At 39.4% G+C, this 558960-nt stretch overlaps 2 protein-coding genes across 8 annotated transcripts; one reads left to right on the forward strand and one right to left on the reverse strand.

The window, feature by feature from the left end:
• The first annotated feature begins 176860 nt into the window (after positions 1 to 176860).
• Positions 176861 to 262314, forward strand: TP53I11 (tumor protein p53 inducible protein 11). Of its 4 annotated transcripts, XM_083371118.1 has the most exons (9): positions 176864 to 177141; positions 212249 to 212307; positions 225111 to 225234; positions 226387 to 226550; positions 234993 to 235051; positions 241421 to 241469; positions 244257 to 244353; positions 254338 to 254439; positions 258395 to 262314. In XM_083371118.1, the coding sequence occupies exons 4-9, from the start codon at positions 226422 to 226424 to the stop codon at positions 258526 to 258528; spliced, it is 570 nt and encodes a 189-aa protein (XP_083227244.1). In that variant the 5' UTR covers positions 176864 to 177141; positions 212249 to 212307; positions 225111 to 225234; positions 226387 to 226421; the 3' UTR covers positions 258529 to 262314. The 4 variants fall into 4 exon arrangements, with proteins under 4 accessions (XP_083227245.1, XP_083227244.1, XP_083227243.1 ...); XM_083371117.1 differs by lacking the exon at positions 225111 to 225234; XM_083371119.1 differs by lacking the exons at positions 212249 to 212307; positions 225111 to 225234; positions 258395 to 262314 and adding an exon at positions 257139 to 257544 and having other exon boundaries at positions 176861 to 177141.
• A 10632-nt stretch (positions 262315 to 272946) lies between these two features.
• TSPAN18 (tetraspanin 18) lies at positions 272947 to 481506 on the reverse strand. 4 transcript variants are annotated; one of them, XM_083371076.1, is made up of 12 exons: positions 481358 to 481448; positions 460281 to 460319; positions 441290 to 441394; positions 372584 to 372713; positions 362103 to 362192; positions 314078 to 314163; positions 311772 to 311966; positions 303674 to 303748; positions 286049 to 286147; positions 279967 to 280146; positions 276612 to 276695; positions 272947 to 274720 (listed from the first exon to the last, which is right to left on the reverse strand). In XM_083371076.1, exons 5-12 carry the CDS (start codon positions 362137 to 362139, stop codon positions 274673 to 274675), a joined length of 804 nt encoding a protein of 267 aa, XP_083227202.1. In that variant the 5' UTR covers positions 362140 to 362192; positions 372584 to 372713; positions 441290 to 441394; positions 460281 to 460319; positions 481358 to 481448; the 3' UTR covers positions 272947 to 274672. The 4 variants fall into 4 exon arrangements, with proteins under 4 accessions (XP_083227202.1, XP_083227201.1, XP_083227203.1 ...); XM_083371075.1 differs by lacking the exon at positions 460281 to 460319 and having other exon boundaries at positions 481358 to 481506; XM_083371077.1 differs by lacking the exons at positions 362103 to 362192; positions 460281 to 460319 and having other exon boundaries at positions 481358 to 481506.
• Positions 481507 to 558960: the final 77454 nt, after the last annotated feature.

Here is a 558960-nt window from a genome sequence, read left to right on the forward strand (position 1 = left end):
CTAAAAATATCCCTCAAATTAACAATTTACACACCTTTTCCTGGATTAGAATTTTTTCTTGCTTGGTCTAAGAGGAAGGAGTCTAGATATTGTACAGCAGAATCATTGCTTTCCTTCCTAAGACTATATCCCTATTGCAATTGAAATATAGTAGATGAGAGGCAAGTACAAATGTACCAGTGAAAAAGATGTCTTAAAAAAACAACACATCCTACAAATACGTGGTTGATTTCACAAATTATAGATTTCCTGATTTACAGATTATAGGAATCAACTAGATTTTTTTCCACTGATGTTCACTTTTTTCCTTTTCAGATCTCCAGTTTGAGACAAGATAACTAGAGCAGCAAACAATTATAGATGAAGGGACTGGTTGTAGAATATTTGTCGTCTTTTTGAACATTTTGCTTATAATTTCCCGTAAAGGTAAAGGTTCCCCTGCACATGCGTGCTAGTCATTTCCGACTCTAGGGGCCGGTGCTCATCTCCGTTTCAAAGGATGGAGGACGTCCAAGGACGTCTCCGTGGTCATGTGGCCGGCATGACAAGACGCCAAAGGCGCACGGAACGCTGTTACCTTCCCACCGAAGTGGTCCCTATTTTTCTACTTGCATTTTTACATGGTTTCGAACTGCTAGGTTGGCAGAAGTTGGGACGAGTAACACGTGCTCACTCTGTTACGCGGCACTCGGGATTTGACCTGCCAAACTGCTGACCTTCTGATCGACAAGCTCAGCGTCCTAACCCACTGAGCCACCCATACTAACGTCCTTTTCATATTTGCAGCACATTGTTTGCATTTACAGTGCACACTTCCTTTTTTATTATGCTCTCAAAATTTCTGAGCTAGCTCCAGTTAGATTAAAAAAACAACTTTCCATAAGCAAAACAACACAATCCAAAAATCAAATCCACAACACTAATAAATAGAATAAAACCACTAATGACTATATCATTTCAGCTGACGTCCAGATCAAAATTCTCAAATTTTTAACTTGTACAGGAAATTAGAATAACAAATATATCCTCTGTGTTCATCAGTAACACTTTGGCATATTAATCTTGTTACAATTTTCTTTCACTTTTGCTCTTTATGATGAACCCTTTGATAGTTTGGTAACTGAATTTTAAGCATATTGGGGGTTTTTTATCCCTTGATGTTTCATTCTTCCCATCACTGTTCACTCTGAACAGAGAGAGAGACTCCTCTAGCCCAGTGCCTTAAACACTATACCACTACAACTGGCTCTACTATTTTTAGCTCTGGAATTTTCAATTCAACAATCATTGTTTATAAGTGTTAAGATTATTTTAGAATAAAAATAGTAACCATCTTACTTAACATCCGGGTAATGCAAATATCATTCAATAAGTAGTTTAATGATTCTGTCCTCTAGTTCTTTACCATGCCAAAAGTATGTGTGTCTTTGTTTCTTTGCCTTTGTCAAGCCATTTTGTTATGCATCTTCATACTTGGAAAAGAATACTTAATGCAATATTTGCTTCTGCCTCCCCTTGTTTCTTCCAACCTCTTCAACTCTTCAAATCCTTTTCCAAATTCATGGAGTTACATTCAGTTTACTAATCATTGTATATGTCTTCCTTCCCCACTTTCTAGTTCTGTTAAGTGTTCCACTTTAAAATTCTCCCCTGGATTCTTCAGCTTCTGATTAAAATCTTCGCATTCCTATCATACCCAAGGATTCTGAAGATTCTGTATATAATCAATGCATTCAGACATTCCATCAATAATCATTTCTAAAGAGTAGATAAATAGATGGATTAGGGAAAATACATTTTTCTTAAACTTTTATTCTATATAGTTAGTCCCCTAACTCAATATAGAAGAAAGATCATTTATTTGTCAGTAATATACAGTTAATTCATTGGAATGGTCATGAACTGCTTTCTAGATAAGTGAATGCAACATATTACTATAATACGAATGTCAGAATAGTAAAAAAAAAAAGAAATGCACTCAATATACAGGTGAAATTCAAAAAATTAGAATATTGTGCAAAAGTTCATTTATTTCAGTAATGCAATTTAAAAGGGGAAACTAATATATGAGATAGACTCATTACATGCAAAGCAAGATAGTTCAAGCCGTGATTTGTCATAATTGTGATGATTATGGCGTACATCTCATGAAAACCCCAAATCCACAATCTCAGAAAATTAGAGTATTACATGCAATCAATAAAACGAGTGTACATAAAACAATATCAGGCCTCTGAAAAGTGTAAGCATGCATATGTACTCAGTACTTGGTTTGGCCCCTTTTGCAGCAATTATTGCCTCAATGTAGCGTGGCATGGAAGCTATCAGCCTGTGGCACTGCTGAGGTGTTATGGAAGACCAGGATGCTTCAATAGCGGCCTTCAGTTCTTCTGCATTGTTCGGTCTCATATCTCTCATCTTTCTCTTGGCAATGCCCCATAGATTCTCTATGGGGTTCAGGTCAGGCGAGTTTGCTGGCCAGTCAAGCACAGTAATCCCACGGTCATTGAACCAGGTTTTGGTGCTTTTGGCAGTGTGGGCAGGTGCCAAGCAAGTCCTGCTGGAAAATGAAGTCAGCATTCCCATAAAGCTTGTCTGTGGAAGAAAGCATGAAGTGCTCCAAAATCTCCTGGTAGATGGCTGTGTTGACCCTGGACTTAAGCACAGTGGACCAGCAGATGACATGGCTCCCCAAATCAACACAGACTGGAAACTTCACACTGGACTTCAAGCAACTTGCAGTGTGTGCCTCTCCATTCTTCCTCCAGACTCTGGGTCCTTGGTTTCCAAATGAGATGCAAAAGTTGCTCTCATCAGAAAAGAGGACTTTGCACCACTGAGCAACAGACCAGGCCTGTTTTTCTTTAGCCCAGGTAAGACGCTTCTGACATTTGTTGTTCAGGAGCGGCTTGACAAGAGGAATACGACATTTGAAGCCCATGTCCAGGATCCGTCTGTGTGTGGTGGTTCTTGATGCACTGGCTCCAGCCTCAGTCCATTCCTTGTGAAAGTCCCTAACACTTTTGAATGGCCTTTTCCTGACAATCCTCCCCAGGCTGTGGTCATCCCTGCTGCTTGTGCACCTTTTTCTTCCACACTTTTCCCTTCTGCATAACTTTCTATTAATGTGCTTTGATACAGCACTTTGGGAACATCCAACTTCTTTTGCAATTACCTTTTGAGGCTTTCCCTCCTTATGGAGGGTGTCAATGATGGTTTTTTGCACAACTGTCAGGTCAGCAGTCTTCCCCATGATTGTGATTCCTACTGAACCAGACTGAGAGACCATTTAAAGGCTCAGGAACCCTTTGCAGGTGTTATGGCTTAATTAGCTGATTAGAGTGGGACACTTTGAGCCTAGAATATTGCACCTTTTCACAATATTCTAATTTTCTGAGATTGTGGATTTGGGGTTTTCATGAGCTGTACACCATAATCATCACAATTATGATGAATCGGCTTGAACTATCTTGCTTTGCATGTAATGAGTCTATCTCATATATTAGTTTCCCCTTTTAAGTTGCATTACTGAAATAAATGAACTTTTGCACGATATTCTAATTTTTTGAGTTTCACCTGTAGTACCTCTTTGGATGTACATTAAGCCCTAAGACCATAGGCTTGGATAATGACATGAAATGACCATCTATGAGAAAAAAATGAGTGTGAATTAAGCATGATTTGATCATGAAGTACAAATTCAGTCTTTTATTCTATAGTATTCATTATAGTATTCAAAGATGAACCGTAATACAATATTTTTCTATGGGATGGAATAATTTTCAGTGTGCGTTTGGGCTATTTTGATTAACTGATTTTGTTAACTGCCAAAATTGTGATCATCAATATCAGGGGTGTCAAACTGCCGGCCCGCAGGCCAGATGCATTATGAAGAAACCGCACCCACCCTATTGCTGGCAATGGGGAAAAAGCTCCAATAAATCATATGACATCACTTGACGTTGTGAATTTGACATGTCTGATCTATATAATTTGGTATGCAGTAGTGGAAGCATCTAAAGACTGCATACTGTAAGTTTGATACGTTGTCTTGGACTGAACTTAAACTTTAGCTTACTCTTCATTGGGACACTCTTAATGTAAATCTCATAATGAATGAGAACATAGAAAAAGCTCAATACCCATTAAAATTTGGTAATTAACATGCAGTCTATTTCAAACTCTCACTATATATTAGGTCTTTATGCTGTCATTTTTTAAAATGAATAATCTGGTCTCTGATCATCTATTTTAATAATCTCACCAAGCAACATAAAAGCTTAATACTTAAACTGTTAGCAATCTAAATAGCCAAGAAAATTAACTGACACACTGTTGATTAGGTTTAATCAAACAATAACCTTTGTAAGACTTATTGTGATACATTAGCAATTCTGCAACATAAACTATTAAAAGTTAATTTTTATTTGTTATATGCCATTGCTGGTACACAGATTTAAATTAAAATAATAATTAGCAATTCAGGACATTTGGTAAGGAAAAAATGTTAAAAATTCATCTATAGTCATAGTTTATGCCAGTGATGTTTAATTTGGTATTTATTCATTCATTTTCAAACTAGCTAATAAAATAGAACATCTGGTGAGTTATAGCTAAATATGCATTGTTAATATATGAGATATGGTGCAACATTAATATCTAATGCTTTATGTTAACACTAAACCACATCGTTATTTAAACTGCATCTCTCTTTGTACTAATCTGCACAATGCCATCCAAATGAATGAGGATTAAATCCAAGTAGATTTATCTTTTTTTTTAATAAAACGCTAGCAGAAGATGAAAGATTTTCAAAATATTCTGAAATCTTGTTACATATTAAGAACTTAACAAAGGTAACTAAACTTAGGTCATGAGAGTAGTTGTATAGAAGCACATCAGCATTAATGTACATTGTTGCAATTTTTTCCCTGTTGTGTTCATATACTACCTCATTTACTGAATTTAGGAACATAAATGCCAATCTTTCCCCATTGCTTATCTTAACATAAAAGTTATAGATTTTTGCTTGGCCAAAAAGTATAGGATTGCAGGGAAGAGTAGTTCTGGAATACAGCAGATGTTATTGAAATAGAAATAGAAATAGAAATAGAAATAGAAATAGAAATAGAAATAGAATAGAATAGAATAGAATAGAATAGAATAGAATAGAATAGAATAGAATAGAATAGCATAGAATAACTTCATTGTCACTTTGTACACTAATTGGCATACATTAAAATGAAATTTTGTTGCATACAGTTCTCAAAAGGTCACTACCTCCAATATACAGTACACTACGTAAATATGAATATATATATATATATATATATATATATATATATGTAAATTTTTTAGATTGCTTTTTTTAGATTTACACAAATATGAGCTGTCACTGTTGTGACTACTGCCTGTCGATGGCCTTCGGTTAGGCTGAAACAGGAAATAAAGATTTGTCCCATGTTTGGGGCGGTCTGCACAAACAAGCAAAGCCCCATCCGTGGGATGCAGGCAGCACACAAAACCACACATTCTCCAGTCCGCAGAAAAACCTTTCACCCCAGAACCAGTCCCTGGTGCCCAAAAGATTGGGGACCTGTGGCATAGGGAACAAAGCTGTTACAGAATCAGGTAGCCCTGCTGGAAATACTTTGAAACCTCCTCCCAGATGGGAGCAACAGAAACAGACCGTAAACTGGGTATGTGGGGTCTCTTAACAATGTTCTGAGCTCTAAGCACATAGTGCTTATACATTGCCAGATTCAATGAGCTTTCTGTGTAAAATATTCCCCTGGTGTTAAGTTTTCCCATTAAATATCCAAAGAGGATAATCGAGAGTTCTTTTGTTATGTCTGCATCCTTGATGACTTAGGTTTGGTAACACTTGCGTCTAGACTGTTGAAAAAAGTTAGGTTTGGATCCTGAAACTTCTTGAGGTTCCTTCCTAGTTCTATTGATTTTGCATTGAAGGCCCTTTTCCTTTTTTTGAATTTATTTTGCATCCTGTTGGACTTTGTGCTTTTCATATGTATAACAGGACCAGTGGTTTTTTTTCCATTTCATCCTATTTAGTGCTTCTCCTTTTCTGCACTTCATCCACACTTCCCTTTCATGGTTGCATCTCCTTTCAGTCTGACTTGGAGAGCTTCACCTTTGGGGTTGGATGCAGCTTGCAACAGAATCACATTTCAGCAGATAATGATGGTCTGCTTGCTGGGGCTTTCTTGCGACATTTGATTGACGTGTTTCAAGGATTTAGGCAGTGTACAATATGAATATTAATATATTTAACTGAGTGAGTAGGGGTTTTTTCCTTGCAAATTTATTTTAATATAGAATTATATTGGTTAATATAATAATACAGGCAGATGAATTGTTCTCATTTTCATTTTGAGAACAAGATTATCTTAAATTCAAGATTGTTTTCCTTTGGAGAGATACAGTGGATGCTAGACCCACAACAATCAAGCTCTTAAGACAAATTGTTCATTTTATATCATAGGACAAACCTGGATGGCTCATATAGAACTTTAAAACAATAAGTATAGCCCAGTAATTAACATTTGAGACCTGAAAAAACTAATTGTGTGACTGGTATAGAAAGATTCAAATTTAAATATATTTAAATATAATAATTTTGATATTCATGTTTTGTTTTTCGTATATTCAGTAAGTCCCAATTTTTTAACATGTATCAATGCTTGTTCCTGGCTGTCTTATACATAATCAGTCAATGTGGTTTTTTTTTTCTTCTTTGACAGCTGGTTTGGACTTGAACTAAACCTCTGCTTCCATTTGTGCATAACAGGTATAATCTATCAATATCACTATAGGGATGAAATGCACAGTGAGATGCATTTGTTTTTTTGCTCATAACTCCCCAATTCTGCTTGTGTCCAATGGCCTGTTTGACCTCAATACAGATGGTCCTCACTTAATAACATTAATTGGGACTGGAATTTTCATTGTTAAGTGAAGCAGTCATTAAATGAAACATCATATTGCCTCACCCTTAAATGGGAGTAGTTCCAGTAGTCCCAATTCCGGTTGTTAGGTGAGGACCATGCTGTCATTAGGTGGGGTATCACATATCTCTTGTCCTGTAAAAACTGCTGGCCCCATCTGAGCCCAGCAAACCCTTTGACTAGCAAGGCTCTATTGCCCTGCCAGGCCTACCTAGCTCTCTCCTATCATTTCCTTTTTGGTTGCCCTACACTCCACCACTTCCAATCCCTCTGCCCCCAAATGACCTTTGGCATCTTTCTACAGCTGAAGTGTACTTGACCAAGGAAACTCTTGTCTCTTTGTGTTGCTTCAACAAGGCCTCTGCAATGCCTTACTATACACACTGCCTCAGTATCACCAATTTATGATGATATTCAGGGAATGTGTGGGAACCCTTTATGAAGGGTTCCAACATCAAAATGAAAATTAAGAAGAAGAAAAAAAACATTCTTGACACATTCTGTGTTGCATTTTAATTAATGGTGAGACAATTACATCAGTAATAATTCATCCAGAAGATTTAGAGGCTGAAATTGTTTTTCAGGAAACACATACTATAAGAAATGTAAATTTCGCCAGCACTTGAACCAAACACTTAATTTGAATCATGTCAAAGACTTTTCTTGCATCCAGCAATGCAAATACCACTGAGTCACTCTTATCAGCATACTAAGCTATTACAACAAATGAGAACCTAACATTATATGAGGCTTGTCACCCCTTCACAAAACAAGATTATGCTGGATGAATTGTGGGTAATACCGGTGCTTTCTGTAACCTTGCCAACATAAGTAATATTACTGGACAGATTAATATAAATTTCACAATGTACCGTAAGTCACAGGTTCATACCAATTTTTCAAATTACAATTATGTATTAGTTTCATAATATGAAGCTGTCAGGACCTCGTTTTCATTTATCTCCAATAATATAACAACTTCTCTTTCCTTAAATGTTTTTTTACCGCTCGATACAAACTCCATCTGGCCCAGGAATCCTTCTAGGTTTCATCATATCAACAGTGTTAGTCAGTCAATCAGTCAGTCATTAGATTTGTGTATCATCCATCTCATCTAGAAGCAACTCTAGAGGCTTACAAACATTATAGATAGATTTTTTCCCCCTTTCCAATTTAGGGATGCAGCTATATCCTTCCACTGCATAATCAAATTTCTGGAAGATTTATTTCATTTGCAAAAAAATATGTTTACTGGATATCAATATTTGCAGAATATCTATAAAGAGAAAGTTGATTTTATTACAATTGCCATGAGGTTGTCCTCATAATATTTCTTATCACTGATATTATCTTGCTGTGTTTTAAAGAAGAATATTAAGCAACATTTTATATAGACATATAAAGGTAAAGGTAAAGGTTCCCCCGCACAGGCGTACTAGTCGTTTCCGACTCTAGGGGCTGGTGCTCATCTCCATTTCAAAGCCGAAGAGCCAGCGCTTGTCCGAGGACGTCTCCGTGGTCATGTGGCCGACATGACTAGACGCCAAAGGCGCACGGAACACTGTTACCTTCCCACCATAGTGGTCCCTATTTTTCTACTTGCATTTTTACGTGCTTTCGAGCTGCTAGGTTGGCAGAAGCTGGGACAGGTGCTCACTGTTATGCGGCACTCAGGATTTGACCCGCCAAACTGCCGACCATTTGATCGACAAGCTCAGCGTCCTAACCCACTGAGCCACTGCATCCCTCATATATAGACATATATAATAATTAAAATACAAATTATGATTAAAACGGGAAAGGAGGGAGCAGAAAGTACAGCGGTGGGGAGGTGGAATCTGCTACAGTCCATCAACCACTTCCAGTGTGATATTACACCACTGGGGCTCCAGGCCAACTGGCCGAGCCGGGACTTAAGGCTCTTACAGAAGATCAGGAGGCTGGGAGCCAATTTCACTCAAAGAGGAAGATGTTCCAAAAGGCCAGCACCATGGAAGAGAACGCTCTTGAATCCTGCCAGCTGGAATTCCTTAACCCACAGTATCTGTAGCATGCCTTCTCTGCCGGCATGATTGAGGCAGGCCTGTCCTCTTGGGGTGATTTTTATTATAACTTTTTGCAAAATATTTCAGTTTAAGAAGTTACTTATTTGGTTTTCTTGAACATTGATTCTCTTACAGAGTTAGGGATTGGTTCTTTATTTTTCTGACTTATCAGCAAAGATCACGTAGAGATAGAATAAAAATGGAAATTACCTAGATTGATCAAATTTGTTGGATCACCAATTCTGCCTTTCAAAAGAGGCTGAAGGAATATAAGTTGTTGACAAGGCATTCTAGCCTTGCAATAGTAAACTGCCCTTCCCCAAAACTTTTGTGACTCTTTCAGATGTGACTTTTTATTAACTTGCATGGCTTTTTATCTTGAATTTTACAATAACACTGCCTGGGTTTTTAAATGGCTTTCCAGCAGAGGGCACAATAGACCTTTAACTGAAGATAGGGCCTCTCTTCTAAACTGTTCTTATTCTTAATAATGTTTGAATTTGGACAGCTCTAAAGGCTGAGATCCTGTATGAAATCACTCTTGAAATGAAGATATCGGCAATTATGGTGATAAGCTTTTCCAAGGGCTGTTTCAGAACATCAGGTTCCTAAAGATAGAAGTTGAATCCAAAAAATATAATTGTGAGTTCTATCATCCAGTTATAGACATCAGGGAATTCTCACTTGCATTCAAGTGAAGTGGAATCTGATTAAAAATTACATCAATTGAAAACATTTCTGCCCTTCCTTTTGTTACCTTCATGATCATATGAGCATTTTATCTGTCTCCATTAGCTCAATATAACTGACTAGTAAAAGCTTACGAATAATGAATAATAATTGTAGGAATAAGGTACCAGACTTCTTATCCATATTCAGTCAAGAGCTCCAGCTGCAGCAATCAGAGTTTCATGTTACTATCCATAATTTTGCCTGCTAGGGGAAAAAGGTATCCAATCCACACTCTGAGGGCATGATGTATAGTGTTGGAAATTGTCTAATTATCCTATGTTGCCTTAAGTTAATTCCATCTGACTAGCTCCCCGATTCCAGGGTAAGACTTAGAAAAGCAGAGGAAAAATATTTTGAGCAGATTACAGCATCTCTTTTCTGAAGCTAAGTGGAGATGGGCCTAAACATCCAAGAGAGTACCAGCACTCTACTCTACTAAGATGGGAGGTCTCTAGGAGCTCCAGACTAGACCAGGAAGTTAAAAAAAAAAATCTCAGGAGAGGGCAATGGCAAGCTATTACTATAGTAATGCTATCAAGAAAACTAAATGAATATATTTATGAAGACTCTAGGATCTGAATGTAGTATGATATCTTACTTTCATCTCTCTATACTGTATCTCTATATTAGTATTCTATTAATACAATGAAAAGGCATTATATGAAATTATTATAACAGGATTGCTGGGGTCTGGCAGCTAGTTATAATGTTTTCCTAGTTTATCTAGGAAAAGGATTACAGTGCACACATGCATATAAACAGGATTTTATGAACAGAAAGATTAAAAATGGGAGGCATGGCTCTTTGATCTGGTAAGTAATGAAATATGCACAAAGCTATTAGGAGAGACAAAAAGTATTAGTTAACATGTGTATGTATGTGTGTAGTGGAATATATACATATATACAAACATGTCAGCATATATGAACATAAAACTCAGAGCCTAAATATGATGCTTGGAACATTGTTTATGGGAAAGAATATAAGACACAGACATACATTAAGATTTATCTTTAAAAAAGAAAGGAATTGAAATTGCAAGCAGGGAAGAATAAAGTTATAACAATTGAAAACGTGTAAGAAGTTCCACCCTTTTGTTTGTGTGCAGTGTAGGTGATGCATGTTCAAAAACGGTGGGGCTTTGCCAGCTCATACATGCTGTTTTGTTGACTTTCCTTGCAAATCCCCCCTCTCCAAAGCATCTTTGACAGATGGTTATTCAGCCTCTGATTTAATATATCTGGTAACTGGTTCCTCTGTTAAACTGCTTTTTTTTTGGGTCTTAACATTTAGTTAGCCTCTCTGTAATTTAAATTCTACACTCTGAGGCAATGGAGAATACGTTTTATTTATTTTCATTTATTTAAAGCTTAAATATTTTGTGATTGACATCCTTTGGCAAATTTAAAGAGTGTGATTATATTCCCCCTCAGTTTTCTTTTCTTGTGGTTAAACATTTCCAAATAACTTCAATTTGATCTTCACAACATTTGGGTTTTAGTACCCAGATCAACTGTGTTGCTGCTCTTTTTTCAATCTGACCCTGTCTTAACCTTTTAAAAATTGGGATGCTCAGAATGGGACACAGAACTCAAAATGGAGGTGAATCAATAGACAATAAAGCAGAACAATTGTTTAGTACAATTAGGTGAAAGCTCCTTCTGGTCCAGAAAACGTCTGCCTCCACCCATATTTAAACTTTTTATTTCAGCAATTCATGAAATTTATAATGAAGAATATATACATATACACGTTCTTAAGAGCCGGGGTGGTGTAGTGGTTAGAATGCAGTACTGCAGGCTACTTCTGCTGACTGCTGACTGCCAGAGGTTTGGCAGTTCAATTCTCACCGGCTTAAGGTTGACTCAGCCTTCCATCCTTCCGAGGTTGGTAAAATGAGGATCCATATTGTTGGGGGCAATATACTGACTCTGTAAACTACTTAGAGAGTGCTGTAAAGCACAGTGAAGCAGTATATAAATCTAAATCTAAGTGCTTAACTATTCACTCCGATGAAATACTGACGCACATAAACTAGAAATACAGTCAGATTCTTCATTCATTCAGTTGACTTGAGAAGCAGAAGTAGTCCAAAATTTCTTTATACTGAGGATGCCACTGACCTAGATGATCAGAGGAAGACCTGATGCATGACCTTATAGATTTCACCAATTTGCTGTTACTTGTAAGCAGGCCTTTTCAGTAGTAGCACCTGCTATCTGAGCCAGTCTTCCCTCTGACATTCACAGAGGCAATTATTATTATGTATTTTAGTTGCTCAGCTTTTTCCACAGGTATTCTTGGTGCAAATGTGATGTATGAATGCTTTTTAAAAAAAAATACTGAATATTTTAGTTGATATAATAAAAACAAACACAGAGTTAACTCAGAGAAAGGAAGAAATAGAATAAAAAATTCAAAGAAAGGAAAAGAAAAAAGAAAAAAATATTTAAAGTGACCTCAGATCTTCATCGCAACAAGTATAAAGAAATTTGGTAACTCTTCACTCACTATAAGACTACAAACAATTAGTCCTTCTTTACATAACCATTACTTGTCTATATGCAAATCCATAAATCACCAACTTTTCAGTCCTAGTTTCAGTAAAAAAAAGCCATAAAAGGTTAGCTGAAATTTATAGAAACGTGTCTTATTTTAACCTTGGTCAGCTTTATATTCTTTATATTCTTTCCTTTTATTTCTAACAGTCTTGATCTTTAATTCATTCAGATGTCATAGGATTTGGTGTCTCTTCAATTTTAGCTTTCTCTGAGGCTTTAGCAAACCTCAACTACTATAGGTCTAAGATTTCTTGTTAATCTCATTCTATTTAAAAACATTCAAACTTTTAGCAAAGCACAGCTGGCAAAAATATTACAGTAGAAATTAAGTCCCAAGTCCAGTGCATGCTCCAATTGGTGACTTGACTGAAATTCTATGCATACTACCATTACCTAGGAGTAAGCCTCATTGAATTGAACACATTTTGTGTGTGTAATAATGTATGTTTGAACTCTTAATTTTTAAATTGGGAAGCATTCAACGTTGCATTCAAGGCATGCAATAAATATACTTGCCTGATTTTGATTTCAAAGAATATACCTGAATGGAACTTGAAACAAAAAAGAAAAAAGACACTGCATCTCTTTGATGGATGAACAATTAAGGGCTTCCTTCCCCCCTGCGCCCCCCCAAAAGCACTGCTGGAAGTTTAACCATACCTCTTCTTTCAAGCCTACTGCAAATAGGTAATTATATCTACAAGTCTTCATGGTTTTTTTTAAAATATATCTATAAAATGAGACATCAGATGGCTAGGCAACCTGCAGTGTATTACTTCAATAGAAAGAAAAGGTTATTTTCAGAATTACTTTTTTCACTTTTGCAATTACTGCTGCTAGTAATTATATGTACTGGGGAAAGTAGTCCATCTAAATACAGAATTTGGTCAATTCTGTAAAGGCCTAAGATTAGGTGTATCCAGCATGAAATTACTATAGCTGGCTGAGATAAATAACCATCTTTTCTAAAATGGAAAGAAATGATGTCTGAGGTTTAATGGTTAGGAGCAAAAAATAATAATAATACATATCTATGTGGAAATGAGGGTTGCTGTTGTCTTTTGTAATTGTTGTCTTTTGTAATTATTGAAATATATTGTCTGATCTTTGTTTCAGAAGGGAGTGATAGACTGAAAAAAAGCCCATTCCTGTTAAAATCCAGATAGCAACACTGAAAAGGCATTTATTTTCCATATTAAACAGAATATATTGTATGTCTCTCTGCTGAAAACCATGAGAAGCTAGCTGACATAAGGGCAGTCTGTAGAAACTCCTATACATTTACCCATTTGCATTAGGTACATTTATTATACTTTGCATTACATAGGAATTGCTGTTGTCATATCACTCTCGTTAGTGTATTTCTGATTGCTGCACTGGTTAGAGATAGAATTGGAATAACTGACTGACTTTTGTATATTGATGGATGATTAAAGTCATGAATCAATGATATCTTAAAAAGCATATCCTGTATTGTAACTGTAATATAGGTAAATTCCTGAATAATTCTTTTCTATCAGTATGAGAGATATGCATAGGCTTTTATTTCTGATTTAATCCATAAATCCTCTCAACGTGGCACCAACATAGCTTAATAGCAGTTTATTCAGCTTAAACACTTGTAATATCGCTGTTTGATGCCCATGTGTCTGCAATTTAGGAATTCCAGCCTTGATGAGGGATTTGAATATCTCCTTGGCTGTACCTAACTAATACAGAAACATTATTTTGTATTTATATCTCAGAGTATGTTTAATGTAAGTTGGCTACTCAATCATTGCTGGAGGCATAACCTGGAGGCAATTTTCAGACTACTTATATGATGTATGCTTGCCCTACCATTGTTCCATTTTGAACTGAAATTTATAAGATTATTAATGAACTGTAATTGCAGTTATATATGAAACATCCATATAGTCTCTTAGGTTACATTTGTAACTTACACATGTAGTCTTCTAGGCTACATTTGTAACTTTAAGTCCTAGTGATACTTACAGCCTCAGCTCCTTTTTGTAGACTCCCATTCTCCTTCCATACAAAATAACTCAAACTTCCCATTTTTTTTGAGGAAGGAAAGACCCAGAACTGTAATGTTAGTATATCTCTTAAAAAAAATCAAAGAAAGTGGGTATATTTTTTTTAAAAAAAAATCTGAAGCAACAAATCTGAACATTCCAGCTCTACCCGCTATACATCACTGCTGCCTGTTCAATGGGATTTTCACCAACATATTTCCTACCCCTGACTAAGCACATGGAGTTTATCAACAAGTATGCAAATTTGGGTCAGGATCACATATATGGCTACCATACATGGATGTACTGTAATCACCTCAAATTGCTTCGGGAAGGCAGGAATTTTTTTTGAAGTCATGACAATTAAATCTTTTGAGATTATATCTTCAGTTTCAGAATTCTGATACAGAATGGCGATGAGCTTGTTTAGTTGTTTTTAAAGTTCTCAGACTTGATAGATGGAAAGGTATTGAATATAACATTTTGTTCCATTAATTTGGTTCATAAATCATGATCCAGTCTTCTTTTGTTGAAGAATATAAAGATTGACAGTAGGTGACCATTACATTTACCATTTTTCACCTTCAGCAACTGATGTTCTGTGGCTGAGTTTGATTATAATTCCTGTTATCCCTAACCAGTATGAAAGAAACTCATTAAATACAATGCCTTTCAAATGATTACTTTTCTTCTGTCCCTGTTGTCTTCCTTAGCCATCATGTAGACATATTATGTTGCCTTGCTTCATTTTCTGCCTCTCCCCAGCTAGAGAAGTTTGGCAAATTATGCTACCTTTTCTAGGAAAGTACAAAACTAATCTCCTAAAAAATGACAACATTATCCCACTCACATCCATGGATTTTATTCATGTAAGTATAACTAATACTGCAAATAAAATAAGGTATAGGACATATTATACCTCTGAGGCATCTCCTTTTACATGGATAATGAGAATATTACCCAAAGATTGTCAACTGTAATAACAAAGTATTATTTGATTATAAAGTATAAAACAGAATTATAAAACTTTAATACAAGAATTGTCATTGAACTGTGGTATTTATTCCCATATATAAAAGTATAAGAATGCACTCTTAAAGCATTTATGCCTCTAACTTAGAAGGGAACATATTGAACTGAAAGGTTTTTTATTTTGTTCAATTGTCTCTGCAATTTTCATGAAAAGGTTTTTTTAGAAGTGGCTTGCCATTGTTTCCTCCCTAGGACTAAGAGAAAGTGACTGGCCCAAGGTCATCCAGCTGGTTTCATACTCAAGGCAGGACTAGAACCCATGGTTTCATGGTTTCTATTCTTATACTTTAAGTACTGCACCAAAATGGTTCTCACAATTGAAGTTATGTTATGTTAAATGCATCTTGGTCTACAAGATAACGTAGTGAGATTGCTTTGGATGGCTGGACTCAGAAAGCTTAAAATGCCAGTGAAAAATATAAAATATAAAAATATTTTCTAAGAAAAAAATGCTTTCATTGTGGCACTAAAATCATTACAAAACCCTAGATACATGTGCAGTGCATTCAATATTCAGTATTGCTATATCTACATTTTTAGATTTCCTGTAATTTCAGAACATTGCCTCCAATCAGCAAAATCTGCAGAATTTAACCTACATTAAAGGCTAACCTTACATCATGCTTGCCCTATAAATGTTTTCAGAACTACAAATCTCAGCCTTTCCACACAGTAAGCCTATTGCCTAGGCTAGCTGGAATTTTTTTGAAAACTGGAGTTGCCACACATCTGGAGGGCATTAAGATAAGGCTGCCATAAGATCATTAAACATCCATATATTTATTTATACAAAAGACTTATAGGTAAATGCTTCCTTGCTGTGTAAAGTCAATGTGTATTGCATTCCTTATGGGATGCCACTCATTAATTACTTGTGTTAATTACTCATATAAGCTCCACAGCTGCATGTATTAAAGAGGCTAATCAATATGCTGGAACAGAAATCTGCCCTCAAGTGGCATGAGGTGAACTCATGTTTTTCACTCTGGAGAAGACTGAATGAATTGGCCAATAAAACAAAAAATATACAGTAAAAGAAGCCTACTGGATCAAAGCAAAGGGTTTTCTAGTCCAGCATCCATTTTATGGAATTGCCTTTGAGAAGGCAACAGCACGTTGGCAACAATCCTTTTCCATCATTATTCTCCAGAAGGATATCTATATCTGAAATAATCAGTAACTTTGAGGGCCGTGTATTATTATTTAATTGTTCAATGAACAAAGAGGATGGCATTATGAGAAAGAGAAAAAAAAGAGAATTCTGTCTATCTGCTTTGTCTACAACATGCAGAATGTTGTTTTTGTAAAAAAAACCAAACATAACCCTAAAATGTGGATATAAAATGATACTTAAAATATTCTGGATTTGCACCATTTAAGCCTTTTGCCTAATCACTAAAGGTTAGACTTGGTCCAGTGATACTTGCATTTTGGCAAACGTACTTGTTTGTTTCTTAAGCACTAATAAGTACTGAATGAAATAATTTCTTGGGATATACATGCAGTTACTGATAACATTCCATAAATAAATGTATAATTAAAAAAATAAAACCCAAATTCTCACCATTTTAAATATTTTTTTTTATTAAAATGGGATTTTACAAAGAGTTAAAAAATACTGAAACGTAGAAGAAATAGAAAAGGAAAGCAATTATAAGAGTGAAATAAAAAATGAAGAATAATAAAAAGGATATCTGAAAAAGCAACTTTTTTCCTTGCAGCAATTACAAACAGCAATTACCATCTCTACCTTCCTTGTATATCATAGTTATCTTCTTTCCATACATAAATCTTTAAATCAATAAATCATGAAACAGCAGTTAATTTTATTAATTTTTTAAATAAAATTGAGCATTAATTTTCAGTCATCTAACTCAAAATTCTCTCTTGAAGCACAAACTAGGTTCATATTATTGGTAGTTCAGATATGGGCAAAGGCCTAGCAGAGAGAGAGAGAGAGAGAGAGAGAGAGAGAGAGAGAGAGATTTTCAGTAGATATAGAAAATACAGATAGAAAAACAAAGTCACAAAAGTCATTAACTTATAAATGGCAAAGAATTTCTTAGTGAATCAGAAGATTCACCATCTTTCTCTGGATGCAAGAAAGGCAGTTGTGCTGCAGCAATCTAGCAATTTTAGGAAAAGAGTTTGCAAGAGAAAAAGGGTGGGGGGGATCCCCAACTCCAGGCCACTAATGGTAAATTGAGCCTTGTAAGACCACTGAGGGCATATCCATCTTTGTGTAAATTGATAGCCACCATTTTTATTTCATGAATCCTTTTTTCATTGTTCCCTATTCACTCTGCATTCATCAGCAGACATATTTCAACCTCATCTGATGAAAATTCTCTGCTCCAAAGATAACTTTACATGGGAAGATATCTGTCCACTGTGGCCCACTTTTGCAATATTTTCAGCACAATTAGGCTGAGTGAAAATTAAAAGTGTTCCTCTAGTAAGAGATACCAATCAAAATAACTCCTGTTGGGAGGAGAAATATCCCCCTCTAGTTTAACCATGATCACTGTTTTGTTCTTTCTACGAAGTACAAAACAATTGAGTTAACCTAAGTTAACTTATACCTAGCATCATGCTACAGTAATGCCTTTCAGGGTAACCAGAATAATACAAAGCCCAGAAAGTAAGAAAGAAATAGTAAGCCAAATAAATTAAGACAGAGGTTAAGAAATAGAATTAAATTAAATTTATATAAATGACATTCACTAAATTGCTCTATAGCTTTTTCTCCTTGCAAAACAACTTTTCTTTTTATCACATTGATTCATGCACTTTCTTTTCTTTTCTTTTTTAAAAAATATCTTACATCCATCTTTTGGATTTCATCAACTCCAACCAATCGTGACTTTTTTAGTCTTCCTCTTGACCCATAAACTTTTCCACTGTATTTTCATCCTTATAAAAAGTATAATATCCATGAAGAATAAACTCTTCTTTGTACAAGATTTATTTGAATCTTTTGATGATATAGTTCAGTTCTTTCATATCACAGTTTCTTTCTTCTGGAATGACAACTACACATGTGTCATTGGGTTCCACAGAAAATATTAAGCCATAATATGATTTATTTATTTTAGCTTCAAATCTTCTGTGCATCAAGTAATTTAAAACTTAATGAGTTGTGCAAAGCTTCTCAGTTGTAGTTTATTCAATAATTCATGTTTATTGAATAAATAAATGTAAACAATATTTTAAAAATATAAATAAAAATAGCTTGTTTGATTTAGCCCAATGTACAAACCAAGGCAGTTTTAACAGTCATCCAATAGACTGCTAAGCTAGAAATCATGGCTTATAACCACAAGACCTGAGCTTCCCTGTCACATTAAAATCAAAATTCAGCTTGTTTTGGCTTCCTGGTTTATATTGCATTGAAAGCACAAAACCTTGGACATCTCCATCTAGGTAAGAAATGATGTGAATATCTGAATAAAGTTCTTCCAGATCAGTCAATCAGTCAAATATAATCAAACGCTCAAATATAAGGCATCTCCAATGATATATTTCATGGTGAATTGCCCTCTTCTATAGATGACAGTTCACAAAGTTCACTACATGTATATGACTTACTTGCTAACTTCCAGTTAGACATAGCAATAGCACTTAGATTTATATAATGCTTCACGATGCTTTACATCCTTTTCTAAGTGGTTTACAGAGTCTGCATATTGCTCCCAATAATCTGTCATTTTACCAGCCTCGGAACAATGAAAGGCTAAGTCAACCTTAAGACAATCAGAATTGAACTCTTGGCAGTGAGCAGTGAGTTAGCCTGAAATACCGCACCACCATGACAAAACATTTATAACATGGTTTTGGCTACACAGATAGGATTGTGTTTCCTTTGGCGTAATATGAAATAGTCTGCATCAGATGAAAAGCAACTTTAAAAAGTTCAGTGATGTAATTATAATGCAACATAACATTTCAGAAGAGCCCCACCAACATTTCACTCAACCCCACTAGCAACATATCACTTGAAAGTCTGGCAAAAGAGAGATTTTACAAATACCAGTTATTCAAGCATGAAGGGAAAGAGAAAGAATATGTGCATAGATTTTTAGCTGTGCATCATTCATAGGGCAAGGAAATGTTCTCTACACCAGGGATTCCCAACCTTTGCGCTGTAGCCCACTACCAGGCTGCGGCCTATTTGAAATTGGGCTGAGCAAGTGGCTGGCCAGCATGTGCGGATATGTGCATGTAGACAGATCAACTTGCACAAGCAGTCAACCAGTGGGCAATTGCACATGTGTGTGCCAGCCCACCGCTCTTGCAAGTCGAGCTGCATGCATGCATGCCAGTCCTCTGCTCATACAGCCCAGTTCCCCATCCCCACCCCCAGCCAAGCCACCAAGCCACAAAGGTTGGGGACTTCTCCTCTACATTATCCATCTATGCATATATATTTCATACCATATACAGATCAGCCTTAATTCACTTCCACATAAGTCTCATAACCTTATACTTTACTTTCTGTTTGCTCCTATATGTTGAATGAATCAGCTATTGCCTATTTAGCGTATTTTTCTGTGTATAAGATGCTCTGGCATGCGAGTTCCAAGCTTACAGCAAACAAAGTTAGTGCTGGGAGCAACTGCTTCCCAGCACTCTAAATAGATGCCTGACGGCTGGCACCACCCCCCACCCACTGAACCAGCATCTGTCACGATGAGCATGCATAGTCAGTTCATAGCAGCAGCCTTCCAACCCTGCTAAACAAAATACCATGAGCACCGGCATGACAGCAAGGCAAGGGAAGCTAAGGCAGGTTTTAAACTCCCTGCCGTTTCTCCACACGCTCTGCCAAACAGCTGAGCCGGCAAATCCAGAAGTTCGGCCGGCCACTATTATTGAGCAGGATGGCCTCGCAGCTGCGTTCAACAGGGTCCCCATCCAGCATACAGGTACAAGGGAGGGAAAGGGCTGTCACTGCCATCCATGCTGCTGGTCCCATCCTCTGCCTCTGGACGCCACCATCCAACGATCTTGCCCCCTCCCCTGTCCCATTAATGGCAAGCCCACAGGGGCTTGACACCTGCACCAGGCGGCATGGCAGTAGCATGGCAGCGTTATGTAAAGAACCCACACAGGCATGCTCTGGGCTGTAGAGGTTACCATTATTTTTTCGGGTATAAGACGCTGGACTTGTATAAGATACATCTGATTTTTGAACAGGGTGTTTGCAGGAAAAAAATAGCATCTTATACATGGAAAAATACGGTAGCAACCTGATGCTGGAAATGTGAAGCAATATCGCCTTGTGTGTCCTAAAGGAAAGACTGTTCTTTCTCAGTAATTTGAAAACCAAACAGCCAGTGTGCCTGGATAGTGCTCATAGCATTTTGGGTTGGGTTGTGAGACATCGTGCAGCATTCAGGAACACTGTATTGATTGATACCTCAATGCCGTTTTAAATCAATGAAACATCTAAGAACACAGCAAAAACTGTTGAGCAGGGAGTTCAGACATTGAGTAAAAAATGAATAACAACTCTTTTCTCTCCTTTGCAAATGCCTCAGCTTTCACAAGAGAATTCATCACCTCACAGGAAATAAAATAGAGATCAAGTCCCAGCAATGTTATTTTCTTTTCCGGTGTGCTGCTACCTTTGACAGCTTTTTTTTAGTATGGATTCAGCCAGAATCCCTGAAGATTGGTACATCAGCAGTAAAGAAAGGCCATGGAAGGCATCCTGTAGTTTGATGAAAGATATCCTTATAGGGTGTGGTATCACTTAGACCAGGGGTCGGCAACCTCGGCTCTTTTATGACTCGTGGACTTCAACTCCCAGAATTCCTGAGCCAGCTATGCTGGCTCAGGAATTCTGGGAGTTGAAGTCCACGAGTCATAAAAGAGCCGAGGTTGCCGACCCCTGACTTAGACAAACTGCAAAGTTTCAGTGGAATTCATCAAGTTTGAAATGGAGAGGAAAGAAAAAAATAATAATGTAGATGTCAAGAGGCATTTGAAAAACTATTAAGACACCCAGACACAGACAAGCAAGTAGATGCAAGTGATGTGACAGTGGGGGCAGTGTTATAAAAAAAAAAACAAGAAGGGAGAGCTAAAACCATGTGCTTACACCTCTTGAAAGTTATCAGACATTGAGGGACAGTGTGATTTGTGGGAAAAGGAGGCCTTTGCTGTCCTCCTCTGGAGGACAGTTTTTAGTGTGGAGACAGTTTTTAGTGGGTAGTAAAGTCCAATTTGAAGTGTGGATGGATTATAACAACTTAGAGTCTTTAAAGACCCCAAGAAAATTGTCCCCTAAACAGGTAGGGTGGGGTCAATATTTCAATTGATTAATTTCAATCTCTGTTATATACCGGGGGGGAGGGATATTTTGGCCAATGCTTTTTCACATATGCCTCAATACAAAAGTACCAAGGAAATATAGTAAATTCTATAATTTACTGTTATAATCCTTCCCAGCCAGCTTGCAGCCCCAGTTCAAGGGGTTCCATATAGGGGAAACAATCCCAGGTTTTCACTGAGGCAAAAGTTTAAGTATGGAAATGGAAACCCTCTCTATTGTTAGGTACCCAGAGTAATGTATTTTAACCCTTTTGCCTCTTTTCGACTTCTGTAGCCTTTCTTTGTGGCCTGCCATTCTGTCACTAGCCCCTAATAAAAGTTCATTTTGTCTGTTTCAAGAGTTCTGCTTTCTTGGGTGGCTTAGCTGAGGTAGGTCCTTACTGCTACACAAAAAAGAAAGATACCATGCACAGAAAGCCATAATAATATTGATAGAGAACAATCTTCAGGGCAGCAGATTCATAAATAGATTGTAAAGATGATGTTCCCAGCCCCATATTCTATGTACTGTAGTTTCGTACATGCGAGTTATAATGTATGTGGACAGGAACCAAGAGAAAGAGGAAGCAAGCACCGAGAAAGAAGACACATTTAAGTAAGCACTTCACTAGTCTGTTGTGGAATTGCCATAAATTCTAGAACACATAGCCAATGCTGAGAATCATTGATTTAAGAACAAGAGATTTGTCTAAAGAGCTTGTTTCAGCTTTATTTGGAAGCCAAACCAGGGGGAGGGAAAAAAGGGGGCATTTACTTTCCTTTGACATCCAGTAAGGATCATTCATATAAGGATCCTGCATTTCCTACCACATTCTTCCATGATCCCACAAAGTGATTTACTTTCTGCAGTTTCCAGATAGACTTGTTAACTGAATTACCTATTGAGATGAGGGAACAGCATGCAATCTCCTGTGAAAATATATACTAATTTCATAGAGTAATATGGTCATTAAAGACAGGAAATTTAGTTAATGAAATTATTGCTTAGGGATGGTGGCAGATTCAAAACTCTGCAAGGAAATAAGGCAGAGCAGGCAAATGTTTCAGAACGCTGAATAATAAAACATAAGCTCTCTCAAAGACTTACTCAACAGCTCAGTGACCAAAGAATCAGCCACCCAGGGGAACACAGTCTGTTAGCTTTGCCGAGTGTGTGTCCCTGATATTTTTGCAGCTACAACAAATTTACGAAACCACATTTCCTGAAATATCTGTTACCCTTTTGGTATTCTGAATAAGCAGGGCATCTTCTCATTCAGAGATTAGAATATGTCCCTTAAGTAGATGCTTTCTATTTTTATATAGCTACAGGGATTGTAGAGCAGGTCACAAGGACACTTTCTTGCCAAAAATCTAGAGAATATCATGTCCCCAGAATACTCTGCCTTTCATCTATATGTTTAATATTCCATGAATGGAATATAAATGTCCCTTTAGATACAGAAAAGCAGTGCAAACCTTTGAAGAATGCTCCATTTGGACTACACTATAAGCTCTCTCGCCAAAGCTACTTCATGGAGCAACATGCCTCCCTTCCTGCAGCCTCTGTGCTGCTCTTTGAACTACTGTCATTTCCAGCAGTCACGTTTCATCCTTCTGGAAGTGCTAGAGGAAGTCCCTGAAAGGCCCAAGGCCTATATCGAGATCCAGTGATTGCTAAAGAAATTGAATTAAATAGTGATAGCTCTGTTGTGTAAAGCATGGCATTAAGGAAAAACCAGTTGAGATGTATTTGCACATAGTTTAATTCCTGTTAGGCTTGAATATACAATGCCTTCCCATGATAAAAGTTGGATGGGAAATGAGAAAAGGGAAATTAGGGAATGAATGAAGTGATCATTGTTGCTGAAAGTGAGCTACTCAGGTGGAATCAAAAACAGCCATATTTTTCATATGCGTAGGACCATACTTTTCAATCACTTCGGTTAAACCATATTCTGTCATATTATACATATAATCAATCATTTCGGTTAAACCATATTCTGTCATATTATACGTATAATCAATAGTCATAAATATATAAAATAAATTTAATTTTCCATAGCCCATAATCTTTTGCCTTTGATGGGTTATAACTACTCAGTTGAATGTATAATCTGTAAATTACTCTTTCCTTTTAGTTAGGAGAAAATGCCAAACATCAGAGATGAAGTACTCAAGTTGAAAGATCTCACTTCAACATCTTTTTTTTAAAAAAAATAAATCTTTATTTACATTTCATGTTAAAAACACACCATACACCAACAAAGACAAAAAAACCCATTTACAATATACAGAAAACAAAAAAATTGAAAAATTGAAAACCATTTCAAAAATTTCAAATTATATCTACTTCTAAACTAACAATTATATTCCACTCATTAAGCCTCTTATAACCGTCCAACTCCAAAGCTTATTCATTAACAAAAACTATATCACTTCATTTTTGACCAACCTCCAAGCCACCCTCATTTCTTTAATCTTTTATCCATCCAAATATACAATTTATTCCATGATAGAAATGCTGGTGTCTCTTCTTTACCCCTCAACTTCTTGGTCAATGTGTCTGCTTCTGCACAATCAAGTATTCTCCTAATTATAACTTCATCCGGCGGGGTATGATTTGCCTTCTAAAATTGAGCATACCCCATCCTCGCCGCCGTTAAGATATGTAAAACCAAATACCATATTTCCTTCTTAACATTTCCAGGCCTGGAGCCAAGCAGATACGTCTCTGGTTTAAGATCAACTAACCCTGTGATTTCCTCTATCCATTTTTGGATCCTTGTCCAATATCTAACCACTTCCGGACATGTCCACCATAAGTGATAATATGTGCCAATCCCTTTACCACATTTCCAACAATCGGCCGGGCAACATTTTGGAAAGTCTAGCCGGAGGGAGATGCCATCTATAAAGCATTTTGTATATGTTCTCCTTATATGACGTGGAAACCACCAGCCTCATATTAGTCCACCAAATCTCTTCCCATTTCTTAAGTGGAAGTGCATAACCAAAATTCTTCCTCCAGGCAATCATCACATCTTTTACCACCTCCTCCCCTACTACCCTAGTTAGCAGCAATTTATAGCACTTAGATATCATCCCTTTCTCCGGACCCAGCAAAATCTTATCTAATTCCTGCAGATTCAGATAAATACCCCTTCCATCCTTATCCTTCTTATACCTTGACTGGATCTGCAGGTAGGCCCACCACTCCAGTTGAAACCCTTGCTGAGCCAGATCTTGTCGCATTGTGAGTTCTCCCCCGCTATCTAAAAGTTCTTTGTAAGTTGGTATTCTTCCCTTCTTGAGTAGGGTCAGATGGGTCAAGGCTTCCAAAGTTGATAACCAACACGGAATTTGCGCATAGTACTTGGCCCTTATCTTATCCCAATTCCAAATCAGTATATCCCTTATGTAATGGCAAGTAAACTGTTTGCTTTGAGGAGTACCTTCCCGCCAAAGAGTTGCATGCCATCCCTGCAGCAAATCAAATCCTTCCAAACTCAACAATCGATTATTCCTTAAACGTATCCATTCCTTGCCCCAAACTAAGAGGGCAGCCTGATAGTAAAGTTCCCAATTCGGTAGGCCAAGGCCCCCTCTTTCCTTAATTTCTTGCATCATTTTTTTTCCCAATCCTGGGCCGTTTCCCCTGCCATACAAATCTAGAAACTACCCCCTCTAACTCTTTTAAAAATTTCATCGAAAGTTTAACTGGTGCTGTCTGGAAAAGAAAATTCCATTTTGGCAAAACATAAGATTTCACCGTGGCTACCCTTCTTAATAATGACAACTGTATCCTACCCCATTTTCCCAGGTCCATTTTTATTTGTATCAGTAATTTAGAATAATTATCCTCCCTAATACTTGAACATCTTCCCATCAACCAAATTCCTAAGTATTTCACCTTCTTCACAATTTTAAACCCTGTAATCTCCTCTAACATTTGTTTACTTCTATTTGAAAGATTTTTTGTCAATATATTCGTCTTATCTTTATTTACTTGTAGACCAGCCACGTTTCCAAATTCCTCAATCCTTTTTAGTAATTCCGTGCTGGATTCCAGAGGGTTTTTCAAAACGAAGACCATATCATCTGCAAACGCCTGCAGTTTATAAATTTGGTCTCTTATCTGAAGCCCAGTAATCTCCTCATCTTTCCTTATTATTCTCAATAGGGGTTCTAAGGTTAGAATAAATAAAAGTGGGGAGAGTGGACAACCCTGCCTAGTGCCCTTACAGATATCAAATTTGTCAGTTAAATTCCCATTTATCAACAATCTCGCTTCCTGCTTAGTATAGATTGCTTTAATCATATTACGGAAATTAGTCCCAAACTTCATATGTTCCAACTGACACATTGGGAAATCCCAATTAACCCTATCAAATGCTTTTAGAGCATCGATAAATATTAAAGCTAATTGTTTATCTGGTCGGCTTTCATAATACTCCAGAACATTTAATATAATTCTGAGATTATCCTTTATTTGTCTCGTGGGAAGGAACCCATTCTGGTCTGTATGTATGAATTGGTTTACGGTAAGTAAATTTTTAATCTATCAGCAATTATTGTCGCAAATATCACTTCAACATCTTAAGATCCATTGGAATAAAATGAAAAGTTCCTTTGCTTGTTGCAATGATATCTGAAATGCTTTACATCTGCAAAGAAGATAAGGCAAGCAGCCTCTTTTTACCAACAGATGGGTTATAGATTAGTTACCTCTGCAGATGGCTCCTTACCTTCTCCACTAGCACAATATCCAGAGAGGGATTCTATTTCCAGGGAGTTTGCTAATAAAATTCTGATTTGAATGACAAGTGAGAACTTAGGGCATACCAAATACATATGAAAAAGGTACATATTAGGCTTCTATAAAATACATGCAATAGTTGATTGGTCAAGTTTCACAAAATTAGGATCACAATGTAGATAACTATCTTATTTTTATAAAGCAATTGGAGAAGTAGAAAAGAAATGGACAATTGTAAGCTGTGAACTAAATGGAAAAGAGCAAATTGTCAACTACATTCACAGAAATATCTTATGCCTACTCCACCTATGCAGTCAGATTAACAAACTGGTTCTGGTTTGGTTAACATCTGTATTATTGTCAACTGGTTAACAAAGTGACATAGAAGAGCAGCTGGAACATATAATTTTTCGCAACCTAAAACACTCCAGCTATTCTGAAACGTACTTGAAATACTGAATATGGGCAGTTTTGTCAAGAATAAACTGGACTCAAAGGGTTCAGTAACAAAGTCTGTCTATCTTTCTCTGGTTTTTTTGCAGCAAGGAAAAAGAGAGAAAACTTATAACCAGAGGGAAATTCAGTAAAATTTAGCATATATAGCTGCCAAGCTTTTCTTGCTATACCCTATATCGCCAGTTTACTTTTAGATTAGAGATGCTCTGTGGTTTGAAAAGCATTCAAATCAATGTCCCACTGGACCTTTTTTTATAGTTATGGACAGTGCCAATGAATTTTTAATCTTTCTATTATTGCTGTGTTTTCACTCTGCCTAATAGCACAGACAGAGGTTTCTATCTCATACAAGTTTAAAAGCTGATCTATCGAATTTTAAAGCTAATTCTTGTTTTTCCCAACAAACTTATGTTTGTTATGATTTATGGGTAGAGCACTGACTGTATTGTTACTGTTGGTGCCCAATGTAGGTAGGATACCTTCACTGGGAGAGATTATTTTTTATGGTTCTGAAACTAATTAATGGTTCTCATTAATTAGTGCACCTATGGCAGAGGGCGGAGATGGTTGAAAAGGTAAGATGTTCACAACCATACGATCAAAACCACCATGTCAAATTTCTGACCCCCTTATTCTAAGGAACAACATAGACATCTGTACTATTGTCAACTGGTTTACAAGAGATGTAAGGATATAATATTACACTGACTATAAAAATGTAACCAAATAGATATAATTGTAAGGACCCACTTCAACCAACTACTCAAGAAAGCAGAACTCTTGAAACAGGCATTGTCTCAAAAGGATACTTTTATTAGGGGTCAGTGACAGTAGGAAGTCAAGGCGAGATCTGGGGAAAAGCTCGCTGAAACAGTATAGTTAAGCAAGCAATATTCCTCCTCCCACCAGAGTCATAATGTCCATTTGAAATCCAGCCAATCCACAGGTGGTCTGAAGAGTGGTTAACTGGCACAGTTGGTGCACATCTCAAGGTCTTCTCCAGTTTTGTTTCTCTGTAACCGTCTCCCTGATAAGGGAGACACATTCCTTTCTCAAAGGGATGGAGGCAGGAGGAGAGAGTAGAAAGCAAAAGTCATCACAAGCTAATGCAAAGCTCCCCCTTCCCCCAGTAGAATGGCAAGCCCCAAAAGTAGAGTATATATGCAAGGTAAAGAATAAGGGTTTGGGGACCTGACAATAATATTTTTGGCTGTTTTCTACTGCATTTGATTATTTGAATCATTGCACCCATCACTACAAACTTAGAAAGAATATTCATGGAAAGAAAAGGAAGGAATCACCTTTTGTAAAACTAGCCATAAAAATAATTAAACAAACCTATAGAGCAAAGATGTCTTAAATGACTCAACAAACAGTCACCAACTCAAAAATCTGGCTATAGTCAGAATCTTTCTTGTCAAAGTCTGGGAAAACTCTACTGTGAAGTAGAATGGTGACCTACTTATGGAATATATTTGCTTACCATTGCATATAACTACTGGAAACCACATGAAATTTTAATCTATATCATGTTATACTTTTATGAGCAACTCTCTTATAGAGTATTCTAATCTTTGAACATCCCAACAGGACTAGTGCATACCAAGCTGACAGCCTGGAAATTTGGGAATGAAGAGGGAGAGAGATTTGAATCTCTTGGTAATGCTTTTCCTAGAGAATTTCTCCCCAAATATTTTCCCTTCTTTTGCGAACACCTGGTTCAAAGCTCTCTCTCCATGGTTTTCTACAGGATTATACCAATAACTGGGACAGCTTAGAAAGAACTAGGGCACTGATTAATTTATGGTGTTCATAACTTTACATAATTTGCCTGTCCAAATATTGATTTATTTAAAATCAGGGAAAACCACAATAAAACCCAAATAAACAACTGAAACTTCTGACATATTTTAATGAACAAAGCAGAATAAGAAAATTGTTAAATTGTTAAATAAAAAAATTGTTAAAAACCCAGAAAGAATTAAAATGTCAAATATTCATTTATAATTCAGCTTCCTTAAATGGAAACATCCTATATAATATTTCATATTGACAATGCTTAGGAAGAAGAGCCAACCTTTTTAAATTTTCAGAAATAACAGGAGGGTTGTTGTTATTTTTGGCCTTTTCCAATAAAATTCAAATTTTATAAACATTTGTCAAGATTTCAAAATCTTAGAATTCAAATATACTGTATAATTTGGAAATAATAAAGCAATTTTGGAAAAATGGATACCGTATATACTTGAGTATAAGCCGACTCGAGTATAAGCCGAGACCCCCATTTTCACCCCCAAAAACTGGAAAAAGTTCGTGACTCGAGTATAAGGCGATCCGCCGTTCTGCAAGCCTCCGCCGCCAGCAGAGGCTCGATCCGCCATTTTGCAAGCCTGAATACACAGGAATACCCTGTGTGGCCGCGGCTCTCGGGGAAGCCCTGGCTGTCCGCTTCCTCGCTCCACGCTGCCATTCGGGCCCGCGCGTTCCCCGGGCAAATCGCGGCGCCCAGCAGGTGAGGAAACACGCCCGCTCCAGTCGCCCCCTCTTCCCTCAGGAGACGCGAAGCAAGTGACCGCCCGGAGCTTACCGAGGACTTGTGCGCGGCCGAGGCTTCGGTGCTTCCAGGATCGCGCGCACCTCTCTCAAGCCGCCGCCGTCCGGAGACCTGTCGAAGTTTGGGGAGATTTGGGGAGGTGCGCGCGCACCTCCCCAAACCTCCCCAAACGTCAGCAGGTCTCTGGATCTCCGTGCCTTGCCTGCCTGCTTCTTTCCGCAGCGGAAAGAAGCAGGCAGGCAAGGCACGGAGATCCGGAGACCTGCCGACGTTTGGGGAGGTTTGGGGAGGTGCCCAAACCTCCCCAAACGTCAGCAGGTCTCCGGATCTCCTCCCCAAACCTCCCCAAACGTCGGCAGGTCTCCGGATCTCCGTGCCTTGCCTGCCTGCTTCTTTCCGCTGCGGAAAGAAGCAGGCAGGCAAGGCACGGAGATCCGGAGACCTGCCGACGTTTGGGGAGGTTTGGGGAGGTGCCCAAACCTCCCCAAACATCAGCAGGTCTCCGGATATCCGTGCCTTGCCTGCCTGCTTCTTTCCGCAGCGGAAAGAAGCAGGCAGGCAAGGCACGGAGATCCGGAGACCTGCCGACTTTTGGGGAGGTTTGGGGAGGTGCGCGCGCACCTCCCCAAACCTCCCCAAACTTCGGCAGGTCTCCGGACGGCGGTGGCTTGGGAGAGGTGCGCGCAATCCCGGAAGCACCAAAGCCTCGGTCGCGCACAAGTCCTCGGTAAGTTTTTTTGTTGACTGGAGTATAAGCCAAAGTGGAATTTTTCAGCCCAAAAAGTGGGCTGAAAAATTCGGCTTATACTCAAGTATATACGGTAATTTTAAGACAGTTATTTTACCCAATATAGGTTAAATAAAAATAATAATTTTTGCCCAAAATACATAAATTAAAAAAAAACAATTTTCTATTTTTTATTACTTGCAACAATGGTTTATAATTTAGCACACTTAATTTACTGAGATTTTTTTTGAATATTTATTGACTTTTGACAGATATTAATGTCATATATCTTCTAAATTTCTTTCTGGATCTGGAGCTTATATTTATAAAAAGTATTTCTGTTTTTTGTTAATTTCCAATCCTGCTAATTTTTCATAATTATTTATTTCTTGGATAATAATTGGTAGCTCTTTGGTTAAGTTAGATAAGAATAGTGCAATATTATTAGCATATGCATTCAGATCAGGTTTGCATAAAAATTCACAAAAACAAACAATTCTGATTGTTTTGGATTCTCCATAATACTGCCTCTACAGATATTGTTAGGAGGGAAGACTTGTCTTACCCCTTTATATATCTGGGACATTTCTGACTCTGAATTATTAGTCCTTGCAGTGGCTTGCAATTTCTGGGGGTAAGCTGTTCCACTGGTTGATTGTCCTCACTGTCAGGAAGTTTTTCCTTAGTTCCAGGTTGCTTCTCTCTTTGATCAGTTTCCAACCATTGTTTCTTGTCCTTCCCTCTGGTGCTCTGGTGAACAACCTGGCCCCCTCTGCCCTGTGAAAGCCCTTCAGATACTGGAACACTGCTATCATGTCTCCCCTATTTCTTCTTTTCTTTAGACTAGCCCAGACATGTCAAACACAAGGCCTGGGGGCCAGATCCGGCCCACGAAGTGGTTTCATGTGGCCCGCGAAGCCATCCTGGAAACAGTGAGGGAATGGCCCCCACTGCCTTGGCCCTGGCCCAGAGACCCTCCTTCTGCCAGAGACCCTCAGATCTGTCCCACTCCTGCCCAGGTCCCCATAGACACCCTTGATGCGAACGATGTAGAGCTGGCCACACGCACCCAGTAGGCCATATGCACTCTAGCCATGCCCACCCAGTTGGCCATGCCCACTCTGGCCATACCCACCCGGCCCCCTGAGGGCAACTGCAATGCTGATGCGGCCCTCAATGAAATTGAGTTTGACACCCCTGGACTAGCCAAACCCAAATCCCGTAGCCGTTCTTTGTATATTTTAGTTTCCAGGCCTTTGATCATCTTAGTTGCTCTTCTCTGTATTTTTTTTACAAATTCTCAACATCTTTTTTGTGATACGGTGACCAAAATTGGCTGCAGTATTCCAGGTGTGGTCTGGGTGTGATCAGTATTCCAGATGTGATCATTCTAACTGATCAAAGGCATTGTATGCATCAAGGGGAAAAACAACCAAATGTGGTCAGTGTTTGTAATATTTAATAAGATTTAATATTTTTTCTAATGGGATCTGAAGTTTGGAAGATCACATAGGAGCTGTGGCCAGGGGGGCTTTTGCCCAGGTTTGCCTGGTGCACCAGTTGCGGCCCTATCTGGACCGAGATGCCCTACGTACAGTCACACATGCGCTCGTGACCTCTCAAATAGACTACTGCAATGCTCTCTACATGGGGCTGCCCTTGAGGACCATTCGGAGGCTTTAGCTGGTGCAGAATGCGGCCGCGCAAGTTGTGATGGGGCTTTCCCGATACTCCCATGTAACACCTCTTCTCCGCGAGCTGCATTGGCTCCCAGTTGTCTTCTGGGTGAGATTCAAGGTGCTGGTGATGACCTATAAAGCCCTAAATGGCATGGGTCTGGATTATTTACAGGAGCACCTGCTGCTGGCGTCAACTTCCCATCGCCCTGTGAGCTCCCACAGAGAGGGTCTCCTCAGGGTGCCGTCAGTCAGGGAGTGCCGGCTGGTGGCCCCCAGGGGGAGAGCATTCTCTGTGGGCATGCCTGCCGTCTGGAATCAGCTGCCTGTGGAGCTCCGGATGGCTCCCGACCTTCGCTCTTTTCGGCGTGACCTGAAAACCTGGTTATTCGAGCTTGCAGGCCTGGACTGAGGGATTGGGGTTTTAAATTTTCATAAGTTAATTTATTTTGTTTGGGGCTAAATTTAATTTATTTTTAACTTTTGTATGTTATATTTTAATTGCCCTGTACACTGCCCTGAGTCCCTCGGGAGAAGGGCGGTATATAAATCTAATAAATAAATAAATAAAATAAATACCTCTTTGCCTTATTGTTTCCTACGCAGCATCTTTTCCCCTCATTCTACAAGCTCATCCATACATTCCATTACAAAGATACAAAGCTCCATAATTAGATTTCTGGTATGAAAATTATGGAAGGTTATTGTTATGGAAAAATTGATGTATTAAAGATGGAAAATAGTGGGATATGCTAGAAAAGTTACTTTTGATTTAATTTGTGTGTGGGGGGGTTGAAATATCCTTTTTACAAAATGTAGTAGACAAATTATTTTTGCTTACCCCAGTACATACAAAAATTATTCTATATCCTTTACTCTGTATTTGATTTGTTTTCTAAACAAAATACAATTTTTCTTTTTAAAGCGCATAGGAAGATGATTGGCTGATGTGGCTAAATGTTGTTTAGCTCTGGATCTACCCTGAATGTTATATGCTAACTTTTCACAAATTAGCTTTTTTGGGGGAATAGGTTTCTAAGGGCTGTTGATTTATATAGATCTTGATGAATAACAAAAAAGAAAGAAAGAAAGAAAGAAAGAAAGAAAGAAAGAAAGAAAGAAAGAAAGAAAGAAAGAAAGAAAGCAATTAATTTGTATAAAAGTATATTTAATTACTGAATTCTTCCATTAATTTGGCAGAAAATATTGGGATGTACAATCTATGACTCTACATAATCACATACATTTTTTCTTTGTATTCTGTATTCTTTGTTTCAGTCTGGACCACAATTTTATACTCAGCATTTATTAGGTGAAAGACTTGGTGGCATATTCTTGGTGGAACATCCCACTATGTTATTGGAATATGTCATAGATAGAACATCAGCTGAACAACCAAAAACAGTCTCCTGTTGTCCTATATTAAACTTTCTGATCAAGAAAAACATGCATGGTTTCCAAAAGGGATATAGAAATTAAATTGAGGAATAATAATAATAAAAAGTCTTAATGGAAAAATTATTTGAGTAAAGTCATATTTTGACTTCCCATTGGCCATTCCAATTAGTCAACTCAGTTTTCAACCATGCAAGTTGTGATTATTTGCAGTAATCTTTAATACTTGCTGCTTTGTTTGCAAACTGAACAGATACTTAGTACTTTTTAGGAATGATAAAATAAGAGAGAGAAAAAATGTGGCTTTGATTCCAAACCTTTTTTTTAAAGAGGCCACTCCCTTTCTTTTCATTCCTCATTATAAATTAAATTATTCCCAAGTATTATAATTTTCAAATACCAGGCTTTTACAGTGAATATTCAAAATCTGAGAAAATATATAGAACACTGATGACTGATATATCTAACATTCTCAATTGGACCTTTTATCAGATTTTTTTTTAATCTAGTTGAAGTCATCGCATATAATCTCACAAATAGTGGAATGCCAGATAGCTGTGTTCTCTCTATTTCTGGTTGGTAATTATCCATGAACAGATTTTTCAGCACATGTCCATTGTTTGGGGAATATTTTATCATTTATTTATGGGAACATATTGCAAATTGCTGAATGCTCCTTAAGTGCTGACTGCACATTTGCTTAAAAATGTTTGCTTGCCTCCCGGTTGCCTTTGGTGACTAAGTGCTGATCTTATCTTTATTTATTTATTATTAAATATATACACTGCCCATATCACTGTATGAGTGACTCTGAATGGTTTCTAATAAAAGAGACAGGAGTCTTTATCTAAATGTAGATGAGTTGAAATATTGTAGGAGCCATTCAAAATGGAATTCATAACTGCTTATCAAATGTTTTATGATATATGACCAATGAACTATATGAAAAATTTTGTGAAATACTTGATATTTGGGGAATCTAAAAAAATAATCATGAGCTGGTCCATACTGCATGTTACTACTAAGAGGGGGAGATTATTAATTGTAAACACTGAATGTAACAAATATTTCAACCCAGCTGAGAGTATCTATCTACCTAGAAGAACAAATACAAATACTGAAGGTTATCTTCAAATAGTATTAGTCATTTTTAATGTACCATAATTTTATCTTTTTCTTGATTTGATGACAATTCTCTAGGAGAAACAGAGAGGTCCATCCGAAATAATTTTATTTGAAGACTGGTTTTTAAGATTTAAAATGTGGGTGTAAACCAAAAGAAAAAGATGAAACAGCAAGTATTTAGCAAATCAAAATGCCATTTATTTAGACTCAATGGGAGCTATTTTCTACGATGCTCAGAAGTGTACATCAAAGCAGTTAAAACAGAATAGGCTTAAAACTAACAAAACATGTATGGTGTTGGTAATTGCAGATGCTTTTCTTGGCAGTAATCTTACTGCTGCTTGAAAGAGATAGTGGTGCTGGCTAAGAAGAACAGATGACACATTTTAAACTGGCAGATAATCAGAAAAAAAAGAAATTAATTTCAAGTACCAAAACGGCCCACAATGAAGCCCACAGAAATACTTTCTAAAAGAATCTCAAACCTAACTATGCTCAATAGTAACAGAGACCAATTATTTGGGAAGGAGAAAGGAAGACTGGATGGGATGGAAATTGGTCTAATATTTTCTAAACAGAACCATTTCTGCCAAGCCCAGTTCAAGAACAATATAGAACAATCCAGCTCTTATTTGCTCACAGGATATAGACAGACTCTCGCCTAAACAGGAACTACAGTATACTAGTCTCCCCCTAACAGTTTTCCCCTAAGAGATTCTAGGGAGTGACCATTCTAAATGTCTTCCTCTATCTCTGATCCAGCTCTAGACAGCCTAGTATTTGGTCTCTACATCCACCCTTGGAATGTGTTCTCTCCTTCCTGGTGAACATCTACTTCACTGTGATCCATCACATCATTTCCCTTTCGTAAGCACAATTCATCACAGCTTCATTCAATTGTAGAAGTCATTCTGATATATTCTAAATGGTTATGACATTTACTGTATATTTGTATTTATTATTAGTTGTTTTATATTATAGAACTGGTAAATATGAGAATATCTATACCTATATCCTAATTTTGAGGTGATGTTTAAATGTATTCAAGGTTGACTCGGCCTTCCATCTTTCCAAGATCAATAAAATGAAGAGCCAGATTGTTGGGGACAATATGCTGACTCTTTAAACCACTTAGAGAGGGCTGTAAAGCACTGTGAAGAGGTAGAAAAGTCCAAGTGCTATTGCTATTCATATAATTGTATGTTGCAAGGGATGAACATCATTTGACGGTTTGAAAACCATGCCTAATTGTTTTGACCATCCTGAATATCAAAGGTTCAGTGTGCCCTTCTGGTATTCTAATGATGGTGGGTTAATCATATTATGTCCTAAAGGACGTGTCCTCCTTCCCTGGGACTGTGGCTGATGGCTTTGTCCCATGTTGGATGGGTGAGGAGTTGCTGATTCTAGGGATCTTTGTCTTTCTAATCCCATCAGCTCCAAGCTTCCTAGCTCCAGTCTTTCTGAAAGAATTATCAAATCTGCATTTCTACAGACCTGGCCTCTGCTTGGGGCAGAGAGACGTGGTTTCTGCCTTTTAAAGATCTTCTCCATTATTCCTTTCGGGAAATATAAAATTCTGCCTTTTTAATATTTCCCAAAATATTTCTTTGTGGGGGGACGGGGGCCTGACTTCCCACAATAGTCTTCATAAAGGAAAACGTTAAAAACATGGGGAGCATTTCTTTATTTGGCAGAATTGTCTTCATTCTAGGTCTATGCATGACTTCAGATTAGTCACTGTCTGAATCCATGCAGTAATGTCTACATTTTTAGGTGATACTGATTCTAGAACATACCTTTCAATGTTTATTTTTTAGCTTTGAAAATGTTTTCAGTTTCATTTGAAATTGAGAAAGATGAGGAAGTAAATGGCCATACATCAACACTAGGGAGAAAATTAAACCTGGGGAGAATAGATTTTTTAAAAAATAAAAAAGTTTTGTTTTTGTTCTGGACCCATCTATTATTTTTCAAAGAGATAACCTCCCACATGTACCCCATGTACATGGCCAGAAGAACATTCAGATCATCCAGTGTGTAATTTCTAACCATTATCATTGAGATAATAGTGGAGATGGGGATATATATTTTTTGCACTACAGTCTATGGACAAAGCAGAAAAGATTGTTCCTTAGACATCTAAGGAGAAAGAAAAGGAAAGAGGATCAAAGTTACTATCTTCTCTTTTTCCACAGAGAGGGAAACACAAAGGATTTCACTGCCTATCATGTAATAGCAGAGACTTCTCTGTGATCTTTCAGCTTTTGACCAAGCATTCAGAAATAAGATAATTATTCCCTGATCATCTGATGGCAAATGGTAGCCTAGACTCCAAAGAGTACTGTGATGAGGCTAGACCTCAGGGCCAAGTCCAGAAAGGACCTCAGATAATTATTCATGGACCAATGAGTCAAGAGGACACAGCACAAAGGCCCAATTCCCATTCCTGCAGTGATTGTGTTTGCTACAGAATCCTACTCTCTTATTAAATTAGACAGACAGGCTTTGTGTTTGGTTATTTATTCCTTTTACATTAAAAAATAATGTTCATTCCCCAGAAATCCTAAAAGCCATTTAAAGGGAGGTGGAAACCATTATCTGAAGGGTTTAAAACTGTCTTCCTGACAATAATGCTGATCCGAAGCCTGAATAGCAGCTATTTTACTGAAGTCTCAGTTGCAAAAATGTAATAGAACCTGAAATGAGGCCAGATATTCCAAGTAAGGGAATAAATAGAGAAAGGCAGAAAAGCTGGCAGAAAAAGCCAAGCAAAATACTCCTCATTCAAAGGTATGTTTGCTTCATAAAAGGAAGAGCCCTTTACATTGTTTTTCCTATTTGTAAGGGTAAACCATAAGTTGCTCAGCTGAAATCACTTTCCAGTAAGATAAAAGGTAAAGGTAAAGGTTCCCCCGCACATGTGTGCTAGTCGTTTCCGACTCTAGGGGCCTGTGCTCATCTCCGTTTCAAAGCCGAAGAGCCAGCGCTTGTCCGAGGACGTCTCCGTGGTCATGTGGCCGGCATGACTAGACGCCAAAGGCGCACAGAACGCTGTTACCTTCCCACTGTAGTGGTCCCTATTTTTCTACTTGCATTTTTAGGTGCTTTCGAACTGCTAGGTTGGCAGAAGCTGGGATGAGTAACAGGCGCTCACTCTGCTACGCGGCACTCGGGATTCGACCCGCCAAACTGCCGACCTTCTGATCGACAAACTCAGCGTCCTAACCCACTGAGCCACCATGTCCCTTTCCAGTAAGATACATGGGCGCAATTGTTTCTATTGGGTATTGTAGTAGATTGTGATGTTAAAGAAACCAATTTGATGTTGAATTTGATAACAGCAGCACGGTTACTGGTGGGACAATACTGGAAGAAGGATAGTTTGCCTACAATAGAAGAATGGTGTTTAAAGTTTCGAATCTTGCAGAAATGTCTAAGATTTCTGCTTATTTGAAGGATCATTGACAAGAAAGATATATTTCAGTTTGGAGGAGATGGATAGATTATATTCAGAATAAATATGGGACTAAAAAGTTCCATTTAGCTTATGAGTAGATTTTAGAGGGATATTGTTATTAATTTTAGTGTTAGTACTTTGTATGTATTTATGTTAAAGGGGAGTTAAAGCACATTATGAATTTGGTTAATTTTATATTATGGATAATCTTTAGCTAGAATGTGATTATTATAACTGTACCCTGTATTTAGCTCTGGGAAGTGGGGGGGGAAGGGGGGTGGTTTGGGTTGGGTGGGATTTTGGGATGTATTGTAAAATCTTGTTTTTGTAAAACTCTTTAATAAAAAAAAGATACATGGGTCTGGTTCAGTAACTCAGCTTTTGAAATGTTTAATCTCGACTGTATCATACAGAGTTAAATGTAACTTCAGATAGAAATCAGTTTCTATATAAGCTCTAATATAGCTGTTACTCAAACTATGCATGATCACACTGTTTATTTAGCTCCACCTTTTATCTTTCCAAGGAATAGAACAAAGAAGAGGGCAGGACAAGAAGCAACAGATGGAAACTAATCAAGGAGAGAAGGAACCTAGAACTAAGAAGAAATTTACTGACAGGACAACTTGCCTCTAGAAGTTGTGAATGCTCAAACCCTGGAAGTTTTAAAGAAGAGATTGGGCAACCATTTGTCTAAAATGGTATAGGGTTTTCTGACTGAGCAGGGGAAGTTCCCTTCCAAGTCTGCTATTCTATTCTATTCTATTCTATTCTATTCTATTCTATTCTATTCTATTCTATTCTATTCTATTCTATTCTATTCTATTCTATTCTATTCTATTCTATTCTATTCTATTCTATTCTATTCTATTGTTACATATCACTAAATGTTTGAATGCAGGAAAAGCTTTTGGTTCAAATGGTTGTCCCACTGACTGATAAATGACATTTATCAATAGTATAGTGCCCTAATAGTATGGTAGGTCTAAAATGGTGACTTTCTAAAAATTTTCTCTTTCAATGATACTTACATAAACATGTTTTGAAGGCTGGAAAAAATCCTGCTGGGTGTGTGTTTTGAAGGCTGGAAAAGATCTTATCTGGATGCAAAACACTGACACAGAAACACTGACAGCAGACCCAGAATAATCTGGCATTATAAAGGTCATCACGTATCTGGTAATATTTGATTACTCACCTGGAAGAAAATATCCAGTGCTGATTTCATTGGATATTTGAATGATTTTTTTATATGATCCAACTGAATTTTTGAAACAAATCTTGTTAATTATGTAGGTCTTTTTATTAGCCTTTGATACTCTACTCCCTTTGTTAATGTTACTTATAAGTGGGATTATCTCTTGGTCTATCAAGATGTTTCATGTAAAAATGTCATGGATGTGCTTTATCTCCTGTAATTTATTTAAGATTAGAACCATTAGCTTGCTTTATCAGTGAAATAGGGGACATTTTGAGCATAATAGTTCCTGGAGTTGAGTGTAAACATATTGATAATTTTGTATTTTCATACCAAATTTTGTAATTTCTATGCCAATATATATTGATTTGTCACAACAGTTTGGTAAAATTTCACATTATCTGTTTCACTAAAAGTAATATTATATTTTTCCTATAGTTCTAACATTTATATGTTCTTTGAAATATCTGGGAATAACCAACCTCAGTTTAAAATATTTGTTTAATAGTTGGTTTAAAATCCCACTGAGTTTACAGTGAAAATAAATGTAAAATGATCATTAGTTCAGACTGATTTACTTATTTAGCATATTACTATTCTATTTAACTTATTTTAGGCAGAGTGGTAAGTTATTAAAGTTGTTTTTATAGGAATGACAAATCCATAATTTTTAAAAAAAATCTAAAATGCATAGGAGAAGTTAATCCATTTGATTTAACCTACCTGATTTTCAGTGAACTTAAATGTTTCCTTTAATTTTTCAATGGAATAGTCATCATCAAGCCACAATATGGGCACATTTAGAAAATATTATGTGATTTCTTTGTCAACTTGGCAGATCCTTCACTTGATTTTTAGCCATAGCTTTACTATAATTCTTGCATTAAAGGCTGTAAGACAGATGTGGAAGATGATATGACAGAAACACAATTGCAACTCTTATTTTCATGACAACTGTGTTCTCTGGGATAAACCCAGTTTTAAAAACTGAAGATCTCTCTCTCTCTCTCTCTCTCTCTCTCTCTCTCTCTCTCTCTCTCTCTCTCTCTCTCTCTCTCTCTCTCTCTCTCTCTCTCTCTGAAAATCATGGGCAAATTGGAATATTGCTACTTAGGTTTAGCTTATTGTTAACCAAGTTTTAATATATTTGTGCAGGAAGAAGTTGAATTATGTAAAAATGTAAAATGAAATATATTAAAAGTATCTCTTGATTCCACACTAGAATCCAAATTCATTGCAATAGTTCATGGGTGTCAAACTCGATCACGTCACATGATGTATCGTGATGTATCATAACATTTTTTGCCTTTGTGGAGCCAGGATGGGTGTGGCCTGCGCATGACACATCCAGCCCATGGGCCACCAGTTTGACACCCCTGAAATAGTTGTTGCTTAGTTGTTCAATCACTTCTTTGCAGCCCAGTGGATGTTATTTTGTTAGAAATGTCTGTCAGTAATGCCTGTCCCCTCCCTCCCTCCCTCCCTCCCCCCTCTCTCTCCATGCTTATGTCATTAGTAACAGTAACGTGCTATTTTGTCTTGCATGGGGGGGGTTTCCATTGCATTCACTTTTTCCAGGGATCAGAGTCTTTTTCAGTGTCTCTTCCCTTCATATTGTGTGCACAATCTCCCTTTACTTCATCCACTTCATTTTATGTCATCTGGATCTATTAGCACTGTCTCAACTTCAAAATTACTATCATTACTAAAGTAAATGTTAGAATCTAAGTCTACAGTTGTATTTTGTCAATAATTAAATAATTTTGTTAAAGTAACCCTTTGTCAGACCTGCCACAATTTAAACCTCTAAATAGACATGATCCTTGTGTCCATCAGTTGAGAAAAGCATAGTTTTATTAAAAGTCAAGTGTATTGCAATAATGCAAAGCCAGAACTGAAAACTGTGCACTAAAACCCATTAGTTCAACTCTGTCCTCCCTTAGCTCTCTCTCATCACCCACCCTGTGTAACAAATCAAGTTCAATCAAGATGCTTTCTTAGTGATCAGTCCAAGTGTAGTTTGGTATGTGGCTCCTCCTCCTTCCAGCTGGGTGACTTTGAGGCAGCAAGATACAACTTACTTTTGTTTTCCCAATCATTCCCTCCCTTAATTCCCACCTCCCCAAAGTTCATGGCAGTCTGTCACTGCATAGCAGAGAAGCACAAGCAAGCATAAAGTGGCAGCTGACACCCTTATTTATTTACAAGAATGCTGGAATAAATAGTTGCAATATTCTGTAACAACAAATCAATCTCTGTTGTTGTTGGTAGCTGCGAAGTCGTGTCTGACTCATCGCGACCCTATGGACAACGTTCCTCCAGGCCTTCCTGTCCTCTACCATCTTCTGGAGTCCATTTAAGCTGACGCCTACTGCTTCAGTGACTCCATCCAGCCACCTCATTCTCTGTCGTCCCCTTCTTCTATTGCCCTCAATCTTTCCCAGCATTAGGCTCTTCTCCAGTGAGTCCTTCCTTCTCATTAGGTGGCCAAAGTATTTGAGTTTTAGCTTCAGGATCTGGCCTTCTAAAGAGCAGTCAGGATTGATCTCCTCTAGGACTGACCGGTTTGATCGCCTTGCAGTCCAAGGGACTCGCAGGAGTCTTCTCCAGCACCAGAGTTCAAAGGCTTCAATTCTTTGGCGCTCAGCCTTTTTTATGGTCCAACTTTCACTGCCATACATTGCAACTGGGAAGACCACAGCCTTGACTATACGCACTTTTGTTGACAGGGTGATGTCTCTGCTTTTTAGTGTGCTGTCTAGATTTGCCATGGCTTTCCTCCTGAGGAGCAAGCGTCTTTTAATTTCTTGGCTACAGTCCCCATCTGCAGTGATCTTGGAGCCCAGGAAAATAAAATCTGTCACTACCTCCATTTCTTCCCCATCTATTTGCCAGGAATTGAGAGGGCCGGATGCCATGATCTTGGTTTTCTAAATGTTAAGTTTCAACCCAAGTTTTGCACTCTCCTTCTTCACCCGCAACAAGAGGCTCTTTAGTTCTTCACTTTCTGCCATTAGAGTGGTATCATCTGCATATCTTAGGTTGTTGATATTTCTTCCAGCAATCTTAATTCCAACTTTTGATTCCTCTAACCCTGCCTTTCTCATGATGTGCTCTGCATATAAGTTAAATAGGCAGGGCGACAGTATACAGCCTTGCCAGACTCCTTTCCCAATTTTGAACCAATCAGTGGTTCCGTGTCCCATTCTCACTGTTGCTTCTTGACCCACATATAGGTTTCTCAAGAGACAAATAAGATGGTCTGGTACTCCCATCTCTTTAAGAACTTGCCACAGTTTGTTATGATCCACACAATCAAAGGCTTTAGCATTGTCAATGAAGCAGAAGTAGATTTTTTTTGGAACTCGCTAGCTTTGTCCATGATCCAACGTATGTTGGCAATTTGATCTCTAGTTCCTCTGCCTCTTCGAAATCCTGCCTGTACTTCTGGTAGTTCTCGGTCCACATACTGCTGGAGTCTAGCTTGTAGGATTTTAAGCATAACTTTACTAGCATGAGAAATGAGTGCAATGGTGCGGTAGTTTGAACATTCTTTGGCACTGCCTTTCTTTGGAATTGGAATGTACACTGATCTTTTCCAATCCTTCCTCAGACAGCCATTTTGCTTTCTTGCATTTCTTTTTCTTTGGGATGGTTTTGGTTGCTACCTCTTGTACAATGTTGCGAACCTCTGTCCATAGTTCTTCAGGCACTCTGTCTATCAGATCTAATTCCTTAAATCTATTTGTCACCTCTACTGTATATTCAACAGGGATATGATTTAATTCATACCTGAATGGCCTAGTGCTTTTTCGTACTTTCTTCAGTTTAAGCCTAAACTTTGCAACGAGAAGCTCATGGTCTGAGCCACAGTCAGCTCCTGGTCTTGTTTTTACTCACTGTATAGACTATAGGGCTTCTCCACCTTTGGCTGCAGAGCATATAGTCAATCTGATTTCTGTGTTGACCATCTGGTGATGTCCATGTATAGAGCCGTCTCTTGGGTTGTTGGAAAAGAGTGTTTGCTATGACCATCGTATTCTCTTGACAAAACTCTATCAGCCTGTGCCCTGCTTCATTTTGTACTCCAAGGCCAAAGTTGCCTGTTATTCCAGTTATCTGTTGGCTTTCTACTTTAGCATTCCAATCCCCCATGATGATAAGGACATCATTTTTGGTGTTAGTTCTATAAGGTGCTGTAGGGCTTCATAGAACTGGTCAATTTCATCCTCTTCAGCACTGGTGGTTGGGGCATAGACTTGGACTACTGTGATACTGAATGGTTTGCCTTGGATTCGAACTGAGATCATTCTGTCATTTTGAGGATTGTATCCCAGTATTGCTTTTCCTACTCTTTTATTGACTATGAAGGCTACTCCATTTCTTCTGAGGGATTCTTTTCCGCAGTAGTATACCTGATGATCATCTGAATTAAATTCACCCATTCCTGTCCATTTTAGTTCACTGATACCTAAGATGTCGATGTTCAGTCTTGTCACCTCTTTTTTGACCATGTCCAGCTTGCCTTGATTCATGGATCTTACATTCCAGGTTCCTATGGAGAAAAAATCTTTACAGCATCGGACTTTCCTTTCACCACCAGACACATCCATAGCTGAGTGTCCTTTCGGCTTTGGCCCAGTCGCTTCATTCTTTCTGGCGCTACTAGTACTAGCCCTCTGCTCTTCCCCAGTAGCATATTGAACGCCTTCTGACCTGAGGGGCTCAACCTCCAGCGTCATATCGTTTTGCCTTTTGGTACTGTCCATAGGGTTTTTATGGCAAAGATACTGGAGTGGGTTGCCATTTCCTTCTCCAGTGGATCACGTTTTGTCAGAACTCTCTGCTATGACCTTTCTGTCTTGGGTGGCCCTTCACGGCATAGCTCATAGCTTCATTGAATTACGTAAGCCCCTTCGCCACGACAAGGCAGTAATCCATGAAGGGGAATCAATCTCTAATTGTCTTAAAATATGGTGTAAGTTTCTTATGATCTTAAGATGGAATAATTCAACAGACTATTCCTTTTTAAATTACTGGAAACCTCAGGGAGTGTTTAAAATGATTAGTTGTCAACATTATTATAATGGAAATATAGGATGGGTGAGGAGATATTTCTTTGCATATTATAAGCTTGTCCCACTTTTGCTCCATTTGGATTTAATACTCATACATTTGTTACTGTAGTGTTATGAAATCTAATCATTTGAGTGACATACAAAGTGTTGGAATTTTCTAATTTGGAACCTTTCAATATATGGAGACTTGATGAAGCACAGGGAAACCCAGACAAAAAAGATTATTCTGCTTGATGTCTGACAGCCTGACTCCACTTTTAAATCTTGCAACAGCAACATGTGTTTGCTTTCTGTTTATGAATAAGCTCTTTACTGATGTAACAGGAAGGCTGATCAATATTATTCCATGTAGCTTAATGACGTGTTTAAAAATTAGCCTGAATTATTTCCTATAAGGAAGATAATGTTAGTTTTTGTTCCTCTCCCTGCTAATCTATCTTGATGGTGATTTTTTGCCCTCTATCTTTTTATCTCTGAAAGTAATACAACAATAAAAAATGCACCTCCTATTTGTAATGAATTCACTTTGGAATAGTAAGTTGATACCAGCATAATAGCATCATCTTCTTCAGCTAACAAACAATGTGCCTTTTGGTAACATATAATGTGATTCAAAGCAGTTTTTTTCCCTTCTTTGAGAACATTGTTTCAAATGCCTTAACAAGTTAAACAATAGACTAGGAATTACTCACACAGTTCAAGATCTCAGAGTAGCAAACAGTGATATCCTGTCTAATTACCGTATGCAATCACATAAACAGAAGCCATAAAATGCTGGTGGCAGAAATCTGGAAGCTGGTTAATCATTTGTCATAAGGATAGTGAGGCAAAAAAAATAATAATGGTTCAAATGGAGTACAGTATAATGACATTCATGAAATATAAATAGAATATAATACAATAAGTGAAGGCAAGTGAAATATTGTACATACAAGTGCAAAAATGTGTGAGAACTGGTAAGCAGATTGTAATGTTTCATACTATCATAGTTTCAAAGGAAGAAGTTTCTGGGTTGAGAAGAAAAACATTTTCAAGGAAAAATCCAAGAAAGTCCAGCTGCCTTTTTGAACAGCATCTTTATGACAACTATAACCTGGATGACTGAGAATCTCCATTAGACATAGGGCTGGAAAGACTCTTAGAGGTCTTCTAGTCTGACCCCTTGTCCAAGGCAGGAAACCTTATTGTGCCCCGGACAAATGGCTATCTAACCTTATCTTGAAGATTCATAAATGATACTTTAATTTAATCAGACAGCTATTCTTCAGTTCCAGATAACTAAGCAACTTTTCTGTCATTGATCATCTCCTGGATGACATTACATTTCCCCAGAATGACTGCTTTTGTTTTTCTTAAAAATAAATATGTACCTCATCTTTCCATTGTGGAATGGTATTTGGACATCCCGGATGTTCTGTGTTGTAGATGTCCTAGGATCTTTGCTTTAAGTACACTCTCAGTAGAAATACAATGGGTGACTTTGGACCAATCTCATTTTCTGTCACAGGATTTTTGTTATAGGGATAAAATGTTAAAGGGATAAAATGAAGAGACCTCTACAATGAAGAGACCGAGTGCAACTAAGGTCCTTTACGAGGTCTTATCTCACGGTGATGAGGACAGCAAGGTCTAAATACTTTGCTACCCTCATCACGTCCGCAGATAATTGCCCGGCCGCCCTGTTTAGGGTGACTCGCTCCCTTCTTAATCAGGAGGTGAGGGAGGAGCCCTTGCAGGGTTGGACAAAATCGCAGGGTTGGACAAAATCTGTTGGACAAAATCGCTCGGATCCGGGCCAGTTTGGACTCCAACTGGGCAGAGTCTGACGGTGAGGACATGGGTGGTCTTGGCAATGTCATCTGGGAAGAGTTTGATCCTGTGACTCTGGAAGAGGTGGACAGGATTATGGGGAGGCTGAGCTCCACCACGTGTTTATTGGACCCATGCTCCTCCTGGCTGGTTTATTCGGCTCGGGAGGGGACACGAGGCTGGTTTCAGGCAGTGATAACTGCTTCTTTGAGTGAGGGTAGTTTTCCTGCTGCTTTGAAGGAGGCGGTGGTGAGACCCCTACTCAAGAAGCCTGCCCTGGACCCAGCTGTTTTAAACAACTATTGTCCAGTCTCCAACCTTCGCTTTCTTGCGAAGGTTGTTGAGAGCGTGGTGGCGCATCAGCTTCCTTTGTTCCTGGAGAAAGCTGATTATCTGGACCCGTACCAATCGGGCTTCAGGCCTGGGTACAGCATGGAGACGGCATTGGTCGCACTGGTGAATGATCTCTGGCGGACTCGGGACAGGGGTTGTTCCTTTGTCCTAGTCCTATTAGACCTCTCAGCAGCTTTTGATACCATCGACCATAGTACTGCAGCGTCTCAGGGGGTTGGGAGTGGGAGGCACCGTCTTACAGTGGTTCTCCTCCTACCTCCTGGGACGTTCGCAGTCGGTGTTGGCAGGAGGGCAGAGGTCGGCCTCGAGGCCTCTCACTTGTGGAGTTCCTCAGGGGTTGGTCCTCTCGCCTCTCCTGTTCAACATCTATATGAAGCCGCTGGGTGAGATCATTCATGGTTTGGGGGTTGGGTATCATCAATATGCTGATGATGCCCAGCTTTTTATTTCTACCCCAAACCACCCCAGTGATGCCCTCGATGTGATGTCCTGATGCCTGGAGGCGGTTCGGGTCTGGATGGGGAGGAACAGGCTTCGGCTCAACCCCGACAAGACTGAGTGGCTTTGTATGCCGACATCTCGGGAAATTCAGGTTATTCCATCTCTAACCATGGGGGGTGAGAAATTACCCCCCGTAGATAGGGCTCGCAACTTGGGTGTCCTCCTAGACTCACAGCTCTCCTTGGAAGATCATATAGGAGCTGTGACTAGGAGGGCCTTCGCCTAGGTTCGCCTGGTGCGCCAGTTGCGGCCCTATCTGGACCGAGATGACTTGCGCACAGTCACTCATGCGCTCATGACCTCCCGTTTGGACTACTGCAATGCTCTCTACATGGGGCTGCCCTTGAGGACTACTTGGAGGCTTCAGCTGGTGCAGAATGCAGCCGCGCGAGTGGTGGTGGGGGCTTCCCAATACTCCCATGTAACACTTCTGCTCCGCAAGCTGCATTGGCTTCCAGTTACCCTCCGGGTAAGATTCAAGGTGCTGGTAATGACCTATAAAGCCCTAAATGGCATGGGTCCGGATTACCTACGGGAGCACCTGCTGCCGGCATCAACTTCCCTTCATCCAGTGTGCTCCCACAGAGAGAGCCTCCTTAGGGTGCCATCGGTCAAAGAGTGTCGACTGGCGACCCCCAGGGGGAGGGTGTTCTCTGTGGGCATGGCAGACCTTTGGAACCGTTTACCAGTTGAGCTCCGAATGGCTCCCGACCTTCGCTCCTTCCGACATGACCTAAAAACATACTTATTTGAACAGTCCAGCCTGGTCTGATGGGTTTGGGGTATTTTAATATTATTGTATTAATTTTATTGGAATTGGGCTGTATTATTTAATTTTTTTTAACTTTTGTATATAGTATTTTTATGGTATTTTCCCTGTACACCACCCTGAGTCCTTCGGGATAGAAATTAAATTAAATAAAAATAAATAAATAAATGCAGTTTTGAGCTCCTGGATAAAAGCCAGAACATAAATAAACATAATAAAAGAAATAAAGTTTCAACATTATTTATTACAATGGAACGTTGTGATTGGTTGATTGATCTGTATGCTTCTATGCTTTCATTATTTATATATTGCGGTATATATTTAATTGTGTATGGATGTGAATTTTTTTAAGCTTTTGTAAGACACTGGGAAATATTCATATTTGAAGAGAGCCTTGCAAATAAAGGATTTTTTTTTAAAAAAAATCTCTCTATACTTCCACTTAAAGCTTTAATGTTCAGAATCAACACCTTGAACTGAGACTAGAAGACAACTGACAAATGGAACCCTTTACCAACCTGCCTACTACATTTTGTACCATATTATTGGAAGAAAAGTCTTCATCATGCTTCAGTCCAAGCCAGGGATAAACAACATGGCGACTGCTTTAGGAAGAATGTTACAGTTTATTGCAGAGGAGAGCCAAACAGAAAGATGGTTCTAGCAGAAAAAGGACTGAGCACATGTAGGGAGTGGGTTTTTATACCCCCTGGAGTCTTTTGTTTTGAGTTGTTCCCTGTTTTAGGCTTTGTATTTCCTGTGTCATGTATTCTGACCTGAGTCTGGGTGTGCCATTCTGATATTCTTGATGGTGGTGAGTCAATCCTACTATCTCCAAGGGCCACATCCTGCTTCCCTGGGGCTGGGGTATGTAGATTTTAGGTCTTTGTCTTCCTAAACTTCTAGCTCCAACCTTCCTGATGGTTTACATTTGCATGTCTATAGAACTGGTCTCTGCTTGGGGGAAGGAGTCCTGGGACTATTAAGAAAACTGGGCATGCTTTCCTGGTTCTTCAATATCTTTTTAGGAAATATATTTTTCTGCCCTTTTAATATTTCTTTCTCTGGGGAGCTGACTTCCCACAATATGAAATGTCTGTTTCACCATGTGAATTGCAATAATCCTTGTAACTTACTGTAAGTGAGGTCACTTTGATGAGGTCCAACTGGCTGAGAAATCATCACAGCCAATGAATTTAATTGCACGAATGAACTGATCACAACTTCTAACTGAAAGTCCAAGAAAATCAAGAAGCATTTCTAATCCATGTGCCTGATTTCTCAGTATTTCGTCCCCGTGTAAGAATGTGTTGCTTCTACAAGCTGACAGCAAAGAGATAAACAGAATTAAACTGGAGGGTTCTATCGAAGAGATCAGAAAAGTGGGATTTTCTTTTAACCTGCTGTCTTGTTTTCATTTGTTTGTTTGTTTGTTCAACTCCTACTCCCTGCCACTTTCTCAGCAAGGTTTTTCATACATGGTTTGCCATTGCCTCCTTTCTTGGACTGAGAGAGTTACTAGTTCAAGGTTATCCAGTGTGACTAGAACTCATGGTCTCTTGGTTTCTAGCCTGATTCCCTAATCACTACACCAGCCTGGCTCTCTAGCATTATTTTAAGATTAAGCAATACAAATCATACCTGGAAAAGTTCTCAAAATCTTTTAAAAATAGTTTTGATCTCCACTGTCCCTGCTGAGAAAACTCACATTAAGATGGCATTTCTACCAAGAGGTTAGCGCAGGGGAAGTGCATGGATGGTCCTTTGAAGTAAATTGCTTTAATTGCATACTATCTACTGGGTAATTGGCATGTAAACAGAAGGAGACATAGAATAACAAGAGGACTGGGATACATAATTATATACAATTAGCTACACTCAGTGTTCCCTGTTCTACTTATTTCTAATGAACATCCTCTACAAATTGCAGGTTTAGCAACTGGACAGGGCAAATAAAGGGAGGGGATTGAAGCTGCTCAATAACGAACAGGAAGAGCACGTCAGGCCGATGCTATTGTCTTCATGTGTCTAATTGTAGCAGTAACCAAAGTTAAAGAAGGCAAAATGGTATGAAATAACATAGCATGATTGTTACAATTTATAAGGAGTTAGCCAAAAGAATTTAACCCAACTACAGGCATGGGATCTGACCGATAGATATGGCAGCATCATCTGGCCCAAAATTTAAAAGGCAAAGAATTCTTTCAGTTGGAGAGCATAAGCATTCAGCCAAAACTTGATTGAGGGAAAGCTAAGCATAGAAGTAGTCAAAGAGGTGCACTGCCAGAGGAAGCTCTGTGTGATCCTCATCCCACCCTTCTTGAGGATCATAAAAGGGATGCAATCCAACCAAATGGCTTGAAGACAGAGATTGGAGTCTGTAAAATAAAATACCCAAGATAAGATGAAGCAGAATGCCTGGATAAGAAAACTGAATGAGCAGTGTGTAATTATGCACGGTTGTGGACTGCAAGGATCTTAATATAGCTAAAAATCGATTTGACAGCCTTGTGCACTTTCTTGGAAAAGAACACCATACAGGAAAATGAGCAATAATTCTGCATTATTGTGTTGAGTTGTTATATGCAGCTCCACTCTCCCTCACTATCAAAATGTGGATAACGTTGCATGTATTATTATATGCTACTGTGCCACAGATTCCCTCTTTTCTAATATATGGATATAAAACAATGGCTGAATATTGTACTGACAATATATTTTGCCAATGGGCATGAAAGCAGAGGAGGAGGGAAAGTATCTTTTTAAAACAAGGTCCCAGTTGAAAAAAATATATATGAAATCCTGCCTCTTTTTGTCTATTTGGCTCTTTTGTTTCTCAGATATCAACTCTTTTTTATTCGTTGGCTCAACATGTTGAAAGACGGTTCTTGCACAAACTTGAGATTTTTACTTAAAACGTTCAAATGTCAGAGAACACATTTTTCCTCTCATTCCTCGTTCCAGCAGAAGCCTTGATTAGAAAGGAAGAACATACCTTGAGGCTATGAAGTAGAGTTTGGTATAAACAGCATCTCCAAATTTTCTACCCAGGCTGTAAACAAAAATTGGGTGATTTCCACCCCCCAGATTTCTCCCAGGGGAAGGAGTTTTTCTTCAACAATTTTTCAAGGGCAAGTAACCTCTTTAATAGAGCTGGATTTATTATTATTGGACAAGCTAACTAGGAGAATTTCCTCAGGATAGTATTTGGTATTAAGACTGCAGACCACAGGAACAATGGTTGTATGGGGAAAGGCAACATCTTTGCCCATACACCTCGGTTACCCTGCAATTGAAGAAGTACAAAAAAATTAAAAGGTTTTAGCTTCTTCTCCTTGAAAGAATGTCTAAATGTAAATTGTCTTTCATCAAAATAAAAGGAAGCTGATGGAGTGTTGGAAATGCATCGTGACAGAACTACAAAGAGAAACTTAACCTAGTTATTCTTATTGCAAGAAATGTGATGATAAATTCATAACAAAACCCTGGAGGCTTCGTTGAATATGACATGGAAAAAAAAATCATGGGTGTAAAGAGCCCTAGTGGCCCAGTAGTTAAAGTGTAATATTGCAGGAAAACTCTGCCCACAGCCTTGAGTTTGATCCTGATGGGGCTCAAGATTGACACAGCTTTCCATCCTGTCAGTAAAATGAGGACCCTGATTGTTGGGGGCACGGTCACTCATGCGCTCGTGACCTCCCAGTTAGACTACTGCAATGCTCTCTACATGGGGCTGCCCTTGAGGACCACTCAGAGGCTTCAACTGGTGCAGAATGCAGCCGCACGAGTTGTGATGGGGGCCTCCCGATACTCCCATATAACACCTCTGCTCCGTGAGCTGCATTGGCTTCCGGTTGCCCTCCGAGTGAGATTCAAGGTGCTGGTGATGACCTATAAAGCCCTAAATGGCTTGGGTCCGGGATATCTGAGGGAACACCTGCTGCCAGCATCAAGTTCCCTTCATCCTGTGCACTCCCACAGGGAGGGCCTTCTCAGGGTGCTGCCGGCAAAGGATTACCGGCGGGCAACACCCAGGGGGAGGGCCTTCTCTGTGGGCGCGCCTGCCCTCTGGAACCAGTTACCCGTAGAGCTTAGGACTGCCCCTGATTTTCGTTCGTTCCGCCGGGACCTGAAGACCTGGCTCTTTGAGCTTTCCGGCCAGGACTGAGGATTTTTTAATTTTTTTAACTTATTGTACTTGGGTTTTTAATCAGAGATATAGGGGTTTTAGATTTTAATCAAGGAAAATTTAATCTATTTTAATTGCTATTAATTTTTGTATTGTAATGTTGTTTTAATTGCCTTGTGAACCGCCCTGGGTCCTATGGGAGAAGGGTGGTATATAAGTTTAATAAATAATAATAATAATAATAATAATAATAATAATAATAATAATAATAATAATAATAATAATAATAATAATAATAAATGCAAATAATGCTTCTACATTGTAAACCGTCCAGACAGTGCTGTAAAGTGCTATGGGGTGGTATAAAAGCCAAAATGCTATTGTTGTAAACATAGAATCTAATTGAAAACAACCTGAATAATAAATCTGGATTTATTTGAGATCTGTCTGCTGAAAATGTGACATACATTACAGAACTCACTCAATGATTGATTTGTTATCAAGGTTCTCCCCAAACTATTTTATTCTAAGGACTTCTGTGCCTGGCTTTCCATCTGTTTAAAAGCTCCCCATTAGACATGCATATGTGATACACTTGGCTGTTTCCTCTTTCATGCTCTTAAGTTCCATTTTTTTTAATTCAAATCCTGTTATCAGAATCAGAATATGTTAGCAAATCAATAAATCACAAGCTACTTACTTGACAAGATAAATGAGAACCCAAGTTAAGTCTGTACTCTGTGTGCTATTACTGTTTTATTTTATTGCTGAGTCAAAAAATATCTAAAGAACAACATGCTTCCTATTAAAAGCGCCACATAGGAGGCAGTCCCAAATGATTATGAGGCTAGCCACCTGTGATTTGTGTAAAGTTGAAATTTGCTTTAATAATAAGTCTGACTCGAAAATCATATAGGTAGCTTATACCCAGAATGAACATTTTCCACTAACAGGCTGAGCAGCTCTGTAGAAAGAGTGACTATCTGGCTTATGAGGCAGACATGTTCCCTCTTCATTTCCCACAGGGAAACTTTCAAATGGAAGTAGCCTTTCACGAGGCAGATGAAGAATATTTCTGCTTACTAGTCTTAGAAGATCCATTAGCTTTTTTGGCATTAGAATTCATGTCCCAAAGGCACTATGCTAAGAATGTTTTCCTGGGACAGCGTGCAGAAGACTCTTCAAACCTTACTGCCTACGATTCTTACATTGGGGATGGTGGAGACTGAAATTCAGGGCTCTCTGCATGAAAAGTGTGTGTTCTACCATCAAGCATGGAATTTTTTTCTCACTTTAAGCTTTCTATATATTGAGAAGTTTGCTCTAGCACAGCAGTCCCCAACCTCCAGTCTGGGTCATGGCGTGCCAGAAACCAGGCCATGGCGTGCCAGAAACCAGGCCATGCAAACAAGCAAAGCCTCATCCGCAGGATGCAGGCAGCACCCAAAACGATGTCCCTTCCAGTCTGCAGAAAAGCCTCTCTCCATGGAACCGGTCCCTAGTGCCCAAAAGGTTGGGGCACCAGTAGTTCCATTAGCAAGGGTCTAACCTTCAACCAAGATACTAGCTCACCTTTAGTCCTAAAAGCTCATTAGGTAATAGTCAGTCATTCAACAACCACCAATCTTACAGGGCTATTATTGCCTGAAAGATTAGAGGAGAAAATACTATCGGTGTTTCTAGTGCAATGCAAATGTAATGAAGAAATAAAATAAAAAACTGCTGCTTCTCTCATAAGACAATTTTTATTGCAAAGATAGAAAAGAGAATTGTTCAATGCAGTTGGCTGATAAAAAGGACCCACATATTCCATTTCAGTATAAGAATATATTGTCCAATTTCAGCCTTCTCTACAAATTTCTCGATGAATTTGTCCACCTTTCCACCTTATGATACAGGTAGTATTTGTCTAAAATCCAGTATCTGATAGGAATCTATGTAAAACTGATGTTTATCCCAATGAATCAAATAATTAATCTACGTATAGAAAACTGTGAGATCAGATTTCCAAACTCTTGGCCTACTTGTCATCCTTTGGTTGAAAACAGTGGAGACTGAACCATAAATATCATAGGTATACTTAACATTGCTTAAAAGAAAAGGATAGATAGATAATAGGTGATGAAGATGAAGATAGACAGACAGACATATGTTACTATTGGTAAGTTCATTAGCAGCCACTACACATAGATTTAAAAAAATGTGAGCACATGAGGCTAACAATTTGATGGGAAATAACAGTTTGCTCTTAACTGGAAACAAATATATTTATGAAGAAATGTATTTCTGATTCTAATGCCTACTATATCTCTGCAGAGACCATACAGAGTATGCAATTATTTTACTGCCAGCATTTGAAGATCAATATCCTCAATTGATTCTAACAAAAGGAGCTGTCCTAACATGAGTGCTGAAATAAAATTCAGTAGCTAATCTGGCTGACTTTGAATCCAGATAGTAAGCGTGCTCTTGTTGCTATCTTGTTGTTTCCTTTAGATACATGTTTTTGTCAGGTCTGCTTAGAGACCTGGTAAATTATTGGGAAAAAGAGTTCCGGTTAAAAAACAGTTCCACATTTATATTTCCCAAAGTGTTATGAGAACCAAAGTCCAATTCTCCTTCAAAATACACATGTTCTTGGACTTCCGGTGGCGACGCGACGTCGAGAGACAGCCGTTTTCGGGCTGCCCGCTCCGCAGCTGTGTTTTTCCATCGTAAACAGCGTCTATCAGCTGTTTAGATGGATTTGAAGCCCCCTCCTCGGGAGAAGAGGAGGGGGTGAGGCCCCAGGTAGGGGTTGAGCTCTCTGGGGCTGCCTGAGCTGAGAGCTTGGGCGGCTGAAGGATGAGGCCCCCCCCGAAGCCTGGGTTGCTCCGAGCTGCGCAGCGCCTCTGCTCTGGGATTCTTGGAGCAGAGCCAGGCGTTAGCAACCACCCCTGCCAAAAGGAAATACTTTTGATTATCAAGATGCAGGCAGAGCGGTACAGGAGGTCAAGGTGAAGTGGACTCTTTATTTTTACTCCCTAGCTCAATGGATTTTATAGCTTTAAAGTGAAAGTGCGTAATAAGTGAAAGTGGGGGAAGATGGCGGCTAAAACTTCTAAAGCTCTTCGGAATGTGGGGTCTTCCCTGGTGCAAGAGACCTCACTGCAAGCTTTGCTTCCTCCTGCATCTCCTCCGGTATTGACGCTTAAGGATTTACAAGACGCTCTTGGAAAGCACGCACAACTGATGTCTGATATGATGGATGAAAAGTTGAAAAAGCTGGAGGAGAAAATGGAGGAGAAAATGGAGGAGAAAATGGAGAAATTGGAGAAGAAGATGGAAGAGAAGCTGAGAGCAATGAGGGTGGACATCTTGTCTAAGGTTGTATCCGTAGCTGAATGTGTGCAACAGCTGGATATAAAAGTGGAGGATCTCAGTCAAAAGAACTCTATATTAGAAGCAAAGGTATTAGAAAATGAAAATATAAGGGATAAAATGGATGAAGAATTGAGCCTTGTTCAGTATAATCAGATGCAGAATGCTATTAGAATTAGGGGTTTAAAGGAGAATGGTAAAGAAGATTTAAAGCAGCTGATTTCTGAGGCTCTGGAAGGGGTACTGGGCCAGTCAGCATCTGAAATTGAGGGAAATATGGACAAAGTTTTTCGTGTAAATTCATGGATTGCAAGACAGAGGAAGTTACCCAGAGATGTGGTGGTCTATTTTACAAAGAGTGTAATTAGAGATGAAGTCATTCAAGCTGCTTATGATACTAATTTGGTAGTGGCTGAGCAAGAAGTTTTGGTTTTAAAAGAGATTCCTCCGAAGATCCTAAGGAGAAGGAAAGATTTCGCATTTCTAGTACAGGAACTTAAGAAACGTGATATTAAGTTCAGATGGGAGATTCCAGTTGGGTTGGTGACAACGCACGAAGGTAAAAGACATCGTTTGGTTACTGTGGCTCAGGCACGTGATTTTTATAGTAATGTGTTAAAAGCAACCCCCCTATCATTTTTGGAAGTTGCAAAAGGACACGGTGTGGGAAAGTTTCAAGATGTTGCAGACAGACAGACAGAGGACAATGGTGGTGGAGGGGATCAAGCTACAGTCTCATCGGTTGCTGCAGGAGGCCAGAAGATGACGCGTGCCGCCCTAAGAAGAGTGAGACGAGAGCAAGAGCAAGACCAGCGGAAAGTTATGGAATCTTCAAACTGTGCTTACAATGAAGATGTAGGAGGAGAGCGGTCTAAAGAAGTTTTGGGGGTCATGACAGAGGTGCTCCAAAAGTTTTGGGGCGTTAAGATTGCTGATTAAATTTTTAGATTAGAATGTCAATGGAGTAAAATTATTATAGAGGAGAAAGAAAGTTTTTTTTCTTTTTTTTAATATTTTATACAATTTAAGATTGATGTTATTTGCTTGCTAGAAAAGTATATTAGGGTTACGGACTTAAAGTATGTGTTGAAAGAGTGGGTATGTAAGCTCCTAATTAATAACAAGTTGTCTTAGAGATTGCTTAAAAATTTTTTTTTTTATATATATACTTTTTTTATTTGAACTTTTATTTGAACTTAAGGATGATTTGGAACTGTGAGACATTTGGCGTGATACACGCAGGAACTATTTTAGATTATAGTTTAGTTTGGTTGGAGATTATTAAGATTAACAGAGATAAGCGCTTTTGGTGCGTAATTGAGAATTTGTTTGGAAATTAGAGAAAGGTGGGAGAATGCAAATAGCAGGTGAAAGTTTTTTTTCTTTTCCCTTTTTTTTTGAAATTAATATGAATAAGGACTGGGATTAAGAAAATTTATTTTGAGTAAAGATCTTTTTTTTGTTTTCCTCTTTTTCTTCTCTATTTTATTTGTAATATTAATATTGTTTGTATTCATTTTATATGAGCTAGAGAGAGATAGAATTTATAGTTTATTGTTGATAATATAGGGGTGTTTATGTTTGTTTTTTGATTTTATGCCCTGTATTTAGCTCTGGGAAGTCGGGGGGGGGGGGGGGAGGAGGGAGTGGGGGAGAGGGATAGGGGTGGGGGAGGGGGGGATTAAAGTCAAAATGTATTGTAAAACTTTTTAAATAAAAAAAAATACACATGTTCTTAAATGTTATGATGCAGTTCCCCAACCACCTCTGTCTACTATGTAGGGAAATACACACACACAAGCATGCAATATAGAAGAAATACACAAACATGCAAACTGATGTTGAATATTTTAAAAATAAAATGTGAAAACTGATGTGAATATGGAATTAACAAAAGGTTAGAAACATAAGAGACACTAATTGAATCTAACAGCTTCATCTCTTCCTAGGCTATTCCCTTACAGATGGTATTTATTTCTCTGCTGATTGTTGGCAACAGATTTTAGTGGCAACTAATAATTTACTATTCATATTTCTATTTTGGATTTAATTTAACAAAATAACACCTAAATTAAATGGAAATCTGTTTTCAACTAGTTTATCAATGCTTTTAAAGGTTTTATTTTAGTAGTGTCTTACAACTTGAATTAACACCAGATGTGTGAACCTTTGTTTTTTTCCTATAGTTTGGTGTACAATCTCTAGCATCCATCAGTGGGTATGCTCTCATACTCTAACCTATGTGCAATGCTATCATTGGAACAGATATTTTTCTTCAACTTCTTAATTTCTGATATTTCTCTGTCTCTATCTTTATCAAAAATATGTATCATGCTCATCCCAAATAATTCAGGGAAGTTTATAAAAATTTGACTATTTTGGTTATATAATCAACAGCGTTTTTAAAAAAAAAACCTTGAAAAGTCACAGGTAAAAATAAATATTATACCCTCCTCTCCTAAACTATAGCAAGAACTTTTTCAGATTTTTTTTTTATTTAAAAAGTTTTACAATACATTTTGACTTTAATCCCCCCCTCCCCCACCCCTATCCCTCTCCCCCACTCCCTCCTCCCCCCCCCCGACTTCCCAGAGCTAAATACAGGGCATAAAATCAAAAAACAAACATAAACACCCCTATATTATCAACAATAAACTATAAATTCTATCTCTCTCTAGCTCATATAAAATGAGTACAAACAATATTAATATTACAAATAAAGTAGAAAAGAAAAAGAGGAAAACAGAAAAAGATCTTTACTCAAAATAAATTTTCTTAATCCCAGTCCTTATTCATATTAATTTCAAAAAAAAAAGGGAAAAGAAAAAAAAAACTTACACCTGCTATTTGCATTCTCCCACCTTTCTCTAATTTCCAAACAAATTCTCAGTTACGCACCAAAAGCGCTTATCTCTGTTAATCTTAATAATCTCCAACCAAACTAAACTATAATCTAAAATAGTTCTTGCATGTATCACGCCAAATGTCTCACAGTTCCAAATCATCCTTAAGTTCAAATAAAAGTTCAAATAAAAAGAGTATATATATAAAAAAAAAATTAGGCAATCTCTAAGACAACTTGTTATTAATTAGGAGCTTACATACCCACTCTTAGTTCAACACATACTTTAAGTCCGTAACCCTAATATACTTCTCTAGCAAGCAAATAACATCAATCTTAAATTATATAAAATATTAAAAAAAAGAAAAAAAAACTTTCTTTCTCCTCTATAATAATTTTACTCCATTGACATTCTAATCTAAAAATTTAACCAGCAATCTTAACGCCCCAAAACTTTTGGAGCACCTCTGTCATGACCCCCAAAACTTATTTAGACCGCTCTCCTCCTACATCTTCATTGTAAGCACACTTTGAAGATTCCATAACTTTCCGCTGGTCTTGCTCTTGCTCTCGTCTCGCTCTTCTTAGGGCGGCACGCGTCATCTTCTGGCCTCCTGCAGCAAACGATGAGACTGTAGCTTGATCCCCTCCAACACCATTATCCTCTGTCTGTCTATCTGCAACATCTTGAAACTTTCCCACACCGTATCCTTTTGCAGCTTCCAAAAATGATAGGGGGGTTGCTTTTAACACATTACTATAAAAATCACGTGCCTGAGCCACAGTAACCAAACGATGTCTTTTACCTTCGTGCGTTGTCACCAACCCAACTGGAATCTCCCATCTGAACTTAATATCACGTTTCTTAAGTTCCTGTACTAGAAATGCGAAATCTTTCCTTCTCCTTAGGATCTTCGGAGGAATCTCTTTTAAAACCAAAACTTCTTGCTCAGCCACTACCAAATTAGTATCATAAGCAGCTTGAATGACTTCATCTCTAATTACACTCTTTGTAAAATAGACCACCACATCTCTGGGTAACTTCCTCTGTCTTGCAATCCATGAATTTACACGAAAAACTTTGTCCATATTTCCCTCAATTTCAGATGCTGACTGGCCCAGTACCCCTTCCAGAGCCTCAGATTTTTGAGTGTTAAGTAATGAAATGGTCTTAGTTCATGAGTGGGCAACTATAACCTGTGCACTTCAACTCCCAGAATTCCTGATCCACAGATCCTAAAGGGGCCATAATTGCCCATTCCTATCTTAGATAAATGTCATTAAATGTATTAAATGAAATGCTTATTTGCATTAGCTATTATACAGCTTGAGTAGGTATCATACCTGCAATGATGTATATTTTTCCCCACATGAATAACAATATAAACTACTTACATGATAATCCTACAGTGCTGGTTCGTAGCACCATATCTACTCCTTAGCCTCAAAGTCACTGGCTATTTTACCCTGGATTCAGTCAGAGAGGATATCCATTGGTTCCTGTCCATCATGCTTACTGTGGCATAAGTTGTACCATATGTGATTTGATTTGTTCATATCTTTATTTCTTATACATTATTGATTTTATTATAATTTCTTTGTTTGATTGTTTTGATCCACCCAAAGTCATGAGAGTTGGGCAGCATTCAAGCTTAATAAGTTGTTACTGTTGTTATTATTCCTCCATCACAGTAATTCAAGCCACTAGCCTTCATTGTTCACATTATACCACCCAAAGAACACAGGTGCTGTGGAGATTCTGTATTAAGCTGGGAATGACTCTCTAAAAGAATGTTAATGACCAGCTGTCTGCAAGGAATATAAATGTTTCCATTCCCCACCATCCAATCAGAGCTGAAGAAGCTTCTTGGATGAGAAGCAAAATGTCTTCAAAGAAAAACAAGAAAGTCCAATTGTCTCTTGAAAAGGGACTTTTGGGACAACCATGACCTGGATGATTGAGAATCTCCATCTACTTTAAGCTGGGAACTTTGTTTTTAATGCAGCTCTATTTTAACGAATAAAAAATGCAATTGTCTTACTTATTTGAGCCTCCTCTAAATGGTGAAACAGATTGGCCTGCATCTCTGCCCCTTCTACCTTCCATTCAATAAATGTAAAAAGAGTTTCTTTAACCCCAGATCAGGTGGAGAAGCCGGCTGACCTTCTATGTGTGCTTTTCAGGTGACCTTGCAAATATTTGATCAGTAAACATAGATTAAATGTTATCTAGCTTTTCTAAGTACCCTCGTTAGGAGTAGTTTAGGTTCATATAATGAAATAGCTTGATTGGATCAGACGTTCATTTTTATCAAAGGATTTTAAACAATACAGTATATAGAAAGCATAAACAGAGGTGTAATAATATATTTAGCTTTATTGCTGCAGTTCATTCCTCTAAGATCAATGTAATGTTGCTCATCTGTCAACATTTCTCTTTTATAAGGGATCAGTGCTACAGGGGTATACCAAGGGATGGGGATAAGAAGTGGTCTCTCCACACACACACACACCCAATGCAAACAATATGGCTGGTGCTGCTAAAGGCATGAGGGGGCTAGTAGCAAGTGTGGAATTGGGTTGCTGCTGCCCATGCAACAAGCAGATGACTTTGGGGCAATCATCTCTCTCAGACCAGCTCATTTCATAGGGTTATCTATGGAGATTCTCAGTCATCCCAAAGGTGCTTTTACACAAGGCAAGTGGACTTCCTTGTTTTTCTTTGAAGACATTTCACTTCTCATCCAAGACTCTTTTTCAACTCTGACTGGAGGGTGGGAAATGGAAGGATTTATACTCCTTGCAGACAGCTGGTCATTTGCATTCTTTTAGAGAGTCATTGAGGCCACCTGAGTAGTGCAAATGGGCATGGAGCCTTCTTGGAACTGCTGAAAGGACTGTATTGTAGACTGGAGATAGATGATGTTGTATCCTCCCCCTCTGTTGAGAGAGGTCTCTTCAATTTTGACATAGATGGCCTCTTTGACCCCTCTTTCAAACCAATGGTCTTCTCTGTCCAAAATGTGGCCTTTGTCTTTTCAATGCAAATGACTGTCTGTAAGAAGTATAAACCCTTCCATTACCCACCATCTAATCAGAACTGAAGAAGCTTCTCGGATGAAAAGCGAAAAATATTCAAAGAAAAAACAAAGTCCAGTTGCCTCATGAAAAAGCACCTTTGGGTGGTTGTTGTTTTGGGGAAAATAGGAGAAAGATGTTCATACTTCTTCAGTTGTGTATAAAGAAAAGGCAGGATTATAAATAAATAAATAAACAAACAAACAAATCTTGCCTTAATAGGAATTGCCAGATTCTCCTTAAGATTAAATGTCAGTAGATAAAGGGGCAGCTTTGTGAAATTCTGTAACAGGGGAAGGCAACTGTTTTGTGGCAAGACATATATACAAGTTTATTATTTTCTTTTCTTTTTTAAGAGAATTCTGTAAAAGTCATAGATATCTGATTAGTGAGTTGGTTAAATCTTTGGCAGGGACAGAATTAATATTTTGTTTTTGCTTCAGGGCAGAGATATCCACTCATAATTTTGCTTCTATTAAATACTTACATGCATGTATACATACATCAACTGGTAACCTGTGACTTGCTTATTCTTGCATGGAGTTGTAGTGAACTACTCCAATGCAGGTGAAGGAAAAAGAAGATGCTGTGGTTCTAAAGCTTTCTGACCACTTATATCCAAAATTCCCAACATTATCTGGTGAATAATCAGTTTAGACATTTTGTTGTGATGTATCCTGAGACAGAAATATGATGTATCACTGTATCCTTTTCCTCAATCTATCCAATCTACGATTTGGATCTGTAGCAACATGTTTCATATCACTGGTTATATTCCCACTTATTTAGATTATGCTGAATGCTATTTTTCTTACTTAGTTCTGTGCTTCTCTATGATTTTTTTAACATGCTTTACAGATTTAATACCTTTGAAATCAGTGTTTGGTTATATGGACTTGCCAAGACTTAACTAAAGTATGTCCTCTCTTGTACATTGTTCCTTCTTCATCAATGTCTTCAGAGGCTGATTTATGATATGTATTTTAAAGATGGGGAAGGAAACTATGAGATCTTTTTAACAGTATTACCTCAAATACTGTATGCATTTCCAATATTTAGAAACTTGTTATTTTTTCTCTGTTTATCTCCGAAAGATGGATAGATCAGATCACTACTTTTGTAACTTTTGTGACCTGGTTGGCTTTTCATTTCTGATCTCTGTCCTGGTCATTAACCTTTTTGTGAAGATGATAGATTTGTCAATATTTGCCAGAAAGAAGGTCAGAAGTAATTTATTTTAGTTTCTTCTCTATTTTTTCATTCTTTGCACTTTATTATCTTTTTCCTTTCTTTCCTCCATCCTTCTTTTTGATTGTATTTATTTATTTTTATTTATGAACAAATATTTAATAAAAATTACAGATCCTGATAAAGCTTTCTGTATAGCATATTTGCTTGTTTTGCTTATTACTTTCTTCTTCCTCACTGAAATTGTTTTGCAGTTATACTTTTAATATCTTCTCCTTTAGGAGAAGCAATATGTGGTCTTGCATCCAATGTTTGTACACCTCCCAGATTCACTCTTTTGTGAGATGAAGAGCCATATACATTTGATGAATAAATAAAGGTTATGATAATAATACTCACTCAGGGCAGAAACAAAATTGTGGAAAACATGAAAATGTCTTTATTACCCTCATTTTCTAAATATTGTTTGATCTTTATGACAGCCATGTGGGGTCATTATACCAGAATATAATAATTCAATCAGAATCATAAGAGAATTCTCATGGGAATTCAGAATAACCCTTCCAGCTTTGTGTAATTGCATCACTGGAGGGTGGAAAATGCCAGACTACATTTGTTCAACACACAAATACATAATTTACTGAGTTCTGATTTCCTGAGTTAATCATGTTATCTGAATTCACATAACTATTGGACAGGTTCACACAATATACTGAGCCCAAACTACCCAACCACTTTTTAGACTAGTGTTTAATAAGTCCAGCCTTCATGTGAAAGAGTTTTCAATAAAAATGTCAAGGTACAGGGGAAAAAAATAGGATGTTCCCTATTCTTAGAGTACACTCTGCCCAGCTAATGATAGCATCTAGGAAATCTTGACTGATTAAAAAAAGCCAAGCAGAATCAGACTTGGCTGGTATTTGGATGGGAAACTATAAAATGAACATAGTGAAAGGATAGACTGGGATAGACTGGGATGTTTAGGAAAAATAATGAAGCATTTCCATATTTTTACCAAAAAACGCCCTACATGAATGGGTCCATGAAGTTCACCAGATGTTGAGTTTTACTTAAGGAGATTTGATTTATGATAGTGTTTAACACTCTTTATAATTCAGAATATCTAATTTTTCCCAATAAATTATAATTGCACATTTTCATATGTTTAACCTGCGGGCCATTTTCTTAAAAGGTTCACATTTTATCAAACTGTTTATGAACTATCAGAGAACTTAAGGGTTTTCTGTTCTGAATTTTCAAATGACACTTTCTTAATCTGTAGTGCCTTCCAGGAAGAAGCTGTAAAGAGAAACTGAAACTTTCAAATGTTATTTTATGTAAATGTTACCTTCTTTCCTTGAGTTTGAATAGAAGTGTGATATGTTTTTTTTCTCGCCAAAGGGTTTTAAATGGAATTATCTACAGGGGTGGTTTTTTTTTGAAAAAAAAAGATATATTTTCCTATTTGGCATAACATCTATCTCATGAAGAGAAATTTAAGAAGTTGGAGTTCATTTGTCCTTATTTATTTTCATTGATTTATTTGGAAAACACATAGGGCTGCCTGATAAGGTGATTCATAGTAGCATTCCATTAAGTCAAAATAAATATCACCAACAAAATCCCACAGCAATATCATACTATATCTCATCACAGCATCACATCTCAATGACTCTACATTTATAGAGTTTATCCACTTCTAGTTTAGTCTGGCGTCTGGATAAAGAATCAGGTCTTCCTAACTCTCTGGAAGTCTAATAGCATGGACTGAGTGGGTTAAAGGCAACAAACAATATTTTTGAGTTAGTGTAAATGAAATGTTCTGGAGTGACAACTTTGAACTTAAAGCAGCCATTGAATCAAATTTTCTCTGAAATGGTATAAATTATTAGAAGAGTGTCAGACTTCTTGGAAATTGCTGTGCAGTTTACTTCCAACTGTGGCAGAACACAGAAGTGTATTGTTGAAATCAGTAGTAGGTAGCTACCACATCTGTCTGCTAAAGTCCAGATGATCAGTAAAGGGCAGTGCAGAGTTAGATTTGTTTTTTCCACTGTTAGTCTTTGCTGTCATCTAATGGCCATTTTGGTTTTGCATCCCAGAACAGGTAGACTTAGAAGTAAGTTACTTACATAAGCATGCAGCTTTCCTGTCCTGGGCAAGATTCACAAGTGCAGCAATTAAGGCAGAGATGTTGTTCAGTAATCAACCTTTTTATTACCTTTTGAGTCATTCCAGATATGAAAGATGATGGAGAAAAAGAAGAAGAAAAGGAAAAGCTAGTTAGACAGTGGAGGAAAAAGAGGCCCATCTTCCTGCTTTGGACATCTGTTCACTAGTTTATATTGCCACCCTCTAACTTTGGGAAAAGAAATGCCACGAACTGACTTCCTGTCTCTCAATTTTTTTGTGCTTATCTGTGTGTGTGTGTGGGAGGAGGGGGGGTTATGTATGTGAGGAGATGTGACATCTCACAACCAGAGTATTGAGCACTTTTAGAATCCTGCATACAATACAACCATTTTGCAAGATCCCTATTTCCATGGGATTCCCAAGCTTGCTGATGGAATGAAGTTTTAAGAACTTTCTGAAAGGCCAGGGCCAATCTGGGGGGGGGAGGAGGAGGAGGAGGAGGAGGGGAGGAATGATGATCTGTATTCCATGGCAGAAAAGGCAGTCCTCCTGGTCTATCAGCTGAAACTCTTTAGCAGATGTGACCTGTAATATGCTCGTCTTGTCAAACCTGATGGGATAAGTAGATGTAACTGAGGAGAAGTGGTCCCTCAAATTAAATTGAACTTATCAGCAGACATGTACAGTTCTAAAGGTGCACTGAACCGCTGCATTTTGTAGTAGTTGAAGCTTCTGTAGTCTCTTTGAGCCTAACCCCCTATAAAGCACATTACAGTTGTCCATTTAGGGGATAATATGCTGGAATGTATTCTGGAGTCACAGGAGGGAGGGGCCCTTTTCCAATGGGCAAGGAAAGCTTGGAATGTCTAGTAGGCAGGAAGAGGGTGAAAGCAGACCCCTCCCCATGCTTCCCCCCCCCCAAGCAGTCACAGAGTATATTTTACAGTTATTGCACATAGTTGCTTTAGTCTAACAAGGCTTTATTAGTAAGCAAACAACAATTAAGAACTACTCAGAAGTAACTCCACATGTTCATGGTTCTTTGGGCCTGACAGATGAGCAGGGGATGTGTGAGTGAGAAAACAGCTTCCCCTCAGGTAACTGTCTCACAAGGTGAACTTACATAAAGGCCCTCCCAGTTATGACTGTCACCTGTTCCTTGAGCAGGATCCATACTGTAGATCCAGAAAACCTCTACATTGCACACAGGATCTATTTGAGGGAATGCCAGCCCCACTGAGCACCAAAGGTGATAAATTCCCAGATGCAGAATGTCTCAGATAAAATAAGCCGTTTAACAGTGATGTCATACACCTAACAGCAGTGCATAACCAAAGAAGCTAGATGGACATACAGTCTTCTCAAGAAAGAGAATTAGGGTATAGTATTTTGGAAACTAGATCAGTCTACTCCATCTCTTATTTGTTCATGAACACCTTATGAGCTGTTTAGGCCTCTTTCTCTCAGGTTCCTGACCAAAAGATTAACATTTCACTTAATAGAGAAGGTGGAATGTCCATTTGGTCCACATCTATCAATTTTTCACTTTTATTTTCTTTCCCAGACTCTGAGAATATCCTTTCACTAAAGCTCAAAATAAAAACACAAGACCTGAGTGTAATAAATTTCAGCTACAAAACCTCCTAGCATCAATTTCCAAAACCAAACAAAATATCAGAGGCAATAAAGCTAGTCAGCCAAATCAAAATCCCTGCTTGCGAGTTCTTAGTTAAAATATTTAACTCTACCTTAGAGACAAAAGATTTTCCCAGCACACATTTCCTGCTTGCTTTTTCTGAATAATTCCTGAGTTAAATAGATTGCAGTTTTATCTGGGGCCTTAGGAATAGTATCTATTAACTTCTTAGAACAGGGGTCTTCAAACTTGGCCCTTGTATGACTTGTGGATTCAACTCCCAGAATTCCTCAGCCAGTGTGCTTAGAGGCTCCAGAATCTCAATTTGGGAATCTTTGTCTCACCAACCTTTTTCAGAGAAACCAGTTTAAAACTCTTTACAATAGATATCATTTCCCCCCTTTTTTATTACATGGAAGCTTGCCAAACATCCCTTCATTTTACTTTTTCACTTCCTGAATGCTCTTCCAACCCCCATTCCAAAATTGCCCTCACCTTTTCTGAGCAACTGCTCTATTTCCTTGGTCTCTCCTCCCCCCTCCATTTTTTTCTACCAGCTGTATCTCCCAGCAACCATTCTCCTCACATCCCAAAATGGCCTTTAGAGCAGCAACCTTTGACCAGAAGACATATAGTACCAAAGGCGCAAATATTGCATACATCAGTTTGCATTTATTTCTTTAGTTATGCGTGAAAGCATTTATATAGCCATCAAACTCAGACCATGTACCTTTGGGCAATGTACATAAAGAAAACAAGGAAAAAGGAAATCATTGTTAACCTGTACAAAGGAGAATATTAACAGAATAACAGAGTTGGAAGGAACCTTGGAGGTCTTCTAGTTCAACCCCCTGATCAAGCCGGAACCCCTATACCAATTTTAAGGCATACTAAAACAATAAAACAGTGATCAGAAGTGAAATGTTCTATGGTTCATCATTTGGGGGGGGGACTAAATTCATTCTCATCCTAAGGCTTGGGCAAAGAGCTGGCTTTTAAGAGACTTCCTAAAGTTCTGGAGAGTTAAGAGTCAAACATATGCTGGGCAGAAGATTGTTCCAAAGGGCAGGGGCCACCACAGAGAAGGCACATCTCTGAATCTTATAATGTTGTTTCAAGGAAAGGACTTGGAGTGTGTCCTCTTTGTTGGAGCAAGTTGGATGGCAGATCAGAAAATGCCAATTTTGCAGTGGAATACAAGGGTTGAGAAAATCTTGTGCTTTAATTGGACAAACTCTCTTCTTTCCCTCTTCCTTTTGTGAGGACAGGATTTCAAAAACAAGTAAAGTTTTATTCTCTCAGACAGAAAGAGGCTTGTAGCCTATATGCTGTTCATCATGTTTTACTCAGAAAGTGAAAGTGTTAACTTTCTCACTAAGGGAGATTTGTGTATTGGTTATTTGGAGAAGGCCTGAGGGTTGTAGAAGGCCTGCCTGTTTGCCTTGCCTTTGCGTGGAAGATTCTAGTATGAATGGGCTTGCCCAGCTTTTTAAACCATTATTAAATTCCATGTTTAACTACAGCTGTAAAACTCGATTGAGTTAGGGGAAAAGGTTTAATGAAGTAGATACAGAAGTTTATGGTAACACATTAGGGCAGCTATAAAAATATAATCATAAAAGCTATTAGTTGAGTAAAAGGATAAAAATAAAGCAAAGGCAGAGTTTTCACCACTGAGGAAATGGAAATATGTAAAATGCAGATCCAAACTGTGAGGCATCCATGTTACTCAAGGACAGCCCACAATTTGAATTGAAACATTTACCCAGGAGAATGGGGAAAAGGCAAACACCAGATTTCAAAATGAAAGAAATACACGGCAGGGGCAGGAACAGCATATGTCATACATTTGCTTTCACCATGTGCATGTCTTTTTATCTTAAATATTAGAAACAAAACCTTTATGCTCACTAATTACTTTTGTTCACCTCTATAAATAACCAAGAGAGATTGTCCTGATTGGTTGGGAATTCTGTATATTGCAGTAAATATAGTACAATACAACTAGAAAGCACCTGTTGAAAAAGATTAAAGTAGAGCATAATTTCTATTCTGGTGTGTGCAACCTTATTATTTAACTGAATTAAGTGAAGAAATAGTTAGCTAGCTATGTATCTAACAGAATAGGATAATGAGCAGAAATGTAATACTTCAGATTATTTGCTGCTGTAGTTACAATGCTAATGAACCTCATGCAATTTCACATATATTTAATCAACATTAAACAGCTTGTATGATTATTCCACATTGACATCCACTGGAGAAGCAAGAAGGGCAAGTCGTAATTTGCATTATAATATGCATAATACTATTTTGTTGTCATCAGGGTTTGTTTTGGATGATACTATTACCAATAATTTAGTTAAATATTTTCCCCTTCAAAAAGAACCTTTGCTGAAAACTCTTGGAGAGATTTGATGGCCCTGTACAAAGCATATTGGAGAGAATTCGTTTCCTTTTCATTCTCACAACTTTTATTCAGGAATAATAGATTTAAATAAGGCTGTTTGACAAATTTAGAATAGAATAGAATAGAATAGAATAGAATAGAATAGAATAGAATAGAATAGAATAGAATAGAATAGAATAGAATAGAATAGAATAGAATAGAATAGAATAGAATAGAATAGACCTTGGAAGTCTAGTCCAGTCCACAGCTCAAGCAGGAGAACCTACCGTCTCAGACAAGTGACTGTCTAGCCTCTTTAAAAAATCTCCAGTGATGGAGCACCCACGACTTTTGAGAACCTGCTATTCCAGTGGTTAATTGTCCTCACTGTCAGGAAGCTCTCCTTAATTCCAGGTTGCTTCTCTCTTAGATCAGTTTCCAACCATTGTTTCTTGTCCTGCTTTGGTGAATAATGTGACCCCCTCTTCTTTGTGGCAGCCCCTCAAATACTGGAATACTGCTATCATGTCTCCCCTATTTCTTCTTTTCTTTAGACTAGGCATGGATTTATCATGGACTTCTTTTCAGAGAAAGGGATATTATATGACAAAATGAAAGTTAGGGGCAGATATGCTGGTTTATAATTTAGAGTTGGCTAGCATACATTCCAAAATATTTCTTGGCTCAAAAAGATGTATGTTGGGGGAAAATATATGTTGTCCAAAAATACCTATATTAGGAAAAGTTCCATTGAATACACAATGCAAACCAAATGCCTATTTGAGAGCAAATTCCATACAAATACAATGTAGTATTTATTTTGTTTTTTGCTTTTGTTTAATACCTGGGTAGCAGAACTGCATTGTTGGAAATTTGCCTGAGGTACATATATGCCCAGTTTTAACAAAAATACAGAATGCCAAGGCAAATAAAGGACAATAAAAGGACTGCCAATTAAGAATATTGATTAGCATTCTGAAATCAAATTCCATGCTGAAGAAAATCCTGATATTGTATTTCTGGCATGAGCCATTAAAACCAACAATCAGGATATAGTTGCTTCTAGGTGGTAGAGAGAGGGACGCGGTGGCTCAGTGGGTTAGGACGCTGAACTTGTCGATCGGAAGGTCGGCAGTTTGGCGGGTTGAATCCCGAGTGCCACGTAGCAGAGTGAGCGCCTGTTACTCGTCCCAGCTTCTGCCCACCTAGCAGTTCGAAAGCACGTAAAAATGCAAGTAGACAAATAGGGACCACTATGGTGGGAAGGTAACAGCGTTCCGTGCACCTTTGGCGTCTAGTCATGCCGGCCACATGACCACGGAGTCATCCTCGGACAAGCGCTGGCTCTTCGGCTATGAAACGGAGATGAGCACCGGCCCCTAGAGTCGGAAACGACTAGCACACATGTGCGGGGGAACCTTTACCTTTACCTTTAGGTGGTAGAGAATAAATAGAAAGGGCACAGAATTGCTGTCTCAAATGCTAGGCCAGTGGCTGGAGACTAAGGGTTTGGATGGAAAGGAACTGACTTTGATCCAGCTCTAGCAAGCTGCAATGATTCTGGGTTTGTAGTTCACCTGGTTCTGATGATGGTATCCATTCAGTCAAGTCCAAATCCCGGTAATTCTATGGTCCAGAAAGGATATACTCAGTGGTGGGATTCAGTCGGTTCGCACCGGTTTGGCAGAACCAGTAGCTAAATTTTGTTGAGTTCAGAGAACCGGCTGAATGCACACTGCTTCTGGAAGTCCATTCTAGGCCTGGAAGACCTGGAGAAGGCCTCCCAGGCCTAGAACAGCTTGCTGGAAGTGTGTAGATGCCACTTCCGGAAGTCCATTCTAGGCATTGGACGCCCAGGCCTGCATCCACACAGAGAACTGCTTGTTCAGGTATTTGAATTCCCACCACTGGATATACTGTATTTCTAAAGAGCTGTGGTGGTGCAGTGGTTAGAATGGAGCATTGCAGGCTAACTCTGCATTCCACTGCAGGGAGTTTAATCCTGACCAGCTCAAGGTTGACTCAGCCTTCCATCCTTCCAAGGTCAGTAAAATGAGGGCCCAGATTATTGGGGACAATATCCTGACTCTGTAAACTTCTCAGAGACTGCTGTAAAGCACTGTGGCGAGGTATATAAGTCTAAGTGCTAAGTACTAAGTCCTATGGCATTGATGTGTGAAGAAAGGATATACCAATGCCATAGAAATACAGCATATCCTTTCTCCCTTCCTTTTTTTATTCCACTCTGGATTTTGAGTCTAATATTTCTTCCTCCAGTTCCAAAAGGGAAATAGCTTCTATTCTAGAAGCTGATAAGCTATTGCTGTAATTATACAAAACTTGAACTGCTGCTGTACTCTGTGGCATATTCATTACCTGCTGATTAATCTATACCTGTGTCGTGTAGTCGCCACAAGTGAGGAGGCCAAAGGAATGCGTCCTACATAGGGGAAATGTCACTAGGATTTTTAAACCATCAGAAATCAATTGTGAGTCACTAACACCTCCAAATGTCCCTCTGCTCTCTGAAGACAGGGCATGTTATCAGCATAAAACGATCATTCTAGGACACGGTATTCATGGATCCTATTGAAATGCTGTAAGAAATCCACCGGCTGATGTCTTGGATGCTTCATTGTGCTTTTCCTGATGTAGACAAATGGAAGCCCAAATACACATAGTCCCACTTTTATGACAGTCCTGCCCTCAGTTCTTTCCAGAATCTCCTCTTTCCTTTGAAGTCTCTCCAGTTAGCTCAAATTAGCTGATTCACCCTGCCACTTTCTTATGTGGCCTGTTATTCCTGGAAAACAATACTTGAAAGCCTAAATGATTATCTGCTGCCTTTATCTTACAGCTCATAAAAGTTTAAGATTAAGCACTGTATAATGTTCCTCACCATGAGGTAGATACATAACAGGGGTACACAACTTTTTGTCAGCTCACAGGTTTTCTATAGCAAGCTGCAAGCCACATGCTAAAATAGATGGGGTGATGGATCATATAGGGGGGAGTTTTGATAGGACAATGTGCTGTAAAAATGTAGAGATATACTAGATGTAGTTGAATTTCAGACATTTCTTTGCTTTTATTTAGTGGTTGTCAATGTTTTGCTAGGCCATATATGGTTGTCATAATTCAGGAATTTTAAGAGGTGAAATGGGCTCCTGAAACATTCACGAGCCTTAAGACCATTCTTTGCATCCATTCTATAAAACATTGCCTCTGTTCACATAAACTCTGGCTCACAAATTATACTAAAATATCATGTGAACCAACAATTCTGCATTCTGTGTTAATCAGGAAATGGAGTTAGTTCCATAAATTTATCATAATAATGGATTCACATGTCATATGAAAACAGCCTGATAGCAGACAGGAAGAAAATGTCCTGGATATGAAAAAGGGAAATTAGTATCTTTTCCCTTCCTTCCCAAACTTCCCCTTGTAGTACAAAGAAGCAGGGTATTAACTATAATTAGCCTAATGACTCATTCAGCCTGGTTTCCTAATTCTTATTCAAACACTTGAGGTTCTATGCTGTCAAAATAACCTAGGTTCTAGAACAATATATCTTGCTTGAAATGAAGTTGCAACTATAATTAGAAATAAGCACACAACATTAAAAGAAAAGTAACACAGTAACACACCACAAATTTTGTAATGTTATTCTAGCAATGAGGAATTGGAAACTTTTAGCATTAAGTTCTTCAAGTTTCATCCAGCAAATTATTCTCCAAGAATTATTCTCTTTCACTTATTAATCCTTCGTATCACAGATTGTCAGATAACAACAGGAAGCCATCACTTAAACTAAGTAAGTTTTGAATTGTGCATCAGCTTGTATCACTTCCTCCAGCTCCACTCATATACCATCCATTGTACCCTGCATTTAAACTTTTAAAATTTTCAGATACTAATCTTCTCAGTAGAATAGCCAAATGCCAGTCAATATCATGTGTGTTTGGTGGGTGGGTTATTGACTAGATTTCCAGCAGAATGCATTAACATTTTCCAGCACATCTCTTGTCTGGGATAAGTGTCCTGTGTTAGATGATTATGCTATTTGCCTTCCCCTCCCCCCCCCAGCGGGCTGCATAAAATGACATAGGTAAAAAACAGAAGCATGTATTTTGAGATTACAGGTACTAATATGAAGTAAAACCTACTATATTCTATAGGCTGAATCTATGATCAGCTATAGCAGTGACATATACTATAGACCAGAATTCTTCATTATAATAAGTCACATTGTGATGTGTTTAATTTTGCTTTAGAATGTTGTATGAATCCGGCCACTGTGATTTATAAGGAATGGTATGTAGCTTACCATGTTGTGTAGACCAAACTGTGGTTTATGCAGTAGGTTATGCTAAAGCCAAACATGGCTAAGCAGAAGTCAATATTGTGTTCTTTCTTTCAAGTTAAATGAAATGTTTGAAGAACAGTGCATATTTAAATGCACTTAAATGCCAAGACCAAAACTTCAAAAATTCCTGAAGTATACATTGCATACATATATATTGAGAAAGCTCAATCATAGCCTCTCTTCATAAATTCTGAGCTAAAAATGGCTAGCTGCGTGTCTACCTCTGTGAAGATCTGACCTGGAAAGTTAATACAACCCAGGTGGCTAGAAAGGCCCAACAGAGGCTTCACTTTCTTTGGGTCTTGCAGAAGAATGGGTAGAACAATGGCTAATGACCCTCTTTTACCAGTCTACTATAGAGAGCGTCCTCTTGTATGGTATTGTGGTTTGGTATGCTGATCTGACAGCCACGGATAGGAAAGTATTACAGAGGGTGGTGAGTACAGCACAAGACATTGTGGGCTGTCCCCTGACACCACTGGATGACATCGTCAGGGCTCGTCTTGGAAGAGTGAGGAAAATTCTCAGGGATGACTCACACCCTGGACAGTATCTCTCTACTCTCCTACCATCGGGTAGGAGATATAGGAGTATAGCCAGCCGCACCAACAGGCTGAAAAAGAGCTTTTATCCATGGGCTGTTAGGCTTTTGAATGAGAAATAACTTTTGTGAATTTTATGCAGGATTGACTTGGGAGGCCGGTGTGTGGTGTAGTTGGTTCACATGGTGTAGTAAGATGGAGGGTTTGTTGTCACTGTGTGTTGTGGGGTGGGAGCACAAAGGGAGGCTCAGCTAATCTCAATGTACACATAGTTGTACTTTGACAATAAAGGTTCATTTCATTTCATTTCATATGATGTGCAAGTTCATCTAATATGGCTAAGTTCATGGTTCAATTTATTGTTAGCATCTAGGGAACAGATTAATTCAGTAAACCATGATTTGAATAAACATAGCCCTTATGGAGACCCTCATCCAGTTAAGGACTGTATTAGAATAAACAGGAAAATGGGGCAGAGAGGAGTCAAGATAGCAACATATTAATAGCTTCTGAAATATAAATTCCTGGCTTACAACAGGTATTGCCCCTTCTGTCTTAACCCCAGAATGTCACCCAGGGCAAGAAAATCTGTAACCCATAAATATAATACAGCAAAAAAAGGAGATGAGGGAAGTACTTTTAGACCTCATAACATGCACCTCAAAGTGCGTATAGTCAAGGCTATGGTCTTTCAAGTTGCAATGTACGACTGTGAAAGTTGGACCATAAGAAAGGCTGAGCGCCAAAGAATTGAGGCCTTTGAACTATGGTGCTGGAGAAGACTCCTGCGAGTCCCTTGGACTGCAAGGCGATCAAACCGGTCAATCCTAGAGGAGATCAACCCTGACTGCTCTTTAGAAGGCCAGATCCTGAAGCTAAAACTCAAATACTTTGGCCACCTAATGAGAAGGAAGGACTCACTGGAGAAGAGCCTATTGCTGGGAAAGGTTGAGGGCAATAGAAGAAGGGGACGACAGAGAATGAGGTGGCTGGATGGAGTCACTGAAGCAGTAGGCGTGAGCCTAAATGTACTCCAGAAGATGGTAGAGGACAGAAAGGCCTGGAGGAACATTGTCCATGGGGTCGTGATGGGTCGGACACGACTTTACAACCAACAACAACAACAACAACAACAACAACAACATGCACCTCATCAGCTACAACATTTATTGGGCTCACAGAAGTTTATCAGGGATCCTTCTCTAAAATCTGGTTCAAGCACCAGGCTAAATTACACAGGTGTTTTACAACAGTTTATTTAGTGACCATTCAAAGATACAAAGGCACTGGAAAAAAAATTATGACCATTTTTCACTCTGACAACCGTTGCAGTATCCCCAAGTTCCTGTGATGGAAATTGAGACACTTGACAACTGACATATATTTATGATGATTGCAGTTTCCCAGGGTTATGTGATCCCCTTTTGTGACCTTCTGACAAGTAAAGTCATTGGGGAAGGCAGATTCACTTATCAACCGTGATACTAACTTAACAGCTGCATTGATTCACTTAACAAGTACAGCACGAAAGGTTGCAAAATGGGGCAAAACTCACTTAACAAATGTCTCACTTAACAACAGAAATTTTGGGCTCAGTTGTGGTCGTAATTTGAGGGCTACCTGTACTTTGCTTTCTTTTTTTTTTGAGCACAGCCTCATTTTTACTTTCCAATTTCTCCAAAGCCTTTGAAATCATCTGTGCATTTGTCTTCACTCTTTCCTTCCTTGTGCTCCCTTTAGACATACAATAGGAAAGTGTGAACAATTCATTCCATTCATGCCCTGTCCCAATCAGCCATGGCAGCTTGCAGGTATTACATTACTACATAACTACATTAGCCTATTCATGTAGGAAAGGAAAATGATGCTCCTCTTTTACCCTCCCTTCTCCCCACTGACATGTTTCTAACGTGTGTCTATGTGCATCATCATTTCCCTAAAAACTGAGGAGCTGGAACAAAGAGAAGATTGTTTAGCAATGGAGATTGCCTCATCAAAATAAATTTATACTGAAAGCAGTGATGAAATTTAGCAGCAAGTAGGGTTGTAGATTCACAGCTCTCTTTAGAAGAGCATATCGGAGATGTGACTAGGGGGGCCTTTGCCCAGGTTCGCCTGGTGCGCCAGTTGCGACCCTATCTAGACCGGGATGCCTTGCGCACAGTCACTCATGCGCTCGTGACTTCTCGTCTAGACGACTGTAATGCTCTCTACATGGGGCTGCCCTTGAAGTCCACTCGGAGGCTCCAACTGGTGCAGAATGCAGCCGCGCGAGTTGTGCTGGGGGTTTCCCGATACTCCCATGCTACACCTTTGCTCCGCAAGCTGCATTGGCTGCCGGTTGTCCTCCGGGTGAGATTCAAGGTGTTAGTAATGACTTACAAAGCCCTACATGGCATGGGTCCGGATTACCTATGGCAACACCTGCGGCCAGCATCAGCTTCCCTCCGTCCAGTGCGCTCCCACAGAGAGGGCCTCCTCAGGGTGCCTCCGATCAAAGAATGTCGATTGGTGGCCCCCAGGGGGAGAGCGTTCTCTGTGGGCGCGCCAGACCTATGGAACCGCTTGCCGGTTGAGCTCCGGACGGCCCCCGACCTTCACTCCTTCCGGTGTGATCTAAAAACGTATCTATTTGAGCAGTCTGACCTGGTCTGATGGGTTAGGGTTGGGGTTTTAAATACGTCTTAATTATTGTTTTAACCTTGGGCATTTATTTAATCGCTTTTAACTTTTGTATCCTGTTTTGTATTTATTGCCCTGTACACCGCCCTGAGTCCTTCGGGAGAAGGGCGGTATAAAAATATAATAAATAAATAAATAAAAATAAATAAATAGTCATGCTGTTGGTGCACACTCAGAAAATGGTAATTAATACTCCTTTATCAGATTGGAATGAAATATTGGGTGGGGTGTCACAAGGCCCTGGTTTGTGTCTTTATCAGTAGTCCCACTAGTGACTTAGATAAAAAAGATGGAAGGAATCCATACAGATGCCACAAAATTGGGTAAGGAGACAGAAATAAAATTCAAAATAACCTTAAAAAGTTACAGAAATGGGCTGAACAGAGACAAATGAAATGTTCTTTCTTCACAGAAACTGGGGAATACCTGGCTTGATGAATAGTAGCTGATTGCAAACTGAATGGAAGCCAGCATGAGTTTTGGAGACAAAAAGAGCAAATGAAGTTTTAGGCTACATGAATTACAGGAAGTCCTCATTTCACTTTATTCTTCATTGGTCAAATCCCACCTTGACTATTAGATTCAGTTTTGTACACTGCACTTTGAGAAGGATGCAGAATTTTTCCAATTGATTCAGAAAAAGGCGCCAGAAATTAATAAGAGAATAGCGACTAAGTCTGAGGAACTGCAAGAAGTTGGATAAATTTAGATTTCAGAAGTTTGGGTAAATATGTTTCATTCTTCAAATGCCTGAAAAGATGCCACACAGAGTATAGGATATGAAATAGAGGATTTATGAAAGCAAATCTAATTGAATGTTGGTGGTGGGGGGCTGTGGGAGAAAAGTTACACTAATATCAAACAAATGATGGAATAGAATTATTAAAGAAAGGATGCAAAAGGAGGGACAAAATGAAATGTGAATGCCAAAAATATTTTTTAAAAATTATTTTAAATAATTAAATTGAGTTGTTGAATTGTCCCATGGTGAGTTGTCCCATGACGAGTTGGCCACAGCAAGTTGTCCATAGTGAATTGACCATGGTGAGTTGGCCATGGTGAGTTGGTCACCATGAGTTGGCCCATTCTGCTTTAGATTTTTTGCATTGAAGAAGACTGGGACTGGATACCTAAATGGTCCTTTCAACTTTTGTACTCCAGTTATGATATGACTTGATACTGACTAGAAAAATTATGATCTGCTTATCTAGTAAGGCTGCCTGTGTAATCTATCAAAACTCCTAAATTGAGATTGTTGGAGGCAGAATTCAGCATGAGTTCCAGCAAATGGAAAAACAGACTACTAGAAAGACCTGTGTTGTTCCAGTGTCTCTCCCTTGAATACAAAAGTTTTGTGCCTTGAACTCTTGATCAATCAATCAGCTCAGCTTACAAGCATTCATGATTGTGTGAGGTGGGGATACAAAGGCCAGGAACTACTTTCAAACTGCTGCAAAATCCTTATTGGAAATGTTCCTTCCTTGTTTGTTGTCTAAAGCACAATTAATTTAGTCAATTATAAACAACTATACTTTAGAGTACTGCATACCACAATGGCTTGATCCACAAATGCAGTGTCCAATAAAAAACCAATGCTATTATGAATAGCATATGACCGGGACATGGTGGCTCAGTGGGTTAGCACGCTGAGCTTGTCGATCAGGAGGTTGGCAGTTTGGCAGGTCAAATCCCGAGTGCCACATAACAGAGTGAGTGCCTGTTACTCGTCCCAGCTTCTGCCAACCTAGCAGTTCGAAAGCACGTAAAAATGCAAGTAGAAAAATAGGGACCACTACAGTGGGAAGGTAAGTGTTCTGTGCACCTTTGGCGTATAGTCATGCTGGCCACATGACCACGGAGACGTCCTCGGACAAGTGCTGGCTCTTCGGCTTTGAAACGGAGATGAGCACCAGCCCCTAGAGTTGGAAACGACTAGCACACATGTGCGGGGGAACCTTTACCTTTACCTTAATATGAATATATATTCAATTTCTCAATGTGACTTGGATGTATTGTATTCAGCAAATCGTAACACATGTGTGGCAGTTTTAGGAATTGGAAAGTAGAGGCACACTTCAGAATCCAAAAGAAGCTGATCCGTATTTTCAATAACCTTAAAGTATTCTGCTAATAATAATTTTGAATTGTGACTTCCATAGCTGTCTGGAGCCTAGTTTCAAAAAGAATAAATATTTGGGCTACTGGCATGAAGCATTTCCAATAAGAAACAATTGCTCCATAATTTACTTTCATTTTGCAAAATCTTATCAGTTAATGGTTGGACAAACAAAACAAAGTCCAAAAATAAAAGATAATTCAATAAAGCATTATGTAGGAGCAAATAGGCAATTTCCTTGCCTGAGTCTCTGAAATTCATTCGCAATTCGGTTTTGCTTGGAAACACTAGAGCTTCTTAGTTCAGCTTATAGCAGCATGGCACAAATAACACCATAAAGTCAGTATGCTATGCAATACTCCATTAATGTAGCTCTTGCATTCAATTAAAGTTTCTGCTCGTATTATATAAAACCTTTGGCACTGAGTCATAATTAGAGGTAGCCATCAACTTTCTTTTTTAAAGGCATATATTTTAAAAGATGCCTTTAGGGCTCTCAACACTTAACAATTTGAGGTGACATGTTTGTGCTACACTGGTAAATTTAAATAACTTCCAGGCCTATTACCAATCAGAATTAAAATCCTGGAAAGCATATTTGGAAAAGGCTGTTTAATCCTTTTCCTCTCCCTGCTATGTCCTTGCTCCTTCCTCCAGGAGACGGAAGATCACAAATTGTATATACAGAATAAGTTATTGATATGAACAGGGATTTCATTAAGTGGTAAGTATTTATTGGAAGGTCTACAGTACATATTTAGATCGGGGTGGTAAAAATATGACAACCACTGGGTGGTGGTAAATAGCAAACGTGGCATTTACCTGTTTGTTGTTACCTAGAGAGCATCTGGATTATTATTTTTTTTACTAGAGACAAATTTAATTTGGGAGAACTTAAATTTTTAACAAGAAAATGACATACTTTCTATATTGGAAGTATATTTAGAGACTAATCCTCCTGCAAACATCTCTCCTTCCATGGCCACTTTTGTACTGAAGAAAGAAAAATTAAGAGTGTAAAACTTTTCTTTTTTAAAATATTTATTATAATAGGAAGTTTAACCCATCTTTCCTTGCAGCAACTCTAAACTGCAATGAAGAAATCCACAGGATTTTGCTATCCGAAACACATGGTTTCAATATTTTTTAAAAAATATTTATTTATTTATAGAAATTACTTCAACACCTCTGAAACAAAGGCTGTATTTGCATGAAACTTTACATGTGGTTAACGTAATGTATTCAATGAATAAATTTTCTGGGTTCACATGACATATGTTGATTCTAGGCTACAAATAGGGTTAGTTAGTTAGTGAGTCATGTGAACACCATCCAAAGAGAACAGGTTTCATTTGCTACCTGGTTGCTTGGGGAAATTGTGAAGAAGACTGTTCTGTATTTAACACTGGCTATGTTCACATGATACAATAAACCACAAATGAGTCATTATTTTTAGCTATTGTATTTAAACTAATATATTAACTGAGTAAATGATGGTTCAGTTAATCATGGTAAGCTTGTTGTACATGTGGGCAGTTTGTTCCATCAGCCACCTACATAAGTTTGGAATGATTTAAGCATAGCATTTAAAATTTCAATTGAATGGACTTAAACCTAGCAACCTTCTATATCCCAGCAATGGTCCACCAGAGTGGGTGAAATCAATATTTGATCTTTGCTTTGATCACAAATTCTGAACACTTCTGAAAATTTTTCACCCTAATAGAAGCATGTTCCTTTTTTAGATCTCAGATGAGGCTTGTCAAGTATTTGAAGGTTCTCTTTAAAACGCAGTTGATGTGCTTCTTTCTTTAATAAGTCCTTTGAGCCACATGCAGAAGCAGAGCAGTTGGAGAGCAGTTTTCAAGGAGCCCTGGTAAATCTATTTGTTTTTAACCTATTTTGCTGCCCTTTAGGAACATGAACAGAACATGCCTTCCTCTGACAATATTTGACTTTCAGTATATCTATATTGAAATACCATCAAAAGCTTTGAATCAAGCCTTTTCTCCTAAGAAGATACCTAAGGAGTCCAAAACCTGCTTTAATAAGGCAAAGCATTGACTTATGGGATACTTGTCTATCGTTTGTTTCAAAAGTCGGCAGTCAAGCAGAGGATTTGGAGCAGGGGTGTGTAACTGCTGCCAAAAGACCCTGTAAAATGTTGCTAAAGCAGGAAAACAACACCAGGCAGAAAATTTCACCTTTATTTCAAGAATGCCTCAGTGCTCCATGTAGGCCTTGTGTTGTTTTCAGAAAATAAAATGGCCGATGGATGTGCTGTGCTTTGCTTGGAAACAGAGCAGAAAAAAAGACTAATGCAAACTGAATAGCAGAAATTATCCTGGGACTATATAAAACGTGACTATTTGCTTTCTAATAAGTGTGTGTTACAAACCATGTCTGTAATCCCTTTCATGGTAGTCCTTTTGTTAAACACAATACTGCCCAGATTTCTCTAATGATTTCCCTCTTATTTTTCACAAGATGTTTTAATTCCTATCTTTTCCAAATCTTGGGGGTCTGCAACTTGGGTGTCCTCCTGGATTCACGGCTCAGTTTGGAAGATCATATAGGAGCCGTGGCCAGGGGGGCTTTTGCCCAGGTTCACCATGTGCGCCAGTTACGGCCCTATCTGGACCGAGATGCCCTACGCACAGTCACCCATGAGCTCGTGACCTCCCGGCTAGACTACTGCAATGCTCTCTACATGGGGCTGCCCCTGAGGACCACTCGGAGGCTTCAACTGGTGCAGAATGCAGCTGTGCAAGTTGTGATGGGAGTCTCCTGATACTCCCTTGTAACACCTTTTCTCCACGAGCTGCATTGGCTTCCAGTTGCCCTCCAGGTGAGATTCAAGGTGCTGGTGATGACCTATAAAGCCCTAAATGGCAAGGGCCCGGATTATCTAACGGAGCACCTGCTGCCAGCGTCAATTTCCCATCGTCCTGTGCGCTCCCACAGGGAGGGCCTCCTCAGGGTACCGCCAGTCAAGGATTGCCGACGGGCGATCCACAGGGGGAGGGCCTTCTCTGTGGGCGCGCCTGCCCTATGGAATCAACTGCCAATGGAACTCCGGACTGCCCCCGACCTTCGTTCATTTCGCCAGGACCTAAAAACCTGGCTCTTTGAGCTATCTGGTCTGGACTGAGCGGTTTAATGTTTTTAAATTGTGATTTAATTTTTGCGGCTAGACTTAATTTAATTTATTTTAATTTTATATTGGATTGTTTTTAAATTTTGCCTTGTAAACCGCCCTGAGTCCTTTGGGAATATATAAACCGAATAAATAAATAAATAAATAAATAAAACAATAGGTATTTTTAAAAATCTCACCTCTATCCATGTGGATGTGTGTTTTGGGGATATATGTGTGTGTGTGTGTGTGTGTGTGTGTGTGTGTGTAAATTTTTTGGCTTGCTAACAAAGAATAAAGGGAGATTAAGCAAGTGTATTCTGAATACTAAACAAACATTTAACACATATCTCCCTTGCTTCTCAGCTAACAGAGAAAGAAAGCCTGTGGTCTAGGGGTTGAAACAACTGCTTAAGACGCAGTCGGCCCAGGTTTGAATCTCAGAAGGGTATGGCTGACTGATGAGAACAAATAAGTTTGAAATGATCATATTCTTTGTTAGCAAGCCAAAAAATTTACACAAATATGAGCTGCCACTGCTGTGGCTACTGCCTGTAAGATGGCCTTGAGCTAGGCTGAAACAGGAAATAAGATTTATCCCGTGTCTGGGACTAAGCAAGTGTATTCTGAATGCTTAACAAACATTTAACATGTATATATATAATCTTTTTGGCTAGCATTAAAGTAAACAGCTTTTGCGTGGGTTTTGGCATCTTTACTGGCTGAAATCAGGTGCTGGACAATCTAAATAAAAACACTGCTGTAGGTCTGCCGCAGGTTTTGGTTTGAACTGTAATTGGATCAAGTAAATAATCTTAGCTCTGTTTCTGTCCTTAAAAATGGTATTAAACCTGGAATGAACCATTTAGTCATTTCATTCACAAGGAGCATCCCATGGGAATTATAGCATTTTCAGGAAACACTATCAAGATTTGGTATTTGCAATCCTTACAGCATGTTAGAGTAATTATTTCCTAGTGACCATGGATAGGCAGCTGTGCAAAGTGACAAACTGTTCTTTCTGTGCTCTTCAGGGATCCAGCACATCTGTTTCCAGCTTCTGTGGAGGGTCCAGTTTGTTTGGAACATCCTGTTGAAAAGCATCACTCACTGAGTTTCTCCCTAGTGCCATAGAGGTTGTGCCATTTCAATGATGGTTGATTTTCCTGAATTGCTCATTGTCCTTCTAATATGTGTGGACTTCAAACTGGATGGCCTTTAAACAAGCCACAAATGACCTTCAATGTGATCATTATAATGCAAATCCTGCTGATCTGGCCAGAGGGAGACTGCCTTTAGTCTCCCTGGTTGTTCCCGAATACTGGCAGGATTTTAGCTTAAATATCAGATATGTTAAACTATAAGGTGGAGGAAGAGGCATAGGAGAATATTCATACACAAGAATTAGTTTGATATGTTTTGCTTAAGGCCTATTTTTAGTCTAAAGTTTATTTAACTAAGCCACCCATTTCACTAAAGGTGACCGGGCAGGGTACAACAAAGGAAAAACAGTTAATAGATAAAATCATATCATTATTAAGAAAATACAGTATTTATATTATATTATAAAAAGCAGATGATACCACTCTAATGGCAGAAAGTGAAGAGGAACTGAAGAGTCTCTTGTTGCGAGTGAAGAAGGAGAGTGCAAAAGTTGGGTTGAAACTAAACATTAAGAAAACCAAGATCATGGCATCCGGCCCTCTCAATTCCTGGCAAATAGATGGGGAAGAAATGGAGGTAGTGACACATTTTATTTTCCTGGGCTCCAAGATCACTGCAGATGGGGACTGTAGTCAAGAAATTAAAAGACGCTTGCTCCTCGGGAGGAAAGCCATGGCAAATCTAGACAGCACACTAAAAAGCAGAGACATCACCCTGTCAACAAAAGTGCGTATAGTCAAGGCTATGGTCTTCCCAGTTGCAATGTATGGCAGTGAAAGTTGGACCATAAGAAAGGCTGAGCGCAAAAGAATTGAGGCCTTTGAACTCTGGTGCTGGAGAAGACTCCTGCGAGTCCCTTGGACTGCAAGGCGATCAAACTGGTCAGTCCTAGAGGAGATCAACCCTGACTGCTCTTTAGAAGGCCAGATCCTGAAGCTAAAACTCAAATACTTTGGCCACCTAATGAGGAGGAAGGACTCACTGGAGAAGAGCCTAATGCTGGGAAAGGTTGAGGGCAAGAGAAGAAGGGGACGACAGAGAATGAGGTGGCTGGATGGAGTCACTGAAGCAGTAGACGTGAGCTTAAATGGACTCCAGAAGATGGTAGAGGACAGGAAAGCCTGGAGGAACATTGTCCATAGGGTCGCGATGGGTCGGACACGACTTCGCAACTAACAACAACATAAAAAGCAGGCAAATTCTCAGGTGAACTACAGCCATACACATATCGGTCAGTAACTCAGCAGGGAAGTCAAAGCAAAAGCAGCTTGAGTAAGGCTACCAAATCTGGTTTGGAAAGTGCTAGGTATCTATTACATGTCAGCAAAGAGATGCAAAGCACATTGCTGCCATCTAGTGGTCATTCAGATTTTTGTAGTCCAAGATATGATTGCCCTAACAGTACTTGAATTCATCATGCAAAGCTGGCTATTTGTCACATAGCCTGCAGGTACTGGAAACTCTACCTGTGTGGTATCATTTGGTAGTCATTCATATTATTCCAGATCAGATTATGTATCCCTAAATTAAGATCATAACATTCAGGTGGCAGTCAGTATCTAAGCAATGAAGAATAAATATACCAATGAAGTCTGTTGGGAATTGGTCTGAAACACAAACTAATGCGCTTTGAGCTCAAAGTAATATCCTCAATATACTTCTAAAGCATTCTTCGTTATAGGGCAGGGGTGTCAAACTGCCGGCCCATGGGCTGGACACGTAATCCAGAAGGTGCACCCACCCCATTGCCAGCAACGGCAAAACAGACCTGATACGTCTCGCAACGTCACATGACATCGCGAGTTTGACATGTCTGTTGTAGGGGAACACTTGATTCTTCCTGTTTGCATTTCAATATGTAATTTAGTGGGGCTATCATTCATATAAGTTAGGGATGATCTTGGAGTGTACATTAGAGGTCTGGGCAGATAGCCCTGGACTAGTGGCACTTATAGTGGAGAGGTTCTTATGCTATGACCTGGCACAGGGGCATCTACATGGGGTGGAGAATGAAAAAACCAAGATGACAGCTATCAACACATGAAGTTCTGACCATTTTTATGTGCAATGCACATTACAAAGGACAGGGCTTTGATTCCATGGTTGCAGCTGCCCTAATGAGTTTTAAATTTCTCCAGTGGACACTCCTCACCTTGCTCCTTTAATGAAGAGAGTTTAGGGAGAACTTCTTGAACAGTTGACTAGAATCCAAGCTGATACAATTCACTGAGTCTCTCATTGGCTGTAAATAATGCTCATAGTGCTAGTGACTGACTGGGTTTTAGACTGCACAGAGCCACAATTTTGTGAAGCATGGATAACTGATTGATCACAAATTCATAGAAGCTTGTAAATGAACCTATTATCTTTAGCAGTGAAACATTATTCCTGGGTTCATACATCACACTAACTCAAAAACCTGCTATACAAGCCTTTGCTGCTGGGTTCACAACAACAAGAAGCCAAGACCAACCCAACCACATTATGACTCAACACAGCATATGAGTTCAGCTTGTGTGTACAATTTTCTTGATCAAAGAGAGTCAAACAGCTGCCATAATCAGGGTTCTCAAATAGGAGAGTTTTAAATGATTAAGGAGAAAGAGGTAGCAGGAGAGAGGAGACAGAAGACAGGCTTTAATTAAGCTCTTGCAATGTTGTTCTCAAGGAGAAAATTGTCAGAGCATGCACAGTCTTATTGCGCTGAGGTAACCCAGGAGTAAATACAGGAAACAGTGGTTTGTATTAAATGTGGTTTATCATACACTATCTTTTACATTAGAAATAAAATACATACACGTCATTGTTGTGATTCAAATATATGAACAACTGGTTCTCTGTGTGGATACCACTTTTGGAAGTCCACTCTGGGCCTGTAGTTTCCAGGATCTATTTTTTCCCCTTTTTTGAAGATGGGAACTACATCAGCTCTCTTCCAGTCCTCTGGTAGTTCCCCAGTGCTCCAGGATCTTTGAAAAAATAGTTCAGTGGTTCTGAGATCACGTCTGCTGGTTCCTTGAGACCTTTGGGGTGTAATCCATCTGGTCCTGGTGATTTGAACTCATCTAGGCTGGATAGGTGTTCACTTACCATTTTTTTGCCTATCTTAACTTGCATTTCTATTCTGTTTTTTATAGCACTGGTTTTGGTAGGTTGGACTGTTTTTTCCCTTTGTGTAAAGACAGATGCAAAAAATGAGTTAAATAGTTCCGCTTTCTCCCTATTGCTTGTCATCTTCTTGCCACTTTCCCCCACTAATGGACCAATCATTTCCTTAACTTTTTTTCTTGTTTTTTATATGTTGAAAGAAGCATTTGGAATGGGAAGTAAAAAAATGTTTCCATATTTTTAATATTTACAGTGAGAATTTACTGGTCCAATAAATTTCTCCTTCAGTGTTATTATTGCTGAGTGTCTCACTGTCAGAAAACAGCACTTTTGTTTTAGACCCCTTAATCATTTAGACTGGTACAGAAGATGTTTTCTTATTAAACTTAGTCATTTTATGACTGTTTTTTGTCTTTGTTTCCCCTCATAACCCTAAAAGCAGCTTATATTGATTTTTCTTTGACCAATGGGGAATTTAAAATGTAAAGTTCTCCTGGGATCCTGAAAAAATCAGTGAGGTGAATGAAAGGCTAAAGAGTTCATCACTTCTTCCAGATAAATCAGGCAAAGATGATTGCAGTTAAAGGTGGCCTGGCTGATCTCTTTTTACACAGTTTCATTCTTTTTATTGAAGTACAGTAATGACTGTAATAAACACATTTCAAAAATCTTGACTGTGACAGCTTGCATTATTTTTTCTCATCGTGAAAGTATTTATAATAGTTGCATTTCAATTCCTTTGTAAAAACATCTCCATATATATATATATATATATATATATATATATATATATATATATATATATATGGATCCTTGGTTTTTCGGGGTTTTCCCCGCGTAGAACTAAAGGTGTAGGCGCAACGTTTCGACGGAATCCCATCCGTCATCATCAGGCTGGTGGCTTTAGCTTCCTTCTTCTGGGAGAAGCATGTGGCTGTTTGTTCCTCTTTTTTAAACTGCCAGAGGGGGTGTGTTCTGTGGAGGTGTGCTCTGATTGGGTGGGGGACCAAGTGTGTTCTGATTGGGTGGGAGTGTGTTTTGAATGGTGGGTGTGTTCTGATTGGGTGGGGGGGTGTTCTGGGTGGATGGGCTGGTCTCAGCTGCCAGCTCCAGACCTGAGCTGGTGAGTTGTGCTGCTTTTGTTCAGCTTCGTGTTTGTGGTGGTGCTATGTTTTTATAGTGGGTGTCAGTTTGCTTATTGTGTGGTTTGGAGGGGTTTAAAGTGGCTGATGTTGCAGCTGTAGTTAGGTTTCTGTTTTGTGGTTGTGCCTCGTTATCATTGTGGGTTCGGATTTGCTTTTTGAACACACCCACCATTCAAAACACACTCCCACCCAATCAGAACACACTTGGTCCCCCACCCAATCAGAGCACACCTCCACAGAACACACCCCCTCTGGCAGTTTAAAAAAGAGGAACAAACAGCCACATGCTTCTCCCAGAAGAAGGAAGCTAAAGCCACCAGCCTGATGATGACGGATGGGATTCCGTCGAAACGTTGCGCCTACACCTTTAGTTCTACGCGGGGAAAAACCCGAAAAACCAAGGATCCACATACAGGCACCCGCGGAAACCTCAGAAAACATATATATATTACCTATATTTGGAAGCATAGAAGTGGCTTGACGGCTCCTAAGAGTTACCCATATTGTGAGTCTATAACTTTTTGTCCTTTGTTTTGAACATAGCTTCTTCTAACAGAAAGATATCAATAGAAAAAAATCAAAGAATGAGACAACACAAAATTCATGTTCAAGGGGGTGACTAATAGGAAATGTATTTATTTTATTTGTATTATACCTTTATTGTTTTTACAAACAACCCAAGGTGATGAATCTATCCAACACACCTTCCTCTTCCTATTTTCCCCATGACAACAACCCTGTGAGTTAGGTTAGGGTGACTGGCCCAAAGTGACCCAGATGGCTTTTATAGCTAAGGTGGAACTAGAATTCATAGTCTTTCACTTTTTAGCCTGGTGCCTTAACCTCTAGACCAAACTGGCTCTCTTTTGTAGCAACAAGAGAAAAAACACAGGGCATATAAATTATAAACTTATTAAATTACATTAGGAATATATAATTTCGTGAAAGTGGGAAAACAGGTGTATGTGAAAGGGAATATTCAAGATAAAAATGTGCTGTGTAAAGATGATACCGGACCATACTTAATAAACATGTTCAAGGTATACTGCTGTACGATCTTTCATATGGATGTATCCAGTCATAAACCAAAGTGATCCAAAGCCACATTATCAAATGATTATTTGATTTCAAGATGTGGATGGTTCTTAAGACCACTCTGAGTTAGTGAATATGAAATACTTGGCTTGAGTTAAATGGAAGAATGTAACTTTCTACAGATGATATAGATTTCTAACCAGTGGTGGGATTCAAATATGTGAACAACTGGTTCTCTGTGTGGATGCCGCTTCTGGAAGTCCATTCTGGGTCTGAGCAACAAAAAATTAGCTACCAGTTCTGCCAAAGTAATGCAAACGCTGAATCCCACCACTGTTTCTAACAGTGATGTTTTGTCACTGCTATGCTGAAATGACTGGTAGGTTATCTTCTGACAAAACTCCTCTGCAGACTAAAAGTACATTATTAAAAAAGCCACATCATTTCCCATCCTCATTTTGTTACATGTATGAGTTTTCACAGGGAAGGTAGCTCAATCCTTCCTTCCCTAGTTGAAATAATATTTTTTTTAAAAAAAACCAACTATGATGTTTCACCTAAAAAAGGATTATAGATTTTGAGATTGTTTTAGAAATTTACTATACACAAGTAAAATACAATTTCCTTTTGAACTTGAATCCTGGTAATTAAATGGTCACATCTATATTGTTTTCTTGACAATAAAACAAAATTGGTTTTCCACTTTTTCTTTTGGAATGTTATTGTTAATTTCCAGAGGAAAAAATGTATTCACCTAACCCTACTTTAAATTGTTTCCTTCATACAGTAAATTAAGATCTAGCAATAAATTAATTTCAACTAGGTTTTTTTTTGTATTTTTTCCTGAAATAAATGTTTCTCAACAAACATTTCTGCCTTGCTTCTTTTGTCTCTTCAACAACTATTTAAAATTTGCCATTCAAACTCTCCTTCCCGGAACATCAATAAATCAGAAGTCAGTTTGCTAAGTTTCTATTTGCCTTTGTAATTACATTTCAATTTCTTATGTATTAACTTCTTGAGCTTTCTATGACTTTCTGAATTCCATAACAATAAAAAACCTGAAAGCTGGAGAAAATGGATTGAGTATATCCAGAACAAATATGGGACTAAGAAGTTTCATGTAGCATTTGAATAAGTCTTCCTTTTTTTCTCCTCTTTTTTTCTTTTTTCTTTTTATATATCTTATATTAATAGTGTTTGTAGTTATCCTATATGAGCTAGAGAGAGTTGGATCTCAGAGTTTATGGTTGTTAGCATATGAATGTTTATGATTGTTTTTTTTTTGGTTTTTTATACCCTGTACTTAGCTCTGGGAAGTCGGGGGGGGGGGGGGAGGGGGGGAGGGGTAGGGAGGGAGGGATAGGGGAGGGCTAGGGGGGATTGTTAAAGATAAAATGTATGATAAAACTTTTCAATAAAAAAATAAAAAACCTGAAAGCAATCTTTGAAACTGGAAACAAAAACAAATTGGCTTAACATTTCCTTCACGACTTCCAACTGATTGCCATTCCCACCAGCCAATTAACATGGTCTCCACTTACACTTTATTTCCCAGTTATGGTAGCCCAGCTGTGGAAATAGGGGCATTAAGGTTGGGTTTGATGTGAGTTCCTTTATCAAAGTGCTTAAAATAATGCAGCTAAAGTTATAAGCATCTATGAAATTGGTGTCTTTGTTTGTGAGGCAGAGAGACAGCATAAAAGTAATCTACCACACTACAGCTTGTTTCCACATCATTAATAAAAGATACCTTGCAGATGAATTCTAACCAGCGGAGCGAAGTACTACCTGTTTGAAAGAGATTTTTAAATATATATATATATATATATATCTTAATATTACCTCTGCTCAAAGCCACTTCATGAATTAATAATCAAACAGAAGGTTGAATTCGAATTGCATTTTTTGGCAGAAACCTGAAGCATTTGCTACAGAGCTCCACTGAAGAAATTAACAAATCTGAGGATATTTGGTAGGCAAGCCAATGGTTGTATTACTGAAAAGAGGAAGGAGAGGCATCTAGTATAATTATTTTGATTTAATGGTAGAAATAAAAAGCAAAAGATATTGACTTGAATAAGCAGCAAATTTCTAAGAGTATGACTCAATACTCAAAGTACTCAGACAATATTCCAAGCTAAAACTAGGCACATAATTCAGTTTATGCTCTCAATTATTTCCTTCATGGGAAAAGCAATATGTAGTACAAATGAATCAATAAATAAATTTATTACATATTAATACATAATAGCCTTATTTCCTAACCCTAAACCTGTGCTCCCACAGGTCCATGAGGGAAGCACAGAATACATGACAAAATATGAATAAAGATCTTATAACATAGACCTTGTGACTAACATATTTGCCTTCAGGGTGGAGACGGAAGTGTGAATGACCAGGCTTTACACTGTGAGATTGTTATGCATGTTTCATCATTCTTCCATCTTGGTTTCTAAAGAGAATGTCTGTAGTAGTTGCTTCTGGAATCAAATGTGTAATATATAAGATTTATATTATCCTTTTATTCTGTGTACCTTAATGTGCTATACATAATGATTCTACTCCTATTTTCTCCACAAAATAATCCTGTGAGGTGGATTGGCCTGAGAATAGCTGACCCAAAGTCACCCAGCCAAATATTCTGCATGAAAAATTCCTAACAAACTACCACTAAACTGCAGTCCAGATTTAAATTGGCTTGTTCATACAAAGACTTTAAAAAATATATTATTTATCAAAAGAATCATAAAAATGTCTACAGTTCCCTTTATGTACAGAACACAGTTCATGATGTGGTTGTAAAGCTACAGGTGTAATCATGCGGAGTAATAAAACAGACAAAATGGCTCTTGCAGAATGGAAAATACAGCACAGACCACAGTTTTCTGGCTACTTGGCCCTGCCATAGGAAGGATATAAGAAATAGAAGTGTAGAGTAGGACACAAAAGAAGATACAGGTGAGATGTTAGAGAGAAAAGTCACATTAAAAAAAGATAGTAAAAAAGGCCCTTATTCAAAATGGGAGTTTTCAGAAGCCGCAAATTAACCATCTCCAACATGAAAAATGAAACAAGCAAGGACTGTGACTGAAAAGGGTTGGACTTAAAGAGAGCACTGAGGCACTAATCCTAACAGCAAAAAAAGAGATCCATAGAAGCAGGAGTCCATAGAAGAAAGGACCAAAGGTGCAGACTGTGCAGAGAGGCCTCAGAGGCAGTCCAGCACATAGTAGTGGGGTGTAAGATGCATACACTGAATGGCATCAACAAGTATTTATTTATTTGTATCCTACCCTTATTACTTTTATAAATGTGTACAGGAGTATCTGTACAGGGTATGGACTAGACCAGTTATGGCGAACCTTTTAGAGACCAAGTGGCCAAACTGCAACCCAAAACCCATTTATTTATTGCTGAGTGTCAGGTGGGTGTGACCTACTGTGTGGGTGTGGTGGTCATGGAAGATCGGGTGGGTGTGGCCAAGGTGGATGTGGTCACCTCCATGTCACTTGTGGGGAAGGACACCTGTGGGGGCTGGGTAGGGTTGGGGGAGATCCAGGGGGTCTCTGGTAGGTGTGGCAGTAGTTAGGAGGCTCATTCTGTGGGATAAGGCAAGGCAGGGTGGGGATGCCATTGCCATGGGGCAAGGCATGGGCTGGGGCGGCTGCTGCCTGACACCATCGGCCCTCACACACAGAAGTCAGCGAGCGCATGGGGGCTGACGGTGTCCGTCAGTACACACAGCCTGCCAGCCCCTCGACCGGCACACTCTGGGGCTCCGCAGCCCATTGCCAGCAGTTCAAAGAAGCCACCTCCGAGATGGATGGTTGGCCAACAGCTGAGGAGGCGATGCAGTGGGTCGTGCCTGGGAAAAAGAGAGCATGCAAGGCCAGGAGGGACGGGGTGGGGGGGAGGGAAACCAGCCATGCAAGACCTCGGCAAGTTAGCAGGTGGCTGGTTAAAAAGGAACAGTTGCCACCTCCGAGGCATGGTGTGGATGCCCACAGAGTGGGCTCTGAGTGCTGTCTCTGGCACCTGTGCCATAGGTTCGCCACCACTGCACTACAGTCTAGACTCTCCTAAGTCCAGTTGAGAAATTCCACAGAAGGTTGTGGAGAATAAGAAGATTAAGATCCTGTAGAATTTTCAAATCCAGAGAGACAGGCAGGTATTGGCCAATTACCAGACACTATGGTAGTAGGCAAGAAGCAGAAGATAGTGATTGGTAATAGGTGACAAGTGACATCAACATCAGGAAGAAGGAGTATGAGAAACTGGAAAAGTATCTGGGCCTGAAGGAGGAGCTAGAGAGGATATGGAAAATAAAGGAAATAAAGGAAAAGCGGTCCCAGTGCTAATTTTCTTCCCTGTGGTTTTATTAAAGTGTTCTTCTCCCATTTATGTCAGCAAAAGATTGGAGCTATGATTCCTACCTTTGCCAGCCTTGACAAATGATCTCCAGACAGGAGAGCTGAGAAATGAAGAGGAAAGGAATTCTGATTGATGACTGCATCCATGAGTTGACCCATCTGTCAAACCATTCCAATTACTGCAGTATTATGACTGGAGGATCATTTTTTTTCAAGTTGGTGATGCCAAGAAAGTGTGGGGAGAGAGCCTTCTTTGTATGGGAAAAAGGATTGCCCATTCTGTTGTATGCCAAAACTGGGGCAATGGGGAGTAGCAATAGAAACAGCAAAATCTATATCAGCTTTTTGCTGACTCATAAATAGGAGACGAACACTTCAATAGAACCACAGGGAAGAAATTGAAACCATAAAGATTAGTGTGTTATGTAAGTTAGCTATAGTCTTTCTTTTGTGTAGGGTGACAGTCAGGTTCACCATTCAGGTCCTGCCATTATATTGGAGAGGAGGGAGGAAGGCTTGTTGGCATTTTTTGCATGCTTTCACTTTTGCTGTAACTGCTTGGGAATTAGGGAGGAGGATTGTCTTCAGAGATAGCCAGTTCCAGCCTGGTTCTAAGGCTGTTGTGCCCTGAGAGTGACCTGTTATTGGCCCAGCACCTCAGCATTCTCAAAACAACCTTGCGGCATCATATTGGCTACCAGTGGACTGGTCAGGGGAGATAGGTTTGGGGAAATGGAAGAATTGCTTTGTGCTTTATACAGGACCTTCAGATTCTCCTGACTTTCCTGCAACCACTTTCTCTCAGTAAAAGTTGTTTTGATTCAACTCAGTGGAGTCAAGAGTTTTACTTTCCTGAGGGACCAGCTGTGGCAGGTCCTTACAGTAACATTTCTGCAGGGTTTTTTTGATTAGGGTAAAGTATCTAAAATCTGTGATTTAAAAATACATAGCACAAAAAGAAATGCAAAATTTATATCCTGAAGGAACTCCAGGTGATGAAAATTCCTTCCATATCAATACAGGCATCTATATTACAGGACTTAACATCTTCATCTACAATCTGAGGGTCCAATTACTGAGTCACCTTCCAGCCTGCTATGTTTCACTACACAGAGCAATACATCATTTTAATGAAAAATAATGGATACACGTTTGTCAAAAGGGTTGTATTCAGAATTCAGAAGATGTTCCTGATATCCTATTGTTCATCTACACCTTGAAGTTACCTTACAAAAACATTTCAAAAAGACACTCTAAAATGAAAGTGCAAGGTTTTTTTATTTCTTTAGTTTGAGAATGAATGAGAAGGAATATTGCTTTCCTGTTGCATTGGAACATGGTGAAATAAGATGGAGGGTTTGTGTCACTGTAAGTTGGGGGTGGGGCCACGAAGGGTGGCTCAGCCAATATCAATGTATACATGGTTGTACTCTGACAATAAGGTTCATTCATTCATTAGCAAGCAATATTAACATTGGTTTTATTTATTAGTCAATTAAAGCACTTCTATTCAGAGCAAAAAGATTTAAGAAATTAACACCTGCTATATTTCTTATTTCCATTTATTTTATTTAGTTCATCCCTGTTAGTATGGAAGAATTCAAATCCCAGCTAAGCTTATTATTATTATTATTATTATTATTATTATTATTATTATTATTATTATTATTATTATTAATTTAGTTTGTATACCACCCTTCTCCCGAAGGACTCAGGGCGGTGAACAGGGCAATACATAAAAACAAGATACAAAAATTAAAAATTATTAAAAAGTAATTAAACAATGCCTGTAATAAATTAATACAGATTAAAAGTTAAGATCCATTTATAAAATCCAACCCCGTCTCATCAGGCCAGGCCAGCTTGTTCAAAAAGATGGGTTTTAAGATCGCGTCGGAAGGAGCAGAGATCGGGCGCCATCCGGAGCTCGACCGGAAGATGGTTCCATAGATCCGGTGCATCCACAGAGAACGCCCTCCCCCTGGGGGCCACCAGTCGGCATTCTTTGACCGGTGGCACCCTGAGGAGGCCCTCTCTGTGGGAGCGTACTGGGCGGAGGGAAGTTGACGCTGGCCACAGGTGCTCCCCAAGGTATTCTGGACCCATGCCATGTAGGGCTTTGTAGGTCATCACTAACACCTTGAACCTCACCCGGAAGACAACTGGAAGCCAATGCAGCTCGCGGAGCAAAGGTGTGACATGGGAGTGTCGGGAAACTCCCAACACAACTCTTGTGGCTGCATTCTGTACCAGTTGGAGCCTCCAAGTGGTCTTCAAGGGTAGCCCCATGTAGAGAGCATTGCAGTAGTCAAGACGAGAGGTCACGAGCGCATGAGTGACCGTACGTAAGGCATCCCGGTCTAGATAGGGCCGCAACTGGCGCACCAGGCGAACCTGGGCGAAGGCCCCCCTAGTCACAGCTACTATATGGTCTTCTAGGGAAAGCTGTGAATCTAGGAGGACTCCCAAGTTGCGAGCCCTATCTACAGGGGGTAATAGCTCACCCCCCATAGTGAGGGGTGGGATATCCTGAATATCCCGAGATGCCGGTACGCACAGCCACTCAGTCTTGTCAGGGTTGAGTCGAAACCTGTTCCTCCCCATCCAGACCCGGACCGCCTCCAGGCATCGGGACATCACGTTGAGGGCACCACTTATTAGCTATATTAGCACCATTCAGAACTAAGTCTATAAATCTGCTCATTTTTATTTATATCTGATTTATATTTACTTTTGGAAAAAAATGTTTCACAAAAAATATATATATTGTTGTTGCTTATTTTTGTCAGTTCTATTCACTGTGTAGTGCATTCTTAGGTATTGGAATAATGTTAAATTCCTTCCCAGTTTATGCTTATCTTAATATAACAAACATAACTGACTTGTATTATGGCTGCAGTCTAAGTTGATATAGTGCAGTTTAATGCTGTCTGGGCGCTATGTCAGCAAACAGTTTAGACTTGCCAGAAGGAAAAAAAAACCTTTAAATTGCACATTCTGAAACATAGGAGGATCATAATAGAACAGATGATTCAATCCATCCCTGGAACAGATTGAACAACTAAGTTATGCTCCCTAGTAACTGCTAAGGAACAGACTAACATACAATGGAATGTTGAGAGTCTACTGTTTATTACGTCCAAATCAGTAGCCAGATTAGTTTTCATAAGCAAATCCATATTTTCCAAAATTCTTTTTCCTACATAAATTATGAGGACTTCCATCCAGCTCTGGATGCTATGATCACCATTAGAATTCCTATGATTGCCTGATGCTAACCGCATATTCTGTGCAAAAAGGAAATATTGGCTCTAAATCAAATAGATCTAGAAGTAGCAAGTCAGCTTTTGGGTTTTATCAGCAAGTGCTTTTCATATTCCTTCAATCTCCAGGCAAGACTCACTGGATGTATTTTGTATCATATAGAAGTGCGTAACTGCTATGATGCTGAAAAGCCAAAGCAAACGAAGATCTGAAAATTCATACTGTTGAAGTTCATATTTCACGATTAAGCATAGTTCATTAATAAGCCACACATTATTATATTCTCACAATGTGCTAAATCAAAACTAAATAAACCAAAATTAAATAAACCACTTACCAATCAGCATATGTAACACAGTCTATTTTAAAGCAGGAATGGGTAGCCATTCTGGGCTAGGTTCCAAAATGTCTGCACCTGTCATTAATTGTCAAGCTTCTATAATTTAGCCCTTATTGTTTTTGCTAATAGTTTGATGAGATTTGATTGGCGGCAGTTTAAATAATTACAGCACTTATTATACTTCCTTTGTTTTTAAAAAATGTGGTAGAGCATATGCTGATGACACAATACAATGAGTTCTTCTGTGACAAAACTTAATCAGAAATAAGTTCCAAATATAGACTAGTAATAGATTTTAAACAATCCCTCTGCAATTCATTACACTAGAAAGAGATGTAAGGAAGATTAGTAAGCTCAGAGCTTCCAACTTTGTTGACATCTACTCACAGAATCTGTTCCCTTATCCTAATCCTTGAGTATAGTAGAATAGGCTTACCTGTTCTGTTTCCACTTATGTGTTCCTCTTCTGAGGAAAATGAGACAGTTTGCTGCAGCCATCTCGCCATATCATATCCAACTCAGTGTGGAACAAGTCGCCATGGCCAACTTGCCATTGGACAACTTGCCATGGACAATTCCAGCAGGGATATGTTATCCGCCATTGTTACTTTGACATTATTTCCATTGACAAAAATGGAAATAATGTTGAAGAAACGGTGGAGGGTAACATTGATCATGTTGAGTTATACCACATGAATTGTCTGTGGCAAGTTGGCCATGGCAAGTTGTCCCACAGTGAGTTGGCTGCAGAGAGATGGCCATGGTAAGTTGGCCACAATGAGTTATCCTAGACCAGGGGTCTTCAAACTTAGCCCTTTTATGACATGTGGACTTCAATTCCCAGAATTCCTCAGCCAGGCATGGTGGCTGAGGAATTCTGGGAGTTGAAGTCCTCAAGTCAAAAAAGGGCCAAGTTTGAAGACCCCTGTCCTAGACCCTTCCTCTTCTATACTGAGCTCTAGAAACTTTCATAATATGTCCCTTTGCTGTAACAGAAGATTTTCTATACTGAGAAGTGTCATTCTATACTGAATTTCCTGAGTAGCATGCATCGAAAGAAAAGTCAAGAAGCACTGGCAATAGTAACTCATGCTCTCATTGCCATAAGACTAAACTATTGCATTACACATTATATGGTGCTGCTTTCATGCAACATAGCAGTGTAACACTTATAGATACTGCATTGGCTCTCAACTGGCTTCTGTTTTATAACCTGGCTCTGATATTTAAAAAAACTGCATGGCTTGGCTTCTGAATACCATTAGGATTCTTCTGTGTAGAAGTGACCCATCCCTTGAGATTTAGATTTAGATTTAGATTTTATTAGATTTATATACCGCCCTTTCCCGAAGGACTCAGGGCGGTTTACAGGGCATTTTAAAATCATATCAATATAAAATACAAAGTTAAAAGAGAATTAAAAGATTAAATTATCCCTGAAAATAAAACCCCAGTTAAAATTCTCAGCCTGAGTGCACCCAGACAGAGAATATTTGTAAAGTGAGAACTGTGGGGACCTTCACATGGCGTTTTTACCCAGTGGCCCCCATATTAGGGAAGATTTGCTCTCCCTGATATAAAACCAGCTTGGCTGGTTTTTGATCCTGGGATTGTTTCAAAAGGCTGCCAAGACAGGACTCTTCTCCAGGGCTTTGGCAGTCTGGTGCTCACATCAATGCATACTGAATTGCTCTACATGCATTTTTAAAAGGAGGCAATTTGATCATCTGCCATCTTCTTCCTGTTGATCCCTTGCGTTATCCCAGTCTCCCGGTTATTGATAAGCAATTATTATTGCTCTCCCAATAGAGGACAGCAAAAAGTGACCATATGAATCTTGCTAATTAGATTCCTTGGAATCAATGTGCAGTGGGAAAGGAGAGAAGAGAAGTACAAATGAAGGGGGTGATTAGTAGCTGTATGCCTCTTGTTGCCCTCATTAAACAACATCAGTATTGTAGAACTCTTGGACAAAATGTTGTCTGAACAGTACCCCTTTTGCACAAGAATACGTGCATTTATTCTTATAAATGCATGTATCCTTGCAGCCTGGTTGAACATGGGAGCTATTTACCTGGGAAGGATTATATGATTCAGAAGCAAGAAAAAGGGTGTGTCTTTCTCACTGCATGCCAATAATATTGTGTTAAATGAAGAATTTAAAGCACTGTAGGAAAGGTCATCTGCTTACTTGGGAGAAAAAAGACTTCTTGTTATTATATTGACGTAGTTGTATTATATATAAAGCAATCTGACTCTGTTCTTATTTTAAGCTCAGAAGCATCCTGATTTTCTATTATAACACCTGAATGAACCTTTTATAATAGTAGTCTACAGAATTTGGGATGTCAGAACTGCCTTGCAAGAGCCTATTTGAGTGCTAGACCACAGTGGCATAGCGTGGGTTGTCAGCACCCGGGGCAAGGCAAGCACCGCACCGCACGCCTGGCACCCCCCCCTCCACAGTGGGCGGCGACCCGGCGGCTGGGAACGGATTCGCACAGCCAGCACTGCAGTGAGAGAGAGTGAGTGAGCCAGGCAGGGGCAGAGAGATGCGAGTGCGAGCGTGCCCCCCAGATGTTGCACCCGGTGCAGCCGGCCCCCCCTGCACCCCCCACACTACGCCACTGCTAGACCACCATTATCTAGCAATACAACAAATGTTCATAATGACCTTTAAAATCAACACACAAACTCTGAAATAATTCATTTAGAAACATGCAGAAACCTGTTTTCCTTAGGCAGTGGAAACACAGAAGACCCAGAAACAATGAATGCTGCCGTTTATTGGTTAAGGATTTTTGCAGCACAGATTTGGGAGCCTTAAAGGAAATCCTCCCATCAGTTCCAGGCTTACCTTGGATGGCAAGAAAAAAGAGTCTTTTTTGTTGCAGAACTCTTTTGCTTCAAAGAGAATTGTTTATTCCATTCCCTGGAAGCCTTTGACTTAAAGAACCTGATTTCAATTGTTCCTTTGCTGATATGTTTTCTGACAGCCTTTATAATTTTTATCTTTAACATTTATTTACTCTTTGATGTTCTGCTCAGTTTGCTATTTAATTGTTTATTATTGTTCAAGTTTCTAAGCCATCTTGAGGTTTTATAAGAAGCAGTCAGTTTAAATATTTGAAATAAAATAACTCCAATATAAGATCCTAGATACAGGATGGCACGCATACACAGGATGGGCTAAGCAGCTTTGTTAAAAAGCTCCGTCCATACAAGCAGGCTCTCAGAGTTATCATTTTCACAGAAATAGGAAGGTTAGCTAATCATCCATGGGGAAAGAGTCTAAAAATCATTTTTGGACTCCATTGCCATCTAAGCTTGCTGTGTTCTAGCTACTGAAGCCAAATTTTGTGAACTACATTTCTAGTTTAGTCTAGAAAAAATAATATCCCTGTAACAAAGCACACTGCTAATCTTTTGGGGAGAGAGAGAGACAAAAAAAAAGAAGAAGAAGCAGCCATTACTTTCCTCTCCCAAACACAGTGAACTGAGACTGCATATGTTTGAGCTGAAATCAATATACTTTTTTAAAAAATCACAGGAGAAAAAGAAGGATAATGGATTGGGATGAGGAAGGGAATATGAGGATAATTTCTTCCTAGAAAAACATGTCATCAGGGGTATATTATGTCCTGAGGACTACAGTGGGGTAAGCACTATCTGAAAAAAATATGGTTGGCTGAGAATGAGTTGTCGTACTGGGAGTATTTTTTATTGATTTTCAGTTCCTCAAGGTAATGGCTTCCATTTCATTCCTGTCAGATAATAACCACTTTGCTCCCATTTTGACTTTTCTCTGTAAAATACTCCTGTTATAAACATACTTTATTTTCTCCATTCATTATTCCACTCTGGGGAATTTCGTTTAGCCTTGCAATATGTGAGATAACATGAAAGATAAACCGTTTGACAAGGACATCTTTTGGGGAGGTGGAGGGGGGATTCAAAATGGTTATTTCTAAAATGGTCCCCCCCTTCATGGATTACTGCCTTGTCATGGTGAAGGAGCTTGCATAATTCAATGAAGCTATGAGCTACGCCATGCAGGGCCACCCAATATGGAAAGGTCGTAGCAGAGAGTTCTGACAAAATGTGATCCACTGGAAAAGGAAATGGCAACCCACTCCAGTATCTTTGCCATGAAAACCCAATGGACAGTACCAAAAGGAAAAAAAGATATGACGCTGGAAGATGAGCCCCTCAGGTCGGAAGGCGTCCAATATGCTACTGGGGAAGAGCAGAGGGCTAGTACTAGTAGTGGCAGAAAGAATGAAGCGACTGGGCCAAAGCCGAAAGGACGCTCAGCTGTGGATGTATCTGGTGGTGAAAGGAAAGTCTGATACTGTAAAGATTCTTTCTCCATAGGAACCTGGAATGTAAGATCCATGAATCAAGGAAAGCTGGACGTGGTCAAACAAGAAATGACAAGACTGAACATTGACATCTTAGGAATGAGTGAACTAAAATGGACAGGAATGGATGAAATTAATTCAGATGACCATCAGGTATAGTACTGTGGGCAAGAATCCCTCAGAAGAAATGGAGTAGCCTTCATAGTCAATAAAAGAGTAGGAAAAGCAATACTGGGATAAAATCCCCAAAATGACAAAATGATCTCAGTTCGAATCCAAGGCAAACCATTCAATATCACAGTAGTCCAAGTCTATGCCCCAACCACTGGTGCTGAAGAGGATGAAATTGACCAGTTATATGAAGCCCTAAAGCACCTTATAGAACTAACACCAAAAAATGATGTCCTTATTATCATGGGGGATTGGAATGCTAAAGTAGGAAGCCAAAAGATAACTGAAATAACAGGCAAGTTTATCCTTGGAGTACAAAATGAAGCAGGGCACAGGCTGATAGATTTCTGTCAAGAGAATATGATGGTCATAGGAAACACTCTTTTCTAACAACCCAAGAGAAGGCTCTACACATGGACATCACCAGACGGTCAACACAGAAATCAGATTGACTATGTGCTCTGTAGCCAAAGGTGGAGAAGCTCTATATAGTCAGTAAAAAAAGACCAGGAGCTGACTATGGCTCAGACCATGAGCTTCTCACTGCAAAGTTTAGGCTTAAACTGAAGAAAGTAGGGAAAAGCACTAGGCCACTCAAGTATGAATTAAATCATATCCCTGTTGAATATACAGCAGAGGTGATGAATAGATTTAAGGTATTAGATCTGATAGACAGAGTGCCTGAAGAACAATGGACGGAGGTTCGCAACATGGTACAAGAGGTAGCAACTAAAACCATCCCAAAGAAAAAGAAATGCAAGAAAGCAAAATGGCTGTCTGAGGAAGCTTTGCAAATAGCTGAGGAAAGGAGGGAAGCAAAAGGCAAGGGAGAAAAAGAAAGATACGCCCAATTGGATGCAGAATTCCAGAGAATAGCTAGAAGAGATAAGAATGCCTTCTTAAATGAACAGTGCAAAGAAATAGAAGAAAACAATAGAATAGGGAGGACCAGAGATCTCTTCAAGAAAATTGGAGAGATGAAGGGAATGTTTCATGCAAAAATGGGCATGATAAAGGACCCAAATGGCATGGATCAAACAGAGGCAGAAGAGATTAAGAAGAGGTGGCAAAATTACATAGAAGAACTATACAAGAACAAGTTTAAAATCCTTGATAACCACGATGAGGTGGTCACTGACCTCAAGCCAGACATCCTAGAATGTGAAGTGAAGTGGGCCTTAGGAAAGCTGAGCAACAACAAAGCTAGTAAAGGTGACAGTATTCCAGCTGAGCTATTCAAAATCTTAAAAGACAATGCAGTAAAAGTGCTACACTCAATTTGCCAGCAAATTTGGAAAACTCAACAGTGGCCACAGGATTGGAAAAGATCAGTTTACGTTCCAATTCCAAAGAAAGGCAGTGCCAAAGAATGTTCAAACTATTGCACCATTGCACTCATTTCACATGCTAGTAAAGTTATGCTTAAAATCCTACAAGCTAGACTCCAGCAGTATGTGGATTGAGAACTACCAGAATTACAGGCAGGATTTTGAAGAGGCAGAGGAACTAGAGATCAAATTGTCAACATACGCTGGATCATGGAGAAAGCTAGGGAGTTCCAGAAAAACATCTACTTCTGCTTCATTGACTATGCTAAAGCCTTTGATTGTGTGGATCATAACAAACTGTGGCAAGTTCTTAAAGAGATGGGAGTACCAGACCATCTTATTTGTCTGTTGAGAAACCTATATGCGGGTCAAGAAGCAACAGTGAGAACTGGACACGGAACCACTGATTGGTTCAAAATTGGGAAAGGAGTCCAGCAAGGCTGTATACTGTCACCCTGCCTATTTATATATTTATTTATTTATTAAATTTTTATACCGCCCTTCTCCCGAAGGACTCAGGGTGGTGTACAGGGCAATAAATATCAAAATATAAATAAAAAAGTTAAAAAGAAGTTAAAAAGAATTAAATAATTATGCCCAATATAATACAATAATAATACTGTGTTAAAACTAGATCCAACCCCAAACCCATCAGACCAGGCCAGATTGTTCAAATAGATAAGTTTTAAAATCTATTTAACTTATATGCAGAGCACATCATGAGAAAGGCAGGGCTAGATGAATCAAAAGTTGGAATTAAGATTGCCGGAAGAAATATCAACAACCTAAGATATGCCGATGATACCACTCTAATGACAGAAAGTGAAGAAGAACTAAAGAGCCTCTTGTTGCGGGTGAAGAAGGAGAGTGCAAAATTTGGGTTGAAACTTAACATTAAGAAAATCAAGATCATGGCATCCGGCCCTCTCAAATCCTGGCAAATAGATGGGGAAGAAATGGAGGTAGTGACAGATTTCATTTTCCTGGGCTCCAAGATCACCGCAGATGGGGACTGTAGCCAAGAAATTAAAAGATGCTTGCTCCTAGGGAGGAAAGCCATGGCAAATCTAGACAGCACCTGTCACCCTGTCAACAAAAGTGCATATAGTCAAGGCTATGGTCTTCCCAGTTGCAATGTATGGCTATGAAAGTTGGACCATAAGAAAGGCTGAGCACCAAAGAATGGAGGCCTTTGAATTATGGTGCTGGAGAAGACTCCTGCGAGTCCCTTGGACTGCAAGGCAATCAAACCGGTCAATCCTAGAGGAGATTAACCCTGCCTGCTCTTTAGAAGGCCAGTTCCTGAAGCTAAAATTCAAATACTTTGGCCACCTAATGAGAAGGAAGGACTCACTGGAGAAGTCCCTAATGCTGGGAAAGATTGAGGGCACTAGAGGAAGGGGACGACAGACAATGAAGTGGCTGGATGGAGTCACTGAAGCAGTAGGCATGAGCTTAAATGGACTCCAGAAGATGGTAGAGGACAGGAAGGCCTGGAGGAACGTTGTCCATAGGGTCGCGATGGGTCAGACACAACTTCGCAGCTAACAACAACAACAAATTTTATCTGAAGATTACTTGTGCTTAATGCAGTTTGCAAAAGAAAACATGTCCTTCTTTGTCTAAATTTTAAAATAGTTGAAATTGCTGGTTAAAGTATGCACAGTATAAAACTTTTCAAGCATATCAGAAGAGCAAGGCAATTTTTTTAGACCAAAGATGATTTTCTACAATTATTGTTCAGCTTTTATGGCAGACCTGTGGTCTGTTTACCACACAAGATTTCTAGTCATTGTTAGTGGTTCTGACAAAGCTACTGCATTTTTAAACTTCTCATAGGAATGCACCTCAAGGAAAATACATGTATTAACAAAAAGAGACAGGAGTTCATTTGTTCTAAACTGGTAACCGAATGATTCAAAATTTTTAACAATTGTGTTGTCCTTGTTATATGAATCTTAATCACCTCATACAAGTCCCAAAGGTGCTTTTTTAAAAGGCAACTGGACTTTCCCCCCCCCCTTCAGTCAGAACTGAAGAAACCTCTTGGATGGGAAGTGAAAGGTTTTCAAAGAAAAAAAAAGTCCAGCTGTTTTTTGAAAAAGTACCTTTGTGACAACTATGACTTGGATGAGTGAGAATCTCCATAGAAACCTCATACAAGTCTAAATATGCTCTATCTATAGTAATAAAGCACCTTCTGACACAGTTCTGCATTTGTAGGCCTCAATGTACCTTCACTAACAATGGAACTACTTTTATAATGATGAATCACTGTTCTGTACTTTTATTTTTAACTGCTAAGTTCAATGTCTTAGCAAAGTTCAAGACCAATGAAAATGGATAGTTCAGTCAAGTGGAAAAAATACATGACAACAACATGCCAAGAAAAGCCACAAACCAAAACAAATATATCATTATCCAATAAAATTAGCTTAGCATTATAGCAGAAGTGGCAATAATGGTGCACCTTAGAGGGACCATTTTTTTATTATTCTTAGTTGTGAACCCATTGCGACCCCATGGACAATGTTCCTCCAGGCCTTCCTGGCCTCTACCATCTTCTGGAGTCCATTTAAGCTCACACCTACTGCTTCAGTGACTCCATCCAGCCACCTCATTCTCTGTCGTCCCCTTCTTCTCTTGCCCTTAATCTTTCCCAGCATTAGGCTCTTCTTCAGTGAGTCCTTCCTTCTCATTAGGTGGCCAAAGTATTTGAGTTTTAGCTTCAGGATCTGGCCTTCTAAAGAGCAGTCAGGGTTGATCTCCTCTAGGACTGACCGGTTTGATTGCCTTGCAGTCCAAGGGACTCGCAGGAGACTTCTCCAGCATCATAGTTCAAAGGCCTCCATTCTTTGACACTCAGCCTTTCTTATGGTCCAACTTTCACAGCCATAAATTGCAACTGGGAAGACCATAGCTTTGACTATATGCACTTTTGTTGGCAGGGTGATGTCTCTGATTTTTAGTGTGCTATCTAGATTTGCCATGGCTTTCCTCCCCAGGAGCAAGCGTCTTAATTTCTTGGCTGCAGTCCCCGTCTGCGGTGATCTTGGAGCCCAGGAAAATGAAATCTGTCACTACCTCCATTTCTTCCCCATCTATTTGCCAGGAATTGAGAGGGCCAGATGCCATGATCTTGGTTTTCTTAATGTTAAGTTTCAAGCCAACTTTTACATTCTCCTTCTTCACGCGCAACAAGAGGCTCTTTTGTTCCTCTTCACTTTCTGCCACTTTCTTAATTCCAGTTTTTGATTCATCTAGCCCTGCCTTTCTCATGATGTGCTCTGCATATAAGTTAAACAGGCAGGCTGATGGTATACAGCCTTGCTGGACTCCTTTCCCAATTTTGAACCATGTGAACCATGTTATAGCATGTGAAATGAGTGCAATGGTGCGATAGTTTGAACATTCTTTGGCACTGTCTTTCTTTGAAACTGGAATGTAAACTGATCTTTTCCAATCCTGTGGCCACTGTTGAGTTTTCCAAATTTGCTGGCAAATTGAGTGTAGCACTTTTACTGCATCGTCTTTTAAGATTTTGAATAGTTCAGCTGGAATACTGTCACTTCCACTAGCTTTGTTGTTGCTCAGCTTTTCTAAGGCCCACTTCACTTCACATTCTAGGATGTCTGGCTCGAGGTCAGTGACCACCTCATTGTGATTATCAGGGACGTTAAGCTCTTTCTTGTATAGTACCTCTGTGTAATTTTGCCACCTCTTCTTAATCTCTTCTGCCTCTGTTAGGTCCCTGCCATTTTGGTCCTTTATCATGCCCATTTATGCATGAAACGTCCCCTTCATCTCTCCAATTTTCTTGAAAAGATCTCTGGTCCTCCCTATTCTATTGTTTTCTTCTATTTCTTTGCACTGTTCATTTAAGAAGGCATTCTTATCTCTTCTAGCTATTCTCTGGAATTCTGCATTCAATTGGGCGTATCTTTCTTTTTCTCCCTTGCCTTTCGCTTCCCTCCTTTCCTCAGCTATTTGCAAAGCTTCCTCAGACAGCCATTTTGCTTTCTTGCATTTCTTTTTCTTTGGGATGGTTTTAGTTGCTACCTCTTGTACCATGTTGCGAACCTCCGTCCATTGTTCTTCAGGCACTCTGTCTATCAGATCTAATACCTTAAATCTATTCATCACCTCTGCTGTATATTCAACAGGGATATGATTTAATTCATACTTGAGTGGCCTAGTGCTTTTCCCTACTTTCTTCAGTTTAAGCCTAAACTTTGCAATGAGAAGCTCATGGTCTGAGCCACAGTCATCTCCTGGTCTTGTTTTTACTGACTATATAGAGCTTCTCCACCTTTGGCTGCAGAGCATATAGTCAATCTGATTTCTGTGTTGACCATCTGGTGATGTCCATGTGTAGAGCTGTCTCTTGGGTTATTGCTATGACCATCGTATTCTCTTGGCAGAATTCTATCAGCCTGTGCCCTGCTTCATTTTGTACTCCAAGGCCAAACTTGCCTGTTATTTCAGTTATCTTTTGGCTTCCTACTTTAGCATTCCAATACCCCATGATGATAAGAACATCATTTTTTGGTGTTAGTTCTATAAGGTGCTGTAGGGCTTCATAGAACCGGTCAATTTCATCCTCTTCAGCACCAGTGGTTGGGGCATAGACTTGGATACTGTGATATTGAATGGTTTGCCTTGGATTCGAACTGAGATCATTCTGTCATTTTTAGAATTGTATCCCAGTATTGCTTTTCCTACTCTTTTATTGACTATGAAGGCTACTCCATTTCTTCTGAGGGATTCTTACCCGCTGAAGTATACCTGATGGTCATCCGAATTAAATTCACCCATTCCTGTCCATTTTATTTCACTGATACCTAAGATGTCGATGTTCAGTCTTGTCATCTCTTGTTTGACCACGTCCAGCTTTCCTTGATTCATGGTTCCTATGGAGAAAAAATCTTTACAGTATCAGACTTTCCTTTCACCACCAGACACATCCACAGCTGAGCGTCCTTTTGGCTTTGGCCCAGTTGCTTCATTCTTTCTGGCGCTACTAGTACTAGCCCTCTGCTCTTCCCCAGTAGCATATTGGACGCCTTCCGACCTGAGGAGGTCATCTTCCAGAGTCATATCTTTTTTCCTTTTGGTACTGTCCTTTGGGTTTTCATGGCAAAGATACTGGAGTGGGTTGCCATTTCCTTCTCCAGTGGATCACATTTTGTCAGAACGCTCTGCTATCACCTTTCCGTCTTGGGTGGCCCTGCACAGCTTAGCTCACAGCTTCATTGAATTATGCAAGCCCCTTCACCACGACAAGGCAGTAATCCATGAAGGGGTCAGATAACATAGCAATCCCTTATAAATTGAACTGTTTCTATCCATAGGAACAAATCGTAGAAGGGGGGAGGGGAAACAACCTTTTTGAGACAATGCTGTGGGCTGGGCTTTTTTAATAGGAGCAGCCACAATAAAGATTTGTGGCTTGAAAACTTGCAACAAAAGGGGAAAATAAATAAGCAACATAGACCATTCCCATATGTCATTTTTTGTTTCGTTTTTAATTTTGTTTTTTGGGATAGGCAAAAGTTGCAAAGAAACTGGGCTTTTCACTTTAGTGTTTGTCTATTTAGGGTCCTGAAAATAATTTTTAGGCTAATGATTATTATGTTCATCTCCAAAATAGAGTGCTCTGAAATAAAAAACACAGCACTCTAGTCATCTGTTGAGAAGAATGATCAATACACCACATTTGCAAAAATCACAGGCCATCAGATTTATGTGTTTGGTGGTCTGCTTGGTTCATTTCTCCCTGTATCATGCTAACAGAGAGGCACATTTTCAATACTGATCTGGTTGTCAAATACCTCTCTAGAGATGACTAACTGCTAAAGCTCTAACACTGGTTTTCAATGAAAGTGTGAAATCTGGGCAGGCCTGGAGGAAGCAACCCTTAACACTTTCACTGTAAAGGAGGAGGCAAGGGGGGGAGTTAATGATGACAAAGTATATCAACAAACTCTAAGTAAAGATCAGGTGACAAAAAAAAGCCTGCAGGGACATAGGTGGATGGAGAGAAGGAAGAGTGATCCAAGAGCACTCTATAATATTAGAGTTTTCAGATTCACAACACAGATGAATGCAATCGACAAGTACAAATGTGAGGTGATACTTAGAGTGACAGAAGAGGGGACCCAGTTTACTTAGGGCTGAGAAATGTGAAAGTCTATAATAGAAGAGGGATAGCAAATCCTTGCAGGGCTACAGATTTTATTCACATATGTAGTTTCTTTTGCTCTCCTTCTTGAAGATAGATTTCATAAATGATTATCCTTAAATTTAATATTATGTAAACTGAATATTATATAAATTTAAAATATTTATATATTTTATATATAAATATAATAATATAACCCCCTAGAGTTTTTATATTATATAAATCTGATGATTATCAGATTTCCTACACATCATACTTCTATACATTATCTGAATTAAATGTCAATGAATTTGCTTTTCTATCTTTTATACCAGCACAGGTATCCTATAGTTCAGGGGTCCCCAATACCTGGACCACTAAAAGGCCTTGAATCTTTCAGAACCAGGCCATGGAAATGTGTGTACCATACATGCTTGATCAACACATGCATAGAACTACCACACACACACACACCAGTCTGCAAAGCCGAAAAGTTTGGGGAACTCTGCAATTTAGCACAAGAAAACAAGAGAGACTTGTCTTCCACATGCATAATAATGACACTATAATACAAAGCTACTCAATATGACAAAAAGGGTGGCAATTTTTCTAAGAATCTATCTCATCTTTAAAGTTACCCAGTTTGCATCTGAATGCTTTGTTCTAAAGGTATTTATAATCTCCCTCCTCCCAAAATAGAGGATTCCCTGCTTTATTTGAAATTTTGCAGATGTAATATAGTATGACAGACAAATGCTATATTCAGATGGTGGACATAAGAGAGAGTCCTCAAATCCTAGTAGTATTTTTTGGATCTACCCTTCAGTCTGAAGATTCAGAAAGATACAATGGTTGCTCTTTTCAAAATCTGTTTAAAGATTCAGGGAAATGACAGAGTTGCTTTCCAGCTGCTCATTTTCTGAAGTATTATAGATCACAATGACTAGCAGCTCTTCCATATTTCAAAATTAATTCACTATTCTTAATTCACTATTAGTGGATCCATGCTCCCTGAATAAAGATTGCATCAAGATTACTGAGGTTACAAATGGCAAAATTTATAACTTTAGCTGATTTAGTCCTTAGTGTCAGACAATGGAAAATTGTTTCATTTGTCATACATACATATATATATATATATATATATATATATATATATATATATATATATATATATATATATATATATATATATACATATACACACACACACATACATACACACACACACATATACAAACTAATGGGATGAAATAAAAACTAAAGCATTTTTATTGCTAAAAGATCAAGATTTCTTTTAGCAATTAAAACTGATTTAGTTTTTCTTATTTCATCTCAGTATTTGCTTAGTTTGTTAATTTTAATATGCCTGGGATTCGCATTTTTAATCTTATCAAGGAATATGTATGTATGTATGTATGTATGTATTTTGTTTATTTTCATCTTGGCCATATAATTTATTTATACATGAGTAGAAACCCTTCCTTTCCTTCCTTGAAAGACAGTCCAATCTTACTAGAGATGAAAAAAATCAAATGGTATTTAAAAAGAAAAAGAAAGCTATGAAAATCCTTTTAACTTTACATATACAAAATATAAGCATTCATTGTTGAAAAAGACCAATTACTGTACTGTCAAAAATTTTGAGGAAACAGCTTGATTAAAGTGAAAATTTGTAAAAGAATATAGCGTTACCAACAGATTATAACGTTTAGTTGGTCTATTACAAATAAAGGTTGGGGCAGGTTCTGTAGAAAGAAGGTGAAAAAGCTTCAAATTAATTATTGCAGTTCAAAACAGAATGTAAAAAATTGTTTCCTCAGGCATAACCTGAGGATGTTGGTCTAGCAATTAAAGCTCCAGATTCGGAATATAGGCAATGAAAGCTAGCTGGTAGATCTTGGGTCAGTCACTCTCTCTCAGCTTAAGTCACCCCACAGGAATTGGGATAATCTAAGTGGGGTAATTTTACTGAATACATTTTCAAAAACACAATTTAGTCAGAAAGTTCAGCATTACTACATTGGGGACAAAACCCCCAAGATTATTCAGCCAGGTGCATTTAATATCTCCCTTCAATCTGTTACATTAATCCTTTGTTCACACAGCCTGGGATAATCACATATGTTCAAATAATATGGTATATTATTTTTAAAATAAGTTGTAAAAAACATTACAACTTAAGCTGGTGGTTTTGTTTACACCCTATATTGTCACAATCACTGGTTTTCTGCTGGAATGCAAACTACAAATCTCATATTCACCTACTCTGATTTGATATGTAAACTCAGCAATTGTGGATAAATGTCAAAAATAGAGATGGTAGAGGTATTAAAAATAGGACTTGGGTAAGAAGACCAGGAGGTTTGGTTGGAGACTGTTGTTCAAGCAGGAAAAGCTGTAGAAACAAAGCTAACATGAAGAATTAAAAACAGTATGATTAATTCCTGGTTCATATATCAATCTCTTTGTTAAAAAGAAATCCTATTTTTTTGTATGAGCACTACAATATTTTTGCCCAAAATATTTTTAAAATATTAAAAAGAACAAAGAACAATTGCGGCAGATGGGAGAAAGGAAAAAAAAAAGTATATACTTTTGCTATTTATATTGATGGAGCTTGAATTCTCTGATGTCGTTAAAAATATAAACCTATTATTTGAAGTTTGGGCCTAGTTTATAACGCACACTACTCCTAGAGCATTTCCTTCTTTGTTATTATAAAGAAGAACATTCTGTCTATTACTACTTATTAAGGATATAATGTCATTGAAATAAATGCACCATATGGGTTGACACAATATTGTTTATATAAGGCTCATTCTGTGATATGTATTTGCAGCTTTCTGGAGAAACAGACAGAACTTTTACAGGCATACCTATGTCTTACAGGGAACTGCTATAGTGGGGTGTGTGTGTGTGGAAGTAGTCCAGAATAAAGCACCATAATCCACTAAACTACTTTTTCAGAATACCCTGCTCAAGTCCTGTCAGACCCTTGGTAACAATTGATGTTTTTAAAATGCTTCATTTAATTAAATTAAAATAAATGTATACAAATCTGGCATGCTTCCTAGCTTCTGGTGAAGATTAGTTATTTGTTTAATTTATATAACCACATACCTCATAAAGCAAGTGACTCTGGGAAACATACAATACAGCTACAATAATTAATAAATACATAAAACCATAAACACTGATGGTTAAGAAAAGATTAAACACTATAAATCAGATGTAGAATAAAAGAAATAGTAAACAAAGGGATGTTAATAATAATGGAGCCACCTCACTACTTCACTAGTCCCCTGGCAGCCCCAGGCCTGGTGACATAAAAAGGTCTTGAGGAAACTTCAGAAGCTCAGAAATGATTGGGCCAACCTCACCTCAGGGGACAGAACATTATATAATGTGGATGCCATAACAGAAAAGGCCTGCCAAATGTAGTTCCTAGATGATGGAACCCATGACATGCCCTCTCTGCTGTATCTTGTGGGATGGGCAGATATAATCTAGGAGAGGCAGTCCCTCAAATAACCTGGTCCCATGCCATGTAGGGTTTAAAAGCCAACTCTACCACCTTTAATTGTACTCAGAAACAAATTGTTAACCAGTGCAGCTCATGAAGCTAAGTTGCAATATGTGTTCTACCATAAACATACCGTACATTAGTGCTGTATTTTGCATTAGCTGAATTTTATGGATACTCTTCAGGGGTAGGCCTATGTAAAGCACATTACAATAGTCCAACTAGAAGGTGACCAGGGTATGAGTGACCAGAAACATTAATGTATAATATTTTTTTAACATAGATTTTAGTTTAAAGATTGAAAATAATATTTCAAGAATTTATTCATGAGGATCAGTGTGGGTTTACCTGAAAGTCAGTTAAATGACAATGTTAGAACTGTGTTAGACATTTTGGAATATTTGAAATGATAGAATAAAAATAAGCTGTACTGATTTTTTTTTAGATGCAGAGAAGGCAGTTGACGTTTTGAACAGTTTTTTACTGTTTAAAGTTTGGAATTTATGAATTTTGGATAAATTTTATAAAATGGGAAAAATCAATTTATACAGAAAGCACTAACAATTGTTAATAGAGATAAAGTCAAACCCTGTGAAACAAACAAAGGAACAAGACAAGGCTACCCCTTGTTCTCTCTCTTGTTTATTTTGTTTTCTCAAATATTGACTAGAGACAGAATGAGAGGATTGGGGGAATAAAGATCCAGAAAGAGAAGTATAATTTTAGTGCTCTAGCAGATGATTTAGGATTACTTCTAGAAGATCCTTTAAAGGGAATTGAAATATTAATGAGTAAGTTCAAACTATTTGTTGTATTAGCAGGTTTTAAGATTAACAAAGAGGACGGAACAAGAAGTAAAGCTATACTGGACCTAATTCTTACTAATAGAGAAGAAGTGATAGAGGGAGTTGAAGTTGCTGGAACCCTGAGAGAAAGTGACCACGTCATACTGGAATTCAATACAATGCAATCACAAGCAATAGAAAATAATTCAACCACTGTCTTAAACTTCAAAAGAGCTGATTTAACAAACTCAGAGAGAACCTAGTAAAGATTCCATGGATGAAAATCCTAAAGGGAAAAGAACTAAAGAAGCATGGGAAATTCTGAAAAATGCTATCATAAAAGCCCAATCCAGCACAATACCACTGAAAAAGAAAAACAAGAAAGTCAAGAAAAAACCAGCATGGCTGCACAAAGATCTCTCAGACAAACTGAAAGACAAAAAGGACAAGTACAAAAAATGGAAAGAGGGACACATAAATAAGGCTAATTATCAACAGACATCCAGAACATGCAAAGACAAAGTCAGAAAAGCAAAGGTTCAGAATGAACAAAGTCTTGCAACAGAAATCAAGGATAATAAAAAAAGGTTTTTTTCAACATATTAATAACAAGAAAAAATCAAGGAAACTGTAGGTCCACTAAAGAGAGAAGATGGCAAGGAAGTAACAAGCAATAGGGAGAAAACAGAGCTGCTTAATTCATTCTTTGCATCAGTCTTCACACAAAAATAAATTATAGCACAACATACCAAAAAAAAAACCTGCAAAAGACAAACTAGAAACAAAAATTAAAATAAGCAAGAAAATGGTAAGAGAGCACCTATCCGACCTTGACAAATATAAACCACCAGGACCCAATAGATTACATCCCAGAGTTCTGAAGGAGCTGGCAGATGTTATCTCAGAACCATTGCACCATATCTTTAAAAAATCCTGGTGCACTGGGGAAGTACCTGAGAATTGGAAAAGGGCTGATGTGGTTCCCATCTTCAAGAAAGGAAAATAAACAGACCTAGGAAACTACAGACCAATCAGTTTAACATCAATACCTGGGAAGATCCTGGAAAAGCTAATAAAAAAAAAACAGATCTACGAACAACTAGAAGCAAACAAAGTTATAACTGGTAGCCACCACCAGTTAAATATAAGGTATACAAAGCCCAAAGGAAAAAGGGGAATTGGATTTATGTGATTTGAAATTATGCTTTGCTTCTTATTGTTTAGTTTGATTTGATTTGATTTGATTTGATTAAATTTATATGCCGCCCTTCTCCCTGAAGACTCAGGGAGGCTCACAACAATAAAAATTAAAAAACATAGAGTAAAAAATTTAAAAAATAATTAAACAACAGATTCAATAATTACGAGACAATTTAACCCAGTAAAAAGCCTAATTAAAAACTGCAGTCAGTCCAGGTCTGCTTGTTGGAACAACCATGTCTTCAGGTCACGATGGAAGGACCGAAGGTCAGGGGCCATCCGTAGCTCCGGGGGCAGTTCATTCCAGAGGGTCGGCGCACCCACAGAGAAGGCTCTCCCCCTGGGGGTCGCCAGCCGGCATTGCCTGGCCGATGGCACCCTGAGGAGGCCGACTCTGTGGGAGCGAACCGGGTGATGGGAGGTTGACAATGGCAGCAGGTGGTCTCGCAAGTACCCCAGGCCTAAGCCATGTAGGACTTTAAAGGTTATTACCAGCACCTTGAATCGCACCTGAGGGTAACCGGAAGCCAATGCAGCTCGCGCAGGAATGGTGTAACATGGGAGTACCGAGATACTCCCATAAGCACCCATGTGGCCACATTTTGCATCAGTTGAAGCCTCCAGGTGCTCTTCAAGGGCAGCCCCATGTAAAGAGCATTGCAGTAATCCAGGCAAGAAGTGACAAGGGCATGGGTAACCGTGCATAGGGTATCTCGGTCCAAAAAGGGACGCAACTGGTGCACTAGGCAAACCTGTGTGGAGGCCCCCCTGGTCACTGCCGTTAGATGATCTTCCAAATTAAGCCATGAATCCAGGAGGACACCCAAGTTGCGAGCCCTTTCTGAGGGGGGCAATACCTCCCCCCCATCAAAAGAAATGGAACTTGTTGGACAATATGAGATGCCGGTATCCACAGCCACTCGGTCTTGGAGGGGTTCAGCCTGAGCCTGTTCCTTCCCATCCAGACCCGCACCGCCTCCAGGCACCGGGACATCACGACAAGGGCATCACTGGGTTGGCTTGGGGTGGAGATAAACAACTGGGTATCATCTGCATATTGGTGATACCTCACCCCAAAGCCACAGATGATTTTACCCAGCAGCTTCATATAGATGTTAAACAGGAGGGGGGGAGAGAACTGACCCCTGAGGCACCCCACAAGTGAGGGGCCTCGGGGTAGATCTCTGTCCCCCTGCCAATACAAACTGCAAGTGGCTCGAGAGGTAGGAGGAGAACCACCGTAAAACAGTGCCTCCCACTCCCAACCCCTTGAGCCATCACAGCAGGATACCATGGTCGATGGTATCAAAAGCCGCTGAGAGGTCAAGTAGGACCAGGACAGAGGAACAGCCCCTGTCCCGGGCCCGCCAGAGATCATCCACCAGTGCGACCAATGCCATTTCCGTGGTGTAGCCGGGTCTGAAACTGGACTGGTATGGGTCCAGATAGTCCACTTCATCCAGGAATTGCGGGAACTGACGCACCACCACACTCTCAACAACCTTCGCTACAAAGCGAAGGTTGGAGACAGGACAGTAGTTATTCAATGAGGCTGGGTCCAGACCAGGCTTCTTGAGGAGGGGCCTCACCACCACCTCTTTTAAGGTGGAGGGGAAGACACCCTCCATCAAAGAAGCATTGACAACTGCCTGGAGCCAGCCCCCTGTCACCTCCCAGGTGGCTGAAACCAGCCAGGAGGGACATGGGTCCAGTAAACAAGTTGTAGCGCTCAATTTACGCATGATCCTGTCCACATCATCCAGAGTCACAGGGTCAAACTCACCCCAAATGATATGACCAAGACCTGCCCTCTCCACTCTGCCGGATTCCGCCCAGTCAGAGTCCAAGCCAGTCCAGATCTGAGCAATTTTGTCCTGCAGATACTGTACAAATTCCTCAGCCCTACCCTGCAAGGGGTCATCCCTTGGTCCCTGGTTAAACAGTGAGTGGGTCACTCTAAACAGGGCAATGAGAGTGGAAAAGTAGACACGCTTTGCCGCTTCCATCGCCACTAGGTAAGACTTAAGATAAGTTCTTAGCTGTGTTCAATCAGATTCGGATCAGCTGGACCTCCAACAGCTCTCTAGGCATTTTTTCTGGTGCTTCATCTCCTGGAGCTCCTCAGTAAACCAGGGGGCCACCTGGGGTCTGCGCTGGGTCAGAGGCCGCAAAGGCACAACTCAATCCAAGGCCCCAGCAGCCGCCCTCTCCCAGGCTTCTAATAGGGCCTTGGCAGAGTCATGGGCAAGGGAAGCAGGAAATGTCCCAAGCTCCATCTGGAACCTTTCAGGGTCCATCAGGCGCCTGGGGCGGAACCACCTGGTCGGTTCTGCCTCCCAGCGGTGGGGGGTGGCGTACTGAAAGTTGGATTAAAGAGTGGGTGTAGCTGAGTAATAGATGGCTCTTGGAGGGCACAATGTAAAATTTGAGTGGCATGGATATTTGTGGTACAATAAAGCTAAGTTTAATGTAGATTTTAAGAATCATTATCAGATGTGCCATTTTGAGAGTATGAAATTAATATAAAGCCAGGTTGTGCCCAAAAACATCTCTGGGATTCTTACCATAAGGAACATTGTATAGATATAAAATTATAAGCAAATATAAACAATTAACTTATTTTGATATGTTAGAAGTTTTCCAAAGAGAATGTAAAACAAAATCAAGAAAAGACCCTGCAGCAGAGGGATATACCTGTCCATGATTTTCTTATTTATAACCATCAGAAGGGTTTAAAGTAGACAAAAGAATTTAGTTTTTAACCATGTAAGATTGAGTTTGAAACAGAACTATGTATAAATATTATTGCCAATATGTACAAACTTCTATTGAAATTTGAAACAGAGGAAGACAAGTGAAAGAATGAATGATAAAATGGGTCAAAATTTGTTTTTACAAATATACAAATGGGACAATGGGAAAATATGTGGTTGAAAGGATTGACATTTACATTATGTTTTAATCTTAAAGAGATTTTTTATAAAATGATGCACGGTTAGTATATATCACCAGAGAAATTGGAATATAGGAAATGTGAAGAACAAGAAGGGGAATTTTATGATGTTTTGTGGGCATATATAAAAGCCAGAAAGTTTTGGATACAAATACATGCATCAGTTCAGAAGGTCTTAAAGAGTAATTTTTTGTACAGTTGAAACCAAAGGTGTGTGTGTGTGTGTGTATGTGTGCGCACATTCTTGGTGGTTGGGACTCGTCTTGATTGACAGACAACCCCAGCCTTGATTGACAGACGAGTCCCAACCACCAAGAATGATACCAGACCCAAACTCATGTTAACATCACAAGACATCACCACCACACAACCATCCAAAAAGCAAATCCGAACCCACAATGATAACGACGCACAACCACAAAACAGAAACCTAACTACAGCTGCAACATCAGCCACTTTAAACCCCTCCAAACCACACAATAAGCAAACTGACACCCACTATAAAAACATGGCACCACCACAAACACGAAGCCGAACAAAAGCAGCACAACTCACCAGCTCAGGTCTGAGGCTGGCAGCTGAGACCAGCCCATCCACTCAAAACACACCCCCAACCAATCAGAACACACACCCCCATTCAAAACACACTCCTACCCAATCAGAACACACCTAATCCCCCACCCAATCAGAGCACACCTCCACCCACAGAACACACCCCCTCTGGCAGTTTAAAAAAGAGGAACAAACAGTCACTACCACATGCTTCTCCCAGAAGAAGGAAGCTGAAGCCACCAGCCTGATGATGACGGATGGGATTTCGTCGAAACGTTGCTTTTACACCTTCAATTCTACGTGGGGAAAAACCCGAATAACCAAAGATACACACACACACACACACACACACACACACACACACACAGACACATATACTGATAGACAAACAGCTGGAAAAATGACATGGAACTTTGTTTTTAATATGCATGATAACTGCAGTGTGATAATCATATGCTTAAAAGTAGAAACACTACCCACAATTGATGAATATTATTATAAATAATAATTGGTGAAGATGATGGAATTTGCTGAGATGGCCAAACTGATTTTCTTGATTAGAGAAAAGACGCTATCTTAGTTTATTGCTGACTGGAAACCCCTTAGAGACTTTTTGCATGAAACAGAAAAAAAGGAACTTATGATATATAGGGCTTTGATCCTAACTTGCTCAGGGTTGACTCAGCCTTCCATCCTTCTGTGGTTGATAAAATAAGGACCCATATTGCTGGGGCCAATATGCTGACTCTGTAAACCACTTAGAGAGGACTGTAAAGCATTGTAAAACAGTATTTAAGTCTAAATGCTATTTGAGGATCAGAAACAATAAAAAAGAGAAAAAAAGAGCTTTTCTTTTATAACTCTAGAGTGAGAAATAATTTTGTACTCATATTTGCTGAACCTACTTCTTTCTATTCCTTTCTTGTTCTTTTTGCCCTTTTCTTTATTTTTCTCTTTTCCTTTCTTTCTTTACTTTCTTTATATTTATTCTTATTTTATTTTCAAAACTGTTAATAAAATTGTATTAAAATTGGCGGAAATAATCTGGCATGCCGCTTGTCAAAATAAATGAATGTCTTTAAGACCCACCAAAACTATTTGCATAGAACAGAACATCCCAGGCAGCTAATTGTCCTTCAGATAAATAGGTATTGTGTGATCGACCTTGCACATATAAATTTGATAAATAAATAAATAATATTTATGCCACTCATTGATGCAGAAAATAATGGGGAAACTAAACAATTAGACAATAACTGCATCCTTCCTAAGTTGTTTATATTCATTGTGGGAAATCCCCATAAACGGGACATGAATGGAAGGAAGTGCAGCTGGTCCTACAGGTTGATTAAAAATGACAGGGCTTTATTAGAAATTGATAGTGATTTTTAAACATTTCTCTGAAGAGCTATTTTCCAGTTAAATCACTATAATGATTCAAATGAGAGGAAGACAGAGGTCTTGAGCAGAAATGATAGACAGGGAGAATGAAATATAAGTTAGTTCAAAGAAAGAACAAATAAAAAAAACCTGTAGCAATGATAATTAAAATCAACCTTTTTTCACTATGAGATATGTAAGACTGCATATCCCATCCTATCAAGCTGGTAAAGATTATAGGACTGTAGCCAGTGGTGGGATTCAGCCAGTTCGCACCCGTTCGAACTGTTTTTTTTTTGTTGTCCAAGCCCAGAATGGACTTCCGGAAATGGCATCCACACAGAGAACCAGTTGTTCATATATTTGAATCCCACCACTGACTATAGCCAATATGTATAGAGGCCCAGGCTGGAGCAAATGTTCATTTAAATGATGCTAACTAAAAACCTCAGGGAAAAAAAACCCACCTAAGAATGCAACCTTAATAAATAGAATAGATTTTTTTCTTCCCAATGTGTGGAATGAAAAGTGACAGTTGAAGGATTACATTAATTAAATCTGTATTTATTAAACAAAGTGACATTCTCCATATTTAAAGCTTGAAAATCTGCAGGTGATAAACAGATCAGAGTTCCATTTATTAAAGGTCTCATCGCTAATGGAAAAACAAAACACCATGAAATCTAACTCTTGGGTATTAACAAAGCAGAGAAACCATCGAGTAGGAAATGTATTAGAAAGAATTCACCTATCCATATAAGTTTATATATATATATATATATATATATATATATATATATATATATATATATATATATATATAACCATTTTTCACACTTACGTCTATTACAGCATCCCTATGGTCATGATCAAAATTCAGAAGCTTGGCAACTGACCAATATTTATGAGAGTTGCAGTGTCCTGGGGTCACATGATCAACTTTTACCACCTTCTGACAAGCAAAGGCAATGGGGAAGCTTTAACTGTGTTACTAACTTAACAATTCCAGTGATTCATTTAACAACTGTGGCAAGAAAAGCTGTAAAATGGGACAAAACTCACAAATGTTTCACTTGGCAACATAAATTTTGGGCTCCATTGTCAAGGACTACCTGTACATTTTACTTTAACTAATAGCATTATAAATAATAATATCAGCCACTTGTATTCTGTTCTATTAACCCTTGGGATTTAATATTGATCATTTTGGAAAACCCTACTTTACATCAAGTGCGGTTTTGCTTATCCATGGTTTAATGAATAAATCCCACAAAGAAATGACATAATGACTTAGCATGCTGTACAAAACCATAGCTGAGAAGTTTCATAAGGCAATTCAGATCCAATGCAAAGTGGGCTTTGCTGCTTCCAGGCGTTCCATCTTTTTCATCTAATTTTGCATTCTACTTAAGACAAAGAGTAGTTGAACAGCTGTTGATCAGATGAGATGCCATTCATTATAATTGTATCCTCTGCTGAACGCAAGAAGTTTCTTTGGATGATGACTCATTAGCCAGTTAAATATTGAATGTGAATCTCCTACAGTCTGACTAAGCCGTTCCCAGGGTGTATTCTCCCAGAGCAGACAGAGTCCTCCCTTCTATGTCAGTAACTTGCTGTTCACTATTTTTGGCCCTAGAGGAATCAAGTTGTTCTTCTAAAAGCAATCTTTCAAGAAAGGTCTGATTATATGAGCCCGAAAAATATTGAGAATTTCAGATACACAGGACAAGATGTAAGCAAATTCAACCTGGGTAATAGCACAACATTGTTACTGTTATGGTCCAATAACTTATTTTCCAAATTCCTAAATATTAAGCCAACATGGGATGTTTCATTTATTTACTTATTTTACTCAGTTTATATGGTTGTTGATTCTCAAATTATTTTTGATGACTATCAATGTTAAAAACAGCAACAAACAAAATTAAAATCTAGGAAAAGAATAAAGTGAAAAAAGACTCATACACATCTAGAGTCAAAATTCACTTCACATAAATGTAGCCTTAAATCTGATGTTTAGATTTCAAAGTGTGCAATTATAGCATTGGCATTATAGCATTATCTCTGACCTGGTATATTTTAATTTTCTTCATTACAGTCCAACCAAATTGATTCAGGGAATTAATTGATAGTTAAACTGCCGTTAATGAATGGTAGCCATGGTTTAACTTGAAGTGCAAAATTCACATTTTACCTTGAGCTAACAATAAATTGAGATACTATTTTGTGAATTAGAATATCTCAAAAGTACAGTTGTAAAGTAATACTTTTATTAGGAATAACCAAAACTTAGACTTAGCTCTGAACAGAATGCTTAGAAGTATTTAATGGAACACTTTCCTCTTATAATTATGGTATGAATTAAGTCTAGAATAGATAAGAATAGAATTCCAGCCTCTGCTTGCAATCTATTATCCATCCATAGTGACTTTGCTCTCACAATACACTATGTCATGAGCAACTAAACCAGGGTTTATGCACCCACTAACTGTTTCTTTTGCAGCCCATAGAGCATCCACAGAGTGGGTGGATTATTGCTTCTTTTATATATTTTGGGGTAATAAGGGGTAATAAATTCTGCAGAAGGTTTTGGCATCATTTCATCATTTGAAAGCCAAAATCTAAAACAGCTGAAAATAGCCTCAGCTACTTTGCAACATAGTGATGAAAAATGCCACATTTTCTTCAATCTTCAGTGGTGGTGGGAAAATGTTCACCATCCCCCAGAAAGCAGCATACCAGTAGTTTTCTGAATTAATTGAATAATCTGGGTTTGTATTTCCAACAACATTTTAGAGAAATGAGTGTCTCTTTTTGAAACAAAATAGAGTAAGGGCCCAATTTATATTCCTTGCAGTCATCTAAGAATTTTTGAGAGTGCTAACAACCAGATGAATGCAAGGAATATAAATTCTTCCATCCTCCACCATTGACTCAGAACTGAAGAAGCTTCTGGGATAAGAAGCAAAATGTCTTCAAGGAAAAACAAAATCCAGTTGCCTTTTGAAAAAACACCTTTAGGAGGAGGAAGATGTGTTGGATATGTTGACTCTCTTGAGTTATTTGTAAAAATAATATGAATGAATGAATGAGACTTCTAGCAATTACTTGTTCTTGGAAGTGCAGATAATCTTGCTGCTCAGGATACTTGGAGTTAGATACCTCAACAGATGTAGACAGCTGGTGACTCGATTTGCATCTTTTAGCTATTCTACTTTGGTTAAGGCAGTTAATAACTTGGACAGTGTCATCCTGCCCAAAAATCCATGCTGGATAAACCTTGACTTTGGAAGGAAGATCTGGATATTTGCCACCCTAAGCTGCAACCATCATCATAAACATGGCACACCTTATGATCACTGTTTGAGATGGTACTCAGCACATCTCTCAAAGTCACAGTTTCATTCTTCAGTACAATCTGATTATAGCACAGATAAGGAAAGGAGTAGACATAGTCTGGGAGGGGAGCAGGTGTGAGTAGCAGCCAGCACATTATATATGAAATTGTTGGCCACAAGGCAGCAGATGGTATAGTGTTCAGTCTGAGCCTTGGATAATGGTTGCAGAGGAGTGAAGAGCCTATTTTCAGAACACCTTTATTTTTAAAATCTGCTCATTGCTTCAGACCAAAGCATTTCTAATTTAGAACAATTTTGATTATCAAAATCTGTTTAAAAGTACTCAAACCCTTATTTATTTCCACAGTATTTGATTGTCAAAGTCCTACTGCACTACTACTGTGTGGCAAAATCATCAAGCAAGTACTTTCTCAGGTTCTGAAGAGAGCAAGAAAATTAATAATTTTCATGAAACATCCATTCATATCTTCTCGATATCCCATAGCTGGGAAATATTTTTTAAAAAGTGTTTTCAGGAAATTCAAATCATTTCCAAAGGTACTTTTTTCCCCAAAAGGCAATTGCACTTTCTTGGTTTTTTTCCCCAACAAAAATGTTGTGCTTGTCATTCAAGAAGTTTCATTGGTTCTAACTAACTGGTGTTGAATGGAAGGATTTATCTTCCTAACTGGTTGTTAGCACTCTGAGGGTCAGTTGTTGACTCTCTGAAAGTTGTTGAGGCCTCTTGTGGGTTTAACTGTATCCTCAGAGTCTCCTCAATCAGAGTGCAAGCAGGTATGGAAGCTTCTTGGGACTGCTGAAAGGTCTGTGTTATAAATAAGAAAAAGGTGGTGTTGTATCCCTCCTCCTCTGCTGAGGGAGAGCTGTTCAATTTTAACACAGATGGCCTCTTTGACTCCTACTTCCTTTCTATCCAAAATGTGAACCTTGCTATCTTTAAAAGAATGACCCTTGTCTTTCGGATCTTTCAGCAGCCCCAAGAAGGTTCTATATCAGACATGTCAAACACAAGGCCCGGGGGCCAGATCTGGCACGTGAAGTGGTTTCATGCGGCCTGCGAAGCCATCCTGGAAACAGTGAGGGAATGGCCCCCACTGCCTTTGCCCTGACCCAGAGACCCTCCTCCTGCCAGAGATCCTCAGATCTGTCCCACTCCTGCCCAGCCCCCCATAGGCACCCTAAATGTGAACGATGTAGAGCTGGCCATGCCCACCCCGTAGGCCATACACACTTTAGCCATGCCCACCCAGTAGGCCACGCCCACCCAGGCCACACCCACCTGGCCCCCTGAGGGCAACCGCAATGCTGATGCGGCCCTCAATGAAATTGAGTTTGACACCCCTGTTCTATATCATTATGGAACCCAGTTTTCTTCAAAATGACTGTAGAACAGTTGGTCTTCCAGGATACTATTGCTGCTGCTCAGGACACTCAGAGTTAAATGGGAAAAAAATAGGAATAATACACTTAGTAGACCAGAACATGACAAGGACTATGCTAAGTTAGAGTACCCATTTATTTTGGTGGCTTCTTTGGAGCTGAGAAAAGAGGGCCAAACCCAGTTAGAAAAACAACAACTGAGTTTATATATCAGTTCTTCATTCTCAGGTACAGTTTGTTTGTAGAAATTGCATCCTACAAAATCACCATGTAAATGCTTAAAATATATATACACCATGGAGACATTAAGCAGGAGTTTTCAATCAACTTTAATTACAGAAAGCACAGAGACAGGGCAAGCAGTTATCATGGATTAATTGAAAGATAATAGAAATGAGCTAGGGTGCTATAATTCCTAGGCTAGTATTATGCACACAGTGAACCTGCCCTTATTTAATGAAAGAAAAACTTTAACTTAAATATATTTTCAGATACTAACCACCTCTGCAAGTAGTAAGTGAATAATTATAACAAGGTAAAAATAAACTCCAGAGCAGATACAACTTTTTTATTTCTCACCTACGCATGAGAAATGATGAAGAGAAATTGTCATGATGGATTTATTGAAGTAATAAATGTGCAAAACAAGGTAGGAATGTGAGGACCTTGGTGCTCTCTGAGCTTGGTTGTTTTCTTGCAGATGTTTCATTACCAAACAAGGTAACATCATCAGTAACAATAGGGAGTGGGTTTTGTTTCCATTTTATAGACCAGTGGCTTGCTTTGTCAGTGTCGATGGGAGTCATCTTGGTGGCTCTTTGGGTGTTGTTTACTGTTAGCTTGTTTGGTAGTTTCTTAATTGGGATATTATTTGCTTTTTGATAGCTTATCTAATGTTAATCTTGGTGTCAATCTCTGCTCATCAGGGTGATTACTGTTGGAGGTGTCAAGAAATCACCAAGACCACTTCCACCAACACTGACAGGGCATGGCACTAGCATATAAAATTAGAACAAACTAGAATTTTTACTAACAATATCTTTTTTTAACCTTTATTATACAACTTAAATGAATCTTGGGAAATTATTTTCAAGAATTTAAGAATTATTTTTCTTAAAAGAATTAATGGGTCCATTTACCTTTGCTACTGAAAGCCAATTCCTTAGCTAGTATGTATGTATGTAGCATGCAGTATGGTCATCTTACTACAAAAAAGATGTTGAGACTTTGGAAAAAGTTCAGTGAAGAGCAAAAAAAATGACCAAAGGCCTGGAGACTAAAACTTATGAAGACTTGGGTTTGGCTAGTCTAAAGAAAAGAAGAAACAAGGGCGACATGATAGCAGTATCCCAGTATTTGAGGGGCTGCCACAAAGAAGAGGGCATCAAACTATTCTCCAAAGCACCAGAGGGCAGGACAAGCAACAATGGTTGGAAACTGACCAAAGAGAGAAGCAACCTAGAATTAAGGAGAAAGTTCCTTACAGTGAGGACAATTAACCAATGGAACAGCTTACCTTCAGAAATCGTGGGTGCACCATAACTGGAGGTTTTTAAGAAGAAACTAGACAGACACTTGTCTGAAATGGTACAGGTTCTCCTGCTTGAGCAGGGGGCTGAACTAGAAGACCTCCAAGGTCCCTTCCAGCTCTATTCTATTCTATTCTATTCTATTCTATTCTATTCTATTCTATTCTATTCTATTCTATTCTATTCTATTCTATTCTATTCTATTCTACTCTACTCTACTCTACTCTACTCTACTCTACTCTATTCTTAGAGCTCAGAATGACATCTTATTCTTAAATTCTAAGTATACATTTAATTGTAAGAGTTTCACCAGAGTTTTGGCTTTTAGGTTTTCATATTAAAACTATACAGTAGAAATACAGGTAGAGGTTTACTTCTTTGACAAACAAGCTGTCAGAGACAAAAAAAAGCCTGCATTAGTCGAATACACAAAAGACAAGCAAGTATAAACATTGATGCAAGCTAAAAATGAAACTTAGTGAATGTGTAGGAAACAAAACCTGAATAGTGAAATAAAGTAATAAAACAAGAATAGAATGCTGACAAGGAAAAGCATTATTACATGGTCAAATTCTACAAAAGATCAAGGAGAAAGTAGATAAAACATGGTAAGCATTTACAACTGGAACATTTAAAAAGAGAAACTAAAGAGTTGATTTGCAATGTTTAACAACAAGCTATTTAAACTAAGGCAATCAAGACCAGAACTGAAAAATTGTCAAATGATTCAAAGTTTGTGCAGAGAGGCAGAAACAGTAGATCAGATATTCAGCTTGTGCAAGAAGCTGAATTGATTATGAATAATAACATAACACTGCCATCAAAATGATTCATTAGAACATCTATAAAATTTATCATGTGGCAGTAATGAAAAGTTTATGGGAGGGTAGAGTTGAAAAAGTACTAGAAAAATGAGCAAATTGTGAGATTTCCAAATACAAACTGATAAAGTCTCGGCTAATAACATATCAAATATAACTTTTGTTGAAAAGAAGGAAGCCTGGATAATTGATCTGATGATACCACAGGATAGTAGAATAGGAAACAAAGAATTGGAGAAGATCACAAAGTATCAAGATCTGAAAATCAAAACTGAAAGATTATTGCATAAACCAACTATTACTGTGGTTATTGGCACACTGGGTGGCATACCAAATGCTTATCCAGGCAGTCTCTGAAAATCAGACATGATAGAATGGGAGGCAGGGGGAAGTACTTATTACATTTTGGGAGAAAGAGGTTGACTCAGCCTTCCATCCTTCCGAGGTAGGTAAAATGAGGACCCATATTGTTGGGGGCAATAAGCTGACTTTGTAATAGTGCCGCTTGGGGTGTGTGTGAAAGCCCTAATAAGCAGGCATATACATAGAATGAAGGCTACTGCTAAGCTTGTAAGCTGCCCTGAGTCTTCGGAGAAGGGCGGGATATAAATGGAATTAAAATTAAAAAATTAAAATTAAATATGATTCTGCATCAAAACCTAAGATTTTTCAGAGGATAATATTCTGTTGATTTACATACCTACTACAAATTCTACTACATGGGTCCCCAACTAGTGGACCACAGCCCACTACTATTGGCCACTGAGCCACATGAGTGGCTGGCCAGTGGGCACACGTGTGTACACATGCACAGCCCCACTCATGCGTGCACCACAAGCATTTGTGGCTCCACTCATGCAAGCATCGTTGGTGTTGACAGCCCAACTTGAGCAATGGATGCTCATGCAGGCACATGTGCATGCGTCCCACCCCCAAAAAACCATCCCTTCTCTCCCCCCCCCACTGCTCCAGGCCACCAACCCCAAAGAGTTGGGGAACTCTGATCTAATACATGGAATCTGACATCTGGACAATATAAATGAATTTTTTTTTGCCCTTGCTATGACCAAAAGACTAATATTGCAGCACTGGAAAAATTCATGTATAACCCTTTTCACTCAATGCATTGAAGGCCTAATTACACTTGTCACCTATGAACCAATTGCCCTTAGATGTTAACTTTTTATGGACAAGTATATATATATATGTGTGTGTGTGTGTGTGTCAAATACTTAACTATTTAGATTACCTTGCTAGGCCCCAAACATGGGGCAAATCTTTATTTCCTGTTTTCAGCCTATCTTGAAGGCCATTGAACAGGCAGTAGTCACACCGGACAGCTCATACCTTCTGTGGCTCAAGAGGTAAATACAACTGCCTAATGTGCAATCAGCCCAGGTTCGAATCTCAGAAGGGTATGGCTGACTGATGAAAACTAATAAGTTAGAAATGCATTTCAGTCTCCCTTAATTCTTTGTTAGTAATTTACATAAATATATATGAGCTGTCCGGTGTGACTACTGCCTGTTCGATGGCCTTCAAGATAGGCTGAAAACAGGAAATAAAGATTTGCCCCATGTTTGGGGCCTAGCAAGGTAATCTAAATAGTTAAGTATTTGACACATATCTCCCCTTGCAGAAAGCTAACAAAGCGAGAGAGATCCTGTGGCTCAAGAGGTAAATACAACTGCCTAATGTGCAATCAGCCCAGGTTCGAATCTCAGAAGGGTATGGCTGACTGATGAAAACTAATAAGTTAGAAATGCATTTCAGTCTCCCTTAATTCTTTGTTAGTAATTTACATAAATATATATGAGCTGTCCGGTGTGACTACTGCCTGTTCGATGGCCTTCAAGATAGGCTGAAAACAGGAAATAAAGATTTGCCCCATGTTTGGGGCCTAGCAAGGTAATCTAAATAGTTAAGTATTTGACACATATCTCCCCTTGCAGAAAGCTAACAAAGCGAGAGAGATCCTGTGGCTCAAGAGGTAAATACAACTGCCTAATGTGCAATCAGCCCAGGTTCGAATCTCAGAAGGGTATGGCTGACTGATGAAAACTAATAAGTTAGAAATGCATTTCAGTCTCCCTTAATTCTTTGTTAGTAATTTACATAAATATATATGAGCTGTCCGGTGTGACTACTGCCTGTTCGATGGCCTTCAAGATAGGCTGAAAACAGGAAATAAAGATTTGCCCCATGTTTGGGGCCTAGCAAGGTAATCTAAATAGTTAAGTATTTGACACATATCTCCCCTTGCAGAAAGCTAACAAAGCGAGAGAGATCCTGTGGCTCAAGAGGTAAATACAACTGCCTAATATATGTTTTCTGAGGTTTTCGCGGGTGTTCGTATGTGGATCTTTGGTTATTCGGGTTTTTCCCGGCGTAGAACTAAAGGTGTAGGAGCGACGTTTCGACGGAATCCCATCCGTCATCATCAGGCTGGTGGCTTCTGCTTCCTTCTTCTGGGAGAAACATGTGGCTGTTTGTTCCTCTTTTTTAAACTGCCAGAGGGGGTGTGTTCTGTGGGTGGAGGTGTGCTCTGATTGGGTGGGGGATAAAGTGTGTTCTGATTGGGTGGGAGTGTGTTTTGAATGGTGGGTGTGTTCTGATTGGGTGGGGGTGTGTTTTGAGTGGATGGGCTGGTCTCAGCTGCCAGCTTTAGACCTGAGCTGGTGAGTTGTGCTGCTTTTGTTCGGCTTCGTGTTTGTGGTGGTGCCATGTTTTTATAGAGGGTGTCAGTTTGCTTATTGTGTGGTTTGGAGGGGTTTAAAGTGGCTGATGTTGCAGCTGTAGTTAGGTTTCTGTTTTGTGGTTGTGCCTCATTATCATTGTGGGTTCAGATTTGCTTTTTGAATGGTTGTGTGGTGGTGATGTCATGTGGTGTTATCATGAGTTTGGGTCTGGTATCATTCTTGGTGGTTGGGACTCGTCTGTCAATCAAGGCGGGTTTCCAAATGGTTGGTAGGCGAGAGGTATCATCTCGTTTGTTCATGCTGTGGGGGCGTTTTTCTATCTCTATGGCTTCTCTGATTATTCTGTTGTTAAAATGTTCAATTTTGGCGATAGTTTTGGTTTTTTTAAAATCAAATTCATGTCCCGTGGCTTCAAAGTGTTGGAACAGGGATGAAGTTTGTTCTCCCTTTCTGAGTGAGTTTTTGTGCTCTTCAATGCGTGCACTTATTCTTCTGTTGGTCTGTCCGATGTATGTGGTGGGGCAGGTGGTGCATGGGATTTTGTATACTCCTTGGTTTTCTAAGCCAATTATGTCCTTGGGGTTTCTTAGGATGGTGGATATTTTTCTGTCTGTGTAGAATGCTGTTTTGATGTTGTGTTTTTGGAGGACCTTGCTGATTCTGTCTGTGGTCCCTTTTAAGTATGGGAGGAGGGCTTTGCCATTTTCTTGTTCTCTGTCTTGGGTTTTTGTGGGTGTCTCTCTTCGGATTAAGTTGGTAATCGTGTTTCTTTGGAATCCATTGGCTGTTAGTACATTAGTGAGAGTGTGTAGTTCGGTTTTTTGGTGTTGTTTGTCAGCTAGGTGTTTTGTTCTGGAGATGAGTGTCTTGGCTACGGAGTTGATCTGTGCTGGGTGGTGGTGTGAGAGTGCGTTCAGATAGCGGTTTGTGTGTTTTTTTTTATGGTAGATAGTGTGTCCTAGGGAGCCGTTGGATTTCTTGTAGACTAAGACATCAAGGAAGGGAAGTTGATTGTTAGCTTCTGTTTCCATGGTGAATTGTATTTTGGGGTGTAGGCTATTGAGGTGTGTGAGGAAGTCATTCAGTTTTTCTTTGCCATGTGGCCAGATTACGAAGGTGTCATCTACGTATCTGAGCCAGAGTTTGGGTTTGTGGATGGATTTTTCTAGAGCGAGGGTTTCAAAGTGTTCCATGTAGAGGTTTGCGATGACAGGTGGGAGGGGTGATCCCATGGGTGCTCCTTCCATTTGTTTGTATCTTTGTCCATTGTAGATGAAGTATGTGTTACATAGGCAGTGGTTGGTCAGATCTAGGATGTGTTTTGGGGGATTGTATTTATTTAGGATAGCTGTCAAGGCTTCTTTGATTGGCACTTGGGTGAAGAGGGATATGACATCGAAGCTCACAAGTAGGTCACAGGGCTGTAAGTTTAGTTTACTTATGATCTCTATGAATTGGAATGAATTTTGTACGTGTGAGGTGATGGAATTTGCGTAAGGCTGTAGTTGTTTGGCAAGAAATTTGGCTAGATTTTGTAGAGGTGAGCCTATGGAGCTGACTATAAGTCTGAGTGGGGTTCCTTCTTTGTGTATCTTGGGCAGACCATAGAGCTTAGGACATCTGGATGATTTTTCTCTGGGAATGATTGTTTTCTGGATCTCTTCACTGATGGGGGTGGCTTTTATTTTGGATTTTGTGGTTTTTTCCAGGTAGGTGGTGGGATCTGTCTTGAGGAGTTTGTATGTGGAGTCTCGGAGTAGGTTGGATAATTTGGTATGGTAGTCAGATGAGTTCATTACCACCGTGGCGTTGCCTTTGTCTGCTGGCAGAATGATTATGCTGGTGTCATTTTTTAGGTTAAGTAGTGCTGTCTGTTCCTCTTTGGGTAAGTTACTTTTGGGTGGTTTGCTGGTGCAGAGGATGTTGGTAACTTCGAGTCTGATTTTGTTGGCGTCATCAGGGTTAATTTTGGTCAGGCTGGATTCGACTCCGCATATAATGGTTTATATACTGTATATATATACTGTATATATACATATACATACATACATATATATATATATATATATATATATATATATATATATATATATATATATATACACATATATATATATATATATATATACTGTATATACATATACTGTATATATATATATGTATATATGTATATGTATATATGTATATATATACACACACACATATATACATACACACACACACATACTTTCATCACATTTGCATTAAATGAGTATATTATAACTGCTAAGAGTTATAGTGACATACTTTGTTTCCTTTTTCTTCTTTTTTCATCTTTGTTTTGTTAAAGCAATTTTTATGTGTTGGTGGGTTTTTTTGAGAATGTATGTCTTTGCATTATAATTATTTTAGTGTTTTATTCCCTTTTTCTTTTTCTGTGATTGTTTTGAAAGCAATACAAATAAATAATAAAAATAATCATCAATTATTTGATGTCTGGAAGCATTTGAAGTCAACCTGCAGGCTAGAAATTTTGCTCATTGGCAATGCTGTAGTCATATTATTTGACACCATGGGTGGTAAATTAATACAATTTATTAGCCACTGATGCCATACTAGTGGAATATATGCCAATGTGGTATCGATTGAAAAAAACAGAATAATTAGAAACTTCTTGTTTAGAATACTTTCATATCTCTTTTTCTGATTCTCCTGAGTGTTATTATTCTCAGTAGCATAGAATCTTGGTTGCCATTTGAAAGGAATATCAGTACTACTTCAATTGGCATGCAAATGAGTACTTCAAGATAAGGTAAAGGTAAAGGTTCCCCCGCACATGCGTGCTAGTCGTTTCCAACTCTAGGGGCCGGTGCTCATCTCCGTTTCAAAGCCGAAGAGCCAGTGCTTATCCAAGGACGTCTCCGTGGTCATGTGGCCGGCATGACTAGACGCCAAAGGCGCACGGAACGCTGTTACCTTCCCACCGTAGTGGTCCCTATTTTTCTACTTGCATTTTTTACGTGCTTTCAAACTGCTAGGTTGGCAGAAGCTGGGACGAGTAACACTCAGGATTCAACCCACCAAACTGCCAACCATCTGATTGACAAGCTCAGCATCCTAACCCACTGAGCCACCGCGTCCCTTCAAGATAAGAATACTGAAATGTAGAATGTGGAAGAATTTTGGGAGATTTGAACTTCTCTGTTTACATATCTTTTACAGCGACTTTCCCTTGTATAGCTTCTCAACATAGCAACCTCTTAGACTTTGCTTTCCTTTTTTTGCAAACCAGCAAGCAGATGCGTAAAATATAGGATTTTTTAAAAAGTCATCTACCCATTTATATGGATGGTGGCACTTAGCAGTCTGTATTTTGTGAAGCGAGGAATGTGGGATATTTATTCTCAATTACCTGTGACAGAAGATGAGGCCGGGCATTGAGTGGATGATATTCCTATTGATCAGCTGGAAAATGAGCAATGGTAGAGTCATGATTAGAGATGGGAAGGCCTGGGGGGAAAAAAGAAAAAAAATGGGGAAAAACTGTTTTTTTCTGTTTTTCCCCCAAACAGCTTTGGGGAAAAAGAGGGAGGGGGGAAAAACAGAAAAAAAATCCCCAGTTTTTCCCCCATTTGTTCTGGCTGTTTTCCAGGCCCTCCCATCATGATATTCCCTATATTTGCATTTCAAAATCAGCCACAATGAAGACAAATGTGGTTCAGATTCAGACAGCTTTGTCACATACTAGGCAACAGAAACCTTGGTGCAGATGTTTTCCAAGTTTTGGTGCTCAATCTGTTACCCAAACTTGCAGTTACTTTATAATGTTCTTGCAAACAGGCATGTCAAATTAAAGTATGACAAAAACAAAAAACCCTCTATTTGTATTATGACAATGGGATCAAAGTAATAATTTAAAACATGTCTCTACTTGTTTAATTACAGCTGACTTTAAAGTTCAAACTTTCTGGAAGCTGTTATGAAAATTAATAAGTGTAGGGGATTTTCTCTTCACTAGATGTCTTTTATTGCAATAAAATATTTACAGTTGGTTACACATAATTATATTAAAAACTATATTTAATTGTAAGCAATAAGATTCCATAGTATTAGGTTCTAATTCTTGAAGGCTATAGTGATTTTTAATGTTTTTGCCATTATTATGATGCTAAAGCAGGGAATATAGGAAGAACAGATTTTACTATATAAAATGGACTGAAACTGTTTTGAGTGTGGATTTGGCATTTTTTAAAAATGCTGAGATTACAATACTAATATTGGTGAAGATGTTGTGGATCTCTGAAAATGGGTTTTAAAATGCCGTAATATTCGAGAGAGATGGAATACAACACCAGAATGGATTTACAAATGAAACTAGTTTCTGTCTTAAAAATGAAAGGGGACATAGAAATAATAAATTAGGAAAGTGCCTATGAAAGCCTTCTTACTTTGGCTTTACAAAAGAAATATGTGGAATCAAGTAAAGTATTTTTGAGAAGAGACAAAGAGAAATTGCTCAACCTGGTCCAGGAAGAAGACAAGGAGAAAATTATAAGAAAATGATAAGCTTATGGGACACTACTTGATGGGACTAAAGAACAAATTTTTTATATCAAGGGAAAGACAGGAGGCCAATGTGACTGGTGCGATAGATACACGGGCGGGAGGACCACCAACCAGCACGTCTGCATATGTAATGGTTTCTGGTAGCTGTTAATGGGATTTCTTTTTGATCAGGATTATGTGGCAAGACTTTAAAGGTTTGCTTATGAGTGGAGAGAGATTTCTTCCACTTTATGTCTTAAAAGAAAATAAAAAAATTCAAATTATAAAATTGAATTGTTTTATTAAGATTTGGACCATAAGAAAGGCTGAAAGGCTAAGTGCCAAAGAATTGAAGCCTTTGAACTATGGTGCTGGAGAAGACTCCTGCGAGTCCCTTGGACTGCAAGGGGATCAAACCGGTCAGTCCTAGAGAAGATCAACCCTGACTGCTCTTTAGAAGGCCAGATCCTGAAGTTGAAACTCAAATACTTTGGCCACCTAATGAGAAGGAAGGACTCACTGGAGAAGAGCCTAATGCTGGGAAAGGTTGAAGGCAAGAGAAGAAGGGGACGACAGAGAATGAGGTGGCTGGATGGAGTCACTGAAGCAGTAGGTGTGAGCCTAAATGGACTCCAGAAGATGGTAGAGGACAGGAAGGCCTGGAGGAATGCTGTCCATCGGGTCGTGATGGGTCTGACACGACTTTGCAACTAACAACAACAACATTAAGATTAAAATACATATGTTAATATTTCTGGCAGATTTTAATAGACTTTTGCTGATTAGGGCTGAATTATATGTTTTTTTGTGAAATTATGGAAGCAAAGGGCTTTTTTTAAAAAAATGGAAGCACTAGACAAACTATTCAGTTAGCTACAGTATACTACAGTAACTGCAAGGAGGGAATAATCTTTTATATATCTTCTCTTTCTTTTCTTTTCTTTTTCTATTGCTTTTATTTTTATTCTTTTTTATTTCTTATGTTTGAGGTTATATTAGTTTTTCTCTTAGTATTTGTATTTTAATAGAATTATTAAAGAAAAAAAAGTCAAAACCAGCACCTTGAATCAGATGCAGAAACAAACTGGCAATCAGCACAGTCTACAGAGTAGAGGGGTAACAGGACACCAGTCTACTGCATTCTACATCAGCTGAAACTTCCATATAGTCTTCAAGGACAATCTCATGTAAAGTGCATTTGAACAATTCATCTGGGAGGTGTCCAGGACAGAGCTTCCTGAGCTAGGAAAAGGTGCAATTGTTGCACAACATGAAGCTGTGCAAAGGCCCTATGAGTCACAAATCAATAAATAATGCAGAAAGATTGTAAAACATATAAATGTTGCTATTCCAGTAAACAAATAGTTTTGAGAACTAAGGGGTAAGTAGATAATTTGATAGGACACCTCTGCTGACATAAATATCTAATAAATAAATAATATTGGATCAGTGCTGGTATTTTCATGGAAAATATTGTTAAATAAATTAATTGATCTTAACATAAATTAAGTGATCCCTCATTAACCTTTTAAAAGATTAATAAATGCCAATGTCCTTCCATTCCTTACAACCAACTTCCAGAATATGAATCAAAGACTGTAGTTTTTAGTTTGAGCTCTTCTTATGTTTGTTTCATCAGTTGCTTCTTCGATTTTATATTATCTTATGATTGTGATCTTTGAACACACATCAATGTTTCTGAATAGTGTTTTCATCTGCGAATGCTTTCTCTTGTGGTTTGACTATAGCAAAGCAACTGCTTATTCTTCACTAAGTAATAGTTCTAAAGCAGCATTGTGATATTGGATTTAGCTTCCCAGCCATAAGATATGTGCTGACTGTAATTGTAAAATGTTCTTTGGTTTAAATTTGGGAACAGGGCCTACACTTAAGTGTGGTTCACCATTTCAGATATTTTTTTTTTAAAAAATCTATATATCTCATTATTTCATTCATATTTTCATGTGGAAATTTCATTTTTGAAAGTAGCAGGAAAAGGAGTTATGTTTTTTTTTAATTTACTGTCTTTTACACTGGAGTGAGAGTTATTATAACAGGATTTTATGCATGTAAGTGTAGTGTGATTCCTGTTGGAGATGTATAAAAGAATTCAACCTCTTGATGCAGATGGTATGTTAGAATCAAGAGTACAAACAAACAGTCCTCTGGTGTTCTGCCAGGCTTTGTAAGGAAACATTTCATGCTGTGAAACTATCTATTAATAATGTAGATGCTTAACAGCCAGATACCAAGTGTATCATATATAAAAGGGTGCTAATTCAACATTGTAGTGATAAATCATGTCAGGTAAAGGAGAAAAACAATTCTGTACAGCACATAAAAATAAGGGTGAGAATATGATGTACACTTCTACTGACATGAACTTCATGTACTCTTCTAGAAGCTTTTCCCCCCTCTTTTCTAAGGAGCATTTCTGAATGTTGATTCTTGAGGACCTTCTGGCCAGTCTCTGCAGTTTCCCTACAAGATTCCAGAAGTGGTTTGCCATTGTCTCCTTACCTGAGGCTGAAAGAGTGTCACTGGTCTAAGATCATCCAGCTGGCTTTATGCTTCAGGTGGGAATATAATTCATGGTCTTCTGGTTTCTAGTCTGGTGTAACACTTGGAAACCATAATTTGTGAGCAAGGAATAGAGTTACATCAAGCCATGAGCAAAGAAAAGTGATATTTCTGGTGGCTGAAGGCCAAAGTTAAGAGTGTTCAGGATAGGTTATGATGGAAAAACAAGAATGCAAAGTTAGAAACTGTGTCCCATGGATGAGTGTAGAGCTAGAGTAAGTGGAAGTGGTTTCAAGAGGTCTTCCCTTCCATACACACAGTAGTGTTGGACTCTGGAAGTTTTCAAGCCACAAGTTGCTCATGTGAATACTTCACTGAACACCATACAAGAAAACTTCAGTATGTATGAGTGTGTGTATGTATGTGTGTATACAGGTAGTCCTTGACCTGCGACCACAATTGAGCACAAAAATTCTGTTGTTAAATGAGATATTTGTTAAGTGAGTTTTGCCCCATATCACAACCTTTCTTGCCACCATTGTTAGGTGAATCACTGAAGCCAATAAGTTAGTAACATAGTTGATAAGTGAATCTGGCTTCTCCATTGACTTTGCTTGTCAGAAAGTCACAAAAGGTGCACAGACATTTTCTAATGAAAGACAAAAACAGGAAAAGATATAACAAAGCTTATTGTTAAATCTCAGCTTCTACAGATATTGATGCAATCCAGAGTGTTTACAAAATCAAAAGTGGATCCACTATGAAGGAAAAGGGAGAAGTTAGCTCTGTATAGGAGAAGTGACAGCAGCCAGGAGTTATGTCAAAAAAGTCAAGATGGCAGCCACAAAATGAGATTGAAGCTCTTATCAGAAGAAAATGGAAAGTCAACACATTATATCTTGGGGCAGGTAGTTTTTTAAAAGTTTTGTTCATATTGTTGCAGTACAGTACTGGCTGGGTTAACCAAGTTGGGATGATTACTATTCATAACAATTACACAAAAAGTTCCTTGAATATTTCCTTCATTCTTTAATTCGTCTACATGAATTTAATCTATGGAAAAAGTTTGCTTTGAATAATAAGACATGGTATCTGGCTTGCTTCAAGGGTTTCAATAACTGAAATACTTTGGAATAAGAGAAGTACGTATGCCTGGAGAACCCCTGAGTATATTGTGGCTGTTAAAATGCTTTTAAATTTCCCAGCATTCTTCTCATTAATGGTCTTTTGATATAATATGAATAGCTAATATTTCTTTGATCTGCTGTCCAGGATTCTGCAAGAATATATAATTGTACACAAATGAATAAGATTTGGCCATTCAAGACAATGGCCAATGTGATGTAAAAGATAAAAACACTGATTTGCTGTAAGTCATTTTCTTAGGGTATGGATCTATAGACTTGTGTGGTTATATAAGAAAGTTTTTGGTTCTTAGGATTCACATTTATCTCAGTGAAAAGAAATTACTTGAGTAGTCCCATTCCCCACAGCCAGGAAAAGGCAAAAAATGTGAAAATGCCTCTCTTCCACATCTCTTCCCAGTTTGTCATTTTTGGATTTATTACTGACTCCCATATTTCTGTTTTATGCAATATGAGGCACAATAGTCCTACTTACTCCTTGTAAAATTATTCAACATATTGCAGATTATAATATTTCCTATGATTATCTATTTTTCTAATCTAAATTTAATAATAGTTCTTAACTATATACTTATGTTCCTTGAATAAGATATTTTTTCAGAGACTATAATGTTTTTCCTCTTTCTTTCTTTCTTTCTTTCTTTCTTTCTTTCTTTCTTTCTTTCTTTCTTTGTCTCTTTCTCTCTCTCTCCTTCCTTCAGATTTGTCCGTTGAAGGCCAATGTCATTGTTCCAATAGATGAAACCTTTCAAAAGAACTTCGAGGCATTGTTTTCCATAAAGAATCTTTTATTCGGGAAACAAAGTATCGGCACTACATAGCTGAACCCAAAAACTAAATTCCCTTCCCCCTGATACAAAGCAACAATGTGCAAGTCCCACCCCCAATAAGCTGTCATAAATCACATCCCCCAATTAATTTAAAGCACGGGCTTTCTCTACTGGCAGGAGCAGTTTAAGATCAGGATTAAAAGTGAAAAGTTTAATTCTGATTCATGTGGGGAAAATACACAACAGCAGAAATCCCTCCAAAAATGTGCTGATTGCAATAGAATTAGCAATCTGTACTGAAATAGCTAGCAGTTACCACAAAGCTGTAGTTAAATGCAGTGAGGGTTGCCCACCAGAAGATATGAACCACTTAAAAAGAAATTCTTACAGAACAATCACTTGTAAGAATATATAAAGAGAAAAATTTGTAATTTAAAAAGAGAAAGGGAATGAATAAAGGGAAAATTGCATAGGAGACAATATTCCATGCCTACTTGTAACTGCCTGAAATAACAGAAGATCTTACTTCATAATAAACTTGTAATTGCCCAAAACTACAAAGAAAAGGCAATACATATAATGTTCATTTAAGGTTTTATAGATCCAATTCAAATTGTCAGCCAATTGACCACTCTTGCCTAGGTTGATCTTGATGTACCTTACCCATCACGGTTGATGGATGGGTGCACTTTCGAGAATTGCAAAAATTTTAAAAAATCATCTCCTTTGAATTCTTCACATGGAGACCCAATCACAGTCATTCTTATAGTCCCTGTTCTTTTTTGTATAGTACTACCTTTCCAGATGGCCTGACTCTTGACATTCTTAAAGGAATTTAAAACAAATTTCAAATGTATTGAACTGAACTGACAAAGAGATATAAGACAAAGAAGTAAATTGCTGTAGACGTGCATTACTGATTCTGAGCAGCTTAAATGTAGAGAAGAATATTGGGCTATGAAGGATAAAATGTAAATACGTCTTCACTGCCTATCCATTCTTTAGTACCACTGCATGTAACAAAGCTGTAAATCACAGGACTAGATGAGGTACTACAAATAAAGCTCCTGGAATTCTTTAAAGTGTTCAGTTAAATATCTGAATGCTCTGCATTCTGACACTGTTCCTAACTTTGCTACCTTTCTTGCTGGACATGGTTTTTCACCACTTCTGGTATTATCATGCATAGAAGTAAGACTGGACTATCTAAAATGCACTTTCTTTAAGCATTGAGAAAATGCCTTCCTTAACAAGCAAGCACTGAATACACAGCTTCGATATCCAAGAGAAAAAGAGATTTTTATTATCACTTTGACAGAAACTAGATTTTGATGAAAGCACAGCTGCTAAATTCAAACACATTGAGATTTTGTCTGCATTCATTCGGAAGACAAGAAGAGGACAGTCTTTGACATGTGCTTTGTAGGCAAATGAACAGAAATAGAACCAATTAACTAGCCTGGGTCAATTTTCAATGAGTACAAAGTTTTGTTACTAGTTAATTCTAACAATAGCAAAGGCTGTCAGGTGTGATATTTATTTTCTCTCTCTCCTAAAAGTAGAGAGAAAAATGAAGTCAGGGAATAATATGGAACTTTTCTGTGTATTTCTTTCAGGAGAGCAAAAAATCAAATACATATTTACAGACACATTTGAATCATTGTAAAAAAAGGGGGGGGAGGAAGCGTCTGAACATATATGAATGAGTAGAAGATCTCTTCTGTATAACTGAAAGTATGTATAGATTTCTAAACAGATGATGGGTCAGTACTTTCAAGATCAGTGACTAGCATTTTAATCAGGGTGCCTTGTGTGTGTGTGTGTTTGTGCGCCTTCAACTCAGTGTTGACTCCTGGTGATTGCCTAGACTAGTCCCTACAGTTTTCTTGACAGGGTTTTGGGAGTGTATGCCTTTGCCTCCTTCACAGGGCTGAGAGAGAGTGACTGGCCTCAGCTGGCTTCATGTTTGAAGGGGGACTAGAACTAACATCTCTGTTTCTATCCCAGTGTTATTCTGTTTGGCATATGTTAACCACTTTAAATGTCTAATTCACGGGTATCAAACTCGATCGCATCACATGACGTATTGTGACATATCGCAACATCTTTTGCCTTTGTGGAGCCGGGGTTGGCATGGCCTGCATGCGAAGCACCAGCCTGCGGGCCACCAGTTTGACATCCCTGGTGTAATTAATTCTTGAAAGTAATAGGAAAAAAACTTACATCTTTTGGAAAGATCTTCAACAGAAACCATTATAATAACCATCTCATACATAGTCAGACTTTTCAGGATTGGCTACCAACATTTTCATGTACTTTGGTGTTTTCAGCTTTGACAGTGCCTCTTATTTTAGCCTCAGTCTTTCCGGTACCTCCATGCAGGTAATGACCACTTTAAGAGCCTCTAGTTATTTGTTAGGAGACATGACATAAGTCTGATCCAACAACTAGTGGATGTGTACAGCCAAGTATATTATTTTGCTTTTGCTTTTTAAAAGCTCAATTGTCTTCTGTACTTGGCTATTTCTTTAGCTCACGCAGAGTCATTTTGCAATACTGATCCAGCTATTGAAGGGAGTCTGTGTGCTAACAATATTAATTAAGACCTCACATGTTTTTTGCACAAGAGACTCATTAGAAGCCCCCATATGACACAGGCCTATATTGGAACTTAGGTTTCTCATCTGGCTTTTTGTTAGCAATGTGGTAACAGTCTTTATGTTTATTTTTTTACCAGAATAAATCTACTGCTTGGAAAATCTACAAAAGCACTGTTATGAGTGTCCCCATAAGACATGGGAATAAGAGTGTTTCTGCAGATTTTATAAGCAGTAGATTTACTTATTTATTTATTCAATTTCTATCCATTCAACTCAACCAAATGACTCTGGGTGGCTTACAATTCTAAAATTCTAAAACAATTAAAAACATTAAAAGAATACAAATCACCACAAAATAAATGAAAATAACAGCTGAGATGTTTAATCAATTAATAGTAAAGCCAAGAAACAGGAGCCTTCATATATTCCAAGCCTTAGGTCCAGGTACAAAATGAAGTTTTTAAAGCCTTACAAAAGACCAACAGGGGCCATTCTAATCTCCAAGGGGATTGTGTACTCAGATATGAGCTGAGAATCAATTATTGGTAAATATAAATGGAAATTCCTAGATCCTAGTTGCAGAATCCCCATTAGCTTCTGACTGATCACTGTGAACTAGTTAGACCTTTGCACTAACTCACCAGGATTCATAAGGTAGCCAGATATTTTTTTTAAAACATACATGAGCTGCTTTGATCCCCTGCATATTCACCCATGAGACACATCCTCCGAATTCATTACTCATGTGCTAGTTTATTTTTACAGATTCTTCTCTGTAGTGCTGATATTTTTATTTGCCCGGAAGAAAACCCCTATGGATTGGTAAGCAACGAGACAGTCTTCAAACAAAGGACATATAATTTTCAGTTTTTAAAAAGATGTTTAAAAACTTACCATTTGAAATGGTATTTAATGGCTGTGTTTGCTGAATGTATTGCCACTAGTTTATTGTCAGAATAAATTCTAAAATTTATGATTATTTAGTTATCTGCCTTGAGTGGGCAAAGTCCAGAAAGGTGACTTAAAAGGTAATTTATTTTTTTTAAGAGAGTAAATAGAATTGTGCTGGGATTTGTCCAAGATATTTTTGATCAAAAAATCCCAAAGCTATTATGTATGTGGGAAAATAAGATTTGACAACCTGTACGGCACAAAGCCTTTTGACTGCAGCTGCTCAGAGAATGACTTATATCAAGAATTGTGTTACACTGTGCTGCTCTGAAACAATTGTGTACAATGGAAGAAAATTACCTGCAGGGCCTAATGCCTAGTAATGCTTATTTTTCACATAAAATAGAAGTCACTTAATCTATGGGTGCTTTGTGCAATGAGTCCCAACTTTATGATTATCAATCATAAAACATCTTTAGCCTGCAAATGAATTTTGTGCCTCTAAAAGTATCTTTTTGGTAGAGTATTCTAGTTGTTATAATGATAGCAAAGCACTTTTCTAATTCACATTGCTAGACTTAGCCCATGGTTTCCATTTTGCTCATTCTATTAAAAGGGCAGCTTTCCTAAGCCACAAAAAGATGACAGAATCACCAAGACCTCTAAAGCAGAGCTGTATCTCCTTGTGCAGCCCAAAAGCTCAATGTCAGGCTTTGTGTCTCATGCCTCAAGCCATACTCTAAAACAGAAGTGAGGAACTGTGGCCCTCTTTATGACTTGTGGACTTCAACTCCCAGAATTCCTGAGCCCCTCCCCCCTCCTGAGTTTTAGATTGATTTTAGGTGGCCCTGGAATATCATCTTTTTGGTCTTGCTCTCAAGACATTTATTTAAAGATATAGTAACAGTACACAGTTCCTCAGTGTATTACTTTCTTATTGCTTTACAGCTCCCCTCTTACCCTCCTTCATAATTTCAGATTTTTTATTAAAAACATCTGAAAGGAGAAGAATACAAGTTCTGTCCCTCCTCCAAGCTCTTAAAAGGGTTTGGCTGTCAGAAAATGGGGTAGCTGACATGTGTTAATATGCCAGAATGCTGGTATCCCACAGAGCCATATCCAAAGCTGTGGGATGACCCCTATTGTTTGTTATTTCATTAAGCAATTGTCTCTGTACCTTTTCAAATGATGAGAAACAAACAGCTGAGCAGCAAATGAACTGCTTTGCTTTAACTAGAAAGGCAACAAAAATTACATGCTAATTTCTCTCTTCATTCAGTTAAAAAAAACACACAGTAAGAGCATTGAGCCAAAATGAAACTGAACAATTGTCTCATGAGCCTGCATAAGCTATTAAGTGAAACTTAGGAAAATGGCCTCAGCAACAGTTATTTGTTCCCTATCATCTCTGCTGGTAAAAACAAACAAGATCTAGCTGAGCTTTCTGGAGGCTAAACCACTTTTAAATACACACTCAGAATCAACTGGGAAGAATATTTCCAAATGTTGTAGACTCAGAGGTGAAGCCCTGGCCTCAGTAATGAATTGGATTTCTAGTTTAATGACAGCAACAAGTTTGTGAAAGAGAAATAAATAGGGATGCAAGTATATTATAGTCACCTAGTTTTTCAGAGCACTGTCCTGTCCTGGCTGCCTCATTCTGAGGGGGACTTAAACCAGGCATTGTTGAGTAAATGCCCAATCTCTCCTCCTTGAGAATGGGTCTCAGGATGAAATATTGAAAGGATTTCGAATGAACATGTACATCTGACCACTCTAGAAGGAGTTTCCTCCAGACTGAAGCTTTACACTATTAACAAAGGAAGGCTTTGTTTTTATGATCTTTCTGGGTTAGGGAATGTCCTAGAATCACAAGATCCTCCCTACAGCAGTCATAGGAAGCCTCAGGAGCTGTGCTTTGAAGCAGCCAGTGAACCATAAAGAGTGTGTGTGTGTGTGTGTGTGTGTGTGTGTGTGTAGGAGACTGCAATCAATACACAGTTGAAAAAGCAGCTGTTTTGGAATTTGTTTTTCAAATGAAAGCCTTGAACTCCCACACTGCTCCCAGTAATAAAGCAGCAAATAACAGACGGATGGTATGGCAGACACAAACTAAGCAATGTGGTATATGCAGCACAATGCAGTGAGACATGTGCAGATCTGTACCCAAAGCAGAGGACCATTGGTTTGAAAGAGGGATCAAAGAGGTCATCTATGTCGAAACTGAACAGCCCTTTCTCAACAGAGGGTAAGGATACAACATCATCTATCTCCAGTCTATAACACAGTCCTTTCAGCAGTTCCAAGAAGGCTCCATGCCCATTTGCACGACTCAGGTGACCCTGAGGACACAGACAAATCTCCAAGTAACCTCAACGACTCTCTAAAAGAATGCAAATGACCAGCTGTCTGCAAGGAATATAAATCCTTCCATTCCACAACATCCAGTCAAAGCTGAAGAAGCTTCTTGGATGAGAAGTGAAACATCTTCAAAGAAAAACAAGAAAATCCAGTTGCCTCGTGAAAAAGCATTTTTGGGACACCATGACCTGGGTGACTGAGAATCAAATCTCCGTAGACATTTTGTTGATAGTCTATTTTGATTTTCCATTTTATTTTTATATAGACACTCATTTCTTAAGAGCCAAGTGGCATTTCACTTCCAGCATTCAGGTAGCAAAAAGTTCTGAGGAAAACTATTGTTTTCCCTTTTAGTACATCCATCATATTTCTAATTTTTTTGCTATAATCACAAGAATCTCAGACTTAAATGACAAGAATCTTACTGCTCATTTTCACAGTAACACTGTTCCTTTACTTAAGGCTACTATATGACAAATCTGTCAATTTATAACTGTTATATTCAGCACATTCTTTAAAAAACACATTAGACACCTGTATAGTCTATATCAAATCATGAATATATCATTGTATTACTTAAAATATGCCATAAAGGACAATGCCATTAAGGGCTACTTGAGTCATCTGGATAATGTAATATGCATATAATCTTCATGTCTATATTTCACACAAGGATGAATGTAATTCAAACTTTCTGGATTTCCCAAATTTGTCCTGCAAAAATATACCGTATGTGCCATGAATCTGCACATTATATTTTCCTGTGCATTGAGGCATGGAAAGAACAGTTGGAAGATTCAGACAATCAGTTTTTCTGATATCTGAAAATGACAGTAGGCCATCCTTTTTTCTGTGTCTTCCCCACTTCCCTCCCCAAAAAGCATGTTGCTCCAGTATGATTATACTTTTAAATATAGAGCTATAGTGTTTAATTATCTTTTTTGTAAAGTTTTTATAGCAGTTTCAGATGCTGTTTTCATGTTATCTAACTGGGAGATGTTGCTATTGTATTAGCACCAGCTGTAATTGTATCAACAGATGCTTGAAACAGTCTTCTTGAGGGGGGCAACCACAGAGAACCTTCCTCCCCATCTCAAGAGGCGTAATCTCAAGAGGCACAATTGTCCTCAAGAAGCACAGCAAGCAGCAGTGCCCAACATTACAATTGCATATATTTATTAATCACATTTTGAATACAGTTGTCCTTTGTACAGAATAGCCAGATAACCTTTGGAAGTAGCTTAAAGTAGACAAACACTCTCCTTATCCACTGAGGAGGAGGTACAGCATAATCAGATGTGCAAAATTTTGTTATTATAGCTAATCTCAATAAAAGTAATTTTAGCTCTTCTGTGGAGTTGATTTCATGGTTTGAATGGGGGTGGGGAGGAGGAGGGATCTAGATACCAAGAGAAAAGGGGCTCTTCTGATATATATGACAACTTATTCTCTAGTGATGTGAGGCTGAGCATGTAGTGACTTCCAAGCTACTTGTGCTATTACCATTCTGTGCTCTCATGCTGGCAATGAAAGCTGCCCACAATAATAGCGGAAGGGAGTTTAGGTTTAGGTTTTAGGTTTTATTGTATTTGTATACCGCCCTTCTCCCGAAGGACTCAGGGCGGTGAACAGGGTATACATAAAAAATACAAGATACAAAAATTAAAAAAGAATTAAATAGTAGCCCAGCTAAAACAGTCAATAACAATATACAATATAAAAATCCCCATTAAAACCCCAACATATCCCCATCAGGCCAGGCCGGCTTGTTCAAATAGATGGGTCTTCAGACCGTGTCGGAAGGAGCGAAGGTCAGGTGCCGTCCGGAGCTCGACCAGCAGCTGATTCCACAAAGCCAGAGCGCCCACAGAGAAGGCCCTCCCCCTGGGGACCACCAGCCAACATTCTCTGACCGGAGGCACCCTGAGGAGGCCCTCTCTGTGGGAACGCACAGGGCGGAGGGAAGTTGACGCCGGCAGCAGGTGGTCCCCGAGTTACTCCAGACCCATGCAATGTAGGGCCTTAAAAACCATTACCAAAACCTTGAATCTCACCCAGAAGACAACTGGTAACCAATGCAGCTCGCGGAGCAAAGGTGTAACATGGGAGTACCGGGAAACTCCCAAGACAACTCTCGTGGCTGCATTCTGTACCAGCTGAAGCCTCCAAGTGGTCTTCAAGGGAAGCCCCATGTAGAGAGCATTGCAGTAGTCCAGACGAGAGGTCACGAGCGCATGAGTGACCGTACACAGGGCATCCCGGTCTAGATAGGGCTGTTCTGAACCAGCCCTCTTCTCGCACCCCTAATCAAAAGAAGAGTCTGGAAAGCGTCCAAGACCAAAAGGCTTCTGCCAAGTTTTAATTACACTGTTACAAGAATACAAGAGCTTGACTTCTCAAACGGAAAAGAGTTGCTTTCAGCAACCAGCCCCTCCCCAAACACTCCTTTTATAGAGAGCTCAGGGCGTGGTCTCCCTGTGCCTCCTCCCGAGGAGTCCCATAGCCTTCCTTTGTTTGTCCCTGCTCGACTGCCTCCTGCGTCGGGCGTCCTTGAACAGGGCCAGCTGTGGGTCATCATCCTCCGCACTCTCGGGCTCACACAGCTGAGCAGAGGTTCCCGGCTGAGGACTCTGCAAAGTCTCCAAATCATCATCAGCCGGTTCGTTTCCCTCCTCCCCCACATCTGAGTCCTCCGATACATCGGAACCGGCTGTCGGACCCACAGGCTGACCCTGAGTCACAACACTATCCCGCACCGCAGGGCCCTTCCCCCGGGTCTGCCGATCCGGATGCGGTCGGGATGGGAACTGTTCGTGAAACGCAGTCACCAACGCAGGGGCATGAACGGCGGTCGCGTCTTCCCATGTGAAGTCCTCCGGCCCGTACCCTTTCCACTCGATCAGGTACTGGAAGCGACCTTTCAGCCAGCGGGAATCCCTGATGCTGGCGACCTCGTACTCGGGGGTGCTGTCGCCATCACGAGGTCCTGATGGGGGAGGTTCCGCTTGGCGAAGTGGACAAGCCGGTTGTTCGGGGACCAACAAGGACCGATGGAAGACGGGGTGCACGCGCAGGGAACGTGGCAGAGTTAAACGATAGGCGACCGGGTTGATGACGGCCTCGACTGGGAACGGTCCAAGGTAACGGTGGTCCAGCTTCCTCGCCGGCCGAGTGGATGGTAGGTTCCTGGTGGACAGCCAGACCCGATCCCCCACCGATAGTGGAGGCGTATCCCTTCTCGACCGATCGGCGAACCTCTTGTAGTCGGCCTTGGCCTTCTCCAGCTGCCGTCGCACCAACCGATGGATCGCCTGTAACTCCGCCATGAATTCGTTCGCTGCCGGCTCCGGTGAGTCCACGGGAGAAAGGGGGAAAAACCGGGGGTGATAACCCACATTGGCCAAGAACGGTGTCATCTGCGTGGAGGTGTGCTGCGAGTTGTTAAAGGCAAACTCGGCTATGGCCAAATAGTCCACCCAATTGTCCTGCTGCAGGTTAACGTAGCAGCGCAGATACTGCTCTAAGATGCCGATGACCTTCTCGGTACCCCCGTCGGTCTGAGGATGATGCGCGGACGAGAGGCAAACCTTAATGTCCAACGCCCGCATCAACTCCTGCCAGAAGCGGGCTGTAAACTGGGCCCCCCTATCGGAGACGACTCTATCGGGAAGGCCGTGCAGCCGGAACACCTGTTGGATGAACATGCGACTAGTGGCGCGAGCTGACGGTAAGCCGCGACAGGGGATGAAGTGCGCCATCTTGGTCAACATGTCCACCACCACAAACACTGTCGTGAAGCCGGAGGATGGGGGTAGATCCGTCAGAAAGTCCATGGACACAGCCCCCCAGGGTCTCTTGGGCGTTGGCAAAGGCTGCAGTAAACCAGGCGGGGCCCCTGTCGCTGACTTGGCCTGCCTGCATGGGACGCAGGAGGTGACATAAGACTGGACATCGTGTCGGACTCGGGGCCACCAGAACGTACGGGAGACCAGGTTCAGAGTCTTGAACAGGCCAAAATGCCCCGCAGCCGGGTTATCATGACATTGGCTGAGGACGAGTCCCCTGAGTGGCCCTCCTGGAACATAGAGCCGGTCACGATAATACAGGAGTCCATCCGTGACCGACCAAGGCGAATCTGGCCCCACCTCTTCCTTCCGCTGAGCCACCCACGCCTCCTGCTGCTGCGCCTCCCGGATCCGAGCCCGTATATCCACCGGCTCCCGCACCGCAGCAAAAGACTCGACGGGGATCACGGTCCTGGGCGGAAGCTTGTCTTCCACTCGGGTGTACTCGGGCTTCCTGGACAGAGCATCCGCTCTCTGGTTGTGCCCGCTTGGTATGTACCGCACCCGGAAGTCAAACCTCGCAAAGAAGAGGGACCACCGGATCTGGCGTTGGTTCAAATTCCGAGCGGTCTGCAGGCTTTCCAGATTCTTGTGGTCAGTCCGGACCTCGATTTGATGCCGCGCCCCCTCCAGATGATGCCTCCAAGCCTCGAACGCCGCCTTGATGGCCAGCAGCTCCTTCTCCCAGATGGTATAGTTGCGCTCCGAGGGATTCAATTTCCGAGAGTGATACGCGCAAGGGAAAAGGGTACCGTTGGGCGTCGCTGCCTGGAGCAACACGGCCCCAATGGCAATGTCGGAGGCATCCGCCTCCACGACAAATGGCCGTTGCGGGTCAGGATGCTTCAAGATGGGCTCCTTCATGAAGGCGTCCTTCAAAGCTTGGAACGCCTGTTGTTCGGGGGCGTTCCACTGGAACCGAGTCTTCTTCTGCAGGAGCCGGGTGAGGGGGGCTGTCAAGGCAGCAAAGCCAGGGATGAATGTCCGATAGTAGTTGGCAAATCCAAGAAGTCGCTGAATATCCTTCACGCGACGCGGGGGTTGCCAACTCTGCAACGACTCAACTTTACCCGGTTCCATGGCGATGCCCTCAGGAGAAATGCGGTGACCCAAGAAATCAATGGTCACCTGGTAGAACTGGCACTTCTCCAACTTGGCAAACAGCCGATGTTTCCGGAGGCGCTGCAGGACCTGACGGAGATGCTGATGATGCGCTTCACGCGACGGGGAGTAAATCAGGATGTCGTCCAGGTAAATCACGACAAACTGGTCCAACAGATCTCGAAAGATGTCATTCATAAAATGCTGAAACACAGCGGGGGCGTTGGTCAGGCCAAACGGCATCACCGTGTACTCGAAATGTCCATAGCGAGTACCAAACGCCGTCTTCCACTCATCACCCGGCCGAACCCTGACGAGGTTGTAAGCTCCACGCAGGTCCAGTTTCGTGAAGATCTTAGCCTCCCGGAGTCGGTCCAAGAGCTCGGGGATGAGGGGCAGCGGGTAGCGGTTACGCACCGTGATAGCGTTGAGTTTCCGGTAGTCACAGCAAAGCCGTAACTCGCCCGACTTCTTTTTGACGAAGAGCACGGGCGCAGACACTGGCGAGGACGAGGGCCGGATGAAACCACGAGCCAAGTTCTTTGTCAGGAAGTCCCGCAATGCAGCCAACTCGGGCTCCGACATGGAGTACAAACGCCCCACTGGGAGAGGCGCATCAGGGACTAGGTCAATGGAGCAGTCGTAGGGCCTGTGCGGGGGTAATTGGTCCGCCTCTGACTCGCTGAACACGTCAGCAAAGTCGGACAGTTCGGGAGGCAAGGAAACCCCTGGGGATCCCTCCACCTGGCCGGCACAGATATGGCGGGTGTGGTCCACGCACTGCAAACTTGGGAAGGTGACCAAGTTCTGAGACCAATAGATCTGTGGATCATGCGCCCGGAGCCACGCCAGTCCCAAGACCACGGGGAAGTGCAGATCCGAAGTGACGTAGAACTGAATGGCCTCCACATGGGTACTGATGGCCATACACACGGGTTGCGTGGCGGCCGTGATAGGCCCGGACAGGAGCACTCGACCATCGATGGTCTCCACAAGCATGGGCGGATCCACTGGACACTGGGGAACAGCCCATTTGGCCACAAAGGCCAAATCCATAAAGTTAGTGGTAGCCCCAGAGTCAATTAAGGCATGGACCGGAATCCCCTCTGGCTTGCCAGGAAGGATCAGACGTGCCTCCAAAATCAAATGCCGTGGAGGTTCACAGACACCGTTGGAACAACGTCGCTCGGTGTGGATGTTGTGGGTCGCCCGATCTTTCACACCGTCTAGATCGGGCTCGGGCTGTTTCCCGATAGCAAAGCAGGGGACTTTCTCGGGGCAGGCTTGGTCACTGACGCCCGCTGACGCTTCTTCGGGCAAGAAGCAGCCAAATGTCCAGGGTCCCCACAGTAAAAACACAACCCCTCCGATCGTCGTCTGTCCATTTCCGTCACCGATAGACGGGACCTGGCGGCACCCAGCTCCATTGGCTCCTCCCTCTGGACTGGGGGCTCACGCACAACAGGGGCGGCAGGGGTCTGTGGGGTGGCACGGCGACTCTTACGCTGCTGCAGCCGGGCATCGATCCGCAGACAAAGATGGATCAGCCCATTCAGGTCTGAGGGAATGTCCACGCGGGCCAGCTCATCCAACATCTCCTCTGACAAGCCATCCTGAAAGGCATCCACGAGCGCAGCCTCATTCCAGGCGGAATCCTGGCTAAGCAGCCGGAAATCGCTGATATAGGCCTGTAGAGGGCGCTGACCCTGCCTCAAAGCTTTCAGGCGTCGGGTGGCCGTCTGCGCCTTAATCGGGTCCTCGTACATGAGGCGCATATGGTCACAAAACCCCCCAAAGTTATCCAACAAAGGGCTAGGCTGTGCCAACAGAGGCGTGCCCCAACGAGCTGCATCTCCCGACAGAAGGCTCAATACGAATCCCACCTTATCTCGGTCAGTGGGGAAATCAGCTGCTCTCACGCTGATATAAAGCTGGCATTGTCCCAGGAAGGCAGGAAACAGTTCTGGTTTACCAGCAAATTTATCCGGCATAGCTATCTGACATTTCCTCCTGGGTGGGGGGGCAGCATGTACCTGAGCCTGCAGTTGTGCCACCTGAGTGGCCAGCAAGGTGAGTTGCTGGTTGAGCTGGGCATTCTCGGCAAGAAGCTGCTCCATCGTAGTATTAAGGGGTGGGTGGCTGAAAGCAAACTGTTCTGAACCAGCCCTCTTCTCGCACCCCTAATCAAAAGAAGAGTCTGGAAAGCGTCCAAGACCAAAAGGCTTCTGCCAAGTTTTAATTACACTGTTACAAGAATACAAGAGCTTGACTTCTCAAACGGAAAAGAGTTGCTTTCAGCAACCAGCCCCTCCCCAAACACTCCTTTTATAGAGAGCTCAGGGCGTGGTCTCCCTGTGCCTCCTCCCGAGGAGTCCCATAGCCTTCCTTTGTTTGTCCCTGCTCGACTGCCTCCTGCGTCGGGCGTCCTTGAACAGGGCCAGCTGTGGGTCATCATCCTCCGCACTCTCGGGCTCACACAGCTGAGCAGAGGTTCCCGGCTGAGGACTCTGCAAAGTCTCCAAATCATCATCAGCCGGTTCGTTTCCCTCCTCCCCCACATCTGAGTCCTCCGATACATCGGAACCGGCTGTCGGACCCACAGGCTGACCCTGAGTCACAACAAGGGCCGCAACTGGCACACCAGGCAAACCTGGGCGAAAGCCCCCCTAGTCACAGCTACTATATGATCTTCCAGAGTGAGCCGCGAATCTAGGAGGACTCCCAAGTTGCGAGCCCTATCTACAGGGGTTAAAAGCTCACCCCCCCATAGAGAGAGGTGGAATATTCTGAATATCCCGGGATGCCGGAATGCACAGCCACTCAGTCTTGTCAGGGTTGAGCTGAAGTCTGTTCCTCCCCATCCAGACCTGAACCGCCTCCAGGCAACGGGACATCATGTCGAGGGCATCACTGGGGTGGTTTGGGGTCAAAATGAAAAGCTGGGTATCATCAGCGTACTGAGTGATCATAAGAGCCCTGTCTTCCAATATGCTGAGCTTGGTCCAATATTTTCTTCCCAGTTCTAAGGAGGTACTGTAGCACCAGAGACTTCTTCTCTGCCTTTCCTAAGAACAAATGATCTGCAGGTAATATGTTTCCTACCTGCCTGCCTTTTAATCTTTCCTGCCTTTTAATCTTCCCTGCTCATAACTTTCCCAAGGATAATGGTCCATAGAGGACCTAAAGGTTTCTTCATTTTAAATCTTCCTCCCACATAACCAACTATAAGCTATTTCCAATTAAGCCAGTGAAAACAAAGATGAGTCATGTTTTATCATTTCTAATTGAATCCAATCTAAATGACAACACAGTAGAAGGCAGCAAGATTAGGTAAAGTTGGCAACAAGGACATCTTTGTAAGGTACATTCCTATACCAGGGCAGGATCTGGTTTGCCCAATTTGGCTTTGGATTAGTTAAACTACCTGTATATTTACAAAGTCTTTTGCTTTGGGGGGGTGGGGGGGTGGGGGGAAGATTATCTGGAAGCTACAGCTGAAAATGCAGCAGAATGAGTAGCAAATGCCACTTCTGATTATGCCTATGTGTCATCACTGCTACTGGGTGCAATTCACAGTGCTGATTGTCACCTGTCAAGCTCTTCATGGCATAAGGTGTGGTTATCTGCAGGACTGCCTGTCTCTCATTGTTCCTACCTAATTGGTACATTCAGGCAAAATGGCTGTGCTCCAGGTTCCCTCAATTAAATGTTGTCAGCTTGTGGAACTGAAAAATGGTGCTTTCTCTGTCACAGTGTCTGCATTCTGGAATAGCATCTCCTCAGAGATACTGTATGGATGGTGCCCTCTCTCTTGGGGTCCCTCAAAACTCTCGGACTGCCTCAATGGAAATAAAATTGGGAAGGCATTCCAGCTATATTTCACAAGTTTGGGATCTGCAGCAAATCCAGTGATGAGTTTTAGTTTTATTTGACCTCTTGGATTTGAGACATTCTCAAATGTCTCAGATGCCTTAAATGTATTTAGTATGAAACTACACAGTGATTACTGAATATTTAGGAGAAAATATTCTATCCTGGCAACCCTTTTCTCCCTGTATCACTGCTATGCTAGTATCAGCAGTGATCGTGTTAATGAATGCATCTCAGTACGCTGTGTTTCTAACACCATCAGCCAATGCATCTTGCAATACTTCTGAAAGAAGTGGTAGAAAAGTTACCTTTTATTCTCTTGTTTGTGTTTATAGCAAGAGATTATGCCAATGCTGTACAATGCTGCATCATAGGAGAGGCAGCCATCTGGGAAGTCGTTACTGGTTCCTTAGTTTTATTTTTTAAAAGCACATTTTCCATATACAACATGTAACCCGATATAGAAGCACTTAGAAAATTAGGCTGCCATATACTTATTGAGTGCAAATGTTTTCTGCTACAATTCAAAGATGAAAGCAGGGGAGGGGAGGAGGGGGGAAATGTTGAAAAAAAATGGGGTTTTTTTATCCTTTAGGATGTTATGACTGATAAGAATAGTTTTCTCCCTTCCCCCAAATGGAACGTAGATGGCTCAGTAGCCCAGTAAGACCACAAATTATCTAATTCTTTTAAATCACAAATGTGATCTCAGGGGAAATAGTATATTAAAGGATAAATGGCATGAGAAGGATGAGAAAAATATGGGTGCACAAGTCAATCAGATATTATCGTTCCAAGAACGAATTCCCACTGCAAATCATTTCTGAAATTGAATTTTAATATGTTTCAGTAGTGAAATTAATGCATCTATTTATCCTATTTGGGTGATTGGTTAATCATCCAACAATCAAAACTAAATAAATGAAACTGAAGTGAATATTAGTTCTCACTAGCTGATAAATAGTTCTAGCGAATTTCATACATTGGCCGAATACTAAAATAAGGGTTATATTTAACCTGAAAGGAACAACAACAACAAGGCTTGTCATCTCTGTTAGAAAAGATCTTCTGTAAACTATTCACTCTTTCTTCAGAGTTCTTAAATATTAATCTAAATCATTTGTCATTTGTGTCCCATGTATCCTCCTGCAAGCATCCCCCTCTTTAATTTTTTGCCAGTTGTCTCCTTGACTACCTGGCCTTACCCTTCTTCCAGGGCCTCTGAGTAATGAAACATCTTTTATTGCCACTCATAGAAACAACTAATAACATGCCCCTATGGGACTTGACACTCCATCTGTTCTTGAGCAGGTTTAGATTAACCTAATGAGGGCACCACTGATTCACTGAGATCTCTCTAGAACGCTTAGCAGCCTATATTTCAGCTTCCAGATGATATACTAGAGCTGTAAAGCATGATTATGGAAAAAGGAGACATTGTCTGATGTAGCTTACATTAAGATTATCAGCCAGGGATGAGATACAGTACATGTTGCCTTTATGTACACTAGGTTCTGATAACCAGGATTTTGCAGCCAAGATATGTTTAAAAAGAATCTTTTTATGTTAAAATTCTAATGAAAATATTGCTTTGTTTGGTGTAGTGGTTTAAGTCACCAGGCTAAAAACCAGAAGATTGTGAGTTCTAGTCTTACTTTAGGCATGAAACCAACTAGGTGACCTTGAGCTAGTCAGTCTTGCTTGGAAGAAGGAAGTAGCAAACCACTTCCAAAATCTTGCCAAGAAAGCTACAAGACCTGTCCGTGGAGGTGCTAAGACTCAAGAATCACTCAAAGGCTTGAAAAGAGAGGAGAGGGCAGAGGAAGTGGGGAGGAGAGGGAGGCAGAAAAGATAAGTATCTTAGTTCTGAAGTGGAATGACCTAAATTCTAATTTCTCCTCTCTTGGATTGTTCTCTTATTCTTTTCATTAGAAAGCCTTTAGGGATTTTTTTGCAAGATGTTTGTGGAAGATTTTTGTTTAAATTAACCAGAACAAATACAATTACTCTACAGGGGAGAAGGGATGTATTTAAAGCTATTAAAATGAAATTATTCCCGTCATATATATTATTTTGCCTTCAAGTAATGTGGTGGCTTACTGTAGGGCCTTTAAATATTTGGTTCCTTAGAGACTCCATTACTGTTCTTCTTTAGGATGGAGGGACTTTATTGAAAATAGCTCCATTTGGAACATAAAATGTGTTTAATGTAATAAAAAAGCACCCAGGAAGTAAGACATAAGATGCAAACATTTATTCTAGCAGGGTATAAAATAAGTTTAGTGAATTTTCAATTTGTATCTCTGAAAGAGTGCAATTCTTAATAGTTTTGAAGCACATGTTTTTCTTGGAAGGTGGATTAGAATCTGATAAGTCATTTTAGCAGGTCCCTCATACCTTCCCAGATCTCAAGCATGCGCTGTCTAACATGATAAGGAGATTTGCTAAAAAGAGCTGCCACTATAGGGAAATGTAATAAAAAGAAAGCAGTCAGTCATAAATCAAGAATTTCAAAGAAAAAAACTCATCAGTATTCAAAAGTTAAAAATAACTTGCATTATTTTTAGAGTAGGGCAACAGTCCAGAATTTCTATCCATGCCCTCCAGCTATCATTGGAGGGTTTGCATGTAATGCCTTCACTCCTGCAGTAGATGGTTATTTGGCAGGACATATTGCTAAAGAAACACTTCTCCAGAGAAGCCTGATTGGTGGTTAATCCTTGGCTTTTCCAACACTATATTCAGTTCCAACACTATATTCATCCAAGAACTGAAGATGAGAAGTCAAATGTCTTCAAGCAAAAACAAAGAAAATCCAGTTGCCTTTTCAAAAAGCACCTTTGGGACAACCATGACCTGGAGGACTGAAAATCTCCATAGATATATATTCAGTACTACCGTATGTATGTATGTATGTATGTATGTATGTATGTATGTATGTATGTATGTATGTATTTAGATAGGTAGGGATTTATTCATTAATCACTCAATCAATTTGATAAATTATCAAACTTGTATGACACTCAATTCCTAACTACTGTACTCTGGATGACTTATTATAATCAAAATAATGAAATTATAGTTAAAGCAATCAAAAGGAAGGACAAAGATAAAAGATGGCAAGTATGACTTTCTACTCCTCACCAAAAACCTCGACGAAAAGCCAGGTCTTCATAGCTCTTCTAAACAGCAACTTAATGGGACTCATCTGCCACAGAGAAGGCATGTTTCCAGAGTCCTGATAGATAACACTATTTAACTGAAGGAACAGGAGCGCAACAACCCTGCAGGATTGAATTGGTCAGGCAGATACTATGGAGACGAGTAACAAGTAACCAGGCCCTAAGCCAGGGTCTTCAAACATGGCCCTTTTATGACTTGTAGCTGAGGAATTTGGGGAGTTGAAGTTCACAAGTCATAAAAGGGCCAAGTTTGAAGACCCCTGCCCTAAGCCATTTAGGACTTTATAGGTAATGACCGGTACCTTTAATCACATCCAAAAGCAAACTGGCAACCAGTTTTTATTTTCCCAATCCTTTTAATGTTTCACAATTCAGTTGCTAGGTCATTTTTTTAGGCAGTTGGCTATTTATACTGTTTTTAAGTACCTGTTTTTATTTTGTTGTTGTTTGATTTTGCCTCTCTCTATGCTTTAATTATATGTTTTAATGGTATGTCTCCTTGAGAGTTATTACGGTAGAACAAAAGCAATTACAACATATTTAACTGCCTTGCTACCAGATGTGGACTGTAACAATCCAGACACTTGCTAGATGGCAGGGAAGAGATACAGAAAATTTTTCCTTTTTGCTACTATGTGGTGGTTATCCAGGTTTTTATTTATTTATTTATCAAATTTATATAGCAGCCCAGATCTTGTAGCATCACCTCACATCTGAGATTTAATGAACTAAATAGGTTTATTTTTTTTGGGGGGGGGAGTTACATGCAGTTGTTTTTAGTTGTCCCAAAGAACGTGGACAATTTGCTAGTATATCAAAATAGCACATCTAGGTAAGTTGTTTCTAGAAAAACTAGTGGGTATTCTCTCTGGTGGGTATTCTCAATTATCTTTAATAACATTTGAGGTATATTTCACTTGTTTACTAAATGTTGGAGATACCTTTAATTGCTATCTGGGTAAATCTTGCCTCAAACAGAGACTGGGCAAATCTGCTGGGGATGATTCAATTTTAGTTCCTACACTCAATAGGAGTTGGTGCCCTAAAAGTCCCCATCCAATTCTATGATTTTGTCATAAGGTCTCTATAAAGAGATCTTTGCATACAAGCATCTGATTTTGTACTTTGGATATATAATTTTTCCACTAGTTCAGTCTTGTATATATATAATCTGCTAGCAACATCTCATCAGCCGGAGGTGATAGCCTGTAATCATTTAACTCAGAGAGCAAATTCTGGCCCTGCAAATGTTAGATTGCAGCCTTTATTATCATTCATCATGTTTGATCTGATGGGTATCATAATCTAGCAGCTCATGAGTTTCCCAGCCCTATTAATTCTGTGCACTGTATTGATTAGAGTCTGAATATTCATCACATCTGTTAAACAAATTCATTTTTGTTTGTTCTATTCTAGCTCTCCCCCTTCTGATGACTTCCAGATAAATTTGAATTATAGCTTTCAGAATTCACAATCCATGTGCCTGGCACCAAGACTGAAAAGCTTATTGTCAAATCACTACCAATATGGTGTAAAAGGCTATCTTCTCTAGCTAATAAACCGATGGTCTGAAGATACAGAAAAATTCTTCTGATGTTGCCTTTCTGTAAAAGTCAACTGTAAATAGATCAGTATGCTCTAAGCAAAAGTCTTTTCTTGAGTTTTCTAAGGATAAGCTTTATGGTATTCAGTGGAGGTTGTACTTCCATAAAACATCTCTGTCTTCTAAAACTAGATATTTGCATTTTAAAACATTCATTTTTCAGTTTAGGTACTTATGGTAGTTCCAAAATCACTTTGATTTAGCTATGGAAATGGAAAGGTCAGGACAGACATTAAGAAAAGGTTTAATATAAAGCCTTAATGCTACTCCAACTTTTAATCCCTACTCGATTCAACATCACAGCACATTCAAATTAAATAAACCCATATAATACTGTGCTGTGGAATGTTCTTTTTATTAGCAGTCTCTAGACAACTTCTGCTTCACATATATTCCTTGACAATATGGTCATTTTCTCTGAGAAATTATTTCTTTGTATGTAAGATATTTCACAGCAATCCTACTACTTTTTACTGGATATTTTGCTACAATGATATCTTTAGAAATCATAAAAAATGACTATTCATTTTTATTCTATTATCTGGTATATCGAGATATTCTAATCAAGTAGGGCACTAATGAGCTTACTGAGAACCAGTTTAGTTCAGTGGTTAAGACATCAGGTTTGAAATCAGGAGGTCATGAGTTCTAGTTCTGACTTGGGCATGAAGCCAGCTGGATAAACTTAGGCCAATCATTTTCTCTCACCTTAGAAAGTAAGCAGTGGCAACACTTCAGAAAAACCTTGCCACAAAAACTGCAAGGATTTGCCAAAGGCAATCACCAGGAGTCAAAAATCGAGGCACCCCCCCACACAAATAAAAATAAAGGCTAATACATGATTTCATGATGAGTATTTTCACTTTAGCCTTAGCTTATTAAGTTGATGTTCAGATGTATCTTAAGGGATGCAAACATTTCTGACAGTGGAGTATTTATGTCCTTAGTTGTTTAAAAGGGACATTTTTGCCTTTGGCAAATCAAGTTTTGAAGAAGAAGAGATTCTACATGGTTCATGAGAAGCGCCTGAAAGCTAGGGTTGAATAAGGTTCTCCAGTCAAAGCCCCATGAGTCATGTTAGATTTTAGTTCCCATAATCCCCAGCCAATGCATAAGAGCAATACAGGCAGCACAGTGATAGGAGATAATTTAGCCAAAAGATTCAGGGGCCTGAATTTAAAACAATATATATTTTGTGTGTAAGAGTGTAAAAGACTGTAGGCAATGTGGATATTCCAGCTGTGCTTCAGAGAAAATGTAATAAAATAACACCATGCAGGTGTGAGCTGTCACACAGATCCCTAGAGTGCTGTTACTATTCAGTAAAATTACTGGGATAAGACACCAGTAATTTTCTTCTATGAATTCATGTATATAGCATGTCAAAACCCAAGCTGTCCTGCCTTTAAAGGGATAAGGGAATGGTAAAAGAATTGGCCTAACACAATTATTTATTTGTTAGGCAGAAATCCTATGCTTGCAATGCTGTTTGCATTTTTATATCATTTAAAGAAGTTGATATGCAGAAGTATGTTTTTCCTTATTGCTTTCTTAAAGAACCCAAAATTGCAGTCCATGTCTATTAAATTCAATAAAGTAGGAATTATTTCACAATTGGTTCTCAGAAGCTTTTGACACCACTGCTCATAGATTATTGATGGAGTGACTCATTGGATTGAGAATTGGGAGAAGAACAGCATATTGTAAAGAAAGGAGAGAAAGAACAGGATAAAAACCATAATTATTTATTAGTTTTATAGCCAATCTTTTCTACAGCACATAAGGTGACTCACATGGAAATATGTCTTCTTCATTTTATTCTTACAATAAACCTGAGAGGTTGATTGGATCATAAGAGAATAGGTGAGCCAAGTTATCCACAGAGTTTTCACAGCTGAAAGCACACTTAACCCTGGATTTCCCAGTTGTAACCCAATGCTAAGTGATAGGACAGATCTCTCCACAGCAAACTATAACCTTTGGAGTTAAATACAGGACAGGTTGTCACATCACAGCACTAGCCTTCAGCAAAGAAGAACAAAGAAATTCTGGAACCCACCATCTGCCAACATCTCTTTTGTAGGACCAAAGCACATAATCCTGCATGCATAGATAACAAAATATTCTAAAGAGGTAAAGGATAAAAGGCAAAGGAGAACCTGTGGCTTTTACTCTGTTAGTCATAGTCAACTTCAGTGAGCGGTACTCTTCTCCATATTTAAACCAGCGGGGTCCAAAGACATATCTGGGGTCATGTGGCCAGTATGACATCACACCACAGCACAGAGCACACAGTGAAACATGGAGCATTGTTACCTTCCACTGAAGCGGTACCTTTTTATCTACTTGCGTTTACTGTACATGCTTTCAAACTGCTAGGTTGGCAGGAGTTGAGGCAAGTGATGGGAGTTCACTCCATCACAGAGTGGTAGAACTTGAACCACCAGAGCACAGACCTTCGCTGGCATCTTTGAAGCCACTGAGCCACTGCACCTCAACACTCTAAGAGAGAGAGAGAGAGAGAGAGAGAGAGAGAGAGAGAGAGAGAGAGAGAGAGAGAGAGAGAGAGAGAGAGAGAGAGAGAGAGAGAGAGAAGATATTGCTGCTCTTCTAAGCAACAATCTTAAGTGAGGCTCCATATAAACAAATCAAGAACACAAACTGTTCATGATTTTACCATGTGACAATGTAAACAAGCCTCTGCTTGGAATAGTCTAGCGGTTTTTCTAAGGTAGGTAACAAGCATGAAATAATTCATTGGATCCCACTGGATCTAAGAAGCACTGGATCTTAGATCCCACTGGATCTAAGAAGCTACTGTAGCTACTGTTATGCAACATCTATTATCTTGACTACTTGATTAGTAGACAGAGAGTTCAGCAGCCAGAATCATAATGCCAATAATCAGAGAGGTGTTCTCTACTGAGATAGTGGAAAGGATGTAGAGAGGAAAAAGATAAAATAAATATTTCTTTCAGTCCTTGCAGAGCTACCTTTTCTCTGCTGCAATGGCTATTTACCTGTGTACGTGCTTCTGAGTCACTTTTTGACTCCTGCAGCTTTCTTAGCAAGATTTTTTTTTAAAATGGTTTGCCATTACCTTCTTTCTAGAGCTGAGAGAGGGTGACCGGCCCAAAGTCACCCAAATGGCTTTGTACTTAACCTCTCAGTTTTTACCATGATGCCTTAACTGCTGTACCCAGGCCAGCTAGTATAATATAATACATATAAACAATCTAAATGATCTCCTTCATTAAGGCAGGGAATAAAAGAAAGAAAATGCGCTGATCCTATGAAATAGAAGGTATGCATTCTCAGTTTAAATAGCAAGCACTTCAAATAATGCTATAACCAGCAAAAATACTAATTTGCGGTTCCCTGGATTATCCAGCATAACAACCACATTGTCATTCTTAAGCAGTGGCAAAGCATCAGTTTGTTTATCATATGAGGCAAAGACCAAGGAAATAACTGAGCTACAGATAACCAGTGGCTTATTTGTTTCAGATTTTTTTCTTCACAATTATAGTTTAATATTTGGCTTACTATCTAAAATAGTTTATTTGATATCCGCTAGCAGGCAACTAGTTGTGCCTTGAACACTCCAGAAATCATGTATTGTAAGCAGATGTGTGTGTGGGCACACAGGAAAAAGTGTTGGAAACAATTTTTCCCCCCGGGGAAAAATTGTTGGTACTGACTATAATAATATTATAACGAAAAACTTGGATTACATACTTACTGAAAACAATGAAATTAGTTATAGCACAAATGAGATGTTAACGGTGGTTCCTGGATTATTCAGGATAACAATTACGTTATTATTCTTAACCAGTAGCAAAGTCTTCTCCTAGTTCTATTTAGTATGAAGCAAGAAGCAAGGAAGATAACTGAACTGCAGATATAAGTGACCTATACGTGCCAGAATTGCTTCACAATTATAATTTGATGTTTGGCTTGCTGTCTAAAATTGCTTACCCAGTTTTCTGTGTCTCTAGCTATCAAAGCTGCAGTGAATCTCTGAGGTGGCATCTGTATTGTCAGAAGAAAATAAATGCGAAGCACAAGTTGAACATTAAAAAGAAAACGGCTAGTGGCATTAATTTTGGAATTGCTTATGTTAAAAATTGTATGCTGCTATGCTTGGCTGGCCAGGAGTGCACAGGAATGCTCCACTGTCTTGCAGTCTGTTTTCCTGAGATAGATGGGATGATTTGTTGAGTTATGTGGATGTTTTTGTTTGTGGGGAGGGGGATTCAATATCCATACTGCTTTACATATTTAGGAGTGGTACTTAAGATTTCACGTCTCTCATCACAACTGTGGACTTTTCCTTACTAGTGTGTAACTTTCTAAATGCAACAGACCACATACATAGTTTGGCACATTGACCACTGATCAGGATTAAAGAAGCAAAGTATTCTTTCCTGCCTAGAGGAGGTGATCAAAAGATTTACGTTAAAGAAAATCTCCCTACGTTTGGGAAATCTGTACAGTTCTAGGCCATTCTCAAATATGCAATTTCTGAGACTGGCGATCAGATGTGATGGTATTGTTTGAATTTTCCTTTGGAGACAGAAGGAATTGCTACAGCCACAGAAAGGATCAGACAAAAGGCAGCTTAGTCCGCAGCAAGAATATGGATATGACAAATGTCTCAGGAGAGACACTTCATATTTTTTTGGCATGGCAGAAGAGAAACGTACTTTCAGACTTGCAAGAGTCTGTTTATGTAACTGCACAATTAGAGCTAGGTCATTTGTGTGTACTTCTTCCTGGATTACCTTACAAGGCTAACTAGTCTGAAATATGTTTTCCTTTCACGTTATATACCGAGGTCAGTTAGATTTTACCAATAATTTTCATTGTAGTACTACTGGTCTATTGGTGTGGGGGGGGGAAAGGGGATTCTCAGCACTTCACAGATAAAACGCCAGCACACAAAGACCATCTTGTGAATCTTTTTTGTTGTTGTCATAGTTCAAGATTAAAAAAAACTTCAGCATGTAGCTGAAGCAGATTAAACAAACAGATCTATGTATCATTTCTCCCTTTATTTCTGGTGTAATTACTATAAAAGCAGTTAATCACTTTATGTCTCTAATTGCCCTGCCATTTAGGGATTAATAATTTCTCTGCCACCAATTAATGCTCCTGAAGTTAGTGGATCTTAATTATTACTTCTTGCGTGGCTGTATCTAAGTTCGTATAAGAGTTAATCAAGCGCTTCAGATAAAACTTAGTAAACGCCTCTCATAGCTGGTAGTCTATTTGAGTTTCAGATTCTCTTGTCCCTCTTTCTGTATCAGGTAGACACGATCTTCTTCAAGCCTAGCCTGTCTCCATCCTTAGTGAACCTCCCTTCACTGAGGAACTTGTAGATTCTCAGCAGCCAAAACTGCTTAAATCCCATTTAATTTGTCAGCCATCTTCTTCATCTCTGCAATCCCAACAGCAGCTTCCTTCTTGTTGCTTTCATCATCCACTTCAACTTCGTCTCTTCTCTCCATGAGTGACTGTGGTTAAAATCCTTATCCATTTCATTCTCTTGTATTTTCCCAGGCCAAGCTTAGGATTTTTTAAGCAAAGTTTCTATATCTGGGAGATCGGACAGCATAGCAGACTGGACGTATGTTTCACAGCTGCATTTTCTACTGGACTGGTGAGCTTCAATTTTTTTTGATGTTCAAAAATATAGGCCTGTGTGGGGAAGGTATGCCAAAATGCTTTCTACTGTGTCGGCCACAATATTTGAGATGCAGCAATGATATGCAATATGCTAAGACACTTTGAGTCACTTCCAAGCTTCTGCTGGTACCTCCAGGAGTTCATTGCATATACATGCAAGAGATGAAGGAGGCCCTAGAACTGATGTGGCAACTTTGCTTCACTATTTAGCAATAGGGACCACACTGCTTATGAAGCTTTGCTTGAAGTATCTTTTGAAGTAACTTTACATTCCCCTAAGGGAAGACTAGGGATGCAGTGGCTCAGTGGGTTAAGACGCTGAGCTTGTTGATCAGATGGTCGGCAGTTTGGCGGGTTGAATCCTGAGTGCCGCGTAACAGAGTGAGCGCCTGTTACTTGTCTCATCTTCTGCCAACCTAGAAGTTCGAAAGCACGTAAAAATGCAAGTAGAAAAATAGGGACCACGACGGTGGGAAGGTAACAGCGTTCCGTGCGCCTTTGGTGTCTAGTCATGCCGGCCACATGACCATGGAGATGTCCTCGGACAAGTGCTGGCTCTTCAGCTTTGAAACGTAGATGAGCACCAGCCCCTAGAGTTGAAAACGACTAGCACGTGTGTGCGGGGGAACCTTTACCTTTACCTTTAAGGGAAGACTGGTGGGATGAATGTGGATGTGGTGGGAGGGATACACGGGAAAGGGCTGTACTGCTTGAGAAATATTATCTGGAGCAGTTTGGAAAAAGTCATAGAAGGATGCTTTCAGTGCCCTTTAAAGAAGCTTCTAGAAGAGGCTGGACCTTGCTCTTTTTATTGTATTCTATTTACAGATGCCTAATTAGTATCCAAGCAGTTAAATGGGAGGCTTTATCCAATTAATTATCATACTGAAATAACTCCCAAAGTTAAGTACATTCATGACCAACACACTCTGGAAGAGAACATTTAAAACAATTTTCCTTCTGTTATGAATGCTACCTTCCATTTATCAGTGTTTAATATTTTCCATTAAAAACCTAATCCTTTTTTTCCCAGGATAGTCGATGAAAGTTTTGCAAATTGTCCACTTAAATTAATTGACTGACAGAAAAAATAATTGATTAAATGTCAGATAACTGCTAGTTGAAGGAAATGTCTTAGCTTATCACCTTCTTTAAGATGCACCAGGTACCCTCAAGTTAATCAAGAGGTATTTGAAGGAAATAGAGGCAGAAATATATTTTCTTAGTCTGAAGATCAGACATGAGATCAAAAAATCAAAAGGTGTTTCATTATTAAATCTTTCAGGCAGCTGGTTCTGCTGCTGTGAGGCTAGGAAAGAAAAAAAAATTAGTGCTGCTTTCCGGATAGAACTAGAGTGCAAGTATTATCACTATAACAGAACTGGAGTAAAGAAATAAAATCTTCCAGGATCACTGAAATAAGTGAAATAGTATATAATTTTTTCCCCCTTCTTGACAGTCTCTGCAGGAACCCTTGTCAAACAGCAAGACATTTTCCTTCACTTTAGCATGCGTGTACTGTATTTCTTTTAAAAAATTCAAAATATAACATTTCCTTCCAGGTTGACTCCTGTGATTACATGGACACAGAATGTTTTTATGTATATATCAGTATGAAATAATGTGCCACTAGCCATGCTTTGAATAGTCCATGAATCATGTATTATAAGCAAATGTGTGTGCATGAGGGCCCAAGGGAAAATTGTTGGTACTAACTATAATAATATTATAATGGAAAACCTGGATTATTTATTTACTGGCAGCAATGAAATTAGTTATAGCACAAATGAAATGTTAATGGTGGTTCCTAGATAGTCCAAGATAATAACTATAAATTGGTTAGGATAATTATTCTTAACCAATAGCAAAGTCTTCTCTTAGTACTCAGTTCTATTTAGTAGATGAAGCAAAGAGCAAGGAAAATAACTAAATTGTAGATATAAGTGGTAACCTCTTGAAGAGAAGGACTGAATAATATGAAGTTCATAGTAGTTACACAGGCAGGAAACAACCATTAGAACAAGATCCTCCCAAAGTGGTTTAATATGGATCCCCAAGGGTTGATGGGGCTATCCAAAAGATTGCTACCATATTTCCCTGAAACTAAGACCGGATCTTAAAAGAAGCCCATTAGGGCTTATTTCATTATTATGGCTTATATTCAGGGAAATATGGTACTAAGTGCATCCATCTGGCTGACAATCTTAACTGAGGCTTATTTTGGGGTGGGGCTTATATTACGAGCATCCTGAAAATCATGCTAGGGCTTATTTTCTGGTTGGGTTTCATTTTTGGGGAAACACAGTAAATGTCTGGGGGTCAAAAGGAGGTCAGTAAATATCTTGGGGTCAAAACGAAGTCAGTAAATGACTGGGAACCCAAAGGGGGTCAATAAATATCTGGAGGTCAACAGGCGGTCAATAAATTATGGGAGGTTGATTGGTATCAATTAATCTTTTCAGGTCTTTGTAGTGCTCCATGCCAGTCCTAGTCCTGATGGTGATGTGGCTAGCAGTGAGACAATGTTACTCAGAGTTGGCTGGTCACCCATCAGTGAAAGTGGCCTTGAATTGTTGTTAATTTTTATTGCTATTATTACTCTCAGGGCTATTAGTTCAAGTTGGGTAACATCTGTAGTCAGCTTTTTCTATTATAGTTACTTATATTTAGTTTTGATTAATAATTTAAAAATAATTTAAATGCCTTGTTACACTTTACAAACCCAAGAAAATAATTCCCATGCAGAGAGTTGGCTGCTTTCTATTTTGTTGTTTTTCCCCCTTAAATTAAAAAAAGAAAGTCACTTATATATTACTGTGTACTTGTCTATATACAGTATGTGTGTTATTTATTTAGTTCAATTTCTTATGGCTGCTCCAGGGCATTGTCTTGTTTATGGGTGGCTAGTAACAGTATAAAAAAACACAACATAAAAAATAAATGCATACTCAGCAGCTGAGATAAACCATGAACAGCCATCAACCTAACCAGTTTACACAGTCTGTGTTCCAACTCTCATGCTCAGTAACATAACCAAGACCTTATGAAAGGTAAACAGAGTTGGGCTAATCTAATCTCTGGGGAGAATGCTGATACCCAGAACTAAAGATGGAAAATCCCCAGAACCTGCAGGCCTTATAAGAGCCACTCACTCATGCTAGGGTTGAGCTGAAGCCTGTCCTTCACCATCCAGATTTCCACAGTCATCCTTGAGTGGGATTATAAAGCTGAATATCAACATACTGATATCTCACCCAACGCTATTGGATGCTCACCCAGTAGCTTCTTGTAGACATTAAACAGGTTCCAGTCAGTGTTGATGGGAAGAGAGGTATACCACGGTCTCTGCAGCATCCAACAGAATTTGACATCAACACCAACTGGAACAGGCCCTGAAGGAAGAAGAAGAAACAATATAACACAATATGGTGCTGTCTGTCTCCTTCTGCTTATAGGTGGTTTAATTTTAATTTAATTCTAAAAAAAGGCTATTATGACATTTCTATAACTTTCAAGGAACATTAAAGGCCTTAGATGTTTCTCCAAGAGAAAGCATATAATTATCAAATTGGGCAACTTTTTTAAAAAAAATAAAAAAATCATATTTTTTCCGGAAAAGAATGATCTCTTTTCTGAAAGAGATGGGATGTGGAAGTAAGCATTGTAAAAATTCAGAATCTGGAAGAGATGTACAATTTTGACTTATAATTGCTCAAAATAACAAATGCATGACCTAAGAGGATTTTGTCTAATATTGAGGGAATGTTTAAATAAATGTACTATATTAATTATTTATAATAGTCCTACTAAGGATTTTGTAGACACATTACACATTACATCGCATGTTCTAAAAATCTTGTGACTGTGGATCAGATAATTATGGCTGAAGATTTGAATCATGCTTTGGATAATTAATTAGCTCAGAATGCTAACCCATTTAAATCTAATTCTTATGAATCAGATTAAATTAAATTTGATGGACATATCCTTGACAACAAGAATATACTTTTCCCATTTCACATCAAAATGCTCTTGGAGTATTTGCTGCTATATTGATCCTTTTGTTAAAAACATAATTATATTAAAGTTTTAAAAAAAGAAAAAAAATAGAAAAGCTAATAAGACAATAAAGAAAATAAAGACAAAGCTAAAAATGCAGGAAAAAGAAAGAAAACTTTAAGAAGTAGCTTCCAATTTTCTTTATAGCAGTTATACAAAAAATAAATAAATTTGCCTGTTATGCTATGGTTACATAATATCTCTAATTTTTCTGTAATCCATTTCTTTTCTAATTATTAATTTTATTTTTATATCTATCTCCCATCGGCATTGACTATCTCCCATCGGCAATAAATACAGATATTGTCTTTTCTCTGAACAAAAAAGTTGACTTGGCCATCTTAGCAAGTTCCATCATTTTCACCATTCCTTCCTTCCTTATGGGCAGCACTGAATCTTTCCACTTTGTATATATAATAATCTTGCTGAAGTTATCACATATCAATAACTTTTTTTCCCAAATGTTCATCCACTAATCCCAAAAGACAAAACTCTGGTTCAAATTTGACAGTGTTTAAAATCTTCTGAATTAGTGGATGGATTTGAGTTCAATATTTTCTATTATTTTATATGTTCACCAAGCATGATAAAATGTTCCTTCATGTTGTTCATATTTCAGCATAAGTGTGAAGTACCATTATACATTCTAGACAGTTTTTTGAGTGTTATATATCAATGATGCATCATTTTATAAACATTCTCTTTAAGATGATAACATAATGTAAATTTCAGTCTTTTCAACCACGTTTTCTCCCACTGTTCCACTTGTATGCTCTCAGATTGTTTGCTGGTTTAACGATTCTTAATTGAAATAATTAATAAATGTAATATAGGTACTACATCTGATCATGCCATAGTAACATCACTAATTGCTATAAGAAAATATGCTTCATAAAAATATAAAAATACCAAGTTAAATAGAAAAATATGAGAAAGAACATTTTTGAGCATATACGTAAGATGAGTACATCAGTATTATATATAGCTTTTATGAATGCTAATAGGTCTTAATTTATTTTATATACTTGAAACAGAATATTCATTGAATTGAATAACTTATATTGAGAGTAAGGTGAACATTCTTGCAAATTATTAGTTCTTTGACTGAAATAATTATACCAATCTAATATTACCTCTACTTGTATGACTCTCCAGGGTAAAATTCATATATCTCTAGTTCAATATATCAACATTTTATAATTTTACTCTTGATCATATGAGTCAAATGTAACTGTGGAGGTAATTAATAAAGTCTAATATACTACGTACAACATAACTCAAATGTGATGAAGCTGTGCCTGTATTTCTCAAAAACAAAAACCATTTTATTTATGAAAGAATGATAGCCAGTAAGGGGTATATATTGCTGTGAATATTGCTGTAGTATATAAAGGTAATTATTCAAATGTCACTTATTCTTTAATTAGTCTCCCAATCCCATATTGATAACAAGCCTTTTCTTTTCCAATGCTGTGCTGTAGTTATTCAAGTCATAATTAAATAATAATTTGTAAATGCTGGCTAATAAATTATCTTGAGTCTGAATAACTATTTCAAATTCTGTCATCTTCTCATGCTTCTTCTTTAAGAATGCCTTTTATTTTTCCAGTTATTTGCAAATACTTTAACCATGGGAGATTCTTTCCTTCATTAAGCTATTCTTGTTGGCTCATCTTAAGTTAAAGTTTTATTGCATTTCCTTTACAAAGGTAGGAGGATGCACTTGAAAAAAAAATTGGAATGGAAGTATAATGTTGACCCATATTCACATGACAAACCTGTGATAATTAGAGGTGTTAATAGCTTGCATCAAGTTGTAGCTGATGAAGAAGTCTTTAAACTCTTAAAATTATTATGAAATTTGAATTGCCTAAAATTTACAAAATTTAAACACATCTTGATTTCACACCTTAGTCCACACAATTCCCAAATTATTTCCAGTGTCTTGGATAAATTTGGATTGATTCTAACTTTAGGGTTGTTGCTTTTTTTAAAATAGCAATAGCACTTAGACTTATATTCCGCTTCATAGTGCTTTACAGCCCCCTCTAACTGGTTTACAGAGTCAGCATATTGCCCCCAGCAATCTGGGTCCTCATTTTACTAACCTTGGAAGGATGGAAGGCTGAGTCAACCTTGAGCTGATCAGGATCGATCTGCCAAACTGCTGGCAGCCAGCAGTCAGCAGAAGTGGCCTGCACTATTGCATTCTAACCACTGCACCACCAGGGCTCTTGTAACTTAGTTATAACTATCAATACTGTTTAAAGAAGTGAATGCACTTTTGTATTTTATGCAAAAACTAGAATGTATAAATATATGATGAATTAGCGATTCACTAAACATGGAGGCAAGAATAACAACAAAAGATTCTTCAGTGTGGTGAAGAACATATCAGATTTATAATCACTCCTTGCTTTCTGTTTATGAGCTGGCTCTCTACCAATTTTCTCTAGAAATACTGGTATGTTAATCTGTGTGGTTAGAATTTGTTTGTTTAAATATTACATGAAATTATTTTTATACAGTATATAACATTTTGTTTTTGTTGCCTTCTTTTTTACTTGACAATGTAATTTTCCTAATTTCCCTCCTCCCCCTTTCTCTCAATCTCTCCCTTTTTCAATATTAAGGCAATAAAAATACTTTATTTTTAAAAGAACTATAAAGATAAGCACATGCAATGCTCTCTACATGAGGCTGCCCTTGAGGACCACTCGGAGGCTTCAGCTGGTGCAGAATGCAGCCGCGCGAGTAGTAATGGGAGTGTCCTGATACTCTCATGTAACACCTCTTCTCCCTGAGCTGCATTGGCTTCCAGTTACCCTCCGGGTGAGATTCAAGGTGCTGGTGATGACCTATAAAGCCCTAAATGGCATGGGTCCGGATTACCTTAGGGAGCACCTGCTACCAGCATCAGCTTCCCATCGTCCTGTGCGTGCCCACAGGGAGGGCCTCCTTAGGGTTCCGCCGGTTAGAGATTGCTGGCGGGTGATTCCCAGGGGGAGGGCGTTCTCTGTGGGTGCGCCCGCCCTTTGGAACGAACTGCCGATGGAGCTTTGGACTGCCCCCGACCTTCGCTCGTTTCGCTGGGATTTAAAAACCTGGTTGTTCAAATTGTCTGGCCTGGACTGAGGGATTTTAAATTTTAAAGTATTTTAATTAAATCATATTAAATTATATTAAATTAATTTTAAAATTTTAATTTTATTGTTATTATGAATTGTGGGCTTGTACTAATTTAAATCCATTTTATTCTCTTTTTGTACTGTTTTAACTGCCCTGTGAACCGCCCTGAGTCCTCCGGGAATAGGGCGGTATATAAATTTAACTAATAAATAAATAAATAATAAAATAATAAAAGCAAGAAATATCCTGTCTCTCTGGAAGGCCAAATTTTCAGCATTTTGACTGCAAATATAAGACAAGATATTGATCATCTGTCTCATAAAATTGCACTCGTGAAAAATAATTTTAGTGGAAAAAACTTTACGTTAAATTGCTATTTCTGTAGCTCATGCTACCTGCCTTTCAGCATAGTGTCTGTTAGGACTACATGATTCTAAATGGCACTCCCAAACTGCTGTTACAATTGCATTTCCATTTCTGCTAAACAATAAGTGGTATATGTGCTATTCCAACAGTCGAGATTTATTGTTAAAGATAGATATACCAGGACTTTGTTGTGACTGCTGCTGTTTAAAGTCAAGAGCTAACTGAACTGCTAAAAGGATTTGTATTGTGGAATGTGTGCATGTGCGCATGTTTAAGCTGATCATTCTTCAACAGTTCTTCAGTAAATCCCCAGATAGCCTGAGTTTTGTAACAGTAGCAAAGACCATGGATTCCTGCATTAAATCACACCATATTTTCTTCATATTTTTTTTTTCTTTTCCTCCATAATATGCAAATGCTTCTCAATATCCTGCTGGATGAAGAGGCTTTTTGTGATACATCCATGCCTGCCGTTTGGTAATGTGTTCTATGTCTATCCTGGTGCCTGATAAATGCCTACAAATGCCTGTTTTGTTTAATTAATTTATGCCTGATGTGTGCACACAGCATATTTTAAAAAATCTTGCAAAGGTTGTTTGCTTATCAACCTCCCCCTCCCATCTGCCACTGCCTGCTCCTTTATTTCTCATTACCTCCTTTAGCAATGTAATATATTTGCTCCACTGATTGTGACCACTGAAATTAGCAATACTCTAAATGAGAGTATGGAGGGAAACCGAACATACTGACTGATTTTTAGGAATCATATTTCACCTGCTGCATTTTGCTTCCTGGAATTAAAAGGATCAATCCATTTGCTCATTTCAGGCACTGAACATACTGAGGTAACTGCATTGCAAACTGCATTTGCAGCTTTGCATCTCATTGAGAAATACAGAGGAACACTGAAATTATGCAGACATTAATGTGCGTATAAAACTGGATACAAAAACAAACATGTTCACCTCAGTCATCGGGGTCATAGTTGTTTCAAAGGAGCTTTTTCCTTCAAAAAGCAACTGGGCTGTTTTTTTTTTTTCAAGACACCACCTATCTCCAGTCTACAACAGCAATTCCAAGAAGATTCCACAACCAGTTGTACCCTGATTCAAGTGACCCTGAGAGCACAGTAAAGGTAAAAGGTAAAGGTTCCCCCGCACATGCGTGCTAGTCGTTTCCGACTCTAGGGGCCGGTGCTCATCTCTGTTTCAAAGCCGAAAAGCCAGCGCTTGTCCGAGGACGTCTCCATGGTCATGTGGCCGGCATGACTAGACGCCAAAGGCGCATGGAACGCTGTTACCTTCCCACAGTAGTGGTCCCTATTTTTCTACTTGCATTTTTACATGCTTTCGAACTGCTAGGTCGGCAGAAGCTGGGACGAGTAACCGGCGCTCACTCTGTTATGCGGCACTCGGGATTCGACCCGCCAAACTGCCGACCCTCTGATCGACAAGCTCAGCGTCCTAACCCACTGAGCCAACCCCCAAATGTCCTCAATAGCTCTCAGACAGAGTGTTAACAACCAGAGGACTGCAAAGAAATACAATCCACCCACCCACCACCACCACCATCCTATCCTTCCATCCCTCTACAAGTCACAACTGTCAGTACCTATCCTTTCATCCCCCCCGCATCAGAACTGATGAAGCTTCTTAGCTGAGAACTGAAACATTTTTGTCTTCTTCCTCAAGGAAAAAAAAAAAACAGTCCAGTTGCCTTTTGAAGAAAAAAAAAGTACCTTTGAGACAAACATTTTCATACCTACTGTTAATTCCATTCCTATCTGCATTTACTGTGTCACAAGAAGTTGGGAACAAAGTTATAGAGATAAATAAGTTCAGGAATGTACTCACATGGCTTTGTCCATTCTAAGAAAGATATGGAGAATACCCCAAAGTCAAATTTTACTCTTAGTATTGTCTCTGTTGCTCTTACTTTCTTTTCAGTATGCACAGTCTCTACAGAAGGCTGGAGGAAAGACACCATTCCCTACTATGCATGCTAAATCTCCAGCACTCCTTAGAACAATACTGCTCTTTATTGTATCAAAATAAAATAAAACCAAACAAGGGAACTTCCTTTCCAGTCAACTATTGCAAAGATTACTGAGACATTTTGATTGTAGATGACGTTCTGTGGTCTCCTTGATTTGCTGTGTCATACTTCATCATGCTTAATCAGTTAATCCTTTGTACATATTTTGATGGGAAATATACTACTGTTAGTGAGTGCCTTAATTTCACTTACGGAATTTAAAGAATTAAATCAATGGACAAATGAACACTAATTGGACATTAAAAATGCTAGCAGGCAGAAAGTAGCAAAGATGCATTTGATGCACTAGAACACTCTGAAATGACCACAGCCCAAAATAAAACAAAACCAGAGCAAAATAGGGAAATATATAGAGAAATGAAGTTTTCATATTGGATATAATTAACCAAAATGACATCATGTAATTTGATCTGAATAGCTCAAACCTCCACTCCATTTTGTTACAATGTAGAAAAATTCACTTTTTCCCCCTTTTTTCCATCCTTCTTTTGTTCTTTATATAAGGTAATACCAATAGCAATGTTGAAGCCAGGGAAGTTGTAACATGTCCATTTTTGTTTTTAATTGTATATTCAATTAAAATTTTTTTTTAAAAAAAGAAAAGTTATATTGTTGCCTTTTAAGATACTTGTTTATAATATTCATCTTGCTATGTCTATTCAGTATGATGTTAAAGGAACCCATTGTGCATTTATTTTCAAATAAATGGGATAACCTCTCTAACAGAATCTTTAGAAAGACACATAGTTTACCAAGTCTTCTTTGCTTTGCATCTTAAAATGTTTCTTGGCTCAGAAATTACACAACCAAGAGCCATGTGTATTTATGTCACTGATATCCCACTTTTTGTCTGAGACCTTATGATTGCATATGTAGGGGGTTTTCCCTACATATATTGTTCCCTAAAAAAATAACTTTGTGTGGCAGGTTGGGTGAAAGAAAAATAACTAGCTGGGAGGTTCACCCAATGACCTCTGACCCTGATTGGGAAACTGCCCTTACATTTCCTTGATCCAAATCCAGTACCTTGATCACTATATTACTTTGACCTTCATAGCTTCACAAATACGTACATCAACAAGTGTATTTTAACAAGCTGTGTTCAATTTATTTGAGAAAGTTGGATTTGTAAAAAAATACCACAAAAAATTAAAACAGAAAGAAATAATCTTTTTTTTAAAAAAAAAATCCATCTTTTAAGTGCATGCCATATATATACAGCACGGGTCCCCAACCCCCAGGCCATGGACTAGTACAGGGCCGCAGCATGCCAGCAACCAGTCCGCACAAACAAGCAAAGCCCCATCCGCGGGATGCAGGCAACACACAAAACCACACCCCCTCCAGTCTGTGGAAAAGCCTCTCACCATATAACCTGTTCCTGGTGCCCCAAAGGTTGGGGGCCTCTGATATACAGCACACACACACACACACACACACACACACACACACACACACACACACCATGAGGAGGTTTCCCCAAGTTCTGCTGTTGTTCGGAAGAACCGTAAAGAGCTGGCTGTTCACTCAGGCCTTTGGCAAGGGAGACTGAGACCCCTCGCTTCATCATACTTGCCATCATTGATTGATTTTATTGTGATGTATTTGATTGTTGTGAGCCAGCCAGAGTCAACGAATGTCAAGTGGCATACAAGTGTAATAAATTATTTATTGTAATGTTATTATACATTATTTATTGTCACTAACAGGTATGGGTTGAATGGAATTCACTCTCAGCCTGGTTGGATCTTATTCATTTGCCTTGTTTTTGTTTTCGTTTTTGCCGTACATGGCATAGGGCTGTCAAATGCTCATAATAATCATTTGCATAGCTTGAAACTTTTAGCCACCGATATAGAAGAAATCTTCCCTTTCTGTGTGAACTATTTAGAGGATCGCTTTACTTTTCTGAAGTAAGAAGTTCTGACTTATGCCACAAGCATTTTTTTTCTTTCTTTTTTAAGGTTTGCTGGTTTTGCTATAACAGCCTGACCCGGCTCTTTCTCGTGATTACCGAACTTTTGATACCAATATCTAGGAATCATTCATCTGAAGCCCAAACATGTTTTTCTGTCAAAATGTTTTGGTTGATAAGTCATTTTCTGACATTCATGTGCTTTGGATGGATTTATAAGAATGCCTAACATTTCATGGGCCTGCAGTGTTTTAGATCCATCTCATTTATTAAGGTTTCATCTGGAGATATTTTATTAAAGTCAGTGTGTCTCATCATGGAATATATAAACAATGCATCTACTACAGTATATGTTTGATAACCGTTAAGATGTGCTTGTGAATAATGACATGTACTTCTCTACAAATGGATTATACATTTTCTGTACATAGTGATAACACTCCTTAAAGTCTTGAGGACTTCTAAAGAGATGACTACCTTAGCAATTCAAAATTATCCAGGTATTCTCATCTGGCCTTCATAGCATATGTGGCAGGCTTTTATCTATGATGTTGCTGCTTGCAAAAGAACCACAATAGCTGGAGATGTTTGACAGGAATTTGGCCTGCAATAGGAGTTATCAGTCATTACCACCCTAGTTCATTCAATAAAAAACTGTTTGTCCTTTAATTAATCCCCTGTGAAAAAGACAATGGTTGTGCTTCATATGAATCATAAATAACCCATAATTGGAGATTCACATGAAAAATAATTTCTATGATAACTGAAGGCTTGTGGAGGAGCAATAGATCACTTGCTTCTCAGGAAACTGCCTTTTGATGGGATGCACAGCACAGTCATCTCAGTTCACCTCATCTTATAATCATTGATTTTTACACTTAGAAATTCAGAGTACACGATCAAGCACAAAGTCATATTTCATCAAGATGGGGCTACTAAGGAATAATTTTTGGAACACACTTGCAGGCATTCATATTCCTGGAAGGTCAAGAACAGGAGATGTGGAATAGGAATTTCTCACTTTAAAACATGGTGTCCTATCCACTGTGAACTTGACAAGTTACTTGACAGCACATTCATCATCTGGTCAGAAGAAAGTTCAGAGAGGCTTTTTCCTCAGGTAAGTGAAAATAAAATTTCAGGCAGCGCTTGCAATTCTCTATGGGAAGCTTTTTACCACTTAAACAACATTAAACCTGATGCCTTATATGAGTCACAAAAGCTTCAATTTAGCAGAATCAAGCTCTGTCTGTAATGATACCTATATAGCATGTAGTGGTCTAGTGCAGGGGTAGGCAACCTCGGCTCTTTTATGACTCATGGACTTCAACTCACAGAATTCAGCTACGCTGACTCAGGAATTCTGGGAGTTGAAGTCCATGAGTCATAAAAGAGCCGAGGTTGCCTACTCCTGGTCTAGTGGTTAAGGCGCCAGATTAGAAACAGGGAGACTAGGAGTTCTAGTCCCACCCTAGACATGAGAGCTGTCACACTCTCACAGCCCAACTTACTTCACAAGGCTATTGTTGTGGGGAAACATCTTGCTATCTTGGATTATTTATAAAAATAAAAGTGGGGTATAAATAAAATAAAAAATACAAATTAAGCAGCACTTTGATCTGCACATATTATATTAAATTAAAACACCAAATTATTAATCACGGATCTGAGAAACTTCATGCCTTGGTTCAGAAACCAACTCAGCCTCACTTTCTCTAACTGCCAACAGGTACACAGTCACCCTTTGGGGATAACCCAAGTGTTCTGAAGATGCTACCCATACTTATCAAGTATACTTTAAAAGTATACTTAATAAGTTACTAACTTAACTTTGGTCTATTGAATTAACCTGACGGCTTGGACTTACACAAGACACTGAATTACAAACCGATCACACCAGCTTGGTTTGACAATACACTGAGCCGGAAAGTAGCTAACTACTTTTAATTTTGTGGGTTTTACTAGAGGGAGAAAAGAAAGAGTAAGAGATGAGCACAGCACCACTGCCTGCAAATGGCTCTATTTTATTAGGAGAATCTCTTCCTTCTCTGCTTCACCATCACCAATCCTATAGTAAGCATGTCTGAAGGAGGAATACGTCAAGTGAAGATCTTCCCATTGCCACCCACCTATTATTTCCAACTGTTCTATGCGAAGGAACAGCAATATTTCTTCTATTGCACATTGGGAAGGGTTAATTCTGAAAAGGAGGATATAAATCAGGGGTGTCAAACTCAATTTCATTGAGGGCCGCATCAGCATTGTGGTTGCCCTCGGGGGGGGCGGGTGGGTATGGCCAGGGTGGGCGTGGCCTACTGGGTGGGTGTGGCTAGAGTGCGTATGGCCTACTGGGTGGGCGTGGCCAGCTCTACATCGTTGGCATCAAGGGTGCCTATGGGGGCCTAGGCAGGAGCGGGACAGATCTGAGGGTCTCTGGCAGAAGGAGGGTCTCTGGGCCAGGGCCAAGGCAGTGGGGGCCGTTCCCTCACTGTTTCCAGGATGGCTTCGTAGGCCACATGAAACCACTTCGCAGGCCGGATCCGGCCCCCGGGCCTTGTGTTTGACATGTCTGATATAAATGATTGTAATGAATTAATAAACCAACCTCATGGGTCCCCCAAGTCAAAGATAGAAGCCAGCCCTTTATTAGCATACTTCGATGTGCATTTGTAGAGCATTCAAGCCTAAATATGATTTTAATTTGTGATTTATATATTTACCAGCCAAATGTGTGTGTGTGTGTGTGTGTGTGTATATATGCCCAGCTTGAATATATAAATGTGGGCAGCTAACAAACCAGTTCACAAGAAAAAAACAGTATTTTTTTTTTAAAAAAAGAACAAAGCTGCAAAAGAGAACAGAAGACATAGTTAAAAATAAATTCTGTATATCATGCAAAACTAGCTGATGTGATCTACATTTTCTGCCTTCAGAGTACAGAGTTGTGTTAAGAAGCAAACAATGCTGTATGCATCAAACCTATGCACCATTCATTTTGGGTCCTTCCAGATTTTGGGGTTAGGGAAAGAGGCACAGCAACAGGCAGCCGAGTGAGATCTGGGAGTCCCACCAACGCCCTCAGCGACCAACCCCCCCCCCCCCCCCCCGCTGTATATCTGCCACCAGAAAACTCCCAAGACCTGCTTGACGAAGTTAGGAGGAAGCCTCATCCATCTACTCCCAGCAACTCTTTCCACGTTTTCGTGGGCGGACGTCCGTGCAATGCCTTGTCTGCTTCCAGGACAGCAGGAATAATTCACAGGCACGTGCCGGTAGCCGGGTGGGGGGGGGGAAAGGGGGGTTGGGGGTGGGTGGGAAGGCCCTTTCTTCTCCCCAACGAAAACTACCGACCGATGCCCCCTTTTTGCCCCGTAGAGCCACCGGCTTCCGGCAGGCGTCGCTTCTCCAAGTAAACGGCGCAGCGTGTAGGCGGGCGGCAATATAGCCGCTGGGGGTGGTGGTGGTCGGGGATGGTTCCTCCACCGCCCCCCCCCCCCGTAGGATAGTATATGGTAATATGGGGGCGCGGTTAAGCCCGGCCTCCTTTTTCTTATGGGAAGCGCGCTGGCTGATCCGAGGAGCTGGGCTTCGGCTTGTCCGTTTCTGGAGCTGGTGCTTTAAGGAGACCCACAAAATGTGACTCACGGCCTGGCTGGTTTCACCGGCGGTGCAAGGATTGTGACTCTTTCTCTGGGTTTTGCCCTCCTTGGCTGCACCGGCAAACCTTTTCTGCGGGCGGGACATGTTTTGAGGCTGTAAGTGGATTTTCCTTTATTTACTCGCTGGGTGTGGATTCCTTCTGACTTTCCAAACTTGGACGTTTCCGTTTGCTTACCTGGGTCTCCCCGATCGCACTCGTGAAACACTTTGCGGAGAAGGGGGTGGTGGTGTGTGTGTGTGGGGGGGAAGGGGGTGGCTTCCCGTGTCTCCAGGAGTCCGTATAAAAATAGAGCTTGAGTCTGAGAAAGAATTGACGCGGCGTTCTCCGGAGTTGTGGAACTACAAGTCCCATTGTCTTGGACCGTTCTGACCCTTCGCCTCCCGAACAGCTATCAATCTTAAATCGCAAACGTACTTATTTCGAAGGGGTCTTCCCTAAAACAGGGGGACAGGTGATAGAATCGGGACTGCCTCGTCTTCGTTTCCTTTAACCAACTTAGCGGCTCCGCGCCCAGCTGACGTTAACTTTCTGGAGTTAGAAAGGCAAGGAGAAAAAATCGTCTTAATTCAGCAGGGGAATAACTTCCTGTTTGTAGGGAAACAAAACGAAGCAAAACAAAGCAAGACCTCTCCGGAGGACAAGTGGTGGTGGTGGGGGGGGGGCGGGGGGAGAGAGAGAGAGAGAGACCTGACAGCTGTTTGATTTGCGGTGTTTCAAAAACATGCCTTTGTTCAAAGAATTCGCAGCTAGGTTTGCCCATGTCTCAAAAATAAAAATAAAAAATGGCTTAGACCGGTGTGCTTTGAAATTAATGCAGGCAAATTTGGATCTCGTTTCGAGTGCTGCTGATGGATCGGATCGGTTTTTGTACATGCCACTTGCAGAATCAGTCGTCGTGGAATGACAGTCATAATGATAGGAGAAGATTGTGAAAGGGACACCCCAACTACTGACAAGCCAGTGTGGGGTATTGAATTGACAGAAGGCAGGTTTGGGGAGGAGATGCCCCACACTTGATTTCCTGTAACTTTAGCTCCACTATATTCTCCATAGACTAGAGCAGCTCCCTTTGTTTAAATAAAGATGGGGGGAGGGGGCTAGTTGTACGGTAAGGATATTACAGAGCTGGCCATCCCTTCCTTGTTAATTTGAATATTGTATGTATAGAAACATGCCCTACCATGCTTGTTCCATGGTTCCGCTATTTCTTTCTTTTTCTTTTTGCTATGTGCCAGTTGTAGCATCCAAGGATCATCCTAGCCATGCAAGTGTCGGTAACATGGTAGAAAGGGAGGAGATTCCTTTGTCAGCTTCCTCTTTGTGCCGTTGGTGGAACATTGCTAAGAGAGCAGCATCAAGTCCTTGGACATGTCCTGTCCCTTCCTTCCCCCAAAAAAATGGGGGGGGGGAGAATAGACCAAATATTGTATTTCTGTATCTTGGCAGGGTGGACTGCTTCTCCCCTCAGAGATTTGAGATTCTCATGTGCTCTTCTGATTTTTCTTTCTTTCTTTCTCTCTCTTGTCCGGACGCTTGCTGGCTCTGCTGTCTTTTAGGGGTGCTAGCTATGAATTTTCTACTGCAAAGTTTCATCTGGGGAGCCAGGTGAGGGAGAACTCCTTGCTCAAAGATCAAAAGCATCTGTGCCAAGAAGAGAAGCGGGTGTGGTCTTGGCAGAAGGGGTTGACTTGCAGTGGACGCACACTTCCTCTAGCTGGTTTAATACATCCTCCTTTGTGCCAGCTTTTTTTTTCCCCATGGCTAATTCTCTTTGTTGGTGGAAGGGAAGGGAATGAATGCTGAATTCAGTCTGGGAGAAATGGAGTTATAGCATTTAAGCAGGAAGACAGAAAAACGAGGGGAGGGGGAGGGGGCGGGGTTGGAACAGCATTCTCCCTTATTTAAGAGCTGGGAGACTGTTCTGGTTTTACCTCTACTGTTCCTTCACAGATTCAGATTTCTTTTCCACCATTCGTGGGTAGCACCGCTGTTCTACCTTGTAAGCAAGTTGAATCAGTCTTCATTAGCTCTTTGGACTACAGCCCCAATAATTCCCAGCCAAGTGATATAAAGGACTCTGGGTTTGGGAATATCACTGAAAGTGGTAAAGGCTCTTTTTTTCTGTGGGGAAAAAAATCCCCCTCCCCCTTGGGACAATTTGTTGCTGGTAGATATTAAAGAAATAAAAATGTCCCCTCCCCCTCCCCCAGGTGTGGCAGGTAAGTCTGACCTTTTGCTTTCTATTTTTCTTGGCATTTCACCCTCTTCTTCTCTGTAGCCTGCTTGAGGAGGGGAGGGACATCTTTGCCAAAAAGCTGCTTACTTGCAGAGTACTTCCTTCATTCAGTGCTTGGTTAGGATTGCACATTTTCTTTTCTTTTCTGCTATTTTCCTGTACTTTATTTCCCCAACCTCTTGGCTTGTCACCGCTATCAAATTATACTGTAGGGTACAGGCATTTTTCAGACCGTATTCCCTACTCGACCTTGCTGTAAAGAATTTGAAAAGTATTTCATCCTTTTGAAGTATTAGTTCTGTCACTGAACTGTTGCTTTATGTGATAGATGGAAATAAAGCAGATTATTAGGCAACACCAGTTGTCAGCCCTCAAAATCTGGCTGACTTTCTAAAAGAAATATACAAAGTAACTTTACAAAGACTAAGGCAACAAGTATAGGATCCAGTGTACCGTAAATGCTGCAAAAAAAGGAGCTGACTTTGAATATCTTGTGAAATAAACTAGGCCTGCTGACAGATATCAAAATATTTGATAGCAGGCCTTAAACATTACATTAAAAGTAGTACCTGAGCAATCATATAGCTTGGAGGTAAACAACTTTGTGCCCTTCAGAACATTTGATCAGCTTGATGATCCCTTGCTGTTGACATTTCTAGCTTTGCTAGTGAGTTACTGTCAAAAGCATCTAGAAAATGTTTGCATTCGTTTTATCAAATTTCTACCCAACCTTTCTGTTTTTTCAATGGTCAACAGGGCTTAAGGTGATTAAAAATAAAAATTAAAAAAACAGTACAATTAAAATAGAATTACATTTAACACTGGAATAAATTTAAAAGCTTGGCAGAGGATAAGAGTTTACCATCTTCCTAAACGTATTTGGAGAGTGGGGGACTGTTCCATAGCCTGGGAGCTTTGCAACAGATGACCTTTTCTTGTCTACTAGATGATAGAACTTTTGGCCACAGAGAGATCTTTTCTAGGGCCTTTCCTGATGCTCTGACTAGTCAAATAGATTCACAGTGACAGATAAGATAAGATACAGGCACCTCATCAGTCAACAGGAGTGTTGATTTGCCACCAGTTTATCAGCTACTTAGGAGCTGATGACTTGGCAGCACATGGAAACCAGTAACCCGTAACCGGCCATCAACACATCAATCAACCAATAGATAGGTACCACATAAATACAACAATAGAATAGCCTAAAGCACACATTCTGGTAGAGAGAACTTCCTTAACGATGGGCTCCAGCATGAATCTGAAAGCTCAGAAGACTAAACCTCTGGTCCCAATAACTGACTCAGATTGTATCTTGCATTTGTCTTCATTCATGAAAGATAAGATTCCCTGTCTCTCACATTAGTTATGTGCCATCAAATCATAGTCAACTCTAAGTAACCACGTAGATAATTTTCTCCATGCTATGCAGTTCAAAATCTAGAAGGCCAGACTAAGTTTGAGGTCCAAAAGAACTGAGATAGGAGAAACTAGTTCTTTCCCATGACTCCAAAGTACTACAATTTCAATTAAGGACACATAGAAACTATCTGTTGTTTGGGAATTCGACTTTTTTCATGAGAATAGGCTCTTATTTTCAGGACAAGCTTTTGTGACTTTTTAGAAATCTTATTTTTTTATGTGCTGCAAAATATGACATCAGGCCAATCTCTTCACTTTATGGCATCCTTTGAGTGGGTTTCATGCTTTCAACTTTTCATAATACATTGCTTCATTCATACATTCACAAATATATAGCCTATAAGAACCAAGTCATTATAAGTCAACATGCAATATATAATAACTTCATAGAAACCCTGGTAATATGGTATCAAATTAGATATATGATAAGTTTTTAAATTGTATGAAAGTATTGCTCCTTCCTGGCTTTTAAAGCTGAAAAAAGGCTCTTAGAATGCTTTCCATATCAAAATAAACATCAAATACCATGATTATTGTTAGGAATTCTGTTTTATTCTATAGAAATGATAGATGAGGATTAAGTATTATATAGCCATAGAGATTGATAGCAGAGGATGGTTACATAGCCATATATATCAAATAAAGTGTACAGTCACCATGGGCCCTACTGCTTAATGCTTTCAACCGTAACAGGAAACTCTCCTCAAAACATAAAGAACCATACATTATAACCATAGATGCAAACTAAACACTGCCATCTACTGGCTGAATAATTCTGTAGTTGCTGCAATACAAAATACATTCTAACATGTATTCCAACACCCCCACTCAACATCTACTCCTTATACTAGTCTCATTTATGCTTCCTGTTTCTTATGATTCTTCTTGTCCTTTTTCATTCTCTTCTTCTTGCTGTCCTGGCTCTCTACAGAGCTGGCACTGCTGCTGTGGCTTCAATCTTGGCTCTTTGAAGAGCTGGCATTGGAACTGCTGAGGCTCTGGCTCTGGCTGGGCTAGGCTGGGAGACCCGGATGGCAGCTGTAGTCTCTTTTGAATTCTCCTTTCTGTCTGTGGGTTTTAATGCTTCGTGAGCAACATAGGACAGACTTTTGGCTGGGATGCCTTTATTGCTTCTGGTGTATCTCCTGACTGAAACCTCTTGTTGCCTGGTTTCTGCTTTTAATCCACTTGGATAGTCTTTCTCAGTTAATTCTTCATTATATAAGGACTTCTGTGTCCAAGTCATCTGTGCCATGTGTGAATGCACTTTGAATGTTTTTCCTTTTTGACAGTATTAAGCACCTGATTGAGTTCAGCTGGTACAGTTTATCTCTAATTTTAACCTTTGCAAGCAAGATATCCCCTTTTGTGATGACCCCTTTAAAAGATCACTATGTTGCCTTGTTTTGTGACCTTTTTCAATGACAAAATGTTAGTTTCAAGAGCAGGAATGTACAGTACATTTTTCACAAGTATCTTTCTGGTGACACTCTTAGAAATAGGACAGTAAAGAAAACCATCTCCTATTCCTTCTGATTCCTTCTACTATTTTCCCTCTGGCTGTGGTGATTTTTTCTGTTTTACTCTGCTCAAGATGAATAAAGAAATTCCTCTCATTCGTCATGTGACTCGTAGCTCCTGAATCAACATATCATACTTGCAAAGATGAGGTGCACTTTTGGATTGAAAAGATGTTCATTATCTGAAGAAAAAAATTTTTCCTTCACACTTTTGGCTTTTTGTAACTTTAGCATTTAGCTTTTTAGATTCTGCAATCTGTTTTTAAATGACCCTTTCTAATGCACACAAAACATTCACATGTTTCTTGCTTCAGGTAACTGTTTTTCCTATTTTTCATCTTTAAAGCAGACTCTGTGATGAAAGCACTGTCACTATTAATGCTTTTGGTTTTATGCTTATATTCATTTATAAGCTTGCCCTTAACATATTCTAATGTTAGTTTATCATCTGAACATGCCTCAAGCACTGTGACAAGCATTTCATAACTTTCTGGTAAACCACTAAGTTGTGGCTGTGACATGAAAATCTTTTATTTCTTCTCCTATACCTCTCCAAGGTATGCCTTATATCCTGGTCTTTCATCAGCTTGGTTTGGTATAGCTTTAAAATCAAATATAGTTTATTGCTTAGATTAGCTATTTCATGCACCTTTTATAATCCTTCCTACATTTCTTTAGCAGTTACACACTTACATATATGTATGATTTGATCATCTTCTGTGCTAAGAGAGGTTGTGCTCAGATTTTTTCATCTTTCTCTGTCCACTCATCTGAAGAGTATTTTGGCCTAGCTTTATTTATACATTTCACATATCTTCCCTTATTAGCAGCATTTTCATCTTGAATTTCCAAGATTGGTAGTTCTGGTTTGTCAAATTTGCAAATGAAATCTTTGTTTCAGCTGTGTTACTGGCCATTTTCTTTTATTCTGTTACACTCTTTTTTCTGTTGCTGTATCTTGCACTTATTTACTGTAGCTGGTTATGACTGCTTTGTTCTGTTCTGTGCTGAACTTTATATTTCTCCTGCAATCTGGGCTTATACTGGTTTTATACTGGGTTCACTTCTGGTTTATCTCTGGGTACTGGGCCCATAACCTGTTAGAAATTCTGTTTTATTATATAGAAATGGTAGCAGAGGATTATTATATAGCCATACAGATTGGTATCGGAGGATGGTTACATAGCCATAGAGATAAAATAAAGTGTATAGTATACATGAATCTTGTTGGTTAATAGTTTAACCGTAAAAAGAAACTCTCTTCAGAATAAAAAGAACCATAGATTATAACCATAGATGTAAACTAAACACTGCCATCTACTGGCTGAATAATTCTGTAGTGGTTGCAGTACAAAGTACATTCTAACATGTATTCTAACAATAATGATATAGGTTTTCATAACTGGTATCTGTTGGGCAATCTCGCACTACAGGGTTTAGACAACAGATGTCTAGACAACAGATTTCCTAACATTTTACCAGCAATTGTGGCTGGCATCAGGACAATTGGCTATAAAGATAGGAGCCCAGTCAGTCTCTGCTCAGTTGCCTGTGGTCTACTCTACATAGCATACCAAGCACCAACCGTCTACTAGATAAGGGAGATGCATTCTTTCTCTTGGGGGAAGGGCATAATGGCAAGATAGTTCAGAGCATCCCCAAAGTATCCCCACTTCCAACAGAATGGCAGGCCCCAAATAATAGTTACAAAAGCAGGGTTTTCTTTGGGGAGCTGACATACAGCCCCTTAGAAAAATGTCAGGTCCACCTGCAGAACACAAAAATGGGAGAGGGGGAGAAAACAAACAAAACAATCACATTAATCAGGTTTGTCAGGATACTTAGCATGAAAACATTTAAGTAACCTAGGCGCTCTTGTGTGTTTTTTTGTATATCCATTCATTTTGAGAGGATGGAAGATCTTAAGATGTCAGCCATAGTTGCTGGTGAAACAACAGTATGTCTGTTGCCTAGACCATGACCATTAAACCCTGAAGCCCAATCCTATTCATCAGTTACCATGCGTTTTGATTTGAAACCAATATTCTAAGTGAAACCTAGGAATGCTCCTTGTAACAAACCACTAGCAGCAATGAAATAGACGTGGAATGTTTGCTATATTTCTGCCAGTTGATTTCTCACTTGTTTGTGAAAGATGAGATAGGGATCTAGATTCACACCTCATGCTGAATAAACTATGCATGCATCTTCTGCTTTAAGATGATTTGGCAGGAGGTTTTAAGAAGCAATATATTCAATCAGAAGACCACAGGAGCTTGCAGATTTCTTCAGACTTAGGAAGACAAGTTGTCTTCACATTTATGGGGATGTCTGCAAAATGTTCAGTTAGAGGCTAAAATGACCTGGTGGAAAGTACATCATTAGCTCTGGAAAGAGTAACTTGAGTAGCCCGTGCAACACAAAAAGTTAGAGCTTGTTACTCCCAGTGAGTTGGCTAGTTTACGATTTCCTTGGTTTCCTCTCCCCCTTCCTCATTTGAAAGGCTTAAAACTAAGATGAATATCTTCAATCTAAGACTTGACATTGTAAATTGACTCTTGAAACAACTTAATGTTATGATGATAATTCTTATTGTGCTGCCAGATTTCGGTGGTTCAATAAGAGGTATATCTAAACTGTGCCATTTAGCAAGAAAGGCTCTGTGAGTCTGCAAGTTTATTTATTTATTTATTTATTTATTTATTTATTTATTTATTTATTTATTTATTTATTAAATTTTTATACCGCCCTTCTCCCAAAGGACTCAGGGTGGTGTACAGGGCAATATCAAAATACAAATACAAAAGTTAAAAAAAGATTAAATAATTATGCCCAATATAATACAGTAATTAAAAACTATGCTAAAACCCAAACCCCAAACCCACCAGACCAGGCCGGATTGTTCAAATAAATAGGTTTTTAGATCGCGTCGGAAGGAGTGAAGGTCGGGGGCCATCCGGAACTCAACCGGCAAGCGGTTCCACAGGTCTGGCGCACCGACAGAGAACGCCCTCCCCCTGGGGGCCACCAATCGACATTCTCTGATCGGAGGCACCCTGAGGAGGCCCTCTCTGTGGGAGCGGACTGGACAGAGGGAAGTTGACGCCGGCAGCAGGTGCTGCTGTAAGTAATCCGGACCCATGCCATGTAGGGCTTTATAGGTCATTACCAGCACCTTGAATCTCACCCGGAGGGCAACTGTCAGCCAATGCAGCTCGCGGAGCAGAGGTGTAACATGGGAGTATCGGGAGACCCCCAACACCACTCGCGCGGCTGCATTCTGCACCAGTTGAAGCCTCCGAGTGATCCTCAAGGGCAGCCCCATGTAGAGAGCATTGCAGTAGTCTAAACGAGAGGTCACGAGGGCATGAGTGACTGTACGCAAGGCATCCCGGTCCAGATAGGGCCACAACTGGTGCACCAGGCGAACCTGGGTGAAGGTCCCCCTAGTCACAGCTCCTATATGATCTTCTAAGGAGAGCTGTGAATCTAGGAGGACCCCCAAGTTGCGAGCCCTATCTACAGGGGGTTCTCCTCCCTGTAATGATTTTTCACCAAGATTGAAAGAAGAGAGAACCATGGATGAATCTTGTGCTGTATTGCTTTCTACATTTAGCCTATGCCATCAACAAATAAGCCAATGACAAAATATAGACTATGAAACGGTGGAGGATAAGATCTTAACATAAAACTGTCATCCCCAAAGTAGCTTTACTATTTACACTGTAACACACAGTTGTTTGAGAAGTGGGTTGGAACAGGCTCTAGAAAGATTCTTCTAGGTCTGTTTGAATGGCAGAGGATTAAAGTGGGATTACCAGGTTGCTTGTCCGCAGAAGAGTGTAGATGCTACCATGCAATGGTGGGATTCAGCCGGTTTGCACTGGTTCAGTAGAACTGGTAGCTAAATTTTGCTGCATTCAGAGAATCGGCTGGCTTCCAAAAGTCCAGTCTAGGTCTCGGAGGCCTGGAGGATGTCTCCCAGGCCTAGAACGGCCCACCAGAAGTGCATGGATGCCACCTCCGGAAGTCCATTCTAGCCTCAGAGGCCCAGGCCTGCATCAAATAAGAGAATTGGTTGTTCAGGTATTTGAATCCCACCACTGCTGTCATGCCTCTGAAACTAAGACATAATAAGTTAGCTCTCTGAGAAGTCTTCTGCATTCCAGCTTGAGAACACACACACAGGATTGAGCAGGTAAAGGTTTGATAGATCTTCCTTGCGGACTATACTCTTGTGGACCAAACGTTAACCATCTCTTCCCAAATAACTGGCTTTCTGGATTATTGAGAGAATAGTTTGAATTCTGTATGGCTACTGTTTGTCATGTGAACTACATATATAAACTAAAAAGCAGAGGAAAATATTGCTGTGCTTGACGTCTTTTTTAAAAGACTTTTTGCTATTTCTTATATTGGGTTTAGCAAATGCCTGTTTTACATTTTCTTCTTTAGAATGCCTAACCTTGCAATGACGTTTGTCATACTTACAGAATATTTGCATTTCATCAGTAGTTCACAGATGAGACTGGTAGTTGCCAAAAGCTGAAGCGTCAATGAGGTACTGAGCTAGATTTCACCAAAGAAAAATCAGTTTAGCCACAGCACTGTTCTGTCAGTATTTATTTATTAAAACAAAACTCCTTTTTGTTTTATTTAAATTCCCTTAATTCAATCCTGCTCCTCTTATAGTTCCCAAATCACCAGCCAACGGAGCCAGTATCTGGGGATGATGGAAATTGAATACTTCTGAAGGTTATGGTTGGGGAAATTTAGGTTTAATACATATCTGAAAATGACATATTTAGTCCATGAAGCATACAAGAACTGGGCCATACTTTTTACTTTAGCTCCAAAGTTAGTGTAGCTTTGATCTTGTTTCAGCACCATCGTTTAGAGGGATGGTAAAAGCATGGGCAGAATATGATTCCAGAAAGACTTATATTTTTCCAAGTCCTCTCTAGCTGCATTTCGATTTATATGCTATAGTCGTTTCCAATGCTTTGTCAGCCTGAAACTTAACAGCAGTGAGAAACAGCTTGTGTTAAGAATGAGAAATTTTAGAATGCTGATTAGAAGACAGTCTTCATTAACATCCTTATTCAGTTGCTCTTAAATTTTGGAATCCTTGACTTTTTTTCATTGAAAGTAATGTGCCTTTTGCTATTTATATATTGTTCTGTACCAGCCTGCTACCGGCCCTGCAGAAAAGGCAGGGACAACCCCTTTACAAACGGCAAGAGGCTGGAATTACACCTGCCAAATTTATAGCTACAAAAACAAACAAGACACGAACCAAGAAACAGGAGCTTTAAGAAACACGAACTATCCAAGCGGTTGCCTTCAGCAAACCAGCCCTCCCTACACATTCCCCTTATATAGAGTTCAGGGCATGGCTTCTCTCTGCCTCCTTCCGAGAAGCCCCATTGCCTTCCTCTGTTTACTCCTAATTGACTGCCTTCTGCATCGGGTGTCCTTGAACAGGGCCAGCTGTGGGTCATCTTCATCCACACTGTCAGGCTCACACAGCTGGGTCTCCGTGGTGACCAAGTGGGAGGGGCCTGGCTGAGGGCTCTCATCAGCAAGATCTTCAACCCCCTCAGCAAGGTCTTCAACACCCCCTTCCTCCTCCTCTGAGTTGTCCGACCCAACTGCCGACCCCACAGGCTGACCCTGAATCACAACATATATTATGTAGAAAAGGTCCTGCATTTTTCAGGCAATCTATCAATTAGTCCTTCTAGGTTTGAGTTCAAATTTCTGCTTAGTTCACACTTTTAAAAAAAGTCTGTGTTCCTCTAAAAATAATGATAAAAATGACTGATGAAGTGATATAGATTGAGAATTATGCACATAAACTTCTAATCACTTGCTAAGCTTTGAGCTAAATAATTTCTGGCCCATTTTCCCATTATTTACAGCATCACATTGTTCCCCGGTATATATTTTAAAAACATGTCTGCCTTCAATTCCTTATGACCTTCATTATACTATTATACTATTCAGTAAATATTTTTCTCAAAAATATGGCTTCTAGTACTCCTGAATCCATGGACATCAACTGGCATCTTCTTATGGACTGATAATCCCATACTGGAATAAGAACATCAAAACTAAATGCCGGTATTTGGGGTTTAAAGCCAAATGAAATGGCCTGTTTACACCATGGGAATGTTGCTTTAGAGAAGGAGGAAGCTTTTTTAAAATATTTACCTACAACTCGTAGAAAAGATTAGCAGTAATGGAAAACAGAGTTATTTGCAGGGTTTGAATGTCACAGCAGACAGATAGTAGTTTGTCCTCTCATCAACCCGTGGGATAATGTTGACTAGACTAGCAATGGATCTTACTTTAACCCTGACTATGGAATAATATTCACACACACCCCAATGCTGGAGGCTATTAGTTTAAGGTAGCTGACTAGTATGTATATGGAGCATAAACAACTCGATCCCTGAAACAGCCAAAGAGTTCATGGGGAGGCTGCTGTACTGCCTCTGTCATTTACTGCTTGAAACAATCATCCAGCTCTCCATAATGGTAGAACTAACCCTCACTTTCTATTCATCTCTTGGAAATTTCTTCCTTAGCTGTTAGCCATCCCCCTTTTGTTTTGGCTCAGATCAAATAACCATCAACAGTTCATGGAGATGGCATACACAGTAAGAGAGTTTTCCTAAGTTAGGAATGTTAGCATAGGTGGACTTCAACTTTCAGAACTGCCCAGCCAACCCACACCCCTTAAAGTTTCCAAGTTTGCAAAACACTGTCATAGAATTATGACAGCTGAGGACATCTAACTTCCTGCCCTTGATTCTTTGGCTTGCTGAAGACTGAGAAATACTCTGAATAGCTTTAATAGTGAGTTAGGACCTGAATGGAATAAGGGAAATAATTTAATATATACCATATGCTGCAGTGCTTCCTTTTATCAGAGTTCTTCAGATATTTTGAACTTGCTTTTTTCCCCAACAGAAAAGTCACAAAAAGGACTTTTAAAACAGGATCATACAATAAAGTTTACTTCTAAGCAGCATTTGATTATGTGTGCATTTTGGAAAATAAGCGTTGATTGGACCTGACCTTCACTTTCCATCACTATGTGAATGTGCATATAAAGTAGTCATTTTCTGTTGTAGGAGTTTAATTGTGTCCCTTGCTTCCTTCACCCTTCATACTTAAACCTTACTTCCAACAGTTATCGTGTCCTCTTCAGTTGCAGCAATTCATAGGTCTTAACTTCTTGCCATAATTCTCATTGTTTGTTGTAGGACTTCAGTCACTGAGAGTGTGCTTGACTTGAGCACTGAAAATGTTTTAGGAGGAAACCATAGGTAGTCATCTTGTTCTTGCAAAGACTACTGAATTCCTTTACTCCATTAATTTGCCTGATCCACAGCATTCCACGAACACAATTAATTTTGAAACATTCTCTTTTTTAAAATGATGGTGAAGTTGCCAAGTCTTAGAAATGTGGAACACTGAAGAAAATTCGTAAGATTCCAAACAGCCATGCTTTACACGAGCCACACTTGAAGTACTTTCTGATTGAGGCTGGATGAAGCAATGGAACCATTTCATTTTACTTTTTTTGTTTCATTGTGGCCTCAAATGAAACATTTTTCATATGGCATCCACTCCTTTTCTCCATTCTCACGGAATTTTGTGATAAGGATAGATAGAGTTGGGTATCTGCATCAGACGCTGGGTAACCTCCTTTGGGGCTCTGAAATTTCTCCAGTATTCTCTAATATTGCATGAACCAGGCTCCAGAAAGATGCTGAAAGGGAGAGAAGAATGCTTTCTGGCTCCATTGAGACATTTGGGAGTATATCCATTCTCAGGAAGGATACTGGTTTAACTGAGAAGAATGTACAGGAGAGCTGCATGGTATTACAGAAAATACCATGTTGCCAAAAAAAGGGCATTCTAACATAAAGTATGACATTTAAAAGCATATACATATAAAACAAAACTGTGCTTGTTTTTCAAATGTTATCTCAGTTGGTCCTTGGTCCTCTCTGAGCTTGGTTGTTTTCTTGCAGATTACCCAAACTAAGTAATATCATCAGTTCTAATGATGTCACCGAGTTTGGGTAATGAAGCATCTGCAAGAAAACAACCAAGCCCAGAGAGGACCTCTTATCTCGACTCCGAGCTACAAATATTCTCCTTTATTGAAATGATATTTCTCATATTTCCATCTTTCCACATTTTTGGAAGGTAATAATACTTACTGCTTTCTTACAATAAGTACTGTTGAGCCTAGTGAGATTCATTAAAGTAATTATGCTTAGAGGTGTACCTTTAGGTTGGAATACACTGAATACTTACTAGGAAGTAAGTCTTTATGAGGTTTTCCGACCTTATATTCAGGCTGTACTCTTTACACCCTATGTTATTTTGATTTTTTTTAAAAAAAAATAGCTCTGGACCCAAGCTCAGCAACAAAACTGCAGCTGACAGTGAAAATCTAAATTTTCTTGGCAGCCAAGTCTTACTATTAATATGGAGAGCCTAACTCGCAGAAATAAATATGCAGGAAACTAGCCTTATGGGAATCAGACAGATCACAGGATATTTAGCTGATGCAGCAATAACAGCTGAAGCAGGAAGGATGTAACAGCTACTAGGGCTGAATAGCCTTCTTAGGGCTATCCAGCAAAAATTAGTAAACTGTTATTGTGCCCTTAATAGTCAACTTGGGACTGGATGGATATATCTTAATTTATAAACAACATATATTAAAAATAGTATATGCAAAAATAGATCTAGTTCATTGTGGGATATTTGGTCTGAACTTCTTTTTTTAAAAAAATAAAAATAAACGTGGTTGTAAACAAGCTCCAAGAATAAAGTCTTGTTGTAACAGTTTCTGAATATCTGCATTTTGTATTTGAAAGGGGGGTTAAGACTTTTATGGCAGAATTCTAAATAAAGTATTCTTGGACTACTTCTCATAACATTGGTAATAACAGTTATTGTGAATAACAGTAATTGGATGGCTTAGCACCAACACAGTGAAGCAGAAACAGACAGACAAATTTGTTTTAGGTTTTTTATAGTTTCCAAACCTAGCCGCCCTTTGAACAAAAGGTTCATGGTTAGAGAGGTTGTCCTACTAAGAAGCTTTGCTAGTATTTGTTTTGTTTTTTCCAATAGTAAAACTATAAATTGGCTTATGCTGGATGAAGTCACATATCATAGTAACATATCAGAGGTTCTGTCTTAGTACAGTATGTGAATCTATTCACTGTAGGATATTAAGTAAAGATTTTTAGCTCAGTGTAATGAATGAACAAAGGGACGCGGTGGCTCGGTGGGTTAGGATGCTGAGCTTGTCGATCAGAAGGTCGGCAGTTTGGCGGGTCGAATCCCGAGTGCCGCATAGCAGAGTGAGTGCCTGTTACTCGTCCCAGCTTCTGCCAACCTAGCAGTTCGAAAGCACGTAAAAATACAAGTAGGAAAATAGGGACCACTATGGTGGGAAGGTAACAGCATTCCATGCGCCTTTGGCGTCTAGGCATGCCGGCCACATGACCACAGAGACGTCCTTGGACAAGCGCTGGCTCTTCAGCTTTGAAATGGAGATGAGCACTGGCCCCTAGAGTTGGAAATGACTAGCACACGTGTGTGGGGGAACCTTTACCTTTACCTTTTTAATGAATGAACCCAGGGACTGAATTGTACATTGGTCCATCTAATATTGCCCACATTACTAGAGATATTCAGAGTTTCAGAAAGGATTTCCATCCTAGTCATTCTTGAAAGTTCCAGGGATTGAACCTAGACCTAGAGTCTTTGGTATGTAGCAATGCCATAGAATTATGACTCTCCTCAGAAGTATAGCATCCTATTGGAGATATCTAATAGAAGGGCAACCAATTTTTTTTTGCATGTTTGCCAAGTAACTCAAAGGGTATACTACTATATATGGAAAAAGAACTTGATACAAATCTGAGTAAATTTTTACTCTGTGTGAACTGGGTAAAGAATGTAGATGACAGTAGTAATACAATTCAGGACTTTTGTCTTTGGAAAGATATTCTGGATATATTAGCAAATATGACTTAGGACATCTAACAGTACACTGAAGGTTTGGGTTTTTAATTTTTAATTTTCAGGCCTATTTAATTTAATTCTATTTTAACTTTGTATATTGTATTGTTTTAATTGCCCTGTAAACTGCCCTGAGTCCTTTGGGAAATAGGCGGTATATAAATCCAAATAATAAAAAATAATAATAAATTATTTTTGTGTCATTGTAGTTGTTTTTTTAAAAAATCCCATTTATATCCCGCCATTCTCCGAAGACTCAGGGCAGCTTACAATTTAAAGCACAAATCAATGTGCTTAGCAATAGCCTTCATTCTATGTATATGCCTGCTTATTAGGGCTTTCGCCCACCGCCCCCAAGCGGCATTATTACAAAGTCAGCTTATTGCCCCCAACAATCTGGGCCCTCATTTTACCTACCTCGGAAGGATGGAAGGCTGAGTCAACCTTGAGCCTGGTGGGATGCGAACCTGCACTAATTGCAGGCAGCTGGTGTTACTTAAGGAGGCATTAGCCCACTGCTCCACCACGTTTGTTTTGGTTATGAACGCTACCTGACTTTGGCAATTCTTAAATATTAACCACTTGGCGGGAGAACCAGCCACTGCATTTTCTTGACTGAGAAGCTGAAAAAAGCAGCACTTCTGCTGGAATGATTGTAGACTATGAATCAAGTTCAATTTCTTTTCCTTTTCTTTAAACTAGACTTGAGCTATCTACTTTTATGTACAGGTAGATCTTGATTAGTGCAGTTAATGAATCCCATGAAATGGCCATATTATTTGAAAATACATTATTTATTTATCCTTTCCTCTCCATAAATACACATCCATGTACATCAGATACATTTACTTCTACTGGGAGTCTCCAAATAAGTAAGAAGTGAGATTTTATTTGCTGTTGGTTTCATCCATGTGTCTGTCTTATGTACAAATAAAACTGGGGAATATCTTGTTTCTAATCATAAAAGAGATATGCAGAAAAGTTTTGCTAATCTGTTTCTCTTCTTCTCGGTTAATCCAAAACCAAATGTGTGTTGGGAACTAAAATAAGATGTCGGGAACAATGGACTGAAGGGAGATCAGAAAGGAAAAAGCAGCTGGTTTGCTATCCATTTCCTATCTGTTCACTGGTTCAAGCCTCTTTTATATACATGAACAGAAATGTATGCCCACTCCAGTTACATATACTTCATTCCTAATTAATAAGCAATTGAGAGTTATGGTGTAGTGATTAAGGCATCAGGCTAGAAAGCAGGAGACCATGAATTCTGATTTTGTCTTCGATATGAAGCCAGCTGGGTGACCTTGGATCAGTCATTCTCTCTCAACCCTAGGAAGCAGGAGGCAATGACAAACCACTTTCAAAACTTACCCTAGTACACATTCAAAAGTGTTGCCAAAATCCCTGCAGGGACTAGTCTCCAGGACTCAAAATTGACTTGAAGGCCCCAAAACCAAACAGACAAACAAACCACCCCCCCCACATTAAATTGGACACTGCATCTTCTTTGTTGTAAGATCATATATTACATTCTTGTTTAATTTGTACACAGATGGAGTTATTTGTTTGTTTTTTGCAGCAACTTTTATAACACTGGCCCCCAACAACTCCTGGTGATCTTCAAAAAGCCCATATAAAACCATAAAAGCAATCCTGAGCATACATATTTTATATTTATATTTATTTTATTTGATTACCCTCATGATACCCTCATCCCAAGAACCTGGCCTTCAGACAGAAATGTCTATTGGTCTTCAACAATTAACGCCTAAAAGTCCTGTGCAGCAAATGTTTTCATTGATTTCTGAATGTCTGTTAGGGAAGGATGCCATCAGATTTTCAAGGATTTCCATTTCCAGTCCGTTCCAAAGTGCTTGGCAGAACCTGAAGAAGAGCATGTTCTAGCCTCCTTCCTTTGATCTCTTATGGGGGAGCCATCTCAAGTTCGTCATTTGGAATGAATGAAATGGATGTGTTATGTTCTATCTGAAGTATGTTTCCTGCAGTAACCTAAACACCTAGCCAATAAGAAAGAAACGAGTGCAAAACAGTATTCTCAGCTTTAGCTCTTGCTGACAACCTAGAAGATTATCATGGCCTCTGAGAATATTTATAGGATCAGTGGGATGCTCTTCCCCTAATCAGTTCTGGATGCAGGCCATTCAATTTCCAACCCATGTCCTAATCTGAATGTTGATTGAAAAGACACCAGATTATTCACTTTGTCTAGTGTTTTTTTTTAAGTTGGAGCATCGATTTATTTATTATCAAATTTATATTGAATTTATACTGTATAGCCACCCATCTCACCAAAAGTGACTCTTAGCAATCTCAACAACTAGGAAAGATAGGAGTCTGGCTGCTAGTAACAAGATTTGCAAACTGTAGGGTCTCTTCAGGATGGACTGCATAGCCATCTTCTTCAAGGACAGAGTATAATCTCTTTCCTCTGAGAGGCAGTGACTAATTCCCAGGTTCAACTTCACACCAGCACTTTGTACCTCTCCAAAGAGCCAGTTATGGCACGGGTCAAGCCTTCACATGGCAGACCTCATATTAAAGATTACCCCTCTACTTCCTTGGAGCCTATAAGCCTAAATGAAATTTCATGAAATGTCATAGGCTCGTTTGCTAATTTTCTGATCCAATCTTACTCATATAGAAAAATGAATACGGTCAGTTTTTCCTGCAAAATGATGTCCTAAGATTTTACTACAGCTCTTAGGAAGATATTCCTGTTGCCCATGGCTTCAAAGGACATTTCTTAAAACAGCCACAGAAGCGCTGCCTGTGGATGCAATATGGGGAGAGAAGATCCTTGCTTTGCTAATACGTACAGCCACAATCTAGGTTTCAACAGGCATTCTTACCTGTATTCAATCCAATCATTCATGGTCTTCTTTTACCCACGTTGCAAGTGCCTTTTGTTTCATCAGTTGACTGTACTCCAACCCTAGGAATTGCCTTTGCCACCTAGAGAGCAATCTTTTTCTGACAAGGTCCCTGACTCAGTGTTTTCTTACATCTGTCTTCAATTAAAATTTGGTCTGATCAAGCCTACTTGGAGAAATCCAAATATTGGCGAAATGACTGACATCTCATTTCAGGAAAATACATTGGTTCCTGCTCTACTTTTTTAAAGTGAGAAATTCTTTCCTTTGCACTAGAGCCCAATTAGTAATACTCTTTGAAACAGCCTAATCCATTTTGTGCTTTATAAACCATTTGAATTATTAAAATTCCTATGTCATCTGCTTCATTGTTCCACCATCTTCTCTTTCTCTTCACCAGGTTTCGTTCTCACAGAACTTCCTGTCCTTCCACAAACTGGTTTTGTCACTGAAGTCTTCTGCTTTTGTTTTTGTTTTGCTTACCCAGGCAAGGGAATTCTACACCTTGAACTAATAATAATGTGCTGGGAATAAGCTTGTTTCCATAGAAACTAAGATGGTGTCAAACAGATGCAATGGCATTTCCACAATTTAGGAACAAGGAACATACCAGCTAGATAATGGACTGCATCATCTCTGGAGAGAAAGACAGCTGAATTAGTATTTTGATTTCCATAAGTCACAGGGTGTTTTGAGTTTCTAACTTGCATTTGATCTGCAGAACAGCTGTATTGTTCTTTTGCAACTATAAAAAAATATGCTGGGAATTTTGCAGTGAATGATGAGTTGTGAGCTGTCATATTGAAAATACCGTGGAAGGGAATATTTCTGGCATTATTAGTAGTATCTTTTACTAGTTCATCAATGATCTGATTGATGTATATACTGGCCTGATAACTGCATTTTAATCTCATCCAGATGATGAATGTATAGCATAGCCATTTCCCCTATCAATGGAAAGTGGATGATATTTGCATTTAATTTAATTCTTTGAGATGTATCTGGTCTAATAAATTCAATCACCATGTCTGTTGTGGTTGATAACTCTGATTTTTTTTAAAAAAAATTGAACTGTTGAGTATTCTCTCAAAATAATAGACTGCCCAGCTCTCAATAGAAAGATATTCCTTAAGAAAAGTGAATTTGTTTCTAAGCTTCAGTTAGATGGAGACATTGCATAGAGAGGTACTGTTTCTCATTACTTTTATGTCCCAGCTTGGATTATATGAATTGCTTTCAGATTATTATTATGAGACACATAAGAATTTACAACATGGAACAAGTTGTAAAGAAGTTGTGAACAGCTTGTGTTTCCAAGCTAGCTTTCTTAACTGTCATCAGATTATAACGACACAATTAATGTGTGCAGTAGCTTTTCCAGGAGCGGTGTCACGTCTCCAGACAGTAAGTTTTACTATGTCTGGGTGGGATCAGAACTGTGCAGAAAACTAATATTTCTTCAGCAGGCAGTAAGATTTTAGATGATTAAATTAAACTAACGTGTAGTTTTCCTATACCTGGAAACAGTGCTTTTTTTGGAGGTAAAAAAGGTGCCGGCACTCACACATGTCATATAACCTGCCTTGCCTACCCTACAAGGTTTACCATTGTAGTTGAAAGAAAAACCCTTCAATTTTTAGTGTATCTAAAGAAGACTAGATTCTGTTCAAAGTAAGTTAATAGTACCGTATTTTCCGTCGTATAAGACAACTGGGCGTATAAGACGACCCCATACATTTCCTGTTAAATTATAGGGTTTGGGCTATACTCGCCGTATAAGACTACCCCTCTTCCAATGCACACCAAATAAAAATTAAAAAACATCAGATTTGATTTTAATATGGAAATTTTAATTCAAATGCTTATGACATGCAGGTGCTTAGTAGGAAAACTGTCACTTATAAACATAAGGCTGTTTGTCATCAAACATGTAAACATAAAACAGTGCAAGTGGATTAAACTATAATAATAATAATAATAATAATAATAATAATAATAATAATAATAATAATAATAAGAAGAAGAAGAAGAAGAAGAAGAAGAAGAAGAAGAAGAAGAAGTAGTTGGAGGGGACCTTGGAGGTCATCTAGTCCAACCCCCTGCTAAGGCAGGAAACCCTATACCATTTCAGACAAATGGCTGTCCAGTCTCTTCTTAAAAACTTCCAGTGTTGGAGCATTCATCACTTCTGGAGGCAGGTTGTTCCACTGGTTAATTGTTCTAACTGTCAGGAAGTTTCTCCTTAGTTCTAGGTTGCTTCTCTCCTTGACTAGTTTCCATCCATTGCTTCTTGTCCTGCTTTCAGGTGCTTTGGAGAATAGCTTGGCTCCCTCTTCTTTGTGGCAGCCCCTGAGATATTGGATCACTGCTATCATGTCACCCCTCACCCTTCTCTTCGTTAAGCTACACATACCCAATTCCAGCAACCGTTCCCTATTTTCCTAATTTACTTTTTCACTTATCCTAATTCACTCTAAAGCTTTCCCTGCGCAGAGCCTTAAATAACACCAGCTGCCTGCAATTAGTGCAGGTTCGCATCCCACCAGGCTCAAGGTTGACTCAGCTTTCCATCCTTCCAAGGTAGGTAAAATGAGGACCCAGATTGTTGGGGGCAATAAGCTGACTTTGTAATAATGCTGCTTGGGGTGGTGAAAGCCCTAATAAGCAGGCATATACACCGAATGAAGGCTATTGCTAAGCACATTGATTTGTGCTTTAAATTGTAAGCCACCCTGAGTCTTTGGAGAAGGGCAGGATATAAATGGGATTTTTAAAAAAAAGACCAAATGGGAGATCCGCTCCAGGTTTTCCAGCCAGCCCGCCCAGTTCCTGAGTCAAATGTGTCCTTAGAGCTAAGCCGCTGCTCTGGCTGCTGCCTTCCCCACCTGCCTTTCAAGTTGGGATATACTACAGCTGCTCTTCAACTTTAGAAGGAAAGACGCCCAGACCCCAGCCTGTAAAAAATCACAGACTGCAGCTTCTTCGCCAATTGGTCCCGCTTTCCCTGCGCAGACTAAATGGGAGATCCGCTCCAGGTTTTCCAGCCAGCCCTGTCCCTAAATTTTCAGCACCCAGCGTATAAGATGACCCCTGACTTTTGAGAAGATTTTCATGGGTTAAAAAAGTAGTCTTATATGCCGGAAACTATGGTATTAATGTTACCATAATGTCAGGACCCACCCCAAACTACGTCTTCGGAAGACAAAACTCTTGGAGTCAAATCTAGTCCAAAAAGAATCTTTACTATGACATACTTGGTTGTAGGAATACAAGACAGGACTTAATATTGTCTCATGAACTAAACCCTTATAAAGAGTTCCCGGTTTAACCCCCCTTAACCCCATTTGGTCAGTCCCCCATCATTTACCTCGTATCATCCCTCTCGTGGGAAAAAGGAACTTAGGACCTTTTATATTTATTGCTCTCTTCCCTGACACAAGCCAGATGCTAGCCCCCCCCCTTCATTTCCCCAGTTCAAAAGGCTTCTCTTTTCCTTTGAAATGCCTAATACCGGTTCAATACACATCCATTCTCTCCTCTTCGGGAGATGGCAGAATCCATGGAATAATGTTTGAAACATACATTTATGAATATGATATAAATGGATTCTGACACATGCACTGTGTGGCTTTAAATTATAAGAAGGCATTTTATTAATCTTTTGGGACATTTATCACTGGCATACCCATTTAGTTTAATGAGTGGAAATGTCAGCTTTCTATTGTAGAATGAAATTGGCCCAATAAAACAAAATTTGGTTGCTTGTAAAAGATTGAATTATTTTTAACAAGTTGCCAAACAAGCTGGAAAAATTTACATTTGGAGTTTAATATGGATATTGACTTGAAACAAATTAAAGTTGAAACTTTGTCAAAGATTACTTTTAATTTACTTTTAAATTAAACCCAATTTAATAAATAGATCTCATTAAACCTCATACTGTAGGTCTACCTTTACATCTGACCAATATATAATTAATATATATTATTAATAATAATACCTCCAAATCACAGAGACATTGGCTTTATTCTTATTCTTTTCCTCTGCAGTTTGAATATAAAGGATAAAAGACTAAAAAGAGATTTCCGTAGACATCCCAGCCTTTGAACTACCCAAGGAACCGAAACAGCAAAGTTTCACTGTTGGGCAAGCTTCCACACCAGCTGCCTTTCTTTCCTCTCACTTTGCCTCTTTTTAACCTCACACACACACACACACACACACACACACACACACGCATGCACACACACACATACACACACACACACCTTCTGCAAGGGAGGGCAAAAGGCTCACTCACCCTCTCGTGAAAGATGGCTTCCATGTTTATGTGTCTCCCACCGCAACCATCAGCTTCCACACCAGATGGTCTGACCTAGCCAATCAAGCCACGCAAGAAAGCTACAAGAAAATACTTCTGAGAAATTGCAAGGTGGATTCAAAATAGCTTTCAAACAAATTAAGTTCATTTTCCTCCTTTGCTTCAACTAAAAATCTGATCTACCAGTTGATAACATCAACTGAAAAGACAAACTACAAAACTATTGGCAACTGTCCCCCCCCCTCAATTATATACATTCTTGAAATAAGGAATGGTCTAAAATCTGCTGTCTGTTTTTCAAGAGATATGCTTTTGAGTGGCTTAGCAAAGGGTACACATCAAAAATAGCCAGGGTGAATTGGCCATGTCAAGTTGTCCTATAACCTTTTAAATGATAGTCATTCCAGCTGCATTTTGTCCTTTTCTATGTATCCCTTCATTTATATATACATATATTCTTCCATGCAAACAATGATGAATCTGCAGATAGATGGTCTTCTGATCAATGATCATATTCTATTTAATGTAGTATTGTGACCTCATACATAGAGATATTTCTATTGCTGGATGAAAGGTTCTATATAGATATGACACTGAGTTAACACTTGGCCATTGTTATCAATTCCCTGTTCACATTCTATATAGATATTGGAAACACATCTGATAGTGCCCTTAGGAACACTATTTGAATGCTAAAGGTTTTGTTTTTTTCCCCCCAAAATAGGTCCTCTCAGTAAGCCACAATGACTTGTCCCATTCTGCATTTAAATGGTGGATTGCAAGTAACAGAGGATAAAAGCAGAGGATAAAAAAATATGATGGTATCTCAGTGGTAGAACTGGGAACAAATTCACATGAGCTCACATGCCACATGCTAAGGATATGATAGCTGGAAGGAAAATGGCTAAGAGGAAGTCACCAGTGATAAAATCTGTCCTAAAATAATGAGGCCAACCCCAATAATCTAACAATAATCATATCCATCAGCTTAAATGTAATAGTCATTTGTAAAGTCTAAAAGTGTGAACAAAGATTAATACTATCTTCATATTTTGAAGATTATGCAGCACAAGATAAGATTAATATTTTTAATACATACCTTAGTTTTTCTAAAGTGATCATTAGGGCTTCTTACTAGACAAAGCAAAGGACATCAGAGAAACAGAGGAGAATGAGATGTCTGTTGCAAGAGATTGATTTTTTTTCTATTCGATCTACAAATTCTATACTTATCTTTTAATTTTCTTTTCAAATGTCTTTGAGCAAAAGAATCACTGAATTCTGTCATTCCAAAAACTAATTGAATCCACGTCTATCCAAAGTAGATCACATCACTTTCCCTTTTAATTTCTGGAAACATTACACGGGCATTCTAAACATCCAGCATCTTATCAACAATCTACCTTTTGATCTTGACAGAATACTGTATTACAGTATTAAGCAGAAGAAATGAGAAATGATTGAACAACAGTTCATTGTTTGGACAAGGCCTGTTAGCAAACTACTTTCATATTTTCTGCTTTAGATTCTGTAAGCACTAACAATGTTTTGTTTGGGCAGCTATTTAATAACGAAAGGCCAAGTGTATTCTCATATGCCATGTGTTCTCTATCATAGTGTTTGGTCATGTGGTTTGAGCTTAATTTTTACTGATGGAGCTGGTGGGTAGCAGAGAGAGATGGCACTACAGTAGTGGAGAGAAGACCGCATTCAGAGCATTGAAACTCCTGCAGCTGAACCTCACAATGAGATCAGAAGCAGAGCTGTGAACATTGCTTGGCATTAATGTAGCCAATGTGTCCTGCTGTGGCCTAATGAAACTTTATTAAATTTTGGCATGCTGTCAGACTCTTCCATCTCAGAATGAAGCTGCTTTGAGCCAAGTTTACATTCTTCATGAAAGGTCTGTGCAGTCCTAGTTCTAAAATCTGTCAAGAAAAGATGGATAACAAACCACTTCTGATGTTACATGCACAAGCTGTATACTAGTGTTGCATATGTTTTCGGTGCTATGTTTTTCTTTGCTGTTTGGCAAACAGCTGGGAAATGTGATAACACTGAGGAAGCCAGGGATCCTTGAAATCTTCTGAGTGGTTGTCTAGCTCCTAGGTTTTCTTGCTAGGAAGAGGATACCAACTCTTCAACAGGATGGAGAAGGTTCTCTGTAGTCCTTTAGTTGTGTATTTCCAACCACTATTTTGCCATAAATCATAGGGACATCTTTGCCAAAGAGTGGTCTACATCTATAAATAAATCAGTGATGTTATATGACTATTATGAGTATGTATAAGTGTATAAGTGTACTGCATGTTCCTTCAAACTGGTAAAATGCAGACAATTATATGTGGGCATGCAGACAAAATCCTATTATTTACTGAAAAGGACTTCTACTGAAGGACCTGTACTTTAATTAAGCAGAATATAATTTGGGAGATGTGCTGCTTGTGGTTGAATACTGGAATGCCACAGCTGAAAATAGTAAGAATTAAAATGTACCATAGTTGAATGGTATAAATAAAGCAAGAAACAACTCACCAGTTTCTGCTAATCCAATGATTCATTTATCACTAAATGTTCTTTTTTTAAAAAAAAACATGTCTATATATGTGGACATCACTGGATAGATCACATAGAAATCATACTCACCATGTTATTGGTATAAGGAGGTTGGGGAACTCAGTTATAACAGCAAGGACATAACAGGGGGCTGATTGTGGAGCAGTTTGTGAACCACTCATGTGGAAATTCCAAATCAATTTAAAACAGACGAACAAAATTAAACTGGTTTCCATGATACAATCTTGAGCATCTGCCTATCTACTCTGTACCTCTATGGGAACTGGAAAAATCATGCTGTGTAATCTATTACATTGTGCAATGTAAGCTATTAAGGATGAATATAAAAAGAGGCAGTCAAAGAACCAGAAACAGAAGAGAACAGCGAACAGGAGTGTCAGGACAAATAGGGGAAATGGCCAAGCAGAAATGAGAAGTCAAATCCAAGAATGTCAAAGAACTTGGGAAGAAATTTAATAACGAATTTCAGAGAGCTGTTAGAGAAGGCAAAAAACAGTATTTCAACATCTGTAAAGACATCAAAGATGAAAAAAGATAAAGTCAATCTTCCAAAAGATCTCCAAACTCAAAAGATACGAACCTTGAATTGGTATTATAGAAGACCCCAATGGACAGGTAATAACTGATTTCAAGAATATCACACAAACTTGGAAGGAGTATACTGAAACATTGTACAGTAGAGAAGTATTTTGCAGATATTTCATATTTACTTCTAATGCTAGAAAAAGTACTAGTATTCCACCATTGTGGTAATTATCACATTGGAAGATAACAGGAGTAGATGGTATAACTGTAGAAATATAGAAAGCAACAGAAAAAGAGTCAGTTAAGGTGACAGCAAATTTGTAGAATGACTCAGTTGCCAACAATTAGGAAGAGGTCAGATCTGTATATCAATACTCAAGAAAAGACACTTGACCAAGTGTGCAAACTATCGCACGATATCTTGAATTTCATATTCTAGTAAAATAAAGTTGTAATAACACAGACATCTCCCTAGTTATCATGGTTGCCTAAGAGAACAGGAGCAGCACAGTCAGACTGCAAGATTATGTTACTATAGCTAATCTAGGTAAAAACATCTTTATTGTTTGGAATTCATTGCTCGGTTTGGTCTGCCACGTGGTGCTTACAATTGCAGACTAGCACTGTAATACAGTAAAGAAAGGAAAGATATTCAAATGTTGTGTCGTGTCTATTTTTACAATGATCAGAAGCACAAAGGCATTGTTTTTCCCTGTGACACTTCATGGATGTGAAAGTCAGACTTTGAAGAAACAGAATATAAAGGTATTGAAGCTTTTGAACTTTGGTGTTGGAGAAGACTCTTCAGAATGTCATAAACAGCCAAGCAAACAAACAAATGGATCATATAGCAAATCCATCCAGAGTTGTCTCTCAAGGAACAAATGTCCAGTCTCAAATTACCATATTCTAAACATATTATGTTAAAACCTATTTCCCTTGAGAAGTCCATAATGCTGAAAATGATAGAATTAAGAAGAAGAGGACAATAAGCAGCAAAGTGGATGGACTCAATTGCAGTGGTGGATGCATGATTGGAGATCCATAGAGAGAAAAGAAGATGACCTTGACAGAGATATGCAAGATCTGTTGCCAGGATGATGGGGTGAAAGATATTTTAGTCCCCAGTGGCCAGACACCTCCCTAATTCACTGAACTAAAAGTGGGGAGGAGGTAGAACACTATCAGATTTGCAAGATTCTGTTATTATGGCCAGTCTCAATAACAGTAGTTTTAGCCTTCCTTTGGAGTTTATTTCTTGGTCTGGTCTACCTAATAGGACCGACAGATCTGAAGGGATAGACTGGGAACAGATCATCTTTCAGAAGGTCTTTCTATATAATCGCTAAGAGATTAAACTGACTTGATTAAACTGATGTAATTACTCAATTAATATAGCTGAAGAAAATGTGGAGACATTTTTCAAGCTCAAGGTAAGCTTATATTAGGAACAGCAGGGCTTTTTTTCTCATAGAACGCTCAGAACGGAGTTCCGGCACCTTTTTTGGATGGAACCTTGTAGGGTTGGCAAGGTGGGTTCTATGACATGTGTGAGTTCCGGCACCTTTTTCTTTTACAAAAAAAGCACTGAGGAACAGTCTTCCAAGAATTGTTTCCAATGGTGGGTGAGGCAAGAGAAGAAAAAATAGGGTCAAAACTATATTCAAGCTTATTGGCAGTTCCTTTCTCTCTCCATGCTGCCCAAGGCTAGAAAAGTCCTCTTAAAACAAACGGCTCCCTTAAAAAATGCAACAATCTCATTGTAATAATAGAGTCAGTGTTTTCAATGTCTGGCAGTTTAGAAGAAGGGTATTACTAATTTTCTCCTCCCTAACTGCTGTGCCTTGTGCTTAAATTCTCACATCTTGATGGTGGAAGAAAAAAACCTTCATGTGATTGAAACAGTTTTCTATACTAAATTCTGGGTAGGGGGGAAGAATGAGAAGGGAGGGTGATTAAAATGTCAAGATGGTAGCCGCATTCATTTGATTGAACCCTGTCTTATTTTTAATATTCAGGGCTTTGATCATGCAGTTACAATCCCATCTTGACATTTTGACTCCTGTCTCCACAAATGCCCCTTGAGAGGAGACCATGAGCTTATCTTACCCACAAATTGGAAGACAAAGGAAAAGACGCCTTCAGATGCAAGGGCAGGAAAAGAACTAGCTCTGAGCAATCTATGGGCTGCTGTTCCGGGGTATAATATGAAGGGCATGGATATTTTGTTTCTGGAAATGCTTGGCTGTTGGTTTCTGTCTATTAACTTTCATAGCTGCAATACTATGTTGGTATGTAAGCAGGTCAAATCTCCAGTAGTCTCTCTTCCAGATGAAAGCAAACGTAGGTGTGATGTTCTTTGGCATTTCTTATATCCTACTATAATATCCCATCTCAGCTTTTTTTTAAAAAAACAACAACAACCAGTCATTAGTATTTACAACATTATATATTTTCAACAAGAAAAAGATAAATGACTAAGTGAGTTCTTTAGCTGTTGTACACCTTATGTTCTTCAACTTTATGTGATTATAAACCCTACTAGTCCCTGTAAGCATGGCCATAAGGACAGGGGATGCTTTAGCGCAACATATTTAGATAGCTCCAGGTTGGGAAAATTGAAGTAGAAGGCTAAGTCAAATATACGGTGTGTATTTCTTAAGCAATACTTGGATAATTAAAGTTTGTATCTGTATTATAATGGAATGTTTTTATAGTCCCATCTTTTCTAGATAACATGCAGGACCCCATTTCCCAGAATTTGTTCCAGTGGATAATGGTGATACAGTCCTTTAAGATGTTAACAAGCCAACCATATTTTCACATTATTGGTTGAACAAACATGGTATGTTTAGTTACTTTATGTTTCAGTGTGTTTCATGGACTGAGAAAATTAAATTGTGTGAATTATGGTTCAGTCAACCATGACAAAATGAATCCTATAAAAACAACCTGTTTATTTATCCAGATTATGTGTCTATCTATTCTGTTGTGCCAATTATTCAGAAGAATTATAACATGATTTGTTATAATTGTGAGGTTGCCAAGGACTCCCAATGTATGCATATTGCCCTAAGCTATTCTGAAATCTAGACTTTCCACTGCTGTCTACCCAGGTTAAAATGATAATTTACTTCTCTTTACAGAACAGTTAGACATAGTGACAACGGCTTTGTCAATTGATGTGTCCAACTGAGTGAGACTAAGAAACTCTTGTTTCTTGTAGAGATGCTGAAGGGGAAATACGTTTGTCTTTTCTTCACCCACATCCTGTTATTGGGGTTTGAGGAATTTTCTTTTTGTTTCATTTTTAAACCACCCAGAGCCTTGTTAGAATTAAGCAACATAGAAATTGTAAACATAGACAAACAGACCTCTTTCAAATGAAGGGTTGCGCTTCTTTGGAAACACGAAAGGCAAAACAAGAAGCAGAGAGGTCAGGTCACTGTCCTGAAGTCATTAGAATCATAAAAATCATATGATTATATATCTCTGTTAAATAGGCACCTCTCTTGAAAGGTCCTGTGAACACCAGTACTTACAGAGATTTTGCTAGTTATCCAGTTTCTGGAATTATTTCAAGGTGCTGCTTTTGGTCTTTCTAATATTTTATGATTTGGATGTAGACTTTCTGGTGAAAATATTCCCGAATTATCTCTCCACAGTTCCGATTTAACTTTTTAACCTATATCACCACACTGCTGTTTGTATATTTTATTCTCATTGCTAAACCAGTTTGTATTTTTAGCCTCTGTAGTATATATGTGTTTGAACTTAGCTTGGGTTTCTTTAATTTTTCTAAAGGCAAAATATATGTTTAATTTCAGTGCATCCTTAAAGTGCTAAAGGTAAACGTAAAGGTTCCCCTGCACATGCGTGCTAGTCGTTTCCGACTCTAGGGGCCAGTGCTCATCTCCGTTTCAAAGCCGAAGAGCCAGTGCTTGTCCGAGGACGTCTCCATGGTCATATGGCTGGCATGACTAGACGCCAAAGGCGCACGGAACGCTGTTACCTTCCCACCATAATGGTCCCTATTTTTCTACTTGCATTGTTACGTGCTTTCGAACTGCTAGGTTGGCAGAAGCTGGGACAAGTAACAGGCACTCACTCTGTTACGCGGCACTCGGGATTCGACCTGCCAAACTGCCGACCTTCTGATCGACAAGCTCAGCGTCCTAACCCACTGAGCCACCGCGTCCCTCTTAAAGTGCTATTAGACTATTATTTGTTATTTTTTAAAACCTTTTACTAAAACTATTAGTGTGCAAGATATATTTTAATTCTGTTATCCCTATTGAAATTTGCCTCTAATGCTTTGGAGACTTAAGGGAACTCATTATTCCTCTAACAATAATTCTAACATTAGAAGAATTACTGTTATGACCCATCTTTAATAATGTACAACAGAAATAGTAGCAGTCAAGCTGTGGAAATTTTGCACATTGCATGTATGGAGTCCTTTCAAGACTGTTAGTGCCTCTGAAGTGCTACTTGAGTTGCTGCATTACTCAATTATTAAGACTATTTTCTGGATTATACCTTTGAATCAGGGCCTGCTGCAAGGACTCTCCAGTGATTGATTGCTACAGTTGGTGTAAAGCTGAGGAAACCATATCATCAGAGAGAGTATTTTTGAGTGGAGTTCTGTTTTATGTTTGTGAATCTAATCTGAGACTGAAATCATCTCTACTATTTATGAATCTTCAATAATAGCAAGGTCCTAGTGGTGCAGAGAGTAAAGAAGATGATTTTGAGGGAGATAGACAATATTTCTTACCAAAGTCACAAGGGGTAAAACATACCTTAAATCCACAACAGATACAATTTAGAAGATGCTCAGATAGACAACTCTCTAATTAAGAGAAGTACAAATATGGGTAAGTGGGGGATGGAGGAGGTAAGATTTGCAAGATTCTGTTACTATAACCAATCTCAATAAAAATAGTTTTAGCCTTCCTGTGGAGTTGATTTCCTAAATTAATTTACTTGAGGCTGACAGGTAGAACTGTAGGAAATCTGCCTTATGAGACAGCATAGTTGCTGGATTTACCTCACAATTAGGGTGTATATGTTCTCACAGTGGTATAAAAACTGAAACTAACAAATAAAGATGTCATTAATGTATGTGAATTGAGACATTTACCAGATAAGGAATTCAAAGGCAGGTGAAAAAGATGTTCTACAACAACAGCTGTGAAATAACTTGAACTTCACTGAGGATAAGGGAGGGTAGATTTACAGCATTTTCAGAAGAAAGAGGAGAAACAAAGTCAATCTATTTATTTATTGCTTCAGAAAAAGGGGAAAGTAGAATACGGCTACTTAGAAGCTCCCAGGAGCAACCAAAATCTCCCCTGACTTCTCTTTGCCTCAAAAACAGAGTTTCAGTCTTTGATCTGAATGTGATAATTGCCTAGGAACACATATGATTTTCAATCTCGAAGCTCATTGAGATGATAATAGGAAAATGAGGGGAGGCAGTGCATTTCTTAGGAAGTCCTGAGCCTAGTCCAGCCATACACCCCACCTATCTGAATATAGGTCACAAACTGAATTTAGAATAGAGGGTTCTCCTGAGTCTTTGATATCAGCTGGAAGAAAACAGGGAGATATTAAAATGAAGGAAAATAGCACAATGGAGAGCAGGGCAGAGAAGCTAGCAGTATTTTGAACTCTGTCTGCCTATAATATCTTTGAAAATTCTAGCATTATGTCCTATATTCTTATTCAGAAGGAAAACCAACATCATAAATTTCATATCTCTAGCAGCTCCATTATTGCATTGTGGAATGCTTAATAGAATGTAAGCCTCTTACAGCAATATGAATTCACATCCAAGCACGATAAAGAGATCCTCTCTCCATTCTCTAATGCAAGCAGCCTAACTTCAATATGGATAGGCAATTTGATATGATGATAATCATTGTTGCTTTGTGTTATTGCTCTTTTAGACCATAAGAATGGAGCAAGATGAAATGAGTTTGTCTCAAAAGACAGGGCAGTGGTTAGAAAAAAAAAGGTTCACAAAAACCCAGCAACTCGTGGCTGTATCTTGAGCACATGAAAGGATATTTATCAGGTTGAGAGTTGGGATCAAGGATTGAACAGTCATATTGTTTAGCAAAAGGGCCAAATGGGATAAAGGTTATGAAAGATCGACTACAAAGCCACAAGTGTATAGAACAAACACGATGAATCGTGGATGGCTGCCAAGAATTGTGCAGTGAGTAGAAATCAAAATTAATAACACAATTTTCAAGAAATATCCCTATATCAAAAATAAAGAATTGGTTATATTTGCTTGCATGATTTGATCCCTGACTTCTGGCCAGTAGTGGGATTCAGCCAGTTTGCACCAGTTCAGCAGAACTGGTAACTAATTTTTTGTTGCCCAGCCCAGCGGTATCCACACAGAGAACCGGTTGTTCACATACAGTATTTGAATCCCACCATTGCTTCTGGCTACCAAAGAATGATATTAAAACTGTATTCCTCAGCTGTCAAAAGGCATGGCATTAATCAAGAAGATCACAAGGAATTGGAAGAAGTGCTTCAGTAGCACTGTTATCTGCTGATCACTTGAGGCATAATTATTTTCGAATCAGACCACTTTATCCATTCAGACTTCAGAATTTATGCTTGCAAGTTATTTGATCAAGGCAGTGAGATGATCCTCAGACAGTCACTGGCATATCTGGAACCCTCCATTTTCTCCTATTTCTAAGACATTTTACAAGTAGCTTTTGACTTACAGCCATTCATTTAGTGAAATTATAATCGCACTGAAAAAAGGGACTTACAATTGTTTTTCACACTTACGACCACTGCAACATTCCCATGATCAAAATTCGTATGCTTGGCAATTGGTTCATATATATGACAGTTTTAGTGTCCCAGGATCATGTGATCACCATTTGAGACCTTCTGACAAGCAAAGCTATTTGGGAAGCCAGATTCACTTAACAACTCTGTTATAATTTAACAATTGCATTGTTCACTTAATAATTGTGTCAAGAAAGGTCACAAAATGGGACAGTTGTCACTTGACAACTGTCTGGCTTACCAACAAAAATTTGGGGCTCAATTGTTTAAGTCGAGGACCACCTGTATATGAAACTAAAAGCTGATTAGTTTACTATCATTTTCCTTGAAGCTGTCATTAATTCTTTGCTCATCTAGATAATTTTTAAAAAAAACTTAGCATATTAGACAGAATACTAAGGTGGGACTTAAACAAAGGCCAAATATAAGGTATGCACATTTAAACATAGCTGATGTTCTCAATTACATCAATAAAAAGAAAACATGTTCTTACATTTTCTTGTGAATAACTGCAAAGATACTGGTATGCTCAAAACAAACAAGACAAATTTAAGTTTATTATTTGAACATGTCTATCTGTTTGCCATTAATATTTTCTCTCCTTTTCATCAAATGTAAAGCAATAATAATTATGTTGCAGTACAAGAAGTGGAGGAACTGGAGAAAATCATGAAATACAAAGACCTGCAACAGAAGTAGAATGACTGTGGCAAAAGAAAGCAAATATAGTACTATTACAATAACAACAGGCACCTTGGGTGCAATCTCCCCCCAAAACTGGAGCACGTGAACATTATTGGCATTGACAAAATTACTATCAGTCAATTGCAAAAGGAAAACTTGGAACAGCATACGTATATCCTGTGATGGTATCTTTAATACCATCAAACAACATCTGCCTATTCCAGGTCCTTGGGAAGACTCAATAGGTGGATAAAAATGCCAAAACTTGTCTAAACATCTGGCTGCAAGCAACCATAATGTACTAAACTTATATATCACCCAGTCCTAAACAGATCTGGATAACTCACAACAATAAAAGAAATTACAATGGGATTTTCAAGCTTGAAGCTTGCTTTGCTGGTGCAAGAATTATTGCTTCTTAGCTTGCCAATGAACATGGGGGGAGAATGGGGAATGCAGGCTACAAAGATAAAGAAGGCAGATCATGAGAATCAAGGACAATTCACCAGGTGCCTGACCCAACTCAAAGACATTTTCTCATAACAATATAACTGCACCTAACTGGGCAATGTGACCTGTTCATCGATGGGAGGAGAAATTCTATTCTTTCACTATAGGGCTTTGGGCTGGTGTTTGCTAGACCCAGTTTTGCTTTTGTATGTGATGAAATGATGTACTCAATAAAGTCTTACATTAAGAAATCGGAATGTCTCGAAGGTGTTTGCTTAGTTGGGTTCATCAGTTGGAACCTTGACAGGAATAGTAAAACATGAAAGAAAAATATATAAAAAAATGAAAAGCACAATTAAACAAGAAGTCTCCCTCTCCCTCACTAAAGCTCTATTAAACAGGAGGATTATTGGATTTTAAGGGGAATTTCACTGTAGAAGGCCATGCTTCTGGGATCCTAATGGATATAAGGGAATGTAGGACGCGGTGGCTCAGTGGGTTAGGATGCTGAGCTTGTCGATCAGATGGTCGGCAGTTTGGCGGGTCGAATCCCGAGTGCTGCGTAACAGAGTGAGCACCTGTTACGCTTCCCATCTGCTGCCAACCTAGCAGTTCGAAAGCACATAAAATGCAAGTAGAAAAATAGGGACCATTATGGTGGGAAGGTAACAGCGTTCCGTGCGCCTCTGGCGTCTAGTAATGCCGGCCACATGACCACAGAGACGTCCTCGGACAAGCGCTGGCTCTTCGGCTTTGAAACGGAGATGAGCACCAGCCCCTAGAGTTGGAAACGACTAGCACGCATGTGTGGGGGAACCTTTATCTTTACCTCTTTAGGAATATCCGTGAGGAACAAAGGGAAGCACCATAACCAAAGCAACAGTCAGACAAAAGAAATCTGAGTCCAGAGCAGAAATGTAATTTGAGTAAGAGTCCCAGATATGGATGTTCCCTAATTCTCATGAAGATAAAGATAAGGGGGGAGGGGGAAAACCACTTTCAGACTTGTAAGATTACTTACAATAAAGTAGTATTAGAATTCATAATTCCACTGTCCCAATTTGGTCTACCTTGCAGGACTGACAATAAACGACATTGTTTAATCAAAAGAACCCAGTTCACATCAACTCTACGGGATCAAAGTGGCTGGGCAAATGTAAGAGTGCAGGCAGTATCTATTTTTTTTATCTACTTTTACACACTCTGGTTATGCTCAAGCGAAATGGAATCTGATTTGGCTTGGGCTCCATTGTTGTATCAAAAATGCGTGGAACTCTCGGAGATTCTTCATTGGTGAAACTGACAAACTGAGTGTGCAGCTTGATGTATTTATCACGGAATAGGAAACATGACCCATCTGATGAATATAGCTATTTGTCTTCGGTTTTCTTCTCCTCTTCCCCAACCCTTCCTTTTTTTTAAAGAGCGAACACAGACACCTTCTGTACATTTGGAAATTTGGAAAGCAATTACCAGCCAAGTAATTGAGTGGGCACTGTGTTTAATTATAGTACATACTTAAGGAGCCTAATAGAATAATTGAGATGTTTCATGTTTCTATGATGAAAGAAACCGATTTTTATCTCTCTCGAGATGAAAAGTTTCGAAACAAAGAGACATTCAGGAAGGCTATCAATCATTAGTCTTTTGGCCAGAGAGCTTGTACAGTATTTCTTTTGTGCCCTTATCTATAGGAGAGTGTCTCTGCAGAGAATTGTGACCCACAGCTGCATTTCCAGTAGGTCAATCAATGGTAAGTATTAGAAATGCTAGCTGGAGAGCAATCTTTATAGTTATGCATTTTTTTTAAAAAAAAATAATGCTGGATGTAGCATAAGTAAGTAATTGCAGACAATTTCTGTTAAACCACTGCATAAGATATTATTGTTTTTATTTATTTAGCATATAGCGGTGTTACATTAGCCAGGAGACTATAATATTAATGCAGAATAGTAGTTTGGATGCCTGTTTGTTAGCTCTGTTTGGTTCACACTTGCACACTTCTCAAGATGCACTACAGGAAGGGGAGTTAGCTCTGCATGGGAAAGATGAAGGGCTTTCCTGCAGTGTCATCTTATGCCTTCTCTCTCCACAGAAGCTGACTCACAAATGGGCGTCACAATCAGTAATGTTCAGTGCTGGCAGGATTCTAACTGTCTGCACAAAACAGCCGCTCATCTACCCACCAAAATGGTACTTATTTATCTACTCGCATAGAATGTGCTTTCAAATGCTAGGTGGGCAGAAGCTGAGGAGGTCACCCCACCATGCAGTGCTAGGACTTGAACCACTGGAGCAAAGACCATCTCCAGCAGCATTAAGTCACTGAGCCAACATGCCTCTTAGTGTATTAATTAGGACCTTAATTAGAAATCTTATTTGAGATATTTATCAAAAATATATTGCTTCTGTGTTTAGAGTCTAAATTAATAAATGAAGCACTCATTCTGAAATTCCCAAGTTTGGCTAGTACTCTAGTTGAGAACCTAGCCATGGTAATTTAACACCATGTATTTAGACTGCTGTACTGCACTTTACTTGGGATTGGTCTTAAAACGTACTCAGAAACTACAATTTGTTCAAAATGCACTGAGCTACATGCGTTCAGACTCCCACCACTGGGAGCGTATTACATCATTACAGATCCTGCTGTAGTGAGATGTGAGAGTAACCTTGGGAGACGGGAGGAATTGTTGAAGCCTAGGCAACAGTATGATGAATGAAATCTGAGTACAAAGCAGGAATGGGGGCAGAAAAAAACATCTCTGAAGGGACCCTCCCTAATTTCGTGGAAAATAAATGTAGAGGAGGGCAGAAGTGCTTTCAGCAAGATTATGTTACTGTAATTTCACAGTAAAGATAGTGTTAATAATTATAGTGTTGGATTTCTGCCTGGTTGTCTGGAAGGGCTGATACCTTAATTGGTTACTGATTGGTTTCTGAATCCAATTTGAAGTACTGCTATCGACTTATAAAACCCTCATAAAAGCCAACCAATGGTACGTTCAAGGTGAACCTTCTGGATCACCTACTCCTATCGATAGATTGAGAAATTAGTGCTACCAGAGAGAAACTACTGCAAATCCCACACTTTCAGAAGATTCAGGAGTTGAGGTGAAGCAGTATCATAGGACAACCTATCTGTGAAGACCAGATTAGCTCCTTCTTTGCTGACCTTTCTTAAACTCCTGAATCACCTGATGTGAACATTGCCATGTTTATATTTATCTCCTTTTTATGTAGAGTATAATGCATGGTTTTAATTTGGTGAGATAAACACATTAAGTAAATAAAATGGTGTCTACCTATTCAATCTAAGCCTGTTTAGGCACGGTTCTGTTTTCTGACCTAATCTTTGTGCTACATTACATTTACATGATATTACAGGCAGTCCGGACGCGGTGGCTCAGTGGGTTAGGATACTGAGCTTGTCGATCAGAAGGTCAGCAGTTTGGCGGGTCGAATCTCGAGTGCCGTGTAACAGAGTGAGCGCCTGTTACTCGTCCAAGCTTCTGCCAACCTAGCAGTTTGAAAGCACGTAAAAATGCAAGTAGAAAAATAGGGAACACTACGGTGGGAAGGTAACAGTGTTCCATGCGCCTTTGGCGTCTAGTCATGCCAGCCACATGACCACGGAGACGTCCTCGGACAAGCACTGGCTCTTCAGCTTTGAAACAGAGATGAGCACCGGCCCCTAGAGTCAGAAACGACTAGCATGCATGTGCAGGGGAACCTTTACAGGCAGTCCTCTCAATAACCTTTCCATTCCCTGTTATTATCTTTGGAAAGTCAATGCTAGAAGTTTGCACACTAAGGAAAATTGGATTTTATTTTAGCTTTAGCATTCAGTTGTCTCTTCCATTTCAGACTACTTTCTATGCTCAGACAAGCTCCATAATATAAACTTGTTTTGTACATTTGAAGCATTGTTTTTAAAATTGACTAGAAAAAACCCAATCTGTTTTATATCAATAGATCTCAGGATAGAATACAGTCAGTGAAACAGGTAGATATAATAGATTGGTAATCAATATCCTGATTACTCGATGCCTGTTCCAATTGATTTTTCACAGCAAATGATTGTGTAGGTAAGAGCATAATTGGTGAGGTTTTTTTTCCACTTCTGTTTTTTTAGTAGTCAATTCAGTTTCATTCAATGTACTCCCTGTTTAAGGTCATGAAACTATTAAGAGGTTAGTAAGACCTCACCACAAGTATTGTATCTAGTTTTAAAAACATTCAGATGATCTAAAATAGAAATCCAAAACAAGGCAGGGAGATTCATCAGAAGAATAGAGATTAAGTTTCGTAAGGTGATACAAAGAGAGTTGACTACATTTGACAGAACGAGATGTAATAGTACTCTACAAGTACTTGAGAAGATAGAAGATTGCAGGTCAACATCAACATCAATTCTCCCTGAACCTGAGGATGCAGAATAAATGGATTTAAATTTTGAGAAAGCTGATTCTGATTAAACATCAAGGAAAGCATGTCCCAAGGATATGAGCAATTAAGCACTAAAACCAATTACTCAAAGGGGTGATGAGCTCCTTTTGGCTGGATGTGTTCCAGTGGAGGCTAGACAACCTGATGAGGATGCTTTAATTTGGATTCCTGCATTTAGCAGGGTTTGGTTGGTTGTCTAAACATTCCCTCCCAGGCTTTTGATTCTGTGAGTCAGACTCACCAGCATTTACGGTAAGCATGCATTTTTAAATGAGAAGTGGAAAACCTATGCCTTCTCACACCTGAGTGAACTACAATTTTTATTGAACTCCTGCTTTTAGTGGAACTAATGGCCAAAGGGGTGGGATGCCAGCAACTGCAATTCAGCATATTTGGGGAAATGTTTCCCCATCTATGCTTTAAATATGATAACACTCACCAGAGTCTTAGAATCTGACATTACGTTAAAAAACATAAATAAATATCAAAGTCAACTTGCCATGAATGCATTTGTAAAGCAGTAAAATGATTTAAAAGTATTAACACCCTCAAGTCATGCTTGTGAACTCCTTGTGGTTGGCCATGATAGACTAGAGAAAATAGATGAGAGAATATTTGGTATGCTTAACTTCTGAATGATGGAGCTCTTCTTAAAGACTGAATGAATGAAGTTAAACTGGGGCCAGGTGGTCGAGGATGACAAAACTGTGCTGCCAAGTTTTAGAATGGCAAACTGTTAAATTCATCATGGATGAGCTACCCCTTCTAGAAGGCTAAAGCTTCTCATTGCCTGGAAGGGTAGATTCTAGGACAGGATTTGTTCATTGTCTCACCCAGGGCTTTTTTTTTTTTGTCATGGAACGCTCAGAACGGAGTTCCGACACCTTTTTTGGATGGAACCTTGTAGGGTAGGCGAGGCAGGTTGTATGACATGTGTGAGTTCCGGCACCTTTTTCTTTTACAAAAAAAGCACTGGCTCACCCATACACTTACAATGTCAATTCTTAGTCTTAAAAACTGTTTGAAAATATTTGGGAAGAGTTAACTAATATAAGGAGGCGGCTGCCCATGTTTTGCCAGATTTGTTGGGAAAGGAACAACAGTAACAAAATTAGTTTGACTAGTTCTGAGTGCTTCTTCGTTTATCAGTATTGACAGGAAAGTCCAGAGTTTCTGAAAGAACTTTTTCATACCATCCATTATCTTCTCTATCTTCTCTTTCTTTCTTTCAGAGCTTGTGAGGAAGGTATGCTTTCTACCATCAAGCTAGCAGAGTTAGAATACAAAAAGAAGAGAGAGCAGTGGTTCAGCAATAGAAAATTTAATAGATACTCTGGGATAAATGTTGCATGGCCAGTGTTTATTAACTTACACATTAGATTAAACTAAGAAACATTATATGCAGATTTAGATGAATGTACGCCCATCCTACCTTGAATGAATGTTTGCTGATGCTGAACTCCCTCAGCCTTTTCAAGGCAGAAAGCAATTTCGGCTTTTTGTGACTGTAAAATAAAAAGCTTTTTCTTTTAGTTAATTTGTATTCCTCAGCTTTACATTTTTTAAAAATCTCTTTTGGGTCTCAAAGTAGCATTATAGCAAACAGTTTTTGAAAAAGTGAACTTTTTCATTTCTACAAATTATGAATGTCAATAGGAGCAAAATATCGCAATCCTTTGTTCGACCCACCATCTAAAAAAAAAAATCACCAGACAAATTTAATAACTTCTGCATTCTGTCTCTTTTGTTTAGTCATCCCGTGATAAAAGAGCAAGACAAATTAAGAATGCACATTAGAAATTGCAGGTCTGGCATGAAGAACATTGAAATCCAATATTTAGTAGCCAAAAGTTAGATGTGGTATGTTTCCCAAATGCACCCTCAGCAAGATTTCACAGAGTTCATCTTAAAAGAAAATTTTCTTACAGATGTCTGAAATGTAGTTATTAATGTGACAAACGGTTTACAAGATCTGACTCAAGCCTTTTCATTAAGAATTCAGACTTGACCTGGTAGGACAAAATAAAGCATATTTAAGGATAATTTGCTGAACCTAGTGTTATCCATGAGCTGTGGATGTGGGCTATTAGTCTCTACAAATAGAATAGATGCACATTCATGCAAAGAGGATTCTTCATATTTGCATAGTACAGAACAATCTATTTCTAATTCCTCTATATTTAATATAATATCAAATGAGATTCTTAGGCAAACCAACCATCTATTCTTTCAAGACCATGTTTAGAATAATGAGAATTGTTTCAAGCATCAGATGATTCAACCATCAGTTGACATTTTTGCCATGTGGAGCTAATTTTGCATGCACATTATCATAGGCCATTCATCTAAATATGTTCTCCTGAGAGGATTGCCATTATTTCTGGAAGGAAAGAATGTTCCTTATTATTTAGAGTAGGTTGCACCATTTCAGACATCTTGTTATATCTGGTTCAGACTTGCAAATTATTCACTATACTGCATGGTACGGGATATTAGAAAATACTAGATGTTTTGTACCTTGCTTTGGCCTCCCATCACTTTTGTACAAAAAATGGTTAAATCAGCCTTATAAAATACAGATGATTCTTCCTTGTGGGAAGGTTGAAGTTTTGGGAACGTTTGGTTTTGTGGTATTTTCCCAAAATATCCCCAAATGACTGAAAGCATTTATCATGAGCATGTTTATTCAGAGCAGCAACCACCATACTGACTAATTGATTGCCTTTCTGTCTAAAATTTGCACTGAGCTGAGCTATTCTGCAGGGAGACAAGATATGCATGTTGCCTTTGAATGCAACTGAAGGAGTTGGAAACACTCTAGGAACCATGAAGGTGGAGGCAGAGTAAGCACCACATGCAAATTTTAATTTGGAGGAGAATATTACTACTTCAGAGGAGCACAATGGCTCAGCAGTTAAGGATGTTGAGCTTGTCAGCTGGACAGCCCGGGTTCAAGACCTGAGAGCTGCACAACAGGATGAGCTCCCATTACTTGTCTCAGCTCCTGCCCACCTAGCAGTTCAAAAGCATGCAAATGTGAGTATATAAATAGGTACCACTTCAGTGGGAAGATCACAGTGTTCTGTGTGCCTTGGCATACAGTCATTCCAGCCACATCACAATGGAAATACCTTTGGACAATACTGGTTTTCTTGCTAAGAAACAGAGATAAGCACTGTCCCCTATAGTCAGATATAATTCAACAGGGGAAAACTTTACCTTTATTCAACCCCCCCCCCTCTAAATTATTTAGGCACTGACCAATGAAGTGAAAAGAATTATGAAAAGAATGGCTAAGTTGGTAGAAATCATCCTATTTTGATACAAAGCATTCCAGTTCTCTGATATCTGATAACACAATATCAAAGCCAGGAAGGACTATAAAATGCTAGGTATTAGATTTATAAATTCTGATTTGATTCTTAACCAGATAAAGCTTAAGAAAGTGACAAACACAAAAATGTGTTACATAAAGATAACACTTTATAAACTTATCTCAAAAAAACATATCGGTAAAAGCATCTGACATAAAAATATCTTTCATTTCATATGGATGACACACTTTAATTTGTTCCAACATCTATTGAAAGGCAGGCAAACTCTAGCAAGCATGGTCCTTCTTGGAAAATGCTGGCTTGTCTTGCTGACAACTTTCTCTTTCAGAAGGTAGAGGGCATAAGAAAATCAACATCATGATCCTTACTGGATACAGTCAAAGATTTTGACTCTGCAGAAACTTAAACTTGTATCTGAGAACATTCTTGGCAGAAGCTCACTGATATGACATGGGTAGATCAGTTTCTTCATCTGAAACTAGAATGATGCAAAATACACATAGAAGAATCACTCAGTGTAAATACACAAGAATCAAAGCCCACATATCAATTTATGCTCCAGGATTGAAATGTTAGGGGTTTCCCTTCTTTTTTTACTCAGTTGGCATTGGGCCATTTTCTTCAAGACCATTGAATTCATGTGGATTCAGTTGGTTCTCCTGGGGACTGCTGATTCCTGGTTTGTTAGCTTCATTCCTGACAATCTTCATTTGATGTTACTTAATAGGAAATTCTGGGACACTGGAGGAAGAATTTAGGACATTAGAAGAAAATGTCACACTGGAGGTCTTCATTTTAGGAAAAAAACTAAAACTAAATAAAATCAAATGTGTATCTCACACTTCAAAAAAGCAGACATTAATAAACTAAAGCAATGCTAAGTCTACTCCAATTATATATTTCCACCAGGTAATTTTGATGAGTCCACCAAATGTGATAAAAGGTGCCTTCAGAATGATTATATTTCCAGCATATACCATTATACATCTTTGACAATTTATCCAGTGTTAAATACTAATGATACATCATCTTGTAGAAATTCTCTTTCAGATTATAGCTCAAATTGAGCTTCATGTTTTCCCATTGATCTAGCATTATATTATATCATTTTGCCCACAAGTACAGTCTTTAATATATTTATTTTTAATAAAAGTCTGTATACATCTTGGCTATGATATCCTCATCATCACTACACAAATCCAGTTCAAATTTAGTTTTCTCATTTGTAAAACCAAAATTCTAATTATCCAATTTAAATCTTTAATGACTGCTCATAAGAAATCATTGATATATGAAATCCCCCTTTTCCAATTCTTCCCTTGTTTTTTAATTTAAAGTCTCCCTTTATGAAAGTAAAGTTTATGTGGCTATTATTTCTCCCCAAGAAAAGCTTCTTGGGGTATTTCAAAGGATAAGCCAGTACTTTATGAGGATTTTCTTCATATTCCCAGTACATCTGTTTAAGGCACTTGAACAGATTCAATATTGAAAATATATAATCATCGATTAAGCTCTAACTTATATAATCTAAAGGTGTGATATCTTCCAGAACATGTTTTGCTGCATATATCAAAAACTTCTTTTACTTCCTTTTCTAACCCTGAAAGATGCATAGGCTATTATTGGATCACTGAGAGCCTATCTATTTGAAAAATATATCTCAAAATCTTATTGTTGTTTTAGCTAAAGAAATATTAAAATACCACCATCTAGTCTAATTGAACCATTATTGTGGAATGGGCTAAATAAAGCATTAGTTATACTTATTTGAACTTACAACTTTCATGCTTTCTCATCTAAACTGAATTCCTCAATTTTTGTGCAAAGAGCATTCTAACTCTGGAACTCTTTTTCCCCCCTCTGAAATCTGTTTCAAGTTCAATAGTGGATGAAAAATTACAATTAATTGGTCTATGTGTAATTCCCAAACCGAAGCGGATATATAAAAAAAGTTTTATCTTTGGTTCCAAAACTCTGAATTTTTACAATCAAAAATTTTTACTAGCAAAATTATGTAATAAATCCTTTGTGCCCCAAATCCCTCTTTCAGCTGTAAAATTAAAGGAGTTCTTAATTAGATTTTCTGTCACTCTGTGCATATGAATCTGATCAACCCAGCCTATAATCAAAATATATTTTTTCATCAGGGAGAATATAAATGTTTCCTGAGAAAACAACTTCAGGGTGTATTATCATCAATTTATGAAATATCCTCTTTCATTTTATTATACCTCTCAACACTGTCATGTTTCTTAAAGCAAAACAATTTGAAAAAACAATTAACAGTATCAGTTATATTCTTTCCTAGAATGGAAATAAGTTTAGATTCCAAGTCTTAGTTAAAGTACAAAGTTCAAAAAAGGAGTTGGGTTGAAATTACAGTATTACAGTCATTATATCAAATGACTCACCCATGGAAGTACAGATGGCTTTAACTCTCCTTGTTTTTCAGAAGCAAATTAAAGTCCTACTGCAGTGGACTTTTTTCCATTTATCCCTAAATAAAATATAAAAAGTCAAAATGACAAATACTAAAAATAGGCCAATAAAAAAGAAAAAACCCAGAATTGTGACTGCCATATTTTTAAAAAGTCATGTACAACATAAATAAATTAACCACAAAACCACAAAAATAAATAATAAAATAATAAAAACTAATATTAAGATAAACTAATTCTTTAAAGATCAGGCCACAGAAGCTCTTTTTCTTTCCCTGTTAAGCTGCAACTCCTTAAAAAAGGGGGATAAAGATGGCTCATTCTGTATATATGTGATAAATTATCCTTCCAATCATACAACTAATTTCTCAATGAATTGTGTTAGTGTTTCTGTCATAATTTGAATACCAACAGTCAACAGTCATTTCAGGATCATAGATCTTCCTTGAGCAATATCTCAGGACAGGCAGAAATGTACAATACAAGGACAAAATCACTACCATTTGTTGCTTAGCCATGATATGTCCTTGATGAAACTTTATGTTTACCATATTCATATTCCAACCCTACTGGGAATAACATTAGATTTTTTTTACCTTATATTCAATAACTTTTGCATTCCTGGCTACTTGCAATACATTAATAATGATCAGAAAGACTTTTACAACAAGAGGTTTAGGATTTCAAAGACAGACATACTCTGAAGGCATATGAAAAACTGAAGCAAGCAATTCATCAAGGTCTACATGCTCTGAATGTGTTTCTCAATGGCATTTGAAGGGGGTTGTTTATCTTTCTATAATGAAAATTCAGAGCATGATTTTTCCCCCTACATGCTTGACTTTTTCTTAATATTGTCTAATATTTGGCTATTTTTGCTTTTTTTGGGAAAAAATCATTTTACCCAGTAGAAGCTACTTTACCAGCATCTTCTGAAAGTCATCCCACTATCCCTCTCTTGATGTAGCCTAGCACTGCATTGGCTTTTTTGGCAGTTTCAGCACACTGCTTGTTCATACTTGTGTGGTAGCTCACTATAACACCTAGCTCCCTCCCAACAGTTAGAACCAAGACCATGCCAAACTTGCCAGAAGAGCCAATGCAATCCTAGGCTGTATCATCATCAAGACGAGAAGTGATAGTACCACTTTACACCATGCTGATGAGACCACACCAGCATGTAATACTGTGTCTAGTTCTGGTCACCATGATACCAAAATGATGTTGAGACTCTGGAAAGTGGGCAGAGAAGAGAAACAAAGATAATAAAGGGTCTGGAAGCTAAATTACATGATGAATGGTTGAGGGACCTAGCCTTTTATACAAGAGAAGGATGGGGGGGCATGATAGCTGTCTTCCAGTACTTGAGGAGCTGTCAGAAAGAACAGTGGCTTGACCTATTCTCTAGGGCTGGGGTAGGCAACCTTGGATCTTTTATGACTCATGGACTTCAACTCCCAGAATTCCTGAGCCAGCATGGCTCAGCTCGGAAACCTCTCTCTTCCCCCTCAGCATGGCTGGCTCAAGAATTCTGGGAGTTGAAGTTCATGAGTCATAAAAGAGCTAAGGTTGCCTACCCCTGTTCTAGGGCATCAGAGTGCAGGACAAGAAGTAATAGGTAGAAGCTTGTTCAAGAGATAAAACCTAGAAGTAAGGAGAAATTTTCTGACACTAAGAGAAATGAATTAATGGAATAGCTTGCATCCTGGAAGTATGGGTATTCTGTAACTGGATGTTTTCAAATATGCCCTGGAGAATCAATTTACTGGGACAGTATAAGACTGTTGCCTTGAGCAAGGTCCCTCCTAGCCTTATGATCCTGTGAATTCTATGACCTCATCAACTAATTTCTGTTAAATTCACCAACTACTCAACACTTGTTCTGCATCATACAGAAGTATTAGCAGGAATTTCTGCTGTGAAAATCACTTTCGAAAAAGAGATTTCAAAGTGTTTCAGCAAAGTCAGCCACAGCTGTGGGGGCTGTCCAGGGAAGAAGCCATCTGTTCCATGGGAGGAGGTGAGACAAAAGAAGAAAAACTACACCTTGTATTGACAAGGCATTTTATCTGCCCAAAATTAAAAGGGTGAGAAAAAAAGGCAGACTTGTTTTTATTATTATTATTATTATTATTATTATTATTATTATTATTATTATTATTATTATTATTATTATTATTATTATTATTATTTTTCACTATAGTCAAAAACTTGCTGAAGGAGAGAAATAACTATCTCAACAAACCCCCATCTTGCCAGGATTCCTGACAACTAATTAGTTACCTAACTGGCTTGACAATCATATTCAAAGATGTTCATCAAACTGAAAAGCGGTATCAAATAGAGTGTCAGAAGGATTAGTCCTGGATTCTTTACCATTCAGTATTTTCATTAATAACTTGGATGAAGAAGTGGAGAGATGGGGAAATGAACTGAAAAGTAGCAGAGTATCAGAAAAAAATATATTCCAATGTCGTTCAGTTTAGGAATCCAAAATCAAACGCATATATGTGATCATCATTCTTCAGAAAAAATGCAGTTGTAAGTTGCATCAACCGAACAACATTTCCAAAGCACCTGTAGCCCTTCTTCTTCGTATCACAGCTGGTGCTGATTGGAGAAGCAATTTCACCATGGGATCCCCTGGCAGGATCTCTTTCAATCCTTTGCAAATCACTCTAAGCAAAAGGTTGCTGTCAAAATCTTCCATCAGTTCAGAGGCTCTAAGGAGTAATTTCTTTGTTTTCTGGGCATATCCACTGAGAAAAATATAAGATCTTTGTAAAAATGTGCTGGGAGAACAACAGTCATAGATAAACAAATGGTATATGAGGATAATAACTTTAAATAACATTAGAGTAATACAATACAATGGGGTGAATCTCTTATGCCCCGCAAAAACATCAAAACTATCCTGTTACCCTCTCTCACACATACATGCAGAAAAGTAAGCAGTCTCCTTAAGAAGACTTCCTATTGCTTTGTCTAAAAAAAGCTGCATAAGAATCATCCTTCCTTCCTTCCTTCCTTCCTTCCTTCCTTCCTTCCTTCCTTCCTTCCTTCCTTCCTTCCTTCCGAAGCAAATTGGTTGAGAATTTGGACACTTGAAGTCCCCAAAATTTTGCTTTAGGAAAACATTTCTCATCAATACCGCGATTTTTCTTTGTTTTGATATTTTGTTCAGGTTGCCTAATTCAGTGCACCTAAATTATCTCTTTCTCTTTTTTTAATTAACAGCAGTGGAATAATTAACATTCCTCATGCCGTATCAGCGCTTCTGTTAATTGCTTTGTATCTATTACTTAAGAAGAACAAAATGTATTGGGTAGATTTTATGTTCTATTTTCCTATCTTTTCTCATTGCTTTAAAAGTCCTTGTAGTCCAAGTTATTGTATTGCATCTAATTTTAAAATGCCTAAAGAAATCAGTTTTGTCCTCAATAGCGGGGGTGGGGGAAGTGTTAGGAAATTAAAAGAAAATTAGGAAGAGAATAAATTATTGAGCTATAGTATTTTAATGGGATTTCATGTTTTTTTAATAGCTTTACCAAATGGGGTGTTCTCTAGATCTCTGCATTTCAACTTATGTAAATCTTGTCTACCTTGGGAAGTCCATGTTGCATGTTGATTAGAAAAATTAGATTTTTTTTCTCCCTAGAACAACTTCGTTTTTCACACTGTTTCATGCTGTGGTGTAGTTTTAAAAGACTTTCTCATCTGAGGTGCCATTCAAATATGTGGACAGAGAGAGAGAGAGAGAATGTTTTCCATCTCTGTGGTTAATGGAAGAAAGCACTTTTCTAATATGAATTATAATTAACCTATGGAAACAAAAATGCAAAAATGAAGCCAATTTCCAAAGCATACTTGCTTAAAAATTAATTCCAATAGAATGGATTTTTTTTTGGTAAAAATGATCACGAGAAATGTTCCTATGATTTGATCATTCCAGGTTCTGGACTGTAGCTCAGTCCTGACCCCTTTCTCTGCCATTTTTTTTCTCATGGTACCACAGTCTCTCACAAATTGGTTTATATTACCATCATAATTGCTGGATTTTAATTTATGCTATCTCTCTCTGCATCTTGGCCATGGGGGCACACTGGCATGACTAAATGCTATACTTTCTTGTATAGCATTTAAAATAGAACTGGAAACAGCAAACCTCCTATAATCCTTTTGGAATCATAAACCTCCCCCACTTTCTATGAGCCAGAGGGAAGACAGGCTCTTGGCTGATAACAAAGCTTCCCACACCCACTATAATTAATAAGACGAAGCACACAAAGCAGCTGTCTTCAGTGGATTTCAATAACTGCCCTGTCTTGTTTCAGAACCCGAGAAGTCGGCAGATACCAAAAACTTTAATCTGTGACACATCTCCCTCCAGATGTATTGAGAATATAGCTCCCAGAATTCTCAGCCAGCAGGGCCAGAGATGACCACAGACTTATCTAGGTGATTCCAAAGTGGAAATGGCTGATCTTCAGGAATGTGAACAGCCTGATTAAAGGTTTCTATTCTAGCAGCAGCTGTTAGGAACTGATCACTTGTGCCTGGGAAATGCCAAGTTGGGGAAAGTTGGCTAAGAGTATTAGTTAATGATAATAGAAATCCTGGTTCCCATTGCCCCTTGGATCTTAGTGATTGTCTTTGATTAAATCTTTCTCTGGCACTAGTAGAACACATGGATTGTTATGGAAATAACACTGGAGTGGAACCAAATGTTAGGTGCTTACAAGGTTCTAGGGCAGGGGTCTTCAAACTTGGCTGTTTTAAGATTTGTGGACTTCAATTTCCAGAATTGCTCAGCCAGCCATGCTGGCTGAAGAATTCTGGAAGTTGAAGCCCACAAGTCTTAAAACAGCCAAGTTTGGAGACCCCTGTTCTAGGGTTATGCACAAAGAGGTGTTTTACTTCAGCAATGGTTCAAGAAAAGTGACTCTTGGTTTTGCTCAGCAAGAGCTTCTTGTGTTCAGATACTGTTGTTGTTGTTTTTTTTTTTTGAGGTAGATAGACCAATTGATGCTGATGAGTCCCACCTTGGTTTTTCACCGAGGCAGGGTAGAGTGATGGGCCAAAACTTTGCAGTGCCAGGGTGGTATGCAACACCTTTGTGAGGCAAGGCAGATTACAGTATCTCACTGAAGCAGATCCCTGTGATTGCTTGCCCCCCTGTTTTGTGAGCTGAATCCTATGTCTGAGAGTTTTGTTTCTGTTGCTTCTCCAGACTAAGAAGCATGAAAAAGGTGATCTTGTAAATGTTTAAGAGTCCTTTGAGATATGACTTGAGAAGCAAAATTTATTGCCACGCTTGCCTGTTCCTGTCAAAAGTTTTCATGATTATAGATGCACCATGAGAGGGAATCTTAGTGTGCTCTCATCATTCAAGTGGAAGTATCCAAAAAATATTTGATGGTTGCAATTGTTGGGGGTAATTAGATGTTTGTAACAAAAAGAATAAAATAGTTGACATACTGTGTTTGGCTAAATCATTTATATTAAATGAAAAAGATGTCCATGGACATCTTTAAAAATATCTGGATTTGGACCTCCCTAAGAAGTATGTTTTTTTCTAATTTATCTAACCTCTAATCTGTCTCATTTCAGTTTCTGCCCAAGCCAGCAAGTACCCGCAAGTCACCATGGCAACCAAGCAGCCTCCCCCTCTGATGAAGAAGCACAGCCAGACAGACCTTGTGAGCCGTCTGAAGACAAGGAAGATCTTAGGTGTTGGTGGGGAGGATGATGATGGCGAGGTTCATAGGTCAAAGGTAATAGGCGGCCAAGAGTATCTATAATTGTGGACCCTTAGAATCAACAATTTGTCTTTCTGAAACAGTTTATATACTTATATGCTTTGAATACATACTGCAAGAACTGCAGGAATTGAGGTTAGGCAGGGATGAGGAAGATTCTATCCTCCAGAAATTATTAAAATTCCAAAACCCATGAATCCTGAATGCAGAGCCCTTTGTGAAGGTTGGCAAGAGTTGCAGTCCAGCAACTTTTGGAAGATGACAACTTGACCATGTCTTGACTAAAAAAATTTAGAATACTTTCTAGTTCTAAAATCATATTCCTGGTAGAACAAGGGGCACTTGGCTGGACAGAAGAAGCTGGTGGATTCCATAAGAGCTACCTACCTAAGATGAATACCATATGCTGTGTTCATAAAAACATCCAGAATCTGAATTGCCTTTCAATAGAGGATAAAAGTAGAGAAGGGAACTAGGGGATTAGCCATATTGGATTTAATTCTCACAAACAGAGATGAAATGATAGAAAATGTCGAAGCCACAGGAACCTTGGGGAGAAGTGATCATGCAATATTGGAATTCAACATTCTGGAAGCACAAGCAATAGAACACAGTCAAACTAGAGTCTTGGACTTTAAAAGAGCTAATTTCAATAAACTCAGAGAGACCATGGGAAGAATTCCATGGATGAGAATCCTAAAGGGGAAAACAACTCAAGAAGCTTGGGAAATTTTGAAAAGTGAGATAATAAAGGCCCAGTCTAGTATAATACCAACAAAGAAGGAAAATAACAGCTCTCAAAAGAAACCAGCATGGCTGCATAAAGAACTCTCTGATAAATTGAAAGATAAAAAGGACAAGTATAAGAATTGGAAAGAGGGGTACATAACTAAGTCAGAATATCAGCAAATAGCCCGTGCCTGCAAAGATGAAGTGAGGAAAGCTAAGGCTCAAAATGAACTAAGGCTTGCGACCAAAGTGAAAAATAACAAAAAAATGCTTCTTTCAACATATAAAAAACAAGAAAAAAGTTAAGGAAATGATTGGTCCATTAGTGGGGGAAAGTGGCAAGAAGGTGACAACAGGGAGAAAGCAGAACTATTTAACTCGTTTCTTGAATCTGTCTTTACACAAAGGGAAAAAATAGTCCAACCTACCAAAACCAGTGCCATAAAAAACAGAATAGAAACGCAAGTTAAGATAGGCAAAAAAATGGTAAGTGAACACCTGTCCAGTCTAGATGAGTTCAAATCACCAGGACCAGATGGATTACACCCCAAAGTTCTCAAGGAACTGGCAGACGTGATCTCAGAACCACTGAACTATATTTTTCAAAGATCCTGGAGCACTGGGGAACTACCAGAGGACTGGAAAAGAGCTGATGTAGTTCCCATCTTCAAAAAAGGGAAAAAAATAGATCCAGGAAACTACAGACCTATCAGCCTGACCTCAATACCTGGGAAGATTCTGGAAAAGATAATCAAACAACAAATCAGCAAACACCTTGATGCAAACAAAGTCATCACTAAAAGTCAACATGGGTTTGTCAAAAACAGATCATGCCAGACAAATCTTATTACATTCTTTGACCAAGTGACAAAATTAGTGGACCAGAGGAATGCCGTAGATATAATTTACTTGGACTTCAGTAAGGCATTTGATAAAGTAGATCACAACCTACTACTTGATAAGATAGAAAAATGTGGGTTAGATAGCATCACCACCAGATGGATTCGTAGCTGGCTGACAGGCCGTACTCAGTGTGTGGTCCTCAATGGAACTGCATCTACATGGAAGGAAGTGTGTAGTGGGGTGCCCCAGGGCTCTGTTTGGGGCCCAGTGCTCTTCAATATCTTCATTAATGATTTGGATGAGGGGATAGATGGGGAACTCATCAAATTTGCAGACGACACCAAGCTGGCAGGAATAGCCAATACTCCAGAAGATAGGCTTAAAATACAGGAGGATCTGGACAGACTCGAATACTGGGCGCTATCTAATAAAATGAAATTCAATGGTGAAAAAAGTAAGGTTCTACATTTAGGCAGGAAAAATCAAATGCACAGGTATAGTATAGGTGGTACCTTGCTCAATAGTAGTAACTGTGAGAGGGATTTCGGAGTCCTAGTAGACAATCACTTCAATATGAGCCAGCAGTGTGCTGCAGCTGCCAAAAAAGCCAACACAGAGCTAGGCTGCATTAACAGAGGGATAGAATCAAGATCAAGTGAAGTACTAATACCACTTTACAATGCTTTGGTAAGGCCACACCTGGAATACTGCATCCAGTTTTGGTCACCACGATGTAAAAAAGATGTCGAGACTCTAGAAAGGGTACAGAGAAGAGCAACAAAGATGATTGGGGGACTGGAGGCTAAAACATATAGGGAACGGTTGCTGGAATTGGGTATGTGTAGTTTAACGAAGAGAAGGGTGAGGGGTGACATGATAGCAGTGTTCCAATATCTCAGGGGCTGTCACAAAGAAGAGGGAGTCAAGCTATTCTCCAAAGCACCTGAAAGCAGGACAAGAAGCAACGGATGGAAACTAGTCAAGGAGAGAAGCAACCTAGAACTCAGGAGAAACTTCCTGACAGTTAGAACAATTAACCAGTGGAACAACCTGCCTCCAGAAGTGGTGAATGCTCCAACACTGGAAGTTTTTAAGAAGAGACTGGACAGCCGTTTGCCTGAAATGGTATAGGGTTTCCTGCCTGAGCAGGGGGTTGGACTAGGTCCAAGGTCCCTTCCAACTTATTATTATCATTATTATTATTAAATCTGCTTAACACCCTATTAACGTTAATCAGATAGAATGAGCGTATCTGAGAGAGGGTGTAAGTGTGTTTGGGGACTAATTATGTTCTTATTTTCTCTAAGTTTCTAAAAAAAGATGAGAGAGTTGATGGAATGTAAACCAATGGCCCCTGGGTATCCTTAGACTCCAAATTCTGTCAATTTCAGCCAGAGTAAAGAATGTTGTGGTCTGTATGCAAACAATACAGATATTTCCCAATCCTCATGTCAAAGGCTGTGTATATGTAGAATGATTCAAAACTAACAAGAGCCTGTTCTGTCCCTTGACATGTTGATTTTTGAAAGATTGTTACACTTGGTGAGGGAAAGAAAGAGTCTGTCTTCATCAAGCCCTTGCATCTGTGTTTCTTGAGGCTTTTTGATGTTTGATGTTTTGATGTTTTTGTTTGGTCATACCTACAAGCAAAAAACAAATGCCCTTTTTTAATCCAGAATTGAGGATTGGGGGATTATTAACCTAATTACTCAAATATTTTATTTGATCAGAAAGGAAGGGTGGTTGTAGGGTATATGCGTGAAGAAAGAAGGTGGTTCGAAACAATGTTTGCAAGTCGCACAAAAATATCTTGAGGTGGGACTAACTTTTTAATAGTGGTCAGGCTTGTAGGACCAACTACTCAGAATGTTTAGCAGAAGTTAGCTTTGAGAGTTCGTGGAAACCATGATTTCTCCTAAGTTCAAAGCAGCATTTCAACAAACAAGATTTTTTTTAAAAATAACCTTTTTGTTATTTGGAAAGAAGGGGTTGAATGATCAGATAGAAAAGGAGAAGCAGTTAATGGCAGAGTGGAAATGCTACATTTAAGCCTCGGTCGAAGGAATGAAACTGCACTTGAAAGGCAAGGTGGATGAGACAGGAGAAAATGGAAATTCATAGTTTGTATCTATTGCTTTGGTTTCCCCTTAATTTTATAATTTTTCTAATCAATTGCATAACTCTCCCCTTTCTACTGACACATACATACAGAAGTGTTGGTGTATGTGAATTAATTGCAAAAGTTTGAGGATAGCTTCACAGCTGTGGGTGGGAATTGTGAGGCCTATGGGGATGGGTGGTGGGGGTGGATGGTTGAAGCTGCTGTTCTCAGCTTATTAGAGACATGTCTTTGTAGGTGTAAGAAAACCTATGGTTCTCTAAACTGAAAGAATACAGAGCTTTGATTTCTAGGTAACTCAAAAAGTTCATCTTTTTTCAGTACAGCTGTCGTATCTGTCCTCTTCTCTCTTTGTGCCTTTTTCTCGCAATGTTCTCACATTAACTGTTTTTGCCTTTGATCGATGATGTGCCACAAAGCATCAATTGCCTTAAAGGGGGATGACCAAGAAGTGTACAGTTAACCTGTTGTTTGCTTTTCAGAATGTTTCATCAACTTCTGGACTAGTCTAAAGTTCTACGCCCAGCGATTTCCCATCCAAGGGTTAACCACATCGCACCTTAAATAGTTTGGATTTTCTTAAAGGCTATCTAGGTTGCAACCCAGCTAGCATGGACAGTTATCACATGGTAGAATTTGAATATGTGTCTGTTACATATCAGTTAGTGAAAATTTTGATGAGACTTTTTGAAGTTTGCTACATAGCTTGACCCATGAGTTATAAACATGCCCCAGCCAGCTGGTTTTTTTTTTGCCACTTCTTTATGTTGTTACCTTCAGCTCATCCACAACTCACACCTGAGGCAGCTTAATGTCCTCCTTAGTGATTCTACAATTAAAGTAGGAAAATTTCACTGACCATTTGGTCAGGTATCTCTATAAAGTGTGGACTCAACTTAGCACCTATTGGCCACTTTATGTTGATGTACTAGTTTTTGGGTATTGCCCTCTGGTCCAGATGTTTCCAACTGGTCTCTCTCTCTCTCTCTCTCTCTCTCTCTCTCTCTCTCTCTCTCTCTCTCTCTCTCTCTCTCTCTCTCTCTCTCTCACACACACACACACACACACACACACTTATCAGTGAGCTTGGAAACAGAAGAAGCAGCTGACCATGGGTAAAGGTGAAAGGTCTTCAGAGTGCACTACCATTTACTGTAGCTTTCCTGTGGCAGGATAGAAATGTCAGTGAGATGCACATTTTATGCTGATAATATTCTGCCAGCATTAAAACTGGTGGATTAACACTTCAAGTGAGATAAGCATGTCCTCTGAGTGCTCCTCTTTGAATGGGCAAAACAGCAGAAAGGAAGAATTTATAGTGTTCCCTTCCCTTTCCTCCTCATTGCATGCCTACTTCTAACTGTATTCCTTGAGCGCTGCTTCTTATTCAAAAACAAAAATTAAAAACAAAAATGAAATACTTTGTCCTGAATGAAATGCCCTTGGGCAAAAACTGAAAAGGAAACGGAAGGAAAATTCAAGGAAACATTAATGGCTGAGAATCTGCTGATGCTGACTCATTGTTGAATGAATGCATTTTAATAGGACCCAAGAGGGTGAATTCGACAGCCCACGTTGTTGCAAAGTTGCAAAGTGTGACCTCTGTGGCCAAATTCAAAAGCCAAGATAATGTTTTGCTTCTTTTTCTGGCAAATCTAAGCCTAGAATGTACAGATCCAGTCCTTTCTGATTGGGCCGATGCTGTGTGGTGAATTTAGGCATCCATACTACCTTTGTGTCTGGGATTTTCCAGGGCTGTTGTAATCCACTGCTTCCATTGCCACTGCATGCCATTCATTCCCTTTTTCTGCTCTAGATTTTTTATCACCCTTTCCAGAAGAGCAGTTTATTCTACTTGTGATTTTTATTTATTTATGTATCAAATTTTAAAAACTGCCTATGTCCCTCGCAGCGCGAAGAAGTGGTGTTGTTAAAACAGGGAGAAGGTTCTTGGGTCCATAGGATTGCAATGTCCATTTCTCTGTGTGAACTCTGCTTCTTACAACTGGTTGTTTTTTTAATCAACGGATTAACCTTTTGTCGCTGAACCCCAGCAGTTGCTTAGCAACTTAGAATGATCCTTGTCAGATGACTTTCTGAACAGGTGCATTTCATGTATGTAGCCTTTTCTGTTCTGAAAGTGGAATTACAGTAACCTTTTTTTTAAAAAAAATAGAATTACCTTAAAATGCTGGTAATTTTAAAAGGTCATTGGAAAGAGTCCATAGTACAGTTATATAGACGACAAACAATTTCTGTAAAGAACTAATTTAGTGCTCCATTTTGATTTATGGAGGTTTTTTTTCTTGGCAGATTCTTCCCATTGTAGATAGCTTAAAAACTCTCTCCTTCTCCCTCTCTCCCTCGCTCTCTCTCTCTCTCTTTCTCTCTCTCCCCCCCAAAAAAAAGTATGACAAACTTTTAGACAAACACTAGACTTCTGGCTAAGAGTTCACAGAATTTGGAACAGTAAGAGGACCTATGGGCAAGAGTAACTCATGTCCTGAAGGTATCCATGGTTACACAACACTCTAATTGGCATGTGAGGCTTAAAGGTCACATAGGAAAAACAATTTTATTTTTTACATAGTAATATGCTGGCTTCAGCCTGTAGAATCCCAAAGCTTGGGAGCTCTGTCCCTATGGTTTGGTGATTTCCTTTGCAATTCCATCCCATCCCAAAGAATATCACTTTCTTGAAGAGGAAATTGATCTCTGTTTAAGATGAGGGGTGATGGGTTTTTTTGTATTGGGGAAACCTAACTATGTTTCATTATTCTGCTCTGTGGCCCAATAAAGTAGCTGGCCTATCCAGTGAGCTCAGAGAAGACTATCTCTCTCTCTTTTTTTCTCTTGCCAACTTTTCAGTTCCTTTTGTATCATTTGTTAAAAGCAGGAAATAACTATGTAATGCATATGCAAACTGTGCTTCCCTAGCTGATAATGCTAAGCCGGAGATGGCAGGAAGCAACTGAAGGCTGTTTAAATTGCCTTTGTTCTTGCTTCCTTGGGCCTCTCTCTTTCCTGTGATTTGTAGTTTCTTGATTACACCGAGATACTTTGCTGGGGTATTCATTGCATTATTGTCTTTTTAAAAAAACCATGTTTAACCATCTTTTTTAGGACACTTCCCTCTCTCTGCCATGAGATGGGTGGAAAATAAATTTGATAAATTAATAAAAATAAAAAAATAAAATCTCTGCAACAGGCTGAAAAATTCTGCTTTTTAAACTCACTGGTCTGTATCTTAAAACTAAAATCCATTCTTTTGCCTGTTGTGAATATTGAGTGCAATCCATTGGGAAAGTATTAAACATTTTCTGGTTCTCTTCCCTGGAGTCATCCTAGTAAGTACTAAACCTTGTTGGGAATGCTGCATTAGATGTAACCTATAATGAGCACTGGTAATTTGCAGTTACTTTCAGATAACTCTCTGTGGATTCCACAATTTTTGTCACTGATATTTCTTTGCCCTTTTAAATTAAAGCCTGCGTAATTGTCTTTTTTAAAAACCAATTTTAACTCTCCTTTTTCTTTTGAAGAAAGGATGATCTGAAGGCTTTTATGGCTTCACCATTTTTCCTTGAGTCATCTGGGACTGTTTGTTTTTCAGGCAGTCAACTTTGAGATACTGAGTATCTTTGCTCCCATTTCCCATCCTCCCACTTACTTGTTCAAACTTGCACAATCAGACCATGCTGTTCCCCCAACATGTTTGCAAAAGGATCATAAGCAAGTGATAAATCACATTTTCTTTGTGCAACCCCCCCCCCCAAAGTCTGTTTTAGCAGGCCAGGATGTTTGAATCCCTGGAGAATTGCTATTAGAGACACAGGAGAGGTGGAGGAATACTAAACTGGAATTTTCCTGACTTCTTGATATAGCAATTCCCTATATTTCAGATGTCCTTTCCCATAGATTAAATTGCTGAGAAGTATCTCAATACACCACTCTACCCAGTCTTCAGCCAAACCATCAGTTCAACTTCCTGCCATTTCTGGCATCTGGGGAAGGCTGATACTGCTGATTTCATACAAAGGGTGACTGTTGATTTGGACGTAGGCAAACTTATTTGCCATCTGTATAAACCAATCCTTCTCCAAACTGGCATTCCCTAGATGCATTGGGCTCATAATTTATTGACAATATGACTAGTTTTGAATGTTGTAGACTACACATTATGGGAGTAGCAGCTGGTATATGGTTTATTTGAACATTTTATTTTCAGCCACAGGTTTTGGCAAAATTCAGATAAAATTGCAGCAGTCCATTGGCAATTCAATATATCCCCTCTAATATTAACGGCACTATTTGTCAAGATGTGCCTTCTTATCTTTCTTGCAGCCATCGCAAAAAATGCAATTTGTTTTGTTACAAGTATGTTTTCGTCAGGCAACAAAAAAGTAGATTTTATTTTCTTCTAAACTAGACTGATTCAGTTGGATTAACAAGGGTACAATGAATCTAGACTTGCATTCCTGAGAAATGTAATGAGTAACAAGCCAAATCTTCCACCTGTAAGTTATTACAAATGCAAAACGGTGTGCAGTTGGCAATAAAGTGAAACTGGTATAAGGTGGTTTAGAGCATAGTGAGCTATTTTACTAGTCATAGTTTCACTTGCAGCAAATATCATTTATTTTTCGTGTGTGTGTGCGCGTGTGTGTGTGTGTACCTGAAATATAATATGCATGCATTTTTTTCCTCAGTTTTTTTTTCAGGCTGGCTCTGTGTCAGGTTATTCATTCTGTTCATTTGAATTTCAGATCAGTCAAGTCTTGGGCAATGAAATCAAGTTTGCAGTGAGGGAACCTTTGGGGCTCAGGTAAGTTCCATTCAGAACCTATGAGCCAAGGAGACATAACAAGGATGCTAAGTATTTTACTCATTTTGGCTCCAAGCATGCTTGCTTTTCCTGCAAATATGTACATGATCATTCTGCAGCCGGAAAAGCCCAATGTGGCAGGTGCAACCTTGCCTCTAGAGGAATGTCCTGGTTCCATAGCCTTTCAATATGAAGAATACTATCTGGTGATGTTGTTGTTTTTAGCTGCAAAGTCATGTCCGACCCATTGCGACCCCATGGACAATGTTCCTCCAGGCCTTCCTGTTCTCTACCATCTTCTGGAGTCCATTTAAGCTCACGCCTACTGCTTCAGTGATTCCATCCAGCCACCTCATTCTCTGTCGTCCCCTTCTTCTCTTGCCTTCAATCTTTCCCAGCATTGGGCTCTTCTCCAGTGAGTCCTTCCTTCTCATTAGGTGGCCAAAGTATTGGAGTTTCAAGTTCAGGATCTGGCCTTCTAAAGAGCAGTCAGGGTTGATCTCATCTAGGACTGACCGGTTTGATCACCTTGCAGTCCAAGGGACTCGCAGGAGTCTTCTCCAGCACCATAGTTCAAAGGCCTCAGTTCTTTGGCACTCAGCCTTTCTTATGGTCCAGCTTTCACAGCCATACATTGCAACTGGGAAGACCACAGCCTTGACTATACACACTTTTGTTGGCAGAGTGAAGTGAAGTGAAATAGGCCTTAGAAAAGCTGAGCAACAACAAAGCTAGTGGAGGTGACAGTATTCCAGCTGAGCTATTCAAAATCTTAAAAGACGATGCAGTAAAAGTGCTACACTCAATTTATTTATTTATTTATTTATTTTATTACATTTATATACCACCCTTTCCTGAAGGACTCAGGGCGGTTTACAGGGTAATTAAAAACCAAAATACAATTCGGAAAACTCAACAGTGGCCACAGGATTGGAAAAGATCAGTTTACATCCCAATTCCAAAGAAAGGCAGTGCCAAAGAATGTTCAAACTATCGCACCATTGCACTCATTTCTCATGCTAGTAAAGTTATGCTTAAAATCCTACAAGCTGGACTCCAGCAGTATGTGGATCAAGAACTACCAGAAGTACAGGCAGGATTTTGAAGAGGCAGAGGAACTAGAGATCGAATTGCCAACATACGCTGGATCATGGACAAAGCTAGGGAGTTCCAGAAAAAACATCTACTGCTGCTTCATTGACTATGCTAAATCCTTTGATTGTGTGGATCACAACAAACTGTGGCAAGTTCTTAAAGAGATGGGAGTACCAGACCATCTTATTTGTCTGTTGAGAAACCTATATGTGGGTCAAGAAGCAACAGTGAGAACTGGACACGGAACCACTGATTGGTTCAAAATTGGGAAAGGAGTCCGGCAAGGCTGTATACTGTCGCCCTGCCTATTTAACTTATATGCAAAACACATCATGAGAAAGGCAGGGCTAGATGAATCAAAAGCTGGAATTAAGATGGCCAGGAGAAATATCAACAACCTAAGATATGCAGATGATACCACACTAATGGCAGAAAGTGAAGAGGAACTAAAGAGCCTCTTGTTGCGGGTGGAGAAGGAGAGTGCAAAAGTTGGCTTGAAATTTAATATTAAGAAAACCAAGATCATGGCATCTGGCCCTCTGAATTCCTGGCAAATAGATGGGGAAGAAATGGAGGTAGTGACAGCTTTTATTTTTCTGGGCTTCCAGATCACCACAGATGGGGACTGCAGCCAAGAAATTAAAAGACGCTTGCTCCTGGGGAGGAAAGCCATGGCAAATCTAGACAGCACACTAAAAAGCAGAGACATCACTCCGCAATCTATCTGGGGATATGTATGCAGAAATCGAGTGGGAAGAAGGTTTTAAGTTTAGAGGTCTTAATTACAGTTGGCTGTGGGGTATTTGCAATTGGCTACAGTATGTTACTGTATGTTACAGATTTCTCCCTTCAATATACTGTCAAGGATGAGAAACTATACTGCTCTAAGTACCTCTTGAAATTGGATTTAAAGTGCTGGCAGGGTACATTTTAAAGCAAGAAGTTAACCTTGAGTTTCAATGGCTCTAAAAAGGAAGAGAGTTCAAGAGACAGTGGTTAAGATGTTGAGCTTGGACTAGGGCAGGGGTAGGCAACCTTGGCTCTTTTATGACTCGTGGACTTCAACTGCCAGAATTCCTGACCCAGCATGGCTGGCTCAGGAATTCTGGCAGTTGAAGTCCAGGAGTCATAAAAGAGCCAAGGTTGCCTACCCCTGGACTTGGGTGTTGCAAGCTTAAATCTGTATTCACCTGGTGACTTGGACTTTTCTCTCAGTCCAACCTATCTCACAGGATTATCTAGAGATAAAATTAAGGGATACCCTGAATTTTCCTGCTCTGAGTTCTCATGAAAAAAATAAAGGTGTGAGGATATAAATATAAACAAATGAATTTGTTTTTTTGCTCAGCTTGTGGACTTTGGAATAGAAAAATCTGCCATGTTGTTTCTGGATAAATATGTTTCTTGAAGCATTGGTGCCCTAGTTCAGAACGTAAGAAAAGGATGATGGGTCTCTATCTAATATTCTTCCAAATGCTATAAGGTAGTATCTCCCTGAATTGAAATAGTTTATATTTTGAGATAGCTGGAGATCGCCATGTAGTTGGAAGCTACTGATGTTGACAGTCAATTATCAGCATTGTCAAGGAACATGACACTGGAAACAGTTAAAAAAAAGAACGTTCGCTCCCCATAAAGAGGAGGATATTCAACAAGTCCTCTGAGCATGTCTTTCAGATATTTTGTTGTCAGTGAATTGCAATATTGTTTCTTGTCCCTTCCTTCATATGTCTTCTTGAAAGGAGAATGGAAATTAATCTATAGAACAATCAGCCCTGAAAGCATATCAATTGCTTGACAATCTTGTACTTCATGTTTATAGAAGTGAGTAATCAACAAATAGCCAGATGATTCTTTAATAAGATAGTGAAAACATACATACCAAAGTGGTCTCTCTCTCTCCCCCTCCCTCCCTCCCTCCCTCCCTCTCTCTCTCTCCCCTTGTGTTGTGCCTATGTGCATGTATACACTCCTCCCTGTGCATATGACCAAGAGAGAAGAGGGCTTAGAATGGAGCAGTTGGCAGCCTTCTGAGCCACTGCTCAATTGCTTTTCCCATAAAGATACATTGAGGGGTTCTTTTTCTGAATTGTTTTGCTTCGAATCATTGATTGGATTCAGCCTGCTCTCAAACTCTTTTTTCCCCACATTACCTGGGTGGGGTGGGTGGGGCTCTCTTGTATGAAAAGCTAGCCTGCTGATATATTGGCAGATGTCCAGAGTTCCTTTACATAACTTAGTTTTAACATGGGGCAGAATAATTAGGGAAAATATGTCTGATAACTTATTAATACTAACATGTATCTGTAGAAAGTGTCCCAGTTTGGCAGGGTTGTCTGTGGGTAAGGCTGAGTGCCTATTGTGTGCTTCAGTTTTGATTTCTGATAGTTAAATGGACAAGTTCCAGCGGTTTTTCTGATAACTTTTCCATGGTGGCACAATGATTAGAATGCAGTACTGCAGGCTAATTCACTGCCTACTGCCCACTGTGGCTAAGAGGGGACTGGTTCAAAGTCACTGAGTTGACTTTTATTGCCAAAGGCAGGACTAAAATTCATGGTCTTTTGACTTCTAATCCAATATCTTTAACCACTACACCGACTGAAAAATTTAGATCAGGGGTGTCAAACTCGCAACGTCACGTGATGTGTCGCGACATATCACACCTTTTTCCATTACTGGCAATGGGGTGGGTGCAGTTTCAGCATGACGTATCCAGCCTGTGGGCCAGCAGTTTGACACCCCTGGTTTAGATGATGTAAATAAGGTGGTAATAATAAGGATAAAAATATCCCTTAATTTTTCTAACAGTAATATTCACTGTAGTTTTATTGATGAGAAGCAATTCAGTAAAGTTTTCCAAAATATGTGGAATGTGACTCATTCCACAATGTAGGGACCATCATACCTGCAGACATAATACTACTTACACGATTAGGATGATGCATCAGAGAACAAGGTCTATTCCCCCTCTCAGGTTCATCAGGAACAACAAATACACTCGAGAATGTTTTGGAATCAAAATATTCAATCAAGTGTTTACAGTGGTGTGTAAAAAATAAAAGCACATTGGTTGTATGTGTCATTGAATTCCCCAAGTGAAGAGAAGCTGACACAACCTCTTCCATGGTACAAAGTTAAACCTACCTTTCTATAGATTCAAGTGTCTTTATGGGCTGTCATGTATAGATTCAGAATAAAAAGCAGTGAATTTGGCAGAGGCAGGAGACTGGACACACACAAACATGCACATGATATTTTTATGTTATTATTGTAAAGTTTTGAATAGGCTTCAAAAGATGATAGACTACAATTAGCTAAGTGAAGACAATTTAAAAATATTCAGAGTTGTCTAACCTCTTAGGCTATAATTATAGTTTCTTTCTACTTCCAATAATCATGGACTCATCTGAGATTTGAAAAATAGTAAACAAAAGCAGGAGGGCTATAGAAAAAAAAACCCTCTAAATGCTTCCAGCTTCCATTGTGATAGACATCACTAAGAAATGAAAAATATTGTAAATGAATTTTGCAGCTAAAGAAAAATATGAAAGACCAAGAAAAAGGATCAGAACTGCAAAGCAGAAGTCACAAATCACTCTAAACAATAAGTTGAAAAGTTTAGCTGATCCTTTTATGGATGTGTAGTTGTACAGTTGCCCTTTGAACTATTTGGTCAGAACCAAACATAATACATTTGGAGGACAAGACTGAAATATTTGAAGAACAAATGCAACTTTTTGCCAACCATTAAACACTGTATTGGATCTATTGTGTTTTGGAAGGGGAGGGGACAATCAGCATTACAGGAGTTTCTTTTATGGGTGGAAAAAAGAAGCATGGATTCAATTAGCGATTAATGTATCCTAAACACTAATGTCCCACCGTCAGTGAAGTAGTTGATATTTCAGCAAGATGATGATCCAAAACATTTTTCTGAAGTGCTGTCTGCTTCTTGGGAAAAACAACTGCAGTCAGGCACCCCCATTTCCCCAAGGCCCAGCACAGCTCATGCTTCTTCCTAAAAGTCAAGGACCACAAGCTATAGTAAACAGCAAATCCTGGTGGGATTCCTACCTTAAGCTTGGCTTGGGACCTCATCCAAGAGCTCAAAAGTAACACTGCTGAAGATCAAGCCTTAGAATTTGGCCTGGAGCTCAGGAACAACCAGAAAAGGAACGACCTCATTCTGTGCAGTGCAAGAAATTTTGGAGGGAGGCAAAAGTTGTATGCCAACTTATTTTCAGATTTTCAGATTTGTATATTAATGACACATTTATGTGGCATGAACTTGCAAGGCTCCAAAGGATAATGTTAACCCCGAGTAACAGTCTATTGTTGGAAAAAGTGTGTGCCACAATAATATTGTGTGCAGTTATCTGCCAAAAATAACCTTTGTAACCTCCACAAAACAGAAGAATGGAGCTATAAGAGTTCTTTAAGGATAGGTGGAAAAAATATCCAAAAACAAGGATAGTAACACTTGTAACTGATTAAAGAGGAAACATTTAGAAGCTGTTATTTCTGCCAAAGAAGGTGTACTGGCTGAAAAGTTTTTCAAAGTCTAAACCTAGTATAGTCACTTTTCTAAATCTATAAACAACTGCACATAAATAGTAAGTATTCATTCAAATATCCCAAAAGAGGACAAATTTAACTTTGTACCATGTAGATTAGTTTCTCTTCATTTAACAAATAGAATTTGACCAGGAGTGCCTAAATTTTTGCATGAACCTGGGGTATTAAACTCTCTATCACACTGTTTATTGTTGTTTATAGAACGATAGAACTTATAGTTCAATAGACCAGGAGGACTGCTGGGGTGTATATATAAGTATAGCAGCACTCTGCTAGTAAACTAAGAGGCAAATTCCTTAGAGGAGGTATTAATTATAGTAATCTCTTCTTGAAATGGCATAACTGAAGTAGGTTCATTAATTAATTTCAACATGGCTCTGTAAATATTTTTAAAAACTTCCCTTACTAGCTGGAACTTCCAATGTTTGGATGATATTTGTGATAGGCAATTAGCGTTTACATGCTCTTTCCGAACTGCCTGGTGATTTTCCTCCCCCGTGTTTTGAAATTGCTTTTAAAAAGCAATCTTGCTCTCTTCTATACCATTTTATTTTGCATTCTTTTGTCAATAGGAATCGCTCAGATGACCCTTTTTGGCAGAAGTAGTAATTATTTTTCATTTATTGCTGGGTGGAGGGGATGCCATAATTAAAGGATTGTGATACTTAACTTTTTTTTCCCCATTTGAACTTGTAGGGTTTGGCAGTTTGTCTCAGCCATCATATTCTCTGGGGTCGCCATCATGGTAAGTGTGGGAAACATTTTCATATGAAGGTGAACATCAAATTACTTAAACATCTGTCCTTAGACATGTTTAGCATTCTGTTTTTCTAAATTTATAAAACTTCAATGACAGGATATGGATTGTTTATGAAGATTGAATGTAAAAAGTAATTAAGATATGTATAAGCTAAAAAATTATTGATAAATGTAATAATGATGTTTTTACTGAGTTGATATAATGAGAACTGCATTAGCTTAAATATGAGACAGTAGATGTTAAGGGGAAAAGAGAGGAAATATTTGATATTGTAACTTGAGATTTGTACTAAAGATTTTCATATGTTATCAAACTATTGATCAACCCAGCCACCACATTGCTTTTTAAATACTTAAATGGAAAAATGGAAAATTAATAAAATATTATTAAAAAAAACTTCAATGAAATCTATAAAAAAATCTGTCCTCAGGTTCAGTCCCTTGACCATTGTTCATCAATGTTTCTTCAATATATTGGAGAGATAGCAAGTGATTCTCAACTCATTAGTTTTCATTACTAATGTGAATTAATAAAAAGATTAAGTTCAAGTTGTATCAGCTTTGCACGTGTCATAAACTTGAGTTGGATATCTAATACCTTTCTCTCCTGGTGGGCTGGTGGTGGTGGGAGATGGAATGGTTCTGTGTGAGCGGCAGGCACAAGCCCACTGCTTGTGTAAATGAAGCTGTGCACGTGTGCATGCACTTGGCCACCACTTGTGCAGCCTGGTTCTGAACTGGCCACAGCCCTGCCCTAGAAGAAAAAAGAGCACAAGAAATTCAAAACAATATTGATAGAATCGTAGGCTGTAGTAACGGAATGAAACTCAATAGAGGCAAGTTCTTCAGTCATGAATCAAACATCAAATGCTTGGGTAGAGGAAGGGGGACACCATGCTTGGTAATAAGATTTTGTGAAAGATTTTTTAGTAGTAATTGATCCATATTGAATATGATCCAATGGTGAGGTGAGACTGCAAAGAAGGCAAATACAATTTAAGGCTGCATCAACACTCTCAGTATAGTATACAAGTATAATTTCAAAATCAGAAGAAGTAATCATGCCACTCTATTCTGCTTTGGTTAAATCATACCTTGAGCATTGTTTCTAGTGGTGGGCACCACTTTTAAGAGGGATTCAGGGAATTGGAACAGATTTATACAATAGCAAGGTAAATGACAAAGGGATCACAGATTAAGTCTAGGAAGAGGCTTGGATGGTATATTTTAGGCTTTTGTTACTTCTGAAAGAAGATTTAGGAGGAAGCAGTAGTCCAAGAACACTTTTCAAATACAGGTAGTCCTCAATTTACAACCACTCACTTAGTGACTGTTCAAAGTTACAAAAACACTGTTCCTTACAACCAGTCCTATCACAACCATTGCAGATTCCCAATGGTCACATGATCAAAATTTAGGCACTTGGTAACTGGCATCTATTTATGACAGTTGCAGTATCCCAGGGTCATATGATCACACTTTGCAACCTTCCCAGCTGGCTTCTCACAAGCAAATTTGATGGAGAAGCCAGATTTGCTTAACAACCACACGATTCACTGAACAACCACAGTTGATTCATTTAAGAACCATGGGGGGGGGACTTCTAAAATTAGCAACCACTTAACAACCACCTTGCCTAGCAACAGAAATTCTGATCCTAATTGGGGGTCATAAATCGAGGATTAAATGATGTCACAATCACATGTCACAGAAGATAATCAAGACCTGGTATCTTGTGTTCCAAAGCGCAGGCTATGAAATAATGTATTTAGCTTACAGGAAAACAGGACTTGATAGTATGATCAGCAGTTTGACTGTGGAACCAATAAAACCAGAGAAGTGGTAGTCTTTTCTTCATTGGAGTTATTCTAATGGAGGCAAGACAGTAATCTGTCTGGGATGCTTTAACTGAGATTTGTACACTGAGCAGGATTGTCTAAATCAGGGGTAGGCAATCTTGGCTCTTTTATGACTCGTGGACTTCAACTCCCAGAATTCCTCAGCCAACCATGCTGGCTCAGGAATTCTGGGAGTTGAAGTCCACAAGTCGTAAAAGAGCCAAGATTGCCTACCCCTGGTCTAAATGTAACCTTCCAGTTCTATATTTCTTTGAAGTAAAGATTGGATTTTCTCTCTATCTCTCTTTTCTTTTTTTAAATATAAATGTTATTAAAAGTTTTAATAAAACTAACACAAGCTAATACAGGAGTAAAGAAAACAAAAAAAAGATATGCAGCAAAGATAAGTATGGTTACAAAATTATATCTATAATTACAACAAAAACTCATTTTTTTCTATTATCCAATTTCCCCCCCCAACCCACAATTCCTAATGCATTTTTTTTGTTTCATGCAATAGTGGATTTACAGCATAAAAATAGATAATTGTTCTTTCTCTAACCAAGGGAGTCAATTTAGCCATCTTTGCAAGCTCTTATCATCTTCACCAACCGTACCTCAATTTTTTCCATTTTTGAGTGTACAGTAATCTCACAGAGTTGTCATGTATAAGAACAAAATTCCATGTTTTAGTAGCTTTTCTAAAAGCTTCTCTCTCTCTCTTCCCACTGCTATCTGCAACAGCTGCTCACTTGCATGGATGAAACAGTGGTCCAAGTGCACTTTTCTTTGTGAGCATTGACATCTGTCTGAAACAGATTTAGTTATATCTGATTTGTATTTTCATTGAAAATCCTTTTCTTTGGACACTAAATAGTTCAGTTAGAGGAGTTTTGCTTTTTTCTTCTTAACTGAAATTTATTTTTCTCTTCCAGGCTCTCACTTTTCCAGATCAAATCTATGATGCCATCTTCAAGGAAGAGGTAGTCAACAGTAAAATGCCTATCCGTCTCTATGGAGGAGCTTTACTTAGTAAGTAGTCCATGAGCATCCAGATGTTGATGTAATCTAATCTGTTGGGAATACCTGAGTGAATCCTATACAGTTAGTCTTCAACTTGCAACTGGTTGCTTGGCAACCTTTTGAAGTTTCAGAGCAGTCACACAGCCGCATTTTAAAATGGTTTTGCTGAAAACCAACATTGACTTCCATTTGGGGGCAAAACTGTGCCAAGGCAAACCACTGATTCTCTTAATGACTATGGTGTTCACTTAATAACTGTTGCCAAAAAGGTTGTAAAATTGGATCAGTGACATGACGGCAACAAACGGGGTCCATTATGGTCCTAAGTCAAGGACTGCCTGGAAGAGTGAGAAGTTATTTCCTGGGGAATGAAAGGGGAATGAAGTATGCATAGAAATTGTCTGAACTGAACCTAGGCCCCAGGTGATTTTGGATTATAACTTTTGTAATCACTTGCCATTGGACAAGAGGTAAATTAATGGAAGGTTTACTGTTGATCTTCATAAAAGTTTTTTTCCATGGAATTTTGCCCAGAGGAAGGAACACATACTGTGCAATCAGGTTGGGCTTTGAAGTCATTTAACAGGCTCAGGAAAGATAGTATTGGTAAATAATTGTCTTGAGTCCCTAGGGGCAGAATACATCTTCATCATCACCATCATTTGAAATAATGATACTGAAATTGCACTGTTATAATTTGCTCACTGAGAGACAAAGTTTGTTAGTTGAAATGGAAACATGCTGTTTTGAGTCTCTAATATATCAAATAAACTTCATTATTCAAGATGCTCCAAGAGTTTTTAAATTATTTCATTTTAAGTTACCTTTAATGCCAAGGCAAAAATATATCTGGGAAACTAGGTATGATAGTCTAGATCAGGGGTCTTCAAACTTGGCCCTTTTATGACTTGTGGACTTCAACTCCTAGAATTCCTCAGCCAGGCACGCTGGCTGAGGAATTCTGGGAGTTGAAGTCCACAAGTCATAAAAGGGCCAAGTTTGAAGACCCCTGGCCTAGATCATTTGACAAGTGAAATCAACCATATATTTTTTTCTTTCTACACAAACCTTGCAAGCAGTATTATTTGATCCCATAATGCCATTTCTCAGACACACAGAAAATAATGCTGTTTTAATTATGGAAAAAACATTTTTGATTCTTAGGGTTACTAACTTGCCACATTTGATGTATGAATCAATTTCAGTGGTATTACGTCTCTGTTAATGGGTTCAAATTGCTAGCTGTGATGGTCACCAATGTTGGATATGATTCCATTGTTACAATTTTGTGTAACAATCTATGTGTACACTCGTCAAACTGAGACAAAGCCAAGGAACAAGACCTTATTCATGAGTGTCATAAGCTTGACCTGTTGAAATGCAAAATTGGGATTTGCTAGGCATATAGGATATTAGAATAATTAAATGTCAGTTTACCATAGCACAGAGATTAGTTGTCATGATTTTACCACCTCTTAATCAGTTTCAAAGTTATTCTGATGCTTTATTTACAGCAAAGCTATCAATGGTAAATGAAATTGTTCCTGGACTATATAATTCTAAAGCACAATCAATGCATCTGTGATAGAACTAAATGGTCATTTCAAAACTGTAATTTTATAAAATGGTGTAAAAGTGGTTCATTTTGAAATTCTGTGGGACAAGGCTCTATTCTTGGCATAGCCACAAGCACTGATTAAAGTCCAGTCATTTCTTTCCTTCCCTGTTAAAAAAAATCCTCCAGGAATGAACCTATAGGCTTGTGAAATGTACACATGGACATACACATTTTAATGTATTTCTTCAAAAGACATCCCTTCCACCCACCTAGGAATCACTTAAGTGATTTCTCCCACCCATACAATCTGTACTCAGTCAGAATTAAAATTACATGTGAAAGAAAACAGATGCTTTAATTAGAAATTTAAAATTTGTGGAGGGAATCCCTCGAAAATTATCAGGGTAATTAAATGATTAAAAAGATCTGGTTAAGGGAGTCTCAACTCTTGGCCAGCCAATGGTGTCTTTGGGATAGGCCCTCCATCTATGCACAAGCTTTCTTACAGACTTGTCATTCTGGTGATATAATTAGAGGAGATATACAGTGTGTGCAGAACTGTGAGCAATTCCAGAGAAAATGGAACATAAATTGAACAAATAAAGAGACCCAAACTCTACCCTACAGACATGTGCTATAAAGTAGAATAAAATTAAACTAATCTAGTTGGGAAGGATGAGCTATAGCTTGTTCGGCTTGTTTCTGTGGGTTTTTTTTTAATGTGAAAACATTTATCCAAGCTGAACCACAGCTGCTGGCTTGATGATTAAAATGATCTGCTTTAGGGCTAAGAGTCATTTTTAGAATTCACAACACAGTGCTATTTTGTGTTCCCATTCCCATTGCCTTTCTGGGAGAAATTATAAATAAGGTTGGGACTGTATGGGCACAGCTATTAGAAGTCATACACTATGTTTGCATGGTTGCAGGAAGTCAAAATAGATTTGAGTCTGGTTGTGAAAAGGAATTTTTTGCGCAGAGGGAAAACTTTTCCTGTCTTATTCTTTTTCTAAGTCTGCAGCAGCATCTGCTGGCTGCAAATAAAAATACAGAGAAACTTGGCTATGCCAGCACTCTCATTTTTAGCAAATTTTGTTTGTTCTCTTTCTTCCACTTCAAAAGGGACAGGCTTAGATTATGGGAAAACATACCACATTGGTCCCAGTTTAATGGAGAAACATTGTTGTTAGCTGCGAAGTCATGTCCGACCCACTGCAACCCTATGGACAAAGTTCCTCCAGGCCTTCCTATCCTCTACCATCTTCTGGAGTCCATTTAAGCTCACACCTACTGCTTCAGTGACTCCATCCAGCCACCTCATTCTCTGTCGTCCCCTTCTTCTATTGCCCTCAATCTTTCCCAGCATTAGGCTCTTCTCCAATGAGTCCTTCCTTCTCATTAGGTGGTCAAAGTATTTGAGTTTTAGCTTCAGGATATGGTCTTCTAAAGAGCAGTCAGGATTGATGTCCTCTAGGATTGACCGGTTTGGTCGCCTTGCAGTCCAAGGGACTCGCAGGAGTCTTCTCCAACACCATAGTTCAAAGGCCTCAATTCTTTGGCGCTCAGCCTTTCTTATGGTCCAACTTTCACTGCCATACATTGCAACTGGGAAGACCATAGCCTTGAGTATACGCACTTTTGTTGACAGGGTGATGTCTCTGCTTTTTAGTGTGCTGTCTAGATTTACCATGGCTTTCCTCCCGAGGAGCAAGCGTCTTTTAATTTCTTGGCTACAGTCCTCATCTGCAGTGATCTTGGAGCCCAGGAAAATAAAATCTGTCACTACCTCCATTTCTTCCCCATCTATTTGCCAGGAATTGAGAGGGCCGGATGCCATGATCTTGGTTTTCTTAATGTTAAGTTTCAACCCAAGTTTTGCACTCTGTTTCTTCACCCGCAACAAGAGGCTCTTTAGTTCTTCTTCACTTTCTGCCATTAGAGTGGTATCATCTGCATATCTAATGTTGCCGGGGGAAACATTCGCTTTGCTTTCTCCCAAAGATGCTTTTTCATGAGGCAACTGGACTTTCTTGTTTTTCTTTGAAGACATTTTGCTTCTCATCCAAGAAGCTTCTTCAGCTGTGAGCTGAAAAAGCTTCTTTGCTGAGAAGCGAAACATCTTCAAAGAAAACAAGAAACTCCAGTTGCTTCATGAAAAACATCTTTGGGATAGCTATGACCTGGATGACCGAGAATCTCCATAGTCAATTAGCTTTGCTTTAGCTGTTTATTCTTGAATACTTTATTCTTGTGAACAGGCTGTAGTTGCAGGAATAAATTAGTGATATGTGACCTGTCATTCCTAGAGCTTCTGCAGGGATTTTATTGCTTATATTTCTCTTTTCATTGATTGCTGAAGTACACAGACAATCCAAAGAGAAGGCATAAAGATTTTTGCTGTATCAGACACACAAACCTAGTGAGGAATGTGATAGATTATGTTGATTGATTACATACCATCAATTGTGTCCTGGCCTCATCCTTCAAGTCCACCTGGACTTCTTTTTCCTTCCATCTTTCCCAGCCTCAGAGGCTTCTCAAGAGAGACTTCTGAAGATAGTAATAGGAGATGACCACAATAGAATTCAAAGGTTTGGCTCCTGACAACTCTTCTCCGGATTAAGGAGAGGATAAGGATCACCCACAAGTTTGTTCCAAACAGAAATTCTTCTGGGAAGAAATTGTGAAATAGCTGTCTCCAGCAGGGTTTGAGAGTTCTTGAAGCTTTTGAGGCAGGTGAATCATCTTACCTAAGCAGTGATTTTGCATCTTCAAATTGAACACTAGGTTTGCCTATCTCCTCCCTTAACAAAGGTCCTTTATTCTTGAGTTTCTATATATATTAAGAATCTTCTGAAGGGCAAGTTTCTGGAAGAATCTTGTCTCACCCTGGATGGAAGAAATTAAATGTAAGTGTAAGGATTAAAGCAGACATTTCAAACTCGCAATGTCACATGACGTCACAAGACGTATCGGGACTATTTTGCCATTGCCGGCAATGGGGTGGGTGTGATTTCCGGATGACATGTCCTGCCTGTGGGCTGGCAGTTTGAAACCCCTGGATTAAAAAGAAAAACATTATTTTGGGGGGAAAATGGCAAAAGGGAGACTAGAAAGTTGACTTTAGTTAAGGGGCTAGATGGACTTAAAGGAATATGTCCTATGGAGTGTTTAACAAATGGTCATTAAGTGAGGACTACCTGTAAAGAAGAAATTAAAAGTATTTGAGAACAATTTATTCAGGAGAACCACAGATTTTCTTGGATAAAACAGAGATTGGGACTGATTTGAATTTGGATTTGGATTTTCAAGACAATGCTGGATTACAAAAGTGATATGGATAAAGATGCTGTGGATCTCAAAAAGCATTTAAAACTTCCAGAATATGAGTCATATGGAACAATGGTCACGATGGATTTACAAATAAAACTGGTTGATGTCTTCATAATTAAAGGGGACATATGAATAAAAAAACAGATGAGTGACTCGGAACATGACTTTGGAATATGTGGACACAACAAAACTTTCTAAGAATAGATGAAAAGAAAATTATTAAAAAAAATCAGGTTGTTGGACATCATTTCCCAGGATTAAAAATCAAGAAATCAATAAAAGTAAACAAGGAATTCAAAGTGGATTTATTAGATGAGGATTAATATAAGTTATAGTAAATGACAGCTATTAATGGAATCTCCTTTTGAGCAGGACTGAACAATGAGGCTTTAAATATCTGTTTGTAAAATGAGGAGGGATTTATTTTGCTTTATTTCTTACAGAAAGCGATAAGTTGGATACAAAATAGATTTATGGATTTATTAAATTAAGGTTAAAATATAACATGTTACTATTTCTGGTAGCTCTTAATAGATTTTTACTGATTAGGACCTAATGATGACTTTTTATAAATTAATTATTGATAAGGAATGGGATATGGGAAGAAGATATTTTTTTAATCGAAATATTATAAGAAATGTTAAGTTGTGAAATTATTTATACTTATCTGCAGGGAGGGAGTCATTTATACTGTATATCTTTTTTTATTTTCTCTTTCTTTCACCTTGCATTTCTCTTTTTTTAAAATTTTGCTTTTTGCATTTTTCTTGCTTTATATTAGTCTCTTACCTCTGTATTTAACATACTACAATCTTACAATCTAAATGAAGAATGGCAATTAAGATGGGTGACCACAAACTAACAGATCACACCGTTCCAACAAAACCACTTCTAGGAATGCAGTTGTACTACCACCCCCCCAAAAAAAATTGGAGCCATCTGAACAGGATCAGGACAAGCCCTGTCAGAACTAAGGCAAAGCTCTTTAAGTGGGGAATGACCAAGAGCCTGCAATGCAACTGTGGTTCACCAGAACAAACTATAACATGTATAGTTCAAGAATGTCCCCTCAGGAAATTTCAAGGCACCTGGGATGATCTCATCACAGCCACCCCAGAAGCAATTAGATGGTTAGCTTCCTTAGATATTGAACATTTAGCCCATTGCAATTCTATGGCTCCATATTATGGTGATTTTATTGTGCTTTTATCTTAATTTAATATATGATCTCCTGTAGTGTATTGCATTTTGTGTTTGTGTGTGTGTGTGTGTGTGTGTGTGTGTGTGTGTGTGTGTGTGTGTGGCTTGAGGAGCCATGGAAAGATACATGCTTGGCATTACAAGAGAAGATAGAAAGACCTGCACATGGATTAGAGAACAAAGGAAAATATATGATGTCATCAAAAGAGTAAACAAATGGAAATGGAAACGGGCTGGTCACATAGCAAGAAGAACTGATGGCAGGTGGACCAAGACAGTCCTAGAATGGATCCTGCTTGATAAAAAGCATCCATGAAAGAGACCTAAAACAAGATGGATGGATGACATAAGCAAGTATTGTGGGCCCAACTGGCAAAAGAAAGCTCAGGACTGTATTGGTTGGAAACATGCAGAAGAAACCTTCATCCTGCAGACAATGGCTAAAATTATGATGATTTTATATAGAAAGATAGAGATAGGGATAGAGATAGGGATAGGGATAGATAGATGATAGATAGATAGATAGATAGATAGATAGATAGATAGATAGATAGATAGATAGATAGATAGATAGATAGATACAGGGCTTTTTGTCAGAGAACCCTCGGAACGGAGTTCTGGCACCTTTTTTGAATGGAACCTTGTAGGGTAGGCAAGGTGGGTTGTATGACGTGTGAGTTCCGGCACCTTTTTCTTTTACAAAAAAAGCACTGGATAGATAGATGATAGATAGATAGATAGATAGATAGATAGATAGATAGATAGATAGATAGATACTGATGGTTTATTTAAACTAAATTTCTATATCACTGATTGCATGACCTCTGTAGAGGCCATGCACTAAATAAATAAAAACTTTGTATTTGTAAATCCTAATAAAATGGTGAGAGAGAGAGAGCTTTCTCCAGAGACCTAGATCTTCACATAATGTGCCCAAAGAAGAGTGTGCTACTAGGAGATAAACATCCATCAGGAATGCAGGCAGAGGGAGAAGGAGGAGTTGAGATTTTGGTAGATTTTGGAGAGGGGAAAGATATTGTAAAAGTATATATGTGATAGAGGATAAAATTACATAAGCACAGTGAACTTTTTAGTTTTATTGATCCTAAAACTTGCTTCTTAGGAAAATATTTTCAGAACTGAATTTAAAAAAAAAACACACCAAAATCACAGCGCAAATAATTGTTAAAGTAAGGTTCATCCATACACACATATAAAGAAAGTAAATGGATAAAACAAATAAAAATGGAAAACAATAAACAAATAGGAAATACAAAGAACAAAATGTACAAAATGAAACTGTTGGCAGATAGCCAACAATTCTAAAATAGTATATAATTAAAATATTCTGATACATCATAAATGCTTAGAATATTTTTTTTTATTGAAAAGTTTTAAAATACAGTTTTCCTTTAAAAAAACCCCCTTCCCCCTCCCTCCTCCCCTCCCTACCTCCCCCCTAACTCCCCCCCTCCCCCTCTCCCTCCTCCCTCTCCTGCCTCCCCCCCTACTTCCCCTCCTCCCCCCTCCCCCCCCCCGACTTCCCAGAGCAAAATACAAGGTATATATCTAAAAAGCAATCATAAACAATCATATACTAACAATTATAAACTCTAAAATCCATCACTCTCTAGCTTATATAGAGTAAACCAATCCTTAATAATACTAAATATGTATAAAAAACTAAAATAAAAGAAAACTAGCGTCATTCCCATCTATGTTCTTCCACAATTCACTATTTCCTAAACAAATTCTCATTTACACATCACAAGCACCTATCCCTATTAACCTCTCTAGCCAAAATAGGCTATAATAGATAGTTCTTACACAAATTAACCCACATTAACCCACAAAACTTTCTACCTCTTCCTCTGTAGTAAATTATCCATTAATTCCAAATTGAAGATTCCGTTACCATACATATCATCCCAAAACTCTTAAAAACACAACTACCACTTGACTGTAAGTATGTTGTGGAAGTTCCATAGATTTCTACTGGTCTTATTTTTTTATCTTTTTTGAGCGTTTTAAGGCAGCACGCGTCACCCTCTGTTCTCTAGGATCATCCAAAAGAGTTGCAGCTTGATCTCCTCCTGTACCATTCTCGTCTATCTGTCCATCTTCATCCTCTTGATGTTCTCCTTCTCCAGATCCCTCTGCAGCTTCCAAAAGTGTTGATGGGGTTGCTTTTAAGACATTGTTGTAAAAATCATGCGCTTGCTTCACAGTACCCAAACAGTACCTTTTGCCTTCATACATGAAGCTCAACCCAGCTGGGATCTCCCATCTGAACCTTATATCTCTTTGCTTGAGCTCTTGCACAAGAAATATAAAGTCCTTCCTTCTCTTTAAAATCTTTGGAGGAATTTCTTTTAGAACCAAAACTTCTTGACCAGCAATCACAACTTTAGTATCATAGGCAGCTTGTATAACTTCATCTCTAATTTCCCTTTTTACAAAACAAACCACCACATCTCTAGGCAACTTTCTCTGTTTAGCAATCCACGAGTTCACACGAAACACTTTGTCCATACCTTGTTTTAATTCAGATGCTGGATGGTTCAATACCCCCTCAAAAGCCTCAGAAACCAGCTGCTTTAAATCTTCCTTAATATTCTCTTTTAGGCCTCTAATTCTAACAGCAAACTGCATCTGGTAAAATTGAGCCAGACTCAGTTCGCTATCCATTTTGTCTTTTAAATCTTCAATTTCCAATACTTTTGCTTCTAATATAGCATTCTTTTGAGTCAAATCTTCCACTTTGTCATCCAGCACCTCCACACATTTAGCTACTTTATGCACTGAGGACAAAATGTCTACCTTCATCTCTCTGAATTTCTGTTCCATCCTTTCTTCCATTCTCTGCTCCAATTTCTCCAATTTCTCCTCCATCTGTACAAATTTAACACCCATTGACTCCAAAATTAACTGGGTATGTTTTTCAAGGTCCTTCGATGTCAATACATCGGGAGAATGCAACGCCTGCAGTAATGATTGTTGTTGCACCGGAGAATTTCCAGCACTCCGAAAAGTTCTAGGGGGAGGTTTAGCTGCCATCTTTTACTTACAATTGTGACGCACTTTCACTTTAAGTTTTAAGCAAAGTCCATCAAGCTCGAGAGTAAAATAAAATAATCCTCTTCATCTCTTCATCTTTCCCTCTTGTACTGCTCTGCCTGCTCTTTTCCTTTCATAGTCTCTCCTTCAAGCAGGGATGGTCGCAGACGCCTGGCTCTGCTCCATGAAGTCCGGAGCAGAGACGCTAGCCAGCTGGGAGCAGCCCAGGCTACGGGGGAGTTCAATCCTTCAGCCGCCCAAGCTCCAAGCTCAGGCGGCCCCGGAGAACTCGACCCCTACCTGGGGGCTCACCCCCTCCTCTTCTGGTGGCTCCGCGGCGCCGGAGACAGCCTTCCCGGGCTGCCCGCGGCTCAGCTGTGTGATTTTTCGCCCGAAACAGCGCCGATCAGCTGTTCGGGCGAATTTGAAGCCCCCTCCTCGGATAAATGCTTAGAATATTATGTTACAAGTCCATTTTTAAATAAAGCATGTCCCTTTTAAACTATGGATTAAAATTACTTGGTTAGTGCATTAAAAGGGGGGAGGGTAGAAACTGAAGGGATAAATAATTTGTTAAGATAGTACTGTAGATTTTGTGTCAATTTAACATTGAAAACTTGAGTTTTGGCTGTGGCAAACTCCAAAATTTGCAAAATGAAAGGTGCTTAAATTATGGTACCTGTGAATCTGCAATATCTCACCATTTGGAATTTGTCCTTTCATAAAGTTTTGGTTAATAAGCATCATGAATGGCAGCATTTGTTTGTTCATACTGTAGCTCTCCTTAGCCTGTCCTGAATCAGCTAATCTGATACTCCTCTTTTTTCCCATCCAATTTGCAATAGGTATCTCACTCATCATGTGGAATGCCCTCTACACAGCTGAGAAGGTCATAATCCGTTGGACCCTACTGACCGAAGCTTGCTACTTTGGAGTACAATTCCTGGGTAAGTCGAGGTCTTTTGGAAACAGAAATGAAGGAAATGTCTGTCTGTCTGTCTGTCTGTCTGTCTGTCTGTCTCTCTCTCTCTCTCTCTCTCTCTCTCTCTCTCTCTCTGTGTGTGTGTGTGTGTGTGTGTGTGTGTATTCCGTAAGGAATATATCCCAGGATGGAATGAAACCTGCGAAAACCTGTACCAAAAACATCTAGAGAATGGTGATGCTGAGATAGCCGATGAACTTCTTCATAACCTTGACCTGGTACGCAGGCAGAAATGGGAGCAAACTACGTCTGGACTAGACTTTAAACACTCAAGCAGGAAGGCATGGAGCCTACTGAAAAAATTGGGAGGAGACAAACCAGCTCAACGCAAACAACAAGAGGTCACTCCAGATCAATTAGCAACTCGAATTGTCAACTTAACTAGAGTACCCCATGACAAGAAACATACTAAATTAGTGAAAAGAGAACTAAAGCACTTAAAAACTTTGTGCTCGTCTTGCCAGGAATATGCTCGACCCTTCCAAGTGGCTGAAATAGATACTGCCCTGAAGAATGTCAAAGCTGGAAAATCTCCTGGTTTTGATGGAGTAATGCCTGAATTCATCATCCATTCCAGGCCTCGCACAAGAGAATGGCTGGCAAAATTCTACACAGATATCCTAACTTCCAGTAAGCTCCCTCCAGAATTTAAGAGAACCAAGGTAATCGGCATATTAAAACCTGGAAAAGAAAGCAACATGCCAGAAAACTATCGCCCGATTGCTCTGTTAAGTGTTTGTTATAAACTACTTGAAAGGTTGATACTTAACAGAATTGGACAGAAAATTAACGAACAAATACCGATTGAACAGGCTGGGTTTAGATCTTATCGGAGCTGTGCCGATCAAGTCCTTAGTCTTACTAGCCACATTGAAAGCAGCTATCAGAATAAATTGAAAACATCTGTTGTATTTGTGGATCTCACAGCAGCATACAATACAGTGTGGAGGGATGGTCTATTAAGCAAATTCCTCCACGCTGTCCCTTGTAGTACCATGGGCCGCCTAATAAATAACATGCTCTCAGCAAGGACCTTTCAAGTCATCATGGGCGATAAAATTAGTAAGCAAACACATCTGAATAATGGACTCCCTCAGGGCTCTGTATTGGCCCCATCCTTATTCAACTTATATATTTCCGATATACCACCCACGCTATCAACAAAGTTCTCTTACGCTGATGACTTGGCATTAGCGTATAGCTACAAGGACATCGAAGTTACAGAAGGTGTACTTACAGCCGACCTTACAACTCTGAGCACATACTTCCACCAATGGAAGTTAATCCCAAGCGTAAAACAGTCACATCATGTTTCCACCTTAATAATAAACTGGCAAACAGAGAACTCAATGTATACCTAAATAACAAATTGCTCCCATATGAGGCAACTCCAAAATATCTGGGGGTCACCTTAGACAGAACCCTGTCTTTAAAAAAAAACATATTCAGAATATGGCTGCCAAGGATAACAGCAGAAACAACATTCTGCAAAAACTATGCAGAACAACTTGGGGAGCTTCAGCTCCAACTCTTCGATGCGCAGCCCTTGGGCTTTGCTACTCTGTAGCGGAATACTGTGCACCTGTATGGATAAACAGCTCACATACAAGACTTGTTGATGTTCAACTCAACCATATGATGAGATTAATTACTGGGTGCATAAAATCTACACCTATTCGCTGGCTACCAGTTCTTAGCCACATACTTCCCCCGCACTTACGATGACAAGAAGCTCTCATTCGGGAGTATAGTAAGATCCTGCTAAACTCCTCTCTACCCATTCATGCCTATACCTCTGATCTCTTAAGATGTCGATTAAAGTCAAGAAATCCACCACTCCTTACAGCACTTAAGCTGCTGGCCGAACATCAGAGCACTATAGAAAAGTAGATGGAAGCATGGAGTAGCTATACCTCCCAAGATATTTCTGAGCATATTAATCCTAATAGTATACCTCCAGGATTTAATCTACCCCGACACATATGGGCGACATACAATAGAATTAGAATGACTCATGGTGTGTGTGCTGATTCTCTGCATAAATGGGGAAAGACACCTTCAGCACAATGTGATTGCGGGCGTCCCCGACAGACTATCCAACATATAGTGAGGGAATGCACGAATAAAAGATACCCAGGAGATTTTAAGGACTTCCACTGCGTAACAATGGCAGCTACTGACTGGATCTCCAAACTCGACATTAAACTCTGAAATGTTATTTCTGTTTTCCTCTTAGGTTTTATAATTGCTTCCTTTTTAAAAAAATGTTTTAACTGTTCTAACTTGTAAATATGAAGTGCTTTTAATTCTGTGTGTGACCAGCCATATGCTAAATCTCTCTCTCTCTCTCTCTCTCTCTCTCTCTCTCTCTCTCTCTCTCTCTCTCTCTCTCTCTCTCTCTCTCTCTCTGTGTGTGTGTGTGTGTGTGTGTGTGTGAAAACAAGCAGTCCCATTATGGTCTAGATATTTCCTAACTATTTTGAGAGAGCAGAGCATGCAATTTGAACCAACAGTGATATTGAAACTCATATTTGCTCAGAAAGAAGTGCTGAAAATTCACCAAAACTTCTAAGTTCTAAAAACAAAGCAATTCGCAAGCTTGATTAATTTCATTAAAAAAACCTGAGCCTTCCCTCTATTTTTCAAATATTTTTTTTCTTCCAGGGCTAGCAGGGAGTTGCAGTAGAAGACCTCCAAACTCCCTTCCAACTCATTCTATATTCTTTCACCAACTGATAAATGTGACTTTTCTCCTTTTGCAACCATTTGTCCCAGAATAAAATTTCTAATGGCAGAATTCCTGTCTATCTTGCTCTTTCTTTGATGTTTGGAAGGTGCTTTCTCATCAAAAGTCTGTGGAAAAAGTAACCCTTCGTGATGACAAAAAAGCTGTTAAAAATAAAAATAACAGTGAAAATTAAAAAGCTCCTATGCCTACTGGAATCCCAAGCAAAATATATGATCTGCTTTGGTTTGGATGCTCAGGTTTAAAGGGAAATTTAATCAGTGAAATCAGCTTCACTTGTTGTTCTGGTTATTATAATTACTGCTAAGCTGTCAGTGAAATCTGAATCTATGCATCCTATTTTTTTGTGCACTCATCTTGGCTTTAAAACCTCAGGCTTCCTACCCATTGCCCAATCTGAAGCAAAGTTTATATAACATACTATGTTTCCCTGAAAATAAGACTCAACCAGAAAATAAGCTCTAGCATGATTCTTCAGGACACTTGTAATATTAGCCCCACACCAAAAATAAGCCCCAGTTAAGATTGTCAAACAGATGCAGATGCATTTAGTACCGTATTTCCCCGAATATAAGCCCTGACTTGAAAATAAGCCCTAATGCATCTTTTGGAGCAAAAAATAGTATAAGACCCGGTCTTATTTTCAGGGAAACACAGTAGTTAAAGGCAATCTGAGTTGTAGGGATCCGTCTTCAGAGAAACAAACATGTGCAGGCCAACCTTCTTCATCTTTTAGCTACAACTTCCTTTTCATCATTGTCCAAGAGGTCCAAAAACCTTGGATGGTTTTTGTTAAAAACCAAGAGTAACATGGCCATCCTGCTAACTAAGAATGCAATAAGCTAGTCAAATGATCTCAAGATGAGCTCTAGAAACCGTGGTGGTGCAGTGGTTAGAATGGAGTACTGCAGGCTAACTCACTGCTCCCTCTAGGAGTTTTTGATCCTGACTGGCTCAAGGTTGATTCAGCCTTCCATCCTTCTGAGGTTGGTAAAATGAAGACCCAGATTGTTGGGGATCATATGCTGACTCTGTAAACCGCTCAGAGAGGGATGTAAAGCACTATGAAGTGGTATATAAGTCTAAGTGCTGTTGCTATTGCTAGAAGGCAGCTAATATGTTAGTTTGTGGGGGTGTCTTATTTTAGCCTTCAGCTGTCTGCTTTCTCTTTCAGTGACTTCAATCACCTTGGTTGAGAATGGCCAAGTGTCTACGGGAGCCACGTTTCTTCTCATCAGCCGAGCCCTCTTTGTACTTATCAGCATTTATTACTACTATCAAGTTGGACGCAGACCCAAGAAAGTCTAATGGCCAGAACTTTGGGGTGGGTGGGAGAACCTGGTTGGTTTGGAAAGACTGGAGGGCTTTTTTTATTTTATTTTTTTCTGTTTTCTTTTCCACATTCCTTTTTGATCACATTAGTGCATTGTCTTTAAAAGCAGGAGTCTTTATAGCATGCATCAATGTGTCAGTGCAGTTCTGGTCTCCCGTCTCCCTGCCACAGTAGGCAAGAAAAAAGAAAGATCAAAACTGAGCTCTTTCCTGCCTAATCTCTCTTTGGGAAGGACAGAGATAATGAGGCCCGGTTCATGATATGGGGGAGGATGATTCCCAATTGTTAGCCAATTTACACTATAAACCTAGATGATGGTCCAGGATTTCCCATTCTACTATCTTCCAGACCCACTGGTCTGAACATCTTGTCACAACAGCCAGTGCAGGATGGGGATGATGGGAGTTGAAGTCCAAGTATCCTAGACTTGGAAAGGAATTTCTAGCACCTTTCCAAGATTTACGTAGACAGACCCAGCAATTACACGGAAATTGCAGTGGACGTCTTAAGTATATTCTTCCTTTTCATTTGCCATTTGTGATTGGATCTCTTGTCAAGTCTGTCTACTAGAAATTTACAACCAGGACTGAAACAATGTCTTGCCTTATGGGGGAAATCCCAAGGGCACATTATACAGAATGCTTACAAAGTTGAATATTGACATCTTTTAATGCACCTCTTAGAAGATGATATCATGACCATTCATCTGAAACCTTGACATAAACTAAATTAATTTTTTAAAAAGATTCAAGTTCTTTTGAAGAAAACCTCAATCTGCTACTGCTTTTAAATATACCTTTTTTGGTCATTATTTCTCCCTGTCTTCTCTGCTGTTGGCCACTTAGTACTGTTCTAGTTAGTGGTAAGTTGTGTTAACTAAAATACTCTCAGATAATTCTAGGATGAGGAACATTAGAAGAGGAAACTGAAATCATGATTTCATAGGTTTTTTTCCAAGATAAAAATAAAAACACAGGGGAATATTTACCAGTTTTTACAAATTATTGTCAAGTGTTAGTGCAAATGAAGAATGCACAAGAGCTTGGTTATAAACAAGTACCTAAAATGGCATAGTAAATACTGAACACGTCTAGGTTAGTTTGTATTGTATATGATGGAATGATTTGTGAATGTGAAAATGTCTGATTTTGGTGGTCTTTTCAATCCTTCTTGAAATGGAAAGATCAGTCAAATTGGTATTTATGTGCACGTGTATGTCTAGGAGCACCAAGGGGGAAATTACAACTGATTTAGTTATTTCTCAGGTTTGGCAGTTTATTACACGAACTAAATCAGTTTACTGGGAACTTTGACTCTGCAAGATTCCCAAAGAGGTTTAGATATGGATTGTCCTCTGTTGTAGTTGCAAGAGGCTGCTAACCTAGAATAAATTAATTTATTTGGGGGTAGGGTTGAGCCCAATCCAGGTTCTCTGTATTATCTATGTAATGTTTGCCAATTACAAATGGCAGTCTTAGCATGTCCTTTTATCCATTCTGTTATTTAGCCAAAAGAGATAAATATAAGCTGATTTCTTCAGACTCAGAACCAAAGTTCTTAATGATATGAAAAAGGGCAACCATAGACTAAAGTAAGAGAAATATTGCTCCAGATATACTCATGGGTCTACTCAACCTGCAATTCATTGTGTTCAGTTGGGAAAATAAAGCAAATCTGCTTTTTTACTGCCTTGTTCCCATCAAAATATTGGGAAAATCAGCAGATAATTTTAAATGAAATCAGGAATTGGTTGCTATTTCCATACAAAACAGAACATTATCCATCACTTCAGGATGAAATCTAGCAGTTTACCTTTTACTTTTTAATCCGTTCAACAGTGAGTATCATATTTTTCCCCACTTTCCTTAAGTTTCCTTATAGTGGTTTTTGTGTTTTGCCTTATATTGAATTTACACCAAGTAATTGTCTTCTTGAAATGGATTGCAAAAGTTTTATTAGCATATATCTGTTAAGATGGACCAAATCTTTTGGACTGAATACAGCGACTCTAGAGAAAGGGTATATGGTTTATATTGTGGAAAGACCTGACTCTATCCATAAAACTGGATAACACTGAAGACTGAAGTAGCATTTTTTCATTTTCAACAAGTAATGGTATTTGGAAAATCTAAAGACTTATTCATGGATGGCCAATAATATGTGCTGATTTTGCCTACTGTGCTCTTTTTCCCCTGCTCAACTATTTCCAACACTGCTGCCTTGATCCACTTAACTTTGTATGCGCATGATTTTGGACTACCATGTATGCTGTAGCTGAAGACCATACAAAAAACATGAATCAAATAGAAATTCTTAAATTATTTGACTTTATGATAAATGTGGTGATTCAAGTGGTGAACTTAGAATTAAGAGATAATGCCTGAAGAGATTAAATTCCTGTATAGGAATGAATTTGTTAGTGCTACTTTCAGTTGTTGAAATTCTTGGTCTGTAGAAAAGATGATTTGTACACTTAATGAAATAAGTATGATTCCAAGCAGTTACCATCTGGTATTGAGCTTTTTGTTCCAAGGTAGAAAACTGAATTAGAGGAAGGAACACTTTTTAACTGTGCATTAATCCAGTCTCCAAATCTTTAAGGTGAATTTTGGTTCAAGGAAAAGAATTATACGCACTTATGAATAAAAGATGTTATATTTCTATAGTAAATATGACTCATTAGTAAATTATAAATTATTAAAAATCATAATTGTTCCTTTACCAAGGCTCACCTTAAGCTTTTGGAAATAGTAATACATAGTAAAAAAAAAACCTTGCCATATAAGTATCCATGTTTTATTATCATAGATTTTCTAGGCTTTTCACCTATATTTGTGAAACCAAGAGGGATGCATGTAAATTCAATCATATTGGGTACAATGTGATTGAACAACTGTAGTATATTGGTAGAGTGTCCTTTTCATGTATATTACTATTATTTATTAAATTTATATGTCACCCGTTGCACTGTCAGGTGATTCTGGGTGACTTACAACCTCATATAGTTTCTCAGTCCCATCACACAAGTGTACCTGCGTGTGTGCAGGCCGCCCCACCACACACACACACCTTTGCATAACCTGGTTCTGAATAGGTCACAGGCTGGTAATGGGCTACAGCCTGGAGGTTGGAGACCCTGTCCTAGATAGATTGGTCTGATGTATAGTAAGGATAGATTTTTGTCCTGGGTCACAGCATCAGGGGCTTCATCATACACTGAATTATTTTCTTAAAGATGAAAGACTTGACTGCTGTTCTGAAACCAAATATGGCCAGGGATTCCATGAAAATGTTAGAAGCTATAAACTGTTCCACTGAACTAGAAAAATGTGGACCACCAACACTTCACATACTGCAGGAAAGCAGCAGTTCAACATAGATTACTGAATAAAAGTACTCATGGGCTTCCCAAGTGTGTGAAAATCAAATGCACTTATTAAATGAAAGCTAATAAATAATCTCAAGCACCCAGACTTTATTAGCCTTTCAATTATTTTTGCATAAGTAATCATTAGGCAATAGACCAGCAACTTCATTTTTTATTTACAAAATTCCATATGCCTGCTAACGCCAACAAATCTGGAATTGGTAAAATAAATTATTAACAATTGAAAAATCTCTTACAGGCTGCTTGTCATAAAGTTCATTTCTTCTAATACCATCTGCAGTCTTTAAAACAGAAAGACCATCTGGGGTATTTGGACATTTTTAAAGATGTGGAACATGACACCAAGAGTAGTAGTCAAATCTTTCCCCAAAAATATTTTGTAAAGGAGTGGTGAAAACTTTGTAGATATTAAAAGTTATTTGACCATCATGTTCAGTTATAAGTTCATCTGTTCCTGAACTAATTGGGTTACACCCCAAGATTCTCAAGGAACTGGCAGAAGTGACCTCAGAACCACTGAACTATATTTTTCAAACATCCTGGAGCACTGGGGAACTACCAGAGGACTGGAAAAGAGCTGATGTAGTTCCCATTTCCAAAAAAGGGGGAAAAATAGATCCAGGAAACTAACAGACCTATCAGCCTGACCTCAATACCTGGGAAGATTCTGGAAAAGATAATCAAACAACAAATCAGTGAACACCTAGAGGTAAACAAAGTCATTACTAAAAGCCAATATGGGTTTGTCAAAAACAGATCATGCCAGACAAATCTTACTGCATTCTTTGACCAAGTGACAAAATTAGTGGACCAAAGGAATGCTGTGGATATAATTTACTTGGACTTCAGTAAGGCATTTGATGAAGTAGATCACAACCTACTACTTGATAAGATAGAAAAATGTGGGTTAGACAGCATCACCACCAGATGGATTCATAGCTGGCTGACCGGCCATACTCAGCATGTGGTCCTCAATGGAACTGCATCTGCATGGAGGGAAGTGTGTAGTGGGGTGCCCCAGGGCTCTGTTCTGGACCCAGTGCTCTTCAACATCTTCAGTGATTTGGAAGAGGGAATATTTGGGGAACTTATCAAATTTGCAGACAACATCAAGCTGGCAGGAATAGCCAATACTCCAGAAGATAAGCTTAAGATACAGGAAGATCTGGACAGACTTGAACACTGGGCGCTATCTAACAAAATGAAATTCAATGGTGAAAATAGTAAGGTTCTACATTTAGGCAAGAATACCAAATGTACAGGTATAGTATAGGTGGTACCTTGCTCAATAGTAGTAACTGTGAGAGGGATCTTGGAGTCCTAGTGGACAATCACTTCAATATGAGCCAACAGTGTGCTGCAGCTGCCAAAAAAGCCAACACAGTGCTAGGTTGCATTAACAGAGGGATAGAATCAAGATCACGTGAAGTATTAATACCACTTTACAATGCCTTGGTAAGGCCACACTTGGGATACTGCATACAGTTTTTGTCACCACAATGTAAACAAGATGTTGAGACTCTACAAAGAGTACAGAGAAGAGCAACAAAGATGATTAGGGGACCGGAGGCCAAAACATATTGCTGGAATTGGGTATGTCTAGTTTAATGAAGAAAAGGGCGAGGGGTGACATGAGAGCAGTGTTCCAATATTTCAGGGGCTGCCACAAAGAAGAGGGAGTCAAGCTATTCTCCAAAGCACCTGAAGGCAGGACAAGAAGCAATGGATGGAAACTAATCAAGGAGAGAAGCAACCTAGAATTAAGGAGAAACTTCCTTACAGAACAATTAACCAGTGGAACAACCTACTTCCAGAAGTGGTGAATGCTCCAATACTGGAAGTTTTTAAGAAGATACTGGACAGCCATTCGCCTGAAATGGTATAGAGTTTCCTGCCTGAGCAGGGGGTTGGACTAGATGACCTCCAAGGTCCCTTCCAACTTTATTATTATTATAAAACTTTTATTCATTAAACATGAACCTCAGTCAACTGAACATTCAAATTGGCACTAATGGTTGACACAGGTTGCTGCCAGCATCCTAAGTATCAACCAGGTATATCCTTAAAATGTAAGATGTTCCAGGTAGCACAGTTTTTTGTAGCTTTGCTGGAGTTATTGCAGGAAGCTGCAATTTCTTGATGCATTTTGCAAAGTTTTTGGACATCGTTCCCAGTGCCCTGATGACAATCGGTATCACTGTTACATTTTTTTAAATTATTATTATTATTATTTTGCCTTTTGTCTTTCTTTAATATGAGAAAATCTGACAATAGTCCTTTTAGCCATAGTTTTTGACAGCTTGAAATGGTTGTGAAGGATGAACAACTTCTAGCAGGATTTTTGAGAAGTTTTGTCCGCTGCCCCCAAAAGGAATGAATTTTACAATTATTCATATATAGAAGCAGATCTGAAGTAAAACGACAAGTAGTAAAGATGTTTCTCCAACAGTAAGACACTGATAGGATTAGGTGTACACTTAGGATTTGTGGTTAAAGGATGAATAGTTAGCTGCCAAGCTTTCTTCCATCGTTCCTTTCATCTTGTGATATTTTTCAGCAGTTTTGGTTGGTTGTTCATTTACTTTACTTGAAGGACAGCCATTCCCAGAGGCTATAGGCAGCTAAACATGAATAATGGGAAAAGAACCCTACAAGCAAAAACAAAATCCCTAAAACAATGTGCACAATATAAAACCGCCCTCTCTTATGCCCCAATTGGAAGAGGAAGATTTTTTTCCAAGTCTCCTAAAGCAGGGGTCCTCAACCTTGGCAACTTTAAGACTTGTGGACTTCAACTCCCAGAATTCCTCAGCCAGCAAAGTTGGCTGAGGAATTCTAGGAGTTGAAGTCCACAAGTCTTAAAGTTGCCAAGGTTGGAGACCCCTGTCCTAAAGAATGAGATGTATGAAGCACTTCGAAGTGCAGCCAGGAGGCCATTCCAAAGAATAGGGTCAGCAATAGAAATTCATTCCCTTAAGTCCCATCAGATGGCAAGCTCCTCAGCTTCAACACTTTCACCTTACAAATTTTTACTGTTACTGTTTGCTGCTACAATTTTTGTGCTATTTTTTTTTTTAAAAAAATTGAACATTGCTCAGATATGATCTCAGTCAGGAGAAACCACAATGCAATGCCATATGCCACAGCACTTTTGGACCTATGGGACATCAGAAAAATGAATAAAAGGCCCTTCATTTTTTTGGGAATCGGATGTATCAAGGTTGTGAAAGAACTAGAGACGATTACTTGGAAGGGTGATAGTAGGCATCCTTCACATAAAACAACACAGCCCAGATTAATTGGGTTTTTGGGAGGAGGATTGTTGTCTCATATTGATTGTTCCCCAAAGTAGGTTAGCTTCATACAACATTCTATGCTGGCCTAGGGGAAAAAATAACATCAGGCTTATCATGTAAATCCCTCTCCTGGGTCTTCATCTGATACAGCAGTGTTCCTCAAACTTAGCAACTATAGAATGTGTGACTTCAACTCCCAGAATTTCCCAGCCAGATTGTTGGGGAGTTGAAGTCCACATATCTTAAAAGTTACCATGGTTGAGAAACAGTGCTATAGTTAAAATGTAATCTCTGAATCCATGCTGGCTGGAGAATTCTGGGAGGTGAAGTCTACACTTCTTAAAAGTTCCCAAAATTGAGAGACTCGTCTCCAGACGTGGATGCTCCAAAACTGGAGGTTTTTAAGAAGAGATTGGACAACCATTTGTCTGAAATGGTATAGGGTTTACTGCTTGAGCAGGGGGTTGGACTAGAAGACCTCCAAGGTCCTCTCCAATTCTGTTAAAGCACAATGCTTTTGGGAGTAGTTAATACAGGCTGGATATTAAACTACTTCAGCAGTTCCTAAAAGCATTATATGGATTCATTGATCTTCCAGAACTCCTTCAAATGTTGGTACTCTTGTAGTATTTTTAAGAGAGAAAGGAAAAATTACTAATTACACAGAGGAGAAATTCCATTTCACCTATTCAATTTCACATCTACTATAACATTTAAATATTTGTGACCTTGCCACAATAGGGTTTTGGAATGAAATAGGAATTAGGGAATACTGGAAAAAAGATTTCAGGGATTTGTATGGTGAATATGCCATGATGTGGTCAAGAGGGAGATTGAAAAACATGCTATGTAAATCAACGTCCTACTATGGCTTTAGCCAATCAACCCCAAAATGGAGTATCATGCTTAAAATAAATAAAATTAGCTTAATACAGTCAGTGTAGATATGTCCACAATGAAGAGGTATAAATATTAGTGTCCAAAAAATATCGATGAAAAGAAGGTTCTAAAAAAAATATTCTGTTCTATTCTAAGGTGTATCTATTCTAAAGCGGGAAAAATCTCCCTCCCTATCTGCAACTAGAAAATTACTAAAACATGGATGTAGTTGTCTTGTGGAGCACAGCTGTGCAAGGCTGTGCCCTGTGCCTTGGGTAGAGTCTGTGCCTATTCTTGGCAATTGCAAGAATTCTGTTTATTTTTCTCCTATACTAAGGGAGAGATAACAAAGGGGAATGCAAAAAGCCCCCCAGGAGCATCAGATTCTTAAGTATGCCAAGAAAAGAGGCAGAATTCTAATTGAAAGAAGAGGCGATGTTGAATAAAATTTGGGAAGCGCAATGTAACTTCATACCACACATGAACATTTCATTGTTCATGAAATGCGGCGAGGGCGTTGGTCAGGCCAAACGGCATCACAGTGTATTCAAAATGTCCGTATTGAGTACCAAACACCGTCTTCCACTCATCACCCGACCCAAACTCTGACAAGGTTGTAAGCTCCACGCAGGTCTAGTTTCGTGAAGATCTTAGCCTCCCAGAGTCAGTCCAGGAGTTTGGGGATGAGGGGCAGCGGGTAATGATTGCGCACTGTGATGGCGTTTAATTTTCTATAATCGCAGCAAAACCGCAATTTGCTGGACTTCTTTTTGATGAAGAGCACGGGTGCAGACACTGGCGAGGATGAGGGCCAGATGAAACCCCAAGCCAAATTCTTATCCAGAGAGTCCCACAATGCAGCCAACTCGGGGTCCAACATGGAGTACAAACGCCCCACTGGGAGACGTGTGTCAGGGACTAAATCAATGTGTCCGTCATAGGGCCTGTGCGGGGTAATTGATCCGCCTCCGTCTCACTGAACACATCAGCAAATTCAGTCAGTTTGGAAGGCAAGGAAACCCCTGGGGAACCCTCCACCTGGCCGGCACAGATATGGTGGGTGTGATCCATGCACTGCAAGCTTGGGAAGGTGACCAAGTTATGTGACCAATAGATCTGTGGGTCATGTGTCTGGAGCCACACCAGTCCCAAGACCATGGGGAAATGCAGATCTGAGGTGTTATAGAACTGGATGGCTTCCTCATGGGAACTGATGGCCATACATAATGGTTGCGTGGCGGTCTTAATTGGCCCAGACAGGAGCGCTGGACCATTGATAGTCTCCACTAATATGGGCGGTTCCACCGGGCATTGGGTAACAGCCCATTTGGCCACAAATGCCAAGTCCATAAAATTTGTTGTGGCCCCAGAGTCAATTAAGGCATGGACTGGAATCCCCTTCGGCTTGCTGGGGAGGATCAGACATGCCTCCAATATCAGATGCCATGGAGGTCCACAGGCAGCATCGGAAACATGTCGCTCAGTGTTGTGGGATGCCCGACCTAACACAGCATTTAGATCGGGCTCAGGGCATTTCCCAACAGAGGAGTAGGGGGCTTTCTCAGGGCAGACTCAGTCACTGACGCCCGTTGTCGCTTCCTTAGGCAGAAGGCAGCCAAATGCCCAGGGTCCCCACAGTAAAAACACAACCCCCTCGAACGTTGCCTGTTCATTTCTGCCACCGATAGACGAGGCCTGGCAGCACCTAGCTCCATTGGCTCCTCCCTTTGAACTGGGGTCTCACAGGCAACAGGGCCGCAGGGGTCTCTTGGGTGGCACAATGACTCCTTCGCTGCTGCAGCTGAGCGTTGATCCACAGACAGAGATGAATCAGCTCATTGAGGTCTGAGGGTATATCAACATGGGCCAGCTCATCCAACATTTATTTAATTGAATTTATTTAATTGAATTTCTATACTGCCCTTCTCCTGAAGGACTCAGGGCGGTGTACAGGGCAATAAAAGCATTACATACAAAAGTTAAAAGTAGATTAAATTAATTAAGCCCTTACAATAAGTAATTAAAAATACCCCAAACCCTTAAACCAGGCCGGCCTGTTCAAATAAATAGGTTTTCAGATCACGGCGGAAAGAGCGAAGGTCGGGAGCCATCCGGAGCTCAACCGGTAATTGATTCCAAAGGGCTGGCGCGCCCACAGAGAATGCTCTCCCCCTGGGGGCTGCAAGCCGACAATCTCTGAACAACGGCACCCTGAGGAGGCCCTCTCTGTGGGAGCGCACAGGATGAAGGGAAGATGACGCCGGCAGCAGGTGCTCCCGTAAGTAATCCGGACCCATACCATTTAGGACTTTATAGGTAATCACCAGCACCTTGAATCTCACCCGGAGGGCAACATCTCCGACAATCCATCCTGGAAAGCGTCCACAAGCACAGCCTCATTCCAGGCTGAATCCTGGCTAAGCAGCTGAAAATCACTGATATAGCCCTGTAAGGGGCGTCGACCTTGCCTCAGAGCTTTCAGGCATTGGGTAGCAGTCTGCGACTTTATGGGGTCCTCATACATCAGACGCATATGATTACAAAACCCCACAAAGTTGTCCAACAGTGGACTAGGTTGGGCCAGCAGAGGTGTGCCCCAACGAGCTGCAACCACCAGAGAGAAGGCTTAACACAAACCCCACCTTATCCCGGTCAGTGGGGAAATCAGCTGCTCTCACGCTGATAAATAGCTGGCACTGTCCCAGGAAAGCAGGAAACATCTCTGGATTGCCATTAAATTTATCCAGCATCGCAACTTGGCATTTTCTCCTGGGTGGTGGTGGTGGTGGTGCAGCATGGACCTGTGCTTGTAATTGAGCCACCTGAGCTGCCAACAAAGCGAGTTGCTGGGTGAGCTGGGCATTCTCAACACATAGCTGCTCCATAATAATAAGGGGTGGGAGGCTGAAGGCAAACTGTTCTGTTCCAGCCTAAGACCAGCCCTGTTTGAATGTCAGGGACAACCCCTTTTTATAATCAACAGGATGGAAAAAACCCAACCAAATTTATTTACAAAGAGTTCAAACAGAAGTTAAATGAAAAGTTCAAACAAGATTTAAACCAAAAGGTTAAACAAGAGTTAAACAAGGATAACAGACCAGGACTCTAGCAGAAGATCTTCAAACGGTTGCCTTCGGCAACCAGCACCTCCAACACATTCCCCTTTTATCAGCAGTCCCAAGGCTTGGCTTCTCATTACCTTCTCCTGAGTTGCCTCATTGCTTTCCTCTGTTCTGTTCTGCTAGATTGCCTCCTGCTCCTAGCGTCCCTGAACAGAGCCAGCTGTGGATCGTCTTCTTCCAATCCCTCATGCTCACACAGCTGAGTCTGAGGAGGAATAAGACGGGAGGGGCCAGGCTGAGAGTTCTGCAGTGCATCAGAACCTTCCTCTGACACCAAAGGCTCTCCAAACCCCTCCTCCTGTTCAGAATCATCCGACTCAGCTGCCGGAACCACAGGCTGATGCTTAATCACAACAATTACATTAAGAAAAATGTTTCTCATTTCTTTCCTGTTACCTTTATTGATTTCATTGCAGAGATGTTAAGATAGGAAATAGATTATTTTGTTATCTAATTTTATCTTCCAAAAGACAGAAGCAGATGAAAAATGTGAGGTTCTTTCCTGTTGGCTTTTTTGAATTAGCTGTTTTAGATTCTAAAAGTTTAGTTCCTAAAGAAGTAACCTTGTAAATAATTTTAATGTCCTCCTCTAGTGCAGGGCAGGCAACCTTGGCTCTTTTATGACTCAAGGACTTCAATTCCCAGAATTCTTGAGCCAGTATGGCTCCGCTTGGAAACCTCTCTCTTTCCCCTCAGCGTGGCTGGCTCAGGATTTCTGCGAGTTGAAGTCCACGAGTCATAAAAAACAGCCAAGATTGCCTACTCTTAAAGCCAATAGTGCAATTAGTGCAGGTTCGCATCCCACCAGGCTCAAGGTTGACTCAGCCTTCCATCCTTCCGAGGTAGGTAAAATGAGGACCCAGATTGTTGGGGGCAATTAAGCTGACTTTGTAATAATGCCGCTTGGGTGTGTGTGTGTGAAAGCCCTAATAAGCAGGCATATACATAGAATGAAGGCTACTGCTAAGCTTGTAAGCCGCCCTGAGTCTTCAGAGAAGGGCGGGATATAAATGGAATTTTAAAAAAAATAGAGGGAGGTTTTGTTTTTTTCAAAAAAAAAAAAGGTGCCAGAATGCCGTTCTGAGCGTTCTATGAGAAAAAAAAGCTCTGTCTGTATTCATATGCTTAATGGTTTATATGCTTAAGTAAACTATATTGTATTTTGAAGCCATTTTTTTCAAAAGGTTTGGGCAAATAACATTTGTTTATTGATGTATTCATATGTAATCCCAAGTGATCAATATTTAATATGCTCACTTTAAGCATAAATATAAAAAAGGTCAATTGTGATTGGAGAACATGTACCTTTGAGCCTTTAGGATAAACTCCATCTCGTGCCAACATTATTCAAATGACCTTGACAACCTAAAAACAATTGTGTATTCAAAAATGTCTTCAATGTACCTTGTACATATTGGATTCCTGCAGGCTTTAATGGTGAACGTGCTAAAAGTCAAACATTTTGTGTGATCTCTTGTGCAAACCCAAGGTTAATTCCAAAAACTTGATTATATTGGATTTCATGATTCTGAACAGGACGCTGTTTAATTGTTCTCTATTTTCAACTCAAAATAACAAGTTCTACTATTTGGACTGTAACTATTTCTTTCCTCAGGAAAAAGGCTATTATTACACGTCTATTTCAAAAAGAAAAACACAGAACCCATGAATTGTGGAAAGTAAAGCTTTGTTGTCACAGTGTCTTTATTTTTGTCTTTTCATTTTTTAAGAAATGCACACAGAAACTGTGCAAATGCTTCAGAATAGCATCCTATTTTTATGTTACAAAAATCCCTTTCAATATAAAAAGCATTACAATAAGGAATACAAGTTAAATTAGCTCTAGCCTTCTAATAAAAGGAACATTTAAAATAGATCTCAACATTTAATTTATAAGTGACCTGCTCCCCAGGCACTTGCAACAGTGACAACCACAGAGAGTGAGAACTACTGGGTAGATCTAGAGTCACAAACACAAACATAAGGAGACAGCCCTGACCCAAGTTCTTCTGGACAAGCTCCATTTGAAGCATACAATCTATGTAGAGGTTTAGCCACATACATCCATTTCACTTAAGCTTGTGTAGAAGAACATGTTATGGGGTCATCCCTTCTTCCTAAGAAGATTAGTGACAAAGGGATGATCAGTTGAGGCACCAGTTCATTTGGAATAGAAATTGCCCTTTAATCTTTTTCCACATCAGGAAGAGAGATGATGCCATTTGGAATTTATTGGAAGGGTTGGTTCATTTATCATGCCAAGTTACAGATTGTTGAAGCACAAATCTGTATTTCACTGGGTTAGCACAATACCCCAAGGTTTATGAACCAAAATGGCTCAGTTTAATCTGATCTGCTAAGCCTAAACCAAATAAATGATATTTAGTCTCAATGGCTGCAGCCTAACTACAAATAAACAGAGCACAGGGAATCAGACTTGCAATCCTTAACTATTCTAAAATGAATTTTGCAAACTTGACAGCACAAAAATCCTAATTAAGTTTTTCTGACTGCATGCTTGGTCAAACCTAACAGTGTTCCTTTCAATAATTTTCTTATACAAATACATTTCTTTCTTCTCTCAGACATCTCCTTCATTAGTGTGGTTTTCCAGTAGATGACATGTGTTTTTGACAGGTATCTTTGAAGCCAGCAAGTTAATTCCCATTATTTTGTAAAACAACTGATCCCCTTTTCTCTGTCAAGGAAGTGATGGCCTCAATTTCACTGAGATTGCTTAAGCAGAAGTTAGACAGTTTCTATTACTAAACAGTAGGTTAGACTTGATTACCATACAACTCTGTGTCATTCTTTAGGACGGGGATCTTCAAACTGGGCCCTTTTATGACTTGTGGACTTTAATTCCCAGAATTCCTCAGCCAGCCATGCTGGCTGAGGAATTCTGGGAGTTGAAGTCCACAAGTCATAAAAGGACCCAGTTTGAAAACCCCTGCTTTAGGATTTTCTTTGGGATTATCAAGAGTGCATGTGCTAAAGTAAAGGAAAGGGCAGATGAAACCAGAAAAATGTGCAAACTGGAGCGCAAATGGAGATAGCAAAATGAGTCAGAAATTGGAAAACCACCAGGTAAGCTAGAGCAAAAACACATAGGCACTAAGATTCTGAAACAGAAAGGGAATATTAGGAAACTTTATCAGACTTGTCTTAGTTCAGCCATCACCTGCCCCATCTGCACTTCATTAGTTTCATTTTTCAGGGTATGAGTATCTTTCGGAGGAAGTGGGGGAAGATGGAGAACATATCTCAGGGCAAACTCCTTGAAATAGGTTGGTAAATGTATTGACCTTTGGAAATTTCGGTATAAAAATTAATAGCACACTTAAATGTGCTTCGTGCTGGCTTAGGCTAAGTGTAGTTGGAATTAAACAGCCACCAATCACCTGCAGCTCAATGGCTGAATCTGCCCCATTACTGCAGCCAATAGGAAATTACCAAATCACACACCCCTTTTTATGTCTCTCTGCCTACATCCTGAGATTTTGTTCAAACAGAATTCTGTTCCCCCCCCCAAGTTCATGTATTGTGGGAGATGTAGGCCATTATCTCTAGATGGGTCCAACTAACAGAGTTCTTCTGCAGATCCTGCAAACATGTTTTTGTTATGTTTGGAAGCCATCCTGAATTCTAAATGCACAGAACTGAACGAAATAACATTGAAACCATGTTAGGGAAATTGTCAAAGAAATTTAACTTATCATATGTTAATTAACCAAACAGTCATGATAACTATGATTGTTCTAGCATGTTTTCATCTCATATCAAATAATAATTGCTAGGGTTTCCCCCCCCCCAAGCTATACCTTTGGGGATTATTACTTATAGATGAACACCCTGTACTTATTGCTTTCAGCAGGGACTCTCAACATGTCATCTTTGGCATCCAATGTCACCACATCCTGTTCGTACTTTTAATAGTAGGTTACCATCTTTTTAAAAAGTGTCATTTCACATTATTTTGCCAGTTTACATCTTTGTCCACCATTCAGTAATAATGTAACTTCACTCTAATTTACATATTCATCAGTATCCTAGGCAATGAATATAGCTTGGATTTAAGGACGAACAAAATATTACCAGTTTGAAACAAGTGTTTTGGGGCACTTTGACTCTTCTGGAATAGTCAGGGAAAACCATTTCAAACAGGAACGAACTATTTAAAACTTGAAATGGAAAGTTTCAAGCTCAAACTTCTTTGTACTTCAAATGTTTTGCACATCACTGCTTGTATGTCTTGGAACTTCAGTTCTGCCTCTTAGGCTTAATTGTCTGTGTTTGCTGAGTGGATAAAAGTCCACTGAAGCTAGAACTTGGCAACAGTTAAAAATGAAAGAAAGAAAAAAAAATCAGAGTATGTTGGTTTTTTTTAAGCTAAGAATGCCTAGGTCAGAAACAACAGCCACGAAACTTACAAATTAAATTTCTCAAAAGGCAACTGCAAAAGTGCCTCACTGCTTTCCATGCTTATTGTGTTGGGGATTATTTTTAATACAGTTGAAAGGCACATGGGGACAAGACACCAAGCTAATCAATTGCTAATGAAGGCCAAACTTGGCAATGTATTTTTCACAGAGCATGATGGTGACAAGACATTCAAAAGCCTAAAAAAACCCAAAACAGATACATCTCCTTAGGGGAGACAGCACCAACAATTCTAGACAAGAACATACTTTTTTTTTTCCTTTTAAGGTGAGGGAACCAGCAGCTGAGCTGCTTTAGTCTTTGTTCTCACGTAACACTGATCAGAACATTCAATGTGATGAATGGTATGCACTAAAATGGTATGCACTGATTTCAGCTTACCCTACTTTTCACCATTAGATCTGATACACACAACCCATCCTCTAGATTCTTGGAGAGGGCATTCTCCATTCCAAGCATTCAGGAATGCTTGTATCTTCTGGATCAGACAAGAGATGGAAAGCTATTCATCTTGGTAGAACGCTTGCAAGTCGAGTGCCAATACATTTCCCCCCTCTTAGCTTAAAACTGAAGTAATCTGTATACATCTCAATGCTTTAGATGACCATGTTAGTATTTTAAATGAAGATCTTGTTGAAAGTAGGTAGTCTTCTTCTTTATCTTCCTCAATCAATGGATTATTATCGTACAAGAGATGTGTGTTCCAGACAACATCCTGGGTATTATTAGAGTTCATTTTCTATCCTGACTTGCAGGCCTTTAGTGCAATCCATTTTAGTGGCTTCAGGTGAATGACTCCTCTTGGAGATGGCAAGGAACTAGACAGCACCTCAAAGTTCCAGCCCCTGAAGTACAATCCTTTTGATCATTAATATATTACAGTCCTTTCCCTCCTTTTTTTTAGTTTGCTAACCAAAAAATAAAGTTTATCTTCTTTCTTTTCCTTCTTCAAAGCAAGTCCTTGAAAAATCATTTGTGGCTCATGAAACACGTCCTATTGAATCCCCCGAAAGAGGCACATAGCAAAGATCATAGCAAACAGCTGTGAAGGACATAAAACAAAAAAAGAGGATCCTTGTTATTACTGATCAAACCAAATCCATTTTAGTTTTACATATTACAGTCATAGATCTTCAAAAGGGGGAGAGGTTATACAAATAGTCATCGTGAAGAAACTTTAAAATATAATAGGTAAAAAGTTGAATGTAAGAGCTGTATAAAGTAGAACTAGAAGGTATAAAGGATATAAACTTATAAATTTAAAAGAAGTTCTGTATTAGAGACATATAAAATATCAAGAGCAAAATGTGTAGGAATATGAATGTATGTAGATCTGAATGTTTTGCCTATCTATCTCTTTGAAAATGTAAAGCATTAGAAGCATATAGGGGAGTATGTATGTATATACTACGTCAAAGGCTACATTTATATTTAATATGGCAAAATAGGTGCCCACTGAATCTAATTATAACAGAAACGTTTAGCTAGTCTTAGCAAAAGGAGAAAAAGTGAGAACCACTAGAAGAATAGGTCTAGGATTCAATAAAAGACCTATCAACTTTATCCAAAAGAAGAATTCTGCATGGAAATCATTAATACTTTTCTTGTGATTCAGGTTTGTATGCTTTTTTTAAAAAAAAAAGGGGGGGGAGGAATTCTGTTCTTCCTTGGACGAATTTACTCCAAAATTTCTCTGCTGAAAAAAAATCGCTAAATAGTAACTTAATCCTGCTGAGGTAATATCACTCCTTTTACTTAATTATTTCTGTGGCCTGCCTGTGAGGCAACGATCAATTTAAAGCTTCTGCTCTTTAAGAGGACCGAAGTACTTTCTGTAGTTGACTAATTCCAATAGTTTCTTCCATCTCCTTTTCCTTGGCTCAAATAATCTAATGAGGGTCTGAAATGATGCTGTGACATACATTTAACTACAGAATCACCAACCACTGAAGGATGCCCAGGACCCCCTAAACCGGGGGTGTCAAACTTCCAGCCCATGGGCCGGATGCGTCATGGTGAAACCACGCCCACCCCATTGCCGGCAATGGAAAAAAGGTGCGATATGTCGTGACATGTCACGTGATGTTGCGAGTTTGACACCCCTGCCCTAAACCATGGTGGTTCATCCCTGTGATGGTTGGAAAGTTAAGCAACCCTGTCAAATCTCGATAATCTGCACAAAAACCTAAAAAGAACTACTAAACTGATCCACAACTGAATACAAAAATAATTTTCCAATGAATGCTAAATTAGAAAAGTAAACAACTGCTTTGTTTCCACGCATTTTTATTAAGCAAAATTGACTTCATCTCAAACACATAAATTTGAAATGAGTATGCTATGCCTAACACGAGAGGGCAGTATAAGACAGTTGTTTCCCAGCCCATATAAATGCTTCAAGTTAGCAATTAGGATTGTATAGGATTTTCAGTGCCTATTCAAACTTCAGACTTCAAAACCAGCTTAATAATAATAAGAGAAGTGGAGCTGTTTTTGAGAGTCACACCTAACTTTAATCGGTTGATTTCTCAACCACCAGTTGCTTTAAGGCAGGGGTCTCCAACCTTGGCAACTTTAAGACTTGTGCACTTCCACTTCCAGAATCACCCAGGTAGCTGGGGAATGGCAAGGAATGCCAGTGAATGCTGTGTTCACCATAAAATCCAAGGCATTTCTGCTGAATCAGTTTTTCTCAAACTTGGCAATTGTCAGATGATTCCCCAGCCAGCGGAATTCTGGAACTTGAACTCCACACATCTTCCAATTTCCAAGTTTGAGAAATACTGCTCTAAATTATTTTTTACACATTCCTACGAGTTACTTTCTGAATAGAAAGGAAAAATTCAGATGAGGGGGGATGTGGTGTGAACATAAGGGAAAGGAGGCATCTTTTGGCATGATTGTGGCCAGCAGGATCCCAGTTTGTACCGTACCTCAATGGCTAAAACACCAATGGCAAGAGCTCCTGCAAGATATACATAGGTTTCAAGGGAATTCAGGATCACAGTGTAGCAACCCTGGGAAGGAATAAAGAAATCGATCTTGAAATAAATGTCTATGCAAAGTGAGCACATTCAGTTAATAACCTTGCAAACAACTAGTGAAAGAACTTTTCAAAAGGAGAACACATTAAAAAAAATTGTAAATTATATAACACTCCAAACTAATGTGACTCTGAGCAGGTTCCAATCTTTTCTTTCTGTAAAAAAGATTACTTTTTTTTTTAAAAAAACCACACAATAGACAAAGGAATAAATATCAACAGAATAATTATTAATAATAAGTAACATTATAAATGATTCATCCATCCATTCATTCATTGAACATGTATAGCTACCCATCTTACAAAATGTGTCTCTGGGCAGTGTACCACCATTAATGAAAACAGCCAACATAAAAGTCTATGGAGGTTCTCAGTCATCCAGGTCATGGTTGTGCCAAAGGTGCTTTTTTTATGAGGCAACTGGACCTTTTTTTTCTTGGACCTTTTTTTTCTCGTTGAAGATATTTTGCTTCTCATCTAAGAAGCTTCTTCAACTCTGACTGGATGGTGGGGAATGGAATGGAATGGAAGGATTTATACTCCTTGCAGACAGCTGATCATTTGCATTCTTTTACAGAGTCATTGAGGTTATCTGGAAGCTTATCAGATAAGCTTCCAGGTGGCATCAATTACTCTCCAAAAGAATGCAAATGGCCAGCTGTCAGCAAGGAGTATAAATCTTTCCATTCCCCACCATCCAGTCAGAGCTGAAGAAGCTTCTTGGATGAAGAATAGAATAGAATAGAATAGAATAGAATAGAATAGAATAGAATAGAATAGAATAGAATAGAATAGAATAGAATAGAGCTGGAAGGGGCCCTGGGGGTCTTCTAGTCCAGCCCCTTACTGAAGTAGGAGAACCTACACAATCTTGGATAGGTGATTGTCTAGTCTCTTCTTAAAAATCTCCAGTGATGGAGCACCCACGATTTCTGGGGCTAAACTGTTTCACTGGTTGATTGTCCTCACGGTCAGGAAGTTTCTCCTTAATTCCAGGTTGCTTCTCTCCTTGATCAGTTTCCAAGTATTGTTTCTCATCCTTCCCTCTGGTGCTCTCGTGAACAACCTGACTCCTTTTGTCTTGTGGCAGCCCCTCAGATACTGGAATACTGCTATCATGTCTCCCCTATTTCTTCTTTTCTTTAGACTATCCAAACCCAAGTCCCACAGCTGCTCTTCGTATGTTTTAGCCTCCAGGCCTTTGATCATTGATCATCTTAGTTGCTCTTGTCTAAATTTTTTCCAAACTCTCAACATTTTTTTTTTGTGATATGGTGACCAAAATTGGCTGCAGTATTCCAGGATTTGGTGTTACTAGCACTTTGTAAAGCGGTATTAGTACTACGCGTGATCTTGATTCTATGCCTCTGTTTATACAACCCAGGATTGTATTAGCTTTTTTGGTTGCTGCTGCACACTGCTGGCTCATAGTCAAGTGATCGTCCACTAGGACTCCAAGGTCCCTCTCACAGTTACTGTTTTTAAGCCAGGTCTCACCCAATCTGTATTTGTGACTTTGATTTTTCCTATCTAAGTGTAAGACTTTGTCCATGTTGAAACTCATTTTGTTGGATAGGACCCATTGTTCGAGTTTGTCAAGATCTTTTTGGATCCTGATTTTGTCTTCTGTGGTGTTGGCTACTCCTGATAGCTTGGTGTTATCTGCAAATTTGATGAGTTCCCCTTCAATTCCTTCATCTAAGTCATTGATGAAGATATTGAAGAGTATTGGGCCTAAGACGGAACCTTGTGGTACCCCACTGCTTACTTCTCTCCATGTGGATGTACTGCCATTGAGGACTACTCACTGAGTACGGTTTGTCAGCCAGCTACAGATCCATCTAGTGGTGATGTTGTCTATTCCACCTTTTTCTAGCTTGCCAATTAATTAATTAATAGGTTGTGATTTACTTTGTCAAATGCCTTACTGAAATCTAAGTATACTATGTCCACTGTGTTTTGCTGATCTACTAGTTTAGTCAAGTCCAGCTGCCTCATGAAAAAGCACCTTTGGGACAAACAAATAAAATCCTAATTTAATAATTATAATCACATTTTTATAACATTATGAAGGATAGATGTTCCTCTACAATCCAAGACCGGGGCTCTTAGCAAATCCCAGCTCCTTTCCTCCTTTTTATAAGCTTTCCTAAAATGCAACAAGGGTTGAGGCTGATTTAATTGCAGGAGATAAACTATTCCAGAGAAAAGAGGGTTGTAACTGGGAAGGCGCAATTCATTATGTCCTGTCAAAGATGGTCCCTAAATGAACTGAAGCAGGCTTGACCTACTCAGCGTTATTAAATGGGCAAAAGCTACAGGGAGCAGAATTTGACAGTTCAGTTTTTTACCACAAGTAAGTCAGGAAATTGGACTTTTAAGGTTAATCAGCTTGTTTTACATTTTGAAACGAATTTAGATCAGAAGGCAGGCTGTAATATCTCTGTGATGCTTAAGCTGTTCATGTAAGCTTTCTGAGTAGAAGTACTATTGCAAGATTCTTTGGTTCATTTCCCACTATTCTGCAGACATGCTCTATGTCTGTAGATGCATTGTCCTTTTTGAATATTAGTTAACAATTTGAAAAATTTAACAACCACAACATGCTGTACATGAGGCTAACCCTGAAGAGCATTTGTAGACAATCAACTGGAGCAGAATATGGCTGCATGGGTAGTAAATGGTACCAGATATGCAGCACCCATAACATCACTTCTGTGTGAGCTGCATTGGTTACTGGTGTGTGTTTCCAGGTGCATTTCTAGGTACTGATTATCGCCTTTAAAGCACTACATGGCTTGGGAGGGATTACCTGAAGGATCACCTTTTCCCAACAGTCTCTACACGTCCAACTCAATCTAGCAGAATGCACATATATATTTTTTTAATTGTAAGCCATTGATTTGTGATATGGAGCTATAAAAATTGAATAAATAAATAAATATGTTCACGCTAGATGATGTTTCTTGCAAATGTAAATGTCGTAAGAGCTTTGCAAGAGAACAAAATAATAACTTGTTCTACACTTGAACTTAATAAAACCCTGATTTCTCTTCATATTATTATTTTTTATTTTTCATTATTTTATTCTATATTGTACAAAAAGGAAAAAAAGAAAGTTTACCCAAAGAAAGAGTACAGTCTTCAATCATTCAGGTAAAGAATCATATGAAGGCAGGAATTTTTGCATCACACTTTTATCCCTCTGTCTAAATTATTTATAAGTATTTTGATCATTTCTTTACCTGTTGGTTCTGATAGACTTCCTTTCCTTTCAAACATTCTTCTTTATTGATGAATGCTCCATCGCGAGATTGCAGCTCCCGTTTACAACAAGCTTCAGGAACAGCAGGATGGGAATCCAGAAGAATGGAATGAGAGGTTGCCTCAAAATCCTCTGGACCATTGACACCACAGCAGCCAAACTAGCACATGTGAAAGATCATCAAAGAGTTAATGTGTTTGTGGCAGAATTGGGTTGGTTTCTAGGAAATCTGAAGACATGCAATAAGAACCCAAATAGGGTTTCTGAATGTATAAACTGAGGATATCATTTGATACTTGATGTAAATTTCTACTCCTTCCTAAACATTACAATTTTCTTTAAAAAAACAAAAACAAAACAAATATGTTTCTAGTCATCATGGATATGACCTCGGCTTCAACATTTGTTGAATTCCTCAGTTATAAATAAGCAAATCACGAGAGTGTGAAAAGCCTTGGATTTTGGATTAGCTTCCTATAGAATTGCTGGCTATTTTCTGTGTTTATGAAACATAAAACTATTGTGTAAAATAAGCAAGTGTTCAGTTTCTTTAATGCTGTAATATCAAAAATTATATTTTCAATATCACAATCTCTTTTGCACTAGTTATAATATGGTTTGTTTATTTTTGTCATTACATGAACCCATCCATGATGGCTTTTGTATTAAGAATGAACCAGGTTTCTGTTCTTGTTCAAGAAAATGTAATATAAAAATTCCAACATAGCATTACATATGGACTTGCATATGTTAAGACCCAGCAATTTCCCAGAGGAGTGACACAATTAAAGCAACAGCAATAACAACCTTCATTAGAACTTAATGAGAACATTTTCAAATTGCTGCCTTTGATCCTCTGGTAGTGCCAAATGAGATTATTTCCATAAAATAAGGCATGAGTTCCTTAAAGTGATATCTGACTGAAAATTAACTAAATCAGCAGTGTATAGAACAACTTAAATATCAGAATTTAAGCAGCCCAGCACAATTAATTTTTTGTTTTGTTTTGTTTTGCAATAAACAGAGAACAAAATGGGCACTAGGAAAGCTACTTGGGAAAAAACGTTGTTGCTGGTCTTTCACACACATATCCCAGAGATTTATTTTGTTCCTTCTATATCTGGCAGACTTGCTTTTAGTTTTTGCTTTACTTATGTTGAAAAAAAGGCTTCCATCACTAAGAAGCAGAAGATGCCTCAAACGTATACCTTGCAGATCCCCAAACTAGAGGAATGCAGCCCAGCCACTAAAGACAAACAGCTGGTTGTTTGAATGCCAGTCCTATAAATGGTGTCAAGAAAAGGGTAGAAATTTGCAGTTGTCACCTGCTCACCTTTTCTGCCATTCTCTTATGGTTAGAACACTTGGCACACTAGAAAGGCTTCTCTTTGGGCTACTCATACCTAATTGGAAGAAAGTCTCACCATTTAATAGAAATTATTTCTGAATACAGAGATGCAAAATTGTGGATTTAGCGTGTTTGGATGGTCTTTGCTTGCTACTTTCTAAGATGGATTGGAGGCTGGAACAGGATTTGGGACATTTTTTCTCCTGTTCCCGTGAACTCCCTATGATGTTCCGGAAGGAGTCTAGGACAGGCCGTGGTGAGAGGGCGGCCCTGGACTGGCTATCAATCCCCTGCTGGTGTGAGAGACTAGCAGGGGGGACTTCTGTTCCCCCAGCAATGCTGCCCTTATCCATCCCAGGCTGGATTTCATGGCTAGGTGAGAGGACAGTCATGGGCTCTTGTCTGGACCGGCTCAGGTGAGAGCAGAGCCGGATTGGCGGATTGCTGGATGAAGACATGTTCCGGACTTAATGTTTTTTACATCTGAACTAACATCCTATCATCTTAATAACATCTGACCCCATTTGTGAACAATGGCTCATATGGACAGCTCCATCTCATGGCTCGAGTACAATACTCTGAATCGGACTTGTACGCCCTCAGAGGGGTTTCTCCCTCCTGGATACGACCAGCCTTCCTTTCTAACATTCCCCTTGATGACGGGCCCAATTGCTGGGACCCCGAGAGGTGGCAGGGCTTAACTAGGGGCCTCGAGTTGAGACGTGCTAAGAGGCCCCTGATAAAATTTTTAGCCGGTTATTTTAAAAGGTTAGGGAGGGGTAGGGGTAGGAGGGTGGGGAGGGAATCTTTAACCGGCACTCAGTCTGGGCCTGTTAGGGGTCCTGATGGGACGGGGTTGGGGGAGGTGGCTGCTGGTTCTGGGAATGTGGGGGTGGGGCTTCAAATCCCCACGACGATAGGGAATGGCAGCAGGTGCTTGCACGGAGGGCCATATCAACACCCGGGATCGCGCCCCCGCTATCTCCGAGCGGTGGCGCGCTCCGACCCTCCGGTTAGCACCCTCTTACCCGGGGATGAGGGTGATCAGGTCCCTGAGCTCAGGCTGGTCTATTTTAATGCTAGATCCGTCGTTAACAAAGCTCCCCTCATTCATGATCTGATCGAGGAGGAATGTGCGGATCTAGTGTGCATTACGGAAACTTGGTTGGGCTCGGAGGGAGGGGTGCCTCTGACTGAGTTATGCCCTCCAGGTTTCCGGGTGCTGCACCAGCCACAGGCTCAGGGCAGGGGTGGTGGGGTGGCAGTGGTTATTCGGGAGACTCTGTGTCCGCGGGAGGCCACCATTGTCCAGATGGCTGGGAGTGAATCCCTCCTCTTGAGATGTGGTCCTCGGGCTCAGTTGGGCTTGTTGCTCACATACTTGGCGCCCGGCTGTGTGGCAACAGCCCTGCCCGAGCTGCTCGACACTCTCTCAGGGCTGGCGGTGGAGTTCCCCAGGCTTATAGTCCTGGGTGACTTCAACCTGCCATCACTGGGAGGGTCGTCTGAGTTAGCTCGGGAGTTCATGGCCTCCATGACGGCCATGGGCCTGACCCAAGTTATTGAGGGCCCGACTCATGTGGGGGATCATACTCTCGACCTGGTGTTCCTATCTGGACAATGGTTGGATGATCTGGGTGGGGGTTCACCGACCATCACCCCCCTGTCATGGTCAGATCACTACCTCCTGCGGCTGGTTTTCCGTTATGCCACCCCACCGCTGCTGGGCGGCGGAATCGACCAGGTGGTTCCGCCCAAGGCGCCTAATGGACCCGGAATGGTTCCAGAGGGCGCTTGGGCCTATACCCATCACCCTTACTCACAGCCCAGTCGATGCTCTGGTGGATGCCTGGGAAACGGCGGCTGCCGGGGCACTTGACTGCGTTGTACCCATGCGACCTCTGACCCGGCACAGATCCCATTGGGCCCCATGGTTCTCTATGGAGCTCCAGGAGATGAAGCGTCGGAGACGAGGTCTAGAGAGCGGTTGGAGGTCCAGCCGATCCGAATCTGACCGATTGCAGTTAAGAACCTTTATAAGGTCTTATCTTGCGGCGATAAGGACGGCGAAGTCTAACTACTTTGCTGCCCTTATCGCGTCCGCAGATAATTGCCTGGCCGCCCTGTTTAGGGTAACTCGCTCCCTCCTTAACCAGGAGGTGAGAGAGGATCCCTTGCGGGGACGAGCCGAGGAGTTTAGTCATCATCTGGCGGATAAAATCGCTCAGATCCGGACCGGTCTGGACTCTGACTGGGCAGAGTCTGATGTGGATGAATTGGGCGGTCTTGAGCATGTTATCTGGACTGAGTTCGACCCTGTTTCCCCTGATGATGTGGACAGGATCATGGGGAGACTGAGCACCACCACCTGTTTGTTGGATCCGTGCCCCTCCTGGCTAGCTTATGCGGCCCGGGAGGGGACACAAGGCTGGTTCCATGCAGTAATAACTGCTTCTTTGAATGAGGGTGTCTTCCCTGCCGCCTTGAAGGAGGCGGTGGTGAGACCCCTCCTCAAGAAGCCTGCTTTGAACCCGGCTGTTTTAAATAACTATCGTCCAGTCTCCAACGTTCGCTTTTTGGCGAAGGTTGTTGAGAGTGTGGTGGCGCATCAGCTTCCTCTGTTCCTGGAGGAAACTGATTATCTGGACCCGTACCAATCGGGTTTCAGGCCCGGACACAGCACGGAGACGGCATTGGTCGCGCTGGTGAATGATCTCTGGAGGGCTAGGGACAGGGGTTGCTCCTCTGTCCTGGTCCTATTAGATCTCTCAGCGGCTTTTGATACCATCGACCATGGTATCCTGCTGCGGCGACTCAGGGGGTTGGGAGTGGGAGGCACCGTTTTACGGTGGTTCTCCTCCTATCTCCTGGGCCGCTCACAGTCGGTGTTGGCGGGAGGGCAGAGATCCGCCCCGAGGCCTCTCATTTGAGGAGTTCCTCAGGGGTCAGTTCTCTCGCCCCTCCTGTTCCACATCTATATGAAGCCGCTGGGCGAGATCATTCATGGTTTCGGGGTGTGGTATCATCAGTACGCTGATGATACCCAACTTTTTCTTTCCACCCAGAACCAACCCAGTGATGCCCTCGCCGTGATGTCCCGGTGCCTGGAGGCGGTCCAGGTCTGGATGGGGAGAAACAGGCTTCGTCTCAATCCCGCCAAGACTGAGTGGCTGTGCATATCGGCATCTCGGGTCAACCAGACTATTCCATCTCTAACGATGGGGGGTGAGGTGTTACCCCTCGTTGATAGGGCTCGCAACTTGGGCGTCCTCCTGGATTCACGACTCAATTTTGAAGATCACATAGGAGCCGTGACCAGGGGGGCTTTTGCCCAGGTTCGCCTGGTGCGCCAGTTGCGGCCCTATCTGGACTGAGATGCCCTACGCACAGTTACTCATGCGCTCGTGACCTCCCGTTTGGACTACTGCAACGCTCTCTACATGGGGCTGCCCTTGAGGACCACTTGGAGGCTTCAACTGGTGCAGAATGCGGCCGCGCGAGTTGTAATGGGGGTCTCCCGATACTCCCATGTAACACCTCTACTCCGCGAGCTGCATTGGCTGCCAGTTGCCCTCCGGGTGAAATTCAAGGTGCTGGTCATTACCTATAAAGCCCTACATGGCTTGGGTCTGGGCTATTTGAGGGAACACCTGCTGCCAGCATCAAGTGCCCTTCGTCCAGTGCGCTCCCACAGGGAGGGTCTGCTCAGGGTCCCACCGGTAAGAGATTGCCGGCGGGTAACACCCAGGGATAGGGCCTTCTCAGTGGGGGCGCCTGCCCTCTGGAACCAGCTGCCAGTGGAGCTGAGGACTGCCCCCGACCTCCGTTCATTCCGCTGGGGCCTGAAGACCTGGCTCTTTGAGCTCTCTGGCCCAGGCTGAGGAGAAATCTATTTTAACTGGGGTTTTATTTGCACAGGGTTAAGTTTAATTTTTTTTAAACTGGTTTTAACTTTTGTATTGTTGGTTTTTAATTCCCCGTAAACCGCCCTGAGTCCTCAGGGAAAGGGCGGTATATAAATGTAATAAAATAAAATAAAAAATAAATAAATGTTCTAGTGCTGTAATATCAATAGCACTTAGTCTTAGATACTGCTTCACATTGCTTTACTGCCCTCTCTAAGGCATCTACAGAGTGGGCATATCTGGGTCCTCATTTTATCAACTTCAGAAGGATGGAAGGCTGAGTCAACCTTGAGCAGGTCAGAATTGAACTGCTGGCTGTTGGCAGAATTAGCCTGCAATACTACATTTTAACCACTGCGCCACCACGGCTCTATAATCTTAAAATCTTAATTCCCAGAGTGAAAATCCTACAGAATCTGAACAGAAGCATTTATACTGCTAGGATGATGAGCCTTCTACTTTTTCCCCTCTTTTGCTTTTCTTACCTTTTCTGTCAAAATTAATTGTGTTTTCATTCTGTTGTGCAACTGCCAGCCACTGTTTTATATAAAATGAGTGGCAATTGTTTACCTTTGAGTCAGGTTCAGCTCCTAGTAATCTCATGTCTATGGTTTTCTTGGCAAAACTTCCTAAGTTGCTTGTCATTGATTTCTTTTTTTTTTTTGGTAGGCAGGATTTCCCAATATAGTCTAGTCTACAATCCTGGGATTTCCTGGTACCAAGCAAGCATGAGCCAGTCTTGACTCTGCTCGGTAATTAAGATTAAAAAAAAATCCATATCAGGATGCATTAAACAATCAAGTACTTACTGTGATCATGACTGAGTTCCAGGTGGAAGAAAAGACATCTGATTCATTGTTCCCCTGATAATGCTTTTTCAGTTCCTTGGTAAAAAACTCTCTGGTCAGCTGCAACAAAAACCATGCACAGAAGAGGGAATGAATGAATTCATGCCAGAACTTCAAAGCAGGGCTGCATTTCTACTCATGCAAATAGGACTTGAAAGCAAGATTTATAACATGGCTATGAGCATGTGATGGATTAAGCCTACATGGTTAGGTGATCCATCAAATGGAGATGCATCCTTGAATTCAAAGCTAGGTACAGGAAAAATGTGACATGACAGTGACCCTTAAGAATTTCCTTCACATTTACAGCCTTTTCACAAAACACATTACTTATTATGTCTATGGAGAGTCATCCAGGTCATTAGTTATCCCAAAGATGCTTTTTTCACTGGACTGGACTTTCTTGTTTTTTTTATTTGAAGCTTCTTCAGCTCTGACTGGATGGTGGGGAATGGAAAGATTTATACTCCTTGCAGACAGCTGTTCATTTGCATTCTTTTAGCGAGTTGTTAAGGCTTATCTGTGTTCTCAGGATCACCCGAGTAGTGCAAATGTGTGTGGAGCCTTCTTGGAACTGTTGAAAGGACTGTGTTGTAGACTGGAGATAGATGATGTTGTATCCCTCCCCCTGCGTTGAGAGAGGGCTGTTTAGTTTTGACATAGATGGCCTCTTTGACCCTTCTTTCAAACCAGTGGTCATCTCTGTCCAAAATGTGAACTTTGCTGTCTTCAAAAGAATGGCCTTTGTCTTTTAAATGCAGATGGACTGCTGAATCTGGTCCTGATGGGTTTGTCCTCCTATGTTGTGCTATAAGTTTATGAATTTGTTGTTTCGTTTCCCCAATGTACAGATCTTCACATGGCTCATTGCTTTGTAACATCATCATCTATCTGCAGTCTACTATACAGTCCTTTCAACAGTTCCAAGAAGGCTCCCCACACATTTGCAAGACTCAGGTAACCCTGAGGACACAGATAAGCCTCCAGTAACATTAGCAACTCGCTAAAGAGATGCAGATGAACAGCTGTCTGCAAGGAGTATAAATCTTTCCATTCCCCACCATCCAGTCAGAGCTGAAGAAGCTTCTTGGATGAGAAGTGAAATTTTACATCTGCTGCCTCTCAGAGGTGAGAGCTCTGGGTGGTATTGCTTCCCCGGTTTTATGTACCAGGCTGCTCCCCGGCCTCAACCGCCGTGAGAGGGCGGGATTCGATCTGCTCCGGGGTTTCCCAGCTCTAGTGGCAGTGGAGCTGGGCTGGCTTTCTGGTCATTTGCCTTCGACTTATTTAATTTTAAGATCCTCCCGTGTCGATCTAGTCTGCCTTGCTGTCTTTTTTGTCGGACCTGTTTAAGATCATGCGTCTGACTTACTCTACTCATACGCCCTCAGGGGGTCCCCCCCATCCTGGGAGCGACCCGCCTTATTCTTTACACCTCCTCTTGATGAAGTGCCTGATTGCTGGGACCCTGAGAGATGGTTGGGCACGGGTAGGGGCCTCCGATATAAACCAAATAAGAGGCCCCTGATTAGTTTTCTGGTTAAATTTTTTAGGAGGTTAGGGAGGGGGGTGGGAATTTCTTTTGGTTGTTCGGATATGGGGGGCAGTCCAGCAACCGTTGTTCAGGCCAGGGCTGGGATTGATCGCGGAGGGGAGGAGCGGGGGTCAGTCGCCCCCGGGGCTCCAGGGCAAGTCGTGGGATTGCCCATTCCCACGATGTTAGGGAATGGCAGCAGGTGCAGGAACAGAGGGCCGTATCGATCTCAGGGAAGGCCTCTCCGCTACTTGCAAGCGGTGAGGCGTTCCGACCCTCTTGTTCTTCCCCGAGGTCCCGGGAGTGAGGATGTGCAGCCTCCTGAGCTCCGGCTGGTGTACTTGAATGCCAGGTCTGTCGTCAATAAAGCTCCTCTCGTCCGTGATTTGGTTGAGTGTGAGCAGGCGGACCTGGCTTGCATCACGGAGACTTGGTTGGGCCCAGAGGGCGGTATTCCTCTGGCTGATCTTTGCCCACCAGGTTTCCGGGTGCTACACCGGCCTCGGGCTCAGGGTAGGAGTGGGGGAGTGGCTGTTGTTATGAGGGAGACCTTAGGTCCGCGGGAGGCCACCGTTCCCCAGATAGTCGGATGTGAGTCTCTCTTTTTGAGATGCGGCCCTGGCGCGCAGTTGGGCTTGCTGCTGGTGTACCTTTCGCCTAGTCACGCAGGAGCAGCCCTGCCTGAGCTCCTCGATGTCCTCTCTGGGTTGGTGGTTGAGTTCCCAAAACTTATAGTTTTGGGGGACTTCAATCTACCATCTCTGGGAGGATCATCTGAGTTGGCTCGGGAGTTCATGGCTTCCATGACGGCCATGGACCTGACGCAAGTAATTTCAGGACCGACTCATGAGGGAGGCCACATCCTTGACCTAGTTTTCTTATCTGGTCGGTGGTTAGATGATCTTGGTGGGGGCTCTCCAATTATTATGCCCCTGTCATGGACCGATCATCATCTCCTGCGGCTGGTCTTCCGTTTTGCTACCCCCCGCCGTGGGTGTGTGGAACCAGTAAGATGGTACCGCCTCAGACGCTTAATGGATCCCGAGAGGTTCCAGGCAGCGCTGGGGTCCCCACCTGCCTCCCCCACTCACAGCTCGGCAGATGCCTTAGTGGAAGCCTGGGAAAGGGCAGCCACTGAGGCTCTTGACCGAGTTGTACCCTTGCGGCCCCTGACCCGATGCAGATCCCGTCGAGCTCCATGGTTCTCCGCGGAGCTCCGGGAGATGAAGCGTCTGAGATGGGGCCTAGAGAGCGGTTGGAGGTCCAGCCGATCCGAATCCGACTGATTGCGACTAAGAACCTACATTAGGTCTTATCTCGCTGCGATAAGGGTGGCGAGGTCTAATCACTTCGCTACCCTTATCGCGTCTGCAGATAATCGCCCGGCCGCTCTGTTTAGGGTGACTCGCTCCCTCCTTAATCAGGAGGTGAGGGAGGAACCCTTGCAGGGTCGTGCCGAGGAGTTTAACAATTATCTGTCGGACAAAATCGCTCGGATTCGGACCGGTCTGGACTCTGACTGGGCAGAGTCTGGCGATCAGGACACGGGCGGTCTTGTCGATATCACCTGGGAGGAGTTTGATTCTGTGACTCCGGAGGAAGTGGACAGGATTATGGGGAGACTGAGCTCCACCACATGTTTATTGGACCCGTGCCCTTCCTGGCTGGTTTATGCAGCCCGGGAGAGGACACGCAGCTGGTTCCAAGCAGTTATATCAGCTTCTTTGAGTGAGGGTAGCTTCCCTGCCGTCTTGAAAGAGGCGGTGGTGAGGCCGCTCCTCAAGAAGCCTGTCTTGGACCCAGCTGTATTAAACAACTTTCGTCCGGTCTCCAACCTTCGCTTTCTTGCGAAGGTTGTTGAGAGTGTGGTGGCGCATCAGCTCCCTTTGGTCCTGGATGAAGCGGATTATCTAGACCCGTACCAATCGGGTTTCAGGCCCGGGCACAGCACGGAGACGGCATTGGTCGCACTGGTGAATGATCTCTGGAGGGCTCGGGACAGGGGTCATTCCTCTGTTCTAGTCCTATTAGACCTCTCAGCGGCTTTCGATACCATCGACCATGGTATCCTGCTGCGGCGTCTCAGGGGATTGGGAGTGGGAGGCACAGTCTTACAGTGGTTCTCCTCCTATCTCCAGGGACGCTCGCAGTCGGTGTTGACAGGAGGGCAGAGGTCGACCGCGAGGTCTCTCGTTTGTGGAGTTCCTCAGGGGTCGGTCCTCTCGCCTCTCCTGTTCAATATCTACATGAAACCGCTGGGTGAGATCATTCGTGGCTTTGGAGTTGGGTATCATCAGTATGCTGATGATACCCAGCTTTTTCTTTCGACCCCAAACCACCCCAGTGATGCCCTCAACGTGATGTCCCGTTGCCTGGAGGCAGTTCGGGTCTGGATGGGGAGGAACAGACTTCAACTCAACCCTGACAAGACCGAGTGGCTTTGCATACCTTCATCCCGGGTCTATTCGGATATTCCATCTCTTTCTATGGGGGGTGAATTATTACCCCCCGTAGATAGGGCTCGCAACTTGGGAGTCCTCCTAGATTCACGTCTCACCTTGGAAGATCACATGGTGGCTGTGACTAGGGGGGCTTTCGCCCAGGTTCGCCTGGTGCGCCATTGCGGCCCTAAGCCGGGATGATTTATGCACAGTCACTCACGCGCTCGTGACCTCTCGTCTAGACTACTGTAACGCTCTCTACATGGGGCTTCCCTTGAGGACCACCCGGAGGCTCCAACTGGTACAGAATGCAGCCGCGAGAGTTGTGTTGGGAGTCTCCCGATACTCCCATGTCACACCTCTGCTCCGTGAGCTGCATTGGTTGCCAGTTGTCTTCCGGGTGAGATTCAAGGTGCTAGTAATGGTGTTTAAAGCCCTACATGGCAGGGGTCCGGAGTACCTTAGGGAACACCTGCTGCCGGCGTCTACTTCCCTCCGCCCTGTGCGTTCCCACAGAGAGGGCCTCCTCAGGGTGCCACCGGTCAGAGAATGTCGACTGGTGGCCCCCAGGGGGAGATCCTTCTCTGTGGGCGCCCCGGAGCTATGGAACCAGTTACCGGTTGAGCTCCGGACGTCGCCCAATCTTCGCTCCTTTCGCCGCGATCTGAAAACATACTTGTTCGAGCAAGCCGGCCTGGCCTGAGGGGGGATTAGTGGGGTCTTTTTACTATTTTTATTGGGGTTTTTACCATGTATTAATTGTATTTTTAATCGGGCATGTATTTAATTATCTTTTATTTTTTGTAAATCTCTGTGTTTTATTCTTGCCCTGTACACCGCCCTGAGTCCTTCGGGAGAAGGGCGGTATAGAAATATTAATAAATTAAATTAAATTAATTAAATCTTCAAAGAAAAAATAAGGAAGTCCAGTTGCTTCATGAAAAAAGCATTTCTGGGACATCACTTACTACATCATCATTTCACAATTTATCTCCAGGTGGATTCCTAACTTGGAGGTTCATAATAAGACAATACTGAATATAATGGCCCAATTTTCATACAATTTTTCAAAATCATGCTTTTTTGGAGACACAGGCATTTTATTTAGCAGAACTGACCATATTTTTCTTCTGTGGTTCTGCTATGTGCCTTTCAAACATCTTCATAAGAACTGGGAGCATAGTCAAGCAAATTGGAGGACAAGATTGCAAGTAAGAGCAAAGGAAGAAGAAATTCCAGTATTGCAGTGGACTTTCTTCAATGCTGCTTATAGACACAAAGCTAGAAGTAAAGTATTTATGATTGATCTGCCCAAATAACTATTGAATTTTTTATTGCCATATAATTCCCTTTACAGTTATGTGCTCCACTGCAAATACACAAGTAAAATTTGAAATTGCAGTGCTATCATTTGGAAGATGTTATTAATTCCATCTTTAGGAATTATTAAAAAAAATGTCACCCATGAGTTGAGGATTGACTTCTGGCAACCATATGGACAAGTTCATGTAGCTATTTTGGAAATAACAGATGGTTTGCCATGGCTTTACTTCTAGGATGTAGGGATGTTGAGTTTTTTAGGCTTCCTATTCTACAGTCCTGTGATTTCTAGGTGAGATGACCCAGGACACAGCACAGAGGCAACACAGTCAGATGGCAGTTCTAACCCCCCCTTTATTGCTCCAAATGTTCCTCCAAATTCTCCCACCTTTCTGGCAAGTCTCAGAACAAGTAAACACACACACACACACACACACACCTTCAGCATCCTCTGACTGCAAGTTGTTTCAAAAGTTTTTAGATTAGAACAGCAATTTACTCAAGGCCAAGCAGATAACAAGGAAAGGAACCTACATCAAAATCTAACGAGTCTGTGAAAATGCGAGCTTCCCTGAGTTGTTTCTGAAGAGAAGCTAAAATTCAAACTGAAGTTTAGAACACCAAATCAAGTTTGGCTCTACAAGTAGAAATCACAACACAGAACAGATCAGAGGGTTGTTTCCAATGTCGACAACAGCACACAAACCTCCAATAATTCAGCATTTGCTCCCAACAAATGCCCCTCCCCACAGCGTTTCCTTAAGTCTCAGTCCCCAGGTGTGCCTTGTGGAGAGGGTCAGGGTGCTCTCCTCCTGAGTGGTCGGGCCTGCCTGTGTTGTTCCTTCCTTCTCTCCACTCTCTGTGCTCTAGGCTCAGGAGGGGGTGGCCCTTGCACATCGCCTGAGCTCTGTCTCTCATGTTCATCCTGTCCCTGTTCCTCCAAGCCTTCAAGCAGTTCCATTCCTGAAAGGCCCTGGCCTGTCTCGGCCTGCTTGGTCCAGTTCCAGCTCATCTTCCTCAGCAGATTCAGCAAGACACTAGGTGATTTCCCATGCAAGTATTAATCACTTCCTTCTTTACGTTTGCTTTTCCCAGATCAGCCAAGACTAGCTAAATACTGAGACCTCTCTTAATTCAATGAAAATATAACACCTTTTAACACGCCTGGCAAGATATTTCTACATCCATAGCAAAAAAAGGGAATGTACACTAATAGTTCAGAATTAACAAGTTGTCTCTAGTGTAATGTTTGCCTATTTTTTTTTTGAATCACACTGGAGGTCATTTTTATTTTTTAAAATTGTTTGCCTGAAATGTTATTACTAAAATTAATGGCCCATTCTGCAGACCCCATAGGAGTTGCTGAGGATATATGAAAGCTATACCTTCAATAACTTCAACAAGAGCAGCTCTATCACTCTAAACGGAAATGCTTATTAATCAGACTGGACAAGAATATTCCCCAGGGAAATAAGCCAGTTCCATCAGGCACCTTGGAGTTAGGAGGTGGCCATACACACACTCAAGCATTGTGTTTTCCTTTCCTTCTTTTGCATAATTTACGGAGCCTGGACTCCCAATCCTGTGGAGGCAGCCACCCAGATATTTTATTGATGTTTGTCTCTTTCCTAAGTGCAGACTTTGAAACTAATATTACAGTTGGTAAGAGTCCCAGTTGGCTTCCTCTGACCAGTTCTAAACAAAAGAGCTATTTGAATATAAAGTGAAACCTTTATTTTGACAGGCAGGATCCCAATGGAAAAGTTGGACGGTTGTATGTGTGATTTTTATGAGATTTGATCTATACAAAGCCCAGTGCTGGAACTGTTCTACCAGGAAAATATTCCATTCCTTTTCACTAGTAGAACATTTAAATTTGCTCCGTATATTTTACAAAGAAGGGCAATAGAGTTAATAGCCATTTGAGAAGGCTCAATAAAAATAAAGAAGTAAAAATCTGTAATACTGATTAACAATTGTTTTTCTTCTTTTCAGAAGTTACAGTTAGATTAAGAAGGTTTTTGTTCATTGTGTTGTCAATGCACAAAGCACTTGGATTCATGGGTGATTTTACTTAAGCTTCGGGTAATGATGACAGTGATTAGAAAATTAGCTGGATAGTTGACAGAATAGTTTATCAGTATCCCCTTTTCCTAGAGAGGTAGATTTCTGTGCCTTCTGGGTAGAAAGACAGAATACATCCTCCTCCATATAATGAAATAATAGAAAGTTAGAGCAGCAAGGGGGGGGGTGAAATAGCATGATTCCAATCAAGTAGAGGTAAAAGAAACAAAAAGCAAACACAATTTTTATATTGTGATGATGTTGTTGGCAAACTTCCAGAGATTTATTAAGCAGCAAATGTTTCTTCCACTGAAGTCACAGATCAATGACTTGCTGGCAATCTACTGGGACATTTTCGTTACATCTATATCCAGGTGCAACTTGAGCAAAATAGTTAGCATAACGGAGAATATGAGCCTGACATGATTGTTTGATATTCTCCATCCTGTCTAATGCAAGTATGTTAGGTACAAAATTTAAGAACATTTATTACTTTAAAGAGGCTACTAAAAGGCCTCTTAACCAAAGGATCGCCTAATGTTGTTAATGTAAGATAGTGTTATATCTGCTTTGATTTTTTTTAGTGTAAGCTTCTTTATTAAAAATATACAATACGTTTAAGTTAAGAAATAGCTTGATATCAATACCTGGGAAAATACTGGAAAGGTAATTAAGGGTTTGTAAGCACCTAGAAACGAACATGGTGATTACTAGAAGCCAGCATGTGTTTGTTAAAAAAAAACAATTAGGTCAGACAAACATTCTTTGATAAAGTGACTAAATTAGTGGACCAGCAAAATGCTGTAGGTATAGTGTATTTGGACTTCAGTAAGGCATTTAACAAAGTAGACCACTACCTTAATAAGATAGAAAAATGTGGGATAGACAGTACTACCACCAGAGGGATTTGCTGACCAGCCGCACCCGGCATGTAGTCCTTAATAGAGCTGCACCTACATGAAGGGAAGCCTGCAGTAATGTACCACAAGGTTCTGCCTTGGACCCAGTATTCTTCAATATATGATCTAGATGAGGGGATAGAAGGGGAAATCATCAAATTTGCAGGTAACACCAAGGTGGGGGGGAATTACTTTGGAAGATAGACTCAAGATTCAGAAGGAACTTGACAGATTTGGGCATTGGGTCCTAACAAACAAGATGCAGTTCTGGGATGAGAAAAATAAGGTCCTGCACTTAGGCAGGAAAACCAAATGCAAAATGGGTGATATCTGTCTCAATAGTAGTAACTGTGAGAGAGACAACCACTTAAGTATGAACTCAAAAGCAAAAAAGCCAATGCGGTCTTGGGCTGCATTAATGGAGGAATAGCATCAAGATAATGAGAATAATGCCACTTTATACTGCACTAGTGAGGCCACATATGGATTCGCCTGGTGCGCCAGTTGCGTCCCTATCTGGACCGAGATGCTTTAAGTACAGTCACTCATGCGCTCATGACCTCCCGGTTAGACTACTTCAATGCCCTCTACATGGGGCTGCCCTTGAAGACCACCCGAAGGATTCAACTGGTGCAGAATTCAGCCGCGCGAGTTTTGATGGGAGCTTCTCGATACTCCCATGTAACAACTCTTCTCCGTGAGCTACATTGGCTTCGGGTTGCCCTCCGGGTGAGATTCAAGGTGCTGGTAATGACCTATAAAGCCCTAAATGGCTTGGGTCCGAACTATCTAAGGGAACACCTGCTGCCGGCATCATCTTCCCATCATCCTGGGCGCCCCCACAGGGAGGGCCTTTTCAGGGTACCGCCGGTTAATGAATGCCGGCGGGTTATTCCCAGAGGAAGGGCGTTCTCTGTGGGTGCGCCTGCCCTATGGAACCAACTTCCCACGGAACTTAGGACTGCCCCCGACATTCGCTCATTTCGCCGGGACCTGAAAACCTGGCTCTTTGAGCTGTTTGGTCCAGACTGTGGGGTTGTTAATTTAACTGGGTTTTAGATTTACTCTTGGGGCTTGAATTTAATTTAATTGTTTTAATTGTTTTTAATTTTTTGTATTTCATGGTTTTAACTGCCCTGTAAACCGCCCTGAGTCCTATGGGAATAGGGCGGTATACAAATTCAATAAAATAAATACATAAATAAATAAATACATAAATAAATAAATAAATAAATAAATAAATACTGCATTCAGTTCTGGTCACAGGATACAAAAATGATGTTGAGGATACAAAAGTGTGCAGAGAAGAGAAACAAAGATGATAAAAGGTCTGTAAGATAAATCATATCAGAGATGGTTGAGGGAGCTAGGTATGTCTACACTATTGATGAGAACTGATAACTGTCTTCCAGTACTTGAGGGACTGTCACAGAGAAGAGGGAACTGACTTATTCTCCAAAGCACCAGAGGGCAGGACAAGAAGTAATGGGTGGAAACTTGTTAAAGAGAGATCCAGCCTGGAAGTAAGAAGAAAGTTTCTGACTATGAGAACAATTAAGCAATGGAATAGCTTGCCTCCCGAGTTGTAGGTGTTCCATCATTGGAGGTTTTCAAAAATAGACTGGACAACCATTTGACCACTATGGTATGAGGTCTCCTGCCTTGAGCAGGAGTTTGGACTAGAAGACGTCTGAGGTCCCTTCCAGCCCTCTGATTCTATGTTCTAATATGTTCCCAATTATCTGCACAGAATTCTCACTTATTGCTTCTCCCATTTCTAAAGAATCTGTAGCTGTAGCTTTGAGGTACGATTGTATTTGCCCTCTATAGCAATGCTTACTCTCTGTGAATACTTGCCTTCTACCCAAGTCTTATTGCTCTTACACCTTCTACTTAGTCAGACGTGTTTCTACTTATATGGTGGCAGCATGGAGCCCAAATTTGGGAGTCAGGATCCAGCATGATGAATAACCAACAACCAAGCTGACATCTGCCATTGACAAATTTTCAAACAAGACAAATAAGGTATCTGGGCTAATAGCTGACAGCATATTACATGGGGCACAAATATAAACTGGGTGGAACTTTTATTTGAAGGAATCATAACTAAGCTACTCATTGACAGGCCAAAGATGTTCTTTTTTACAGATTTCTCCGCTGCTGCCTCATTTTTTATTAATTATATTAAGCCTATTTGCGGACCTATACCACAGTTGTGTAGATCTCAAACTAGTAAGCAATCATACCACAACTTTTTGAAATTATATGATGCATGAGATCTTGAAGAATTCAGTTCCTTTTGATCTGTTTCAATTTTATTTTAAACCTAGATTTGGGATTGACACATCTTTGGTCTTTTTGTTAGAAAGTGAGCAATCTTGTTTCTAGTAGAGTTCTCAAGATCATACTATCCTTCTGGACCTATATCTGGCAGGTATAAATTAGGGAGTATGAACAGAAAAGTTCCATTATGAAGTGGCCAGTAAATAAAATAAATTAATGAATTCAAAAGACCCCATTTCAAATTGTTCCAGTTCTACTTTCCATTTGGCACTGTTGTTGACAGCTTTGGCTATATTTCCCAAGTTATAACCATGAAAAAAAGTCATCAGACAGTATCAGCACTATTGCTATTATGCAGATGACATAAAATTATTTCATTTTTCAGAAGAGTGTTGTCTCAGTGATTGCACTAACAAATTGGGTGCAGTGAATACTTTATCCTGTAAAATAAAAGATGGCTCAACCTCTTGCTGTTTTTCATCAAATACTGATAATCATTTTATTTCAGCAGGATTTTTTATTCTAATATTTTTGTGTTTTGGCCTTTATTGCGGGCACTTTGAGTTGATTGCTTCATGTTATTCTTTTAATGTATTTAATTTTAATGTATTATAAACTTCAGTGAATGATGTCCTTGCATCAGAAGGATGGGATACTCGCCCACCCACTCAATAGAATGCTTTTTAACACAGAGGTATTCCTGATCTCCACTTTGGAAGACTCTAAGAATATACAGAAGTGAAGGTCAGCTCGACCATAAAGAATATCTTATTATTTTAATATGCTCTACTTCTTAATGACATATCAGGATGATAAATGCTATACATTGGGTACCCTTTACTGGAATTCCTATAATTCCTTTTCTACAGTACTAGGTGTGTAAATCTATTATTTAAATTTCATTAAATGTTTAAATTGATTGCCATTTTCTTCCCTATGGGGCCTGATTTTGGTATATCCCGTATATAGCCTACCAAAAAGAAAAAAAAAACTGATTTTGAGCCTGGGAGTCTAGTTCAGTACATATTTCATATCCAAGTTTTTGATGTAGTGACACTGACCTCTTTCATTAAAAACAAAACCTTTCCTCAATTTGGTGTCATCCAGAGAAAAGATACAGAACGTCCAGTCACCCTGATCTTGAGAAGACTGGTCAAAAAGTTTATGACTTGTAACCCATTTGGAAATCAGAGGCTAAGGAAAGCTGAGTTAAATCCTAAATCCTTGAAAGGATATACACTATAGCCTGTTAGCATGAAATTCCAATTTGTAATCTTTCTGTTACTTTCATTTTAAGAATTTGATTGGCCTGAGATAGTTTTGCTGATGGTTTTTCTATTAAGTACTGTGAAGTTGGCTAGAAGGGATTAAGATCTGGTTCACCGATAAGACGTCTGACATACAGAGCAGACAAAGGACCTACAGCAATTTTTTTTCTGTAAACAAGAATAAAGATAAGGTGCTTCAACTGGAGCAGGTTTGCAAAATTAGTTCACTTTTGTTTTGCTTGAAAAACGAACTGAATATATACAGCACTGAGGAATATAAAACTACAGTGGTTATAACCAGTAGGTCACAGACAGTGCCATACCACTCAAGCATCCAAGTTGCCTTGTGCTCACTTTCTAAGCATAATATTTTCATTGTTTCTCCTGTGCCTAGAGTAGCGATTGCATTATGAAAAATGATCACCATGGCAGGATTTTGCACAAGGAAGAAATTCCAGTGTAGCTCTGGCCTTTCCTGTTGTTGAATCCCATTCTTCTTAACCTTGCTCCAATTTAAATTTTCGATTTTGTTTTGTTTCCCTGCTGTGTTCCTGTACTCCACTAATTCAGTTATTTGAAACAGAGTCTCTGCTTGCCTGCTCCACTGACTGTCTCATTTGAAATCTCAGCAGAGCAGATCGTTCTCCTTCCCTATTTGGGTTTTTAATCTCTTCTTTCCCCTCTGCTATTAATTATTCAATTCTAACTATATTATTTAACCCCATGTAGTGCTGGAAACATTTTGGCTGCAGGATGTTGCACGAGATGAAATTGTACCCCACTGCAAAACAAGGAGAACTATGTTTATCAATTATTTCTTCCTCAGAGGGAGATGGGCTGTGTAGAGAGCAGCATTAACCATAATAGCACAAGACAAGCTGGGAAGACATTAAGAGCAGGCTGTGAAAATGCATCAACAAAAAACAGTGCAGTATTAAAAAAATAATTTCTCTACTTATCTGAGTATTTTAATGTTCTTTAAAGCAGATCTATTATTTCAAAGTACAATTAATTATCTTCCCTTTTCTATGGCTACCAGCATATTTTAGTGTGGCTACTTTAGACGAGGTGAACGAGTTTGTCTCCCTACTCCTCGATAATTATTCCAATCCACTCTAAAATTTCATATACTTTCACAGGAAAATATGATTATTATTATTATTTTAATCCCATTTATATCCCGCCCTTCTCTGAAGGCTCAGGGTGGCTTACAATCTAAGCACAAATCAATGTGCTTAGCAATATTTAAAAAAATCAAACAGGAAAATCCCCAGACTACATGCAAACCCCATATGAGAACATAGAAATTCTATATTGTGAGATTTTGGCCAATAAAAATTAATTAAAGATGAATATTTGGAGGTACCCAAGAGCTGGGTACAGACACTGTAACTATCATCCTTTGCAATATCATAAGAGGCTGGCTTTGACCATAATCCAAGGAAATGGTTTATATGATACAGGATAGTGAAGTGCTAATTAGGAGCTGATCACTCCAATCATCATACCTCCATTCAATTTAATCAGGCATTGTGCTCCAGAATATTATCACTATAGTTACCATTCTTGCCTGTTCCAGATTCTGTGGGGTAAGTGCTCTGGCACAGGACTATAATATATTCATACTGTTTGTTGTGCATTATTCTGAACTGAACTAACAATGTAAAGGAGACATTACACCCCTTTCTTTGAATGAATATAAGCTTCAGCCATAATTTACCCATCTTTTGTGTCAAAAACTAAAGAGTTGCTAATTACTGTGCGTTTGTAAACAGGCATTAGACTGCTATTTATTTTTGGTTATTTCAAAATAACTTTTTATTTAAAAAGAAATCAAGAATAATAGTTGGTAAAAACTGAAGTAAGCCATTCCAAATGAATATGAAAGGTCATCTCATCTAGTATTTAAGCTAGAAAATCATGGGTCTATTAAATTCCAGATCTGGATTTTAAAATTCCAGATCTACCCTCATATATTCAGTTAAGCTAAAACTGGATTTACTATTAAGCATAATAAGCACCAAGGGAAGAGGAACAGTTTTTTCCCCAAACTATCCTGCCCTTAACTTTTTCACTGCCACACTCTGGGCTTTGTTTAGTAATTGTCCTTATCTGCCATGTTCAACTTTAACCCGTATTGTTAAAAAAGTTTTTTTTTCTTTGGCATGGTGAATCACTAAACCTTAAATATTTGGTTTGAAGATATAATCAGGCACTGCATTTGTTTCTCTCTTGTGAAGTGGTATTTTCAGTTCCACTGATGAGGGTCACCATTTTTGGGATGTGCTTTAGACACTACTTAACCTTTACCCAGGCATTCCAGAAGAAGACAAGCACAAACTACTTTTATACTATTGCCTGGAAAAGTCACCAGCAGTCAGTCTCAATTGCTCTTAAGTGGGTTGCTTTGAAAGATACATTAATGAGGAGTGTTACAGTCATTTCATTTGTTCAATTATATATAATTATAGTGAACATATAAATTTACAATATCAGCAATTTTTCAACCTGAAAAATACTGTATGTTGGAGTATCACTCTTAAAATTTTCCATTAAAAATAGTAATTGAATTATTAGATTGGGAAAGCTGTGTCACGCCATTATAGTAATCTGATAAATTAAAGTTCCTATTCAACTGTGTACAAAGTGGATTGTAAGTGGTAGAATAAGATCTGCTTCCAACACAAACCTACCAAGTGGCATAACTATTTTTAAATCCCCTTCATCAAATTCTCCCATCAATGGAAAGCAAATCATCTTGGCTGCCAAGCATTTTTGCTGCTTTGATGATTCATTCCCTAGAGGATTCACTCTGCAATCATTTTAATATCCTCTTTTATGTTCTTTTTATTTTCTTAAGACCTAATGTTCCTCTGCCTAGTCACAACTATGAAGTCTACAAAGCATTTGAAAATGTTTCCACTTATACCTTGGGTTGTTAAAGTACTCAAACGAACTAGATCTTTCTTTGAAATGCAATCTGCAGCTGCTAGGATCCTTGAACCAGATTCTGTGCCCAACCCCACACACATAACTACATATATTTACCCTGTAATAAAGGGCAGATCTACTTGCTACCATCAAAGGTGATCTTGATTTTATTATTTGTTTGGCTGGTTGGTGCTCCTGTCCATATATTGCAACAGATTCAGAACTGCTTTCTCTGAATTTGACTGCTACCAATTCCTGCTACCACAGGAATGTATCCCTCAACCCTGCCCCTCTCCACTGATTTGTGCGCATGTGTGGCTATCTGTGCATGTATCTGGGTTGGTCATATTCAAAGATATAATTTGACAGATTACATGTGTGGTTTTCTCTTGCTGTGAGGTCTTCCACTTGTGTCTCCTGAAGGAATGTCACTAATTCAGAAAATAGAGACTGGATTGACCATAACAGATTTGCTCAGGAAGTGATCGTTATTTATAGAGCAGTCACTGTCACTGCAGTCTTGTTTCTCTCCTTGCTCTATTGTTCAGAAAGGGAAAGCCTTTAAACTGTTTACAAAGCATTGGTCTTTTCCTTCTTTTCAACTACGGGATCATCAAAAGAGGCCTTCTGTGCTTTTAATCTTCGGAAAGATATGGCTGTTTTGATATTTGTTCTGAACTTTTCACATCTTTCTTTAAGATCTCTATTAAAATTTGGAAATGGGGTTTCATTGGGACAATAAAATCCATGTAAAATTCTTCTACAGGAATAAGAGTAATTTCCAGTTTTATTTTTGCATACAGCACATTTCCGGTCAATTCCTGCAGCCAGATCTGACCAGCATGTGTGCCAGTTCAGTTAGCAATTAATGCTTTCGTGACCTAATAATAAACATCAACATTAGCAAAACAGGATATAGGCCAGGCAAGAGACAGAGATAGAGGAAAAGAGATGAACTACAAAGGGAGGGAAAGAAGCAAACAGCTTAGTATTCTCAGAACTCACAAAACTCCTGGAAATAATAGAGTGGTTAATTAGCATGGCTAGACTCAGTGGCAGTAGAATAGGGATAGAAAACAGAATCATGAGATGTTCTCTCCTCTGTTCTGCCCTATAAAGAGAATAATTTGTGATATAGGACTAATATATTCTTCTCACCATGAGCTTAGTTCTGCTATTCTCTTGTGAGATATTCTTCCTTAGTTTGCTCTTGCCTACTTTACTTTTTTTTCCCTGCTATTTGCAAATGTTTAGTCATTTAAATGTAGTGGACTGTTTTTTGAAACACGGTCAATTACCCGACTAATAAAAGTCTACAGTATATTTGTCCCAGGAACAACCAAAATCAATACCATACTTAATAGAAAATTGGATAAATATATTGCTGCAAATCCAGCTGCCATAGTAGATGAGGAAGAAAAACAATAAAAGCACCAGGTCAGATACAGGTCTCCTAAAGTGGTTTTGCAACATAGAAAAAGCTAAAACAAATATTCAGCTGGGACCTTTTTCCCAATTAGGTCCTACAGGACAAGTAGCTAAAAGCCAAGCAGACGTCATTTGAGAATATAGTTTAAATGAATATCCACCATTGTCTTACTCTTGAGAAATAAGCCACAGATTATTTGGGCATAATTCTTAGTTCTTTTCTTTCCCACTGATTCTCACGCTCACAGTCTCAACTTTTTAAAATCCCATTAAATATTCTATTGTGCAAGTTATCTTTTTCCTATTTATTTAATACCACAAAGTAATCTGGGTAACTGTGAAAATTTGAAAAAGGGAAAACCACAGAAATAGCAGACTGAATTCATTGTTATCTTTTATTTCATGAGAGTAGATACTATTTCTACTCTTACTCATAATTCTATTCAATTATGATTAAGAAAAAAACCCAACAATTTCAATCTCCCCCCAACGCCATAGGTTTGACATATCTTTTGTCCAACAACATTTGCCATGGGACTAGCAGACAGATAAACATTACAAAGCAAAATAAGCTGATTAAATTTATTTGATTTGTCACACATTATCAAAAAACATTTGGAGTGGGTAGGATAAACATGTAATTTTTTCTACATCCAATTATTTCTTAGAGCAAATACAATGATGAAATGAGCCCAAGCAGAGGAATCATCCAATATAAAGCTCTGCTAGATTTGTAATGACAAGAGGAAAGGATTGCATTTTATTCATTCATTTACATTTTTCAAATATATGCCTTTTTCATAATTACTAACATCATATACAAATATACTGTTTTCCTTTTTCTTTCATTGGTAAAATCTCTCTCAGTAACACTGTGCCCACTTAGCTGTGTTTTGTTTGTTTGTTTTACCAGGAAAGTATCTGGAAATTCAGACTCTCTACCAATCTCACAGCTCTGCTAGAGAAGCAACAATCTCAGCAGTTCTCCCAGATCTACAGAGAGTCCATCTAAGGACACTAGTGTCCATTTCCAAGATGGGATCTTTCTGCATGCAGTTGGGAAAGTCCAACGTATCATATGGCCCTTGGAATGCTCTCCCAGAGATCATAGATTTGCACACTTAAAATCTCAAACCAGTAGTTTAATCCCTAAATTCTAAAAATAAAGCTAATTCAATTTTAAAGATGAACTTTTCCTGAAACACAGGCTCTGTCTTCTACCAATAAAGCATCAATGCATGAGCATTGACCCAAGCTGTGTTTGTTTACTTTCAATGGGTGGTTTCAAATTGCTTAGACTAAGTGGAAATAATTTAGCATCCTGAACAAAGGACTGCTCAGCAAATTTATAAAGTAGAAGTCCAACTGAATATAATTCTGCAGATTCCTAAAGAACATTCCATTATCGTCATACTCACATTTTCTCTAAAGATAAATGCCAAGATTGCAGCCGAGAGTTCTGCCAGGAAGATTAGCAAAATAAACACGAAGAACTGAAAGAGAGAAGAAAGGATAAGAAACACACATTATTGTTTATCTAGAGTGAACATCTGCCTCAACATTTAATAAAATAATAGAAAGAATAGGTCAAACTGACTAAAGCACATTTAGAAATTGACAGCTAAAATGGAACAAATTTGCCAAATATTTAGCTTAAGAAAATTAGTAGAAAATGTCAAATCCCCAGAATTGGGGGATTGTTTGATGTACTATTAAAGGTGTTGATCATCTGAAATATATGCTACTTTTACTTGGCATGTAATTCATTGTTCATAACCGGTTATTCCACTGCGATTATGACCAATCACTTGGATTTATGAAGTCCATAACCAACAATACTTTTGGGCCATCTGACAACTCTTCACCTAATCTGCATCACATATTATTATTTGGTAAACATGTCCAAGCCTTTTGTAAGTATTTGGTGCCTGCTGGGACTGCAACATCCAAAATTCTGCAGCCAATCCAGCTTTCAGAGGTCAAGTATCTCCACTGCTTTAAGAGTCACATTAGAGATGTGGGGCTTTAATGGTTTGACTCACTGCAGCAGCAATATTACTTTTTTGCAGGCTCATAAAGAAAACTGGGAAAAAAACATTAAAAAGGGAACAGGTGCTGGCTTCCGGGTTCTGTGTGCGGTGCCGGTGGATGTTCAGGAAGGACGCTCTCCCCGCCATCTGATCTTTCTTCCAAAAGTTGCCCTGGAAGGGCAACCACCATGAGGAGGTCCTCCCTGTGATCGCGGAAGGGCAGCAGCCCTCCATTTGATCTGGAGCAGCTCCTCTCGCCCGAAGAAGAAATTTGCCATCAACATGGCTGATCATTAAGCTGCTCCCTGCCGAAAGCCAAAATCACCATCAAGCACAACGAAGCAATCTGGAGGATTTAGGTGAGACCTTACCTTACCTTTCTCATTTTCCTAATTACTTTCCTGTGGGATTCTTCTGAAAATCTCCTCCCCCCCCCTCTTGAAAAATTGGCAACTGCTTACGTGGGGAACCAAAAATTTTAAAGCCTCAAAAGAAATCAAATGACTAAGCTAAATAATCAAGCAACTTTATTTGTACTTCTGGAATTTTGGGGCCACTAAAAAGTTCTTATTTCTGTGCAGACCTACTACCCTATTTACTGCTTAAGCAGAAGGGGAAAAGAAAAAAAATAGATTAATTGGATAAAATCCTCATATTAGTCTGGAAAAAGATTTTACATGCTACTGAGGATATCTTGTGGCAAAACCTGGTATAGCAAATAAACCTTTTCTTTATTGTGAGATCTGGCTGTAACAGATTTGTCCTTGACATTATCTTTAAAGATAAGAATTGGGAACACCTGTCACTGAAAACAACCTTTAGGAATAGTGGAGGTGGACATTCACTGACTCTTATCAAAATAGCCTCCACTAAGGACCTCTCTGTAAACATCAAAGAAATGGAGGAATATATTCCACCACTTGACTATAAACCTATACTTGAAACAATCCTGGCAATGACTGAACAAATGAAAGCCAGACTGAAAGACAAATCTGACAGCACAAACTCACCAAATGAGACTCTGATTTCAACTGATGAATTGACAACCCAAAAACTAACAGATGAGGAGGAAATTAACAACAAAACTTTAAAGAACAAGTACAATCTACTGAAAGCCTTGTTGCCCAAACTTCAATTTCAACTATAAAACCTACAATTCAACAAACAGCAGAAGCTGAAGAAACCAATACTAAGATGGAAGATGCCAAAGGCCTTCAAATACAGTACATTAAGAATTTAACCAACCAACCATACAATAACTATAACACTGGACATAACCTCTTACCTAAGCTAGATGGCATTGAAAGAAGAAGAAGACCAGACCGAATTAATGACAACTATGCTACGCCAAACATGGAGATTTGATCTATTAGAGCAACAATTCAATGACCACAAAGGGGTCGCTCTCTTTGAAAGACTGACAACTGGATGGTCTCCCTGGATTCAAACAATGTGTGTAGGAAGAAAGGGAGATACATTTGAGAAGTTAAAGTCAATGATACGGAAGCCTGCCTGGCACAAAAAGAAAGCTAGAGTTAGATTTTAAAAAGGGGTTTTTTTTTCTTATTGTTGGGATTTGTATTAATAAAGCTTAAAATCTCTTTTAATGGGCCAAGGGGAACTGTTAAAAGATATAAACTGATTTTATATTTAGGACCTAGATTTCTGAGGGAATGAAAATTAGCTACTAGAACATAACTTTGAATTATGTTATAGAACTTGGAATGACACAACAAAAGATACTTTGTTAATCATTGATGAATTACAAAGATGACACATAGAATATGTTTTTGAAATATAACAAGAATGAACTTAAATAAACAATGTATGTATTTCAGATATGATAATTACTGTATAATGAAATAGGGGAAATGTGGGTTACCTGAAAATTAGGTTTTTAGATACTATAGGCTAATTTGGAGCACTGTATTGAAATTAGATAAAACTTAAAAACAGGATGTGGATACGTATATGTGAAAATGTATTGATAATTGCTCTAATTGACTGTGTCACAACCAGAAATGTATTAATTTGATTTTAATATTGTGACTAAGGGAATTGGAGAGGGAATTTTTGTTGATGTACCCTGAGCTTTGTACAAAAAGATTTTGTCATTGGATTTTTGACTATCCAATCACCACATTGCTTCATAAATATTTGGAAAAATTAGAAAATTAATAAAACTTGTTTGTTTTTTTTAAAAAAGGGAACAGGCATTACAATAAAAGAGGGGGGAGGGAATTAAGTGCTAAGTAGTAAGTTTTTCTTTTGCCGAAAGTCTATCAAAAAATTTGTTCCTTGTCTAGGAACACTGGGGGGGGGGAAACCTACAAAAAGTTGCTAAAATTTAAATTGCTGTGTGCCATGCATAGGCTCTCTTGCTGCTGATAGAACTAAAATTAAAATTAAAAACCAGGCCAGCCTATTTTGTACATGGCATGGAAAGGGAACATCTCCCACCTCACAAAAGGCTGCAAAGTGGCTTAGGTACAAAACTACAACATTTTAGGTGGTACCTTTGTTTAATTCCTGCATGATGAATCAGAGAGGAAGATTACATAAATCAGAGGTGTCAGTTGGAGGAGTCATACGAAATAAAATTGCACTGGAAACTAAGACCAATGTCTTTTATCATGCTTGCTGATGTTGCAAGGTTCAAGATGCTGGTAATGTCCTATAAAGCTGTGCATGGTATGGGGACAGGTTATTTCAGGGAACCAGCTCTCCTTGGTTACATCTATTTGTTCCATTAGGACTGGCAGAAGAGCATGTTGCGGGTCCTTTTACTAAGAAATGTCATCTGATAGCACCCAGGAGAAAAGGCTTTCTTGCCACAGCATCTACCCTTTGGAACATCACTGCCCCAAGGTTAAACTGCCCGTGACCCTGCTGGCCTTTTGGAAGGATCTGAAGACATGGCTTTGCCATTGTGGTTGAGGATACAGTGGTGGTCTGGGACCTATTAGCTGCTTGTATTGTCATTTTATGGATTGTACACACCCACAGGTTAAATTCTATCTGTCTTAATGGTTTTTTTAAAAATAGTTTTAATTTTGGTTGTTATACGATAACTGTTTGCTTTTGTTTTTAAGTCTGGGAACCACTCAGCGTCACATGTATGAAATGCAGCTATATAAATAGAACAAAAACAAACAAACAGACAAACATTCCAAAAGGGTAAAACTTAAGGTGCAATGGCACAATAGTTATTTTGATGAAAACCTCAGCTCCTGCAGACTTGTATTTGTCTGAAATACACAGCAGGCTTTATCCCCATGGAAGGCTAGAAAAAAAGGATTAGAGGAACTTTCCTTACAAACAAAAATCAGTTAACAATTTTTAAAGGTCCTTGTATAATAACTTGCCTTTAACTTTGTTCAAAAATTAAAACTGGGAATTTGCTATGATATTTGGATTTAACCCTCAGATGAATTAAATAGGCTTCAAAGTCCTCCAATTGAACTTGCTTTTATTATTTATTAAATCAAATTGCTGGCCTGGAATCCAAGATGAAAAATTGTGGTCAGAGCACCTGTCACCTTTGGATCTGTTGAATGTTCAAGAAATTGTTCCCACATTTTTAAGATTAATTGTGGATGTTCCATCATCGAACTTTTGATATACATATTTTCTGAGACATATTTTTTGTCTAATTATCTAAGTAGTTTTTTTAGGTGTATGTTCACACTTGTATATGAAAAATAAAACTGTCTTAAATATGAGATGGAGCAAACAGCATTGGTTGCTTTTTTATTTCTTACTTATGGTTGCAGATAGAATAAATTGGATTTTTTTTAAAGAGCACGCTAGGATAGGCATCTTCTTATTGATGAAATTGTTTTGTAGATTTGAAAAATTCATGGACAGAGTGGAATGCACTGCATTATCAAAGAGTTTAAATATTGTTGGGCTACTCCATGGGCTGACTTTTTTTTTCTAGGAACCCTTGCAATTTATTTTTTTAAAAACAAGTCCAACTGCTAGAAAAGCTTTAGGGTCTATGAAGTACAAGATATATTTCATTCAACTGCAACATTTTTTTAATAAAAACATAACATGAGAAATAATCTTTATACTAAAAGAAATTTAAGAACTTCCCTTGGGGATGCATGTTTCTCTCATCTCTCAGCTGTGCTGTACACTTTCCTTGAATTTATATTTGACTTGAAAGCTTCAGGCATTTATTATGTATCACTGAGAAATCTCTCCTGGGAAGCCTCTGATTCATCTATATTTGAAAACTTTGTAGGAGGACGTGGATTTTAATTAGTCCATGAAAATAACACCTTTCCCCTAATTAAGATATAGATAACAACCATTCCACCCGAACTCTCTGCCAAATCATTTTTTTTTCATGGCCCCCACACTTAATCATTTCCCAGCTTCAGTTCTTTTTTACAATACCTTTTTTTTCCTGGAAGAAAATGCTATTTTGCCTGCTCTTGACAAACACTGATATATAGCACTTTTCCCACCCCTGCATATTTAAGATGAAACTAGGCATGAATATCCAAATGAATGAAAAATTCAGTTTTTACATGAATACTCAACTTTTTGGGTAGGAGAGCATGCAGTTCATGTAGTATAAAGTAACATGGTATCTTGCCTTTGCCAAATTGTCAGTGTGTGTGTATGTGTGTGTGTGTGTATGTATATATATATATATATATATATATATATATATATATATATATATATGTGTGTGTGTGTGTGTGTGTGTGTGTGTGTGTGTGTGTACACACACACACACACACACACACACACACACACACACACACACACACACACACATATATATATATATATATATATATATATATATATATATATATATATATATATATATACATACACATACATACTGTATATGGTTAGGACGCTGAACTTGTCGATCGGAAGGTCGGCAGTTTGGCGGGTCGAATCCCGAGTGCCACGTAGCAGAGTGAGCGCCTGTTACACGTCCCAGCTTCTGCTAACCTAGCAGTTCGAAAGCACGTCAAAATGCAAGTAGAAAAATAGGGACCACTACGGTGGGAAGGTAACAGCGTTCCGTGCACCTTTGGCATCTAGTCATGCCGGCCACATGACCACGGAGACGTCCTCGGACAAGCGCTGGCTCTTCGGCTATGAAACGGAGATGAGCACCGGCCCCTAGAGTCGGAAACGACTAGCACACATGTGCGGGGGAACCTTTACCTTTACTTTACTGTATATATACTGTATATATGTATATGTATACGTATGTATATGTAGTGTCAACAAAATACAAACATGGAAGTAAACTGAGACACTGAGAGACAAGTTAACTACATAAGCCAAACAATGGTCCTAACATGCCTAGCCCATACAATCAGTTTCAACAGGCCTGCCATGATGTGTCTGAGCTCTACCTTCGCCCGCCAGTTAAATTAAAATTTGACACCCGTTGAATTGGACAGGAAATGCAGGACACAGTCTCACAAGTAAAGAGAAAGTGAGAAAATCTGAAGTTGGCTCGCCATCTCCCTTGGTTCTCTTTCTGTTTTCTTCATGTAGCATTGTCAGCAAGATTACTCATAAGACTTCTTTCATCCACCTCCCAAATGGTGAGAGCTGCTTAGAAAGCACCAGAGGCTAAGCTGATCTGACTTTGTCACCTCTAGAGGTTGCAGAAAGTTAGGGGCTTGTTTCTCCTCCTTGTTTTTCTGTCATTAGGAAATAACAGAAGATCCTGGTTCCCATTCCCCTATGTACAACCATTTTCACTTTTCTTGACTTGTGTATGCAGATTCCTGTCCACAGTACTCAGTCCATCCAGAAACAAAAGAATGGGAAGTACAGATAGTCCCTGACTTATGGCCACAACTGAGCCCAAAATTTCTGTTGTTAAGCATTTGTTAAGTGAGTTTTGTCCCATTTTACGATCTTTCTTGCCACAGTTGTTAAGTGAATCACTGCAGTTGTTAAGTTAGTAACCTGGTTGTTAAGTGCATCTGGCTCCCCCATTGACTTTGCTTGTCAGAAGGTTGCAAAAGGTGATCACATGATCCCGGGACACTGCAACCATCATAAATATGAACAAGCTGCCAAGCATCTAAATTTTGATCACACAATCATGGGGATCCTGCAAAGGCCGTAACTGTGAAAAACAGTCATAGGTCATATTGTTCAGTGCTGTAAAGTGGAGGACTATCTGTAGTCACAGGGATCTTCTGTTAGGCACATTCTGTGCATAATATGAGCTGAAATGGTGGGGGAGATAATTGCCTTTTTCTCAGAAAACCTGGATCACTTTTAGCCTGAGCCACAAGAAAATAAAATATGAAAACTGGTGAATGGTGGCACAATTTTTGTGGATGCTATCTAATACTCCAAATGACTTATCTCTGCAGGCAGTGAGCAAATCAAAATTCAAAAAAAAGAAAAAGAAAAGAGTGCTACAACTTCATGTTGGAGTAGATGTAGCACAATTTGATATATTTTTTTTCTTCTGTCATAGAATTTCTTGGAACGTGTCAAGGGTCTACTTATTAAGCCTGATTGTGAAACTCAGATCTTCTTGATCAAGTTGGTTGAGAGATGGATGCATCCAACCCCTCACAAAGATTGAATCCATAGAGTACCTTTGTGAGTTAAGCAACACTGGAAGTCTGGGGCATAATTACGGCCTCCTTGGAGTTTTTCTTCCTCAAAACTGTAAGTTGGCAAAGCATCTCTTTATTCTTTAGCTACAGGACCGATGATAAAACACAAGTTTTATTCCAAGAAAAGTAATACCAATGTCAGGTTACAAATTAGGATGAGTGAATCAAAGGTGAAAATGAGAATACAACTGGCTAAATAGGTAAGATCTCATGTGATGGGCTTTTGTGAAAGTTCTTGTTCAGGTGTTACAGGAAACTATTGACTCATATTTTGTGAATGATCTTCAAGTCCTTTCCCTTCCATTTATGCAGTTGATAATATGAGAATGAAAAGATATACTTGATATTTATAAATATACTTATTGTTTTCCACAGCTTAACTATTCTTTTTCCTAGTTTAAACATTTTAAGTAACTCTACAAATTATTCCAAGAATTTTGACTATTGCATGAATTTAAAATATAATGCATGATATTAAAATAATTTGAAATAAGCCATAGCTTTCATTGTATCTGCACTCATGGAGACGACAGCTGTTTAAATTGTGATTTATCAATCCTGATTTATTTTGAACCAAGTTTCAGAAATATCCCATATGGAAACATATACTTTTCTTTTTATATTCCTTTTTTCATCCCAAAGGAAAATAATTTAGATTATTTTCATTTCAGATGAAAAAGCCTTAACATTAAATGGCATAATAGGAGTAACAAAAAAGAGTTCCTCTCTGAGGGAGATAAGTGGTTCAAAAATGTGACATTTAAAATACAACAAATTGTAGTAATTTATATTATTTTCTGGACTTCAGTTATAACAGCACAGGTAGGTACACTAGGAAAAGAAATCCATTCAGTTGTACTTACAAAAAGGAGAAGACATTTGTTCTCACGGATCGCTCCACAGCAACCAAGGAATCCCAGCAAGAAGAGCATAGTTCCCATAGCCACCATGATATATGCTCCAGTAAAGAGCAAAGGGTTAGTAGCCACAATCTCTCGAAATCCTGTGGGATCAACTATGACCCAGATTCCAACTCCTAGGAGACAGGTGCCACCTAGCTGTCATAAAAAGGGAAGATTCAGATTAAAACTATTTTCTTGGACAGGTTCCTATAGACAACATAATTCAAGTTAAAAGTTGAATTGTAATTGTTGCAATGCAGGCTAGATCCTTATGGCACAGTTTATTATGTTCAGAGAATAGAGACACTACACCTGAGCTGCTAAAATCTGGATGACTGTAAGATAGCAGGGTTTTTTTCTGTATTACTTTGTTAACATCTAATAGTTAACATCCAATGGCCATCCATTTTTGGCAGCCCTAAATGGATAGCCTGGTCTGAAAAGGCATTTTCCAAAAATTTCAAGAATACATTTCATTTTTAAATTAATATTGTGATTATTTACAATTGAAAGCAGCCCCCCTTTTAAGAATTCCAGTTATTCACTATACTTATTTAATACAAAATCTTATTTCACAATTTCTTTAACATGAGGCCATCATTTCAAAGGAAAGGAATACATGCAAACACTCAAGAAAGGAATTAGTATATTCAACTTATGGTAATATGCTCACTCCTCATCTTTGCAAAACTTTTCATTTGGAAATTTTTTTAAAAAAAATTGGTAGGACTGCTAGATGTCTCTTAATTACAGTATATAGGTGTTCCTTATTCTATGTTTAAATATTGAAATAAGCTATCATTTTATTTAACTATGGTTTATGCAATAAATCACAAAATGGATTGGTTAAGTCATGCTTACAAGCAAACATTGCTGGATTCACTAGAACAGCTAAGAATATCAAACAATTTGCATGAAGGCTTATCATGATTTATGAATCCAGCTTATGTTAAAGTGCAACAGATTTCAGCGGGATCACTTTTCCTAAATACTTCAGCTACAATGAATTATCTGCATACACAGGTGATATATATTATATTCAGATGACTCTTTCAGGAACAGAGGTACTGCCAGAAGAAGCTGAACTCAAGAGCTACTGTATTTGATGCCAAGAGTGCTGGTGACAAATCATGGCAGTTGTTCTTGAACAACATGTTGTTAATAATAATAATAATAATAATAATAATAATAATAATAATAATAATAATAATAATAATAATAATAAGTTGGAAGGGACCTTAATGAGCATGCCAATATTGCTATTTAGGCTAGTAATGCCTGACATAGTTTACTATGGTTTGCACAGCTTGCTGATTTCCTATATTGATATTTTGTAAAAAAAAAAAAAACATTAACTTTCTCTCTCTGTCTGTCTATCTGTTTGTATTCTCACATACATGGTTTGACTGCCAGTAACTGCCAGGACATTTGAAGTTTTACTGGTAAGGATTTTTGGAAGAGATTTGCCATTGCCTGCTTCCTAGGGCTGACACAGAGTGACTGGCCCAAGGTCACTCAATTGGCTTTGTCCCTAAGCAGGACTAGAACTCCTAGTCTCCTGGTTTCTAGCCTGTTGTCTTAATCACTACACTAAACTGGCTCTTTGCCTGCCTACCTACCTACCCACCTACCCACCTGGGCTTATAAGTCATTCAAGTGCAAAGTGGTTTACATTTCCCACTTTCAAGTTTATAAAGCAAAAGGGAAAAAATGGTATAGCAAGATAGGCATTAACAATTAGAAACAAAATAATGAAAATGTTTTGGCATCCAGGGAATACTCAAACTTCTGAATACAATCCAAAAATGGAACCTTCCGACTCATATCAGTCTCACTCCCAGAGCTCTCTTAAAATGTCAAGTTTTAATATTTTTTTCTGAAACTCAGTAATGGAAGTTGAGAAAACAAAGAAACATTAAGAAATTATACAACCATGTTCCGTGCCTTCATAAAGTTGTAAGTTGCCAAGGTACCCAAGTGATTGGATACACTTTAGGCCAGTTCTAGAATTGCAGCTACAGTCCATCCATGGGTCTTATATGAACCCTCCTTTCAAGGGCAGCCTCTGCCTTATCAGTAATTTCAAACTCCAAAGTGTAGTAAAACGTTCTGGCTGCTTCTGATAAAAAGCAAACTGCTTGTTTGAAACATTGCTACCTATGAAATTTAAGGGGGTCTTCTGCACTGTAGCACCATTACCAAAGTGTAACCAACTCCAAAGGAGACACATGAAAAAGATCACATGTGACGAATCAAAGAAAACTTACAAATATGAAGAAATTGAAGACAAACATCAGATATTTCATGCAGCTCAAACAATCCCCTTCCATGTTTGTGCACAGTCCAATTGATTCTGAAAAACAAGGACAGTTCTTTAGAATGCTTTCATTTCATATACAGGTGAAACTCGAAAAATTAGAATATCGTGCAAAAGTTCATTTATTTCAGTAATGCAACTTAAAAGGGGAAACTAATAGATGAGATAGACTCATCAAAGCAAGATAGTTCAAGCTGTGATTTGTCATAATTGTGATGATTATGGCGTACAACTCATGAAAACCCCAAATCCACAATCTCAGAAAATTAGAATATTACATGCAATCAATAAAACAAGGAGTGTACATAGAACAATATCAGACCTCTGAAAAGTATAAGCATGCATATGTACTCAGTACTTGGTATGGGCCCCTTTTGCAGCAATTACTGCCTCAATGCAGCGTGGCATGGAAGCTATCAGCCTGCGGCACTGCTGAGGTGTTATAGAAGACCAGGATGCTTCAATAGCGGCCTTCAGTTCTTCTGCATTGTTCGGTCTCATGTCTCTCATCTTTCTCTTGGCAATGCCCCATAGATTCTCTATGGGGTTCAGGTCAGGCGAGTTTGCTGGCCAATCAAGCACAGTAATCTCACGGTCATTGAACCAGGTTTTTGGTGCTTTTGGCAGTGTGGGCAGGTGCCAAGTCCTGCTGGAAAATGAAGCTTGTCTGCGGAAGGAAGCATGAAGTGCTCCAAAATCTCCTGGTAGATGGCTGCATTGACCCTGGACTTAATGAAGCACAGTGGACCAACACCAGCAGATGACATGGCTCCCCAAATCAACATAGACTGTGGAAACTTCACACTGGACTTCAAGCATCTTGCAGTGTGTGCCTCTCCATTCTTCCTCCAGACTCTGGGTCCTTGGTTTCCAAATGAGATGCAAAAGTTGCTCTCATCAGAAAAGAGGACTTTGGACCACTGAGCAACAGACCAGGTCTGTTTTTCTTTAGCCCAGGTAAGACGCTTCTGACGTTGTTTGTTGTTCAGGAGCGGCTTGACAAGAGGAATACGACATTTGAAGCCCATGTCCAGGATCCGTCTGTGTGTGGTGGCTCTTGATGCACTGACTCCAGCCTCAGTCCAGTCCTTGTGAAAGTCCCCAACACTTTTGAATGGCCTTTTCCTGACAATCCTCTCCAGACTGCGGTCATCCCTGCTGCTTGTGCACCTTTTTCTTCCACACTTTTCCGTTCCACATAACTTTCTATTAATGTGCTTTGATACAGCACTTTGGAAACATCCAACTTCTTTTGCAATTACCTTTTGAGGCTTTCCCTCCTTATGGAGGGTGTCAATGATGGTTTTCTGCACAACTGTCAGGTCAGCAGTCTTCCCCATGATTGTGATTCCTACTGAACCAGACTGAGAGACCATTTAAAGGCTCAGGAACCCTTTGCAGGTGTTATGGCTTAATTAGCTGATTAGAGTGGGACACTTTGAGCCTAGAATATTGCACCTTTTCACAATATTCTAATTTTCTGAGATTGTGGATTTGGGGTTTTCATGAGCTGTACACCATAATCATCACAATTATGACAAATCACGGCTTGAACTATCTTCCTTTGCATGTAATGAGTCTATCTCATATATTAGTTTCCCCTTTTAAGTTTCATTACTGAAATAAATGAACTTTTGCACGATATTCTAATTTTTGGAGTTTCACTTGTATGCAGTTTCCATCTACTTCTTAAAGCCCTGTGGAATTCATTATATAGAAAGAATGGGGCACATTCAAATGATGTTGAATACACCAGGTTAGTAGGTAATAATGGAACATCTATAGTTCCCAACCTGTATTCTCCCTGATGCATCAGGATTGGAGTGAAAAGTTAATGAGAAAGTGCTAAACAATTTACCATCTTGTTTAAAACATAACAACCAAAGTTCCCTCCTTTTGTGAATTAGCCTTGTGACCTCACTCTAAAGCTTTCAAGTACCCTAGTGTATATATAATAAATGAGGACCCTAGTGTATGTATAATGAACACATCACAGTGTGTATATAACAAAAAAACAACAACAACCAAAACCCTGAAATTGTTCAAATAAACTAGGCAGCTGAATCTAAGACATTGCCAGTACTCTGGATAAATTCTTCTTATTGAAATGTTGTAGCTACAATTAATAGTCCAAAGTTAGGTATAGATTAAAAAAAAACAGATGCAATGATTAACTCTAAAAGGCAGGTTTCCCCCCAAAAATTCATTTCTTCTAAAACCCTTAAGATTAAAAAAAAACGGTAGCTTGTACATAAGACAAAAGAACAAGCCTACACTCTTGATACAAGTGGGTTGTTTTCCCAACTATACCCCTCCTTGTTTTCTCTGGAATGGGGAATGTGTTTGAGTCAGTAGTGACTTTTGGTGACTTGCTGGAGAAGTCTCTTCAGTTTTCTTGCAAGGTTTTGGAAGTATTCACCATTGCCTTCTTCCTAGGGCTGAGTGTGACTGGTCCAGAGTTACCCAGCTGGCTTTGCATTTAAGCCAAAACAAAAATTCACAGTCTCCTCTGGTCCTTAAACACTACAATTAACTGACTTTCTCTATTCCTATCATACTTATACCATACAAAGCTATAGGAACCAGGCTTGAAGATTCTTGTGTGAAGAAGTACAGACATACACCTGTGCTAGTCCCTTCCAGACAAAGGACAAAAAACATGATTGGAGCAGGTAGTATTAGAAAACTGTGACATCAATCAACATATGTTAAATACAATAACCTATAACCTCAAATACTGTGCATTCGGTTAAAAAAAAAAGTTCACTGCACTGAATAGTGGCTTCCCTCTTCCTTCTAATACCAGAATTCTGTTTAAAAAAGGCCTTTGGACATTTTAAACAGTAAATGCAGAAATTATCTATAAGATTGCAGATACTAGGAAATAAATCCTTCTCCTTCATTATTACTGTTTTTCCTACTCGAAAGAATTTGGAATTGCTGTATTCTAACACCATAGCTCCTCCCTGTGTGACCATGGAAACTGATCTGCTTTAGTTAAGCTTTTCACGAGTCCCTAAGCCAGCTGAAATGCTCCCTCTGAAGGAAAAGGCATGATGGTGATAGCCAGAGGCAGATACGTGACCCAGTTCCACCCATCACACAGCCTGCACATATGAAAAAGACAGTGAGCGGGTCATTTGAATGTCCGGAAAATGGAAAGGAAAATAAGTAGGGAGTCTAAATGCAAGCTGATTCTACAATATTTGGGTACTCTCTGAAGAAAGCAAAGAAACAGAGCTGATTTTCTCTCCTCTGCCTCAGAGGACTTTCATACCGTATTTAGAGGTGCCTTTACGGAAATCTTCCCCAAGTGGGAATGAAGGGGGGGGGGAATTCAAAAAGGCCACTTTTATGGAAGTCAGAGGGTGCTAGAAAGATTTCTTTTTTATCTACATGATCATTTTTAAAGGAGGAAAAGAATGGGATGGAGACAGATGTTGCTAAATGCTTTCACATTCACAGGTCTTAAAAGGGAGGCTTGTGCTCTCAGGTGATAAGATCTCAAGGAGTAGTAAGCATTTTTTTAGAATGAGTGTAGAACATATTTATAGTTAAAACCTCAATGGTTTCTTCATTAAGTGGATAATAATTTCTTTTATAAATGTAGTGAAGTGCCGGCTTTGTAACTGGGCTGGCTGCATTTTTTTTTCCTGTTAAAAATTCCTTTGGATATTCTGAAAGACCCTGAAGACCTGATTATGCTGCCAGGCCTAGAGCTAGAAAGAACCAGAAACTTCTCTCAATGGGGATTCATTGCTGAGGAGCCATTTTTATCCTTCTTCCTTCCCCTATGGTTACTATTTTTCTGATAATTATTAGTGGTGGTGTTTTAGATTTTAATTTGTTTTTATATTGGCTCTTTTAGCTCTTATGTCCTATCCAGAGTCACCTTTGGTGAGGTGGATAGCTATATAAATTTGATAATGAATAAATGTAAATATATAAATAAATATTTTTTTATTCGAAGGCTTTTCTTGTTTAGTCATTATATTCATTCAATTTAGAGGACACCCCATTCCACACGCCTCCTTGGTTTACAATGTTTAAAACAAGCAAACAATAAAATATAGATCATTTGTGCCTGTAGGAATGCATTCTTTAATCAAATAGAATTGTATATGGGCTTGGCATCACCCTCCCCAAGGCCTGAGGGAGCAGCCATGTTTCAGTGCCATTTTGAACATCAGCCTCAGAGCTATATTGATTTTTTTTCCACAGTGAGGCAGGCTTCCTAGGTCCCAAAACAAACTCTTCCTATAGAGCTTATAAGAATATCTTTTCATTTATGTTTGTGAGGTACACTGCATTCAGAAAGTATTCAGACCTCCTTCACTTTGGTCACATTTTGTTATGCTGCAGCCTGACTCTACAGTTGTTCAAATTCATTTTTTTCTCATTAATCTACACTCGGTACCCTATAATGACAAAGTTAAGAATTTTAGAACCATATTTTTAATCATATTGTTTGACTGATCATGTGCCTTCAGGTTGGTGTCAATTTTTAGCTATCATCTCGCTAAACCTTCTTCAGGATAATCTGTCCTCAATATTCAGGTCATCCAATGACATAATCACCATCACTATAATCTAGTTTACTGCTGGCCACTCTATTTATTAAATTTACATGCTGCCCATCTCATTATCAAATGATTCTCTTCTTCTTTATTTCCATGTTTATCAGCATTATTGTTTTCTCAAGTGATCTGTATTTCAAGTAAGAATTCTGGATTGATTTTTCCATAGTTTACTTGGGGATTATTATTTTTTTTGGCTACCCATCATATTCTTTAAAGATATAACTCAGCAATACACTCTCTTTATTGACAATAATCAAGCATAGACACAAATAATGATTCATAAGCATTTTTAAAAAAGAATAAAGTGATTATCAAGTTAGTATGGACTTATAAAACATCTTGTCAGTATTTTTAATCAATAACTTCCTTACTATCTTATAAAGACTATGGACATAATATAACTTCAGTTCAGCAAAACATTTAATGTCATCTTATAACATTTCTGGCTTGGAAACACATAAAGAATGCTCATCAGTAGTTTCTTATAAAATTGAAGTGATGTAACAAATAAGGTGCTACAGACTTTGGTAATGAGCCTGAACTCTTTAACATTTTCATTAATGTTTCAATGAAGAGATACAATGATTAGATAAGATAGTTAATATAGTCGAAAACACAAAACAAATTCAAAATAAATTTGAAAATTTAGAAAAGTGGACTGAAATTGAGTGTAGTTTAATGGTGGTAAATTCTTTTCGTAGAGATGAAGAATCAAATGCAAAGTAGAGGTTTTGGAACACCTGACTTATATAACAGTATGTGAGAAAAGCTTCTTGGACTTGCAGTTCATTAAAAATAAATATGAGTTGAGAGAGTGTTATTAGCAGCTGCTAAAAAAAAGTTGCTAAAACCTGCAATTTTAAGTTGCATTTACAGAAGAATAGTCTCCACCTTATAAAAAGTGATGGTTGGTTGGGTGGCATCACAAACATTAAGTCTAGGAACCATATTTTTAAAATTAGTCTCTGAGAAACTGGAACAGGTAAAACTGATACTGAGGATGGGCAGGACACTGCAAAGTTATAAGGAGCCAATGATGGTGTGATTATTTTTGAGAATCAAAGACAGAGGAGGACACAATAGTGCTCTTCTGGAGGATATCACTCAGAAGATCAAAGGTGCTGTCTGTTGTCTTAGACTCTAGCTCAGGGGTCTTCAAACTTGGCCCTTTTTTTTACTTGTGGACTTCAACTCCCAGAATTCCTCAGCCAGCGTGCCTGGCTGAGGAATTCTGGGAGTTGAAGTCAACAAGTCAAAAAAAGGGCCAAGTTTGAAGTCCCCTGCTTTAGGAAATGGAATAATGGTTTTAAACTAGAGGAAGGCAAATTCCAGTTAAATACTATTAAAAAGTTTGTATTTGTTTAAAAAAAAGATTATGACAGTGGAACCAATTATAAAGAGAAGTGATGAACTCCATTACAAGAAATGTCTTTAGGAGATTGAGTAGCAATCTGCAGAGTTGAATTCCTGCACTGAGCAGTGGGGTTGACTTGATGCCACAAATGGAAGCTTTTACACCTTTTATAGATTTTATGCTTTTTAAACTATTGCATGTATACATAGCCTTAATCTTAATGAATATACTCAGTCTAATTGCATACTTAGTTCGGGGTACATTAGCACTAATGAAAAGTTCTTAGCATCCATCCAAACATCCAACCTTGCCTCATCAGCCTTTGAATTGATTCACAAGCTTACAAACCACATATTTCAAACTTTATCATAAATTGATAACAATATTCAATGTTAAGTTAGTTCATCAAATTATTTCCTGGGCAGTAAATAAAGTGCCAGCTGTTGACATCAATTCCAATCAACTCTAGAACCTTTCGGCAGCCTTGGTTGAGTTACTGTTTTTCAACTCAATTCCTTCTCTATAGATTTGTAGTAAGTTATTTCCTTCAGAATAGCTGTGAGAAAAACTAATAGCAATAGCTCCCAGATTTACATACCGCTCCATGATCCTTTAGAGCCCTCTCTTAGTGATTTACAGAGTCAGCATATTGCCCCTAATAATCCGGGTCCTCATTTTACTGACCTCAGAAGGACAGAAGACTGAATCAACTTTGAGCCAGTCAGTATTGAACTCCTGGCTGTGGGCAGAGTTAGCCTGATACTACATTTGAACCACTGCATCACCATGGCTCATAATGGTAAATTCTTCAGAAAATCTGTTACGCAAACTACTAAAGTCCTTGAAAAAGTATTCCTTTAAATGAATGATACAAATACATTGCATCATATGAATCATCAATTTAACAACTTCAGCATAAATAGCAAACAATTTAAAATATCACAATCAGTAAGAAATGATTGTACTGCATAGTACATCACCATATGTGCTTTGTTATTATATTTTTACTTTTATCTTAACTAATTTACCTTACTACTTCCATGGTTACTAGGATTCAGTAATTATATATTTATAAAACAGGCAATAAGTAATCTATTTAGCTAGTTTATAATTCTATCTCATTATGGTGTAAATATTCAAGCATTTACATTTATGTTCAAGATTTTTGAACATATAAGTTTAACATTCTGTTTCTCTTAAGTGACTGAAAATATTATTATCAAGTTTAAGGTTCTAAACTTACTTGAAGTACTTGAGCAATTTTCTCAATGACAGAACATAAGTAATGAAATCTTCCAAGAATCAGGGTTTGGAATTGTGCTTTTAACATGTTCATTAATCACCTAACTTCCTGGATTTGTGGATGATTTCAAACTATTCATGGTGGTTTAAAAAATGGATTGTGAGGAACTCTAGAATAATCTTTTTAAACTGAGTGAATGATCAACCAAATATGGCTCAATTTAAGTAAGCGCAATGTGATCCACATTGTGACAAACATCTTTATCTTCACATATATATCATTTGGATATGAAATGTCTCTAACTAGAAAAAAAGGTCAGGGTCTCGGAACTCCGTTCTGAGTGATCTCTGAGAAAAAAAAGCCCTGCAAATATCCCTACTTCTTAAAATACATGTAAAAGCCCCAGCAGACATAATAGCTTGTTATATTGAAAATATTGCCCAACAACTGATTTTGGATTATTTAATGGTGGACTAATATTAACATGGAAACTAACAAAACCAATTGTTAATTAGGATATATGAGATAGATGTCCATACTAACAAGCTATGTGTTATAAAGCTAAAGCCATTTTTTATAAATAAAATGGATGTAGGAAGGAGAAAGAATGAAAAATATTTTGCTTCTAGTCTTGTAACCTCCAGTGAATGAAAAAGGGCTTTTAAAAGAAATATGTGCATATGTGATTTGTGTAGGTTTTTTTTTTTGGCTCTTCCTATATCGTTTCCCATTTTTTTTAAAGCTGCCTGATGCTTCCTTTGCCTTTCTTTTACAGAATTCCAGCCACTATGTTACATTTAATTGATTTAGGCTGCAATCCAATGTATTCTAACCAGAAAAGCCCAACATGGTTTATTTCTAAACTTGAGCTATTAATCTGCTTTCACTTACTGCAAATGTCTTGCACCACAAGCACAGAAGTAGGTGCCACTTTAAAGTTTACATTTTTCTGCAAAGATGTAATGCCTTTATGTAAACCTATCATTAGGGAAGCAAAGTCTGAGAGCATTCCTGCCCCTGCTGTGCAACAGCCTGCAAGTGCATATATTCATACTGCTACTAGTTCTCAGAGGCTTGTATGAGGGGGAAAGAAAAGTTTGCTTTCTCGCAATTCACTACATTTTGAAATATTGGCCCTGTTTTCAAGAGAAGAAACTTTGAGAAATCACCAGAAGTAGGAAGTGGCATATCATTATTAAAAATGACACTGTAGATCATTTGATGACACTGGGTAGGATCGGTATAGTACAGGTAGTCCTTGACTTACAACAGTTCATTTAATGGCCATTCAAAGTTACAATGGCACTGAAAATGGTGGTTTATGACAATTTTTCATACTTATGATGGTTACGGCATCCCCATTTACATTTGGATGCTTTGCAGCTGGTTCATATTTATAACAGTTGCAGTGTCCTGGGGTCAGGTGATCACCTTTTGCAATCTTCTGAAAAGCAAACACAGTGGGGAAGTCAGATTCACTTAACAACCATATTACTAATTTAACAGCTAAATTGATTCACTTAACAAATGGGTCAAGAAAAAGTCATAAAATGGGGCAAAACTCACTTAACAAATTTCTCACTTAATGACATAAATTTTGGGCTGAATTTTGGTCATAGGTTAAGGACTACCTGTACACTGCTGTGGCAAAAAGCAAGATGGTCCTCAAAACTCACTGTACGGCTAACTAAAACTTGCCGCTGGCTGGTGATGGCAAGGCTCTTCCGCCACATTTGAGGGATGCAGGGGAAACCCATATCTTTGTCATTCCATCAATTAAAAAGAACCATCAGCTAAGTGGCTGCAAATACTGCCTGAAGTGGCTGCCTCAAATTGCCCATTGAAATGGCTGCCAGAGTTTGGAATTACCTCTCTAGGTGGCTGAAGTTGAGGATAAGCTTCCCCTCAGCTGATTTTTAAAACAATAAAGAACTAGAATTTAGCAACTGAAAAGAATTTTAAAACTACCACCCAACAAACAACTGTGCTTAATTACTATTCGGTCAGCTTATTTTTCCAAGTAGAAATGCAAGATCTAAAAGACATTATTAAACTCAGGACCAGACTTCTGAAACAATTAATCTCAACAGTATCCTCTGTCTTCTTTAACATCACTTGACTCACTGGAGAATAGCCTAATGCTGGGAAAGATTGAGGGCAAGAGACGAAGGGGACGACAGAGAATGAGGTGGCTGGATGGAGTCACTGAAGCAGTAGGCGTGAGCTTAAATGGACTCCAGAAGATGGTAGAAGACAGGAAGGCCTGGAGGAACGTTGCCCATGGGGTCGCGATGGGTCAGACACGACTTCACAGCTAACAACAACAACGACCTGCATTTATTTATTCAGATTCTCCTTGAATCCTACATTAAATCAAAATACCAATTCTGTGATGATGCAAACAACAGGATTGAAAACAGATGTAATTTTCTTACCAAAATCTATTTACTGAATGCCTTTTATAAATGGTCAAAACACCATTTAGCCTTTCTTGATTACCCTATCAAAATGTTGATATTTTTGTCAAAACTATTACTAACTCTTTGGATTATAGCCAACTGAGGTGAGGCCATTTTAAAAGATCAAGTAAATACAAGCGTTTCCAAATGATGCTTACTCTTGGCAGGTATGGAACTGCCAATTTAATTTGAATTGACATAGACCAGGCATGTCAAACTCACAATATCACATGATGTTGCATGATGTATTGGGACTTTTTCCCCATTACTGGCAATGGGGTGGGTGCAGTTTCAGTGTGATGCATCTGGCCAGCAGTTTCACATGCCTGATATAGACTGTGAAGTATTGTCTCACTAAAGATTTTGTTCCTCAGCAATTTATAGCCTTACCTAACATTGCTGGACCAATCAACAACCTGTCTTCATTTGTTATTTATTTGCACAGTTGTGACTAGACCACATAATAAATGGTTAACAGTTAAGTTTCAATGATATCCCCTTTCAATCCACGTTTCTAATTCAGCTTTAAACCATGATTTAACTTATTCATCAGCAAATCTAGAAATCTTTGTAGCTCATCAAAACCACTATAACTGATTGTTAAGAAAAATGTATTAGGGAATGCAGGTCAAGTTTTGATGAAAAAAACTCAAGAACTGAACAATAAGACTTTTCACATCCAAAATATTTATCCATGCTTATTCCCACCTCCCCTCATAGGTGTTACAACAAACATAAAAGATGCAAACCTGTGAAGCAACTAAGTCTTTGCTTAATTTTAGGAATGAAATGCAAACCAACCAGGCTGACAAAATCTTTTGAGGAAGAAATATCCCATCTGTATCTCTCTTCAAAATGACATTTGTGCTAGCTTCACATAATACACTTAAGGATTCATCCGCATGTTCTTCTTACTTCAGCATGAAGATGACTCACTACGTTTCTTTGACCAGAATACAGCCCACTCCACTCCACCATGAAGGTAACCTCGTATCTGTATCAGAAGAAATGTTTTCTGACCTCTACCACCTGGGGTTTGTCAGCTGCCCTTCAATTCTTGTAGGCCAGACATGTCAAACACAAGGCCCGGGGGCCAGATCCGGCCCGTGAAGTGGTTTCATGTGGCCCGCGAAACCACCCTAGAAACAGTGAGGGAACGGCCCCCACTGCCTTGGCCCTGGCCCAGAGACCCTCCTCCTGCCAGAGACCCTCAGATCTGTCCCACTCCTGCCCAGGCCCCCCATAGGCACCCTTGATGCGAACGATTTAGAGCTGGCCACGCCCACCCAGTAGGCCATATGCACTCTAGCCACGCCCAACCAGTAGGCCATGCCCACTCAGGCCACACCCACCCGGCCCCTTGAGGGCAACCGCAATGCTGATGCGGCCCTCAATGAAATTGAGTTTGACACCCCTGTTGTAGGCAAATCCCTCCACTCCAAATAGCTATCGTGTGAAGTGTTTATTGGTTGCTGCCCTCCACAGCCATTTTATCCTGGGCTGCCAAGCTGAAGGAACTTTTTCTACAATAGACCAGTGAAATGCTTTACCTTTAAAAAAAACACCACCAAGGCTGAGGAATTCTGGGAGTTGAAGTCCACAAGTCATAAAAGGGCCTAGTTTGAAGACCCCTGGATTACACTCTGTTGTTTTATTTTTAACAAGTTCATTGACGGAGCAGTGAAAGCTGGAGCTTTTTGTGTCTTTTGTTTTTCCTTTTTAATGATATGAAACTGACAAGAGTTCTCTATCATTTTTCCTTTAGGGACAAACAATGCAAAAAAAAATGTAAAATTATAGTGTCCTCTCTTTTTCTCCTGCCCATCAACTGGTAGATTTGCCAGGCAGAAGGATGTCAATTAAAAAGGGAAGTTTATTGATGGAGACCTTCAAAGCCTTCAGAGACCAACTCAGAGGGGGACAACAGAACATCTGGATGCTTTCCCAGCATTGGTAGGAAACAGACAAATCTACCAATTGGGGGTATGGTAACCACTATCTGGACAGAATTTTTTACTAGCATCATTACAAAGCTGAAGAATTATTAACATCTGTAAAATGTCATAAATCACCTTAATTTTCAGACAGCCTTGGAGGCAATCAGATTAAGATTAATACATGGAACAGCCCTTAATGCAGAATGTTAAACCAGATTATTTTCTTTGTGGCTGATTAAGTTGTGGGTCCCACATCACTTTATCATTTTTTCCTGTTGAATAGTATGTTTTACCCGGCTGAATTATGAGGTGCTATTTCATTGATAACAATAATTTCTGATTAACTTGCAGCATGTTACATGATTGAACTCTGGTGTAAGGAGAATATGGAAGATGGAGTACCAAAAAGGTTGCTTGAGTAGTGGGAGAAAGAGTAGGTTTGACCTTCTCTGAACAAGTGAAAACCTATGGAGGGGGACTGTTGACTGCATTGGTCCCATATAATCCTTTGAGAACTGTGGGCAAAGTGGGCAAAGCTGGCAGTCAGAGCAGTAGCACAGAAACATGAACAAAAACAGGTTTTCTGCTGGAAGAAGCGTTAACCTTATATGCTGTAACTAACCCTGACACAGACACATTCACTGAAAGAAATGAGAGTGGGCAGGGTTCAGGTTCTCTCTCCTGAGATGTTGATTCGGATTGCTGTTTCTCTGCTGGATGTTAACAATAATTCAGATGTAGGGCATATCACTGTTTGTATGTTCTTAGCAGAAATAAAACAAACAAACAAACTTACAGAATGTCGATGGAGGAAAAAGAGAACCTTTAATCTCTTTGCTTCCCACAACCTTAGTCATGTCTGCTGGCTTTCGTGTTGGAAGCACTGAGTTGCTTCCAAGTTTATTTATTTATTTTATTTATTTAATTGGATTTATATACCGCCCTTTCCCAAAGGACTCAGGGCGGTTTACAGGGTATTTAAAACAAGAAATACAAAAGTTAAAAACAATTTAAAAAATTACAACAGTCCCTGAAAAGGTAAAAAAAACCCAATTAAAATTAAAATTAAAATTCTCAGCCTGGGCCAGAGAGCTCGAAGAGCCAGGTCTTCAGGTCCCGGTGGAATGAACGGAGGTCGGAGGCAGTCCTAAGCTCCACGGGCAGCTGGAAAGTTGAAAAGGATTAGCCGTTGACATCACCGTTGCCCAGGGGATGCCTGTTTGTGGGCTCCTTTCAGGTCCCCCGTTAATGTGTCCATCAAAGTGGTAACTCTCTATCTGCCCCTGATTACTCACTTTCAACCTGATAGTTGGCAGGAGCTGGAGCGAATGATCAGAGTTCACCCTGTCAAGCATCCTAACTAACTGAGCCAACACATTCCTGGACAATCTTAGTGACAAGAGTGTTTATAACTTGTTCTTCTCCTTCAATCTCTTCCTAACAGTTGTGCTACTTAAAGTCCACTAGCTTACTGATTACTAGGCTTCTTGGATCATAAGCATGCAATGTGAGACATCTTGAGAACTGTAGGCAAGGAGGTAGGCAAAATTGGAAATAATGGACAGTCCTTGCATAATACATGGAAAACACTGGATTCAATCCACTGAACCACTAAATACCCACTTTGTCAATGAGTAAAATTCTCACCTCCTTGCTAGTCCTCACATTTTCCTCTCAAATTTCCAAATGTACAATATTTACTATATTAGACAAATTTATTTGTTTTATGCTATTTTATATTGGCTGCCATTGTTGATTTTGGGAACTTCAGTTCATTTTATCATAAACTCGGTATCTTTGTTTTATTTTATTTTATATTTTATATTATTATATTTCTTCTTTTTTATTTTATTTTATTATGGGTTTCTGTGTCAGTTTTAGTCTCTTGGTTACCTGGGCTAGTCCCTCAAGTTTTCTTTGTAAGAATTTGGAAGTGGCTTGCCATTGTCCGGTTTTTAGGACTGAAAGAAAGTGACTGCTTGAAGGTCACCCAGCTGGCTTCGTGTCTAAGGTAATGCTAGAACTTACGGTCTCCTGGTTTCCAGCCTGGTGTCTTAACCACAACTCATATTAGTTTTCTCTAAATGCTAGCCTTTAAATATAACATTTAAATACTAGACTTAAAAGTCTATCTTTAAGTCATTTGCCCCCTAGGGTGGGTGACAAACACTTTAAATAAATAAATAATTTCTGTTAACTGAAGCTTGGATATAAATTAGCCCACTGAGCGTGAATTTTATACTGCTTAGATCAAGAAGTCACTACCATCAAAAGACTACTTTACTGCCTGAAAATTAAATTAGTTTCTAAGTGAATTGTGTGAGTACGATCAGCTCCCACACAGCCCAAAACAATCTCTTAGCTTAAAACCTCAACTACTGAGCTCTGATTGCATTTATTAATATAGAATCTCAAATTCTATTAAATTTAAACTAAAATGTTTTGAAGTGAAGAATGAGAAATTCTAATCTCCTTGTGAATATCCCGGCATCCCGGCATCTCGGGATATTCAGGATATCCCACCCCTCATTATGGGGGGTGAGTCATTACCTCCTGTAGATAGGGCTCGCAACTTGGGAGTCCTCCTAGATTCACAACTCTCCTTAGAAGACCATATTGTAGCTGTGACTAGGGGGGCCTTCGCCCAGGTTCGCCTGGTGCGCCAGTTGCGGCCCTATCTAGACCGGGATGCCTTACGTACGGTCACTCATGCGCTCGTGACCTCTCGTCTTGATTACTGCAACGCTCTCTACATGGGGCTACCCTTGAAGACCATTCGGAGGCTCCAACTGGTACAGAATGCAGCCGCGAGAGTTGTACTGGGAGTTTCCCGATACTCCCATGTCACACCTTTGCTCCGCGAGCTGCATTGGTTGCCAGTTGTCTTCCGGGTGAGGTTCAAGGTGTTGGTAATGACCTACAAAGCCCTTCATGGCATGGGTCCAGAATACCTTGGGGAGCACCTGCAGCCGGCGTCAACTTCCCTCCGCCCAGTACGCTCCCACAGAGAGGGCCTCCTCAGGGTGCCACCGGTCAAAGAATGCCGACTGGTGGCCCCCAGGGGGAGAGCGTGCTCTGTGGGTGCACCGGATTTATGGAACCATCTTCCGGTTGAGCTCCGGATGGCGCCCGATCTCCGCTCCTTCCGGCGCGATCTTAAAACCCATCTCTTTAAACAAGCTGGCCTGGCCTGATGGGACGGGGTGGGATTTTTATAAATGACTTTAATTTTAAATTTGTATTAATTTATGGGCATTGTTTAATCATGTTTTAATAATTTTAATTTTTGTATCTAGTTTTTATGTATTGCCCTGTTCACTGCCCTGAGTCCCCTGGGAGAAGGGCGGTATATAAATTAAATTAATAATAATAATAATAATAATTAATTCGGAACGTAAACAGAACTCCAAAGAGCAATCAAATCTGCTTTCAAGAGAATTTTTTTTTAGATATTATCTCATGTAAGCCATCCATTTTAACACAATTGCTATGCCTGTTTTAATAATGGAGTGCTTATTCTCCCTGTAATTTTCTATTTCTTTATTTGGCACAGGTAAGGAGAAACATTCTGAAGCTTTGCTTTCCCTTTAGTTACAGAGGCACTGCTATGCCATGGTTTTTACTCTGTAGGCATTCCTGGAAAAAAAAGACCACACTTTCTACTGGGTCAATAATACCATCAAATGCACGCTGGCTGTAATTGTTACAGACAGTTTGAAAAGGTTACTATAATTTTATAATTTGTATTTAGAGCAAAACGACATGTCACAAGCAACAATGTATCATTGCATCTACAGGAACAGAAGCCTATTGTTATCATTTCAAACCATCCCCCCCCGTTATTTTAATAAAAAGAAAAGAAAAGAAAAGCAGTAGATGTATGAGCTGTTTGGAATCGACAGATATTTCATTTAAAATCTGAAGCTTAAAATAACAAAACTGCAGTTTTAAGGAATAACGACCACCTTGTTTTCTATATTAAAGCCACACAATTTTGTGCTGAATTGCAGTGGTAATTCAGCAAACTTCTGTGACTTTCCTAGAGGCTGTCATTGACTTAAATCGGGTAAAAGACCCCCCCCTTCTAAATTCACAGGGCTGTTAATTTAAAGACGTATAATGAAGTTCTTTCAATAGAGTGAATAAAAAAGAGCCAATAGGGGAAACTCAATTTCCCTCCCCACAGCAGAGTGGGGGGAGAAGCATTCTTGCGTGGGTTACCATTAAATCTCCATTCTATTAATGATGAGGCCACCATAACTCCAGTAAAGGTTCTCAATTTACTGAGCAAAGGATATAGGAAGCTGGTGAAAAAGATCTTCCAAATAAACCCGAATCATCTAATTTGAAACTAGAGCTTAGATTTTGCTAAAGTCTGTATGGAAAACACACAGTGGAGGCTTGGCCCAAAGGTGCTGTTCAAAAGGCAACTGGACTTTCTTGGGTTTTTTTTCCCTTGAAAATGTTTCACTTCTCATCCAAGAAGTTTCATCAGTTCATGAAGTTCTCTGAACTGAAGAAGCTTCTTGGATGAGAAGTGAAACCTTTTCAAGGGAAAAAAAACAAGAAAATCCAGTTGCCTGTGAACAGCACCTATGGGACAATCATGACCTGGATGACTGAGAATCCCATAGACCAAGGGTAGGCAACCTCGGCTCTTTTATGACTCGTGGACTTCAACTCCCAGAATTCCTGAGCCAGCATGGCTGGCTCAGGAATTCTGGGAGTTGAAGTCCACGAGTCATAAAAGAGCCAAGGTTGCCTATCCCTGCCATAGAAATTAGAGGTCTGGATGCTCTCTGAGCTTGGTTATCTACCCAACTAGATAACAACAGTGAGTAATGCAACATCTGCAAGCAAACAAACTCAGAAGCACTGAAGATTCCACACTTCAACTCTGAGCTACAGATATTTTCTTCTGTTAGAAACCCACAATATCAGATTCTCAAGGCCAACTGAACGTAGAGACTGTATAGCAAAGTCTCAAGACTTTATTATGTAAGGTCACCCAATTATTGTGAGAGAATAAAATTAACCCAAAAGATCATGTAATTTGTTTATTTCTCACTTTATTATATAAGTTCACTACCTTGATGGTAAATGTAGCCAACACATCTTTTTCTTTCTGCTTTTCCCACAACAACCACCTTGTGTGGTGAGTTGGGCTGAGAAAGAGTGACTGGCCCAAGGTCACGCAGCTGGCATTCATGGCTAAGGTGGGACTTGAACTCACAGTCTCCTGCTCTCTAGTTTGGTGCCTTAAACACTAGACCATATTCACTCTCAGAATAAAGTAAGCTAGTATTTTAAGGAGCAAATGTACATTCAAACCACCACTGAGATCAGGACAAATTCTGTTCCTAGGAAGGGATTTAATATACAGGTATCCATGTGGCAATAAAAATATGCATATAGTGGAGTCCTCCATAGAACATTGACCAAGTACCTTCAAAAGGGGCCCCACAGTGATATTTATAAATGGGTGTTGCACAGAGCAAATAGAGAACATGCTTTTTATCACTATGGAGCAAAGCACAAAATGATGTTTGTGAAGCTCGGAGCCTGCCAAGATTTGATCTATGCTTGCTTTTCAATTTTTTTCAGGCACTGAAAGAGATTCTGAGATATTTTAATGACTCAGTTTGATTAATGCTTGCACTGTCAATTTTCCAGGAACGGCAGCCTACTACAAGGATTCTGGAGAATACAAATACTTAGGTTTTATTATGAGTGATGACAAGGTAATTCTCTGTGCAGTAAAGATCAAGCACCCTGAGACATTGCCTCAACGACATTTGTGATATAGATGTAGTTACATCATTTCCATGCAACAGAACCAAAACAGATTTGCCAGCCCACACAGAGCGATAAAACTCTGATCTTGATGGGATTTGCCTTAAGGAGTGCATATAAAAATACACTCTTGTTTTATCTCTTTCTACATGGATACAGAGGGAAAGTACTTCTATTTGTATTCTTTCTTTCCTTCCTACCTTCACATTCTGCATATTTTTCTCCACAGCCAAAAAATCTGTGAAGGAGGTTGGTTTGAGAGAAAGTTATGCATAAAAGAGCCAAGGAGTAGATCTGAGTTTTTCCCCCCAATGCCAATCTGTTACACCATTATAGCTCTCACAAATAGCTCAGCTAATCTCAACGTACACAGGTTGTACTTTGACAATAAAGGTTTATTATTATTACAAAGCAGAAATAACCCTTGAAATATATCCAGTTAGTATAAGATTGTGTGATCATCTTTTGCCACACTTTAGATTTCCTCCTCGTGAATCTTTGTTTGATGCTAAATGAGAAACTGGTTCTGTAGTTTTAAAATTACTTTTACCAATAAAAATAACACTACTAGAATAGAGCACACATAACTGATAGCACATGGAAACAATAGTTTTCATGTCCAGTAATAGCAATAAAAACTGACATAGAAGCAGTCTGAGGAAGAACAGAATAAGTGAAAGAAATAGCCCCAAGGAGGACCTTTAGTGAGGCAGAGGTTATTAAACCAGGGCAAATCTTAATATAGACTGGGCCATTAGAAATGCAATCCTTTTCCAACTAATTTCATTTCTTCTGGTCTTCCTCCTATCACTGCTGTTGCTTGCCTTCCTCATTAGCTTGAACTCCAGGCCATAAGCAAAAACATTCCTTTGTTGTTATGCAGTTATTTTTTTTCATTTTAGGTAGTCCTCGAGTTACAACAGTCTGTTTAGTGATGGTTCAAAGTCACAATGACACTAAAAAAATAATGACTCATGACCATTTTTCACACAACTGTTGGGATATCTCCATGGATGCATGATCAAAATTCAGACTCTTGGCAACTGACTCATATTTATGATAATTGCAATGTGCTGGGGGGGTTAGGGTCATGTGATCGCTTTTTGCAACTTCTGACAAGCGAACCCAGATTCACATAACAACAGTGTTTTTAAGTTAACAACTGCAGTGATTCACTTAACAATTATGGCAAGAAAGGTCATAAACTGGGGCAAAACTGACTAAACAAATGTCTCATTCAGCAACAGAAATGGTGGGCTCAATTGTGGTCATAAGTCAAGGACTTACCTGCATTATTATTATTATTATTATTATTATTATTATTATTATTATTATTATTATTATTTATTAGCACAAAAATGTAAAATCGCAGCTCCCATTTCTTTAGCTGATGTTGGCATTCATACATAACAAGTTCTTCTAAAGAACCTAAGCTGTATGAGCATAGTACTGTATATCTATGGATTTCAGCAGTGTGGTCTTTTGTAACTGACAGATGGAAATTTTGTCTATGTGCTGATTTGCTAAGTGTTGTCCAAGATTTTTGACCCAGTGTGTCAGTTACCACTGGGACCACCGCAGTCATTTTCCCCCCCATAATCGTTCAGCTCTGATTTTTCAGATCTTGATACTCCATGATCAGAATTATTAATAGCTAGTAATTCTAATAATATAATTACTGTGTCGTAGCTTTGAAGAAATAAACAAATGGTTTCTATTTCTTTTTCTTTTACAAAGCCATTCTCCTTCAGGATTAGCTAACTCCTCTTTCAACCCACTGAGTATTTAAATTCTTGCATACATGCATGCCTAATTTGCTAGTGATGGTTTTAAAAGCATGCACTACTCTCCCCAAGTTCACAGCTGAATGATTTCTGTAGCAATGTTTTGATATCCTCTAAATGCTTATTACAATTTTTATATATTAAGTAAAGACTCCTTCAAATCAATATTGATTCATAGTAATTATATGGAGATCTCCAAATAGTTTTATTGGCAACGATATGGAAGTGGCTTGCCACTGCCTTGATTGTATAAAATTAGTGTACAGCCCAGAATCTCACAGTGGTGTTTTTTTCATTTGATTACCTACCAGAACTGGGGTTTTTAAAAAATAATAATAATAATAATTAGGGTTACACAGAGGAGTAGTGCTCTGGACTTCTACTCTGTCATTTGTCTGGTGGTTTTGAAATCAACACCGCCAGGGTCAGTTGGTCATCTGTTCTGACTTATTGACCTATATACCGTATTTTCCGACGTATAAGATGACTTTTTAACCCATGAAAATCACCTCAAAAGTTGGGGGGTCATCTTATACGCCCAGTCGTCTTATACGCCAGAAAATCAGCGAGCCCGGGAAGGCACGCCCTCCCCTCTCACTGTGGAGGAAGCAGGGCAGGGTGGCGTCTGGCGGGAGCCGGCAGGGCAGTCCTGCGCATACGCCCGCTCCCCAGCTGTTAAGGAGCACTCCTAAGGAGTCCTCGGGGATGCTGCCTCAAGAGGGAAGAGCGTCTGGCGGGAGCCTCAAGAGGGAAGAGCGTCTGGCGGGAGCCGGCAAGGCAGTCCTGTACACGTGCGTACTCCCCGGCTGCTAAGGAGTGCTCCTTAACAGCCGGGGAGCGTGTGTGTGCGCAGGACTGCCCTGCCGGTTCCCGCCAGATGCCAGCCTGCCCTGCTTCCTCCACAGTGAGAGGGGAGGGCGTGCCTTCCCGGGCTCACTGATTTTCCGGTGTATAAGACAAAAAATCTTGAAAATCATCTCAAAAGTTGGGGGGGGTCGTCTTATACGCCCAGTCGTCTTATACGCCGGAAAATACAGTATCTTCTCTGAAGCTGTAGCTTCTGTTTAGTCATGCTATCCTATTGCCATTAGAATCCACCAGCTGGACTATCTACCAGGGCTCTTCATATATTTATATAAATTGGTATTGAATAGAAAGCAAATATCTTTCCATTCAGCAGAAAAAGAATCCCTATGCAAAAGAAATACTATAAAAACACATGGGACCTTCTGTTCTCTTAAAATGAGAGAAAAATAAAAAAGTATAACCATGATTCTATAGTTTAAAATAAGAGGGCATAAATGTCGATACTACCAAAACAATCAATACATAGTTATCCTCCTATGTTTTGCTGCCCTTGACAACAACACTCCACAGAGAATTCGCTCATATCACTAACCCATAACTGATGAGATCTGTCCTTAATATACTAAACATTCCTTGGAGGCTATAAAATAGCAACATGAAAAGCACATGCATAAGAACTGCAAACAAAATGTGGGAAAGTTAACAATTATGAAGTTTTGTCTTTGCAATGTGCTGTGAGTATTTCCTTCTAACAGCAAGCTCATTTTTTGTCTGCATATAGTTATTAATAGCAGTTCATACGTTGAAATTCAAATTAATTTCAAAGATAAAAAGTATGTTCTTTCTGGGATAACCAACATCAGTGGTTTGGCTTTTGTTTGTATCTCAAGAGACCTAAAATCTGCTATATATCTAAGCAAGAGATGCTACATTGCTGACTAGAAATTTTAGTTTACTATCCAGCTTTAAACTATTATTGAAATATTTCTGGATTTGACAGAATATTTTTTCCATTAATGGAAATGACTTGAATTTAAAACTGGCAATTCAAGATGATAGTTTATTATTCTGGAAACACTTTCATGACACCTTCAGTGTCACCTTTCCCTGTCAGGTTTGTCACTTTTAACATTAACATCACTACCATTCTTCATCATTCATTGGAATTAAAAACTGTGATCTGAACCAGAATGAGAAGCAACATGGTGAAGATTGTTCTTCCAATTTATAAGCTACCCAAATCATTATTAACAATGTTACTTTTACACATATATTCTGTCATGGGAGGGTAGGCTTATAAATTAAACTGCTGAATGGCAGGTATACAAACACAATCATTGGTGAACAGTATGCATATTTCCTTTTTCAGTTAATTCCATTCTTTCATTCCTGTGACGCTAGATATTACATTATAAGAACTATTATTTGTCAGTTTGGAAGTTATGATAAGCTATAGATAAATGTCATAAGTGATATTTTGTCATAACATCTAAAAAACTTTCAATTAAAAATTTGAATTATTGCAATGAGAAGGCAAGGGAAAGTATTTTTTTTAATTAGGTGTTTTGCCCCTCTGAGATATTCCTAGACACAACTTTCTATAACGTGTACTGTAATTGTAGTTTTCCAGCTTTCAATTACCAAGTCACTGTATGCATAATGAAACAAGGGGTGCTAAAATCTCAACTTCACCAAGCTTTGGGGAATGCAGGTTGCTTACTCAACCACTGAAAATATGAAATATTGTTGCTTTCTTAGGGTTTGTCCTTCAAGGTTGCAGGTTTTGCATTGTGCTTGCCTAGTTCTTAGAGCAAAGTTACCAGGGCATGATGTGATAAAGGGTTTATTATCTGGCTGGTCAGAAAGGCTGATGCTGTTTTGAGGTACAGAGGGGTTGGCTGATTCGAGCTGGCTTCTAACCCTAAGAGAGGATTACAACTTGGGTCTTTCCTTTTCTAGTCCAATACTTTAATTGCTATACTACCCAGGCTACTACTGCTTGAAAATATTAACTGCAATTCATGTAAAATTCATACAAGATTTCTGTAATAAGTATTGCTATCATAAATGCCAAATTTGTACCTTCTATCTGAAAAAGGACAAAGATTGACAAGAAAAATAAACATGGTTCCTGGTTTGTTAACTGACAACCAGTTAATGGATTTTTGCATACCCTACCCCTGGGGTCCCCAACTTTGGCCACTTTATGACCTGTGGCAACTTCAAGTCCACAAGTCATAAAGTAGCCAAGGTTGGTGTTCTGTACCAGCCTGCTACCGGCCCTGCAGAAAAGGCAGGGACAACCCCTTTACAAACGGCAAGAGGCTGGAATTACGCCTGCCAAATTTATAGCTACAAAAACAAACAAGACACGAACCAAGAAACAGGAGCTTTAAGAAACACGAACTATCCGAGCGGTTGCCTTCAGCAAACCAGCCCTCCCCACACATTCCCCTTATATAGAGTTCAGGGCATGGCTTCTCTCTGCCTCCTTCCGAGAAGTCCCATTGCCTTCCTCTGTTTACTCCTAATTGACTGCCTCCTGCGTCGGGCGTCCTTGAACAGGGCCAGCTGTGGGTCATCTTCATCCACGCTGTCAGGCTCACACAGCTGGGTCTCCGTGGTGACCAAGTGGGAGGGGCCTGGCTGAGGGCTCTCATCAGCAAGATCTTCAACCCCCTCAGCAAGGTCTTCAACACCCCCCTCCTCCTCCTCTGAGTCGTCCGACCCAACTGCCGAACCCACAGGCTGACCCTGAATCACAACAGTTGGTGACCTCTGCCCTACCCTATCTGAAGAATGGAAGTGTTGTTTTTTTTCAATCTGTCTTGCTGTTATCTTGGACTAGACAAATCTGCATTAAAAAGAAGTATGTGGACACACAATAATGATACTGGGCAGAAGCCATTGGGTATGACTGATGGGGTTGATTTTAGAGTTCTTCAAATCAAAATCCAGCTTATTTAGAAGGGACAAGTTCCTAAACTAAACCCACCCACCTTACTGCCCAGACTCACTTTATAGTGAGATGGGTGGAATATAAACTGAATAAGTAAATAAAAAATATACCTTTTGTCTTCACATACTGAAGGTTTTCTCTATAAACTCTCAATATAAGAAAAATGCTGGAGCAAGAACAGAGAGTGGAGTGGAGTGGAGTGGAGTGGAGTGGAGTGGAGTGGAATGGAATAGAATAGAATAGAATAGAATAGAATAGAATAGAATAGAATAGAATAGAATAGAATAGAATAGAATAGAATAGAATAGAATAGAATAGAAATATAGAAAGTGAATAGAATAGAATAGAATAGAATAGAATAGAATAGAATAGAACAGAACAGAACAGAACAGAACAGAATAGAATTCTTTATTAGCCAAATATGATTGGACACACAAAGAATAGAGGAGTTATTTAGTGAGTGACAGCTCTGGTATGTGATTGGCTTTACTTAAGCCCAGGGAAGAGATGTAGAAATATGTATTATAGAACGGCATCATTATTTACGGCTCGCTACTGTTCTCTGCTGGAATAGAAAAAGTGGACGTTTTGCAGGGAAGAGAGAGGTTAGGATAGTCAAAAGAGTCAAGGTGGTGACGAAAACTATGGTATCAAAGCTGGTCTGTTTTATATGTATCACACATATATATCACACATATAAAACACATATAAAAAGGGTGGAATTTTTAAAAAGGCTTTACAGACATACTTGTGGTAAAAGCCAAGGCACTTCAAGGAGTCAAGGAATTAAAAACTTCCTGTAATTACAATGTTCAGATCAGTTCCTAGGCTGCATTTACAAAGTGGAATATGCTTTCTAAAATTAGATGAGAGGCTAGAGGAATGGGGAGCAAATGAAGAGAGGTTTGTGCTGCAAGGTTGATAACCTGCATTTAATTGCCTTGAATCCCAGAAAGCAAACAATGCATGTACAGAGTAATATTGAATATGACCAAAGGCACACAGAGAAATGAATTTACAGTGAAAGGCTTCCTATCTGGACTAACTTTATAACTTTTATGGAAACTGGGCAGCTTTATACAGAAACTGTGTAAGCATAATCAGTTGTAAAATAAAAATATGGAACATAATCAATCATACCTCAATTAAATGCAAAGCACAATTCAATCTCAGCAATCAGAGGTTAATGTAAGATACTTAACCTTCTCTCCAAGGCATGTAGCACTAAAGTTAGTGGGAAATTGATTTCAATCTCTTGGTGTGAATTTGTATATTAGGATGGCATTTGTAGCAGATATTCTTAATTCTAGCCAATGGGGAAAAGTATTTTGACAATGACAGAAGTTCAAAGTGGCTTTATACTTTCTCAATAAGTATAAAGAGGGAATGACGAACTGACCTCTTTTATTTAGATCATACTGTACAAAAAAAGTACACCAACATGAATCTCAACTTTAATTCTGCATATAAGCTTTCTGTCTGTAACTGTAAGAAAAATGCGTAACATAGCAATCAGTGTTTCCAGAATGTCTTAGATGCCCATTGACAATAGCAGTTGACATTAATTCAGGGTTTTTGTTTTTTTTTTCATTCCATTCAATTGTAACTGATTTTCAGAGACTACCATACCTAGACAAGTCCCTGCAATTTTCAGAACGGAATGGAACAACTCACTACAGCCAACTTACCACTGCCAACTCACTCAATTTAATTATTTAAAATAAGCAAACATGTATTTGATTCTTTTCTAGTTTTATTCATATAAAGTGTGGTACAATAATGTATCATTTTTTTAAAAAAAAAGCTCCTGAAATGCAAATACTTTTTTTTAAAAAATGGAATATTTTGGAATGTGCCTTCATTTCCTATTCCATGTTCATTTAATGATTTGTCTCACTGAAGTCATAATGAGTTTACAAATTAACTTGCTGGTTGTCTATTTAAAATCAAGGGATGCTCCTGTTGATTACTGCCCTTGTGGAAAAAATATGTGATCATTATTTTAATACTGCACAATTACAATTAAAACATGTTGCCAGTGGATAGGGAATGTGGAGTTTGAAGGCACCTCATGATATCACATTTCCATTTACTTTTGGGGGCATAAGCATCAATATACTTCTGTATTTCAGGAATTAAACAACAAAAGGAAAACCAATTACTGCAGTCCATTCCTACAAGACTTCTAAACACATTTGTGAATGGAATCACACACTGTATGGTAGAGCTCAATAAAGCTATGGCAAATGTCACGGTGAATATAGAGCTTCCTTTGTTTTCTTCCATAAAGCACAGCTTTTCAACCTTTTCACCCATTGTACCACTTTTAGGATATGGCAACATCTGAGCACCACCAGTCACCTAGCAAGCTGTCAAGAACTTGATGACCAAAAAAAAAAAAACCCAGAAAAAAGTGAAGTACAGGTAGTCCTCAACTTACAACAGTTTGCTTAGTGACTGTTCAAAGTTACAATAGCACTGAAAAAAGTGCCCCCAAGCCACAGCCAAACAAGACACCTGCCTGCCCGTCCAGCGGCGCTCTTCCTCCTGTCTGAGGTTTTCATTGTTGTGAGCATTTCTGTTGAGGATTGGTAGCGGGGGGGGGGCGTTTGGTTTTTATTCCCCCCGTCGGCTGGGTGGTTGCAGCAGGTTTTGGTCACTTCACATGATCCTGGGACACTGTGACCGTCATAAATATGAATTAGTTGCCAAGCATCTGAATGTAAATCACAAGACCCTGGAGATGCTGCAACATTCCAGCTGATCGGCGCTTCTTCTGGGCTCAGAAGTGCCAGGATCAGTGCTGAGCTCCACCTGGAACCTGCCGCTGATCCTGGCGCTTCTGCTGAGCCCTGACAGCCCCGAAGAAGCACTGATCCTGGCGCTTCCGCTGAGCCCTGAAAGCCCTGCAGCTCCAGCATCTCTCGCTCAGGCTTGTGCGGTGCTCCCACCGGTTCAGCTCATTCCCCTCCCCTGCTACCACTTTTCTAGGATGGTCGCGTACCACCTGCCAGGTGCCAATGTACCACAGGTGGTACCCGTGTCACTGGTTGAAAAGCTCTGCCATAAAGTCAAAGCCTCAGGACTCAAAGTACCATCTGTTTTATTTGATCTTCATAACACATTGTTCCTGCATCAGGATGGCAATACTTAGCAAATTGTGCATTTTTGAATTTTGTCTTCAAGCTCCTGTCTTACACTGACAATCATAGGACACTAGTAAAAAAAGATGTCAGCTGAAATTAAAAAGAAATATTTGTAATAACCTCTGGTTTAATATTTCACATTGAGGGAGATGGTGGTTTTGACTTTGAGATAGAGAGATTCTCAATCTTGTTAACTACAACAATAGTTTTAGTTTTGAAAGCCCCTGGCTTCTTTCTCAATTTACTGTATTTTCCCAGAGCTTCTTGAAAATAGCTAAAAAATTTAGAACATTTAGCATTAAGGTCATTGAAAACAAAACAAAAAAGTTCAGATTTTGATTTAGAAATTTCCACCTGACTTTAACAAACTATATACTTTAATATTTATATTAAGTACTACTGTACTCGCCCAACCATTTCATATGGTTGCAGACAAATTGCCAAAATTTTAAGAGAATTTTCAATCTTATTCATATTTTAACATTTAATTTTTTGAAATTGTTTTTTACCACTCATTACAAAAGACGATACAGTAATCTGCATCTGAAAAAAGTTGCTTATCCTTGAATTAAACCATGGATATGGCTACTGTAAAAGGACAAGGCGATACTTCATTCTGCCCATTATGAACTGCATCAGAAATGCAAGACAAAACTAATAATCAGTTTCCATAATCAAGTAACCTTTAAGAGAATCATGGAAGAATCAACACCATCCATCCATCCAAAGGAGGACCATATTTGGGGGTGGGGATTAAAGGGCAGGCAGATGCAGGTTGGAAGCATTTCTCACAATGGAAAAGAAACATCCTACCCACCAAAGGGGAAGAACACAAACCCTAACAGACAGAAGTAATTAACTAGCATGACAACATATTCTTCTTGATTCTGTTTTTAGGAGCCAATGAGTGGATATTTGAACAACTGGTTCTCTGTGTGGATGCTGCTTCCAGAAGTCCATTCTGGCCCTGGGCAACAAAAAATTAGCTACCGGTTCTGCTGAAGTGGTGCGAACTGGCTGAATCCCACCACTGGATGTATCCAAACAAGGAAAATTAAGCAATATTCAAATAATGATCCATTCAGACCAAATATTAGAAGCTCATTTTAATTGTGAACAAAGAAATACGCAAGCAGGCAGGCTTGTCTCCAGAGGCAAAAGGCAAATGCCACAAGTCAATTAATCTTTATGTTTCTCAAGTAAAGGATGTTTTCTTTTTGCAGACACCAAAGATTAATTACCTTCTTGCTTCCTTAGAGAGTAAATGACTATGTGAGATTCAAGTGCTTCTAGGTCTAAATGAAACCCTGCATGTTGCAGATACTTTTAATGAGCCACAGCTACTGAGTTCGATCTATTTTTTTTTCTCCCAAAAGGCCTAATGAATGCAACTGAGAATTGATCAGATTTGGGGACTGCAATTCCAGGATGCATTGAAAAAACTGGGCTGCATGTCACCTGCAGGCTGCATTTTATCTATTTCAGATATGAGCTTCCACTCATTGCAGATGAACATGTGTAGGTGACAAAGTTGATTTCCCTCTGTCAAGCTGATGAGTTCCATGTGCACTGAAGAATGAAGCTGAAGAAGTTTCTTGGATGAAAAGCAAAATGTCTTCAAAGAAACACAAAGAAAGTCCAGTTGCCTCTTGAAAAGCACTTTTGGGACAACCATGACCTGGGTGACAGAGAATCTCCATAGATATTTAGCTATGCACTTTGGGATGAACACCCTTCGAATGGTGTGGTAATATGAATGGATTTCCAGAAAAACTGAAGACTACAGGAACCATTTGCACTTCAGTTTCAGATGCAAACAGCACAGAGTCATCTCCTGTGCCTGTGTTCAACAGTGAAGGGACACAGGGCAGAAAGCATCCTGTAGAAAGCACAATTCCACAACACAGTTCAGGCTCCACACCCATTTGCAGTACTCAGGTGACCCTGAGGACACAGACAAACCTCCAAGTGGCCTCAATGATCTCTAAAAATGCAAATGACCAGCTGTTTGCAAGGAATATAAATCCTCCCATTCCCTACCATCCAGTCATTGCTGAACAAGCTTCTTGGATGAGTAGCGAAGCGTCTTCCAAAACAAAAAAAGAAAAAGAAAGTCCAATTGCCTCTTGAAAGAGGACCTGTAGACAGGTAGTGGTGACAGCATGGGTTACTCTATTGGGATCACATGCCACAACATGCATACAAATCAGAATTGGGCAAAGTACCTTCTAGCTATAGCCTCCACCTGTCCCACTGAGCAATAGTTTGAGCTCAGTTGGACCTGCTCAGAGACAGCAGCTTTCTTTCTCAAGAGACTGAAAGTCACAATCATCCAATAGTAAATCTGTCTAGATTCAAATTCAGTTTCTTTGATCCCATCCATATAGACACAGCCTCCAGGGACTTAGAAAAAATACCCACAGTATCACAAACTTGACCTGAGGTAATGATGTACAGATACAGTTGACTCTGCATCTCAAACTGACAAATGGCTTTAAAATGTATCACGGTGTCCTTCAAAATGGCAGATGTTAACATTTCCCACATGATGGCACTGACACTCTCTCAGATTCATCCCTTTACACATCTCTCTACCCTCTGAAAAAGACAAGATGGACAGTGGGAGGCAGAAGTCACACCACATAGCATCCAATCCACTTCACTGGAATCACACAGGTCAAAGGGAATTCCAGATAACAAGATAAGTTACTACAGTGCATTCTAGCTACAAAGACTCAAGACTCTAGAAAACATATTTATTCATTTACTTGAATTTGGTACCATGTCATTCCTCTTAAGCAAATTGGCAAATCTTGTGAGACACTCATTCCCTTGCCAATGATCTTGTAGACTTTATGTGTTCTTGTAAGATGTAGAGTTCATTTAATATATGTAGCATTTTGGTGACATTAGACAACACCCTTTGGAGTATGGTTTTTGATTGCCAGTGATTAGTACCCCACAGAGGGCACAACGCTTTACTGCACAGCGATCCACTCTTCTATTCCAGCCCTGAAGTTAACATGCACTTTCTATATGACATCTTTGCCATTTTAGAAAATATGCAAAAAAACATTATATTAGGACACAGTTATACAGTATGGCGTTAGGGCCGCGGTGGCTCAGTGGGTTAGGACGCTGAGCTTGTCGATCAGAAGGTCGGCAGTTTGGCAGGTTGAATCCCGAGTGCCGCGAAGCAGAGTGAGCGCCTGTTACTCGTCCCAGCTTCTGCCAACCTAGCAGTTCGAAAGCATGTCAAAATACAAGTAGAAAAATAGGGACCACTACGGTGGGAAGGTAACAGCGTTCCGTGCACCTTTGGCGACTAGTCATGCCGGCCACATGACCACGGAGATGTCCTTGGACAAGCGCTGGCTCTTTGGCTTTGAAACAGAGATGAGCATCGGCCCCTAGAGTCGGAAACGACTAGCACGCATGTGCGGGTGAACCTTTACCTTTACCTTATACAGTATGGCTTTAAAGACAGGACCCCAAAGAGTGTTAATGTGCTGTTGGACATATACTGTTGCACTATACTGTAAATTGCTTTTCAAATTTGGAAGATTTTTAGAACAGTTTACTATATGGGCATAGTCAGACTATAGCACTGTGTGAGATAGTAGTGTCATCATAAATAGGTCTTCTGCATATTTTGCAAAAATGTATTAGCTAGTAATTAGCTGTACATAGCAGTAATTATTTCATTTATAATAAAAATAATCCACCTTCACCACAAAGTGGATACTTTGGAGAATCAGGTGAGTTGTCTGTGTTCATGAAAATAATAAAATACTGAGTTCCTACATCTCTGGTTCTGGCCTTCTTTAGCCTCCACACCTTCCAGACTGGCTGAATCTGCTGAGAATACTGGAAATTGCAGTTCCAACAAATGTGGAAGAGTGGCAAGGTAAAAAAAAAGTGTATTTCTGAAATAAAACAATAGAGAAACTATTCAGCAGAAACAATAGAGTTAATGATTCTTTAATAGATTCTGATTCAAGTGTATCCTCTGAAAGCTAGCTAGGAGACATAATGATACCATGAAGAAGCACAACTGAGAATGCTAGAGAACACTTCAGTCCTTCCTTGATTTTTCTTCCAAAATAACACATCATACACGTAAATCAGAAAAGACTGAAGTTAAGCTGCATGTGCAGTAAGTGATGATGTGATTATAGGGTGTCAGAGCTAAGGAAATCTATCAAGAATTTGAACTTGAAAGTGAAAACTTGACTGTCTTTTGTTCTATTAACATCTACTGCACCTTTCACATGTACTCTAATTAGGGTTAAGAGCTACAAACAGAACTATCTGTAATTAACGTCAGTGGCCATTATGTCTGGATATCAAAGGAAGAACAAATGATATGTTTGCAACCTCAAGGTTAAATAGCCAGAGTTTTAAAAACCTCTGTACAGTTTTACAGCACTGGTAATTATCTTATTGAAATGACTGGCATTTTTAAATGCTTTTCTTCTTAGCTTATGTTAGGCTAACCAAAAATGTACTTTATTATTAAAATTGCTATAGTTCAACCTTTAAATAAATTATTTTGGGCCAACGAAGGCAATACCACAGAGATCCATCTATCATATTGACCCAGATCCCCGCAGTCAAATTGACTTAGCCAAGGACGTGTATGTGTATGTTCACATGTGTACTCATTTGTTTTACACATTGGCATAACATATAATATGTAAATTATTATTCTATTAATATACTAGGAAAAGAACAACATTAAGGCAATAATTTTTAATGTTATTATACAACCCCTTTGGCTGATGCAGTTCAATTCAGTTTTTATTAACAGATGATTAAATCTTTAAATTAGAGCCACAAAATAAATCTCATTTTTTTGAACAACATTAATTATGTTACCTTTTATTAGGCGCCTGGCTTCAGCCTTGACTTCTACAGTAATTGATCATTTAAGAGCATTACGTGACCACCTCCAGCCAGAGGTCACAAATTAGCATAAAGCTTACATCACTGTTTCTCCTTGCCTCTCCCCCCCCCTTCTCTGTTGCTATGCTTTTTCTATTCCAATACAAACTGAAATCTTTCATAATGCTTAATTCTTGGACTAATGGACTACTTAAATTGAGAAACCTTTTGCAATGGCTTATAATGTAAATGAAGTATAGGAATTGTTTGGTGAAAATATTATGATGCTGAAAAATGGTCAAACAAAATCCAAAGCAGACTATTTAGACTTCTGCTGTCTCTGTGACTCCTGAAGATTATAAGCAGCAAATGAAACAGAGCCTGAAAACAGACTTGCCAATCAAAGCAATTTGTATTCCTTTGCAATATTTAACTATGTCCCTTAATTACACAAAATGTCCATAGGGCCAGATCAGCATAGGATTCTCCTCCACAACTCTTTGTAGAACTGTTAATTTCCTCTGCTACAGTAATGGAATCCAACAATATAGATGAACTTAGTATCCTTGATCTTGCCATATACAGTATCATGGGAAGAAAACCCACAAGAGACAAGCCCATTATAACATTTGTCCTCCACTAAAAAGTATGTGTGGGAATAGAAGACCTAACAATTCTAATGGATTTACCCAAGTTCTGGAACTGCTGCATTTAGCTGGAGGTTAGACCTATAAGATTCATTTAGCCCCAGCAGGAACAAACCTACTAGCAAATTTTATATGTAAACATGTACATAGAAATAACATTTTCCAACGAATATTATTACTAGGACTGTTCAGTCTTTTAAACTAAACGCAAAAGGCTGCTTCAAAGACAGCATATTTGCTTCCACAGTGTCAGGACCCACCCCAAACCACGTCTTAGGAAGACAAAAACTCTTGGAGTCAGGATTTTAGTCCAAAAGAAATCTTTACTATGACGTGCTCGGTTGTAGGAAATGAGACAGGGCTTAATATTTCCACGATGTAAACCCTTATAAAGAGTTCCCGGTTTAACCCCCCTTAATCCCCATTTGGTCAGTCCCCCCCCATCCTTCCTCTCGTATCATCCATCTCGTGGGAAAGAGGAAGTTAGGACCCTTTTGTTTATTGCTGACAAAACCCAGATGCTAACCCCCCCTTTTGTTTCCCCAGTTCAAAAGGCTTCTCCTTTCCTTTGAAATGCCTATTGCCGGTTCAATACACATCTATCCTCTTCTCTTCGGGAGATGACAGAATCCATGGGATATGTTTGAAACATTCCATTTATGAATATGATATAAATGGATTCTGACAGTCCGCTCTCCTTAGAAGAAAGGTGTGTCCATCTGTAGGGGGAGAAAAGAAAAGAGAAGAAAAAATAACATGTGTAAATGTTAACTCGGTTTGTTTGGATATTCTGTATGAAATCTCTTAAGCAGCTTTGGTGCTTTAACGTGGTGTTTGCTGACCCATTCATTTTCTGAGGAGGGGAGGTGTTTCCAAGCCACTAGATATTGAGTTGTTCCATGATGTCTCCTGGAATCCAGAATTTCCTTCACCTCGAAATGTTGTTCTCCTTCCACCATGATGGGAGGTGGTGGTGGTGGAATTTTTGTTCGTAGGGGAGATTGTTGTTCTCTCTTTATTAGACTGCAGTGAAAGATTGGGTGTATTCGTCTAAGATTTTTAGGTAGTTCTAATTCAACTGTTACTGGGTTTATGATTCTTTTAATTGGAAAAGGTCCAATGTATTTTGGTCCTAGTTTTTTACAGGGTTGGAGAGACTTAAGGTATTTTGTAGACAGATATACCATCTCTCCCACCTTGAACGGTGTGGGATCAGATCTTTTCTTGTCTGCCTGTGTCTTGTGTGCTAATCTAGCCTCTGTTAATGCTTTTCTGACAATAGGCCAGGTGTATTGTAACTGAGCAATCCATTCCTTTAGTTCTGGAATTACCGGTTCTTTTGGGGTTAGGTCAGGTATGGGGTTGAAGCTCTGGCCTGTGGCTACTTGAAAAGGAGTGTAACCTGTGCTGGAGTGAATTGCGTTGTTATATGCCACTTCTGCGAAATGCAGCAGGTCTGTCCAATTGTTCTGCTGAAAATGTACATAACATCTTAAATATTGTTCAAGTACAGAGTTAGCCCTTTCCGCTTGCCCGTTACCCTGAGGGTGATGACTAGATGTCAGTCCTTGGGTGGTTCCTAACAGAGATAAAAATTCCTTCCAGAATGCTGAGGTAAATTGCACCCCCCTGTCAGATATGATGCGTAGTGGTGCTCCATGCAATCTGTAAATATGTTGTACAAAAAGTTTTGCTAATGTTTTTGCAGTAGGAATTTTTGGGCAAGGTATGAAATGGACTTGCTTAGAGAACAGATCAGTAACAGTCCAGATAACGGTGTTTCCGTTGCTTTCTGGTAGTTCCACAATAAAATCCATGGCTATTTCTTTCCATGGGGCTGAGGGATTCGCCACTGGTTGTAACAGTCCTGGCGATTTCCCTTGTAACCTCTTGGCCATTGCGCAAATTTGACAGCTACCCACATAGCTTTCTATGTCCTTTTTCATAGATGGCCACCAAAATTGCCTTTTAGTTAAGTGTAAGGTTTTTACAAAGCCAAAGTGTCCTGCTGATTTTGTATCATGGCACAGTTGCATGAAATTGATTCTCTGTGTGGCAGGTATATATAGCTTCTCCCCCACCCACGGCAGTCCATCTTTAATTGTGCACACATGTTTATTTTTCTGGAACCATTCATCACTTTCCAAAGATTTCCTGAATTCTATTCCAGTTTGGCTATCTACCTTCGGTTTCATTTTTTCTTGTGCCCTGGTGGTGACTGGTGCTGCCAGTTGTTGTTCCGGTACAAGTGGTTTAAAGTCAGTAACTCTTGTGCTGTTATATTGGGGCATGCGGGATAATGCATCTGCCAGGAAGTTCTTTCCCCCCGGTAAGTGTTTGAGAGTGAAATTGAATCGGTGAAAGTGTTGGGACCAGCGGGCTTGCTTAGGAGTGAGCTTCCTGGGCGTTTTTAGTGCTTCTAAATTTTTGTGGTCAGTCCAGACTTGGAAAGGTATTTTATTTCCTTCCAAAAATTGACGCCAAGTTAATAATGACCACCTTAATGAGAATGCTTCCTTCTCCCATATTGGCCATCGTTGTTCAGTTTCTGTAAGTTTCCTGGATGTATATGCGCAAGGTTGCAACGCCCCCTCATCATTTTCTTGTAGTAATACGGCTCCGACTGCTACGTCGCTCGCATCTGCCTGTATTACAAAAGGTTTGTTGGGATCTGGGTGTTTAAGTACAGGTTCCGCAGAAAAGAGTCTCTTTAGCCTCTCAAATGCTGCTTGACATTCCATTGACCATTTCAGAGGCTGGCTGGGCTTCACGGGTGACCCCCCCTTCGTTTTCAACAAATTTGTGAGGGGCATGGCTATTTGGCCAAATGCAGGGATGAATTGGCGGTAGAAATTTGCAAACCCCAGGAAACTTTGCAATTGCTTCCGTGTGCGGGGGGGTGCCCACTCTAGTACTGCCCTGACCTTCTCTGGGTCCATTTCGATGCCCTCTGGGGATATGCGATATCCCAGGTAGTCGATTTTTTCCTTATGAAATTCACACTTCGATAATTTAGCATATAAATGGGCAGCTCGCAATTTCTTCAGGACTGCTCTGACTAGTTTGATATGTTCCTCTTTGGTTTCTGTGAAGATAAGGATGTCATCGAGGTAAACCAGGACCCCCTTATATAGGTGCTCTCTCAGTACGTCATTAATTAATTGCATAAAGACTGCGGGGGCCCCTTGCAGTCCAAATGGCAATACTTTGAATTGATAGCACCCCATTGGGCAGTTGAATGCAGTTTTCCATTCGTCTCCTTCCTTAATCCTAATACGGTAGTATGCTTCCCTCAGGTCTAGTTTGGTAAAAATCTTTCCTTTCGATAGGTGGGATAGCATATCCTTCATTAGGGGAAGGGGGTATAGATTACATTCACTAATTGTATTTAGGTTCCGGTAATCTACAACCAAACGAAAGGAACCATCCTTCTTCTCCCTGAACAGAACCGGGGCGGCTACTTTGGGTTTGGCGGGCTCAATAAATCCTCTTTCTAAGTTTTTCTTTATGAATCTTTCCATTTCTGCCATTTCCCTTGGGCTCATGGCATACATCCTGGGTTTTGGGAGTTTTGCCCCAGGTTTGAATTCTATGGTGCAGTCTGTGGGGCGGTGGGGGGGGAGCTCATCTGCTCTTTCCTCACTGAAAACCTCAGCCAGGTCCCTGTATTCCTCCGGTATCTCTGTTAGCCCCTTCTCTTCCCCCACTGCTGCTTTTTCCTCCCTCTGGGTTGGGGGGGTGTTTGGGGGTTTTACGTTTTCCTGTTCCCCTTTTGGGAAGTTGAGTTCTGCAGTCCTCCAGTTTATCCCGGGGTTCCATTTCTTCAGCCATTCCAGTCCTAAAATCATTGGGCATGTCATGCCTGGGGCCACTATAAATGTTATGTCTTCCTCATGGGACCCCAGGGACATGTGGAGTGGTAGAGTGGCTAGGGTAGCTGGTCCCCCCCCTGCTATAGACCCGTCTAATTGACTGAAGGAGATTGGTTGTTTTAGCCTCCTCACTGGGATGCTCAGTTCCTCCACCAGTGTTGGGCTGATGAGGCAGCGGATGCAGCCAGAGTCTATCAAAGCTTTTATTTCATTGGCTTTTGGTGCAGAGGAAGCTAATATAGTTACTGTCTTAAGTATGGGTGGAAGAGGTCCACTTACCAAAGGTTCTCCCTCTGAGCTGTCTTCCGAGGTGTCCACCGCCCCTGCAGTGTAGGCCGGAGTCCAATCCCAGGTTTTGGCAGAAATTGTGGACTCTACAGCCTCTGTCCCCTTCATGGAAGATTCTTTTGGGTTGCCTTGAGACTTGCCAATCAAAGCAATTTGTATTCCTTTGCAATATTTAACTATGTCCCTTAATTACACAAAATGTCCATAGGGCCAGATCAGCATAGGATTCTCCTCCACAACTCTTTGTAGAACTGTTAATTTCCTCTGCTACAGTAATGGAATCCAACAATATAGATGAACTTAGTATCCTTGATCTTGCCATATACAGTATCATGGGAAGAAAACCCACAAGAGACAAGCCCATTATAACATTTGTCCTCCACTAAAAAGTATGTGTGGGAATAGAAGACCTAACAATTCTAATGGATTTACCCAAGTTCTGGAACTGCTGCATTTAGCTGGAGGTTAGACCTATAAGATTCATTTAGCCCCAGCAGGAACAAACCTACTAGCAAATTTTATATGTAAACATGTACATAGAAATAACATTTTCCAACGAATATTATTACTAGGACTGTTCAGTCTTTTAAACTAAACGCAAAAGGCTGCTTCAAAGACAGCATATTTGCTTCCACAGTTCCTGTCTGCAGCTCCTCTTTTTCCTGGGATTGTGTAGCAGCTGCAGAAGGTAACCACGCGATCCCAGCAAAAGATACAACTACGTTTCAAGAGGTGAAAAGAATGTTTTGTGAGCACTACCACGTACTCCAAAAGCACCTTTGCCTTTGAAACTAAAGTACTTCACAATCCCAATTTCTATACAACCAGCTCTTGGACTGTAAAAAAATATAATAAGAAGCAAGAATGCTACTGCTGTGGTAAGTAAAGTCCAAGGTATCCATTACCTAAAAGCTACTCATTACCTAAAAGCTAAAAGTGTGTGTCTGGAAGTGATTAGATTATGATTGTTTCTCTACTTTGAATTTTACCCAAATTGTATGGGTGTCTCAAAGGATAGACTGAATTAAAATATTGTTGGTATGTATTTATACACATCCCACAGAAGATTTAATTCAGACTCAGCTCAGATTTTTTAAAACCCATTTTTATACATTTTATACATGGAGAGGGTAAGATTGAAATGTGTTTTGCTGAAAGATGTTCAAAGATACATATATACATGCAGATCTTGTGGACAATGCTCAGTTTTCTTTACATGGCGGTTGCAAACAAAATCAAATTATTATAGTGTGCCTCTTTCTAGGCTGCCTCTAGTAAACATTCCTTTTTAGTTCAAATCCCTTTCCAGCATATACATTTCAGAATTCAGTAGGAAAGAAAAACCCCAAAACATTAAAAGCAGCCCCAATCAAATATTTACCTGGGATATTTTTTTTCCTGGGCAATTCTTATAAACTCAGTGAAAATAATTCACTCAATTCTAATAATAATAGATTTACCTCAAACTTAAAGGGATTTGTTTTTTAAGTTGCTAAATGCCAAATCAGTAATTTTCACTATACGCTAAATACTATTTTTGTGTGTGTGAAATTAACAGAGCTCACTTGGTATCAGCCTACCATGTTTCCTGAAAATAAGCCCTAGCTTGATTTTTACATTTGCACCAAATATAAGCCCAAACCCCAAAATCAGCCGACACCTGTCACTCTACTGCCTGACTTCTTCTGAGGTTGCTGGAGGCCGGTGCTGCTACTCATCACAGTGGCACATCACAGTGGTTCCTGCACTTACAGCAGGAAGCTGCATGGCACGTTGCGTCAGTGCCGCCACTCATGGCAGGCCACATGGCACATCGCTCATGTGCACCATGGCCGAATGCACCATATGGTGTCCTGTCACAAGCAGTGGCACTGGTGGCACGAGTGGCAGTACCAGCATGATGCACCATGCGACGTCCTGCTGTGAGCAGCGGGACCAACATAATGCACAACATTCCATCCTGTGGTGAGTGGCGGCACTGGCATGATGCACCACATGGCGTCCTGCCACAAGCGGAAGCTCCAGCATGACATGCCACATGGCCTCCTGCTGTGAGCAGCCGCAGAAGAAGTCAGGCAGAAGTGCGACAGGTGTCGGGGTGTGGGAGACCTGGCTGTGGCAGTTCTGAGGTAAGCAGGTAAGACATCCCCTGAAAATAAGACCTAGTGCCTCTTTTGGAGGCAAAAAAATATAAGACCAGGTATCATTTTTGGGGAAACACGGTATACACACAAAAAGGTACATTTCCATTCAGATTCGCTACAATCTTTTCCCCCAACTAAAAACTTCAAGTTTTTAAAAACTACTACTGGTTGTAAGATACCATAAAACTATTTTGTTACAGACTACCAAACAGCACATAAAATTTCTTTTAACTCACTAGAAGCTTTTCTTTAAAATGGAAGCTTTTAAAATTGAAGAACTAATTATTTTCATGGATCATGTATAGTACTTTCCAGTTTGTTGGTTTAAAAAGGGATAAGTTTGGAACAATGGAGTTTTTGCCATCTTTCTCAACTTTGTATACATTATTGTTATTGTAAGATAATAGTGTAGAAGCGTATAGTTAATCAAGCGGTTAATCCACAAATCTTTCCTGATGCTTGTTTTCTGTTTGTTGGGGTTTTCTGTTTGTAATTTATTCCTTTTTTTTCCTCAAAAGCTTAGATTTTTTTTCCCAAAGCGCATGCAGCATTTCCACAAACACTGATTCATCATCCTTCAGCACTGATCCATTAACATTTATTCTAGCTACACAAGAATACTCTTGCAAAGAACATGATGAAAAACATTTCTGATTAATTAGACCGTTTTTATGAAGAAAGAGGCAAAAGATTTTGGAGTTAATTTGTAGCTGTCTTAAGATAATTCATATCTTAAGAAACCATAAGAAGAGATATATTTTACCCTTAAAGGGGAAAAAAAGTAGTTATGAAAGCATCGCACAACAGTAACAAAATCTTGTATTAAATTACAGTCTAAATCCGTGTGAAAATTATGAATTTAGAATCAGTAAAATTTTATTAAAGCAATAGATCATTTTTTCTCTCCTAAACAGTCATTAGTATTTTCTCAGGAGTATCCCCAGGCCTCTGGATTAGATTTTGAAGGTCTGTGAGAAGCATCTAGAATTCAAATTGGGGTAAGAAACTTGACTGGAGGAATAGAAGTCTACTTAGAAAGCAGTGAACTCCATCTTTCATATGGATTCACTACTTGAAAAAGGTGGTAGAATTTTTGTTTGTTTGTTTGTTTGTCTGCTTAGATCATAAACCTTACCCCACAGAATTTTGTCACCAACAGGGTGCCATGATTATATTACAACAAAAAAAAACAACCTGGATTGACCCAACAAGTGGAGGAAAACAACAAATCCAAAGAAGCCAATTAACTTTATCGTAGCCATTACCCTTCACAGCAAGAATGCTATTCAATTAAGCAACTCATCACCCTGCCCAATTCATTGCTAGCGAGTTGCTAGAGGAAAAAAAATAAACCCAAACATAAATCCAGCCCAGTGACATAGATGGTATTTGCAGATAACTCCTAGAGAGAATGCATATGACAGCAGAAGAGATTCAGCCCAGACAAGAACAGAAGAACACTTAGTCAATCAGTGGGCCTATCCAGCAACAGGCATTCATCATACAACGTAGATAACAGCATTCCCTCTGAATATTCAAGAGTTCTTGTGCTGCACACACATACAGTCAAACAAGACATTCATTCAATTCCAGTGCATAGGATTCACAGGCAAACACATTATTTTGATATGTGACACAGAAATTCCTACATGTCTTTCTTTCCATTTTTAATAGAACAAAATACCAAATATTTAAGAACAATATGATGTTCTTTCACAACCAAACTATACAGTCTGAGAAAACTATCTCCCTTTGTCTAATGACAGGGTCAGTTCTGACACATTTTTTTTTACTTGTGATAAGCTCCTTCAGTTGGATGACTGCCAAAGGTTCCAGCAATCAGACCCATAAGGAGGGGTTTCCCATCATTTCTCAAATGGAAATCAGTTTATTGTGGAATACAAAAGAGCAATAAACATTTAAAGGCATCTAGCACAGGTATATTAATTTAGTATACCTTAAAGCCCAAGTCCCATGCTAGTTCACCTAAACATTTCATCCACAGTGAAATTGGAAATAATTTAGTTGTACATTGGGGCATATTTTGCTGTTCTTCCTGTAAAAATCTCTAAATGCACATGAAAAGACTTTGAGTCACAAGAAAAGTTGGTGGGGGAATACAGAAACATTGAGAAACACTGATTGTGTTATGACAGGTCATTAAGAGATACCAGTCCTCAGTATGATTACTTGTAGGATATAAAAGATCTGGTGGTTTAAGAGACTGTACTGAGACATTTAATCATAATCATAATAGTAAAGTTGGAAGGGATCTTGGAGGTCATCTAGTCTAACCCCTTGCTCAGGCAAGAAACTCTATACCATTTCAGAAAAATGGCTGTCCAGTCTCTTCTTAAAAACTTCCAGTGTTGGAGCATTCACAGCTTCTGGAGGCCGGTTGTTCCACTGGTTAATTGTTCTAACTGTCAGGAAGTTTCTCCTTAGTTCTAGGTTGCTTCTCTCCTTGATTAGTTTCCATCTGTTGCTTCTTGTCCTGCCTTCAGGCGCTTTGGAAAATAGCTTGACTCCCTCTTCTTTTGTGGCAGCCCCTGAGATATTGGAACACTGCTATCATTTATTTCAGAGGAATGATGTGGCATAAGCCTTTTCTGACTTAGAATAAAAATAAGCCTTTTCTGACTTAGAATAAAAAATAATTCAGTGTGCCAAAATAAATACTTGACTGACTCTTCCTATACCTCTATAATGACAGTTGCTTCCATTGTGCCAGAGGTGGCAAAGAGATTAATATAGAGCAGTTAAAAGAATTATGGACTTCAGTTAAAGCAATTGCTTTTATTGTTTTTATTATATAGCATGTTCAGTTTATTCATCTCTGTTCATTGAGGTTCTTTACAATGACTATAGTATGAATTCCTCTTTACCTCTATGGGTACTAGATCAGGGGTCTTCAAAATTGGCCCTTTTATGACTTGTGGACTTCAACTCCCAAAATACCTCAGCCAGCATGCCTGGCTGAGGAATTCTGGGAGTTGAAGTCCACAAGTCATAAAAGGGCCAAGTTTGAAAACCCCTGTACTAGATCATTCTTGCACAGTAGAGTGTTAATAGTCATTGGCTGGGAACCCACGGTCATCTTTACTTTAAATCTGAGTTAAGATTAACGACTATATTATCAGCAAGAGGAACTCTTTTTTTAATGTTGGCTCCAAATACTTATTTTTAAAAAATGAGGCATTTTATGCCCCAGTCACTGTGGGCCTGTGAAGTGGAAAGTTGTATTCCCCCCCCTCTTTTTTCATACTCTTACTCTCTCCCTAAGTGTGCATCTTCTTCTTTGAACTTTTTCGGACAAGTTTTAGACTTAATGTGATTCTCATAATGTATCTTGGTGCTAGATCAACCGCATCTGCAAGCAAACCTGATTCAGCCATTCGGCTGTCTACTGTCTATAATAGGGATCTCAAAAACAGTGCTATATATGGTGAGAGGAGGGAGGGCCTTAATGTAAAGATGAGACTGGTGTCTGGACATTCATATCTTTACATTACAGTCTCTGGACAGAGGGAAGCATTTCATTTCATGGGAATCTTTCAAATATGGTACCGTGTGTGTCGTGGAGACCTGCTTGAATGTGACCCAGAAGAGGAGGAGGAGTTCATAAAAGTTGAATAAAAGGAATGTCTTACATACAGACAGTATAATTTATGCCCTTCACTACAATCAGTCACAAACAGTTCTTGAATATATTATGTCAGGAATGAGGAGGGAGGGTGGTAGCCTTAAGATACCAGGCAATAGCTATTCTGAATGAATGGTAGGATTTCCTCATATCCAAGTATACAGTAGAACTTGGGTCTTCAAACTTGGTTGAGGAATTCTAGGAGTTGAAGTCCACAAATCATAAAAGGGCCAAGTTTGAAGACCCGTGCAGTAGAACATAGAAGCAATGTCAGTGTTCCAGTCCTTTTCCAGTAGATTGGAGCTCCCTGACTCTCAGATTTATAGAATATACAACAAAATGGTCATGGTTGTAAAACGAAATAAAAATGAATCTTTTTTTAAAAAAAGATTCTCCAAATCATCTGAAAAGCTGAAACCTAAAGGAAGTATAAACCAATTGTTAGAAAAACTGTAATTTCCTTTTCTTCCTTCCTTCATTGGTTAATTATAGCCTTCCTATCTCTCCTTATCCTTCAGATGTCAGGCAAAAAACATTCATTTTTTTGAAACTAGGCACACTGATAGTTGCTGGAAAATGCCATGTGGCATGGACGGTTAATTTTTTTAGCCATAGACCACCCAGAGTTGTTTGGGAATTGGACAACCTATAAATTAAAAAAAAAGTAATAAAAAATGCTTCCCCATTAGTAAAATAGGTGTGTGTATATATACATATACACACACAGAAGTCCATTTCCATAAGTGCATTATTATTATGATAGTGAGTATTCTTCTACAAAAGAATATTAGTAGCAGTACTAGTCCCAAAAGGTTAGTCTGAAAAGGAACTTCCAAATCTCTAAATTATCCAACATGCATTCCCCCAAAATTTGACTTCAAAGCACATTTGAAAACATTACATTTCAGGAAATAATTTTCATTTCTTAACTAAAGGACACATTATCTCTGTGTTGGCACAATAACAAATAAAAGAACTCAACTATTTCACATGATTCTGTCTCCTTTAATGATACAAAGTTCTTTCAGACCTAAGTCAGAATGTGCCCGACATTCCCTGTTGTAAATGTTACTGGGAATAAATATTATTTTTCTAATAATTCTTAATAAATAAAACAAATGGATTAAACATTATTTCAACAATTCTTGCTTACATCAAAGGAGGAGTATAAGCTGTCCCAATTTCAACTGGATTTTTCTGATCATTCACCTCTCTTGAGATTTCATGTGTTTGATCATGTCCTATTTAAATGTCTTTTCTTGTTTACCACTGTCTTACAGTGGTTCCAGTACTGAAGAGAATTTTTATGAATATTAAAAGACAGCTGGGTTGTTTTTTGTTTCAGAAGTTGCAAAGCTACTTCAGAGAGTTCATGCAAATACAGGCTGGTACCTCCTGGAAGAAACTGTATCTTTTCTTGAAGAACTTTGGTGAATTCTGTTGATATCTCTTTATCTCTTTATTTGAAATATATATTTCTGGGATTGTGTGCAAGCCCAGAAAAAGATGCAGCCTTCTTTAAGAAGCCCCAATGGGGAAGCCACATATACTGACATCCATTTGTCAGCTTTGGAGCTAAAGCACCAGGTTTTTTAAGATTTTTTTTTATCTTTTACTTTTATAAGTGACTCAAGGCAGAGAACATACATTATACCTTCTTTCTTCTGCTTCCCCCACAATAACCACCCCATGTGGTGAATTGGGCTGAGAGAAAATAAGTGGTCCAAAATCATCAAGCTTGCTAAAGAGAGACTAGATCTCCACAGTCTCCAGTTTTCTAGGCAGGGTCTTCAAACTTTCTTCATTAAAGAATTTTGAGCAATACAGTGGGGGGGGGGGGGGAAATCCAGACCACAAAGAAGCTTCAAGGGATGGATATATCAATACATTTTTAATGTAAACCAATCTAAGTTCGTTCATTCATTCATTCAATATGTTAATATTTCTACTCAGTCTGCCTACATCAGACATATTCATGCAGACACATCCTAGGGCTTTGGTTTTCATATTTTCAAAATATTTGGTATACATTTTATTATACACACTAAAATACAAACTCGTTTTTAAAATTTTCATCCCCCCCAAAAAAACCCACACAATTTTACTATACATTTTGGAATCTGGTAAAATTTGGGAACTGCAAAATGGAAAGGAAGGATCATTTCTAGTTCGTAAATTAGATTTGAATAAGCAAACTGGCTTAGCTGGTTATAAGAAATTCTTAATAAAAACAATTGCCCTTATTATGAGAAAGCTTCTGGTTGCTCTTTCATCAAAACAAAGGAATATTGAATTCTAGGTCTTCAAAAGAGCGTTATGATTTTAAATGAACTCTCCAAACTACTTCTTGAAGCAAAATATGTCCTCTTATTTCATCTTCTTTTAAAGGATGACAATTCAATTTGCTACAAATGGTGGTAAAAGAGATTTCGACAAATATATCTACCACTGCATAAATAATATCTAGCCAACGCTGTTCATGTGGTGTCATCACCAAGACTTCTGTATGGATTGTGTCTATGAGAAAATGCACTAGATTAAGGATAAAGGCAACAGAAGCAGGTTAATGAGTTATATCATTAAGTGGACCCTTAGAAACAGAAGCTTCTAAAACCTTCCAGGCTGTTACTTTATCTGATCTGGAAAGACCATCTTGCAGGAAAATAGGGCCATTAAAGTGAAGGAGAGGGGAAAATAACAAAACAAAAATAACATTTAAAGCACTTAGGGTTTAATACTGAAAGTGGGAATTGAGTTTCTGATTACTAAGAGCAACGGGAAGAAGATAGCTAACAGCAAGGAAGCAGATTTCTTACCTACACACAGACCCATAACTCTTATTACTTTGGGGGATAAACAGTGTTATATGAAGGACAAAGAAAAAATAAGCAGTAAGTCAGGGATATAAATTCCATATCAGCATTAAACTGTTTAGATCTGACTGACAGGTGTCCTTATCATTCACAAATTTAAATAAAGATTCAGTTTCTAGTGGTGTGATTCAAGGATCTTGGAAGCTTTTGCCTAGCAACTGCCTGACAAACTAGACCATAACTTTTATAACTCTGCTGTAATCCTTTCCAAGGAATAAATTACGAATTTATCAACAAATTCTAAGATGAAATATTTTTTATGATCCTTTCCTTAATAGAGCAGAACTAGTGGAACTATTACTACTGTTCTTTGGTAGGAGAAGTCGGTGTTGTCATGATAGCTTCACTCAATAAATAAAGATATCTGCCACTACTGCAAATAAAGATATATAGTACTCTCCTTGTGAATAGGTTATGTCCCGAGAGACTCTTTGTAGGTCCATTTTGTTTGCAAGACCAACTAATATAAAAAACACAAACAATACAGATCTTACTTTACATTAAACATTGTCAGGTTTTATCATGATGCTGCTGCTGCTTAAGTAAGGAAAGAACTGGACTGCATCTGTCGGCAACTCCAACCTAGAAGGTCCTGGAAATTTGGGAGAAGGCGAGAAAAATTTTCCAGCATGCTTTGTATGTAAGTGGTGTAATGTATTGGGTTTGCTTGTTAACACCACGTGGTAACGGCTGGTAGGTTGCTAGAGCAGGGAGCTAGCTAACAGCTCCCAGCATCTCAGACAACCTGTCTCCAGCGCTGCTATTGGTTGCCCCTAGGCGGCAATAGGTTGCTTCAAATCTATTGGCCGCCGCCTAGGGGCCAAGGTATAAATTGCTGTATCTGCAGCCCTGTTCTCTAGTTCAGATCCTGCAAGAAATAAACCATGCTCTTTGCTGAACTCACTCGCTTCGTCTTCATTTCTGCGCAAGGAACCCAGTACACAAGTAACATACTGGAAATTAACCCTTTCCTGCCTTCTTCAGACTTCTGGGTACGGACAGGTTTGTACATATTGGCAAAAGTTTGTAACTCAACAGTTCCTTAGGAATGTTTGCATATAGTGCCCTTAATCTAAAACATTTTCATCCACAAATAAAATTATCTTCTTTCAAGCTGTTTATCCTAACTAGATCCAGGTGATAAAATATTTGCTACATACAAGAATCACATAAGGCCAATTTTACAAAGGGGGGAAACTTCAAAATATGTAGTATTGCTCTTGAGCAGGGCTTTCTTTCTCATAGAACACTCAGAACGGAGTTCCGGCACCTTTTTTGGATGGAACCTTGTAGGGTAGGCAAGGCATGTGTGAGTTCCGGCACCTTTTTCTTTTACAAAAAAAGCACTGCTCTTGAGTATTGCTCACGAAAGCCACTGCAGGAAAACAGCAGCAGCAACATCTGTGGATGGCCCAGGCATAAACTTTCCTGTATAGTACCGGATTGGATGATTTATTGTCCAGTTTGTTACCTTTCACTTGAACAACATTAATCAAATATTCATGTTGAAGCTTGAAATATATTTCACGTGCTTCCAATTTCACATTTCCAGTGTGCTTAGTTCATTTTAAAGACATTAGACATTTCAAAGACAACAATCTAGTGTAGTTGCAGATACATATTATCATCTTATTTGCAGACAGACATAAACACATTATGTCCAATGAGTTCTAATTATAGAATTATTTCAGATTTCCTACTTTCATATTTCCTACCACATATTTTCCATGAAGAATGGCCATGATTTAAAAATAAGCAACAGCATTAATTTACTTTGCCAAGAACTTAAAGAAAAAAAATAGACCATGATCCTAATTCATTCTAGAGAAATTAAGACACTTATAACAATCAGTATCTGAGTTTTACAACTCAGGTAGAACATGAAAAAATGTGCCAAAGCAAAAAGGTAGTTATGACAAAGAAGGTTATTTTAGTGTGACCCTGGATGGATAATAATCAATGATTTTTTTAAAAAAAAATGAAAAATGGATATTTTTTTATTTAAATTGGACTTTTTTAATCAAATTTATTTTAATAAAATGCTTTTAGAGTAAAAATCTATCTAAATATAGTTTTCTATTTAAGATACATTAATAATTTAGTTTATTCAGTATGAATAGTTATGTAGCATGAGGCTGTATATTCTGCAATATTTACATTTTTGGTAAACTCATTCAATGAATCCAAGCTCTGCAAGTTAAGATAACATGCACTGACTGCATTGATGCATTCACACAATTTCACCATGAGATAAATCACAAAACAAAGTTCAGGAATATTCCTTTATCCCATTGTTTTGCAAATCTATGTACACAACAAACTGTATGATTGTTTGAAGAGAAATGCATCTAAGTGTTTTAATTAAATAAAAGACTTTGAGTAGTTCTCCAACTATGTGTGATTAACCTATTAATATAAAATCAGTTCTGATATCGCTGCTTTACTAACTTGACAGCTTATTATTCTAAATAGGAAACCTTCATTATGTTTGCAAATAATAATATTAAAGATTCTAACTACCAGCAAGAATGAGTCCTTACATTTAAAGAGCACCTGTCATTTCAGATCCATCATGGCAGCATCTGTTAGCGGGCATCCACTCACCTGCTGCCCATCACGTCCCTCACCTTGTTGTGTCACTGCCGTATCACCAGCCATCCCATTAAAGTGAGTGGGACTGCAGGTGAGTCAACAGGGGGCAGAGGAGGAGATGCTGTGGAACAGAGTTGATAGTTGCTCTTTAAAAATTATGATTTAAATTGAGTTGATTTAAATCAAGCCTTTTTACTAGTGATTTAAATCACGATTTAAATCACTAGTAAAAAGGCTTGATTTAAATCAACTCAATTTAAATCATAATTTAAATTTAAATCAAATGCACCCTGGTGTGACCTGATCTGATTGTAGGGCCATTACTACCAATTATAGTGCCAATAATTCATGACAATTTAGTAAATTCTTCAGAGATGGAACAGCTGCCACTCTTTCATAATTTTTTGAGGTCTTATTTTCGCTGATCATATATGCTGACCTCTTCAGTATGAATTAAATGACTTTATTTCATTTTAAACATTAGTTTACTTTAAAAATCTCTTTGTCCCATAAAATGTACTCCATGAAAAATATTTGACCAAATATACTGTGAAAAAAATTGTACTGGCTATATATTATCAGTAAATTATTTACATATGGATAGAACTGTAATCTTAGCTCAATGTGTCTAAGATTACCAAATCTTCTTCTGATGAACAATGAAGTACTGAAGATTTTCAGAATGCAGCTGGAATTCTTTAAACTACCACTTCACTACTAAGCAACTTAGTGGTAAAAAAAGGAAATACTAGCAGACACATAAGAACTTGTTGAAGACGCTAAATCTATGGGGATGTGCCAGGACTAATTGTTTCCATTCGTAGCTAAAACATTGATTCTCCATCTGCAGAGATAATATAAATATTGCCTCTACAGATGGAGATTTAATTCTGCTTCGAAAATAATAATAAAACAACAAGACAAACAAATATAACACTGTAAAATCGTCAACTCATTGCTACGGGCATACCAAAAGAAGATGCAAGTGTCTTGGGACTCTGAGGCATGGGGCCAGGCCTCTTCTCTCCTCTTGCTTTATGACTCTCAGAACCTCGATAATCTACAAGGAAGGAGTGATGTAAAAGGAGGGATGGTGAGAATAATATTACCGCTGCTATATCATTTCACCCATCATTCTCAAGTCAGTTATCACCTCAGTAAGAGCTGCAGCTGCACTACCATTTCCAGTCTCCTTATCCTCCTAAAATGGATACCTTGGAAGTAATATAGTAAGGGGACAAATCATATGGTGAAATCATAATTTTTGCAGGCCTTGGTGACATTATGACCAACATAATTTTACTCTGAGGTGCATGGAACACTGTTATCTTCCCACCAAAGTGGTATCTATTTAGCTACTCACATTTGCATGCTTTTGGACTCCTAGGTGGGCAGCAGCTGGTGCAAGTAGTGGGAGCTCACCCCATTGTGCAGCACTTGGGTTGCAAACCAGGGCTATCCAGCTAATAAGCTCAATGTCTTTAACTTTAATGGAGCCATTGTGCTCCCTTTCCCCTTTAAATAGGCATAACACCTTGAGGAACTAGTAGAGGCTCTTCTACCATGAAAACAGTCAGATAAAAGAAATCTGAGTCTAGGGCAGAACTGTAATCTAAGTAAGTGTATCAGACAAGACCTTCCCTAGTTGTCACAAAGATAAAGGGAGGAATGTGGAAGAACACATTCAGACTTGCAAGACTATGTTACCATAACTTTATAGTAAAAGTAGTGTCAGCATTCATTCCTAATGTGGTCTACATTGAAAGGCTGACATCTCCACATACACACTTTGCATCACTTTCAGATGAGATTAGTCCTGCTTGTCTCCATGATATAAGCTGATCTCAAAGACTAAATCAGCATTTTTTCCTGAGTTTTTTCTATGCTGTCCATCAATAACAGTGCTGTTTAATAGAAACAGAAGGAACTGTATTCCATCAATATGGCCTCCTTCCTCCCTAAAACTTTGCATTTTGCAAATGGCCAGGCAAATGCACATAACATTCACTGAAAAACATGGATAGGATTTGTAATATAAGGCATTTATTTTCTTCTCTTACATAGAGCAATGACAAGGAGATTTTTGTTACTCCATGAGCTGTGGTAAGTTAGCAATAGGCTGGACATTTTTAATATGTACCTGGGAGTGTTTTTTTAAAAAAACTAACTTCATGGTGTTTCCTACCTTTTCTCAGAGATCTGAGATTTTAGGTATACCTAAAACCTAACAATCACTTCAATATGAGCCAGCAGTGTGCTGCAGCTGCCAAAAAAGCCAACACAGTGCTAGGCTGCATTAACAGAGGGATAGAATCAAGATCAAGTGAAGTACTAATACCACTTTACAATGCTTTGGTAAGGCCACACCTGGAATACTGCATCCAGTTTTGGTCACCACGATGAAAAAAAGATGTTGAGACTCTAGAAAGAGTACAGAGAAGAGCAACAAAGATGATTAGGTGACTGAGGCTAAAACATATAGGGAACCGTTGCTGGAATTGGGTATGTGTAGTTTAACGAAGAGAAGAGTGAGGGGGGACATGATAGCAGTGTTCCAATATCTCAGGGGCTGCCACAAAGAAGAGGGAGTCAAGCTATTCTCCAAAGCACCTGAAGGCAGGACAAGAAGCAATGGATGGAAACTAATCAAGGAGAGAAGCAACCTAGAACTAAGGAGAAACTTCCTGACAGAAAAATTAACCAGTGGAACAACCTGCCTCCAGAAGTGGTGAATGCTCCAACACTAGAAGTTTTTAAGAAGAGACTGGACAGTCATTTGTCTGAAATGGTACAGGGTTTCCTGCCTGAGCAGGGAGTTGGACTAGATGTCCTCCAAGGTCCCTTCCAACTACTACTACTACTACTACTACTACTACTACTACTACTATTATTATTATTATTATTATTATTATTATTATTATTATTATTATTATTATTATCCTGGATTCAATATAATAGACTGTCAATGATTTTAGCACAACCTGGCAGCTGAACTAAATTCCAACTTCTATAACAACAAAAACCCTTTGCACTTTCTGTGCAGATACAATGCATTGGATTGTGAGTCTGAAACCTTTTTGTGCTCACTTCTCTCCTTGGGTTACTTTATTAGCAAAGGTGTTATACTCATGCAATTTCGCTTAATACCCAGGGCAAAAGCTAATTATCTTTAATGATCACATTTACATTCTATTGCCGAGAGACACAATGTCCAAGAAACACACTGATTGGAGTGTTTGAATTTAAAACAAAATAACCCTACTGACTTTCAAAGACTTAAATCTTACTATTGCTTTTTAATTGTGTTTTCTAAGGACCCATATATCCCGATTCCAGGCATTAACACAAGCACATGCAATGTTTTTTGTTTACAATTCTCTGAAGAATTAAAAGCAAAAGAGTGACATTAAATATTAGGTATAATTGAGGGCAGTTTAGCTTTCTCACTTAAAACATTTAAAACTCAAAAAAGATCAGGAAAGCAACCTATGCTATAATATAAACAAGGAATCCAATCCTTTATCATTATTATTGTGATGGATATCCACCCTTGTTTTCCTCAGAAAGTGACAACACCCTTTTGAAAAGTGTGTGCTTATTTTCACTTGTTAACGTAATTGGTAGGTGTAATCATACATAAAAGTTTATTAACATCCATCAGTAAAGCTATGGAACAGAAATAGCACTTAGAGATAATCTATTGGGCACAGGTTAGCTGTCTAATTTGTAAACAAGGGGACAGATTTTAAATTTCATGAATCGGGTGCAGATATGATATTAAAGGTCTTATGTATCAATGACACACAAGTTTCAGATATCCTGATTTTTGAACATCCGGTACGACTAATATTGAGTCTAGAAGGATTCTACTGAATTTCTACATTCATGAAACAATTAGCTTTAGCTTAGAAATTCTTGATTGCCAAAAAGAAAAAAAAATACAAGTTAACTGAAAAATGTAACATCTAATGAAGGTACAAAATGGTGATTTTCAAATGTGCAACACTGTACGTATGTATGCTAGCATTTTGGGAATGAATAGAAAACTATACTTACTTGAAAATAAAAACCAAAACATCTGATCTTCTGTGAGAAAAGAGGAAAACAATGAAGCGTTTCTATTTCTACCAGCCTAAATTCTATTTTGGCATTTTGTATGAACAGCCTTCATTTTTCTATGTTACATGTTTTTAGTTTAATATAAGTAACTAAATACACTTTAAGCACATAAATAAATTCTTCAGGGTAAACAGAATGCCTGTGTATGAAATGCATCTTCCTTACTAGCTATGCCAGGGGTAGGAAACCTCGGCTCTTTTATGACTCGTGGACTTCAACTCCCAGAATTCCTCAGTCAGCACAGCTGACTGAGGAATTCTGGGAGTTGAAGTCCACGAGTCATAAAAGAGCCGAGGTTGCCTACCCCTGAGCTATGCTGACAGCAGCCTAGTCCTCCACCCCAAGCCCCCCTCGTACTATGGTTTTGAATGTACAAATCCTCAGCCTCAATTGATTTATCAGTTTCTTTTGCTGACCCCCTAGGTCTTCTCCTCCTTTCAAATGACTTACAGTACTTCAGTCTAGACAAGTAACCACAGTTAAAAGGTCAGTGAATGTAATGACTTCAGCTAACTGTTCAAACACTGCAGCAGCCTACTTTTGAAGGGAGAAAAGTGAAGGACTCAAATGAGAGGGGCTGATTACACACTTGCAAAGCAGTCAAGAGCATTCAGACAGTTAGGCAGCTACCAAATCACACCATTTTAGAGCTCCACTTCCAAATTGCAAAGTATGAAAAAAAGGAAGTGGGTATATAAAGAATAGTGTTCAGATTCTTTTTTTTTAATAGCCATGGGAATTCTATTGCAGACCACCCATTATCTGAAAATACGATGATCCAGAACAACACACAATATGGGCTGGCAGCTTTTTTTTTTTAATCCCATTTATATCCCGCCCTTCTCCGAAGACTCAGGGCGGCTTATAATTTAAGCACAAACCTATGTGCTTAGCAATAGCCTTCATTCTATGTATATGCCTGCTTATTAGGGCTTTCGCCCCCCCCCCCAAGCGGCATTATTACAAAGTCAGCTTAATTGCCCCCAACAATCTGGGTCCTCATTTTACCAACCTCGGAAGGATGGAAGGCTGAGTCAACCTTGAGCCTGGTGGGATGAGAACCTGCACTAACTGCAGGCAGCTGGTGTTACTTAAGGAGGCATTAGCCCACTGCTCCACCAAGGCTCCTGGTCTATACCTCTCATCAGTGCTTTTTTTCTAAAAGAAAAAGGTGCCGGAACTCACACATGTCATACAACCCGCCTTGCCTACCCTACAAGGCTCCATCCAAAAAAGCTGCCAGAACTCTGTTCTGAGCGTTCTATGACAAAAAAAGCCCTGCCTCTCATACATGAGAAAGTGTTGTATTTGTGTTGTATTTCAGCAAAATTATAAAGGTGGAACCACAACCACCTTCCATATTAGGTACAGGCAACTACAGACTAACCTTTATTTTCTTCCTGTTCCTTGCCCTGTCATTGTAGGCTTTCCGCAGTAGACAAAGGAATCAACAGTTCTGAATGGCTCAGATTTTATCATTTCCTATAGCTGGAAGCAGGCACCTGAGTCATCTTGTTATTATGAAGCAATCATTCCATCTTAAATTGTAAGGGATTTCTGAAAAGTCTACCAGAAATAGCTAAATTCCGTAATGATTTCACACAGTTTCAGTCCTCTTCATTCTGCTCAGCACACTGGTGACTCCACTGTAATTGGCAACACCTACTGCTGCAGCAAATGAGGATCAATTCTGTGTATATAGGAGGGATATTATAAAAATACACTTGTTTACTTTGCACATTCATACTTAAATTTTTGATAATCTGAACACAAACGTAAATGTTGGGATTGATCCTTTGAAGATAAAAGCATTATTCTACACAATTTCTTAACAAATCAGTCACACCATAACACTTTCTATTACTTTAAGCCTATCCAAGCAAACTTAGTCACAGGTTTAATTAAACTTGGGTAAGTCCTCAGAAGGTTACGGTTATTAAAAGCTGCTAATTTATCTCAGTACATATGCTAATCTGTTCTGTAATCCACCTCACTTTGTAAGCATATGTGTTTAGATGGCACAAAATACACAAGAAAATCCTTTAAGCATTCCCAACTTGTAGGTCAATGATAAACACATCCATTTGAAATTTTCCATTTCATTTGATGGAACATGCCTTACTCTAAGCAAATTTTAGACAAAACGTGGGTGAAATCTGCTAAATGAAGCAGAGAAAGCACTATAAATGTAACAGCTGCTTAAAGTTGTTTCCAGAAGAAATGTGGTTTAAAGCAGTGTTGCTTTATCACAATATTCTTTATAGCCACTTACAGCCTGCACTTGAAAAAGACTTAGAGGGACCTTTTCCCATAGCAATGGCTGAAAGCTCTCTAGGGTGGCTTTGGCACACAGTGCAGGTTGAATACATACCAAAATTATATAGCCTGTCCCCCTTATGAAGAACTCAGCAAAATAATGCAGCCACACATTACTGATGCCACACAGGCTGGATTTCTCTGTTGCATACCAAAAATTATTCAGGCTGGACAGTTTAATGGGCTGTATGAATAACTTTGAGAAATAGGAAGAGACCCAACCAGGGCAATGATTGGTGAAGAGAAGGAATGAAGGTAGAGAAATCACTCAGAAGAGATGGGTGTTCTCTGAAAAGTAGAAGGATATGTCTGTCTGTCTGTCTGTCTAACTGTGTCCATGTGTGTCCTTTAAACTTGCAAGATTCTATTAGTATAAACTTATTTTTTTAAAAAAACTGTTTGAAGCCAGCATACGTAGTTATTTCAATGAGGCAAATCAGGTGGCCTCTTTGCTGAAGAAAATCATAGTACCTCCATGATCCATATTTTCTCTACCTACCAAATACATGTACAAATCTATCATTCTGGGAATTGAACATCCTGGGGTAATCTAGAACACCCAGGGCTTTTTTGTCATAGAGCGCACCGGAACAGAGTTCTGGCACCTTTTTTCGACGGATTTTCCAGAGTTGCGTTCTTTTCCTATTGTTGCCCTTCCTATCCTAGCTTGCTTTTGAAAATGCCCCGCTGGTGGCACGGTGTGAGCGGGGTCCCCTCCGGTGCTGTCTGCCTCCTCTAGGAGCCATGAGGCGCCAGAGCACCACAGCCAGACTATGTGGTGTGGAAGCTGATGGTGGCAGTGGGAGACACATAAACATGGAGGCCATCTTTCACGAGAGGGTGAGTGAGCCTTTTGCCTTCCCTTACAGAAGGTGTGTGTGTGTGTGTGTGTGCATGCGTGTGTGTGTGTGTGTGTGTGTGTGTGTGAGGTTAAAAAGAGGCAAAGCAAGAGGAAAGAAAGTCAGCTGGCGTGGAAGCTTGCCCGACAGCAAAACTTTGCTGTTTTGGTTCCTTGGGTAGTTCAAAGGCTGAGATGTCTACGAAAATCTCTTTTTAGTCTTTTATACTTTTATATTCAAACTGCAGAGGGGAAGAATAAGAATAAAGTTAATGTCTTGTGATTTGGAGGTATTATTATTATTAATAATATATATTAATTATGTATTGGTCAGATGTAAAGATAGACCTACTACAGTATGAGGTTTAATCAGATCTATTTATTAAATTGGGTTTAACTTAAAAATAAATTAAAAGGAATCTGTTCACTGAAGTTTCAACTTTAATTTGTTTCAAGTCAATATCCATATTAAACTCCAAATGTAAATTTTTCCACCTTGTTTGACAACTTCTTAAAAATAATTCAATCTTTTACAAGCAACCAAATTTTGTTTTATTGGGCCAATTTCATTCCACATAGTATGCTGACATTTCCACTCATTAAACTAAATGGGTATGCCAGTGGTAAATATCCCAAAAGATGAATAAAATGCCTTCTTGTAATTTAAAGCCACACAGCGCATGGTAACATTAATAGTATTAACTTAATTTGAACAAAACCCTAGTCTTTTATATACACTAAAAAATGAAGGTTGTTTTTTTTTCCAACTACAAAGGTAAACTTTGTAGGGTAGGCAAGGCAGGTTGTATGATGTTTGTGAGTTCTGGCACCTTCTTCTTCTTCTTTTTTTACAAAAAAATAAAGCACTGAGAACACCTAACTATTTCTTTTCTGAACCCTGCAAGTACATTCCATCCATCTTTGGGATGATCTCACAATTCTCTGGAAGTTGTTCCCCTAAATCAGAAGCAGTATGTGGTCTTCCAGACAAGGTGTTCTGAATGAAATGAGATAGTTTCAGGGCCAGGACATGTCCACAACACCATGATCTATTTCTAATTCAAAGAATTAATTTTGTAAAAATCTCTAGCTATTCCCAGAACAGATGGATAAGCAGGATACAGAGAAGAAAATATAAAGTTCCAGAACAAAAAAAATGTTTTCTGTATTACCGGAGCTACATAATCATGAGGCTGCTATACATGCTTTACTAGAAATTATCTATCATTTTAAATTGAATACAAGGGCACAGAATTGAAACAAACATCAAATTACTTTTGATCATTCTACAAGATATAGAACCTAATAATACATTGTAAAATTAGAAATAAATCATTATTGATCAAGATTGAACACAACTATTGGATTGTAGCATTTAAGATAATTTCATCTATATGCTTAAGTACAGACTACAGAAACATTCACTGACTTTGTTAGGAAGTGTAGTAGCTATGGGTTTTGATTTGTCTTCCCCAAACTGGTGACTTCTAGGTTAATTGCATTAACCTTGCAATTCACAAGTGGACAACAGGCGTGGATTAACCGCAAGTTCTACAAATTATAGTTCCAATCTATATGGAGAGAAAGTTAGGTAATCCTACAGTAGTTCTCAAGTTACGACCATGTTTAGTGACTATTTGAAATTATGATAGCACTGCAGAAAGTATGACACTTATGACAGTCACAGCATCCCCAGTCATGTGATTGTGATTTAGGTGGTTGACAACTGGCATGTATTTATGATGGTTGAAGCATCCCGGGATTATGTGGTCACCATTTGTGACCTTCCCAGCTGGTTTCCAACAAGCACATTCAGTGAGAAATGCTGGGATTACTTAACAACTGTGTGATTTCCTTAATAATTGTGTGAACAACCACCACAAAAAAGGTAGTAAAACTGGACACTGTCACATGATAACTCACTTAATAACTGTATTGCTTAGCAATGGAAGTTCTGGTCCCAGGTTCTGTCTGTAAATGAAGGACTACCAGTATTTTAGAATATACAGTATTTATAACTAGATTGGGTAAGCCAAATACCAAAACCTTGTATTTCCATTTCAACTTCCATACACAAAGACTGCCCGTATTTCATAGCTTTAACATTAGTTGGCTTAAAATGGCATCGACCTATGGGCACGAGTCCACTCAAAGTTATTATTTTAAAATTTCATTTACTTTAATTAAATTTTATTTAATTTCATTTACTTTCAGTGGGAGTTAAATTTTACTTTAACTTCCACTGAAAGCAAAAGTGGATTTGGAATTGGTTTCAGTTTACAAGTATATTTTGACAATATCAAGTGATTTACTGAGATATTTCTATACCACTCAGTCACAAATGCATTTTCATAATATGAAATTATTCAAAGTACTGTCATTCCCCGCTCATTCTAAGGCAGTAGAATTTTTGCGGCATGATACATTTCAATTTCCCCCCCCCTTTTATTCTTTATCCCCAAGGATCTCCTTATAAAACATGTCTTCATTTAGATTTGTTCATGGCTTGCTTTAGTGGAAAGCAACTCATGGATCCTTTTTAAACATCTCTGAAACTGCCTGATTATTTTAGGAGTCCTAGCACAGAAAGAAAGAAAAATCATTCATCTATCAGAGAAGATGGCCACAGCACTCCCACGGAGCCTGCTGTGAGGCTGGAGTAGCACTTCACAAACAGCCACATAATCAATTGATCTGTAGCTTTTAGAAAGGAAGGGACTTTTATCCTCTGAATGCCAATTTTTACTCATTCACATGTCCTGGCTATTTTTCCTGCTTGGGAAGCTAATTTCCCCTCCCCCACACACACACACAAACATACACAACACAACCACAATTTACAAATGGACCAGATGAAGTTAAAAGAAAGAAGATATGCTGGATGCTTTTGCTGTTGGGGATAGCCTAGAACCCCAATAAGCTTGATAAAATTGAGCTCTTATTCCACTACCTCTTTTCCCCAAGTACCTTTTGAAGCCACAATATTCTTTTAAGACAAGCCACATATCAACGCAATACATTTTCAGCAATATCAAAACAAATGTGAAGACACCAGTCTCAAATGCATAGCTGTGTTTGATAAAAGTCAAAGTTTGCCTCCTCTACTGCTAGAGACAACCTGCCACAGAATTACTGTTGAGAGAAAACTTTAAAAAGCCGTTTTGTTTAATCTCTACCCTTTAGGCAGCTTAAGCGACACTACAATTTTACCATTAAAAATGCTAAAAATTCTATACATGTAAATATTAAATTGCAAACTCCTACTGTTTCCTTTCATTGCAAATGGCAGCATTAATTCTTCCACACTGACAAAAAATATTATGTATATCTACAGAGAAAATTCCCAAGGGAGAATCCCAGGAAAAACCTAGAGGAAATAGTATAGAAAACATTTTTGCTGTGGTTAACCAATAGACTTCATAATAGAACATGGAAAGAAGGAACAAAAGAATAAGAAATCTAGCACAAGTGAATGAAACTTCATTAGTTCCCCTCGAGTTTTCCACATAGTTGAAATACCTGCATTTTTTAAAAGTACTCTATTAAGAAGTATTCCAGACAACTATTTGTATCTGCTAAACCACATGTGACCCTCAATCTAATTTCATGTGGTCTTTGGTCTCATTTAAAATCTATTAGGTCTGTTCAGATATCTACCAAGATCTGTCTGCCTCTTCCGAAAAACAAAAAGAGAAAGGAATGAAGTGTCAGGGGGGAAAAAAGGATTGTCATTATTCATGAACTTTCATAAACACATATCTGTACTTGTCCCTTTATTTCTGGCTGTGGGTGTAGACCTAAAAGGTTTACAAGCAGCTGAAGTTTGCATTTGGTAAATTTGCAAGATTCATTTTTCTCACCATGCACATGTATACGTAATCCGAACTAGACGGTGTTGTTTCTCTGTGTCATGTAATATATGTGGGTGTATGCATAATTTTGTGTTTATTTATTTTTGTCATATTCATGTAGTGTATACTGGAGGTGAGGAACCTTTGAGAGCTGTATGCAATGAAATTTCATTTTAATCTATGTTGATTAGTGTACATTCAAAGTGACAATAAAGTTATTATTCTATTATTCTATTCTTTATGTAATCAAGATACAAATGGCACCATCAGCATAAACAGGACAATCTTTAAAAGCTTCATAACAGAAGTTGAGCTACCATCTCTTACCTTAATCTTGGGGACTTGATAATTTGAATTTTCAAGTTAAATATTTATTTTTTCCTCCAGTCCAACTGATGCAAACATGGATTGAACAGGAAGGCTTTACATCAGCAAGCTTAAGCAATAGTGCATTGCCCTGTTGGGAATAAGTGGGAAGAAAAAAGAAGATATAATGATTAAGGAGCTGCCTAGAAACCAGGCAACTGTGAGTTCTAGTCCTGCCTTAGGCATGAAAGTTGGCTGGCTGATTTTCGGCCAGTCATTCTCTCTAAGCCCAACACACCTCACCTATTGTTATGGGGAGAATAAAAGGAGGAAGGAGTTTGAGTTACATATAAAAGTAATAGAGATGGAATTTATTTATTTTTTTAAAAAAATTGTCAAACCACTGCCACAAAACTGGAATTCTGCTGTTTTAGGGCCTTTGACCTTATACTATAAACTCTTATACTATAAACTTTCCAAAGCATATGTTGACATCAGTATAAAAGCTGAAAGATTTTATCACCATCTTTCTTTTCCAACTACTTTCCCAACAGGCCTTTCTGTTTAAAAGGCATTGATTCAAAAGAAAGTGAGTTTAAAAAAAAAAACAGAGAGGTGAAGATGTAACTAAAGAGAAAGATTTTTAAAAAAAGAATTCTGTCTCTAAAGATATCATAGGGAAGCTGAAAGTCGGCTTTTCCTATTATGATACTATGATTTATTTTAGAAATGGAACACAACAACAGGCTGATTTAATTAACAAAGTGACATATAAACAGCAACCACAATAAAAAAATATAGTAGCAGTAATAATAACTATTCATTAGTGATTGGAAATAGAAAGCAAAAGAATTAATGCAAAGCAGTATGGTTGTGTAGGTAAGTAATTTGCATAATACCCAGCTCCCAAAGACTCTGGGTGACTGACAACAATTAAAACATGAGAACACAATAAGAAGCAGAAAATAAGGAAAGGAAAGGAATAAAATAAAATAGAAAATAAAACAGAAAATAAAATAAATAAAATAAAATAAAATAAAATAAAATAAAATAAAATAAAATAAAATAAAATAAAATAAAATAAAATAAAATAATAAAATAAAATAAAATAAAATAAAATAATAAAATAAATAAAATGGTGAGAACAACAAAGAGACTCAAAGAGGTTTTACTCTCCCTCACCAAAGATCTGGGTAAAAAGGCAGTTCTTCAAGACTCTTCTAAACAACACCACACTGGTGTCTATTTATATCTCAGAAGGAACCCATTCCAGGGGGAAGGGTGCTTCTACCAAGAAGATGGTGCTTCCAGGATCTTCATAGGTATTATTGTTTAACTGAAGGAACCTGGAACATGCCAAACCTATACGTTTCAATCAAATAGGGTAAAACCTATTTGTTGTTAACATGGGATTAATTCAATCCTTACTCTTATCATTAAATCTAGATTCATCCTTTCATTTTTAGAAAATTTTACCGAGACAGTATCCATTCTTAATACAAATTTCTTTCAGTGTACGTAATTATTCTCCGAGTCCCAGACATTTATTTATTTATTTAACATACAATGTCAGAGAAATCTACAAATGCTAGGCACAATGCAATCCTGGCAGCCTTAGCTGCTAATTCATTCTGTTTGTTGCTTGCATGCCTATCCTTGGGGCATCACAGGGGGCATAGTAGCTTATACCAGCTGACTAGCAGTGCTTGGGTTGCTGGTTCTTGCACGCTCTTCCATCAGTCTCACTTTGCCTCATCTCATGTTGCATTGTCTCGCTTCTGGCCAGGTCCATCACTTGCTTCTGTTCTCTATACACACACAAATACAGCTAGGTTTTTATACCAAAGTGGTACCCATTTATCTACTTGCAGTATTACTCGCTTTCAAACCCGAGTGGGCAGGAACTAGGGAATGAGTGACATGAGCCCACCCTGTCTTGTGGAGCCAGGCTTGAACCGCTCGAGTCCAGAACGTTTCTGGCCAGCAGTTCCAGCATCATTAAGCCACTGCACCACCACATCCCCTCATAGAAACAAATGTGTACTGTAGCTTATATTGTAGAGTTTTTCTTTCTGTGCCATTGCACTAGCTGTTTTATTCTCATTAGGGATATTTTAACTTATATTTGTTTTATGTAAGGTAGTTTATGCTAAGTGTTTTCATTAATTGTGGCTGCGTCAGAACATGATTAATAAGTAAATAAAAGCTTTTCATAATGCATTCCATATTTGGAAAATGTAATTTAATATCATAGTTCCATACTTTGCTATTATATTTATTTCAACATTGTATTAATGTAGGCTAATGCAGTTCATTTGAGACTAAAATGGATTTATAACTGGACTAGACTAAATCATATGAGTTAAAGAGTGCTCAAATATCTTATAATACCAACACACTGACATGCACACACCCAAAATAGTTATCCAATTAATTTTAAAGATGCTTTCAGAGGCTAACTAGATACAAAATACTATTTTTGATGAATTACCGGTAACTTTATTCTTAAATACCCGGACCATTTATTTTCCAAAAATATAATGTATTCCTAGTCTTTGTTCTACAATTCAGGTATGTAAGTATAACAACAAAAGGCAAGTGGAACATGTTGTCCTTCAAGCACCCAGATCCATAAACACCATGGCCATTGTCTAGGACAAGCTAACGATTATGGGAACTAAAAGCCAATACTTGAAGGCACCAGTTTGGGGAACTTTACAATTAATTATCAAGTTAATTAATAATTAATTAATAACAATTAATTATCAAGTTGTACGGCAACTGATTCTATTGAGCTTTGTTTCATTTTGAACAAAGCAGTATGTGTAACAGGCAGAGCTGCTATGCTATAAGAGAGGGACTGGATTCATTTCTTATAGATGCCCTCCATTTACTAGAAAACGGCAATGTTGCTTTCTACACATTATTTCCTGAAGCCTACGGAAGATGAATTGCATTATGGTAAGAAACCATGCTCAGAAGGCAACATTATCAACTTCTAGTTCATTGTGATAGCACATTTTTTTAAAAAAATTCCATTTATATCCCATCCTTCTCCGAAGACTCATGGCGGCTTACAAGCTTAGCAATAGCCTTCATCCTATGTATATGCCTGCTTATTAGGGCTTTCACACACACACCCCAAGTGGCATTATTACAAAGTCAGCTTATTGCCCCCAACAATCTGGGTCCTCATTTGGCTTCATCCATGTGGTTTCAAGAGATCAAATAGCATTAAAACACTAGAAAACATTAGATGGTTAGATCGTGATTCTTGCCTTGATGAAAGAATTCAGGATATGTTCATTTGAGAATGCAGCTTGATTCCCACAGGGTATGAGAAAATGCAACTCATTACCTCAGGTGATTTTTAGTGTTTTTGCAAACCGTCAGCTTCGCTTGAATATGTTGATGCCATGCTTCTTTAGCAGTTTAACAGGGGATAACAAAACTGGCTGGAGATTATTCTAAACCCCTATTATTCCAATATTTAATTTATGCCATTAAGTAGCAGGAACAGCAACAGCTAAGCTGTTACTCAGTGCTGTGCAGCATTTATTACACTGACCAGCCAAAAGACAATATTACTGGCACCGCAGAAAGATGGCCAGTGCTTAATGTGATGATGAAGTGTATTGCTTTAGATCTGTGTCATAGAAACTGGTTATAATAATTGCTTTCCTGCATAAACAAAATGTGCCCTCCTCTATTCCCAAAGGTGTGACACTTTAAAATGTGCAAGCAGGAAAGTACAGAATAAACCTCAGATTACAGCTTGACAAATATATTTGTGACTCTATTAATCTTTATAATATTCTTCTTGACTATAAAAAGAAGGGAATTATTACCTAGCAGATGAAATGATTTTATCCATATTCCTGGAACTGATCTTAGACAAGCCCCCCCCCCCCCCCCCCGCCCCAAGTTTTCAGCATTATTTATACTAAGGATGATCAATTCCTGTGGGACTCAGCTTAGATGCTCCCACATGAGCTGATTGATGGATGCTGAGAGCCTTGTTCTCTATATTTCTTGTGCTGCATTTCCCTGCCTCTTGCCAAAACGCTGTTATTGAACTACTGAGAAATATTTATCTATTTAATGTCTATGGACTTGCCATATACTTGCCAAGCAACTCTAGGCAGCTAACAAAAAATTAGAATATCAAAATACATAAAATAAGCAAAGCTATATACAGTGCTGGAGACAATAAATCATGTATAACATATTAATGGCTCACTCAACATGCTGGACCTATGCCAAAGATGAGAATCAGTTCTTCAGGGCCTTTCTAAAAGGAGGGTGTTATTCCACGAGGTAGGCACTTGTAGTAAGGGCCACTAATGGAGCTTTCTGAGCAGCAAAGTAGGGATAGGGGCAAAAAAAAATACATACGGCATGTACTTTTTTTATTAATAGCAAGGATAATAGTTGTATGTTTCAAAATTAGGTTTTACAATATTAAAGCTGATTAATAGGTCACTTCTAACTTCTTTACCTTGTGTTTTTTAAGTAACAAATTTGAAAAATAATAAGAGCAAATGCCATCTCCTCAGAGAACAATGGACTACCCAGTAGAACAGGGGTCACCAACCTCCGGTCCGTGGACCAGTACCAGGCCGCGGCATGCCAGACAAGGAAAGCCCATCTGCAGGATGCAGGCAGCACACAAAACCACTCCCCCTCCAGTCTGCAGAAAAACCTCTCTCCATGTAATCGGTCCCTGGTGCCCAAAAGATTGGGGACCTCTGTAGTAGAAGATTGCAGAGTTTGATTACAAACAATGGCATGACAAAATAGCAGCAAAGGTGCACTGGAATATCTGCAAGAAATACCACTTGCCTGCAAGCAATAACTGGTGAAATTATAGAAAATGAAGAAGCTAAAGTGCTTCGGGACTTTAGAATTCAAACAGACAGGTATCTGTAGATACTGCAGATAAGAAAGTCAAAAAGTCTGGATATTGGACATGGTAATGTACCTACAGACAGCAAAACTGAAGGGAAAGAACTAGAGAAAATCACAAAATACAAAGACCTGCAAATAGCAGTAGAATATGGCAAAAGAAATCAAAGATAGTACCAACAGTAATAGGCCTCTTAAGTGCAATCACAGAACTGGAATACCACGTGAACATCTTTGGCATTGACAAAAAATCATCATCCATCAACTGCAAAATGCATTTTTACTTGGAATAGCTTATAAACTGTGATGATACTTATAACACCATCCAAACAACATCTGCCTATTCCAGGTCCTTAGGAAGGACTCAATAGTTGGATAAAAATGCCAAACCCACTCTAACATCTAGCTGACTGTGCAACCAGAAATAATAGCATATGTTTATGGAATTAAGAGGTATAATATCACTGACTCACAGTGATTCCCATTGCATCTAGCCTTTCTCAGAACTGAACTTTGATTTTCATTCTTTTGCTTATGAACAATTTTTTTACATCTTTCTACATAAAGATGCAAAGCTTTTACATTTGAAGGAGGGGTATCTCTTACATTCTCACATAATCTGGACAACTGCAGTTATTTCTGTGCCAGCTAGGAATAATGGGAGTTATAATCCAATATATATGGAAGACCAGAATGGGACGACTCGCCCCTGCCAACTCACCATGGTCAGTGGGCTGCCACCAGCTGGCAACTGCCAACTCGCCTCTGCCAAGTCACCACAGGACAACTCCACAAAGCCAACTCACGGTGGGGACAATTCACCATGGGTGGCTGGAGGAAGAGCTGGGTGGGTGGGCAAACGAGTGGGTAGGCAGAGCACAGAGCACATCAGGGCAGGCGGTCAAGGACTTCCCATTTTCATACTCCCTTCTGCCACTGCGTTGGGCTCGGAGCTGCCACTGATGTCGCTACCATGCCAGTTATGGAGTCTGGCTTGGTGGCAGTGGCGGCAGTTCCCTGTCAGACTCTGACCCACCACTGCTGCATGCCAGGCTTGGCAGCAAGGGGTGTGAAAATAGGAAGCCCCAGACATCCTCGCCTCCCAGCTGCCCCCCTCCCCAAGTTTTGCCTGCTTCCTAGGACTGAGAAAGAGAGATTGGCTCACGGTCACCCAGCTATCTTTGTGCCTAAACCAGAACCAGAATTCATGATCTCCTGGTTTCTAGCCTTGTGCCTTAAACCATTTCCCCAAACAGACTTTGCCTTCAAACAGTGGTGAATTGCAGATTTCATCAAGACAGCTGATGTTGCTAGGAATGATAGCTTCTCGGCAATTGAGGGTTGGAGGATTCTTATTCTTGATCTAAAGGAAGGAAATTGTCCTTCAGGTTTTGTAAGATGGGTATTTTCTATACAAACCTGAGTCCCAGAGAGAGTAGGAAGAAAGGAAAAGGAGCCATTGTTGATTTACAATGTGAATTTTACATGCTGTGACCCTTTGTATAAAACAGCTTAACCTAATCATGGCTAAAAGTCACATCCAAAAGAAACACACATACACGTGTGTGTGCACAGTGAATTTAATACAAACCAGAAACCAACACTTTAAATAAATAAAAACAGAAATGGGCCGTGGAGGTCCCCTCCAAATATTTGCTATTGCAAATATGCTGTTTCTTATATTGTATAGGAAATGAATAACCATAATAAGGAATAATTGTGCCCATAGACAATTTCATGGGAAAAGGAAATACCATCTCCTCCAATTTTGAAGGCAATTTACTAAATCATGCTGGATTAAAAGATTTTCCCTTACATTGCTAATCTTTTATATTCTTCAGCTTAACATGTGAGATTCCAAAGGATAATTTCTCACTGTTGAATGCTTACCAAGCAGTATGCCCACTTCTCATATAGTTTTTATTTCTCATGGTATGAGAGTCATACGAACTAAGTCAGCATGGGACAGAAGAATAAAAGAGTGGAAGGGATCGATTCTGAATCCGAATGTACCAAGTGAACATGATGAGGCAGATCAAGGACAACTGTAAACAACAATCAAATTACTGTAAAAGCAAATCAACAAGAAATTGATTTATTTTTACAGCAACCATGATGTAAATGTCAGCTAAAATGAAGCACCCAGACGTGATCTTAATTTGATGCCAAAGGGGGGAAAAATGCAAAACTATTATTTTAACTTTAAAGATTTGTGAAGTACAGTACAGAGTACATTATGTACACTTGAACTCTATTGCCCCATGAAAACTATTAGATTTATATCCCACCCTTTGTTTATAAATTGTAACAATACCAATGTGAGCTAGCTGTGCCAGGTGACTGTGTCAATTTATAAGCTAGATATCTTTATTTCACATTTATTGAACAAAGAACATGTTAGGATTTAGCTGCCAAAAATGTGACAAGAGTTTGTATATACTGTTTCTGCAATCACTACATGTGACATTTTCTCCTTAATTTCCTGGATCATATATAACAAGAGCAATTGGGAACCCAGTAAAAGGTATTTTTTAAAAAGATGTTTAGTGATTTACATTTGAAGAGGGATGGCAGATTTGGACCATGTGTATTCCTAATATATCCATTATGTATCTCTGCATACCCCTACTGTCTTTATGTGTTACTTATATGTAGAAGAAAAGGTTTCCAAATAGAGCTGGAATCTTGCCTATCTCTAACATTATCTGGTTCTTCTCTTTCTATCATTTACACTTGTATTAACTCATTACATTGGACAGCTTTCATACACTGACTTTTTTAAGTTGAAGCTTTTCTGAACATTGAGAAACCTAAGGCACAAGGAAGCTTCAATACTGAGATGTCTCTACACAACAGGAACACTATGTTCACGTATCCTCACCAACATATCCATTGTGAAGTAGGAAGGTGCTCTGAAACTTTCCTAAATTGCCTTTCAACTCAGTTTGCTTCTTCACATGATCAAGTCTTGATGGGACTGAAATGCAATATTGGAATTCAACATTATGGAAGCACAAGCAATAGAACACAGTCAAATAGAGTCTTGGACTTTAAAAGAGCTAATTTCAATAAATTTAGAGAGAGCTTGGGAAGGATTCCATGGATGAGAATCCTAAAGGGGAAAACAACTCAAGAAGCTTGGGAAATTTTGAAAAGTGAGATAATAAAAGCCCAGTCCAGCACAATACCAACAAAGAAGAAAAATAACAGTTCTCAAAAGAAACCAGCATGGCTGCATAAAGAACTCTCTGATAAATTGAAAGATAAAAAGGACAAGTATAAAAAGTGGAAAGAGGGGCACATAACTAAGTCAGAATATCAGCAAATAGCCCATTCCTGCAAAGATGAAGTGAGGAAAGCTAAGGCTCAAAATGAACTAAGGCTTGCGACCAAAGTCAAAAATAACAACAAAAAAGCTTCTTTCAACATATAAAAACCAAGAAAAAAAGTTAAGGAAATGATTGCTCCATTAGTGGGGGAAAGTGGCAAGAAGGTGACAAGCAACAGGGAGAAAGCAGAACTATTTAACTTGTTTTTTGCATCTGTCTTTACACAAAGGGAAAAAACAGTCCAACCTACCAAAACCAGTGCCATAAAAAACAGAATAGAAATGCAAGTTAGGCAAGAAAATGGTAAGTGAGCACCTGTCCAGCCTAGACGAGTTCAAATCACCACGACCAGATGGATTACACCCCAAGATTAACCAGGAACTGGCAGATGTGATCTCAGAACCACTGAACTATATTTTTTAAGATCCTAGAGCATTGGGGAACTGCCAGGGGACTGGAAAAGAGCTGATGTAGTTCCCATCTTCAAAAAAGGAAAAAAATAGATCCAGGAAACTACAGACCTATCAGCCTGGGAAGATTCTGGAAAAGATAATCAAACAACAAATCAACGAACACCTAGATGCAAACAAAGTCATTAGTAAAAGCCAACATGGGTTTGTCAAAAACAGATCATGCCAGACAAATCTTACTGCATTCTTTGACCAAGTGACAAAATTAGTTGACCAGAGGAATGCTGTGGATATAATTTACTTGGACTTCAGTAAGGTATTTGACAAAGTAGATCACAACCTACTACTTGACAAGATAGAAAAATGTGGGTTAGACAGCATCACCACCAGATGGATTCATAGCTGGCTGACTGGCCGTACTCAGTATGTGGTCCTCAATGGAACTGCATCTACATGGAAGGAAGGGTGTAGTGGGGTGCCCCAAGGCTCTGTTCTGGGCCCAGTGCTCTTCAACATCTTCATCAATGATTTGGACGAGGGGATAGATGGGGAACTCATCAAATTTGCAACGACACTAAGCTGGCAGAAATAGCCAATACTCCAGAAGATAGGCTTAAGATACAAGAGGATCTGGACAGACTTGAATACAAAATTTCATTTCAACAAAATGAAATTCAATGGTGAAAAAAGTAAGGTTCTGCATTTAGGCAGGAAAAATCAAATGAACAGGTATAGTATAGGTGGTACCTTGCTCAATAGTAGTAACTGTGAGAGGGATCTCAGAGTCCTAGTGGACAATCACTTCAATATAAGCCAGCAGTGTGCTGCAGCTGCCAAAAAAGCCAACCCAGTGCTAGGCTGCATTAACAGAGGGATAGAATCAAGATCAAGTGAAGTACTAATACCACTTTACAATGCTTTGGTAAGGCCACACTTGGAATACTGCATCCAATTTTGGTCATCACGATGTAAAAAAGATGTTGAGACTCTAGAAAGAGTACAGAGAAGAGCAGCAAAGATGATTAGGGGATGGAGGCTAAGACATATAAAAAATGGTTGCTGGAATTGGGTATATGTAGTTTAATGAAGAAAAGGGCGTGGGGTGACATGATAGCAGTATTCCAATATCTCAGGGGCTGCCACAAAGAAGAGGGAGTCAAGCTATTCTCCAAAGCACCTGAAGGCAGGACAAGAAGCAATGGATGGAAACTAGTCAAGGAGAGAAGCAACCTAGAACTAAGGAGAAACTTCCTGACAGTTAGAACAATTAACCAGTGGAACAACCTGCCTCCAGAAGCGGTGAATGCTCCAACACTGGAAGTTTTTAAGAAGAGACTAGACAGCCATTTGTCTGAAATGGTATAGGGTTTCCTGCCTGAGCAGGCAGTTGGACTAGATGACCTCCAAGATCCCTTCCAACTTTATTATTATTAAATACACCCACACTATGATTTGGAGTGTATTATGGCTGGTTGGCAACACAATTTGCCTGCTTTCAATGCTGGGGCTACCAACAGCTGTGAAAAAAATCAATAAAAAATAAGTCTGCGATGTATATTGAATTAAAACAGCCAAGTGAGACTGTAATAATACTTCCAAGTCTTAAAACATGAAAATTATATTTCCAGAAAAGAGCATTTCACAAAATTCATGTTCATATCTATATATCCCAATCTGAGGGTTTTCAAACTGAGTTTCATGAGAACCTGAATGAGTTTTGAAAGGAGCTAAAGGGGGTGAGGAAACCTTGAGTACACTGGCCAAGAATGCCATCCTTTCCTGCTGTAATGCTGATTTTCCCTTTTCTTCAAAACTGGATGTATGTCACCAATGTTTGCAAGCAGTCTGTGCAAGAAGTACAGGCAGCCCATGTTTTCTAAAGCACAGCTGAGAGAGCTAGAAGCAAGAAATCTGTTGGAACTTTCTAACTTGATTAACATCAAAGGGTAATTGCACTCACTCTCCCTCTTCACTTCTGTGTTGCAAACATATTTGGATCTCTCTGCATGCATGTGCGTATTTTCAAGAGGCCTCCTTAATTATCAAGGTGGCATCCTGTGCACTTGTACTTAGGAGTAAGCTCCATTGAGCTAGTGGGAATTAATAAAGAAAATTAGGATTGTACTGCTGAGCTGCAGCACATCTATCTCTCAAATCCCTTTAGAATGGGATTTCCTCCAGAGTAAACATACATGAAAATTGTGTTTGCAAAGGTAGGCAGAGAAAAAGATGGGTACTTAAGTGGCTTCAGCCAGGCATTCACTATGGGGGGAAAAATCATTCTATCCTAAATATATACTCTTCTGTATATAGACATTGTTTTTATATTGTTTTTGTTGTTTCAGATAGGCAAAACAATCAGGGCTCCTTGGTGGAGCAGTGGGCTAATGCCTCCTTAAGTAACACCGGCTGCCTGCAATTAGTGCAGGTTCGCATCCCACCAGGCTCAAGGTTGACTCAGCCTTCCATCCTTCCGAGGTAGGTAAAATGAGGACCCAGATTGTTGGGGGCAATTAAGCTGACTTTGTAATAATGCTGCTTGGGAGGGGTGTGAAAGCCCCAATAAGCAGGCATATACATAGAATGAAGGCTACTGCTAAGTTTGTAAAGCCGCCCTGAGTCTTCAGAGAAGGGTGGGATATAAATGGAATTAAAATAAAATAAAATAAAATAATAATAGCTGATTGGGTAGACTGAGCTGAAAGCATTTTTTTTTAATTTATAGACTATGATATCAGATGATATTTGTTGTTCAATCACTAAGTTATGTCCAACTCTTCACAACCAACCAATTTTTGTTGAGGGCTAGTGATGTCATTCAGAGGAGCCTAGTTTTTTTTTTCTCCTTAACCATGAATGACCATCCACAGTCTCATATAGTCTCACCTTGCACTTTGTCTGAACAAAAAAAAAGATACTTCCAAGCATGCTCCCACAACCTGAACAAAGAAAACTCAAGTGTCTTGAACATTAGTTAACCGCATTCCTTTACCAATAAAAAGAAGCGTCTCTTTGCATAACTAATGTCAAACTCACGTCACGTGACGTTGTGCAACATATCAGGACAGTTTTGCCATTGCCGGCAATGGGGTGGGCGTGGCTTCCAGATGACACCCCTGAAGTTCCATGAATCATTATAGAGTCAAGGGATCTAGACTTAACCCAAAATATCTCAAGATCCCACTCAATCATAACTGACACAATTGCAAAGAACTTCAAGGGGAAAATTAGCAAAATGCACTAAAAGAAACTGCAGTATTAAAAGAAAATGGAGAATCTTTATTTTTTTCATGACTCACAGATTTTTCCCAAAACTTAATTTTTATAGAAGTTGCAAGATTTTCAGAATACAGCACAGAGCATTTAGTTCTTTTCCAAGTGGCAATTTTATAGTTGAGTTTTCCCATTTTCTTATGGTATTAAGAGCATTTGTGAAAATAATGCACAACAGATGGAAAATGCTTCCATGCCCTAGAAATTAAGCAGATTCATAAGTTTCATGGAACACAGACCCATTTTTTTATTATATGGTGTGGAATTCTCCAACGCAAGATTCCTCTATGAATATGCAACAGTACTGTAGTACAATTAAACAAGCTGAGAGAACACAGAGCTATGGGGATTCCAAAATGGCTGAGCAAACATGGTTTAATGTGCTATATGAAATGTTATCCTAACCATGATTACAGGATTATTGTGAGAATGAAATAAGAAGGTATGAAATCTTCATCTCCTTGTTGAAGATGCAGGATGTAAATGTTGTAACAATGAATTAACTGGCTGAAGACTTTTTTTAAAACAACTTTTATTAAAGAAACTTTTACAAAATAAAAACAATATAAAGTAAAAGTGATAAGCAAATAGGAAAGAAATGAAAGAAAAAGATATAAAGAAAAAGTTTCCAATCTTTTTTTACAGTAGTTACAAATGAATTTATGTTTAAATCTCTCTAAGGTTTTATTCTTTCATGCTGTAAGGAAGATAAAGGGATGAGATAGTAGTTACATCCAGTGTTACTCTAGGATTTAGAGTAACATGTTTTAGCATGTCTAAGATCCTGAGCAGTTCAGCTGATGTTTGTCTTCTACTGTACCAAAAAGAATAATTCATTTTTTAAAGATAACACAGAACAGAAACCACGTTGAAAAATTCCTCAATAAAGAGCAGTTCAATGAATGATCCTTCCTTATTCCCCTCCTCCTTCCCTTCACCCTCTATTTCCTTCAGAATTTGTATTATATATGCATCATAGCCTATATAATTAATTAGAAAGGCTCAAAAGTCCAATCTCAAACTCTCTGAAAAGGGCAGATTTTTTTTTAAAAAAGCCATCTTTCAGGAAGAAATCTTCCCAGAGGATCCATTTTTCCTCATTTCACATCAGCAAGACAGGGTATGACAAGCAGTTACCATATTCAATACAGCGTTTGATACACTTAATTGCAGGTCATTAACAGTGACCTGGCCAATTAAATTTTTGTTGTGGCACATGTCTTTCCAAAGCAGATGTTCCATCTATTACCTGCATGGTATCTATCAACACAGTTAATATGTCTACCATATGAGCTAATTATTTTGCAATTACATGGAAACAAATGATATTTCTTACAAAAGGTTCCATTAATTATCCAGGCTTGGCAAAGGGTAATAATAATGGGATATTTTTTTTCCTCAATTGCTTCCTCTCATTAAATCTAACATCTTCCTGGCCCCAAAAGAGGCAAAGGAAAAGAAATTGACAACACTTTCTGAAGAATGGCACAATTCTATCAAAAGAAGAACTTGGTCTTTCTGTTATTAATGGCAACTTCCTAATCATTCCATATCAACTTTCCTCCAAGTAACAGTAGCCAACCTCTAATGGAGATATTGTCCAGTTGCCTTGGTTTTCTTTTACACCTGATGCTCTTTTGCTTTTGGCCTCATTGCACAGTAGGGACTTTCCAGTATCATAAACTACTTCCTGAACATTTGGCTTGGTCCAAATCTTTTAAAGCTCTTTTGTGGTGATCCCTAGAATGAGAAAGAATGCATTTCTTTTCCCCAAAAGCAGCTCTTCAATGGCCTTACTTTTCTCTGAAGACCACTCTTTTCAAAAATAATCCCCCTAAACAGAGATTAACATTGAATTATTCAACAGCTAAATTCTACAATTAGTAAACAATGATTTCTATCTCTGACCCCATTCCATGTCCTTTTTAGCCTATCATCTTAAGTAACAGTCATGATGTTTGGAGTTCATATGGAGAATTAGAATGCCCAAACATGAACAGAGAAACTCAGACATTTAAGAGAGATCTTAAATAATAGGAAAAAGCTAAGCCCCTCAGTGTGTTTATTGGAGCTGTGCAGATTTTTAGATTTGAAATGAAATGGTGCTTCACAGTGAGCACGTGTACACAAACAACACCTCTCAGCTGCTCTGTACATGAATCTTTTCGTAAGATTACATGACAGTTGCAGAAGGTATCACACAAACCAAGGAGAGGTCATAGTTTCCTTAAGGTGGTGTTTCTCACCAGTGTGCTGCCAAGGGCATTCTGGGAATTGAAGTCCATGCATCTTAAATATATTATGGTTCTTCATAGTCAGTCAGATGTTCATACTAGATTTGGTATTTTTATCCACCTATTGAGTCTGTCCCAAGGACAGGCAGATGTGGATGTTTGATGGTGTTAAAAGTATCATTGCTGGATGTAAGCTGTTCCAAATAAAATTGATTTTTGCAATTGACTGATGATTTTGTCAATGCCAATGGTATTCAAGTAGTGCTTCAGTTTGTCAGAAGGAAAAAATCAGGTCCTGTTCCAAGCTAGAAGGGCGCTGTAGAAATAAGCTGAAGGCAGGGGGTCTATTATTTAGTTGTCAGAAACTTTACTGACAGCAGCATGTTTCTGGGGTGCCTGAAAATGGAGTTGAGAGTGGGTGGGTTTTTATACCTTCTTTGGGGCTTTATATTTCAGGTCCCTGTTCCTGTGCAATGTACTTTGACCTGTGCCTTTTGGTATTCTAATTATTGTTGCCTGACTCCCATTGTGGCTTGCAGGTCCTGTCCTGTCTTTGAAGCTGGGTGGGGGATATAGATTTTAGGAGTCTTTAGGAGTCTAATCTCATTATTTTATTTATTTATTTATTTATTTATTTATTTATTTATTTATTTATTTATTTATTTATTTATTTATTTATTTATTATTGGGACTTATATACTGTCCTATCTCCCGAGGGACTCAGGGCGGCTAACAACAATAAAATACAATAATACAGAAGTTAAAAGAAAATTAAATTAATGGCCCCTGTAGAATAAATTAAAATTAAAATAAGTTAAAAATTAAAAACATAATTAAAATCCCTGTCAGTCCAGGTCAGCCTGATGGAAAAGGAGTGTTTTGAGGCCGCGGCGAAAGGACCGGAGATCTGGGGCCATCCGAAGCTCAAGGGGGAGCTGGTTCCATAGGGCTGGCGCTCCCACAGAGAAGGCCCTCCCCCTGGGGGCCGCCAGCCGACATTGTCTAGCCGACAGTACCCTGAGGAGGCCCTCTCTGTGTGAGCGCACTGGGCGATGGGAAGTCGTTCCCGGCAGCAGATGGTCCTGCAAGTATCCCGGGCCTAAGCCATGTAGGGCTTTAAAGGTAAGTACCAGCACCTTAAATCTCACCCGGAGGACAACCGGTAACCAATGCAGCTCAGGCAGGAGGGGTGTAATATGGGAGTATTGGGGTGCTCCCATCACTACCCGCGCAGTCGCATTCTGCACCAGCTGAAGCCTCCGGATGGTCTTCAAGGGCAGCCCCATGTAGAGAGCATTGCAGTAATCTATACGGGAGGTAACGAGTGCATGGGTGACTGTACGTAGGGCATCTCGGTCCAGAAAGGGGTGCAACTGGTGCACCAGGCAAACCTGGGCAAATGCCCCCCTGGCCACGACTCCAATATGATCTTCAAAACGTGAGAGGTGAATCCAGGAGGACACCTAGATTGCGTGCCCTATCAACGGGAGGTAACATCTCTCCTCCCATAACCAAAGATGGAACCTTTTGGACTTCAGGGCCCCATTGTTCCTGAATGGATTGCCAAATCTTCATTTCTAAAATCTGGCCTCAGTTTCTACCTAAGATTTTTCTCCATTTCTATTTTAGGGAAAATATAATATTCTATCTCTTTAATATTCCCCAAAATATTTCATTCTTTGTGCAGGGGAGGTTGCTGACTTCCTACAAGTTGTTTTGGGATTGCCCCCAAGGTGCCTAGTTGTTATCATCATATTTATTTGTCACCTATCCTGCAGTTCAAGTTGACTTTGTTCCCAAGACTGAGAAACACTGCTTTAAGGAATGGTCCGCAGGTACTAGGCAAGTGCCTTCACATGCTCCAAAGTCTTTTTCTTCCGATACAAATTGTTATACAGACCTAATGATTATATTTAGGTTACAACAGCTGATTCCAATCATCTCTAGATTCCAAACATATGGTATCTTCTGGCCTCCTCCAAAGTTCCCACACCACAAGGCACTGTACTTGGGAGTTTCCAAGATTGCTCACACTCAAAGTCAGCTATGTGATTATCTGGATACCTTCCAGGTGGCATAAAGGAGAATTTATTTTGGTGGAACTTTAAATCTCACCTTTTGCTGAACTAAATTTCAGTGAATTAGCAGAATATTTGAACTTTGCTGTTTCAGTAGCCGATAAAGCACAGAGGTTAAAAAAAATGAACTGATACTGTATATGAGGCAGGGGTTTTAACCATTCATTTTCCCTGACCATTTTTGGAATACAATGTCCAAAACATTGATATTTTGGGGTCTTTCTCTAGAAGTTTCCCACCTCTATAGCACAAAGTGTTTCCCTAGAATGCATTTTCCTCTAAAGTAAAAAAAAAACCACACACATTTGAAGGATCATTTAGCAATGATATTTGAAGGAAAGCTAATCATAAGCGAGCCGAAAAGACATCCTCAGTTATATAAAGGGGATAAAGACAAGCTTTCTTACCTCCAGAAATGAAGAGTCAGAGTTGGGAAATTCCCCTCCAGCCTCATGGACACAATCTGCATTCTCATGATCATATTAAACACAGCTATTGCACACTGTGTATCTTGGGATTTTCATCCACTCCCAAATATTTAGGAGTTGGCTCCCTGCCACCACGAAAGGGTTCACAGCTTCAGACTAATGAATTTTGTGGTCAGTACATGAAGTAAGTATATCAAGTGGAAAGGGAAATCAGTTCCTAAAGCACTGCATTAAATAAATATCACTGTTTTTCCACTAGCAAACCTCAACTGCAAACCTCATTCTACTTTATTTTTTATGTCTTAACCCTTATCCTATGACTTCCCAATCATCTCAAAGCCAGACAATTTTTTTTCTTGAACTGAAAAAGACCCTCTTTTCTCCTTGGCATCTGTGCACTAAAAACCTTGTTTTTAGCCGTTCAATGGCCTGGTTTAAACTGTAAATTCACTTTAAGGCCATTTTAATTCAGATGAAATAAATCCGGGCTTCTGATTTGAGTCTATTGTCTAACTTTCCTAAAGCAGCTAGAAATCATTTTAAAATAATATATGTACTCAGTCTAAGACTTTGTTAAGCCAATACTGCTATCTATAGGAACCAATATTTACTGCTGTCAGTTGTATTTTGTTTGCTATCATTTGTCTGGATTTTTGTTTTGCTTTAGTAGTATTAATTTCTTATACTGAATATACCAATGCTTCAGTTCCCCTTCCCTATTTAAATGTTGCAATTGAGAATGTGAAAACAATTTGTAGCTTAAGTTGAGTAAGATTTCTCGTGAGGTATTCGGGACTCAGTCTGAAAACTTGTGATGCTAAGAGATTTGAGCATTCTGTAGGCTGCAGATAGGCTTTGTCTTTGGCAAAATAAAAATGATAAAGGCAACTTTGCTTTCATAGTTTCATATGAAAAGTATTTGGAACACTGAAAAGTTATTAGCTATTTTGGGTGGTTCAAATAAACCTTGATTTATGCTGCAAGTTTGTTCTGCCTCATGTGAGCACAAATGTTGAGTTTTTATAGTGTGAAGCAAGAGCGTTGACTTGCACACTGTCTTTTTCTATCCTTCCTATCAATTATCATTCTTCCAACCTCTTACTTCAACTACTACTACTTCCATTCCCATTCTTGTTCTCCTTCCCTTTCATTAATTCAGCAACTTAGTTGTTTAAACAGTCTTTGTCTTTTTTTATCCCTTTACCCACTAACATTCTACTGCTAATTATTTGCTAACATGTTATTGTGAGCTAAACTGAAAAATAGGAGGAGAAATAGGATATGTTTGCCGCCTTGAGTTATTTTGTATAAAATAATAAAAGTAGAATATAAATAGACGCTTATAGTTAATGAATCCTGGTCACCATCACTGTATAGTTCAGGGTATACAACACATTCAATTTGTGACGCACAGTTCTTTTTTCTGTGTATGTTTTTTTTTAAATGTACACAAATATAGTATGGTGAATAGCTTAAGTGAACAGCATACACTCCTTTTCTTAATCAGTTAGTCCCTGTATATCAGACCTTCCCCTGGAGCATGGGTAGGCAACCTTGGCTCTTTTATGACTCATGGACTTCAACTCCCAGAATTCCTGAGTCAGCTGACTCAGGAAATCTGGGAGTTGAAGTCCATGAGTCATAAAAGAACAGAGGTTGCCTACCCCTGCCCTGGAGGATCTATAACAATTTTTCATGGCCAACTTGCCGTGGCCAATTTCACTGCAGAACAATGGACAAGAATTATGACTAATATAAAAAAAATAGTGGAATAAAATCATTAAAGAAAGGATGCAAAAGAATGTGAATTTCAAAAATTAAAATATTTGTTTAATTTATTTTAAATAATTAAATAGAATTGTTAAATTGTCCCATAACAAGTTGTCCCACAGCGAGTTGGCCATGGTGAGTTGTCCTGCAGCAAGTTGGCCATGGTGAGTTCTCCTGTGGCAAGTTGTCCCATTCTGTCCCCTGGAGAGTCCTCACAGTCTCTCAGCAATAGTATATTGTGACCAGGCTATAATAGGCCTACTCTCTATAATGCTGAAATTACTGGCAAGTAACTTGCCACAAATTTAGCAGCTCTCAAATCCAAAGAAAATATTATTTAGGACAAAGAGCTGGCTCTCTATAAAGACAGCAGCCCAGGCAGTCCCTGCTCAGTTGCCTGTGGTCTGCAGAGCAGACTATTTTACCTCTGAAGATGCCAGCCACAGTTGCCAGCCAATGAAATCTATTGTCAGGACCACAGTCAATAAACCTGAAGCATAAACACTGCCAAACAGATAAAGACCATGGAAAAACTACATCAGCATATTTGATTTATGATACTTTTCCTACCTGGATTCTGGAAAAACTACATCAGTATATTGATTTATTGATAGCGTTTGTACCTGGATTCTGTCTCACTGCCCGGTGGAATTTCTTTTACACTTCAACTAGGGACATTAAATAATTGAAGTCAGTTTTCTTAATTAGGTGCAGAGATGAATCTCAGCATTGTCCATTCACACACATTTATTATATATATTTTTTTAAAAATTAGATGTACATATAAGCTTCTTTCTTGATATCACTGCATTTCCCATCATTTGCACATTTTGAGCTTTTATGCCTTATGTGATTGTGTATTAGGATCTCTCTTATTATGCTTCTTCCTTCAATAAAGAATTCCCTCTCCGAAGTAATAATAAAACCACCAATCTATGCAGCTGCCTTTTGTTGGTTGTTTTTCCCTTATTTTACAGCTGTGTTTCATCCCAATTTCTATGCCAAGAAAACTGTTCTGGATTTTTGAAAGCATCTTAATGAAGACTAATTGACATGTTCATAACCACTATTTCCAAAGCTACTATTCCACGCCGTTGCTGGTGTTTGGAAATCAGCTCAAGTACAATACATGAAAATAAGATAGGAAAACTTACTATATGCTAGAAGAAAAACTTTATAGAGCATTGTGATGAGAATGAAGAGCTTTCCTAATGTGATGACAACTCACTGAACAAAAATAGATTATATTGCATTAACAGTAAATACACAGTGAAATATAAAGATTCTGGTAACATGATGATCCCACCAAAAATGAGTCATGCAATCAACATCAAATGTTGGTGGAACAGATGATTCAGTATAAACTATTCTTGTATTATAATCATGGACATGGCAGTTCAGTAGACATATTATGATGCTTATACACTTTCATGCAGGCTGTGAAAATCAAAATGTGACATATTAGTTTTGGGATGCTACTTGTTTCAAAATCAAAACACAGAAGAAGCAATCATTAATAAAGGAACACTTTAGCTATTATAATCTTGAATGTGTATTGTACCTCTGACATATTAAGAGATGGTAGGATTCAAATATATGAATGAAGAAAATTACATTATGTGCACTTAAGAATACAGGACTTATTAATTCATATTAGAAGGCATATTGGCAACTCTACAAATGAGCATAGATGCAGCCATTTTTCCTTCTCGTTCTAGGTTGCCACATAGATAGGAAAGGAGGGAGGGGGTTGCCCAGGTGCTTCATTTGTGAAAATATTCTTCTGTCCCATGGTAACCGAGGTCGTCGGCTGCTTCTGAGACTAGGGTGTTGCATAAAAAGCCTGCCAAATAATCATATTGGAGGACGTAGTTGCTTGCATAGTTTTCTGGGTGGGACATTTAACTTTGTATTGGGAAACTGTTACTTGTGAATTCAGACTTGGTTTCACTTTTGACTGTGCCGATATTTTGTAACTAATAAACATGTTCTTTGAGGAATTCTCAAGCCTTGGAATTCTGCTTTATTCATCTCTGTCTGCAGGAACCATGACACAAATTCTGTAAGCAACAGCTTTGTTTTCTCAAATCATAAACTGGCTATACTTGTACCAAATTTAGCTATTTCTTAATTAAAATAGGCTGGACAATTTCTCCACATTTATATTCTGTATGACTTTATTATCTTTTATACATGCTAAAATGTTGGTTGTTGAAAATTTTCACATTTAGTTGTCGCATTCCCATCATAGGCTCAAATCCAGCACAATTCAAAAGCTGTACAGTGGTAACAGGTCTGTACTGATGCATCAGGAATTGCAATAGAGCTATTTTGTCCATTACTCTCATTGAAAAAAAACATATATGCACAAAATGGAAAAAGGATCTGGTCACAAAAGAATAGATAATACAAAACCATAGAGTTGGTGGCAGAAAAGCAAAAGTTTATAATACAATGAGTTGAAATTAGTGAAAGGTGTTAAGAATAACAAAAAGGCTTTCTTTAAATATGTTTGATATTTAAAGAAAGTTGATATACAATCTGTATATCAACTGCTTAAGAAAGAAACAAAAAGGCAGAAATTATAATTTTGAATAACAATTCTAAGCAAGAAGAAATATTTCACACAGCATGAATGTCAGAAGAAAAACTTTCTAAAAAATCAGTAGATTGATAGTGAAATAAATTATCCAAAAGGTAGTGAAAAACTTTTCATTGGGTATGTTCAGGCAGAAGCAATCTGCCAGGGATGATTTAATTTGGATTCCTGAACTGAGAAGAGCAGTTGGATTTAAAGATTAATAGAACTATGAGTCTACGATTTATTAAAGCAGAGAATCTGACAGAATCCCATTTCAAGTTTGTTGGATAAGAAAAATAAATTAAAAATATGAAAATTAAACACAAGTCTTTTGTTTTGTTTTATCTGGCTACAGTATATGCTTAAAAACATTTGAAAGTCATTTGTCTCGGGAATACATGCCTGTCCTACAGAGGAATTTACTGAATGACTTCCTCTGATATAATCATATTTAAAGCTTTTTTTAATGGCAATGACTTATGCAACAATCATTAAATCACAGCAAATGGATAAGTAAGAAATGACTGAAATTATGTTCCTCTACACATAAAATTAAAAGTTTGTTAATTTTCCTACTATATGAACCATGTGTAACAAAAATGTATTTAAACAATCATAAAGAATCCTTGGAAGTCAGTGATATATAAATGTACTAAATTATTATTATATACATATAATGTGAAATCCACAACTGCCAGTTCTTTCCCTGGTGTTGGCCTTCTTACACATCCAGTTCTTCCTAAGAACCTAGAATGTCATAGTATATCAGCATAATATATATGGGGATCTAAGCAGTGTGGCCTTTCGTAAATTGAGATATAGAAAATTTGCACATTGAAAAAAATTCCAAGTGCCATCCAAAACGTTTTTAATATGGCACCCAATATCCACTGGAACTAAGGCCCATTTACGTCATAATCTTTCAGCTTTGAATTTCAGATCTTGACATTTTGTGATCTTCTCCAATTCTTATTTTCTATAATAATTTTATCATTATATTATTTATCTGAAGAATTTCATAGTGGTATACTGTATAGGCCATCCATGCCAATCTTGATTATTTATGCAAACTAATAGCATTTAATTTAGGGACTGGGTCCTAAATATGAGAATTACGTAAGCACATCATTAGAAAATGCCTTCAAAAAAAGAATTACTTATTAGAAATATCCTGGCTCTAGACATCCTGTCCTTAACCTCCCCACCTTCTCCAAATATGAATCTCCTGGCTTTTCTTGCAATAGACTGTTTTTGATTTCTCAAAACAGAAATGGAACAAACTTCAAGGGAGAGTGTAACCTCACTGGCCTGCCTTTGTTGGTTCATGAACTCTATTGTTTTCTTAAAGTCCTAGCCCTCCAAGTGATTCCTGAGCTTTATTTTTATTCTGAAAGCTTTATATTCCCTGACTTGACTGAAATTACAGCTTTGTTGGTGAGAAGGGGGTGGTGTGTGTGTGTGTGGGAAACAGTCAGATCTGCTAAGTAAACAACACTTGAGTTAATTTATGAGAAAAAAAATCCTGGAAGAAAACATGCTGGGCTGCTTCCATTTAATATGTAACTACTTCACCTTCATTAGCAAAAATCAAATAACTGGAGTCCACTTTTACTCTTTTTCTATTTCAGTTCAGTCTGTACACAACACCATATTTTGTACTTGAAAAGCTTGATAACAGAATTTACTAAGATACAAGAACCTCAGACATTATAACTCATGAATACAAAATGTCATGAATTAATGAAAGCAAAATTAAGCAGCAGCCTTACTGCTACATGCATATATATATATATATATATATATATATATATATATATATATATATATATGTGTGTGTGTGTGTGTGTGTGTGTGTGTGTGTGTGTGTGTGTGTGTGTGTGGTGTGTGTGTGTGTGTGTGTGTGTATGCATATATATATAAAATCTAACATTGCAGGAATAAAATATTCTGGAAAACAATAGAACATTCAATTTCTTTCCCTGATCATGCCAACAGTACTATGGATTTTCAGAAGGGAATCTAATAAATGGGATAATTTGCCTTCACTACCAGACTTTGCTACCATGTAAACTGGTGTGTTAAAGACCTAAAAGCCTTTAAACCAGAGGTCCCCAATCTTTTGGGCACCAAGGACCGGTTCCGCAGAGGATTTGTGGGTCGCCTGCATCTTGTAGATGGGGCTTTGCTTGTTTCTGCAGACCGGTCGCTGGCATGGCACGGCTCGGTACTGATCCATGGACCGGGGGTTGGGGATCCCTGCTTTAAACAAGGCTGGATCTGTTAAAAATGCTGTAGTGAATCTTTCACTGAGCAAGAGGTTGGATTATATGACTTCTAAAGTATCTATCTCTCACTAAATCTTACCAAGGGGCAATTAGTTTTGGGGATGTTCCTTCTTTAACCTTGGATCAAGAGCATGTGAAGTGTTAACACCACCTTATAATGCCTTGGTAAGACCACACTTGGAATATTGCATCCACTTTGGGTCATCACTATATAAAAAAAGATATTGGGACTCTAGAAAGAGTGCAGAGAAGAGCAACAAAGCTGATTAAGGGACTAAAGCTAAAACATATGAAGAACAGTTGCAGGAATTGGGTATGTCTAGTTTAATAAAAAGAAGGACTAGGGGTGGCATGATAGCAATGTTTCAATATCTAAGGGACTGCTACAAAGAAGAGCAGGTCAACCTATTCTCCAAAAGCACATGAAGGCAGGACAAAAAGCAATAGATGTAAACTAATCAAGGAGAGAACCAATCTAGAACTAAGCAATTTGCTGACAGTTAGAACAATTAATTAGTGGAACAACTTTCCTCCAGAAGTTGTAGGTGCTCCAACACTGGAAGTTTTTAAGAAAAGTTTGGACAACTATTTTTCTGAAATGGTACACAGTTTCCTGCTTCAGTAGAGGGGGTTGAACTAAAAGACCTCCAAAGTCCTTTCCAAATCTGTTATTCTGTTCTGGATGAGGTTACACTTCCTCATTTAAGTCTGGGAGTTTTCCTGGACTCACAATCCCTACTCTGATGAACAGATGGCAGCTAATGCATGGACATTTGCAGAGTTTTATCTGATGTGCCACTTACTTCTTTCCTAGATTGGGAGGGCTTTCAGACAATCACTCATGCCCTACTCACATCATAGCACAACAATTGCAATGCATTCTATGTGGTGCTTCTCTTGAAGACCAGTATGAAGTTTCAACTGGTCCATAATGGAGTGATGAAGGTAGTGATGTCATACCTTAGTATGCCCATATGTATGCACATATGTCACCTCAGCTCCAAGGAAATGCACTTGTTATTGGTATGGTTCAAGACACTGGTTACAACCTATAAAGCCCTACATGGTATACATGGTTAATTGTGGGACCACCTAACTTCCCTATCAACATGGCCTATTTAATCTGGCATAGTTAACACAAACCCCATCCCTTTAATTAAACAATGTCATCTATCAGGATCTCAAAGGTATGCCCTCTTTCCCATGGTGATAGCTCTTTGCAATGAGATTCCCCGACACCTGCAGTGTGTGGGTCCCACCTTGCTGACATTCCAGAAAGCCTTAAAAGATCTGGCTGTTCTCCAAAGTCTTGTGTCAGGGTTACTGGGATCCTTCTTGAACAGTGGGTGGGTATGGTTAGCCAGATCTACCATTGGTTCTTGTTTATTTATTTTCATAATTAGTGTATTCTATTTTTACTCTGCCGGATTTACTGTACACCAATGAAAATAAAATTGTACATCTGGTATGGAGTTGGATGCCGCCTAAATTGAACATATTAACTTAAACATGGCTCAGAGGAGTAATGGCTAAATCTCAAGAGTTTTCCAGAACACTGGAGCTAGACTTTTTGCACAGACCTTACCAAATCTTTGTTTATAAACTTCTGTGAAGTAATTTGACAGGAAAACACACAGTTGGTTACTAATTGCTTGCTAATCCCCTTTCCCATGCTTCTTTGTAGTGACCACAAAAACTAAAATAATATTGGGAAAAGTTAAGATTTTGTAACATTAGAATAAAGACATGTGCAAACAGGATTACTAGGCAAGGGAAAAATAATTGGATATGTCCAAAGAGGTCTTGAGTTTATAAAAATACATACTATATTGTGATTGCAAAGCCCAACCAAGTAAAAAGTGACTTGGGCATGTTACTTTACTATAATCATATTACACAGCATGGATAGTGGCACATTTAGGGTATTTTCTCTCTCTTCCTGTTAGGGTCACCAATCAAAGGTGACCTACTCACAGGCTGTCTCCTTTGATGTTGTACTTAAATAGAAATTTTGGTCAAAACAAGGGAATGTCATCTTATATTGATGTCTAAAAGATTACTTACACTTTTGGGGACATGATTAAAAGACCCAAGCAGACACTTCTGCTTTTGCTAGGACTGAAACCTGACATTAAGTTGTTTTCCCATTATAGCCTGATAGATGGTGTTTCATTCTTTTGCCTTTCATATTCATTTCCTTGACTCTGAATTTGTATTCGGCTCCAAATGGTCAACAGTATTCCCATTCAAAGCTTCCCACAGGATTGTCTGGTCCACCTAAGAAAACTGCCAGAAAAAAATTTAAACCTTGCCCTGAGCCAAAAATTATTGTTTCCCATTTTCACTGTTCTTAGACACATTCAGGGCTGATCTATCTCTCTGTCTCTCTATATTTCTCAAGAGGCATTTTTACAGCACCATTATACAAAAGGGAAGAGAATTAACATAATTAAGCTAAGTTCACAATTCACTGGACATTATTGGAGAACGATTTAAGTTCCAAAGTTAAACAATCATGCCAAATAGGCATTTTAAAGGGTTTTGCCAGAAAAATATTTTATTGCATGCATACAGATTGTCATATTTACACAAAATGTATTGGCTTATATCAGCCAGTATATAAACCAAAGATCAGTGTTCTTCCCACTTCCTTTCAAATTTCCAGTTTGTTTTTCCTCAGAAAGCAACTCTTTCCTGGCATCATTTAAATATCCAGAAATTGTATGTTGCTTTTCTCTTCTTGGAGCTATTCATACTCAAAATGTTGTTCTCTGTTTAATCACTGTTTAAACCTTCCCTTGGTTAGAGCACCTGATCAGTCCCGAAAGTGCTTTTATCATGTTTACAGTATATAGATCAAGCAGGCATGGAGAGAAAACAACAGCAATTTGACAGCCAAGCCTTCTCATATTTCGCTTTTCTGGAGGGACATTCATAGGCTTTGTATTCTCCTTTCCATGCTCAGTTACCATGGGTGAAAAGGGACTGCAGATGGGCATGAAGCACAATCATTGCTTGGAAGACTGTAAGACAGGCATGTCAAACTGCCGGCCTGCAGGCCAGATGCATCATACTGAAACCGCGCTCACCCCATTGCCAGTAATGGGGAAAAAGTCACGATACGTTGCACGACATCACATGATGTTGCATGTTTGACATGACTACTGTAAGACCATCCACTGACTTGTCAGCAAGCATTTCAGCATTCCCTTTCTAATAATAATAATAAAAAACACAGAACACTGCATTCTGATTGTCAGAACCAGGGCTTTTTTTGTCATAGAACACTCAGAACAGAGTTCCGGCACCTTTTTTGGATGGAACCTTGTAGGGTAGGCAAGGCGGGTTGTATGACATGTGTGAGTTCCGGCACCTTTTTCTTTTACAAAAAAACCACTGGTCAGAACTGTTATAATAATTTTATAATAATTATTATAATAATAATAATTTTTTTTTCTCCCGGCTCCAAAGATGGCGGACGTGCTGGGGAGAGCTCCGTAACCCCCGGTTGTAAGGCGTCCCCCCAGGAGCCCCCCAGGGATGTCAATAGACCCCTGGGGTGGGGTGAGTATTTGGGCAGCTGAGATGGGCAATGTGCCGTCCGCGGCCGCCCCGAATCAGCTGTAGGGCTGCCGGACATCTCTGCCCCACCGCCTGGGCCGTTGGTGGCCGTTGGCGGCCGTTTTTAAATGGGGCCATCATCCTCGCCCAGCCTCAGCCTCAGCCGCCTGATCTTCTCTGGGCGGCAGCGGCGTCTCCGATGGATCAAAGGGGACGCCGCAGACCATCTGTGAGGCGGAGGCTGCAGAAGATCAGCTGTAAGGCGGAGGCGGCGAAAGTGAAAGTAAGCACAGCAACAGTCGGTGAGAGCGCTCAAAGTCCAAGCCGGTCATCTTCCCCAGGGGGCTGGAAACAGCATCTGGGCGGCGGCGGCGTCTCTGAAGGATCAAGGGAGGCGCCGCAGATCAGCTGTGAGGTGGAGGCGGCTTAGCGAAAGCGAAAGCGGCGAGAGCACCCAAGCCCAAAGCCGGCCATCTACCCAGGGGGCTGGAACAGCGGAGGCGGTTGGCGGTGACATCCTCGGCACACCCTCTGAGCCGCTGCGGCTGCACAGCCAGCAGACTTGCAGCCGACGCCTCCGCTCTACCTCGGCTCACTTAGCCCGCTCCCGAGCAACGGCGGCGTCTCCGTGGATCAGAGGAGGCGCCGCAGATCATCTGTGAGGCGGAGGCGGCGTAGCGAAATCGAAAGCGGTGAGAGCGCCCAAGCCAAAGCCGGCCATCGTCCCAGGGGGCTGGAAACAGCAGAGGCGGTTGGCGGTGACATCTTCGGCACACCCCCTGAGCCACTGCGGCTGCACAGCCAGCTGACTTGCGGCCGACGCCTCAGCTCTACCTCGGCTCCCCTGGCCCGCTCTCCGGGCAACGGCGGCGTCTCCGAGGATCAATGGAGGCGCCGCGGATCAGCTGGGCGGTGGAAGAGGCGGCAGTGGAGACGACGGTGACCGGGACTGCCTCTCCAGGCCCAATCATTCGCCACCCAGGGGCCTTGACAGCGGCGGTAGCGCTGACGGCGTGGCATCTCCAGCCCACCCCCTGTACCGCTGCTGCCGCTACAACCATCCTGTGCGGGGCCGGAGTTGCTGTTCGGCCTCGGCTACCTAATCTACTCCCGGATAGCGGCGGCGTCTCCGAGTGATCAAGGAGACGCCGCAGGCCAGCTTTACGACGGTAGCGGCAGCGAATGGGTCCCAACGACTCCTCTATGCTCTATACGGCGGAAGCGGCGGCAACGGAGGCGAGGACGGCGGTGACATCCTCTCCGGGCCCCGGTCGACCGTTTTTGCCCAGGGCCCTCTGACAGCGGCGGTAGCGGCGGAGGCAAGGCATCTACGACTCACACCCTGAGCCACCTCTTTGAAGCGCCTTGATCGGAGACGGCATGGCACCAGGGACTCCCATACCTCTGGGAGGCCACGCTCTGGACGGTCCCCAACCAATAGGGGCCCATGGAGCTGTGGCCAGGAACAACGCCCAGAGGATCAGGGAGAGAACTGTTTGGGCGGCTGAACCACCAGAGCTGACGCCAATTAATGAATCCCTCCATCTTGCCTTCTACCCACTCTCAACCACCCTTGCCCACTCTCTCCCCACAGGACATAACGGGCCTGGGTGCAAGCCACGGTGGCAGAGTGGCTTGGCCTTACACCTGCAACCCCATAAAGGTGAGAGCTCTATGGGGTTTGCTTCACCCAGAGTACGTTCTGGACCACCCCCGGAAGCAGAGTCACAACCCATTGTTAGAGGATGAGGAATGGCCTGCTTCTGGGGGTTCGCCCGGCCAAGTGGCAGTGGCAGGGCGACGATCCAGAAACGCACCTACCCGACTCGACCCTCCTACAATTCACCATCCAGGGGACTGCCTTCCCGGAACCCCTTATGACTATGCTCGTTCAATACTCCAGCACAGTACTACACGCCCTCAGGGGTTCCCCACTCTCCTGGGTGCGACCCGCCTGCATCACATCCAACCTCGATGACGGGCCCAACCACTGGGCCTCTGAGAGATGGCCGGGCAAGGTCAGGGGCCTCCAGCATAAGCCCAACAAGAGGCCCCTGATTAAGTTCTTAGCTAAGTTTTTTGTGGGGTTAGGGAGGGGGGAGGGAGAAGACTATGGTTGCGCGGGAAAGGCACGCCTTCCAGCCACCATAACGCATGCCAGGCCCACGACCATTCGCGACGGCGTACAACGAGGACCAGTCGCCGATAACACCCAGTGGCGTATTGACAAACATCCCATCCCTAGGATGGTGGGGAATGGCAGAAGGTGCACAGACAGAGGGCCATATCATCACCGGGAGTGTCATCTCCGCTCTGTAAAAGCGGTCAGACGCTCCGACCCTCTGTTCTCCCCCGGAGGACCCGGGAGCAAAGGTGCGCCCCCTCCCATGCTAAGGCTGGTCTACCTGAATGCAAGGTCCGTAGCTAACAAAGCCCACCTCATTCGTGACCTAGTGGAGAGCGAGCATGCGGACCTGGCTTGCATCACGGAAACCTGGCTGGGCCCAGAGGGTGGTGTTCCTCTGGTTGACCTCTGCCCGCCAGGTTTCCAGGTGCTGCACCAGCCTCGGGCTCATGGGAGGGGTGGGGGAGTGGCAGTTATCATCAGGGAATCCCTTAGCCCGCGAGAGACCACCGTCCCTCAGATGGTCGGGTGTGAGTCTCTCCTACTGAGATACGGCCCAGGGGCGCAGTTGGGCCTGCTGCTGGCGTACCTACCACCTAATCGTGCAGCGGCGGCCCTGCCCGAGCTACTCGATGCCCTCTCAGGGTTGGTGGTTGAATTCCCAAGACTCATGGTCTTGGGCGACTTTAATCTACCGTCCCTGGGAGGATCGTCAGAACTGGCTCGGGAGTTCATGGCTTCCATGGCGGCCATGGACCTGTTGCAAATAATTTCTGGACCGACTCATGAGAGAGGCCACACCCCAGACTTGGTGTTCTTGTCTGGACGGTGGCGTGATGATATCGGTGGGGGCACCACAACTGTTACGCCCCTGTCATGGACCGATCACCACCTCCTGCGGCTAGACTTCCCCCTTGCCACCCCCCACCGTGGGTGCACGGTGCCAGTCAGATGGTACCGCCCTAGGCGCCTAATGGACCCTGATAAGTTCCAGGCAGCGCTTAGGGACACGCATGCACTCCCTGCTCACAGCTCGGCGGATGCCTTAGTGGAAGCCTGGGAAAAGGCAGCCACGGAGGCTCTGGACCGAGTTGTACCCTTGCGGCCTCTGACCCGGCGCAGATCCCAGCGAGCCCCATGGTTCACCGAGGAGCTCCGGGAGATGAAGCATCGGAGACGGGGCCTAGAGAGCCGTTGGAGATCCAGCCGATCCGAATCCGACCGATTGCGACTAAGAATCCTCACCAGGTCTTATCTCGCTGCGATAAGGGTGGCAAAATCCAACTATTTTTCCACCCTCATCGCGTCCGCAGATAATCGCCCGGCTGCCTTGTTCAGGGTGACTCGCTCCCTATTAAACCAAGAGGTGAGGGAGGAACCCTTGCAGGGTCGAGCCGAGGAATTCGGTCAATATCTGCTGGATAAAATTGCTCGGATTCGAACTGGCCTGGACTCCAACTGGGCTGAGATGGAAGAACAAGACATGGACAGTCTTGTCGACGTCATCTGGGATGAATTTGATCCTGTAACTCCTAAGGAAGTGGACAGGATTATGAGAAGGTTGAGCTCCTCCACATGCTTACTGGACCCGTGCCCTTCCTGGCTGGCCTATGCAGCTCGAGAGGGGACACGTGGATGGTTCCTAGCAGTCATCTCTGCTTCTCTGAGTGAGGGTCACTTCCCCACCGCCTTGAAGGAGGCGGTGGTGAGACCTCTCCTCAAGAAGCCCACCTTGGACCCATCCTCTTTAAATAACTTTCGTCCAGTCTCCAATCTTCGCTTCCTTGCGAAGGTTGTTGAGAGCGTGGTGGCGCACCAACTTCCTCAGATCCTGGATGAAGCGGTTTATCTAGACCCGTACCAATCGGGTTTCAGGCCGGGCTACAGCACGGAGACGGCATTGGTCGCTCTGATGAATGATCTCTGGAGAGCCCGGGACAGGGGCTATTCCTCTGTCCTAGTCTTATTAGACCTCTCGGCGGCTTTCGATACCATCGACCATGGTATCTTGCTGCGACGCCTCAGGGGACTGGGAGTGGGAGGCACGGTTCTGCGTTGGTTCTCCTCCTTTCTCCAGGGTCGCTCGCAGTCGGTGCTGACAGGGGGACAGAGGTCGACCCCGAGGCCTCTCGCTTGCGGAGTCCCTCAGGGGTCGGTCCTCTCGCCTCTCCTGTTCAACATCTACATGAAACCGCTGGGTGAGATCATTCGCAGTTTTGGAGTAGGGTTCCATCAGTATGCTGATGACACCCAGCTTTTTATCTCAACTCCAAACAATATCAGTGATGCCCTAGACGTGATGTCCCGCTGCCTGAAAGCGGTCCGGGAATGGATGGGGAGGAACAGGCTTCAACTGAACCCGGACAAGACTGAATGGCTGTACGTTCCGGCAAACCAGGATATTCAGAATGTCCCATTGCTTAACATCGGGGACATGTTACTACCCCCTGTTGATAGGGCCCGCAACCTGGGTGTCCTCCTAGACTCGCAGCTCTCCCTAGAAGACCACATAGGAGCTGTGACCAAGGGGGCCTTCTCCCGGGTTCGACTAGTTCGCCAACTACGGCCTTATCTAGACCTGGATTCCTTACGTACAGTCACCCATGCCCTTGTGACCTCTCGCCTAGACTATTGTAACGCTCTCTACATGGGGCTGCCCTTGAGATCCACTCGGAAGCTTCAGCTGGTGCAAAGTGCGGCGGCACGGACACTCTTGGGAGCCTCCCGATACTCCCATATCACACCTCTCCTCCGTGCGCTGCACTGGCTTCCGGTTGCCTTCCGAGTGAAGTTCAAGGTGCTAACAATGACATACAAAGCCCTACATGGCATGGGTCCGGACTACCTACGGGAGCACCTTCTGCCGATGTCAGCACCCCACCGTCCTGTGCGCTCCCACAGAGAGGGCCTCCTCAGGGTGTCACCGCTCAAGGAATGTCGGCTGGTGGCCCCCAGGGGGAGGGCATTCTCAGTGGGTGCGCCGGCCCTCTGGAACAGTTTACCAACCGAAATCCGGATGGCCCCCGACCTCCGTACCTTCCGTCGCGACTTAAAAACTTTCCTGTTCCAGCAGTCCGGCCTGGCATGATAGCGTTAATTGGGGTCCCAGTTTGTTTTCACTATTGTTTTTATTACTTTTTATTGTTCATCTGTATACCTTCCTTCCTCTGTACACCGCCCCGAGTCCCTCGGGAGAAGGGCGGTTTATAAAAACTAATAAATAAATAAATAAATAAATAATAATGCAACTGACTCAGTGGTTAAAGATGCTGAGCTTGTTAGCTGGAAAACTGACAGCCCAGGTTTCAACCTTGAGTGCTGCACAAAGGGGTGAGCTTCCATGACTTGCCCCAGCTTCTGCCAACCTAGCAGTTCAAGAGCATGCAAATGCAAGTAGATAAATAGGTACCACTTCAGTGAGAAGGTACTAGAGGTCCATGCACGTTGGTGTATAGTCATGCTGGCCACATGACCACTGAAATGTCTTTGGACAATGCTGGCTCTCTCAGTTAAGAAACAGAGATGGGCACCACCCCCTAGAGTTAGACACACGGTCCACCTCCAAAACTCAAGCTACGTCTTATTTTAGGGGTAGTAAGATTAAGTACACAGCCTACTCAATTGGATCACGAGACTTATTGATATTTTTAATGATAGGAAATTCCCTGTTCTTCCGATTTAGATTTCAAAGAATCTCCGCTGCTTGAATACTCACCAGTTCAGCTTCATAAGTATATATTTTAATAAAAAAACCCTACCCACCCTCCAAAAAACCTGTAGGAGATGTAATCCCTCCTGAATCTTTAGGTAATTCTTGTTTTGCCACAGCTTCAGACAGCTACCTTTTGCAGTTATAATAGTAATGAAAAAGGAACTTTATGACCAATTCTCACATTTATAACCACCACAGGTCTAAAACAAAGAAAAGCAGTAATAATATCATAAGGACAGTCACAGTTCCACTTAGCAATCACTTTAACAACTGAGTTAATCCCAACTGTGTTTGCTAAAGAGGGCTATCTGTTCTGATTGGTGGACTCTAGCTTCCCTTTTTTTTCCTTTTGTTGATAGATCAGCTCATGTTCTCACTGTGTTGGGTATGGCTATAATTATTTCTATTTTTAGAAAGAAAATTCGGCCAATTACTGCCTAGTAGGCCTCTTAATACAATCAGCAAAATCTATTACAGACACTTATATTGGAAACTTGCAAAATATCTGTAAGAGGATGATTGTTTAGCTCCTGTAAGCAGACTTCAGAATAGGCTGTTCTACTTTAGACCAGGGTTCTAGTTTAAAATTATAGACATATTAATAAATAATGCAATAATGGGGCATCTCAATAAGGAGAAACATCACTCTCCCAAACTGGCCAAAAGATCAATCATATACCTGCTTTCCACAAGTTATGCAATAACTTTGTTTTATTTCAATAGACCTAATGAGAGATATGAAGTATTGAACTTTATAAAACTATAAAAATCCATTAAGTACAAATCAAGTGTGGTTAAAAAAAAAGTATCCCAAGATGTGCATTTCATGAAAGACCTCCAAAAGTTGACCTAGACAGCAAGTGACCTGCTTTACGTCCTGGGTTTTGTACTTCAGTCCTCAGGAATATGAAGTGCCAATGTTGCTTTCTCCATTCTGAATGCCCAGGGGTCTTCAACAGTGATTAATTTTCTCTTTTTTCTTTGTCAGAAGAGCAGGATACAGTACCTAACAGCATTAAAAATATTTGAGGTCAAGGTATTAGCACAGCTTCTTAAGAAGCTCTGTAATTAGATGATGTTAAGCCATCTAATTAAGACACCACCTTGTCTACTTTTCAAAGGAAACTATTTCAGGTGCCCCACTGAGTGTCAATTGTAGCACTTTGGAAAGAAGTAGGACTATTAAACCAGATATTAGGTTATCGGTAAATATCTCTAGACATTAGCTAAAGCTCATATTTCCCAACATAATTTAGCTCTGCATATGTTGATGAACAATTTTCATTGTCCTGGAGACAGATACTTGAAGACAAAAATCACCATTTTAGATTCTCCCCTGGAGCATTATAGGCCTTGGAACATGACCAATATATGTTAATCTTTATATCTGTCTCATGCCCTGCTATTTTGCCATTATTATAGAGGAACTCTCTAAAATCTTGGGCATTCTGATGAATTTTATGTTTAATAAAGGTAAAGGTCCTAAAATAGCATCCACTGTGACCATATTTGCAGTATTACCATGATATACTTGCAAACAATTAGTTAAATTGCTGTCTAGTTAGGACATTGCTGTCTAAACATAAAAAATGAGCTCCCTTGCCCCTCCCTGGTACAGAATGATTTATCTTCCATGCAGCTTTCCAGATATGAAGAGGCACCTAATGTTTTTATTAGCCCATGGTCGCTATCATACAGTTATTTTCCAAATAGGATAATTTCTTCCACACTGCACTGAATTTCCCAGTAGGTTCTTTTACTGGTAGGCTGATAGCTTCATGTAATTGGAGAAAGGGAGATTAACGGGGATTATTATTAATCCAGGTACTGTATTCTTTTTCCTTTGAGTTCTGCTCTAATGGATTAATTCAATCTCCTACTGTAACTGGATGATTAAACCAAATTAGCACAACTTCCCAAAAGGTTGGGGTTATTTCTCCCTCCCCTGCAAGTAGTCCTTCCCTCTAAGCCTTGCTCTTAAAGTCACTGAAAAGCAAACATTCACGGACATCATGCATTGTATACAGGCTGGGGTATACAGTATGTATTCATGCATATGCCAGCAGTTCACCAATATTACCCTTATAGGTTTAATTCTACATATTTTATTTTTTATTTTTATTTTAATTCCATTTATATCCCGCCCTTCTCCGAAGACTCAGGGCGGCTTACAAGGTTAGCATATGGCATTTGCAATGAGTTTCTGGGTCATGTCTTTTGTCATACATTTGATGTATTTCCCCTTTTATTAATGAAGACATCTCTGTTGTCATCTACCACATCCTCCAAGCAATTTAATCTTGAAAGATGGGCGAAGTGGTTCAAGGAACAAGTCTCTCTTCACAGTGAGTCACATATAATACCTCCTCAGTAATCAAGGATTTTTTTTAAAATTTGAAAAAAGCTGTTTTTTAAAAAAATATATGACAAAAAAGCAATTAAAATCAAAATAACAATGGCAGTTTTGGAAATACCCTGCTATTAATTCTATCAGAGTAATTTAAATTTGCGTATCTGTGCATTTAAGGGGTTGTAAGTGGTCTGCTTTAGGAGAAATACAGAAATCTTATCATGATTTTGGAATTCTGTTGTTCATTAAAATGAAATCCTTACCGATAATTGCTGGGACAAAGGCTGGTTTTTACACTAAGAGCTATCTTTTATATAAAGTATCACTAACCTTTAGTGAAAATTGCAGTTACTTTTAAGTAAAAGCTGTGAAGGTGCAGAAATTGAAATCTGCAAATGGCTTGAGCTTAGTGGAAAACATATACTTCAGATGCAATAAACATTTTTTTTTTTACCTGCAGCATCTCCGTGATGGTTTTGAAACCCTGGAGGATGCCTAATATGCAGTGTGGTGCAGATATTCTGAACTAGATGAACCAACAATCTTACTTGATATAAAACAGATTCCCAGTTTTAATAGCAAAATCACCATGTGTACCATCAAGATAACAGATGAATAAGATAAAAGCAGAAATAATACAGCACCAGTAGGTTCTGCATTTTTTTCTGCTCTTTATTGGTGAACATGTTCTACAAAGGACATTTACGTTTGGCTCAGACCCTTCTACCTACAGCCCTTACAGACCAAAATGAATTTATAGTTGAAAGGGAAAACAGACTAAAGGATCTAGGCCTGGACTCTTCTGGCATAACAAGAATACGAATAGCATCTGCAAGTCTTTTTTTAACCATGAACATATGTGAGCATGATAGGCCCAGCATAAGTACAAAACACCTGCCACATTAATTGTAACATGCTGCCCTGTGCACAAAAACACCACTTCTTAAATACCTCTATAGCACCTTTTGAGATAATTGTGCTAAATCAGACATTTATGGTTTCCTGGTCTAAGGACGAAAGCTTTTTAAATTAGGCAAAGAAGAATTCAACTAGAAGCTACGTTGAGAATGAAAAGCAGGAGAGGCTGATATCACCTTCTCTGAGAAACAATCCAAGGAAATGACCAAACAATAACGGCGTTTGCATTCCGTCCATTTTCCATGCCTCTTTGATTATGTTCCAACTATGCTCCAACTACTGAAGTAGCATGGTCATTGCTACTATTTCGGTTCATTATCCTTGGTTCAGTCTCCAATAAAAGTAACTCCTTTGTTACTTTTCCATCTCACAGTGTGTTTATACTGAAAGCTATAGCACACACACACACACACACCCGGTTTGCCCTGATTCAGCTACAATCATATCAGAGTTTGCCCTTCATTCAGTATCTAGCTGCAATGGCCAAAATAAATCCCAGTTTTTTGAAACTATGCTGTCTCTGATGCAGCAGTGAAAAGGCCCTTTGTTCTTAAAAAAGAAGGGTTTTCACAAATTGTATTCTTCTATTATATCAGAGAGATATGTGGGGTGGGTTGTATGTGGGTTTTTTTTTTTGGCATTTCTGTTTTTGTTTGCAAAGCAGGATATGCTGTGAAAAGCAGGGCCTGAAGTTATCTCATGCGGTAAACATTTTAATGCTATCAAGAAGAAAACAGCAGGAAAATGTACACTTTGGATATAAAAATTCCCACATTTGTTCCAAGAACAAACCTTGGGTGTTCCAACGTGTTAAATGCTCCCCGCATTTGTTCTCTGTTTCACTAGAAACTGATACTTTCCCCACACAACAACAACAAAACAAATATCTGCATATTCTGCCGATAAATGCTGGCAGATGAGCACAGCTTTTAACCATTCAAAAGCCCAGGTCAGAGGTTATCTCTTAAACACAGCACAGAGGAGAGGAGGATTTGTCAAAGGCAAACACCTCACCTTCCAGCTTCAGAATTTTTTTTCTTTTTATCACTTCCTCCAGATGAGTTTTCATAAAAAGGCAAACCCTTCCCAACTTCTGCTCCATTTTTTAAACTGGCAGTTTTAAAAAAGACTGGCTATACTCTTTACAACTGAATGAAAAGCCATTTGGCCTGTGCTGTGATTTATACATGAGCGGCAAATTAGGCAAGTATTTTAATTCATATGTTGAATACTTGAGCATCTCATCCTTTTAAAAAAATGATTCACATATAGCTCGTGTTTACATTCATGTCCTACAAGATTTTAGGAAAAAACAAGAGAGAAATGAAAACCCACAGAGAATAATAACCTTAATATTGGCCATTTAGCCACTACTAAACCAATTGGCATTCCTCTTCCTTTTTTCTCTTCCACTTTGTCTAAATCACTGTAAAGGAACATTTTCAGTTCTAGGGTAGCCCAGGTTTTTTTCACTGATAAGGAATTCCTAACCAAGGAAGAGATTCTTAGGCTGAGAGAAAGCCCTTAGTCAGGGGTAGGCAACCTTGGCTCTTTTATGACTCATGGACTTCAACTCCCAGATTCCCAGATAGCTGGCTCAGGAATTCTGGGAGTTGAAGTCCATGAGTCATAAAAGAGCCAAGGTTGCCTACCCTTGCCCTTGGTGAAGCCAAGAGGCTTGTATGGTCTCTAGGGCAAGGCAGAGCCAGGACTGGGGAAACAGGAAATAGAGTCACATCTCATTTTAACTCTACATCTGGAACACCTGGGCAGGAGATAAATACTCTAGGTCAGATGATCTGGCATCTGGTCGTCGGGAGTTTCCGGCTATGTCGGGCGGTCTTGGCTTCTTCGGCGGCGTTTGGAGTTCCCGGCGGCTGGCGGCGGCGGTGCTGCGGCGGCGGCGACGGAGCTGTTTGTGAGCTGCTTGGCCCGCCTTTTCTATCGTTTTCTTTTTGACCGGCCTGCCTCTGCTTTCTGCCTGCTTTCTGCCTGCATCAGCCTAATGGCGACGACGACGGTGGTGGCGGCGGCGGCGGCGTTGTTCCCGGGCCGTTTTCGGGCCACTTTACCATCGACTATTGTGGTCTGGCCTGCTTTTACCGAACCGTTTGTCCCGCTGCCCCCTGGGCCTTTTTGGCCCGTTTTTCATCGGCGGTGGCGGTGGCTTTCCCCGGATTGTTTGCGGTCTTGGCGGCGTTCCGGTGGCTACGGTGGCTACGGTGGCTACGGTGATGGCGGCGGCGGTGTCCATAGCGGCCCAGCGGCAGCGGCTTCGATGATTCAGCGATGGCGTTATGGCCGGTTTGCCGGCCCCCCGGTTGGTTCTGCATATCCCAGATGGGTTGGCACCCCCACTGCTTCTGATGGCCCTGAAGGTTCCTGGGCTAGCCGGTTGATCCCGGTGGAGCCCAGTGGAGCCTTGTGGACTTGGGCCATTTTGAAGGACTTTGGAAGATTGGCGGGGAATTTAATGGACCCGGGGGAGCCAATCTTTGTTGACCACAGTCTGGAAGGCCCCAATAATTATCGAACTGAGGGCCGATGGACTGGTGGTCAGTTACAACCTCTAGGAATGACAAGACAACGGGGGACTTGGCTGTTATCAGAATTGACTATGATGGCTTGTTTTTGCTTTTACTATCGACTGCGCATTGCCCCTTATACCCCAAAGGACAGAGAACTCTGGGTATTGGCCATTGTGAGAGGATGGCCGAATTTACATCTGCTGCCCCTAGAGGTGAGAGCTCTATGGGGCAGGCCATACCCAGTGGGGTTGCTCCAGACTTCCATCCCCCCCGAGAATTGGCTCTGTGGCCGTAGTGAGAGGACGGTGGTAGGCCTGCCCGGGGGGCTTATCCAGCTGAGTGGCAGCGGCTGGACGGAGGCCTGGGACTCCCTCTCCGAATAGATCCTCCTCATGGACTATCATCTATGGACTGCCTGCGATCCGGACTGCTATTTATGCCTTCCTTTAAATATTCTTCCACGGACTTGTGCGCCCTCAGGGGTGCTCCCCCCTCCTGGGTGCGACCTGCCTTGCCAGCCGATTATAACCTCGAGGAAGGGCCCATTTATTGGGACCCTGAGAGTTGGCTGGGCACGGGTAGGGGCCTTCGACGTAGACCTAATAAGAGGCCCCTGATTATTTTTCTTTCAAAATTTTTTAGGGGGTTAGGGAGGCGGGAGGGTTCTTTTGGTTGTTTGGATAAGGGGGGCTATCCAACTACCGCTGTTCTGGCTAGGGCCGATGGAGATCGCAGGGGGGAGGAGCGGGGGTCGGTCACCTCCGGGGCTCCAGGGCTGATCGTGGGGCTACCTATTCCCACGACATCAGGGAATGGCAGCAGATGGAGGAGCAGAGGGCCGTATCGATCTCAGGGAAGGCCTCTCCGCTGCTTACAAGCAGTGGGGCACTCCGACCCTCTGGCTCTACCCCAAGGTCCCGGGAGTGAGGGTGTGCAGCCCCCTGAGCTCCGGCTGGTGTATTTGAATGCCAGGTCCGTCTCTAATAAGGCTCCTCTCATTCGTGATCTGGTCGAGGGTGAGCAGGCGGACCTGGCTTGCATCACGGAGACTTGGTTGGGCCCAGAGGGCGGGATTCCTCTGGTTGACCTTTGCCCACCAGGTTTCCGGGTGCTGCACCGGCCTCGGGCTCAGGGTAGGGGTGGGTGTGTGGCTGTTGTTATGAGGGAGACCTTGTGTCCGCGGGAGGCCACTGTTCCTCAGATAGTCGGGTGTGAGTCTCTCTTTTTGAGATGCGGCCCTGGTGCGCAGTTGGGCTTGCTGCTGGTGTACCTGTCGCCTAGTCATGCAGCAGCAGCCCTGCCTGAGCTGCTCGATGTCCTCTCTGGGCTGGTGGTTGAGTTCCCGAAACTTATAGTTTTGGGGGACTTCAATCTACCATCGCTGGGAGGATCATCTGAGTTGGCTCGGGAGTTCATGGCTTCCATGACGGCCATGGACCTGACGCAAGTAATTTCGGGACCGACTCATGAGGGAGGCCACACCCTTGACCTAGTTTTCCTATCTGGACGGTGGTTAGATGATCTTGGTGGGGGCTCTCCAATTATTATGCCCCTGTCATGGACCGATCATCATCTCCTGCGGCTGGTCTTCCGTTTTGCCACCCCCCGCCGTGGGTGTTTGGAACCAATTAAATGGTACCGCCCCAGACGCTTAATGGATCCCCAGAGGTTCCAGGCAGCGTTGGGGTCCCCACCTGCCTCCCTTGCTCACAGCTCGGCAGATGCCTTAGTGGAAGCCTGGGAAAGGACGGCCACTGAGGCTCTTGACCGAGTTGTACCCCTGCGGCCCCTGACCCGGTGCAGATCCCGTCGAGCTCCATGGTTCTCTGCGGAGCTTCGGGAGATGAAGCGTCGGAGACGGGGCCTAGAGAGCGGTTGGAGGTCCAGCCGATCCGAATCCGACCGATTGCGACTAAGAGCCTACATTAGGTCTTATCTCGCTGCGATAAGGGAGGCGAGGTCTAACCACTTCGCCACCCTTATCGCGTCCGCAGATAATCGCCCGGCCGCCCTGTTTAGGGTGACTCGCTCCCTCCTAAATCAGGAGGTGAGGGAGGATCCCTTGCAGGGTCGTGCCGAGGAGTTTAACCAACATCTGTCGGACAAAATCACTCGGATTCGGACCGGTCTGGACTCTGACTGGGCAGAGTCTGACGATCAGGACACTGGCGGTCTTGTCGATATCATCTGGGAGGAGTTTGATTCTGTGACTCCGGAGGAAGTGGACAGGATCATGGGGAGGCTGAGCACCACCACGTGTTTATTGGACCCGTGCCCTTCCTGGCTGGTTTATGCAGCCCGGGAGAGGACACGCAGCTGGTTCCAGGCAGTTATATCGGCTTCTCTGAGTGAGGGTAGCTTCCCCGCCGTCTTGAAAGAGGCGGTGGTGAGGCCTCTCCTCAAGAAGCCTGCCTTGGACCCAGCTGTATTAAACAACTTTCGTCCTGTCTCCAACCTTCGCTTTCTTGCGAAGGTTGTTGAGAGTGTGGTGGCGCATCAGCTCCCTCTGGTCCTGGATGAAGCGGATTATCTAGACCCGTACCAATCGGGTTTCAGGCCCGGGCACAGCACGGAGACGGCATTGGTCACGCTGGTGAATGATCTCTGGAGGGCTCGGGACAGGGGATATTCCTCTGTCCTAGTCCTATTAGACCTCTCGGCGGCTTTCGATACCATCGACCATGGTATCTTGCTGCGGCGTCTCAGGGGATTGGGAGTGGGAGGCACAGTTTTACAGTGGTTCTCCTCCTATCTCCAGGGACATTCGCAGTCGGTGTTGGCAGGAGGACAGAGGTCGACCGCGAGGTCTCTCATTTGTGGAGTTCCTCAGGGGTCGGTCCTCTCGCCTCTCCTGTTCAACATCTATATGAAACCGCTGGGTGAGATCATTCGTGGCTTTGGAGTTGGGTATCATCAGTATGCTGATGATACCCAACTTTTCCTTTCGACCCCAAACCACCCCAGTGATGCCCTCAACGTGATGTCCCAGTGCCTGGAGGCAGTTCGGGTCTGGATGGGGAGGAACAGACTCCGGCTCAACCCCGACAAGACTGAGTGGCTTTGCATACCTTCATCCCGGGTTTATTCGGATGTTCCACCTCTGGCTATGGGGGGTGAACTATTACCCCCCGTAGATAGGGCTCGCAACTTGGGAGTCCTCCTAGATTCACGGCTCACCTTGGAAGACCATATAGGAGCTGTGACTAGGGGGGCCTTCGCCCAGGTTCGCCTGGTGCGCCAGTTGCGGCCCTATCTTAGCCGGGATGATTTATGCACGGTCACTCATGCGCTCGTGTCCTCTCGTCTGGACTACTGCAACGCTCTCTACATGGGGCTGCCCTTGAGGACCACCCGGAAGCTCCAACTGGTACAGAATGCAGCCGCGAGAGTTGTGTTGGGAGTCTCCCGATACTCCCACGTTACACCGCTGCTCCGTGAGCTGCATTGGTTGCCAGTTGTCTTCCGGGTGAGATTCAAGGTACTGGTAACAGTGTTTAAAGCCCTTCATGGCATGGGGCCGGAGTACCTTAGGGAACATCTGCTGCCGGCATCAAGCTCCCTGCGCCCTGTGCGTTCCCACAGAGAGGGCCTCCTCAGGGTGCCACCGATCAGAGAATGTCGATTGGTGGCCCCCAGGGGGAGATCCTTCTCTGTGGGCGCTCCGGAGCTGTGGAACCAGCTACCGGTAGAGCTCCGGATGGCGCCCGATCTTCGCTCCTTTCGTCGCGATCTCAAGACGTTTCTGTTTGTTCAAGCCGGCCTAGCCTGATGGGGATTGGTGGGGTTTTTTAATTTTGTGCTTTAATTTTAACTTGGTGTTTTAGAATTTTATTCCAACTGTTTTAATATGGGCAATTATTTAATCTTGTTTTAACGTTTGTATTTAGTATTTTATTCTGCCCTGTGAACCGCCCTGAGTCCTCAGGGAGAAGGGCGGTATATAAATATTATTAAATTAAATCATAGTTTTCCATATTTGCATTTTCAGGTAGCAAAATATAAAGATCAACATAGTTGTCACATGAAATAAACAGCAGGTTCTGATGAGAGCCTCTCAATATATCTCAGTGTGCAAGATCTTCAATATATGAAATCTTTTAAAAAATAAAATTGAGGAATACAAGACTTGTCAGGTAGAGTAAGATCACAAAGATACCAGTGATAACTTTGCTGTTATGCAAATTAAATGCTTTCTTTCATCCCAGTTTTCACTAGAACGGTGCAGGCACAACATTTGAAAGACTTTATAATGAGTTTGATAGGCTTGAGACAAGTTCACTCTACTTCTATAAATTGTTTATGAAATAATAAAAAAAATGCCACAAGCTGTTTTACTGGTTAATAAGAGTCTCAAATAAATCACTAGATGGCTTGAAGCCTAGCATCGAAAATTTAATAGAAACTATGTTCTGGAGTTATTTAACCTTCCTCAGACTACTAACCTTTAATAGCAGGTTTGTTTCCTATGGATTTGGAAAGCAGTTCTGTTACTAAGCAGACATAATTTAAAAAAAAAGACTGAACTGTATTTTTCTAGTATTCTTAACCAACATTTTTAATTAAAAAAAAAACTACAACAGAATTGAAGTGTTTGATAAAAAGGCATCGTATCTATAACAATTACATTGGCCACAAGGAAGATAGCACACAGTTAGCAATTAACTATATAAGGAAAAGATATATGAAAACCTAATGAATTAATAAACAACAAGGACAAAACTTATTGAATCTCCTACAATCCTGGTGGAGGTAGGTTCGGTACAAACTGACATTAATGCCACTGTGTTGTAATAATATCATACTAGAAAGATACAAGCACCACATTAATTAACATCTCTCTCAGAAAGAACAACCATTCTCTAATTACCAGCAGGCACTTAATTTAATGTTTTCCAGTTTTTGATGCTTCTCTCTCTCTCTCTCTCTCTCTCTCTCTCTCTCTCTCTCTCTCTCTCTCTCACACACACACACACACACACACACACACACACACACACACACACAAACACACACTTGTGTGCCTTATCCCTAAATAATCTCTTTAGGAAAAGCTTTATTTTGATTTACTTTTAACCCATAACAATTTCTACCCATACTGAGAAATTGTGCTAAAGGGAATCTATAACTTTTTTGAAAGTCCCCACTTAAACTCATCTCTCATTCTCATATTTATTTATTAGATTTATATATACAGTCACTTAACAATATTTTTTTGTTTTTATTTTTAATGCTTTTAGTAAGATTTCTTTTTCACCACTTCGCTTCATCCTAGTATCAGAGGCGCTCTGCTTTCACAAGTGTATATTTTTATTAGCATTCCCAAAGTTTCAGACTTGGAAAAAGGATTGTAGGCTCTGTTTGATATCAGATGCAATGGTAAAAGTATCCACTGTAAATTATAACAGGCTATTCCTCTTTTGGCAGGATTTACATATACTGTATATGGTTTTAATAATAAAACTCATTATTCCTTATCTTTTTATCCTATGGACCATCCTACTCCCTTTCATAAGGCAGAACTCCTTTTCAACAGTTATATGTACAAGAAAAATCCCCAATTTATTCTTGAAAATACCACAATGATCTAACAATGGAGCATACCCACATCCTTTCAGAATATATTTCTGAAAATATATATCTTTGTAGGGACGTTGAGCTCAATCCTGACAAAAAGGATTGGCAAGAAAGAGCCATTAGAAGTTAATGGATAATGTGTGTACATGGAGTCATGCTGTTCTAAAAAGGTTGGATCGTGAGTTTTAAAAGAACTCCCATTCTCCACATTCAGCAAAATTAAAACATGCAGTTTTAATACCACTGAATGATAATTGCCAGCTGATAAAGAGCATCAAGACAGAAGGAAGTCAAGTGAGCATCCTCACAAAAGAAGTTTGACTTTAGCACCGTGTGCAAGAAAATGAAATACAAAAAAAAAATAAGATCAGTGAGAAAATGGGAAAGATTCTTTTTTTTTAATTGAAAAGTTTTACAATTTTTAAATACAATGAACTCCCCCCTCCCCTCCCCTCTCCCCAACCCTCCCCTACCCTACCCTCCCCCCTCCCCGACTTCCCAGAGCTGAATACAGGGTATAATAATACAAACATAAACTAAAATATGCTAACAACAAAAATAAAACATTAAGTTCTATCGGACTTTAACTCTCCAGAATCATAATATTAATAAAGTAACAAATAACTAATCATACATCATAAAAATCCACTACTTATTCAAATGCTAAATGAAACTTTTTAGTCCCATATTTATTCTGAATATATTCAATCCATCTTCTCCATTCCACAATATATCTCTGTTGCAATTGGTCTTTCAAATATGCCGAAATCTTTGCCATTTCCGCCAAGTTGGAAACTTTCAAAGTCCACTCTTCTATAGTCGGCGATTCCTCCTTTTTCCAATATTGCGCAACTAAAAGTCTTGCCGCCGTAATTAGATGCAACATCAACTTAGTGTCTATAACAGTAGTATCTGTAATAATACCCAATAAAAACAATTGCGGAGAAAACTTTATCCTTTTCTTAAATATCTTTTGCATATTCCACCAAATTTTAATCCAAAAGGCTTTAACCTTTTTACAAGTCCACCATATTTGAAAATATGTTGCATCCTCACAACCACACCTCCAACATTTGGGCTGGCAGTTCGGATACATGCTTGCTAATTTTTTAGGGTCTAAGTGCCACCTATAAAACATTTTATAAAAATTCTCTCTTAAGTTTTGGGCCGAAAGATTCTTGATAAATCCCATTTTCTTCTGGAAGTAAAAACAACAAACAAGTCTGGAACACCACTATTTTGTGCATTCCCAGATGACTAATTATTTCTGTGGATGGATCACAAAATTACTTAAAGCAGTAGGCATGAAAAATATAAATATGCAAACATTAAAAAAACCACACACATAAACAATCCATTTTTGCCATGTAGAGTAAGCACTTGACATCAAAAAGAGTACAATGCTAGAAATGTCTGGAAGAAAGGAAAGCTTTTCTCCTATAGTGAAAAAATAATAATAGGCACCAGGCATGCTACATACCAAGGGTCCCACATGACTGCCGCCTCCCCATTTATAGTGTCACTGTTGAAAAAATTCCAAAAAAGATCCTTTGATATTCTGTACATTCCTTGAAATATTTTAAAGCTATTCAGAACATGAAAAATCAGCACATACAGGCTTCTGTTATCTGTGTATATGTTGTTCCTGCTGACCCAAGCTTTAAGCCAAACCAAACATTCTTAGTGGCCAAGAAATAAAGAGAGAGACAACTTATAAACAGATAGTTCCCTTTGCATTCCTTATCTTTCTGACACTGCTTCCCTTACTGGTAACTAAAAAAAAAAATGATGCATGTCATCAAGCAAATTAAAATGGACCAAATGAAAACTTTTTCAAAGATAACAAGATCCCAAGCTGCAAGCAAATTATGATAAACATGAGTTCTTGTTCAAGTTATGATAAACATGAGTTCTTGTTCAAGGGCCATAATTTGACAGCTCATTATACGTACATTACATAAAGGATTTAATGATTCTGTTTATTGGTGAAATGTCTTCCATATAATAGCGTGTGAAACAATGAATAGCAAAATATTAACACATGCTCAGAGTCTTACACAGAATTACCTGGACATCATTTCACCTATTACATAAAATAATAATATTTATAAAATAATATTTAATACAGCACTTGCCTTTTTCCATTTAATTGTACACCAGCTGCAATGCTCTGAAGTTTAAATCTTACAGAGACAGAAACTGCTATGAAAGATTCTGCCTAAACCATTTCAATTTTAGTTTGGCTACACTGAAAACCAGTATACTGAAAACTGAATTAATTTAAAATCTAGGTGTACAGAATAGCAAGGAAATACATAGGTTAGGGCTGTGCGGAATGTTGAGGAAGGCCCCAGTCTAAAAGAGTTCAATTGAAGTGACATACTATACTGATACTCTCTTTCAAAGTTGCGGATGGAGCTGCCTTGTTGCTGAGATCTGAAGGCTTTGAGGGTTCTGATGAAATCTCATTTGCTGCTTTGATCTGAGGTGTCAAGGCACAATGACTCAATTTTTTCAAATCAAGGTCCCGCCTAAAATTGGATCAGTGCAGAGGCCTGGATTGAGTCAATGCCTCAAGGTAAAACGTGGTCATTTTCATACACCTCATAACAAATAGTCAACTTCCTAAATCTACTATACTGATATCTAATCAAATCATCTTTTTAAATTTAAAAGCATTAATCATTTGAATAATAATGTGTACTTTCCAGCACTAATGAAAGCCAAGGACACTAAAACAGGGTACTTACAGGAGTTCATTATGAAATGACTACCAGTTGTACACTCAGGTTTGGGGGAAATGAAAATATAATAGCTTATGTAATTAATTGCCTCTAGCAGTATTTAAAGTCTGGAAGCAGAAGCATTTCTAAAAATATATCTGGGCCAAATTGACCAACTAGGTCTACAAAATGTAAATATTTGCTGAGCATGCGATATTTAGAAATGGTCAATGGCTGTTCATTTTCTAGAGATAACACTGACGATATACATAATGTCTTTTCTGAATGTTGTTATACTGATAGATGTTTATTTATGGGATTTATTAAGTGCCTCAATCCAAACAGACTTTAGCTGGTAAAAGGCACTACCAATTTAAATAACACAATAATCATAAATATTATAGTAATCATAATGGCTGAACTAATACTGGCACCAAATTCTTCACAATCAACGCCCAAAAGTATCCTGGTAAAGCCAGGTTTTTAACTACTTGTAGAAGGATATGTGATTGGGAGACATCCTTATCAGGCTTCACTTGGGCAGGCTATTCCAAAGAGGAAGAGACTCACCAAAAACGTCTACCAGCAGCCAGCCCCCTCTTCATACAGCTCATGCTATATCAGGATCCTTTGCAGATGCTCTTTAACTGGTTCTGATTGATTAGAAGAATCTATCTAAGAAAGACAATCTCACAAAGACCCACTCCCATGCCATAAAGACCTGTAAAAGTATCAACCAGCGTCTTTTGTTACACTCACTTGGAAAGATGATGGTAGCCACTGCATATCCTACAGAAATAGTGTCACAGCAGTATTACTGTAGCATTGGCCATTAAGCACACAGATCACTCCATTTTGCACTGGAGTTAAAGTTTCCATATAGACTTCAGAAACAGCCCCCATGCCCAATGAATTACAATAAACAAACAAAGAGATGGCAAAAGCATGGATAACTATTCTCAAACCATCTTGTTCTTAATAACTCTGCAGTTGATATACCAGGCAAAGGTGGGCAAAGATTTCCACCTTTCAATAGAGGCTGTAAGGCCAGGGAAATCCCCCAAAGGCAAGCTTTTTTTGGAATACACAACCCCATCAAGACTCAAGTTTGGTTCTATGCTATCCTGCAGTAGTACACTTCTGGATTAACAGCTACTTCATCTACCATCTGTTGCTTGTCTCCAATACACTGCTATGTCAGGAATACTTTTGCTATGCCAAATAATAATAATAATTAAACAACCACATCCGCCTATCCCAGGTCTTTGGAAAGAACTCGATAGATAAAAATACCAAATCCAGTCTGAGCATCTGGCTGATGAACCATGATAATGAAAAAATTCTATTGAAAAGTGCTTGATAAATAGAAGAGAACTATTCCTTCAAAAGAGATTACAGTCTAAACCCATTATTATTGCATTATGACAGGCACAATTTATTGAGGTTATTTTGCCAAATATACTCCAGTGCGTGGCAAACATATGCAAATAGATAAAAATAGAATTAGTAGAGAAATTTAAAGGAGACAAACTCCAGTACATACTCTGTGTTTATCTGTTTTATTCAGACTTTTTTGGAAGGATTTTGCTTAAATCAATTTAGGATATGAGGTAGCTATAAAATCAACAGCCTATTTTTTTACTGGTTTCTTTTAATATGGGTTAGATGTTTCCCATCTTTATTTGCAATTAATTCATACTGAAAACAAGGAACAGAATGACAGACACAGCACCAATAACAACTAAATGCAAGTAATATAACTTAGCTAGGGGAAGCAGTCAGAATGCACAAATAATTCATTACCCCCCTACAGCAGAAAGAAAAGAAGAGAGTAAAGTGGAAAACAAAGACTCCAGTTGATCATGGTGATGATTTCTCAGCAAGGATCAATACAAAAATAGGGATGGGACTTTGAAACAGCATGAGTGATAATGAGAGAAGATTCTACAATAATGCTTTCTAGCACTATGTCCCCGTTATACGTTATAAACAAAAGCTCTAAATGCCCCTTATCTTAACTGGAAGAGACAAGTTCTGGGCCATTTTTTCCAGTTAATGTTTGCACACACTATTCAAAAGGACTAGTCTAAGGTCTCAAACTAACATATTTATTTGAAAGGACCATGAATTTAAAGGAATCCACCCAGAAGGAAGAGTAAATAGGAAAAAAATATAAACAAATAAAAAAATCTGTTTAGTATTAAGCTTCCCTATCTTGTCAAACCCAATTGAAGCCAACCCCAGCGATTCCTATCTCAATAAATGTGCATTAATTAAAAATGACAGATGCATACAGTATAAGTGTGTGTGCATGTATGCTTGAGTATCTATCTAAAATTAATTGAGTCCCAATCAGTATATGCTAATCATTCCCTTACATAAATGCTATACCTGCATGAATTCCTCCTCCCTCCCTTATTGCAAAACCAGCCAAAAATAAAAGAAAAAAATAGAATGAATATGGAAAGGGGGGAAAAAGTGAAGAATTATATGTAAGTAGACAGAGGAAAAAGAGGTAACTGAACAGGGAAATAAATTAAAGAGACAGAAACCTGTGTGGGTGTCATAAAAGGATCAAATCTATCCACTTGCATTTTTATAGCATCTTTTCTAAGCAATCTTTCTTCCCAACAAAAGTTAAGAATTCCTCTTCCATTCATTCACAGATAATGATTTGGGGAGGGGGAAGGTGGTTAAACAGTTTAGCTAGAATCAATAATAAGGGCCTGTACATGATCAATCTTTCTTTCTTTAGTTTATATTCTAGTTCATTCATCAACTGATTAAGCAGCCAGTCCAAACTGTAACAGAAAGAAAAGAAAAGGCAAGCATGAGGAGTTTAAAGTGACAGTTTAATAACTGACTCATTTTATTGTGTCATGTTTTCTGTACAGAAGAGGCTGAAAGCTCCTTTCCTTGGATATTTATATAACAGAAAAAATGCTTTTTCAAGTTGAATATGCCATTTAACTAGAAATAGGCAAGACATTGTCTGTTTCTATTTTTTTTTATCATGGACAGACTTAAAGCTGGAGTTTTGATTGAAAATGAAAAACAAAAACCAAAGCAAAATAAAATACAGTACAGTGATTCTTTCAACCTTGAGCTTCTCTGAATTCTAAAGCATTTCTCTGAGTTAAAAAAAGTTTAAAATGTGCAACCAAATGCCAATATTTGGTGTCAGGACACATAAAAGAGTGTACATTGGCAGAAGTATCATATAATATATATGTATATCATATAAGGTTTTTTTGTTCAAAAGAAGTAAATTTAGAAATACAAAAATGATCAGTTGATATTGACAGATTGATCCATCTGGACGCGGTGGCTCAGAAGATCGGCAGTTTGGCAGGTCGAATCCCGAGTGCCGCGTAGCAGAGTGAGCACCTGTTACTCGTCCCAGCTTCTGCCAACCTAGCAGTTTGAAAGCATGTAAAAAAATGCAAGTAGAAAAATAGGGACCACTGCGGTGGGAAGGTAACAGCGTTCCGTGCGCCTTTGGCATCTAGTCATGCCGGCCACATGACCACAGAGACGTCCTTGCACAAGCGCTGGCTCTTCGGCTTTGAAACGGAGATGAGCACCAGCCCCTAGAGTTGGAAACGACTAGCACACATGTGTGGGGAAACCTTTACCTTTACCTTTTACATTATAACACAAATGTATGATGCTAGATAACCAGTTAGCAATGCAATTAAAATAATTTAGCCCCTAGATTATATTATAGTTATCCTCTGAGGCACACTCTGAACAACAGGGTACTAGAATTTATTTATGTATTAATCAAATTTATATGGCTGCCCATCTCATGCTGTTTTATGTTTTCCATCTAATTCAATGGCACACAAAAAATGAATCCATATCTATGTTAAATTCATTTTAGCTTTAAGATGAGAACACCTGCAATGGCTACACCTTTTCAATGTATAGATGAATTACCAATCCTACAGGCGATGGTTGTTTTGAGGGGGCACCAACTATGAATTTATAGCAACTTGCTGATATGGAAATACCCAATGTTGAACTCATGGATGTTCCATATCTGGAGTCAGAAAGTACTGCTTACATATTCCCCACAAGTAAGACTTGCAAATCAGGACTGATCATAGTTTTGGGTTTTTTTTAAGGAGTACTCATCTACGTGGCATGAATAAAATGTGCATTATCCTAGTGAAGACTGGGAAGTCTCCTCTGAAGCTGAGTGTACATGAGAAGTAGAAGAAAAAATTGCTCAGACTTGTCATTAATTTTCCCTTCCAAACCACAATGCTTTCTTTGAGTGGAAGAACAATTTTGATCCAATCCAAAATAAAATGTGAAGCTGACCAGGAGAAGAGATACTGTAAGTCAAACGAATGGTGCACTTAAGGCCCAGCATTTGTTAGGCCTTGGGGTTTAATTTTTCTAACTGCACTGTACTTCTGCCAGGAGTTCAGAACATCTTACAGTTCTCTAAACAGAAGTAAAATGTGTTTGTTTGTTTTACCCTGAACAGAAAGCACTTAAAAGAAAAATGAGCAAATGCAAAAACCACCTGCTTTTTCTGCCTCTGATGAAAACCCCAAAAGTCTGTCTCGGTGTTGAACATGGGACTTTTCAAAGCCAATACTTAGATAGGAAACAATTCTTTCATATATATTAAGCCCGATCTTCGCTCCTTTCGCCGCGATCTAAAAACATACTTGTTCGAACAAGCTGGCCTGGCCTGATGGGGGATTGGTGGGGTTTTTTACTGTCATTTTATTAGGGTTTTAATATGTATTGATTGTTCTAGTGGGCATGTATTTAATCATTTTTTTAATTTTTGTAATCCTGTATTTTTATTCTGCCCTGTCCACCGCCCTGAGTCCTTCGGGAGAAGGGCGGTATAGAAATATTATTAAATAAATAAAATAAATAAATAATATTCAGAGACAAATTATATTTTTAAATTATGTAATAATTTTTAAATGTCTCAAAAGCTTCTGCTAAATTATCTTAAATTACACATAGTCAGAGAACACAATATCTCCTGCTACTGAGATGCAATTTACTATTCCAGTAGACAGACAAGTGTCTGCTAGAATCATATCTCTAACAACTCATGCTTTGTACAAATGAAATCCTAACAGAGACCCTTTTCATTGACCAGAGACATAAATTTCCATTTGGAAAGATCCTGTCCGAACCACATTATCATGTTTTAATGATGCCTTGAAAGAATGTGAAGCTCTAACAAATGAATGCAAGATGGGGACAACATTGAGAAAATAGTAACAATAAGATCTCAATTGCCAAACAAAGAGGATTAAATTGAAAGGTATCTGTTGGATGCCTAAATCAAACTTTATTTAATATTAACCTTATTTGAAATCATGGAGACTTCTAGTCCAAGTGAAATTTGAGTGACAGTTTTCCAGTAATTTTTATACCAGCTATTCCAAAACTGCATTGTGACAATACACCTTGAAGACTGTGCTTAGAAAATTAGAAACAGCCACCATAAAACTACTATAAACACCTAAGCAATGTGCAAACTGATCTGCATTAACCTGGATTGTGTAACACTCACAGAGAAGAATGTCTGACTCATATCTAATCTGCTCTCTTTATGCCAGGGGTCTTCAAACCTGGCCCTTTTATGACTTGTGAACTTCAACTCCCAGAATTCCTCAGCCAGGCATGCTGGCTGAGGAATTCTGGGAGTTGAAGTCCACAAGTCATAAAAATGCCAAGTTTGAAGACCCCTGCTTTATGTAGTGTGCATTGAAGATGACCCTGAAGTAAAAGGCACACCAGATGAGTGGGAGGCTTCAAAAATCTCAGCACAGAGATGACTACTTCTGATGTTGTTATAATAATTTATACATTCTCCACTCCACTCCTAGCATATAATTTTTAAGTAATAATATCTGTGTTCAAAGCATATATTTAATGTGTGGAAACATTTAGCATAACATATTATCTGTCAAAACAATAGTTTCTGAAAAACCATAAATACCTTGTATTCAAATTCCTTTAGGTAGGTAATCTATAGATTATACATTTTACACTTAGAATCATGGTGAGCTCCTTGAGGCCATTGTAATGTACATGAAATAAATAAAAGGCTTGTTAGCAACAATACACTGTTTCCTTCACAGTGCTTGCAATATGTTTGACAGAAGCAGATCTTGTCAAAACATTATGTGTAATGGAACCCCCACACAGTGGGAGTATTTATAAGATACTAGCAACAGTTTTATTTCCAACACTGACATATTATCTGCTACTGGTAGATTTTTCTGCATGTTTAATACATTTTTATCTTGAGCAGGAGTCTTAAAATTTATAACTCACCACAGGGTCCTCTGCCATGTATCTATCAGACTTTCCATCCAACCATCTGCTAAATTTGCGAAAGGATTTTTAGACGGAAGGTGGCAGGGGCAGAGATACTGAATAAATATGAGAATAATGTACTTTTCCAATAGGAGTTTCTTTACCTCAGCAGATGATAACCTCAATTCTCAACTCTCATTAGCCCCAGACCAGTGTTTCAATGAATATGGGGCTCAGGTCCAAGAAGGTATAGTGGATTATTTCTATAATGACCAAAGAAATTATCTGTATATTTCACTGATATAAACAATGTTTATCATTTGCCAGGATGGCATAGATTTCTAAAATCACTTTTAAGATGCACCCAAGGAATGTTACAGAAGCCTGTAAAGTTTCTCAACCTTCTGCAACCTCAAACAGGTTGGATGAGGGTTACACAGGATTATTCATCTCATTTCTTTACCTAGTAACAATCATGTTTACTGGGGATGATGAGAACTCTAGACCAACACAAACAGAAGATGGGAGTTGGGAAGACAGTCAACACATAAAGTAATCTTACATTAATGTCTAAGTAGAATTATATGTATTATGTTATAGCCTTTTCTTACAGAAACAATTTCCCTGTTTCCAAGCTGGGATATATGTGTTTGGGACCAAAAATCAGTATTTATCTTGCCGCCAATCATATTTAGTAATTCTATAAAGTGGGGTTTTTCCCCAGGTTTTTTTAAAAGAAAAGTGGGGAAAATAAGACCAAAGCAGACCTTTCCTTTCTGCAAGCTTTAATAGCATTGTCTAATTAAAAGACAAAGGAGCTGCGTCCGTTGCCTTTTTTGGCATGGCTTTCTTTTCAAGTCTCCCTCCCCCTGACAAGTTCACCTTTTTTTTCCTTTGCTCCCGAATCTTTCAATAAATAAATAAATAAATAAATAAAAACACACCAAGCTTGCTTATCTTAGTGTGGGGTTGTCATGGAAACCATATCCCCCCAGTAAGATGCTCTGTCATAACATTTCAGCATTGTGTGGTTTAAAGACACAGACTCCTCTTTTCAGTGATTTGACGATCTGCCTCAAACTAAGGTTCAGCCTGCAAAGACATGTGGGATCAGTGGGGATGAACAGAAAGGAAAGAATAGAATAGGATGAGAAAAATCCAGGTATTATATTGTTTGAGGAAAGCAACTACTACTTTTCTTACTCAGTCTTTTCCACAAGACAGTGAAGTTACAGTTGCGCTTGCGGGAGGAAGAAAATGGACAAACATACGGTACTCCATGCCACAATAATATGAAATTTCATTTCATACTTCCTGCTTAGAAAGTTCAAGTTTATCAGCCTTGTGTGAATGAAGAAAAGGGGCAAGAGAAAACAATATGTAGCCATAATTAAACATAAAAGAAATAGGTTTCCAAAAGTCTGCTCCTTAATTAGGAGTTGGGCTTCCAGGTTTTAATCACTTATGGATCCAGATGGAAGTTATCTAGATTCCTGGAATGACAGAATGTGTTAGTTATTAATTAAATGCACAAAGCAATTAGCTTCAACCCTTTATGGCAAAACATCACTGCAGCTGGGCAACATTTTGAAGAAGAACACATTTGATGGCATGGCTCAGCTCATATCTTAACAGATGATTATCAGTAACTGCCATATAATAAAGACCTTATTGCTTAGAAACCATGTACTTTGCCGAGAAAGATATTTGGGAAAGCCTGCCCATCTGACAGACTACAAAGCAGCTTCATACTTGTTCTTCATGTCAAGCCTACAGCAAAGCATAGCAATATGTGTGGAGTTACATTCTCAGGGGTACTTGGTGCACTCTGAGCTTGCTTGTTCTCTTGCATGTGTTTCATTACCTATACTAGGTAACATCATCAGTGTTGGACTAGTTTAGGTAATGAAACATCTTCAAGGAAACAAGCAAGCTCAGAGAGCATCAAGGACCCCTCATGTCCTCAGGGAGGGTCTTCTCAGGGTACCGCTGGTAAAAGATTGCCGGCGGATAACACCCAGGGGAAGGGCCTTCTCTGTGGGCGCGCCTGCCCTTTGGAACCAGCTGCCCGTAGAGCTCAGGACTGCCCCTGACCTTTGCTCATTCCGCTGGGACCTGAAGACTTTAAGCTTTCTGGCCTGGACTGAGAGTATTAATTGGAGTTTTAATTGGATTTTAATTGGGGTTTTATATTTATTCAAGGTTTAAATGTAATTATTTTAACTGTTCTTAATTTTTGTAATTGTTGTATTGTTATTTTAAAAACCTTGTGAACTGCCCTGATTCCTACAGGAGAAGGGCAGTATATAAGTCTAATAAAGACAAAGAAAGAAAGAAAGATAAAGATGTCAACCCTGAGCTACAAATATTCTCCTTTATTAGGAGTTACATTCTTCCATAGATATTTAAAGGAAAGAATATTTGTGTCTACAATAGATAGCACTGCACTTTTTCTGTGTCAGTATTTAGTGTACCACAATCATGTATGAACATAAAAAGAACTGATCTTTTGAATTATATTTTAGGGCATCTCCCAGACATACAATGGTTATAAGTCAAACTTATCACAGAAGACATAATTGAAACATCTTCTACATGTACTTTGCCATAAAAAACAGATTTGTGCCCCCAAAGCACAACATAAAACTTATTTCACTGAAAATAAACTGGAAATGCTCTGCGGAACATACAATATACTACATAAAAACCATGGGGGCAGACCTTATTTATTTATTTATTCATTCATTCATTTACTTATATAGTTGCCCATTTTACCAGCAAGTAACACAAAACTAAAACAAATGGTATACATTATACAGACCAAATCTCAGGAGTAGATTTTTTTTTAAAAAAAAAATGGCAAACATTGATGAGCTAGCATACATGAAGAAAATATCCAATAGGTTATTTGGGAATCCCAAACTTATGATGAGGCTTAATGAGGGAGCTATTAGTAGGGCTTAGTGAAACATTCAAAAAAAGATGCTTTGAATATTTTATTTGTAAGTGTAAATCAAATACTGCTGTTCAATACATTTTGGACTCATGTAGTTGTCCTGAAAGTTGCTCTTGCATGTGAAGCTAGCCAGGCAAAACTTTTGAAGCAGTCACACAAAATCTATAAAAGTCACAGCTGTCCTATGTGAAGAGATAACTAAGGAGATTATTCATACCATCATATTGAAAACGTTCTACAGATCTGTTAAGCAAAAGCTAATCAACCGTGAAGAGCCTCAGTACAAGAAGATAAGCAGAACAAGTAGTCAAAGAACAACAACAAAACTCTAGCTTAAGGTTCAATAGGCACACACACAAATCTAGAATCTAACTATTTCAGATTTGATCTAATGGTATTAATAGCTATCTTAGGTCTACAATGCTAGACCACCCTGAAATCTTAAGCAGCAGGAGCAAAATCTTATACATTTTAGTAAAATAATTTATTTGTCACCTGAAATTCACAAATATGACAACTGAACAATTTCAACTGAGCTCTTTATTAAAGAAAATCAGTCAAGGTAGATATTCAGAGAAATAAACACTTCAGATGATAAACAAGGTGTTGCAGACAATCTAGAGCAGGGGTCCCCAACCCTTTGGGTATCAGGGACTGGTTCCGTGGAGAGAGGTTTTTCCATGGACTGGAAGGGGCATGGTTTCATGTGCTGCCTGCATCCTGCAGATGGGGCTTTGCTTGTTTGTGCAGACTGGTTTCTAACATGCCATGGACCAGTGCCAGTCCACGGACTGGGGGCTGGGGACCCCTGATCTAGAGTTTATGAAGCAACTACATTCCAGTTCTTCCAATTTTGCTTAATTCTCATCCTGCAAGTTTTCATACATCAGAGGGAAAAATACATTTATTTATTAATAAAATAAGCTCCCTATCTTACCTCAAGGTTATCTCAAGGTAATTCTGGGCAGCTTACAATAATAAAAATAAAATTAGATAAATTAAAATAATAAACACTGTAAGTTAATACAAAATCCAAAAGATTATGGCCCAAATAAAAGATGGGGAGGGCAGGAGCAAAATGGAGGAGGGAGGTGAGATCTGGTGTTAATCTATCAACTCTCTCCACTGTGATACTCCCCCATTGGAGCCCCAAGCTAACTGTCAGAGCCAGGTCTTTAGGCTCTTCTAGAAGGTCAGGAGGGGTCAGCCTCACATCAGGGCCCAAGATGTTCCACAGGGCAGATGCAATGGCAGAGAAGACCCTTCTCACCAGCTGGAATAGTCAGGCTGATGGGCCCGCTTCCTCTGCTGGCACAAGTATGGTGGGCCAATCCCAGTGGGATAAGATGATCCCTCAAGTAGCCTGGATCCATATCATAAAGGGCAGTGCTTTTTTTGTAAAAGAAAAAGGTGCTGGAACTCACATATGTCATACAACCCACCTTGCCTACCCTACAAGGTTCCATCCAAAAAAGGTGCCGGAACTCCGTTCTGGGTGTTCTATGAGAAAAAAAAGCCCTGATAAAGGGTGTTAAAGGTGATTATCAACAGTTGTATATGTAACATGCAGTTGTATTGAATCTGCCAGGATTAAACATTTTCCTGCAAAGAACTACCTATATCACAGAAATTTGAAGCCGAGGCTTAGTGAAGTTGCCCAAAAGAATCTACTTACAAATGAAGTCTAGGCAATCTTTGTGTATAAAGCATTCTATAACTAGGACATCACTATCAATGAGGTTATTTGTTTCTCAGTTGATGATGTTCATCCACCAAAAGCCTTTCCGCTGAATAGGATGTAGTGTGATACATTTTTCTAAAGAATGTAGTACTGTCTCCTAAAACCTAAATGGAAGTATTATGGATCAAGATCTGTTGTGGAAGCCAGAAAAAAAAGTCTAGCAATTTTGGAGCTGGAGCCATCCAATAAAATGCTTTACATCTTTCATAATGTTTAGTAAAATGCCTTTTGGAGGGGCAGAGGGTAGTGTCGACAGTGGTTCTTGGGAAGAAAAAAAACATGGACACAGAAGAAAAGAAAAAAATAATGGGAAGCAATAAATGCAGTAAGTTAAAGCATAATAAAGCTGCAGGTGAAGAAGGTATAACTATAAAGTGCTAAAAAAATAATAAATTGATTTGCTCACCATGCAGTTTGTTTAACATGTGTGTGAAAACCCTATCTGCACCTGATTGTTTGAATAATGCCATTATTGTTCTGCTGTACAAAACAAGAATGAATGTAACAAGTACAATGGGATTAACTTGTTAAGCGTGCTGGAAAAGGGTTGGACAGAATTCTTATTAAAAGACTACTACCGGTAGAAGTGGCAGTGAGAAAAATATGGGAACTGCAATTAGGCTTTTTGAAGGTAGGCGAGTGCTGATTCTTGAGAAGCAGATGAATATAGCACAAGAAAGAAATTGTATTGTTTACTGGTCAAAAGAATGAATGTGGTGCATGAATAGCTTTGAATTACAGAAGGGCTTATTCAAATATGAAGTTAAAAGTTGTTGAATGCAGTAAGAGCAATAAATGATGGATCACAATAAGCATAATCTTAGTGAATGGCTAAGTATTGATCAGAAAGTAAAAGAAGATATAAAGGTACAGAGAACTGTGGTGAAGGGTATTGATATGTGTATAGCTACAGTATATGATCTTTTTATATCACATGCCTTTAATTTCTTTGGCTTACTATTTCTTACTTGCTTCAGGGCTTTGCATAATAGTGCTTAACCCAGTTAGTGAATAGAGCACGGTATGAAGGATATGTACTGTATGTTTATAAAACAGCATGAAAGAGGTTTCTGTGGATTGCTTTATCTGTTAAGGGTGACATCAAAAATTTAAATCAAGTCTTATAGTACAAGTTGGCTTCAATATTTGCAAAGTCTGGAAACTGGAATTCAGAGCCTGAGATCATGAATCAAAACATGCCAGTGAGCCATTTTTTTTCCTTTAATCACACTATGTTGAACATATATATATATGTTCATATATAACACTTGTCACACACACACACACACACACACACACACACACACACACACACACACAGGTTCCCCCAGGGTTGTGCCACCAAAATCTGGTGGAAAACCACATTTCATCCATATGAGTTTTGTTTTTCAAAAAAGAATAATTAATAATACAATCATAAGTAAATGCTTCTGATAAGGATCAAAATTATTTTAGTAGGTTCGCAAAATACAGAGAAGACAGAAAATTCTGTAAGATGAAACTTAGCAGACGACTTTGGGAAAAATATTTAAATAAATGGCACGTCGGCTGATTTACATTGCTGAGTGACAAATAGATATCATCAAGCTCCATTGAAACTACAATCCCATAGTTATATTCATCATATACACCCAATATTTTATAAGAAACACAGAAAATAGATGCAGCCATCAAGTGAAAGAAAAGGCAGACCATGATATATGTTAGTTCACAGAAAGAGTACTATACTTTTAGTTGTATAATGGTGTGATTTTAATACAAATGAATTAATAAAACACTATGAAAAGAACATTAATAGCCTTGCCAGACTTTCTTTTTATAAAGGCAGAAAAAGGTACTAATACAAATGAAAGCTAGAGTATACAACATTAGAAAGTATTAATATTGCAGCATATTATTGCAAGAAAAATGTATGAAAAATATCACTGAGATAGTACTGATCTTCAGCTAGTTATATAATTTATAAGCATTTTTCTTCACTTCTTATGCTTTCAGATACATTGATCAAATATCATGAGAAAAGATGACAGACTTTAATAATAGCAGTCACATGAATTGATAAAACATCAATTGCATGACTTCTCTGATAATGTAGACCTGGAATGCATACAGATACATTATCCAGTTAGGCAAAAAATTGGTTCCCCAACTCCCACCTTGTTTGCATTCCACAAAGCAGTGAAAATAATTTAATTCTGGAGGGGAGGAGGAGATGATGATGGGCCTGGACTACTTTTGAAATTAACACCTGTAACTGATGTTTTATTTTTGTAATGCATATAATGTGAATCACAAGTTAGGCAGTAAATAAATGAAGAATGCTATTATTCTACCCTTTGTTCTACATTAAAAGGCACAATACTTGATGAAGAACTACGGTAATTAGAAAGTGCTATTTTAATCAGATTGTGGTTGAATATAGGTGAAGTAGCTCTGATAACTGCATAGATATGTTTTGTTTTTGTTAATATGCTCTTTCCATCTAGCATGTGGTCCTGAGAAATTCTAATGGTCTCCCCTCTTAAGTAACATCCAAAGCCAATTCTGCAAAGGATTTGGGGGGGGGGTCTACCAAGGCAACTAGATGCCACCTCCTGCTTTGACAATGAGTAGCAGAATTAGTTATGTAGAAATTAAACATAATATCCAGTTTCAACCTTCGCTTAGCTACTAAACTATTCAATTCCCTCACTCTCCAAATGTCTAAATAGACATTCTTTTGAAACATTTCCAAAGAAATGAAACTCAAGAAGCAAGTATCTTTAGACAAGGGATGAATTACTGCACACTAAGCTCTATTCCTGAGCTTACACCTTCTTTTAGCCCTTCAATGTTGGAATGACCAACTTGAGAAAGACATGAATTGGGTCAGGGTATTTTTAGAACTCTGGATGGGACAAGTGTGAATAGAATAGAATAGAATAGAATAGAATAGAATAGAATAGAATAGAATAGAATAGAATCTGGAAGGGACCTTGGAACTCTGCTAGTCCAGCCCCCTACTCAAACAGGAGAACCTACACCATCTCAGACAAGTGACTGTCTAGCCTCTTCTTAAAAATCTCCAGTGATGGAGTGCCCATGATCTCTGGAGGCAAGCTGTTCCACTGGTTAATTGTCCTCATTGTCAGGAGGTTTCTCCTTAATTCCAGGTTGTTTCTCTTTTTGTTCAGTTTCCAACCATTGTTTCTTGTCCTGCCCTCTGGTGCTTTGGAGAATAACATGACCACCTCTTCTATGTGGCAGCCTCTCAAATATTGAAACACTGCTATCATGTCTCCCCTATTTCTTCTTTTCCTTAGACTAACCAAACCCAAGTCCTGCAGCCATTCTTCGTATGTTTTAGTGTCCAGGCCTTTGATCATCTTAGTTGTTCTTTTCTGAATTTTTTCCAAACTCTCTCTCAAAAAAATTGTGATACGGTGACCAAAATTGACTGCAGTCTTCCAGGTGTGGTCTTACTAGGATTTTATAAAGCAGTACTAATACTTCATGTGATCTTGATTCTATGCCTCTGTTTATACAACCCAGGGATTGTATTAGCTTTTCTGGCTGCTGCTGCACACTGCTGGCTCATAGTCAAGTGATCGTCCACTAGGACTCCAAGGTCCCTCTCACAGTTACTGTTTTTAAGCAGGTCTCGTCCAATCTGTACTTGGTACCTTTGATTTTTTCCCCTAAATGTAAAACTTTGCTTTTCTCTACATTGAAACTCATTCTGTTGGATAGGGTCCATTATTCAAGTTTGTCAAGATCTTTTTGGATCTTGAGTTTGTCTTCTGGGCTGTTGGCTACTCCTGTCAGTTTAGTGTCATCTGCAAATTTGATGAGTTCCCCTTCAACTCCTTCATCTAGGTCATTTATGAAGATATTGAAGAGTACTGGGCCTAAAATGGAGCCTTGTGGTACCCCACTGCTTACTTCTCTCCATGTGGATGTAGTGCCATTGAGGACTACTCGTTAGGTATGGTTTGCCAGCCAGCTACAGATCCATCCAGTGGTGATGTGTTCTACACAACTTTATACCTAGTCATATACCTAATCAATCAGATTTCCTTAAGTTGGATGGTAATTTGTAGACTAAGGTAACATTTTAAAAATGTAGAATTGAGTCCTTTTCTGCCTTTCATTCCTTCCCCCCACTATATTTCTCCCAGATGCTCTTCCTCTGTCTAAAAAGAAAGTTGCAAGGGGCTACTGGGGCATAATAGCAACCCCTCAGAAAAAGCTCATTAATTCTCTCCTGGTCACATTTCCCTCCTTCTCTCTCTTCACATTATTACATCTAGCTAAGCCCAGATTTGGCAAACTGCATCGAGCATACTTGACTGTCTTCCATGATGAAACAAGCAGCATCTGTTTCTAATTCAACATGTACAGAAGTGATACCCATATGATGCATCCTTGCAACCATGAAGTTCAGAGGAGATTCAAAAACAAAGTCTGCAGAGACCGAGACACAGTTAATAAAAGCAAAGCCTCTAAATGAAAGGTGTCACAAGTTCCATGCAATGTTAGTCTAATCCTTTACCACTGAGAAATTAATCTCAAAATTTAGAGGTGAGAATGACATGAATTTATAATGAAGTACAGAAACATTACAAACAAATTGTAACATATAAAATTCACCCATCCAAGGACCTTAATGATATTTACAGTTATTCTTAAAGTAATCTGAAAATAGCAAATATTTATCATGTGCTTTATATTTGTATTTTGTTTAAGGATATTCCTATTATAAATACATTTAAAGAACTAAAATGAAAATGAAACCATTACCAGCAAAGCCAGCCACCAGCTCCAGCTTTATTTGTCCAAATAAAGAGCAGCTATTTATTTAATTTTTTTTAATATGTAGGATTTTGTTTATTTAGATAAGAGATTTTCTGAAATCCTTTTGGATTAGTAACTCAGTGGCATCCCCAGCATTTTCAATTCAAAATTATCAGCATCAAGCTTTAGATGGACTATCTGATGCCTAAAGTAAGCATTGGTGCAGATGAAAGCTAAAGAGCTTAGCAGATCTGAAGTCAGTATGCTGGTCTTATTTATTTGGAAGCTTATTCTCGCTAATAGTTAATCTGGGGAGCAAATGCTTTCAAACTGTGAAATGAATTCACTGAAACATTTGGTACATCCGGGTGACATAAATTGCTTACATAAGTCTAACTTAAACTGCCAAATACAGTCTGCTTTTACCACTCAAAAATCCACATACGAAGGCAAGTTTTTCTTACCATTAGCACACATCAGAGAGATATTTAAACAGTTTTATGTCCCTTCCCCCAATTGTTATCTGAACTACAATATATCAACTTTAGGTCTGTTTGAACTATCAAGATCTTTTTGGGCAAGGTTTTTCAGAAATAGTTTGGCATTGTCTATTTCCTAGGGCTGAGAGAAAGTGACTAGCCCAAGGTCATCTACCTGGCTTTGTGCTTAAGCAGGAACAGAACTCGCAGTCTCCCCATTTTTAGCACTCCCAGCACCAAGACTGAGTGACATCTGGAAAGTATACTTCGCTTTAATTGCATCTTCAATGAAGCATTCTTTGTTGGATTGTATCAACTTCTAGACACTGTACTGCATTAAAGCAGTCACTTTGCCAGTTTTCTATGGTCTACTCTGTATCTGACTGCACATCTATAGAATGCATATTTTGTTGAAGCAAAGCAGTTTGGCAAAACAAAAAGAGCTTGCCAATATGCTGCACTTTAGGGCATCCTTGTTAAGGTACCACATTATTTCAGCAGTCCGAGTTGAAATAACTCCACAAAATGTTGCCCTTTTATATGACCTTGTTCTACATTTCCATGGTCTGATTCTTCAAAACCAGTATGAGGCTGGCCTATAGATATCTGCATCCCTGATTGCCTCAATTTACTGAGAACTGACGGACAAGACCATGGATCAATCAGAACTCCCGCTAGCTGACATATAAAACATTATATTCATTACTTGCCTTGCATTCAGGAGGAAATGGAGAATGGAGAAACAAGTTCAGCACCTCAGGTTTTCCAAAAAGAAATGTTAGATTCACTGTTATGTTATATGCATAGTAGCTGAGGTGAAACTAAATGAGACAGAGTCTGCTGATATTGTAGGATCACAGTGATACAGAGTTACTTTTATCCTGATCTACACTCTGCATATGGAAGTACTGGGGTTTTGATAAGCATACTATTATTTCTCAGAAAACCATGGCGCATTACATAAAATTTAAAAAAAGAGTTCCTTGAGAGAGGTAATGATAAATAAAAATATGATGGCTGGGAGGTGTGAACTTTAAGCATTTGTCATATCTGTTGGGTCAACTCTTCAACCAACAAGAACATTAGAAAGATCTGGTAAAGGAATGATTACCAATAGAAGAACTAGGAAATAAGATAGAAAAAACTTGGAAATTTTGATACATAATACAATCAGACTCCTTTCAAACAAAAGTAGACTTACAACACTATTGTACAAAGTTAGAACAATTCTAGCTAATTTGTGAACTGCTGATTTCAATCAAAACTCCAAAAACACATTCCTAATCCCACCTCTCTCTCTCTCTCTCTCTCTCTCTCTCTCTCTCTCTCTCTCTCTCACACACACACACACACACACACACACACACACACACACACACTTGAGACATGAAGTGACCAGAGATAGGTTGAAGCACTGCATTAAACTCTGACAATTTTAATAAGCCAAATTCTGGCTGTCCACATGTAATTTAAGAGCATTCAAAGCTAAAACACTTGCAAAAATAGAAAAGCAGAAATTTTATTTTATTTTCATATATTACCAGAAAAACAACACAATCAGGAAATGTAGAAGAAAATCAGGTAGAACACAAAACCGTAAATAATGCAACTCATACTAAATTGTTAAAAACAGTTTAAAAAAATTAAATGAATTCCTTTGGAGAAGAATACATATATAGTGTATCCCTCTAAAATTTGAAATAAGCAGCTAAGTATGCTTAGGAGTTCCCTAGGACTTTGCTACAGTAATCATTTGACTTTATGTACCATTGACTATGCTCCACCTCACCAGTCATTAGTTCAGTTTCATCTCAACCCAGTCCAAACCCCATTATATGGCCTGCTTAGCATTATAGAGGGGAAAAGGCCAAGAACAATAAGTAGGCATCTTTACCAGAAAACAAACTGTCAGACCTTCATTCCTTCATTCTTTTGTCAACTTTCTAACTTGTTTATTTATGAGATTTTGGTCTAAATTCTGCCTTCCTATTAGATATTTGCAGCGTATTAAGTTCATAAAACTCCACGTGACAACAGAAGAATAAATGGTAAGAGGATTGAATCTACTCTTCTGATTTAGGATGAAAAAATTTCCTCTCTTATCCCTACAATTCTATCATTATCACAATAGCAATAAGTTCCTGCTAGAAGATATTTTTTAACATTTCCAGGGGCAGCATAAAAGAATAAATTAAAAAAAACCCTCCACTGTCAAAACGGAAGGAACAATTTTAATGAATGAAATTTGTCCCACAGGTTTGGGGGAAAACATTCTTTATCCCAACTCTCTCAATGCTTATGTCATAACCAAATGCTTGTATTAGTAACTCAAGTAACTTAATTTATCTTCTAGTTATCTCTCAACTGCATTCTTCTCCAATCCAGCATCAACCTTTTGTGTTTGACTACACCTCCCTAAATTCCCAGTCAGAATGACTATGATTAGGAATTTGGGGACTAGTATAGAAGGAAAATCATGAGAGCAAATGCTTATTAACTGAAAGCAAGGGCATTACAAAGCACTACTCCATGGCTGATAGGCTGAGGATTTTTTTTGAAAAAAGGAAAAAAGAATCTAATACTGTACCTTTGCTTAAAAATACCTAATTATCCCACACAAGCTAACATTTTGTATCAGAAATTTGCAAACATATGCTTGCTGTCTAGTTTGTTCAGGTTGCTCCAATATTTGATTTATTGCTATTGGAAATTCTTTTTCCATTTACACTGTGTCACTAAAAATCCATTGTGCAAAGAAAATTTAAAAATTTAAATTTTGTCTCACTCTCTTGCCTCTGTTTTTTTCCTATGAATAACCAAACAATGAAGTTTTATTAATAGTGGCTAGAAATAATGTTTCCTGACAAACAAGATTAGGAATACAGCCAAAATGTGTATTTATACTGAAGGGGACAGTTGTACTAGCAAAGAAGTATTTCTGAAACTAAACTCACAAGAGTCTTTTTCCCCTTGTGTTGTAAATCCCTCTCAAAATAGAATAGAATGGAATGGAATGAATAGATCCCCAACCTTTTGGGCACTAGGGACCAGTTCCGTGGAGAGAGGTTTTTCTGCAGACTGGAGGGGGCGTGTGTGCTGCCTACATCCCGTGGTTGCGGCTTTGCTTGTTTCTACAGACTGGTTGTTGGCATGCCGTGACCCAGTATTGGGCCACAGACCGGTGGTTGGGGACCCCTGTTCTAGTCCAGCCCCCCACTCAAGCAGGAGAACCTATGCCATCCCAGACAAGTGACTGTCCAGTCTTTTCTTAAAAACCTCCATAGTTGTTTGTCAAAGAAATTAACAAAATTAAAAAAAAACAAGAAAAGATACACAATGTGGGAACTATATCTTTAACTCCCAAATCTCATTTTTCTGGATCCTGCTTCTGGATTATGTAGTGCACTGAGAAAAGTTGTATTAATCCTGCTTAAAAGGAAACCATGTTTAATTGTTACAATTAGTGATCATCTGCATAGGTCCCAATTTGGTTCTATATTTCTAATCTAAAGCAACTCCCAAGCCCTATGTGGAGGCATTCACATTTATCTGTTGACCGAAATCAAAAGCTGTGGGCAGAGCCTACTTATATCTGAATTATGAAACAGGCTCTCATTTTTAATCAATATCTCCAGACATTGCTATAAAGATTTTGCTTTCTCCCCTAAGATTACTTTATGGACCGCTTCCTCTCATATAAAATTGCCAGACAATTAAGGAAAGTTTCAGAGGCATTAATGTGACTCTAAAAAATTGCCCAGTCAAGACCTATCAATAATTTTATTTATTTATTACATTTATCAGCCATGCATTAATTCATTTAAAATAATTTCAGTTAGCATTTTTGTTAACGTTGGCGATAATATATACTTTTATGTCCTTAATAAATGTTGTTTTCATATTTCAGGGCTATGTAAAATTATGCATGCATACACATACCTATGTATCTATATTGTGAAAGTCCATTTAGAAAAAACAAACAAGAGAAAAACATTACAAAAATCTTTCTAGCTTTCACAAATGTATTACCATGATAAATAGCAATCCACATGCTTCTATTGAAGATATTTTTGCTAATGTGTTATAGCAATGCCTCCATGAAAATTTGGACAGTTCTTGGATTGCAAGCATATTATGAGCTACAGTTAAATATTCTTAAATTAGTTCCTTCCCACAGACAAACTTTTTAAGAAATGTGATTTATTATTTAAATGAGTTAGTCATTTAACTGCAATGGACATAACCAATACATAAACTGAAATCCAATTCTACTGGGTTAGGAGGTATGAGTAAACTATGTATATGTGGTTTATTCCAGCATTCGGAGACATTCTCTAAAACAGGGGTTTTCAAATTTGGGCCTTTTATGACTTGTGGACTTCAACTCCCAGAATTCCTCAGCCAGGCATGCTGGCTGAGGAATTCTGGGAGTTGAAGTCCACAAATCATAAAAGGACCAAGTTTGAAGACCCCTGCTTTAAAACATGAAAAGCACCCAGTCTAATAAGTTACCTCTGCTCCATTCGAAGTTATAATGGCACTGAAAAAAACAACTTATGACTGATTTCAACACTTACAACTGTTGCAACATTGACAATGGTCATATAATCAAAATTCAGGCACTTGGAACAGGCATGTATTTAATACAGTCGAAATGTCTCCAAGTCACATGATCGCCATTTGCAATTTTCCCAGTTGATTTTTGACAAGCAAACTCAATAGGGAAAGCCAAATTCCCTTAACTGCAGTGATTCCCTTACTGTGGCTGCAAAGGTCATAAAATGGAACATGACTCACTTAGCAACTGACTTGTTTAGCAATGGAAATTTTGGGCTGTAGTTGTAGTCATAAAATGAAGATTACCTATAATAGTAAAGCCAGCACCCACACTTTTTTAGGTTAAACTATCAACCATAAGAAAGAGTTCTAGAGAACTTAAAAACTTGTTTGATATTTTGTAATATTTATAGTTAGTATTGTCTTACGAGGATCTTGGATTTTTTTTCCCCATCCAAGCAATTCAATTTGCTTTTTGATTAATTATGGGCCACCAAGTCATTGTCAACTCTTAATAACCACATAAATAGATTTTATCCATGGCAATTTGCTTTTTATATCAGTCAACAGAGAGTGGAGTGTTTCTTTGTACTGGCCCAATTACATTTGATCTAGTATTAATAATTCAATAGAACCGACTCATTTGGGAATATAAATCCTGGTTTCCTTCATTTTTGCACTGTTGCATCATGTTCTAATCCAGGGGTTTTCAAACTCGGCCCTTTTATGACTCAAGGACTTCAACTCCCAGAATTCCTCAGCCAGTTGAAGTCCATGAGTCATAAAAGGGCAGAGTTTGAAGACCCCTGCTCTAATCTAACCTGATTAGAACATTGATAAGCTTTTGAATAGTGACCACTCAAGTTTCTAAATCAACAGAGTAAATGCTCTGAGATTCCTCTACAAACACGTACAAACTAAGTCATCGCTGAATGGTTGCTATCACACATTCTAAGTTATCTCTCTCAAAATATTCAACATTGAAAAATGATTCTAGTCAGATGGAACTGACTAGTGTAAAAGTTATCCTGTAGCTACAAAGTGGTCTGATAACAAAGATTAAACTATATAATTTCTGCTGAGGAGTCAGAAGACCTTAGACAAAGAAGAATGCCTCTTTCATTTAGTCAAACAAACCTTCTGCCTCTTGGTGAGAATTTGAATCTTTCCTTTTTCTTCCCCGGGGAAAAAGAATTTTCAAACTTCTCTATCTCCTTCTTATGTTCTTGTTCTGTTTGTGCACTAGAGGGAGAAGAAAGGAAAGATACATGAGTAAATAAATTCCAAAGCTTTAGTCAACAGCTCCAAATGGACATTTCTTTCTCACTGTGAACTTCAAGCATGAGGTCTTTTGGAAAGCTTTCCAGATAATTATTCTTCTCAATTCCCCCTCTATAAAATAGTTTGCCCTCGTGCTTCTGAACCACTCTCCCCACACATTTTTCAGGGTTGTTAAACTATTACTCTGTCAGAACATTTGGGGAACATTAAGATCTGCTCTGACCTTGGTGGATGGCTCTGTAAACTGCTCCCCTCCCTTCCCCTTCCCTTCTTTTATAATTAGACTGTTTCAAAACTTTTTTTAAACACCACTCAAAGCTTGTGGAAATAAAGTGGCATAAAGTATCAATAAATGAATATATCAGGTACAAGTCACACACTCCATTGTATAAGTATCATTGACTTTCAAACCTTAAAAATTGTATTTATTAATTATAAAGATATTAGACAACAGTCCTTCCTACCCAACCACTTTTTAGATTCTGTTAACTGTAACAATGCCTCTGTCAACGCTGTGACAATGGAAGTCAATTCTCAGTTCTGGCAACTGAGAATCAGCAGCCATTTTACTTTTGCTTTTAACATGCCTTTTTGTTATTCTTTTAGAGTTCAGATGTAGAAGTTTGGATGGGGTAAATGCTTGAGGGTTAGCTAGCTATAACAATGCAGGACATGGTCTGATAAGCTTTTGGTGGGCTGAGGAGCCGGAGAGAAAAGCCCATGGTTTGCACAAATTGGGGAATGTGATTTATGACAGCTTTTGTGGGGTGGGAACAGCAACTTGTTACTTTGTATCTGGGAGGAGGGAATCTCAGTTTTGGGTTCAACTATGTAAGTGCTGATACTTTGTTTCCTAATAAAACATTCTTTAAGGAAGAATTATTGCCTTGAAGTTCTTTTACTAGTTTCAACTATTGGAACTATGACAGCCTCAAGTTTGGCCAAACTGCAACCTTGTACATTGTTTTGATCTCCATCTTTTGTTTTCCAACACACACCCCTTTCCAATATGAAGCTGTACTGAAATTTTGTTTAATATAAAATACCTTAATTTCTATGGCCATTCGTCTGAACACCAAGTGACTTCAGGTAGTTTACAATTCTAAAACAATAACATACTTCAACACAATAAAAACACTCCCCCCAAAATTAATTTTGGTGGCTGAGATAATCAATTAACAGTAGAACCAAGAAATAGGGCCCTTAATATATTTGAGGCCCCAGGTCTGGTTACAAAGTCAAGTTGTTAAAGCCTTATGAAAGGCCAACTGAGTTGGGGCCATTCTAATCTCTGAAAGGAGAATATTCCACAAGTCAGGGGCTACAGCACAGAAAGCTTATCAGTGCTTCCCTGTTGCCTGCTGACCCTGTTTGGCTAATGCAATTCCCAGCATGCTCAGTCTGGATGACTAGACACTCTTGGGTAGGCCAGTAGGCCAGTCTCAACCCATATAAGTTTTTAAGGGGGACAACTAACACCTTGTATTGCACCAAGAAACCCACTGGTAGCCAATACAGCTCACATAACAGTGGTGCTATTAGAGCCATCTGTCCAATACCATTTACCCCCATGCAGCCACATTCTGCACCAGTTGAAGTTTTCATGTATTCTTCAAGGGCAGCCCTATGTATAGCACATTGCAGTAATCTTTAGGATTTTTTTTTAATCAATTGAATATGTGAACTCCTGATACTGAAGAAAATATCTATATCAAAAGTTAAGTACTCTCTATTTTCCCTATATCTTTTCCAGCTAACTCTGAAATTCCTGAAATTACTTTACCTTCATCAAGATTAAAAAGTAAAAATCCATGCTCCTTTCTTTTCTCAATTCTTCAAGCTAGATGCATATGATTCTTAGTGTAATGGGTACTGAAATAACCATAATTTTTTTCCTGCCCTAGTCCTCTTTTGTTGCAATTACTCCTTTGTCTATTTTAATTGCAACTCTTTTTAGTCCTCATATCCAGCTTAACTATGATTTATTTAATCACTTGTTGGCTGGTTTTGATTATATCACATTGGATTATAAATGTTGGCTTGACTTATACAAAAGGCAAATACATAACATTGCGCTGTGAACTCATTGTGATTTCCTGCCAATTTTTTGTAAAGCATAATCCACACAAGGACATAAGAAGCCTCCACGTATACAGTGTGACCATGGGTCCAGATAGCCTAGTAATGTCCAGGACAATAATCCAGGTTTTCAGGAAGAAGTTATTCAACCCTACTTACAGATACTGGGGATGGTCTTTTTGCATTTCAAGTGCACACTCTGTAATAAAACATGCCAGTATCATAGCTGCTAAACAATAAGCTGCATTTACTTTTTCTATTAGCTCTTGGAGTCAGGATTTGTCACAACTGTTCTTTGAAAGCACCTTGATTGCTGACAACTCTCAGGCGGAGGAGGCTGCAGTTGCAGCAGTAGTAATAGTAGCAGTAGTAATAGCAGCAACAACATTTCTTTCTTTTATGCACAAACTAATCAAAATGATAATATCCTTGAAGAATAAGAACTATTCTAAGACACCTGCAGGGAGGATCATATCAAATTCAACTGAGAATGTTCTCTCTCTCTTTTTTTTTCACTCTGCAGTTCCTGCCATTCCAAAGCCAGTGCAGGTTGAAATAACATCAAACTGATGAGCTATCTGAAAAGGCTGTACTCAATTCCCATTTATTTTATTCACCTCTAAATTACTGAGAGTACAGAAAAGTCTTTATGAACACAAGTATCCAAATATTCATTGCCCTGATACAAGCATGTGTGCGCACCCGAAGGTTTTCGGTTCGTCAATTTGCAAGTTTGTAATGTGCATCTTTTTAAGAAAAGCACAGGCATTATACCAAGTCAAACTAAAAAGAAACCCAAGCATTAAGCACATCTCACACATTAAACCAATGTAAGAGGTTTCTCGACAGTGAAATATTATATTTTCAATGTAACTGAGTTGAAGCCCCTGAATATTAAAATGTAATTCCTTATAGGCTTTGAAAGTTCTAACTGCATTTAAGGGAATGTTTTCTGCCTACCATCCTTAAGCCGATTAGGTTATTAACAACAAGAAATAAATCCAGCATTTTAATATTAATTCCTACTGAAGCAAACCTACATTATTCAGGAAAAAAGCATATATAAATTTCTTCCTTATTCATATTCTGCTGTATGCAGTCATCCAAACAATAAATACCCAGAGTGAAACTTTGATATGCATGAGACAGATATTCTGACAATGGCTGCTACAATTATGCAAAGTGAAGAGAGATAATATTGGCAGCAAAATCTAACCATCCCAGTTTCCAGGAAGACATACTACAAAAAGGGATTAATATGATGGTGCTCTGCTGGCAATATCAGGAATATCAACTAGTATTCCTTAATACTGTAAGACTAATGTGTTATTCACAAAACTGTTGTACTTATGTAAATTTACTGGAGCAACTTGTGACTTTCCCTGCTGGCTTCCCTACTGACTTTGTTCATGAGAAGCCAGCAGCGAAGGTCACAAATGGTGATCATTTGAGAGCAGAATGCTGCAGCTGTTGTGTGAGCCAGTTTCCAACCACCCATATCCTGAACACACGACTATGAGGGCTGGATGTAAGTATCATTAGTTCAGGACCATTGTAACCGCAAACTGTTGCTTAATGAGTGGTATACTTGTATTGTTTATTTATTTTCAATTTCTTATCATCATTAAAGGATAATGAATACTTGAATCTGTGAGCAAAGTAGACATGCCAATATCATAGTGAATCAGGTGGCTTATCAGAAAATAACCAAATTATTATGTCCTCTCCACTGGCTCTAGAATGCTTCTTCTTCTCTTATTAACTCATAAAAGGGAAAGGGAAAGGTTTACCCTATCAAATTGTGTCCGATTCTAGTGCTGATCACTGATTCTTAGCCAAGGGAGTCAGCATGGTTGAAAGACATTTCTGTGGTCACGTGGCCAGCATGACATCACGCCACAGCAAAGAGCATGCAGCAAAACACAGAAAGTTTTTACCTTCCCACCAAAGTAGTACCTATTTATCTACTCGCATGTTCATGCTTACAAACTGCTAGGTGGGCAGGAGCTGGGGCAAAAACAGGAGCTTGCCCTGTCATGCAGCATTAGGGTCTTGAACTGGGACTGTCAGCTTTCCAGCTGACAAGCTCAGTTTCTTAATATCTGAGTCATCACGCTCCCAATTAACTCATAAATAGTAGTGCAATTCTTGCCATCAATTCTTCAGATAGCTGTTTCAAGTTTGTAATCTGAGATAAAACACTGTTTTGCCTTGGTTCCATCATAGAAAATGTGGCTTCCTATGTGATGTGCTAGTTACAATAGAGACTGGTGAGACCCAAGTTTAAACCAGCCTCAATCACAAAAGCTGAGTTGACTTTTGGACTATCCGTCATCACTCAGACTAGTCTATTCTGCTTACATAAGGTGCTCTGAGTTCCTGCAGGAAAGGTAGGATATCAGTCAAACAAACAAACAATACTTCTGACAACATTATTCTGCTAGAAAACAAAGCACCAGTTGGAAATGAAAGCTTTTTTTTCTTTCACATAGTTTTTAAATCCCCAAAATTTGGAAGAATTATTGGCTCCTACATCATTGTGATCAAGTAACGGTTGTCTTATTCTGTTTGTTACTATTTATAAACCAGCTAGAAATTCTCTAGGGAAGCAGGGATAAACCACGTAAATAAGTAAGTACAACATTTGACCAACCTTTTGAAAAAAAAAATCATTTTTAAATTAAGTTCCCAAAGCCTTTCCATAAACATCACAATAATGGCACCCTACAATCTCCTCTCCAAGCATTCATTCAACAGACAGACAGTGATGGAGATTTATCACTTGCGTGAAAGATAGTACTACAATAGACAGAGTGACGATCATATGGCAGGTAGGTGAATGAATTTGCTCCCTAAAAATCAAGGCTAGGGATCCAGCTTGTGCATTACTTTTGCACCACATGCAAATTGTGACTGCAGCCTGCCAAATATCACCAACTGCGTGACTTCTACAAGTCTCTTATTATCTTTAAGATGCTATACCATTAAATGAAATGTTTACAAAACACTGAACATGCTGAAGGTTAAGGCAGCAGAACCATTAGCATTTTGATAGGTTTCCAGAATATATAAAAGAAGCAAGTCTTTAAAATTCAATGCCTTAAGATTAATCTTTCTCTTAAGCATTTCCTTTCCAGCGAGAGGCAGCTATCAAGCTAGCTTGCTGTTCTATAATACTTGTTAAACTGTCCTGCAGGCTAAGACAGGAAGGTTCAACTCACTCAGTAGTCAAGTCCCAGGTTATAGAGAAAAAGTAGCTTCTGCTCTAGAATATATATATACTTATCACAAGCAGTTGACATTTAAAAAAAATTAAAGGCTGATGCTGCAAATGCTCTGAAGAGAAACTGGGTGAATCAAAAATATGGAATCCGACCCCTTCCACCTTGCCCCTAACCCTCCTTTGAAAATAAAATTGAAGTATTACTCATTATTATTCTGCCTAGCTAATTCACTGAGAAAAACAAACAGGTAACTGAAGCAGCTTGAGAAAAGTCAGAAGGCAAACTTTTAGCTGCTGTATCACCTGCAGTGTCTCAATAAACATAAAAATAATTTTATCAGCCAAAACCACTACAAAAAGAAAACAAATATATTAACATATTACACACAAAAAAAATCTATTTCAGCATTCTAATTGTGAAGGACTTCCATCTGAACAGTCTGCTTTGATTTTTCCCTAGTTAACTCATACCTCTTGAGAGCAACATTCAGATCATATAAGCTTAATACTGGCTTGCCTTTATTACCACAAGTTGAAGATGGATGCCATTTCCTATGAAACCAAATGTTTTACATGAGGTGAAAGGTTTAGATATTCCCTCCCATGGATTTACTCTTTGTTGCTTAGTTGAGTAGCTGGAAAACAGCTAAGGAACTGAAAAGGATCCTATATAGCAGGGGTCCACAATCCTGGGTCCATAGACCAAGCACCGGGCCATGGCATGCCAGAAACCAGGCCACACAAACAAGCAAAGCCCCATCCATGGGATGCAGGCAGCACATGAAACCACACCCCTTACGATCCATGGAAAAACCTCTCTCCACAGAACCGGTCCCTGCTGCCCAAAAGGTTGGGGGCCGCTGCTGTAGAGTCCTGTCACTTCAATGAGAAAAGCTACCTTTAAACTATATAACTTTCAGGTTATAGATTCCTGTCACTGTCCTAACCAAAGGCATATCATAGCCATGTTTAAAACAGTTTTCCAAAATGTAGAAGAAATTTTGAGGGCACAACATAGCCAATAAGAGCTGCTGTTCATGATCACATCCAGAGGCAACTTCTGGCTAGACTATAGAAGCAAGGCACACCATAGAAAATAGTTGCCTACCTAAGAAAAAATGAAGGAAATGCATAAATTGACAGGTCCACTAATGCCAAGAAGTTTCTCTAGTTAATGGACATTGATTTTTAGCATCCCATCTGCAAATGTATTCACTTCATTCTTCATTTACACTTTTTTTTGGTGAGGGACAGTGAAAAATATAGCAAAGTCTATCAAAATCCCTTTCTGAGAGTAAGTATGGTATTTACTATCTAAATCAAGTATTGGCTTCCTCAAAATACATTGTATTTAGGTAGGTATCTTTTCCAAACCCTTCTGAGATTGAAGCTGTTCTATTTCTTCACAGACATATAAAATCTGCTTAATGACTAGTGAAAGGTAGGGCCAAAATCTACCAAATCACTAACTTATGAAATTGGACAAAGTAAAGGAGAATTGAGGCTTACAAAACTGGCAATGAATTATGCATACTCAATGAATTCAGAAATAGACTGGTAGCCAACAGTGGCTTCGAACACTATTTAAGAGCAATGCTCAACTGGGACGTTTTATAACCTAGGCTCTTAGAATTCCATCTGAAGTCAGTTGCAAGTGTTTCATAGAGTTCTTCTCATGAACTTACTATATTTAAGCTGCCATTTTAACTCTAAATAACTCTTTGTTTTTGACTACATTTTTTATGCTAAGTATATACTCAGGCTAGACACTGTTGATGGCAGTAATCTTTATGACTTAGGAATAACAACACAGAAAGAAGGAATCATCTGTTTTTCTCCAGAACCAAAGAAGCTTCCTGGATGAGAAGTGAAACATCTTCAAAAAAAACCAAGAAAGTCCAGTTGCCTTTAGAAAAAAACACCTTTGGGACAACCATGACTTGGATTACTGAGATCTCCATAGACAAACCATTATACTCTCATAATGATTGCATAGCAAATTTCAGTAAATTTGATTAGTAAAATATCCTCTAGCAGACTGGAATCTTTGCTAAACTCTGCCTCTCCCAGATTAGAAGGTACTTAATTTTTCTCAAAATAAGAATTAACCAAGGAAGCACAACAGAAGCTTTCATTACTGTTTCATAACCTGACACTATCTGGACATCCTAGGAAAACTGTCAGCTTTGTAACCATGAAAGGAGAATAATCTGATTGATGCTTTGTTTTCTATCTTGACAATGAGGATGACTAAGGAAGTCCAACAGGTTGAGCCTAAGAATCTGGGTTTATATCCCAAAATGTATACAGTCACAGTTCTTGGGCTTAGAAAGGGCCTAGAAAGGCTAAAAAGAGCAATGTTGTACAAAATTCAACCCTGATATCTTTGTATAAAAGCGTCTATGAGAAGAAAATTTACTTGGACATAGATTTCCACAACTACTATAGAAGGTTAACCGTAAGCATTTACCACACTGGTCTTTGGAGAGATCACCAATTTCCAAAAGAAATGAAATTTCCAACAGAACTGCCATTCTTGAATTAGTGGAAAACTAAACTGGCATATAACTTCCTACATTCTTACCAATAAGTATCCTATCATTATTGCTTGTTTCAAATCTTGTAATGACTCCCCCAGATGCTTCCCCAGATACTCCTCCAAATGGCTCGAGGATGAACCAGTTCCAGCACATCTGGAGGAGAGTTAGTCAATGGCTCCAAGCAGCCGTCGTGAGTGGGTTTTGGCTGAAGCACAGCTGCTGAAGGACAGCCCTGAGGTTTCAGGTGGGGAAAGCACACAGTGGCAGCCAGTCAGTGAGGAGGAGGAAGAACTGCCTTCTGTGCCCATTCCAAAAACATGAACTGTAAGGCACAGAAAAGGCAAGAGCAGCAAGGCTCAGCCTGATTACTCACAAGGAGGCAACCTCGCCATTCTTCTTGGGCTGCACTAAAAGCTGGCTATTTAGCACAGCATATAGGAGGAGGCAATGCTGGAAATAACATGTTCATATCCTAGCTGTGTGTTTCCTGCCTTGCTTTGATTTGGATTGTGCCATGTGAACCCTGTGGTATTGTGGATTTAATTTCGCCTGGTGGATATATCTTGACTGAGAAACTTTCATGTGCCTTGTGGATTCATTGGCCATTGCTCTGTGGACCAGCATTAGTCTGCTTTTGGCTGAAGTTCTGGGTTTTTAGTGAAGGGAATAAAGCTACTAAACCACCATTATGTGTGTGTGTGAGAGAGAGAGAGAGAGAGAGAGCAGGAAAGCATAGTAGTACCATAAAACAATTAATGACAATGCCTAATAAATTTGATGTACTTTGAGGCTTCTTTGGGCAGAACTAGAAGAGAGAAAATATTTTATCACCAGAACACCTGGTCTGGACCACGGTTAGGTATGTGTGGTGATGGTTCTATGTCTTTGTGGAGAACATAACGGAATACGGGGTCCCCCCAATACCCCATTAAGACTTTAAGGAAGGAGTTTCCAACCGGGGGTGCGAGACGATATTCTAGGGGGTATGAAATCTTGGGTTTAGAAGTTTCAAAAATATAGTGTATATGCATAACCAGGTATTACTTTTGTAAGGGGTGCAAGAATATATCAGTAGCGTTCTAGGGGTGCGGAGTATAGAAAAGGTTGGGAACCACTGCTTTAAGGTTAGGTTCTATAACACAGGGGTGGATAGTTAACCATTTAGAGATTTACATTTCTTTTAACCAATGACAGGCTGGGAAATGATTGATCTTGTAAACTAAAAGGGATCTAAGCAAGATATGCTGAAGCTGTAACTTAAGAGAACAAATCTTAGGTTTTGTTGTAATCCTCTTCTTATGCTGAAACTGCCTTGGTGAGCTTGTTCTGTAATTTGAAACAGTTATAATATTCTCCCTTTTTATTTATTTTATTTATATATTTTTTATTTTAATCCCATTTATATCCCGCCCTTCTCTGAAGACTCAGGGCGGCTTACAATCTAAGCACAAATTAAATGTGCTTAGCAATAGCCTTCATTCTATGTATATGCCTGCTTATTAGGGCTTTCGCCCCCCCAAGCGGCATTATTACAAAGTCAGCTTATTGCCCCCAACAATCTAGTGATTGCTGAGCTCAGATTAATTACATTTTTGCTATTTGAGTAGAAATTCTTTAGTGCTGATATTTTTCTTTAGAAACCATCAGACATTTGCTATTGTTACGGTGATACTGTTTTGCAACAGCCCAACTGTAACAGAAAATAAAGTTACCATATAATGACCTAAACCCAATCTTAGAAAGCAATGAATAATTACTTTCCCCAAACTCTAAGAGTGAATTTCTAAAATGCTGTCCTTTTTAGGAAGAAAAGATAGAATTAAGATGACTCCTTCACGCACTTAATTTCTATCTTCTTATTTATGATCATTGACTACAGATGACAGTGATATAAACCAATGCACACAGACACTCACCCTCCCCCCCCAAAAAAAAATAGGTGGTGGAAAGGAGGTTCTAAGATCCTTAGCTGACTTCAGATTGAACCTTTATAATTAATCCTCTTCTTTTTCAGTGGGATTAAAACAGCTGCAACATCTTTGGAGCTGACATTCACCTAAGCTAGTAAGAGTTGGACTCACACAGCCAGTCCATTTTGCATCCAGGAAAGAAGCTTTAATGAAGCACTTAATTTCCCTGTGGTTCAGGAACAATGCCTAGGGCCTAGGCACATACATACTATTCAAGTACAGGGATAAATTGACTACTTTTTAAAATCTTTTAATAACAGTATTTAATAAAGTCAGGGCTTTTTTTCTCATAGAACGGCGTTCTGGCACCTTTTTTTGCAAAAAAAAAAAAAGCTTCCTCTATTGGCTTTAGGAGAAGGCAATTTTGGCCCTTTTTTATGACTCGTGGACTTCAACTCCCAGAAATCCTGAGCCAGCCACACTAAGGGGAAAGAGAGAGGTTTCCAAGCTGAGCCATGCTGGCTCAGGAATTCTGGGAGTTGAAGTCCTTGAGTCATAAAAGAGCCAAGGTTGCTTACCCTGTACTAGAGGAAGGACATTAAAATTATTTACAAGGTTACTTCTTTAGGAACTAAACTTTTAGAATATAAAACAACTAATTCAAAAAAGTCAGCAGGAAAGAACCTCACATTTTTCATCTGCTTCTGTCTTTTGGAAGGTATAATTAGATAACAAAATAATCTATTTCCTATGTTAACATCTCTGCAATGAAATCAATAAAGGTAACAGGAAAGAAATGAGAAACATTTTGCTCAATGTAATATGTCTAATTTAGCTGATGTTAGAAAAAATAGTATCTTTTGTACACTCTTGAAAACTATTTTGAATCTATAACCATCTATTACAATTAAACCACTTTAAATTAAACAATTCTTAAGAATGAAATGGACTTTACTTTTACTGTTTGGACTGTTGTGTGTTTTGAAAAATAGATTATTTAGAATCTAGTTATGTTGCACTTCAGTCTTTAAATAATTAACCTAGTATGTACATAACAAAATATTATGTTTTCCATGGTGAGCTTAACATCAATAACAACATTTATTAAAAAGGCTAAAATAATTTCTGGTGGTATTATCTGTACATTAAAATTTTGTTTAGTCACAATCTTTCAAAAGATGTTGCATATGTGCATAAGTGCAGTCAGTAGCATATGCCTTTTTAAAAATATCAAACATGCAAAGAAACAAAAAATAAGTCCAAAATATCTGTACTACATCCAGAAATGCCAACTTTGCAACCATTGTTTCTCATCCATAACTATGGCACTCTAAGGATACCTGCATACATGTAAATACTTCTCTGGGATCAGTAACGCAGCAGGGATTGCTTTTTTTCTTCCAGTAACAGATTGCTGGGAAATACCAAACAAGGCCTTGAGAATTACAATGTTTGTTGCAAATTTTTCTGGATGTGGTTGGAAAGAGGCTGTTTGGCGCCAGAGACCACTGCCATGAGGAACACAGCTGTGAGTCGGGGTTCAGAGCAGCTCCGGGTGGGGGCTCAGCATGGGCCATGGTATGGCAACTGCAGGGAGGGAAATCCCCACGGCGGGCTGTGGGGAGAGGAATCCCCGCAGCATGTGGATCCGAGCCGCAGGGGCGGGGGTGCAAAGGATGGGCGATGCCGTAGCAAGACACCAGCATTGCTCCCAGTGACAGCACCTCTGAGTTCTGGCACCTTTTTTTTTTTTTAGAAAAAAAGCACTGAATAAAGTTATTTAGGGGCAGCCCAAAAATCTAATGGAGGGATGGTTAATGCAATCACTTTTTGGATCCTCTTTGGATCGTCAATCATCTTCCAGGCATGATTACTCTTTTCTTTGTCACAAGCTAAAGCTGAAAGTGATGAAGTAGTCATCAGAGTGCTCCATCACAGGCCAAGCTTCCCATTTAGTGAGTGACTACAATCAATATTTCTGAAGCATCTTCAGCAATGCATAAAATTGGACATCAGGCTGGATGATTGCCAAATCAAGAGATATCCTTGATGTTTCAGGCATAGCAGTGACTATCAATTGTGTTCAATCTTCTGACACACTGCTTCCAATGATGAGTTTCTCTACTACCAATAGGATAAGATTATGCTCAATCCTGACTCAGTTTGTTTCCTAAACCAGTCTGTCATTTCATTATTATCAGAAATGTTTTGGATTTATATCCTGGGGGTTAATACCCAGTGACAAATGCCGCCAATAAATTGAATCCTGTTTGAAATGCATTTAGAGAGTTATTGGAAGAACCAGCAAATTACTGATTATCAGTTTATGATTGATGAGTCTGTTTCACCTCCTTTCTGTTAAGCAACACAGAGTCTAGACAGATTCTACATTCACTATTTTAACTGAATTGTTTAAAAAGAGCGTGGAGTCACTAACATGTCCTTCGAAAAGGCCAAGAAACAGATATATGCATATGGTACATTTGTACCCCATGTTCTCATTCAAGAAGCTCAGAGCTGTTCACAGGGACTCTTCAACAGCTCTTATTCAGCCTGACATCAATAATGCAACATAATACTCTTCCAGGTCTTGCAAGAAAAACTTGACAAGATGCTGCATTAGCTCAAGTGGGATAAAAGCAAGCATAGGAAGGAAAAATAGAAAACATGCCTTCAGCATGGCTAACAATTGTAATATTATGATTAGCTTGATTTTTTTTCCTCCTAATTCCCCATGTATTCTTCCTTTGAAAAAAATTTTCTTATAGTGCCCTCATTTCTTTAGGTGAATTTTGGGCTTCATTTGGGGAGGGGGGGGAAGGTAGTTTATAAAGTAGCCAGAATGTTATCAGTGCTGTTTTCTGCTACTCAGGTATATCTCCACAGCCAGAGTTCCTTCGTGACATCCTTCTTTGAGATTCAGCTGATGGGTGAGACACAATTGGGGAAATGAGTGTATAATGGAACATGGGACACCCACAATCCATAAACCTATAACGTGGAGTGGAGTGGAGTGGAGTGGAGTGGAGTGGAGTGGAGTGGAATGGAATGGAATGGAATGGAATGGAATGGAATGGAATGGAATAGAATAGAATAGAATAGAATAGAATAGAATAGAATAGAATAGAATAGAATAGAATAGAATAGAATAGAATAGAATAGAATAGAATAGAATAGAATAGAATGACAGAGTTGGAAGGGACCTTGGAGGTTTTCTAGTCCAATTCCCTGCTTAGGCAGGAGTCCCTACAACATTTCTGACAGATGGCTTTCTCTTCTTGAAAGCTTCCGATGATGAAGCACCAACATCTGAAGGCACTCTGTTCCATTGGTTGATTGTTCTCAGGAAATTTCTCCTTATTTCCAGGTTGAATCTCTTCTTGATCACTTTCCATCCGTTATTCCTTGTCTGGCCTTCAAGTGCTTTGGAAAATAGGTTGACCCCCTTCTTCTCTGTGACAGCCCCTCAAATACTGGAACACTACTATCGTGTCTCCCCTGGACCTTCTCTTCACTAGACTAGCCATACTCAGTTCCTGTAACTGTTCTTCATATGTTTTAGCCTCCAGTCCCCTAATCATCTTTGTTGCTCTTCTCTACACTTTGTCTACAGTCTCAACATCTTTCTTTTATAATGTAGAGACCAAAATTGGTTGCAGTATTCTACAGTAGGTGTGATCTTACTAAAGCTTTACAGAGTGGTATTAGTACTTCACGTTATCTTGATTGAATCCCTCTGTTAATGCAATTTAGGATTGCATTGGCTTTTTTGGCTGCCACTGCACACTGTTGGCTCATATTTAATTGATTGTGCACTAAGACTCCAAGATCCCTCTCACAGTTGCTGCTATTAAGCCTGGTTTCACCCAATCTATATGTGTACTTTTGGGTTTTGTTGCCTAAGTGTAAGACTTTACTTTTCTCTGTATTCATTTTGTTAGATAGGACCCAGTGTTCAAGTCTGTCAAGATCCCTCTGGATCTTGAGCCTATCATCTAGGGTGTTGGCTATTCCTGCCAGCTTAGTGTCATCTGCAAATTTGGAATGGAATGGAATGGAATGGAATGGAATGGAATGGAATGGAATGGAATGGAATGGAATGGAATGGAATGGAATAGAATAGAATAGAATAGAATAGAATAGAATAGAATAGAATAGAATAGAATAGAATAGAATAGAATAGAATAGAATAGAATAGAATAGAATAGAATAGAATGACAGAGTTGGAAGGGACCTTGGAGGTTTTCTAGTCCAATTCCCTGCTTAGGCAGGAGTCCCTACAACATTTCTGACAGATGGCTTTCTCTTCTTGAAAGCCTCTGATGATGAAGCACCAACATCTGAAGGCACTCTGTTCCATTGGTTGATTGTTCTCAGGAAATGTCTCCTTATTTCCAGGTTGAATCTCTTCTTGATCACTTTCCATCCGTTATTCCTTGTCTGGCCTTCAAGTGCTTTGGAAAATAGGTTGACCCCCTTCCTCTCTGTGACAGCCCCTCAAATACTGGAACACTACTATCGTGTCTCCCCTGGACCTTCTCTTCACTAGACTAGCCATACTCAGTTCCTGTAACTGTTCTTCATATGTTTTAGCCTCCGGTCCCCTAATCATCTTTGTTGCTCTTCTCTACACTTTGTCTACAGTCTCAACATCTTTCTTTTATAATGTAGAGACCAAAATTGGTTGCAGTATTCTACAGTAGGTGTGATCTTACTAAAGCTTTACAGAGTGGTATTAGTACTTCACGTTATCTTGATTGAATCCCTCTGTTAATGCAATTTAGGATTGCATTGGCATTTTTGGCTGCCACTACACACTGTTGGCTCATATTTAATTGATTGTGCATTAAGACTCCAAGATCCCTCTCACAGTTGCTGCTATTAAGCCTGGTTTCACCCAATCTATATGTGTACTTTTGGGTTTTGTTGCCTAAGTGTAAGACTTTACTTTTCTCTGTATTCATTTTGTTAGATAGGACCCAGTGTTCAAGTCTGTCAAGATCCCTCTGGATCTTGAGCCTATCATCTAGGGTGTTGGCTATTCCTGCCAGCTTAGTGTCATCTGCAAATTTGGAATGGAATGGAATGGAATGGAATGGAATAGAATAGAATAGAATAGAATAGAATAGAATAGAATAGAATAGAATAGAATAGAATAGAATAGAATAGAATAGAATAGAATAGAATAGAATAGAATAGAATAGAATAGAATAGAATGACAGAGTTGGAAGGGACCTTGGAGGTTTTCTAGTCCAATTCCCTGCTTAGGCAGGAGTCCCTACAACATTTCTGACAGATGGCTTTCTCTTCTTGAAAGCCTCCGATGATGAAGCACCAACATCTGAAGGCACTCTGTTCCATTGGTTGATTGTTCTCAGGAAATTTCTCCTTATTTCCAGGTTGAATCTCTTCTTGATCACTTTCCATCCGTTATTCCTTGTCTGGCCTTCAAGTGCTTTGGAAAATAGGTTGACCCCCTTCCTCTCTGTGACAGCCCCTCAAATACTGGAACACTACTATCGTGTCTCCCCTGGACCTTCTCTTCACTAGACTAGCCATACTCAGTTCCTGTAACTGTTCTTCATATGTTTTAGCCTCCAGTCCCCTAATCATCTTTGTTGCTCTTCTCTACACTTTGTCTACAGTCTCAACATCTTTCTTTTATAATGTAGAGACCAAAATTGGTTGCAGTATTCTACAGTAGGTGTGATCTTACTAAAGCTTTACAGAGTGGTATTAGTACTTCATTTTATCTTGATTGAATCCCTCTGTTAATGCAATTTAGGATTGCATTGGCTTTTTTGGCTGCCACTGCACACTGTTGGCTCATATTTAATTGATTGTGCACTAAGACTCCAAGATCCCTCTCACAGTTGCTGCTATTAAGCCTGGTTTCACCCAATCTATATGTGTACTTTTGGGTTTTGTTGCCTAAGTGTAAGACTTTACTTTTCTCTGTATTCATTTTGTTAGATAGGACCCAGTGTTCAAGTCTGTCAAGATCCCTCTGGATCTTGAGCCTATCATCTAGGGTGTTGGCTATTCCTGCCAGCTTAGTGTCATCTGCAAATTTGGTAAGTTTCCCTTCTATTATCTCATCTAAGTCCTTTATGAAGATGTTGAAGAGTAGTGGACCTAGGACAGAACCTTGTGAACAGAACCCCACTGCTTACTTAGTACCATCTAAGCTACACAACACTACAGCCATTCATGAGAGTTTATCAAGCTGAATGTGTGGTACAAAATATTGCAACAGGAAGCAGTCATAAGTAGCAGAAGAGAAAAATATTCTCATGAGTATTGAAAAAATGAAAGAAATAACACTGGTTATTACCATTTTATAATGCAATTAACTGAGTGGAATCCTATAACTGAATAATTATGAATGTGTCCTCTAGTTGTTAAAGATTGTCAGTCTTAAATACTGTCTCATATCTATGGATATTTACCCATGTAGTATGGCTATATTACTATTATCCTTCTCATCTTTTTCTACTACCTTCTCTTACTGATACCAATATTATGATTATTACCTTGTTGTTTGTATGTACATTGAGAGCTTATGCACCAGAGACAAATTCCTTGTGTGTCCAATCACACTTGGCCAATAAAATATTCTACTAACCAGCAGTTTGCTGAAATATTTCAAAGCCAAGTCATAGTTAATATATTAAAAGTATTTTTAGTGCATTATGCCTTCCCCCCATTGAAACTGATACATTTAGCAGCAAAATATTTCAGATATTAAACGCAGATAAGTTTGTGCAACTGAATTGGGAATAATGCCACTTTTCAGGCTAGACAGTAGGGATTTTTTAAAAAAATCCCATTTATATCCCGCCCTTCTCCGAAGACTCAGGGCAGCTTACAATCTAAGCACAAATCAATGTGCTTAGCAATAGCCTTCATTCTATGTATATGCCTGCTTATTAGGGCTTTCGTCCCCCCCCAAGCGGCATTATTACAAAGTCAGCTTATTGCCCCCAACAATCTGGATTTGGTCTCATAGTCACTGTTCAGAAGACCTGTTTTCCTACATCTGTATTTGATCCATATTAACCATTTAAAAACAATTTTATTTTTACATTAAAAACCACTCAAGAATTCGGCAAGAGGGGGAGGACATACAATCTAGAGTTTTAATATACAATAGAAAAAGAAGAATTATTCTTACTTAACTCAATTATATTACAAAGGATAAATTACTTTGCCTTCTAATTTTGTTTTATCCTTTATAATATGCATTTTAAAACCACCAGGCACATTTTTGTTCTTCAACCTGAAAAAAAGGCTGTGGGGAATTTTGATCCAAGCAAAGCTCAAAGAAAGACCCAGAATGTATGTGTGAAAGGATCTATCTGGGCCAACAAAAACATTTAGTGTTGGCCTCAGCACTGTAATGGCTGCCACACAAACTAAGGATCAGACTCAGTGATCCTCTCCCTCCCAGGCCTAAAATGAATCTATGACTCTGAAGTTAGCAATGACAGCAGAGTAAAATGAGAGACTCTCATTGTTCACAATGCTTTCTTCTCTTTCCAAACTCGGACTCAAAAAGATTTTCTGATTTTACAAAAATGGAGAAGATCGGGATAAAGGTTGTACCAGTTACCCATCATAATTTCTAACCATCGCAATAAATATATAGATCTCAACAATAAGGACTCTAAAGAAGTACAATGAACAAACAGCTCCCCCCAAAATGGTGCAAATCATACCTAATACCAGGGCTTTTTTTCTCATAGAACGCTCAGAACGGAGTTTCAGCGCCTTTTTTGGATGGAACCTTGTAGGGTAGGCAAGGCAGGTTGTATGACATGTGTGAGTTCCGGCACCTTTTTCTTTTACAAAAAAAAAGCACTGCCTAATACCCTAGAAATACATCACAAACTGAAGAGTAGACCACTACCCTTAAACTATTTCACACTGATTTGACTAAAAGGAAATGTACATGGAATATAATCGAACTCTTGGAAAAGCATTATGGAAATTCGCATCCCGACCTATAAGCTTCTGAAAGCGCACTCAACATTGCCATCCCTTCTGCAAGCACCCTCCACTTGCCCAAATGGAGCTTTAAATGTGCTCCCTTGCCCATTTCTCCTGTGGCCTGGTTTCGAACACATCACAGCCCTGTAGTGGGCCACAGCCCAGAGGTTGGGGACTCGTTTTAAGGTTATGTGCTGATCACATTTCAGAAGGCAGTTATTTATAAAAGTAACGAAGTAATAAAATCACTGTACTCTTGCTGCTTTGTTTCTCATGTATGATACCTAATATGCAATGTGCTCTTCTTCTAGGTTGCCAGTTACTATTTGCCAGCCAGGGACCTCTATGAATTAAGTTGCTATGCAGAGAAACTAAATGTGGCAATCGTGACTTCTTAAAGTCTTCAAATCTAGAACCTGCCTCTGGAAATTTAGGAAGCTAGTCTACAAAGTAAAAAAAGAAATTAGCTAGCACAGGAGGGAATTAGATAAAGCTACATCACATAGAGAAACAGCCTATCAAAGAGTAAGACAAACTCATTTCAATCTCTAATTATCCTTGAAATAGATAAGCAAACCAAAGTTTCAATTAAGGGTTCAATTACTCGACTTAAAATAGTGACTATACTAACATCCACTGGGGAATGGGAATAGCAAAACCTCTTTCCATGTGGAAGTTACAGACCTGGGTGACAATTATCCTTGTTTGGCTGCAGTTCCCATCCCTTATCCTGGAACAGAACACTGAATACACACACTCCATTTCTTTATACAGGAGACAATACTGGACAAAGGGGATGTCCATTGCCAGAACCTTCCTGCCCAGAATAGAGATGGCCACATATATCCATCCTACTTCTCATCCCCACAGGATTTCTTCTGCAGCTGCCTCAATAGGTATGACCTAAAGCCAAAATTTTCCTCTCTAATCTTCCTCTATTAGACAGAGCTGCATGTCTTTGAAGATAGCAAGTGGGAGGAACTGCTAAACATAACCTTTGATCCACATAATAAGATCAGAAATAGAAATATACTACAGATCCCTGTTGAAGATATTGGTAAAAATCAATAGGCTCTTCTCTCATTTAACCTCTTCTCTCTTTTTACCTGTACCCAGGAGTAGAGCAGTGATTTCTGAAGGGGAGCCTATATAAAAAAGAACAATGAGACATAGAGGAAATAGGTAAAATATTTTTGCAGTGCTTTATTCACCTTATCAATCCTCATCACGAGCTGTTTATATTGAATTGTAGTAACACTGCACATTTCTGGAATGAACTGATGGGAGACAGTGATGCAGAGGATCCATATACCTAATTCAATTTTCATTGTACAAATCACTGGTATATTTTTAATATGAAGGCCTTAATATTGAATCAAACAAAAGTGGTTGGCTCAGGTTAACATTTTGGAAAGATGTTCAATGTAACATGAAGGCTATTTTTTTTTCATCTCTGTTTATAATTCACCTAAGTCCATATGACTCTAAGTGCAAAAACACTTTTATAGAAAGATTTATTATGCATCTGACTTTATTTAGTTGAGAAATATGGTTTACCAGTAAGTATAGATAACAGCTTTCCTTTTCATACCAATCAGTGATGCAAAGGTAAGGATCTTAGTTACGAAGCATGGAAAAAATACATAATGAGGGTCAGGACTCTTTAAGTCTCTAAAACAGAACAGAATGGGAAACAATCTGGTAACGAAAAGTTTGAATATGGGCTGAAGTAGCCAGGAGTTGTAGGGGGAAAACATCAGCTCAGAAAATTACAGGTGTTTCTATTTACGCTGACTCCCTTCGGGCCACATGTCCCAGAATGAAGCATATGCTATTTGATCATAACTACAGTTGCTTCAATATTTGGTAAGTACACTGAGCAGCCATTTCAGACAAGAGCCTTTCTCAGCCTTATTTGGGGATATCAAGGCCCTAGGGCAGAGAGACCCCATGTTTTATGCACAGACTTAGAAAAGGACAATTCTCTGAATCCACTTTTAGTTTTCATAAAAAACTGTCATCCACCTGCGGCTTAAACATAACAGATGCCTATTTTGTTTGGCAATGGGAACTATCAGATACAATTTAAGACAAGGAATCTACTTAAGTGCAGATCAATTTGATTTAAACAGAAAAATGACATTTTCAATAGAAACAGTCCTCCCAGCTGCCTTAGTCTGGAAATTTATTTAATGCATGTTTCTTATGCTGACAAGCTCTAAGGGAGAAAAGAACATTCTTAAATTCAAAGATGTGTAAGGTAATCATTTACTTCAAGGAAACTTTCCATACTGTTCAGAGACCCCCTCAAACTCATTGCCTTGCATCACAGTTATGTGCAATTATATGTTACAGTATAATTGTGTGAAATTTTGATTACAATATGTATGTCACTTTTCTCCATTTACCCATAAAATGCAGTAAGTTACAAAGAAGCCAATCATTAGGCAATTTAAAAGCCTAAATTCCCCAGCTCCTAAAGAATGAAAATATTTTATCAGTTCCTAAGAGATGACACCAAGTGTTAAAAATGATTACTGGTAAACCTTTTCCCAGCAGATTCCTATATTTGTAAAATATATGGAAAACATTGTCAGCTGAATTGTCCCCTCAAACTGGAATCTAATTTTTAAGTAGTCAAATATTTTGATTCATTTGGCTCTGCAATCTCCTATGTGGCCACCAAAAGAAATCTTATTTAATTAAGCAGTTTATATGGTTGCCCATCTCTCAAATATGGGTTAGTACTTTGAAATCTGAGAAATATATTCTAAACTGGGAAATAAAAAAGTAAGTCAAGGACTACCTGTACTGCAACTTTGGTATGTTCCTTAAAAAAATGAGTAATTTAGAATAATTTTCCAGATAATTTTAAATAAGCTTTGTCAAAAAGAGGAAAGGGGCAAAAGAGACAGATACATACACATCAGTCATCTGTTAATCCGTTCTACGTTTTGCGCTACACTCTCTGAGTCAGTATGAAGAGATTGGATTCATATTACAGTATACATTATCTATAAATGACAAGGCATAGATGTAATAATGATTTGCTGGCTATAAGAAATCAGAACAGTATGAAATCAGGCTTTAACTATTTCAACAGTGAATTATTTATTGCCTAAAGGGTGTATACATGAAATCTTTCAGAGCATCCCATTTGTTCAGAATTCAGTCCACACATCTACACAAACCTGTCACAGTCCATGCATTCTGTAACTTTTGGGTCTTCCATAAAACTATTTCCATAGGAAAATAGTATCTCTCCCCCCCCCACCCGCCCCCGGGTGATGCACTAGGGAACTAGATGAGCCTGTCTAGTAATGGTTTGGGGAAATTGTAGTGGCTTCAATCTCAGTTGCATCCTAATACACTTTTTAAACTTATTGGTTATTTAAGTACTTTCAATTTTACACTGGACATCCAAAGTCACAATTCACAAGCTGGGTGGCCATACAAATTAAAAAAAATATGTTATGCCAAATTTATCTACACCAGCTATATTGTCACCTCAAAAGTCAGTATAGCGACCAAGTCATAATTAATCCTCACTGCAATTTTCCTTGGCATTTTCTTTAGAGTTCCTCCCACTCCCACAAATTACTTCTGCAAGCTTTTGTGCGTGACATTGATATTTTGATTACAAAGGCAGAATAATACTCAGTTTTAAGTTTTGTTAGATATAACATGAGCATAAGAAAGGCTGAGTGCCAAAGAATGGAGGCCTTTGAACTATGGTGCTGGAGAAGACTCCTACGAGTCCCTCGGACTGCAAGGTGATCAAACGGGTCAATCCTAGAGGAGATCAACCCTGACTGCTCTTTAGAAGGCCAGATCCTGAACTTGAAACTCAAAATACTTTGGCCACCTAATGAGAAGGAAGGACTCACTGGAGAAGAGCCTAATGCTGGGAAAGATTGAGGGCAATAGAAGAAGGGGACGACAGAGAATGAGGTGGCTAGATGGAGTCACTGAAGCAGTAGGCGTGAGCTTAAATGGACTCCAGAGGATGGTAGAGGACAGGAAGGCCTGGAGGAACATTGTCCATGGGGTCGCGATGGGTTGGACACGACTTCGCAACTAACAACAACAACAGATATAACATGTTTATATCTATGGATATCTGTTATATTTGTTTTTTGGTGCTGTGATGCTTCTTTAAAATTATGTAAAATAGTTTCTGTATTTGTTCGGTTAAGGTGCTGGTCTAGAAAGCAGATGTCTTCTAGTCCAGCCTTAGCCCTGAAAGCCAACTGGGCAACTTTGGGTCAGTCATCTCCTTCAGTCCAACCCACCTCTCACAAGATTGATGTGGGTAAAAATGAAGTAAGAAGGAACGTTATGTATTCTTTATTCTATTCTGTATGCATTAAGTTATTTATAAAAGTAATAAGGGTGGGATAAAAAAATCTAAAACATTTTGATGTTGACAGTTTGGTACCAGAAAAAGTTCAATTGTGGTAGTGGAGCTCACATTCTGCTGATTAATATATCTACATTATGTCATTTGTTGAAAATATCCTGAATGTACAGAATGGAAGCATGCCAGTTCTTGACATGTGGCTCTCCCAGGGTATCTCAGCTTAAACTTTAACACATGTTGCTCTGGAGCAAAGAACAGAAATAAAGTGTTCTGCTGCTTCCTTAGCCAATATATAAATATTGGTTATTTTACCTAGATGCATATAACCAGATTCACTTATAAACACTTCAGGTAAATGAGGTCTCTAGAAAATAATCTCACAGCATAGTATTAATGATCTTTAATCTTTATTGATTATTGATTAGCCCTTGGGCCATATGAAAGTGCAAAGTTCCAGCAACAAATTGTTACTAAAATTTGATAAAGGCAATTTAAAATGGAATTTGATAAAATACAATTTAAAATGGAATTAAAATAAAATACAGTTTAAGATGAAATAGTAATAAAATACAATCTAATATGAAATTGTAATAATGTACAATAATTTAAGATATAGATAAAATATGATAACATTATATTTCGGAGTCGCCCTTGCAATCTACCCCAATCAGTCCCACATATGCAGATCTCAACCGGATCATTTTGTTTAAGTACTGTGCTACGTTAAATGTTATTTTCACGTTCTGGCCGGACATAAGGTAAGTTATTTTAATATGGGGATCCCAAAGGGTTATTCGTTTGGTATATAGACCAAGATACCTGTCTCTCACCCTCTTATACAGGCAACAGTCAGATAAGATGTGAGCCAGGTCCTCTACCTCTGCCACTCCGCAAATGCAGAGACGCTCATTGTACGGTATAGCATGAAATCTCCCATATCTGACCATTGTGTCAAGCTGTTCGAATCTCGCTCTCGTAAATATCTCCATTAATGATCACTACCAATCAGTAGGACCTTTGCGCCTGCTAGCTGGAATCAGCATATTTCCATATGTCAATTACAGGAGAATAAGAGTGGGAAAGGGCTGCTTCCATCTCCTGCTTGAGAACACACAGAAGCATGTGGCTGACCACTGTGAAAAGCAAGGGGATGGACTAAAATGGGCCTTAATCCAGATTAGTTCTTCTTTGTGTTCATATCTCAAATGAACTCAAGTACACCAAGCTGAATGGCTTCAAGAACTATTTTGGCACCAGAGTTGTTCCAGAAGGATGCAAGTATTATCAAAAGAATTGGCACTGAATATCCAGTGGCAAGTCATTCTGGCATAAGTTGAGGCACCCATGTGACCAGATGTGGTTTTATGACATTTTTTTTGCAGCAGCTGTTAATTGTATTACCACGGTCATTAAGTGAATCCATATTATTAAGTGAATGCTTCCCAGAGTCCCTTGCCAGATTATTGAGAGCTCAGCCGTGCATTACTACTCCGTAGACTAAAATTTCAAAATAAGAGCTTGCACAGCAAGGTGACGAGATCCTGGTTTAAGATGGGTTTAGGGGTATTTTATAGTTTTGTATTAATTTTATTGAATAGGGCTGTAGTATTTAATATTTTTAATTTTCGTACATTGTATTTTATTGCATTGCCCTGTACACTGCCCTGAGTCCTTCGGGAGAAGGGCGGTATATAAATAAAATAAAATAAAATAAAATAAAATAAAATAAAATAAAATAAAATAAAATAAAATAAAATAAAATAAAATAAAATAAATAAATAAATAAATCAGATAAAACTGGCTCCAAAGCTGCTCATTTCCTTCAAAAGGATCCAAATCTTGGGAAGTCATCTACATTAGTCTGGATCTAACGCAGCTTATTTCCTCCCTGTTCTTTTCAAAAGCAGCAGATGGTGTAACTAAAAACAAAGATAGGTTCATACACTTACTGCCTCACTTAAGTACTGCAGCATATTCACAATAATAATGACAGCTGTCACAGGCCGTTTTCACGCGGCCGCACTGACAGCTGTCAAAGGAATCGCGCATGCGCAGTTGCGCCCCGCGGCCTGCCAAAGACCGTTTACACGCGGCCGTTTGACAGCTGTCAAACGCCGCGCATGCGCACTGCCCGCGAGCTGTCAAACCGCGGGCTGTCAACAGCGGCAGCCGCGAACTGTCAAAACTAACTCATGCGCCCTGACAGCGGCTAGCTGTCAAAACACCGGCCGCCCGCAAAAACCAGCTGACGGGATTCCCCCCAGCTAACGCGCTTGCACTATCACTGGGGGAAATGTCAAAAACTGCCAGCTGGCACATTGGACACGGTCCCTCGGCGGGAAGAATTCCCGCAGCTGATTTGTTATCCTATTTTGACAGCTTCCTATATAAGGCATGTTGTACTGTTCTTGTTTGTCTGGGCTAAGTTAAAATAAAGGCTGTTAAAGAAGACGCGTCTCCCTCATCCTTCCTGCCGTTAAACCACCTGGCGACGAGGATAGGATCCCGGTACTAGCTGAAGTCACGGCCCAGAAGCGTAGCTGTCCAGTCAAATCGCTGAAGTCACGAGCTAAGTCACCGACTGGACAAGCGAGCTATTCTGGTGCCACAGTACCGCGGACCCAGCATGGCAAACCTAGGGCACGTGAGGGAGTTCGACGTCCGCCACCCCGAAGGATGGGAGTCGCACTGGGGCCAGGTCAAGGGGTACCTCCTCGTGAACAAAATCACGGAGGACCGCCACAAGGCTGCCGCGCTCCTATGCCTCAGTGGGCCGGCAGTATATGACATCGCCGTCGGCCTTTGCAGCCCGGACCCGGTCGCCACAGTACCGTACGCCGAGCTCACAGATCGCCTCAGCAAACACTTTATGCCGAGGCAGTCAGAGCTATACTGGCGACTCTACTTCGCTCGGCGAAGACAGCAACCCGGTGAACCATCTACCGCCTTCATCGCCGCCGTCAGGCACGCCGCCCGCAAATGCCATTTTCGCGACCTGGAGGACCGAATTCGGGATCAAGTCATCGCCAGTCTCCAAAACGTGCGCCTGCAGAGGAAGCTTGTGGCAAGGCCCACAATGGACCTCGCAGAGCTCACCTTGGAGATAATGGCATATGAAGACAGCCATCGTGACGAACCCCAGACGTTCGGCGACAATTCCGGCGCCTCCGTCCATCAAGCCCGAGAGCTCGACCAAGGGCCACCAGAGCCTGACTCCGGGGTCGACGCAATTCTCTCTCGTTTCAATCGGATGGTCGCCGGCCATGAAGGGAACTGCAGCCAAGACCGACAGACAGCCCCCAACACGAAGAAGGTGCAGACCAGTTTCAGGGCGAAGTGTGCGAGCTGCGGCGGGGGCCATGCCAGGGCCACTTGCAGGTTTAGGAATGCGAAGTGCCACGCCTGTGGCAAGACCGGCCACATCCGCTCCGCTTGTCACAGCCTAAACCGGGAGACCCTCCACGACCTTGACGAGATCCCCGCAGGTAGGACTGACATTCCCCGCCCTCCCCAGGGGGTTGTAGGGTCCGTATTTTCCCTAACCAAATCCCCCGTAAATCACCTCCCCAGGGCTAAAGTCAGAGCATGGGTCAAAATCCAGGGAATCCCCTGCGAAATGGAGGTTGACTCAGGATCCTCCGTTTCCATCCTGTCAGGGGACACGCTCCAGAGGATAGCAAGCAAAGCCAATCACCGCATCCCCATCCAACCCTCCAAGGTTATGCTGGCAGATTTCCAGGGCGCCCAAATAGATTTAAAGGGACAAGCCAACCTGAAGGTCGATTTTAAAAAATTTTCAGGACACCTAACAGCCCAAATAACTAAACAACCCAGAACCAGCCTCATCGGACTGGACTGGTTCGAGGCATTAGGCATTCGCCTCGAAGGGACTAACCGTATTCACACCCATTCGCTAGAAAACATCTGCAAAAACTTTGCAGACGTCTTCGATTGGTCACTGGGTAAATACAACGGGGCCCCCATCGACCTCAAGCTCAAACCTGAGATAGGACCAATTAGAATAAAGGCTAGGAAAGTCCCCTTCGCCTTAAAACAAAAAATTGACAAAGAGCTAGACCGCTTACTCAATCTAGGAATCCTAGAGCCCACTGACAGCGGAACTTGGGAAACCCCCATCGTGACGCCTGTCAAACCAAACGGGGAAGTGAGAATATGCGCGGATTATAAAGCGACCCTGAACCGCGCGCTCAACCCCCATGCGTACCCAGTCCCATCAGTGAGAGATGTTCTCTCAGAAATTGGCTCCGGCTCCATTTTCGCCAAATTGGACCTAGCACATGCTTTCCTGCAGCTCCCAGTAACCAGGGAGACGGCAGATGCCCAGACCATAGTGACTCACAGGGGGGCGTTCAAAGTGAACCGCCTCCAGTTTGGCATCTCCGTGGCACCTGGAATATTCCAGGAAGTCATGGAATGAACCCTTAAAGGCATCCCAGGAGTCTGCCCTTACTTTGATGACATACACATCACGGGCGACTCCACCCATACCCTAGCAACCAGGCTGCACGAAGTCCTCACAAGGTTCCGGGCAGCCGGGTTAAAACTCAAACGGGAGAAATGATCAATCGGAGTTCCCTCTACAGATTTTCTAGGATATCGAATAGACGGCAAAGGCATTCACCCCACCAATTCCAAAATACAAACAATCAAAGCCGCACCCCCCCAAAAAAATAAAACGGAGCTTCAGGCATTCCTAGGGCTCCTGAACTTTTATCACTCCTTTTTACCAGGCAAAGCCACAATAGCGAGCCCCTCCATAGGCTGTTAGACAAAGGAGCCCCCTGGCACTGGACCTCAGTGCACAATGACAGCTTTAAACAGCTGAAACAATTGCTCTCTAGCGATACCACCATATCGCATTACAACGAAACCAAACCCCTATGCATCGCCTGCGATGCGTCACCTTATGGCATTGGGGCAGTCCTCAGCCACTCCCTAAACGACGGCACTCAAGCTCCAATAGCATATTACTCCAGGACCCTTTCGAAGCCCGAACGTAACTATGCACAAATAGATAAGGAAGCCCTGGCCATAGTAGCTGGAATTAAAAAATTCCACGATTATCTCTACGGCAGACCTTTCACAATCTACACGGATCACAAACCTCTCCTGGGAATATTCACATGGGACCGTCAAACTCCCCAAATTTTGTCCCCGCGCATGCTGCGATGGACCACATTTCTAGCCGCATATTCCTATCAGCTGGTTTACAAGCCCGGCAAGAAAATGTCCCATGCTGACGGCCTCAGCAGGCTCCCACTACCTCAAATAGACCCGGACCCAGCCCCAGCTGGCCAAATCCTGGCCATACAAGAACTCACGGAATGCCCAGTAACAGCCAAGGACATTGCCCATGCCACAAGTAGAGATCCCGCCCTCAGCAGGGTACTATCCTGGGCCTCATCAGGCTGGCAATCTTCTTGCCCCAGCCCCTCCATCCAACCATATTTTGCGAAGCGCCATGAGCTCTCCACCCACTTAGGCTGCATCCTCTGGGGATGCAGGGTGATAGTCCCACCGTGCCACAGAACCAAGGTTATCCAAACCCTTCACGATGGCCACCCGGGCATCACTAAAATGAAAGCTCTGGCACGCAGTTATGTTTGGTGGCCCTCCCTAGACAGGGACATAGAACAACATGTAGCCGGCTGCTATCTCTGCCAGCAAACCAGACCTGCCCCACCCCATGCCCCAGTACACAAATGGGAAGTCACAACCAATCCCTGGTCCCGCATCCACCTCGATTTTGCTGGCCCATTTCAGGGTCAGACCTTCCTGATTATCGTAGATAGCTACTCTAAATGGCTGGAGGTTCTCCCGGTTTCAAGCACCACCACAAGTGCCACCATCCAAGCCTTAAGGGGAGTTTTTGCCACCCATGGTCTTCCAGACGTAATAATCACTGACAACGGGCCTCAATTTACCTCCCGTGATTTTCAGATCTTCACGAGGAGCAACTGTATTAGGCATGCGACATCGGCCCCATTCCACCCGTCGAGTAACGGCCTCGCAGAGGTCATGGTGAAGACCACCAAGGACTCTCTCCGCAGACTGGTCGTCGGGAACTGGCACCTTCGACTCGCCCGCTTCCTCCTCGCACACCACACCACTCCCATGTCCACCACCGGGAAATCCCCCGCAGAACTCAGATGGGGTCGCCGGCTGGTGACTCGCCTTGACAGGCTGCACCCTGACAGGCCAGCAGCAGAAAAGCCGAACGGCCTGCCACACAAAACATTTACTCAGGGACAAAATGTCTGGGCTCGCAATTATGGGGGAAGGGATAGATGGACCCAGGGGGTAGTTCTCGATCAAACCGGCCCCGTCTTACACCATCAACGTTGGCGGAGGACTCACACTGCGAAGGCACGCCGATCAACTTCGGCCCAGAGCACCCACCAACACCATGCCAGAACCAACGACGGAAAATCCCGACCCCCCCAGCACCATTTACCCGGAAGTCATTCCTACTCCCACCGATCTCCAATCCGACACCCCCGAGGAGGCCCCCGCGACAAACGAAGAACCTCCACCTCGCAGATCCACTCGACCGAAGAGGCCTCCAGCACTACCTGACGGACTTTGAATGGGCCGGAAGCTCGCCAACACGCTCCAACACCAGTTGATTACTTAGTTCAAGTTATATGTTCTACCAAGGGGGGGGGAAAGGGGTGCAGCATATTCACAATAATAATGACAGCTGTCACAGGCCATTTTCACGCGGCCGCACTGACAGCTGTCAAAGGAATCGCGCATGCGCAGTTGCGCCCCGCGGCCTGCCAAAGACCGTTTACACGCGGCCGTTTGACAGCTGTCAAACACCGTGCATGCGCACTGCCCGCAAGCTGTCAAACCGCGGGCTGTCAGCAGCGGCAGCCGCGAACTGTCAAAACTAACGCATGCGCCCTGACAGCGGCTAGCTGTCAAAACACCGGCCGCCCGCCAAAACCAGCTGACGGGATTCCCCCCAGCTAACGCGCTTGCGCTATCACTGGGGGAAATGTCAAAAACTGCCAGCTGGCCCATTGGACACGGTCCCTCGGCGGGAAGAATTCCCGCAGCTGATTTGCTATCCTATTTTGACAGCTGCCTATATAAGGCATGTTGTACTGTTCTTGTTTGTCCGGGCTAAGTTAAAATAAAGGCTGTTAACGAAGACGCGTCTCCCTCGTCCTTCCTGCCGTTAAACCAAGTACAAACTGACAGAATCCATTTTTCCGTTCCCTATTTAAATCTGCTCTTTCGCATTAATGAACTGCCCAGATCAGGGCAATTATCTTGTTGGTTTGGTTAGGTTCAGACAAATTGGTTGTCACGTTTTCTTACACCACTTGTTACAGAAGTTGAAAAAAGCCAACATCAGCCAAACATAATCTATGCGAGCTACTACAGTTCATCACTGAGATTCACTTCTCCAAGAAAGGCAATGTAGGCCATGGAACCCGGTCCAATTTCTGGTCACTCCAGTTCCATGCTTTGTACATAGATTTGCAAGCCATTCATAACATTAGCCATCATTGAGGGAAATGAAACAGACAACCAATGGGAGGGGGAGATTAATAACTTAAGACTCAGCTGCTGAGAGGATCTGACAACTTTGTGGACAGGACAAAATAAAGTAACTCAGTGCAAAACAAAATTCGGGCTTTTTTTCTCAAGACTTTTTTTTCCTTCTTCTCTGCTTAGTGAGAGGACAGAATTAGTTAAAAAACCAAGACATTTCTTGCATTTAAGCAACACATTAAACCTGGTCAGTTTTAATTTGGGTTTAAAGAGAACATCTTTCTTGGTTCACCCAATACAATCAACAATATCCTAGCCAGGATCTTCTAAGATGTTGTTGTAAGCTCTGGGGTGATGTAAACCACCGAGGAGTCATTGGATAGATGGGTGGCAAATAATTTTCATAAAAAAATAAATAAAGACACCAAACACCTAATTAAGGTGTAAATTAAATTAGAACCTTCAGTGAATACTAATTAGCAGGACGTATTACCAGTGGCATCAATGGTTGGAGTAAGCCAAACCGTTTTAGTTTATAATACCAGCACTAAATAAAAAGCATGACCGTGAGAGTAATGAAACGTTCAAAAACGAACTCCCAAGCTCAGAGAATAAACCTTCACCCTCATCCTACACCCAAGCTACAGATATTTGCCACTATTGCAAAGATGACAGTGTTAATATCAGCAATGTAATAATAATAAAGATAATGGTGTTGGCCTCTATCCTACTGATTCCCTCCAGAGATTGGGGCACAAATCAAACATCCAAATCTCCACTACAGAAAAAAAAAGAACAAAAATGGAATGTGACTTCTTTTCTCTTATGAGATGTTCCCTTAACTGAAGCTATTATGAGATTTGGTTATTGTCTAATTCAGATAACTACCCCATCCAACAACAGATATTTCAGGACATCTGGAGAACGAATCTCTTCCGATGTCAACAAACAGAATTTGCCATCCGTTGTTTTTTTTTCCCAGAGGTTTGTGGAGAGTTAATATTAAAAGGTTAGGAATCAAAACAGCCACTAGACAGGATACATGCATAATAGATTATTCCGTCATACTTAGATAGGAAGAAAATTAACTCAAGGGAGATATTCCAAATACACAAACCATCTTTAGGAGAAAACATTAAAGCAACATCTATCGTCCACAACCATCCTTGCAACTGGTTCGTGTCCAACCATACTCTCATGGTAGCTAGAATAATATGGGTTGAATGAATGAATGAATGAATGAATGAACCTTTATTGTCAAAGTACAACCATGTATACATTGAGATTAGCTGAGTCTCCCTTCGTGCTCCCACCCCCCCAACTCACAGTGACAACAAACCTTCCATCTTATTATACCATGTGAACTAATTGCACCACACACCGGCCTCACAAGCTGAAAGCAAGCAATGAGAAGTGAGGCAAATATATGGTAGAACATAATGAAATGAGTTTTCAAAAGAAAATTAATTTTAATAGGAAGAAATATAAGGTCATGAACAAGGAACCCAAATAAACGTAGCTGCAGAAAATGGTAGATAATGAATGGAACGGGATCACTCGCTCAGGAATTGTTAATAATGTGTGGTCACAAAGTAGAAAATACATTTTAGATCTAATTAGGAAGTGTTTCAAGTAGAGATTGATAACATCATAATAGTTTTAGTGCAATATGTGAAAATATCCATTTTGGTTAGCACTATGTGCAAATTAGGCCATATATAAACTAAAATATAACAATGCTAGTCAGAAATAAAACTGAACAGGCAGTCTGTGCTGAATTTAAAAGTACACCCTTGAAAGTCAAGGTTTTATCATGAAGACTGCATAGTCTTTCTCCCTCAGATTCTACTCAAGTTCATTGCTTATGCAAGGCAGATATATATCCCATGGGAGTTTTGGTTTGGGTTTGGTTTTCACTCTGCAAAATATACAACAAAAATAAGCATGCCATGATGCAACTTCAAGCCAGAAGGGATATTTACACATTTATTTGAATCTGAAAACTATTTAGAGTTCTAGTTTTAAAATATGCACATCTTTTAAAAGAGAAGCTATGTAAAAAGTAGTTAGCTCTCACGTAATTACTCTTCTTCAGATAGCAGCCAGCTCCAGCCTACTTGCTGGCCCAGAGTTTCACATAAAATCTGTTCTCTCAGCCTTCCCCCTCTTGTTTTGAGACACTGCATTCACCAACCATATGTAGATCCTTGCACTATTAGCTATAGAAGACACCCATCAGTCCTTTTTCAAGTATGTTCAGTCAAATGTGGCTCTGCCCACTTTCCTTAAACACAAAATCTGATCATTTATTTGGAGGTAAATGGGTTTTCTTCATATAAAGAATTATATTTGGATCATTTCTATTACTTGTTTACCAGCTAAAATTCTTTATCAGTACATACAATCTTCAAACTGTCTGTGCGTGTTTAATTTGGCCAAATACTCCCTAGCAAAATTCATTTCTCCAAGAGCCAAAAATTAGAATAGGGTAGATGTTTCACTTTTTAATAGCTTCAAGATAAGTACTATCACAACTGTTACTATTTTATTTTGAGAAAGTTCATTCATCATACAGTAAGCAATGATGAAAGATAACTGTCCACAAACCAAAACATCACACACAAGTCTTCCCTTTTTGCAATTGTTCATTCTCTTGCTCCATGAAACTGAGCATATATAAGTGTGTGCAATTTTTTATTCAGTATACTAAAGAAATAATGTGCAAATTTGGCTATTCGAGCTTGCCGGCCTGGACTGAGGGTTTGGGGTTAAGGTTTTAATTTTAATTATTTTGGGGCTATTTAATTTAATTTTATTTTAACCTGTATATATTGTACTGTTTTAATTTGCCCTGTAAACCGCCCTGAGTCCCTCGGGAAAAGGGTGGTATATAATTCGAAATAAATAAATAAATAGTCAACACAGATTGCACATGCTGCTACATTTGTATCCAATGAAGTATGAATTTCTGAGCTCCATAACCTTATCATGTGCTGCAAATCCAAATGTACAGAAATGCAACTGATTTGATCATTGACAGTATAGTGAAGTCAGCAAGGGAATGAGTAATTTACTGCTATTGTCAACCGAAGTGCATCGAAGTACAGTATGGCTTCACTTAGTACAATTCCAGTCGGCATTCGGAAAAACACTGCCCTTGAGAGCCCACTTGAATTATATTAACTGGCAGGATAAAAAGCCCAGAAGCCTGTGGAAGGATAGCCATGATAAAACCAGAATGCCAGCTTTTCTTCTTCTTCTTTTTTCTTGGAAGTATGAAGAACACTGAGTTGGCAAAGCCTCAGTGACAGACGTAAGTTAGCAAAATATAAAAACAACTAACATCATCTATTTACTCAAGCCCATTCTATACTAAATCCTTCTTTGTGATTTACTGACCTCATAAGAGTTGAATAAGAAAAAAAGCAGGGATTGAATGAAGCTATAATTCAACATGGAAGGCAAAGCAGATTTGTCACACAGTGTTAAAAATAAGAACCAGACTGTCTTAACTGAAGTGACCCAAAATAAAACAAATGAACTAAAATTATGGTGGTTTTATTTTCATTTTTAACTTGTACTACTCTTCTGTCTACTTCCATTTAAAGGTAAAATGCAGTGTAGTAACTAAACAGACACATACATAGAACTTAGGAAGGAAGTTAGATCTGGTCAGCAGTTTCATAAACATATACTTCATTATTTTTTCTTTCCGTCACTTCATATGAAAACTGTAACACTAAACAATGAGCCAAACATGACATCATCTTGGGATAAAGATGTTGTACTGTACTAGAGATAGATAAAATGGGGCCTACTTTCAAAACCAACATCTCTATGAAGTAACAGTAGTTACATTTGACTGTTAAACACATCAGGACTCAACAAGTCAGGGATGGGAGTCTTGTGCTGGTAAATGTAATTGTGCCTACGTTGAAAGATTTTCATTGTCCAAAATTGTTTTTTTTTTCCTGCTCTAGCTAGCTCTTCTGAAATATTTAAATTTTCATTAAGTGGGCATTGTTCAAAAGGGTCTCAGCAACAAAGAATAGTTTCATTTCAAGACTGGATCTGAATTCATCTGATGTTCATGAAACATGGTGAATTCATACATTTGAAGTGTGGAACTTATCCTCGTTGTATAAATCACCTACAGGTAACCAGGAGTTGCTCAGAGTCCTTGGAAGTCTCCTATATATCCCAGTCTACCAACTACACTGGGAATAGCACCCACCTGTTATTCTGCTCCCTCCATCCAAAGTGGCTCCTCTCTCATGTTCCTGCTTCTACTGCAATATATCGGAGAAGATGATTTAGGGAAATTGTCTACACTGTTCCCAAGCAAAATGACTGGCAGATGGGTGATAGGAGAAGACGCACGCCACGTGACTCAAATCTCCATTACAGGCTTTTCTTCCATTGCCAAACCATTCATGCATTCATCCATTCTTTCATAGATACTATAGATCGAAAAAACTAGTTAGCTAGTTGCTTTGATTTATTCATTAAGACTTATATATCTACCTATATTGAAACCACAATCCTGGACAGCACACAAGCGGTAAAAACAACAGAAACCCACAAACCATCAGAATAAAAATCTAATAAAAAAATCTATTAAAAACTCATGGCACCCAGAGCAGAACTCTCCCACACATCCACACTGTGCCTTTGCTTCAGGCTCACCCCACTCCAACACTCATGGGAACAGGCCTTATAGAAGAGTGGGGGACTGGCAAGTCTCTGGGGGGAAGGGTGTTCTACAGATAGTAGTTCCAGAGTGAGCTACCAGAACACAAACGCTATTTTAAAAATTACCAAATAAATAGATTGGCATCATCATATTAAGGGCTGACACACTCAGAACAGAAGATATTCAATCAAAAAGTCTAGATGAACAAGTATATTTATAATTAATGCCAAAATAACTAGGGTCAGTGCCAACCCTAGACAAAATAAAATCCATTATTGGGGCATGTGTCTCAAGAAAGCTATCTCTTGAGTTGCTGCGTAGCGAACATCTGATAATCCATCTCCATTCAATCTTGACTGCTGGGCAGGCAGAAAAGAAGCTTTTTCAGATAACCAAATCCCTGGCTGCACTAGGCTTTATATTAACTGCAGTCTTCTCTTCATTGCTAAGATCTAGTAGGAGAAAACAGGCATAAAGTGGGTAGAACTAGTGGTATTTTAATTATCTATATGTAGTGCTGGCTTAGCAACCACAATTGGACCCAACAACTCAGTCATTAAGTGAAGCAATTATTAAGTAAAAAATCATATGACTGTGCTTACAATATTACAACTTTTGTTTGCTTTAGTGTCAGAAGGATATCACGCCAGCTAACTGAGCTCAAATGGTAGCAAAGGATTTCAGGACTCAGCTCATAAAGAAGCTGGGTAAATCTTATAGCCCATTTTCTCCACTTCCCAAACTTTTGGAATGTTCACCTCAATGCTGAGATAATTAGAAAAAAGAGAATTAATGTTTGCATTTACATTCATTGGAGAGGAAGGGATTACAAGCGAGTAAATAGGCACACAGTGGGAAATACATATTGAAAGGAATATGCCAGGATGTTTGCCCAACATCTTCCTTGCCTGTTGCTTAGGAGGTAAAAGAAGTCTCTTAATATGAAACTGATTAGGACAGGGTTGTCAAACTGCCGGCCCATGGGCCCAATGCGTCATGCGGAAACTGCGCCCACCCCATTGCCGGCAATGGCAAAACAGTGCTGATACGTTGCGCAATGACATGTCTGGATTAGGGTGTTAGTTTCAGAGAGCTGCAAAAAGGCAGACGATTCTAATCAACTAATTTAAGGCACAGAGAACTTGTTAACATGCAGTTAGCACTTTTTAGGGAGCTCTGCAATGGGGAAAAAGCAACTCAGGAAGAGTGAGCTTATTTAAGCAATCTCTCTACCCTTTCGGGAGACGGTGGAATGGGTAAGACACAAAACAATCCACACAAACTGTAATGGTTTTGTGACAGAGAGACATGCTACAAAGATTATAAATGGCACTGGTTGGAAGTTAAGTTTTCATCACTGCTGCAACTGCAAATGATTGCTACCTAAGGCAGTCACTAAATGAGAACTACCTATATCTAGAGATAGAGGAGGCAGCTATGTGTGTACATGAGAGCATTCATCAACTGGCAGATTTCTGAGATATAAATTCATCATCTGTTGCCATGTATGATTCTCAGGGACAAAAAGGTTGTTTGCTACTTTTGCATCTGTACCTGAGAGAGAGAATTAGTCTTTGTAATTCTCCCACCTCAGGCACAATCAGTGTTTCCATGTTTACAGGAAGTCCTCAACTTATGATGGATCCCCCCCAAACTTATTAATTCAAAATTCCAACAGTTGCCCTCCAATGGTCATGTTGCCACTACCGATCAGGATTTACAGTCATCTCCAACATGATCCCAGAGTGACATGACCACGTTTTACACCATATATAGTTTTTGACAAAAAAAAAAACATCCCTTAGCAAACAATGGTTTTTTTCTTCAATCACAGCATTCACTTGACAATTTGAAATAATTTTGCATTTCTGAAAGGTTTCTCATAGCTCAGTTTTGCTCCATGGTTATGCTGGTGTATTCTACTATATGGCGCTACCCTTGAAGATTATTTGGAAATTACATCTGGTCCAAAATACAGTGATGCAAGCAATAATTAACACTTCTTATGCCCATATGATTATATGAGTGCAATGGCTGCCAGTCAATGTCCACGTGCAATTCAAGATGCTGGTCATCATCTATAATGCCCTTCATAGCATAAGGCTTGGTTATTTACAGAACCACCTATCTCTAATCATTTATGCCCAACTAACATGCAATGGAACATATTTTCCAAATTCCTCATCCAGTCTACAAGTCCTGCATCTCCTGATGTCTCTTATTCAAGCAGTAACAAGATCTAACCCTACTTAGTTTTTTCTGTATCAGCAAAGGTCCTCTACTGGGGTCCCTGACCAGGAAGACCATGTACAATAAGGAATGTGACATAGTGTTGCCCTACCAGGTTTAAATTATTTTGGACAAGTCCATATTTTACCCACACAAACACCACCTACATTTCTTCATATGTAAGAGGGCACCACATTGCTAAACCACATCTCCACCGAATGAAGGCAGATATGCACATTCCAGGATAATGTTGCAGGATCCAAACTGGGTTGGTCACCAGGATCAGTGATTTATTTTCCCATCTTTTGGACTCATGCTGTAGCCCATCCAGCACGAAGACTAAACCTCTGGTCCTGGTGATAGATCCAAATTGAATCCTATATCTCCATCTCTCACGCTAATTTTCTTTGTTCATCTCAGGGCTTTTTTTGTAAAAGAAAAAGGTGCCAGAACTCACACGTCATACAACCCGCCTTGCCTACCCTACAAGGTTCCATCCAAAAAAGGTGCCGGAACTCCGTTCTGAGCGTTCTATGAGAAAAAAAGCCCTGGTTCAACTAGCATGGCCTGAGTCCTGAGGCCTGAATTGGTTGCAGCTCAGCCTATACTTCATACAGTGGTGGGATTCAAATATGTGAACAACTGGTTCTCTGTGCGGATGCTGCTTCCGGAAGTCCATTCTGGGCCTGGGCAACAAAAAAAATTAGCTACCGGTTCTGCCGAACTGGTGCGAACTGGCTGAATCCCACCACTGACTCCATGCCTAAAAACATTTCTTAGGTAAGGCATGTCATACAGCCTCAAGGAGAAGAGGTAGAAATTTCGGGATAAATTATACCACTGTCCAGCTAGTTTCATAAGGAATTTTCCAGATGGGTAACCATTGCCTTTTTTTTCCTAAACTCATCTGTAGAAATAACACTCACAATATTATTGAGAACTACAATTCTATTAACTCTGACAAATGCAAAGATAAGCACGCTCATTTAACAACCTTTCCCCTTCTGGTGCCTCCAACAGCAGTTGGCTAGAGTGCTGGGAATTATACTCCAGTAATGTCTGGAGGGACAGCAAGCTGGGAAAGGGAAAGGCTACTTCAAAACTGAAGGTTTCAGGAAATATGAACTGTACAAACATGTTAAAGGAAGAAAGCAAGACTGAGAACTACAAATTACACAAATTTTTATTTTTATTTTAATTCCATTTATATCCCGCCCTTCTCCGAAGACTCAGGGCGGCTTACAAGCTTAGCAGTAGCCTTCATTCTATGTATATGCCTGCTTATTAGGGCTTTCACACACCCCCCAAGCGGCATTATTACAAAGTCAGCTTAATTGCCCCCAACAATCTGGGTCCTCATTTTACCTACCTTGGAAGGATGGAAGGCAAATGTCATCTTCTCACAAATACATTTATATAGGCCAGACGTGTCAAACACAAGGCCCGGGGGCCAGATCCGGCCCGCGAAGTGGTTTCATGCAGCCCGCGAAGCCATCCTGGAAACAGTGAGGGAACGGCCCCCACTGCCTTGGCCCTGGCCCAGAGACCCTCCTCCTGCCAGAGACCCTCAGATCTGTCCCACTCCTGCCCAGGCCCCCAAAGGCACCCTTGATGCGAACGATGTGGAGCTGGCCATGCCCACCCAGTAGGCCATACGCACTCTAGCCACGCCCACCCAGTAGGCCACGCCCACCCTGGCTTTACCCACCCGGCCCCTTGAGGGCAACCGCAATGCTGATGCGGCCCTCAATGAAATTGAGTTTGACACCCCTGATATAGGCAATTGTTCTCCACATTTTCAACTCAGCTTGCTTGCTAGCTCTTTGCAGGGCAGGAGGGTGTTGCAAAGATATTACTGAATGATTACTACAGTTATTTCTTGAACTTTTAACCAATGTTAAAAACATGCATTTGGCATGTGATGCTTATTAGCCATGTGGAGATCCGTGCTAGAGCACAGATAAAATAATAGGACTACTTGCAGAAAGAAAGTAATTCTTTGGAGAAGAAAAACTTCTACCATTACCATTAGTAGAAATAATAAAACTTAAAAAGACAAGAGCAACAGCTTACTAAATTAGCTTTGGAAGCTAAAATGCAGGCTTTGTTGAACAAGGGTAGGAAATTGAATATGAAAATGAACTGTAGCAGAAGGGGAGGATATCCGCCCCCCAAAAAACTATAGTATTTAGGAAATATTTAGTTTGATTCGCATAATCCAGAATCTCTAAGAACTTCTTTTCTATTATCAAATCTAAGCACAACTGAAAGCAAAGCATGCGCATCAAGTTTGAAAGGGGGAAATAGGACGGAAGAAGCCCTGCATAGCCCACTATCTGGAGGACTCTTCAAGAAAAACAAACAGCAAACACATTTCCCTTTGCCTCCATTTCCTCGCTTAAAATACCGACTTCAAATGCCCCAAAAGTTCTGAGGGTGGAGGACGGAGCACACCCCCTACCAATTAAACTCAGCCTCAATTGACTCTTAAGAAAACAACCGACGGGAACGTAGGAAGGCGGTCATTTACCATTTCCTTTTACAAAAGGAAACATCAGAAGGAATTCGGGGTAGATTTTGTAACTTCAGGATGAAGAAGAGAGAAGAAAGCTGAACGGGGAGCGTCGCGATAAAGTGTTTGGGGGGGGCGGCGAGGGAATCCACACCAAACTTCACATCTGGGCAGTCTCCCGAGACCTTAAGCTCCGACCGTAAAACGCGAGTTTAAAAATAAGAGAGTGGAGTAAAAGACCTCGAGGAGAACTAAGAGCCCGCCTGCCCTCCCGCTTTCGGACCCTTGGTAGGGAGTGAGAAAGAAAGATCACGAGGAACTTAGTAAAAGACGGCGGAGGGAAGGAGGAAGCCGGTGGGATCCCTCTAGCGACAGGCTGAGGACTGGGTGGCGCCTTTGGGCAGCCGCTGAGTAGCGAAGAGCCGGGTCTCTCCTTAAGCACCTGGGAGGTTTCACGGCTTGATAAGGGCTCGCCCGTTTGTCAGTACGGGCTTGTTCAGAAGACCCGGAGAAGCCGCAGCTCTCCGGGGGGGGGGGGATAGTGTCACTAATTTTATTCGCCTTCCGGGGAGTGTGTGGGGGGTGGAAAGAAAAACTGACCCGAGACCCAGCGATCTCTGGAGCACGTGAGAACTCCAGGGCGCGCCTGCGAGAAGCAGCGCCCGGGGCAGCAGCCGAACCGCTGCGCGGAAGGCAGGGCGGGTGGGTGGCGAGAAGCTGTTTCAGCGGGGGAGGGGGGGCAAAGTAATTGAGGAGAGAGAAGACCCCCCCACACACACACACACAGAGAGAGAGAGAGAGAGAAAGAGAGAGAGAGAGAGAGAGAGAGAGAGAGAGAGACGCGCTCTCTCCCAGGTTGTCTTACCCTCAAGAGTAGCGGGAGACAATCCAGCCCGCCCCGCGATCTCCTGCTCGCAGGCAGCGCTTAGCACAGCTTCCCACCACCACCACCAAGGGCAACTTTCGGCATAAGCCGCTAAGACGTTGGTTGCAGACCTCGGCTGCCTGCCGCCGGCGTTCAAGTTGGCGCTCGGTCCCAGGCGCTCTCTCTCTCTTGCAGCAGCCTCTCGGCGTTACGGGGCGGCGGAACCTTTTGCCCAGCAGCCTGAGAGAGCCGGAGTCGCCAGCTGCAGCTAGCTCCGCCCCGCCCCGCCCCCGGGCCCTTGCGCCGTCCCTTCCATGCATTGTTCGTGGCTCTCAGTCCCGCGCAGAAGAGAGCGGGCGCGTCCTGCTTGGCGTCTGCTTTTTTTTTATTTTAATCTCTTGATTGCCTTGGCCACTTCTCTGTTTACTGTCTTTCTTTCCTCGTCGGGCAGTTGCGCTCTCTCTCTCTCTCTCTCTCTCTCTCTCTCTCTCTCTCTCTCTCTCTCTCTCTCTCTCTCTCTCTCTCTCTCTCTCTCTCGTCCTCCCTCACCGCGAGTGTCTACCTTTTCCGGCTCTTGACTTCGAGGATCTCCCTCAGGAAACTTTTCGCCCTTGTTCTAGATCAGCGTTTCCCAACCTTAGGAACTTGAAGATGCGTGGACTTCAACTCCCAGAATTCCCCAGCCAGCTATGCTGGCTGGGGAATTCTGGGAGTTGAAGTCCACGCATCTTCAAGTTCCTAAGGTTGGGAAACGCTGTTCTAGATGAGTGGAGTGACAGTTAGGGAAAGGAGAACCTTTGGGATTGAACTTTCTGAACGTTAAAAAATAAAGAGGGTGAAAGAGAAGGTTAAACAGCCGCCATCCAGGGGGAGTCGAGCGAGGGAAAATTCAGACGGGACGGAGGAGAAAGAAACGAATACACGTTGATATAGAATTAATATGTAGGTTGCTATCCGCGCCAATTCTTAGGGCTTGAAAGACAGTGCGACAATTCCTAAGGGAGCCATATGGACTGCCAGGAGATACGATTGTTGAAACAGACAAGTATTCAAGTGCAGGTGTGTGCACAGCCTATATGAGAACACATATTGTCCAAAGCACCTGAAAGCAGGACAAGAAGCAACGGATGGAAACTAATCGAGGAGAGAAGCAACCTAGAACTAAGGAGAAACTTCCTGACAGTTAGAACAACTAACCAGTGGAACAACCTGCCTCCAGAGGTGGTGAATGCTCCAACACTGGAAGTTTTTAAGAAGAGACTGGACAGCCATTTGCCTGAAATGGTATAGGGTTTCCTGCCTGAGCAGGGGGTTGGACTAGATGACCTCCAAGGTCCCTTCCAACTTATTATTGTTACAGTTTTATATGGGACTGTCAAATCCTACTCAGGTGGGTAAGATCAGGGTATCAAGAGCTACATGAATTGTAGTGAGATGTCTTTAAAGCTAGTCTGGGTGTTAATGCAGAATCTTGGAAATAGTAAGACTGCATTAAGATGGAGTCCCTTTTTTAAGGAGTCTGGGAATTCTGGGATTTGTTATGCCTGTGGGATGGCAGATAGAAATGGTATCCAAAGGTGCCTTTGGCCAGCTTCAGCAGGTCTATCGATTATGCCCTTTCCTGATGTTGAAGGCAGTGACTCCAGGCTCAATTACCTTGCAGATTGCTTTATCTGGGGTTCTCTTTGAAGATGCCTTAGAAACCATCTAAGAGTCTTGCTTCGCCCCCCCCCCCACTTTCTCCTGGCTCTGGAGAAACTGCTGATAGGCAGTAGAGGTTTAGCAAAATAGGGCTTCCCACATGTTGCAGAAATGCTGGATATAACATCTCTATTAAGAGTGATGTCTGCCTGTCTCTCTCCTCAGAATCTGCATAGATCTGCATTAGCTTCTGGATCTACTTCAAGGTGCTGGCGATTACCTATAAACCCTATGCAGTTTGGATCTTTGTTGCCTTCAGGATCATCCCTTCCAGGCAGAATCTGCTCACCTACATACTCTAAAAGGAAGACAATGCTTTGAGTACTCACTCCATGGTAAATCAAGAACTGGGCCTTGAGGAATAAGCTTCTCAGGAACATCCCTACTCAATGGAGTAGCATACACACACACACAAAGTATGCCCTTACCCTGTTGCTTTTTCAGTGTTCATGGATTTTTAAAATAGTAATGCTTTCCTGTGGTAATGATTGCATTGATTATGAATCATTTTCTAAATTGTATATTTTAAGCCACTTCGAGTTGCTTGAATAGTCGCAGGCAAATGCTGCTGTTTTCTATTATCCGTTGGTTGATCTATCTACAGGTAGTCATCACTTAGCAACCATTTGCACAGCGACCATTAAAAATTACAGTCGTGCATAACAAATGGCAGTTATGATGAGTTCTCAAAATTATGGTCATTACCGCACTCCCACATTCATGTGATAAAAATTGCCCGCATTTACAACTGCAGTGTACACTTCAGCTGCCCTTACAAACCATCTTTCTCCTATCTCTGCCCTTTAGGCCACCATGAAATCTACTCACACGCGCACACACCCCGCTGTCTTCTTCCTTCTGCTGCTGAGGAGGCATGCCTACCTCAAGCATTGCTGGCTGTATGCAAGGCCTTTGTGTGGTCTCCCTGAAGCCTTGCAAGTTTTTAATGAGACTTCACAAGGCTTTAGGATGCAAAACAACAGCAGCTGTCTTGGCCAGTGCCCCTCACCATCAGTGGAAAGAAGAAGACAGCAAAGATCAGCTGGGGGATGTGTGTGTATGTTGGGGGGGGGATAAAGGGTACCAGGGTGGTGGAGGGCAGGGTGGCCAAAAGAACAAGAGATAGGGATGGGAGATAGGCTGGAGGGGGTAGTTAAGCAGAGGCAAGCCTAGCAGGGCAGGAGTATGAGATTGCGGCATAGCTATGGCACTGGGATTACCAAATGTGCCATCGCTAACAACTGCTTCACTTAGCAACAAAAATTCTGGTCCATTAATACTGTTAATACTGACAACAGTGTGAAGAAAACAGCCCATTTTTTAAAAAAAATGAGGAAAAAACCCTAGTAAAATCTTAGATGTTTTAAGATCACCTCACATTCTTCAGCTCCTGATTGTATCTTCTATACATAGGAGAATTGGAGCCATTAAAATAATGCTATATAATATCAAGGACTTGTCCAAGTGGTACTTAAGAACAGAAGCTGTCTCTCAATAGATGTGCTTAAGATTGTGCTGTAAATTGTTTTTTTAATGAATTCGTTTAATAGGTCCCCTTTCAACCTTTTGTGGCAATCACTGAAGTACTAACATTAGTCAACTACCACAAGTTCTCCAATCTGATGAGCACAAGGCATCCATTATAATACACATGAAAAGATGAGGGAAATGTTTTAGATAGATGATAGATAGATAGATAGATAGATAGATAGATAGATAGATAGATAGATAGATAGATGTTATACACATATATACATGATATAGATAATATAGATATACAGTAGATGATATAGCTTTTTCTTCCAGATATCAATTTCTGGGTTTATAGGCATTTTGTTCCATAACTATATCTGAAAACCTACCGTGAAATTACTTTCAATTTGGAAACTCTTAAATGTTTAAGTGAAGATAACAGGTTTTGGCTGAAAAGAAGGACTTGTTCATCAGAAGAACTGAACACTTTGCAATGATCTAAAAAGAGGTATTTTCACTTTTTTTTTGAAGATGGCAATAACCATATCAGGCACAGTTGTAGAAAGCTAAAAACCTGAACATATGGTGTGAATCAGAATACAAGAATAAAAAGGGCCAGAGGGCAATTCAAAACTTAACTTCAAATTAGAGATACCTGACAGCCAGGGATAGTACAAAACACCAATTTTCAAGTTTGATCTGACATTCAGGTAAAATTAAAATGGAGTGGGTGCAGGGGAAGAGATAACATTAACCTGTGCTTAATCATAAGATACCAGTTCACACCCAGCCACCACACAAATCACGTTGAGTAATAAGCAAACTACTGAATTTCCAGATTCCCTGCGTTATTTTCCAGTCAGCTTACAGGAATGGACAATAATGTTTGGCTTCCCATAAAAATCTGTGTCTGTGCGTATTATCAATCACTATGCTAAATAGTGTGGAAAGTGGGAGGGGGGAGACAAAGGTGCTGAAAGCAGAGTTATAAATTGTAGATTAGTCAGTGACCACAAATTGCTGCAGCTGGCAGAGACTGTAAGGTCAGGCGGGAATACTATGATCATATAAAGCTAATGGGACACTTGAAGGAACTTCAGAACTTATTTTGTAGTGTGTTTAAATCTGCCCTCAGTTTCCTAGAAGTTATACTTCCTAGTGAAAAAGGCTTCTGGGGTTTTTTTTATTGCATTTCTAATGGTGTTTCACAATTTTGCAATATTTGTACTGACTGTACTGTTGGTCTCTGGAAAGGTGCTTGACTTCATCTGGTTCAGATGCTCTGCATCATGGGATGGCACAGTTCTCATCCAATCCAGAAGGTGTGATTTAAAGCACCGAATGGCATCACATGTGGTTATTCTTCTTGTCTCATATCAAATTGTAAACCAAACCTTTCCCTAGAAACTTAAAAGCAACACAGCTCCAGTTTCCAGTATCTGTCATCCCTATTATTATTTTTTTATGCCTCTCAAGGTGTTGTGCATGAGAACCTGCAGAGAGCTTTGATTCATGTTTGCTTGATTACATGCTTGATTAAATTTATCAGGATGCTTAATCATGCAAAGCTTCAACTCCTATTCAAACAAAGACAGAAGTGTAGCTACCTGCAATCTTCCCTATTCGACATAAAAGATAAAGGAGATAACTGAATTTGACTTCACCCTCCTATACATTCTTGCCCACATCTTCTTGTCTCCATTAACAGGCTATAAATGTCAATATATCCTCAGAATATTAGGTAACATAGCCAACATTACAGAAAAGGGAAGTAAAATACTGTGTATTTTAGTACACTTGACTGGCTTTTATTTTTTCCTTGATTACTCATATATATAGTAGATATAAAATCTACATATGGGAAAGAATTCAATTTCTTATTGCACTCCAAAATCAGACTTTCCATTTTACAGACCGGTTTCATCCTTTGGTTCTATAGTACAAGATGTTAATGGCTGGTTTACCAGGAAATTAAGTGGAGATTTCTGGGCTATTCCTTGCTAGACAGATTGTTTTTAATACCAGTCCAAAATCCCATTCTGCTCAGCATCTCTCCGAGGTATCATCAACATCCAAAAAAATCACACACAATGTGCTAATGGTATTTTGGTACTTTCCAGGAACCATTTTCCTTTATCCCACTCCCTTCTGTCACTTTTCTGAAATAACTTGAAAATTATAAATAATTACTAATTTTCCACCAACCATTGGCAGATTTAGAGTCTGTTTCCTGTTTTTAATGTATTAGATTCAGAGTACATTGAAGCAGTTAATGTTGACTTTGCTTCAGAAAAGCAGAAAGTCCTAGTGCAAGAGTGTTGAGTGAAGACTTAGCAATCTAAAAGTTGCCCTAGTGATAGGACCCACAGTTGCAGTTCAGAAGGATTTTGCCTGCTGGGATTGACTTAGCCAGCATTCTAAGGAGAGTCAGCTTTAACTTCATCAATAGACTTAAATTAATATTCATCCATGTAATATATCCCTGTCAAAGGATTCATTGCCATTAGACTAAAGCATGCCATACAGTAATTATGCTAAGCCGCCCTGAGTCTTCGGAGAAGGGCGGGATATAAATGTAATAAAAATAAAAAATAAAAATAAAAATAAAAATTATGTTGAAATGAAAAAAGGTTTTGTAGAATCAGGAATACTTATTTAGATGTCTTTCCATTCGAATAACTGATTTCATTATCTGTCATGTTAAAACTAGTTCTGTTATGGGGATGCATCAGACATTGTAAAGAAAATATAAAAACAAATACAAAAGAGAAATAGAAAAAAAATGAAAGACTATAATACAGATAAATAGCCCCGGATTTTTAAAATGTCTAATCTATCATTAATTATTTGCAAATATTAAATATATTGCATTTCATCTCTCATGTTAAAATGTCAAGAATCATTAAACTAGAGCTTAAGTAAGATATCAGGAACCATGGACAATATAATATAAATCATTAAATGGAATTATATATGCTGAAATAAATTCAATCTGTATGCCAAAGACTTTATATTGATATAGGTATCTCATATTGAAACATATATTCTATGCATAGATCAACCCACATTTTGTTCAAATGTAATCATGTGTTAAATCTAAGAATGGCTTCCAGTTTGAATTTAAAATCTATGTCAAATTTGTTTTTAAAATTATTGTAGACATAAAACATATTTTACAGTCATCCTTCTGTTTAGTGTTTCTATCACTTTTCTGCTAAGAAGCCTATAATATCCTTACAGCAGTTATCCGTAGCTAACTAAATATATTCTTATGGAATATAGTTTGGTAAAGTTTAATATCTTAGGTTTGAATGGAAATTCAGTTTATGAGATTTGCTTCATTCAAATATGAATCATTTTTATGAATTCTTGGGCTTTATGGCATTGCTACCAAATATATACAAAAAAAAGTTTCAACCAGATCAGTTTATTCTGCCAATTTTTTAAAAACAAATTGTTCATTTAATAATCAAATTGGTGTGATATACCAAAGATAATACATATTCAGAGCAAATCAAATATTCTTCCATTAAAATTTTATTGTTTCATTTGAGTTCTGTATCCATTTAATTATACAATCTTTGACCTGTTTCTATTCTGAGTCATACTTCACCAACAATCTGTAATTGAGGCCCAGTAAATGTTCTGAAAGGGGCGCTGTGGCTCAGTGGGTTGGGACACTGAGCTTGTCGATCAGAAGGTCGGCAGTCTGGCAGGTCGAATCCCGAGTGCCACATAGCAGAGTGAGTGCCTGTTACTCGTCCCAGCTTCTGCCAACCTAGCAGTTGGAAAGCATGTAAAAATGCAAGTAGAAAAATAGGGACCACTACGGTGGGAAGGTAACAGCGCTCTGTGCGCCTTTGGCGTCTAGTCATGCCGGCCACATAACCACGGAGACGTCCTCGGACAAGCGCTGGCACTTCGGCTTTGAAACGGAGATGAGCACCAGCCCCTAGAGTCAGAAATGACTAGCACGCATATGCGGGGGAACCTTTACCTTTTAAATGTTCTGAGTTATATGCTATAAGATTTCAAATTCAGTCAAATATTACCTCTTGTTTCAGGAATTCTTTAATATTATGCTTCACATCTGAAGACACAGAAACTAATCAGTTAAACTGTGCCACTGTGGAATAAAAGTTTCAAAGGATTTGATTAATAATGAATGAATGAATGAATGATTTCGTATCATTCTTAGTATTTTCCTCTTTATAAAAATAAGTATTTAATAAAGATATGAAGGAAGAGGCTAAGGTAAGTGGTTAAGGCACCAGGCTATAAACCAGGAGAATTTTAACCCTTCCTTAAGCACAAGGCAGTTGGGTAACCTTGGACCAGTCATTCTCCCAAAGCTCTAGGGAGGAGGCAATGGCAAACCAGTTCCAATGCAGGGAGAAGTACACACAGTCACCAGGAGTAACCTTAAGTAGAAAATAAACAAGACGTAACAGAATTATTTCCAGAGCCAATACAAATCAGTCTTGATATGAAATGTTGCATCCATTTATTGTCTCTCTTTGCACAACCCTTTTATTCTTAGTAGCACGGCTACATGGCATCTTCTTGATGACCTTTTTACCAATTCTTAAACTTTTTGAAGAAAGCTTCTCAGACAATTTACTTAGCAATGATCGGGGTTATCTCTATCCCATGTGCACCAAAATGACCGGATTTTGTAGTTACTGGGAAATAGTTAACATGCCTCCAATAACACAACTTATAAGTAAACTCTTTAACAAATTTATGAGGTAGGAAGACAAAGATAGTTCCTATTGGGCTTTGATCGGTGCCGCCGATCAAAGAATGCCGATTGGTGACCCCCAGGGGGAGAGCGTTCTCTGTGGGCGCGCCAGGCCTTTGGAACAGCTTACCGGTTGAGCTCCGGACGGACCCCGACCTTCGCTCCTTCCGGCGCGATCTCAAAACTTTCTTTTTCGAACAAGCTGGCCTGGTCAGACGGGATGGGGTTGGGTTTTTATAAATAGTTTTAATTGTAATATGTATTAATTTTAAGGGCATAATGTTTAATGGCTTTTTAATTTTTGTATAATATTTTTATTGTGTATTGCCCTGTTCACCGCCCTGAGTCCTTCGGGAGAAGGGCGGTATAGAAATCAAATTATTAAATTAAATTAATTAAATTTGATTGCATATGAATTGCAGAAATCTGGAAGTCCAAATGTATAGATGTCACCTCTTACAACTAGTTTGATCTTGTATGGTACCATCTATTTCTTTCCATTTCTACTGTTTTACAGTATTTATTACTTAAGAATAGCAAGCAAGAGTGGTTTCTTGCTATACCCAGTCAAGTGTTCTTCTCTTCATTACCATGAGTTGAAGGAATTCAAGTTCATTTCAGTGCCCATTTTTTATTATTTTGCTTACTTATTATGTGATGGCAATATAACATTTCCAATCTAATTCATTTGCCTGTTTCCTTAGGGAAAAATGAATATGTTAGTTAATAAATGTAATTTCTAATTTTATGATAATAATTTTAGGGATACATTTTGCTACATCTACTGCATGTTGATAATTTCCCTTTCTTATCCCCTAAATTTAACATATTTCTTTTCTCAATGTCTCCCATATTTTTATTTTTATTTTTTTGCAAAAAATGCAAGAAAATGCAAAATAATTCAAAACCATAAACCAGGAGCAAATCAACTTGGGATTGTATCCAATCAGTAGGACACTTTCAGAATACAACACACAATCTGTTACCCATTGGGTCATCATTTCAGAGATATTTCCTTACCTAAATAAAGATACAGAATGGTGTGGGTGGGCAAAATTAGTGGGAATGGGAGTGACTTCTGGCTTCCTGTTAGCTTCCCTGTTGAGAATCTGGCATTGACCAACCTCCCTCCCTCCCACCCAGGTAAACCAGACAGGAAACAGGAAAAGATGAATTCTATTTAATTGTAAGGCTACATTAACAGAGTCTAGCAAGTCTGAAGGCATAAACTTCTCACCATCACTTTTAACTACTTAATCCATTAGGATGGGTTTTTCCAAAATTTCTTTTTCTGACCATTAAGCATCTGTTCCTGCCTCTCTAGTCTGATTGTTTCCTATATCCTCTTTTCTTTCCCCAAGGTCATTCATATATATTTCCCTCACAACCATCCTCCTTCCCTCCCTCCTTCCCTTCTGAGCAGGCAGGCAAGTGACTGCTGCTAGGTGGTGAAGGGAGCAAGGGAGTGTGCAACTGGCTAACATGGTATAAGCACAGAGGGTTTGCTAGAGGGTGCACCATTTCTCCATTGACTTTTTCCCTGTAATATTAAGCAAAGAGTGGGAAGGTAGCAAGGAGCATTGGCAATCATATCAGTTCCTTCTGGTTCCTAATTGATTTGTGGGATATTGAAAATGAGGATCGTGGTTTACCACACTGAACAGCAGCCATTCAGTACACTGAAGTAACAAAAAGTTTCCTTTGAGAGTAACAGGTCCTGGCGTGTAAGTTAGGCTTGTTTGAGGTGACTTTCTTGTTAAAATATACCATTGTACCTCAAAATATACCTTTGCTATATGATGCAGCATTTTGTCCAATTGAAGGTGACAAAGTGACAGACAGACAAGAAAGTAGTACTGTATATAGATGACGCCTTCCAACATGTCCTCTTGGCACTATTTTCCCTTTAATGTCCATGTTCAACCTGACTTTTTTTATTCTGTTTTCTACACACAATTGAGGGTTTACATATGCTGCCAGGTAAAAATTATTTTAAAGATAATGATACTATCCATTTCACTTGTTGGAAGCTGTGAGGGGTAAGCGCAAACTATGTATAAAGATGGAACATCAACTCCAGAAGTTATCTTTAAATATAGTGAAATCACCTAGGAGGATCTGAAATTAGATACATTCACTACTAAAATTGGCTTGGCAAATTATAAATTGCTCAGAAAGCCAATAATTAATCTAGGATAGTAGAGAACTTCCTTATCTCTACTTCCCTCAAGAAATTGTTAATTAATTAGACATTAACTAAAAAAAGGTTTATTTCTTTTCTAAAAAGCAATTTTGAATGCTTAGGATTTATACATGAAGTGGCTGGCTCACAGTCACCCATGCCTTAGTTACTTCCTGTTTAGATTACTGCAATGGGGCTGCACAGAAGATCATCAGGAAGCCGCAAATGGTCCGGAATGCAACAGTACTGCCAAGGTGGCTGTGTTCCTGGTCCTCTCTCTTAAATGTTGCATGTGATTGGACCTCATAGTTGTGGCTCCTCGGTAACTGTTCTATTCACTGGAACAGACTCTCACTAGAGATGAGAAAGATCTTTACTCTTTTAGCCTTCTAGAAATCTGTGAAAACCAGGTTAGCAATGGACTAGGATGGGGGGAGGGTTGAACTGTGAGGATGTTTTTAACATGGATTGGATTGTATGGATTGTTGTGAACTATCTAGAGTCATTGTATATATAAGCCATATAAGTCCTGTACATAAATAAATAAAGGAATATATGCAACAGCAACTGAAACCTGCAACAGCAGTTCAGTTGGGTGTGAACTTCCTTAATTGTTCCAAAATTATGAGCCACTGGCTTCATGTTCATATTTTAAATACAGCAAATATTTTTTTTGATTCAGCTCTGCTTCTCTATTAAATGTTGATTTAACGGTGTTCAGGACAGGGAAAAAATGCAGCAGTACCATGGGTACTTAAATTCTGCACTTACATTCTCTTCTTTTTCCCCCCAAAGATGTTTTGACATGCACAGATAAAACCTGTGTTGTTTGGAAATCATAGATATTATTATGAAGTTAATGAATGCTCATGGACTGACATTCTAAAATGATACTAAAGCAACCCTTAAATCTGAAATACTAGGAGCAATTTTTTTAAAAAAAATAGTGCATTAGCAGGTTTTAAGATTAATAAACCAGAAGACAGGGGTGTTAACAAAAATATGAAAATAGGAAATCAAATTTCTTCTTTACTTTCTTCTTTCTTGCATTTTTTATTTTTTCTTTTCCTTTTCTTAATATTAACCTGTGTTCATTTTTTATATTTTTTATAAAATCTTAACAGTGTGACCATTAAGATGGGGCATGTGCATACACAGTGGCTCGATGATCTCCTTTTCGGTGATTGCAAGATTGTTTTTGTGTGTGTTGTATGTGTTGTTGTTGCTTGCCTTTGTGATGCCCTGTTGGGCGATTTAATACCTATGGCTGGCATGATCTTTTGCAAATTGGTTTAAAGAGGAGCTTATAGTAGATTATAGGAGAAATAGATCAGACATTCAGCCCTGATCATCAGCGGAGACTGTATGGAGTGGGTGACCAGCTTTAGGTTTCTGGGTGTTACCATAAAGAAGCACCTGACTTGGAGTTCTCATGTTATAGCGTTGGTTAAGAAGGTCCAGCAGAGATTATATTTCTTGAGAATCCTCAGGAAAAAACAATTGAATGAAAAACTGCTGATGACATTCTACTGTTGCACCATAGAGAACATTCTAACCTATTGCATTTGTGTGTGGTTTGCCAACACACACTATTGCTAAGCACATTGGTTTGTGCCTCTTAGATTGTAAGCCGCCCTGAGTCTTCGGAGAAGGGCGGGATATAAATGGGATTAAAAATAAATAAATAAATAAAACTGCACAGTAGCAGATAGGCAAGCACTTAAGCTGACTTTGTAATAATGCCGCTTGGGGTGTGTGTGAAAGCCCTAATAAGCAGGCATATACATAGAATGAAGGCTACTGCTAAGCTTGTAAGCCGCCCTGAGTCTTCGGAGAAGGGTGGGATATAAATGGAATTAAAATAAATAAAATAAATAAAGTATCATTACCATCACCCAGAGGATTATGGCTGCTCTCTCCTCCCCCCCACCCCACGAGGACGAACTGTACAGTTCCCACTGTTTTAGGAAAGCTGAAAACATTCTTAGAGACTCATCTCATCCCTGATATTCTTTTTTTGAACTATTACCATCTGGCAGAAGGTACAGGATAATAAAAACAAAGACAAATAGGCTGAAACATAATTTTTATCCTAGAGCTGTAACCATATGAAATACTACCGTATAGTGCAACGTTGAAGTGCAGTATTAGGGGTAGCGCAATGGTGAATAGAACGTAAGGATGTGTGCATATAATGTATGTTCTCATTTGTGTTTTTTACTTATGTGTAGTGTGCACTGTGGACAGCACTTAATTTCATTGTGAGTTACGCAATGACAATAAAGACATTCTATTCTAACAAAATTATATGAAAAAACTAACCCTTAAGTGAGCTATTTTTGAAAGTACTCTCCACTTTGTCTGCAGTTACACTGATTAGTAATCTACAGTTTATCCAGATTCTGACAGGATGATCAGAGACTTGGGGAAATCAGAATGAATAGTACATAATATACAAGTTGCAGGGAGGCTGTTAAATCTGATTCTATTACACTTATAATTAAACCTTGATGTTCTCTTGCTCTTCCTCTGTTATGGTTAACTAATGAATTCACTCTGACACCTAAAAAGTTCATACCATTGTGTGCAAGTTACAGTAGATTGTAGTAGATTGTTCATGCTCATATTAATCAAAACCTGTGAACATATCTACCATTTTGGGGGGAATCATTTTTGTATTTGCTGTACTAAATTTCACCTCCTTTCTCTGGCTGAGTATGAATTGGGTTTGATGGTGGCTGCATGGTTCTGCTGCATTCCAGTGGAATACTGCCAGTCTTAATGTGAACACAGGATTGTTTTTGTCAACTGGGAAACTGTTCTCTCTACAAGAGTAATGTGCTATTCAGATATTCAATCTTGGCTTTTCACCATTCAGGTTTATTAGCAATTCTTTAGCAGAAATTACCCTCAGAATCCAGAATAATGGTACTGTAAGCAACCTGTTTTCTCCAGCTGTTTTCTTTCTCAAAGCCTTTCCTTTGGGCATTATTTATTTATCAATTGTTCAAATCTACTGGCCACCCACTCCAGTGGTGTCTGGGTAGCATAAAAATTAAACACTAAATTAGACAGACCCCTAGAACCAAAATAACTAAACCACAAAATCCAGAGAAACATCCACAAACCAAAAGAGGTCTTTAACCAAATAATAATAATAATAATAATAATAATAATAATAATAATAATAATAATAATAATAAGAAGAAGAAGAAGAAGAAGAAGAAGAAGAAGAAGAAGAAGAAGAAGAAGAAGAAGAAGAAGAAGTAGAAGAAGAAGAAGAAGAAGAAGAAGAAGAAGAAGAAGAAGAAGAAGAAGAAGAAGTTGTTAAGGGTCATTTACTCCAACCCCCTGCTCAGGCAGGAAGCCCTATACCATTTCAGACAAATGACTGTCAGTCCCTTCTTAAAAACTTCCAGTGTTGGAGTATTCACCGCTTCTGGAGGCAGGTTGTTCCACTGGTTAATTGTTCTAACTGTCAGAAAATTTCTCCTTAGTTCTAGGTTGCTTCTCTCTTTGGTTAGTTTCCACCCATTGCTTCTTGTCCTCCCTTCAGGTTCTTTGCAGAAGAGCTTGATTCCCTCTTCTTTGTGGCAGCCCCTGAGATATCAGAACACTGCTATCATGTCACCCCTCATCCTTCTATTCATTAGACTATACATTCTCAATTCCAGCAATCGTTCCTTATATGTTTTAGCGTCCAATCCCCTGATCATCTTTGCTGTTCTTCTCTGTACTTTTTCTAGAGTCTCAATATCCCAAACTGGATGCAGTATTCCAAGTGTGGCCTTACCAAGGCATTGCAAAGTGGTATTAACACTTCACGTGATCTTGATTCTATCCCTCTGTTAATGCACTGTGTTGGCTTTTTTGACAGCTGCAGCACACTGCTGAGTCATATTTAAGTGATTGTCCACTAGGACTCCAAGGTCCCTCTCACAGTTGCTACTATTGAGCAAGATACCACCTATACTATACCTGTCCAAATGTAGAACCTTACTTTTTTCACCATTGAATTTTATTTTGCTAGATAGAGCCCAGTGTTCAGGTCTGTCCAGATCCTCCTGTATCTTAAGCTTGTCTTCTGGCTATTCCTGCCAGCTTGGTGTCGTCTGCAAATTTGATGAGTTCCCCATCTATCCCCTCGTCCAAATCATTGATGAAGATGTTGAAGAGCATTGGGTCCAGAACAGAGCCCTGGGGCACCCCACTACACACTTCCCTCCATGTAGATGCAGTTCCATTGAGGACCACATGCTGAGTATGGCCAGTCAGCCAGCTGTGAATCCATCTGGTGGTGATGCTGTCTAACCCACGTTTTTCTATCTTACCAAGTAGTAGGTTGTGGTCTACTTTATCAAATGCCTTACTGAAGTCCAAATAATAAATATAAACTCCAGGCTTGCGACCAAACTCAGGTTTTTCAAGGCTTTCCAGAACCCTAGGAAGGACAGCATTCTTCTTATTTGGGGGGAGATGCAGTTCCAGAGGGTGGGGGACTGCAACAGAGAAGACATGCTTCACAAGATTACATCTAATAGAGAAAACCTACAGCACACCCAATCTGCTGAAACATAGTGGGTGGGCAGAAATTATTGGAGAGATAATTTGTCCCTCAGATATCCAGATGACCATATATGGCTTTAGCACCTTGAACTGCATCCAGAAGCCAACTGGCAGTCCAGGCAGCTAGCATAGCAGTGGTGACACATAGTTACAGTGAAAGGCACCTGTTACTGCTCACATGGCTGCGTTTTGAATCAACTGTAGCTCCTGAGTGGTCCAAGGCACCCTCATTTAGAGCATATTGCAATGTAGCCTGGGGCTGATTTCTATTAAAACATAATTTTTGGAATTCATAAAATCATATGTTTGGAAGGGATCTTTGAAGTCTTCTCGTCCAGACCCCTGCCCAAGGTAGAAGTCCTTATACCATCTTGGACAAATGGTTGTTAGTCTGCCAGCTGGCCAGACCCTCCACAATCCTGGCACTTCTGCAATAAAGTCAGAGGAAGTTTTTTTCAGGAGACAAACTTTTCTAATCTTAAACACAGAGCACTGCCAGCAAGGCACTTTATTTTGTACTGTGATTTGTCATTGGGTGTCCTTCTACCACATTTCTATAAGAAAGTACACTTGCCAAGTCTAAAGTAGCCAAACCTGGTAGCAAATGAATAAAGGAGTGGAAGAAGAGACTCTTGTATTTTTAGTACGGTATCTTCTTTTTGGAAATCTTGGAAATTATTCATACAAAGACTTGCCAACTGGCATTCTTTTCTGTTTTTCTCAGATGATCCCTTTGCCACTGAGCATGCCAGCCCAAAATGATTTTTTTAAAAAATATATGAGTTTTTACTTTGAAGTTGGACTAGGATGCTCTCTGTTGTTTCAGTATAATTTCTTTATAGATCATTTGAACCACTTGGAGGCATTCTGTTGTGTTTTTTTTCCTTATTCTTGCTACCTCCATCTTAAAAGAGACATGGGGGAATGTATGTTTTTTTAAGCTGTTGGATGAAAGTTTGTCAATTTCTCTGCTACCTTCTTTGGTATTTTAATCCTATGGTGCTATAATCTGAAGCAATTATAGACATAGTGCAGGGGGTCTAGGACAATTTACAGTGGCCAACTCACCATGGCCAACTCACTGTGGAACAACTTGCTGCACAACGTTACCCTAATATCAAAGAAATGGTGGAATAGAATCATTAAAGAAAGGATGCGAAAGGAGAGACAACATGAAATGTAAATGACAAAAATTAAAATAATTTTTAATTATGTTAATTTGAATTATTGAATTGTCCTGCACAGAGTTGTCCCATGGCAAGTTGGCCATGGCGAGTTATCCCAAGGTGAGTTGGCCATGGCGAGTTGGCTGTAGTGAATTGTCCCATTCCCTAATGCAGCATCTCACTCAAGTGTATGATCCAAGTTTTTCTTTTGTTTTTGAAAAATAATTACAAATTCCTGAAGCGGTCAAATTGGATTATATTTTTTAATGTATCTCAAGGTACAAACTTTAATCAAACCATGCCACCTTAAAAAAAAATGTCTCAAATCTCCCATTTGAATCTCGCTCAGCCTTCTCTTCATGCAAGGCTGGTAATGGTCAACAGAAGTAGATAGAACTAGGACACATCTGCAGTTCCAGCAGACTAAAGCTGAGTGGTTTGGCACAAGGGACAATTATTAGTAGTTGCTAGTACAGTCATACTTTAATATTCTGTGTTTTGTGGATGTTGTACATCTGGTATTTTAAAATGTTAAAATTGTAATACTTTAAATACAAAAGTATGTTGGCTTTTTTAAGGTTGTAGATCTTTCTTTCATTTCAGGTAGTCAAGTTTAAATTGCCTAAATTATTTTTCACAGGCGTTTCTGACAGCAAACTACATTAAATAAAGGCTCAAAGCACGCTCTGTTTCCCAAAGAGAATAATAAAATAAGCGATTGGAAAAAAAACATTATTTCCCTGATAAGTGCAGCAAAATTATTCTGTGTGTCACTGTGACTGTTTGAGCTGGTGTCAGACCTACTAAAAAACAGACTTCTAAAGGAAAGCATTATATTTCTTTCTCATCAGGCCTGTGAATCACAATATGGCAACATGAACATCAAGTGATATGTTTCCAGAACAAGTAATAAAAATGCTAATTCTTTATACTTTCCCTTCTCTTGCCTCATCATGAACAGCAAAAGTTTACATGGAGCACTCAGGCTGTTTCCATGTAAATTAAGATTTGACAGACCATCCAATGATGAAAGAAGGTAAGCCTAAGAACCAGCTTTGAATAACATTCCAAATCTAACATCATGATGCTTTTCTCCCTAATCTTAAGTTCATGGAATGTAAATCTCCTCATCTTCTAAAAACAATATAAGAGAAATCATTAATAGAAAGGATTTCAGTACCCCATTTAATTCAATCATTAGATGCTTATTTTTCTTCCTATAATGTGCCATATCCAAAACTTTTATGTAGCAACTAGAAGCCTCAGTAAAAGATAGTGAGATAGAAAACCTACATATCAGAGCAAATACAACAAGGATGACTCGGTACAGGCTCCAGTACCTGGTCAATAACAGAAAATAGGTCAGAGTGTAGGGACTAGTCGTAAGCAGAGGAACAGCTGACTGGTAACAGTGTCTTTGTTTATTCAGGCATCTGCATCAAATCATGGAGATCTGTATGAGGAATAATAGCAATAGCACTTAGAATTCTATACCTCTTCACAGTGCTTTTACAGCCCTCTCTAAGCTGTTTACAGAGTCAGTATATTGCCCCCAACACTCTGGGTCCTCATTTTACTGACCTCGGAAGGATGGAAGGCTGAGTCAACCTTGAGCTGGTGAGATGCTGTACCTCCAATAAAAAGGGATACACATTAAAATGTTAGAGTTGGAAGGATAGGGAAGGAAGGAAGGAAGGAAGGAAGGAAGGAAGGAAGGAAGGAAGGAAGGAAGGAAGGAAAGATTAAGTCTTTAAATAATACCCCTAGGGTTATTGGATCTATATTGCAAAACTCTAGGCTAAAGAAAGATATTTATATATTTATAATTATTTAATATTAAATATTAACAAAAATCATTTTCATCCAGTCCTAATTAAGAAGCCTTTAAACATTCCCCAAAATAGCAAGCCATTATTTTAACTTTGATCAAATAAATCAATTTTGTATTCTTTCTTTATTTTGCAATAGTATTTAACGTCCTAAAAAAACCCCAAATATCTACTTTCCTATATTCTCCTCTTCAAAATAATTATCAAGCACTCTTCCTACTGCCAATGTAGCAGCTCCAGCAAACCTCTCTTGTAAATGCAGTATTAGGAAATAATCCAAATCACTCATCTGGTTTATTATTTTTATTTCTTTTTAAATGTTTAGGTCATCATCTTTGATTTCTTAAATCCATAATTTCCATCTTCTTGTAAGATGAAATTTTAATTCCACCTGTAAATCAGTTTCAGTTTTATTCAATGGGGCTTTATCCTCTGCAGTTACACCAGCATATGCTAGTAAAGAGTTAAATAGTTCAAAGACCTAATGTTGCTATAATTTTATACATTTCTTTTAAAGTATCCATGTGGTGTCTTCTAATGTCTAATTTTCAGTCTTTTTATTCATTCAGAATATAAATGGATCTTGTTATCATGGGAAAGAATAGTTTCAATGAACATCAAAATCAGAAATCAAGTCGATCTGAGTCCTTAATCTGTGTGAAACTTTCCAAAGCCAACAATAATCATCCTCTTGCTATATATTCCAAACCCCACCCCAATCTAAAACTTAGAGCTAAAGTGTTTTGCTTTATTTTTAAAAATCAAGTCCAAAATGATTAAGAAATGAGCCAGTTGAATCTACAGTCCATATAGATAACATTAGTGGCTAAAAGCAGATTGAAATCCTGTGACTCCCATTTTATCAGAAGCTGACTGCAAAAATATAGTTTCTGCTCTCCGCTTGCAAGAAAGCAGCTCTTCAGAGCATTTGTGGGCAATCTGATGATCTCTCTTCAACTTCAATTCCTGCAATTGGGCACCATTTCAGCCATGTCTCCCATCTTTTAGAGAAGCACCAGCTCACCATTACAGTTCACTGGAAGTGTATCCTGAGACCACACTCCTGACTTTTCTTCTTCCTTTGTCTAGACAAGCAGGTTGTTGTCCTCTTTAGGCACAGGAGAAAAATGTGTCTGGCTGAGCTCTAATGCCTGTGAAAATTTAAAAGTCAGTTTACATGAAGTGGAGTGAAACGGCTCCAAATAAGCCTGTCAGTAACAGAGCACATTCTGTATACTTAGAACACTCCAGGGTCAGTATCCTGAACTTCTACTTAAAGCAGGAGTGTCAAACTCGCAACGTCATGTGACGTGTCACGATGTATTGTGACTTTTTCCCCTTTGCTGGCAATGGGGTGGGCGCAGGTTTGGTGTGACGCATCCGGCCCGTAGGCTGGCAGTTTGACACCCCTGTCTTAAAGGATCAAGAAGTTGGTTTGGGAAGAATTATTTGCTTTCATTCCAAAGAAATGCTGTCAATCAACAGAGACATGATGGATCACTGTTCTAACTCAAGGTGTTTGTTTGATATTAAAATTAGCCATAATAATAGCATTTGAAGAACCTAGAATAGGCCAACAATGTAATTTCTAGACTTTTCTTCAGACCCAATCTTATTCTTTCACAGCTTCTGAAGTCATAGAAGCTAACTGAGAAAGCTGACTGGAGAGAATAAGGTTAGCTAGGCTACGGTTCGTAACAGAGGCATTGGGAGTTACATCAGCTGAGTTTTTAATTACAGGATAAGATTGTTCTGCTTTGGTGTACTGTATATTTCCTATCTTGGTTTCTTTGTTTTTCTCCTGGCCTGAAGGTCTAAAATCTAACCGTGGGCCATCATCTTCCTTTCTTATATATAATGAAACAATATCTTTTTAAAAATGGAGGATTGAAAGTTTCAATGCTTTATGATGGGAAAAAACAATTAAGGGAACATATATCAGTTTGAGTATTTGGCTATAGCTATAGCTCTGGGGATCTTGTCACTCACTACCTTTGATGTGTTTCATTCACACTATTGCCAGGTTGCTATGGTTACTTTTAACTTTCATTTGTCAACAAGAGCAACTCCTGCGTCTTCTGTAGATTCAAGACTAGCTGAGCTCCATGTGTGGCAGCAGAGTTGAAAGGATGTAGCAATAGGGAGACTTGAGCCAAGCCTCAGCAGATCTATTCAAAGCCACATCAGTTTCACACCTACTGGCCTCTGTGAAAGTAACACTGCTTTGTTTATTTTACTTTAAAGGTATAAGGCAAAGCTATCCTTCACATGCCTATTTCTTTAAAAATACAAGCATCCCCTAACCAAGATTGCTACAGTCACTGACGACTTGCCATGTCACAGCGCCTAAAGCTCCTTACACCTTAGAAATGTGTTTTAGTATGTCAAATTAGTCAGAGACAGCTGAAACCAATTTTTTATTCCATTTCCTAGCTCAAAACTGAAAAGCATATCCCCCACCACCGGCGCCACACATTCCTTTTCTAGATCCACAAGACAAAAATAGGGTGTTCTTGCTTACACTGCAGAAATCTGATTTTGAAGCAGATTGGTTTATCATCCTTGGCTGATTCTTAATCTTCTCCAAACTCTTGGATTCTCTACCCAAAATATGACCATCCAAAGATGCTATATCAGCTGCAATAATACCCAGGTGGACTATATGTGATAAGGATTTTATATCCAAGAATTCAGCATAGAAGAATTCAGTATCTTCGAGTATTTGTTTCATTTTTTTTATTTTGTCCATATTCTTTTAATAAATATATTTTCTCAATTAAGATATAAGCAATGAGGAATGAATTGCAGACAGTCACAGCAGAGATCTCTCTCTTCCTATGTGCCTAGCTACTCTGATTCACACACTGCACTTATCTCATTGTGCTTAAGGAGAAATAACAGTATATCAAACTGTCATGCTCATGGCAATTGCTATGGGTAAGTTTCTAGCTGGTAAAGATCTCTTTCAAGAAGAAATTCTTTTGAGGCTGTGGATGTTTCTTCTCTGTTCAGTGTTATTTACAGGAAATGTGATAGAAATATACTCATCTTTTTTTTTTAAAAAAAATAAGCAAATGTATGTGCCCGTTTGAAGTTCAGTGCATAACGTGAATCTCACGTCAACTGCATACAAGTGATAAATACTAAGACAATGGAATAAAAATAACAGCACGAGGATAAACCAATTTATTTTCCAACAAACAAAGTAAAATGGAATATACAGTTTATGGGTTGCAAAAATCTCATCAAGACTGAATTATAGCCAGTGCTTTTTTTGTAAAAGAAAAAGGTGCCGGAACTCACACATGTCATACAAGCTGCCTTGCCTCCCCTACAAGGTTCCATCCAAAAAAGGTGCCGGAACTCCGTTCTGAGCATTCTATGAGAAAAAAAGCCCTGATTATAGCATAGAATTTGGTGGATCTCTGTGTTACTATGAAGAGACTGTCCAGAATTTTGCAACACAATCTGATCGTCCTAGATAGAAAATCTCTTACTGATGATGCAGGGAACAGCCTAAGCCTTGGGGGAAAAAACTCAATGGCTTTAAAAAGATGCTGTACTCTCTCATACACAGACATACCTTTGCATTCCAAAACATCCGTTCCAAATTGCCTCAAAGCATGCATAGCCTTCATAGAAAAGTCAGTGCTTCCACAGAGTGAATGTACTGAGTATGTGGATAATTATAACTTCTCCTGGATTATATCAGCTTGCCCCATGAGTTCTGGCACAGAAGGCATACTGCAGTTATTGCTAGGGACCTGTTTTTGATGGGTCCTGGGAGATAATGCCTTCTCTGTTGTAGTACCCACTTTATTGTGATTAATTCTCTCTAGTCACTTGGATGTTCTACCAAGCAGGGGATAGTTATACAGAGTTGCCTTTGGGGAAGTGGACAGCTATATAAATTTGATAAATAATAAAATAATTCTGAAGAGTATAGTGGTTTATTACAATAAGATCCAAGTGAAACAAGTCAAAGGGAAACCTATATTCTGAGCTGTAAAAAAATCCAGCCTGTTTTTGAAAGCTCACTCAAGGCCATTCCCTCTTCTTCATTGGTCAGGAAAGGCGGAGTTTTCTATCTGTCCAGCGAAGCTTATAAAGAAAGGAGAGAGCTATTAAGAGTAAAGTCTAATACCGCCCCTGAGAGCAGGAGCAGCAGGGATGGAATGATGGGGGAGGAAAAGAAAAAACAAGAGAGGTACTAATCACACACATACACATTCTCTCTCTCTCTCACACACACACACACACACACCTGAATTTTAATCTTCCTCAGGGGACTACATGAAATTTAATATGAAACATTACACAGCTGCTTTGCTACACAAGATTAACTTTGTGTAAAAGCATATTCTCCCATCAGATTTCAGAAACATTGTGCTCCAGGCAATAAGAAGTATTTGGTATAGAATATGGAATTGGGCTCAGAAAGGTATTTAAGTGTTATTTGAGTTACCTATCCACAGCTGGCTTCCAAGAGAAATCTTCCTGCAACATTACTGAAGCTTTGTATTAAACAACGTTTAGCTGCAGCAATTATACAGAAATCCACAATTCCCCATTGGGTAGATCCATTGGATCCTAATACATCTCCAGAACTCAGAACCTTGAGACTAAAATGTGGGATTCCTATGCTTTTTCCTGATCCACAATAAACAATAAAGTGCTAATGGCCAGATGACTGCGAGGAATATAAATATTTTTTCCACCATTCAGTCAGAACTGAAGAAGCTTCTTGGATGAGAAGCGAAACATCTTCAAGAAAAAAACAAAGAAAGTCCGGTTGCCTTTTGAAAAGCAACTTTGAGACAATCATAATCTGGATGACTGAGAATCTCCATAGACATTTAGCAAATGTCCATGGGCCTCTGAACTGTGAGAAAGAAGCAATGGAAGAGAAAAGCAATGGATGAGAGATGTGCTCTGGTCAGAAAAACACAGCATAAGATAATAGGATAGATAATATTTTTCAAGTGCACAGTGCAAAATTGGAGAGTTCCATAAATTTCTTTTTTTACTCCTCCTTCCCCAAGTTTAAATATACCCAGTAAACTTCATATAGAAATCTAAGTACAATTATTGACAATTTATAATGTAATTATATTACAGTCAATTTTTTGCCCTCAGGTTTTTTTAAAAGTAGATAAGAAGGAAGAACTGGCACCAAGATGATTTTAGACTTCCTTCTGGATTGATTGATTGATTTTTGTAAAAAATGAGCTATTTTTATCAGCAAAACTTCTACGGCACATCAGAAAAAAAGAACAGTCACATAGATAAATCAATATAAAGCTAATACCCATTACCACAACATCTGCTTTTTTTCTACTTATCAGAAATTATTCTCAGACTGCATCTTTATTTTCTCCCATGGAACCAGAGAACAAAATGGCAGTGATGTTATAGTTGAAAAATAGGCAAGGATAAAGGATTAAGGGGTGTTTCTCCATGTTGCTCTTTCGAATCGTGATTTGTTCCAGCTGATTCCAAGTTTAGAAATATTGGGAAAAGCAATTCTGAATTAGATCAGCATGCAATGTTTGTTGATAAGCAAAGTCACCTTATACTGAAATAACATAATCACCCTGAACTGCTTGCTTTAGTCCCACAAGAGTGGAATCACTTGCTAGGAGATGTTTTGGTTTGTATTGGCTTTTTTCTTAAAAAAACCAACAACAACAACTATTAATTCACAATGTTATCTTACGCTTATGCCAAGCTACAGTTCCTAAGTTCTCGACTGTCATGACTCTGTTGTCTGGAACTGAGGATGGTTTATTTTTCCATTTTGAAGAGCCAAAGAAGCATTTGACCTGACTGACCATATACTTGGACAGAGAAGCTGATTTGGTTTGAACTGTTCAAGCTAATTTAGGTCGTGCATGTTTAATCTCATATTTAATAAATTGCTATACACTTGGATGTTTCTTAACTAAATAACTGTAAAACAATATTGAAACTTTCATACCACTCCAGCCTTGGTAGGACTCACATTATGTGAAGCCTTCCAAAAGGGTGTTCAATAACCATAGAATTTGAAATGAAGCTGGCTAAATGTTGCTGCAATGAATGGCTGCAGAAAACTATTTTGTTAAACACTACAAGGGGATGTGAATGTAAATGAGATGACTGATAATGGGAAGGTTATGTTGTGTGATTTCCAGGCTCTCAGTGTTATTTGGAAAGTAGAAAAATAATTGTTGGGGGGGGCGGGAGGAACTGCATAATTAGAAGTAAATCTAGACAAAAGGCCACAAGAGCAGAGTTTCCCAAACTACAGATCAGGGCATTCATGCTGAGCACCTGGGAAGACCAAATGAAAGACCAACAAAATTAGGTTTGGAGGTGAAAGCCTATGGAAGAACTGGGTAAGTTTAGCCTAAGGAAGAGAAGGCTAAGGGGAGACATCATAACACTCTTCGCATATTTGGAAGGGAGTCTCAGGGGAGAGTGACGGATTTATTTCCCATAGTTTCTGAAGGTTGGACAAGAGCCACCAAGTGAAAATAGCAACCCAATAATTCCATTATTCCTCCAAGGGGCTTCAGCAGCTTAGAGCAGCTCAGAACATTGGAGGAAAAAAATGGATCAAAGAAAGGACAAAGTGTGATAACTTCCCTGGATGCTTCCCCAGATATCTCTCTAGTTGTCAGCTTGGGGAGGATGAACTAGTTCCGGGCACATCAGGAGCTGAGTTGATTAATGGCTCTGAGCTGTGTCTGTCAGGGATTGGACTGAAGTGCGGCTGGGGGCAGGTGGGGAAAGAATGCAGCTACAGCCAGTCAATCATGAGGAAGAGGAACTGCTTTCTGCACCTGATCCAAGAATATGTAGGGCAGAGAAAGGCAGGAGCAAAGAAGGTCAGGCAGATTACTCATGAGGAAAAAACCTCGCCCTTCTTGATGGGCTGCACTGGAAACTGGCTATTTAGCACAGCAGACAGAGGAGATGCTGGGAATAATGTATTTTTTCCCCAGCTGTGTGTTTTCCGGTCATTGTGACTCCTGCCGCACTTTAGACTGAGACTGTGCCTTGACTTGGATCATGCAGGACAAGAAGCAACAGATGGAAACTAATCAAGGAGAGAAGCAATTTAGAACTAAGAAGAAATTTCCTGACAGTTAGAACAATTAATCAGTGGAACAACTTTGTGCCAGAAGTTGTGAATGTTCCACACAGGAAATTTTTAAGAAGAGATTGGATGACCATTTGTCTGAAATGCTATAGGGTTTCCTGCCTAAGCAGGGGGTTGGACTAGAAGACCTCCAAGATCCCTTCAAAGTCTGTTATTCTAATTCTAATGTCTTGGAAACTCTGGACTTTTCTTGCCTTGTGAACTCTCTTGTGTTGCGGATTGAAGTTTGCCTGGTGGCTTTATTTTGATTGAGAAACTTTAAGGCTGAGGGCAAGTGGGGAAAGCCTTGTGGAGTCTGGCCATTGCTCTGTGGACCAGCTCTATGGTCTGCTCATGGCTGGACTTAATTGGGACAGATCTGGGTTTTTTGGTGAAGGGAATTACTGGGGAATATTAATAATATTAATAAACTCACTAAACCTTGTGTGTGAGAGAGAGAGAGAGAAAGAGAGAGGGCACATGACAGCACACAAAGTGAGAGCACTGACAAAACTCATTCTAGGATTTGCTCCCCACTTTGTCTGAGGAAGCCTAAAGATGACAGTTGTGTTTGAGAATCAGTGTATTATATAGATTAAAATTTAATTATTAAAACTAAATTGCATATTTATTTATTTATGCAAACATTTATATCCTGCCCTGCTTCAAAAAGCTACGGGCAGTTTATAAGAGAATTAAAATCAATAACAAGACGTAAAACAAAACAAAGCCCTAACCCAAAGAACCATGAATTTATTTTCTGCCCAGCCTTAACCCCCACCCTCAGAACATAATAACATTCATTATGTTATGTTCTGGGGATGGGGGGGGGAACATTCAAACAAAATCATTTATCGTTTTTAGAGAGCTGCAATACTGAAAAGTTTGGAGAATTTTCCTCCTACATAGGGAGAAAGCAAATACATTTGTTCAGGGAAAACAAGAAATATTAACTGCTTGGTGTATGGAAGAGAGAACTCCAGGATGCAATCTAAACTACTGCTATAAATCTTTCTTCTGAATTGCAATAACTATTATAGCTATTATTTTACAAAATGGCAAGAGAGTAACATGATTGCTAAGTCAAAATTAAAAGTGAAACTAAAGACTTTTGGAGGAACTATTCCTGTTCTACATGAAGATCAGTTTAGGGACTTGTGGAAAACAATCCGTGTTATGCTTATTAAGAATTGACAGTTACTTGACTGCACATAAATCAGTCAAAAAGTTCCCATACTAGGAAAAATAGAAGATGCTGTTTGAAACATAAAAGCAAAAATAGGGCAAGGATATGCTAAGTCCTTGGAATGGCTGTTATATCCATCACCTGTTAGACCAGCAAGGAGAGAGAATAAAACCATAACCCAGAAGTATCAAAATTAAATATTAAAATTATAGACAGGTTTGTAACCTCACCATACATACTGCTCTTCCCACTGTGTCTTTTTTGTAACGTAAGTCATTAAACATATTCTTTCTTTCTTTCCAGGTAGGCAAAACTGGCCTTGCTTGAAGACAGCTGAAATTATTTAAATTAAAAAATAAAACAAAGTTAATGGGGCAGATGAAGCCTTCTCCCAAATAACCACACAATAATATAATACATTTTAGCCCATTACCAGAAGACAAATAAAAGCATTAAGCTACAGAAAAGAAATGTTGATATCTGGTATGTGTCAACATTTGAATTAGCCCCCCCCCAAAAAAAAAGGGGGGGATAAAGGAGACTCTTAAGTTGGTCTATGTGTAAGATAAAGATAGCCTTTTTCTGGGGCACATTATAGATATATAATTGTATGTTATATTTTTATTCTGCTAAGTATATTTTTATTCTGTAAGTGTTTATGTGTCTGTGTCTCTCTGTGAAAGATTTCCTTATTTTTATTTTTCAGCTCCTGAGTATATAATTTGTTTCCTTGCCTGGCACATGCTGTTGCTCCTTGGTGTATCCTGCATGTTGCACATTCTACTCATGGGTTCCCCCATCTGTGCTAGTGTTTCACATAATTCATTTAAACATGTACAAGCTGCCCTGTTGGATGAGTCTAAAGGTCTCCCCAATCTGATACTCTTCTAGCCAATGATAGCCAGATGCTCCCAGGGAACTTACAATCGGGGGTATAATGAAGATGACTTTTCCTTCTTTTGTCTCCGGCATTTGAAAAACAATCTGCAGAGAGATTTTATTCTAAGCTGGCAGGGTTCTGCATAGACATCTATAGTGAGAGTTTGTGACAGCTGCAACATGCAATGTGTTCTTCTGCATTAGGTAAGGGATATGATTGCATACGTTGGTCCTCAAGAAGTCAGTGGCATTGGCATCTTCCAGGATACACATAGGACTGGACTGGCAAAGGAGCCCCAGAATAGCTGAGGCAATAGGCAAGCTTAGTGGTGCAAGATATGCTATGTCATGCATACGATCCTCTTCAGGATTAGTTTGCATGAATGCTACAAGGCAGTATTTCATATTGTTGTGTCCCCCAGCTTCCAGATAATGATCACAAGTAAAGCTGTAAAGGAAACAGTTTGATACAATTAGTCTTATTTATATAATCTGAGTCCACTACTGAGAGTGATTGGGTTTGTTTGGGAGGTCTTTAATGCTGTTTCTCATTTGTGGTATCTATTTTATTCATTTTCTGCTGCTACATACACAATCTCTCTTGTCAATGCAGAGAATGATACATGGTCCATAAACATATCTTAGGAGTGGAAAAACTGCTTTGTCTTTTATAGGCATTTGATCTTGAGGCTAAACAAAGAGCTATGGAGGAGACATTACAGTCGCCAAATCCAGAAGCAAACTATAATTCCTTATAAGAAATATATTTCTTCCAGAACAAACATAATATAGGCAAAGCAGTTTTGTAAAACACAACAATTGGTATTTGGAGGACTCTAATGTACGCTCTGGCCAATCACCTGGAAGAACAGAGTATATTTTGGCCCAAGGGAGCAGGGGAAGTTCTCATCCTCTTCTACAACTCAAGCCAAGATTCCACACTTCCTCGTTTGATCTGCAATTGTTGTTCAGCCTCAGATATGGTCTGTTATGTCCAAATATTGACTTACAAAATCCAAAATATTTCGACTCAAGCATCAATAAATAACCCTAAGGTGAAGTACAGTTCTAAATCCTGATTTGACAGAGAATGACAATGCTAGGACAAAATTTATCAATTTCTAAAGCCATCTAAAGTCAACTTGAACCATCTTTGAGATATTGTACTGTCAAGGCATCGCAATGTACCTAACATTAAAAAGAATGAGAGAGACTGATGAACAAACTATACCCTTTATTTGCAACACAGTGTTAGTTTCTCCAGGTTCTGGGATGTTTACATCCTCCCTATGGCTGTTTGCCTGCTTAGTCCATTCCTGTACCATGTGGTAAGCCTGCCTCAGGCCAGGAGGTCACTATGCCACCTGCCAGCCTGAGCTGACATGCAGCCTTGCACAAACACATATGGAAGAAATTACGGAGATGTTGGGGCTGGGAATCGAAGCAGGAGCCCCTCAGGACCACTGCATCAATCCTTCCAGCTGAGCAGAAGATTCCAATGAGTTGTTTGGTGCAACAGCAACTCAATGTGCAGTAGAAACAAGGACTGGTGATTCATTGCTTCCTCTCAGCTAATAGGTAATTGCTTTATGGGGATAAGAATTTGAGAATATGGGTCCACAAAAGAATTGCCTTCACAACTGCTTTAGTGGTGTCTTCAGCAGTTTTCAGAAAGTCTATTGCCCTCCTTAATTCAGTAATTCCTTAATTCCTCTTCAGAAGGAAGAGGCCCAATAGTGTAAATGATATTTAATTTTTTCTGATTGTATGCAGCCTTGGACTGCAGACAGGAATTGTTATGCCATTGCAAATTTCTTTGACATCTATGTAGAGTACAATTTTTCAATAGAATATATTAATTCAGAGGTCTCGACATAAGCACTTAAATATGCAGTAGACACTTCTTTAGCTGAAACTAGCCTTCTTCCAACTATTGCCCTCCAGATGTATTAGCTAATGATTCCCATCATTTATGGCTGGAAACAATGTGAATTGCATCCAATCCATCTGGATGGCACCAGGTTGGGGAACACTAATTTCTTCATTTGTGAGAAAGAATCCAAAGAATTAATGGCACTGGCAATAAACTGTAGTGCTTATTCCATATTCTGGGATGAAGTCAAGCCATTTTCTTCCCATTTAGTAGTGGACTATGCCAAGGCCATGCTCAGATTTGATTTTGTTTTTGCACTCTAAACAATAATTAACATTTATTTTTCATTCCTCCAAAATGTTGTGTGTGTGTGTGTGTGTGTGTGTGTGTGTGTGTGTCCAATTTGGGCCTTCTATAAATATGTTACAGCTGTGCTATTGGATGATGTTTTCCATATATGTATATAATGTTTGAAAAACTACATTTAACTGTGCAATTTAATGGAAAAGGCTCCATGCAATCATTGCCACTCTTGTGGTTCAAAGCTTTGAAATATCAGACCAGCCCTTTTGAAAGGACCTCTAGGGGAAAAAAATAGATAGACTGGTGAGATATAATTCAAAAGGAATCTGAGCTGACTTGGAACAATGTGAATATCAAAAGTCAACCACCCAACCATTTCACTATCTGTTGCAAAAGATGTGGCACCCATGTATGTATTAATTTAGTGGTGTGATATCTAATTCATGTAGCAGATTAGTTATTCATTTCAATCATATCTAGCACAGAAGTTCTCCCAATTAAATGAGACACCTGCAATTTCAGCAGAATTCTAATCAGCAAATCACATCCCTCCAAAACTGACACTCCAATTATCCTTTGAACTTCACAGCTGGAATAATGAGAAACTAAAAAGAAATTAAAACTGACACATTTGTCCATTTTTAATAGTGCTGCCTTTGGTATTAACCCCTCTATCCCAAGAATCAATTGCTTCTACACCTTGCATCAAGCCATTGCTTGTTGAATAAACCATCATTAATTGGGTCATAACCATAAGCCAGGAATGGGTAATTTGAGGTCTTGTATTGCTAGTAGCAGTATATTCATTTATATACTATATACTGTGCTTTTTTAAAAAAAATCGTAAAGCTTCATTGACTCTGGAGTTGAGCAGCCTAGATTTTGAAAAATAAATAAACAAAAAGTTTGTGTGGCCCTTTCAAAGCTGTCCGAAGTGAGCGTCACGGTATCTTGTTATTTTACAGGTAACAACAAAAACAACAGTGTAAACCCTAAAAATAATTTCTCAAACAAACAAACAAAGAAGATACCCAAACATCACCACAAACAAAATAAGAAGAAATAAAATCAGGCCATCTTGATTCTACTCAGTTTGCTGCAGCACATCAGCCAGGGCCACTGATCACCTACACAATTTTAATTAAGTCTCCAGTCATCCGGACATTGCTTTCCTCTGCCATAAGTCCAGCTAACAAACCACAGTTCATGGCTGAGTCCATACCTTTGCCTAAAAATATGATGTAGCTTGTCTGAAATCAGCCAATTTATGTGATAGTTAAAAAATTAAAGCATTTGTATAAGTTTTTTTATGTGATATTAGTATTGCTTGTAGTCATTTCATATGAGCTAGAGTGTGATAGACTTAATAGTTTATTGTTGTTAACATATGGTTGTTTATGATTGTTTTTTTACTTTTATGCCTTGTATTTAGCTCTGGGAAGTTGGGGAGGGGGGAGGGGGGAAGGGGGGAGGGTTAGGGAGGGTTAGGAAGGGTTGGGTGGAGGGAGGGGGGAGGGATTGTTAAAGATAAAATGTATTGTAAAACTTTTCAATAAAAAAAATTAAAGAGTGAGAGTTTGGATTATCAAAGTGCCCTCCTTATCTTCATATAACTCATTTAATAATGTCACAATTACTATTTAGCTTGGCAATGTTGGGTATAACAGTTACAGTGATTTTGATTCTCAAGAATTCTTTTTTTATGTATGAATATCTTTTGCAGTCTATTGTGAAATCTCCTAATCAAGCCATATTTTCTTCTACTAGCCTTCAGGTCTTATAGAACAATGGTTCCCAATTTTTCTGGCTCCACGGAATGGCAGCAGCAGCAGCAACAGCGGTGGCAAGGGGGGCAGGTTGGAAGGGATGGTTTCACATGTACAGCCTAGCTCCTGAGCATGTAGAAATTAAGCTTTGCACACTCACCCTCCACTTGTATGGCTTGATTCCCAACAGGCCACACACCAATGCAGATCTGCAGCCCAGGGATTGGGAACTGAACACTATAAGCAGCAGAGTGAAAAATCTTGGATTAAAAAAAAAGAAAATTGAAGAAAACCTGTACTTACAGAGTTAACAATAGTGCCACATATGTTCTTGCTACTTGAGAAGTCTTGCTGTATTTAGCACATTTGCAAACTAAATTTCCAAGTGCAGAGATGCTTAGCTAAGGCCGAGAAGGCAAAAGAAAAGTCTAATATTCTGACTCTAGTTCACACCTCAGGGATCACCTGCTGCCAGCATCAACTTCCCTCCGCTCTGTGCGTTCCCACAGAGAGGGCCTCCTCAGGGTGCCACCGGTCAGAGAATGTTGTCTGGTTGCCCCCAGGGGGATGTCCTTCTCTGTGGGCGCCACAGATTTATGGAATCGGTTGCCGGTCGAGCTCCAGATGGTGCCCGACCTTCGCTCCTTCCGACACGATCAGAAGACTCACTTATTCGAACAAACCGGCCTGGCCTGATGGGGGATGGGTTGGGATTTTACTGTCGTTTTTAATATATCTATTTATTGTTTTAGCTTGGGCATTGTGTTTAATTCTTTTTAACTTTTGTATCTTTGTATTTTTATATGTTTGCCCTGTTCACCACCCTGAGTCCTTCAGGAGAAGGGCGGTATATAAATAAAATTATTATTATTATTATTATTATTATTATTATTATTATTATTATTATTATTATTATTATTATTATTATTTAACGAGTGCTGCTGTTTGCCTATCTGCCAAGATTAGCACTTTCTGGTTTACTAAGAAATGGAAATGATTACTGACAAATCTCAACCTTTCTCCTTTAGTACAAGGAAAATGACGAGGAGTTTACAGTTACCGAGAAATTATCAGTTGGCTGGCTTCCTTCAACACAGACAAGATATTATTACATTGATTCAGTTCCTTTAGCAGCAACTTTGATAGTTTTTTTTCCCCGTGTACATTCCGGCATCTGAAATTAGATGCTTTTATTTTTTGTTGACTAAAGTTCATCTCATCATTATTATACATTCATGTCAAAAGCAACTCAGAAAACACCCACGTTAGCAAAACAAGCTTTTTGCTCTTCCTCTCTCCTTTGTGCTTGTTTTCTCCAACTACCAAAGTGACTTTTCCTGGTAAAAATCAGACATGTTTTTCAAGGACAGGAGAAATGATAATGTAGCCAGAGAACACAATATTCAACATAAGATTTAATGGCAAGTGCTACAGAGCTTTTGCATAAATTATGCACATTCATGACAGGCAGACTGCATCTATAGAATATACATTATTTTCATTTCTTTCTAGTGCCAAAGATAGAACTGAAGAACAGACTATGCTTGGTTTGCTCTGAAGATTATACATTTTTAAAAAAAAAATCAAGAAAAGTTGGATACTTAATGAATTTTTTTTTACAAAACAAAACATTTAAATGAACTTGTCTGGAAAAGAGAAAAAATTAATTGCTTCCATATTCTCTTCTTTTTATTACTTTCATTTTCTGATCTCTGATCGTTTCCACACAACTTGGAAGGAAGGGCTGCTTAGTGTTATTTACCCATCAGAAGAAAGTAAGAATTTCCAACCAGTTACTAATACTAAGGTCAGAACTTTTTTAGCAACAGGATCCAAGGATAGCTTGGGTAACCCTTCACTGTTCAATACTTCAACTATTCCCAATTATGTCAAAATTGCATTACCAAATAGATTGTACCATTAGCAAATAGAAGGGTTAATGGACTTGTGATTGTAATTCCAGGCCAAGATAATTATTAATAACAAATTTTATCTTCAAAATTCACAAGAACATTTCTGAATCAAAGACAAGAGGTCCCACAAATAAATCATGCTACAAACAGGATTAAATACAGGTGTGCATGGTATATTTGATACACAGAGTATGTTATAAGATTGTCATGCTATAGGTAACACAAATAAATTATACAATGCTTGTATCAAATAGTGCCTTGCATTTAATGGATTATGCTCCCCCCAATTCATTGTTTTATGAGTTTAAGTAAACTAATAATTTCCTATATCTGCAATTACAGCCAGATATTTCCTAAAAATGTGAAACAACCTACATTTGCTGGATACATGCTACTCAAATAGCATCCTGACAAACCAGTGGGCTTACATCTAGAAAAGAGGAAAATAATTAGACTGATCAATGCTACCAAAAACAAAACAGTGGATGATGCAGTGTATTACTGCTTTCCTGTCCTGGGCAATGAAAGAGCAAGAAGCAGGATGGAATGAGCAACTGAGAGCATTTTGCAGCATGAAGCCTTCCACTTGCGTTTCAGACAACAATATCTGGGCCTCTGGGGAATGTCCTTACTGCAGCATTTTAAAAAACTTGTGCTTAATAGCTGAGTGTTGCCAGCAACTATTGTTCTTTGCTCAGTCACACATAAAGCCTATTTGATGCTGCTCTTGTATAGCTGGATTAGCTCACTACTTTGGCATAATGAATTGACTTGACCTACAGTTAATTCTTCTTTGCTCATAAATTGTTTATTGTTGCTCCTAACTATAAATAGGAGAGGCTACAAATATTCATCTCTTTCAAAGTTTGCGGCACTACCACAGGCTCCAAAACTGGGCTAGCATTTAACATTTCAGGCGAAGCAGGAATGTAAAATAAGTAGGCTGTGTCATACATATGGGCAATGGCAGGATTTTCAGAATCCTTTTTCCTATTTGGGAGGAAGTTTGGAAGTCCTTCATTTAAAAAACAACAACATAGTAAGTATATTGGAAGATTTACCATTCCAAGCTTATGGAACACAAGGATATCACACCAAAAATGTTTTCCAATTGTCAGAAAAGTTATTCAGGGAATACAAACAAAGTCTACCTCCTGTATGTGACCTCAAGACTGGTCTCTATGTATAGCAGTCTATACGTTTAGGGTTTCATTTCATGGTGGGATTCTGGATACAAAATAAATGAATAGATCTTATCGGCTGCTGGGAGTCACAGAATGCTGGACTAAAAAGAACATAGGCTTGATCCATCTGTCTTCTGTAACCTGGAACAATATTGAAATGTTCACTAATTCAAACGAATTCAGAACAGATGCATTTAGAGCAGGTTGTTTGAATTTCAGTTTGGCAATATTAGCCATACTGAATACATCAAGTGCTCCTTTGGAAACTGGTGTAATCAGGAAAAAGAAGGAAGCATCTCCATGAACATCCACCCTGTATGAATCAAGTAATATCTTCTGAATATTATTTCCCTATTGTCTCAAGGCTAGTGTGATTAATTTATGTATTATCACTCTATTTTATATTATTTCATATTTTCAGGACCACTCTTTTAATGTTAGCTTTTAAAAAAAAACACTGTCATTTTTCATTGCAAGAAGCATTTTTGCTTCAGCTAGTGAATCATAACATGTGTCCTTTACTAGCTTTTAAGACAATTTCTCAAGTAATTTAATGGAGCTACCTGTGAGGTTTATTGTGAAACAACCTGAGATACTTTATTTTCAAAATATTACTTTATTGGAGTGTTTCAAGTGTTCTCATAGGGAGAATGCTTGTATCAGCAGCTGTTTACTTTAGCTTACTATAATACTGACATTTTTTCGAAACACTACCAGAGGAACAATAGTGCTTCTTTTCTATTTAATTATCCCCTTTATGATACTTGGTTTATCTTTATCATACATCAAACCGAAACAGCACTATTGTGCTTGGGCCATCTGCTCTTTCAGAAAAAAAAATCTAATATTTTTGAATTCTCTTCAGTTTGTTCTGCAGCTGGTGTTCACCTCATATATATTTTGCATCTGTGTATATTTTAAAATTACAGTACTTTTATCGTCTCATCAACAAAAACATGCTAAATAAAAAAGGGCAGAAGTAGACAGTCATAGTAGCCACATGCCTTAACTCAGTGGTTATGGCCAAGAATATAGTTAACGAATACATGACTCTTAAAAAAAAGCATATTGAAAACTGGAAAGTTCATACAAACAATTGCATGTAAGGGGAAAAAAATAATAGATGACACAATAGGAGCCAATGAAAGGAGATGGAAAATAAAATTCCTGCATGATGAACACACTTAAGGGTTGCTTTCTCTACATGGTATTTGCCAGATGTGTTAAGATGGCATTCCCTCTGAAAAACAAAGTTCTAACACATCTGGACAACATCAATTTGAGAAGGTTACTCTAAAATGTATTGAGCATGGCTTCACCAAGCAAAGTTTTTGGGTACAGAAGAGAGAGAGGAACAGAGATGCTTGGTAGCTCAAGTTATCATAACTATCATTATTATCCAGAGCCACACATAGTAGCAATTTATATATGACTTAGGCCAGGGCTCCCCAACCCCTGATCCATGGACCAGTTCCAGGCTGTGGCATATCAGCAACCAGTCCATGGGATGCAGGCAGCACACAAAACCACACACCCTCTGGTTGGCGGAAAAACCACTCTCAATGGAACCGATCCCTGGTGCCCAAAACATTGGGGACCTCTCACTTAGGCAAAGGGCTAGAAGGAATGCTCATCAAATCTGAAGATGACACAAAGGGCCTCTGGGCAGTGGACAGTGCCAAACATAGGTGAACTTTCTCATCCTTAACCCTTAATAGATTTTTCTTGGAAATCTGCAATTTAGTTAAAAGTGCCAAACTGTGGGAGAAGGAGACTTTTAAACTTGAGTAACTTATCCTTATTCAATAGGGTGGTTAATACAGTGATACGTTAATCTTATATGTATACACAAATGTATTTCCTAGAAGAGTGGAAGAGGAAATGAAATATGAGACAATAGAAATGTCTCATTTTTCCTTTAGGCTTCTCAGGAATGCTAGCTATAGGGCACAAAAATACATTTGGAAGAGTGGTTCATTGTATATTTAGATGTTAAGTCATTTGAATGGAGACCTACTGTGTTTTTTTTTTATGAATCATCAAAGGAGAAGGTAAAACAGCAGCAGAAGAGACAATGATTTTATGATTTAAACTTTTTTATTGAGCAATGTATCTATTTGATTTTTAAGGCTGCTTACTCACACAACAGTTCAATAATAATAATAATAATAATAATAATAATAATAATAATAATAATAATAATAATAATAATAATAATAATAATAATTTTATTTATATACTGCCCTTCTCCCGGAGGACTCAGGGCAGTGAACAGGGCAACCATATAAAAATACAAAAGTTAAAAAAGAATTAAACATATGCCCAAGCTAAAAAGCAGTAAATACATATATTAAAATGACAATAAAAACCCAACCCATCACCATCAGGCCAAGCTGGCTTGTTCAAATAAATGCGTCTTCAGATCACGCCGGAAGGAGCGAAGGTTGGGCGCCATCCAGAGCTCCACCGGCAACCGATTCCATAAATCCGGGGCACCCACAGAGAAGGACCTCCCCCTGGGGGCCACCAAATGACATTCTCTGATCGGTGGCACCCTGAGGAGGCCCTCTCTGTGGGAACACACAGGGCGGAGGGAAGTTGATGCCGGCCGCAGGTGCTCCCTAAGGTACTCCGGACCCATGACATGTAGGGCCTTGAACACCATTACCAGTACCTTGAATCTCACCCGGAAGACAACTGGCAGCCAATGCAGCTCACGGAGCAGAGGTGTAACATGGGACTATCGGGAGACTCCCAACACAACTCTCGCGGCTGCATTCTGTACCAGTTGGAGCCTCCGAGTGGTCCTCAAGGGCAGCCCCATGTAGAGAGCATTGCAGTAGTCCAGACAAGAGGTCACAAGCGTATGAGTGACTGTACACAAGGCATCCCGGTCTAGATAGGGCCGCAACTGGCGGACCAGGCAAACTTGGGCGAAGGCCCCCCTAGTCACGGCCACCATGTGATCTTCCAAAGTAAGCCGTGAATCTAGGAGGACTCCCAAGTTGCGAGCCCTATCTACGGGGGGTAATAGCTCACCCCCCATAGAAAGAAATGGAATATTCTGAATATCCCGGGATGCCGGTATGCACAGCCACTCAGTCTTGTCGGGGTTGAGTTGAAGTCTGTTCCTCCCCATCCAGACCCGAACCGCTTCCAGGCAATGGGACATCACGTCGAGGGCATCACTGGGGTGGTTTGGGGTCGAAATAAAAAGCTGGGTATCATCAGCATACCGATGATACCCAACTCCGAAACCACGAATGATCTCACCCAGCGGTTTCATGTAGATGTTGAACAGGAGAGGCGAGAGGACTGACCCCTGAGGAACTCCACAAATGAGAGACCTCGAGGTCAACCTCTGCCCCCCCCGCCAACACCGACTGCGAACGTCCCAGGAGATAGGAGGAGAACCACTTGAAGACTGTGCCTCCCACTCCCAATCCCCTGAGACGCCACAGCAGGATACCATGGTTGATGGTATCGAACGCCGCTGAGAGGTCTAATAGTACTAGGACAGAGGAATGTCCCCTGTCCCGAGCCCTCCAGAGATCATTCACCAGAGTGACCAATGCCGTCTCCGTGCTGTACCCAGGCCTGAAACCCGATTGGTACGGGTCTAGATAATCCGCTTCATCCAGGACCAGAGGAAGCTGATGCGCCACCACACTCTCAACAACCTTCGCAAGAAAGCGAAGGTTGGAGACCGGACGAAAGTTATTTAACACTGCTGGGTCCAAGGCAGGCTTCTTGAGGAGAGGTCTCACCACCACCTCCTTCAAGACGGTGGGGAAACTACCCTCACTCAAAGAGGCAGATATAACCTCCTGGAACCAGCCTCGTGTCCCCTCCCGAGCCGCATAAACCAGACAGGAAGGGCACGGGTCCAATAAACATGTGGTGGAACTCAGCCTCCCCATAATCCTGTCCACTTCCTCCAGAGTCACAGAATCAAACTCCTCCCAGGTGATATCGACAAGACCACCCGCATCCTGATCGTCAGACTCTGCCCAGTCAGAGTCCAGACCGGTCCGAATCCGAGCGATTTTGTCCGACAGATGCTGACTAAACTCCTTGGTACGACCCTGCAAGGGTTCCTCCCTCACCTCCTGGTTAAGGAGGGAGCGGGTCACCCTAAACAGGGTGGCCGGGTGGTTATCTGCGGATGCGATAAGGGTAGCGAAGTGATTAGACCTCGCCACCCTTATCGCTGCGAGATAAGACCTAATATAGGTTCTTAGTCGCAATCGGTCAGATTCGGATCGGCTGGATCTCCAACAGCTCTCTAGGCCCCATCTCCGACGCTTCATCTCCCGAAGCTCCATGGAAAACCATGGAGCTCGCTGGGATCTGCACCGGGTCAGGGGCCACAAGGGTACAACTCGGTCAAGAGCCTCTGTGGCTGCCCTCTCCCAGGCTTCCACTAAGGCATCCACTGAGTTGTGAGCAAAGGAGGCAGGTGGGGACCCCAGTGCTGCCTGGAAACTATCTGGGTCCATTAAGCGCCTGGGGCAGAACCATCTAGTTGGCTCCACACACCCACGGCGGAGAGTGGCAAAACGGAAGACCAGCCGCAGGAGATGATGATCGGTCCATGACAGGGGCATAACAATTGGGGAGCCCCCACCAGGATCATCTAACCACCGTCCAGATAAGAAAATCAAGTCAAAGGTGTGGCCTCCCACATGAGTCGGTCCATAAATTACTTGCATCAGGTCCATGGCTGTCATGGAAGCCATGAACTCCCGAGCTAACTCAGATGATCCTCCTAGTGATGGTAGATTGAAGTCACCCAAAACTATAAGTTTGGGGAACTCAATCACCAACCCAGAGAGGATGTCGAGAAGCTCAGGCAGGGCTGCTGCTGCGTGACTAGGCGAAAGGTACACCAGCAGCAAGCCCAACTGTGCACCAGGGCCACATCTCAAGAAGAGAGACTCACACCCGACTACCTGGGGAACGGTGGCCTCCCGCGGACACAAGGTCTCCCTTATGACAACCGCCACTCCCCCGCCACTACCCTGAGCCCGAGGCTGGTGTAGCACCCGGAAACCTGGTGGGCAGAGATCAACCAGAGGAATACCGCCCTCTGGGCCCAACCAAGTCTCCGTGATGCAAGCCACTGCCGCCGCCGGTGCAAGCGGCCTGAAAACGTTTCCAGACACCGCCGACACTGCCAAAAACGGCCCAGAACGGCCCGGGAACGCCGCCGCCCCGCCACCACCAGAAACGTCAGAAACGGTCCGAGAATGTTGCCGCCGTTGCCGAGAACGGCCCAAAACAGCCATCGAAAATGGGGCCCGAAAATGCTGCTGCAGATGCCACAAACAGTCCAGGAACACCTGAAGACGCCGACAATGACAACGCCAAGAAACGGCCCGCGAGCGGCCCAAAGACGCCGTAAACGGCGAACCAGCAGACAAGCAAGCGGTGAGTCAACAGCCAGCCAGCAGCCTCGTTGTCTAACTCATTGCCTGAAGCTACCCCCCAACACAGAGGGCACGAAGGCACCCCTGAGGGGCTCCTGGGGATTCCTAACTGCTGGAGCTTGCAGAGCTCAGCCCAGCACATCCGCCATCTTGGGCTGAATTGTTGTAAGTCAAGGACTACTTGTACAAGAAGACATGCAAACAGGGTTAAAAAGCCATCATAATTAGCAAAAGAATAATCAATGGTAAAACAAGCATAGGAGGGGAAGACAAAATCTTTAGTCACGTAATATACCAGCAGGGTCAGCAATCTCCCTGGCCCAGCACCTGCTAGAAGAATCAGGTGTTCCTAAATGACAGATGGGGGAATGCATAATTTTCATCGCTCTCAGAATGAACAGCCTGATATGCTTTCTGTAATGTATTGGGCTTTGTTTTACTGAGTGTATTACGTGGGTTTGAATGCTGGATGGTTACTTACGCAGGAAGATGGCTAATGGCTCCCAGCTCCTCAGACAACCCATCTCCAGCGCCGCCATTGGCTGCCTCTAGGGTGGCAATAGGTTGCTTTAAACCTATTGGCCGCCACCTAGAGGCCCAGGTATAAATAGCTGCATTCTAAGCCCTGTTCCCCAGTTCAGTTTCTTCAAGCCAATAAAGAATGTTCCTGACTGAACTCATTCGCCTCGTCTCTTTTCTCAAGCAGTGAACCCAGTATGCAACACTTTCAGTCTCAGTCTTTTGGGGGAACATCCAAACAAGTTAAACAATAACCATAATACAGTAGTCAAGGTGCCATAACACACTTAAAATACAGTTGCATCTTTATGGGGCCCAGCCAACATCTCAACCTAGTGCTTGGGGAAGAGCCTGCAGAATCATGGCTAACCATTCCCAACCCCAAAAAAGCTGGAAATGAAAGATGGGTCAGGCCTTTGAATTTTCCAAGGATTCTTCATCTGGTAATATTAAAAAAAGGGAAAGAAAAAAAGGGGAAAATATGGCTGATGTTCAAGCTAAGCCCACACTCTGTAACATGTTTAGATTGAATGGGAGGAAAGTTTGTAGACCTACCAGTTGAGTCCTATCAGGTGTAGAAGTGGTGTTAGGTTGCAACTGTGCACTCTGCCAAAGGTTGCTGGAATGAAGAAAAAAGCAAATAATTATTGTTGGTTCTACATTTTTAGAAACATAAACACCAGCTGTTAAGTCAAAGCTCTTTCCATCCTTAGGCTAAACACGTAAGTCTCTTGATAGGAGGAAAACAGAAAAGAGACAAAGCTAGACAAGTTTTATATTAACAAATCTGGAAATAATTTTAAACATTTTGCTAGGTGAAGAGAGTCCATGAAAGCAAAATCATTAGAATTACCTGGAGGCAGGGGGCAAGTACCCTCAGCTTAGGTGGTATAAATCCTGTTCCTCCAATCCTGACAGGAAATCCCTTGTGATACCACAACAGGCTACCTTCCAACCATTTCTACAGTATAAGTAAACTAAATCTTGGTATCAGGCTTCAAGAAATATGTTCTGAAACATGCAAAAGAATGAATTGCCAAAGTAAAAAAAAAAGTAATGTTGGAAAAGACAGTAGACTTCAAAACTATGTTTACCCCATTGCGTATTTCTCGGTTGTTAATCTAAGGTAAATGGCAGACAGAAGTAATAATGATGAGATCAACTAAAGGATTAAGGAAGCCCATAAACTAGCCTAAACAGCTAAGAAAATAATTATGGTCTGCTATTCCCGGACTGAAGGTATGAATCACAGAATCTTCTTGGCTTCAAAACTATTACAATAATGTACATAATATAAAAGTGAATCCTGACCTAATCAGTCTGATGAATCTACATTGCATTCAGCTTATTACTTAAAAACAATAATAATACTGCCAGCATGCCCAATAGCTATGATTTCTTATTTGAAATCTAAAGATTATGGAGAATTCTTGGGATTGGTAGCTTTCTGATTGGCAGGATAATAATCTAGTACAGGAAATTATGCAAACTATTATGGTGGATTTAGGTTCAGGGCCAATCCCTGTTACTGTATTTACTCTGTTTATGCTTTTTAAAAAAGTAATCATAAAAGCCCGTAAAGCTGCAATAAATGAAACTTCAGCAATATTTTCTCTGGAGGACACTGTATAAGACAGAAAGCCCTCCACCTCCTGAGTGATTTCTTCCAATTTTTATATTTAGAATAAACTGGAAGGAGAAGTGGAATCGCTATCTGCAAATCTTTACACTACAGAACGAGTCACTCCACTTTTTGAAGACTTAATGATTGTTTTGCCTTCCAGAATTATAGGATTGATTACATCGTATATACCCAGCTTGCTGGCTGGGGAATTCTGGGAGTTGAAGTCTCTCCACCTTAACGTTGCCAAGGTTGAGAAACACTGCTCTAAAACAACATAAATGATATGAAAAATAGATCTCCTGATTTCTCTTCTTCTTCAACACTTGGCCAGTAATTCTGACTCTCTTTTTATCTGCACAATGGTTTCTGGAAAACAGCACGGCATTATGCCAAAGCCTAGGAAACAGCACTGTCTGAAAGAAAAGGATTACCACAAGCCAAAAGTAATGCACAGCTAGCTGAGCAGTGACTGTCTCTGGCAGTATGTATTAGTGAGGGATACCACGACCCCTCTAAACCTGTGTGCATAAATCAGAAAATTATTTATGGTTAGATGGTTGTCAGTTCTAGTTTATAACCAGGACATTTGATTAATTGGAAATTCAGCCATATAATACTACATTGACTATTTAATAGCCGCGAGCTTTCTTACTTGTGATAAGTAGGTACTATCTTTGGCAAACCAGCCCAAAACACTGAGGAGAGAATGAGTTCTTTCAGGCTGTTGATGTACCATATAATATTTACAAAACTATAAATTCGTATGAACCAATTAATGTTACTTATTTTCAAGAGAAACACACAGCTTTCATAGACTATTTTGTTGTTGTTAGCTGCGAAGTCGTGTCCAACCCATTGCAACCCTATGGACAACGTTCCTTCAGGCCTTCTCTACCATCTTGTGGAGTCCATTTAAGCTCACACCTACTGCTTCAGTGACTCCATCCAGCCACCTCATTCTCTGTCGTCCCCTTCTTCTATTGCCCTCAATCTTTCCCAGCATGAGGCTCTTCTCCAGTGAGTCCTTCCTTCTCATTAGGTGGCCAAAGTATTAGAGTTTCAACTTCAGGATCTGGCCTTCTAAAGAGCAGTCAGGGTTGATCTCCTCTAGGACTGACCGGTTTGATCGCCTCAAACCGGTCATCTTATACGCCGGAAAATACGGTAGGTTTGAACCCATGCTTGCTGCCTGGGGCTGACCAATTGCAGGACCAGAGATGGCCTGTCTGGGTTGCTGGAGAGCCATTAGCTCCTCCAGCAATGCACGTGGTGTAACACCACAAGCCCAATACATGACACCTATAAAGAGCAGAAGTGGAACCTTATAGCAGATATCATTTCTAAGAATCTTTGAAACCCAGCATGAAGTTAGAGAAACTCAACCATGGTGAGCCCCACGGCAAGCCCCTTCCTTCCACCTGTGTGATTGTCCCTGTTGAAGAACCTTACAGTTCTTTAGTAAATGAAATGATAAGATGGATTGGTCATTTTCATTCATGGCTATAAAGCTACAATAATTTTCCAAGAATTATTCAGTATTTGGGATTTCCCTCAGGTTTCCATTTACTGTACTTTGGATTTTGATGAGCAAAATACAATGAGAAAAATATTGCAAGCTGATAGACATCTATCAATCCATTTATCCATCCATTCACAGAACAAAGTCAGCCAGAGTTTGCCCTATAAAATTGCTTCTGAGCAAATCCTCAAATCACTCTTAGTCACATGAGTATACTGTCTGTCCATTGAGCTTCCCATACACACAATCCATTGTTCTCAGGCCTCTTTCTGAATGAATTTCACAGTGTAGCTGGTGCCAATGCAGATGCTGACACCAGGTGCCCAGGCTGATCAGATCTACCAGATACAATAGTTAGGTCTTCTGCTCTATTTATTTTACTTGCTGTCAGCTAGAACATGTAATGAGCCTGCTTTTCAGGAATGTAGAATGAATATATGGATAGATGAGTTTTTCCTGATGTGGTGTGTTTTGTCGATGTTTTAATTGTTAGTTTTATTTATTCAGCACTCAGAACTTTAGGTCAAGTGGACATATCTAAACAAATAAATAGCTCTGCAGTGCCAACCTAGAAAATATCATGTTTTTATAATACTGGATTACAATGTAACATTAACAGTATAAGTCCTGTATTGTATTAAAGCATACACAGGATAAAAATGAGAAAATATTGCTGACTTACTGATAGCTGAGTATCCCAAATTCCTGCTTTTATTGCTGGCTATTATGATTTGAGAAACATGGACTGTATTTTGTACCAACATAATGCTAAACAAAACACTAAGCCAAGCTTAACTCCAGAGGCATGAAGTTTGCCAGACAGGTGAGGAAGTAAGGGAAAAGCCCCTTTTGGCACATCACAATAGATCAGTCTCACAATAATTGATAATTGGAGCCCAAGAGAGCCTATATCTTTCAAGTGGGAAGATTTGTGGGCCTGGGAAGACGACAATGTGTAATTAAAACGAAAACTAAGATGGGAAGCTGATTGTCATATACTGTACAATGAAAAAAGGTGTGGCTTTATTCCTATATAAAGTATTCTATGCCAGGTTTAGTGACTGCTAGTCACAAGAGAAAAAGCTGGATCCTGATTACGCTCTTGTGATAGGTAAAGTACAGGCAGAAGTTTTAGAAAAAACAATATTATTTATTACTTATATTTTAAGATGGCAACAGTAAACATGATCCAAAATTTGGAACCCAATAAGCAAAGAATCCATGAAAAAAGATAGGAGAGGTGGAATCTAGAGTTTTAAGAATGATACACCAAAGTTGTTCTCAGTGTTTTCTCCCAGGGAGTGAGGCCAATAAATTGGCCAGACTGAGGCTTCATCTAAATGTGCAGCTGAGGCACGTTACTCATTAGAGTCTGTTCTTTCCTTGGCTTGTTTTTTTTGACAAATATCATCTCCTCACTGTTGTATCTTTATTGTGCCTCTGCTTAGGACTGGATGGATGAATTTCAGAGTTGAATGGGGTACAAGCAAGGAGTGATGATGATGATAATGAAGAAGAAGTTGGAAGGGACCTTGGAGGTCATCTAGTCCAACACCCTGCTCAGGCAGGAAACCCTTTACCAGGGGTGTCAAACAGCTGGCTCTTGGGCCAGATGCATCACCAGGAAACTGCACCCACTCCAATGCCACCAATGGAGAAAAAGCTCCGATACATCGTGTGACATCATGTGACATCACAAGTTTGACATGTCTGCCCTATACCATTTCAGACAAATGGCTGTCCAGTCTCTTCTTAAAAACGTCCAGTGTTGGAGCATTCACAGCTTCTGGAGGCAGGTTGTTCCACTGATTAATTGTTCTAACTGTCAGAAAATTTCTCCTTAGTTCTAGGTTGCTTCTCTCTTTGGTTAGTTTCCATCTGTTGCTTCTTGTCCTGCCTTTGGGTGCTTTGGAGAATAGCTTGATTCCCTCTTCTTGATTCCTTCTTCTTCCCTCTGAGTTATTGGAACACTGCTATCATGTCTCCCCTCGCCCTTTTTTTTATTAGACTAGACATTCCCAATTCCAGCAACCGTTCCCTATATGTTTTAGCCTCCAGTCCCCTGATCATTTTTGTTGCTCTTCTCTGTACTCTTTCTAGAGTCTCAACATGTTTTTTTACATCGTGGTGACCAAAACTGGATGCAGTATTCCAAGTGTGGTCTTACCAAGGCATTGTAAAGTGGTATTAATACTTCACGTGATCTTGATTTTATCCCTCAGTTAATGCAGCCTAGCAGTGTGTTGGCTTTTTTGGCAGCTGCAGCACACTGCTGGCTCATATTTAAGTGATTGTCCACTAGGACTCCAAGATCCCTCTCACAGTTGCTACTATTGAGCCAGGTACCACCTATGCATTTGGTTTTTCTTGCCTAAATTAGAACCTTACTTTTTTCACCATTGAATTTCATTTTGTTAGATAGCACCCAATGTTGAAATCTGTCAAGATCCGTCTGTATCTTAAGCCTATCTTCTAGAGTGTTGGCTATTCTTGCCAGCTTAGTGTCATCTGCAAATTTGATGAGTTCCCCATCTATCCCCTCATCCAAATCATTGATAAAGATGTTGAAGAGCACTGGGCCCAGAAAAGAGCCCTGGGGCACCCCACTTCATGCTTCCCTCCATGTTGATGTGGTTCCATTGAGGACCACATGCTGAGCACAGCCGGTCAGCCAGCTACGAATCCATCTGGTGGTGACCCTGTCTAACCCACATTTTTCCATTTTATCAAGTAGTAGGTTGTGATCTACTTTATCAAATGCCTTACGTAAGTCCAAGTAAATTATATCCACAGCATTCCTAATTTTGTCACCTGGTCAAAGAATGCAGTAAGATTTGTCTGGCATTATCCATGTTGGCTTTTGGTAATGACTTTGTTTGCCTCTAGGCAGTGGTGGGATTCAGCCGGTCTGCACCACTTCGGCAGAACTGGTAGCTAATTTTTTGTTGCCCAGGCCCAGAATGGACTTCCGGAAGCGGCATCCCCACAGAGAACCAGTTGTTCACATATTTGAATTCCACCACTGCTGCTAGACAAGGGACACGGTGGCTCAGTGGGTTAGGATGCTGAGCTTGTCGATCAAATGGTTGGCAGTTTGGTGGGTCGAATCCCGAGTGCCACATAACAGAGTGAGCACCTGTTACTCGTCCCAGCTTCTGCCAACCTAGCAGTTCGAAAGCACGTAAAAAATGCAAGCAGAAAAATAGGGACCACTACGGTGGGAAGGTAACAGCGTTCCGTGCGCCTTTGGTGTCTAGTCATGCTGGCCACATGACCACAGGGATGTCCTTGGACAAGCGCTGGCTCTTCAGCTTTGAAACGGAGATAAGCATCGGCCCCTAGAGTTGGAAACGACTAGCACGCATGTGCGGGGGAACCTTTACCTTTACCTTTACTGCCTCTAGGTGTTTGCTGATTCGTTGCTTGATTATCTTTTTCAGGATCTTCCCAGGTATTGAGGTCAGGCTGATAGGTCTATAGTTTCCTGGATCTGGTCTTTTTTTTTTTTTTTTTGAAAATGGGAACTACAGGAGTGCTCCAGGAGTCCCAGTGGGAGGGGGGGCTTGCTGGATATGCTTCAGCCAACTTGGATTCACTGGCTCCACCAGTTCTGAAATCAGTCATGTCAAGACAATTGTCCCTAGCCACCCCTAACTCCACTTCCTTCCTATTCTTTTCATCAGAGGCATGTCTAGCAGGGCCAGAGCAAGAGGCTCCTTCCCTGAGTCTGGTGAAATTTAGTTTTCCTCACTCCAACACTCCAAATTTTAAGTATAAGTAATCCCTGTTGTGTGGGAATGTAAGTTTTGGACCCACCTTAGGTACAAAACCAGCTGGGTGATCTTGGGCTCATCACTCTGTCTCAGCCCAAGGAAGAAGACAATGGCAAAGCACTTCTTGAAAACCTTGTCAGGGAAAGTGCAGGGACTTGTCCAGGCAGTCTCCAAGAACTGGACATGGTTGAACAGAAGAAAAAGAAAGATCTAATTTACACCAGCACCATTCATAAAATCTCTCCATACCTTTCCATTTTTGAAAATAAAAAAACAACCACCACCAACTGACCTTTTGCCTCCATCCATCCATCACCTCATGCGTTGCCATTTGCCTCTTATGGAGGAGCTCATCTATTACCTCTCACTATAATCTTTTCAATTTTCCCCTTTGTCTTAATCCACTCATTCTTCTTCCACTGATTTGTTTAGCTATTCATTCCTAGTTCATTATCTCCCTGTATGATCAAACCATTTCAATATACTTCACTCATATAGTTGCCATTTGTTGTTTTTTGTATTTAATTAGCATCCCATTCTCACTTTTTGTTATTTTTTCTGACATACCGAATGCTAATTTTCTTATTAAACGATAACATTACTCTTATACGTAAGCAGTTTTATTTCTTTATACAAACCTTCCTTCCTTCTCTTAGACTATATACTACCATGGGATTTTTACTAGCATTTCTCCATCTGTTTTCCCATCTTTAATAAAAATTCTGCCAAGTTACACAAACTCATCCACTTGCTCTAGTTTTCTAGTTGAAGATTCTTTTGTGCAAATCACATAGGGACTTGTCCAATGACTATGGTTGGTAGCATTTTGCAGCCCATCAGTTCTCTCTGGAAAGATCATCCCATAATGAAGTTCTTGTTGTGATTAAAAAAAAAAAGGAGAGGCAGATGCAAAAGAAACTGGGACCTCTGTTACTTTTATAGGTGTAAAGAAGACAACCTAACATTTTCCTCCCATGCCTAGAAAACTGTAGTCTCTTCAATATCTGGCCTGCCTAGATGGTGGAGTCACTCAGAAGAAAAATCTCCACAAGTTGATTTAAATCAAAAGGCAGGCTTCCATGGGCTGCCATTCCTCTAGATGCCCATTTCTTAAATCAATTCTCAGCACGTTCCAGCAATCGGGATGATCTCACAGCATTATAAATGTGTCCATTCCACGCAAGAACATTTAGAAAGCTCTTAGGACCAATGTCTGTGGAACAAGGGATTCTGTATCCCGGTCAGGACTGATACAATCTGAAAATGACAGGCCTTGGAGATTCAGCTCTGTCTGATTTCCTTCAGCAGCACTTGTAAATGGTGCTATTAATAGAAAATTACCTTCTATGGTCTTTCAGAGACCCGCTTCCTCCTATTCTTCTACTGTTTAAAATCAAGGCACAGAAGCATGAGTCTCTTTTGCTCTCCCCCTCCCACACTTGCTGTTATCTTTCTGTCCACTGAATGTCCTGCCAGGACTTAAAGTTGAGGCAGGGGGGTGGGGGCGCGGGGATCCGGAAACCTCTTTGTGTCTTTGTGATTGCTGAAATGTTCAGAACTGTTAAACAAATGGAAACATACACACAATGGAATGTAAAGGACTGGCTTCCTTCAGAGAATGAGAGACTATCCACATGGCAGACAAAGAGGCTGATATTAGGGGTTGCTTGGTCCAGAGCTGGGCGGTGACTAAATCTTTTAGTGCTACAGGATATTAGGACTGTAATCACTGATCCCCCAACCATTTCCTCACCCACCCTCATGTCTGGAGTGCTGTGGAGGATAATGTTAGGCCTAGTGCTTATATTCTGCTAAACCCAATGGTATTGCCCGTGTATAAACCATATCAACAGAAAAACCACACCTGAAGCTCCTTCAGCTCAGCTTTCAAGATTGCAAAAATAATAAGCTTGTGCATCATCTTCCATTTAATTTAACTCTTTCATACCACCAGTAGTGATCAGGGCCTGTAGCGTCAAGTCAGTCATGAAACATATTGACCCCAGAATGTAAATGTTGCAGCTGCAAAACAGCCACTAGATGAATAGAATGGGGCATATGGAAGAATATATAGAGAGATATACAGTGACTTCAAGGAGACTGTAGATTGAATTCTTAACAACAGTGGGATGTACCATGGTGGCAATATTTTTGAAAATTACAGCCCTAAATGTACTTCCTCCAATGAAGAGCTGGAGATTCTTGTTAAAATATTGTATACCAGGTTGTACTTTGTACAGAATTATGAACTTTCTGAACACTGAGTTTGATGCCAAAGTTGAAATGCCCAACACTATTTTTTTCCAATTCTCATTTCTTGATGGAAAAAAAAGAATCATTGCACAAAGCATTTCTTAACTAGAAAGCACAGTCTTTCTTTTTTGTCCTAATTTAGAGGGGTGCCGTGTTAGCCTCACCTTGCATAAGAGGCTTTTTTGTTTTTGTTTTTCGTTATTTGCATACCAAGGGCAGCTTCAGAAAAATTAGTTGGCAATACAAAGACCATGATGACAAGAGCAAGGATATATACATTAAATATAAATAGCGTGTGATTGAAACCTGAGGAAATAAATGAGGTGATGTTAAACACTTTAGGGATATGCTCTAGCAGTAAAATAGACTCTTGCTTATGACAACTCATGTCATACTAAGAACTCCTATTTACCAAGACAATTCTTGTCTTGTGCCTTGAGATAATCACAGTGAAAAGCTCATTTCTTCAGCTTTCAGTGATTTTTTTTTACTGCTGCTAGAATTACAAACATCCAACTTCGGCAAATGTACTGAGAAGGCCAAAGACAGTGAACACTCTCCAGCATATATTTTTTTTCCTAAGAAGGCGCTCATAATCCAGCAGAATATATAAAAGCATGCCAAATGGGATGACACATTTCACTGTGGCTGTTTCTGTTGAGAGATTCAAGGGTTGGCTCTGCCTTCTACTCATTTCTAAAACTGTACGGCAGCTGGCCAAACCTGTCTCCTTTTAAACATCTGTAGACCTTCATGATCAAACTTGCTTCATGAGGAATGATGAGATTTGAGTCCACATTCTGAATTTCCCATTCTATTCCCGATAGGATTGCTTGGCCGTGTTCAAATTTTGTTATCTTTGTAGTGCTCAAAGCGACTGTAAGCTCTAGAAATTATGTGGGATCCTTGGGGCTCTCTGAACTTTCTTGCAGGCGTTTCATTACAAAACTAGGTAACATCATCAGTGCACTGATATACCAAGAATATCCAAATCTCACTGTGTATATCAGTGCCCTGATGTACAAATATTCTCTTCTATTGGTAGTAGAAAATCTTTGTGTTTTCTCAGTCAATTTGATAAAAGAGGATTTGCTTTAGAAATTCCCTCAAAGGAGAAGAACATTCCAGAGAAGTTCTCATCAGAAAAGGGCAGTACTCTTGCATTTATTCAGCTGTAAGGTGCCAATGTATGTAACTATCTTGCCTTTCTTTATGCAGTGATGTCCACAGTGGCCTCCTGCTTTGTTTCTATTAAATCCCAAAGGACATCAACCAAGAGTCTCTCCCATTTGACTTTTCCAACAGTGATACTAGGAGTCCTATCCATGACATTGTTGGAAAATGTCTCCTTACACTTTAGAAATCGGAACTCCCAGTTTCTAGAGCTCGGTGGTCAGTTTCCAAAGCATTACTTTTTCCCAGCTCCATCATATGCAACAGTTGGTTGTGCTTCTGCCGAATTAAGTTTTCTATTATACATGATATAAATTAGGCTTTCCTGCTTGACTGAATTGCACGTGGATAAACTAAACTGAGAATGGGAAAAATGAGGTGCCCTGCTCCCCAATCCACATGTGCACTAGCCCTAAAAGGCAAGATCCATAAGGAGGTTTTCAACATGCTCAATTGATATAAGTAGAAGTCTCAGTGTAATAATTATCTCCTTGTGCTTATTCATTTATTTCTTGAATTACAGACTGATTCAGCGTGGTGTACAATTAAAAAAACATAAAAGGCCTAAAAATCATGTAAAATGCTTTAAGAAAAGAGCCAGACAAAAGTAAGAATAAATTAAGATAAAAATTAAAAAGTGGGAGGACGGCCATCAAGGCATCAACCAACCCTTGGGTTTCATGCTGCTCGGTGATCTCCAGGTGAGTTGGCAGAGCCTGCCAGGATAGTGGAGGCCTGCCTTACCTCTGGAGAGAAGGTTTTCCAGAAGGTGAGGACAATGGCACTGGACCCCACCAGTCAAAATTCCTTAATTGATGGGTTTCGTAACATACCTTCCCTACCTGAGTGGCAGGAAATTTGTTTGATTTTTCCTGCTCTTGATTATGACATCCATATGCCTTTCCCCTAGGAACTCAAAGAGGGTTTCCTCTCCTTCAGTCTTCAAATAACAGTCTTGTGAAATAGTTTGTATTATCTGATCATTTTTATCCTCACATGCTTGAGTGGAGCTATGTACCTGAGTCCCCCTGGTTTCAATCCATCATTTCAACTATTATGTCACACTGGGTTTCAAATAAACCAGGCAAAGTATTTGTGCAGCTATCCCAAAGGTGCTTTTTCATGAGGCAACTGGACTTTCTTGTTTTTCTTTGTAGATGTTTCGCTTGTCATATAGGAAGCTTCATGTAGCTCTTTTCTTAGAATGGCAAATCTTAGGAAATATGGAGATGGAGGTGGCATACAGATTTTGCTATTGATTCTCACATGTCAAAGAAAAGGTGCTAGAACTCACACATGTCATACAACCCGCCTTGCCTACCCTACAAGGTTCCATCCAAAAAAGGTGCTGGAACTCCGTTCTGAGCGTTTTATGAGGAAAAAAAGCCCTGATTCTCACACAATCTAAACTCCTTTGCATTTTTGAGGTGTTGTTCCATGTTCATATTCAATCATAATTAAATGCCACAAATTTTATTTATTTTCCTATATTTTCCCCCCTCCCCCCCATAAGTTTCATGGCACGGCAACTGCAGCTTAAGGAAGCCCCTTCTCCTATAAACTTTTCTCTTTTGTAAGACATCCTTTAGGAGATGTAATCATGTCACCGAAAAAAAAGGTGAATGGAATCTAATTGTATTAAAAATAATGATACATTTTTTTAAAAAATCCTGAAAAAACACAGCCTTTCCCCCCCCCCCACCCCTTCGGAGTCGAAAAGGCAAAAATCATGGCCAAAGAAAATGTATAAAACTTTTCCATTTTGGAGATTATTTGTTTCTTCTCTGAGTATCAGATGTCAGATGTCAGCAGCTAATTGCAGGGAAGGATTATTGCTTGCAGATTTTGTGGCTGGCCCGACTGAGAATCAGATAGAAGTTTTGGATTTTCTGTTTAGAAAACCTAAAAATCATAGAGTTGGTAAAGAGCACTTAGGCCACTGAATCCAACCTCCTACTCAGGGCAGGAAGGCAACTCTGAAGTATTCCAGACAGATGGATCCCTAGCCTCTAATCAAATGCATCCCAATGAATGTGTTCAGTTCTCTGGATAACTGGTTCTGCTGATGAACTGTTTGGTTCCATCTATATTCATTATGTGTCATCTACATCTGATTAGCACTTCCTCTGCATGTTCATCCAAGGGCCAAGGACCAAATACTGTGGTAATGTTGTGGTCAATCTCTCGCTGATAAAGAACTAGTGATGAGCAAGATTTGACTATGATGTTTTGAAACAGAGATGTATCCACTTAACTGTCATGCCATTTGACCACATTTAACTAATTTACTAATCAAAACATCATGATTTATTTTGTCAAACAAAAGAAGTCTGCAGCAATTGTGCAATCTATTAAGGAAGTTGCCCAGTGAAAAATATGAGATAAGGTTAGCCTGGCAAGAATTCTTTGTGACAAATCAGCATTTATTTCTGTTAATCATCATATTGTTTTCAAGCTCCATCTCTTTAGAATCTATAATGTTTCCAATCCTTTTCTACCATTGTGAAGACATTTGTTCTTATCCATTTATCTGGTTCTTCATTAGTTCCTTGGGATTTCTCAAAGATGATGCATAAAGCTATGGCCAAACCATCAGCAAGTTCCCTTAATGCTCTTGGATAAAATTCAACTGTCCGTTCCTTCAAACGGATACATCTAGACCATGCCTTTATCAGTCTCAAGCTTGAGTTCTTGTTTTTCATAGTAGCCTGACAAAATAAATATTTTTGTTACGTTTGACTGGCTGTGCATTTTGTTTGTTATCCATCAACATTTTGCTGTCTTCACTGAGCTTTCTACAAGGTCAAACCAAAGTACCAAGGGAAGCTGCATTCAATCAGCAAGCATTTCAAAATTGCAAAGAATTGTGAAACTGTACACAACACAGTCAATCACTTCAGATCCTCAAAAACTTGCATTTACTTATTTGTCAAATGGGGAGGGGCTGTATGCTACTTAGCATTTTACATCAGCTCAGCATACAAATGTGTTTTTATAGTCACTGTGAAATACAGAGAAAGGGTAAGAGTAAGTATCAGAAGTCTGGATCATGACTTAATGCAGATCAGAATGTCTTTTCTCTAGAATGGAGCAAGCAGACCTGTTCTGGTTTGGGCCTTCACAAAAATCTAATCCTTATCTACTTTCCCATGAGCCCTGTGCACTGAAAAGGGCCCCAATGTGTCAGCTGTTCAAAAGTGATTGATATTTATTTAAATGCAATGGTGGGAAAGAGAGGGAAGAGAAATAGCAAACTGAGCCAGATTGGAATATCTCCCAGGTAACTTTCAATGGATCTGATTAATTATGTGCCATCAAGTTGTTTTTGTAGTCCTCAACTTACAACCATTCATTTAGTGACCATTTGAAGTCACAATGGCACTGAAAAAGTGACATATGACCATTTTTCACACTTACCACCATTGTGGCATCCTCATAAAGCATGGGGTAGACATTCTATACCTATCTATTGTGCCAATGGAATCATACTCTTGTTTCCATCTAGTGGTGATCTATATTTTGTTGTCCAGGAAGGGTAGTCATGGCAATGCAGTTTCACCTGTCTGCCAAGCAGGATGCATGGCTGGAGTGGAATTGGTTTTTATGAACAGAAATGACGTGTGATGAAGAAATTATGTCTTCCTATAAGAATTATTTTTGTGAACTTATTGTGCATTGCAGCCTCTTCATTATCACCATCTTTCTTCAACTTATATAGTTGGTATAATTAGCTGACAATACAGCACAGATATCTCGATATTTGATGGATTGATATTTTCGGAAATGTCTATGGAGATTCTTAGTCATCCAGGTCATGGTTATCCCAAAGGTTCTTTTTCAAGAGGCAACTAGACTTTCTGTTGTTGTTTGTTTGGGGTTTTTTTGTTTGTTTTTGGAAGACATTTCGCTTCTTGGATGAGAAGCGAAACATCTGCAAAGAAAAAACAGAAAGTCCAGTGGCCTCTTGAAAAAGCACCTTGGTGTATTTTCTGGAATGGTGACTTCAGATATTGCATTGAAAGGACTCTTTTCTGCAAGCAATACTGACTATGGCTTAGCCATTGAAAAATCAGAGCATTTTTTGGTTCATTAGCAGATGGACATAAAAAAGAATATTTCCTTCCTTCCTTTTTCACATTCCATGCCAAAATGCAACTAACACATTATCAGCTGCTACTTTGTTGAGCTCTAGTTTGTCAAAAGATGTTGGTGACTCTGTGTTAAAACAATCCAACTTGATCTATTTTTCCCCTAATTTCTATTTCCCAATTGATGAAAGGTGCAAAGAGGCCAACCAACAGGGGTGTCCACAGGGTATGGTAGAGGTCAACCCTACAAGGTAGAGCAGATCATCAGAAAACTGGTTTTACAATGACTGATGAAAATCTGATAAAGCAAATTAGAAATCAGGGTCCAGCACATATTAAACGGATATATCTTGCATTGATAGAAATTGACTCAGAAACAGAACTTGTTAAAGATTGTATGATTAAATGGGCCCAAAATATCCAGGAAGTTATTACAATGGACATGTGGGAAAGGATTTGGGTGAGGAACGTAAAATTTACACAAGCTCAAAATTTAAGAGAGAACTTTTATAAAATGTTTTATAGATGGCATTTAGATCCTAAAAAGCTTGCAAGTATGTATCCGAATTATCAGCCTAAATGCTGGAGGTGCGGTGACGAAGATGCAACATATTTTCACATATGGTGGACTTGTAAAAAGGTTAAGGCTTTCTGGATAAAAATTTGGTGGAATATGCAGAAGATTTTTAAGCAAAGGATAAAGTTTTGTCCGCAACTTTTTTTGTTGGGAATAGTTTCAGATGCTACAGTTGTGGACACTAAGTTGATACTGAATTTAATTACGGCAGCAAGACTCTTAATAGGTCAGTATTGGAAGAAGGAGGAACTGCCGACTATAGAAGAATGGACTTTAAAGGTTTCCGACCTGGCAGAGATGGCAAAGATATCGGCTTATTTGAAAGATCACTCGCAAGAACGTTATATTATGGAGTGGAGAAAATGGATTGAGTATATCCAGAACAAATATGGGACTAAAAAGTTTCATGTAGCATTTGAATAAGTCTTCCTTTTTTTCTTTTTTTTCCTCTTTTTTATATTTTATATTAATAGTGTTTGTAGTTATCCTATATGAGCTAGAGAGTGATAGATTTTATAGTTTATGGTTGTTAGCATATGGATGTTTATGATTGTTCTTTTTGTTTTTTATACCTTGTACTTAGCTCTGGGAAGTTGGGGGGGAGGGGGAGGGGAGGTGGGGAGGGGTAGGGAGGGAGGGATAGGGGAGGGGTAGGGGGGACTGTTAAAGATAAAATGTATGATAAAACTTTTCAATAAAAAAAAGGTAGAGCAGATCATGAAATGGGCACTGCATAGACCTAAATCTACTGTTATTATAATGGGTAATGTAAAGCCTGAATGTGCTTCCCCTCCTCCCTCTTTATCTTCATGAGAAGTAAAGGGGAACATGTTTTTGGCATTGTAGTAAATCTCTTTCTTTATGTGGGTTTGAATTACATTTATCTGTTCATTGTCTTGGTAATGGATCATCCATCTTTCCATCAAGGCCATCTTCTATACTCTGCATATTTACATCAAATATATTTAGATGTTAGTTTTAATCATAAATGCTAAGCTTTGTAAGCCGCCCTGAGTCTTCGGAGAAGGGCGGGATATAAATGGAATTAAAATAAATAAAATAAATACAGCCAGACTTTGCATAGGATAAGATTTACTCCAATGGGGAGTCATGTTCTGAAGTTAAGTATTTTTCTTTTGCCTAAAATTAAGGAAAGCTCCATTCCCAGAACTCCTCTAAATGCTCCATCTCTACAGTATGGTTGTTTCAGTTTTCATGGCAGATTAAAAAATAAAAAGAAACAGGTCGAAGGTTATTAAGCTACCCCATCCCTTTGCAGAAGTCCTTTCTATAAGCATAGAAATATGGATCACCTGCACCTCTGACTTGGGGAGAAAAAAAGGGGGAAAGAGGGGGAAAAGGGGGCAGGAAGAGATAGTCTTCCAAACTTCTTTCCAACAGTTTGTAAATATGGCAACTAATCAAAAATTCATCTGCCTCTGATCATGCCCTTACAGCACACAATGGAGAATTTACTGACTGGGAGAAAGGATAGCTGGGTTGTTTGTGTGTCATGGGAACAGAACTCATGATGAATGTGTGTGAAATTTCCCTTTTCATCTGGTTTCAATCCAGTTTTGAGTCTGTATGAGGGAATGGAGTCGATGAGATTTGCTAAATTTGATTACTGCTGCTTAGGAGAACAGGAATGTTGCTCTTGCTTGTGGCCACTGCTATATTTCCAGTGGGGACACTCTAATTACTTAAGAGCACAAAAATATGCATGTCTGAAGAGTGAGTTTAGGTGGAAGTAAAATGGTGGTTCCACATGCAATTTGTATGTATGTTGCTTAGAAAAATCCATCAGTATCAACAGGTCAAGGTCCTGGTCTATTTTTACTCAAAGATTGCACATCTCCCGGCCTTTATCTCCTAAGCTAGTATTTTCCTTTTTTCCTCTTTTTTTTCAAACTAGATTTTTAATTATTTGCTTTCCTCTATTGACTTGTGCATTAACACCAAACTTGACTTGGCTTTTAATCCATCTATTCTTCTTCCCTGACTACTGAAATGAAATGCCAGTCCCTGTAATACACATATTAGTTCAGTGAAACAAAACCACCTTAATGCTTCATAAAAAAAATTATTTTATTTATTTATTTTTATTTTAATTCCATTTATATCCCGCCCTTCTCCGAAGACTCAGGGCGGCTTACAAGCTTAGCAGTAGCCTTCATTCTATGTATATGCCTGCTTATTAGGGCTTTCACACACACACCCAAGCGGCATTATTACAAAGTCAGCTTAATTGCCCCCAACAATCTGGGTCAACAACAGATGACATACACTTTATCCAATGTACACTTACCGGAGAACTTAGTACGTCTTAGTTCTATATTAATTTCCTACATTAAACATATTTAATGTGTCCTATATTAAAGTATAATAACAGGTAGACATCTTTATAAGAGAATGTCAGTGTTATGGAGGGTAAGATGATTGTGGATATTAGTCATGAATGTTTTGTCACTATTGATAGGTAAGGAAGGTATGAGATTTCTCAGCAATTTCAGGGGAAAATCAGGAAAAAGTGCTATTATTCTCATATCTTGGTTGGGGGTATCTTCATAGGCATTGTGCTGGTCACTGAAGAAACAGAAGAATGAACTACTTTTGTTGTCTATCCAACACAGCTCTTCTTAAGATCTTATATCCACATTGGAAATGAGTAAAGTTTAAGCAAAGTAAGAATGGATTGATTTGTTTCCAGTCCAAAAAGCAATTTTTATTACTGGATCATTATCATTAGTTTTCACTCCAAATTATTCCCTAAACACTGTAATTACTACATTACTTTGTATGCAAGTCCTTTGGGAATAATAATAATAATAATAATAATAATAATAAAAACATGTGTTTTTTGTTACAATTCTAGTTGCAAGCCAGGCTATAAGCTGAAATGAATCAAAGAAAACAATAAGGGAGAAGAACAAACAGACTGGTGGGGCTATACTGTTTATTTATTTAACATTTTAATGGTATGTAAAAAGGAAACTTTCCGCCAAGGACTAATGCGTTAAATCAAACAAATGTTATACATGTTTTAATATAATATTATTCAGTTAAATTTTAATATCTAACTTGGTTTTCTTAACAATGAAAAATCAGAAATCAAGCCTATGAACTGGAATATCCATCCTAATCGCTAAAGAGTCCTCCTGGTGAAATTCCCAATAGTGAAATGCTTGTTCAAATGTTGAATAAGAGAAGAGTTCCTTGCCCATTATATAATTGATGAAGAACAGGTCTTTTCAACTTAGAATTAGCAGGTATTATATATTATATATGTATTGTTTTATGTAAAGTTTTTTTTAATGCTAGGGGAATTTGAAAATACTTAAGATTCTGGCACATGTTTAAGTGTCCAGCTTTAAAAAAACAACACCTGAAGATTCCACACTTTTTTTGTCAAAGGCTACTCAAATAACAAACCTCACAGCCCAAGTACTATAGACCGGGCCAGGAATTGATTCCACAGGAAGACTAAAATGGCTTTTATTGAGACTGGCTATAATAACAGAATTTTGCAAGTCTGATTGTCCTACTCCTCCTCTTACTCCTTCTTTAGCCCGGGTGAATTAGGGAGGTGTCTATCTGATCTGCTTCCAAGTACTTTCTACTTGTTTGAGCTTTAAGCTGTGGTTTTCCTCTTGTCACTTTGGTAAAACATCTCCCCTATCTCTATCAAAGTCATCTCCCTTATTCTCTACAAAACTGCATCAATGGGTCTAATTAATTGATTGATCTACAGTATGGATGCCACAGACTGCTTTATTTTTCTGCCCTGATTATGATTGTTTGCTATTTGCAAACTTAGATTTCCCCCATAATGTTAATTTCCTTGATCACCAGGATCACAGCACAATTGGTACAGTACAATAGTAATATAGCCAGCGGTGGAATTCAAATACCTGAACAACCTGTTCCCTTATTTGATGCAGGCCTCGGCCTCCAAGGCCTAGAATGGGCTTCTGAAAGTGGCATCCATGCCCTTCCGGCGGTCTGTTCTAGGCCTGAGAGGCCTCCTCCAAGGCCTAGACTGGACTTCTGGAAGCCAGCTGGTCCTCCGAATGTAGCAAAATTTTGCTACCGGTTCTACCGAACCAGTGCAAACTGACTGAATCCCACCACTGAATACAGCTATTCCTCAACTTTGTTTAATGACTTTTTGAAATTACAATGGCACTGAAAAAAGTGACTCATGACTAGTGCTCACATTTACAACCATTGCAGCATCCCCATAGTCATGTGATTGTGATTCAGTTTCTGGGCAACTGACATGTATTTATGATAGTTGCAGCATCCCAGGGTCACATGATTGCTATTTGCAACCTTTCCAGGGGGCTTCCAAACAAAGTAAATGGGGGAAACTGGCTTCACTTAACAACCATGTTGTTCGCTTAATGACCATGTCAAAATTGTTATAAAATCAAACATGGTTGTGTGATGATTCACTTAATAACTGCTTCAGTTAGCAATGGGAAATCTGGTCCCAATTGTGGTTTTAACTGAGGACTATTTGTATACACTAGAGAGGAATATGTATGTATTCATGCATGTATGTCTATGTGTATGTATGTTGCCATGTCTGAGAGAGAGAGATGGACTCATCATCTTTTGCCTAGTGAAATATATATTTATATTATTGAAATATATAATATATAGCCAAATATATAAATCCCCCAAATGGAAACTATGATTTTATCCTTGCTTTAGCTTGGTGTTTTCCAACTTCCAGATATGTATACCTGAACTCCCAGAATTCTCAGCAGTAGGCATGCTGGCTGGGAAATTCTGAGTTTCACTCCATACACTGGAAAGTGGTTTACCTTGGGAAATACTGGTCTAACTCATGGGGACAGAATTGCAGAAACAGAAACAAGAACAGGTAAATATGTAAAGGCATGAAAGTTACTGAGAAGGGCAACAACAAATGTTCCCAATAAACATCATTATTTTCAGGGAAATTTTATGTTTACGTGGGTACAAATTAGTCAAAATTTGGATTAGTATGATTCCGTTTTAAAGCTCTGGGCTATGTACAGTTGGTTTGCTCAAGGATAGTGATTGTTCTCGTGTCTCTGGCACAGAATGTCATTTAAATGTCTTTCCCTTCTGTCATACATAATAAGTAGGAATTAATGAAAATAATTATTAGAAGCATCTGGAGATGCTTTAGGGGTTCCTTGACTGACTTCTCACTTTCATGTGAAACAATTAAGTTGTGTTACTGAACATAAACCCTAGCAAACATTATCAAACTCAAAAGACACTTTCAAGCCCCATCCAGATGCCTTTTCTTTATGGCTTTTTCTCTCCCACTTGCCTGATCATGATCGAAAGAATGTGGATATTATTAACTGACCTTCTCTGACCTCTCCAGCATTTCTCTGGAATTAAAGCTAAATCAGTAAATATGAGGCAGAAAGTCAGACAAGAAAACTGCAGGACGATTGCCTTACAGAGCTAGAAAGGAATGTTGGAGGAATAATCCACTATACAGTTGGACTATCATACGGGCTTCAAAAATACAGTTGACCACTAGATGATAAGAAAGGGATGCAGAAAACTCTAGTACATTGTTGCCATCTAGTGAAAGTCTGGATTTTTGTAGCCAAGGTATTATAAAGAAAAATGGTAGATAAAAGTAAACTGCTACTGCCCTGAGATTAATTATAATTTTCACATCTTCAGCCCTCATTGTCAACTCCTATCTTGAAGTTGTAGTTCCACCCAGTGAGAAGGTCCAGGCCTTACATACCACTTTGGGCAGATAACACTGTCACTTCTTTGTTTATTACATTTATAAAATTTATAATGGAGAGATATTGCTGCAAAACTGTGCAGTGAAATTATTCTTATATCAGAACCAATATGACCATTTTAAGCAAGTTGTATACCCACTGTAATGGATTTGGAGAGATAACAGGAAAAATTAAAGTGTAAAAACCTAGATTCAAAAAGCAAATCTGTTCATATTTAGTGGGTGTAAAAGAGACAGCTAAAGATTCCACTAACCATGATTTGGGTGTCTAACTTCCACCAACTTTTCCTCACAAATAGATGCAAGTGACTGGCATTATACTGTTTCTGAAATATGCCACAGCCTGACATATCCTGAAGTATTTTATATAATTTTATTGAACACTTTAATTAAAAAGATAAGTTACAAACTGAAAAAATAGAAAAAATAGAAAGTGCAGAAAAGAAAAAATAAGAATGTACCATAATAAAATAAACAGAAATATATGAAGACATTATTCACCCCTTCATAACAACAAGTATAAACAATTTATATTTTAAAAGCCTGTCAAGCAGAAAAATGCATGTATGTATAACCGACACAAAATGAAGTTCCTCTGGATTAAAATAGGTTTCTTTGGCAATTACAGTAACAGCTATATAAATATGCCCCATGTTTCTGCATTTATAAAGGATCATAAAATATTCCATATTTTTAAACCCATTAAAAAAATCGTCTTAGCCAGGATATTGCATGCACTGCCAAAAAGTGGTCTGGATTTTTTTTTTAGATCCGCACATCTCTGTTTATAGCTTCATGCTTGAATTAGGGTGTTGTGAATCCAATATACAGTATTTGAGTCACAATAGATTAACCACAAGCTTTTTGCATGGGGCTGCGTGCATGTTGAAAGATCTTTGTTGCACAACGACTGGGAAATAATATGCCTGAATGATTCATCATGAGTGTGAGTGTGTAAACATGCTAAATGCAATCCAAATGCTTCTGTCAAAATTGGTAGTTTATGCTTGAGACAAGCTACTGCTCACCCTCCGGCTAAAAACCTGATGGCTGTAACTGTATGCCTCATCACTGGAGACATAGCCTTGCAAGATGGTGCCTTAGTTTGGCTCTCTATTGACTGACAGCCTGTTTGCCTATTGTGGTCAGTGCTTATTTCTAGTGGGGTCACAAAGTGCAACTAAAGATGATGCCCAGCAGGCATTGATTTTATGGAAAAACCTATGACATGATTGGCTTTAAATCATAAGATGAGACAAAAAATTAGTCAAATTATACATGAGGGAAGGCAAGAAAACATTGTGACAATGACAAATGCCATTACATTTCCAGTCCCACCCATTGCCTACAAAGAAATTTAGCCCTGAGGAGAATGAAAGTTTCCCATTCTCTGATTGACCTATATTTGAGCATCATGCATAAAGCAGTGCCTACAACAATTTACAGAATTAAGCTCAAGCTCTTATCTTAGGTATCAGTGAACTAAAATGGACAGGAATGGGTGAATTTAATTCAGATGACCATCAGGTATACTACTGCGGGCAAGAATCCCTCAGAAGAAATGGAGTAGCCTTCATAGTCAATAAAAAAATAGGAAAAGCAATACTGGGATACAATCCTCAAAATGACAGAATGATCTCAGTTCGAATCCAAGGCAAACCATTCAGTATCACAGTAGTCCAAGTCTATGCCCCAACCACCAGTGCTGAAGAGGATGAAATTGACCGGTTCTATGAAGCCCTACAGCACCTTATAGAACTAACACCAAAAAATGATGTCCTTATCGTCATGGGGGATTGGAATGCTAAAGTAGGAAGCCAAAAGATAACTGGAATAACAGGCAAGTTTGGCCTTGGAGTACAAAATGAAGCAGGGCACAGGCTGATAGAATTTTGTCAACAGAATACGATGGTCATAGCAAACACTCTTTTCCAACAACCCAAGAGACGGCTTTACACTTGGACATCACCAGACGGTCAACACAGAAATCAGATTGACTATATGCTCTGCAGCCAAAAATGGAGAAGCTCTATACAGTCAGTAAAAACAAGACCAGGAGCTGACTGTGGCTCAGACCATGAGCTTCTTGTTGCAAAGTTTAGGCTTAAATTAAAGAAAGTAGGGAAAAGTGCTAGGCCAGTCAGGTATGAATTAAATCATATCCCTGTTCAATATACAGTAGAGGTGACAAATAGATTTAAGGAATTAGATCTGATAGACAGAGTGCCTGAAGAACTATGGACAGAGGTTCGCAACATTGTACAACAGGTAGCAACCAAAACCATCCCAAAGAAAAAGAAATGCAAGAAAGCAAAATGGCTGTCTGAGGAAGCTTTGCAAATAGCTGAGGAAAGGAGGGAAGCGAAAGGCAAGGGAGAAAAGGAAAGATATGCCCAATTAAATACAGAATTCCAAAGAATAGCTAGAAGAGATAAGAATGCTTTCTTAAATGAACAATGCAAAGAAATAGAAGAAAACAATAGAATAGGGAGGACCAGAGATCTTTTCAAGAAAATTGGAGAGATGAAAGGAACGTTTCATGCAAAAATGGGCATGATAAAGGACCAAAATGGCAGGGACCTAAGAGAGGCAGAAGAGATTAAGAAGAGGTGGCAAAATTACACAGAAGAACTATACAGGAATGAGCTTAACATCCCTGACAATCACAATGAGGTGGTCACTGACCTCGACCAAGACATCCTAGAATGTGAAGTGAAGTGGGCCTTAGAAAAGCTGAGCAACAACAAAGCTAGTGGAGGTGACAGTATTCCAGCTGAGCTATTCAAAATCTTAAAAGACGATGCAGTAAAAGTGCTACACTCAATTTGCCAGCAAATTTGGAAAACTCAACAGTGGCCACAGGATTGGAAAAGATCAGTTTACATTCCAATTCCAAAGAAAGGCAGTGCCAAAGAATGTTCAAACTATCGCACCATTGCACTCATTTCTCATGCTAGTAAAGTTATGCTTAAAATTCTACAAGCTAGACTCCAGCAGTATGTGGATCGAGAACTACCAGAAGTACAGGCAGGATTTCGAAGAGGCAGAGGAACTAGGGATCAAATTGCTAACATACGCTGGATCATGGAGAAAGCTAGAGAGTTCCAGAAAAACATCTACTTCTGCTTCATTGACTATGCTAAAGCCTTTGATTGTGTGGATCATAACAAACTGTGGCAAGTCCTTAAAGAGATGGGCATACCAGACCATCTTATTTGTCTCTTGAGAAACCTATATGCGGGCCAAGAAGCAACAGTGAGAACTGGACACGGAACCAATGATTGGTTCAAAATTGGGAAAGGAGTCTGGCAAGGCTGTATACTGTCGCCTTGCCTATTTAATTTATATGCAGAGCACATCATGAGAAAGGCAGGGCTAGATGAATCAAAAGTTGGAATTAAGATTGCCGGAAGAAACATCAACAACCTAAGATATGCAGATGACACCACTCTAATGGCAGAAAGTGAAGAGGAACTAAAGAGCCTCTTGTTGCGAGTGAAGAAGGAGAGTGCAAAACTTGGGTTGAAACTAAACATTAAGAAAACCAAGATCATGGCATCTGGCCCTCTCAATTCCTGGCAAATAGATGGGGAAGAAATGGAGGTAGTGACAGATTTTATTTTCCTGGGCTCCAAGATCACTGCAGATGGGGACTGTAGCCAAGAAATTAAAAGACGCTTGCTCCTGGGGAGGAAAGCCATGGCAAATCTAGACAGCACACTAAAAAGCAGAGACATCACCCTGTCAACAAAAGTGCGTATAGTCAAGGCTATGGTCTTCCCAGTTGCAATGTATGGCAGTGAAAGCTGGACCATAAGAAAGGCTGAACGACAAAGAATTGAAGCCTTTGAACTCTGGTGCTGGAGAAGACTCCTGCGAGTCCCTTGGACTGCAAGGCGATCAAACCGGTCAGTCCTAGAGGAGATCAACCCTGACTGCTCTTTAGAAGGCCAGATCCTGAAGCTAAAACTCAAATACTTTGGCCATCTAATGAGAAGGAAGGACTCACTGGAGAAGAGCCTAATGCTGGGAAAGATTGAGGGCAATAGAAGAAGGGGACGACAGAGAATGAGGTGGCTGGATGGAGTCACTGAAGCAGTAGGCGTGAGCTTGAATGGACTCCGGAGGATGGTGGAGGACAGGAAGGCCTGGAGGAACGTTGTCCATAGGGTCGCGATGGGTCGGACACGACTTCGCAACTAACAACAACAACTTATACGTAGGCGCTACAGTATGTAGACCACATCCACACGGCTTTCTCAGCAGCAAAACTGGTGATTTGTGATTGCTGCCTTATATGTTTTTTCGACTTCCCAATCTAGGCTAATAAATTAAGATTTCTTGTGGTGTCCCATCCATTTATCAACCCCCGCTGCTTTGTTTTCTTAAGCTAAACTAAGATCCAATAGGCAGGGTGATAAGTGGAGGACTAACATTTCCTTACCATCCTCTAGTGATGGATACATTTCCAATAACTCCTTGTACAGTAGATCCACACAGTCAAAAACCATAGAAAAAAAATAGAAAATTGCAAAAGAAAAAATTGGCAGTTCACTATAAATCTGTATTTCAGCTTGGCTGCTTAAAGATGTGTGGACTTCAACTCCCAAAATTCCTCAGTCAACAAATGATTTCTGGGAGTTGAAGCCCACCCATCTTAAAGTCACCAAGTTTGGAAAGCACTGCTATAAATGATGTTTGTTATACAGTATAGCAAATTAATATGTGACTCCCACTGTACCGCCCTGAGCATAGAGTGTGATTCTCTCTAGAGATTTCTCATTCTGCTCCAATAGCATTTATAGCATTTTGTTTGCCAAATTTCCCCTGGACTGCTAGCTAAGTTGAATTCCCTCCTGCTTAGAACATAAGAAAGGGGAAAAAAAGAATATCCAGCCTCTAGCTGTGAACTTTTTCGATCTTTACCCTTATCATTAGGTAACAACCTATATACGTATGAACAGTACAATTCACATTCATTAAGAGCTTCCAACAACATGAAACTATTGATTTCAATGGCTATGAATCTCCTATGGTCATGCAGGGAAGCAGGCTCTGTGTTAGCTGTGGTGACTCACACAATAGACTGAGCAGTCTCCTTAAAGAAGCAGCACATTTCTAATATCCAGTATGTGCTAAACCAAAGGAATGTTCTCTCCTCTTACAAATGTCCACAATGTCTGCATAAAGGCTTGTGTCATCATTTCTCTCTCAATCTATAGCTGGCATCTTGATCCCTCTTCCATAACATTGAAAGTTCCCAAGCTTCAGTTCATGCCTACTCAGTTGACTTCTAGCTTCACACACAAGCTACCAATTGATGCTCTGGAATTTTGGGGGTCTTCTTGTCTCCAGTTATGAGTAGCCTGTCTTACTCCCACTGAGTTCCTAACAACCTTCTTTTCTTCTTTCCCTCTTTGTCTCTTATGCCTTCATTTCTGAGCAAAATTTCTACTTCTTTCTCCAAAGTAGTTTTGTCCCCTTCCATCTTATGCTCTCCTTTTACAATCTGACCTACTCAAGAGTAGTTAAACCATAACCTGCAGTTATCAAGTTTAGGAAGAGCTGATTATCTATTTCCCCAAAACTGTTATCCCTGTTTACTTACCATTTTCAAGGACTTATTTCTCCACATCCTGCTACTTAGCTCAAAAACTTTATCCTGTCATGGCCCCCTCAGAGAGGCAAAATTCACTAAATCCCTGCTTACCTTTGAGCATTCCAACTTTAGTCAATTTAGAAGCTCACTCTGAAAGTGCCAAAATATACAATGGTTTTGTGAATTCAAAAGATATACAGGCATTGTCAACCAGGAGATTTCCATGTAATCATATTTATGTCACCAGTATTATAAATGGATGCGCTTTTGGAATGCTTTCATATTTTGTTTTGTTTCACACCAGCTACCTTCATAATTTAAATTCTCCCATGCCAGACCATCTTTCATAAACTGATCTGGCTTATGTTAATATAAATGCATGAACATATCTCAGTCACTACATAGTTTTTAATCTACCAGTCTCATTTTGCTGAGAGATATTAGGCTGAACAAATGGGTAAGCATGAGAATTAATGACAGCACCAAACTTCAAAGTGAGAGTGAAGAAATGCATGACTTAGTCTTCCTTCATTCTTTGTTGAGTTGGGGTGAAAGTGTCCCTTGAATGTAAGATTGCTCAATATGAGCTTATTTTGAGTCCTTAATATAAACTGCTGACCTTGTCACTCGGACCATTTGTCTTGTTCCAAAATTACTTGGCAATAGAGTCTGGAGGACCCATGAAGCTGCAGCTGCTTTTATGAGCATTTAAGGATGCATCTACTTCTGTATTGTCTGTAATTCATATGAAATCTATAATTCATTATGATCTCTCATATCTCTGGATATTGATATAGAGAGCCTAGCTCAGTTAATGACTGGTAGATTCCAGTCAAATTGATAGACTTGTCTGAATGGCAAAGAAGAACACAAAGAATGTAAATAAGTGCCATCATCAGCAATGGATGCTATGAGATCTAAAGATAAGAATCCACACCTCCTCTTCTGAAAGTATGGCACTGTACCAAAGCATAAAAGACTTGATATTTGATGGATATGAATTTTGAACTATCATTGCCGCCTACTCTCAAACTGTTAACTAACCTATGTAGCTACAATCCCCTGAATATAATATACTGTAGAAGTACTTGTTGGGTGTGTGTATTCTTGTATTTCTCTAAGTCAGGCATGTCAAACTCATGACGTCACGTGACATATCGCGTGACGTCGCGCGACATATCGGAACTTTTTCCCATTGCCGAAAATGGGATGGGCACGGTTTCTCCGTGACGCTACGGCCTGCGGGCCGGCAGTTTGACACCCCTGCTCTAAGTCCAACAGCAGGTCTGAGAAAGGACCCAGAGTTTGATAATCCAGGATGTCTCTACCTTGACACCATGGAGGTTCGTTTGGCCAACTTTTCAGATAATTACCAGGTCTTTTCAGATCCCTATGTGGAAGACTCACAGGTCTTCATATATAACTGCAGAATGGCTGGACAAAACCTGTGCACAGATAGCCCTTGGAAATTCTGCAGCACATTTGCAGGCAAAGAAACTTTTTTTTTCAAGTTTCCCATGAAAAAGAAAAAGACTTTGAATAGTGAGACAGACAGCCTACAAAGTAAGTAAATAAGTAAATAAATAAGTAAATAAGATTTTCTCCATTCATTTTTCAATGGCAGTGTAAATAATTAGCACCATTACTGAAAAGGTCCAATAGGAAGACTTCTGTCATTTATGTCTTTTACTGGGATTTACTTAAATTGTAGGAAATAAGGAAAATTGCAGATAAATTAATGAGTATAAAAATAAAAGTTTGGCATTCAAACTCACACTCTAGTTTTAACTTCTGAGTACAAGAATTAAAATTAATACAAGAACACCACAGTTTGCCCATGAAAATTTCTCTGAAATTATCTTAATTAGTAATCTCTGTATCATCTAATTAAATGAGAACAGGTAAGGAAAAAATACAAGGAATATTTTCCGTCCCACACTAGTCTAAATAGTGATCCCACCTGTAAAGGGGTACCTTTTGTCCAGGGGAGCACATAGGTCAGGTGGCAGAGTTACTATTGTGACCTAGACACACATTTATGTTCAATATATCCAAAAGAAATACCTGAAAACCACTTTCTTCACCAGGAGTAAAAATCTGAGACCATCATCTTATTGCTACCATTCATGGACAAGCCCTCTCTACAGTTTCATGTAGGATTTAGGATTTATTAAATTTATATGCCGCCCTTCTCCCTAAGGACTCAGGGAGGCTCACAACAATAAAAATTAAGAGACATAAAATACAAAAATTAAACAAGAATTAAACAATGAATATAAGAAATATGGGATAATTTAAACAATAAAAACTAAATTAAAAACCATGGTCAGTCTAGGCCCGCTTGTTGCAACAACCATGTCTTCAGGTCACGGCGGAAGGATCGAAGGTCAGGGGCCATCCGCAGCTCTGGAGGCAGTTCATTCCAGAGGGTTGGCGAGCCCACAGAGAAGGCTCTCCCCTTGGGGGTCGCCAGCCGGCATTGCCTGGCTGATGGAACCCTGAGGAGGCCGTGGGAGCGAACTGGGCGATGGTAGGTTGACATTGGCAGCATGTGTTCTCGCAAGTACCCCGGGCCTAAGCCATGTAGGGCTTTAAAGGTAATTACCAGCACCTTGAATCGCACCCAGAGGGCAACCGGAAGCCAATGCAGCTCGCGCAGGAGAGGTGTAACATGGGAGTATTGAGATACTCCCATAAGCACCCGTGTGATCACATTTTGCACCAGCTGAAGCCTCCGGGTGCACTTCAAGGGCAGCCCCATGTAGAGACCATTGCTGTAATTCAGGTGAGAAGTGACAAGGGCGTGGGTGACCGTGCATAGGGCATCTCAGTCCAAAAAGGGGCACAATTGGCGCACCAGGCAAACCTGTGCAAAGGCCCCCCTGGTCACGGCAGTTAGATCATCTTCCAGGTTAAGCCGTGAATCCAGGAGGACACCCAAGTTGTGGGCCCTTTCTGAGGGGGGCAAGAACTCTCCCCCCATCAAAAGAGATGGAACATGTTGGACAATGCGAGATGCCAGTATCCACAGCCACTTGGTCTTGGAGGGGTTTAGCCAGAGCCTGTTCCTTCCCATCCAGACCCGCACCGCCTCCAGGCACCAGGACATCACGTCAAGGGCATCACTGGGTTGGCTTGGGGTGGAGATAAACAACTGGGCATCATCCGCATATTGGAGATACCTCACCCCAAAGCCACGGATGATCTCACCCAGCGGCTTCATATAGATGTTGAACAGGAGGGGGGAGAGAACTGACCCCTGAGGTACCCCACAGGAAAGGGGCCTCGGGGTAGATCTCTGCCCCCCTACCACTACAAACTGTGAATGGTCCGAGAGGTAGGAGGAGAACCACCGTAAAACAGTGCCTCCCACTCCCAACTCCTCAAGCCGTCGCAGCAGGATACCATGGTCGATGGTATCAAAAGCCACTAAGAGGTCAAGTAGGACCAGGACAGAGGAGCAACCCCTGTCCCGGGCCCACCAGAGATCATCTACCAGTATGACCAATGCCATTTCTGTGCTGTAACCAGGTCTGAAACCGGACTGGTACGGGTCCAGATGTACAAGTTAGGTATGTGCTATGAGATACTACCTGTTCCAATATCATAGAATTGCCTGTATGTACATTCAAACACAACAGGAGAGCAATATAAATTAGTTTGTTACACTTATAGCAATTTTCCTATACAAAATTACACATAGTTTCCTTGGCTTGGTTCACTTCAATTCTACCCTTAAACACATAGTGTAATGTATTGGGCTTTGTCTTGCTAAGGGGTTAATTGCTGGAAGGTTGCTCAAGCAGGGAAGCTGGCTAAGGGATCCCAGCTCCTCAGACAACCCATCTCCAGCGCCGCCATTGGCTGCCTCTAAGGGGGCAATAGGTTGCTTTAAACCTATTGGCCGCTGCCTAGAGGCCAAGGTATAAACTGCTGCATTCGCAGCCCTGTTCCCCAGTTCAGTTCCTGCAACCAAATAAACAATGATCTTTGCTGAACTCACTCACCTCGTCTCGTCAATCAACAATGAACCCAGTATCTAACACCTAGAAAAGAATTATGGGAACTGTAGACAGAGTAACAGCACTGGAGATTTGGAAATCTGAAGTGGCCTCAAGAACTGCACTAAAATCTACAGAACTGAAGACACATTGAATGATATTCATGGAAGTTCACACGTACCATTTATAATTCTAGTTAAGAGTCATAGGCTGGGAATGAGGTAGGAGGAGAAAAGAGATTGAATTAGCTCCAGTTGCCAATAGAGAGGCTGGCTGGTTGGAGTTTTAAGATAATTGGCTTGGCAAGCATATTACAGATGAGCTATTATGCCATTAAAAAACAAGAGACCAGACAGGATGTTGTTTACACAAAGCTACAGAACAAAAGGTTGTATTTGGCACCAGGAATGGCTAGAAGCAAGGGACTGGAGACATGACAAAAAGAGTTGCTGCCCCAGGCTGCATTAGCCACTGCTAAAGAAGCAAAGGGGAAAACCTCCAGAGGCTTTATTAATTTTGTTTTATATGTCACTTCCATTCCATGCAGGCATGTTCCATCTTAAGAAAAATGAAAAGCAAGCATATTTGATTCATTAAATCCAACCCCAGCTAAATAGAAGGTGGGTTGCATAATTCTTGAAAGCTATCCTAGCCACCACAGCTGCAGTTGTGCTTGGGCTGTTGAAAAACAGCACCCTCTTATTTAGGATCATCAGACTCTTTTTAATGATTCTTTTCTATTGCAGTCCAAAACATAGTCCGATCTTGGTTACTCATATAAACTAGAAAAGTCTTCAGATATAAAACAGGAAAGTCTTCAAAGAAGGAGGAGGATTCAGTATATAACCATAGTTTGTGGAATAAATCACAACATATTTTGCCCAGTGGCTCTCCCAGAAAATCTTGAACTTTTCCAACACTTCCCACCAAAGTGAAAGGTTTACCATATCAAGGTGCAAAATTATTAAATCCATGGGAAGCAATCCCATTAATTGTACTTTAATTTTATTTAATCCAACCTAACAATCAGAAACTGCCTAGTGGGCTTCCGGTTCGCGCATGCGGTGCTTCCAGACACACAGGAACAGTCCGCTTCCTGCCATCTGTTTCTTTCTTTTTTGGGGGACTCTGAAAAGGGTCAAAAATCACCCTGGAGGGGTGATTACTGAGAGGAGGACTTCCCTGCAATTGCAGAAGGGCGGCAGCCCTCCGCTTGAATCCGGGACAATCTCCTTTGGCCCAAAGAAGAGACCGGCAATAAAGATGGCCGATCACTAAGCCGCTCCCTGCCGAAAGCCAAAAGCACTACCCAGCACTAAGAAGCAATCTGGAGGACCTGGGTGAGCCTTTACCTTTCCTATTCCCTTAACTATCTTCCTGTGGGACTTTCCTGAAAATTTCTTTCCCCATCTTTTGAAAAAACAGCAAATATCTACTCTGAGAACAAATCTTAAAGCCTTAAAGCTTTAAAAGAAATTTAATTAATTCAGCAAAGAATCTAAGCAATTTCATCTGTATTTACTAAAAAGCTCCTATTTTTTGCTGGGGATCCACTATCCTATTTTCTCTCTAAGCTGTGAATTAAGGAAAAAAAATTGGACTAATGTTACAAAAGTTCTATATTAATTTGGAAAAAAAGTTTTTACATTGCATTTTATATGTTATTGATGACATCTTGTGGCGAAACTTGGTGCAGCAACTAAATTTCTTTTTTCTGTTGTGAGAGCTGACTGAATAACAGAGCTGTCCTTGACATTATTCTTAAAGATAAGTGTGGGAACACCTGGCACTGAAAACAACTCTTTTGGAGGTGGATAATCCTTGATTCTTATTAAAATAGCCTCCATGGAAGATTTAGCTGCAAACAATAACGAAATGGATGAATATATCCCACCACTTGACTATAAACTGATACTGGACACAATTTTGGCAATGACAGAGCAAATTAAAGCCAAACTGCAAGAAAAATCTGCCAACTCAAAGCCACCAAAATCAAATTCTGACTTTAAATGAGGAAAAGATAACCAAAAACCAAATAAAAGAAGTGGAAACTAACACTAAAATAGAAGATTTCAAAGAACAACAAAAGCAACCTACAGAAAACCTTAAAGTCCAAACTTTAATGGCAACTACAAAACTTACAACTCAAAAAGCAACAGCACCTGAAGAAAGCAATACTAAGAGTGAAGACACTAAAGGCCTTCATATACACTGTATTGAGAATTCAACTAATCAAATGACAACCATAACACCAGCTACTACTTTCTACCTAACCCAGATAGAATTGGAAGAACAAAAAGACTTGACTGATCTAATGACAACTATATTACATTAATCATCAAAAACTGAACTATCAAAGCAAAACTACAATGGCTACAAAGGGGACATTTTCCTTGCAAAATTGACATTTGGATACGTCCCTGGATTCAAATAAGGGCTATAGGAAGAAAGGAAGATACATTTGAGAATTTAAAGATGCCAAGAGGGAAGCCTGATTGGCACAAAAGGAAGGGAAGAGTTAGATTTAAAAAACTGAACTTGTTTCTTTTTTGGGATTCCTAAAGATAGAGTATAAAAATACCTTTAAATGGATTAAGGGGAATCTCTAAAAAATATAACTGATTCTACATTTAGCTTTTAGATCTGTAAGGGAAAACAAAAGTAAGCTCTTAGAATATAATTCTGAACTATATTATAGAATTTGGAATGATATATCAAAAGATAGTATTTTAACTATTTATGTACGGTTAAGATGACCTATAAAATATATTAGTTGTTACTTTTGAACTATATTATAGAATCCAGAATTTTATATATAAAAGATAGTATTTTAATAATTGTTGAATGGTTAAGATAAAAAATATACTTCTAATAATGGGTGATTTGTTAAGATGAAAACTAGACTTTAATGGTAAAACATAAGAATGTTTTGTAACGAACAATGTAAGTTTTGTAGACGAGAATTATTCTTTATTGAAATAGGGAATTGTGGGTTACCCAAAAATTAAGCTTTCTTTTGTATGCTATAGGCTATTCTAGAATATTCTATGGCAATTAGATAAAATTTAAAAACAGGATATTGATATGTATTAGTGAAAATATATTGAAAATTTTGTTAATTGACTAGGTACAACTAGAAGTGTATTAACTTGACTATTCTGACTACATGATAACTAAGGGAATCAGAGAGGGAATCCCTGTTGATGCAACCTGAACTATTTACAACTTATTTGTTATTTTGACTACCCAACCACCATATTGCTTCACAAACACATGTATATGTAAATATTAAAAAATCAATAAAACTTGTAAATATATAAAAAAGAAACTGCCTAGCAGTTTCCCATTTTCTTTCTTACCTATGGTTATGTTTGCAAAAAAAATGCTGATTCATCAAGTCTCCAAAGTAGCTGGCTACATTAAGATGATACTGCAGTTAGCCAGACTGTTAGTGGCTTCAGATTGTTCTACTCTGATCTTAGGCTGAGTAAAGTTTCCTGATGAATGTTTGCAGAGCATTTTAACAAGAAAAGTTTGTCCTTGCAATATTTTTGTGAATTGCATCCCAAGTTTAATTCATCCAGTGCCTGAGTTTTCATATCTACTGTTTGATGGAGGTATCAGGATCACAGAAGGACAAATATAGATTGAATGAAGTGTTGCTTAGTCCTGAATCAAAAGTGCAATGAATTGTATTTCCTACTTTTAATCATTTGGGAGGAAGGAAAGTCATGAAGACAGAGGCCAGAAAGTGACTTTGATGATAGGCTTTGCTGATAAAAGACCATCTGGGCTCACTATGAGAACAGGTGGCCAGAGAGATCCTTGCTGACCTTGCTCTAGGCACTTTGATCTCTCAATCCATCAGGCATTGATAGATTAGCCAAGAGACCAAGGTTGTCTCCCCAGAGGTCACCAATTAACCTACAAACACTGCAGTAGCATTCTCCAAAGGTTAGAGATGTTTAAGGGCATGGCAGAACTCAGCCAGTTGGCTCTAGAAGGTTGAACCCTGAAAATTTCAGAAGCATAATATTATTTGGGTATTTAGATTTTAAATGGGCACGTTTTGCTTAGAAGTAGGAACTGTCTCTTTGCTTTGTTGAACTGCATAAAAACAAACAAACACAGCAGGATAGTTAGAAATGGTTGGAGCTGTATGAGAGAGAGTCACTTTAGAGAATTCTAAAGTGGCTTTAAAATCAAACTTCTCTTTAAAATGTCCTGTTTCTTTGACCTTCATATAAGCTCGGTTTATTCAGCGATTACACTTCTTTAGAACAAATGAAACCCACAAGCTAAGCTCCACTGATTTTAATGAAATAGCCATGGCTTTGTCACAGGCAGGAATTTTGTTAGCTATTCTTATTTATTGAAGAAATGTATACTCTGCTTTTCCCTTCCTTTCAAAGAAGTCATATAAAGTGGCTTACACAATGCATACATACATACATATACATATTTGTGTGTGTGTATGTTTGTGTGTGTACACACACACATATATTGTGTAAGCCACTTTATATGACTATTATTCAAAATAAAGTCAATGATCCAACATTATAATGAAGCAGCGGGGCGAAAGAAAACAAAGTTATAAAAGAGCAGGAAAAGCAGAAAGGATTTTTGAAACTAGGAATCAGGAAATTGCACAACAGAGTCAAATGTTTTCAATTGCAGCAAGAACCCAGATGAAAATGGTGGGATATTTACTCCAATTGCCATATTTTACATAGCTCATCTGAATAATTGCTATTAACATACTTAATTTAAGTCTAATTATTGCATATTATACATTATGCTTGAACCTAGCTTATTATAATCGGTAGAGAACATTTAGGCAAACCATTTCTATGACAATTAATAATACAGTTATGCAACAGAATCTTTGAGCCAAAGTAGTTGCAACATTAAATGCGAGTAAACATTTTTGTTTTTTTAAAATTGCCATTTTAAGACTGCAAATTTGGAGTGGGATTTTTTATTTTTTTGCCAACTCATTTCTGTGCAGAAGTCCAGATGAAAATAGTCCCTTGATTTATGCTACTGATAGTGCCAATACTATACAAGCATCCCTAATGGTAGAAGTGTGTGGGTATATGTGAGTAAGATAAATAATCAACCTAGTGGTGCTAGTAGAGAGTGTTGAGTTCACCTTCTATGCATATGGTGGTTACAATCTCTGTTTATGGACTGTTTGAAGACTATATGTTGGATATGCAAATCTTTATTGGTTCATGTAAATGCCTATGTTATTTAATTTCATGTTTCACTGTGATTGCATAGAATTGCCTCACGCTAAATCAGATGCATGCACCGGAGAAAGAGAGACAAGAGAGAGAGGGAGGCAGGCAGGCAGGCAGGCATCAGTACTGTCCTTATTGACTGGCAGTAGCAATGTCAGGTTACAGATTATAATCTTAACTGCTAAATGTGAGATGCCAAGCCTGGAAACTCTATCTGGGACTGTTAAATTATACACCATTTAGAATCCAGACAGAATCACATTTGCAGGATGGAGAGAAAGACAGTCTTCTGAATGGAATGAATGAAAGACTTAGGCCCTATAAAGGTCTCATTGCTATTCGTATCATCTTTTTAAAACAGGCATGTCAAACTGCCGGCCCATGGGCCAGATGTATCACACCAAACCGTGCCTACCCCATTGCCGGCAGTGGGGGAAAAGTCACAATATGTCACGTGAAGTCATGTGACATCGCAAGTTTGACACCCCTGCTTTAAAGCTATCAGAGGTCTCCCTATTGCTCCCAAAATTTGCATTTTTACATTACATGCCATTGTTTTTCTGAACTATTATGGATCTAATGGCCCAAGGTTGTAGATTTTTAGGTACTATATATGGAGGTATCTGCATATGTATTATTATATGTTCCTGGGGTTTTACTACTGAATAAAATATATTTGGATAATATGTTTCAGTATTATTAAATATTTATTTAGCAAAAACGTACCTCTTAGTCAAAGAAAATGCTGGCAGCAAATAGGTCAAACTGAAGAACAGGGGCTAATTCACTGCTGACAAATCACTTAAAAACTATTGGATTTCTCTTGCTTTCTCTGTAATTGTTTTGAAAGGTAGAAAATTTGTTCAGAAACTCTATAATGATTGGATCATATAATTAAAATCAAACAGGATGGCCACATATGTTTGTGCAGGTAGGCTAGTAGATCCTGGTATGAGAGCATTTGTATAGCTACTTTGACATATGAAATTTGGATTGATCCAAACAAAATTAATTAATTGCATTACATTCACAGATTAGCTATTTCATGCCAATATCATATAGGAGTATGACTATACCCTCCTTGCTCTCTTCGAGAGAGAGAGAGAGAGAGATTTCTCTAGGCATACAGAACCCTAACCCATGCTGGAAACACAAAAACTGCATTGTTCAGAAAAATCAATGAAGTCTAAACTGGAAAAGGAAATTGAAGGAGAAATGATTACAGTGAGATTAAGAACAGAGATGAGTACCATCATTCTCCAGAGCTTCAGATTAAATTTGGAATTTCTACAAAAAAAAAGGATAATCCCAAAAAAATAGAAACCTTTGCTTCAAGAAAAAAATATTACTGTGCAAATTCAGAAAAATTGCATTTAGTCATGAATCAGATTTCAAATCTGGATAACTGGAATCACATTCCTATCTCTGTGCGGAAAATTATGTACACTAGTAGGATTTTATGGTCTGCCTGGAGTTTCCGTTTAACATTTTCTTGTGGATATTCTTTTTACTTGCTGATCCTCATCGTAGCAACTCTGCAAAACTGAATGTATGCATTTTAACTTTTAAAGTTAAAGAGGGATTGTAATTTTCTCTCGTTTTTTGTAGTAAAAGTTTATTTTTTTTAATCCTTTGTGAGATTGCTGTGTCTCCCAAAAGAGAACTAAAATCTTCTAATCTACATTTACATGTTCTAGATCCCTAAAAAAATTATTCCCTTTACTTTTATTCTTTAATCCCCAGGAAGTCAGCACAGTGTTTGAGAGTCCTGTATAACTCTCACTCACTATGAGGACATGGAAGATGCCAAGTGAGATAAGCCCTGGCAGACAGGAATGTCAGAAGGAAATGATCAGACAATTCTATTCCAAGGATAAAGTAATTATCTTTGAAGAGTAAAACTGCTCTTAAAACTTGAATTGTGCATGTAGGGTTGAAAGTATGAAGTTAAACACGCTTACGGGAAATGTGCTGAAGCCCCTGTTCCAGGACAAAATGGAGTAATTTGGAACAGATTTTAATTTCTCATGAGAAAAGCACATTAGTCAAAAGCTATTCCTGATTTTATTTTGTGCTTCCACTAAGCCCCTGATTGGTTCCTCCAGGGTAGTATTGCAGCAATCATGCAGAAAGAATCCTCCTTTTTCATTCTTCAG

This window comes from Vipera ursinii (genome assembly GCF_947247035.1).
Source record: "Vipera ursinii genome assembly, chromosome: 1".
Lineage (NCBI taxonomy): Eukaryota > Metazoa > Chordata > Lepidosauria > Squamata > Viperidae > Vipera > Vipera ursinii.

What these genes read in the sequence shown, in the direction of transcription:
- TSPAN18 (XM_083371075.1), bottom strand. Translation starts at nt 362,139, where the DNA reads ATGCCTCAGAGTCCCAAGACACTTGCATCTTCTTTTG. An exon ending in GACACTTGCATCTTCTTTTG is followed by an intron (nt 314,164 to 362,102) that starts GTATGCCCGTAG and finishes CTTGTTTTTCAG; the next exon opens with AATCAATTGGACTGTGCACA. An exon ending in CATTTATCTTTAGAGAAAAT is followed by an intron (nt 286,148 to 303,673) that starts GTGAGTATGACG and finishes TTTTTGTTGCAG; the next exon opens with CTGACCAGAGAGTTTTTTAC.
- TP53I11 (XM_083371118.1), top strand. Translation starts at nt 226,422, where the DNA reads ATGGCAACCAAGCAGCCTCCCCCTCTGATGAAGAAGCACAGCCAGACA. An exon ending in GCGAGGTTCATAGGTCAAAG is followed by an intron (nt 226,551 to 234,992) that starts GTAATAGGCGGC and finishes TTTGAATTTCAG; the next exon opens with ATCAGTCAAGTCTTGGGCAA. An exon ending in TCTCTGGGGTCGCCATCATG is followed by an intron (nt 241,470 to 244,256) that starts GTAAGTGTGGGA and finishes TTTCTCTTCCAG; the next exon opens with GCTCTCACTTTTCCAGATCA.